Genomic DNA, 532064 nt, shown 5'->3' with positions numbered 1-532064 from the left:
GAGTTAAATCATTCACCTCTTAACTATTCTATTGAAAGAGTGCAACCTTTTGACTCATAAAGAGCGACGTAGTTCGTTCATTGAAACATAGAAGTAGTTATTTTTTCTTTAAATATAAATATATATGTGTCTATATATATATATATATATATATATATATATATTATATGGATGGAATGTTTAAAAAATTGTACGAACAAAAGCATAGGGACTAGGATGCAATTATTTAACTAAAGAAAAAAGAGAAGAAAGAAAAAGGGAAAAAAAAAAGAAAGGAAAAGTAGTATTGAGTTATGGATTGGGATTGGTTGCTTGAGAGAAAAAGGAATTCAAGTGGGAATCTAATTTAATTGAATGAAATTGAGGGCTACCCTACAAGTCCGTGAGACCGACTACTTATTTTCTTTTCTTTTATTATTATTATTATGTTACCAATAAACCTTAATTTCAAACTTTACTAAAAACTAATAATTTTGTTTCATTTAATCTTTGACTTATCAATTTTATAATAATTTAGTTCTTAAACTTTATAACGTAATTCGTAGTGATTTAGTATGTAGCGTAGAAATTAGCGTGAAGATTGTTAAACTAATTAACGTTAGATAATTTTAAAAAATATAAAGTGATTAAATTGATTGTTACAAATTTGAATGTATAAAGTTAAAATTGTTATATATAAAAGTTTAGAAACTAAATTGATACAAAAATTAAAAGTACGTACGTGAAGTAATTTGTTTTTTAATTTTATTATTTTGATGAATTAATTTTTGTTTGAACATGTTTTTTTTTTTTTTAATTTGTTATAGGAAGCTCATTTGATTTTATAGGCTATTTAATATTTTTGAATTCTCAACTTATGTTTTTATTTGAGGAAATTTTTCCAAAGATGTCTTAACCTCTAAAACTAGTAAGCAAATTACTTTTTGGCTAAAAAGAGGCACTTTTTAGAAATTATTCCTTTCACAGATATGCTAATTGGGGATTAAATTCAAAAGTGTTCTAAATTGATTTTAATGCTTTTTTTAGAATATAGGTTCTTAATCCATAATTGTTTTCTTAGTTACAACTTAACTTAAAAGATATTATTTCACGGCCACTATTTTATGTTGTTATTAAAGTTTTGAGGTCTCTTACTGAATTTTTAAAATGAAACTAGTTTTTGGGAGACTTATTGTTGTTGGAGATAGATTGATCTAGAATCTTGTTAAAAGAGTTAAAAGAGGAGCAAAAGAAGATGAAGTAATGGATATGATCGGCCTCAACCCAGCCATAACCTAGGTCTTAAGAGATTGGATCTAGTCAGCCTCAACCCATATAATAGCCTAGGCTTTAAGAGATGAAACCCTAATGTGCCTAGTAAGAATGTTTGGTCAGCCAACCTCGATCCAAAGAAGATTCACAACAATTTGTTCAATATAAGGTATGAGAACAAAAAATTTAATGGATGGAAATGGACTCAAGGAAAAGGATAATGAAACTTTGAACCAAAATAGTTCAATCGGGTTTAGTCTCGGTCAAGGATGAGGCCAAGATCGACATTCTCTATTCAATGAACGGAGTATACTATGATTGGCCTTCTCTATTTAGTGATTGGAGCATACTATAACCTATTTAGGTAGCAGAAAGATGGTGGTATGGCTTAAAAGTCTAAACCAACCTTTTCGATCCCAGTCTTGGCTAAAAGTGAACTAGGATGAGGTTGAGGTCGGTCTTCTCCATTTTGCACATCCGGGTCATTCAACTTGAAAGATAAGTTAACTTATGAATAGGATTAGGAAAACTCATATCCTGATCCTAGTTAGACAAAAAATCATAGTCCAAATCCCTTATAAATACACTTTTTTATGGGTTTATATGATAAGGGTAACTCATACTTCCAACTTTTTCTCTATTCTACAATTTTCTTACTGACTTAGGCATCATAGTCTTATTTCTTTGTTTCTCTCCCCAAAATTGTAAATTCAACTATTGGTGTCACATTAGATCATTTACCAAAATTTGGCATTAAACGATACAGAACAGTTGAAAATATTTACAAAATATAGCAAAATTTCAGATTATATGAATGATAGACATCGATAACAATGTGATAGATTTAAAATTTTACTCTATTTTTATAAATATTTTGGTTTTTCTAAAAGGAGAAATAAAAAGAGAGTAATAATTAGCAATATAATATATATGAATCAATCAACTTAGCCCCGTGATTTGATTTCTCTCGAAGCAAATCAAATAGTATGTTGAAGTAATTATAGTTTGAGGAAAAATGTGTTATCAAATTCAACCTAACAAATATAACTTTATTGGTTTAAGCATTTTGGGTTTGGGTTTTTTTTTTTTTTTTTTAATATATATATATATATATATTCTTCTTTAAAATGAAAATAAATTGTTTAAACAATTTATCTTAAATATACATATAACTAACTAATTGATATCTATGTCATCAAAACATCATATTTGAATTATGTCACCCCAAATATTGTTAGAACTAAAGAAAAAACCGACATAATTTCAACATATTTATGTTATATAAAGATTAATTAGATTGAAGTGTAGATATCTCACGTTCATAAGGAAGATTCAAGTTATTGCTATGTATGTTATGCTTCATTATATCCAATCTTTAGTGTGACAAAATATTTTTTGATCTGCCTCCTAAGATATAATAATCAAACTGAAATGTTGTGTTGCATAGTCGTTCATTCTACGTTGAAATGGTAGCTCAAAGCTTTATTGGTGATTCATTAATAAACAAACGCAATTGCTTTTGATTGTTGTTACGTTTTATTCACTGGAAAATGAAAAAGCTCAAAATTTTAATCTCTAAAAAAGAATTTCATATTTAAATACTAATAGATATAAAAGGTATTATAATAACATTCAATACATTATTCACGATTTAATAATTCTTAACATTGTGGGTTTATTAGGTTATACATTGAGGATCAGATGACATTGATCATTTAAAAGAATCCAACATTATTTTTTTAGAAAATAAGTTGGATGGAAAATTGAATCTCTTGATACTATCACGTAGTACTATGTATCAACTATCGGTTATGCTATTATTGATTTTGGGAATAATCAAATAACTAACTTCAAAACTAAGTAACGTTGGTTTTAAAGAATGGTGAGAATTTCACATTGAAAAATAAACACTTCTTATAAGATATACGAGTTATTTCTCTTATTGTTGATTTTGAGATAGAATTCTCATATTATCTAACATGATATCAGAGCCTATAAAACTCAAATGGGTATTATCTAACAAGAGTCTATAAAAAATAATTCTTATAAAAACTTTAAAATTAAATATTATCCTATTTTACCAAATTACCAAAACATTTTAAGCTTCATTTTAAATCTTTAAAACTAAAATTTATCCCAACACTAATTTTCCAAATTTTAATAATTAAGCACCTAAAAAAAAAGAAAAAAACTCATTCTAATAACTTCAACAATTTCAACTTTATAATAAACTTCAAATATGTGTCAATATTTAGTTATACCAACAAAAATCTTAAATTAGAGTGAAATAATGACTATAGCTTATTGTAAACTACAATATGTGTAGTCTATTTAAAAAGGCACCTAATTTCATACACCAAACCTTGTTTATGTGATAAGATTAAATGAAATATAGGTTGGGTGAGCTACTATTGCTGCCTCATTATTGACTTATAATTGACATAATTATTAAAAGTATAAAGATTAATTTTCAAGTCTCGTTTTTTTCTTTTTTGTTAACATTTGAAGTAAAAACTATACAAGATTATAATAATCACCATTTATTACCATACGAAAGTTTCTGCTTTTCTACTGTAAATACTATTTCAAATTTCGTATATAGATTACTACAGTATTTACTATTTCGTTCTTAAATTAAAATAATTTACACCTCAACCACACACGTATTATTATAAGACAAAGCTGATTGTCCCATACAATTCATTTTAACCTCGATCTAGTTGATATGACATATTTATATAAATGAACGAATCCAACCAATCATTCTGTGTCTTGATGGGTGGCCATGCTTCTTCCACTACACATATGAGACTAACCTAATTTAGTAGGGTTAGGCTTTGAGAGGGCTCAAACTCCAATGAATTAAAAGTTGTCACGTTGAAAATTGGTCATCTTATATACCTAAATTGAAATTTAATTTAATGCCCCTATTATATTATGGTTCCTATAACAATCATTTCCATCCATAATTCAATTGTTTTATTTATAATTTTTTTACTTCTAGAAATCAAGCTTACCAATCATGAGTTTTTTTCAATAGAAAAATCAACTTCTATTTATCCAAACAAAGCATTCACCTTGTCTCGGACCGAACAACGTTGAAAAGCTAGAAAGGAAAATTAATAGATTAAGAATACGATGAATTCTGAATCCATTTAGATTGACTCAAATCAACCATACTTTTTCAAACTTATTTTTATTTAAACATTTTTTTAATAAAAATTTTCTAAAATAATACATCATAATCTAGTTCGAGTGTTTGTCAAACACTTTAATTTTTTTTTTCAAAATGACTTGTTTTTAAAATTAAACAATTGAAAATGTCTTCCAAACTCACTCTTAGTTTTTTCAGTACTTTATTACATATTTATTCATCGACATGTTTTCAAAACTAAACAATACTTTGAAAATTTAGAGAAAAAAAACGAATGTTGATCTTGTTTTGAGATGTGATTCAGAATTCAAATGTATTAAAAATGTGAAAAATTTATAAAAAAACAAGTACACAAAAACCAACCTATCATTTTCAAAAACTAAAAATAAATGATCATTTTTTCGCGGTACCTTAATTTTTATTTATTGGTTTTTGAAAATTACGTTAATTTTCTAGAAATTCATTATCTTAATGGTTTTCATTGTATTTAAACTAATATTAATATTCGCATCTTGCAAAAATAAAATTAATTTTTATAAATTAACTTAAATTTTGAAAACGCTAAAAAAAGATGACTAAACAACAAAATAAAAACTCTTCTAGATAAGTATTTGAACAAATAAAAAACATAAAATCATATGGATTAACAAACCATATCCAATAGACTCTCACAATGATAATTTATCACAAAAGTTTGGAATACATATAAAATAGGGATCTTATAATTAAGAACAAAATACATCAAATTAAAAATCACTATTTCTTATTGATTATATATATATATATACACACACACACACATGCAAAGAAAGAGAGAGGGAGAGGGAGAGAGAGAATTGTTGGAGTGTAGAGTTGAAGATAAAGTTAAAAATTAGGCAGCAACTTAAGAAATTTGGGCACATATGAATCTGTTTTCTGACTAAGGAAAGTTCACGTGAGACATTTTAAGGACAAATGTTTGGGGCTATCCTATCCATACCAACATGCACTCCCCAGATTAACACTGTTAATACCACGATCGATCAAAAATGCATATCCTCCAGTGGTTTAATATTTATAGAAACTCTAAAATTAAACTAGCAGAACTTCAAAACTATTATACATTGACTATGAATGTGAGAAAACATTTCGAATGACGTAAAAATATATATATATATATATATATATATATTTTCATTTTGATTGATTTGTAGGTTAGTGTTTCAAATGTTGTATGATGATGTGATTTGGAGGAGAAAAAGAGTGTTGAATTATTAAGTTTGAGGGCATGGGGGTTGAGTGTTGGAAAAAGTGGATAGGTCATGAGAGATGAATCTTGTGAATCTCAATGTTGGAAAAACAGACTTAATATATATATATAGCTCTTTAATTGCCTCCAAATATTATTTTTAAATAAAATCTCATTTTTTCTTCTTCTTAATTTTTGGGAATGTGAGAGAATTATAAATAAAGAAACATTTTTACTAAATGCTAAGTATATGTATAATGGAATTTTCAACCACAAACAAACAAAAAAGATGATTTCAAATAATGAAACCTTAGGTTATATTTAGATATATGAGAAGGAGATCGAATAATTGAAACTAAGAGACTTTTAAGTTTCAATAATCATTGTAATAATAATAAAACAATAATTACTGTTTTCTTAGAACGAAAGCACTAAAAAAAAATCAAAAATTATAATTTCACCATAAATGATCGTTCTAATACCTCAAATCGATTTGTACGATTCGTTGATTTCATTTAAGTTATTTTTTTCTTAGGGTACCAAGTCACATCATCATTCGGGTACTAGCAACCCACTTTCCAAATGAACAAATAAATTAAAAATTATTATTGTTAATATTATTATCATAATTATTTTAAGTCTAATATATTGTCAATAATGCTAATTAATTAAAGTTATAGCAATAATCAACACAACCATAAAATCCCCTTTTACCTTAGGTAAACTTCTAAACATATCATAATTTAATTTCAAGTTTAATTTATTTGTTGACTCCTTGGGGTTGAACACCATTTCTTAATTATATTTATTTTATATTTTCATCCCTTTCATATTAAATATTAAATTAATTATATACCTTGACCTTCAATATTGAAGTTTTCTTTTTTTTCTTTTTCCAATTTGGTGCCAAAAATTGTATTTACTTATTTATATTGTCAAATTGATGATGTAAAGTAATTTTTCTAAAATTAGTTAAGATGTGATTTTTTTTTATCTTGATTTGATGAAGCAAACATAATATATTCTCTCAATAAAATAATAAAAATGTACAAACTAATTTCATTTGAGTTGGTACATACACTTAAAATGTTGGTATACTAACCATTAACAACCCTATATATATATATATATATGAGTATTATTGTTTATAAATTTATTATTATTTTATTTTTGTCATTCTTTTAACACTTAGTGATTGTAAGAACATAATTGAAAAATATTCAATATATTAAAACATGAAATCAAAAGTTTTAAAAGATTAATCAAGAGACCAAATTAAAAAGAGGACACATATATACATAAAGGAAAGAGATGTAAGAACTGCTATCATACATAATGAAGTGAATAGATGTGTTTGGGTATATAATACCAAAATAGACAACTTTGAGTAGGGACATATTCTAAGGTTATAACAAATATTCCTTAAATATTTATTACATTGAAAATGTACGAATAAGACCACACAACTTATGAGTTGTCATATACGATAGATGCAAGTATAACAATCGAGTTCAAAGTATATCAGTAGAATAATACAATGCAAAAAACTTTGTTATATAATCAAGTTCAAGTCAATAAGTGGTAGATGATCATATTTATTAGTATGAGTGTATAAGTGATAGACCACCATATCACTGGTAAAAAAGTATGCCGGTGATAAAGTCTTTCACGGATAGATTTTGTTATATTTACAGTTTTTTGTAATTATTATTTTTTATTTAATACATTAAAAGGATTCAAACCACTAATTTTGATCACAATACATATAAATACCAATTGAGCTATATTTTTCTCAATAAAAAAAACGTAATGGATTGTTATTACGATTATGTTTGAAGATTTGCTGTTTTCCATGTTATAAAAAAGATAATTATTTTTCAATTTTTATGAATTTCATATTTTGGAAAGACTTTTTTTTTCCCTTTGTAATAAAGTTCCCTAAACATTCCAAAATTCTTTCCTATTCACAATTATATTTTCTTTTTCTATTTGGCCCCCCATCTTTTCTATCAAAACAAAAAAATTTCTTTTTTCTAATCAAATTATTTCGTGATTATATTAATTATATTCTAACATATATATATATATATATATTATGCCATTTTATGCTTTGTGTCACAACTAAAATGACAATATTAACCTTCTCTTCCATTCAAACCTTTAATCTAAATTAAGTATTTTGGAGTTACATAGCAAATCCTTTTCAATTCCTTTCTCTTTCATAATTAATTATTGGGTACTGACTTTACTATAAAATGTGTATATATATATTTTTAATATTATGCTATAGATAGATATATATTTTAAATCTATATTAAAGATATCTTTCATGTCCTTTTCAAAACTATTTTTCTATTTAAATATCAAAAAAATAACACAAATCAAGTTTCATTAAAAAAAAAAAAAAAACTAAGAATTGGAATTGAACAATATGTCTAAAAAAACAATGTAAAGAAGAATAAAGTAATTTTTTGTTTTCAACTGCTTTTTATCCTCAAAAGTTAAATTCAAAATGATCTTACAGAAAGAAAAAGAAATTTTCATAAAACTATTTTTTAAAACATGGATAGTATAAGCAATATGACAAATGAGATATATTTATTGTGACGGTATATACTTATAAGGGATATCTTTATATATAAAAAATCTAAGTGCAATTTTGGTGAATTAAAACATAGCTTAAAAAGTACCATTAATCATCTCAAAAGTCAATGATTTCAATCATATTCCATCCTATAGAATCATAAGGTTCTGCACGCGTGATCTTGGATCCTGTGCACGGGTACTACATTGAGCTCCTTATAAGCTGTCCATGGGTTTTGAGCTACCTCTCTAAGCTCCCTTTGTGGGTTCTTCGAGCTACCAATTGACTCTCTCAAGGATCTTTTAAGTTACCATTAAGCTTTCCTGTGAGTCTTCTAAGCTACAGCTCTAAGTTTCTCATAGGTCTTTTATGTATTGTAAGCTAACTTTAGGGTTTCTCATATAGGTTCTTTGAACTCACTCTAAATGCTTTAAATGAGTTCTTTGAGTACCCTCTACGTTTTTTCATGAATCCTCTAAGTTCTCTCTAGGTTGTCCATGAGTCTTCCGATCCCCTAAATCCCCTTTGAACTATCTCTAAACTCTTCTAGTAGGTTCTTTGAGCCTACTCTAGATTCTCTCCGTTCATAGACCTCCTATCTTTTTAATCTCTTGAACCCTGCTTACCTCGTTAAATCGATCCAATAACACCAACCATATACAATAGTGATAACCTATTTATGCATAAGAAGATTTTTGAATTGCAGCCCATTTAAATATCCCAACACTTTTTGATGGTATAAAACTAATAATATGCATTGTTTTGAAAGAAAGAAAGCATTTGGAAAGACCATTTTCATTCTAGTGTTTTCGTTTATTATATGTAGTAGTTTAAAGTGTATAACAAATTTAGAAATGTTAAAATTGGACTTTTAAACTTACATAGTAGTCTAAAAATTAGACATCCAAACATTTAATGACAAAAAATTAAACTCTCACAACTTATGCGCAATTGTTAAAATTGAGTCTCCAAACTTCAAACTTGTAGAAATTTAACCTCTTAGAGTATGTCAATTTAAGGGATCATTTTTAACACTTTTATAAGTTCTAGTGATTAATTTTTCAAATAAAATTGAGGGTGTGTAATGGTAAATGATGCTTCAAGGTTAGTATTTATAATTTTCGAACAAACAATTTATATCACATATTCTTACAAAATGGTGAAATTTTCATAAAGTATAATATGTACTAATATTAGGCTTTGAGAAAAAGGTTGAAAATTTTTAATTAACCTTTACATATAGCTCAATTTGGTTAAGATACAATATTAATTGTTTACGGTATTCGTTGAAGTACAAAATCTTCACCTTTCACATTGTTATAAAAACTCTATTTCACTCGAGAACTTTTAGTTGAAAATATGAGGAAAACTAATCTTTAGCTAAAAGATAGACAAGTTACTCAACTTCTCTAATAGTCCGTTGATTTTGAGATTACTGCGTATATCCTAACTCGAATCCACTAAAAAGTAACATTATTTTATGTAGGTTATTGCTTGGAGCAGAATATACAGAAAAAAAAGAACATGTGGTTAGGTAGAATATGATGATTTATAAGAAGACAAGATCATATTCTCCGTTGGTAAGTGATGAGAGATTTAATTTAATTCCAAAGCATTGAATGAAAACTATGAAATGTACATATATTGTTCGAAAGACCCCACACACATTCATGATATATCAAAACACACATCCAATAACTTCTCTTTTAAAAAGCTATCATTTGCTGCTCACCTAATAACTTAACAATATTCCCCACACCTTATCTTTCAACAACTTGGCTTCAACTCTTTCACACTTATGTTCATGAGTGCTACCTTTGCTTTTATCACAAGTTTCTCCTCTCTGATCTTTCTTTCTTTTTACCCTTCTTGGTCTCAATCTTTATAAGGTGTATGTTTCATTATATAAGCATTAAACTACACTCCATATGATCTATTATTCCAATGTGGCATTTGAGTGCATGTTTTAATTGATATGGTAGGATTATATTTCATACACTTGACTCATAATTATCATATAATTTGTATTATTTATAGTGTGTTTATACTGTCCATAAGAATATATTTTGTAGTTAAAAATGGATAAAATCATCGTATTTAGAAATATTTCCTTTTTACCGGTTAGTGAATATTGAAGGATTAAGATCAGAATTAATGGCCTCAGATTCATAGAATCATCATAGGCTGTACATGGAAACATGTCAACGGCTAATACAGTATACATATATAGGATTTAGCTACAATTAAGCATTAGGCTGCAATTATACCATATTTAACATCCAGCGTAATTATAGGAATAGATTAACGGCTAATTGTACAAGCCAATTATAAATAGATATATACTCTTCTGTAAAGAATAATAATAACAATCCTTTTATTTTAAATCAATACCTTCTTAAAATCTTCATGGTATCAGAGCAATTTGATCCCAATTTCAAGCTCTCAGACCAAGCACAAAGGTGCCATTAGCAAGCAGTACTCAACGCCACAAAGGTGACGAAACTTCTGCTGCATCAATTCAAATTTGTCCTCATCGAGCAAAACATAACCGAGGGAGACAACCAGTGGAAAGGAACAAGGAAAGCATCTGTTCTTCTCAGCAAAAATCAGCAAAATCAGTATCAATTTAAAACTGTTCTTTTCTTTGTTATTTTTCTCTCTGGATTACATTTCTGCTACCAGCAACTTAACATGATCGAAAACAACAAAATCACCACATATATCCTCACTGGTAACAATAACTACGTACCATGGGCCAGATCTGTGGAAATAGGCTTAGGGGGTAAGGGTAAAAGGTCATTCATTAATGGATCCAAAGGAAAACCAAAACCAAAAGACCAAGCCAACCCTACTGATGATGAACTAACAGCCATAGAAAATTGGGAGACCACAGATCAGATGATCATGTCGTGGCTCTTAAGCACAATGGACACTAAAATCTCTAGTGCTCTTATGTACTGTAAAACCTCAAAGGAAATCTGGACAAAAGCCAAAACCCGATATGGTCAAGGAAAAAACTTCGCACATATTTTTTCATTAAAACAAGAACTTTCCAACATCAAACAAGGCAACCTCAATAACTCAGACCTAGTGGCCGAAATACTGACCAAATGGGAAGAGTTACAGATGTATCTCCCAGAAACAATAAATCCAGAGGAAATTTACAAAAGAAACGAACATGAATTAATTTATACTTATCTCGGGGCTTTAGATTCCAGTTTTGAACCCATTCGGGCTCAAATTCTCTCATCGGCAGAAATGCCACAGTTTGATGATGTAGTTCTCAAGATTGAGCAGGAGGAATCAAGAAGACGGCTCATGAATCCGTCGCCAGCTCCATCAACAGACAACCAAGCATTTCGCGCAACCTACAACAAGGACAGAGGAAAGGGGAACTTGTGGTGTGATCATTGCAAACGATCGAGTCACAACAAGGAGAGTTGCTGGGTTCTTCATCCGCATCTCAAGCCCCAACGCAAAGGTGGCGGAAGTACCAACAACGGCGGGTGGCGCCGAGAGGCACATTCCGCCATAGGAGAACTCAACAGCGGGACAAATACGAAGGCTGACTTCGGGATGAATGGGATGAACCCTAATCCCTCTCAAGGGCCAGCTGATCACGGGCCACCAGGCTTCTATGGAACGACTGCTGCTGGGCCAGTGCAAGACCCAATCTCCTTTGTCACGCCTGCTGGGCCTTCCGGACCTAATTCGGATCAACTCATGCAGCTGGTTAACCAATTAAATCAACTACTTCAGCCGAGGCAACAGAACTCAGGTTTATCTGAACTCAAACTTTCAAATAATTCAATATACTTGAATAAGCATGACTCAAATTGGATTATTGATTCGGGAGCAACGCATCACATGTCATGTAGTCCAAACAATTTTTTAAACTTGATAACCTCCAATGAACCACAATTTGTCACAACTGCTAATGGTGGTCAGACCAAAATTTTCGGTACCGGAACCATTTCTGTTTTTAACAAACCAGTCAATGAGGTTTTGTATCTACCTGATTTTCACTCTAATTTATTATCTGTTAATAAGATTGTCAAAGATCTTAATTGTGCTGTAATATTCTTACCAGAAAAAGTGATTTTTCAGGACATAGTCTCAGGGGAGATGATTGGTGAAGGAATTCTTAGGAACGGGCTATATTATCTTCAACAAAATAATAAATGCTTTGTATCAAGTAAAAACACTGATCGTGGACATTTATTGCATTTAAGATTTGGCCATCCATCTGATCAGGTTTTGAATAGACTTTTTCATTATAATTATGATTCCTTTAGTTGTGATACTTGTAGATTTGCAAAACAAACTCGTTTACCTTTTCCTACTTCCATAACTAAAGTAGAAAAATGTTTTGATTTAATTCATTCTGATGTTTGGGGACCTTCTCCCGAAGAATCATACAATCATTATAAATACTATGTTACATTCATTGATGATTTTTCAAAAACTACTTGGGTATATCTTTTAAAAACCAAAAATGAAGTCTTCTCATGCTTTCAAGAATTTTTTAATTTTATTACCAACCAATACAATGCTCAAGTCAAAATTTTTCGATCTGACAATGGTACTGAGTATGTGAATAAGGAATTCACCAATTTTTTCAAACAACATGGTATTCTTCATCAAACAACATGTACTCATACACCACAACAAAATGGAGTTTCTGAAAGAAAAAACAGACATCTTCTTGAAAAAACAAGAGCTTTACTACTTCAGAATAATGTTCCAAAAAAATTCTGGTCAGATGCAATTCTAACTGCTACTTATATCATAAATAGATTACCAAGCCCAAATCTCAATAATTTAAGTCCTCTTGAAATTCTCAAAGGAAGAAAAATCGACTTAGATCATATTAGAGTATTTGGATGCACCTGCTTTGTATATATAAAACGAAAGGACAAACTAGATAAAAACTCTGTGAAAACTATTTTTCTTGGCTACTCCTCAACCCAAAAGGGATACAAGTGCTTTGATCCCGAACAAAATAAACTGTATATTTCCAGGGATGTAGTTTTCAGAGAGCATGAACCATTCTTCACGCCTACACAAGACACCACCGCTGCAACACCAAGCACTCTGCAATTCCTCTTTCCTTCCCTTGACGATGAAGAAAATCCTTCCGCATCTTCTTCAGGGGGAGATTATGAGGATGAACGGAACAATACAGAAGACAGACAAGAAGAAGAAGGAGAAGATACAATCAGACGACGATCAACACGAACAAGGCAACCTTCAACAAGATTGGGCCGGAAGTTGTGACAGAAAATCAACCACTGGTTTTTGCACTTTCGTAGGTGGCAATCTAGTAACATGGAAGAGCAAGAAACAGAACGTGGTGGCTCGTTCAAGTGCAGAAGCTGAGTACAGAGCGATGGCATCAACGGCAAGCGAACTCATTTGGATCAAGCATCTGCTACACGACATGCAAATTGAATGTTCAGAACCTATACAAATGTTCTGTGACAACCAAGCGGCACGTCATATTGCTTCAAACCCCGTATTCCATGAGAGAACAAAGCACATAGAAGTAGATTGTCATTTTATACGAGATAAAGTGCAGTCAAAGGAAATTGAGATTCCTTTCATCCGAAGCCAAGAACAACTAGCGGATATCTTCACTAAAGCTTTGGACAAGAAAACCTCTCAACAAATTCTCAGCAAGTTAGGCGCTCACAACCTGTTCGAACCAAACTTGAGGGGGAGTATTGAAGGATTAAGATCAGAATTAATGGCCTCAGATTCATAGAATCATCATAGGCTGTACATGGAAACATGTCAACGGCTAATACAGTATACATATATAGGATTTAGCTACAATTAAGCATTAGGCTGCAATTATACCATATTTAACATCCAGCGTAATTATAGGAATAGATTAACGGCTAATTGTACAAGCCAATTATAAATAGATATATACTCTTCTGTAAAGAATAATAATAACAATCCTTTTATTTTAAATCAATACCTTCTTAAAATCTTCAGTGAATTATAATGTATGAGTTTGACTCAACTTTTCATGTGTAACAATCAAAATCACTTAAATGAAAGAGAGCATGGAATGTTTTATCACTTTCGAAGTATACAAACAACCCTTAGGTTAAACTATATATTTAATTCATGCCTCTAAGAAAAAGTACACACTTTTTGTTTTTTATATATATTCAAACGAGGCCATGCTTTTTTGTTGGAGTCTATTTTTATGTACTGATCTAATCTTCCACTTGAACCAATTTATGTATTTTATGAAACTCATCATAGTCGAAAAAATCAAATGGTCCGGCTTAAATGCCTACAAATCAATAAAATTAAGTCTATTTCCTCGAATTAAATTTTATTGTCAAAGTATCTCGTGCACATTATGATAGAGTTTATATCCAATAAGTTCAAAAATTTCCTAAAATATTGGTTTTGACTTTTGTGGTGAAATTTAAACATTATAATGTGTATGTGGCAAACCCCACATCATTGGATGATTTTGACTTTTTTACAAATGATCTCTTTTTAGACAAATTTATCGTTGGTGGCATGTGAAGATTAGGTGAATTCTCTCTATTAAAATCATGTCTAACACATTGTAAAGCTTAGTTTGAGAGTGTTATTATTAGAATCATAATTATTGTTGTTGAGGCAAGAATTTGAATAGAGATAAAGTGCATGTGATCAATGGTAAATTTGTTTGAAGATGAGGAGAGTATGTCCTACAAAAGAAAAAACCCTCCATATCGATAAAAAAGGTATCAATTTCATCAGCAAGAACTTCTCCCGATAAGGATAGGCGGCGTTTTTGTCGAAGTAAAAAAAGGTGTCAACATAACTTAAGCCGACGTTTTTTAGACTTTGGTCGACGTTTTTTTTTTCTGTAAAAGTAAAAATTCTTATAGTAACTCTTTATTGACTAAGTAGAGATCAAAAGAGTGTGAAAGACGGAGAGAATTTGAAAGTTGAACTCAAATTATCTTTTGTGAAGATATAATATGATGTACTTATACATAAAGTTTGACTTGGGATCTTCTCTAGAGTTTTCCGGTTACCTCATGATCAACTAGGGTCAATCTTTTTTTAAATGATCGGTGTTATTTTAGATTAGGACATGTCCTGCATAAAATATGCTCGATCTGTTGGATATTTGACAAAGGTCAATATCGAAAATGTTTCGAAATCGTTTCATGATAATTTTTGAAAGGGGGTATAATGACTCTTTTTATATATTATAAGAAAATGGAAATGCGAGAATGTGATATGTAATGGGGCACGAGGGTTTAGGTTGGTGCGTGTCAGATTGTCTCCCAATGATAATGCCCATTGACTAAGCTGATCGATTACGTACACCGCCACCACTCTATCCCTTCATCTTTCCCTTTCCCATAGGGTTTCCAGCTTTTCTTTCCCAATCTCCATCCATAACACATTTATTTATTAATTGAGTTGTTTAGATTTCAATCTCTTAAACTTGTTTAAAATTAGTATTATCTCAGTGTAGTGAATGTGACTGGTGTACTGTGTTGGGGTTGTGGGTCTTGGGCCCTTGGAAGCTTTTTCTTAATTAGTTTGGGCATTGGCTAAATTTTCATAGTATTGTTTTCTCTTTGGGTGGTGGTGGTGGTGGTGGTAAGAGACTGTTTAAAGAATAATATGAGGTGTGACATTTTCTTTGTGAGGCATTGTGCCATATTGGTGGAGTCCTCGTTATTGGACTACTTCTAGTGATTGCATGCTTCCAATCACATTGTCATGTTGTGTTCTTATTCTCTCCATGTTTACTGCTTTTTTTTTTTTTTTTTTGCTAGTTATATCTAGATGTAATTTTTATTATATATTCTTTTTTAAATTTTGAAAAGCAATTCTTTCGCACAAGTTTGAGATGTCATACAACACATCCTAACGATCACAAAAACCAATATAACAAATCATCATAAAGAGAAACAAAAATAACACAAAGAGTTAGTAATCTTAGTTTGGTGATATAATATAATATACCCACGTCTTGGGGGTAGTGTGCCTAAAAAGATAATCAACCAATATAATTGAGTCAATCGATCCTTAGTTCAAGATTACATTTAGGCTACCCCAAATACGAGACTTCCCATTGTTGCAAGACTCCCTCTCTTTATAATTTAGGTTACTCCTAAGTTTAGTTAAGTTAGATTTTTATAGTTTCAAATAAGATATATATTTAAGTTACTTTTCAATATTCTCATATATTTTTCCTTTGTTGAAACAAGTAAAGATTATCCAACTCCTCACTTGGTCTTGTCACCAAATTAATGGCATACATATTACTTAGTCACTCGTGTCACTCTCATCTATATAAGTCAAAAGAATCGGCCCTCATTGGCAAGAAGTTTGCAACTCACTCAATTAAGATCGAGTTATATATGATCATCCTGTGTGAAATATCAATTTGTTCAATCAACGAAGTTACAGAGAGACGTTAATGATTCCACGGTCCAATATTATACCAAAACTCATTTTATATAAGATATCCCTACTCACATGTCTCCACATAATTACAATATGGAATACATCGTTTGTAAAAAGTGGGTAGCATCCCTATTGTTACTAGGGTTTAATTATCCATCTATTATAGACCCTTTAAATTATTACTACTCGAACATAATTCGCTACAAATGTCAACTATATACCGTTCAAGATTCATATAAATAACATCAAATTTTATTTATTGAATTGAGTTGTGCAAAAATTATCTTAATTTGTTTATACATCTAGAATCACAGGGCACAAAACCCAACAATGTAATAATGAACAATGATATATAAAACTCAACAACTTAAGCCTAATTGTAGCATGAAGGCAAATCATGTGGAGGGTGGAGAATTTGTTGATGAGGAGCAAGTCCATCTTTCACTAAGAACACCATGTTCATGCCCCATGCTTGGTGACGCTCTATATGGCAATGCATCAACCACATTCCTATAAAAGTACCCGTTAACATATTCGGTTCTTTAGAATATGTTTGGAATGGCGTTTTAAGTATATTTAGAATAATCACTTACAAAATTTATATCTATATATATGTGTGTGTATGCGAATCGGTATGAATTTAATTATCTAATTTCCATAAGTGTTATTCTTTTCGTTAATAAGATGCGTAAAAGGATTCAACCATGCAAGCGTATTCATATATATTTAGCAAATGTTAACAATTTTTCTTTTTTAAATCAAACGAACGAGAATAAAAGGTCTATTTTCCCTCATTTTCATACAATGGTTTAAATCTTTTTTTAAGTTGGTACAACGAATTGAATTCTTTGTCAATTGAATTAGAAAATAAAAACTACAACTTGTTTGGTAAAGTTTTTGAAAATTAAATTTATAAATACAATTTTGATCTCTAAATATCTTATTTAGTTGTCTACTTTTTATCAATGTTTTTAAAAACCCAAATCAAATTTTAGAAACTAAAAAAACTTTTTCTTGTATCTGAAATTTGACTAAGAATATAATTCAAATTTTGTATTCAAGAAAATATGAAAACCATTGTAATAAATTGATAGGAATAGGAAATATGTTTAATTTTAATGGACCAAAAACCAAATAGTTATTAAAACAAAAACTTAATTTTTTTTCAAAACTTAACTTGAATTTCGAAAAAATTGGTATGACGTACGTAACAAGATAAGAAAATTAGAGATGAATAGAGTATTTATAAGTTTATTAATTTTCAAAAACCAAAGATCAAAAAATAAATGTTCACTAAATCTGACTTTTTTGCACTTAGTCTTTTAAAATTAAGTTGAAGAACACTCTTTCCACCTTACATCTTTTTTGTTGTATTTTGTTTAATACTTCCCATCAATGTTTTAAGAAATGAGGACAAGTTTTGAAGCCTAAAAAACACAGAATGATTTTGGTTTTAGAATTTAAGTAAGAACTCAAACTCTTTTTACTCAGAAAACTGAAAACCCACAAAAACATGTAGACTGAGTTGGGCTTGAAAAACAAACCTGGGTTATCTGCCTTGAATCTGATAGCAACCCAGCCATTCTTAGGAACTCCAACTGTCGTCTCCTCCGGTGGGTCGACGAGATTATACCGTTTCGGATCGTTTTTCGGGTCAAAATTCCCAAATCCCCATCCTACAACGTAAAAGCTATAGCCATGCAAATGAACAGGATGATTATCACTTGCAAGCACATTAGTACCCTGCAAGATCAGCTCCACACTAGAATTATACTCCAAAACCATTACCTTAGTCCCAAAAGAAGTAGGCAACAATTTTTTGGGTAGATTCTCACCGGTGTAGTTGAATTTTCTTGGCGGGTTTTCGGGGAAATCTGTCGTAAACACGCCACCAACTCTGTTGTGGTAAGCTTCAAGTAAAGAAACTGATGGTGTCACAAAGCTCACATTGTTGATGCTTGCAGCAAATCTCTTCCCAAATGGCCCAGCACAAGGCTTATCTTCGTTAGAGCAATCCATTAGGTTAACAGATAAAGTGAAAAACAAACGAGTGTCAACGTTTAAAGAAACATCTACGGTCCTCAAGCTTCGTAGACGTTTGGTGAAATCCGTTGCCGCTTCGGTTCTATCATAGGGAGGTAAGTGAGGAAAAAAGGGATTTGGGGGATTTGGTGATGTTATTGTTGAGTACTTAAGAATGGCTGTGGCTGTGGTGTTATCAAAGCCAGCACCAAAAGCACTTGAGTAGGATCTTGTAGCCATAATATACATTCCTGGGGATTGATTTGCAGTGATTAGTATGTCCATTGATTGGCCTGGTGTAATCATGATATAATCTGTTTTGATTTGTTTCATGTAGATGCCATCTTTCCCGACTAATGTCATTTTGTGCTTTGCGATTCCGAAAAAGAGATCTTCGTCCATAACCGCGCTGACAATTCGGAGAAGATAGGTTTTTCCCTTCTCCATTGTGAACTCAAATGTTTCTGTAAGAATATACATATAGGTATGATTATATATTTCACGAGGGAAATAAGAAAACATATTTTAAGAAGTTGGATATGTTTTTCTTTGAACATTGTTTTGACATGAAAAGCTTGTTTTGACAAGGAATATAACGAAAGTGAGTTTTCTTTTCTCAAACAGTATAAACTCAAATGCTTATAAGGTAAGAAGTTATTATTATTTTGAAAGAAGGTAAGATGTTTATTAATCTTCAAAGAAATTGAAGAATTGTATGGAATTTTAATTAAAGAGATTTTATATACCTTGTTTGGAACATGGATAAAGATATCCTGGTTGGCCATTGATAGTGTATGCATTTGAAAGTAATGGTTCTCCACCACTTTTTTTTGCATTCTTTGGTATTTCCATTACATCTTCCTTCCACCACTCACCTAAAACAAATTAAATTCATTTATCTAAAAATCAGTTTTCTTTTTTTACGAAAGTTATTTTAAAGGATAAAAGTAGAGAGATATATACCAATGAAGTATTGAAAATTAAGAAAAAGGAATAGAAGTAGAGAGAGATATACCAATGATAATAGGGATTTGTGCATATGGTTTAGGAAAGGGATATGAAGATGATGGGTGTGGACGAACAATGAGAAGGCCATGGGCTGTGGCCCGAGCCCAGCCGCTATGAGCATGCCACCACACGGTTCCTTCTTCAGTGGTAAGTTGAATTTGGTAAGTGAAGCTTTTTCCTGCTTGAATTGGGCATTGTGTTATGTATTCTGGACCATCATACCATGGATTTCTAACTTGTCTTACACCATGCCTACATTTTTGTTATAAGTGGAGTAAAAAGGGAAATTAATCTATATTAGCAATTGTGTGTAAAAGAGAGGAGGAAGGGAAAAAGAGATTGAACCAATGAAAAGTGATATTATATTTTGTGTTGTTAATCACATAGACGACGATTTTATCTCCTCTATGAGCTTCCAATGTTGGCCCCGGAAACTCTCCATTCACTGTCAAAATTTTCTTGGAGCTGCAAAGCTTGGTGAATGGTGATAACTTCACCTATTCCACAAACAAAATAATTCCCAATCCAAAATATATACATTTTGCAATTAAAGAGATGTTAATTAAGGAGAGAAAGAACGTACGAATAAGAATGTCGAGATTCAAATCTTCACCTAACGTACCTCAAAGTTATAATGACGAGTTTCTGCTGCTGCAAATGGAACCAAAAGGAGGAGGATGAGAGGCAGTAGCCATGAGAGCTTTATGATGAAGCCAAAGGAACAACCTCTTAAATCCATATTTTTCAAAACTAAATTATTGTAGGAATAATTTTGATGGTATATAAGGGCAGTCTCAGACAGAATTGGATTAAGTTTATTTCTCTTTTTGAAAAATTATTTTGCTTTTAGTACTCTTCTTTTCATATATGTTTCATAATTTATTTCTTCTTTTACATTCTGTAATTGAATCATAATTAAATTGGCTTCAAATGGTATGTTATTTATGTAGCCAGCTAAACAATATTACAATATTTGGAAAATAGGGGATTGCATGCTTCTAATCTGTATGAAAACTTTAATTTGAATTTAAGTATTTGTATACAAAGATATCAAAAACACAACTCCACTTTAATATGCTTACAACGAGTACATTAAAACAATGAATTATGAGCTATAATTGCTTATTCAGGTAACCCATGAAGTCTGACCTTTAAGATATTCAATCATTATAATGGTTTTAGTAACTGTAGCTATACCATATCTCACAACATAGAGGGATCAACGTATGTTTAAAAGGGTGACTGTGTAGAGAACGGACATCAACCGTTACTAAGATGTGATTGATGATGATCTTCTACGTGTTGAGAAGACATTAGTGAAAGTGCACATAGTGAAAACTATGCCTAGACTTGTCATTGTTAGAGTCTAACCTTGAAATACCATAAAGGGTGAAGTAAGCGAACAACATAGACACATGATACTAAGAGACAAACCAAAGAAAGAAACTGATAAGGGAAAAAAACATTAGAGAAAAAGAGGACACTTCAAGAAAAAAATACATCTACTGACACTAGAAATGTGGCACTAGAATTGAGCATCAACAATCAAATAGTCCAGAGAGATACAATATCTCAACGCTGTGAAAATAGTTGGTGGGAGTTAGTGATTACTCTCGACTATGTATAACAATTATCAGGAGATATAATAGATCTTCCGCATCGTACTTTTAGGCCTTTAGGAGATGACATGGTTATTGTATATGACTTTTTCATTAGTCAATTGTCAATCTATTTGAGTTCATGAACTATTTAGAACTATTTTGTAAATTTTGATGACTAAAAGAGTTAAATATACACAAACATCAATTTCATTTGCCAAAATTGTATTTTACCCAAGATAGAATTAAGTTTTTTTTTAATAAAAAAACTAGTTTCTAAGTGTACCAAAAAAAATAGGTAATGGAACATTACCTAGCAAAATTTAGAAAAAATGAAATTTAAAGTAATATATGTTGAAATATTCATTAGTCACTTTTTATTACTTTTTATTTTATTTTAGGCCATGTTTACCGAGTACAATCGATAGTTGAAAAAGTGGGTGAAACATGTAGTTACATTTGGTGTTGTTTCCTCGTGTTATGCATCAATGTCCAATTCCGTAAAACAAGCCATAATTTGATTGACGAGTGGAGAGTTATTATCTCATTAGAGGTGAGCTTCGATTACCGAAAAACCGATCCAAACGACCAAACCAACACTCGATGGTTGATTTTATTAAAAATTCGCCCGTAGTCGGTTTAATCAAAATGTTTCAAAAAACCGACCCAAATTGATAGAAACCAACCTAAACTGATCCGTTGAACGTCGTTGTCGATTTTCCTTATTATAAACCGATTAGGTCGGTTTTCAGTCTCGATTTTTAAACAAAACCGATCGAACAACACCGAAGTATAACCAAATTTTTTGACATATATAATGAACTTTGACCTATTTACTCTTATAATTACCATTGTGGTTATAGTTACCGGATGAAAAACAATCAAATAACCTTCACAATTTTGGTGGATTAGCATTGATATATGGATGGAATTTGATTAGGATGGTTTATTTTCTAAGAAATTGTTTTCTTTTCTAAACCCTATTAATATTAACGACTTCGCGCTCTATCACCACCTGCTTCCGATTACCACCACTGCACCCCATCCCGCTTTACACCGCCGCCCCTTCTGCTTCTGCCGGAGGCCGTTTCATCGCTTGCCGCCGCAAGCTGAACCCTCCACCGCCGCTGTCTCGGCCTCCCGACGAACTTATCGCCGCCTTCTCTCTCACTCTATTACCTCCAAGAGCAACCGGAGTTGTTATTTTTTCCTTTCTCAGAAACCGAAATAGTAGGGGTTTTGATTTTTCAGTATTTTCTCTGTTTGTCTCCTACAAATCTCCAATGGCCTACGAAGGAGGCAACCTCAAGTCTACCTCCATTAATGGGGTGAAATTGTACACCGTTGCTTCCCAACAACGGTCTGTTGCTACTTGGCTCAATCCTAAAAAGCTGCGTGCTCTTCGCAAAGACAAAGGTGGGTGGCTATCTTTTTCATCCCTAGTTCTCTCCATGTGTTTTTTCTAACTTTTAACTTGCAGTTTGCTTTTTTAGGCTATGTTTGATAATTTGCATTGTGGGAAACTCAATATTATTGATGTTTCTTTAGTTGAAGTGTTCTAAAAAAGTTGTTTGTTTGTTTTTTATTTGAATCTTAATCGTTTCTCTCTTCACTCTTGTCATTTACATTGTTCTGTTAAGCAATCTTTGCTATGTCCATTACAATGTGCAAATGTATGTAGTTTGTGTATAATTATTTCTTTGTCAGTAGATTACTTGGAAAATCGAAAATGTAATTCTTTATTATAATGCAGGCGAGGTTTTTCTTTGTTTCTTTGAAGCGTGATTGAGGATGAACCAAATAAGTGTACTGTTCATCTTGGCCTTATGTTGTAACATCTATGTTTGTCCAACCTGTTTTCTAGCATGGTGGATCGATTATGATCTATAATGATTTGTGTTTTCTGAATTGATCTGATTTCTGTGCTGGTTCCATGGTTTCCTTATATGAGTAGTACTCTGCCTATAATGTGTAGCCCAAGTAACATGTTTTTCTGCATTATTTACTGAGGCCTTACTAATAATTTCTTTATGAAGCCTTTCCCTGGCGTTCTTCTGCAGCTTTGGTCTCCTGTGAGGGCAATAGATTATTTTTGTTCTTTCTATCATCTATTGTTGTTTATGATTTCATTTGTTTATGTTCTAGATTATACATCAAGGGTGGACTTGGTCCAGGATTTGAGGTTTGATATTGCAACAAGTAAAATTAAAGCAACCCCTGATGGAGAGTTTCTAATAGCATCAGGTGATTTTAAGCAAGCATAAATTGGTATCAATGTTCAGTAAGAAAATTCATAAGACTACCGATTTTGCTATCATCTATTGTTGCTTATATATGGTTGTAAATAGGTATCTATCCACCACAAGTTAAAGTATATGAGTTGAGGGAATTGTCATTGAAGTTCAAAAGGCACTTTGATTCTGAGATAATTGACTTCCAGGTAAATTTTGTGTTGTGCAGCTCTGGGTTGGGTTGTGAAGGTGTTTGATATAGTCTATTCTTTGAAGTAGCATGGAACTGGTTAAATATTCATTGAAAACTAGAACAAAAGCAAACCTGTTTTTCTTAATAAGTAGGGGGCTTACTATCATTTTCATTTTGAATGATATGATCTTTATGGAATATAATGACTCTGATATGCCCTAATGTCAATTGTCATAGTATAGGACAATGAATCAGAGAAGACAGACATGTTTAGGCTTTAACGAATGAACAAAATGAGAGGGCCACCCAAAAATAATTAATTTTTTGTCCCATAGTTGTTCTTCCACGCTCATTGCCATTCAAGGAAATATAATTGAATGTTTATTTTCTTTGTGATTGAAATTAGTTAAATTTTATCCAATTATCTGTATCTTTTTCACTCATGTTCCACCCCCCTTTTGGAATGGATGGAAGACAGTTTTAGTATTTGATGAGGCCTAGCTACTTTGGATTGTTTTTTTGTCCAGATTTTGCAATATAACTGAGTTTAATGTGTTATTTTTCCTAATATAGATACTGGATGATGACTACTCGAAGCTAGCATTTATGTGTGCTGATCGTTCTATTGTTCTTCATGCTAAATATGGAAAACATCACAGTTTAAGGATACCAAGGTTACTTTCTTATGGTTAATAGCATTACCTCCTACCTTGTGTTGTTATAAGGTTGCTTATATAGTTTTGCAATTTCTTCCCTTTTGTTAAATATTAGCTTTATTGTATTATGGGTTTATAATAATAATAATAATAATAATAATAATAATAATAATAATTATTATTATTATTATTATTATTATTATTTATTTTAATAGAGACTATAGAAGATTTAAATCCTTGCCAAAAGAGCTAGCCCATACATGAGTATTCAATTCAAGATTAACTGGAAGAACACTGTGATTACCAGAGAATTTCTCGTGATTGGAACTACACGAGGTTCCGACTCGTATTTGACATTACAAAAATATTGAAGGAAGCAATCCTATCTCTAAAAGTTTAGACACCCACCCAACTTTCTCCCTAAAGAAACCTTCTGCTCGGTGGTGACTCAATTACATAACTTCAAGAACATTGAATTGGATGACAACTATTGTGACCTCATATCTTTTCCAAATCATTTTGTCTAATTTTTTTAACTGTAGGATCAAAACTATCATAAATGCAAGCACTGAAGTCTAAGAAGAATATCCTAGAGTGACTAAAACAACTTGCAATTCTTGAAATGGAGAGGCATCATATAATTTTAGATATATTCTTTCATTTTTTTTCTCAATGAAAGTCATTCTTCTTAATATATATATGCACGCACACACACATGTTAGAGGCAATTTCATTGATATATGATCTTAAGATGGAACATCTGTAATGATTTCAAAAAGCCTTCCCAATAAGATGAAAGGGAAGCAAAGCTATATGTATATGAAGCTATATGCTAGATGTTTTACACCAATAAATGCAATAATAAATGACAAGATCAAAGAACACTTTTCTTTTGAATTTTGGGCAACTATTTTCAATTAAATGGTAAAGAATGGTTCTTTTGGCCTCTTAGATCAAGACTTTATTGATTCCTGACTTTCTTCTCATCCTGAATTTCCTTATTATGTTTTCTAACTTTAATACTTTGTCCAAAGCTTCAAATATTGGCCATTCCAATAGCTGAACTATCTTACCTCTTAAATTTTACGTATAAGTTTCAGACCATGACTCCTTTTATACACAAGGAAGCATGTATGATCAATGACCTGGCGCAGAATCCATTCTAAAGTAAAAGTCTAATCTAACTTGGCCCAGAATCCATTGAAGATTACATTTTTGTAGCTGCCTCGTGGCTTTTTTGGATTAGTATATTTGTAATTTATGACCTTTTAGGATTTCCATCAATTGGAGAAATCTTTTGGACCTTTGATTCTGTAAGTTTGGTGACTTGTAAATTTATTTTCAATAAAAATAGTTTCATATTTATAGAAAGGAAGTCAATTCTTGATGTTACGACATATCAACCTTGATGTAGTTCTTATGAATGACTAAACTCAAATCTTTTTATCTATGGCATCAACAGGGTGGGAAGGAATATTGAATTTGATTACTGGTCTGCTGATTTGCTTTGTGCTGCATCCTCTCCAGATTTGTACAGAATTAGTTTGCAACAGGTTGTTATACTTTTTTTGTTTTCCTGTTTGTCTTTTTGTAAATATATATTTTTGAATGCAGATTGTACTTTGTTGGACTTTCTGGATTCATTTTATTAGGAGGCGTGATAGCAGAATTTGATGAAATGTTTAAGGAACAATGATGTGAGTTGTTAAACGGTAAAAAAGAGAACACTAGGTTTACATTGAAAACTGTAGAACAGGGAGAAAAAACCTCGATAGAGACTCTTTTTATTATTTTCACCCACACTGAAAGTTACAAAAGAAGGTAACTGTATAGGCTTTAGCAAGTCTTAATACTAAAAAAGAAATAAACTTAGGGTAAGTGAAATACTAAAATACCCTCGAGGCTATAAACTATCAACAAAGCCCCTTATTTCCGATGTAGATTTATGTGGCAATTTCTGTGGAGATTTGTTGGCATCTTTTGAGAAAGAATGAATGGATTTGTTTGCGGTGATTGTCAACGCTCTTGATAGGCTATGTACATCTTATGTTTTGTGTTCCTTTTGGATCACTACCTACGCTATGAATTGTGTTCCTTCAGGATCACTACTTACGCTATGTTTTTTTGTTCTCTCGGGTTCACTACCTATGTTAAGATTTGTGATACTTCAAGACCATTGCCTATGCCAAGTTATCATTCGTACATTATGGCTATATTGGAATGAGTTTAACAACTCACCCAAAAGGACCTGGTAGGGGGATTACTTATTGGGTATACTGTATATACTCACCCTTTCCATGTTTGACTTTTAAGGCAAAGTTAAGGAGAAAGGCAAGGTGGTGAGCAACAAGAAAGACCCTCAACTGGCCATATGGGAACTGCTTTGTTTATGCTTCCTCTTTTGTTTTTAGAAAGTTAAGATGATTAGATTGGTAATGACCTTAGCTTGGTTTTGAAAAATTTGGGTCGTTACAAAAGATGTTGCATTTTTTATTGTAAGGCGAAGGAAAGTCTGGATCACTTTCTCTAGGATTGTCCATTTGCGAGATCTGTCTGGAGCCTTTTCTTGAAGGAGTTTGGAGTATTGTTGGCTTGTTAGAGTGATGTTCATTTGATGATTGGGGAGTTCCCCCTCCATCTGTCCTTCAAAGAGAAAGGGTGCTTTATGATTTGGGACCTGTGGGGTGAAAGAAACAATAAAGTGTTTAGGGGCATTGAGAGGGACCCTAGTGAGATTTGGTCTTTGCTGATGTTTCATGTTTCTTTTTGGGCTTTGTTTTTGAAGACTTTTGCAATTACTCTATAGGCACTATTTTACCTAGTTCCTCCTCCATCCCCCTTTCAGAGAGACGGGCTGCTCTTTATGGCTTGTCGGGGTGTGCGCTATTATGTGGGATATTTTGGGGGAGAGAAATGATAAAATTTTAAGAGGGAAGGATAGGGACCTTGTGAGGTTTGGTCTTTGATGAGATTTCATGTGTCCCTTTGGGCTTCAGTTTCAAAGCTTTTTTTAACTATTCGCTCGAAAACATTAACCTTAGTTGGATCTGATTTCCTTAGTGGGACTTGTTGGACTTGTTTTTTTGTATACCCTTGTATTCTTTCATTTTTCTCTCAATGAAAGTTGTTGCTTCTCTAGAAAAAAGGACTAGTTGGAAACCCTTTCGTTATAAGGGTTAAATAGTATATAAGGGCCAGCCCATCAAAAGGACTCAAATAGTCTTTTCGTGTTTGCACGTGATGTATAAAGACGGGTCAATGTGCCATATGCAATGTCTTTCTGAATATATTTGATAGATTTCTTTGTTTTCCGAGAATATTATTATGTGATACTCAATAGTTTCGAAGTCATTTATGATATTCTTTCTTGCAAACAAGTTTTCAAATAACTGTTTGTTTCTTTGTAGGGACGGTTTCTTCCACCTCTTAACACTGAATCACCAGCAATAAATGTGGTTTCTCGAAGGTTAGTTAATATCATTCTTATGAGCATACTATTTTCATATTAATTGAATTGGTTTGTTATTTATTTTTTGAGTAGTGATTCAAGTAGTTTCATTTGCTTTATCAAAGTTAAAATATCCTCAACAATTGCAGCAAACTTCATGGGATCGTTGCTTGTGGCGGCATTGATGGAGCTGTAGAATGTTTCGACACCAGAACAAAGTTATCTTCAATTGGTAGACTTGATGCTATTGCTCCTGCAGGAGATAAGGATCAGGTAAGTCTCCTGGTTGAATCTTTTGCAATTACTTGTCTTTTGGATAGATTGAATTAAGGGTTAGGACTTCGAAAATTTTTGTCTTCTGCAATTTTGGCAAAAAATTCAACTCTCAAGCTTTCTATCAGATCTCTCGCAGTAGTAAAATATTTAATCAATAATTTAACGAATATTATATTTTTGTCATATAGGAGGTCACTGCATTAGCATTTGATGATATTAGTGGATTCCAAATGGCCGTTGGCAGTAGCTCAGGAAAGGTAAAGCTTCATCTCCTAAAGCTTCATCTTCCAGGTGACCATATCTTGTTAAAGAAGAAAATTATATTTTGACATGATTTATTTTATCACATCACATGCAGGTTTTGATCTATGATTTACGTTCATCAGATCCTATTCGAATCAAAGACCACTTGTGAGTTTACTTTCTCTTATTAGACTTAGGACTTAACCATCATATACTGATTAAAATAATATGATTATAATAATATGATTATTTTGCAGGTACGACAGTCCAATTCTGGACATTAAGTGGCATAGCACTCTTAACTCTGAAAAACCAAAAATGATTACCACTGACAAGCACATTGTTAGAATTTGGGACCCAGATACCGTAAGACATCTCTCCATTGCCTCTGTTTTTACAGTCAATTTAAGACAACCTTTTTGAGCAATGTGCACTGGGTTAGGTGTAAACTCTCGTTTCACATCATCAATGCCTCTTTCAACTTTGCATCATTTAAAAGATTTTAACTCAGAAGGGACAATCTACATTAATTTTTTATAATAATTTTGATGATTAATATTTGTTGAATTTGAGCCTCAAAGTTGAGGCATTATTGTAAAAAGCTTGTAGGGAAGTTAGGTTTATTGTACTTCACTCTTTCTTTTATCCCTCAAGTTTAGGGTTAATTGGAGTAGTTTACTTTTTCAGCCTCCTATAATGTTGTATAGAAAGTGTAATCTTTAGTTAAAAATAATGGAAAGACATTTCTCCTAAAATTTCAGGTCAAAACCATAGTCATCAATCATCGTAAACTCTAACTGCGGTCATCATCCCTCTCAATGGCATACCCTTCTGATAGCATGTTCATTCACAACACAATTCGTAATTTATATAATACCTTCATACAAATCCCCTTTACATTGAGAAATACTGCAACTGATATTTTCTCAATTTGGTCCTCAAATAATTGTTGTTGCATTAAAAAAAGGTACCATCCTTGGATTGGCATATAGCATTTTCGAGCTAGTTCTTCCAATTCCTCTTTGAAAATTGTGTTCGAATTATGAAAGTCATAAAAAATAATTGTGATAAAAGAGACACTTACCCCTTGACACCCAAAAAAATAACACAATTTATCCACCAAAATATCATTCCAAAAATTAAAACACAACTATACCAATCTTAAAACTTAAGGGCCTTAGGCTACTAACTCATTGTTGCCCAATATCATCTCTAAAAGCTTAGGCCGATCAGCTCAAACCAAGGAGCTCAGATTCATGCTGGTTGGTGTTTGATAAGTTTTTTGTCATTGGTACATTTTTACCGTAGGTAGATGGTGTTTCTTCAATTAGAACTAGTACGATTTAAGTCTATGCATAAATAAAATTGGGATATTATTGTGCTCTAGCTTGGAGAGTAATCAACATTACATGTGCTGAGGATTATATTGATTTATGAAGGTGCTGAGGATTATATTGATTTGTTAATTATTTTTTTTAACTGTTCAATTATAGAACTTCATCGTTCATTTCTCATTGATCTTTTGATTAGTAGAAAATTGTGTGTTTTTACTTTGGTAGACTAAAACTTCTGAAATCCTCCTTCAATCATAAAAATATTATGTTTTAGGGAGAAGGAATGACCAGTATCGAGCCCACACTTGGACCAATAAATGACACTTGTGTGTTCAAAGACAGTGGATTAATGTTACTAGCTTTGAATTCAAGTCAAATACCTTCTTACTTTCTGCCTGCGCTGGGACCTGCACCAAAGTGGTGCTCTTATTTGGAGAATTTGACGGTGAGCTTTTGAACATTATTCTCTTTTGTCTTCTTTTGTATGGTATCTTTGATTTGTAATTCGATTAATTCCTCTCTCTTAATGTAGGAGGAGTTGGAGGAGAATGCACAGCCAACAATCTATGACGATTTCAAGTTTGTAACGAAAGAAGAACTTGGGAGGCTAAATTTGACAAACCTGATTGGAACAAATCTGCTAAGAGCTTACCTTCATGGCTTCTTTATTGATTATCGCCTGTATAAAAAGGTAATTTTAGTGTTCTGTTTACAGAATAGCCTGTGTAAATTTTAGGTGTTGTCTGTTTAGCTGTATTGGTAAGTGGGTGGGTAACCAATTTACGGTACCATTGGAAAAAAATAAATTGTGTTGTGTTGATTTGAGAATTTTCGAAGTGCTGAGCTAGTTACTTTTTGTTATGGCATGCTTGTGATTTTGCAGGCTAAAGCACTGGTGGATCCTTTCGCTTATGATGCTTACATAGAGCAGAGGAAGAAGGAGAAACTAGATGAGGAGCGTGCGAACCGAATTACGGTAATTTACTTTTTTCCCCAAAACTTTTTGATATTTATTGTTTCGTTACCCGAGTTCCTGATCAGTTTTTTAATATTCTTGTATGTCTTACCACACATTTGGTGAATGCTGCTTCTAAATTTCATTTGGATCTCATGTATACAATTCTCTGACTCACTTACCATAGCTTTTCATTATTATTAGTCTCTTTCCTTTTAGGAAATTTAAATTTACTAAGAAAATTTTGCAAATAGATCTTGCAATTGGTGTTAATAAGAAACAAATAGTAATTTCGAAATAGTTGGAGTTCCTTCTTGTGGAGGGAGCTCCTGTATTTGTGGTGTTGGTTTTTTGTATTTCCATGTATTCTTTCATTTTTTTCTCAATTAAAAGTTGTTTTTATTGAAAAAAAATTACAAAAGCATTTATTGACGACTGCCTTTAATGCACAACAATCTAGCGTTGTATTTACTCAGTTGAGAAATACTTGGGACTTGGGAGAGTTATACTGCAATATTCACCTTGTCCCTAAAAGGTAATCAAATTTTAGACCAATCATTGTGAAAATTTTCTCATATTCAACCATTGTCTTCTGCCGGTGATCGTCATGAGCAGTAGAGCTGTGTCCAAGACTTCAAATTCTACTGCAAAACTTATTCTAGAAAGAGCATGACTCCTCACCTAAAAGAACTACAACATATGAACAGACAACACTCCTGTTATTTTGGACGTCATTGCTTTTTGTTTCATGCCATCCTTACTTAGTTTTCCATATATATATATATATATATATAATTTTAACTTTTTTTTTCTTCCAGGTGAAAAGAAAATTACCCAAAGTCAACAGGCGGCTTGCGAATCAAATCCTTGAAGAGGAAGAAGCTGAAACGGAAAAGAAGGAAGAAGATATCAACAAGACCAAAAAGGCATCAAAGAAGAAGAAAGGGCTCAATAGCGAAATCTTTCAAGATGAACGTTTTGCGAATATGTTTAAAAATGAGGTACGCTCGGTTGTCAGACGCTCCTTTTCCATTTTGTTCTCTACGTTTCTGTTACTTATTTGCCCATCTCAACAACTTTTGCAAACAAAAATGGAGGGAAAAAAAAATTCAAGGTTTCATCTTATCATCTAGAAGAGGTCATAAGCAAATATTTAATTACATATGCAAATGTCTACTCGTGAAATGGGGATAGACGTTTCTTAACAAGACAAATGTCAAGAAAGAGACTTTTTACGTGGGGCATTGACTTTTGGTTTGTGTTGGATCATGTTGTAGCTCTTTGTTGATCTAATGTTGGATTATGTTGTGCTACAGAACTTTGAGATCGATGAGCTTTCACAAGAGTATCTTGCGCTGCATCCAATGGCTTCTACAAAGCAGCCATCTTTGGTGGAAGAGCATTTTCAACCTGTCTTGGAGGACAGTGATGAAAACTTGAGTAATTCTGAGGCCTCAGTTGAATCAGATTCTGAAGATGAACCCAGCAACGATAAACATAAGAGAGCACGAGTTCCAAAGTGAGTATTTTAACTCATAATAATTATTTGGGCAAATTACAAAAAGAACCCCTACGGTATAGTGTTAAGTGTAATCACCCTAACCTTCAAAAGTAAAAATTGAGTCCCTAAACTTCTAAAAGTGTTAAATTTAGATTGTTAAGCTTACAATAATAATCGTAAAATTTGGACGCACAAATGGTCAAAATTTGAATCATGGGAAGAATTTATACAAGTTTGAGGGTCCAATTTTAGAATTTCAAAGTTCAAGGGTGTAATTGCAACTACTACCGTACTTTAATGAGTGGCCTTTCCAATTTGCCCTAATTATTTTCAATAATTTTATTTTGTAAGGAGTTGGGAGTTTTCCGATTTTCAAACCTAGAATTTAAGGTTCCCATCAAGGGAAAGAAATACGTACCAATTAATCTCTCTTATGACGGAGTCCATATGAATTTTTCATGCTAAATATTGGTATCCTTGGAGGGGAGAAGATTTTGATAACATGATTGATGTCATTTTCTAGATTGTATGAGGTCAAGGATGAACGGCATGCCGAGGCGTTCTGGAACCGTGTATCACTTGCTAAGGAGGACAGACTCTCTATGGAGGAGAAGATTGCTGCTATCGGAGACAATAAGCAAGATTCTGGAATTCTAAACGAAGTTAAATCAGGACCAGGAGGGTCACGAGAGATCTCATTTAAGCCAAGAAGCTCAGCCAGGTATAAGGAAGACGACGATGACGAAGGCCCACGTAAGAAGAATTGGAGAAGCACTGAATTTTCGGGTCCACATGCCAATAAATCAGGTTCTCAAGGTCATAGCAGAGGTAGGGGTGGAAATAGCAGAGGTCGAGGTGGAAACAGCAGAGGTAGGGGTGGAAATAGCAGAGGTAGAAGAGGTCGCCGGTGAATGCTTACGTTTGTTCACACTGATGTATCCTACAAATATTTCATATAGTTGGAGCCTGAGCTGAGTTTAGGTTTGTGCTTTGCCTTTGCTACCGAAAATGAACGAGGAGGGATGCTTGATGATAACAGTGAAGCGCAAACTTCGGGAGGCCAGGGCGTAAATTTCATCCAGCCCCATGAGAAGATTTTAGAAAAATGTAACATTTGATAGGGTAGTTTAAATTATAATAATATGTCTTTTGCTTTAAACAGAGGTTGTCCATGTTATTTTTATTTGTTATTATTACCGAGAGAGATACAAGATGCGTAATAGGAGAACCCATTTGGAAGAATATGATCATATGCAGAGAAGTAAGTATATGAAAAAAAAAATTTTGTTTAAAGATGTGAGTTTTAATTGCCAGAGTATCAATTAGTCTTATTCATCATGTTCTTTTTGATTGTAGAGGACAAATATATGATATTGGTAAAGAGTGTTGGTATTTTGGTAGTGTGGTGTATTGGTTATAAATAGAGATGTTCATGGGCGGGGCCGGAGATGTCACTTCACGTCCCCACCCCCCTATCCCATTTTCCATCCCCACCAATTTTCCCATGGAGAATGGGGCGGGGATTTCCCGTGGGGAAAATTTTCCCTATTGTTTTTTTTAAGTTAGTATCATTTTCCAATTCACATTTCAAATGTATATACATTTTCAATGTTTTATTTTCTATAGAACACTATCAATTTTCTTATGTAAAACAATTCAAAATGTCAAATTTTAATTGTTTACAAAAAATAAAAATTTAACTATTACGAGATACATTTAGAAATTCATTAATAAAATTCAATAATTTATATAAAATAAATTACATAAGTATTCTAACAAAGCTTTCAATTATATTTTTTTAAGACACAACAACATATTCTTTAAGAAAAGTTTACAAATCACAAATCAATGTAAAACAAATCAATGTAAAACATATACATGCACTTTTTAGGAAAATTCACAATATATAAATAGAATTAGGGGAAAAAAAAAGAAATGGAATAGAGAAAATGAGGAATGGAATAATAGGGAGATAAGTTTTTTTACCTTTTACCTATTATTAAATAAGTAAATAAATCAATATATATATATATATATATATATATATATATATATATATATGTTTATGTTTAATTATATTTTTGTTTGGGGCGGGGGATCGGGGCAGGGCCAGGACCGAGGTCGGGGTCGGGGAATGTATTCCCCGTCCTCGGCCCCGTGTTGCCAACGGGGAAAATTTTTTCCCACTCCCTCCCCCATTCCCAGGACCCAGCCCCATAAATGAACATTATCTCTAGGTATGATCTATATATTTGAATGAACTTCAAATATTAAATTCATATGAATTCGATTCGTATGAAATATAGATATATGCATATAACTATATGTATATATAGTATTAAATTCATATGGAGTCGACATGGGTGTAATAATAATGAATGCATATCAAAAGGAAGGAAATGAAGTGAATGTCCAAAAACAAAGTTTTAGGGTTTTTAGAGTTTTAGTGACAATTAGCTCATCACATCATTGTAAAATCCAAATATTAAGGACTTAATTAAAACTTATTTTGCATGGAAATTAAGCTCAATAAGATGAGTAGTTGATGACCAACCAAACTTACAAGCCCTCTTCAGCCTTTGTCTTCCACTCTTTGGCATTTCTCCTCATCTCTTCACCCTTTTCTCCTGCTCCCATCAACACTCTCACCAAGCTTCTCCACTTCCTCCCTCTTCACATCGTCTCTCCCAATCTCCAACTCATTCCCCCACTCCGTCTTACAATAATGACTATACATAAGATGTTGAAAATTAAACATGTTTTAAATAAATAAGTTATATGTGAGTTAATTTATGTAAGTTAGAGAAGGATGTGAGTTAAAAATGTTAGAGTTAATTTAGTAAGAGTTTCACCTTAATTAAATGTAGGATTTAATTTGTTGTATTTAATTGTGATATGAGTTATTCTTATGACAATCCTATAAATAGGATTGAAATGTTGTAATCTAAATCATCCAAGTGTGAGTTGAATACACACAACAAGTCTTTCAAAAAGGTTTTTGTTTTCTATCAAATATTCTATTTGGTGATTATTTATTTGGGGTGTTCATCAAACGCTTCCAACAAAGTGGTATCAGAGCTTGAGTTTGGAGTAAAAAAATTGGTTTTGCAAATGGCAAACAACAATTTAGTTCCCTTCCAAGTACCTCGACTTACGAAAGAAAATTATAGTAGTTGGTGTATTCGAATGAAAGCTCTATATGGTTCACAAGATGTGTGGGACATTGTTAGTAATGGTTATGAAGAACCAGAAAGTGATGCAGCTTTGAATCAAGCTCAACGAGAAGCTTTACAAAATACAAGAAAAAAAGATCAAAAGGCTCTCACCATCATTCATCAAGCCATTGATGATAACAATTTTGAGAAAATTTCTGGAGCAACTACTGCATATCAAGCATGGAAAATTTTGGAGAATACGTATAAAGGAGTAGATCGAGTCAAGAAGGTTCGCCTTCAAAAATTGAGAGGTGATTATGAATCACTACATATGAAGGAGTCTGAATCAGTTTCAGATTATACTTCAAGATTGCTAGCAGTAGTAAATGAAATGAAAAGATTTGGTGAGACAATAAGCGATGAGCAAGTAGTAGAAAAGATACTTCGCTCATTAGATGAAAAATTTAATTTCATCGTTGTAGCTATTGAAGAATCAAAGGATTTGAGTACAATGTCCATTGATCAACTTATGGGTTCTTTACAAGCCCATGAAGAGAAGCTTCTTAAGAAGAACAAGCAGATGACTGAGCAACTTTTTCAGTCAAAGTTGAAATTAAAAGACAAGGAAGGCAGCCTAGAAAAAGGAAATCGAGGTCGAGGACGTGGTGGTAATCGTGGACGTGGTGATTTCAAAGATCGAGGTCAAGGAAGCTACGGTCAAAGAAAATTTGATGAGAGTAATTCAAACTCAAATTCATCAAGAGGTAGAGGAAGACAACATTATTCGAGGTCAAGTTGGGAAAGATCAAATAATGACAAGAGATATGACAAAAGACAGGTTGAATGTTATAATTGTCATAAATTCGGCCATTATTCTTGGGAATGCAGAAATAAAGTTGAAGAAAATGCAAATTATGCTGAGAAAGATGAAGAAAGCAGTGATTCCTCATTGTTTCTAGCATGCAAGGGTGCGGAAACATGTGAAAACAGTGCATGGTATCTCGATAGTGGTGCAAGCAATCACATGTGTGGAAGTAAATCAATGTTCATTGAACTTGATGAATCTGTTGGTGGCGATATCGTATTTGGTGATGCCACAAAAATTCCAGTTAAAGAAAAAGGTAAGATTTTGATCAATTTGAAGAATGGGAAGCATGAGTTTATCTCTAATGTTTATTATGTGCCTAATATGAAGAACAACATTTTGAGTTTGGGACAACTCTTAGAGAAAGGCTATAATATTTTGATGAAGGATTGTAGTCTTTTGATAAGAGATAATCATGACAAAATTATTGCTAAAGTGCAAATGACGAAAAATAGAATGTTTTTATTAAACATTCAAACTGATGTTGCTCAATGTTTAAAGTCATGTTTGAAAGATCCCAATTGGATTTGGCACTTGAGATTTCGGCATTTGAACTTTGATGGCTTAAGATTATTAGCCAGGAAGAACATGGTGAAAGGGTTGCCATATGTCAAACTTCCAGATCAACTTTGTGAAGGTTGTCTTCATGGCAAACAATCAAGGAAGAGTTTTCCACAAGAATCATCTTCGAGAGCAAGGAGACCACTGGAGTTAGTTCACACTGATCTTTGTGGACCGATCAAACCAAGTTCTTTTGGTAAGAATAATTATTTCTTATTATTTATTGATGATTTCAGTCGGAAAACTTGGGTTTACTTTGTCAAAGAGAAATCAGAAGTATTTGACATGTTCAAGAGATTTAAAGCTCTTGTTGAAAAAGAAAGTGGTTATTACATTAAAGCTTTGAGATCAGACAGGGGAGGTGAATTCACTTCAAATGAATTCAAAACTTTTTGCGCAGAAAATGGAATTCGTCGCCCTATGACAATTCCATTTACTCCTCAACAAAATGGTGTTGTTGAAAGGAAGAACCGAACAATACTTAACATGGCTCGAAGCATGTTGAAGTGCAAGAAGATGCCAAAAGAATTTTGGGCACAAGCTGTTGAGTGTGCAGTGTACTTGTCAAATCGTTCCCCTACTAGAAGCTTATGGAACAAAACTCCTCAACAAGCATGGACAGGAAGAAAACCATCCATTGGTCATTTGAGAGTATTTGGATGCATGGCTTATGCGCATATACCTGATCAAAAGCGTAGTAAGCTTGATGATAAAAGTGAGAAATATGTGTTTGTTGGCTATGATGCAAGCTCAAAAGGCTACAAGCTTTATAATCCTGTTACAAAGAAGACGATCGTAAGCAGAGATGTTGTGTTTGATGAAGAAGCATCATGGAATTGGAATGACGAACCAGAAGATTACAATTTTGTGTTTTTTCCCGACGATCGTGATGAGCCTAGTGACATTGCTTCTCCACCAACATCGCCAATCACTCCACAACAAAGCACATCTTCATCATCTGCAAGTTCAAGTGAAGGGCCTCGTGGCATGAGAAGCTTACAAGACATATATGATGAAACTGAAGAGTTAAGTCAAAGTTTTAATAACCTTACTCTTTTTTGTCTATTTGGTGACAGTGAACCTTTGAATTTTGAAAAAGCTTCGCAAAATGACAAATGGAAGATTGCTATGGATGAAGAGATAAAAGCCATAAAAAAGAATGATACGTGGGAACTTTCTACTCTTCCAAATGGAAAGAAAGCAGTAGGTGTCAAATGGGTGTTCAAGATAAAAAGAAATGAAAAGGGAGAAGTGGAGAGATACAAAGCAAGATTAGTTGCAAAAGGATATTCTCAAAGAAAAGGCATTGATTATGATGAAGTATTTGCTCCCGTTGCTCGTTTGGAAACCATAAGGTTGTTAATTGCTCTTGCTGCACAAAATAATTGGAAGATCTTTCAGATGGATGTCAAATCGGCATTTTTGAATGGATATCTAGAAGAAGAAGTCTACTTGGAACAACCTCCTGTTATTCTGTGAAAGGCCAAGAGGATAAAGTTCTAAAATTGAAGAAGGCATTATACGGATTGAAACAAGCACCAAGAATGTGGAATAGCAGAATCAACAAATATTTCCTTGATAATGGGTATTTGAGGTGTCCTTATGAACATTCTCTTTTTATTAAGGTTAATGGTCATGGAGATATTTTGGTAGTTTGTTTGTACGTGGATGACTTCATTTTTACAGGAAATTGTGCAAGTATGTTTGAAGATCTCAAGAAGGCGATGACCCAAGAATTTGAAATGACAGATATAGGGCTAATGTCATATTATCTTGCCATTGAAGTGAAGCAGTCAGAGGAAGGAATTTTCATCTCTCAAGAACGATATACTAGAGAAATTCTAGAGAAGTTCAATATGATGAATTCTAAGCCTGTCGCAACTCCGATTGAAACTGGGACCAAACTGTCCAAACATGAAGAAGGAGATGATGTTGATCCTTCATATTTCAAAAGTTTGGTTGGGAGTTTGAGATATTTGACTTGCACATGACCAGATATTCTTTTCAGCGTTGGATTGGTGAGTCGATTTATGGAATCTCCTACAACTACTCATTTGAAAGTGGCAAAGAGAATTCTTCGTTACCTCAGAGGTACGCTTGACTATGGGTTGTTTTATTCTTCATCTAAAGAATTCAAGCTTGAAGGCTATTGTGATAATGACTGGGCTGGAGATACTAATGATCGAAAGAGCACTAGTGGATATGTTTTCTTCATTGGCAATACTGCATTTACATGGAGTTCTAAGAAGCAACCTATTGTGACATTATCCACTTGTGAGGCAGAATACGTTGCTGCAGCTTCATGTGTTTGTCATGCAGTTTGGTTAAGAAATTTGTTAAAGACAGTTGGAATTTTGCAAGAAGATCCAACTGTGATTCATATAGACAATAAGTCAACAATTGCTTTAGCAAAGAATCCTGTGTTCCATGATCGTAGCAAACACATTGATACAAGATTTCACTTCATCAGAGATTGCATTTCAAGGAAGGAAGTTCAAGTTGAATATGTGAAGACTGAAGATCAAATTGCAGATATTTTTACGAAGCCACTCAAAGTTAATGTGTTTAACAACTTAAGAACTTTGCTTGGAGTTTTTCAAAACAAAAAACATGTTTAAGGGAGGATGTTGAAAATTAAACATGTTTTAAATAAATAAGTTATATGTGAGTTAATTTATGTAAGTTAGAGAAGGATGTGAGTTAAAAATGTTAGAGTTAATTTAGTAAGAGTTTCACCTTAGTTAAATGTAGGATTTAATTTGTTGTATTTAATTGTGATATGAGTTATTCTTATGACAATCCTATAAATAGGATTGAAATGTTGTAATCTAAATCATCCAAGTGTGAGTTGAATACACACAACAAGTCTTTCAAAAAGGTTTTTGTTTTCTATCAAATATTCTATTTGGTGATTATTTATTTGGGGTGTTCATCAAACGCTTCCAACATAAGATTGTTCTGCCAAGCACGGCCACGACAACATCGCCACTCCTCCCACAATTCTCTCCATCGTCGAGTTCCATCCACTGTGCGTCAAAAACCCTCCAACCGAAGGATGCTTCAAAACCTCTTCTTGATTGCACCGATTCCCCAACATCCTTCTTCCTTCTGTCTAAGTCGGCAACAATGTTGTCTCCCCTTCCACTAGATACTCGCTACTTGATGTTCAATGCAAAATATCTGATTATTCTCTATGCATTATTTATGATATATTCTTGTTGTTCGATGCTTCGATACTTAAAGAAACACAAAAGAGAAAAAAAAAAATAGAAATATGCATGCTTAAGACAATTAATTATGAATGCTTTTCATCTAATTGAATTGGAATGATCAGAAACATGGAGAGCAATTTAGTTAGCTTCTCTAATTAAGTTGATAAGGTAAAAACGATACGTAGAATTAAGTAATGATGATTTAATGAACGAATACAGAAAAAATTCCTTTCGACCTAAGCAGATCTTAATATTGAATTTTTCAAATATATTTACTTTTCCTTGCAATTTATTTTCATAGTGTGATTGAAAACAACTTAACCCCCCTCCCCGATTAGCTTAGGTTTAAAATAATTTATTTGAGAATTTTGCATGCACCTTGAGTTCGACCGATATTTACCACTAGAACTAACTCTAAATGTCTAATTAGATAAATTATTTGATCCGGATTTGAGCGCCGATAAAATCTGCTCAATCACACCACATGAATGTGGCCTTGATCTAATGTCGGTTATGTTTTATCTTTTTCATATTGAAGAGTTCATGGATTGGGTTGATCTTTGAAAATTGATTTTGTGTTTCATCTATTCCAACTTTGAATTTGACAATTTTTAGAAATTATTCTTCTAACTAATTACTTTTAAAAACTCCGATAAAAAAGGTACTTTTGTAAAAACTCAAAAGAACAAACGTCATTCTTCGAAACTTGGGATTAAAATATACTTTTAATTCCCAAATAAATATGATGTAATGCATTGTGTTATTTTTAAATATAGCAAAAACGAACTAAAATATAAAAATTTTCATTGACTAGCAAAGCTAAGTTCTTGTTGGCATTATTAAACTGTATTATTAATTATATAACATTATAAGGTTATAATATCTTTTAAATTTTAACGTAAAACGTGTATATAAATTAATCAATTATTGGTTAGAGGTAAAATAAATAAATAAATATAATTCTTGAACGTCGATGAAAGTAACAATTAATTTGTAAACAATTTAGTCTTTATGCTTTCAAATAGGTAATAGTTTAGATTTTGTACTTATAACCTAGTTTATATTCAACTTAATATTTAATTGGTACTACAACTACTTAAATATTCAGACTACCGCTACTTAAATATCCGTGTATGAAAATTAGAATTTAATATGGGAAACATGGACTAAAACATGTCCACATATATACAAATTATATGAGAATATGAAGTATAATCCTACCAAACGCATCGAATCTCTTATCAAATCTCTTATCAAATTATAAAATTACTTCTTCCTCAAGTTGGCATGAAATTACCCAATTGACCACACAAATAGAGGCATATATATATATATATATATATATGTTTATATACATTTGATTATGACCAAATTTGCATTATATTCACAATAATATGCATTAATGTTAATTAATTCGTTACTCTATTTCAATGATTTTTTTTTTCAACGAATGAATACTCTATTAAATACTCTACACATGTTAGATTCAAAGGCTTCCCAATTTCTAGTTAATCAATGCTAGTAAAAGTTTCATCTTTCTATTAAAAAATAAATTAATTAACACACACAAATTTCTACACCTTTAAAAAAACTAGTACCTAACACGTGCGATGTCCGTGATATTTCAAGTCTTTTTCTATATCATGATCTGTCACATTCATCTTGGATTTATTATTTTTTATTATTTTTAGATTCTCTTTAAAAACTTAGACAAAAATAATTGAAGAAGTAAAAAAATTGCTAAAATAATAAAAGATAGATTAATTATTAAAGATTTCTTTCTATATTCAAATATAGAAGAAAAAATATAAAGAGGAAAACAAAACGTAACTTCAAAATAAAGAAAAAGAAACAAAACATAGTAAACATAGTTGTTGATGTATATATAGTAATTAATTGTAGGAGTTAGAATTTTAATTAGTTTTCAAACTCTTCGTATTATAAACTAAAAAATTTCTACTACAAATTAATGAACATTGGAAATTGAAAATAAAAAGGAAAGTGAGAATGTGAGAATGTTAAGATTTTTGTATTTGAAGGCTAAGAAATTCAAGTTTAGAGTTCAGGGTCTAAGAAAACTGAGGTTGTAATTAATACAAAATTTCTTAAATTATAAACAAATATTTTTCTTTAAAAATAGGTTACTTTGATTTTAAAATATATTATAAAATAAAGGACTACTTCACATTATTTATTATTATTGTAGCAAGAAGAAGAGTTTATCGATTAAAAGAAAATGAAAACCTTAAAAAACATATTTCTAGTTACCAAGTAATTAAGTGTATAGCACAGTGTAATTGACTTTTTTTTAGTAAAAAAAAGAACCATGTCAATATGAAAAATATCATAACAAAGGAAAACATTCATATTGATGGTCTTAAAGACTCAATAATGATCTAGTCAAATTCATTCAACAAACATTTGCTGGTATGAGTAGGAAGAACTAATAATTATTAAAAACTCTTGGAGTGCAACGAAAATCCTTAATAATTTTTTTTATCTTTGTCTATCAGTCATACAAAATAGAATTTGCTAGAGGAAACTATGTAGATGAATAAACAAAAAAAAATGTCTTTATATATCATTCTTAAATAAAAAAAAAATAAACTTTGAGATAAATTGAGTTGTGTACAAAAGAAACCAAAAGAAGATAAGTTTTAGAAAATGTAGTAAAGAAGACTCCTTTTACGGTAACAAGAATGATATTACAAAACTACTAAAATTTCAAAAACTGTGAACCAATCCAATTATAATTAAAGGTAAAGTCATAAATTCTAGAGTAATTTTCTTTTTAGAAATAAATAGATAAAAGACATTTCATATTCTACCTTTTTCACATTTGATTACATTTAATGTTAATTAATAATTAGAAACCATTTCTATTAATAAAACTTAAATAAAAGGTAAATGATAAAAGAAAAAAAAACTAAAAAAGAATTGGAATAAATGACAAAATTAACCATCAAATGGATTACGAAAATGATTTTAAAGGAAGGATAAAATAGGAAGAAAAAGTTTATCAAAGTAAGTAAATTAGTTTAAGATTATTATCGATTTAATCCTTAAACTAATTAATGGCTAATCTTGAATTTCTAAAAAAAGAAAAAGGAAAAAGTTTATTAAAATAATTGGTTATTATTTATAATAATTAGAATTGAAACATATGATAATTTTTTCTTTTTTATTTTTTTTAAACAAAAGAAAGTATGTGTCCTCTCTCTCCATCACATTTGGATCTATAAAATAAATAAATAAATAACAAATCAATGAAGGAGAAGGTCTTCGATATTCACAATAATAAATAATATATTAATAAAGTATGAAAATATCTATAAATTAAAATATAGCTTCATTCATATAAGGCCAAAAAGAAAGAAAGAAGTCATAAATGTCACATGTAATGCTATGGCAAATTTCGAAGCTTTTTCATTTTTTTACTCTTATTGCATGAAAAATAAAAACTTGAAAGGAAATGCCAACAAACTATTGTTGCCATCATTTTGGAGAAATGTGTATATATATATATATAGGATATATATATATAGAGAGAGGTAGGGATCGTTTACTTTTTTTACATGTTTGTTTACATTTGACTACTCCAATCTAAATAATTTTTTTTTCAAAATTCTTTATACGCGATCTTTTAGATTTTGCTATTTTTATTAGACGGTCGTTTAGACGGCAGGGAAAAAAAAGAAAATGAAAAGAAGAAAGACGATAGAAAAATTAAACGATGTAAAAAATGAAAAGGAAAAGAAGAAAAAAGATGAAAGAAATCATAGCGAGGAAGAGAAAAAAGACGGAAGAACAGACCTGAAATATTTAAAAAATAATTAACTTCATGGGTATTTTATAGAGTAACTAAATTGTCAAACCTTAAAAAATTAGACTAAAATGAATTATGAAACAAACTAAAACTTAGATCCAAAATCCAACGTAAATATATATGTGGTTAATTTTTATAAATGTAACAAAATATCAAAATATTTACGGTCGATGTAACAAATAAAAATATTTTTAAATTTTCTAAAAAATATTAAAAAAAAATGCTTTTTCCGTTAAATTTGATTGGAAATGATTAATGTTTTTGTTTCAATAATACTACTCAATTATTGAATAATTTCATAACATCCCTTAAACTAAAAAAGCTAATATATATATATATATATATATATATATATATATATATATATATATATATATATATATATATATACTCTTATTGTTAAAAATTTACAACAATTTTCTCATCAACCAAAATAAAAAAAAATTTCAAGTTAAAACATAAAATTCAAAAAAATATTACAAAATTCTAAAATAAAATTTTTCCTTTAAAACATACTAAAACAATAACTACTCAGGTAAAAAAAATATTTAATTATTAAAATACTATAATTTTAAAAATATATTTAGAGTTTCAAAAATTTTCTTTCAACTTGAAGAAAAAAAAAGTTTTAAAAAATACATTTGATGTTGTACAACACAGACGGCTAATATCGTCTTGCTTCTCTATTTTTTATGCACACTTTAATAAGGTATATTGAGACAAATAATAATAAAAAAAATTAATGGAAACACTAACGAAATTTAAGACTTAAATTTTTTAATGAAGTCGAGATGTTAATAGTTATGTTTGTACTAATAGCTAAATACATTTTTTATTTGACTAACTATTGTTTAAGTATATTTTCATGAAGGATTTTAATTTTGAAAATTTATGAGATTTTTCTAGACTTTTATGTTTTAACTTAAAATTTTGGTTTTATTTTGTGTGTTGAGAAATTTGATATAAAAAATAGATTAATGAGAATATCCTTTTATTTTTTTTTCTTTTAGTTTATAGGTAATTATGGAACTTTTCTTTTGGATATTTTTTAAATAAAAATTTAATCATTTTTATTCAAAACTATGAACTATTTTTTAAATTTTAAGAATATTTTTAAAACTTTTAAAAGTTTAAAGATAACTTTTTTAATTTAGTTTAAATCGAGTAATTTGTAGCTTATCATCTGTATCTAAGTATTTTTATTAAAATAATATCAAATTGACTATCATTAACGATAAGCATTGTGGTTCGAGCAACGAGAAGCGAGTATCCTACATCGAGGATGGAGTGCTGTGGACTAGACAGATTGAATTTAAGGCAAAGAGATAATTTCACGTGGTACTAACCTAAGTTTGGATCTCATTTTTCATTTACTTTCAAAACATGTGGAAATAAATAATTGTATCACACAAAAAAAGAAAAAAAAAACCCATTTTTTGGACATCCCATTAATTTGGGTAAGAGTGGTTATTGTTTTGCAGTGAAATGCCCAGAATTTTGAACCAAGTGGAGTGGGTGTTGATATTTCATTTTAATTGATTTCCTTTTTGTCCTTTCCTATCATTTTCAAAGTGTGACCATTGACAAGTCTTATGGTACACAATATTTATTCATTTGTCAGACAAAAAAGTCTTTATGCTAATTCCAATATATATCTACATATTTGCCCTCAAAAACTCCCTTTGGAAAGAATTTGTGATAAACAAACCAACTAATTTGATTTCAATATCTATGTGTTGGTAATTAATTTCATGTTTTCTAAGGGAGGAGAAGTTATAGAAATTTCGTTTCTATGAAAACGAAGGGGCGTTTGATTCTATGATTGTGGGAGAGTGGAGTAGGTTATGTTAACTCACTCCACCTGGGTTTTTCATAATCCTTCGTTTCTCTCTTTTTCATTATTCCTCTCCTTTCCAATTATTTTTGTTCTTTTCCTAATCTTTCCTCAAATACATACTATCATAATCTTTTTCTTCAACACATACTATCATAACATTAAGACAATTATAATAGTAGTATTATCATAACACTAACCCTTCCATAAATCAACATTTCCTCTACATGTTTTCGAAGTTTTTAGAAAATATTAATCGGAAGTTGGTAATGAGTTTACCACGAGAGTCTTCCAATTTCAAGTAGTGGTTTATGTTTTATGAAAAAGATAAAATCTCACATGGTGTAGATTACCTCAATAATCATTTTCATGTCATTTCAAATCAATGTCTCCGTAATTATTGAGAGAATGAGTCCAATAATATTGAATTATAAGAAATTTGTGAAAAATAGAAAAAAATTAAAAATCAAGAGTAATTAATTTTATATGAATAATATATCATAAAGCTAGAAATAGAAAATTAAAAACATGGCATATCGAAAATAATCTGAGCCTAATGAATTTATACTGTCTCCTAAAGATAATTTTATTTACTATATAATGTCTGAATTTCATTAGTAATTGTCTTTCAACGAACTATACTTAATGGAAATAAACCGAACTTGAACAAATGTTACAAAAGGGAGGAATGTCTGAGAAAAAATCATTATGGAAAAAAGGTTCTTTTAAAGCAATTAGAAGAAAATGTGTTTTTGTAAATTAGTCGTGGTCATTTGAATAGTCGCGTCAGTTCTTCAAATTGGTTGTTTTCGAAAAAAGATGAACATTCGTGAAACAATGCAACTCTATATAAAGGGTCTCACATACCATTTATTCAACAATAAATTTTGTTTTTTAGTGGTTTTTTCCATGAGCATAAATATTTTTTTTTTCTATTTTTGAAAAAATCCCATGTTATAAGCATATAAATTAAGACTTTTTTTTATGTATTTAATCATTACTATAAATTAACTATATTGAGATACATCTATTTTTGTACCGTTTCTTCTAATCATTCACATCAAATAAGTAATATAACTATTTATAAATGAAATAAGAAATAATTGGACAATTTGAAGCGATGCACGACAACGACAACAGGTGATGTATGAGATGTATCAGAGTATTTTTCTGAATTAATGCAATTATTCTATTAGTATGACATATTATGAGATTTAAACACAAGTAAAAGTAGATTAAATTAAGTCTCATTTGCATCTTTCTTAAATATATAAAACATGACTTTAAAAACTATTTGCATTTTGGTGCGTGAAAAATATAATATTATATCATCTAACACTTTCATTCTCTTCTGACATTTAAAATATAAAAAAGAAAATCTATCGAGTGGAAACCAATATTAATTGGATAGAGAAAATAAAACCTTCATCGAACACCTTCTAATTTTATACTTTATATGTTATATAATGATAAAATAATTGTTTATAAACTCAATTTTAAAGAATCAAGATAGAATAGTTAACCAAAGATTCTTAGCCTAAAATAAAACAATACTAATGCCATTATAAAAACAACTGAATTTACAATTTGTGTTCCCAATGAGTTTGAAGCCTATAAAAAAGAACATAAACCAAAACCAAAACCCCATCTCTCATTTCTCTTCAAAACAAATCATTTCTGCATAGAAATTAAGAGAAAGAAAAAAGATGGGTTCTCTTTCCAAAGTAGACCAAAAAAATCAGCAACCTCATGCAGTGTTCGTCCCATACCCATCTCAAGGCCACATAAGTCCTATGCTAAAGCTTGCAAAGCTTTTTCACCACAAAGGCTTTCACGTAACGTTTGTCAACACAGAATACAACCATAGACGTCTCCTTAGATCCCGAGGTCCCAACTCTTTGGATGGCTTGCCTGACTTTCAATTCAGAGCCATTCCCGACGGCCTCCCACCGTCCGATGGCAACGCCACCCAACATGTTCCTTCACTCTGCTATTCCACTTCCCGTAATTGTTTGGCTCCACTTTGTAGTCTCATTTCGGAGATCAACTCGAGTGGCAGTACTGTTCCACCTGTTTCGTGTATTATTGGCGATGGGGTCATGACTTTCACTGTTTTTGCTGCCCAGAAATTCGGTATTCCCATTGCTTCGTTTTGGACGGCTAGTGCTTGTGGGTGCCTTGGATATATGCAGTATGCTAAGCTTGTTGAACAGCAGATGATTCCTTTTAAAGGTATATATATAAATTAATTTACATGTTTACTATTCTTATTTTTCGTCCAGTTGATTAATAATATTATTTCTGCTATAGTGATTATTATATAGCACTGTGCCGCAAACATCCTATCAATGCTTTTGAAATTTTGACGTATAATTCCTACTATTAGATCCGCAGCTTTGAAGATAGTTTTGGGTAGATATATGTATTGATATAATAAATATTTACTGATGAGCATTAACTTTATATTTTGAATTGTTTGATCTAAAGTTAGCATTTACTAGGAGCACATTAGCTTCTTAAATAATGGGAAAATTATCTTGTGGTAGTTGTAAGTTTTGGATTCGGTTTTTATTTTGGTTTTCATTATGGGGGCGTTAAATGTTTATTAATTAATATTAAAAGTAATTATGAAGTGAAAATTTAAAATTAATTTTAATAGGGATGAAGAAATTGTGAATTTTTAATTAATTATAATTCTATTAATTAAGAGACAATAAGTGAGTATTCAATTAAACAAGTGAAAGATTTTGAAAATTAAAATTAAATGAAAAGAAAACTAAAAAAATCTAAATTAAAATCAAACTCGAAAAAATTTAGCTTTTGGAAGTTCATATATAAAAATATTCAAAATTGTATTTTAATAAGATTTCCCGAGAGTATCTTCTTTGCTTTGATGTTTTTTCCTTTGTATTAATTCATTATTTTAATATAAAGTTAAAGAAATAAAAAATATATATGAAACTTTATCAATTAATATAAAATAATTTGTTTGATTTGGTTATGTGAACTCCATTATTTTCCTTTAATTTAAAATTGATTTGTCCTCGAAGTGATAATAATATTTTTTATCATATAATAATTAAAAATGTCTTCGTTAAATTATTGATTGATTTAAAAAAAAATAAGTTTATCAATAAAAACAAATTTAATATTATATTATCTATTAATTTACTAATAAACTTTAGAGACTTGAATACATGATTTGTTTGAACCACGACTCTAATACCATCTTGAATCATCAATCGACCCAAAAACTTTAACTGATGGATGAAGTCAAATTTAACGTAATATTTAATAATCTAACCTCTTCTACTCACAAATTATAATTTGTATTTATTTTGTATTGATTCATTATTTTAATATAAAGTTAAAAGAAATTAAAAAAAAAAATCTGAAACTTTATCAATTAATATAAAATAATTTGTTTGATTTGGTTATCTCATCTCCGTTGTTTTCCCTTAATTTAAAATTAATTTGTCCTCAAAATGATAATAATATTTTTATTATATAACAATTAAAAATGTCTCTTTTATCGATAAAAACAAATTTAATATTATATTATCTATTAATTCACCAATAGATTTTAGAGACATGAACACATAATCTCTTTGGACAGTTGGTTCTAATACCATCTTTAATGACCCAAAATCTTTAGTTAATGGGTGAAACAAATTTAATGTAATATTTAACGATCTCAACCCCTTATGCTTATAAATTATAATTTGTATTTCTTTTGTATTGTAGATGAAAACTTCATGAGTAATGGGGATCTAGAAGAAACAATAGAATGGATCCCGCCGATGGAGAAAATTCGTTTGAGAGACATTCCAAGCTTTATTAGAACAACAGACAAAGACGATATAATGCTCAACTTTTTCATCCAACAATTGGAAACACTTCCCAAAGCCAATGCGATAATCATAAACACGTTTGATTCCTTAGAGCACCACGTATTAGAAGCACTTTCCTCAAAACTCCCTCCCATTTACCCTATTGGTCCAATCAACTCATTAGTTACTGAGTTAATCAAAGACGACAAAGTCAAAGGCATCCGTTCAAATCTATGGGACGAGCAATCAGAATGCATGAAATGGCTTGATTCACAACAGCCCAACTCAGTAGTTTACGTCAACTTTGGAAGCATAACTGTGATGTCTCCTCAACACTTGGTGGAATTTGCATGGGGACTTGCCAATAGTGAGAAGCCATTCTTGTGGATCGTAAGGCCAGATCTAGTGGAAGGGGAGACGGCATTGTTGCCAGCGGAGTTTGTGGCGGAAACCAAAGAAAGAGGGATGTTGGGGGATTGGTGTAACCAAGAAGAGGTTTTGAAGCATCCTTCTGTTGGAGGGTTTTTGACACATAGCGGATGGAACTCGACGATGGAGAGTATTGCAGGAGGAGTGGCTATGATATCGTGGCCGTTCTTTGCAGAACAACAAACTAATTGTCGCTATTGTAAGACGGAGTGGGGAAATGGGTTGGAGATTGATAGCAATGTGAGGAGGGAGGATGTGGAGAAGCTTGTGAGGGAGTTGATGGAAGGAGAAAAGGGTGAAGACATGAAGAGAAATGCCAAAGAGTGGAAGAGGAAGGCCGAAGAGGCTTGTAAGATTGGTGGGTCATCCCTAACAAATTTGGATCAAGTCATTTCTGAAATTCTTTTAAGCAAAGATAAATCGAACCTTAAATCTCAAAATTAACAGAATATTTCTACGTAAGCAATAACTATTTTCTGGATGGTCAAATAAGCATATTACATAAATGCAAGACAAGAAACTCTTGTCTTCTTTTGACTTTTCCTATTATTGAGACATGTTTGATTTATATTGGTTTTGTTATGATTTATTTAATATAAATAAGTGGATGTTCATTGGACTGTGTGCCAACTTGTTGTTGAATGTAGATCTCAAAGAAGGTTGGAAAGATATATGAGAGTAATCAAAGACAAAAATGTATATATCAACTCCAATTTCCTTCTCTCTCTCAACTTACCATGAGGGTGACAAGTCAAATTCTAATAACTTTCTTTTGAATTTTTGTTTTCAGCGTAATAATATGCCAAAATTTTTATAAAAAAAATATTTGATAATATTAAAAGATTATGCGTTCGATTCATGGTGGCTACTCTTTTGAAAATAAATTTTCTACGAATTTTTTCGATACTTAAATATTTTTAGATCAGATTAATTGTGTCGTAAGATTAGTCAAAATGTGAGTAACTAAGATGAGACACGTGCGAATATAAAAAATTCTAAATTATTTTTAAATATAATAAAATAAACTAAAATAGTTATAAATATCACAATTTTTTTTCAACAATGTTACGATAGACCCAAATAGTAACCTAGCGTTCATATTTTGCTATAGACTGATTTTGTCATTTAAAACAACTTGTAATCATTTTCTACCAACTATTTTCAAACTTTTATTATTAAAAAAATCAATGGATGAAAATGAGATATATAATAGAGGGAAGAATAAGATATTATGTGAGATTAGAAAAACAAAAAGTGGTGGCTCAAGTTCTATTTAAAAAAGAAGAAATACTATAAATGAAAAAAAAATAATAAATAAATAAATTGTGGGTATGTTTCACTTTAAATAATGGATGGAAAAAATGGAAAACCTCTATCAATCCATAAAATAGAGAAACAATCGAGAGGTGATCTCTCTTGATGTTCATAATTATATTGAAATGATTGATTATAGGTAATTAACTATATTCGATGATAAAAATGTTTACCGATAGCATCCAAACTATGTTATCTTGCTTTGCTTGATCTTGGGTTTTATGCGATTTTGGTATGTTTTGAGAATTTAAGAGGTAGACGAAATAGAGCTAAAATGGGTCAAACGAAGAGACTGCACAATCACGATATATAGCCTAGAAGCGTTGTTGTGCTCCAAAGACATCTTGAATGCACACACCCTGCAGCGCTGGGATGCTGTCCCCTAGCATTGTGGTGCTATCGTGATATATTATTTATTTGACCTTGATTCGATTTTAGGTTAAAAGGTTTGATCCCAATCGCTTTTCTTGAGTTGTTTTTCTCTGCTTTCTCTCTTCTATTATTGTTCCTTAAGAGGTATGTAAATTAAACTTATGAACCCAGTGATCGGCCTGTCGATTATGGGCTAAGGTAGCTTGGGATTTTGTATATGTTTCCCAAACTTTTTCTTCATATTCGCAAGCGGATCAATATACACAAACGTTCTACTTTACTCACATCAAACGTTAACTCAAAAGTTCTAAATGATCCTATCTAATTAACATAAAACCAAGTAGGTTAAAAAATAATCAAAGAAATTGAGTATATAACACTAAAAAAACTGATTACAAGTCAACTTCATACAACAATTAAAGTATAAACATGTGTATGCAAGGTTTAACTAAAATATCGTCAATGAAAATAATGAGGTCTTAACTTTTACAGAAATTTCGATAAAAATATAGATAACATATCGATTCGATGAATATTTCTAGAGGATATTTATTTTGGGGGAAAGCTAATCTTGAAAAGTCTTAATAAAAGAGTTTGAATACCATTTGGATCTCAATTGTTTAGAAGGTGTAATTTAATTCTTATATTATTTTTAAAGAAAGTTTTTAACATTAATGGTGGTTGTTTATTGATTTTTTTATTAAAAAAAATTGTCTCTATTAGCATTCATTTTTTGGTATTTGAAAAAGTATATTCTTTTTCTTTAAAAAAAAATATTATTATTATTATTTATTCAATTTCAATAAATATTATTATTAAAACACTTAATTAAAATAAAATAAAATAACTTACTTATTTAACCATTCGTTTCTTAAAATATTTTTACCATCCATCAACGACTATAAAATACTATGAACTAATGGTTAGTCGTCTAAGATGATTGCTGTCAGAATTGGTGGTGGTGATTTCTAGATATGGTTGTTTAAGTTGGTCGTCGATAGTATCCCCGGTTGGCCAACAGAGAGCAGTATAGCCACAAAAACATGGTAAAACTCAAAGGAATTTCCTGCTGGGATTTGTTATTATGACAGACTAGTCAATTTGGTATGATTATCTTAGCATTCCTGTTGAGGATAGCCAAAGTGATTGATTAGAATGCATTAATTTCATCTTCTCATTTCAAACTATCAGTCAATTCATTAACATTTTTAATTAATTTGGCTAACCATATGACATACAAGTAATATCAAAATAGTTACTAGTAAGTAGTAAGAAGGAACTGCAACAAGAACCAACCCAGATTCTCCTTTATCATCGCATCGTTTACATTTAAATCTATTGCAAATTTTATTTTTCATGCCATTTTTAGTTTCTTACAAACTTCAATAACCCCATCCGTATACCACTGCTACAAAAGCAAAAAGGCAAGGAAAATAATACTAAAATGTACAAACGATTTTAAGAGGCAATCTGTTGGAAACGTAATAGGCCCTCACGATATACAAATCAAGAAACAAGAGAAGAAGATTGTTCTCTTATTCACACAATTAAGAAGAAAGAAATTGAATAATATTTCTTAAACTTGAATTTCTTACTTTCTTTCTTACATACAAATGAGAAACCTTACGTACACATATTTATACTAGTAGAAAAGTATATTAAAAGTCATCAACAATAAATATCAATATATATGACTCTTCATATATCAATGTATTTTTAGTGATTAACTATTACATGTATCGACTATTCATGCATATTGGATAATGCAAATTCATGTATTAAGTTTAGATTAATTTAATTTCAACATCCTCTCCCTTAATCTGGACTTAAGCAACTCCAAGTTTTCCTCTAAATTTAACAAATAGTCAAACTTGAGCGCCTTTGTAAAAATATCTGCCACTTGATCTTGAGTCTTGCAATATTTTACTATCACTTCTCCATCTTTAACCAAGTCTTTGATAAAATGATATTTGATTCTAATATGCTTGCTTCTTCCATGGAAAACTGGATTCTTTGATAATGCTATGGCAGATCTATTATCACAAAATAAAACAGTTTCACTTCTTTGAGTACACTTCAATTCTTTTAACATCCACCTAAGCCATAAAGCTTGACATCCAGCTGCAGCTAACGAGATATATTCTGCTTCGGTTGTAAAAAGGGCAACAACAAACTGTTTCTTTGAAGTCCATGAAAAAACACCTGAACCCATACTAAAAACATAACCAGATGTACTTTTATGATCATCCACATTATCACCCCAGTCACTATCACAAAAACCAAACAACACCGATTCTGAAACTTTCTTGTAATAAATTCAAAAATTAATGGTGCCAAGAATGTAACGAAGAACTCTTTTACCTGCTTCCCAATGACTTCTTTTCGGGTTTGTCATAAATCTGCTTAACATACTTACAACAAATAAAATATCAGGTCTTATTGCTGTCAAGTACATTAAGCTTCCAACTAAGCTTCGATACAAACTTGGATCGACTGCTTCTCCAATATCATCCTTGCACAATTTCAAATTTGCATCCATGGGAGTGTTGCAAGGTGAAGCATTTTCCATCCGGAATTTTTTTAGTAAATCATGAGCATACTTTTATTGTGAAATGACAATTTCTCCTTCATTTTGATTAACTTCAATTCCGAGAAAGTACTGGATGAGACACATATCACTCATCTCGAATTCCTTTTTCATGGAATTCTTAAAATCATCATACAAAAAGTTATCATTTCCAGTAAAAAGTAAATCATCAACGTAAAGAGAAACGATGAGAAATTTGCCATACTTGTCTTCTTTAACATAGAATGCATGCTCATATGGACACCTTCGAAATCCTGTCTTTAGAAAAAACTGTCGATACGACTGTACCAAGCTCGCGGAGCTTGCTTCAATCCATACAAGGCTTTTTTTTCAACTTGTACACTTTTTCTTCTTCTCCCCCTTTCACATAGCCCAAAGGTTGTGCAACAAATATCTCTTCTTTTAAGTGTCCATTCAAAAAAGCAGATTTTACATCCATTTGATAAACTTTCCATCCATTTTGAGCAGCTAATGACAAAATCAATCGAATGGTCTCAATTCTTGTCACAAGGACAAATATTTCTTCATAATCCACACCATATTCCTGCTTGTAGCCTTTTACAACAAGTCTTACCTTGTATTTTTCAACATTACCATCTGACATCAACTTTGTTCAGTACACCCATTTTACTCCAAGAGCTTGCTTGTTTGTCGGAAGCTCCATCAACTCCCATGTTTCATTTCTTCTTATCGCATCAATTTCTTGAGCATGCAATCTTCCATTTCTCATTTTGGATGACTTCATCAAAAGTTATAGGATCAACACCAGCAAACAATGCAAAATTAGCAAAATGATCATCATTGATTCTGTTAGTAGCATTATAAATTTCTTGAATAGTACTCCTCATTCTCCTTGGTGAGATTTCATCATCACTTGTGGAAGACGGCGTTAAAGATGAAGATGACTCCACAACTTGAATTTCTGTTTGCTCTAATTCTTGAGCAACTTTATTTTCATCTATATTAACATGAAATGGACTTTTAACTTCATCAACGTCGTCATTCCAGTTTCATGATTTATCCTCATTGAAAATCACATCTCTGCTGATAATAATTTTTCTTGACACAGGATTATACAATCGATAAGCTTTAGAATTTTCACTATAACCTACCATAATACATTTTTTCAGATTTATCATCAAGCTTGCCTCTTAGCTGATTTGGAATATGAGAATAAGCTATACCCTCAAATGACTAAGAGATGGTTTCTCACCACACTATGCTTCATAAGGAATCATACTTGGAATACTCTTTGTTGGAGCTCGATTCAGAATGTAAACAATACATGCAACAACATCTCCCCAAAACTTCGTTTGGCAGATTTTTTGCTTTTAGCATACTTCTCGCCATTTCCATAATTGTTCTATTATTTCTTTCAGAAACTCCATTTTGTTGTGGAGTCATTCGAGCTGTCATTTGATGATGAATTCCTTGCTCCTTGAAAAAATTACCAAAAGCTATATATTCTCCACCACGGTCAGATCTCAAAGTTTTTATCTCGTGACCACTTTGATTTCAGCAAAAGTTTTGAAGGATTTAAAACATACAAGTGCTTCACTCTTTTCTTTCAAAAAATAAATCCACAACTTTCTACTGAAATCATTGATGAAGGTTATGAAATATCGATTACCTCCATTTGTTGTTGTTCGCATAGGACCACAGAAATTTGTATGAATCAACTCGAGAGGTTTAGTGGCTCTTCAGACTTTCCTAGTTGGAAATGAATCTTGATGATGTTTTGCAAGAATACACACTTCACAAATATCTGTCTCATGGTGGATATTTTGTATGCCTCTAACCATGTGATTTTTGCACAAATAAGATAGTGATATGAAATTTAAGTGATCATATCGAAAATGCCAAAGCCAGGATGGATCCTTCAATATGCTGCTGAAGCAAAGATATTTGACCATATATAAAGTTAAGAGGAAACATCTTATTAGCAGTCATTTTTACCTTGGCAATAAGAACACCGGCCTGATCTTGGATTGCACATATATCACCTTCAAATGAAACTTTTAAACCTCGCTAAAGCAGTTGGCCAATACTAAAAGATTATGCTTTAGACCTAGAACATAGAACACATTGGTAATTCGTTTTGTGCCTTTCTTTGTCTTCACAAGTCTTTCTTTGGCCTTTGACTTGTAGTTTGGTATTATCACCAGTCTTCACTTCACTTTGGAAAGATTCATCCAAAGTAACAAATATACTTCTATTTCCTGTCATGTGGTTACTACAACCACTATCAAGATACCATGTAGGCTCTACAACATCGTCTTGAACACTACATGCGAGGAATAGAATGCCTTCATCATTTTTCTTCTGTTCTTTATGCATATTCATGGTGGTATTTCCATCTCCATTTTTTAGTGTCCAACAATTTGCTGGGAAATGACCATACTTTCTACAACTAAAGCATTGAATGTGAGAGAAATTACCACGACCACCTCCTTGGTTTCTGCCAAAGCCTCTTCCTCTTCCGCTTCCTCTTCCGCTTCCTCTTCCTCGAGATAAGGAAGAGCTTTCTTGTGAATTTTCATAGTTTCTATTATCATAGTTTATTCCACCTCCTCGTCTTCCACAACCACCACGTCTTCCACGTGAACCGCCTCTGAATGAAGTTTGCATTTGAAAAACTTCCTCGGGGTTAACATCAAATTGTTTTAATCTTAGCACATGGGATTAAAGAGAACCCATCAAGCTATTTATAAACAACGTAGATAAGTCTTTCGATTCTTCAATTGTAACGATGATATGCTCAAATTTTCTTGGCATACTTCTAAGAATCTTTTCAACAACTCTTTGATCGCCTACTTCTTCACCATTTGATCTTAAGCTATTAACAATTACAAGAATACGATTGAAAAATTCTTCAATAGTTTTAGTTTCTTTCATTTTAATGCAATCAAATTCGGATCTGAGAGCTTGTAACCTTATCATCTTTACTTTATCTTCCCCTTGATAGGTAGATTGTATATATCTCAAGCCGCCTGCAGAAGTAGCTGTTGAAATTCTCTCGAAAATAAATTCATCAACTTGATAAATGAAGAATAAAGTCTTCTTGTCTTTCTTAGGATTTTTTCTTAACTCAACAAGTTATTGATTTGTGAGCTCACTCTAATTCTCAACTTCAGTGTATCCTCTTTCAACAATATCCCACAATTCTTGAGTCATATAACACTTTCATTTGAATACTCCATTGATTAAAATTCTTCCTGCTGAACCTTGGAAGTTGGGGTTGCAACATGTTACCATTTGAACCCATATCTAACCGGAGCTCTGATACCACTTGTTGAAAACGTAATAGGCCCTCACAATACAAATCAAGAAACAATAGAAGAATATTGTTCTCTTATTCACACAACTGAGAAGAAAGAAATTGAATAATATTTCTTAAACTTGAATTTCTTACTCTTTCTTACATACAAATGAGAAACCTTACGCATGTTTATACTAGTAAAAAAGTATATTAAAAGTCATTAACAATAAATATCAATACATGTGACTCTTCATATATCAATGTATTTAGTGATTAACTATTTCATGTATCCCAACTATTCGTGCATATTTAATAATGCAAATTCATGTATTAAGTTTAGATTAATTTAATTTCAACACAATCATCATCTTGGACTAGACAACACATCAGGAGGAAGATGAGCAATGGAATCAATAAACTGGGGAGATCTACTACTCCAGTGGTAAGAATGAACCATATTATTGAAGTTTTGGCGTGAGCTCTCTTCTTTCTGCCATTCCTCCCATCTTTCAGCTAAACCATCGCCTTCCAGCATTTGCAACACCTCCGACATTTTCGGTCGTTCCACCAGGGAGCTTTGCGTGCAAAGCACAGCAACTTGAATTACCTGCTCCAGTTCTTCCTCTACGTAATTACCTCCGAGATCAGGATCAACCAATGTTGCCAGTTTCTTATCATTCAGAAGTCCTTTGACCTTCAGTTTTGAGTTCATATGTCAGCCACCTTTTATTATGCAAGTGTTTGTTTATTACTAGGAAGATCAAAATACCACGGATCAGCAAAAAAGAACATATAAAAGTGTACTGAGTAACACTAAAACTCTAGCAGTGAAACTGAGGATCACAAGAGGATCAATTGAAAGTAAGCTTGTGGGAGAAATTGCAAAACAACTCCTCAAGAATAGGAGATATTACAATATCATTGACACAACACTCTGGGAGGGATAGTTTGGGAGCGTCTCAGCAAACTGTAAAGCTTGGGAGATTAATTTTAGTATTTTGTTATTTCAATAGAATATCGGTCACGAGGCCTTTGATTGAACGAGAAAAAACTAAGGGCCGCCATATGACAACCAAAATCACAGTTATTCTAAAAGTATTTGTGAGAATCCTAATTAGAGGTATATAAGTAAGATTAGTATGATATTAATAAAAGGTATTGTGGGTCATTAATTATTGGTCTATTGGATATAAATAATGGGAGTTATGGACCATAGAGCGTGTAGATGATTTTGGTGAAAGTTTTCATTGGGAGACCTTGGGAGAGAGATAGCCCTCTATTGGTATATTCCCTTTTTTAGTATTGCAATATATTGCTATCTTTTGCATTCTTTTTGTTGAGTTTTCTCGTTAGGTTGGTATTTTATGCTAAAAAGGGGTTTGATTGTGTAATTAGTTGTCTTATTATTTAAGTTGAATTCAGTGGCCAGAGAACCATCCACTCCTTCAATTACCCACTCTAAGCCTGTCAATAAAAAGTAAATACAATTATTTCCAAACATTGCCAGGATATCATCTTTTAAGGATATGCCATGCATCTTTGTTGATTTTAGCAGTAAAACCTCAGAGAAAGATATACCGTGCATCTTTGAAGGGAGGTTATTTTCACATGCTCGAATTTTGCAACTAAGAGAGATAATAATCAGGATGTCAATTGAATAACATAAAAAATACTAGGAGATACAAACCGGCCGGCAAAAGGATAGAGAAGGAAATTTTTTTACCCCTTTCAACTTGTCATTTGGAATCATAAAACCAAAGTTATTTTAACCTTCACTTCAGGTCACTACAGTTTGAGAAACATTTCTATCAACATATTATAGTAGAAAAAACACTCGCTTCTGATTTTTGTAGTCATTTTTACCCAAACTAACTTAAACCAAAATGGATATGAAAGTTAAACTTTCTAAATGGATCTAGGATCCTTTAGGATCAAACTTTTCAGGTAAATTATTCGGATTAATATGATTGTGAAATCCAAAAAAACATAAAACAAACCCATATAATCTAAACAGAAAAGAAACTAAAAGGTATAATTTATTAATCAAAATAGTCATTCTAGTCAAATAACCGATGACAAAAATCAAACCATTTTGCTTTCATGAACTTTATTTGGAGCCCTCTACTACTAATATTAGACATTAGTGAATATTATTATTTAATGCTGGGAACTCTTAAAATGGCACAAGAATTTAGAGTAGAGAGCAATACATACCCAATCAAGCAACATGACATCGTCATCTTTTGCTAACCGAGCAAGATCAAAGGCTTTCTGTCCAGTTACGAGTTCAAGAAGCATTACTCCATAACCAAAAACATCAGTTTTTTCAGAGGACTTTCCAGATGAGAGGTACTCCGGCGGTATATGCCCAATTGTTCCACGAACAGCAGTTGTGACATGAGTGTCCTTGTAGTTCATGAGTTTAACCAACCCAAAATCTCCAACAACTGCCTCGTATTCATCATTTAATAATATATTTGCAGCTTTCACATCACGGTGAATAATTTTAGGATCACAATGATTATGTAAATATTCAAGTCCTCGTGCAGCCCCTAAAGCAACTTGTTTACGTATTGCCCAGTTGAGTGGTGGTTGGCATTGCTTACGCTCTAGAATATTTAACATAGGTTAGTAGAAGATAAACTGATCATATGAAATGAAGGCAGCACAAGAATCACTTGTTTGGGTTTCAAGAACCATTCTTGAGTCTGATGTTTTAGCTTTGTAATGATGATAACCGATAGATATAAAGGACAATAGGTGTCAGTTCCAAGGGATTCTACATTTTTTCAAACTACAGTGTAACACGCTAATGAATAAGAAAAAACACATCTTAAAGGAAAATTGTAAAATTGATCCACTTTCAGGAGGAAAAACAAGTTTGTGTCAAGATTACCTCTTAAGCATGATGCTAGACTTCCATTAGCCATATAAGGATAGACAAGCAATCGTTCAGTTGGTGACATGCAAAATCCATTAAGACGGAGTAGATTACGGTGGACAGCCATGCTGATCATCTCTACTTCAGCCTGAAATTGAAGCTCTCCAACCTCAGCTCGCTCCTCCTTCAATCGTTTAACAGCCACAAGAGAACCATCAGCCAAACGACCTTTATAGACCTTGCCAAATCCACCTTTGCCTAAAATGTTCTGTGGGCTAAAATAATCGGTGGCAACTTGCAGCTCGCGTAGAGAATATTTTTTTAGCTGCCCCAGGTTAATTTCAGGATCTTCTTCAGCTACATACACGTTAATGTAATCAATCAAGTGTGGCAGAGAAACAAGAAATACGGCACATACTAATAAGAAATCTTCTGATTGACCAACCAGGTACATCAAAGAAATGATGCTGTGGAGTTCTTTTTCGCCAAAGAGTAAATGCAATAGCAGGCACAATGACCAACAAAGAAGCTGCAGCAACAATTGCTCCAACTACGATTCCAGTAACTCCATCACCTGAAGCAAAAAATGTTGAATGATCTATCCAAGTCCTTTGGAAGAAGTAAATTTCATTTAAAATAACAATAATAAATACTAATAAAAGAAATGCCAAACAAAAACTACAGGGTAAGAAGAAGTTGAATCGGCAGAGCTCCAAATTTTGAGAGGATAAAATAGGTTGTCAATCTATATTTAAATTGTGTGTTAGGAATTGGAGTCAAAAGCTTCAAGCCCAAAATTTTGGCCCAATTTTATTTCCGGTCGGAATAAATGGTATATGACCATTCGTGTAGAGTTGCATTGTTACATGAATGAAAATGTCTTTTTGAAAAAAATCAATTTGATGAAAAGACGCGACTATTTGAATGGCCACAAATAGTCTATAAATACAACTCTTCTTCAAATTTCTTTTGAGAACTTTTTTCATAATGATTTTCTCTCATAGACATTTCTCCCTTTTGTAAATTTTGTTCAAGTTCGGTTTATAACAAAGTATTGTTCGTTGGATCTTGTGGACGAGGTGTTGCTTCAATAAGAAAGTTAATCTATTTTATCCTATGAGACAATTACTCATGAAACTCAGGCACTAGAGTGAGTAAAATTATCTTAAGGAGACTTGGTTGGGCTTTGATTTTTTTCGACATACCAAGTTTTTTTTTTTATGATATTATTCATATAACATTTCCTTAACCCGAAAGAATTACAATTTGATTGGTTATATTTGGAGGTTGTTTTGATCGGTTAATATCAAAGGTGGGTTATCAAAACAAGAAAAGTTAGACGGTGGAGAAAGCAATTATGGATGGATTACTTTTTTGTTCTTTTGTTTATAGAAGTAACAACTTTCATTGAGAAGAAATGAAAGAATACAAGAGCATACAAAGAAACTCAACCCACAAATACACCCCGACTAAAAGAAGGGGAACCAACTCAGTAAAATGTCACCAATGGGGTAATTACAAGAGGTCTTTGAAATTGAATCCCAAAGGAAAACACGAAATCTGATCAAAGATCAAACCTCACTATAATCTCTTTCTTTACCATGAAACACCCGATCGTTCCTCTTCCCCCAAATGCCTCATAAGATAGCACACACCCCGACAAGCCATAAAAAACCCTCTCTCTAAAGGGCGATGAAGGAGGAACTCGATCATCGCCCGAATGCCCCGATGGCCAAGCAAGGCTAACACCAAACTCTTGCAGAAAAAACCTCCACACAGCTCGCACTACTGGCAATTCCAAAAAAGGTGATCAAGGTCTTCCTCCACCTTCCGCCAAAGAAGAAAATTACGTGGTTGGAGGTTAACGGGCTATGGCCCATTTGGCCAAAATATACCTATATATATGTGTGTTTATGGAAGAACAAAAATTGCACCACAAATGTGTGTGTGCTCTGAGGCGTAAGTGTTGTAAGGGTTTTTATCGAAAGAAGAGACAGTTGTGCCGAGCCCCTCGCCATTGAAGAAAAAAAAAATACACCAGATGGAATTTTATCCCAGTGTCATTTTAGTGTGACAGTGATGAATTGAGTTAAGAGTTTCTCTTGTTGTTTATTCAAGTTACATAGTTTTGGTACTTGAATTCAAATAGTTTTTGTTGGACTATTTGGGAAGAGAGATTTGTAAGCGTGTTCGAGTGTCTTTTTAATCTCCATCATATTAGAACCCGAAGTTGCAGAAGATTAGACGTTGTCCTAAGTTTGAGACGAACCAGTATAATTTTTGGTCTCGTTCTCTTTTCTCCCTTCGTTTTATTATTTACAATTTTATGATCGATTTATTTGGCTCAACCTGTGAAGTGGGAGTTTGAGATATAATTTAGTTTATTCGACATTTATTTATATCTAGTGTAAATTCCCAACATTGTGAAATTTAGGTTTTCTTGTGTAGAAGAGAGACATTACACCAAATCGCATGTCTGGAAAGTAACTGAGAGCAATGGTATCTGATACATATTCGATATTGATTCTTTGCCTCACATGAAGTATTTATGTTTCATAGCATCGGCAGATTTAGCATAGGTCCGAGGGGCTCGAGCCCCCCTCAACTTTATGCTCTTTATATTACATATATATAAAATACCGAAATAATATCAATTCTAGAAGTTAATCTAGTCGTAAAACTATCTCCTAGCCCCTCCTAGACTTAGGTTCAAGCCCCATTGATTCATAAGGAGTATTGTTTTCTTTATAAAAATTGTGATTAAACTATACAATTTACAAAATATGTGTTTGCAAAAACAGAAACAATGTAAAGAACGGTAGAATTCAACAAACGTAATTTCAATTCCATCAAAATTGAAAAGAGTTAAAAATGATGTATTACATACTTTTGTATAAATGCTACCAAGCATACCTGCAGATGTTCGTGGTGTATCTGTCGTTGGGGGAGGAGAAGCAGAGGGAGAAATTTGAAGAGGATTATTGGCAAAACTACAAAATGTGGAAAGATATCAGCCATTGTTTTCTTACATGACCCTTTTTTTACTAGAAACCAAAATGACAAGAACCACAATAGAGATCACCTGAGAATGAAATCATTAGAAATAAATTTTTAAAATATCATTAAAAGAACTGTGGTTGGTATTAAATATTTCGTCAAATTATCTTATTGTATTTAATAACAATGGATTATTTTTTGGAATTATTGTAACTAGCAATTAAAAATATTTACAAAATATAACAAAATTTCAGATTCTAAGCTTCGCAGTTTCTATCAATGTCACATACAGACATTGATAAAAGCCTACAGATAAACACTGAAAAAAGCCTATAGGTAGACATTGATAAAAGGCTATCAATGACATTGATAGAAACTAATAGATCAGTGTCTATCATCAATAGAATTTGAAATTTTGCTATAATTTGTTTCATTTTGCTATATATGAAAATGCCACATTTATTTTTAAACAATGTCATTAATAATTTTATTAGAAGAAACATTATTAAAATTGATGAATAGTTTTATAAGAAGAAATTTTTTGTGTGAAAATTATTCTTCAATTTAATTTGCATATTATCCAAAAACAACATTTTATTTTAATAAACTAAATAACAATAGTTCATGAATTTTAAAAGTTCAGGGCCTATTAGACAAAAAGATTGCACAAAACTTAGTAAAACTACTGTGAGTCCCAAATAATAGAGAGGAAAAATGAAAGTCGTACGGTACTTGGTAAATAAGTTGGTCATGTGAAGGTGAAATAAGGAATGCTAAATAAAACTGATTAGATTTTTTAGAGTATGAAATGGGATTGTCCCACTGTTGGGGGGGTTGGTTTTCCAAATTTGAGGTGGGTTACAAAAATTTATCATATTCCTTAACTCAAGTAAAACTTCTTTGATCTTATTCCTCCATTCTCATTCACAGCAAGTAAACGGAGCCTTATAATTACAGCATACAATGACAAATCCATAGCACATTGAAAATATTCAAACCTGATTGGTGTGAAAAAAGAAAACGAACCATTGACAGGAATATCTCCTGTTAGAAGGTTATTTGAAAGATCCCTGAAACAAAAATTGGGTGGATATAGTTGTCATCGAGGGAACACCTCAAAGAACTAATGTAATAATAATTAAAGGTAATGAGAAACAGTAAATTGTCAACAAGTAGATTTGATGCAAGACTTACAGAAGTTGAAGTGGAACAGTGGTTAAAGACATCGGAATGGTTCCTGATAAGCTATTGTTGTTCAGACGCCTGTATATCACAACCAACAGAGACAAATATAAAAGCTGTTTTTAGGGGAGTCAGATGTTCCCATCAATGTACGATAATAGTCGAAAATATCAAAGTACGATGTTTCTCTTCTTCGAAGAAAATTCATGTTGTTAAAAACCAATTGGTAAAACGTATACATTTTTCAAAAATAAATTTCAGCGGAAAATTGATATAACAAATAGAAAAATAAATGTAACAAGATAGAAAAGAAAATACTATCTAAATTTACCCAACTAACAATCTAATAGAAAGGAAAGTCTACATACAAGGTAGTTAGTTTTGTAAGTTTTCCCAGAGTATCTGGTATTGAACCAGTTAAACTGTTAGAATAAAGATCCAAGCTCTCCAAGTTTTTCAAATTCCCAAATCGTTCTGGAATTGTTCCACTGATGTTATTGTTGTAGAGTTCCCTGACATAGATTAATGAATGATTTTCAAACCACAATATGCATAACTATTTATACCCTCTTAACATGTTTCACTAATGTTATTAATGAAAAGTTACCTGTCAGAGATCAATGAATGACTTTCAAACCAATAACAACATGCATAAAACGACATCGGGTTAATATAGCCATTGCAGTATATTTTAGTTCATACTAAAGATATTTTCAGGACAGGGAAGGGTAGAAAGGGAAAGATACAGAGAGAGAGAGAGAGATGAAAGTCATATATTTGTACTCTCTGCTATCAATGATGCTCATAGTGCTGGTGATATGGATGGTATAGATGGAATACAGTAAAACTGCCTCTTTTGTATCCATTACTTGTAATGGTTAAACTTGGTCTTAGGATCAAACCAATCGATACAATATAACACCGAAGATTGGGCTTCAAAATTACTCAAAACAAGTCTTTTTCTATTAATCAAAATCTTGCAAATACAGGAGATTGTCCTATTTATAGAATACAGTAAACCACGAAGCATACCAATTACTTAGAGAATACCCAACTGACAAACAAACTACTAAAACCAACAACTATTTCCATCTAACATTAACGATCAACAATTTCAAACAAAAAATTACAGGACTTTCTAATCTTACTATTTCATTTCCCTCTGTGTAAAAAAATAACTCATCCTCCGATTCAAAGATAATGAAGTGGAATAATGTTTTCCACATATCAAAGCAGTATGATGCCGTAGCTAACTTGGCTCCTCACTGTGACCATTTGTCGCTAATTTCTTTTTCCTTAACCTCAAATTTTGGGGTGGGGGGAATCTAACTCATGTATTCTATTACTACTTGAAAGTTCCTCTGAATTATCCTCATTAAAATAAGCAATGGCACAACACAAGAATTCTTCCTCTAGCTCAGTCAAAATAGATTGAGAAGGTCCTTGACTATTATTTGGTTCAGGTTATAACAGCTCTTCATTAACTTATCGCCCAAGTAGTACTGGAACTATTTCTAGTTCCTGTGCAAGTCTCCAATAATCCTAGAATCATCTTTTGGTTTCTCAATGCGCATACAGGCATTAGTTAAGTCAAGTAGAAGTTAATCAACTTTCACTATTAACAAACGAAAAGAAAATATAGTATTTGGTTGCTAATATTAAAATTTCACCACCACCTTCATCGTGTCAGAAATAATACTAAGTACTGTGGATGGTTAAGAATTACAGACTGAAAGAGATAATAGTCATCAGTGCTAAGACCGAAAAGAGAAGGGGGGGGAAAACAGATAATATACAACACAAAAAGGAAATAAGAAAGCATAGACTTCCCCTTAAATCAGAATGACTTACAAGTACCGCAAGTTTGTGAGTTGATCAAGTTGTGGAACCAGTTTTCCAGACAGATTCGCATTACCAAGATCACTGTGCAAAATAGTCACAGGAAACATTTTGCATACAAATTCTAGTAAGCTGTGACTAATTAGAGAAACAAAACAGAGTAGGATTAATAAACTTACACACGTATAACTCTTTCATTTTCATCACATGTAATATGAAACCATGTGCAAGGATTCATGAGGATGGTATTCCAACTTTCCAAGGCATGATCGGGGTCAACCAGACTCAGCTTGAAGGCATTTAAGGCATCACCTGTTTAAGACCCACAAAGAAATTGGAAACATACACGTGATATATCTCAATTACACAATTTTTTGGAATCCCATCAACAATTTCATATAGAACCCTTCAACAGGGAAATTATTCCAACATAATCTATACAGCCAATAATGGGAATACAACCACACGCCCGCTGGACTTTCACCAAATACGATTCGTAATACAATGTTCTTGTACATAAAATAAATGGAAAATTGGAACCAAAAAAAAAAGTAGGAGAATCACAAACCTTCCCCATTAGCAGAAACCCGTAAAACGAACCCCATAACGAAAATTAAGCGCAGGAAAGAAAAAACACCTGAAAACACCAACTTTAATCTCCCCATTTCATTGCTTCTCATCTCTACACAGGTCATTTGATAATAAAAACCGATAGGGGGAAACAATGGCGTCGAATTTGAAAACGACGAAAGTGGGGGCGTTGAAGGTAGTTTGAGTGAAGGAAGGTGTGTAATGGGGTATCTGGGAAAGACGAAGCAATCTTGATTGTTGGGTCAAAGAGAGCGACGGAGTGATGGAGTTAATCATTGAAGACATTTCAAGGATCGTTGGTTGAATAATGAAAGTCGTGTTCTTCATGGAAACGAAGAATAGAAAAATGGGAATGGTTTGACTGAAAGAGAAGGTGATTTTGTTTTAATGGTGGAAGTCAACTGGGAGAGAAGAAGAAGGAAGCTGAAGCTGAAGGTTGTAGAAAGAAACTACGCCAAAGCAAAAGAAGACTAATAAATATTATTAGTAAAACGGACCCATTTCACTATTGCGAGTCTTCTTTTTATTTTCCTTTTCAACGGCTACTTTCTTACATGTTTCATGTTTGACCTAAATTTTGATCAAAAATGAAATTTGCGGCTTTCTGATTCTTTTGATAATATCATCTTCGAGTGAAATTATTAAAATATACTTCACATATATGAATTGTGTTTTTTTACTCTCTCGTTACCTTTTGATTCTTTTATTCTTTCTACGTGATCTCGCTCTAAGATTTATAGTTGATCGTGTCAAAACTACACGTGTTGATTCGTCAGAGTTGGTATGTGGTTTTACAGAAGTTTGTTGTGTTAAAGAAGTCGTAGTCATGCCAAAGAAAAAGGAGGAAATGGGGAAAAAATAAAGAAAGAAGAACCTAAGAAGTAGCTATCGCTCTCGGAGAAGGAGAAGTGTAATTTTGTAAATTTGTTGGATGATGACTTTAGAACAAAAGGTTCAAGTTTTTAAGTTTTAAAAAGTCGGACAAAAATGATTTTGAGCTTCAAAATGAATCTTTTGATCAATTATCCTCATTCTTCATGTCTTCAAAAAGGTTGACTATACAATATACGGGTTAGAATGTATATTCATATGACAAAAAGATTATTTTAATAAAGTTTTTAGAAATGGATCAGAAAAAGTTTTTACTATTTAAGTTACTTCAAGAAATTTTCCAATAAAAACCATATCATCGTCAATCAATTCAAAGTTACGAAAGATTATTAGGTCAAAAATGAAATTGAATCACCTTAAATTTAAAAAAAAAACTAATTATAGTAGATAACACTTTTAAAACTAATAAAGTGTATAACAACATTTCTAAAAGATTTCAAATAAATTTTATTGGTGATAGGTTTTTATCACCTGATAAAGTCTAACTTTGAGAACTGAATCCAAATTTTGATTTCTAATATATTCACTAATATTTATTGTATAATTGCTATATTTGCAACTACTTCTAAACAATCATCATTTTAGTTGAACAAAAAAAGAAAAAACTAGTTCATTTTAATTTGAATTACAACCAATGTTACTAAAGTATAAAAAATGTTTTCAAATATAGCAAAATAAACTAAAATTACATTTATAAATATAGCAAAATCTTACCGTCTATCAACGATGGATAGCAATAGACATATATTGATATATATAACTATCAAACAATAGATGTTTATCAATATCTATCATTTTCAACCATAGAAAAAGCATATTTGATCATAAAAGCTCCGAAGACCAAGAAAATGGGAGAATAGCATTATATATTAATCCAAAAATATAGAGAAAAAAAAGCAACTAAAACACTAAGTTAAGATTAATAAAAAGATCATATCCATAGAAACAATTCTATAAGAAACATAGTAGCTCAAACACTGGAACCACTATTGTCAAAAGTATCTACATAATTTTTGTACAATGGAAATTCAAGCTTCAACGAGCAGCTGCTTTTTGACTATTTCCATGCAAGATTTCAGTTCAGCGACTGACTGGAAGACGAAATCTCAGCTTATGAACTTAAAATTAAGGAAGGCAAATAGTCTCTTAAATAGCAAATACGACATATCCACTTAAAATGAAGTTTCAATCCATTAAACCACTGAGGGGGACTACACAATACTTTGGAAAATAAGACTTGCTATTACCGGCCGCATAAAATATTTGCTGCTATAAAGAGAAAAATTCTGAGACTTTCGACTTTGGAGTATTAATAATTATGCTGAAACTATACACGGCTATATAACAAGGGTCTGGCAACTAACCAGTTCGGCTGACCCAACGGTTCGAGTGGCTATCACTTTTGTAAAACTTTCAGATTCTTCTTCTAATTCTTGCAATTCTCTGAAACAGATATCCTGTGAAGACGATGATGACGATGCAGATTGAAAGGAAGCCAGATTGTGGTTTCTCACACCAGCTTGCATAACAGTTATGTTGTTATTTGCATCTTTGGTGATGACATGAAGTTTTTGGGTTAAACCGGCGAGTAAATAAGGAGATTCTGAATCAGAAAAGTCATGAATGGGAATGTCTTCTGCCACAACTTTCCAGGCATCAGATTGGGAATCGTATACCTTGACCTTCGCATTGTCAAGAGAACTAGAAGGATCCAATGCATACAGTTCCCCGTTAACCGTGACACTCAATTTTGTTCCAGCTTGCCTTGCAGGCCATCCCTCACCCATCCCCATGGGCATTTCAACCCAGGTATTCACATCTGGATCATATACTTCTCCTCCAACGTCCACGAAAAAAGGCCAGCAATATAGACTTTGAGGCACAAACAGCTTGCCCTGATATGATGTTAATCCTGTTGCAATTGGCTTGAGTAGATCGGCGAGAAATGCAGTAGGCAATACCTGAGCTTTAGCAAAGGGCATGCTCGGCATTTCAGACCACATGCCAGTATTTGGATCATATACTTCAGCAGATTGTAGAGGTGACAAACCACCATTGCCTCTCGTGACTCCTCCAACTACATAAAGCTTGTTGTTTAAAACTGTAGTTTTACAATAGGCTCTACCAATTGACATAGGGTGTGCTTCATTCCATGTATTTGCCACGGGATCATATCGCCAGACACACCTCATTGCCGAAGCACTGGAGAATCCACCTAACACATACAGACACCCATCAATTGCACCAACAGCACAACCACAGAATGGCATTTGATCTAATGCATCCTTCCTCCCAAGCCAAGCCATTATGGCATCTGCTATTCTCATACTAGAACCTGCCATATTCCAAATCCGTTGCCCAGTTAGACCCTTCTTAGCTTCATCTTCTATAGAAACGGTAGGCATTGGGGGCAATTTCTGCCATCGTCTAGCCTGTGGATCCATAGCATACCACACGAGTTTCCCATCCTTAACTTTTGTCAATATGTACAGCCATTCCTCAGCCGTTCCGAGTTCCTGTCGGAGATGAAAGAGTTGATTGCTTGTAATGGCATGTTTCCATGCTCGAGAGACCATTTTAAGTCTCAAGTAATGTATCCTGGGAACTCTAGCTAAAATCTGGAAAGAAATTTCATCAGGAAGGCTGGAAATCAGTCTCTGGTTTTCCTCCCAATAGTTTGACATCAATTTTTGCTTTTTGCAAGTTTCAACAGGTACAAACTCATTGGGACCACCCTCTCTAGCCCCAAAAATGTTTATGCTCAATTTAGCTCCCATCAAGAAGGTTTGGCCAATTCAGTGTACAAAAATAGAACTCTTCTGAACTAAGCAAGACAACTACTGCCATAGGCTTTCCACATCACATCTGAAAGGCATCATAAATGGAAGGAAAGAATCACGAAAGCAAACTGACAAGAGACACTAAGAAAAAACATGAGGATAAGCAATACCCAACAGAACAGAGAAACCAAGAACTAGACCATGCTATTGGTGAAAGTGAATGACCAACTGGAGGGAAGCAGGTAGAGAGAGAAGCGATGTTACAAAAATGTTTCAAGAAACCTGAGAAATCTTACACTCAAGAGAAAATTGATATATATAGAGAGAGAGATTCAACGTGAATGCATAATAGGAAGCATAGATATGGACTTAGGTAACATACCATTATCAAAAAATTAAGACCACCAATATGACGAGGCAAATAGATTCAAAACTTAATTTGTTTGTGTCATACACATTTTCATACCTACGAATTGAAAATTTTCCATTTCAAAGTAACTTATATTTTAGAGAATAGAAAACTCAGGAACAACACTCACTCATCTCATTAATGTGCAAAAGCCAGGACCAAACATCACCCCCATCCATATCATTCTTTTGCTCAACCAAAACAGTGTCATCACTCTTTTTTTTCCTCTCTTCCCTCTCTCCAGCAGGGTTGCATAAGCTAGACTAAGGCCCTCTCATCTGAAAGACACAACGTGGAACTCCAAAATTCCAATTTTGAACTGTAACTTTTTTCCTCTTCTCTCATGTTTCTATGTTGTCATTCTTGCCCTTCCCCCCGAATCCTTTTTGTTAGCCATAACCAAGAGAAATCTGATGCTAAAATATTCTTATGCTCTCCCATCCTATTGCTTCTCGTCACTTTTCTCCTACCAACATTACGTATATCTAAAGTAAACAAGTGAAACCAATGATACATTTATTGCAGATATATTTTTCAAAAAATAAGACACAAAATCTCCACTGAAATAATGAAAAATGAATAGTGATGAATTTTGAGTCTTTTGATAAAACCCATTTCACATTAAAATTTTGAAACGCTGATTCCCAGCAATGCTTGGCATAGTAACATCCAAAGAATAGGTGAATCATGGATTTAGCTGCTTCAAAACAAAATAGAAAAATTGAAGGCAACACGGATATTGGATGTAGATAGCATCTTCTTATAAAAGAATCTGATGTATTTAAGCGGATGAGCAGAATGATCCACACAAGAACATTTACTCTTATGGGACTATTTGATTTCCACAGTATAAAATACTTTGGGCAAAGAAGAAGAGTGAGCAAGCTTCTTATTCCTCGTCATTCTTTCTTTCGGCATTTGAAGTATCCATACCTGACTGATGAGTCTTTTTTTTTCTCTTTATGAAAGGTGAAAATTACAAAGAAGGTTCAATTCTGTGTTTGGTAGGTCATACATGGACTGAGTTCAACACTTTAGATAGTATTTTAAGAAAGAAGTCTGGGTTGTTTTGTTCCACCTTTATTCTAAGGCAGATGAAAATCTCGACTAATTTCTTTGGAGACTTTCTTGGACCAGCTGGAGTTTCTTTTATGACGTGCTTAGTTTTTAGTTTTCTAGGCATGCTGTAGATATATAATCTAGGAGTTCCTTCTCTATCAACCTTAACAGAAGGGGGATTTTTTTTGGGGAAACATGAGTTCGCACTGAGTTGTGTGATTTGTGGGAGGAGAGGAATAATAGGACCTTTAAAGGGATGGAAAAAATCCCTAAACGGTGTTCGGTTTCTTGTTAGTTTCTATGTTTCTCTTTGGACCCTAGTGATGAATCATTGTATAATTATTTTCTAGGTCTGACTGAAATTGATTGGATCCCTCCTTTTAGGCGCATGCCACTTTGCGGACTTGATTTATTGGATTCCCTTAAAAGGTTTATTTTTTTACCCAACGGAAGTTCAGTTTATTATCACAGGAAAAGAAAAAGATGAGTATCATCTTTGCAAAGGAGAAATGTGTCGCCCGCTATTTGTGAAATAGGGACATCAAAAGCCTCCAAAGAAACAATCTGAACTAGTCTTTTCAATGAGTTTGTTAAAGGACATCACTTACCAAAACAAATAGCAACCGAGATAATGGATCTTCTTGCCTCAATCCTCTAGAAGCCACAATCCTTTCCCTAAGTCTTCCATTTATAAAACCTGTGAATTTTGTAGCTCTTATGCAACCTTTGATCCATATCCATTGTCTTTCAAAACCAAAAAGCATCCTTATTTCTTAAGGAAAGTTCCAATCCATGCAATCAATAGTTTATTCCATATCAAGCTTTAGAATCCATCCCTTCTTTTTCCTCTTTATTAAAAGACTTCTCAACAGTTGGCTCAATAATCGGAAGTATCGAAGATCACTCAGCTTCTTTAAGAATCCCAATAGATTAAATAATCACCGGACTCTTCAATTTCTTTGCCCAATAAAAACTTCATTTCTCTTACTAACATCAACCTCAATGCTTCAAAATCTGCTTCTTTAACAAAATTGACTTCCAACCCATTCATTTTCCTTCTGCATCCCAAATTGACTAATTATGTATCAAATAATTATTAACCTCTTTAATGATGAAAAGAAGTGGAGGATCAACTTTTCCACGAGGCACACGCATAATAATTTCTTCCAAAGAGAAGTGAAAAGGTGCCTTCAGACTATAATCCTTTGAAAAAGTTCTCAAACAGGGATTTACCATCGAATGCTACATGAGGACAAGGCTCATCTAAAGGGACATCTCCAACAACCTGATTAAAACAATAACTACATCCAGGGGGGGTAGTATCAAGCAGCAACAGACATTCATTAGATTCTATGAAAATAACTCTTACATTTGTTAACATGAAAAAATTTTAATACCATATTCTCATTTAGGACTGGAACATTTAGTACTGCCATTGACGAAGGCTAATTAAAGGGAGAACATCAGCCAACTAATTTAGAAATTCTGGTTCACTAATTTAGAAGTTAGTTCACGTGCTTTTCATCTGCCAAGACCAATTGCATATGATTTATGTCCAGAGAATTTGAAAAGGTATTTAAGGATAAATTTCCTCGAATGAAATCTGTAGGATCTTATGGAGAAACATCACCAAATCTAAGAAAAGAATCCCCTCTTGTTCAATCCTTGATTGCAACAGTTGCTGGTACAAACCATATAAATTCTTCTTAACTTCTAGCTGCTAGGAGAAAACCACACAAATTCTTCTTAACATCAATGCAAAACTCAGTCCAATAAATCATATTAAGTGTTTCAAAAGAGATACTAACAAGACCAATAAAGTCTTCACCCTATGCTTCAAAAGTGTTCCATTCCCAACGAGTTAGAGATAAGTTCTTGACATAGATCCATCTACCATACCACATGTATTAATGAGATTCCAATGAAAATGTTTTTCTCCTTACTACTTCTCAAATGAAAATGAAAATTACCAGATTTCATTTTCCATTTAATCCTAGATCATTTGAAATTCTACCCTTCATCCATTTTAAGAAAAGCTGTGTAAAGAAATGATTAAAATAGTGACCTCATAAAGATCCTCTAATACCCCCTCAATATCCTTCCAATCCTTGTGAGCAAACAGTCCAGAAACAACCAGTCACTCATTAAAATTCATGTTCACCACCAATAATTTTCTTAACATCCTTCTGGAATTGAAAAATTCCTTAACCATAGGCAACTTAGTTAGATCCTTTGAAAACCGATAATTTTCCTCAAACTTCATGATAAAATTTCTCAACATACCACAGAAATAAAACCATCCTCGCTTCAGAAACCCACAGGGACACTAATCACTCCTTCCAACAGATATTGGCTACAGTCTACACAATACAATAAAAACTCTGAGGAAGCCCTGTGTTAATGAATAAGGTAATTCCAAAACCTTGTCTATCTTGCTTAGGGAAAAACAAAGATTCAATACATTTCAACAACTCAACCATCTCAAAGCATCAAAGTTGATTTAAAGAGAGGGATGGCTGACTAAAATTCCATATCTGCGACATAAGATCATTCACATTTGCAAGAGATTGCAGTAACATTTCTCTTGCAAGAGCTACTAACCAAACTAGAATGAGACTTATGGAATCTTATAAAGAAATAAAACGGTAGAACATACTTAATTTGAGAGAGATTCTGAAGAAGATGCACTGGTTGAAGGTTGAGGGATGAAGGTTGAGGTAGTCGAGAGGACAGAGGGGTGGAGCATTTTTAGGGGTTCTCAGTTATTGCAGTTTTTTATGCATTTTTACCAACAATAATAAACAATGAGTGATCATTACATTCTGCCAAAATATATAATGCAAATGGGGAGCACCGCATGAGATACAGTTCTCAATTGCTCACAACAAACCCCAGTTAAAGGAATTGGCTAAGCTTATGCAAAGTCACCATAGAGGTAAACCAGCATTAAGAAAAAAGTTCACAAAACCAGATAGAAATACATGAATGTAGCAACACAAACAAGCAATCCATAACAGCAAAAAAAAAATTTGGAAATCAAGAGACTTCTCGTACAATTGAGAACTGCATATCCCACAGCTCGATACAATTTCGGTACAATTTCTCTCATGCTTATAGGGAATAAAACAACATTAACTCACACAAAAGTAAAAGACACCAAAGACAGAAATGGAAAATGTAATTAGAAATATTACAACAGAGCAAAAGCAAAAACACGGAGGAAGTTCAAAAAATGAAAAAAAGGAAGGAAATTTCCACCCGAAGCTAAAGGGGCACAGACCCAATTCGGTCATCAGTTATGAAATCGAATGCCAAAAATAATCAAAGGAACCTATGAAAAACCCCAAATCCCAAAAATTGAGCAAAATCCCATAAATGGCGAGGAAACCCTGAATTTAACAAGTCGAACAAAATCCCAAAAAATGTGGCATCGATCGGGGAAGGGGGGGAGGGGGGATTATCATCATTTGATTTAGACAAGGAAAAGAAATGGGAAATGTGAAGAACAGAAATCAATTACCAAGAATGAATAAGAAGACGAAGGAGAAGGAAGGTCAAAACTGGATTGTGATGAAATCTGAAGCTGTCTCTCTCTTTCTTGGTTTCAACCGTCTGTGAGGGGGGGGGGGGGGGGGGGGGGGGGGGGGGGAGGGGGATGTGTGTGTGAACAGCCGAAAATCGTCACCACCAACCATGAGTGATCAGCTGCAACGCGGTTCCATATTTGAGAAGAATCTAAGCCATTGAGTGAAAAAGCATCCCATGAATCCTCAATTATTTTGGCTTCCGTCGCCTCACGTTTTCCATATCTCGTCGTCACCTTTAGACGTGGCTCATTCACCATGTTACTCAATAATATTTAAATCATTTTTCTAATCTTATAATTACTCTATTTACTTTCTCATTACATAAAAAATTATATTTGTTTATCTCAAATTTGAGTTTTTGTTGAGAAAATTTTTCTAAATATAACGAACTAATGTAATGAAATATAGTATGGATAAGAAAATCATTTTTTAAATATTTCAGATTTGTCGTTCTATATTTTTTTCAATTTTTTATTGTCTTCATATGTATTCCCGTCGTTTTTTTCATTTTTTTTTTAGATTTGGATAACTAAATCTATTTCTATTCTTGTTTTTCTATGTACGTGCATTTGTTTCTTCTTCTTTCTTCTTTTTCCTTTTTTAGGTATATGCATCATTATCGTCTTTCTCCTTTCCTTTTGTGTATAAATAATATTAAAAAAAATGGTTTACACAAAAAAGAAAAAAAAATAGATTTGGAATCCCAAATCTAAACGATCCTATGCTAAATTTTGAAAAAAAAATTTAGATCTGGAATCCCAAATCTAAATTGTGTAGACAAATCTAAACGACCGTATAGAAATAGCATTACCAAATAGATTACGCACATTGTTGATATGGCATTTATGATATTTTATACGGTTGATCCTGAGTTTTTTCCATTTTCGGAATTGTTCATAAATACTTGGTTGTTTTTTATATTTTTTAAAAAACCATTTTTCTTAACTTATTCGTAACTAATTATTCTTAAAAACTTTCTCTGGAGTTTAAATTTTTATAAATTATATATATATATACCATATTTACTTTCTCATTACTTAAAACAACTTTTACATTAATAAAACAATTTTTACCATATATAATTATATATTTGTTGAATAAATAATAATGTAAAAGGTGAATTTTTGCTAATTTACTTATAACAAATTAATTTTGGCACTTTTTCTATTGTTAAAGTACTCATGGTGCCAAATAAGAAACAAAGTTAATTATTTCAATCTTTTTTATTTTTTATATACTTTTAAATATACACTCAGCTAATTTAAATTTATATTTTAAAAAAAAAATTCATCTGATTTAAAAATTAAATTACAAATTAAAATATAAGATAAGGATGAGTTTACACACTTACTATTTTTGTTTTTATCTTCATTTCATTTTTAATGTGTGAACTTCTTTTTTCTAGCGATAATATATTTTTAATTATATGATCAAAAGTTGAATTTCAATTTAAAATAATTATATAATTTCTATAAACTTCTCATTAATATAGAATGAAACTGAACGTCTCTCTCCTATTCTATTATCTTATTAGGATTTGTCTTTCTTCATGTAAGATATTCTATAATTGAGTGCAAGGGTTTATTAACACAAAGTGACTCTAACCTCTAGCTTTGTTTTCGAGATCTCTTTCCTATTTGCCTGACTCATCAACCTATTCCACTGTGTCTAAAAAGAAAGGATAGGATCATACTAATTGTTCTCAATCCCAAACTTCCGATGATTCAACCAATAGATGCATTTTGAACTATCTATAAGAAATTATAACTTTTAAAATAATTATACATTTTTTAAACACGTAATATCTAGATGAACCTTATTCTTGACAATTTTTTTTTTTTTTTTTGGGGGGGTTGAGAAAACATTATATTTGAAATGTAGTGTAGAAATGGAAAGTGGACAGAAAAAGAATTAAAGAGGTTGACGTGGACATCGATAACCGTGACATCTCAGCTGGCAATTCGGTAAACCTGTCGTTTACCTCTTCACAAAGTCTGGTCCTCTCAGTCTCTCATTTACTTTTCTTTCAAATTTTCCAATATAACAACACAACCATAATTGGAGCAGTTGGTTTCGTAATATTCATTTTTAAGTTACCACTCTCAATTCTCTTACTTTGTTATTTTTATTATTACGTCGTTAGAGAAATTGGTCTTTTTAAAAAAAAAATAATAATAATAAAACGTCAAGATATTTATACTGAAAACGATTTTTTTTTTTTATACATAATCGTTTAGATTTGACTATTGCTTATTACATATCTTTTAGAATTTACTTTAATTTGGTTAGAATTGGCTTTAATCGTTTATTACAAATCTAAACGATTTTCTTTTTTTAACATTTAGATTTGTCATGATTTATTTTTTTCACACGACCGTTTACTTTTTTTACGTTTACATTTGGTTACTCAAATCTAAATGATTTTTTTAAGATTCTTTATACACTATCTTTTAGATTTTGCTATTTTTTTTTTGTACGTTTAGATTTGGTTACTCGGACGTAAAAAAATAGAGGAAAATAAAATTCTTTATACACCATCATTTAGATTTTACTAGTACGTTTAGATTTGACTACCCAAATTTTGGAAGAGTAAAAAAGAAGAGAAATAGAAGAAAAAAAACATGGAAAGAAATCGCAATTGAAAAAGAAAAAAAAAAGGAAGAAGATATGAAAAAAATTGTAGCAAGAAGAAGAAGAAAAATGGAAACTTTGTCATACAGACCATAAATAATTTAGTGTTATGTTCCATTGAAAATTTAATTCCCTTAAAAAAAAATCAATAACATATTAAAAAAAATATAAAAAAAATTATTAGTCTCAAAGTTGAGAATCTAAATAGAATCAAATATTTTCTTCGAATTTGATGAATTAATTTGATGTGTTGTCGGGAGTATAATGTTATGTTATCTTTGAATTTAATCAAACCATTAAAGACATAAGCTTTTTTTTTTCCTCCTAACAAACATTTTATAATCTAATTTGGTTTTGTAAAGTAATTAATGAATTTATAAATACTCTCGATTTTGTTTGTCTATTTTGTATCATGTTTTCAAAGACATGATTAAATCTTAATATTGAAATAAAATAGTTTTTAAAAGCATGTTTTTCTTAGAATTTAAATAAAAATAAAATATAATTAAGGTTTCATCGAATGATAACAATGATGAGAAAATTGAGCAGCGAAAACAAAATCTTAAACCCCTAATTTAGAGGTGTTTGGGAGCGAGTCAAAATTACTTTTCCTTTAAATCATGATGTTTGACAAATTTGATTTTAGAAAAATATAAAATCATTTCAAATTGATTTTGGAAGAATCAGATAATAGATAAATTGTTATTAAAAGTAACAATTACAAATGTATAAAATTTTCTTCCACAACTATATATAAACATATATCAACCATGCATACAAAAATTTATCAATGAAATAAATAGAACATATCTTTACAATTTAGATCTAAATTAGCTTTTGGAACCAATCATAATGATGAAAAACCAATTCTAAATATATAAAAACTACTTTTAAGAGTTTGGTACGAAACATAAATCCGATTGATTAAAAATCAAGTTTACAAAATAATTAGTTGTACCTAAATTGATAATCCAACTATCATTTCGAGACATTCTAATAGAATGAATGATGGAGGGTGAAAATTGAAAATCCCTGAGAAGATTGAAAGATTCTTTTGACAAAAATGGGGGAAGCAGATTTGAATGTGGAAAGTGTAAAGTCCTTTTACGAGGAGATGTCCTGTATCCATAAGATGTGGTTTCCATCAAACTAGAAAGCGAGTGAGGTGGTCATATGATCATTAGAAAATAGTGCTCCATGAGAAGCATGGGTGTGTGTTGATTGCACATTATTTGAAGAACACTTCAAAATTTCTTTTTGACTTTTGAAAAAAGTATATCACTAATAATAATTACGAGACATTTACAAGACTAACGAATGTGTCAACATTATATTTGTTAATACTACAAAATAGAAAGTCTCTCAAATCATCAAATGGGAGGTTTAGTTTGCTTTCTTTCCTATCATCTTTTTCTTCCCTACGTAGATTTATTATTGGATATGTTGATTGAATCTTTCTAAGAAGTGGTCACCTGCAGAACTATAAAAAGAAAAATTAAAAGACTATGAAATGATCATGATCTAGAGATATTGATGCATGCTCTAAGTGATATCCAAACCTAACAATATATTGATTGTGATCTAATCGAGCCTAATATAAACTCTGTAATCGCATCGGTACATATTTACATTTGTATTTATTTGATTTTTTCTCTAAAAAAATTATTCTTTTCCTCATTTGTTCGTAGACGTACTTAGCTAACATATTGTTAATAAACCACGTAAATCTTTGTGTGTCGATTTCTTGTTCTTTATCTTTTGCTTGTCGATTTCGTTTGTCATAACAACTTTCTTTGGAATTTTTCATCGGTTGGTTTTTACTTTGTGATTCAAAGTAATGTTTTACGTGCACAATTAGAATGAAGCTTAAATATACAAATTAGACGATGATTCTTTCCGAGAGTAATTAACCATATAATCATATTACGTTGCTTTTCTCATCTCTAATAGAATCAATCAACAACTTTAGATGAAACACAAAACTAAAGTGCTACAAGAAACTTATGCTCAAACTAAAGTAGATAATATCGTATCATTATAAAGATAATCGGAGAGTCTATCTATCCCTGCAAATTCAACTAATTAATACAGAAAAAGAAGAAAATAAAACATTCAAATTTTAATACGCCATATTTAAGTGTGTGGTCCATAAACCATCGGCATCCAAACCCAGGAAGAAAAAGAAATATTCATCATAGAGCATTGTACCATTTCTGTCACTCTCTCTGATCCCCATTAACGTCTTTGGAGAAAGACAACCTCAGTAACTTCATCAATATAAATCTGCATAAATATTTGCCTCTGCCTCCATTTCTTCTAGTAGTACTACTCTCACCCTCATATATATTCACCATGAAGAAGCTTGGTGGATTCATGTGCCACTCTGCTGCCACCACCGCAGTCTGCATCCCCGCCGATCCCCGCTCCGCCGTTGTGTCAAGAAGGCTGGCTAGAGCCGACTATGTCAACAATAATCATGCCAACAATGGCAACCGTGCAAGGTTGGTGAGCAATGCTGTGAAGTACTCGAAGCTTGTCGAATCATCGCCTAGTTTGAGTGTTCGGAGCGAGGGAAAGCAGATCAATTTGAAGAAACCAGCCATGCCGGTTATGCTTTCTTCACCGGCGGAGAATAACAATGTCTTCCATGTGGTGGTTATGAGGGTGGCGCTTCACTGTCAAGGCTGTGCCAGTAAAGTTAAGAGACATCTCTCCAAAATGGAAGGTATAGTAAAATCCATGCATATTCATCATGATATGATCATTTCTATATGTGATTAAAATATATAATAATGTTTTGTTTGTGAATATCAATTTTCAATTTTACGGATATATATTGGTAAAATTAAAAATTCCAACATATGTTGATTAATATATCAGTAGTAATAGAACTATATAAAAATGATTCAAATTAATAATAATTATCTTTTTAAAATGATTCAAATTAATAATAATTATTTTTATTTTTCCATCCTAAATGAGTTACAAACCTAAGTTTAAAATATACTTCTTTTTAAATTTTTATAACATTTTAGACTTATATTTCAAGATCTACGTTTAGATATGAGTTATTTTCAAATATAAAAAAATAAATAGATGGATCGTAACAGATCAAGATATATCATATATTTATATGATAGACACAAAAAATAGTCAATATATTTTGTATTTTTTGAAGTTTTGTAACTAAAAAAAATTTCTTCTAAATATTTAAATTTTCTCATAATTTTAATGGTTTGTTCTACGTAAATATAAAATTTATGAATATTGTATTTAACTGCATGCAAAAGTTTGTCCTTTTTCCTTTTGTAATATATATATAAATGAATAGCAAAATATAAAAATTATTTATTAAATATAGTAAAAAGTTAAATAAGTTATTCGATAGACTTTTTGCTATATATATATTTTTTAAAATATTTTTAATATTTTACTATTTTTGAAAATTCCTTGTATATAATGTTATGTAATATTTTTCATTGATTTTTAAAGGGGATTTTAAGTTTTATATCCAAAGTTTAGTAATTGCTAAAACTTAAATAAAAATTACAAAAATAAAAGCTTCAAAATTTAGTGAAAAAAAAATGTAAAAAACATAAAATTTAAGGATGAAAATGAAATTCATATATATTTCTTGATTTAGTAAAAGTCAATAGTTGAAGAATATAATGAATGAGAAATATACATTTTTTGTGTTTGAATGTAATCTGGGAAAGGACAGGAGTGACGTCATTCAGCATAGATCTTGAGGCCAAGAGAGTGACTGTGATGGGACATATTTCACCGCTGGGTGTTCTGCAGAGTATTTCCAAGGTGAAAAGAGCTGAGTTATGGCCAACCCAACCTTAGTTAATTACATTCATTAATCACTTTCATTATATAAGAAAGATACCCAAAATGGGACACCAAAAGAAAGAAAATGTGTGTAATTTGTAAAACACCCATGAGGAGTTATATGTAAATTCCTTTCTTTTTGTTGGACAAATTATATATATATATATATATATATTCCCATTTTAATTACCATTCTTCTTCCCTAATTAGAAGAAGAAAACCCAATTTTATTGTAATTTCATCACTTTCCATTAGGGTTTGGATTCCTCTAAAACGGCCCAACCCAACTCCCGCTTAAAACCCTAGGACCCTATTTAAAGAGCTTGGCGATGGTTGGCGCAGCCCGCTCGGGTATGAACAATTTCAATCCATTCGTTGTTATCTTTTTCCCCCAGTTGAATCTGACTAATTTTCTATGTCGTTCTGAAGAATGAAATGATGAGCTTTTTTGTTTTGATTGCTGTGATGATGGCAGTTTTAGTATTAGCTCTAGCTGATCATTCTTTCAGCGGTTGATTTTTATTTTTTGTTTTGTTTTGTTTTGTTTTGCGTATTGAAGATTCTAATTTTTAAGAATGATGTGAGGAACATACTTTTTGTTTTGATTGCTGTGATGATGGCAATTTTTGTATTAGCTCTATCTGATCATTCTTTAAATTTTATTAAGGTTGTTTTGGCTTAACTTTGTACTTCTCTTGCTGAGCAGTTTTGGTGCCATTGATTTTGATTTTCTTGGTCTTGTTTTACAGAATTGTTTCTTGTTATTGGATTTCTATTCAGTTTATTTGGTTGGGGTTCAAATCATCAAGAATGAAATGAGGAACATTGATGATTTTGATTGCTGTCATGATGGCAATTATTGTATTAGCTCTATCTGATCATTCTTGATATTATTTTAGGGTGTATTTGGAATACACTCTATACATTTTTTAGTTTAAAAGAAAAATCATTTTTAGAAAAAAATTAGCCTTTGATGTGCATTTTCTTTTTATATCTGTGATAAACCTAGCCCAGATTTTAATATTTCCCAATAGATTTCACTCTATGCCATGAGTCATACCTTGAAGTTCTATATCTTTTTATCTACACATGAAAGTCACTTTTGTAGTTCAATTCACATTCTATGAATTTTAGAAGCCAGAAATTCGGACCGAGATGAACTAGATAGACTTTATCTCAAGTTCATGACTTTGACCTAGCAATCCTTGTGAACATCCCTCAACACAACTTTGAGGATAATAAGCTTTTAATTTGTTTACTAATATGAGAACTTTAACTTCCACCAAGTTACTGTAAAGATTGAATCATCCCATGACTGTCCTGCTATAACAAGGATTCATCTTGTTTGATTAGAATTCATTTGTGGTTTAGCTATTTAGTAGATTTACTTAGAACCAAAATATCTTAGTAAAGGTTAGTCTTTTATTCCACATTTTTGATAAAAAATAATTCTGTCGCTTAATTTTAGTTTGTTTTAGCATGTGCATCTTAACATGCCTAAATCTTAAAATATTGTAAACTAGTTTTACTAGACTTTAACCAAAATTGTTTCCCAGAAGTTCTGTAGAGAATGATGTTAACAGTGCAATTTCTATCCTATTGCACAACTGGAGTATGACAATGATATATAATTTATTAATGGTGTGACTATGAACTTCAAAATGATATAACTGTGGACGAAGTAGGTTGAAAAGATGGTGTAACAGTGCAATTTCTATCCTATTGCACAACTGGAGTATGACAATGATATATAATTTATTAATGGTGTGACTATGAACTTCAAAATGATATAACTGTGGACGAAGTAGGTTGAAAAGATGGTGTTGGTTTGTAGTAACAACTCTTAAAGGCATTCTAGACAAGAAAGAAGGACGTTGACTTTAAGTATCCAATTTAGATTTTGAATCATAGACCTTGGGCATTACAATTTAGCTCTAGAGTGTAGATTTAAGAATGGATTATTTTACAAATTGACTGAGCGGTTCTGTTAAGTATACAAACATTGTAGTTTGTTTAGTGTTAAGTTTGAAAAGGTCACAACCATAATATTTTTTACTCCGACTCTCGAGTTCTTATCCACCCTATTGCTATATCTAGTTTAACTCCTCGCTCCGTAAAATCTGACTCAGATTTACATTTTGCTCATGTGGCTGTTGAGACATCTTGGGTACAAACTTACAAATCCTTGAAATTGGATTTATACCTGCTCCAAGCCTTTATACTTAGGTATGATTGACATTAGTTTAACGTTCACTATCTTCATGATCAATTGGTTCGAGAATTTGTCCAAGTTCACTATGTGCCTTCTGTTGAGCAACTTGTAAATTATTTGACAAACTAGTTGTGACAAATTGAAATCACTTTGAGGAAATTTCTAAAATTATTGAAGTGTTGTTAAGAAAGACCTAAAAAGAAAGTTATTGTTCATACACAACAATGTACAGCATTCTTTTTTCATATAAAGCTTAATCATAAGAACTTTGAATACATTCGTGGATAAAACTTGTTGAAAAGAATCATGTTGGTTTGTAGGGATAGTTGCCTTAAAAATGACGTAGCAAGTGAAATGTCAAAGTCTTCCTAATTTGAAGGCAAATGTTAAGAATAAAGGTCAAATCCACAAAGCAGGAAAAGTGGAAATTAGAAAAAAAAAAAAAAACGTTAAATAAAGGCCAAATTCACAAAGCAGGAAAAGTGGAAATTAGAAAAAAAAAAAAAAAACAGGAAAATGATTGAGAACATAATTGTCTATTCGATTTTAGTAAACTTTTCACTTTCTTATGAGCCAACCTTTTCAGTTGTATTTTCTTGAATATTTGTTTTCTATAATCTCATTCATTCGATTCAAAAGAGGAGAAAAAGAAAATTTCCATGCTACAATCTCGATCACGGCATCATGGAAGTTGGAGTAGAAGAAAAACAGAAAGAAACTACAATAAATAAAACAAACAATTCCCAAATGTTTCAAATGACATAGATAGATATCAATCCACGAGAGGCATATTTAGATAATATTTAGTTTCGACACATTACAAGCAAAAGCCACAATACAAGCAGATGGCAGAAGCATAAGCATAGACAGATACCTGAAAGGCGAACTAATAAACTCAACCAACGTTGGTACAACATAATCAAAAGCTCTGTCCTAGACCCAAACGTACAAAAGGCATAAGACATCTCGTCAACTAAGCCGCTTCATCTTCTACAGCAACCTTATTTGAAAGTTGAGAAATCATCTCTCTTTATTCGGAGGCTTCAAAAGCATTGACACTGTTCTCTGCTTCATCAATCAACTGGACTACCTGAGCTACACCAGCTGCAATTTCCTTATTGATGCTTCCACTGGGCATATCGAACATCCTTCTACGAAAGGAAATCGATCTTTTAGCCGGTTGGGGATCGACCACATCAAGCATGGCTTCTAGTTCGATTATCATTGATCTCTTTGCAGTTCGCACCATCACATCAACTCCCTAGAAAAGTTACAATGTATCAACACATTTCATTGTATTTGTATATCGGGCAATCAACTGCCTATGTATGCATCAGACCAAACCTCCCATTCCTCCTAGAACATCTCAAAATCATTAATCTCCTCGAGGCAACTAACTTGGGAAATTGCAAAGAAAGCACAGAGCCAAAGGATACAACTTTTTATCGTGGAATGAAGGAAGGAAGAGAACCTCCTCCATCATAAAACAACTATTTTATTACAACGAGACCCCAGAAGCCGTAAAAGAAACAGAACTCCGAGTCTTAAATAATTTGTTTCGATTTTACAAAGTCTAGTCATTGTCGAGTTCCGTGTTGTTCCAAAGTCAGATATTAAACCAAACCAAACCAAATTGTGTACTTCTCACCCTGGTAGCCTTAAACAAATTATAGTTTCCTTGAATTAGATGAAAGCTGTTTTTAGGTTAACATTCTAAAACTAACAAACATCCCCCTAAAGATCAAAACTTTTTATTTACTATAAATACAAAATAAAAATTAAAATAGTTATAAGCTCTGAAACTAGCAACCTACATGAAAGTATGCAAAGCGAAAAATTCACATGATATACTCTTCAAAATAAATAAATAAATGGAAGCAGAGGAATACGGTTGAGCAACATCTTTTTGGTCTGAACGTGTGAAAGAAGACATCAAAGAACATGAGACTAAAAAAGACGGATGAGCCAAAGAAATGACTCTACATGAAGTGAGCGATAAAGTTTCTTTCAAAGAAAGAGGAAGACAATATGTTGGTCAAAACTCAAAACTCAAGCGATAGGTTACAATCAAGCCAAAGCTGTCGAGGACATAATTTTTCATTAGATGATTCCTCTTAGTAGGTGTATTACTCTTTGAATCAAAAAGGTTCTCCTAAATAACAAAACTTGGAAGGAAATTAAACCGTAGAAAACAAAGCTTATAAAAAGAAATGGGGGTACACCTACATGACGGGAAATACATGATTATTCTATGATGTTGGATTATACCCAGCAACGCTTACAATTGTGATAGTTTTAATCTAATCGAAGTCAAATCATAACAAAGAGTTGGAACGAACGGTAACATGTTAAAAATATATATGATTTTGTAGAATAAAAGTCAATATTTTAAAAGGATAAAGAATATTATAGTTATAACATACTAACGAACATAAACATATGCCTCATGAGTTAATTTACGAGTAGAGAGAAGAAAGAGATCTTAACCTCAATTGCATCGACAGTGAGGAGCAAGACAATTATTTTCTCACTGAACCTTTGGCGCTCCTCTGCATCCCGAGCTAGCCGCTGAGTGTAAGCAAAATTATTGAAAGCTTCCCTGATCTCCTTCAACTTTGTCTTGGCAACTGACAGATCTCTAAGAGCACGAAGAACCTTTGACCTGTGAACTAGGTATTCTCTGAAATTTATTTGAATGATAACAGCTGCATCTTGAGGAGACAACTCCTTCTTCTTACCCTTCTTATTTTCCACAACTCTAGTTCTCTTGGCAAAGGCCTTTCATCACAAAAAAACCCGTTTTGGTAAGTTCCCTATATATTTCATTTAACAGTAAAGCTCGATAATTCAATTCTGCAAATGATAAACTACACGACACATCCCTAAATGATAAACTACAAGTTTATTAGGCATTGCTCGCCATTTTTCTGCATCCTTCCTTACCCCACAATAACTTCCTGGTATTTTACACAGCATATGCATTTTGCTAAACAGAGTCGAAACTGTAGATTAGAATATTAAACATGGAGCTGAGTTCCATTACGAATGATAAAAATTTAAATAATCAGAAAATTGCATATTAAAATTCAAAGAATCAAATCATTGTTTCTTGACCCATTTACCTAATCAATCATAAGTGGGGTCTCGAAGGGGCTTAGAAATTCCATCCCTCTACAACATTTTCAAGGCACAACAACTTCCTACCTTTCTTCTCTATTACAATCTTAAAGTAACTGGCCAAAAATGTTCCTTTCTGTAAAGCTTTTGAGTTCAATCTACGGCTTGCTTAATAATATATTTTTAAAGGAAACGAATCGATTCTCTAGTTTTAAGCATCCATTGAAAAGGCAATCCGAACTCAACCAAATCATCCCTTCCCCTTCCCCATCCCAAAAGTTCCTGCACTCTTTATTGTATCCTGTTCATATAATTCAACCAATTTCAAGGGGAGAATAAATGGTAGAAAAAAAAAGTCGAGACAAAATCCTAGAATGCCACCAGATTTTGGAAGTATTGTGAAAAACTGATCATTTAATGTCATTACCTGTCTTAAAACGACAGCTCCTTGATCATTGGTGTCTTCAATCTCAACCACACGCGTCTCATTCCCAACCTTCTTCCCCTTCTTTTTCTTCTCCTCTTTCTTCTCTGTACTCTCACTTCCATTTCCACTCGAAACCTCCACAGTGTACTTCCTAATCGGATCCCTCTCATCCTTTCCCTTAATCTCAGCACTCCACTTGTAGTTCTGCAAAACCCCACCATTCTTCCCCTCCTTGTTCTTCTTCCCATCTTTAATCTCAGCTACCAACTTATACTTCCGATCGACACCATTCTTCTCCACTCCTTTGATTTCCTTCGTCCAAGTGTACTTCCGATCGCCATACCCACTAACCCTCGCACTACTCAGCCGATCAAACCGCGCCTCGAGCTCACTAACTCGATCGCTAAGCCTCCGCAACAAAACCTCATCACTCGATCGCTCAACTCTCCGAATCCGACTATAAGACGAAAACGACGGCGTTTCGTCGATACGAACCAGATCGGTGAAGGAATCGAAGACGTGGAAGGGGGGAGGTGGAAGAGGACGATGGGATAAGAGGTCAAAGGCGAAATCGAAATCATCAACTTCCTCGACGAAGGATTGGAAGGGAAATGAGAGAGGTTTGGGGAGGATAATGGAGGTTTCGGCATCGGTAAGAAGAAGAGGACAGTGGGTGTAGTAGGGGTCAATGGACTGGAATCTACTGAATCTGCTGAACCTGCTCATGGTTTGAAGGTGGAAGAAGGCTAATGGAGGAGAAAGGGAAAATGGGTTTGAATTGAAAGTGATAGATCTGCACTTTGGAGAAGGGAAAGTTTGGTTTTTTGTGGAGAGGTCTGAAATGGTGGGCTTCAACTCAGCAGCAGAAAGAAGAAGACAATGGTTTGAAAGGATCGAGAGGGGAGGGAAATTCGTCAATATTAATTACTTTTAATGAAAAGTACTTTTTGGTAAATTTTTTAAATCTTTACTTTACGCTTTATGTAATGTTTACCATCATTTGTTACAAAATTTTATATCCTCCCATCCAATTTTACATTGTGACCTACATTATAGAACAGAGAATATTTTCATCATCATGTACATAGCTGAAAGCCTGGGGACATTGTTAATGCTCAAATATATATCTTAGCTAAGGTGCTCGGTTTACATACACTTGGGCTATCAAAACCACGTCTACAACAATACAATCCTCTCATCTCGTTGAAATGCAACACATGAACTCTTGCACACAACAACATATCCTCATTTCTCCCTTCCACACTCAAATCAGATATTTGGACACTGCTGGAGTCTTTGTAAATCTTGAGTCTACTGAAGTTGTTAGGTTAGGTTTTTGTTAAACTCTTTTTGGTTGTAGCAACTAGTTAATTGGTTAATTGGCCCAGCCCATTGAAGCCCATTATATATAGGGTCTTCATCCCTTTACTCAACCCTTGTTACACACAAACTGTTAATTCATATCTGAAGCACATGTAGGTGATACACATTTGTTGTCCTGTTCTACCAACTGGTGTTATGGAAACAGGTAAGCGTTGAAGCCATCAACGAAGACTGATAACATAGAAATCTATGCCATCTGACAATTGAGCTAATGTGAATTCAACACTAAGGTGTAGCAGGTGTGTTTTCATCTCCAAATGATAGAGCCAGTGTGCCACAATCTCCAGTTTCACAAAAAAAATGGGAAGTAGAGGGATCTACAATATAGTGCAACCTGTTCGAGCCCAAATTCTACCAAGAACCATGGTATTGGAATATCTAAACACTCTTACTCACTCTGGGACCTAATCCCAAATCCAGTTCATTTGGAGTTGTGCACTATTACCACCGGCTGTTAACGTTGTTGGCCATATTTTTTGTGCACAATTATAGTATCCGCATAGCCTCTATAGCATATCCAAAATATTTGTCGACGAGTGTGCTTTGCATAAGAAAAAAATGATTTTTTTTCTCAAAAGTGGGACTTGAACTTGGGTATAGAGAGGGTTGGATGATAAATTTATAGTTAAAATATCATTTTAGTTTTTGTACTTTGAAATTTGTTCAATTTTAGCTTTTATACCTTAAGTATTCAATTGTAATCTTTTTGTATTTTTAGTATATCTTAAAGTTAGTCCTGAAGTTAATTTTAATTGAAATTGATTAAATAAATCACAAATAATTTTTATGCACAATTGTAAATATACTTTTAAAATATACAGTGAAAATGCTAATAATTATCGACTTATAAAAGGTTTATAAAAGGTTTAGAGGTTAAAATTGGACATTTGAAAGTATTAAGATCAAAATCGAATAAACTCTGAAGTATAGAAACCAAAATGATATTTTAACATAAATTTACTATCGAGTTAAACTAACATTTTTGATATTATATATATATATATTAAGAGTAATGTACTTGGAAGAACTCGAGTGCTGTAACCTTAACTAAAACCGCCCCTGACTATTATCATATAATAAGTATACGAGACATGAAAAGAAAAAAAAAAATAGTTGCAAATATAGCAATTATATTTGAAATAATTAAGCATATAGCAACATTTTTAAAAAATTGTAAATATAGCAAAATCTGTCAAAATCTATCAATGATTAGATTATGAGTCTATCATTGATAGACGTTTTACTACATGGTTTATAAATTTATGAGTTTTGTTACATGAAACGTAAATATTTTGGTAGTTTATTATATTTACGAAAATTTTCCTATTTAATAATAATGTGAATGAATGGATTAAAATAATTCCATACGAACCGAAATTTAAACCAGAATTGTCTAACTTCAATTTTTCATTTTTTAATTTGTTAGAGGCCATACAAGCAAATTTTTAATTTTTGTTTCAATCTAGTTAGTAGATTTTAATATTTGCACTTTCAATTTTAATTTTTGATGCTTTTTATCTTTATTGGTAATGTCTATTAATTAATTTTAAATAAATACGAGAATCTTGAAACTCTATAGACTAGATTGAAACAAAATTTTCATCTTAAAGTAAAATTGTAACATTATGAAATATTGAAACCAATATTGAAACAAAATTTACTCAAAATAATAATTTTTTTAATTAAAAATATAACATTTTAAAATCTAAAAATAAATTAGACCCAAAGTCTACAAAATAAAATTAAAGTACATTTTATCACAAAAAAATAATCATAATATTTGAGAATTTCAATACTAAAATAAAAATATAATTTAAAAGGAAAAGAGAAAGAAATAAAAAAAAAAACTAATAGAGAAATTAGAAAGAAAAAAAAGTTCAATTTAATAGAAGATTGGGAAAAGCCTCCTTCTACTCCTTGATGCCTCTTTACATGTCTTATTAGACATATTCTCACCTTCCTAACACTCATAAATTTCTTCTAATTTTCATCCAAATTCTTCCAATAATTTCCATTCACATGTTGGGGTTCTAAAAAGTTAATAAAGAAGCATCAAACAACATGATTATATCGAGCAAACTAACTAAATTAAGTCCTATGTCCTAAAAAGCACTTATGTGTGCTTTTGTAGTAGATCAAGCCAAACATAAAATTTAAGAGCATAGAAGTTAAACAAACAATGTCAAGAATATATCTGAAGCATTTTTAAGATCAAATCAATCCTCACAACCTAAAACAATCGGGTTTGTCTTAATCGCCCTATGCTATACATGGCTTTATCCAATTAGCAACTTCAAGATGCACAAAAAGAGACAAAGAGGGAAAGAAATCAATAAGAGCTTCCATGACCTAAACGAGGATACAAAATAATGTAGTATTTATGGCAGGCCAACGATGTCACAATGGCTCTAAAGAATGTTGCAACGCTATCTTAAAAAGCCTAGCACTCCCCTAGCGTCGACTTGTGAACTGCATGCCTTCGGAATTTTTTCAAAAGCACCGTGACGCTATGTACTACGGTGGAGCAACGAGTCGTGGTGTTGCAACATTGGTCGTCCTAGGAGTATTTTGGTATTTTTCTCCTCTTTGACATAGTTTGTGAATTATGGCTCGAAATACCTTGTTTTAGCTTAATTTTTAACCAAACGCCCAATTAATTCTAGCTTCCAAATACTCAGATCTACAAAACCATCTAATAAACATATAATAAATACTAGAACGAGTCTCAAATAAGTTGGACGAGATATAACTTTTAAAATGCTATTAATGGCTTTCATTAGATCCTCACAAAGAGAACTACAATTGTCGTATAATTAAATGCATATCGTAGTTAATGACAATCTTTTGGTGATAAGGAAGAAATATATCTCCAAGAAAATTTTTGGAGCAAACCCGGAGATTTCCACACTTTACAACTATTTCAGCTCAAGTAAAAAGATATAGATCAAAATATTATTTAATCTAGTCTCCATGTTATATAAAAAATCCAACGTCACTAAATCATTCCAAATACTCATGTGCATACATCGTATAATGTAATACATAGTGTAAAATAATATACCCGAGTACCTTAGAATTTATAAGCGATAGCATTAATTGAAACATATCCATCTAAAACCAAATTATATATCAATATTAAATTACCCTCATTTGAAATGAAATATTTGGGGATTTTAAACTTTTTTTTTTTTGTTGGAACAATCCATAATAAATGGTTTGTATAATTTAGTTTTGTAAAATGCCCCTAAAACAAATGAATGGGCATTGTTGACTCTAAGTTTTGTTATTATTTTATATCACATTATGAGTGGTAGAGAAATTAAAATATATAACATGTAATATCATCAATATATTTTACAATATATTATTGGCCACACTAATAACCATTCATTTAAATTTTTATTATTTCTCAAAAAAGAATTTATATTTAGATCATGTGCTCTCAAAGGCTTTTGACTAAGGGAAGGTTTTGCTTCTAATTATTCTATAAACAATTAAGGAATCAATTTGTTTATTATATAGATAAGCTATCAAAGATGAACATTATCTTATCCACTCTCTTCTTTTACAAAATTTTATCAAAGACTAAACCTTATTTATTATGATCAATGAGGCATGCACTTATTGAATTATTTTCAATATTAAACAAATTATAATTATCTCATTATGCGATATTAATTTTGGGTTAATAAAATAATACCCCTATATTTAGAGAGTTAAGTTATGATTATGATTTCTTCCTAATTTCTTATCTTAAAAGAGTTAAACTTTTAAGTGAAATTTCGAAAATAAGAGAACATATCTTTAGAAATCTACTTAGTTTTGTCTTCAAAACTTTGATTTGTTACTTTAAAATGTTGGTAGAAATTTATATAACAAATTCAAAAAAACTTAGAAGGGACCGAATTGATGTTTATAGTTTTACTTTTCAAAAGTCAAGAATAACAAAAAAAAAAAAAGTCGAATAGGTACCAAATCAGTCTAAGCTTTAATCTTATTCTATTTTAGTTCCTAAACTTTTAAAAACATCTGTTTAAATCCTATTTTAATCCTTCTCGTTATCATTCTGTTAAAACGGAATGATGATGTAACTTCTATATTTAGATGATTAGGCTTTACGATTAACTATATTACTTTAAATTGATAAATAACTAAAAAATTTAGCTAATTTATTTTATAAATATTTTACGATAATAGAAAAACATAATCAACTCATTTATTAAATAAACCCAAAAATTAATTTTGTTCTTTATTTTCTCTAAAACTCAAATCTCTCGCATCCTCGCTCCCTCACAGCCTTTTACCATCTCCTCTAATTAAAAATTAAAACTTTAGACTTTTAAGTTATTTGGCAGCTTAGTCATCCACGTAAAGAATCCACTTGTTATCCGAAATTCCAATAAATTTACACTCTAATTGAATTATAACTCTATTTATTTTATTATTATATTTCCTTTGTTAAATTGCAAGACATCATACATTTATTCTACGTGTTGGTATAGGATATGTTTATCACAATTATCTTTCTTATACACTTGTATTAAATAATTTAGCTTAAACTAAGTTAGTTACAATTTATATCATATAAAATTTTAAATAATTATATTATAGTAAGTTATAAATTAAATATGTGTATGAAAATAATTCAAGAAAAATAGTCTTAAATAGCAAAACAACTAAATTTAAAAGTGGGGTTTGTCAAAAATAAAAAAATTTGACAAACTATTCACAATCCATAGAACAAAACCATTAAAAGACAAGTTTTTACATTTAATTTTTCTATGAAGTATAAATATTTTGTTAAATATTTTATTTTTGATAATTTTCCATTTAAAGATATAGCAAAACATCAGTATCATGGACTACGTATAGATCTATCAGATAGTAATTCATTATAGTACATATCGATGATTATGATCATTTTAGTTCAACTTTTATATATGAAAACAACCCATAATTCAAACTATTACTTTCCATTCAACACTAATTAGCAAACGTAATTAATTAGTTTTCTCAAATTGAAAACTGAAATTTACACAACGCTAGTTTGTTTAAATCCAAATAAACTTTTTTAAAAGCAGAAGTACGAGAGCTACACCAATCTCTAACTAAATCCTAAAGTCAAATTACCTTAAGAACATAACTACGTAAATTTAAAATTGAAGAGAGAGAAAAAAAAGGAATTAGAAATTTAAAGTACAAACTTTGGTGCATATAATTGAAAAAAAAAATTAAGATAAGAAGAATTTAGAATCCAAATACTATTGGGCATCAATCATAATAGCTATTAGCTAAGCTAAGTATGTCATAATTTTAATTAAATTATGAATCAATATAAATTTGAAAGTACTATCAATCTTACTTCATCCAAATGATTAAATAAATCCATACTTATATAGTAATGTGTTTTTAATTAACCTATTAAAAATGTTATATTTATGTGTAGATGCCAAAGCATAAATAGAATATATATATATATATATATATATATATATATATATATATATATATATATATATATATATATATATATATATATATATTATACATATGGTTATCTGATTAGAATCTCACTCAGCATTATATGTTTTATTTATTAGTTTAATTGGGTTTGAAGATAATTAGATGCATATTATGAGTGAATCTTCCCAATACTTTGCAAGTTTAATGTCTACATCAATATCATGTTTAGATATAATTATTCCATAAAAAAATAAATATTCCCATAACCCATTTGACTTATTATAAAATAATAAAAAGTTTAATGTATATAATCTTTTGATTGTGAGCAGCCCAATAATTTATCCATATTAATATTTTTAATACGTTGATGAGTTTGACATAAACACAAAGGATGAATTATTGTCTTTTTTTTCTTCTTTATTTTAGTGCATATTTTATGTGGAATTTAATTGTGAAAAAAGAAAAACGAATGAACTATTCAACGGTATTATCCAATCGTCACAAACATACTTTCACTATTTTGTGTTTGTTTTTCTATTTTAGAAGTGTGGAATTGCAATTAATGCAAAAACAGGTTGTTAGAGAACCCTAGATGATTGTGTTTAGAAATCTTTTTCAAACATAAGATAAAAAGACTCTTAAAACTTTCAGGAGAATAAGTCTCGAGTTTAGGGTAGTATGCTAAACGTGAAGTTCAATCAAGAAAAATAAAGTTTCAAGTTTGTGTGAGCCTAAAGTATTTCCATTTGGAATAATTAAGTTTTCCATAAATTATATTATTACAACACTATCAAATAAGTATACCTTTGTAATTGTTTTAACGTAAACTTTAATAGTGAAGTTCTTTTCATCAACTCTCTACGTTCATTCTACTATCTTCTCATGTTATGTCAATTACAAAAAATGTTTGACTTTGCTACTTTATCGACTTAGATTCACATGTTTTTGTGTAACGTTAACCTAACATTAATAATTATTTTAAAAAAGAAAAACTCAAACTTACTGAAAATAAGTAAAATTATTTGTCTACCTCTATATGATTTTTTTTTTTGCATAAATTATTCGAGCATAGACATATCAATATTCCATTAAACAATCTAATCCATATCGATAATTAAACCCCTAGAATAACTCCAAACAACTTGCATTAGTTAATTAAATATAAGAAGGTGAAGAACATCCAAAGCTATATATATAAATTAGCAATAATATTAATTTAAGTCATAATATTATTTAAATGAATGGTCATTAATTAATTGCTTAAAAAAATAAACAAAAATGAATGGTCATAGTTAATGTCAATCTAGTGGATAATGTGACATTTTTTCTTTTTTTTAAAAGGAATGATAATATGATCATAACAAAACTCTTAATTCAATTCTTTTTGTAGCTATAAGAAACTACACATATTATATAGTTGGGTTTTAAACAAACTTAATAGAAAACATATATTTGTGTTACAACCAAGTTACGATAATTCATCTCACTAAAAGATTAAGAACAAATTATGTATGTTGATATGATATTCATATTGCACTTTATCAAAAGATGAAGTGAAAAAAAAAAAAAAGGACAATATATACTTCTTATATAATACTAATTTTTTTATCATTTACAAAATATTGGTTAAGAAAATAATCATATAAAATATAATATTAAGAGTTGTTAAGTAATTACATGTAATAATGTAACTAAACAAATTTAATTTCAAATAGACATAGAATGAAGAGTATGTACAAAATTAAATATGCAAATTAAAATAAAATAACTATATATTTCAATGAATAAACTTTAATTTGAAAAATGTTGGGAATATAATACAATAATAATTAGAAGTGGAAAAAAACAAATAGCACTTTACTATATATATATATATATATATATATATATATATATATATATATATAAATAAGACTTTTCTCTGAGTAAAGAAATACAAATAATATCAATATGGATAATATAAATTAGATTCAATTTGAATCAAATTGTATATGGGGCCATATATATATATATATATATATATATATATATATATATATATATATACTCAAATTTCTATTTCAAATATAAAACTTCACAAATCTTTATATTACAATTAATTCCTAAAACAAAACTAAACAAAAAATTTGATATTTCCCTTGAACTAAAATTAATTAGACATATATATTTCAAAACTATTTCCAAATATCTTTTAAAATTGTAATATTCAAATTCAAATAACTTAAATCTAAAGCTTCAAATTAAGATCAAAACGTATATGATTAAAATAATGTAGAATAAATTTAAATTTCTATTTATTAATATTTAAGAAAAAACAATGAAATATAGCTCAAATTATCTGATATTCGTAGGAAACAAAAAGTCAACGTGCATGTTTCAAAATTCTGATTCTTCACTTCAACTGTACATATAAAATACAAATAATTTAACTCGACAGATTAATTAACAAACTCTAGATTCGATATATAATTCAACTTTAACATCCTAAGAACGTCTTTTATATTTGGTCAACGATCAAAAGAAAGGAAGAAACGAAAGAGGATTAAATGTGGGAAAAAACTTAGAATTAAAATTTGTGTGGAAGGAAAAAGAAAGGGTTTATGGAGTTGGCATACCTTTGTTTATCAAAATTTGTGGATCTTCAAACCATATAGAGAGAAAGAGCAAAGTGTGCTGTTGTTTCTTCTTCTTATTAATGTATTAATTACTATTATTCCTTTAGTTTTTTCCTTTTTTTAGTCAAACAATAAAATGTTTGAAATTTTTTAGGTTCATTGAATCTGGACGCACTTTCAATTCTTCATCTTTCCCAATGATTTTAATTAAACTATTCAACTACACAATTTGATGTTACAAAACAACAATAATTACTTCACCCTCCATTATTATTAATTAACTAGCTTTAATTCATTTGTTTAAATATGATCTCACTCCTATCTTTAATTTGAAATTTAGAGCTTGTTGGTGCCTATGAAATAAAAGAAAAATTACCTTCTTAACCCTTAAGGAGTCGTTTGAGAGAAGGATTAGATTATAGATGGTTAGTGTTATGGGGAAGAATTTAAAAAGATAGTTTTATGATAAGATGAATTTTATGGTGAAGTTGAAAATATAGGGTCATGGGAAGCTGAAAAAGATTTAAGAAGGGGGAAGAGGGGTTATGATAATCCTAAAACAAGGGTTAACCCAATCCAATAGTGACAACCCTTGGGCCAAACGACCATAAGTTTTGATAAATATTGCGTTAAATCTAAAAAATAAACTGTTCATGAGAATAGACTCATTTTTCAAAATCTACATTTTTAGTACCTGATTTCTTAAAAATGAGTTTGGAATGACATTTCAAATAATTTTATAATTTTATTTTTGAATAATTACATGTAATTTTTAAATTAGAAGAATAACTTCTAAAAATGATCTCTGCTTTCAAACTATTTTTTTACTTTTATATATCATTTAATTATTTTTAAGAAATCAAACATAAATTACTTTTAAAACATTATAAACCTACTTTTTAAAATTCAATCACTAAAAAAGTATGTTTGGAAAACTCAATAGCCAAATGGGTCTATTGAAATAAACTTGAGAGCTAAAAGATTTAATTTCTAAAACTCAATAGCCAAACCTTGTACTTCTAACTATTTTTTAAAATATTAGTTGTTTTAGTATATAATAAATAAATATTATACGTGTTATTGTATCTCTGCTGAAAAATCATACACACAAACGTGTATTGTTTTATCGTATTAATTACTATTTTCATTCAAGTAAATTTTTTATTTATTAAAAATATATTTGCTCTAAATTATATTATTTTTTTAATAATATAACTTTTTATATTATTTATAATTAAATGAGAACTACAATGTTTGAATAAAAAAGTTGTACGTCTCTAATAATCACTATGATTCTAAAACATGGTGTTAGTGATCATTGATGAAACGAGTATATTAATGAAAATAATTATTTTTTAATTGGCATGTATGAATCCGACCAAAGTCCCACATCAGTCAGATAAATGAATAATCTTGGATATATAAGTAAGGATAATTATCTTCGTTGGTATGAGACCTTTTGGGATGATATCAAAAGTAAAGCCAAAAAGACTTGTTGTCCTAATGACTAAGAGAATGCAATTAAGCATATTAAATTCATTGAATGTAGACGTGTTTTAAGCCAAGGTTTTACTTATTATTACATAAAATATCCTTTTTCTTTAATATATTATCTCATAAGAGCCTTACTCCTTAATTTTAGATGTCTCCATCAAAAATATTAAAAATAATAATATGCTTTTATTTTAATATGGGAGTTTCCATTTTCCCTTTCTTCAATTATTCTACTTTTTAATTATAGTGAAATACTCTTAAGTAAACTTAAAAATAAAATAATGTGACCTTGGTTAGTCAGTTTTAGAGTAACCAATAATATACTAATTTGTAAAAATATAAAAATGTCATATTCAATATTCAATTCGATGTTGATCTTTTACTACGTTCATATTTATTAATATTACATCTTAGTAATTAAGATGTCTGTAATTCCAATTCTTCGTCTCTAATATATACTAAAAATAACTCTTTTTTATTTTTACATCATGATTTCATGATATTTGTTTTTTTTTATATGATTTAGGTATAATAATAGATATTAGGACCTTTTTATTGACCTTTTATTATGGTATTTTATATTTACAAACCTTTTATTTTAGATTATTTTTTTGTTTTAATTTGGGCATATAATAATAGATATTTAATGATCTTCCTTCCATCAAAGAATTTTTTTTGCACTCTTCTTCTTCTTCTTTTTTTCATTTGCTTATTGTATTATATTATAATTTGAGGTATGCACCAGCACAACATCATCCTATGTTAAACTTAATGTGTGAATAGGTTTTGATAGAAGTTAAATTCGTCTCATACTTCCAAATTTGATGTAAATCGTATTACATTCGACATTATGTTGTTTTAAATTTCTTTATATGCAATTTCCCAATAAACAAAAACAACATCACCATTGTGTATGATATAAAAGACATTTTAGGTAGACCAGCAAAAAAAAAAATAATGCTTTATAACTTGAATAACACAAAACTAGGTATGATATTTCCTGTTTTGTCGTAGAGATATAAAGAGGCTTATTATATATAAACGTAAGTAGTAAATATATAAAAATCATATAGTTAACGTCGTATCAACTATATAATTGATTCCAAATCATTATAGGCATAATATATATACACACATATATAAGAAACACTCGTTAATTAACAAGTAAGAAAGTAAAATCAAGGGGGTAATTATATTTGTTAATCCATAGTTGACTAATCAATAAATCATCTAGGTTAACCAAAATGTATGAAGAGAGAGGAAGATGAATTGTAACAATGAGCAAAAAGGATATTTTATAGGTAAACAGAGAGAGAAGAAAGCTATGGATTGTCAACTTACAATCACATTTTTGGAAGTAGAAGAAGAAGAAGAAGAAGTTTGCTTATATGTTGATAAGAAAAACCAAGCACACACATATTATTATTGTTTAGATCTTCCTCAAGTTGCCTATATATCTTTAAACAACATAAGGGTGTGTGTGTGTGTTTGTGTCATTTATTTGTTCCTATTTAATGTCTTTCTTTAGGTTTTGTTCGAACAAAGCAATGTTTTCCTTTCCTAGGTTCACTGAATCTAGACGGTTAAAGTAAACTTCAACCTCTCCATTGTTATTATAATTCATTTTTTTTAGTGACATATAAAAAGAAGTCTCTACGAGGGAAGAAGTTATCTCTTCGTTAATTATTCAGACTTTCGAGTTTCTCCATCTACATTTTGTAGAATTGTCTTCAACAATGTATTTGAAATATTATATCAAAGTCAAATATAACTTATATTATCGTGTTGGTTTACGTATTTTGAAAACGAAAGGAGGTTATAGTACTTTTGTGTGTGTCTAATAAAACTTGATTAATTTTTAAATCCTCGCTTTCTACTTTAATTTGAGATTAGGGTTAAGGTATGTATTAGATTAGGATTTGAAACGATATATTTAAACTATTTGAGGAAAAAAAAAATCTTTTTTTTGGCATAGTGGCAATGTTGTGACTATTATTAATATGAAAAAGAAAATATCAAAGCTAAGAAAAATAATATAACTTGATATTTTTCTTTGGTCAAAGTTATCCATTATTTTTTACATTAAATTTATCGACATTTTTAAAAAACATCATGTACATGTTTTGGTAAAGGATTCGAAATCACAAGAGATTCAATCAAAACAGAGTTGTATTTCATGTTTTCATTAGATTTTTTATTCTAATTTTTAAAAAATATTTAGATATTTTTTATACTATATATTTATATGTCATCAATCTAGTCTTATTTATCCACTCAAATTTAGTTGACAATAAGTTATCGATAATTTTTTCTAAATATAACTTAAGAACATTTTCAAAAATAACAAAATATTGAAATTATTTGTAAAGTACAGCAAAATCATCAAACTCCCTTTAGTCCATTTAGGTCTTTTTGCTATATGTCGTAAATATTTTTAATTTTTTTTGCTATTTATAACAATTCTCTTATAATTTACATCTTAAAAAATGATTAAATTGAAAACCTAATCCTTATAGTTCACAGAAAGTAAGAGCTTAGTTTCTATAGTTGGATAGAATATAATATATATATATATTCCTTATTGTTTGAAAAAACTTCATAAATAGTTCTATGAACAAGTATATTTTCTATAATTTTATCAAACCAAAGAAACTAAATTCTAATTATAAGACATATTAATATTAAACTCAATATCTTTTTTAATATAATCATACGGACCAAAATTTATAATTTAACCCAAAATATTTATATAATTGTTGCTATGTTATATTGTATAATTTATAAGACTATGTTATATTGTATAATTTATAAGACGTTACTAATACATACTATATTAAAAAAAATGAATTAAGTTTATAACATGACATATTGTATTTTTAAATGCTTGTATATGTATTTAATATAATTCTACATTTTGAAATGTAAAGTTCAATAAAAGCATAGAAATGTTGTTTTTAGAAGTTGCACTGTGTTTTATATCACATAACTCAAAAGCAGTTTTCAGACACAAAATCTTGGTTGTCTACCAAACTCATAACAATAGAATAATATTTTCAGCATGATCACTGATAACCTTGTATTATTGATAGACTTTGACAAATATTTTGCTATATATGCAAATATTTTGAACTTAATTGTTATATTTGTAACTATTCCATAACTTTAGGTGGGTGCGGATGAAACTTAATTAATGTTACATTGATTTTTCTTTTTAACTCATTTTCTTATGATTAATGAAGGATTTTCAAGATGCGTAGGAGATGACGAGAGTGTTAAAATGGTGTCGATTTATTTGAGACGATGGTCCGATGCGCCTACGATCCCCACCTTTGGTATCTTTTCTAAAATAAAAATTTCAACTCCTTTTAAATTATCTTATTCTGCCATTTACATATTAAAACTTTAGCAAAAGAAAAAAACATCTTACAATTTTGGTGTATAGATATATACATTTACCATTGTTGTCAAAATCTATGTTAGAGACTCCTCGATTTTAATATCAACATTTTCTAATATAATTCAACAGATAATGTATAGCATTTCAACTTAGACATATGAATCAAAGGTCGATAGTTTCTCTGTCCTTTTTTTTTTCTCTTTAAACTGTTATAAATAATTGCATGCATTATTCCATAAATTTTAGATAGATTTTGAGTATGTAATTAAAAAATAATACAATTATAGTTTACCAAATTATCAATGGATAAAAAACTCTAAAATTATATTATTTTAAAAGAGAATTATAGTATTTTAATGAATAGTAATTCTTTTAAGATAAAGAAGAAAACTCAGGAATACGTGGATGTTTGTAGGCATCGTAGTACATAGATGGTTTAGCATTAAGAGAAGAAAACGACATGTCGGACTGCTCTACAAACGACATTCATTAGGTCGAACTACGACATAATTACTAACCTCGTTTCTCTGTTTACAAGAGATAATAGACGATCAAGAGAAATTAACTTGACAGTTCTATTTCATTTTGCATGATGAACTTCTGATTAAGGGAGAGTGCTTCTCTTATTATTATGATGTCAATTATGAAAAATCTTTATCTTGATTTATACGTCAATATACGTACGCAACATGTTGAGCATATGTGACGATATTTGTACTTACAGTGGGTCAAGGATCCCCAGATGTAGGAGCTGCATCATGGAACTCGAACTAGGTTACTAAGATTTGTTTCTTGAACATTTTTTTTTTGTAAAATCAATCTCTAAAATTTCTTTTACATTTTTATTTATTAATAATATCTTCTCCTTGTTTACATACTCAATTAATTACCTTTGGTTGTAGCCTTGATCGTAAAACCATCATTATTCAACCATAACTATCAACGCCATCAATGGCATCCGCCGTGAATTCTTCTGCCAAATACTGTGTTGCCTCCACAAGTCACACATCAACAACTAACAACAACAATAATAAAACAACTCTAATTAATAGTGTTTAATTGGATAATTAATATAGTATTTTTAAATCCATTATTGTCTTACACATTTTTATTTTATTCTAAAATGTTTCTTTTCTGTGTTATTGACTGATCCATACCAATGGACGGGTGTATCTCCGACGTCATTCATCGAAAAATATTTTTAGCTTTTTTCGATCTAGTGTTACCACGATACGTATCATTGAATGATTTATTAATTTATATAAATTAATATTTAGGGCGTAGACCCTCACACACAATTCTTACTATACTTGCTTAGGTGATTAGCAATAATAGATCGAGGTAAATTTTCCATACTACCATAATACTAAGTCGTGGCTAAACACACATTATTGCTAGATTATTTATTCTTTTTGCACGATGGTTATCCCGTTTTCTTTTTGGGACATTAAAAATTCAGTATTATCATCAAAATTCATGTATCAACTTACTTGATATGTCTTCTGTCATCCATAGGTTCTTTTACAAGTGAAACATTAAATAAAACAGCTCATGATTTTATGAAGGAAAGAAGAGGAAAAAAGTAAACGCTTTTGTATTAGGAATGAATAGTAGTCCATATTCACAATAAATTGTGGGAAGTGGGAAAAGTGCTGCCCTTTAAAGCGTTGACCTGACCTGATCTGATTTGTTTTGTTTTACATTTTGTCTCAAACACAAAAAGTCCCTCTCAGAACTCTCATTATAAATACACTCACCTAGAATCCCTCGCCCCTCACACAAAACAACTAATTAACAGTTGTTAGTTATATAGTTGATCACTTTCCTTCTTTCTTCTTCTTCTTCTTGATCTTCTTTTTGTTCTCTTTCGATTTCTAACACGCTCTCGAAATGAGCGGACGGATCGTGAACAATGAGGGAACGAGACAGTTGGAGCAGCGAAACGAAGTGGCACCGCCCTCAAAGGTGGGCGTGCCACCGAGAAAGAACGCGTGGGAAGAGTTTAATTGTGTAGTGAAAGAGACGTTTTTCTCTGATCAGCCTCTTCGCCAATTCAAGGACCAACCTAAGCGCAAGAAGGCTGCTTTGTTTGTACAAGGTCTCTTCCCCATATTTCAATGGGGAAGAGGATACAACTTTACTAAGTTCAAAGGAGACCTCATTGCTGGCCTAACCATTGCTAGTCTTTGCATTCCTCAAGACATCGGATACGCCAAACTCGCTAATTTGCCCGCTGAAAATGGACTTTGTAAGTTATATCGCCTTAAACTTTTAGATTGATCGAGTGGTAACATATCTTAAGGCTTTGAAACTTTAAAATTTCCCCATTGATAATTACTAAGTGGGTCATAGAATATACAAAACATATTCTATAACCCAATATGGGCCAGTAGATCGAACTCTTGCAATTTCATTTCGTTTTATTTCCAATTAATATCGATAACATTTGTAAGACTTTAGTACATACTGTTTTGTTTTTTTGGTTTTCTAAACTAAACTTGTTTCCTTTCTGTTTCTTTTAATAACAACATTTTTTCTAAAACAATAGTTAGAATTAATTTCAAATCAACTTAGTTTTTGAAATTTTAGGGAGAAAGATGTATCTATAGACTTCGAACACTAAAAATCCAAATAATCAAAAGAACATGGCGCGAAGGTTTGAATTTAGTTATCGTCTGAGATTTTGAGTTTTTGAGATTTTGAGTTCTTTAAAAGATGACTCCCTCTCCAATTAATATGGTTGTTTATGTATTTGTAGACAGTAGCTTTGTCCCCCCATTGGTATACGCAGTGATGGGGAGCTCAAGGGATATTGCAATAGGCCCCGTAGCTGTCGTATCGCTTTTGCTCGGGACGCTGCTGCGACAAGTATACGATCCAGTGAAAGAGTTGGAGCAGTACAAGAGGTTGGCTTTTACGGCGACTTTCTTCGCCGGAGTAACTCAGTTGGCTTTAGGGTTCCTCCGGCTGGGATTCTTGATCGACTTTCTGTCGCATGCTGCCATTGTGGGGTTCATGGGCGGCGCCGCCGTGACCATCGCTCTTCAGCAGCTGAAAGGTCTTCTTGGCATATCAAACTTCACCAAGAAAACTGATATCATTTCTGTGATGAGATCTGTTTGGAGTAATGTGAACCATGGGGTAAATTAGCTTCTTCCCTTCATTAATTATTGCTATTGTTGTTTCTTTCTTTGTTTTATATTCCATAAAAAAGTTAATAAAAAAATTTGACAATCTTTCCTTCTCTTCTAACTTTGATTATGAGTTTTTTTATAGTTTATGCTTTTGATATTGTTAGCCAAATGATGTCACTGTACAGATATAGATTTATTGGAAAAAGAACTTTTTAATATCATTAAAAATTTGTTTTAGTGATCAGTCAACGTATGCGTAACTTGAACTAAACTTTACAAATATAAAATAAATCGATAGAAAATTTTTGAACACGATAAAAATAGTTCTAACTTATTTAAAACCATTAAAAATATGTTTTAGAGTAAGTTTAAACATGCTATCTTGACTAGTTCAGCTGGGATAAAAATTTTGACAGTATTATTTATTTGTGTTTTTGATTGAATCCCTTTATTTTATTTGTAATTGCTTTGTCACATCTCTATGCCAAATGAATGAAACAAATATATACAAACTTTTTGGCAATATATATATATATTCAAATGGTTAATTTTTGTTTGGGTTGCAGTGGAACTGGCAGACAATACTCATTGGGGTTTCATTTTTGGCCTTTCTTTTGGCTACAAAATATATTGTAGGTTTTCATTTCCCTTTCAACTTATTTATTTATTTTTTCTCTCTTCAATATATTTTTATATATATAAAGTCTTGACTTTAATGTATTACAGGGCAAGAAATACAAGAAATTGTTCTGGATTCCAGCCATCGCACCATTAATATCTGTTATACTTTCCACATTTTTTGTGTACATCACAAGAGCAGATAAACATGGAGTTCAGATTGTAAGTATTATTATTAATGCATATACATTATACTATTGTTTTTTAATTAACGATGTTGATTTTTATATAATAGTATTCTTTATGTCACATATGATGAAGAAATTCCCCACTTATTATTTGATATATAAGTAAGACTATTTTTCACTTTTTATGTTTAGATTAATTACATTTGTATTAAAGTATTGCATTAAATTTCACTTTATTAGCTATGTGTTACAATTTCTAGACTTAATTTGCACAAATTCAGTCCGAATTTTAACAAAATGTAATTTGATAATGTTTGTAAACTTATTGGTTTGGAATAATAGTTTCCAAGTTCACAAATTAGCTTTAATCTCTTTAATTTTTTTTGTTCTAGATTTTAAAAATTTATACTGAGTAGATGTTTATATAATCGAAGAAAACTTATATAAACATATAACAATGGCAACTTTTTTCTAATCTAAGTTAAAATGTAAACACTCTGGAGTACAATTTAATTCAGGAAAATTATTGTCACTGATAACAATGAAAAGATTTTCATATATAATAAAATTTTCAATTCGTTGTACTATATTTCGTAAATATTTTAATTTATGATACAATTTTTTTTCAGTAATAATAGTTTTTTTTGTCTTTCAAAAATAAAAAAAAAATGACAAAACTTTGTGAAAAAGTATTTTGTCAAATGTATCCTTTTTGACGATTTCCTTTTTTCTTTAAGAGAAATTCTTATAGATAAGAAATTATTTACAAAATATAGATGGGATTATGTTTAATTTTTTTTTTCAGGTAAAACACATAGAGAAAGGAATAAATCCCCCATCTCTTGATGAGATATTCTTCCATGGAGACAATCTGACCAAAGGTTTCAAAATTGGAGTGGTTGCGGGTTTGATTGGCCTTACGGTATACTCTCTAATTGAAGTTGATATTGAACTGCACTCATCTTTATCTAGTATTTCTTTCCATCGTATAAACAAGATTAAAAATTTACGTTTATAATAAAAAAGTAAAGTTCGTGGTCACTGTGATTGAATTGTAGGAAGCAGTGGCAATTGCAAGAACATTTGCAGACCTAAAAGACTATGAAATTGATGGTAACAAAGAAATGATGGCTCTTGGAACCATGAACATTGCTGGCTCAATGACTTCTTGCTATGTAGCAACAGGTTCTAAACATATATATATTATTAACTTCCTTTCTCTTCTTCTTCTTCTTTGTCTTGATCCCATTGAATCTTAATTTAACTAAGCTTTTCCACGGTGGCCGATTTCTAGGATCGTTCTCTCGGTCGGCAGTGAACTACATGGCCGGCTGCAACACACCGGTGTCGAACATCGTCATGGCATGCGTCGTTCTCTTGACATTACAAGTCATCACACCCCTTTTTAAGTATACCCCAAACGCCATTCTTGCCTCCATTATTATCTGTGCTGTCATCGGTCTCATCGACATCGATGCTGTGATTTTGCTATGGAAGATTGACAAATTCGACTTCATTGCCTGCATGGGAGCTTTCTTCGGCGTCGTGTTTGATTCCGTTGAGATTGGTCTTCTCATTGCTGTAACTACTAAAACTTTATATCTCTTATTTTTTGCAATTAAAAAAAAAAATTTCTTTACATAGTAATTTCAAAAGGAACCTAATTCAAACAACGCATGGCAGGTTAGTTTGTCATTGTTCAAAATTCTATTGCAAGTAACAAGACCCAGAATTGCGTTGCTTGGAAAACTCCCAAAGATTCCTATTTTTAGGAACATTTTGCAGTACCCTGGGGCAAAGAAGATTGCTGGAGTTCTAATTGTTAGGGTCGATTCTTCAATATACTTCTCCAATGCTAACTATGTCAAAGAAAGGTACTTCTACTTCTACTTTAAATTCTATTTTTTCTCCTTTTGAACCCATCTTTGTTCAAGAGTGCGACCAAAGTCTCCTAGTGGCTAGGTAAGGATCGGAAGGAAATGGCGAGTATATAATTAATTAGTGAAAGACCACTCGAGGAGAGACTATATGATACTTCATTTGAAAGGACAATTGTTGTGAGTGTGATGAAAATCTTACATTGGCAAGATAAGAGCAATTGAGCAAGATCATGTGTATACAAGTGAGAAGGATAACATTTTCATTGATACAAGATGCATTTTTTGGATGAAAAATGTAAATACTTGTAAATTTATATATGTGGGCTTGCATGATTATCCCTTACAAATTTGTTTAATCTTATTTGATTCCCATTCTCAAGCTTTTTGTATGACAATTATGACAAACAGGTTCTCATTTTACCTAACTATCGCATCCTTTTTTAAATTGTATTTCATAACTTGACTCTCATAACAATCCAGGATATTGAGATGGCTGGCAGATGAAACAGAGAAGCTAGAAGACCAATCTATGCCGATCAAAGTTGTGATCGTCGACATGTCTCGTAAGTAAATCGACCGACGTCATTCTATCTATATACACATATGCATGAATGGTGAAGAGGATCATAAATATATATAACAATTCTTTTGTTTCCATGGCAGCTGTAAACGATATCGACACGAGCGGCATTCATGCCTTGGAGGGTCTGCACTCTCATTTGCATAAGAAGGAAATTAGCCTTGCACTTGCAAATCCAGGGCCAGTGATCATGGAGAAGCTCGTAGCTGCAGAGTTCGATAAGCTCATTGGAGAAGACAACATTTTCCTAAGTGTTAACGAAGCTATTAAGATTTATGCCCCAAATGCTGTTCTTGATCCTTAAAAAATCCACGAATTGTGTGTAATATATCATTATATTTGTATTTCCTAACATGTCTATAATTGTTGTTTTGATGTTTTTTTTTTTTTTTTTTTTTGTTTATAGATGTAGTGTATATAGTTATGATCGGTGTTTAAACCATGTGTGAGAGTATATAATAAATTACATCAAATTGAGGTGTTTAAACCAGTGTGTGAGGATATTTGTTTTTTGAACTGCATGTTAGCTGATCTGCTGTAGAAATATAATGACATATTTTTTAGTTATAATTATATGATAATTATATTCTAAACATGGGTTAGAGTTTTTCTTAATGTGAAACTGAGGTTGAAGAGAGAGATTCTCATACTCAAAAGGGAGAGCTTAATTAAATCACTGTTTGAAGTGTGTTTTATTTTTTCAAAGACAAAGGAAAGGAAAGATTGTGACTGCTATTGAAAGGGAAGTCTCCCACAGGAGAGCCTGAATTTTATTACACAATAAAATTAGGATGTACAATGAGTCCTTGTAGAAGATTTTCTAATATGGATAAGTAGTGTTGTTGCTTCTTCACTACTGCTTGTTGCCTAATTTTATTTTAGTGAACTCTCTTTACATTAGGTTTGCACCAAATTGAGAGTTACCAACTAGTGTGTGTCTGTCTCTTTTTAACTCTACTCTCTTCTTTCTGTTTCATTTTGTAATTGTTATTATCTTGTTACGTTATATTGTGTGTGACATGTGACGTTCTGTGTTAGATACCCTTAGTTTTTATACCAATGGCAACATTTTCCTTACTAATACTAGAGAATAGAAAATGAAATTTAACTAGATCAATTAGTGCACCGAAGCTTTAAGTGTGTTTTTAACTAAAACAAACTTCTACATACTTAAAACCTAAGTGATAAGAGATCAAGTCTGATCCGTCGGGATGGATGGCCCAAAAATTTGACAAAATTTGTCTAATGATCCAGTTTTTTAAAAAATATCGAATACCCTTTGTTGACGTCAAGTAAAATCAAAAAAATATATTCGCGCGCACACGAAAAAGAATCTCAATCTCGCTCTCTCGCTTCTTTTTTTCACTCATAAATCAACTACTTTTGTTCCATCGCTATCTCTGCGACTCTCGATCTCAATCTATCTCGCTCTCTCTCAATTAGTCTCACATGTGTCAGAGAAGCATAGAAGAAAAGATGCAAACGCGAGAAGAGAAAGACGAGTGAGAAACGACGAAGATGACCCTAGCCAAAAGAAAAAGAAAAAAAAAATCCTAATTAAATTGATAAATGAGAGACGACAATGCTGTAATTTCATATATGAATCATGACATCACCAAATGGGCATTTGACATTTTTTTGAAAAAAACGGATCTGTTTGTCAATTTTAGACCTTTAGAATGAAATGGAGGTAGGAACATCTGGTCATTTTTTTATTCCTTTTCAAATATAGAAATTTATCTCTTATCTCATTCTTATAAAAACCCAACAATTAGATCATTATGTTATTATGTTCATATCAGTTTAATAAACATATATACTGGCATTGTCCCATCATTCTTTACTTCATTAGCATGCTTTTAAGACTATTTATTTTATCGTATGAACGAGGAAAATAAGGGTATGATTTAATTAGTATTAAAATTAGATATATCTAACATACAACACAAGTCACACACTATGGCGTATCGAGATAAATAACAACACACTAGAATAAATAGCACAAGAGAATAATGCTTTCAAAGGCAATTTACGTATTTTCTTTTTCATGATTTATGCTTGGCTCGATATTACTGAAAATAATGCATTGCTACAAATAAGAACTAAAAAGAATACACTTTATATTTCGTCTTAAGAAGATCATATTAAAAATGAAACAACTTTGACTTCTCACAACCAATTAACACATATTTAGGATTAGCAAAATTGGTCTATCTGTGTACATAATCTTCCAAAAGCAAATTCCAAGCAGACAAGAACAAGCAAATAACAAAAAAAAGAATAGTAAAATTTGTCTTAAGTTTCCATTTAGGTCTTCCTTTTTAAATCACTATAGTATTAACTAATTAATTATATGCTAAATATGTTCTAAACATGCATGTGTTGGCCGGCTATATATATATATATATATATATATGCATGTTCATATATTTTCATAACCATTGGTTGTATCAGTCAAAAATCAACTGCTACAGATGGTCGTCGTCTTAAGGAATTTTTGTCTTGTTTTTTTTTTTTTTTTTTTTTTTTTTGAATTAATATTTAATTTGTCACAACTGTGAAATTCATCTACATAATTATATATAGATATAGTCTAACATAATATAATAATATAAACTACGTAACTATTTTAATGTATGTGCATGTCTTGTTTTTAGTCCTTAACTTTTACATTAAACTATCAGTTTCTCAATTAATTTTAAAATTATTTAATAAATAATTTGAACTTAGGATCATATTTTTCTTTGTCCATTTACTTGATGGACTTTGTTAATCTATGCAGTGTATGTTTAGTCACATAATTAACTTCAAGGCCAAAAAAAAGAAAAGGAAAAGGGTGTTTAGCCACATGGAATAATAATTAAAGTAATAGAAAAATCAGTTTGTTAATGGTGGATTATTATATTCTCAATTTTGAAAATTAGAAATTAAATAAAGGTATTGTTGACTTATAATCTATATTTGGGAAGAACATATATATATATAATTCATCTGTTATATAAAGTATAGCATAATAAATATGGATGATTTTTTTTTTCTTTCTCACAACAATTATCCATTTGGTTCTTTTCGTTTTCCAAAGGTATTGTAATAAAATCGTTACCACTCTATGTTAATTTATGCAACAACGTTTTAGTTCTCAAAGTATTTGTTCTCTAAAATGTATATTTTTAGTTCCCATTTATAAAAATAGACATTTTCGATCGTTTTTAAAATGTACATTTTCAGTCTTCAAATTCTTAAAACCAAGTTTAGAAATACCTCAAATAATTTTAAATTAGAATAATAAGTTTAGTTTTAAAGATCATATCATCTCCTTCTAATTTTAAATATCATATAATTATTTTTTAAGAAATTATCGAACAAAAAATTACTTCATATGAAGATGACTATGTAACTATAATAGAAAGGGGTAGAAATGGTCTAACAATGTAATTGAACATAAAAATGTCCTACAAACATATAGACATCTAAGTAGTCTACCAAATATTTAGAAATTATTATTAATAAACACAACAATATAAGTCCTTTATTAATAAAAAAAAAAAAGATTTACTACCTTAATACACACATTAAGTATGATAATAAACATAAAAAAGAATGTTCTTTAGCAATTAAATATATATATAAATGGTTAAAAAGCAAGAAATTGTTAACGAGAAGTTTATATTAACATGACAGATCTATCTGTGATAAACTATTCCAGGTAAATTATTGATAAATTTGGAAAGTTAAAAGAAATATAATATTTGAAACTATTTATTTTTTTTATGAGACATATTTGTATATATTTATAAATAATAACAACCAATTTTACTAAGCAACCATAATTATCCAAACAAAAACAAAAATTAAGAAAGATAAAACCAGAAAAGAAAACAGAAAAAATTAAGAATATTGCCAAATTGGGAGGCTTAGCAAAATATTAATTTTCTAGAAGATTTATTTTCCTCTTTTTCTTATTCAAAAGAAATATATATATATATATGTGTGTTATATATTTATTTTCCTTTTTTTTTATTAAAAAAGAAATATAAAGTCGAGGTGTATACATGCATCTACGTTTTGGCATATTCTAACGTTTTCTTTTCTCTTTTAATAATTTTAATGCTTTATCACGTTTATCGATGATAATGAAAAAAAACGTTCATACAATAGAAAACGGTCATACCGTGTTTGCGTAACTTTTAAGAAAAGTAAAGTTAACCAAGAAACATTGTATTTTATTTGCGTTAATGATACGTGGGTATGACACGTATAATTAATCAATGCAATTTTAGTATCTTGAAATAATAACCGTTGAGATGAATAATAATATCACTCAATTGTTATATATATATATTAATCCTTTCAATCTCGAGATGGGTAAATGGTAATATTTATAAGTGTAGAGATTGTTATAAAATATATAATCCAATTTAGTTGATTTTAAGAATGAATGTGTTGAATAATTTTGGTTGGCATATGGAGGTTCTATTGGTGCTATTAGGTGGAGTAATGGAAGACCAAATTCAATCTTTAAAAATATATTGTTTTTAAACTTTGGGTTGTCTTTGTTCATAAATTTAAATATACTATATATCTTGTGGCAATTTGTGAGGTCTAAAGAATCTTAATTTCTCCAAACCCAACAACAATATATTGACAATTATTGGAGATAAAAGAATAAATAGAAAACTTTTATACCAATTCACTTACCATATTATTGCTATACATTCATTTTAACTAGAGCATTAGATTAGGAAAAGAGAAGATGTGAGAACATTAAAATAGAGAAGCATCTTGTTCGATGATGATATAATTAATTAAATTTAGTGAAGGTAAATTTAATTATATAAAATATGTGGAATGCTCGACGAATGAAAATCAATTTTAGTTTAAGGGAAAAGTAACATTTTAGGGGCTTGAACATAAAATCTCCGTGAACTACGTACTCTAATACTATGTTAAATCACTAATCGACTGAAAAGCTTAACTTGATATGCTAAAGGTAAATTTAATATTGTATGATTATACACTATCTCTCACTATGGGTTAGAAATATGAAAAATAATGCAACTCAAGTGGAAAAATGAATATTAAAAGAAGAGGAAACAACATTGTAGGGGTTTGAACGCTGGAACGATCCAGTGGTGAGACGAACGGCGAGAGGTTGCACGAGATATGGACAGGGAGGAGGAATCGCAGGGGAACAGACAAGGGGCGTGAGATCTGAAAAAAGAAAATTGGGGTTAGGTTTTTATAAATATTAATTTCAATTGACATCTTTAATTTGGGGTGAGCATGATAGACTGAAAAACCGAGTCGACCGACCAAACTGAAGTCGATCGAGGTCGGTTTCAAAAAGTTTCAAATTAACAATTTTAAAAAAGTATTTTTAAGTGTTAAATTGACCTAACAAAAACCGACGGACCCTTACTCATTGATATCGAGGTCGGTTTGACACTTTATCAAACCGACTAGTATTGATTTTTTCAAAAAATCGATCCAACCAATCCATGGTCGCCCCTACCTATGACGAGCGTTGGCAAGTTACTCTCGGCTCTTACAAGTAAATCATCTGGAGTTTATGAAAAGCTAATAACTTCTCATAAACTCCCAACCCATGTTAAATAAAGAGTTTTGGTCATTTCTCCTAACACCCATTTTACAACTAAAGTTGGAATAAACTCCCGACGCTTTCTTTACGGTGTTGGGAGTTTATTCATAGTATCGATGCTCATGTACAATATCAACGTATATCTATCTCCTAACACTTATTTAATGTCCTGGGAAAGGGCTTTTTTTTTTTTTTCTAGTAATGAGCTCTTGAACCAACATACTCTTGAACTATCTAAAATCATCAATTGACCTAAAACTTAATTAAACCGTAAAAGTAAATTTAATTACACTTAATCGTCATCTTAGACGTAATAATAATAATAAATAAATGAGAAAGAAAAGAAAGATCTAGAAGGTTATTAAAAACCTCCATATATAGTTTGTTTTTAAATACGAACAAAGTAAGAAAAGAAGTAAAAGAGTGTTTGGGTGTTTGTTAGCCACAAATACAATATAGAGAGAGAGTTGTCTCTCGATGGTTACCATGCATTTCAAAACGCGTCAATCGTCCCCTGAATTAGCCGTCGTTTTTGGTATTCACCAGCCCACCAAATTTCCCCTTAACCCCTAAAAACCATTTTCCTCTTTTTGTCTCTTTTCCTTCCATTCTTTTCCACCCCACACCTCCCCCCCTCAATACCAATTCTAACTAAAACAATGGGTTTAAATACCATTTCACTTCTTTCCATCCTTTACTTTACTTTCATCCCTCCACCAAAAACCTAGTATTCTAAACTAAAACACTATAAATATTCCACTCTACAACCCCACAGACATACATACATACATATATATCATCAACTAATATTTCCTCCTTCTTATTCCCTTCTCCCTTCTCCATCTTCCAATTGTAAAACAAAACCAAACTGAAACACCATGTTTGCTTCACCAAATTCTCTTTCTTTATCCTTCCCCTCCAAGGCCACCCCTCCTTCTTTTCAGGCAAGCCGTGGCCGCTGCTGCGTCTCATGTAAAGCTGCCGCCAGTACTAGAGAGAGAGATAATTATTACAAGTTGCTTTCAGTGAGTGGTGGTTGCAATGCTAGTCCTGAAGAAATCAAGAAGGCATACAGAGCCATGGCTTTGCGATATCATCCTGATCTTGTTTGTGATCCTTCGCTCAAAGAACAATCAACTAGAATGTTTGTTCAGCTTAATGCAGCTTACAAGACTCTCTCTGATCCTGTTCTTAGAAGACAATATGATGACTCTCTTATGGGATTCAATACAAAACGCTTTCAAGGAGATTCAGCTGCTGTTTGGCAAAGACAGATTCTTGAGCTCAAACGTCGCTCCTCTCTACGCAAAGATCGCTCCGCACCTGCTTCATGGGCCGCAAGAATGCAAGCTCACAGCCGTTGTTAGCCTTTGTTCTGAATTTAAGCTTTCCAGTCAAATACTGCTTCCTTCATATATTCTTTCATACCTAATGCTAAAAGAGTAGTTTTTCTTTGTTGGGTATTCTATTTCACAATAAAGAGAACTTTGTGAAGTTTTTTTTTTCTTTTTTCCTTTTAATAAAGTAAAGCAATTTAGAATTAATTCAAACTAACCCAATAATTAAATTTTGTTGTTCTAACAAATTATTGATTATTTTAACAACCATCCAAGAAAGATTTCTTCTCTTTATCTAACCACGCGAATGTAGAAATTTTGTTGAATTGAAGTCTAGAAGAGATCAAGAGAACAATTTAATTACCACTAGACCAACTAATGAGATATTGATACGAAATCAGTTTTTTGTGTATATATTATATATAACGAGTGAAAAATTGAGGAAAACTCGAGCCTCTACACCTACCCTAAATTCCTTCCACCGGTATATACAGCTACATTAAAATATATGAAAGCATCCTATTTGTAAATTAGTTCCTCATTAATTAATTAAGTTGAATAAGAGTGTCATAAAAAAGAATTAGGTATCCACCTAAAATTTAATCATTTATCCATAAAAGAACATTAATTAATATGTTTGTAGATATTTCTTGGGTAGGAAACATATAGTAAATAAATTTCATATTCTAACCAACTCTCCTATTTGGGATACACAAAATGATTCAAAAAGTATATTAAACATTTTAACTTTTGATATTTTGATATTTTTGCCGTGTTTGACGATAACAAATTTGATATTTTTTTACTAATCATTTTAATATTTTGAATAGTTCGTATAGCTATTAAACTTCGAATATGATTCTATTGTCTTTTAATCACTCAAATCAAAACTTAAACAAAAATATTAGGTCATGGAATAAAGTTAACAAAAATGAGGGTAAATTTTTAGCTTTCCTTTACTATAAATTTAAAGAAAAATCAACACATACTTCAACTAATTATATTGCTACATCTTTCTTGAAAAATATTATTATTACTTTTACTTTTAAATCTTGGGTATGCAATTTTCTTTTACCGATTATCAATGATCCAAATTAAATTCAATTTTAACTCATTTCGGCCCTTTCCTTTTAAACTCTGTATGAACAATCATTTTTAAATATGGTAAAATAAATCAAATTATTTACAAAATATAACTATAATTTAAATTCTATCAATGATAGATACCAACAACAGTTGATAGACTTCTATCAATGTCTGTCGTCAATGTCTGACATTGCATGTTATCATTAAAATTTACATGGCAACCAACAAGCACCACATCGGTGTGCATTTTAACCCTTTTTTAAGTCGATATGTCTACAATTGAGGCACATAGAAATCAATATTCAATTAAAAATGTTTTCTCTTGTCCAATTTGTTTATTAATAACCATAATAACAACACAATTAATAATAATAATAATTTTGATTTCCTTTTATTAATTTCTTGATAAATTGTAATGCATTTATACAAAATTTCATATATACTAATATTATGTCACCTTCCAAGATATTTATATTTAAACCAAAGTAATAATTTAGGCAGTAATTAGCAGATAGTTTTCTCCTTTTTCGTTTTTCTAATTAACATTTTTCCCCAAAGGGTACTTTTCAACTATGAGACTAATGGGTTGGGTTGGGCTGTCTGCTTACGGCCCATTATGTATTCGTAAGCCCAATTAGGTTTAAACCAAACATGGACTATGGCCCAATAACATAAATTAATTAGAATGGGTTAGCAATTTTAGATAATAATTCGGGAAATCGTCAAAAGTTAAAAAAGAAATTCACAAAAATATTTATAAAATATAATAAAATTTTATATTTTATCGATAGTGGATATTGATAGATGTGGATATGCTTCTATCAGTCATATTAATAGACAATAATAAAAGTTCATCTGTATTTATCATTGATAGAATCCAAATTTTTGCTCTATATATTGTAAATATTTTAGTTTATTTTACTATACGTAAAATTTTCCCTAAAAACTTAAGTGTGTAATAAAATGTTTAAAACATTGTAAATAAAACAAAGTCTATGAGTGATATATTTTTACTGCTGATAGACTCTTATGGGACTAATATTTGCAATATGGTCTATTAGCGTTGGACTCCGACAAGCTTTGCTATATTTATAATTTATTTTAAGATATTTTTATTTATATCAATATTGTTATTTGTAATTGTCCTATTTTAGAAAATTTGAATTAAGATATATTTTTCAAAATTTATGAAATAAGTGTGTTTTTTTTTTTAAATTGTTTTTAAATAACAAAACTTTTGAAAATATTTATGAATATAGAAAAATATCACAATTTGTTTGTGTGATAAACTGAAACCAAAATAAACTATTATATATGTTTATCATGATACGGATAGAGACAAATAGTAGTTTATCTCAGTTTATCGTAGTTCATCTTACTATAGTTCGTAAATATTTTGGTTCATTTTGTTATAGTTGAAATTAACCTTTTTTTTTTATATATATATATACTTAGAGCTTTCATGTTTTGAGCTTATAAAAATATCCTTATGACAAATAATCAATTTACACTATGAATTGTAGGGTTTGTTTCAATTTAGAGGTCAAAATAATATATTTCATTTACATATACAAACAATACATTACATGTATAATTGGTGGCATATGACAATACTCTAGTAGGCCTATCCAAACCTTGATTGCTACTTTGGTGGGGAAAGTTTAAGAAAGATTATGAACTTCAATGCCAGCACGTGTGATGGAAGTTCATAAGAAAACAATTTTACACCAAATATTTATCATACTAATTAATCAACTATATCAAGTTTATCACCAATATTAACCACGGCATGATTGACAAATTTATTAGCAGTATATCTGTCAAGTCTATCAGCGTTATAAACAAATGTATGATTAGTAAGTATACTAATCATATATCACTTAAGATATATCAATAATGAAAGCATTAATTACAATATTTCATATTTTTATATACGGAATGAGTTTTGTTTTTGTCATTTTTATAAACAACAAATGTGTGGGTTTAAGACTAAATTATGTAATTTTATTTTACGTTTTTTACTTGGAATCCCCTCTTTGGATTACATGTTCTCTTCTCAATGTAAATTATAGTTTTATTTATTATTTTAAATTACCGTCACACCCGATTGTAAACTAAGTTTAGGAATTTAAAGGACAAATTTAAGGACGTATTAGACATTTTAAAATTTTTTAAATAATTTTAACTTCATGAACTATTTCTTTATTTGGTACGTAACAATGGACTTTGAATAGCCAAACCAATTTTAAATACCAAAAACCTATAATCAATTTTAAATGTCAAAAAACTATAATGTAATTTTAATGAACATTAGATTTATACTACATCTACTCGAGTTATGAGAATGAAGGGGTTTTTTGGCCTAGAGTGGAATTGACTATTTTAGCTCATAATTTTTCTAACCCTAGCATTATGACAATAATATTTGCTCTCACTATCCGTTCTCCTCTTTCTCGCACCCCCTCTTCCAATAGCAGCTACCACAAAATGAAGCACGAAAGTTGAGATAATAGTTTGATAATCCCCAAACTATTATAAGTCACTCGTCGTCGTAAACATCCTCAAAGTATTTACATTATTTTAGGACTCTTACCCACAAACTAATATGTATTTTTTTTATGTATAAAAGCGATTCATACCACAATTTGAGTCATAGTTGCAAAACAAAATAGTATAAATTTCGGTGATCTAAACTATAAATATGAAATATTATGATTTGGTCTAACGAAAGAGATATGTTTCGAGTGAAAGTGAGTGAAAAAGAAAAGAATATTATAATATGGCATTTTGTGTCACACACCACGAATTATACCCACAAAAGAAACCCAAAATCAAACACTCCCAACAAATATTCCCTTCCATGAAAATTAAAATAAAATAACACATTAAACAAATTTCCATTTCCCTTTTTCCCAATCAAAACGACGCCGCATCATCAGACACTGCACAACAGAGCAACCCCGATGGCCGCCATTACAGATCCAACTGAGGCCAAAGCTCCCGTCGCTCCCGACTTTCCAGGTGCAGGAGCCCCCGTTGGCTCGTTCATAACGGGCGACGCTGCCTCCGCTGATTTTGGCGTAGCTGATGGCGTAACCGCTGCATCCAAACACAACAAAACGGTTCAGAAAAATTCCAGATCGGAATCAACAAACTAATTAACACTAATCGAGAATTGTTTAAAGAGGAGATAGTACCTGGAGAAGAAGCAGGAGAAATCGACACTGCAAAATTGCAAAAAGAAAACACCGATTTCACTCAATCAGATCACTTAATTTACCTACGCATTTGTGTTGTAATTAAGCAGAAATTAATAGATCGATTGGAAGGAATAATTAGGCTTACATTTACAGTTAGAAGCAGCGGGAGCGGAGACTTTGCAAGCAGCAGGGAGAGAGAGGGCTTTAGTGACGTTGAGCACGACGCCTAATTGAGCGCTGTTCTTGAAGGCTTCGCAAAGACAGTCAGCGTCGGCCTTGAGGACGGTCTTGAGGCCGGAACAGCAGGTTCCTTGAGGCTTGGTGGTGGTGCTGTCGTTGGAAACGAAAGAGAGACAGTCGGCCATGTTGAGGATGAGACTAGAACAGTCGACCGCCGGGGCTGGGGCGTCATTTGCGGCGGAGAGGGGGGAGAAATGTAGTGCGAGGAATGAAAGAGAGAAGATAGCGAGAAAAAGGTTGGTGGTGGCCATGACAGCGAAAAGAGAGAAATTGGGAAAGGGAAAACTGGGAGATGGAGAAGTGGGGAAGTGAGGAGTGGGGATTGAAGTTGGTGAGAGTCATTTAAATAAGCAGATTTTCTGATGTTTAATTAATTATTATTTCTTTAATCATATAAAATAAATCTTTTTCAACTTTTCTTTTAATTATTATTATTATTATTATTATTATTATTATTATTATTATTATTATTATTATTATTATTATTATTATTATTATTATTATTATTATTATTATTATTATTATTATTACATTTTATTTTTGTTTTTGTTTTTGTTTTTACGAAAATTTGAATATCAAACCTATTTAATAGCCGTTTGGCCTCAATGTGGGGTCGAGTTGGATGGATAAGAAAAACTCACTCATTTCTTGTCTTCCTATTTTTCTATTACTTCATTCATCTAATAACCCTAAACTAAATCGACTTTGGAATTTTTTCAAAAAAATTTAAATTTTCTAAATCGACTTTGAAATTTTTTCAAAAAAATTTAAATTTTATATTATTTATCAGAGTTAACGATGTTATCTATTTTTAAACTTAACTTTATTTGTTAAAGTAGATAAAAAAAAAAAATTCATGTTACGATGAAAGTATTATATGTTTACTTTATTTATACATTTATTCATATCTCTTCGATCATCTGTATTTTTTAACATTTTGGTGGAGTCTAAATTGTTTGAAGATATTTTCTTTAAAAAAATCCTCATTTATTGAGGAAGCTAAGGTCGGAAGCGTGAAGCTTTGTGTTGTCTCTTTTTCTTAGGTTTTCTTAGGTTTCCTATTAAAAAAAAAGTTAGAAAATATTCTTATTGTTATATAGCACGAGTCATTAGCATTGTCTTACTTCTCAATTTTTCTTTCTTTTTTCTCCTCCCTCTTCTTCAATACAAATAAATATATAAATTTCGATACTTTAATAAAAATAAAGAGAATAATAGAAATCACAAGGGAATTTTAACACTTAAATGTTTTAACAAAATTCTTTGTTAATAGTTTTGCGTGGTTAATAGACAATCTTTTTTATTTGATTAATTATTGTTTTAGTATGTCTTAATTAATTTTTTTTTTATTATAAATTTCGTTAGATTTTGTGAAATTTTATATTTTTATATTGGATATAGAGAAATTTGGTATAATAATTAAATCATTAAGAGTATTTTTAAACTTTGAAGAGAAAAATCAATTATTCAAAAGTATTTTTTAAACAAAACTTTGACGATTTTCATCTAATTTCTGCAGTTTAACCGCTGTAAAGTTTAAAAGTATTTTTTAAATAATAATTTTAATGCAAACCACAAATTTTATAGGGTTTTTATTTTCTTTTAATATTTTAGGCTTTCTTTAAAAGAGAGAGAGAGAGTTTTTGTGAAATTGAAAAAGAGAAGGAAAAAGAAGAAAAGGGGAAAATGAAAAAGAAAGAAAGACGTGGGAAAAGGGAGGTTTCTATGTGCGGCTGTAAAGGATAGTGCCATGTGGGAGAAATGAGTGGGTAAAGGACACGTGTCGGACATCCAACGGTTCAGTTATGTGGTTTTGTCGTTTAAATATTTATTTATTTTATTTTATTTACATGCAAAATTGCTTTAAATGCTTCATTTCCCACACACATCCAAACCATACGCCTTAAATTAAATAAATCTATATTTCCTTTTTCCCAATTTTATATCATGCCAAAAAACATAAAATAATAATAATAATAAGTAAATGTGTTACTTAATTAATATGTAATTTACTAATTTAAGTAACTCATTTATTCTTTTGTTTTAAAAAATAAATAAAAGACAATTAATTTATTCATAGGGGACCCACTCTAGTATATGGACATTAAAAAAATTAGTTCATTATTCAAAAAATATATATATATATTTGAAATGAAATATTTTATTATGTGAATTTGAATAATGTGGTTACTTACTTTTGAGTCAAAAGTTTTGACCCACAATAAAAAAGGTGGAATTTTGAAACTTGGAAGATGATAGCAGTAAATGAGCATGACATACACTATTTATTATAATTTTGTTTTATATATTCCTTTTTATTTTTTCCTTAAATTAATATATATATATATATATATTATGTTTGAAATATAAATATTATCTCCAAACTAGATACGGTTAGTTCAAGACATCGTACTAATTGCCTACACTTGCCACGAGATATCAAGAAAGAAAATCTAGTTTACTTGTTTGAAAGTATTATTGTTGAAATCTTTAGCTAAATTGTCGATGAGAGCCTACTACTACTAACATCATGGGCGGATGTATTAAGTGACCAACGTGGGTATGTGCCCCCTCACATTATCGATTTTTGTATTTTAATATTAATTTTGAAATATTAGATTTTAACTAAATAACACTCTACTTTAACAGTGATTATGCCCTTGTTCTTACAACCAATTGATTGTGGGTTCAAATATTACATTTGCAAATTTCAATATTTGAATTTTTTTTTACCTGTGTTTATTATATAGTGCCACTGACTAACATATAAAAGTATATCAAGAGTGTTATTGATTACTAAATTTGTAATCCTCCTGTCTATGGTAACTTTCTTAAGACAAAACCTAATTTTATGGTATGGATACGAGAGACTAAATTTCATGTTTAGTGTAATAATGTTTCTCTTGAAAAACATCGATAATAAATTATGTTAATACAACATTTAGAAAATCAATTCAAACAAACCGCTAATAAGTTATAGAGCAAAGATTTAGATATTGAAATTATGGATGTAAGGAAATAATGAAGAAAGAAACAAAGAAGGTTGGGAAAGAAAGAAGAAGAGGGGAAACGTACACGCTTTAGGATTAAATGTGGAACCAAATTGGGCAGCGATTATGGAGCCTACGCAACGCAACGCACCGTTTCCTATAAAGACATTCAATTTCGTGGGACCAACCAAAGTTTGTAAACTCACAAAACCTTTTATTGAAATAAACTAAAAAAAAGGTAAAAAGAATACTCTTTTTACTTTTTATTTTTTACTACAGTAAAAAAAAAAAAAAATAATAAGATTGCATGCATGGTTAATTATTGAGATTATAAAAATAAGTACTTACGTATTCTAATTTTTGTTGTTTAAAATTAATTTTTAAAGAATTTAAAACACATTTCTTTTTTCAAGAATAAAAGCAAAATAAGTTACAAAATATATGGTTTTAATAAACAAAACTTTAAAAATAATATTTAAAAAATAGGGTTTTTTTAAAATAATAATAATAGAAAAACAAATATTTACGCTTATAAAAATCCACTAAAACATAAAAACTCATTATCCGTTCTCTAAATATTTTTCTAACAATTTTTAATAGGTCTATGTCATTTACCTATATTTTGCCTATTTTTCAAGATAAATTAAATTAAATTAAATTACAAATTTAAGCTCTTAAATTTCAAAATTTAATACACGTGGTCATAGATAGTAAAATATTAAAATTATTTACAAAATAGAAAAAAAATTAAATAAATTATCTAAAGTTTTATGAATTTTACTATATTTTATAAATCGTTAAATAGTTTGTTATTTTAGAAGATAATTACTTTGCGATAATATGACATAGAAGGTGGAAAATGGTTTTCTTTTTAACCATACATTATATTAAATTAGGTGTTTAGCATCTAAACTTTAAAATTTGTATAATTTATTTTAACTGCAATACATTTTTACGAATTTTAAATCCAACAAAATAAATTAAAATATTTATAAAATATAGTAAAATTTCATATGTATAAAATATTTATAGATTTTTATAATTTCTAAAATTTTACTATATTTTATTAATATTTTCAAAAGTTTTACCATTTATGATAATTCATCAAAATCTAAAGATCAGTTCGATGTTATGTTTAAAGTTAAGAACATATTAAAAAGACTTTTTAAAGTTCAAATGTCTATTATATCAAACAAGATTGAAAATTCACATTGAAGTATCTAATATATTTATATTTATATACCATAGTTCATCAACTCAAGCTTTTTAAAATTATAATAAAAAGTGAGAAAAATAATTATTGAAAATAGAATAATTATTATTAAAAAAATACGTAAATAATAATAATAATTTATGTAATAAATAAAATAATATAGTAAAAATGATAGGATCCACGAGAGGGAAGTGCTCAACTTTGAAGATGAAGAGATCCCATAATCACAATTGCATGCTTTTATCTATTAATATATATATATATATATATATATATTCTAATATTTTCTCATCAAAAGTACTTCAAATTATTATTTCAAAAAAATATATAACAAATAACAACCAAAAAGTCTTTAATTAATAGGCCAGAAAACTATTATAACAATGTGATTAATTAATCTTATTGTTAAAGGGATAATGATGATTAGTGCATTCTAATGCATGCATGCCTATTATCTCATATGCTCTTCGTTTTCATATATCACACGAATATGTATTTTTTAAAAAAATATTTGGTAATTTTATTTTTGTATGATGAAATGATGGAAAGCATAAGGATTTATGCTATTTAACGTTGTTATTTATGAGTACTAAAGAGGGAGTATTCTATCAAATAAGTATTTTGTTATAATTATATATTATTAACTCTTTATACAACGAAATTTCTTTCCATTTAACGTACTATCGTTTTCATCCATATAATAAGTAATATTGTGGTTAAATTCGTTACTAGTCTTTGTGTCTCTCTATATCTGTATTGTTATTGTTTGTTTATATCAAGTTGTTCTGTTTATTAGTTATATCATGCGTGTTTCGTCGTTTGATTTTTGTATTTTGTATTAGATCCATCTAAAAAAATCAAGTAATTAATATTATGTGATTATTATTGTAGTTGTTTTCTATTAAAAAATTTATTTGATTTGTTTTTGCAGAGAGGTAAGGGAAGAATATGCAACATAATCTATCATCAAATTAGTTAGTACGTAATAACGAATGATGGAAACGGGTGAAAATGTAAATTAATTTGAAAAATTAGGTTGAGTCCCTAATAAAAGAAGACGAAGATTGTGAAGGTTTTAGATTGAATAACATATATTTCGATTCTAATAATGGATGATCAAATTTAAAATGTTAACAAGATATTATTGAGATGACAATCATAACTATTCGTGTTGTTTAATTGATATATCCTTAAATACTATACAATAAAAGAAACATATATATAGAATATAAACATATACGAGGAATAAAAGAAACAACAAAATTAGCATAAGATTTAACTAATTTACAATTCTAATGAAATATATATGTGACAACGTAATGTATATGTGTGATTTAGCAAATCTATATGAGTGATAAGAATGAAAAAATATATATATAGTTTAATTGCAAGCATACATCGTCGACGAAGAAGTACTATTCCAAGAGCCAAATCTCACGACAATATATTTATGCAATTATAAGTGATTTTGATAGATTTGAACGTTGATCAAAGCAATAAAGAAGAGTGTTAGAACGTAACATGGATACAATTATATATATGTGTTTCAACCTTTCGAGTTCTATATTGTATGAGATTCGACCCCATCTTATAAAGATGGTGAAATATATATATAAACAATAACTACTCCTATTCCATGAAACACATTCTAGGGTTTTTGTTGTTGTGTTTTTTTTTTTTTTTTAATTATTATTATTATTATTTATTTATTTAACACAATCTAAGTTTATTAAATAATGTTTAATGGGGTCAATATAATGTAATACATGATAATAACTCAAATAAAAAAGAGATGAAAAAAAGCCCTAAAAAATGGGGAAAAGCTGCCTTCATTTATAAAAACACCCAATCATTATGATACCCATACACAACTTCAACTTTGTAATTATTTAAACAAAAGAAAAAAATAATAATAAAAAGTGAAAACCATTTTTAAATCAACTTTTATTTTGATTATTATTCCACACTTTCCTTTTAATATATTTATTATAAGGTGTGATAGAGAGGCATGGTGTGATGATCATAATTGTCATAATTGATTAATTCACCTCTCCCTCAATTCCCTCCTTTACTTTCTCTTCATATGGAAACAACTTCATTATTAGTGTTTCAAAACATATCACCAACATATTCTTTTAACCCTTCTCAATGTCCATTTCTTGTTTTTTAGTTTCTAAAAAAACATTTTTGTTTTAAAAAAAAACGTACCATTGTTATTATAAAGCAGACAATTATTGTATAATATTTACAAAGTATAGCAAAATTTCAAATTTTATCAAGAATAGATACACTCTTAGTCTCTATCGTTGTATCTTTTTTTTTTCTTTTAAAAAAATCTATTAGTGCCTATATATCAATTTCTATCGTTTGATAATATATGAAATTTTGTTATATTTTATAATTATTTTGGTTCATTTAAAACCTATATTTACTTATTTAGCGTCTTTTTTTTCTATCTCGATTTACATATTATTCTACATCTTAATTACTACCTGAAAAATTAGTGATTTATTTAGTACTACAATATGAGTATATGAGGACACTTAATTATTAGTTAAGTTAGAAGCACACTTTTTTGCGGTGAAAAAGTTTTCACATTATAATAATTGAATGTTACATTTCATACACTAATGATGAGAATTATAACATTACTATTTATATTTATAAATTTAAAAAATAAAAAACCAAACTTTCTGAAAAGTGCCTTTAAAAAGTACATAGATTATATAATATAATTATTTAATAAATTTGAAAAAGAAGAAGTTGACTATCTAATAGCAAAGGTTGTAAATTTTGTAATAAGGTGATCTACTAAATCATTAGAATTAATTACTACACATATTAGGAATTTAAAAACTTTGTATTACATTAATGTCAACATTTCATGAAGTTTCTTTTTTGAAAAATAACAAATAAAAAAAATTTAAATTCTTTTCTAATAAAAGCTAAACAGGCAAAAAGTAAACATTTTCATAAATAATAGGGAGATTTATAATAGAAGTTCTTGTAAATGGTTAAATTAAAAAAATATTTTGAAAAAGATTGTTAATTCGTTTGGGCAAAAAAAATAATTTATAAAATAAAATGGTTTATGATAAACATTATTTGAAACTAATTTTTTTTAGAAAAAAAATAAATTTAGAATGTTTATTGGTTGATATCTCAAAAAAAAAAAAAAAAAAACTCCTATCACCGTCTCTAATGACTATCGTTGGTCAACTTCGCCTACAACTTTCAGCGATGGATACACCACTGTCACAAGCAAATTCTTTTATATTAATTTGAAATTAATCAAAACATCACTTTTAATATATAACAAACCAAACAAAAAATCTTAAAGTACATTTAGAACGATTGAATTATTATATTCCTAAGTTATTGTATAGTTGAGTTATAAGAGTTTGTGTCTGACATGTAGAAGTAGATTACCATAGCAAAAGGTGGTTATTAATCGTAGTTTTAGGTAGTTATTGTCACAAATGACTACTTACATCTTTCTAAATACATAGATGTTTTCATTTAATTTTAAAGAATTTTATCAAAAGTGTTTAAATGGAAATGAATGCTAATTATTTAACAAAAACATTTTTTCATAAATCAATCTAAATACACATAGTTGAAATAGATTGTTACATCATTTTTCCATATATTTTGTAATGGGCCACTTCCACAAATAACCAAACATAAAATCAGGCCCATAGCTTCAATAGCTTAAATTTGGAAGAATGAAAAAATACAAAAATACAAAATAAACCATCCCAATTGAAATATTTGAATAATCAAAATGCTCATCGATGATTGCATTTAATTGTCATTCTATTTGATTGTTATTTGATCATTGTTGTTATCAAACTGTTACCTTGTATTGATGGCTAGTGATACTGATTTGTTATCTATTTGCTGTTTAATTAATATTTGATATTTTATATATCATTAGATAACTGCATGTCACTGATATACATGCAACGATGAGATATTGCCCTAACTACTGATGTTTTAGTGCAGTGATCTGAAAAGGGAAAGAAACTAAATTAAAGTGAGAGATCAGGAGATATACAGATAATAGAATTTTGTATAGAAAAGATGAGCAAAAAGTGACATTATATATATATATATATATATAGCAATCATAAAAACCCCAAAAGGATATATTATATATTCAATGGTAACTTTTCTCTTCATTTTTCCTCGTACACTTTAGTTTGATAAATTGTAGTTACTTATAGCTTTCTATTAGGACGTATCAACGTTCTGAATTTTTGTTATGTTATAGTATTATGACGAGTTTACTGTTCTTTCTCTTTCTATTTCCACTCTTGTTCTAAATGGGTTTTGTTTACTATTTTTTTTTTAATTTGAGAAGGTATTTGTAATATATATATATATATATATATATATATATATATATATATATATATATATATATAATTTTCCAAACACAATATTATCATCTTCAATCAATTAGGCGTTGGAGTAAAGATTAAGTGCAGTTTGTGAAAATAAAGTACAATTGTGAGTTAGATTCTGAAATATAACAGTAATGTCTCTATTGAAAAGTAATAAGGGAAGAGTAAAGATAGAGAGATTGAGTAAGATTAATATTCATACCTTTAAAGGCTTGTGTTGGGTTAGGGCTTGACCACCTAAAAGTGAAATGAAAGTTAAACGAGAAGTGTAAATCGTATATTCGTCATTCGAGAGCATTGATCAATTATGTGTTGAAAGGATCGGGAGCAGTCGCCGTCGCGTTGGAGCAGAAGATGGAAGAAGAGGGAAATTGCGAGCAGAAGCCGCGTGGGGAGCGGTTCGTGGGAGAGCTCGCCATCAGTCGTGGGTCACCACTGGTGAGGTGTTGTTTAATTTCAGAGTGCTCGTCTCGTGCGTTCATGGAGGAAGAGTGTGAGACAAAGAGGAAATTTAAAGTAAAGAAAGTTTTGTTTTTTTTTCTTTTTTCCTAGTTTTTCAATAAAAAATGTAAAGAAGGAAAGTGAAATTAAGGAAAGGAAAAGTTGGGGAGTGAATTTTGTTCTCGTCGTAGCAATATCGACGTTTGTTGTTAAAATTATTTAATATTTAGTGTCATCTCATTGTTGTGTTACAAGTTTCAATACGAATAAAAATGTGTTGCTGATGATAATATTTTGTAACACATTTTTGTTGCTCTAAATGACCTTTTACCAATGAAATTAAAATTACTTGCCCCACTAAAATTTTGTCGGTGATTTTCTTGTCGTGTGTGTATATATATCCTTTGAGTTTGATAAGTTGTTCAATGGAAAATTGATTTGTGCCGATAAGTTTTTGTTTTCTCTCATCAAAGCAAGATGTTTAGTTTATACTAAAAATTAAACTAAGTTTGTAGATTGATTTGATTCAATTGGATTATAATAGTTTAATTTATTTTTTATGTATATTATTTTAGTTTGAATTATAATGATATGTGTTTGAAGTATAAATTATATTTTAGTTTGAGAAGTAAATAGTAAAGATGGTAAAAAGAATAAAAAATTGATGAATATAAAATAGTAAAAATTGTAGTAAATAATAAATACTATAGCAAATTGAAGTTTTGAAATAGTATTAACGATATTTAATTGAAACTACAGAATAATATTTACTATTGACAAGACGTGGGGTTACTATATTTTTAGGATAACGATCCTTATCTTAGACACGTCAATAAGATTCAATTTTACTAAATGCACCAAAATGAACACAACTCAACTGATCTAAAGTACTTACTAAAAGTTAAGAAGTCGAATGTTTTGAATCTCCTATTATAGGTATTGCGTTGAACTAAAATAGTATGCTCCGTGATATTCACTATTGATTTTGACATGCTTGGATGGAGGTAAATATATCACTATTGATTTTGACATGCTTGGATAGAGGTAAATGATTGTGTTTGTGATACTTATTCGTTTGGAACTAAACAATATAGCTAGCTAGTTTGGAAGTCAAAAAGATGCATTTTAGATGGGTGTAAATGATTGTGTTTGTGGATATATAACGTTCACACAAAGGTCATCGTTTATCCTTTTTAAAGTTTCAATTGGGTATTTATAGTTTAAAATTTGTTTCGATTTGTTTTTTATAGTTTCAATTTTTCCAATTTGGTATGTATATTGGTTTAGTCACACCACAAAACATACTTTTTTTTTTTTTTTTTTTTTATAATATGGTGTGACGATGAGCTAGTTGAAATGCTTTCAATTTGGATGATTATGATAATTGAATACATTGACGTTCAAAGTTAAGTACAGTAATTAGCAAAGAAAATAGATAGCTTTCTAGAGAATAGAAAGCAAATTGCTAAAGTTTGTTTAGCTAACTCTTTCGTTTTTAAAATCAAGTTTATTTTTCTTACTATGTCTTGTATCAATTTTAAGTATAGAAATTAATTGAATTGTTAGTCAAATTCTACGTACATAAAAACAAGTTTTTAAAAAATTACTAATTTTAGTTTTCAAATTCTGACTTTATTTTTTTAAAAACATGGGTAAAAAATAGATATCAAAACAAATGATTCATAAGTGGAAGATGTGTTATTTTCAAAAACCAAAAAAAAAAAAAACGACATAAGATAGGTTTAGTTACATTTTGTAAAATAGTTTCAAAATTATGCTAAATTTTAAAATGTCGTTTAAAAATTTAAACTCTGTGTACTTATGTATCAATCTCCTTCTAAACCATATTAGTTAAAAATAAATCATATAGTCAGTGGGAAAAGAACCATTACTCTACATTTTGTTGATCATATAGTAAAGGCTGGATTAGGTATTTTTGGCACCATTATATATATATATATATATATATAAATTTTGAGTGTGTGTATTACTTTGAGAAGTTAGGTATGCTCCACTAGTTTTAGTAGATGTTGATATACACAAAACAAAAAATTCAAAGTTTGCAAAGCATGGGGTAGAAGAATCTTCATAATTAACATATATATATATATATATATATATATATATATATATATATATATATATATGCCAAATTTTTGTACTCATTAGGTTGACAAATTTTGACCATTTTCAAACCACACATCTTCTTAGCCATTTATTTAAAATAAATTTCAATAATTCTTTAATATATAGCATTTTCGTTTTTTTGTTCTTTGTTCCTTGTTTTTTGTTTTTTATTTTTTGAAAACTAGAAATTAGAATATATTTGGTAACTTATGTTTTTTGTTTTTTAAAAAAAGAAGTGGATAGAAAGATAGAAACCACTTTTGGTAACTATTTCTTATATAATTTCACCTAACATTTTCTCTCATCTTAATTTATAATTTGAATAATATAATTTGATCATGTATGTGCATGAGTACACATATATATATAATGTAAAATTTTATTCGATTTCGATTGTACTAGAAATAATATTTTTAAATTTAAAATAATATATAAATATGCATATTTAAAATTTAAAATTTAAAATTAAAAAATTAAAAAAAAATATTGATATATACCTATTGAACATAAAAAAAAATATACATAATTCTAAATATTGAAAAATGTAAAATTAAAAAAACTAAAGTAAATATATATTAAAAAAAAGTTAAATTAAGTATGAAATATAAAAAGAAATTAAAGAAAAGAAAAAAAAGGAAAACATATCTTTCTTTTTCTAAAAAACAGAAACCAAAGAAACGAAAATGTTATCAGACGAATCCAAATGATTATTATTTGATATTCACACACATATTATTTGTCTTTTTAAATAATCTACTCAGATATCAAAATTTGCATACAACATCCATCTACTTAATTCACTTAAAATTTGTCGTAGTATTGTTAGAGAATAATCGTGTTCGTTTGTTTACTCGTAATTATTCTTTATTAGTTAATGTGGAAAAGAATTTCATAAATTTAAAATATTAAAATAAAATATAAAAAAAAACAAAATGGTGAGGAAAACTAATTTTTTTTAACATTCAAAATAAATAATTGTCCACGTAGGAAAAGGACAGAAGGCGACTATGACAGTTTGACTTGAGTGGCCACGTCAGACAAAATAATGCTCAAAATTATTTTTAATAAACTTAGAGGAAAAAAGAAGAAACATTAGAAAATTAATTTTTGATATTGGTTTTACCAAAGTCAACACTAAATGAAGTCAACAAAAACAAATGGCTTTTGGAGTTATCTTTTTAATCACTATATATATTGCAAATGTGCAAAATCCACTAATCCAACCTTTCCAAATTCCATTTCTCCACCTATATTTACACATTCAAAATTGCATTTGATTTTTAAAGTTTTAGAAAATAATTCTTATTTGTTTTTACCGATGGTTATACGCAAAATACTTTTCGTGTATGAATGTGATTTAAATTGTATGTATGGAACATCATAATTTAACAGTAAAGATAAACACTTTGAACTGAGGATATTCATTTTAATTTTCTCATCTGAGTTAAGTTTTTAGTTTTTGTCATACAAGCTACTTAGTTCAATTGCTATATGAATGTACTAATAACCGTCAGGTCTATAGTTCGGATTTCTATACTCCCAGTTGTTGTATACTAAAAAATGTTTTAATTTATAGTTTAAAGAATAATATTTTAATGGTAATTTATTTTTCAAATTTACAAATATAGCATAAAACATTTAAGTAGGTTTTCATATTTATTAATTCAAATATGTATATATGAGCGGTATATCTTTTATACTTCATATCTAATATATCAGTCATTTTAATACACTTTATGTTCATGTTTGGTATAAGTTTATCGATACTATTATAGCATACATAAAGTATATTAGGTTATATATATAAAATTGATATATCAAACTATCGTTTATATATCATAATAATTACCAGTCAATAAGTACATGTACATTTGCTATTATTTGTAGACTTTGATTGATACGTATACCAAATGTATTGTATATAAGAGTGTTATACATAATTAATATATAAAATTAAATTTAAATAAATTTTTCTAACGACTTTGCTGCTCATGATTGTTTGTTCATTATTTATGTTAACGATTATGGAACACATTTAAAAATCAAATTTTTCTTTTATTTCCACAAAGGCCTCTTTCGTAGCTAAGAAATAGAATTTTCATTATTTGCACATGTGTGTGTTAATAACTTTCCTAGATACCTAATTGGTTCATTGACCCTTTTATCTTTTACTTGTGGATTATATTAGCTAATTATCTTTGGGTACTCAATCACACCCTCTAAATTAATTAAATCTAAGAGTGGTGATCGGCTTGCTCCATTTTCATTCTCTTAGGAACAAAAGTTAGTTGTGTTTGCGTTGCAAACCTATGGAGACATTTGTTAATTAATTGTGTGTGTATGCTTTTTTTTTTTTTTTTTTATCTCAAGGGTCTAAGCAAATCTCTATCATCAACTTTGAGATTGAAAATATAATCAACGACCTAGAGTATGTCTCTCAAATATAAAGGATAAGAAAGAATACATGAGATTGTCGGTGTCGATCTCGACCATCCTACTCGAGTACCCATGAATCTTGACATGAAAAAAATGTAACTACACCTATTGTTAAACTCTCGATCATATTCTTTTTAAACTTGTTCATGCATCAAATCATTTTAATAATATTGTGAATCCGACCAAAGTCCCACATAGGTTAGATAAGAGAATGATCTTGGGCATATAAGTGAAGACAACTATGTCCATTGATATAAAACCTTTTAAGGTGATACCAAAAGCAAAGTCATGAGTGTGAATATTATTAATTTAGATTAAATTGATACAACCTTAATAATGAGTATTTTTTTCCATAAAAGTAACTCTACCTAAATTGATACAACCTCAACAAAGCAAGACAAAGATCTCACTAGAAATACTATCTCAAAGATAGTGATTTTTTGTTGCACCTTTGCATTGCCTTTACACTACAAGAAAAGGAGGATCTACCTATTTCCATCTTCATTGCTTGGGTAACCATCTATTTCATCATCTTCTTCAACTTCCTCCTCTTTTGCAGCTTCTGTGTGCAAACGAGCATAAGACACACAACAAGCATAAACATACACTGATTCAGGCAAAAAATCAAACCATGTAGACACACTAGCAATAAGTAAACGAAAATAAATAAATAAAATCATACTTTACCTTCTAAACTCACCATTGTTGCCAAGAACATGAAGAACGATTACAACCCCATTCCAAACAATTGAATATAACAAAAAAAAAAAAATCAAGAAGAAATATTGGAAGAGTTAGAATAAAAAGGAAAAACCTACTAATAGAAAAGAAAATTAAGAACAAATTCAAATGGGTTTCTATTTAAGATTTTAAACTTTTGAATTACCTCCAACAAAGAGGTCGTGACAGAGACGAAGATGGAGGGAGTGGCGATGGCGGACAAAGCGGCCACTGAAGACAACGACGATGCACCGGCATTAACAGCGACAACGACACCGACCCTGATTGTGAAAGGTAGAGGGTTTTTTTAAAGATTAACTATCAACGCTTTACTTAGAGCGTTGGGATAATATATCCAAGAACTCTCGACACTTTATTTAATGCGTCAGGATATATCCAAGAACTCCCGACGCTTTGCTTTGTGCGGAGTTCTTAGATATATCCCTGCGCTTTAAGTAGAGCGTCGAAAATTCTTGCCTCTCTTGATACCTCAGTTTGTATGTCAAGAGAGGCCCTAACTCTCGACGTCATATCTCTTGACGATGTAAAACGACGTCGGGAGATCCATAATTTCTTATAGTGTTAGCTTGTTTTGATTATTTTTTTCATTCTCTACGTTCGATATTATATGTGAACAAAATAGTCAATAAAATTGCTTCCAATATATAACTATCAACTAATAATTAATAGATACAAATTCGAGTTACCCTATAAGCTAGATACAAAATTGTTAGAATATCGTAATGGTCTCTTCGAATAATTTTCCACCTCCTATTGCACCAGTACACACTGCCTTTTCTATTATTAAACTAAACCCAAATGCACTTATTATAATATTATTCATATTTTTGTAGCACAATTATTTAAAAGTTTAGGGTTAAAATATATATTTAGGCATAAATCACTACCCAAACTCTCTTCTTCTTCTTCTTCTTTTTTTTTTTTTTTTGAAAAGAGAAGTATGTACTTAGCTGGCTTGCATATGAATATAATATAAATTTGGATATCTTAAATTAAGTTCTGAATGATCATATGATTTCAAAGGTCACATTTGGGTGATAAATAAATATGAAAAATCATTAACGTTAATAAAACTGGAAAAAAATTGGTTTGTGGACCTTGATGTGGACAATCCGACATGTCGTTTGTCACTTTCCCAATCAAATGGTTGATTGAGTCTTCGCTTTGAAAAATGAGTACTCAGTTATGTATGTGTCCCACGCGGAATTACAAATAATATCCATTTCTTTGACTTTTCCTCAACACTCCCTCAAAACGACAACGTTTGCTTTGCTGTCGCCCATCCTCCTCCCAAGCCGGCTTTGCTTACTCCACTTTTTTGACTATTCCACACCTCTCTATGCTCTCTATATATAGCCTTCTCATTTCCATGCAAACCTTCCTCACAAAAACATACACATCTCCTCTTCTCCAACCTCGATTCTGATCTTATTCTAATCTAATGACAAAAGTTGGTTTTGGTACTGCAATGCTTGTCCCGGTCATGTTTATGATTGTGTTGTTATTCACCGTCGTGAACGGTCAGGGCACACGCGTTGGTTTCTACTCCAGATCTTGCCCTCAAGCTGAGTCCATTGTTGCATCAACTGTTCGATCTCATTTTCAATCTGATCCTAAGATTGCTCCTGGTTTATTACGAATGCACTTCCACGATTGCTTCGTTCGGGGTTGTGATGCCTCCGTGCTCCTTGCTGGCGCTAACAGTGAGAGGACTGCATTACCTAACCTTTCGTTAAATGGGTTCGAAGTGATTGACGATGCTAAATCTCAACTTGAAGCTGCTTGTCCTGGCGTTGTATCTTGTGCGGACATTCTTGCTCTCGCTGCTCGTGACTCAGTAGTTTTGGTAGGATAATCTATATGCATGCATGTGTTTTGTCTGTCCTATATCTAATTTTAATAATGAAAACTAAACTTCTCTCGCACCCATGACTTGACAAAGGGTTATTTTGTTTGGATGTAGACAAGTGGAATGCGTTGGGGAGTGCCCACAGGACGAAGAGATGGGACAATTTCGGTGGCTTCAGAAGCTAACAACTTGCCTGGATTTACAGATTCTATTGAGGTTCAAAAGCAAAAATTTAGTGATAAAGGTCTCAACACTCAAGACCTTGTCACTCTCGTGGGTAAGATAATATGAACTTATAATTTATGTTATTAATTAGATTAATCCCTATCTAAATTTATATTGGTTTCTAAATTTAGTTTAATAACTTCCTAAATTATAATAGATTCTATTAGGATTCTAAAACAATTAAAACTAATTTGTCTTATATATAAATTTGAATTTAATTTTATGTCAAATCAATAATCAAAATTTTAAATTATGTGTCTAAATAGACACTCTTAATATTTCAAAACATCAAAAAAGTCAAAATGATTAGAAATAAAAATTTCGGCTCATTGAAAGACTTTAGGAAAACTTATTAGACATCAAATTACAATTTCAAATATTATCCCATAGAAACTAAAAGTTTTGGGAGAGAAACACCGTAAAATATAAATTTTACTAAAAGTTTTGGGAGAGAAACACCGTAAAATATAAATTTTCAAGAAGTTATAGAACACTTTATAAAGCTCATTACTCATGAACCACGTAGTCGACAATTTTATAAAAGAATTTTATAAAGTACAAAATAAATGTGCATCTATCTATGATTTAGAGAGTTTACGTAATGAATTTCTCTAAACCTAGAAATCATAAACACATAAATTACATAAAAAATGATAACTATGCAAGTCATTTAAGTTTTTTGGTCATTGCCTCCAAAACCCTACTAAAGTGCATCCTCATACCTAGTCGTTTCAAAATATGGTTTAACAAATTTAAGACATTTCAAAACGTAATGACGAAAAATGTTAGCTTGTTTGTTTTTTTTGTTCTTTTGTTCTTTTCCTTTCGTCCAATTCAATGACCCAATATAATCACAAGTTGGCCTCTCATTGGAATGCAAAATATGATGTGTACTATTGCTAAAAACGACATAAATTATATATAATAAGAAAAGGAAACTGTTGGATGTTGGAGCAGGTGGACACACAATTGGCACAACACAATGCCAATTTTTCAGATACAGACTCTTCAATTTCACAGCAGCCGGCGGTCCAGATCCAACCATGGACCCAGCCTTCGTGACTCAAATGCAGGCACTGTGTCCTCAAAACGGAGATGGAACCCGTAGGGTCGGTTTGGACACGGGCAGCGTCGGGCGTTTCGACACAACCTTCTTCTCAAACTTAAGGAACGGACGTGGGGTTTTGGAGTCGGATCAGAAGCTATGGACGGACGCTTCCACTCGTACTTTTGTACAACGGTTTCTGGGTTTGAGAGGCGTTTTGGGTTTGACCTTCAATCTTGAGTTTGGGAGATCTATGGTGAAGATGAGTAACATTGAAGTTAAAACTGGAAATCAAGGAGAAATTCGTAAAGTTTGTTCTGCAGTTAATTAAACTAACTACACATGGAATCTTTGTATTAATTTTCCTTTTACATTATTGCAATGTTTAAAGTAAAAAGAAGAAATTGCAATGATAATGGAACATATAATGTATACACTTTTACATTTATATGAAGAGTGAACATCCCATCATCCTTTATCCTTTATCCTTTATGGTTTTAGGTTAAAATATCCTCTTTTTTTTGTTATTCTATCTTTTTCCTACTTTTAATTGTCTAAATTTAATCAAAACATTTTTTTGTCTCCAAACTTTAGTAAGTAAATATATGTGTACATTTAATAATTTTGTAGCAATTTAATTCATTTTCGTGTATCGTCGTTGATCGATACTCTAGTTAGAAAATTGTTTTTTTAATAAGCTATCAAGACTATATGTCACTAAACATGTTATTTTGTACATATTATTAAGTAACTAGCTAGAATCGAGTCACGTCTTATATCCATATAAAACAACCATGAGTTGAATCAAGTTGTTTAAATGAAAATTCGACCCAACCGATCCATTTATACCCTAATTGATTTTCTTAATTACTTCATTAAATCATACAAAACTAATTCCTATGAATTATTTAGTTAGCAGTATGTTTTAATAATCTAGAAACTATTTTTTGAATTATAATTATATCTCCGTAACAATATTTTCTCATGCAAACTTAATTGACTACTAATTGTTTGAAGCCAAATTAAGAAGCATGAGATATTAAGAACATGATCAATTTTCTTTACCAACCTAACTATTTTTATGATCAGCTCGGTTCGATTCAGTTTGGTTTTCGATTTGACTGTTTTTGGAATTGGATGCTAGAATTGGAAGGATGAAGAGGAGGCAGAGGATCGGAAGTAGCTGAACATAATCATAAGTTTTTTCTTCAAAGCCATTTCTTTTAAAATTAACACGAGAAAAAAAAATAAACTTCACAATTTAAACTATTGACATGAAAATATCGATAATTCACTTTTCATGTACGATGTCAAACCCACAAAACATAGAAATATGACAGTAAATATAAAACTATGATTAAAACATAAGATCAAGAAGTTTAAAACAAAACTCAAAGACACACACCAACATATTAAATTGAGAAAAAACCCACTCTTAAAATACATTAAAGACAGCTTAAACACATATGATCAGTTATTAACCTTAGAGCAAACCCTTCGAATTTCACCAAGCAAGCCAGTTTTAACTTGTGCATTGCTCATTTTAACCATCGATCTTCCAAACTCAACTCTAAAGCTTGAACGCCCTACTAAACCTCTTAAACTCAAGTAGTGTTGGATGATAGGGCGAGTAGAAGCATCGTTCCACAGCATTTGATCGGACTCCAAGATCCCTCCCCCTAGTCTCAAGTTTTTGTAGAACGATAGGTCAAAATTTTCTGAACTATCGAAGTCGAGTTCGACTCTGCTTGAGCCATCTCCGTCTGCGGGGCAAACTTCTCGTAGTCGTTCGACGAGTGATGGATTAAGAGTCGGGTCAGCACCGGTTTCAGTGACTGTTGTGAAGTTGTAGAGTCTATAACTGAAAAAACGACATGATGCGGTACCGATGGTATGGGCACCTATATATATGGTTTGGTGAGGAAGAAAGTGGTGTGAATTCATAACTATTTTGTTTTAGTGATCTCTACCATTATATTTATAGTGATATTGCTTTTACTATTTACTTTTATCTTCACTTTTAAATTTATAGCTTTGTTATTTACTTTATATCTATGTTTTCGTAAACCAATTTAAGTTTTGAAAACGGAAAAAGGTGAATCCATTTTGTTACTATTTCATTTATAGTTTTGGATTTTTAAAAATCGATCAAACAAAATTTCTCTGTATTCCTAAAGATGACGTGCATCTTTCTTGATTAGAATAGTTGAATTCTTATACAAATTCCAAAAATAAAAAACAAAGTCTATTTAAAAACTATTTTCTTTAAGTTTCAAAACTTTTAACTTGGTTTTTAAATATTTAGAAAAAATATTTTGAGGTGGAAAATAATGTTTATAAACTTAATTCTAAATAATAAAATGATTCTCAAATTCAACATTTTCATTTTTTGTTTTTGAAAGTCTAAGTCTTTTTTCTCTTCAATTTGCTTAATGTATTTTCTTAATGTATTTTGTATCTTTTGTAGAGTATAATAGTTTAATTATGAGTAGAATTCGAAAAAGAAACCAAGTTTTTTTAATTTAGTTTTTGAAGTAGGTTGAAAGATGAGTGCTCATAGCATAATTTTCATTTTAAAAAGTGGTATACCCATTAGTTATAGTAGATTTTAGGAAGGGAAATTATAAAAGATGACAAATTTTTAAAAAATATTTATCAGATAATAAAATTTCTGTCAATGATAAATATCTATAGATACTGATATATTTCTATTAGATAATAATATTGATATACTTCTATTAGATAATAGTAGTGATATACTTCTATTAGATAATAGTAGATTGTCTAATCTGGATAGAATCTAAAATTTTGCTTATATGCATCCAAAATATTTTAGTTTATTTTACTATATTAAAAAATATCAATTTTGAAAAACTTGTATTTATTTTAAAAAAAATATGTATTTATTTTTTATATTTGACTAAAAATCCAACTCTCATAATTAAGATAAATTCATTGAGAAAAGTTGACTTAATTTGAAAAAAAAAAAAAAACCCAAAATCCAAATGGTTACATAAATTTAAAAAAGTTTGTTTTATTTTTTAAATTCAACCCAGAAAAGAAATGTTAAGAGAAAATAGTTTTGAAGTTTCCCTAAAAAGTAGAAAACAATTTTGGTCTTTGGAAAAGGCCTTGTTTATCATATAATTAACTGTCTTACATATATACATATATATATATATATATATATATATACCTGCGAGAGTGACGAGGTCATGTGTGTTGAGACCCATAGATCTGAACTTCTCCTTTTGAACTTCAATGGAATCTGAAAAACCAGGCAACTTCACCTCTGATACTAACGAAACTCTACCATCTCTTCGTCCCGTCGGAACTTCCCAACTTCTTCCACCCGTCTGCAGCAACCAAATAACGCTATTAAATTGAGACCAGAAAGAAGATAATATCATGAGATTTTTTCACATACAAAGTAATTGAATACTTTACCAGAACCACTGAGTCACGAGCAGCAAGAGCAAGTATATCAGCGCACGAGACAACGCCTGGGCAGACATCCTCAAGTTGGGACTTGGCGTCGTCAATGACCTCAAACCCTTTCAAAGTACGGTTAGGCACAGCCGTCCTCTCAGAATTGGGACCGGCAAGAAGCACAGAAGCATCACACCCTCGAACGAAGCAATCATGGGAGTGCATTCTTAACAACCCAGGAGCAATCGATGGATCCATTCGAAAATGGGATTGAACGGTGGATCTAACGATGGATTCGACTTGAGGGCACGTGGCGCGATAAAAGCCGAGGCGTGTGCCTTGGCCATGCACAGCGGTGCTAAGCAACACCACGGCCACTACGTATACAACTAAAATGAAACCAACTTTTGCCATTAAAGTAGAGAAATGCTGTGATCGATTATCCTTTATTTGTATAAATGTTTTGTGGAAATGAGAAGTTATATATATATAGAAAGGAAGACGAACAATGGAGTAAGCAAAATTGGTTGGACATCCCATGCAGAATTGTCGTTTTAACTTTGATCAGTCAAATATTGCATCATGCATTATTATTATTATTGTGTATATATATGTTTGTATTATCACAATATATTTTGTATTGATTTTAAAGATAAACAATATTGCATCATTATCTATTTAGGAGAGAGATAAATTCAATATAGTTTGAAAATTATTTTCTAAAAAATTAGTGTGTTTTGTAACTATAGTTTATTATTGTATATTTTTCTAAATAAGGAATTTTTTCAAAAAGATTATGAAGAAAAATAGGTAACAAAAAGAAAGAAGCTTTCGTAAAAATACTTAAAACTTTTATTTTTAGAAAGCAAAAAAAACCAAAATCATTTACTAAACACGAGTTTTTGTTTTTAATAAAAAAAAATTGATATAAAAAAAAAAAAATTGATATGATTATCCAACAAAACCTAAGTAATAGATAGTTGTACTTAAAAGAAAAGAAAACATTATGATAGTTTTGTTTTATATATGCTAACTCCATTTTGTAAGAACCGACTTGAATTTTGTAGTTAAGAAATATAAATAAACTGAGGTTTTAGTTTAAAAGTAAGTGTAAAGGAGAGGGAAAATGGAATTTCTATCGTATGAACGAGTTACTAATTTAATACTTTCATTTCCTATTATTTGATTAAAAATAAAATACATATAATTAGATATCGTAGATGATAAAATTATTAAAAATATATACAAAATATAACAAATTTTTAAGTTTTATATTTGATAGAGACGGATAAATACATAAGACTGAATTGAAGTTGATTACGTTTAATTTAGAGAATATAGTTATAAAGAAAGTTAATTATGTATGGAATTGAGTAAAAGCTAGGGTTTTCTTCGTGGGTGTTATTCCTCCTAATCAACAACAATCCTTCTGTGATAAATTAAATGCTAATAGGATGACGGGTTTGTGTAGGTCATGCAAAAATGCTTGGCGAGGTAAACGAAAAAAATGCGTACCAAGCAGATGGTGAGGAGATCTATTGAATGTGTCATATATGGGAATAGTGTTGATGTTCGAGTATTTAAGAGATTTTGAATGTGTGTTTTTGTTTGGAACGATCGAGTTAGAAATTTGGAATTTAAATGTTGAGTTTGGTTAAAGTTTTTTGAGATATCTCAAATCAAATCTTATTATTGTTGTTTATGTATTTAGAAAATTATTATTTTACATTAATTTGGTCAACTATTTTTAAATCTACACAAGATCTAATCTCGGAAAGTAGTAATTAAAATTACTACAACTACCTTTTAATTTTTCAGAGTTATTTTGGTTCATTTTTCGACAATTTCGTGATATTTGGTAGATTGGCAACTGGGGAGTTGAAGGGGATTTCCGATCTCCATCTTTACCCTCATCCTCACCAATTGAAGGCGGAGACGAAACTCGGGATTTTTCGTCGAAGAATTAGGTCCCCGTAGGAACCTATCCTTCATAAAAAACAAAAAGACTAAAAGAAAATAGGAAAATGTACGTTTCGTTGTATTTTTGCAAATAATTTCAAATATAATATATATATGTTGTGTATACATAATAGGTCTGTTAAATGAGTCGAAGAAAAAGTGGGAATACATTCTCGTCTCCATCTCATTCTCGATTAGGAATCCATTTTCTGTCTCGATTTAACTCTACCTTGATTCAAATAATGAACTTTTTTAACATGGATTGAGACGAATCAATTCTTAATTTGACTATTCTAATTCAAATTGCTACAAAATAGATTGAGGAGTCGGTCTTTATTTCGTCTGAAGAGTGCTTTTACATATTCTTCAGTTAAAGATTATAAAGTTTTTAGAAATGGTATGATTTTATTTTATTTTTTATTTTTAGATTTTAAGGTCATTTTGTGAAAATTTTTGTAGAAAATAACAAAATTTAAGTTCTAAAATGAGTTTACTAATGGGGTAGAATTGTAATTTTGCCTTAATGGCATTTTTGCAATTAAGCGCATCTTCTTCTTTCATGTCTTTTAATTGAGAAAAGAAAAGGGAGGGAGATGAGAGGGCCGAGGGGCAGCCGAAAATACGAAAAAGAGAGGGAGAGAGCAGCCGACGAAAACTTCTGCAACGGAGGAACTGAGTCGAACGGCTACTGGACGGAGATCGACGTCAGCGTAGGTTCTTCCGGCGAGTTAGGAGAGGCGTTCAATTGACGGCGTTCGGCTTTGTTTTTTCGAGCAGTTTGACAGCGGCGTTCCGGCTCCGGCGTTCGTTTGAGCGGCTTGGCGGTGGTTTTGGCCGTGGTTTCAAGCCGTCAGAGGTTAGTTTAGCCGTTGGGTGTTATTCTGCCGTGGGTTCTTCTTGAGTTTGCAGTGGGTTGTTTGACACGTTGATCACCGGTCGGAGGAGGTCGTCTCCGGTGGGTTTTGGGTCTGGGTATCAGAGGCAGCAGCCGACAGTATTTGTAATTGTAACTTTACTTGCTCTTAATAAAAAATTTTCAAGGTGGTTTTCAAAGTGGATGTAGTTGAAATTGGTCGAACCCTTTGCGTATTGTGTTCTCTGTTTTAGTACAGTAAATTCTAACAAGTGGTAACAGCTTCGATAGTAACAATTTTCAATCTGCCCAAAATCCTCAAATTTCATCTTAGTTAGCAAATTGTTGATGAACAATGAAGACACCCATTCTTAACTCTTGGATTGTTCTTGATTCCCTTTTCATCTCCGTTCTGCAGTTAACGAACTCTTTGCTAGGGATTATTTAAAAAACAACTCTTTGCTAGGAATTTATTGATTTACGACCATGCCTCGCTGCCGCGGTCAATCTATCATCACCATTTCGAGGTACTTTCTTCATCTCTGGAAATCTCATGGGTTTCATTCGATGGTTTTGAAATTGAATACATTTCCACATTTATCAAATTCATCTTAACGGAGTGTATCGTCTTGTTAAGTAGATTTCAGGGATTTCTATGATATTTTCCATCTGTTGTGTACACATTTTCCCTTTGGAAGCATATGGAATTGGATGATTGTGGTATGATGTTTATGCAGGGGTTCATTGTTTGGATTCACTTCTCTGATTAGAAATGCATCACCTCTATCTTTATTGAGCGTTCCTACATCGTTTGGGCAGTCCTCACATGGAAGTTGTGAGCATCAAGCAAGTAGTCGTATAGTGAAGTCTCTCAACGAATCAACGTCTAGGGACTGTCCGCCTGGGTCCTCTTTGACTTGGAGATACAGTATGTGGGAGAGCTATGGTGGGTTTAAAAGATGGCAATCTGTTAGGCATTTTAGCAATGCCGTTGTGGAGCTTAAAACAGACAGCAATACTGTCAGGTTTTCTTTTGGTCCTTCTAGTACTAACGGTTCCCAACTGAAACAAAAGAAGGTGGCAAAAACGAAATTGTCTAAGAAAGATAAATTGAATGAACTCAGACTCTATCGTCTTAAGGCGAAAAAGAAGAAGACATCTCCCAATCCAGAAGTTAGGATCAGATATTCCCTTGAAAAGGTTCGATACTATCTATAACTTTAGTTATTCCTCCGGCTTATAATTGAGTGGAGTCTACTCTTCCTTTATAGAAAAGTGTGTGGCCATTGTCTTGTAAGAGGAGTATTTGATTTCAGTACCTGCTGAAAAGCTTTTTATCCACATATAATATGTTTGTGTAGCTGATGGAGGTGATTGAAGTTTGATTAGCATTTCTTCGAGTAGCTGTGTCTGTGTGCCTGTGATAAAATGCCCAGTAATCACTGTTTCTCTGACTTGCTTTACACATTTGTCAAACTGTGAAAGTTTATTCTTTTGTTTAGTCTGTGTACTGGCTTTGCGTGACTAATGATTTATAAATACAAGTGATTGTCATCAAAGTTTCTTGTAAACCTTTTCTTTTTTATAGGAATCATTTGTATTGAACAAAAAGAAATATTTCATAGAAAATTTTCAAATGAAGAGCCAAGAATAATTTACTTAGTGTTAATACCTTCAACTCAAGGCAAGTGCACATTAATGGTTCAGTTGAATTTTGAATTAATATGTGGACCAATCGAATTGTTCTAAGACTTCTTAATTATCATTTGTTCTTATGAACTATGAAGTTATTTGATCTTTGAAGAAGCAAGTATTATATGTAGGCCAAAAGAAAAGAAGCGTGGCTAATTGAGAAGTTGAGGAAATTTGAGATTCCAAAATCTGTTGTAGAAAAGTATGATCCTGAAATTCTTACTGAGGAAGAGAAGCACTACTTGAAGCGTACAGGGGAGAAAAAGAAGAACTTTGTTCTGTTGGGGAGGCGAGGAGTCTTTGGCGGAGTTGTTCTCAATATGCATATGCATTGGAAGAAGCATGAAACTGTTAAAGTTATTTGCAAACCTTGCAAGCCTGGGCAGGTTCATGAATATGCAGAAGAACTATCTCGATTGAGCAAAGGCATTGTGATTGACATAAAACCCAACAACAGCATAATTTTCTATCGGGGAAAGAACTATGTGCAGCCCGAAGTAATGTCACCTCCAGATACGCTATCAAAAGACAAGGTAAGCTGATCTCATTCCTGAAAACTGAAATTATATTTAATTGATTGATGTGAAAAACTACAAAAGGCTAATTAAACTACCACATTGGAAGTCTTCAAATTTCAATTAACCACTAATCTGTAGAATTTGCCATTAATAGAATTTGGAAATAAGAAGAGTGGATCAAGAAATGGGGAATTAAATCAAACTCTTTATTTTGATTATAATGTTATGTTTTTTCAATTTGAGAAGCCATCGGAAAATGACACAACAAGCAACATAAATTTTCCTATGTAAAATATTGCAGGCCTTGGAAAAATATAGGTATGAACAATCACTTGAACATACAAGCCAGTTCATTGAAAAGTTGGAGAAAGAACTTGAAGATTTTCAGAAGCATCTAGCTCAGTTCAAGAGGAGAAAGGAAGATGCTGCTTAAGAATCCATGGTTAACTCTTGACCAGTAACGTTTGATTTTTACCTGTCATTTCCCACTCACATATTGTTGTAGTTGGCTTTTGTCAAGCATAAATGTTCTTTGAATAAGTTGAGATGTAAAAGTCGTAAGCCATTGTTGTAAATTAAGAAGAACAATACGGATATGGCAGGCCTTGTATATAGCGACATGTCATTTTTTTTAAATCTAGGGCATGATAACCATGAGGATATATTTATTTAAATACATATTTTTGTTAAATGATATAATTTTAAATTTGATTTCACTCATCAGCTTTAAGTTTTTTGGTCAATTAGTGATTTTAGATGGTATCAGAGCAAGTGATCTATGGAGTTCCCTTGTTTCAGCCTTTGCATTGTTGTTTGCTCTCCAATTAATACTTATTTCCATTTGTTAGATTTTCTTTTAAGTATTAGAAGATATATAATTAAATTTACACAGAGTGAGATATGATTTTCTCAAACAAACATTTACGAAGGTTGTGATTTGAATTGCTCCAACTCCTCTTCTATTGAATCATCCACCATGAATTTTTTGATACTACATGTCAGATTAGGAGCATGCCACCAATTATCTTCTGAGATAGTCTATCTTAGAGCTGTGGACCAACAGTTTTCGTCAATAAATGGTGATGGTCAAACAGACGATGCACCTGGATCCTTTGTGTACAGATGTGTGAATGACGAAGACTTAAAAGGTACTTATCCACTGAGTGTCAAAAGAGACAAAAAAGAAAAAAAAAACAAAACAGAAGAAAGAAAAATTGTACTACCCATGTCTTTTGTAAAATAGAATTGTGTTGTACTTGGTTTTCCTTTCTGTTATTTTTGTATGCATTTCCTCTATTTATTTAAGCATGCCAAAACTTTATTTATAATTTTGATCTGCACGTATTCTTAATCATGTGTGGTCTAAATTTGAAGTATTTCTACTGTTGACCGTGTAACTTTGTTCATATAAGTTTAAAGATATCTTTGCATCCTTTGGAAGTTTTAAGATTGATTCCTATATGTTTTCTTAATCTTATTTTTTATTAGGAAATGATCGTAAATGAAAAAATTACTGAAAATATTTACAAAATATAGCAAAATTTTATATTCTATCATACACTTAAGAATATATTATTGGTTATTCCTTTTGTTTAAGTATCATTATAAGGATGTTGACTGGCCATGTACGGTTTGACAATTGCACGAAAGACATGAGATTTCACCCCGTTGTTTAACCATTTGTGTTGACTTCAGATTCTTTCAGATATTTTTTTTTTTTTTTGTTTTTTTTTTTTTTTGTTTTGGTTGTCATACATTGCTGGACCTGATTTTATTTCACATACCATCACAAAACCTCCTACTTAGTTATACCTGATTTACTTGATAAATCAAGGATATTGAGTATTCTCGATCTTCAAGAAGCTTCATGGTTCTATGCAGATATACAAATTTCTCATTGAATTGATCATATAATCACATACGATTTTGTAATCATTTTAAGGGTCTCTGTTGGCTAGCATCTTATCATCAACAACACTAGTGTCATCTTTATATTTGTTAGGTTAGTACTTACTTTACCTTATTAGTTGATTTCACATATCTACTTGAGTTGGCCTGAACGGAATTAGAATTGAGGATGTAGTGTGTTCGCCTCCGAGAACCTTATGTTTTTTTGTGTAGGGGACACAAAATATTCTCACTATATTACCAAATATAGTGATTATGAGACCGTTTCATGGGACTTGTCGATTAGGATCTTAAAATTATCCTAACTTGCTTGGAGCTTTTATGTCATTGATTTGATTGTTTTACTTCTAATCATCTGTTCTGTTCCATCCATAAGTTAATGTTTAGGCTCATTTTCTTGATGAAGGTAGAGAGACACATATGGTTGAGGTACCTGCTCAATGTGCCCATGAGGAAGACACGGCCAGCCATATCCTAATGGTCGGAGCAGTTAATATTTCGGAAACTATTTAGCCAATGGTTGCAAAGAAGCTCGTCTCCTTCAAGAGTTCACGAGAGAAAGTGAGCCAATAATACAAAGTCGAATTTGCAAACGTAGGGGAACGAACCCAGTGTATCTCAATTTATTGTTTTTCGAATGTCTCAATTTTATGAAAATAACAATGGCGTTATAGATAAGATGTGATTGGATGGATAATTTTACAAATATCATAAAACGAAAAATTCAAAAAATATTTAAACGATAAATACTTGACATATGCTATTTGGCAAAAAGCATAAATCCAGTCGATATGTAAATTTGATTGACCGAAGAAGCCCAAATTTTAGCAATGTTAAATATTATATAAATAAATTTGCCTCCACCCATTAGCTTAAACTATTGAATAAAATTAGGATTTAATATAATGTCAAGTAGTGGTCTTGTGTTTAAGCCTCTACAAGGTTATTTCTTCCCTCATTTAATATTATTTTCCACTTGTTGACCCTTCTTCATATTTTTGACTCTTACGAGGGAGTGTGTTAAATGTTATATAATTAAATTTACTTTTACCAATCAACTTAAGTTTTTGGATCAATTAGTAATTTAATAGGTGAAACTCCACACATCTTGATCGACCATAATGCCTATGTATGGAGGCCAGTCCGTAGGGATACAACCATAGAGCTTGAGGAGGTCGACCCTTTGAAGGTAAAAATTATGCCTAAGTATTGTATTTTTGCACATACTTGAGTCACGAAGGAAATAAATCCAACAATTTACAAGAATTAGTAACAATCTTATTAATGACATGAGAAGTTAATTAGCTAATGACGGTTACGGAACACATTTCTATGTAATCGAGATGACTTGTGACATTTGAAGTACACTGAAACGCATCTCAACTTTTATAATCTTACCTTTCTCTAAACAATTACAAACTTGATTGTCACAAGAGGGTTATGAGTATCTTTATTTTGGGTTTGTTTGATTCTTTCTAAGAAATAACAAATTCACCTTTGGTAGCAAATTTCAGTATATAAAAGAGAAGGGATTTTTTTAGGGTTCTATCGCGTATCCAATGAAGATCACATTGTTGATTTTGAATGAAAAGACAAGCAGGTAGATGGAAATTAATCCGAATGAAATTAATTTAGGTATGAAGAAGAAACAAATTAGTTTTAGTTTTGTGTGATTGATTGATTGGGAAAAGGAGTATTCAGAGAAAAAAGCAAACAAGAGAGAGAGGAAAATCCAGAAAAAGGGTGGAAAATAGAGGACACCTGCGCTTTGGAAGATATCCTTTCCCCAAAAACCCATCTGTCTCACTCTTTTTCCTCCTTTTGTTTGTTATACTTTCTCTCAATTTCCATTCCCCACTCTCTATTGACCTAAATCAACCCCTTCTCTCAAATCTCCGCATCCCTTTCCATGGTGGGTGACGCTCACTTTCCTCAGTCTTCCTCCAATTCCAAGAAATCCAAGCCCAAGAAGAAGAAACGGGGTGGCACCAAGAAGAAGATGACTTCCGAACAGATTGCCGCTTTTAAGTATGTAACGGAATGGGTTTATTTGGATCAATCTAATTCTCTTGCCTCCTCTGCTGCTGCCTCTGTTGTGGATGATTTTGGAGTTCAGAAGAGTCTTGGCAAAGGTGGGGAGAAGGTGGTCTTTGAGTTGCATTCCCATTCCAAATGCAGTGATGGGTTTCTTACCCCTTCTAAGCTTGTTGAGAGAGCTCACGGAAATGGGGTCAGTTTCATTTCTTTTTTTTTTCCCCTGTTTTTTTTTTATCAATATATTGTTTTTATACTCTGTGTTTACTGTTATTATGCTCTGTTTATGTGAAATAGCCACTATTGAAATTGTTCTTGGATTCTCATCATGTACCTATGTATGCTTTTAGTTTTTGTTGATATCTGCTCTTCTGTTGCTATCCGGTTTTTATGTTGTGTTTTTGGTATTGATTTTGTCTATCATTTACATGGAGAGTTGGAGGGTGCAAAACCTTACTAAAGAAACCGAGAAGCCTACCTTCAAATATGGTTTTGATTTAGTCTTGTACATTGGATTTGCTTATAGAAAAAGTGACTATACACACGACATGAGATGGTTTTATATTATATTCAATGTTCAATGCTTTATGTTCTTTTGGTTTTGAAGGAAGTGGCTTGCTTGCAGTTTCATAAATATATAGCTCTTGGCATCAGTTGAGTTGGTCTAAAGGTGTAGTTCATTGAAATGTGATGGATGTATCCATTAAAATGTGAGATTCAATGTCATCGGTAAAATTGAAAATTTCTTCGTTAACTATAATAGTTAGTGGTCCAAGCATTACCTTAGTTGCCTTATATTTTGTAGCCATTTCTATCATTTCTGCCTTTTGTCAATGTTTTCCTCAATATGTTATGAAATATAGCTTTAGTTAATTAGAAATATGTACCGACAACAGGTGAAAGTTCTTGCTTTGACAGATCATGACACAATGTCTGGCATCCCTGAAGCTGTCGAGGCAGCTCGGAGATTTGGTATCAAAATAATTCCAGGTGTTGAAATCAGTACCATATTCTCTAACGGGTGAGTTGAGTTTTATTTATTTTCCGTGTTATAATAATGGATTTTGCACCTTTTTATATTATTTAATATCTAGCATATTTTACACCCCTTATGATTCCACTCCATTTCTCTTTTTCCCATCAATTCCATCTCCTTACAAACAGTAATGAAAAATGATAAATTTGACTGTTTACTGTCAGAGAGAATGGTTGTGAGTATCATGTTCACTAGTTGATAAATTTGAAACTTTTTTTCGTTTTCATTTCTTCTTACCTTCTGATATCTAGTAACATATTTGCAGTGGAGACTCAGAATCCGAAGAACCAGTACACATCCTTGCATACTACAGCAGCTGTGGACCAGCAAAGATTGAGAAGCTGGAAAAATTCTTAGAAAATATAAGGGAGGGGCGTTTTTTGCGTGCAAAGAACATGGTGTCGAAACTGAATGAGCTAAAGCTGCCTCTTAAATGGGATCATGTAGCTAAGATTACTGGTAAAGGAGTTGCTCCTGGGAGACTCCATGTGGCCCGTGCCTTGGTTGAAGCAGGCTATGTGGAAAATTTAAAACAAGCGTTTTCTCGATACCTTTTTGATGGTGGACCGGCTTACTCAACGTAAGAATCTGAACTTGCTGTACTTTATTTTTTCATGCATTGTTGAACAATATTTGTGATATTACCATAATCATCTTCCCCATAGGCCAATCCCTTCTACTTGACAATCCATGGCATTGTATCTTGTGTTTATGATGGCTAACATTTGAACTGTTATCTTCATAAAAGTGAAATAGGTAGTTAAAATCGAATTGTGTCCATAATTTTAAGCAAGGTTTTTTGTTAGTGAATGTGTGACATCAAAATTTTTAAATAAGTCTCTTGTGGATGTTTAAGTTAGATATCTAGTTGATTTTTCCACTTGTGTGTATCTGCTGTCCTGATTTTTAGACTGTAACAATGAGGATAGGGTTCATTTTCCAGGGGATCAGAGCCTTGTGCAGCAGAAGCAATACAATTGATACGTGATACAGGTGGTATGGCCGTACTAGCTCATCCATGGGCCTTGAAGAATCCCGTTGCTGTCATTAGAAGATTGAAAGATGCTGGTCTTCACGGGCTGGAGGTTTACAGGAGCGATGGAAGATTGGCAGGTACACAGCCTCATTGACAAATTATGATTTGATATGCATTTTCGTTTTTTATAAGCGTGTCAACTAGCCACAGTGAAGTGAACCCAACTTATCTATCAAATCATGTTTTTCATGTAGGTATAGCAACCAAAGTTTATAAGAACTGTTTGATACACGATAGGGTATTTTAAGTGGCATAGTGAGCTTGCTGCCATGATCCGAGATTCAGCCCTTTGTTGTCCGATTCAAAAAGAACTTTTGATAGCCATTTTTTTAGTTTTTTGTTTTTAAATTTTAAAATATTAAGCTAATAATATCTACTACTTATTTGTTAATTTTTTTCACTTTTAGGAGCAATTTAAAAATCTTAATTGAACTTCAAAATAAAAATTTTAGAAAATACTTTTAGGGTTAAAATGTTTTGTCTGTGATTTTAAGAAGGATATGAATAAGTCGATTAGAAATAAAGAAAGATGATGAAAGGGTTTTAGCTGTTTAAGAATAAAATTCCAAAACCAAGAAACATCCCCCTAAACTATTGTTCCTATTTTTTAACATTAGAGTCCCTGCAATGCAATAAATTTGGAGCCTATGGAAACTCTTTTTCACTCAATAACTTTGCTGAAAACTAAAGGCCCTTAGAGTATCTTCTCATAATTTGAACATAAGAACCTCTTAACATCTTTCCTTTAGTAAACAATTTTCCCTGGTACATATCATGTTTGGCTTTTAGCTGTATGGATCGGTTTTAAAATGTCTCGACTTAGACAATTAACATCAATTCCTTATGTTTGTTGATTTGACAGCATACAGTGACCTAGCCGACAATTATGGGCTTCTGAAACTTGGAGGATCAGATTTTCATGGAAGAGGTGGACATAGTGAATCTGAAGTTGGAAGTGTAAACCTTCCTGTTCTTGCTATGCATGATTTCCTCAAGGCCGCTCGGCCAGTTTGGTGTCGTGCCATTCGAGATATTCTCGAGAGTTACGTCGAAGAGCCTTCGGAATCAAATCTAGCAAAGATCACTAGATTTGGAAGGACCCGGGTTTTGAAGGGTGGCTTCTCACCAAGCAGCGGAAATGACCTCATCGAACGTTGTTTAACTTTGTGGCTGACGAATGAAGAAAAGCAAAATGATGAGTTTGAGGCCATCAGATTAAAACTCTCCCACATTTCAATTAATCAAGAAGTTCAGGTGCCTTGAGACTAAATTACTCCAACCAAGTTTGTCAATACTTGCTCGTCGTGCTAACATACTCGACATACCAATCAGATTTATTCAGGTTTTTGTACTTCTCATTGTTACTCTTTTTCTTTACTGTTAGGGAAAGGTGGGTTTCAGTAAATGATTCCCTGAGGTACAACACAAAGCTTTTATTGTCTTAAAGTTATACTTTTTGGTCCAATCAATAATACTTCATTCAATCTCTTTCAGGTGTTTCCCATTGTTTTATAGGTTCTAGCAGTATTTGTTGCTCACATGCATAATGACTTGTACTGGACATTTTTGTTTTGTTTTTGCTTTTGTTTTGTTCTTTTGGATGAGCTGAAAAACATATAAGAGTAAGAGATTTGGTTTCTATCCTGTTAGTTGAGAGTATATGTTTTAACTAGTTAAGTTATGTTCAAGTTGGATATTAACATTGTTGTAAGGTTGAAAATGAATAGTGACACATGTGAAGGTTTTAGTGTTTTGGCGTTTTGAATTTCAATGAGTTGTTTATGCGTCAAATGTTAGCTTCACCCTTATAGTTACCTACTTCTCTTTTAAGACCACTTATTCTCTAATAAACATTTTGTTTCGGTTAAGTCTCTTTTGAGCCAGTGAGAGGGTGAGCTCCTTTGTTGAAGTCCCAAAATCAGCACTTAAAGGGAACTACTCGTTTACTTTTTTTATATAGAAATGAATGAATTTCATCTTGTAAAAGTATGTTTACAGCTTCTTGTTTAGTCAAGTCACCAAAATGATAGACATATTGAATAGGTTAATCGGGCCACTCTCACGTATGCAAACCAAAAAATGATCCTTCACAAGTAGGAATTCATAACTTACTATAACTAATTTAGAATTAAAATCGAGTTACATATGATCATTTGTCAAAATATTGAGGATTTTTATTTTTCTGTACGGATGATCTTTTTTAGGAGCCCAAATGAAAAATAGCCCACAATTGAGATATGAACGATAAAACATTCTGAATTTACCCATTCGACCCTAAGAACCATCCACATGCTACGATTCAAAAGTTTTTTCAATACTCGATGTTTTATGATTTACATTCCGGTGTTCGCCAAATGTTATGCTCCATGCTCAAAGAAAAGAGATGAAGAAAAAGAAAAAAAAAACGGAAGAAGAAATGAAAAAGAAAAAAAGAGGAAGAATAAGGAACAGAAAAAAGAGAGAAAGTATATTTTATTGTATATATTGGATCAATAACATTTTTATTTATGAGTGCAATATTTTTTTCTCCACACACACACACACACATATATATATATATATCTATATATATATATATATATATAGATATAGAAGTATGCATTTGGGGTTCTATAGCGATGACATAAAGACAAAAATACCAAAATTTATTGGTTTTGAAATTTTGGGTTAACTTTCATTAGAACCAATGATCATCTTAAGATCATTTTTAAAATATTAATCTCTTCGATCAACAAATTTATGTAAAATATTTCGTGATACAGTACAATTCTATACAAACTCTTGATACAAGTATTCTCATTCACATGTTTTCTCACGAACAATTTAAATCTAATTGTTTGTAACAATTACAAGATAGATTGTATTTATAATGTTTATTTGAATGAGAACCATTCAATCTATCATTGCCATGTTGTGGCATATAAGTGTGTAAATAGGTTGGCTTGAGGGATATTTCCAACCCAACCCATATGTTTTCGGGTTGGTTGGATTGACAACCCAAATAACGCATACTCCTAACTCAACCCTTAAATATGGGTTGGGTTTAGGGTTGTATTATTTACTTTTTTTTTTCATTCTTAAAATTTATACGCTATAAATTGTTGTACGTAAAGATTCACATCAAAAAATTCAAACATTTATAAATTTAAAGTTTCAAACATTCATAAAAATTAAAAATTTCAAATATTATCCATAAATATTAAATAAATAATAAAATACCTATAATACAATATAAATATTATTTTTTCGGGTTGTATTAGGTTTGACCCAAATTTTTTAACCCCAACCTGAGACTCATTCCAATCCGAAGAAAAATCAAAATTTTCAATCCAACTCAACTCAATGAGAAAATCCAACACATATAATATGGGTTCGTAGTTTGGATTATCGGGTCATTCTTACATCTACGGTCGAACACCAAAATTTTAGATTTGGGCCAAAATGGATACACTGGGGCGGGCTTTCGGGTCTGTATGGGTCAAAAGTTTGAAATCGTCTGCCCCATCCATGGCCTCAAAATCGAACCACTCCGATCTCCATCAACTGAATCCGCCATGAGTCTGGCACTTCTCCAAGGCTATTCTTCCGCCGAAGAAGAAGCTGAACACAACTCTGTCTTCAACCACACCTCTTCCGACGATGACGACGAAGATCTTGCCGCCGCCGCCGCCTCTACGGTTACCGTCAATCTTTCCATTCGTGACAAGTCACTTTTCGAACTTCCGCAGCCCTCCTCTCAGCCCGGCCTACCTTCTGCTTTCGACGCTTTTTCCGAAGTACGCCTCTTTGGCTGATTTCCTTTTATTTTTTTTTTATTTGGATTACTGTTCGTTTCCTGATTTTGTTTTCTGTGGGCTACCGGAGGTTTCAGGACCGCCCGAGTTTCTGAATAATTCGGTTGAGGAGTATGCTGCACCGAGAGATGCCGATCAGCCGCGAGGGGGACATGGGGGCCGTAGGAATCGTAAGGAGAAGAAAGATTTGCCTACTGGTATGGGCTCGGTTTCTGATTTAGTATTAACTTTTGTTGTCATGAGTTTCTCTGGGCTGCTTGGAAGTTGAAGGGAAACAAAATTATTTCTGAGTTGCCCTTGCATTTGGTTAACCAGATTATTGGGTCATTTAAGGAATCTAAAAGTTAAATGCTTTAGTCACCTCCTTTCGTTTCGTAACAGAGGACTCATTAGTGCGAATTAGCTACATGTTACATGCTAATTAATGGTGGCTCTAAGTATTGGGTGTGGCCTCATGGTTCCTTGGGCTTCTTTAGTTGTAGATTCATCAACTTAATTCTACCAAAAGTGTCATAATTTGGAAGGACAACTACCCCGAAAAGGCCATTATCTTCATTTGGGAATTTCTTCTAGTGAACATTGATGAGGCATGCCTCAAATAAGGTACCCTCGTTTTACATATTTGAAAATTCCGTAGTTTTCCTTCAAAGTTTGGGTGAACGTTTTTAAATAAGTCTGGAGTATTTATTTATTTATGTGAATGTACATTGAGCCATATAACTAGAATGTACCTTATTCTTATTCATGCGCGTCCCTTTTGTGTACCTGTGTGTGCCCTAGCCTATTGTTACCCAAATAATGATCTAAGAATGTTTTACAAGGAGAAATCCAAAGAAATGTTGAAGTATTGAACAAGATCTAATATTCAAGTTTGAAGCAGCAATTTTCTTTGAAGATAGCAAGCAAAAAGAGCAAAGATATCCATATGTAATGTGCGTCTGTTTAAGGGATAAAATACGCCCCCAGAGGTAGGGAAGATGGAAATTGATTTAAGAAAATTGTTGGGAAATGAGAGGTCCCGATGTGGTTTTTTTTGTGAGGTTCAGACTATTAGGAGTGCAACCAAAAGGCGACCTCGGTTAGAAAAGGGAAAAATCATGGGTATATAAGTGAAGAGGAAACATTTTTCTTGGCATGAGACCAAAATCAAAGCTATGTGGACTTATGCTCATGTATCATTGTGAAAATGTGAAGAGTTCATTTTCCCTACCAAAAATGCTTGGAAAAATTGATAAGTAATGTGCTAAAAATGCTCTATTCGATGAGAATTGGAAAGTTTGCTTGCTTTATGACGGCAAAGATGGAAATCAGAGAATGGAGTTGGGTCAAAGGGTCTAGTCAATCAACTATATCTTTCTTTACAATGACAGTTGCCTAACATGCAAGGAAAATGTGTTAATTGCATACAAAGTGTAGTTGCTTTGTATGGTTGGTATAGGCAAGTCCGTATGGTTGAAGTAGAAGAGGATGTATGAAAGTAATTTGTCAAACAGGCCTATATTTTTATCTAATGAAGTGATGATGTATATTTTTTATTTCTTTTACTAGACTATTTATTGCTTCACTGCTATATCTCTCCACTATTGGAAAGAAACTGATGCTGAATCAGTTATGTCATCTCATGCTATGAAATATTCTATTCTCTCTAGCTCTCTATATACAGCCGCTGGTGGTGGTGCCGGCGACAAAAAATGGTGGTAGGTGGAAGTGGTTGGTCTTAATGAAAGTGAGAAGATGAAGGAACAGAGGGAGAAAGAAGATGGAAGAGAGAGAGAGAAAAACAAGATAAAAATACTAAAAATAATTATTTTGTAGTTTAGTAATTAAAAAATAGAAAAAATTTATATTTATCATAAAAATAGGTTCTACTTCAGACTTTCGTAGTAATTAATGGAGGTGCTACGATTACGACCACAAGGGTAGAATCGTTGAGTTTGAAAATTCAGGGACCTATATGTAACCTAATCCAAACTTCAAGTGCTAAGTGTAATTTCCTCAACTTTTATATTTTCTCATTATAATAACCCCTTTGAAAACGTTATACTGTGAAGGTGCTGTATTGGAGGCAAAAGCTCAATTAGTAGGGATTCATGAGCGAGTGAGGAGTGACGTTGAAAGTAATCATGCATCAAATTCATCCATTTCAAATGCAACAGCGGAAGGCAAGCGCGTGGCAACCGCAGCAAATCCAAATGCTGAAGATGCTGCAGAACTACTTAGGTACATTTATTGTATTTTCAAAATTGTATCCGTGTTGAGTGATATGATTCATTCCTTCACAATATGCATTTACATACACATAGGAAAAAAAAAAAAAAAGGAAAAATGTCACTTACCAGGGAGAGAGTCGAGAGGGTTTACTTTTAAGAATTTTGATATTGCAAAGTAAACATTTCTTTTCTTTTTCTCCTCTTCTTTAGAATCCTGAGGTAAACCATAGCTGTTTCGGATGTAAATCTAGACTATATCTATAAATTTATTGTGCAAGTGCTGGCATTTTAAGATAGTATCATGTGATTCTTTTTCCAGAATGTGCTTGCATTGTGGCATTCCAAAGACCTTTTCAAATGCACGAGGGATGTTTTGCCCTCTATGTGGCGATCGTCCTCCTGAGCCGGACAGTGAGACCAAAAAGAAGGGATCTACCGTTAAAGATAAGGAAAAGATAAAGCGAATGAGGGGACAATCATCTCATGCTACCTGGAAGAGTGAAACAGAGATGCAGCTGAGACAACAGTTTGATTAGAAAATTTCATATTTAATGTCTATGAGCTCTTGGAGACTTGTTATAGATAGTGTACCGTGATCATTCATACTAATCTGTGATATTAATCATGTAAGGTTTATGTAGTTGATACTCAGACATTTTGTTTTGGTAAACCAAAATGTTACCTTGCAAATTAGTGTTGATTCTTCCCTCTTTTTATTCTCTCTCACACAAAAATCCTACTCTATGTTGTAACTTGTGCCATTCAAATCAACATTGAATATCAAACACACAAAAATCTTTCTCATCACGTAACTCGGTTTACAGGGACAACGTGGAGATGAATGTCCTCGATAGTCTCAACCGAACAGCAAAATTAGCAGCAGTATGTGCTTTGCTTGATGAGTTCAATGGATCACACAGTTGAAAATTTCTAATCCTATGTAGTAGGAAAAGTTTTGGTGTTAGATACGAGTTGAGCGAGTTTAAGAAGTGCTTGCTTCCAAATTTTGGCGTGGATATTGCTTTTGTGGGGGATGGACCGGAAGGCTTGCAAGAATGGAATTGCTTATGATGATGAATCAAATCAAAGTTGTTAAACTTAGATGGTTATACCACTGCGTCATTGGAAGATCCTTGGATTATTCAAAGATCTTTTTTGTGATCCATGGGATAGAAAATTCTATTGTATTTTTCTTTGGTTGACACCGAATGACATGTTAGAGATTAAATTAGTGTGATTGAATTATTGTGATTCAACTCATGTAGATAATTTTGTGTGTTTATCGGAGAATCTGAAGAATATGTTTGTTGATTTTAGTAACTCATTTAATTTTGTTTGTATTTATTGTTATGGAAAAATAAAAATAATAAAAAGGGAAGAAGATAATATGAGAATGAAACAAATGAATATCAAAATAATCTAAAAAAAAACTCAAAGTAGGATAATCGTACATTAGTTTTTACTTTCTCATATATTATGAAACTTTTTTCGTTATATAATGTCAACAAAATTTAAAAAGAAAATACTTGATTGAAAATGGTGAAAGGTAAATAAACAAATTTAAACGAAAATTTGAAATTACCCTATTCTTCTTTTTCGTTCATTCAAGTTGACAAGTCACCCAAGAATTATCCCTAAAGATAATGAAATTATGTTCTTATAAAGATAATTAGTTTTATGATTGTAGTGATTTCATTGTATAAGCTTTGTTTCATAGTATCATATACAACGGTTTTTGATCGAACTAAAAAGGAAAAGAAAATAAAAATAAAAACGAAAACAAAAACAAACCTTTTCATTTTTTTTATTTAGTTGGAAAATAAACCAAAATAATGTTTAATATATCGCATTAAGTATAATTAGAGAAAAGTTAGGTAAATTAAAATAAATAACCGTTGGTCAACGTGGTCAAACAAATAGCGTTATTCAAACGCTATTCACTAATCTCCCTTTTATTGTTTAACTTCATCCCCTTTGGTAGAAAGCAAACCCTAAGTACTCTCTTCACTCTCTTTCACTCTCTTCTAGTTCTCTCCAATCTTCAACGTTCGGCCCCTCCCCTCCGATCAGACGACGCTGGCGAACGCCGCTCACCCTCTCCTAGACGAAGCCGGCGACTGTAACTCCGATCAAACCAGACGCACTCGCTCTCCGTTTTGGTTTCCGTTTCAAGGTTTTTGCATTTTTGTTTTTATTCTTTTTTGTGTATCAATGTTTGAGGAACGTTTCAACTTATTTGGCTGAATGCGCACACACACATGTATATGCTTTTTTATTTGTTTTTGTTCGTGTTGACAACCACTCTTATACTCTCCCTGCCTTCGATGATGGTCCAGTCGATGCTTCCGGTTCTGCCTGCTAGGACGGAGATCCTAACTCAACATTTGCCGATGCTTCTGAGGATTACGATGAGGAAGAGAATGGGGGTTTTGGGTCATCTATGCAGTCTCGTGGGGAAGTTGGTGGAACGTTGTCACTGGAAAATGTTAGAAGAGAGATTTTTGGAGCTTTAGTTCCCTGACGATGGTTACAATTATTTGCTGCATCTTCGGGAGATTAAGAATACTGGTGGTGAGAACCCCTAGGCTAAGCTGAATCATGTTCCACGCGATGAGAAGGTTGGTTGTTTTATTTTGTTCAGAATACAAACAATAAAGCAACAATGAATTACCAGAGCGAACGTGAGTGTAGTATTCTTTTATATTTTAGTGGGAGGTTGTGGAAGGCTCTTGAATGCCTTCAGGAGTAACCCTTTCTTACAAATTTTCATCTCAATGATTTTGAGCTAGTCATGGGACCAATCATTCCCTTTTCTTCTTTGATTGAGATATTTGTTATCATATTTTCTGCCACCAGTTTTCTTTTAGCATTTTATATTTAACTCTCTGTTTCTGATGGATGCAGCTGTTGAACCGGGTCTATGCATCTAGCGACAGTGATGGCACTGATTGTGACGGCCCTGTATAGCCGATGAGGACAAGTCCCTTGCCCAAAAGCTCAATCATGCTAAACTTAAATTTTGGGTAATTATATATATAATTACCTAAAACAATTTACTGTATATACTTACATTTGTTCCATAAATAATAATGTGTGAGTTTTTCCTAATTTACTCCTAAACAAATTATTTTGTAACTTTTTCTTTTCCAAACTTAGATTTTGGATAATTATATATACAATTACCTAAAACAATTTACCATATATAATTATATTTACATGAAAATTAGACAAAGTCCTCCATGTACATGGTCAGCTCTCTTTCAAATTAGTGTCTTCTCCTAAAACAAATCCTTTGCATTGATTTCTTTCAAACTATAACCCTAAGTAGATGTTTTGATTGCATTAACCTTTGTTTAAATGATTTTGTTTTTAGTTTCCTATTTTTAAGAACAGTATGCTTCCTTTCCGACCATTTCTTTATCTCTCTCTTTTTTCAAATTTCTGAAAATTTTCGCTGGCTTGTTTTCCAAATTTTCTTAAAAAGTAAATAATGATACCGAGGAATTGTCCTTGTCAGTAAATAAGTTTATTATCTTGTAAAAGCTGAATGATTGTCAAATGTAACGGGCAGTAATGTTCTACTTATTCTTATGATTTGACAGATCTACCAGACTTGGAAAAGGCAAGAGGAAACTAGGGAAGGTGGCTGGAAATTGTCAACTACTTGAAGGTGAGGTTTGTAAAGTAATATCCTAGAACAATTAGATTGCTTTCTTGATTGACTTCTATATCAAGTCTGATTGGTGCTGATAAAGTTGTCTGGCATTTTTAAGCTGGCACTTATACATTTGTCTGTTCTCTCATTAGCTGATTTTGCAGCTTCATTGTTCATTTTCTTCTTTCGTTTTGTCATATATTCTTGAACCTTCCCTTACAAACTTTGAAATGGTGTCTTTATTTTCTGCTCCATACTTTATACTAAATGATACTAATGCTCGTAAGGTAGAGTTAGGTCTAGGCATATAATTTTTTCTGCCAATACAAGTCCTTTTTGCATGCATCTTCTTCTTGATATGCTAGCTGTAGATGTATTTATTGCCTATTCTTCCACTGATGCAAGTAGTTTTTGCTGTTAGTATGAGGTAGTAGAATTGTTGGCATGTAACATTAAGGTTATTGGTTAAATTTCTATTTCATCTAACTCCAATGGCTCCTTCTTATTTAATGCCCCTTCTTAGATGTTAGAGGATTAAAATGATGATGTTCACTTTGACATACTTTTCTAGTTATTTCTTAATTGAGCATAATTGAATTGGTTAACATGTGACTTATAATTAAAGTCAAATTCTCACCCATGTTCAACTTAAAAAAGTTTATCATTAAGAAAATATTGTTTTAATTGTGTCAACATATGTAACAGAAGAGGTTTACCTCATTTTATCTTTGTGAGTGCAGGGATATAATGGCTCCAAGGCAAGATTAAAATCAATATTTTAGAAGAGTATAGTGGTGCGAAGTATTGATCTGCTGGATGTATCGAGGAATATAGCATCATTGAGTAAATTCTCAAACCCACACTTGAATAATCTCAATAGTTTCTGAATATTAACTCGTAGTACATATTCTAGGTTTTTTGACAAATGAAATAATTGATAAATGTTTGTTATTTCTAGAATTCAATAAATTGAATGGTATACTTGATTGATATAACTTATACATTCTTAAAATTAGAATAGGAAATTACTTCCAAGTCAAGTTATAAAGGTAAACAAATTTCAACCGTCAAAGCTAACATAAGAAAAGACAAAAAAGGGGTTCGAATAAGAAACGAGGACCTAAAGGGTAATTAAAAGACACTTTTATATAACTTTTTTTTGAGAGGAAATAGAACTTTTCATTGATAAAATGAAGAGAATAATGCTTAAAATTACTAGAAAATGATAATAATAAAAGAAGAAAGACAACAATAGATAAGCGACTGCAACTTAATACAACTCAAAGATCAACCATGAAAGATAAAAGCTCCCAATTCAGACAATAGAGTAGCCAACTAGATTAAGTTTAATATAATGTATGCAGAGATTGGACAATAAAAGAATTTTGTCTTGGTGCGTTACATTGGACTTCAAGTATTTCATTGAAGAAATTTTATCATTCTTTAGATAAAGGACCATCAATGTGAATTAAGTGCTCAAATATTACGTTAAGTGATATGTCATAGACATGGATAAAGGTAGATAACATTGGATTAAAGTGTGAACTTGGACTACAAGTTCTTTATTAAACAAATCTTCTCATTCTTTGGAAAAATATTTGTCAATTGGACGATGTGTTTGAGATAGTTCACTAAGTGAGTTGTTATGGACACATAAAGATTGGAGGATAACAATAGACCATGCAATTGAACTAAGAAAAGGACTTATGTGAAGGACTATCAAGTGGAATAATGTATGTAACGAGAAAGGAAGATAAGTTGAGATACATGAATTTTGAATTGAGAAGTGAGATGGAACTACAAGTTTTTTTATTAAAGAAGTCCTTTAATTATTTGAAAAAAAGATTAGCCAATTGGGTTAAGTGTTAATGTAAGACATGTGTTGATCTGCTTTGGTCATGAATTTGAAAAAAGAAGATGGTTTATGGAAATAACATTTAAAAAAGGGTCATGAAGACTTATTAAATGGAAGAAACATAAGTTAGAAACTAAAAATTTTGGATTAAAGTGTGACATTGAACTTTAAGTTTTCAATTGAAAAACTTCTCATTTTTTAGGTAAAGGATTAATAAGGTAGAGTAAGTGTGATTAAGTGATAGGTCATGGATTTGGATACGGAAATATAACACTAAACTACACAAGTTAAATAGAAACAAAGGAACATGGAGGACTATTGGTTGAATACACAATAAGAGAAAAAGACTATCTTAACAAGAAGGAAGATAGAATTAGGATACATTAAGGTGTGACATTGAGTGAACTTTAAATTTTGGATTAAAGAACTCTTGCTATTGTTTGGAGAAAGGATTTTTTAATTTGGATTAGTGTGAAGACAACACACCATGAGTGAGATTAGCTAATTAGGTAAGATCAAATGGATATGTTTATAGAAAAAAAGCTTTGGCTATGCAAATGTAATTGAAAAAAGGACACATGGACGCCGCCTATAAATGACATAAAAAGATAAGTAAGGATATACAAGTTTTAGATGGAAGTGTGCCATTGGACTCCAAGTTTTAGATTAAAGAACCCTTGCCATTGTTTGGAGAAAGGATTATCAAATAGGATTCAGCGTGAAAACAGTGCACTAAGAGTGAGATTAGCTCAGTAGATTAAGATATTACTTAAGGGATTAGGTGAGATCCCATGGACATGTTTATAGGAAAAAAATTGGCTATGCAAATATAATTGGGAAAAGATGCATGGACGAAAATAAATGACACAACAAGAAAAAGGGTATATGAGTTTTGGATAGAAGTGTGACATTGGACTTCATGTTTTAGATTAAAGAACTCTTGCTATTGTTTGAAAAAGAATTACCAAATTGGATTAAGTGTTGAGATAATGCACTAAGAGACATCAGCCACTTAGATTAAATTTTTACTTAGGGATTAAATGAGGTCCATTGGATATGGTTATAGGAAAAAAAGTTTGCTATGCAAATATAATTGGAAGAAGAGACATGACGGACTGCAGACGACACAAAAAGAAAAGTTAGGATGTGAGAGTTTTGGATTCAAGTATGGTATTGGATGTCAAGTTTACATTTGAGTAACTCTGGCCATTGTTTGTAGAAATGGTTATCAAATTGGATTTAGTGTTGATATAATGCACTAAGAGTGATAGCCAATTTCATTAAGTTTTTATTTAACGAATGAGGTTTTTACCGTGGACATGGATATAGGAAGAAAAATTTGCTATACAAATGACATTGAAAAAATACATATTGAGGACTATAGACAGCACACAAAAAATTAGCATATGAGTGTTTCAGATTGAAATGTTTCAAGTTTAAGATTAGATAATTTTTGCCATTGTTTGGAGAAATGAATATTAAATTTGATCAAGTGTTAAGATATTGCACTAAGAATGAGATACACCAATTAGATAAAGTTTTTATTCGAGGAATGAGGTGTTTTGCCATAGAGATGGTTATAGGAAAAATGTTTGGTTATATGAATGAAATTGGAAAAAGACACATGGAAAGGACTATAGGCGGTACAAAAAGAAAAGTTAGAATATGAGTTTTGATTTGAAGTGTGGCAACGGACTTCAAGTTTTTGATTAATAAGAACTCTTGTAGTTTGGAGAAATGATTATTGAATTGGATAATTCTTAAGATAGGAAACTTTAAGTTAGTTTAGCCTTTTGATTTAAGTTTTTCATTAAGAGATGCGATGATTTGGCAATAACATTATGAAAAGACATATGGAAGACTATAAACGATACAAAAAGAAAAGTGAGGATGTGAGAGTTTTGGAATGCATTGTGATATTGGACTTTAAGTTTAAGATTAAACAAGTCTTGCTATTGTTTGGAGATTCAAATTGATTAATTTTTTAGGTAGTGTACGAAGATTAAATTTGTCTATTGGATTAAGTTTTTATTTGAAGGACATGGTAATTTACTATGGACGTTCGCAAAAGAAGTGTAACATTTTACTTCAAGTATAAGAATAAGGAACTTGTTGCCATCTTTTGGAGAAAAGATTATCAAATTGGATAAGTGTTGAGGTAGTAGGAAAGGAAAAAAAGAGAAAGTGGAAAGGGGAAAATACGAAAGTATGATAGTGGAAAAAGAAAATACCAAAATGAAAATCAGCTCCTTATTCCTAAATTCTTTTAGATCAAATTGTCTTTTGGAGAAAGGGTTATCTAATTGGATAAGAGTTGAGGTTGTAGGGAAGGAAGAAAAGAGAAAATACAAGAAAATAACAAGTGAGAGCGTATCGATGGTTATTGATTTGATTTTTAGCATAGGATTGTACAAAAAAAAGTTTGTATTACCCATCATTAAACTAGAGCCGGACTAGGGTAATGATGGGTAATAAATACTTTTTGGTACCATCCTCTGCTAAAAACCAAATCAATAATCATTGATACGCTCTCACTTGTTATTTTCTTGTCTTTTATTTGAGTATTTTTTTCCCACTTTTTCTTACTTTAACTAGCCAATTGGATTAAGTTTTTATTTAAGAGTACCAGATTTTTCATGGACAAGTTATAGTTAAAAGAAATTGGCTATCCAAATGAAATTCGAGAAAATCAAATAGAGGACTATAAACGAACCCATAAAAAAAATGGATATGCAAGTTTTGGATTAAAGAACTCTTGCCATTGTTTGGAGAAAAGATTATTGAATTTGATTAAGTGTTGAGATAGTGCCCTAAGAGTGGGATTTGACTACTAGATTAAGTTTTTATTTGAGGAATGTGGTGAATTGTTGTGGAGATGAGTATAGGAAAAAATGTTTAGCTATACAAATGAAATTTGAAACAGACACATGGAGGAATATAGATGACACAAAATGAAAAGTTAGTATATAAGGGTTTTGGATCGAAGTTTGGCATTGGACTTCAAGTTTTGCATAAAATAAATTCTTGCTATTTTTTGAGAGAGGATTATCCAATTGGATTAAGTATTGAGATAGTGAACTAAAAGTGAGATTATCCAATTGGATTAAGTTTTTATTGAAGAGATGTGGTGTTTTGTTATCGAAATGGTTATAGAAAAAATGTTTGGCTATATAAATGAAATTGAAAAAAGACACATTGAGGACAATAGACGACCGAAAAAGAAAAGTATGGATTGAGAGGTGTGACATTGGACTTGAAGTCTTCAATTAAAGAACTCTTGCAATTGTTTGTCAAAAGATTATCAAATTGGATTATGTGTTGAGATAGGTGCATTGGACTCTTAGTTTAGGATTAAATGGTTCTTGCCATTGTTTTTTTTAATAGACATGTGGAGGGTAACATTGACATTGGACCTTTAGTTTAGGATTGAAGCCTTTTAGGGGAATACAAACTAATGGGTAAACTTAGGCATCAAGAAGAAAAAAGCCTAAACAAAGGAAGTCAAAAGGAAACGTAACAAACAGAATAAAGCCTTTCCAAGATAAAACAATTGTAGAAAACTAAAAAGATAGCAAAAACTTGACACCCTCACTTAAGTGGCATTGGCCTTGGCATTGACATTAGATTTAGCTCTTAGTGAAGTGTGACATTGATATTGGACTTTTAGTTTCGGATTAAAGCCATCTTTTTAATGATACTATACGAGACTTAAAGATCAAAGTAAGTGTATTGTACTAAAAAGCGAAGGAAATTGGGGAATATAAACTAAAGTGAACTTAGGCAACAAGAAGAAGAGAACCTAAACAAACGAAGTCAAAGAGAAACGTAACAATCAGAATAAAGCCTTTCCAAATCGAAACATATGTAGAAAGCTAAAAACATTGCAAAAATTTGACAACTCTCTCAAGTGGCATTGCCATTGGATTTTTAGTTTTAGGGTTAAAACCTCTTTTTTAATGATAGTATATGAGACTTAAAGCTCGAAGTACAAGAGTATTGTACTAAGAGCAAATAAACTAGGGGAATAAAAACTAACGGGAAAACTTAGATATCAAGAAAAAGAAACAGAATAAAGCCTTTCTAAGATGAAATAACTACAGGAAGCTAAAAAGATATCAAAAACTTGACAACTCTCTCAAGTGACATTAGACTTAAACCTCTTAATGAAGTGTGTCATTGACATTGGACTCTTAGTTTAAGATTAAAGCCTCTATTTTAAAGATAATATATAAGATTTAAAACTCAAATTACAAGAGTATTGTACTTAGAATAAAGGAACTAGGGGACTACAAACTAAAGTGAAAACTTAAGCAACAATAAGAATGAAACCTAAACAAACAAAGTCAAAGAGAAACATAACAAACAAAACAAGTCCTTTTCAAGACGAAACAAGTGTCGAGAGCTCTCTCAACTGGTATTGGCCTTGGACTCTTGGTTACGGGTTAAAGCCTTTTTTTATGATACTATATGAGACTTAATGCTAAAAGTACAAGTGTATTGTACTAAAGAGCAAAGGCACTAGGGGAACTAGAAGAAGAAAGCCTAAAGAAACAAAGTTAAAGAGAAACGTAGCAAACAGAATAAAGCCTTTCTAAGACGAAACATATGTAGAAATCTAAAAAAAATTGCCAAAACTTGTCAACTCCCTCAAGTGGCATTGGACTTAAAGCTCTTAGTGCAGTGTGACATTGACATTGGATCCTCAGTTTAAGATCAAAGCCTCTTTTTTGATGATAGTATATGTAAGCTCAAAGTACTAGAGTATTGTACTAAAAGTAAAGGAATTAGAGAGGAATCCAAATTAAAGCGAGAACTTTGACAACTAGAAGAAGAAAACATAGACAAACAATGTCAAAGAGAAACGTAACAAATGGAATAAAGACATTCTAAGATGAAACATATGTGGAAAGCTAAAAAGATTGCAAAAACTTGACAACTCTTTCAAGAGGAGCCCATTTGAATACAATAACTTGCACACCTAAATCTTCAATATGAGAGATGAACGAGAAGTGCGAAGGAGAAGCAGCTAACTCCGACAGTAATATTCTTGTAAGTGCCATCTAGAACCCAAAGGAAATCGAATAAATTTTCCAGAATAAACAAAAATTGATTCCGAAAGAACTCCCCAGAATAAAACATCCATTTGGTGAGCGATTAAAACAGAGACCAAAACATAAAAGCCATATCAAGTAAGCTACCATAAACAAGGCTTAAATCTATCCATCATCGCAAGAGAAATTTGGATTAAAGAACTTTTGCAATTGTTTGGAGAAAGTACTAACTGCTAAATTGGATCAAACTTTTTATTCAAGGGATAAGTGATTTTCCATGGACATGGATATAGGGATAGAAGTTTTACTATGTAAATAAAATTAGAAAAGACACATGGAGGGACTATAGACGACCCAAAAAGAAAAGTTAAGTTATGTGATTTTTGGATTGAAGTGACATGTCACTACAAGTTTTGGATTAAAGATTTTTGCCATTGTTTGTCGAAAGAATTATAAAATTGGATTCGATGTTGGATTAAGTTTTTATTTATGAGATTAGTTAAAGTTTGGCTATACAAATGAAAAAGGAAAAAGACATGTGGTGGAATGTTAGCATATGAGTGTCTTGGATTGAAGTGTGATATTTTATTTGAAGTTTTCGATTAAAGAACGTTTGCCATCATTTAACGAAAGGATTATCAAATTGGATTAGTGTTAGATAGTGCAACTCTAAAATTGAGATTAAGTTTTTATTGAATGGATTTCCCATGGACATGGATATTGGAGAACTAAAAGGTCGACGATATAAATGTAATTGGTAAAAAGACATGGAAGATTATAAACGGCACAAGAAGAAAAGTAAATATATTCGAATTTTGGATTAAAGTGTTGTACGCATTGGGCTTCATGATTAAAGTGTGGATTAGAGAACTCTTGCAACATTTGGAGGAATGAGTTTAAACTTTTGAGATAGTGCACTAAGAGTGAGATTAGTCAATTAGATTAAGTTTTTATTTAAGGAACGAGGTGATTTGTTGTGGATGTGGATATAGGAAAAAAGTTTGGCATAAAATGATAAGTTAAGATATGCGAGTTTGTAGTGTGGCATTAGACTTCATGTTTTGGATTAAAAAACTCTTGCCATTGTTTGGAAAAAGATTGAGATGATGCACTAAGAGTGAGATTAGCCAATTGGATTAATTTTTTACTTGAAGGATTAGATGAGATCTCATGAACGTGGTTATAGGAAAAAAAGTTTGACTATGCAAATATAATTGGTGAAAGAGACATGGATGATTGTTGATGACATGGAAAGAAAAAGTAGGATATGAGAGTTTTGGATTCAAGTATGGTATTAGGTGTTTTTGCCATTGTTTGTGAAAAGGATTATCAAATTGGATTTAGTGTTGACACTTAAATCGATAGGCAACCGGATTAAGCTTTTATTAATGGATGAGGTATTTACTGTGCACATGGATATAGGATAAAAAGTTTGGCTATACAAATAACATTGGAAAAATGCACAGTAAGGACTATAAACAAAAAAAAATTAGGATATGGGAGTTTAGATTGTAACGTGGCATTATAGTTCAAGTTTAGGATTAAATAATTTTTGCCATTGTTTGGAGAAAAAACTATTAAATTTTTTTTGGAATGAGGTGTTTTGCTATAGAGATGGTTAGAGGAAAAATGTTTGTCTATACAAATGAAATTGTTAAAAGACATGTGGAGGATTATAAGCGACACAAAAGAAAAAGTTAGAATATGAGTTTTGGATTGAAGTGTGACATTGAACTTCAAGTTTTGGATTAAAGAACTCTTGCCGTTTGGAGAAAGGATTATTAAATTTGATAATCCTTAAGATAGGACACTTTGAGGTTGTTTAACCTTTCTTATTAAGTTTTTCGTTAAGGGATGAGGTGATTTGCTTTGGACATAGCTATGAAAAAAGATATTTGGCAATAACATTACGAAAAGATATATGAAGAACTATAGACGACACAAAAAGGTAAGTTATGATATACGAGTTTTGGAATGAAGTGTGACAATTGACTTAAAATTTAAGATTAAACAACTCTTGCTATTGTTTGGAGAAACAATTCTTCAAATTGATTAATTGTTGAGATAGTGCCCTAAATGAAATTTACCTATTGGATTTAGTTTTTATTTGAGGGACGAGATGATCTGCTAAGGACATGGATAAAGGAAAAAACATTGATCGTTCAACTAAAATTTGAGATGGACACATAAAGGATTGTTGATGATGCAAAAGGAAAAAGTTAATATATAAGAGTTTTGTATTGAAGTGTGACATTTTTCTTCAAGTTTATTAATAAGGAGTTGATTGCCATCTTTTTTTAGAAAGGATTATCAAATTGAAGAAGTGTCAAGGCAGTAGGAAAGGGAAAAAAGAGTGTAAAAGGGAAAATGCCAAAGTGAGAAAGTGGAAAAAGAAAATATGAAAATAAAAACCAACTCTTTATTCCTAATCTCAGTTTAGGAATAAGGAGTCGGTTGTCATCTTTTGGAGAAATGATTATCAAATTGGATAAGATTTGAGGCAGTAGGGAAGAAAGAAAAGAGAAAGTATAAAGGAGAAAATACTAAAGGAAGTGGAAAAAGAAAATACCAAAATAAAAGAAAATAATAAGAAGAAAAGTGAGAAGACGGTGATAACTTTTGTTGGTTTTTAACATAGTATTTTATCGAAAAGTCTGTATTACCCATCATTAAGCTAGAGCCGGACTAGGGTAATGATGGGTAATGAATACTTTTGGGTACTATCCTCTGCTAAAAACCAAGTCAATAATCATCACCGTCTTCTCACTTTTCTTTTTTTTCTTGTCTTTTATTTGGGTATTTTCATTTTCACTTTACTTTGACTAGCCAATTGGATTAAGTTTTTATTTAAGGGATACGCGATTTGTCATGAACAAGTATATAGTAAAAAATGTTTGTGAATACAAATAAAATTGGAGAAATTCGAATGGAGGACCGTAAACGGCACAAAAAAGAAAGGTAAGGATATGCGAGTTTTGGATTAAAGAACTCTTGTCATTGGTTGGAGAAAGGATTATTGAATTTGATTAAGTGTTGAGATAGTACACTAAGAGTGAGATTTGCATACTATATTAAGTTTTTATTTAAGAGATGAGGTGAATTGTCATGGAGATAGGTACAGGAAAAAACGATTGGCGATACAAATGGAATTGAAAACAAACACATGGAGGACTATATATGGCACAAAATGAAAAGTTAGTATATGAGAGTTTTAGATTGAAGTTTAGCATTGGAATTTAAGTTCTTGCTATTGCTTGAAAAAGGGATTATCAAATTGGATTTATTATTTGAGATAATGAACTGAAAGTGAGATTATTCAATTGGATTAAATTGCTATTGAAGGGATGTGTTTCGTCATCGAAATGGATATAGGAAAAAAAGTTTTGTTATACAAATGAAATTGAAAGACACAAAGGACTATAGACGACTCAAAAAGAAAAGTATCCTTAAGGTGTGACATAGGACTTGAAGTCTTGGATTAAAGAACTCTTGCAATTGTTTGGATAAAAGATTATGAAATTGGGTTAAGTGTTGAGATAGTGCACAAAAAGTCAGATTAGCCTACTAGATTAAAGTTTTAATATATGGAATGAGATCATTTGCTTTGGACATGGTTTTAGAAAAAAAACACATGAGTGACTATAGACGATACAAAAAAGAAAACTTTGGATATGAGAGCTTTTCATTGATGTGTGGCATGAGACTACAAGTTTGGGATTAAAAAACTCTTGCTTTTATTTGGAGAAAAGATTATCAAATTAGATTGGTGTGGAGATAGTGCTATAAAAGTGTGACTAGCCAATTAGAATAATATTTTATTTAAGGGATGAGGTGATTTGTCGTGAGGATGGATATAGGACTTCAAGTTTTAGATTAAGGAGGAACTTTTGCCATTGTTTGGCGAAAGGATTATTGAAAGACACATGGAAGACTATAAACATCACATAGAGGAAAGTAAGAATATATGAGTTTTATTAAAGTGTGGCATTGAACTCTTCAAGTGTTTGATTAAAGAAAGAATTCTTGCCATTTGGAGAAAGGATTATAAATTGGATAAGCTTTAAGAAAGTGCACTATGAGTTGATTTAGGCTATGTGATTTTTGAATTGAAGTGTGACATTAGACTACAAGTTTTGGATTAAAGAATGTTAGACTACAAGGCTATGTGACTTTTGGTTTGAAGTGTGACATTGAACTTTGAGTTTTAAATTATCTCTTGCTATTGTTTGAAGAGAAGATTATCAAATTAGATTAGTGATGTGATAATGCACTAAGAGTGAAACCTATGCATACGCCCACACCCAAGATAAGGATGCCTTGAAAAGATGTCAATTTATGAACTTTGAGCCCTTTAAAAAGGATGAAAGAAAAAGAAGAATGATGAATCTTTGATCTAAGAGATCTTGAAGACAAGGAATCCATGATCTTCATATTAATGAAAGAGGCTCATAGGACTTACGAAAATATCAAATAGGTCATAACCACCGTTCACATTTTTTCTTATCAACAAATATATCTCTTCACTTGTATGACTTAGATGTCTTATATATCTTGAAAGAGTGATTCGATTGATGGGATTTGGTGGCCTGGGGAAAGAGAGATAGGGGAAGAGCATACCTCGATCGAAGAAGACCTTTGCTTCAAGAGCTTCAACTAAAGCAATGTAATCAAGACTCATCAGATTATTGCAATCAATGATCGAGGCTCAAAGAATATTGAGGGAAGAGTAGCCAATTGGATTAAGTGTTTTTTAAGGTATGGGGTGTTTTTCTTGGGCCATGGATATATGGAAAAAAGTTTTGCTACACAAATGATAGAAAAATGACACATAGAGGACTCATATACGAAACAAAAAGAAGTTATGATATGAGAGTTTTGGATTGAAGTGTGACATTGGACTCTTTGTTTAGGATTAAATCCTCGTTTTTAATGATAGTATATGAACCTTAACGCTAAAAGTACAAGAGTATTGTACTAAGAGCAAAGGAACTTGGGGAATTCAAATTAAAGTAAAAACTTATGCAACAAGAAGAAAGCCTAACCAAACAAAGTCAAAAAAACATAACTATAAAAAGCTAAAAAGATAAGCAAAAACTTAACAACTCTCTAAGGTGGCATTGACATTGGACTTAAAGCTCTTAGTGAAGTGTGACATTGGCATTGACATTGGACTCTTAATTTAGGATTAAAGCCTCTTTTATAATGATAATATTTGAGGCTTAAAGCTCAAAGTACAAGAGTATTGTACTAAGGGCAATGGTACTAGAAGAATATAAACTAAAGAGAAAACTTAGGCTACAAGAAGCCTACACAAACGAAGTCAATGAGAAACGTAATGATTAGAACAAAGCCTTTTCAAGACGAAACAATTGTAGAAAGCTAAAAAGATAGCAAAAACTTGACAACTCTCTCAATTGGCATTGACATTGGACTTAAAGCTTTGAGTGAAGTGTGTCATTGGCATTGGACTCTTAGTTTAGGTTTAAAGCCTATATTTTAATGATACGAGACCTAAAGCTCAAAGTACAAGAGTATTATCCTAAGCGCAAAGGAACTAGGAGAGTACAAACTAAAGTGAAAACTTAGGCAACAAGAAGAACATAACAAACAGAATAAAGTCTTTTCAAGATGAAACAACTATAGAAGGCTAAAATGATAGCAATAACTTGACAACTCTCTCAAGTGACATTGACATTGACATTGGACTTACAGCTCAAAGTACAAAGGTGTTCATCTAAGGGCAAAGGTATTTTTGCGATATAAACTAAACTGAAAACCTAGGCAACAAGAAGAAGAAAGTCTAAACAAATAAAGTTAAAAAGAAACGTAACAAACAAAATAAAGCCTTTTCAAGACGAAACAACTGTTGAAAGCACAAAAGATAACAAAAACTTGACAACTCTATCAAGAGGAGCCCATTTGAATATAACAACTCTCTCCAGTGGCATTGGACTTAAAGTTCTTAGTGAAGTGTTGCATTGTCATTGGACTCTTTGTTTAGGATTAAAGCCTCTTTTTTAATGATAATATATGAGACTTAAAGTTCGAAGTACAAGTGTATTGTACTAATAGGAAAGGAACTATGGGAATACAAACTAAAGTGAAAACTTAGGCAACAAGAAGAAGAAAATCAAAACAATTGTTGAAAACTTAAAAGAACTCGGATAAATTGATTCCAAAAGAACTCCCCCAAAAAAACTTCCCTTTTGACAAGCAATAAAGAGACCAAAACATAAAAGTCATATCAAGCAAGCTACCATAAACAAACAATAAGGCTTAAATTTGTACGTCGATGAAACAGAAATTTGGATTAAAGAACTCTTGTCATTGTTTGTAGAAAAGATTATCAAATTGGATTTAGTGTCGTAATAGTGCACTAAAGAGTGATAGCCAACTGGATTAAGATATTTATCGTGAACATGGATATAAGAAGAAAGTTTGGCTATACAAATGACATTGGAAAAATGCACAGTAAGGACTATGAGTGTTTCATATTGAAATGTGGCATTGGAGTTCAAGTTTAGGAGTTCAAATCAAATTGTTACAATTGGAGATAGTGCAGTAAGAGTGAGATAAACCTACTAGATAATCTTTTTATTTGAGGAATGAGGTGTTTTACCATGGAGGTGGTGATAGAAAAAATCTTGCTATTGTTTGGAGGGAGGATTATCAAATTGGATTAAGTTTGAGATAATTGGGTTTGATGTTAATATAATTCACGAAGTGACTAGCCTTGGTCATGTATAAGAAAAAAATGGCCATATAAATGAAATTGAAAAAAAAAATCAAATGGAGGACTATAGACGCACAAAAAAAAAAGAATCTAGTTGTATTAAGGTGTGACATTGAGTAAACTTCAAATTTTGGATTAAAGAACTCTTGCCACTGTTTGGACAAAAGATTTTTCAAATTGGATTAAGTGAATACAACACACCAAGAGTGAGCTTAGCTAATTAAATTAAGTTTTAACTTAAGGGATTAAGTAAGATCAAATTGACATGTTTATAGAAAATTTTTTGTCTATGCAAGTGTGGCATTGGACTTCATGTTTTAGATTAAAGAACTCTTGCCATTGTTTGGAAAAAGAATTACCAAATTGGATTAAGTGTTCAGATAATGCACTAAGAGAGATTAGCCTATTAGATTAAGTTTTTACTTAGGGATTAAATGAGATCCATTGGACATGGTTATAGGAAAAAATATTTGGCTATGCAAATATAATTGGAAAAAGAGACATGACGGACTATAGACGACTTTAAAAGAAAAGTTAGAATATGAGAGTTTTGGATTCAAGTATGGTATTGGACGTCAAAGCTAACATTTGAATAACTCTTGCCATTGTTTGTAGAAATGGTTATCAAACTGGATTTAGTGTCGATATAGTGCACTAAGATGTATAGCCAATTGGATTAAGTTTTTATTTAACGAATGAGGTTCTTTACCGTGGACATGGATATAGGAAGAAAAGTTTGACTATACATATGACATTGAAAAAATAAACATTGAAAAAATACATATGGAGGACTGTAGACATCACACCAAAAATTAGCTTATGATTGGATAAAGGAGTATTAAATTTGATTAAGTGTTGAGATATTGCACCAAGAATGAAATAAACCTACTAGATAAAGTTTTTACTGGATAAAGTTTTTATTTGAGGGATGAGGTATTTTGAAAGACGCATTGAGAGGAACAAAAAGAAAAGTTAGAATATGAGTTTTGATTTGAAGTGTGGCAACAAACTTCAAGTTTTGGATTAATAAAGAACTCTTGTAGTTTGGAGAAATGATTATTAAATTGGATAATTCTTAAGATAGGGAACTTTAAGTTAGTTTAACCTTTTGATTTAAGTTTTTCATTAAGAGATGCGATTATTTGCTTTGGACATAGGTATAGGAAAATATGTTTTGGCAATAACATTATGAAAAGACACATGGTGGACTATAAACGATACAAAAAGAAAAGTGAGGATGTGAGAGTTTTGGAATGCACTGTGATATTGGACTTTAAGTTGAAGATTAAACAAGTTTTGCTATTGTTTGGAGAACCAATTATTCAAATTGATTAATTTTTGAAGTAGTGCACTAAGATGAAATTTGTCTATTGGATTAAGTTTTTAGTTGAGGGATGGGGTGATTCGCTATGGGCATGGAAAAAACATTGGTTGTTCAACTAAAATTGAAAAAAGACATAGAGAACTATTGATGTTGCAAAAGGAAAAGTTAGGATATAAGAGTTTTGGATTGAAGTGTAACATTTTACTTCGAGTATAGGAATAGGGAACTGGTTGCTATCTTTTGGAGAAAGGATTATCAAATTGGATAAGTGTTGAGGCAGTAGGAAAGGAAAAAAAAGAGAGTGGAAAGGGGAAAATACGAAAGTAAGATAGTGGAAAAAGAAAATACCAAAATGAAAACCAGCTCCTTATTCCTAAATTCGTTTAGATTAAATTGTCTTTTGGAGAAAGGATTATCAAATTGGATAAGTGTTGAGGCAGTAGGAAAGGTAAAAAAGAGAAGGTGGAACGGGGAAAATACAAAAGTAAGATAGTGGAAAAAGAAAATACCAATATGAAAACCTGCTCCTTGTTCCTAATTTCGTTTAGATTAAATTGTCTTTTGGAGAAAGAATTATCAAATTGGATAAGAGTTGAGGCAAGAAGGAAGAAAAGAGAGTAGAAAGGTGAAAAAGAAAATACCAGAATAAAATACAAGAAAATAACAAGAAAGTGAGAGGGCATCGATGGTTATTGATTTGGTTTTTAGCATAGGATTGTACAAAAAAGTCTGTATTACCCATCATTAGGCTAGAGCCGGACTAGGGTAATAATGGGTAATAAATACTTTTTGGTACCATCCTCTGCTAAAAACCAAATCAATAATCATCGTCTTTTCGCTTTTCTTGTCTTTTATTTGAGTATTTTTTTTCCACTTTCTTACTTTAACTAGCCAATTGGATTAAGTTTTTATTTAAGGGATAACTGATTTTTCATGGACAAGTTATAGTAAAGAGAATTTTGCTATCCAAATGAAATTGGAGAAAATCAAATGGGAGAACTATAAACGGCACAAAAAAAAGTACGGATATGCCATTGGTTGGAGAAAGGATTATTGAATTTGAGTAAGTGTTGAGATAGTGCCCTAAAAGTGACATTTGGCTACTAGGTTAAGTTTTTATTTGACGAATGAGGTGAATTGCCGTGGAGATGGGTATAAGAAAAAAGGCTTGGCTATAAAAATGAAATTTGAAACAGACACATGGAGGACTGTGGATGGCACAAAATGAGAAGTTAGTATATGAGTGTTTTGAATGGAAGTTTGGCATTGGACTTCAAGTTTTGCATAAAATAGGTTCTTGCTATTGTTTGGAGAGAGGATTATCAAATTGGATTAAGTATTGAGATAATGAACTAAAAGTAAGATTATTCAATTGGATTAAGTTTTTATCGAAGAGATATGGTGTTTCGTCGTCGAAATGGTTGTAGAAAAATATTTGGTTATATTAATGAAATTGGAAAAAGACACATTGAGGACAATAGACGACCCAAAAAGAAAAGTAATTTGCAATTGCGTTGGTATTGGACTTGAAGTCTTGCAATTGTTTGGAAAAAGTTTATCAAATTGGATTATGTGTTGAGATTAAATGGTTCTTGCCATCGTTTTTTTTAATATACGTGTGGAGTGACATTGACATTGAAATTAAAGCTCTTAGTTATGTGTGGCATTGGCATTGGACCCTTAGTTTAGAATTGAAGCCTCTCAGGGGAATACAAACTAACGGGAAAACTTAGGCATCAAGAAGAAAAAGGCCTAAACAAAGGAAGTCAAAAGGAAACGTAACAAACAGAATAAAGCTTATCCAAGACGAAACAACCATAGAAAACTAAAAAGATAGCAAAAACTTAACAACCTCTCTCAAGTGGCATTGGCCTTGGCATTGACATTGGACTCTTAGTTTAGGATTAAAGCCACTTTTTTAATGATACTATACGAGACTTAAAGATCAAAGTACAAGTGTATTGTCCTAAAGAGCAAAGGAACTAGGGGAATATAAACTAAAGTGAAAACTTAGTCATCAAGAAGAAGAAAGCCTAAACAAACGAAGTCAAAGAAAAACGTAAAAAACAAAATAAAGTCTTTCCAAGTCGAAACATAGGTAGAAGGCTAAAAAGATAGCAAAAATTTGATAACTATCTCAAGTGGCATTGACATTAGATCTCAAGCTCTTAGTGAAGTGTGGAGTTGGTATTAGACTCTTAGTTTAGAATTAAAGCTTTTTTATTTAATGATAATAAATTTAAACTTAAAGCTTAAAGTACAAGAGTATTGTACTAAAAGCAAAAGAATTAGGGGGATACAATTTAAAGTGATAACTTATGCAATAGTGGTTCATCAACTGAATGGACTACAATGGACATCTAAAGCATCATAGTAGAATAATTTTGCAATTAGCAACTATTCATTTTAGGTAATTTGGTATTTCGTAATGTTGAGGTATGGGGTGAGTAGCATGGGGGAGTTTTTCTAAAATTGGGTCTTCGTCGCACTGGAAAAGGGAGTTAAGATATGTTTCTAGAGGCTCAAAATGTTGCTACCTCTCGATCTTGGTTGTCTTATCAAATTGCTCCATTTCCTTACTACTAACGCTGAAAGGAGAATCAAAACAAGACTCCCCTTTTTTCGAGAGGGATGGATAGGGGTTTTGCTTGGGGAGTTCTTTTGAAAGTAGTAAGTATTCTTAATGCTTTATGCTCTTTGTATAACTTTCATGTTTGTTGGAGCATTATTCTCTTTCGTTTTACATCTAAATGAATAAAGACACTTATTTCTTTTAAAAAAACGAAGCTCGAATGGTCGAGTGTCTACTTGAAGTCGCTGCAGGGTCCTGACCAATTTGCAATTGCGTTAAGAAACCAGTTTAGATAAGAGCATCTGAGACAACTAGAGAACACTGAGCTTCCACATCTTCCACGTGAAAGCATTCATTATCCAACCTACTCTTAATCTGAACAAGGAAAAGGACGGAGATAAGATTAGCATTTTTTTCAGTTACATGTTTTTTTATTATAGAAGTCTTTTCATTTCTTGAAATAAGATTAGCCAATTGGGTTTAGTGTTGATATAATTCACGAAGTGATTAGCCTTGGTCATGGATAAGAGAAAAAAATAGCTATACATATGAAATTGGAAAAAAAACAAATGGAGGGGGACTATAGACGACACAAAAAGAAAAGTTGGGATTAAAGAGTTTTGTATTAAAGTTTGGCATTGTGAGACTTTAAGTTTTGGATTAAAGAATTCTTGTCATTGTTTGGAGAAAAGATTATCAAATTGGATTAAGTGTGGAAATAATATACTAAGAGTGAGATTAGCTAATTAAATTAAGTTTTTACTTAAGCGATTAGGTGAAATTCCATGGACATTGTTGTAGAAAAAAAAGTTTGGAAAAAGACACATCAACGACCATAGACAACACAAAAAGAAAGGTAAGGATATGCGTGTTTTGGATAAAAATGTGGCATGGGATCAAACCCTAAGTTTTGGAATAAATAACTCTTGGCATTTTTGGTAGAAATGATTATCAAATTGGATTCAATGTCTATTAGTGCACTAAGAATGAGATCAATCAATTGAATAAAGTTTGCATTTAACGAATGCGATTATTTACCGTGGACATGGTTATAGGAACTAAAGTTTGGCTATATTGATGTCAGAAGACTAAGGGTTAGTTGGGTAATTAGGTAATATTCTAGGTTAGTTCCCTTTTTACCCAAATTGTAATATAAATAGGAGTCTACTCCTCTTGTATGAAGCATATTATTCATTTTAATTAAAGATCCACAATCTTGGTTCTTGGAGGATTTCTCATTGAGTTTGCTTGGGTTGAATCATATACAAATGACATTGGAAATGTAGACGTTAAGGACTATAGACGTTAAGGACCGTAAACATGGCATTAGAGTACAAGTTTATGATTAAATAATTTGGTTCATTGTTTGGAGAAAAGATTATTAAATTTGATCAACTGTTGAGATAGTGCACTAAGAGAAACAAGCCTATTGGATAAAGTTTTTATTTAAGGAATGAGGTGTTTTGCCATGGAGATGGTTATAGGAAAAATTGTTTGGCTATACAAATGAAATTAGGTGTACACATGAAGGATTATAGGCGGCATAAAAAGAAAAGTTAATATATGAGTGTTTTTAATTGAGATAGTGTGACATAAGATAATTGGATTAAATTTTTGTGTTTGGGATTAGGTGATTTCTTATTGACATGATTATTGGAAAAAAAAAGCTGGCTATGCAATTACAAGTGGTAAAAAGACGCATGGAAAACTATTGACGACATACAAAAAAAAAGTAAGGACACATGAGTTTTGGATTGAAGAGCGGTATTAGACTTCAAGTTTTGGATTAAAGATCTCTTGTTGTTTGGAGAAAGGATTATTAAATTTGATAAGTAATAAAATAGTGCACTATTAGTTGGTTTAAGCCATTTGGATTAAGTTTTTCTTTAAGGGATAAGGTGATTTGCTTTTGAACATGGATATAGGAAAAAATGTTTGGCAATAACATTGCGAAAAGACACATGGAGGACTATAGACGACACAAACTGGAAAGTTAGAATATGAGAGTTTAGGAATGAAATGTGACATTGGACTTAAAGTTTGGGATTAAATAACTCTTGTCATTGTTTGGGAAATTAATTAATCGTTGAGATAGTGCACTAAGATGAAATTTGTCTATTGGACTAGGTTTTTATTTGAGAGATGATGTGATTTGCTATGGTCATGGATATAGGAAAACACATTGGCTGTATAAATAGAATTGGAAATAGACACATAAAGGATAGTAGACAATGTAGATGGGAGTTTTGGATTGAAGTGCGGCATATTACTTCAAGTTTAGGAATCAATTGGTTATCTTTTGGAGAAAGGCTTATCAAATTGGATTAGTGTTGAGAGGCAATAGGAAAGAAAGAAAAGAGAAAGTGGAAAGAGGAACATACCAATGGAAGAAAGTGGAAAAAGAAAATACGAAAATAAAAGACCAAAAAAATGAAAAGGTGATGATAGTTATTGATTTGGTTTTTAGCAGAGGATGGTACCAAAAAGTTTGTATTACCCATCATTACCCTAGAGCCGGACTAGGGTAATGATGGGTAATAAATACTTTTTGGTAAAATCATTTTCTAAAAACCAAATCAATAACCATCACTGCTTTCTCACCTTTTTTGTGTTTTCTTGTCTTTTATTTTGGTATTTAATTTTTTCACTTCTTACTTTGACTAAGAGTGAGTTTACCCAATTGGATTAAGTTTTTATTTAAGAAATGACGTCATTTGTTGTGGTCAAGTATATAGTAAAGAAAGTTTGGTTACACAAATGAAATTTTAAACAGACACATAGATGACTAGAGACGGCACAAGGTAAGTTCTTGTCATTGTTTGGAGAAAGGATTATCAAATTGGATTAAGTATTGAGATAATGCATTAAAAGCGAGGTTATTCAATTGAATTAAGTTTTTATTTATGTGATTGGTTGTTTATTCGTTGAAACGGATATAGGAAAGAAAATGTTTGGCTATACAAATGAAATTAGAAATATATGACTTCAATTCTTGGATTAAAGAACACTTGCAATTGTTTGTTTGGATAAAGCATTATCAAATTGGATTTAGCAATCACGTCGAGAAAGTAGTTCAGGTGGGGGCATTTGAGACAATTGGAGAACACTGGGCTTCGACATCTTCCACGTGAAATAGTTTATTATCCAACCAAACACGAAAATGCAAATGAAGAATTTTACAGTTTGGTACTTCCATTAAATGTAGATAGACTGTAGAAGACTCTAGACAAAAAACAGGAGGTGAGGCCGGAGAATATAAGAGGAAAGAAAGAGACGTCGGAGAAATCACTGGAAAGGAGTGGAAATTCAAAAGAGAAGATGACGGAAGGATGGAGGCAAGAGGAGAGAGGAGACTACATACTTACTGCTTAGGTCTATTTATTACATAATCAACTTTCTCATTCTAGGTTAACTTGCCATCGTTTGGAGAGGATTATTAAATTTGATCAAGTGCACTAGGGGTGAGTTTATCTTACGAGGTGATTTGTCGTGGACATGGATATAAGAAAAAATGTTTGGTTCTACAAATAACATTGGAAAAAGACGCATGGAGGATATGAAAGTCTTGGATTTAAGTGTTACATTTGGATTTCAAGTTTAAAATTAAATAACTTTTGTGATTATTTAAAGAAATGATTATTAAATTTAAGAAAGCATTGAGATAGTGCACTAAGAGTGACGTTAGCCTACTGGATAAGTTTTTATTCGAGGCATGAGGTTATTTGCCATTGATATGGATATAAGAAAAAGAGTTTGGCTATAAAGATGACGTTGGAAAAAGATTCATGAAGAGCTATATAGAATACATAAAAAGAAAAGTTAGAAGTTTTGAATTGTTTAACGAAAGGATTACCAAATTGGGTTAGCTTTGGAATGGTGGACTATAAGAGTGAGATTAGCTATTCGATTAACATTTTTCATAGGAGATTAGGTGATTTCCCATGGCCATGATTATAGGAAAAGAAAAGATTGGCTATACAAAAGTAATTGGTAAAAAGAGACAGAGGATTGTAAATGACAGAAAAAGGAAATTAAGGATAGGATATTCGAGATTCGAATTGAAGTGTGGCATTGGTGTTCAAATTTTGGAATGAAGAACTCTCGCGAATGTTTGACGAAAGGATTATCACAATGGATTAAGTGTTAAGATAGTGCATGAAGAGTAAGATTAGGTAGTTGGATTAAGTTTTTATTCATGGAATGAACTTATTTGCAGTGAACAGGGATATAGGAGAAAAAGGTTTGGCTATATCAGTAACACTGGAAAAGACACATGGAGGACTATAGACAGCACAAAAAGAAAAGTTAGGAATTAAGAGTTTTGGATTTGAGTGTAGCTTTGGAATTCAAATTTTGGATTAAAGAACTCTAGCCAATTGTTTGGAGAAATAATTATCAAATTTAATTAGTGTTGAGATAATGCACTAAGAGTAAGAGTAGCCAATTAGATTAAGTTTTCTCAAGTGTTGTGGTGATTTGCTGTATACTTAGATATAAGGAAAAAGGTCTTGCTATGTGGACAAAGTTGGTAAAAGACACATGTAGGACTATAGACAGCAGAAAAAGAAAAACTAGGATATGAGAGTTTGGTTTGAAGTGTGTGATTTTACTTCAAGGTTTGAATTAATGAACTCTTGCAATTGTTTATCTATATTAAGTTTTTATTTAACGAATTTGGTGATTTTCCATGGACATGGTTATTGGAAAAAAAGGGTTGCTATACTAATGTAATTGGTAAAAAGAACATGGAGGACTAAAAACAGCTCAAATAGAGAAGTATTTGAGTTTTGGATTGAATTGTGGCATTGTACTTTAACTTTTGGAATGAAGAGCCAATGTTTGGAGAAAATATTATGACAATGGAGAAGTATGAGAGTTTTGGATTAAGCTTTTGTGAGATCTCCTCTCCTCTTTGGATGCTCCGTTGTGCCTAAGGTGAGTTATTGATTAACTTTTGATGCACCTCTCTAATCTGTTTAGACTGCCTAAGATCGTGTGACGAATCTTATAATTTCTTGTTCTCCTATGTGTGTAAGGAAGAAGATTACATGAGCTGAAGTTGGTAAATGAACTTTTGAAAAATGAACTTTTGAATGTTTGGAGAAATGGCATCAATGCTGTGATTTTTCTTTTATTTTATTCTGTTGATCATTTTGCTTGAAACCTAGAATCAAGAAAATCAGAGAAAGGAGAGGAGAAATTTGAGGAAAAGGAGAATATTTTCTGATTTTGCTCTTTGTCTTGAAGGGTCTTTAAAAAGGGGCAAGCAACAAATAGCTATAGCTACAAGCAAACCAGCACACATGTGGCATACAGTCATTGATTTGACATATAACAGCAAGAATGACAATCAGATGGAAACTTTAGCACTCTTACTGTGCTGGCTTAACATTACTTTATAATTTATGCGGGAGCTTTTTCTTTGCTTGATACAGGGATGTAAAACTAAGGTTAACTTGAGGAAACATAATTCGCTCTGTCCAGAAAGAATAGAAAGGTTGGTGGAAAAGGCTTCTAAAAATAGAAGAAAAACCTCCTCCACAGTTGAAGGTTGGCTGGAACAAATAGTTTATAAATATTTGTTAAACTTTATGTGGAGTATTCATTCATAGAATCCAATAAATTGTATTGTATACTTGCTCCCAAGTTAACCTATAAAGGTAAACAAATTTCAACCATCAAAGCTACATAAATGTTAAAGTTGGTGTATACAACACCCAAAAACGTGGCAAATTTTTTGTATTACCTGTTTTCTGTTAGTCGAAACTTTGAACATGTAGGGGATGAGGAATCTCTTGAACTCGAAGGTGATATTGAAGGAGGGTTAGTTCTAAGACGAAAAATATACATTCCGAAGGAAGATGCAAAGATACTGAAGAGTAACTCCAGCGTTGTAGCTGTCAAATTAGGTGCTGGTTCTGGTGGATTCTCAAGGTTTGCTCCAAATATTCCTATATGCTACTAGTTTATTCTCAGAGATTTTCATTCATCACTGGAAACATGGATGTTTGGAGGAGTACAAGTTTGAAAAGTTGAAGAGATCTGTTAAGTTGCCTACTTATGTATGTTTCTTTGTTTTTGCAGGTTGGTCTAGAGTCCATCCAATGTTTAACCTTTTACATCCATCAGAATCGTTTATTTCATTCACGTCCATCGACGGATCTGTGCATGAATTCTGGCCTGAGTCAGGGGAGCAGTATTTGGAGGGAGACGTTTTACCAAATGGTAATAATCATTTTCTCTTACTTACCAGTCCATATATATATATTTGGTTAAATATGAATGTTGATTGTGTCTAATAAGATTTTAGTAATGGTAATAATCATTTTCTTTCAGTTTTGTTTTTTTATTCCACTTGTTTACTTTTTCTAAAAGGTCAAGATTAGAGATAGTATTTAATTTCATATCAAATTGTCTTAATGGTGGGTTATCATTGAGAAATAGGAGTGAGTCAATCATTACTGTGGTATCTTATTGAACAAAAATGGTGGTGTTGTTTCTCCATTGAAGAATTTTGGGAAGTATCATGATCATTTAATAACAAGGCTTTTGGTTTTTCAAATGGACGATATGAGTAGGTCTTTGAACTTTGAAAAATGTGTTATGTTAAATTTAAGTTTGGAGCTTGAACTTGCAAGGTTGTGTTTATTTAATCTTCAAGTAGGTCGATGAACTTTTAGAGTTGTATCGATTAATTTGACTCATAAACTTTCAACTTATATCTAATAGTTCTCTAGCCTCAACTCAAATATGTCATCGAAGATATGATCATGTTCCTGTCATATAATTCTTAATACCATCAATATGACACATAAACATTAAACGGACACAAACTTAATCATTAAATTAAGGACCAAACTCGAGAAGGTTATAAAGGCTTAATCTTAGCTGCAAGAAATATGTTTTTTCCTAAGCTTGATCCTTTGTTTCCTAAAGAAAAGTCGATTTCTCACTAAAATGAATGAAATTTCAGGTGAATGGAAGCTATTGATAAATGTTTGGGATGGGCATTAGTCAACAAATTAGACATTAAGGAGGTTCACAAATTTCTCATCCACTGGGGAACTAGAACGGTCAACCTCGAGCTATGGTCGGAACATAGACCAGTGTCCAAGGAAAAACCACTCCAAATTTCACAGAGTTACGAAGTGATCAACTTCATTGATTGTTGCAATGAGAAGAATTGCTTTTCAGAATTTGCAAAATAAGTTTAAAGCTATTGAGCTTTAACACTATTTTGTGTTCTTTATCAGTGTTCCAATCCTAAGTCCATGGTTTGTTCTAACAAATCATTTTGTTATTACCTAAACCTATTACCTAAACCACTGAACATGCCAACTACGAACAGTTTGTCAAATAAAGGTTGCTTAGAATATCATTCTACCCCTAAGTTAAATTTAATTTTGAGTTTCATTTGATTTGATTTTAGTTGATGCACTTTTAATAGGGTTGATTTTAGTTGCACACTCTATAAAACTTACACAAAAACTACGTATTTTTTATTTTTTAAATAGTATTACACTCTCATTCTCGGTTAAAAAAAATTCATAGTCGAGTGAATTTTTATAAAATTAAAAAATTTAGTCTATGAACCCAATTTAAAACGATTTAGTTCGAGTATTTTTAAAATTGATAACAATTCAATCTTAAATTTAACGTGCAACAATTTAGTCTTTATCATGGTAAATTTCATTCCATTAAGTTAATTTTTACTACGTAACAATTTAATATTCGTAGTTTAAAGATAAATTTGATCCTAAAAATATTCATGACATCTTAAAAATATTACTCATATATCAAATTTGTAAGTGTATGAATTGAGGTTTAGGCTTTAAACCGTTAATATTTTGAAAATATCTCGTCTAAATTGTTAAAAATCAAAGCCCACAATAGCAAAGGCCATCATTGTTGATCGGTAGCAGTAAGTTCTAAATTTGAGTATTGATTTCGTTCCTTCTTTTAATTTGATTACATCGACATTTGTCATTATTATAATTTTTCTTATGTATGATCATGTTTTTCTAATACTGTTTTGGAATTGGTATTTGCATTTCTCTATAATAACCTAACAAAAGGGGTCATTTCTTTTATGTTGTCCCAAAATTTGTTACAATGATTTATTCCTTTTATTATTTATGTATTATATTTTGATTTGGATCTTGGATCAATCTTCTCCTTTATTGTCAATTCTTATAACCTCTGATCAACAGTAATATATTATCGATATATTTTAAATTTTATACTTTTTATCCCTTATTCGGCTTGATAACTTTTATTAGAAATGAAGCATCAATGATATGTTTCTATCACTCATAAATTTTATTCAACAATATCGATGATCGATGAATCTATCACTAATCGATTACTATAAAATATCGATGACAAATTAGATGACGTAGGTGATAGTATAACTTTGTCGCGTATTTCAATCCACGTTCATACATTGCTTTTCATGCCCTTCTCGTTGGTTTGTTCAGTTTTCAAATTCGCCGCCTCCCGTGTTTGCCACGTGTTGGATTGGACTATCCAAAGATAGTGATACCAAACTTTTCAATCTTTCCATATAATCATTGCGATGTCCAATTGAATCCATCTTTTTCTTCATTCAATCGGTCTACGTTTTTGTTAACACATACACACACAAATGGCCACTCTGTCGGTGCCCGATCAGCTACCTCCGGTGGCTGAAGATTGCGATCGCCTCCATAATGCCTTTCAAGGTCTCCCCGTTCTTTTGTTCCTTCAATTGCTTTTAACCATTTCCAAATTCTCTGCTGCTTTTTAATTACGTAACTGGTTGTTTTTCTGATCTAATTCCCCCATCGCATCAAACATCTTTTCGGTTTTCTTCTAACCTTTGCGATTCTTGATTTCTGTTTTTGGTCTGTGCTTTTTCCCCTGATTTTGTTTTATATATATATATATATAATTTCCTTCTCAAAATTTTGTTGTTTAATGATTCTAAGTCACAATGCCAGTTTGTTGGTCAACCAGTGATTTAACATAACATTTCATATCTATCCTTGTGAAAAAACTTTGTTGTCTTTGGTCTCTGGTTCTTATGATTAAATTCACTTTTAATTTGTCAATACCGAGTGCGGGATAATGTTGAAAAATGTTGCAACTTACAGTGGTTTTAGGGTGGGGAAGAAACACAACAAAGAAAGCGCTTCAGGGGAAGTTTTAGATTTATCTCATTCTATGCTTTTTTTTTTTCTTTTTTTTTTTTTGGTCTAAAAACAAGAACCATTCAGCAACTATAACTTCTGTCAGACAAGAAACTATTCTGGTCTAATATTAGATGTAAAGCTACTTTTTCTCTTCCTGCAGGCTGGGGAACGGATGAGGGGGCGATTATATCCATATTGGCTCACAGAAATGCTAAACAGCGCAGTCTGATTCGTCAAACCTATGCCGAAACGTATGGAGAAGATCTCTTGAAGTCGCTCGACAAAGAACTCTCAAGTGATTTTGAGGTCGGAATTTGGAATCGAACCTTCATTTATTCTGATTGATTATAATTTTAGGCTATATAAACACTTTTTGTTGCAGTTTTTTCTCTTGTACAGCATTCCAATTTTTCAAATGATGTTGAAAACTGCATTTCTGTAGCTGTGTTAGCTTGAAACTTGAACAATATGATAAGCTTCTAGGAAAAAAACGTTGAAATGATGTTTTCTTTCCCTCCATTAACAGAGAGCTGTGCTTTTATGGACATTACATCCTGCTGAACGTGATGCATTACTAGCCAATGAAGCAATAAGGAAACTTAAGCATTTTGTTGTATTGGAAATAGCTTGTAGTAGAACTCCACGGGATCTATTTTTAGTGAAGGAAGAATACCATGCTCGTTTCAAGCGGTCAATTGAAGAAGATGTCGCACAATACACTACAGGTGATTTTCGCAGGGTAAGGCAATGCTTTAAAATATTGGATTTGAAAACATCCAGGAGCTTCAGGCTTGATTTTTTTTACAAATGTTTGCTGCAATTGTCTGTGGTTTACTAGACACTATTTGATTCTTATTTCCATTTTCAACGGTTATCTAAACCATCAGAAACTATTAGCTTCCCTGGTGTATACCACTCTTGAAGAGAATACTCAAAACATTTATTGAACTTTTAATTAAGAGTCACGCCTGAATTTATAGGCAAAGGACCAAACAACCTAACTAACTAATTAATAAACGGAACCAGAGGATAAAACCGGTTTGTACCCAATCAAACAAAAAAAATAATACATTGGAAAGAGATTGTTGATGCTTAAGTTACAACCAAACAAGGTTTGAACTCTCTTGTATACTATAGATATGGTAGTTGTATTTAATTATCGAACATTTTCCTTGATATTAGTTACTTCCCTTGAAGTTACCGTCTTTTTTTCATACAGCTTCTGGTGCCCCTCGTGACTGCATATCGATATGATGGCCCTGAGGTAAACGCTACCTTAGCCACATCAGAGGCTAGGATACTTCACGAGAAAATTACTGAGAAAGCCTACAATGATGAGGAGCTCATCAGGATTATAAGCACTAGGAGCAAGGCACAACTAAATGCTACATTTAATCATTACAATGACCAATTTGGGAATGCTATCAGCAAGGTTTGTGCGTATGTGATATTCAAAGTATCTTTAACAGTAGCTATACTCTTATGCTTAACCAATTGGTGATGATGCAGGATCTAAAGACCGACCCCAATGACAACTACCTTAAACTTCTGAGATCTGCTATAAAGTGTCTAACTTGGCCTGAGAAATATTTCGAGAAAGTTCTTCGTTTAGCCATCAAAGGGCTTGGGACTGATGAAGAGGCTTTGACTAGGGTAGTAGTAACTCGAGCTGAGGTTGACATGAAACGCATCGTTGAAGAGTATTATAGGAGAAACAGTGTCCCTTTTGGTCAGGCAATAAAAGGCGATACCTCTGGAGATTATGAATCAATGCTTCTTGCGTTGGTTGGTAAAGAGAGTGATTAAGCCAAGAGCCAAGTCTATGTTGGATATTATTATGTGTTCTTGTTGTCAATAAGGTAAATCATGAGTACTTCTTTTACGCCGCTGTGGTTTTAGTTGGACTTTCACCATATAATGTGGTATGAAGAAAAATGTTGCATTGTGATAGCCATAGTTATTAATGGTTCCATAAGGCTATCTTACATAAAAGTATATGTTTATACCTTGATGCTTATATGTTTTTCATGGATATTAATGATTCAATAGTACTTTTACTTTTTTACACCTTAGAAGTATTTGTTTTTGTCTTTAGAAAGCGTTTAGCACGTAGGTTCATCGTAGTTTTCTCGATCTCGATCTCACCCTCCATTTACTTTTCTCATTTTGCCTCCTGTTCCCCTATTGTTTCCTACTCTCTTTCATGATGATTAAATAGCAACGTCTTTGCTCTTTGCTCTTAATCTTGCTTTTTTTCTTTTCTCTTTGCTCTCACTTCTTGCTCTTTGTTATCGCTCTCTTTATTAAAGGGGAGCAAGTAGAGGGTCAAGAGTAGGAGTCGAAAGTGCATGGATGTGTAATAGAGAGGGTTGAGAGTCAATTTGTCAAATACAATGCACAATGAGTCGTTTTGGTAATTTTACGTCAATGATAACTAAAGTAGAAGACTGTCTACTTGTAGGTAATCTGAAAATAAAAATTCGAAGGAAATGATTTCAATGAAACACAAAATTGTATTTCATGTCTTTTAACACGGGTTTGGTAACAAAAGAAAAGAAATGAATTCTCATTCAAACAAATATATAAATATTTGATTCTCTCTTGTACCTTTTAGTGTATGGTTATACAAAAATATTTCACATGATAAAAAAAAATAAAGTCTAAATTTATTCTATTGTGTAGTATTATTTCTACGTGAAGTTGCAAATATAACAATTAAATTTACAATAAATAAGTATATAACAACACTTAAAAAAATTGCAAATATAATAAAATTTATTCGTAATAGATTCTTATCAAAGGAAATTACCACGATTTATTTCATGGAAGTTGAAGATTTATATAAAGAAGTAGATGTTAATTATTGTCGAGAAACAAAGTTTGGAAAGTTGAAGCCCTAACTAAAAATTGCATAAAAATCAAATTGAAATGAAAAGAAAAACATAAGATTTAAATTTTTTTATTGATTTTATGGGAAGACAAATGGCACAAATACGAAATGTAAGAACAAACGATAACGCGGTAAAATTGAATGCTAAACATGATCGTCGGGTGGGTTCTTACTTCTTAGCTCTCTCGCTAAGTCTCTACACGGATCATGAAGTTCAACCATAATTGAATCGTGAATTTGCAAAACTGCAAGCGTCGGAGAAGATTCGGATCATGGAGGACAAGGGCAAAGGAACGGACAGATGGAGCGGCGCCGTTGCCAATCTCACAGAGATGACCTCCAACCTCGACTTACTCCAGAAGCTTTTACTGAAGAAAGCCGTCTATGTAGACGACGAGACGTTTGCCAGAGCTTCTTTGTGCTCCGAACAAGCAAGGACGATCAAGGTTACTATACTTCCTCTCTCTCTCTCTCTCTCTCTCTCTCTCTCTCTCTCTCTCTCTCTCTCTCTCTCTCTTCCTGTAGTTGGGTATTTTTTTAATCTCAATTTTGGGTTGGAATTTCGACTTTGCGATTTGAAATTGCGTGGATTGATGAATTGGTGAGATTTCTGGAGGATGATTATCGAATTGCCCTCGCTCGTGTTACCGATCAAAATGTTAATCTGCATGCTATGTACAGAATCAGAATGATGTACATGTTGATCAAGGTTGCTTATACATGTCTGACGTAGGGTTTGAATTTTAATTTTGCTCGAGAATGTGAGGGATTGTCCTAGGGATTAGCAGCTTTGGCAGATTTAGGGAGTCGTTCTCTTAAATAGATCCTGTCAAGAGGGAATTTTGAAAGTGGGGTTTTTGAAGAACCAGTAGGTTCTTACGCCTGATCTACGAAGACCTTCTTGAGGAAATGGATTTTTGCGTAGAATAGTGAACTTCTGCCAAATGAGTAGGAGATGGTCAAGTCTTAGGTAAATAGATGGAGACGGAGATGCTAAATACTAGCGTACTCACTGGGTAGGGAGAATCCAGGGATCGGTTTAAGGGTTCAGTTTCTCCTTTAAAAATGATCTAGGAGGGCTTCTGGAGCATTGAGAAAGATGAAGCACTATAACTCCATTGTGAATATATGGAGTGAAAATTATCAATGCCATATTGAAAAGTACTTTTATTTATTTATATTATAGTTATAATCGGTGTATGCGGGACCTCATTCTTTGCAATCAGCACATGGCTCACTCTACTAGTCCCTAGGGAGGCTTGAGTCTTCATCCACCTAAAGGTTAACTCTTGGAGATAGTATGGTTTTTAATATTATTGTTTTTTTTCATTTGGAGTCTTTGATCCAAGTTCTTATATGGTATGGCATCTCTAAACAGCACGAGACCCTTGCCACCAAATTTTTCTTGAAGATCGTGTAGGGTTAACACCATAGTGCAACCCGAGCCGAAAAGCTAAGTGGCATGGAGCATGGAATCAACTAGAAAATGGATTGGCATGGACCATAGAGCCTCTTCATGCAATTCGAAACCAGAAGATGCATGTGTACTGCTTTATTACTTGAATAGTAGGTCAAATGGGCCTTGTCCATGGGAGATGACTATCTCAGATGCCACTTGGCTACTTATTATGTAGCCAAGAGCAAAGAGTGTGTATGAATGATCATGGGCATGTCGTGTGTAGAGTCTAGGGAGGGGTTTCATAAGTCTCTTTTTATCCTCCAATATAAGGGATTTAGGGATGGTTGTGCGTCTTTCCCTCTTTAGCCATTCACGTTTAGGCTGCGGGCCAAGATTTTTGACATCTAATCTCAGCCTCTATTCTCCAAGTCAACCTGTTATCAAAAACTTGGCTCTGATATCACATGTTACTCTAAATCTGGAATATAAATTTTCGCATCGGGCGATGCTAAGAGGTTCTCTAGTCCGGCTAGTGGCTACTCATGTACATGGATCGTGGGACTAAGTTATAGAACCCCTCTTAGCTTGCCTTCCTGACCGTAGTGTAGTTTGTAATAGATGGTTAATGCAGAAGTAACTAAACCCTTCAACTCTCTCAAGCCTCTCTTTGGGACATGACTCTTAGAACCTCTGTCACAGTTGACACAACTTTTGTTGAACAATTAAGCAAGCTAACACACAACACAGCCACGAAATCCCAACCCTTATAGGAAATTCCTTCCCATCCTCTATGCACAAATCTAGTATATAGGAATAGTGTTACAAAACATGTCAGCTTTAGATGGGCATACCCTAAGGCGCCGACCATAGATTACACACGAAGCTTGGCTAAGCCTAATGGTGGCTTTACTCCAACAACCCATTGAATTCCATCATTAAGATACACCGTGAAGAACCTCTCAACCCTTCACATAGGAACTTGACTGCATAAGCCTTTTTTATAGAAGAGTCTCTCCCCTATGGAATCCCACAACTATGTTGACCAGGATATGAGATGGGATAGAATGGATGAATTGGCTTCAATCAAATGGCTCGATTGATTTGATGGATCCCAAGGTTCAATGGGCAAAAGGAATGCTGGATAAATGCTTTTGGATCTTTTTATTTGACAATTTTGGCTGGAATGTAGTAGAAGAATCTTTAATCCAAATACCAATATATGATAAATATTTCTTCCTTTGGCTTTCATTTCATCATCCTCATGGTGTATTAAGTTAGATTTCTTTAATTAATTTTGTAGGATGACTTTAAGTAGACAAATTCATGTACTTATATCTTGCATTCTGTATTTGACTACAAGTACTTTGTTATTGGCTTTTGAACCTGGTCAGTTTTTCTTTTTCCAATTTTCTTACCTCTGTTTAGATTATAACGGACTCATACATCACTTGCTTTAACACCCATGACACCCCACCATACAAAGATCAAAGATCATACACATGAGCTTAACTGATGGTCTTTGTTGAAATCACATGCCATTTGGCTCTTTTTATTTTACTGATGTATGATACAATTTTACCCACTGGTGATGACAATGTAATAATCTTTTGCTAGGTTCTTGAACAAAGGGTTGAGACTTTGGAAAGGGAACTTGATGCTGCTATCACCGCTGCGGCTCATGCTCGTTCAGAAAAACGTCAAGCAGAGGCAGCACAAAGAGCTGCTGAAGTACATGTACAGGAGGTCACTAAAGAGCTAGAGAACACTACAAGTATGAAATATCTTACTTTTTTCCACTCTCTTCTTCTAATTTTCTCGACTCTTAGTCCATTTAATTTCTAAATAATAATATTGATAGACCAGCCTTGACATCATACTCAAACATTCCCATGTTAGAAAAGATTTCTATATTTTCTCCTATGCTTCACTACTACATTTTATTAGCATTATTTTCTGATGCATTGAGACATTTTTGCAAACATGATTCATCTTGTGAATATTTTAATTTCTAAATAAAAATATTGATAGACCAGCCTTGACATCACACTCAAACATTCCCAAGTTAGAAAAGATTTCTATATTTTCTCCTATGCTTCACTACTACATTCTATTAGCATTATTTTCTAATGCATTGAGACATTTTTGCAAACATGATTCATCTTGTGAATTTTAAATAAGAAGCGTCATTTGAAGAAATGGGAAGAGATTAATCCTTAAAAGATACTAACCTCGAAAGGAGTGAAGAAATGATTTATTTTGTCTAGTGAAGTACTAATATACTCTCTTCTATTTTCGATAAATTTTTTTCTAAGATAGGAGACTACAGTTTTTGTTTGGAAACATACGATAGGAATGATTGTTTAATATTTCACCATGGTATTCTTTCCTTTATTCAACTTAAAATCAACAATTTATCTGTTGAGCAGCAATCTGTCTATTTGGCCGTTGGCCTTCAGTATTGTGGGGTCTGGGTATGTTGTCAAATTCCTGTAATTGGAGATTGCATTGTGATCTATACACATCAATTATAAATTTGTCTTCTTGTTTTTCTCCTTTTTAGCACCCACAGAAAGTTACACGAACAAACAAAAATAGTTAGGCGCAACTTCACATTTTTTACTATATATGTGTGTGTGTGTGTGTGTGTGTTGTGAAATCAACTATTATGATAAATGAGCACGGTTACATTTCTTTGTATGAGACTTGAGTTTGTAAGAAATACCCCATCTTCAACAGAATAGAACACAGAAGGGAGTGGAACTTCTGAAGAAGATTTAGTTTAATAGGCTGTTTTCTAAAGTTTTGGTTGAGGTCAATATGTACCTTGAAATATTGGTGATTCGGCAGTGATGGAATCAATTTTATATTATTGACATGATCTAACATTCCCTTATTCGTTTCACTTGGCTATACTAATCTTCAAAGAGTGGATATTGGAATTATAAAGGAAAGGAAACATTATCCATTATGTCATAATTTGGAAAGTTGAAATAATTTTCCTTTATATATATATATATATTTTTTTTTATTTATTTATTTAGGTTAACTCGGTAGTCTATGACTCTATGGACTCCTCCTAGTCTCAGATGAAGACATTAACTTTGATATGAAGACAGATTATACGATCCCAATGAAATGGTCTCGTATGAAAATAATAAATAGAAAAATAGAAAATTTATTAATAGGCAATTATGGTTCTTCATGGCATTTTAGTACCATAGGAATTTTCCTTGAAATGGGTATTCTTAATCTTCACAATTAGTTTGCTAATATTAATGAATGATATTAGGATAATGTAGACGTTTGTAAACCAAAAATAGGTTACTGATTGCTATGTTGCAGAGGTATTTCAACTGCATATGGATGAATTACGCGCGAAGCAAGAAGAAATCAACAAACGTGATAAGGATATTAAGCTCTTGGAAGCAATAATTCAAACTCTTGGTGGGAGAGAATAAAGTCTGCAAATATGTGAGGTTTAGATTTTGATTATTAGGATGTTAGTATTTTTCTTTGTTTTGTGGGTGAAGTTTTAGTGTAAAATATTTATGGATAGTCTGGTTGAATCTGATTAGGAATTTGGTGTGTAATATATTGTTTTGAACTTAGTGAATTAACATTTTTTAGAAAATGGATAAATCAAATTCAAATTACATTTCATTGGATGACAATGTACAAGTTATTTGCTCCCAGTGCCAACTACTATGAGAATAAAAGAAAATGAGGATATGTTTGATGAAGATAGTTATTTACTTTTGTTCCAAAATTGATTTGAAGAGTTGTGATTTAGTAGCTTGTTGAAGGTAAAACTTGTAGGTTTAAGATTATCGTTTGTGGTTCATAATTTGAATATGTTTTTCAGATTCTTGATGGTTTAAGGCTCTAAATGCCAACTCTTCCATTGCTTCCATGCAAAAATGTTAAAGAGGCCAACCTATTTCAGTGGATGTTATAAGTCTACCACTAAGCTATGGATTTCAGTTGAGAAACAAACCATTGTTGATCAATTGGACTTTGCTTGGGGCAGATAAAAAATTAGCTCAGCTAATAGTATTTCTCTAATCCGTGGCTCAAGCAGCATGGGGCATTATATAAAATTGTAGAAAGAAAATTCACCTGAATTCAAAATTCAAAAAGGATTTCGTTATCACAATTATTACTATTATCATCAATGGGATTGATTTACACTATAAATATTTTATCTTCAAAATAGCACGATATGGTGACATTGACGAAGGTAGGGCATGGCGTATTAGTGACACACTCTTTAATTTTTTTTTCTTACAAAAAAATTAATATGTGTATATTTTGACATATTGTAAAATATTTATACATATAATTAACACGAGAAAAAAAAATAAGTTGTTGGGATCACAGACATTGAAGTTAGAAGTTGCTACTATTGATAAATAGCAAAATTGGGTAGTATAGACGGTTCTTTTTAAAGTTAAAAATAAATTTTTGGAGTAGAAAAAGTGAGTAAAAATCCTAGAATTTTTCTTCTAAAAAAATAAAGCGTCAAATGGTTAATCTTATTCGGCTTAAAATATCCTTAAATGGGTTGTGAATAGTGGGTCTTGTTTCATTTTAAAATTTTATTTTGTTTTATATTATTTATTTAGTTTTTGTAGATGGCGTGTCTTTTTGACATTTAGAAAAGCAAAATAATAATAATAATTCAATATAATAAACCTACTAGTTGGTGTGTCATACACACATACGTTGGAGATGTGTTGGTTTTAGACACCGAGCACTTGACCATTTTAAAATAAAATGAGTCCTAGTTCAAGTTGTCATGACTCGAACCTTAATACTTTTAAAGGATTAGGTAAATCACGATTATTTTTCTAATCATTAGATGGCATAGTACAGGCATTTTCATGATAAGTCTGAAGAGCCTTTTAAGATATTTGATTTTGACAGAGGTCAAGCATAGGTGTGACATTCCTATTCTTTTGTTACAATAAAACTGCACCTCAGTTATTGCTCACTAAGTTACTAACCTTAGGGCCTACATCAATAACTTTCAATCTTCTAATCAAAAGCTCTTTGCCCACCACTATACACAGAATCAGCTTCTCCTACCCCATTCTGATTCTGTTCTTCATGATGGCTTTTGCTTGGTTCTTGGAGTTGAGGCCCACTTATTATATGGCATTTGGTGATTTATGCATTTCAAAAACTTAGATGACATCTTTTTAGCTTTTCATTGGTTTTGGATGTCCCCTTTGTTCTATTTTTGTTGCTTCTATAGATCGGCTATTTTGGTGTTTTGGTTTGTATTTATCCATAAATCTCTATTCATTAATGTATTCATTTGAAACTTATGCTTGTTTTCTTACAATTTTCTCAAATTATGATTTTCACCTTTATTAAAGAATCACTTGAATTCTTAGTTAAGTTCTAAAAACAAAAACTATTCTTTTTTTTTTTTTCAAAACTTAGCATGAATTACGTAGTGTTTATAAGCTTAATTTTCAAAAGACAAAATGTAAATGTTTGTTGAAATTTGTATTTTTCTTTATTTTACATTCGTTTTCCTTGGTTGTAGAATCTATGATCTGTCTACTGTCAACCATAGAGTTCTTTTAGTGTCATGAAAAGAAGGTTCCAAAAACCTAGAGGATATTAGATCCTGAATCTTTCTAGGCATAACCATAGACCAGCAGAAAAGCATCAAGCATATATGAATAGCCAATACCAATTTACAAAATAACTATGCCCAAACAAATGACAAGGAGAGCAAAGACTATACACTTTTTTTAACTTTAGAGTGCTGCTACCTGCTGTTTTTACAACCTCACTGCCATCCATGAAAAGAAACAATGGAAAATGAGTGTCTTGCTCTTTACATGATCATAAGACTTTTGTTACTTGTTTCGATTTCTGTATAATTCAAATTGATTCGGTGTAAATGGGTCTGTCAACTGATACTGAAAACATGGATATGAGTTAGGGCTAATCTTGTAGTTAAAGGATTGAGTTGATTATTCTGAGACTTTCATCCTTAATGTTGCTCTTGTTGGCTCAATGATTGTTATGTTTCAGTTGTACTTTACTGCTTTCAGTGTCAGTTAATTATTGTTATACTTTTGTTACTAAGCTTTCTATATAAAGAGGCTTGAAATATACTTATTTTCTATCTTGAGTATTCTGAATATTGAATAATATACCTCAGAAGTATTTCTTTCATGGCATCAAAACTCTTAATCAAAGTCTAAACAGGAATTGGGTCCAACAAAAACTAAGATCCGATTCAAGAACTACTCCTTCAATTGTCAATGGGTTTTGATGTTCATTCCATAATGCATTCCTAAATGGGAAGCTTAACGAAAACGATATTTATGCGACAACCTCAAGGTTTTCTTAGTGGATTCTCATGTTTGCAAGCTTCATAATACTCTCTATAGTCTTTAGCAAGGGTTGATTTTTACTACTAAACTCTTGTTCATTGTCTAGACTCAACGAATGAAAAATAAGTCAAGGTTTACCTTGTCACATTTCTTATATTTCTAATGACATTTTAGTATCAGAGAACAACTTGGAAACTCAAACAAATTTCAAACGTCTCCCTATTTCCAACCTTTTCTTATTCAAAGGATTTTGAACCAATCCTATTTTCTTGCACACGAATTTGCTAATTTGATAATACATTTCTTTTAACATTAGCACCACCTTTAACATGCCGACATGATTGACAGCAAGTGCAATGCTACTCCTATGAATATTAGAGCAGTAATAATCTCCTTACTCGTGATTGTAACCAACTATTGTTGCATATTAGGAGCTTGCAACACTTTAACCTGCTAGAACTCAGCTAGCCAATTTTTACATGCATCAAAGGTCAGCTCATCCGCAAGCAGTAAAAGGGGTGTTTCACACTGTCTGAAAGAACATAATTTCACTTGGCTTTAAGATTTTATCTTGACGTTTATTATTTGGAAGCTGTTCAGACTACTTATCCTGTCGATGGAACAAGTACAAGTAGAACTTTGTTGTTTTCTTGTATCTAGTTTGGTTTCTTGGAGTTCCTCAAAGCCAAAAGCTCTGACAAATTGAGTGTTCAAATGTATACTATTGAATAGATAATGTGGCTTCTGAAATTGTGTGGATACAATCACATGTGGATTGAGCGCTTCATCATGCATTCTCCTTACTTCCATCTAACTACTCTGTGACAATATTAACACTCAAAGGCACAACCATACAACCTACCGAACAAATCCTGTTGAAGTAAGGTTGTGATGGAGAGTCTGATTAAAACTTAGAAACTGACTATGTCTCCCCTCCCCTTTCAAAAAGAAAAAGAAAGAACGAACCACAAGTTGAAGACTTTTTTATATTCTCTGTACATCAACTTGCATATATAATGACTTAGACTTTAATCCTCAAGAGTTTTAAAGCTTAAAAACCAAGCTCAATTTGCTTCTAGTACAATGTTGTTGAGGGGATGTTAGAATCCATTATTTTGGATTGTTTATTATTTCCATTTAGTTTGTTACTCTGTTACTCTCTTCCTTTCATTGGTTTACACATGGCTTCTACCTTTATTCCTTTGTAGCTATTTAATCCACTGCTTCCTTTAGTTGATAGCAAATTTAGCATATTGAACTTTATTTTCTCTCAACAATATTCTCTACAACTTTTCTTTAGTTTTTACTATCCTCATAATGGGTGGTACCACAGTGAAAATGGCTTGCTAGATGTATACTATCTGATTTTCCTATGTGATTACATAAATAACCTTGAGTTGTCTGTTTTACATTCTCTTCTTGAAAATTTACCTACCAAATTTCTTGATTATCTGATTATGAAATCATCTCTTGATGTTGGTCGGTGAGTTGGATGGTGACATATGTCGACCATCATGATATAGGTTAAAAGACCGTAAAGTAATGGATTCAAGCTATGGTGGACACTTGTATGATTTTAAGTGCATTTGGAGTTTGATATTGGGAATATTAAAAGTGGCTATGATAGAATCTTAACTGATGTATGTATTTGGTAAAACATGAGCTTTTGTGGCAATAAATGCAATAAAGTTAGATGATGAATGTCCCACAAGAGTAACTAAAGTACGTGCAAGCTAGTCGACCATTCACGAAAAAATAGCCACGACTAAAACATGTTGTTGAAGTGGTAAATGAAAAATGTGATTCTTTTAACATGTGTTTTCAAATAAAAACGAAGCTTTGAGAAAAATAAAAGAATATACAAGGACACACAAAATATAGTTAAATAAAAGAATATACAAGGACACACAAATCATTTTGTTATATTTGAAAATAGCCTTATAAATCAACTTAAGTATTTTATTTTAGCTAAATTATAAAAATACCTCTTTTGCTTTGTATTTTATTTCAACACTTCAATATTTTTCTAAAGCTTTAATTTTTGCCCTCCTTAACCTTACGAATAAACTCATTACAAGTTTAGGGACATAAATCGGAATTTGAAATGATGTAGCAGTTAACTAGAACATTGTGTTGACCTAAATTTCTGTTCATCCACACGTCATTTTAAGTCTCAAATTTTGTTTGAATTTTTAAAGAACTTTTACACTTATCTTACATGCTCAAACCAAGACATTAATTATCTTAGGCATTTAAAATTTAAACATTCAAATCTCATATATTTAATATTTATATCCATAAAACAATTTATATGATCCAAACAACTCTTTAATGATAGTTTCAAACTTATGAAATTTCAGCAGCAATATTATAATTTTAAAAATTATAAAAGTATTTTTTAAACAAATACAAATGTTCGAAGTTATTTATTATAACTTAAATAAATACTTCTTTTTCCGTTCATACTTGAAAGGTAAGTTGAGCTTGCATGTCATGTGAAGTCAAAAGTTGGTAATTTGATAGAGGAGTCTTCGCACGACTCATGATAATGTTGAGACAACAAACCCCAAATAACTCAATGTAATCGACTTTTACTTCGAGGCTATCTAGTTGGGATGTAATCAGATTGTTGAAAATTGAAATGTAAAAGGTAATCTTAGAAATATAGATTTAATTGGGTAGACTCTCACCATCATTTGAATTAAAGTTGAATGAGAGATAAATTTGTTTCGTAAACATAATCAGGTAACATGAGAGGGTTATATAGACATAATCAATTAACTACTCTTAATCTTTAGGGTTGAAACCAAAGTGTAGTTTAAGAATTCTTTTTCTTTTTTAATTGAATTTTGCAAAATGGTTTTTTTGGATACAATACTTAAAATGCATTTTGTTTTATTATTAGTCGACCATTCTTTTCACCAAAATAAATCGCACATCTTTTAGTTGTCAAATACTCAAAGAAACTCCCATTATTTCTTTTCATAAAAGCAGTACCAACCTCGATAATAAATTTAAATTATATAAAAGACTTTCAAATAAAATGGATAGCTCAATGATAACTGATATATATTCATTTCTATAAGGCCGTAATAGATATAGAAGGCCTCTAAAACTATACCCGTATAAATTTTTATCATTTAAAAACACTTGAATATGAATTATTAGGTATCCCCTACTAAATGCATGTTTCTCTTAGTAGATAGAATGGTCGGCTTTTTTTCTTTTTCTAGTCAATCCTAAAATACTCAATAACATCAAATACAGATAATAACTTTTTACTTCAAATTCAAACAATAAAATGTAATACGAACAAGGATACATAATTACGTGGCAGTCAATCTTTTAAGTTTTGGAATATCAAAATTGATTAATGAATTTTGAAAAAGAATTACAAGAAGAAGGGAATAATGAAAATGATTTGGTAACAAATAAAACAAAAAAGATTCTAGAAAAGAGGATTTGGGTATCAACAAATATTGTCATTTTTATTATCAAAGCTAAGTGTAAATATGCCAACCAAGTAAGAATAATATTACTTGTCAAAAAGAGTAGTTGGTATAAGCATATGTTCCCACTCCCACTTGCACCCAAAAAAGAACATCCACTACCAAATATTTTCTTCTCTTTGGTAATTTTAATTTTAGTGTATATGTCTTTCTAAGATTGTATGTTTTTTTTTTTCTAATTTTATTGTTTCTTTTTTGTGTGATATGTTTTCATTTTACTTTGTAATATAATATTGGTTCAAAAAAGCTAAAGGAATATCATCATATCATGATTATTCAGAAATCTAATGAGGTTAGAAGAAAAACAAGATCAAAAGGCTAAGAGATTAAAAGAACTAGGTCTCGTTTTACATTTTTGTGTATCAAAATCATCATAAACGATCCTCAGTGTCACATTTACTTTTGTTCTAGCTTGTTCCACAATTTACTTGCAAACATTTGACTATGAGCAACGATCATATACTTGAGGCAAACATTCACTTTCCAAATCAAGCATTTCATACAGAGAAAACACAAGTACATATATATATTATCAAGCTTCACTATTAGCTAACTCGAAAAGGAGGATTGTCATCCTAACCATATAGATTATATTGATAATGACTTCGATAAAAAGAAATGTAAAGTACTTCTTTGGAATTCAAAAAAGACAATGTCCTCATTGACCAGAGTATAAGAAACGATACAAAAACAAGGTAGAAAGAAAGCAACCCTTTTTGTTCGAAGTCTCGCCTTAAATTTGAGTTTGTTATTGTTTTAAGTTAATAGACTAAAATTTATTGATAACTTATCCTTATTTCCAATGGTGAAACAATTTCATCTAAATTTATGCGTTTTTTCCTTGGTCGAGTTTAAGCATAATACTTAGACCCAACATTTCATTTCAATGCAATATGGTTTATTTGAAGATTGTAGAGCAAAAAAAATTAGTGGAAGAAGAAAGCAAACAAAATGTGTTGTTACATTTTTTACATTTAACGACAGAGTTCTAATTGAGTTAAAAGAAAGAGATTTTAATAAACTTTGGTTGTATTCCTCAATAGAACGTTTAACACACACTCGGTTTTAATTGTTATTTACAATGAACATTAAATTATCAAAGTCTATTTTTTTTAGTATAAGTAATGATAATATATTTCTTTCGATGTACACAACTTCAACATCAGAATAAGAATTTTAGCTTTCTCTAATTATCTCTTTATATTAAGATTAATTGGTGAAAAGAAATGTGTTATTAGCTGTGGAGTTTTGAGCCCAATCTTCGATACAGAGTGGTTTGAGCTACACATTGTTTTAGTTGAGTTGTTGTATCGTGGCAAGGGAACAAGTTAGATAAATATTTGTTGCACTGGTGGTTGATATATATATCTATAAAGAGATACAACACACACCGCAGAGGACTTGAATATCCTTGAAATTTACCGTTGAGATATTTGTGCCTCAACCTGATTGTTTACGTATTTGTTTTCTCAATATTAATTTCATTTAAAACTATTTTTCAAATCTCTCATTAAAGTGCACTTTTTTAAATATGAAAAACAAAATAAACACAAGAAAAACCGAGTATATGTTTTGTCTTATCTTATTTCTTTTTAGATAGACATGACCATGATATTTCCATCAAAATTTTGACAAAAGGAATTTCATTTCCCCTCTCATTTTGAGAAATTTTTTTAGAACTTTTAAAATTTGAGGAAGTTTGATTTTTTTTCTTAAGGAATTAGTTATGTTTAATTCAAGTTTTTTCAATGTTATAATGATCTTCATTACGTACAATTGTATAGTTTCATATGTGTATGTAATTTCCAATAAGAATGGTACATTTTTATTGTACTATCTTTCTTTTAATTTCCAAAATTTCTCGGTTTTTAGGTTTATTTTCAATCTAAAACTTTCGTTTCTAAAGAAATTTAATCTGAAAAAATATAACAAAAAATCTATTTATTATTAACTTTGTTTTTAGCAAATTCTAGATTGAAAGACTCATCTAACCTTCACCTACCTTCAACAGTGAATTTGTAATTTTGAGGAAGAAAGACGACCTACAAAACAAAGAAGAAGAACACATTGATGTGGTGCCTGCAATAAAATCTCCAATGTTAAGTGAACAAGCAACAAAGAGTCGAAGCAAGTTAAAAGTCGAAAGAACTTACTTTATGTTGGTCTGTTAGGAAACTTTTAGCATTACATTAGTATAGAAATTTTTTTATGCTACCTCTCTTCATTGTTGCCCACGTAAGCGATTATTATTTATTGTGTGTGGTCTACACAATAATTATTTAATAAATTTGTAAATCATTTAATGACGTGTCAAATAATCAATTAATGTAGCATTTATACTTTTTATAGTGAAGTTAGACTAAGGGCCTTACTCATCCTTTTAGGATCTTTTATCATTTTAAAAACATGATGCTCAATGATTGAACCAAATCACCACTATAATGAGGAACATGCATGTTGGGCTCAACCTCGCCCTAGGTGGGCTAGTGTGAGCCAAGTACATGTTGGCATGGACCTCAACCTCCAAAGCCGTGGCGAGCCAATTGGCAATACAATGACCTAGTTAACCTCCCTTTCCATAATTCTAATGAACTCTCATGGGCCAATTCTCTACTGATCTTAGTTTTAACTAAGCTCATTCAAACTTTTAATTGAATTTTCACATCATTTCACTTTAAAATAGAATTAATGTGAGCTTTGTTTCTCGTAAAATTCAAAACATTAATTTTCACTTCATTTCATCTTGAAATATTTCTAAACTTCGCAATTATTTTTCTCCATTTCCTTTTTAACTCGCACATTGACATGCATACATTTATTGACAATGTACATATAAATGTTGTCTTATTTTATAAAATGATAATTGAAAATGGTAAATTGTAATCCAATTAAGTCACGGTCAACTTAACACTTGCTATTACAATTTTTATAAGTCCATTAGAGATTGTAAAGTAATGTAATTCAAAATACATGTTGGATTAAGCATTTTGGACTTGATTTCTAATATAAAATTCATTTCATTCAAACATTTTTCATTGTTTTCTTATATTTCAGCTTTCTAGACAACTCCTGTGAACTAATTTTTATGAAATTTTCATCATCGTCGATATTTGATAAAATCGAGACTTCAATATTATAGATTAATTGATTTTTTTTCTTAGAAACAATATCGATATTTCCAACCTTACAAAAATCAAAATTTTCCTATGAATTCTGAAAAGGGAAAGAGGAAAAAAAAAAAAGAAAAAGAAAAACAGTAATTTGAGACTGACATTTCGGTGCGCAAAATATTTTGAATGTTAAATTTCCAATTTCTCGCCTTTTGCATCGGCACATAGAAATACAAGAATTTGTTAACTCACCGCGAACTACTTCTCTCAGTTGCTTTGCTGATTCTGTTCGTTCGGTGATTCTATGGAGGACAATCCTTCGCGCCCCAATCTCAAGCGCCGTTTCTTTGAAGACGAAGATGACGATTCCCTCAAACCCACTGCGTAATTTCCCACTTTCTGCTCTCTTTCAACCTCCTAACCATTCTTCTTTCTCCTCTTTTTTTGTTTTTCCTTCTAATTATTGGAATTCCATTATACCCTTTAATCAATTTGTTACTTTCTGTGCTCTTGTAGCTCCTAATTTCCCTAATGTTTTTTTTTTTCATTTCTCGATTTATGTGTCTGACTGCAATTTTCATTGTGCTTTTAATTGCTTAGCTTAGAAAAGGAACTATAGTTCGAGTCAGCTTGTTGGTTGTATGATTCATTCAGGGGCGGAGGAATGAGGTTCCCCTTACTTTGTCTTAAATTCTATGAAATCAAAATTTTCCAGCTAATTTGCTCCTTAATTTGTAAAACTGAAAAAATATGTTCTAAAGATTAGAATGTAAAATTTTATATCTATGGGGTGAGCGATGTTTCTTGAAAATTTGCAATTTGCTGATCATGTATCTCCTTTTCTCTGAGCATCTAATTGGAGCATAACTGGATGTCTTTTACTTGTGTGCTTCTAAACAGAACTCCCTTGGTTCAGTATCATGATTATTCAGCTTATTCATTTATTGCATCTGTATAAAGGGGTCTTTTCCCTCTCACCAACCATGGAATTTTATTTGTTCAGCCAAAAGCGAGTTAGGTTTCCAAAGGGTAAGAAGTTGAAATCTGGAGATGCATTTTTGGATAAAGGGAAAGCTGAAGAAACCCCAGATGATTTAACAGACCCGCGACTTGCTGCCAAAGAGCGTGCAAAGCGACGGAATCAAATGACTGCTGACCTCTTTAGTGAAGAGAATAGAGGCCTCGTAAATGACATATCAGCAGCTGAAGTGACTTATGAAGTAAGATTTAGTTTCACTCGTGTTCTTAACCTGGTGCTTTTCATGCTTACGCCAACCTGTGAATTACGTTTTTTTTTCCACAGAACTAGTAAGAATTTTGCCTAAGTTGTAGGTCCGCATAATTGCATTGTTTTGTTTCTTACTTTTATCCACCTAATATTGTTTTGAACTTTTTACCATTGTTATTGATTGAATCTTCCTTCTAGTCCTGTCATCCACCCTCTTCATTGAGGAGAAATATTTCTATTGGACACCGTGAGTCTTGTTTACAGTTTGTGTGTAATTTTCCTAATTTGTCAATGCTTTTATGTTTCAATTGAGATTCAATTTTGTTCAAAAATATCATTCTTTAATCTCTGGTGTCCTGCTCATTGCCGTCACTGGTTGGTTTCTTTATCAACTGGTGAAGAATGTGCATTTTCTTGTCTTGTCAATTTTTTTAATATCAAAATATCGTTCTTTAATCTTTGGCCTTTGAAGTGAATGTTTCCAATCTCTCTCTCTCTCTCTCTCTCTCTCTCTCTCTCTCTCTCTCTCTCTCTCTCTCTCTCTCTCTCTCTCTCTCTCTCTCTAAGGTTCAAGTTAAATGGAAGGAGAGCTACTAATGTGTCTCTCTCCCCCTTAAACATTTTCCCCTATTGACAGGAAAATGAGAACTTTGATGCTGATGGAATTCAATTGGAACCTTTCAATTTAGACAAAGAGAGGGAAGAAGGTTATTTTGATGCTGCTGGTAATTTTGTTGAATATGTTAATGATAAAGAAATCAAGGTAAGGATAGCTGTATGATTTTCCATGCCCTTCTTGAAATAGATACTCTACTAGTTTGTTAAGGCAGTTTACTTACCCTTCAGGATGCATGGCTTGATAGTGTTGACATTGATCCAAAATATACTGGGAAAAGCTCTATAGTAATAAATAACGAAGATGATGTCCAAGAGCTATCTTCTGAAGAAGTTGGAAAAATAAAGAGACGTATTGCTGATGTGCTTGAGCCAGGTGAAACGGTAAGCTCAAAATCTTGAATATGTTTTCTGAATTTACTTTGTAATGAACTTTTTGTTCCCAATCTAAGGGATATTCCTGGACTAATGAAAACACTTTTTAGACTTTCGTTGGGATGGCTATGTTTATGGGAGCAAACTCCATGAAAGCCACATAAGTAAATATATGACTTACAGAAAAGTGATCCTAAAGTCGTTACTTCAACCACTTTTTTTTTCCGAGTATGAAGCACATTGGGATACAATAGCCTTATGAAGTTTTGAGCATTGGTGCCTAGCAGGAGTAGGAGAAGGAGAAGAAGAAAGTGGCTGCTTTTTGTGTGAATTGCACCCCCCCCCCCCCCCACACACACACACACAAAGCCTACTACTAAGCATGAGATATCGAAGAATTAAAGAAATGAGAGCTTTTTTTTTTTAACTAAGATGGTACTAGGAGAAATCAGAGTGTAGACCAATATGAAGAATTTATGGTCCTTCAACAAACTTATGGTTACAAGGAAGGAGCTACTGTCTACTTTTCTAGAAATTGGGTGTGTCTTCGTGTCAGTGTCCTTGTTTCCTAACTCCTTTCTTATAAGTGGGAGTTCGATAGGTTTGTTACTTTTGTAGGACACTTCTTCTTACAAGAACTTTTTTGTTAGTCATGATTTATACTTGCACATTCATTAATGACAATAGAAGCAATTTCTATCGTCTGTTTAAAAAAAAAAAGTTAAATATCTTCCTAGCAATAGCATCAAGTTGCTATAGATTTTTTTAATTTTATAAATAGACAAACCCTTTCAAAAGGGAAAAATAAATACAGAAATAAACATATGTTATGTGCTCCTTTATGCAAAGCCTTATCCTTATGTTCCATTTTTCAATATTCCATTTGCTTTTCAGATAAAACTTTTGGAGAGAGGTGTTTGCTGAGACCTATATATAAGTTATTCTACTGGTGACAGGTTCTTCAAGCTTTGAGAAGGTTGAAAGGAAATTCCAAAGACAGGAAGGAGAAGATGTCAGCTGAGATAAAGCATATATTTGACAAGTTAACAGAAGATGCTATGAAACTTATGGATAATGGTGAATACAGTTAAGTATGTTGCTTTGTCGGGTTTAATTCTTTGGACTGAGCATTCCTCGATTATGCTATTTATGTTATTGTGATGGTCCTTCGAAAATGCTTTATTTAATAAGTATTACCTTTTTCTATTTTTGGATTTTTGTAGGAAATCACGTTTTGTTGGCAACTATGCTTTGCTTATTGTTCAAACTTTCGTTATGCAGATGTTTATCATGAAAAACAAGAGGTTTTTGAGCGTGAGGCAGGTTAGCATTCTGTTTGGTTTTATTCATATGAATTGAAGAGCCAAAATAGTTTCTCCTCTGTGCATTTGCTTTGAAGGGCACATCGTCCAATTTCTTAATTGAGACCATTTTATTTAATATATTTTACTGACAAGTAACAGTTGCATGCAGAACTCATCGATTATACTATTCTGGTTGAAAAAACTTTGTCAAGTGATCAGAAGCTAGTGGTTAATGCAAATTTTTGTTTACCTGAGAATTTCCTAATTATTTTTCGGGTTTTAGATTCCTTTTCTTTTTTCTTTTCAGAAGTCATTTGGATTGTAACAAATCTTGAGTCTATAAGGTATTGCTAGGAAAGCATTGTATGGTAGATGAGATAAGCTACTGAGTTATTTAGCATCCTTCAGAGTGAAGAAAATCTGAAAGCAACTCAACCTTTTAATACTTTCTTTTATTTATAGTTTCTTATTACCACTTACTTCTTCTTTGATTGTACTAGCTCACAAACTATTAGTACGAGTTGTATTGTTTTCTTTAAGTTCTCCATTGTTATAGTTTTATTTTGGATATGATGACGATGCTAAGGGGGTGTCAACCTAGTCGAGATGTCTAAGAGCACTTGTTGATCCTAAATCTCCTTTTTTTCTTTTATAATCTCCTGTACTTTGAGCATTTGTCTCATTTCATTATCTTAATGAAGAGGCTTTTTTCTTGTTAAAAAAAATTATTATTCCCTTAAGAAATCAAGTGATTCAAAGAGCTAGAAAGTGACCAGTATTGCCCGTAATACTCCTCTGGCGGCAATTTACAAATAGAGTGTTCTTCCTTCCCATAGTTAAACCTTGTTTTTTTGGCTAGGCAGCGTCCCAAGTTGTGTTTCTTACAACTCTTACACAATGGCTTGTAATGACCATTGACTTGCTAGCAACTGCTAACTTTGGTCTTGAGTTTGACTCGTCCTATCTTGGGTACACTGATCCCACTTTGTTCTTGAGTTTTGTTTGATCAAATGCCTTCTTCTGACACGAGGAAAATGCTTGATCTTGAGGGTGCTTTGGGCTTGGTTGTCAATTAGTTTTGCTATTTGTAGGGTTGTGAATTGCGATATAATTTCTGAGGAAAGTGAGCAACCAAAAATGTCCCAAACGTCAACTCTCAAGCCCATGACAAAGCAAGCGATTTTCTTGTCTTTTTGTACCTGCTAAACCTGAAGTAAAACGAGAAGAGTCATGTGAATTCTCTTCCATAAGTAGGGCGACAAGTCCGTTGTGCTACTTATGAAAGGGAGACCGTTGTGCTACTTATGAAAGGGAGACGACTCTCCCATTTTGATCCGAGTTTAGTGCATATCGAGGACAAGAAGATTGATTGCTTCGTCATGGGCTTGAGAGCCGACATTTGTTGTGGCTGCTTCCTTTCCTCCATACTATGCCACAGCCCTATGAAGCAATTGAGGAGTATAGGTCGAAGAATTTGGAGGGTGTTTTGTTAGAATTTAACTTTGAGAAAGCGGACCATGTGGATTGGGATTTTCTAGATAGAGTGGTGACGAAGAAAGGTTTCGATTATAAATGGATAATGTGGACGTGGGGTGTGTTAGAAATGTGAAGTATTCCATTCTCACCAATGGATCTCCAAAAGGGTCGATTCAAGCATCTAGGGGTTTAAGACAAGGGGATCCTTTGTCCCCACTTCTGTTCGTACTTGTTGTGAATGTCTTAAGTCAGATGATAAGTAAATGAGTCAAAGGAAACATTATTAAGCCTTTTAAGATTGGCAAAAATGAAGTTGTCTTATCGCACCTTCAATTTGCTGATGATACAATGTTACTTTGTTTTGAAAAAGAGGAGTCTTTCCATATCCTCAACCATATGATTGCATTCTTTGAAGAAATGTCAGGGCTAAAAATCAATAGAAGCAAGTACACTATTTTTTGTATTAATTCTGACCATGCAAAGTTACAGAGGTCAGCGGAGGTGTTTGATTGTGAGGTTGATTCTTTCTTGTCTTTTTACCTAGGGCTCCCTATAAGGGTAATTTGAGAGTTGTGTCCTTTTGGAATCCTATCTGTGAGAAAATTTGTAAGAGGTTGGCGGTATGGAAGAAAGGGTTCTTCTCTAAAGTTGGTAGATTAACTCTCATTAGATCTGTGCTAAGTGGTACCCCCCCAGCTTATTATCTTTCGCTATTCAGGGCCCCTTGCTTGATGTGTAAGAGCATTGAAAAGTACATGATAAATTTTCTATGTGAAGGGGTGGATGAAGGTCATGACTCCTATCTGGTGAGTTGGGAGGTAGTAGGGCATCCTATGAGACAGGAGGGATTAGGGATTGGTAATCTTAGAATCCGCAATAGAGCTTTGAACTCGATTCTTTATGGCATAGGATTATTGTGAGTAAGCATGGTTCTCATCCTTTTGAATGGACAACGAAAGAGGTTAAAAGGCACTTTCTGAAATTCTTGGAAGGATATTTCTTTTGAGCTCCCTACCTTTTCACGGTTTACTTGTTGTTTTGTGGGGGATGGTAAGGAAACTTACTTTAGGAGGACCAGTGGGTGGGGGGAGAATTCCTTTGTTTGATTTGTTTGCATCAGTATCATTTATCCTCTTCCAAAAATTGTACTATTTAGGATCTTTTGGTGAGATCGGAGAATTCTGTGTCTTTTTCTTTATGGTTTCGTTGTAATTTGACCAATAGGGAAACAATGGACGTGGCCTCTTTTCTTTCTTTCCTTGAGGGGTGCTATTTTAGGGAGGGGAGAAGGATGTTCGTGTTTGGAACCCCAATCCTAGTTGGGAATTCACTTGTAAGTCTCTTTTTAGTCTGTTGTTAGATCCATCTCTCTCTAAGGAATTGGTTTTTGATGTGGTCTAGAGGACTAAGGTTCCTATGAAAGTTAGGTTCTTTATCTAGCAAGTCTTGCTTGGTTGGGTTAATACCGCTGATAGGCTTGTTAGGAGGAGAACTTCGTTTGGCCTTTTTGTTGCATGCTTTATCGAAACCCGAAGGAAGATCTTGACCTTTTTTTTTTTGGAGTTCCAGTTTACGAGGGCCGTGTGGAGCTCTTCCCTGCAGGGGTTCAGTGTTAGCTTTGCTGGTAAGCGAAGTATCAGAGTGATGATCAAGGAGTTCCTCCTCCATCCGCCCTTCAGGGACAAAGGGGGTTTTTTATGGCATGCCTGGGTGTGTGTTGTTGTTTGGGATATTGGGGCGAGAGAAATGATCGGATTTTTCAGTAGGGAGAGGAGGCATAGTGAGATTTGGTCTATGGTTAGATTTTACATGGCTCTTTTGGCTTCGATTTCGAAGAACTTTTGTGACTATTCCATAGGCAATATTTTACTCACTTGGTCCCCCTTTCTTTAATGGGGTTGTATTGTTGGGCTGGTTTTTTTGTATGCTCTTGTATTCTTCCTAAAATGCCTCTGAAATCGAGCACTTACTTCAGTCATAAAAGGAAGTTTGATCAAACAAACTCGAGCGAATTATTGTATCCAAGATAGGATGAGCCAAGCTCCAGATCAAAGGTGGCAACTGAAACACTGACAGATTAATGGGTGTGACAAGCCATTGTGTTGGAATTGCGTGAAGCACCAGTAGAGTTTGTTAACTGTTATTAACTTATATAACAAAATTTTCCCCCTACAAGCTATGTCATCGGTGTGACTCTTGAGCGTGCATCAATTTTTATTATTTAAGTTAGAATAATGAACTCTCATTTTGCACATGAATACTCAATTGTTGGACCTCTGTAGAATGTTCTTTAACGAGAAAAAAAAATCTCCCTGCTAACTCCTATATCCTCGATTTTCAGAAGGATATGAGACATTAGCTCGGGCTAAGGAAGGATCATCCTTGAGCTTGCATCATGGAAATTCTGACGCCAACAAGGGAAATGGTTTGTTGTCTGATGTTCAAAATCCTGGTGTGGGCTCATTATTCACCAATCAACCCGAAGTTGAAATCACTAGCAGTGGAACTGATACATATGATATGTTTGCTGACGAAGACGAGCATGCAGATCCATCTTCTAATGAAAATTTAGTTGCTGATGCCAATGGAGTCGATCAACAATTTCCCAGTAACCTTAACCCTAATTCTGAGAGTACGCCTTTCCATCCCATGTAAATGACTAAGGAAGTTGCACTTAATTTCTTTAATTAGTATATTCCCGAATGACTTTTCTTGTTTATTGTTTGGCCTGCAGGTGAAGCTTCACAGAATGACTATGTTTATGATGAATCCTCAGGGTAAGGCCATCTCCCCACTCTTATGGATTCAGGGGTCATAATTGAATCTCTCCGTTTCTGCTGTTTATTTATTTGGTGGTGAAATTGTTGATTTCTTGAGTACGGGACATTCTGACAGGAATGTTAAATCTCCTATTTGTTTTTAAATGCAAGGAGGGTGTGTGGAACGTAGGCCTAGACTCACCAGTAGAGTAGGTAATGGGCAATGGTTAGACTTAAAGGGGCTAAATAGTCTTTCTAATATTAGCAGCAGCGCCACATACTAGAGTTTGTTAGCAGGGGGAGTTGGGAGTACTAAAAGACTATGCTGAAGTTACTGAAGAGTTGGAGCAAATGAAAATTTCTTTGAATAATGAGAAATTTAATTAGTCAAATCTATATAATTTCAAATTCTCCCTCAGTCTTTTACTCCAATCTCTTTTGAAGTTTTTAGTCTGCAATCTTCACCTGTTTTTGGGCTTCTTGTTGAGAGATTTTAAGTTCATTTTGTTCTTAGTTTTCTATTGTTTGCTCAGGGTTTCGTTTGTGTTCAATTTATCTGTACATTTGTTTGTGATCGCTCGTTTCACTCTTAGTATAATTCTGTTGTACTTTGAGCATTAGCCTCTTTCATTAAAACTTTTAATAAAGAGGCTCGTCTTCATTTCAAAAAAGATAACCAAATTCCAATCTTTCAAGGTGGTGAGGAATGAATTATGTAAGGTCATCATCCCATTGTCCTTGAAACTGGGTTATCCTTTAAGAAAAAAAAAAGGAAAGGAAAAACAAAAGAAAAACCGGGGAGTCAGTTTCTTGTTTTTAAGTCTTGCCAGAAATGGAGAAGGCTCAAACGGACTAACAGGGGAGTGTGACCAGGTTATATTTGAGACATTTAGATGAAGGAGGAATTGAAGAAGCATACATCTCTCAACATTAAGGTGATGGAAAAGAAGGGGAAAATATCAAACTGGAGTTGCAGATCCTATTCCTATGAGGGTGCAGAGAAGGATGAAGTACGATATTACTTATTACTCCATGGAGGCAGTAAGGTGAAACTTGATTTCAGAATTGCGTAAATGATGGTTTGGTGATTGATGAAAAAATAGAAGGGGAAGCAGTAGAAGTATTGACAAGTTATACACTGAAGTAGTGACTAAGCTGTTTGATGAGATGGGACATCACTTCCATAACTGCATTGGAATTGGTAGTTTTGATAGAAGAAAAAAAGAAAAATCACTTTTGGTAAAAGGGATCTGGAGTGAGTAAATTAAAATTATGAAAGTTGCAAGAATAGGCTAGGTGTGAGGAGGAGAGGTTAGCAAGTTGAGTGTGATGGTCAAAGAAGAGACCTAGTCTGGGGACTCCTCGGTGAGGATTATGGGTTGTGGTTTGGGAGGAGTGGTCATGATTTTTGGATTTTTAAACTAGAATCATTTCATTATGTTTGATTTAGCCAGAATGAGAAGATATATTGTTGTCATAAGCTTGGTGCGAAATGTTGTAGCTTCGTTTCAAGATGTAAGCCCTTCATTTTTGGTGCGAGTTCATGCTAACAGTTAATGATGACATAAATAAATCCAAAAAAAATTTCTCTAAAAGTCTTGGCTTGAACAAATCAATTACTTATAGTTACTTATATCCATTAAATTGTTGCTAAAAATATTAGGTATTTTAAGACTTGATTATTTAAACTAGTAAATTATATAGGATTTAGGGAATGAAAGCAACTCAAAAAGAAGACCAATGATGTGTAGTATTAATTAGGTAGCTAGGATTGAATCCCTTGACACTACACGGACCCCAGCAAACCTCAAAAAACGGCCTTTCCCATAAGCTGTTCCCTTGATACTCTGAAAGCTACAATTGAAAGCAACTAAAAACGAAGATGAAGGATGTGTAGTATGAGTTAGATAGTGGTGGTGATCCCTGTGAGGATTCTGTGTGTTGAGAGATTGGTGAGTGGTTGAGTTTGTCCATATATATAAATGTATATTTAATGTTTCCTTGTTTCTAGTATTTTTCACAATTAATGTTAAAATTTGCTCTAGTAAGAGCCTTTCGGAAACTTGGGTGGTGGTGCAGTTAGCTAGCGCATAGGTCTCATATAGAGCCTTCTGGAAGGTATTCATACTTCCATAATCAATAGAAGGCCCAGGCGCCAATGTATTAAGAGACTAGGGGGCAGATGCCCCCTCAAATGGTGACGTTCTACATTAAGCTCAGTTTCAAGTGCCCCGAAAGATTAAAAAAATTCACTGATCGAATATGTTGCCGTATTGAATTTAACAGTAGAGAGATGGCATTCAATGTTCAGTAAGCACATGTCATAATTGGAAATGCTCCTTTTGTGAGGCCCCTGTGAGAAGTAATCTGCAAGTTTTGATGGCCCCTTATAGGTTTTATGGCTTATAAGTTGTAATTTACTGATCATGAGGTATGCATTAAGGTTTCCTATTCATGTGACTTAAAGGTGGTTGTGTTTAACTGTCTTCTTTGCTATTCTATGGAGCTCTAGCAAAAATTGCTGTTTCTATATGCCCTTTAGCATTGTTGGTGCGCATATGCCCTGTCTTTAGTCCACAACAAACAGCCAATTCTTTGATTTAGTGGCATGGTCATTTGGTTAAGGATTTTAAAATTTTGGTTGTGAAATTGATATGAATAGGCCAATAGTGGATTTACTTGGAAAAATTGGGAAGAGGGAGGATAGCTGCCATTAGTTTATTCTTTGGCGACGTACTTGTAGTTTGTTAGTAGATACTACTGGAGTAGGCAGGGTACAAGAGGTTTCGAGGAAGGTGAGAACCGGTAATCTAGGAGAGTCCAAGCCTCTCAAATGTTTGGTACTATTGTAACTCCTATAAGTATAACTAAATATAAAATATAATACTCTGTAGTCTGTTTGTTTAAGTATTTTATCTGACATCCTTTCTTCCTCTATTTCCCTTTTATAGAAATGACAAGACTGTCTCTCTTGAAAAAATACATTAGAAACTCGTCTTACTATTTGTATGTTTTTTATTGTCTATAAGGTCGTTTGAATTTTATCTTCAGGTATTATTACAGTAGCAGTTTGGGGTATTATTATGATCCATCTACGGGACTCTTTTGTTCTGCTACGTCTGGACGATGGTAGTGTACTCATCCTTGTAACTTTTTTACTTTAATTGTAATCTTGCAACTTAACTTATTTTATATATGGCTGGAAACATTGAAGTTGTTTGGTTGATTCTGCTGGCATAACGGCTTGAAACTTTTATTCTGCTAGTATTGCTTGCTTCTCAGAGTAGGGTATTAGGGCTAGGAATCTAAAAAATTGTTTGTTTGGTTATTTTTGTTTATATCTTGGCTTGATAATACCCAGAAATGTATCTGCTCGTTGTTTCAGTTCCAACATATCTTTTCATTTTGCCATTCTAATTTTAGACTGAACCAACCAAAATAATTGACATGAGGAAATTAAATTGTTCGATCAGCCAAGAATAATTGACAAGGCAAACGGCTAGTTTTGGGATACAAAATATCTCTAGACTCGATCGTTGAGAATTGGATAATGTTGAAGTGATGATGACTTCTTTTTTTTTTCTTTTAGGTACTCTTATAATGAGGAGACTGGCGCATATGATGAACTCCATGAAGCTTCTGCCCCTAATGCCAATTGAGAAATGATGAAGATCTGATGGAGGGAACTGTACAGAATACTGAACTGAACAACAAATTGGAAGATGTGGTAATGGGTAAGGTTACAGTTGTCTTTGTACTTTTCACTTTTTTTTTCTTGGAATATCATTGTAAGTTATGTTCTACAATTGCTGTTTGATTTTGTTATTACTTCACTGAATTCTATCAATGGAGTCACTTAGCATGGGAAGGTGGCCAAATGCAACTTTCTTTAGGCTGGATTTTGTATTTTAAAGACTTAGTTCTATCTCTATAAAACAGGGCAATTACTTGTTTCCTTCTCCGGACTTCTATACTTTCATCTGTTTGGTTCTTGAATTTTTTTAACATAATCAAATCAAGCCTAGGGGGATTATATTCGGGATTTGTTCTACCAAAATCATACTATGTACTTGATTTGGTTATTTGTGTGTACTCAATATTAGAGGCAATGATATGCTTTTTAGAGGAGATATGATTTAAGAAGAATTAGATGGTTTATTCCGGCTGCTTTGTCAAAATGCTCAATACTTTCTATTATACCCTGCATTGTTAAAATTATTTTTTATATATGTTTTGTAAATAAAGTATATGCTATATGTTGTATAGATTGTGTTTATAAAAACTAGCATATTCAATACGCTTGTTGTATATACGTTTTATGAAAATTTTAATTTGGTCACAAAAATTACTCCAAGGGGATTTATCTCATATTATCTTTACCCTTTATTGGTAATATTGAAATATAATATTTCTCCAAAAATCAACAATTAGGAGTCTGGGGAGAATCATCAAAAAGACAATTTATAATGTTTGACTAAAAGAAATCCCAGCCTTTTTACTATCCTACATGTTTAATTACTTCTTGTTACATAATCACATCGAAGAGTTTTATTATATTTGTAAATATTTTAGTTCATTGATGAATATTTTAGTTCATTTTGCTATGTTTGAAAATAAACACTAATAGTTAAAAATTGAGATTTTGTTGCTACGTAAAATACCACTTTATTAATACCTCATACGACATATAGCTAGTTAATTGTCACATAGGATCACAACTATCCCCTTTAAACACAGAGGCTCTTTATTAGATTTTTCCAAATCACATAGGCTAAATTCTAATATTTTAAATTACAAAGATTCAATTCTAACTTTTCTCAAAAGGAAAAAGAATATGAGAGAAAATATTGATTAAATGTGTTTTTTATTTTTTATCTTTTAAAATAAATAGGGAAAATCCAATTTTCCTCGCAAACAAGGTGGCCCTTTTTTTTTCTTTTTGGCATTTTTCATTCGTTATTCTACGTTCCTCTCAACTTCTTCACGTTGAATCAAAAAGGTTCTTGCCTTCTTGGATATCATCCAAGTTTACAAGTCTTCCCAATGTGATACTTGAAAACAGATCGAGAAGTGCTGGCCGAGGAGTCATAATTCTTGAGCTGCATTCTTCATTGTTGGCCTAAACTGAGGATTGGCGTTAATGCAAGCCAATGCTAGTTTAGTCATTGTGAGTATTTCTTCAGCCGCTTGAGCAGTAGGAATTGGTAAGCGCTTGTCAATAATATCCTTTAACTGTAAAGATTCCACATCATTTGACGATTCCAAAGGCGATAATGTCGTTGAAAGAGCGTATATGAGCTCACCAGGGTGATGCCCCATGATCGTTTCAAGTATCACTACTCCAAAACTATAAACATCACATTTTGGTGTAACCTTCGTTGTATATGCAAGCTCTGTAGGTAGATATATGATGTATTTAGAAGAATGTTCTAAAATAATCTTATAGAAATATGTTCATCATTTGGTAAGTCAGTTACCTGGAGCTATGTATCCATAAGTACCAGCTGTTGCGGTCCAAGTCGTTGAGCCGATGTCTACAAGTCTAGCTGTTCCAAAGTCGGAAATGTGAGCTTCATAGTTTGAATCCAATAATATATTGTTGCTCGAAATGTCTCTATGAATGATTGGAGGCACACAATCGTGATGCATGTAGTTTAGAGCATTCGCAATCCCTTTGACAACATTGATCCTTCTCATCCAATTCAATTCTTTTGCTAGCTCTTCATTACTCAACATGTTGGCCAAGTTTCCTCTTTCTAAGTACTCATAAACTAAAAGAGATTGTCGAGAGTGAAAACAGAACCCATAAAGCTTAACAATGTTTCGATGTCGGATTTTCGTCAATGCACTTATTTCACTCTCTGATGCTCTTTGATTTTCCAACTTGGAGTGATGAACAGAATGTAGTTTCTTCACTGCCACAACTTGGCCTGTTGACAACTTAGCCTTGTAAACACTTCCATGTCCTCCAACCCCAATACAATACTTATCATCAAAGCTTTCAGTTGCTTCACTTATGTCTCCATATACCAATTTTCCATCATAACTCCAAATTGAAAACAAATCTCCATTGTGTAAATCTCTCACCTTAACCTTCTCTCTTCTTTCACTTCTTTTCAGAGCACATACAAATCCAATGCTAATCCACAATCCTACTACCAAAACTGAAAAAGAAAGAATGAGAATCAAAGCAAGTGAAGAAATAGCTGCCTTCTTATCCTTCACATGAACTGGACAATTCTTCAAGCTGGTGTGGTTTCCACACAGGGCTTTGTTGTTCTCAAATGACTCTGCTGATGCTTCTTCGAAAGCCTTGCTCTCAGGAATTGGGCCTTCCAAGTCATTATATGACAAATCGACGAGCCGTAAACTCTTCAGTTGATCGAAAGCCGATGGGATCGAGCCAAAAAGATGATTGTGGGAGAGGTTTAGTACTTCTAGTTTCACCAGATTTGCAAGTTGCGGCGGAATAGCCCCGGAAAGAGTGTTGTGACTGAGATCCAACAACAACTGTAGACTGGCCATATTGCCAAACTCTATAGGAACGTTTCCTCCAAAGCTATTGCTTCTCAAGTTTAAATACAACAGCTTTGAGAGATCAGCTATTTGTTTTGGTATTGAGCCATTTAGTTTGTTGTCTGCTAGATCAATATATGATAGATCAGGCAAGGTTCCAATTTCTTGAGGTATATAACCAGAAAGCTTGTTGCTGCTCAAATTAAGGTAGATCAAGTACTTCAAATTTCCAACTTCTTTGGGAATTTGTCCTGAAAGATTGTTGGAAGACAGGTCAAGAACATGTAAGGGACTTGATTCTCCAAGTTCTGCTGGAATCTCTCCACTAATCTGGTTATCGGAGATCTTCAAGCTTTTGAGAAGTCGGCATTTTGCCCATTTTGGTGAAACTTCCCCATAGAAATCATTGTAACTAAGATCGATATAATCCAAGTTCGGATATATACCGAAATCTTCGGATATGTTTCCATGAAACTTGTTCCGATCGAGCCGAAGTCGAGTTAGACTGGTGCAGTTCTTTAGGCCTTTAGGGACAGAACCGCTGAAGTTGTTGTTACTAGCACAGAAGCAATGCAATAAGCCTCCATGACACAGAGTTTGTGGTAGAGAGCCAGAGATGGTATTGTTTGAGAGGAAGAAATGAGTCAAGTTGGTGAGTTTGTCAATCTCTTTTGGCAGCACACCAGACAATTGATTTCCATAGAGGGACAGCACTTTTAGACCAGAAATATCTCCTAAAGTCGGCGGGATCAAACCGGTCAGATTGTTTAAATGCAACCGAAGCTCAACAAGAAACGTCAACTTTCCTAGCTCAGATGGGATTGAGCCGGACAGAAGGTTGCTGCCAAGACTCAGAACTGAAAGGCTCCTCAAGTTTTGAATCGTCAATGGGATCGAACCCGAAAGAAGATTTTGTGAGAAGCTCAATGAAATAAGCTTCACCAACCCTCCAATCTCCTTTGGTATGCCTCCTTCAAAGCCATTGCTGCTGAGGTTGAGCTTGATCAGTTCAGGAAGCTTACCAATCGAAGGAGGGATGGTCCCGAAAAGTCGGTTACCGTAAAGATCAAGAGTAAGGAGATTGGGGAATGATGAGAAGTTGAAGTGTTCAAGAGTACCTATCAAGCCAATGTTTTTGAGAATGATATGATTCACAATTTGAGCATTGTTGCAAGTAATGCCTTCCCAATTGCAAGGACTTGGATTTGGAAGTGGGAGTAATTTCCATGAAGGAAGGAGAGCTTGAGAGCTGTTCTTAAGGCTAAACTTCCATTGAAGCAAAGCTTCAAGCTCTCCCTCTCTTTGTTGCTGTTGAATTGAAGAAGTAACATCAATGGGCCAATGAAAAATGAGAAAGATAAAGAAAAGATGTAGAACTGGCTTGATTTGCATCATCTAGAATTTCAAAAGCATGAAATTCCTTGGGTTAAATTCGTACTTCAAAACATATATGTGTTTGTTTGAGTGCGTGTGTGAAGAAAATTGGCCAAACCCAAAAACTGAGAGAGATTGCAACTGAACTGTTTCTTTTCCAACAATTGAAAGAGATTGGAGGGAGAGACAATATTTGGCTGATATTGGTTTCATTGTCTTTTTTCAAGGACAGTGAGGGATATTTCAAATTTCCATTATCAAGAATGGGATTAGTCAAAGATACTTAACACATCACTCTTGAAATTGAAGTGAAACACATGGATTTATCTGGCATGGAATAAAGAAATGAAAAGAAAGGTCAAATGAAGTAGTTTTCAAGAATATAATGCTATAGAGTAGGAGATGGACTGTCACAAAGTCAAATGGATTTATTGTATTTTGTTGGTGTTGATTTACATTTCAAAGTGGTCTTTACTCCACATATGATCTAAAACTCACCCCAAATTTTGGCTTTGACTTTTCAAACTTGCTCTCTCACCATTAACAATATAGGTGGCTTTGGTGGGACTTCATTTGTGGTGTGTTTATGTGGTGATTGCTCAGAAAAAATTTCTTACATTTGAAATATGGTAAATAAAAAGAATACTCAAAAATTTGTTTTGAAACATGCACTTTCATAAGTTTTAGATCGAAATCATGAATTTTTAGAAGTTTTAACTATGTCCTTGAACTTTTAAGAAAAAAAAATTAAAAAACGCTTTCATAGTTGGTATATGGACAAAAATCGATAGTACCTCATTTCAAAAATATTTTTAAACTTTCGAAAATTACATTTGTATCTTGAACCTTTAGAAAAATGTTTTAAATGTTGGTATGGTGAATTTCTTCGAAATTAACTTAGTTAGGAAAGAACCAAATTGAACAACCGGTATAGATACCATCATTTCTTTCTTCATATAGATACTTTCCTATTTCCCTATTTGTACAATTTTTACGTCAATTCCTCTTCAACATAATAAAAATTAGAACTTTTAAGTTAAAGCGTAAAATCCAATAAAATCTCACAACGTGTCAAATCAAAATCTTTCATCGATGAACCACCAAATATACAAAAGAGTCGACAAAGGAATAACCCAAGGTTTTTTTTATTGATCACAACAAATATACTGATTTTGAACTACAAACATAATTGACACGATTTTTATTACAAATTTGGTAGTACACATTCTTTTATCTTTTCGTGTATTATTCCCAAAAAATGTATTGACACTGACACACCTCCTAACCTAGAACGTTAACAAAAGATTATAAATAAAAGTATGTTAAATGTTTTGTGGTTATTAAAGAAGGCATGCAAATTTTCAATATTATTATAAATAACAAAACTGTTGAAAATATTTGTAAAACATAACCAAATTTCAAAGTAGTGATAACACTTCTATTAATATCTATCAATATCTCTAATAGTATGATAATCTTTTGTCGGTATCTGTCAGTATCACTAATAGCGTATGGTAGACTTTTATCAATGTTGTCTATCAATAATACCGATGGACACTAATAATCTATAACAAAGTCTATCAATACCTATCAATGATAGGTTTTGAAATTTTAATAGGTTTTGAAATTTTGGTAAATTTTGTAAATATTTGATTCATTTTGTTATAATTTAAAATGTTCAAATAGTTTTTTTCTTTTTTTTTTTGCGCTTGCAGTTATAGACTAATTTTTGTTTTGGTTTTCATTTTTACTCACGTGCATTTTTTAACCCTTTATAAGAAACCTTAAGTATGATAATATAAAGAATAATTTCTTCTAGTCTTGACAAATCTTGAATTGTTAAAGTTTGAATCGACTAATGAAATTGAAAAAGTGTAAACAAATAATTATCTATTCCCCCACATGTGATGAGATCTAAAGATTACAATAATTATATAATAAATATCTTATTTAGAAGGTGACATCATGGGGAAGAAGATGTAACGCGTCATAAATTCAGAAAATATATGCATCATAAAATATTAAAATATTTTCAAAATATGCAAAACTGTTAAATATATTTACAGAATATAGTACGTTTTTAGTCAATTGTAAATGTTGATAAATTCATGTCTGACAAATAATAAAAATCTATCATATCTATCACTTATAAATCTGAAATTTTGTTATGTTTTATATGTATTTTGATTGATTTTGTTGTATCTAAAAGTGCTCCCTTGTTAAATTTTATATCATATCAAAAGATTTTACAAATTGAACAATTGGTGAGAGATTTATGTCACATGGTCCAACGTAGATCTACCATGATAATAGATCATGTTGTGAGTCCAATTTGCTAGGTTTGAGTCATACTTATTAATAAAATAGATTGACTCAATTTAGCCAAAAAGCAATTTGATTCTTTGTTTAAATACGCTTTTATACCTCTGAATTTCTTGCATCGTTATTTCTTTTAACTAATGTTTCCACAAAAATTGTAGCTAAGATTTCAAAACTAAAGATAAAGTAAATAATAATTTTAAAACCTTGACTTTGAGGTCTCGCTTAAGATGGTAAGAAATTGGAAAACAAAAAATGTAAAAACATCAATAACCACCTTGTTCAATGGTTCTTTCACTTCTTTTATGAGGGCTCCCAACAAAATTACAAAAAGAAAAACAAATTTTCAGAAACCAAATCTTCTCATCTTCAAATTTCAACTTGGTTTAAAATTTGTGATGTCAAAAGAATCGACTTGGTTAAAAATTTGAAAGCAGAGATTTAGAGGTGAAAGATGTTTCAAAGGCCAAAACAGAATTGAGCCAAACATTTAATAATATAACGGGAAAACATCTGAAATTAACCGACTCCCCACCCTCCAATACTTGCAGAAAGGAAAGAGATGGGACCAAAGAAACTGTCATTTTTTAAATTGTGCAAATTGCTGCTTGATTTCATATTCCTCCATCTTTTAAACTCCAATGAAGATGACAACATTAAACGAAAATCAACAGGTAAGAGAGAATAATGTTCTTCCCTAATAATGATATTCAAATCAAACTCTACTATAATAATAACAAGTAAATAAATAAAAGAACCAAATAGGAAAAAGGACCTAAAACAATTAGAACCCAAGGAAGAAAACAGTATGAAAATGATTACCATTAGTTATGAAAACTAAGGCAGCTGCACAGCAGCCAGCTTGTGAGTCTAATGGACACCAAGAACCCATTCCCCATTACTGCAAATTCACCGTATAGAATCCCTGTCCTGGTGTTCATAAAATGAAAACTATGGAGAATGAAATGGAGTAGACACCTTCAATTGATACTCCAATTTACCCCTTTGGAGGTGGTGGTTGGCTCTGGTCACCCAACGTTGCTTAACGTTCATCAAACAAATAAGAAAGTACATATCTGGCGATGCATCAAAATTTCCTGTCCAGTACTACTCTTACAAATGTTCTCATTTTGTTTGGATAAAAAGAAAACATTGAAGTTTTAGTCTCATCATCCTCTCAATTGTACTTCAAAATTAATGTATATACACACACTACTTAAAAACCAATATTGTATATACACCACCCCCGAGATTGTGTTCAATCAATCATAAAAAAGGAGTGGACATAAAGAGCAGATGGAATATATATAGAATATATATTATAGAGTCCTCGTCCTGGTCTCAGAATGGACTATGGAGAATCTAATATAATATATATATATATATATATATATACACGAAGCCCTGATCTCATGAGTTCAATCAATCAATCAATCGTGCAGCAGGCAAAAAAATCAGAGGGGCAATATTTCAAAGTTCAAAACTAGTTACAGAAAACAACAGATTAAAAGCAAGCAAGTAGCCATCCCCGTATTCACCAAAATCAGAAACAAAGTAAGCAATGGAACCGAATTTTGCAAATCGATATTATAATTCTTCATAAATAAATTTTCTTTCAGGAGATGTTAAGCCACTATACATGCAGACCCTTATATTTAAAGGAAAGCAAGCATTGATACAGCCATTGCCGAGCAACTGAAGCATCATTGCCAGTCTCACCCCCCACAAGGGCAGCAACAGCCAATCGAACTCATGTCTATCGTACATCAACAAACGTATCTGCTATCAAACACCACAGCACCAATTGTGTAATCCGAAAGCTACAATACAGTCAGTCACCACATCAAGCAGCAAGAGATTGATCTAAATGTTTGGGATAGTAAACCTGTGAGTTTGAAGCCACCCCCTTCAAATAACATAGAAAACTAAAAACTTTTGTTACGATGGCTAAAAGTTCAAACCTGTAGCTAAATTATCTTCAACCAACTTTCACCATTAAAATCAATCAATACACCTCTCAAATGCATCATCAGCTATGCGTTAAAAAAAATCGATCAACATAGGTGGGTCAAACCTATATATCAAGGCCTCTAGATCTCCTTGCGGGTGAAAGTGCTTTCAAAACTTGGATAGACCAGAATGGATAATCAGGTCAAACATCAAATCCTAAAGCATTATTAAGTTTTTAAAAAACATTTAAACGTGACCAAAAACCTTACCAACAATTTTATCCAGTGAATATTAGTTAAGAAACTTCCCACAGCAACATCATACTTCATAGACAAATCATACTGATAAAGTCAGCAAACTGCTGCAACCAGCATCAAAGTCACGAACACCCATCTATCACATAGAAACAGCATCAACAGCCACAAAATCAACATCCGCCAATCAGGCGCCAGTCACTCTTACCCCGAACATAACTATAAAATCCAATAGAGGATTCATGATGAATAAGAATGGCTCAAATAAATTTAAAAAAATACAAGGAAAAAGAAAAAGACACCACAATTGCTCAAAACATAGTACTGGTACTACAGAGTAGAGAAGCAGAAATATAAAGGAAGAACATGTCCCGAAGCTATAACCTATGACTGGAAATAAGGATACAGACTGCAGAGGTAAAAAGTATCAAACTGATACAAGATAGTAGATAGGAACATGAAGCTCAATATATGAGAATTGAACACCATAGGAAAGTCCTACCAAAACTAGAATTTATAGTCTGATAACATTTTTAATCAACAAGTCCTCAAAGCATTCATTCCTGCCTGTTCGGTTATGTCCATAGTTCTCCTCCCATCCGTATTCACTTCTGTCAACATAAGCAAGCGAATAGTTAACTACTTAAACCAAGTCCAGTCTAATCAAAAAAAGTAAGTCATAAAGCAACTCACATCATCTGAATTTTGTGGGGATGGACTTCGTGAGTCGGCAGGTCGCCCTCTCGGTGAAACACTCCTAGAAGTTGGAGACCTTCCACCACCATTACCATTTCTTTCAGGACTTTCATCCCTGGGAGATGGACTCCTACGAGGAGAGAGGCTCCTTCGAGGAGATGGACTCCTTCTTGGACTAGGGCTTCGTCTACCAGGAGAACCACTGTAGCATATAAAACAATGACTGGTTAGAAATAAAATTCCCCAATCCGCACTTTTACCCAAAGAGATAAAGATTATTAGTTATAAAATTCCCAACTTCTGTCTAATTGGATAAAAATTACAACTTCACAACCTGTCCACAGAACGACTACGGCCACGACTTCGGCTACGGCTAACACTACGACTTCTTCGCTCATCATCATAGCGTCCTCTTCCCCTTCCCTTGGAGTAATCAGGACTAGGTCGCCTAGGACTAATGCTCCGGCTTCGTCTGCGATGGTCTCTTTCCCTCTCCCTTTCTCTACCACGCCTATCACGATCACTCCTGTCCAAGCTTCGGCTTCTGCTTCTGCTTCTACTTCTCCTCCTATAATCCCTGTCTCTGTAATCATCCCGATATCTGAAAGTAAGAAACTACAGTAAGTAATTTGATTTTTGGGGAACATCAAAATATAAATGGACTACATTAGCCAGTACTGAATTCAAATAAGTGACTTCAAAATAATAAGAGGCTTTAAAAATGGACAAAACCTGGATCCATGAAAGAAAAAGGTTTCAGCGCCACTACCTACTCCTAGCAATATTATATAGAGTGCAATACACTACTACAATCTCCTTTTAGATCTTAAAATATTTCACGTTGCCACAATTATGGCATCTCATGTTAAATAACATGCCATAGCAACTCTAGAAAATGAAGGTCAATGGATGCAAGATCTTTGAACCTTCTATCTGAGATAGCAGATACGAAACTTTGCCAAAGTAAACAATAAACCACAGCACAAACAGTTTCACAGTAATCTAAGGGTTCAAAAATTGTGGCTGCATCATTTTTTCGAATATCCTACGCCAACAGGAGATTTTTCCCTTGACATCTAAAGCTAGTGAAATAATAATTCCATTAAGGAACAACAATGACAAAACTAGATTCTTCAAGGACAAGGATAACAAATATTCAATCTGAATTTTAAAAAAAATATAAAAAATTAAAAATAAAAACAGCATCTTAAAAGAAATTTCCTGTGAATGTGGAGGAGAAAATTACCGTCTCCTTGGACTTCGACTTCTAGACCTGTATCTTGACTTGGGAAATGCTTCGCTGATCTTCCCTTTGTGACTAAAAGCATATTTAGTCATGGATATAATATGGATTAGCAAAACAAATATATCTGAAGTTAAAACGTCAAGCGTAAACATGACAACTTATTGCGAAAAACCACTACTTCATTACTCACATCCTTTCTGCATTTGGACCATATTTAGCAAACTGAACAGTTATCTCTCGTCCATCAACCATAGTGCCTGGAATATAACAGAATCAAAATATATATAAATATATATCCGTTTTCAAATTAACATGCAGCAGATTAGTACCCCGAGCCAACTACATTAAGAACTTATCAAACGGTGAGGAATAGAGGCATAACTGAAATTCAAAACCAGAAATAACAATGAAGTGACTGCATCAATTTCAGAAAAATTTGAACTTCTAAACCCAAACTGATTTGAATAACGCCCTAACAATAATCAACCTTCTCTCCTCAAACAAAAGTATCAAGCATTCCCCTTGTAACTCATATCCACAAATTACTTGCACATGGAGAGGGCAATAACAAAATCAAACAGGAGACAAAAAAAAACAAAAACCAAAAAAAAAAAGTAGCTGGTGTACCATCTAGCCTCTCCACTGCTTTCTGGGCTTCATCTGCATATTTGTAACGCACAAATGCAAAGCCTCTGGAATCACCAGTCCTGAACCACAATATAACATAACAAAATAATCAAAACGAGAATAAAGTATTCCCAATAAAAAATGAATAAACAGAGGAGCCAAAAAATCCCCAACTAAGTCCAAGCAGCATTTAAGTTGAATGAAGAATATCATTTCACCGTCACGTACAACTGATTCCATAAGAACCAGACGAAAATCAATAAAAAGGAAATCACTTCAATCCTAAACCCCTAAACGTTCAATCTAACTAACAAGAAACTCTTCCCAGCTATTATATATATAATATACATAAAGATATCAATCATCTCTTACATAAATCCAACAAATTCCATAATATAAAAAAATAAAAAGAAGAAGAAGAAAAGGGATATAGAAACGCAACAGATAAGAGAATTATACCTTCGATCTCTGGGGATGAAGATATCAACAACCTTCCCATACTTATGGAAAAGCGGGTAGAGGTCATCCGCAGTGGTACCTACAAAACCACATTAAAATCCGAGTGGGAACTGAATAAGATACAGAACCAGACAATAAATGAAAGAAAGAGAGAGAGAGAGAGAGAGACGCACGGAAGGTGATGTTGAGCACGAGAAGCGAATAGGTATCTGTAATATCTGGAGGACCAGACCTTCCAAAGTGAGACATGTTGGTGCAAGGAAGAGGAAGAAGATTAGGGTTAGGGTTAGAGAAGATAGATGGAGAAGAAAACTCCTTGAAGAAAGAACTATCCTGAAATGCCCAGACACAATATTTATAGAGATGGAGGAATAAATCAGCAAAATAGGTATTCCTAAATTGTCCCTTCTATTACCCTTTAATTACGTGTGTGCCATCTCCACACTTTTTTTTCTTTCTTTTTTATACAAATGTACCGTTTGACCCACCAACTTTTGAAGACAGACGATAACAAGTCAAAAATAGGAATTTATATATTTGTTATATGTGCTCTTAATCAAGAAAAAAAAAATGTAAAATAGTGTGGTAAATTTTTTTAAATTAGAAGAAAATAGGTTACGAGAAAGTATATTTTAGATATAATAATTAAAATATTTGTAATTATTAAATATGATTGTATAGTTAGTACATGAACGAAAACCATTTTTATACATTATATTACTTATCGTTTTATTTTATCTCCCCCGTCCTTCTATCTATGGTCTAACCCACGAACTCCTAGGTTTGCGCCTGTTCGTAGTTACTAAACTTTTAAAAAATATGTCATGAATTCTTGATTTTTATGCTAATAAACTCAAAATTAAATGTTATATTACACATTAAGCATTTTCTATATTAGTAGATTTAGTATACATAGATGTAAATTTAGGAATTTACTAATTTTCAAAACTCAGTGTGAGTCTAATAAGTCTATAAATGAATGGGTTAGCATGTCCATTACACACTAAGTGTTGGAATTTATTATTTTTCATAAAGAAATTTGATGATTATATGCATGAATGTATGGGTAATTGTATATACAAAATTTAGATTATCGTATTCTATCAAATTGTTGGTAAAAGTCTATAAGTGATGAAGTTTTTCACTTATAAATTTTCCTTTACACTTATTTATTAGTCTTGAGAATGCTACTCATTGCAATTACCTTGATCATGAGTTGTTGTCCATGTTTAGTGTTTGGGAGTAGCGTGAAGGAGTTTATAGAGAAGTTGTTCTAGAAAAAGGTAACTTTTCAAATGCTAACATTCTTAACAACGAGCATAACAGCAACTAATAATGTCCTTTGCACATAAAAAAACAACCCTAACTATAGTTTGTAATCAACTTCCAAGACTACACTCCTAGTTATACCATACCTGAAAACATGTCACTCTTTTCACAGTATGCAACAAAAGATTTCCGGTCTCAAGGGTCTCCAACTAATCACTTTATTGATACATATTGATATGCAACAAATTGAGTCTTGTTCTTTGGCTTCTGCACTTATTGTTGAGTTCAATTCAAGTTAGTAGATAGAACTACTTGAAATTCGTGTCGTGTCATAACATAGCATAAAATTCACTTGCCCCATTGAACTTTTGCATTACTATAATGTAACGTCGCCTCCGATAGCACCTTGTCCTGTAAAAAGAACCACATAATTCACATAAGTTATGAGAATAACAGAAATATCCTGAGATAATACATAATTCTTCTATTCTTTTCTCTTGCAAGACTGAAGTATTGTTCCTTAAGCTTTTTTGTACCCTTCCTATATTTTCATAAGGAAATGAAATATGTTGACAAATGAGGAACTTTTCTACCTAAATTTATAAATGAATGATAAAGCAATTCTGAACAACAAAATATCTAGCACTTCAAGACTAGCAAAATGTTGATATATGGACATAAGCATTGACAGTTTTTTTTTTTAATTAAGAGAAAATGCAATACTTGTTAGGAACCATCTTTTGCATACAGAACCCTACGGAAAATAAAGGAACTTCAAAGTTAATTGTATTGTAAATCTCACAATGTTTGAGATCATGAACTTTGAGATAAAAGAAAAAATAGAGATCATGAACTTGGTGATAGAGGTATCACAAGTAGATTTATGTAATGTGAAAAACATTTCATTTTCTTAAGCCATCTTTGTTATCAGTACTAGAAATTCATTTGCTTTGTTTACCATCCAACAAGATTTTATGGTTTAATCTTTCAGATACCAATTTCTAAGGGATGAGGAAAGAAGAAGAAAAAAATAAATTTAAGTCCAAAAGTCCCTGGATATACCGAATGCAGAAAGAAACTGAAATATGTCAAACAAATAATTAGCTGGGCAAGTCTCATCAAACTCAGCATCATTTTTTGTAATAATAACAAGAGTTGATCAAACACGGACAAAACTACTAGAAATACAATAGGCTAAAGAAACCACCCTTTGATATTCGTGAGCATTAGTTGAATTAGAATGCATGCAAGAACGAGAATGCACTAACCAATAAGACATCAGTGAAATTAATTTATGCAATTCAGCTGCCGCAAAATTGTGTAGTTCAAAGAAGCTTCAACTGAATTCTTGAACTGTGAATGAATAAAGTAGAACCAGAATTGTAGAATGAAAGTTAATAAGGCCCCATAAAGTGTGTATGTGCAGAAAGAAATTTTCAGGAGCACACACCAGCGGATTTAGTATAGGCCCAGGGAGCCGAACCCCCCTCAACTTTATTGTCTTTATATGATAAATATAAATAAAACTATTTAATTTTTAATACTTATAGTTAGCTTAGTGGTTCCTCTGTCTCAATATATTTTCTGGATCCGCCACTGCGAGCACAAGAGGAGGAGACTTCAGACTACTTCGTTTCGAACTGGTCAAGCAAAATCCTAGTCATTCAATCATACATGGTGAATTCTAAAATTCAGAACCAATCCCATTATTGATTGTGGAGGAATCTGTCAAAGACCTCCCAGTGAATGGTGAACAGAAATACAAAACAAATGAATACTAGCAACTATAGCTGTGCTGACCTAGATGACAATAGGATTCGTAAAAGATTCTAGATTCTTGAAAGCTTTAAATATAATACTACATAAAAGCACCGTAAGAAAACCATATATCTTAGCTTAAAAGCTCAAGCGCCAGTGAGCATGGTGGTTGTGATGGGATAATAGGTTTTAGCCTTTCATATGGCCAACCAAACAGCAAAGAAAAAATCTTAAGATCTGAAAGTGGCAATCTTGACAGCAACAACAAAAGTAGAAAGAGGAAGCTAACACAAGGAATCAGATATGATTATGAGTTGCGACTAATGAGTTATGAATTTATGGTGCTTGCTGACCTTGAACCTTCGAAGAAAAACCACAAGTAGTCAAATGCTTTGCAAGTGCCACTCCTAGCTCTTCCCTCCAGTTGGGTGTGATTTTTGCTTCAGCTACAGGCCACACGATTGCCGTCTCAGAAGCAAGGTCAACACTAGCATGTGACACTTGTGGCTATCCATAATACAAAAAGAATAACAATGAAGAATTACTTAGAGGGCAGAGAAAGTCTGTAGTCTTACTGGCAGATTAAAATCAATACTGATTGAAAAGAAAATGAAATTATCAAGCCGCATGTTCACCTTTAATACCATATCAAACCGTGGTCAATTAAAAAATCTAAGCTGGTTGATTATGATAAATTTAATCTTCCACATATATATTCTTTAACACCAGTAGAGGAGAGCTAGAAATGTAAAACAAGTAATTTCAATACTGAAAATGCAATTATACCCTGTAACAATCCCTCTTCGATCTCTTATTCTTAGATATCAATCAAACAACAGAAAATTGTTTTTAGGATAAGAAAAAACAATCAAGTCCTACACTATGCAGTTTCTACATTGTAAATTCAACCATAGATTGTAAATTCAACCAGCAACTAAAAAAATAGGGATTAGTCTATTGATAATATGGGTTCTTCTCAAAACCCAAGTACCAATAGTAGGAGTAGCCATCTATTTGCATTGTGAGGTCTTTCGATTCGTCTAATGTGGAATCTCAACTTAAGGTGCATTTGGGCTCTAAGGGTTTTGATACTATTGGATAACATGGATTCTTCCCAAAACCAATTGGCAAATAGCTCATCTCTCTTACTTAGATAATGACAAGTAAAACAGACAAGAAGAAAGCAAAAGTATATATAACCACCTGACTTTCAAGGATCCTCTTGACACTCGCACAACACCCCTTGCACGTCATCCCCTATACCAAAGAGAACAAAACCCATCAAAATTAGCACCAATCGAAACCCGAAAACATGTAGAACTCGTCTCATACTCCAACACCGATAACAATGACGTCTGCAGACAGCGTGGCATCGTCGTCAGCTTCTCCAGCAAGCAATTTCGAGTCGACATCGCTGCCGTTTGGTCCACCATCATCGCCGCCACCACCTCCGCCGCCGCTCTCTCCTCGAACGCCGCCATTGCCATTACCTGAAGCAAAAACGGAGACGAATTTCTGACGACGGTGTATGGGAGGAAGAGCAGCTCGAAGCGGGAAAGAAAGAGTTGAGATAGTGGAAATGGAGGTGAAGGAGCTGCGGGGGATGGTGGAGAGAGTAGAGAGAAAGGAATTGGAGGCCATTAGAGAGATGGCGGAATCCATGGAAGAAATGAATCTCTCCGGGTAGAGAAAAATGGTCAACCACTCGACTGATGGGCGCTTTTGTGTCCGTCAGTTTTTCCCCCACTTTTCTTCAAAAAATGTGCTCACTTATTATCATATTATTATTGTTCTTATTTAACACGTGGTCGGTGACTATATTTATAAATTATACTCTCACTGAACATAGATACTTAGGTCTTGTTTATCTGTTCCTAAAATTATACTTAAGTTTTATTGATAGATCAATCGTAATAAACAATAATCATAAATGTAATTGAGTTGCTTTAGCTAAAACTGTGAGTTTTCTCAAAATTTAACAAAAAAAAACGTGTTAGAATGAAGTTTTTTTTACATAAATGTAGTTATAACCGTAATGGTAATATGTAATTTTCGACGCATCACTCGTTGATGGGATTGTGGCTTTTGTTTATAAATTTGGACGTGCATATTATGTGTATGCATAAAATAGGTTAACAACACTAAACGTAATCACATGGAGTGCACTTTTTAAATTACAGTTCATTCATTCTCATTACACTTGAGTGACACGATGGATGTTTCAATTTAATTTTTTTTAAATTTCACATTTTTACTATTACTCGTTTTAGCGTTTAACGGTAATTTTCAATTAAATGATTTAAAATAATTATGATGTGGTTTTTTTTATATTTAATTTTAAGTTGATGAAATATTAGTGAAATTTAATTACTAGGCAACAACATCGAAAGACAAAAAAATAGAATTGAATAAATGAGTATCGAGTAAAATAGAAAAATAAATAAACAATATAATATCGAATTATTAAAAATTATAATATTTCGATACTTAAAAACTAAATCAAAATTGAATGCAACATGTTTTAAAGCACATGGATACCAAATCCAAAATCTAGGTTCTTCTTATTATTACTGTGTATAAAAAAATCATGAACGAGACCTTAACGGTAAATTAACCCAAGTATTAATGAAAGTTTATTATTCACTGAACTATAGAAAACAATAATGTAAGGAAAATTGTTATGGATAACAAACAGATGAAACTATTTAAAATCTAAAAAAAAAAAAGATAAAATTCGATAGATTTTACTATATTTTGTGTGTATATATATTGTTAATTTTAAAAACGTCTCGTAATGTAATATAGGTCTACAACGAAGACTTAATATGTCGAGAGTTCTTTAACTTATATTTGAAGTACAATGTATTTGTATTGTTAATTGCATTGATAGTTTGCCTACACGTTGTTTAATTTCAACTTATTTATTTTATTAATCTATCTAAGGTGTTACCAACTAAATTCAATTGTGGTATTCAAACGAGGTGTTGGATGTGACTCCACCACATCACGTATGAATTACCTTTATAAAGTTATAACTTAACTTCTGTTTTTTACGAGGTATAACGAACCTCTTTAACTTAATCTGCAAACAAAAAGCAACGTAATCGAAAAGGTCAAAAAAGTCAAAAACTCGTGCATTCTTAGTTAGATAAAAATCTTATTCCCACCCGTTTTTGCTATGGTGACAACCCCAAATTCGTCATTCCTACATATTTCTCAATAACTTGGGGCTTTCCCATGAACGGGCCAAATCCACGGCCCATTTTGTTGATGAGATCCAAATTGCCATAATTGGAAGAGAGGCCGAGGCCCACTAAAGAAACTAAGGTACGTAATCTATGTAAAGTCCTCAATTCAATTGGAATAAGAGTGTGTGTATTTATCCTCTCATCAATTATATTTTATCCTCATATTCCATAATTATTTTATTTATTCTTATTTTTCTTTTCCATTCCAATTGAGTTTCAATTTATTCAATTAAAATATCGAAGCAAAGTACAGAATTAAAATGACATAGCTGAGACCATCAAACTATTTCAATTCACCGTTCGATCATTTTCATTTTTCAATTGCAAAATTATGTGAAATGCATGCGGAGTTTTACTTAGGTTTAAAATATTTCAGGAAAGAAAGAAAAAGTTATTACCAAAACTTTAAAAACAGTGTAAGCTGTTATTTGTACGTTAAAATATCGTTTTAGTTCTTATATTTGGAAACATGTTTAATTTCGATGGTTGAACTTTATTCTCTGTAATTTTAAATTTATATAACGTCGATTAAAAAAGAAAAAAAAGACCTGTAATTATCGATGTTTCTATAAATTTTGAAACACATATTTTATTCTCTAAAAGTTATTATTATTATTATATAATAAAAACTAACTTTAAAAGCTTAGATCTAAATCTACTAAAAACAAGAAAAAGTAAAATTATACAAAATAAATTCAGGCACAAATTTCAAAGTTGAAAACCAAAATAAAATTTTGAATAAAATACCATTTTGGTTCAAATACTTTATTTTTTATTTTTTGAATTTTAATATTTATACATCAAATAAATCTTAAATTTAGTGGATCGAGGTTAACTTTTATTTGAACCAATTAAATAATCGCAATATGTGAATATATTTTTTAAAAATTTAGAATAAAAATACTAATAAAAAAACAAAATTAATTTTAAAAATTAGAAAATCGTCAAAAATGAAAATAGACAAATTATTTACCTTCCATAGCTAAATCAAGTGTAATAATTTTTTTCTCATTTAATGATTTTTTGCCATAACACGTAGATAGTTTGTATTCTTTTATTATTTTTTGTAAAAAAATTCTCAGAAAATATATAATAAAAACTAGAAAACTATATTTAAGATTTATCGAAATATCATGAACTAAAACCGAAGATTTAAAAACAAAAATATTATTTAAACATAATAGCTTATTAGTATAGTGGTGAGATATTTGGTCATAAAAGCAAAGGGGGGAATTGGCGCGTTACGGCCATTAAAACAGCAAAGCAGTAATGAAGTTTGCGACCTTTCCAGTAAGGATGACACGTGGGCGAAACTTTGTGTCTTTTGACTAATTCAAACTCTAATAATAATAAGAAGAAGAAGAAGAAAAATTGCAAAAAAGGAAAACAGATACTTAATTACAAAATGTTGACTTGGTCTTAATTTGACTAATGTACAGCTAGGATTTTGCGTCTTTGTTAAGAAAGTCCTACACACCCATCAATTCAATACCCATTCCTCCACTTTTTCCCTTCTTCTGTTTTTCTCACTAAAATCCATTTGGTTTTGTATATTTTCTCTTAAGGAGTGTTTGAGGCAACCACTGTTATTAAAGTTTAGTTATAATAATTTATGTTTGAAGTATAAATTGTTCTTATTTGGATCGTAATAGTATGTGTTTGATGTGTAAACTGTTTTAGTTTGATAAGAAAATAGTAAACACCGTTAAAAATAATGAAAAAAAATGGTGAATTTAGAATAGTGAATATAATAACAAATAAATGATTTTGAAATAATGTTTGGAGACTTTTAGGTAATATTATTTATTGTATCAAGAGATGTTATTATAATCCTTAGTTCTTACCTCAAAAAATCATCGTTGGCGATAGAATCGGTTTGTAGTATATATGTCATTGGTAAAATTCAATTTGAACTTAAAAATTAAGAGCTAGTGTTTAGTAAAATCAGTATTTGATTGTTGTGAGATCAATTGTATGTTTTCATGCTAAGCCTTATGCATTTTGGCTTTTATATTGAAATTTAACTTTTTTTTACAACTTAATTATTCAATACTTTTACATATATATAAGTTTTTGAGACCTTAGGGTTAAAGGCAAGGTAGGTGGTTAATGACTCCTTGGGATCTCCAACTTTTGTCAGATTCAAGAACATTTCTCATGAATATGGTCTATGAAAAATATTTGGAAGCACAAATAGTTATATGAAAAGGTACAATATGCACTGACGTATTTACGTAGGGGGTTAGAGGGAGCATATGTCTTATCACATTATCAGTTTTTGTATTTTTAATATTAATTTTAAAGTGTTAGATTACAATATATATTAAATAATGTTTTATTTTAGACGAAATATGTTTATGATGGTTGTGCTTCCACTCTCATAGTGTTTTGCAAATTTAACAGATATAGTGTTTTCTATATGATTTTTTTTTTCAGATTTGTCACTTTTACAACGATAGAACGTTGTTGTCGTTCATTCACGCATCCCCACACCCTTTCCATTGTCATTGGGTTTGATGTGAATGCTGAGGTCGAGTCAAATACCAAGATTCTTTACACGAAAATCCACATAAGAAGATCGAAACTATTTTAGTGAAGAGAGATAGGGCAGTAATGCCTTTTGGATTGATATCGTTTCGAGTCAGCTGGTGGCATTAGTTGGTTGGTACGTGAGTACTCCACTCGATCTCTCATTCTTGCTTGGTGTTAGCAGATGAAGTCCTCTTGGGGCATTAAAAGTAGTTTAGAAGTTGGTTGCTCTAAATCAAGGGTTTATCTTAATCACTTATATATATATATATATATCCCAAGTTTGGTATGGATATATTCTTGCCCTTGTTTATGAGTTTGATTGTGTTATGCCCTCATAAGTTTGGTTTTAGACATAGAAACTACTGTTGTAACTGTCCAGGGTTGTTATCTCTATTGTTGTAACTCTGTGGTTTGTGGTAGTCATAGGGTTATATAGATATCAAAAAGAAAAGAACAGGAAAAAGTAGGAATGTCCAAATTCATAAGCTATTTTAAAATAAATAAGCGTTAATATATTACATTTTGGTGAGAAATAAATGCTTATAAGGTCCACATGCCTCTCCACTATATATGCTCAAGAACATGAAACAATAGTCTTTCTCCCACAAAAACAGAAAGCTTGTTTTCCCTTTGTATATGTCTTCAAATTTTATTTATTTATCTCTAAAAAACTTAACAAAGTTGTGTGTGTGTGTGTGGGTATATATATATATATATATATGCTATGTCGGGGTTAATTTTGATTTTCTCGTTGGCCCGAAACAAATGGAGGATGGCTAAACGAAACACCTGCACGATGGATCTACACGATGCACCTACACGTACGAAAGGTAAAGACAAAAAGAAAAGAAATTGTAATGAAATACTTATCTTTCTTTTCGGTCTCTTTCTCTCTTATTCTGCAAACCATATTTTATTGATGGCGATTTTAGATTACGAATATAGAAGAACACACACAAATCGAAGATGAAAGAGAATAAAAGATGAACACAAGATATACATGGTTCGGTTGAAAATGCCTACTTCCACACAGAAAAGATCGCTTTCTTAAAGAATTCTTGGGATGACTACAAGACTTTCCTTCTTGCTTCCGTTCTCTCTTTTTGTTTTGAAAATCATGTAAACCCCCCCCCCCCCCCACGCTATTTTTGTTATACACCTTTATATATAGGTGTTTACACAAAAAGGAAAAAAAAAACAGTAACTACTTAGGTTGGTGTCGGAATTCATAACCCGTTACATGCTAGTTTTTAATCTGGGAACTAAAATGGTGTCGAGATTAAAATTAAACCAAAATATGGGAACTAAAATGGTATTTTAATCTAAACATTTTAAGATATTTTCAAATCCGACCACAAAAACGAAAGTAGAACTACATTTGAAAATGATATACGTAAAAAAAAGAAAGAGAGAGAGAAAGACATTCATATTAGTTTTAGTAGAACGTATGAGAATGAAGAGAGAATTTGGTAAGGACAAGAGGAGTCCGACAAGGATCATTAGGGGGCACATGTAAGTGTGTAATTCCATGGGTTATTTAAATACAATTTTCTTTGCAAAATAAAAAAGAAAAAAAAAAAAGGACAAAAATTCTAAACACAATGGTTGTCATTTGTCGTACAAAATATATATCCTAAATAAAATATTTTCTCACATTCCAATAATTCTCTTTTTAAAAAAAAAAAAATTATAGATTACAGTCTGATTGGTTCGAAAGTATCACTTAATTTTTTAAAATTTAATTATCGTGTATATATATATATAGTGTATAAACAGACTGTTATTATCACATTTCAAAAATAAGTTTGAACTATTAAAAGTTGTAATAATACTCTTTAACCCTTTATAAGCTCTATGCTTGTTCGTTACTTTGTTTAAAATATAATTCAAGATCTTTAAAAATGTCATTAATGTTATAAAATCAAGAAGCACAACGATGTATGATAATAACATAGATGTGAAGAAAATGTAACACAGTGATAAATAATTAAAATGACTAAAATGGAAATGAAAATTGGAAATTTCTCCAAAGTTTTTCACTTATCTCCGTATTTTTTTGGATTCTTCACGAATGTACATATCTCTACCAAATCTACTGAAAACCTCGGTATTTATAAGTTAAATGATAAGACCAATTACATAGTCATAAAAAAATATGCTTGGAGGGCACGTGACAAGTAAGAGATGGATTACATAGACATTAAGAATGTATGAGTAGTAGAACATATGAACATATACAAATGGAATTAGTGGGTAAAAACCACTTTTTTCTCGGATACACTATATGTACCTACTTGTATAGATAGTAGTCTATCATGGTATATCAAATATAAGCTGTTGTGATATCTAATAATATTAGTAAGTATTTTAAGAAGTTTTGTTATTTAATATAATTTTTCTAATATACTTAGGAATACATAACTTAGAACTCTCAAAAGTTGTATCCGTAATAGTAGTCTTTAGAAAACAAGTAATTGTCCTCCCAAACTTTGTAGCATTTTTGTGATTCAATAATAGCTTATTTAAATAAAACTTTTGAAGGAAAAAAAAAAGTACAAGATCTACAAATGACAAGGCGCCAATTGTACTCGTACATCATATGTATATTAAATTCCATATATTCTTAAATAAAATATTTTCAATTTCAACAATTTTCAATTAAATCTTATTTTTTTTGACATTGACGACGGTTATATTTCAGTTCCTCAGACACCTACTCAGTGTCTTAATTAGAAATATATGTTGTATTAATATACTTAATTTTTTTAAAAAATAAACAAAATTAATAATAATTACTACAAAGTTTAATGGTGTGGTTTGTAATTGAATGATTAATTTAAATAATTATCTTGGAGGAAAAAAAGAAGAACAAAAATGGTTGCCAATTGTCATTACAAATAAGTATCCTAAATAAAGTATTTTCTCATGTTTCAACAATTCCCACTTTTACCCTTTTTTTCCCCTTTTTGTTTCCCTTTCCGTCCCATTCCCATGTCATCATTGTGGACACACCACCGCCCTTTCCTTTGCTTCCTAAGATGCTCTCTAAAATTTCCAACAATATGTATTGTTTTTTTTTTTGGAATATTGTTTTAAATTAACACAACTTCTAAAATTATTTATAAACTTAGTAAAATATAAATGTTTAAAAGTTTTGATTTATTTAAAAATGAGATATTTTTTTAGATATAGTAAAAAAAAAAATTAAAATATTTACGACATATAGTAAAATTTTAGTTTTTATCAATGATATATACAGATAGATTTTTATTACTCTCTATTAATATTAGTGATAGAAGCATATCAGTGTGTATCGATGTCTATCAGTGATAGAATATGAAATTTTGCTATATTTTCTCATATTTATCATTTTTGATAATTTTTCTTAAGTGGGTGTTTTGATTAATTTAAAGTAAATATATACAAATATATATTTTGCTACCGAGTATAAATTTTTTTTTTGGAAAAAACCAATTTAAAATTATAAGTCTAATAGTGAGTCCATGTAAAATAAAGTAAATCATTAGTCTTATACATTAACTTTAGGGACATTTTTAAAAATAGTAAAATAAATTAAAATATTTACCATCTATAGCAAAAATTTTAGATTCTATAAATGATAGAAACTGATAGACTTTTATCACTGTCTATTAATGACACTAATAGAAGGATGTCAGTGTCTATCAAATATTTGTTATCGATAGAATCTGAAATTTTGCTATAACTTGTAACTATTTTTGTCAAACTTGCTATTTTTGACAATTCCCCAGCGACGGTGATAGAAGTCAATCAACTTCTATCATTGATAAAATCTAAAAAAAAATTACTATAGATGGTAAATATTTTTGTCAAACTTGCTATTTTTGACAATTCCCCTTAACTTTATATCTTACATTGATTGGGTTATTTCTCAAATATTCTAAAATACTATAGAGAGAGAGAGAGAGAGAGAGTGTTGGTTGAAAATAAAATAAAGTAAAGAATGATTTATTGAAAGTGAAGTATGTAGATATAAAGTTAGCAAAACTTGAGATGTAAAAGTGGCTTTTGTGTGTTGTGAACACATGACCTTAATTTGGGTGGATTTAAAAAGTATTAACTTAAAGGGAGAGCCTTTGCTAGATCCAAATATTCTAATTAGCCTTTTTCTTTCTAACACGTAAAAAAATGAACAAAAACATATTGTTGTCGTAAATGTAAAGGAGTTTTTTTACTCACTAAAAAGGAAGGAGGGGAGAAAGCAAATTACGAAAAGAAACAAAATATATAACAAAATATTATCGTTCATTGATGTAGGACTGCGATAGACTACTATCTGTATATATTTGTATTAGGATAGATATAAATAGTAGTTTATAGCGGTATATTTACAAACAGATTGTCATTTAAAATAACCTTTCGATTTGTAAAGTGTCGATTTAGTTTTACGTTTCAAAATTTTACATTTAAGTTTTCAGTGTTTTTTCTTTTTTAAATATTTCGAGTTTGTTTTAACTATGATGTTGCCTGAAATTTGGTTAATTTTTTTTAATGTATTTTTAAATGTATGATTTTAAATTTAGTTTCTCAAAGTTATATATTTGCAAATTTGGTTAAAAATAATAATGATAATTTGTGAGGAAAAAAGTATAAAATATATGAATACATGTTTTCAAACTTACAAGGAAAAAGTTAATCAACAATTTTCTTTTAATTTAAAAATGAATAATAGTAAATAGCTAAATTTAAAATTTATCGAAATATACAAACTAACATTGGATATTTAGAAATATATAAACTATAATTGAACAAGTCAGAAATTACAATTACTAAAAATGATAATTTAATCTAAAAATATTAATAGTTCGTGGCTTGAGTCTGTTCTTTTAAATTGTTGTAATGTTTTTTTCTAAAGAGCTTTGAAAAAAGGAAAAAAAGTTGATAGACGAGATTGTTATTGTTTTAAAATTTGACACAACATTTCCAATATCGGTTAAACTAATAATGTTATTTTAAAAAACCAACATGAACTATTTTTTAATCGTTTAAATTCAAAATTGAAATATTACCAAAACTCCAATAGCAAAAGATGTACAGTTCTGTTTAAAATTACTCGTGTGTTTTCAAAAGTTTGATACGTTACTCTATAATTATTATTATTACTAACATTTTTACGTCTAAAATTTTTTTCCCAATGTTTCAAAGAGTTTCTATCCAATGGTGTTTTTTAAACATTTATGAAAGAGCAAATGTATAATTGTTAGTTTAGAAAGTATAAGGATGTTTTTGAAACACGTAACAAAGTTTTATTATAATTTAACCTACGAACAATACTTCACTTAAAATCATTATCGTCTAAAGTTGTGTAAAACGATCATTCCTATTGATTGAAACTTCATTTTTGCATTTTTTTGATTCAAACTACTGTTGGAATTCTTATCTGTCATCCACATCTTCAAATCTAACCTTTAATTGCAATTTTTTTTTATGGCAATTCGTGTTTTCTAATTTTTTTCTATTATATTCTTAAATTTGTCTTTAGATTTGACGAACTTTGTCTAGTATAAAATTCAATTGTTTTAATTTAAAGGAATAAAATAAAGCATGGACGATATTGAACTAAGAAACGATTATTGGATAGGACAAAATCGTACCATCCTTACTTCTAGTTGTTATAAATACGTCTATTCCCTAACCTATACACAATCACATTTCAGGAGTTAGGAAAGAAAACTTGCTAAGTGAACTTTTTTTGCAACATTAAAACTTTTGTGTAAGTTCATTTTTTTATAATCCTACTTTCTTAGTAAGTTTTAGATACGTTAGAACTAAGCATTTCCTTCTTTAGTTATAAATATTTTACATCGTAGCATAGTTATCATAACATAAATTTATACTTTCAAATTTGAAGTTTCAGATTCGGAAAAAAATCTGTAACAAATAGATAATTATTAATAAAAATATTTGTATCGGAGAATTGTGAGTTGATCAGTTCATCTCCAATTATTTGCTAGGATATATAAAGTGCAAAAGGACAAAATTATCGTGGAACTTTCTCCTCAGTAGTGTAACGGAGATGGGTTGTATGAACGACTTATTATTGGATGTATTTAATGTTCAAATATATAATAAGAACTTAGTTCAACTGAAATTTATATATGTCGATGAGCGAGAGATCTATAGCTTAAACCCCACAATTTTATTTGTACTAAAAAGATAATTTGAACAAAAACATTTTTAATTCAAGATATAGCTGTGCACCTTCTCAGTTATATCTTGTATTAAAAATATAATCGTTGTTAAAATTTTAAAATGTTATTTGTTTAAATACTATTTTTATCCTTGCACTCGCAGTTTTCGTTTATTTTGGTCGATATATTTTCAAAACGTTCCTTTTAGTTTTCATTACCTTAAACTTTTGTTCATTCCGGTCCTTATACTTTCAAGATGTTCATTCTACTTCATGTTTTTTGTATCAAAGTGGTAACTTTTTGAAAATTCAAAACCCAAAATGAACTAAAGTTGAAAGCACAATAACAAACGAACATTATAAAATTAGAAAGACAAAAATGAATGAAAATTGAAAGTACAGTGACCAAAATGAACATATTTTAAAACTACAAAGACTAAAATGAACCAAAGACGTAAGTACAAAGTCAAAAGTAGTATATAATCCAATGTTTTTTTTATTTAAACAAAAACTTAGGTAGGCAAAAAAAAAAAAAAAAAAAAAAAAATCTTAGTCCAAGAGAAGTAGCCTAACAAAGCTAAAATAATGAAGTAGGAGACCTTTGTTTATGTTGAGGTGAACTACATATACAAGAATGTTGCCAAAAGAAAAAAACAAAACAAAAAGAATCCTACATATCATCATGTATTCACTCACATGTTTTTATATTTTGTTACATGCCCTATGTGTACGAGTAGGTGTGGCCTTAAATTCAGATAAGTGAGACACCAACATAGTAATTTTTCCAAATAAATTCAGATCCCATACGACAAATCAATTTGATCGAAAATAGAAAAGTTATATAACAATAGGTTAAGTTTAGTATCATATTCATATATCGAATTGTAATCTAAACGATTGTTTAAAGTGTATTTGATACTATATTTATAAAAGAAAACAGTTAAAAGGTGACAAATATGACAAAAGATTTATAAAATATAACAAAATTTAAGATTCTATCAATAATAAATAATGATAGACACCAATATGCTTCTATAGACCATATTGATAGACAGTAATAAAAATCTATCGAAGATAAAATCTAAAATTTTGCTATATGTTATAAATATTTTGATTTACTTTACCCTCTTTAAAAACTTGGGAGTGTAATTTTCTTCTAAGGAAGAAATAAAGCCATCGAAAAAGACTGTTGGAGGAAAATGATTTAAAATGTTGGATGATATTTTTAAATTTTGTATATAAAACAAAAGAGCAGTCAAAATAATATGAAATAAAAATATCCATCCATCCATATATATATATATATATATATATATATATATATCTTTGTCCAATAAAAATTAAAATAAAACACCACATTGCTTAAAATAATAAAATAAAAAATAGCAAGCTCGAGATTTAATATTCCGTTACATTATTACATTATTATTATATAGTTTTTCATAATGTAACATACGGAATGAAAAAAGAAAAAAGAAAAAAGAAAAAAGAAAAAAGAAAAAAGAAAAAAGAAAAGAGGATATTTGATTTGATTTTTCAAAAAAGAAAAAAGAGAGAGGAAAAAAATAAAAGGACAAATGGGTCCCACAGCTTGAAAATTAATTTAATTTTAGTGTTGGTAAATAAATTAATAAAATTATTTTTACGGAGGAAAATATAATAAATGTGCTCTTCCCCTTTTTTCTTTTTTCTTTTTTTTTTTCCTTTCATTTCTAAGTTTCCCCGAGGTTACGTCATTCACATTTCACAAAGACTGACTGCGAAAGTCTTTTCCCCCATTTCTACCTCTCTCTTCCATTTCCCTTTCATCCTCAATCTCTCTCTCTCTCTCTCTCTCTCTGATTTACTCTCCTCCCATGGCGGACCGTGGATCTTACGGCTTGGCTCCTCGTTTAGGTCAGATTTTTCGATTCTCCTTCTTTTATTTCTCTCTATTTTATTTTTGTGGCTTCTTTTTGCTCTACTTCGCCTACTTCTGTTACTTCTTCAATTCTACGATTGTTTCTTTCATTTCATGTGGGTTTTTCATGGGTTGGGTGAAATGGGTTTTTTTTTTTTTTTTTTTTTTTTGCTTTTCTTTGGGCCTGGGAATTATTGGGAAGTTGTTATTGAATGGATGGTTGGGTTTGGAACTGGGGATGGAATCGGGGCTAATGTGATTCCGTGTTCTCGGTTTGTTTGAGCAATTATAGGGTGTTTCAAATTTGGTCTCATTTGTTCTAAAGGTTATTATTCTGGGTCTTTAGTTTTACTAAGCAGACGCTTGAGCTAGTTTTCTTTAGCTGAAGTTACATCTGAATCATTTTTTTTTTTGGTGGGGTGGAGGTGGAGGTGGGGGTGGGGGTGGGGGTGGGGGGTGGAGGTGGGAGGTTCTTTTGTGCTACTGACTTGGTTGGAATTTAAATTTCGATGGGGAGTTCAATTTTTATGATTATGCAGACGGAGTAGTTTTTGGCATGAAACATATGCTCTGTTTGTGAGAAAGAACTTGGGGGATTGTATATTTGACGGATCTCGTTAGTTAAATACCATTTTATGACCTTAGTGGTTACTTGCGAGTATTTCCGTGGAAATTGAAGCTTCCTTCTACGAACAAAAAATTCAAGAACTCCTTGGATGTTGGATCTCGGACTTGCGACTGTCTTTGTTAAACGTTTCTGAAAAACTGAAGAGAATTCAGTTTTCCACGTTGATGGTAGCTATAGGCAAACTCATTCAAATCACTAGTAGTCCAGCTCAAAGAAAAATTCCTAGTTTGGGATGAAGTCCCCAAAGAAGCGAAAGCTCGAAGGAATATGTCGTTCACCTTTTAATCATGTGATGCTTCTCACACTTACTTTGAGGAAAGTTTTGAAGTTATTTTACATTGTATTTTTTTTTCTTTGACGAAAACGGCTTTGAGAAAACAAAGAAGAAAGAATACATGGGAATACAAAAAACCAAGCCCACAAAATCGTATCTAAAGGATAGTTACAAAAGTCCTTCGAAATTGAAGCCCCATGAGAAACATGAAAACGGACAAGAGACCAAATTTCTCTAGCATCCCTCTCAATCCCTCTAAAAACCCTATGATTTCTCTCATCCCACATAACCCACATAACTGCACAAACGTAAGCACGCCAAAGTAGTTTCCTATTGATTGATAGTGTGGGTAATTCATTGGTTCAAGGCCAATGCTGAATTTAATGGGGCCATAGATTTGAATTTCCCAGGAAGTGTATAAAAAAAAGCCTATTCAGTAGGCATGTATTTAATGGGGAATGATGTCACAATGTTGTAGTTTGTTTGCCTAGAAATCGACAAATAAACCATCTATGACTACATGGAAATTTCTATTTTGAGCATACAAAATTAAGAAGTTCTTCCTTATGACATTCCCTCTCAAGTATTGAGAACTACATTAATTCTCAAAATCTTAACTTTGGCAATAAAGGGATGATTGGTGAGGTGTTGAACAGAAATATGGTAATTGGTGCACTTGCATCATTTTTAATAAGAAATGTAGAATTCCTACCACCAAGTATTGTTGAAAACTGACATGGTTTTCTTCATTTCCAATGCTCACTGTGAATGCATTATTTAAGTGAAAGTTTGGTTCAAATTCTCCTTTTGTATTTTATCACAAGTTCTCATAATTGTAAGGGCTTAAACTTTCTACAATACATGGGATAGCATGGTTTCTTTCTTAGGGATCTTTATAAGCAGCTCGATTGATTCTATCTACTGGTTCAGGAAAATACAGAAAAAACCCATGATATTGGTCAAATTGATTGGTTTGAATTATAGTTGTCAGTTAGGTAAATTTTCTAGATATAATATGAAAAGACGTAGGCTGCATTTTGGATAGTATTTTTTGGTAGTTTTCTTTCAATTTGATTTGGTGCTTGGCGTAGGTGGAGTAGTTGGTTTGGGTTAGTAAAACAATGATTTCAAAATTGGTTTTGGCTAAATTCCCTCTTGAACCGATTACACCCCTGCTTCCTTTCCTTTATCACCTCATCATACATGTGAAGATAAGATTGCTCACGAGTTCTTTGGCTTGATGTTTCTAAGATTTTTAGTGGAAGATTTGGTGTGAAGTTATTAGAGAATTATAGTGAAACAGCAGGAATATATGCAAGCTTACATCACTCTTTTCTTCATCCATGCCAGTCGAGATATATTTTGCAAGTTCCTTTGGATTTTAGTTTCAAAGGTGGCTTATCTTTGTTATCAATTATTTTAATGAGAAATCCAGTTTCTTTGAGAAAAATGAAAGATAATAAAAGGGCATACCACATACATAAAGACACCTCAACAAAAGAAGCGACAAAAAAGTCCATAATGGGCTGGTCTAATAGTAAACAAGAGCGATGGACTAATAAAGTAGGGTCAAGCAGGTTGTTTGGTGAGAGCAGTTGAGGTGTTTATAAGCTGGTCTCAACACTCACGGATATATTAAAAAGAAGTCTAGCTATACAACCAAGGGCTTCATCCAAGAAAATCAAATCGAGGGGCAGTTACAAGATTCCTAGGAACCAGACATTTGAAACCTTTTTAAACCACTATAAATTCTTCTCTCTTAAACTTAATCTTTGCGAGGTAGCAAAAAAGCAAAGCGCCAAGAAAAACAAAATGAAAGAGTACACGGGTAAGCAAAAAGACGTTGATGGAGTTGGTTTACATTTTTATTTCTATCCTCATTTTTTATTTTGAAACTCAAGGACAAATTTTTTTAGGAGGAATAGAATAGGATGTAATAGGTTTTAGGATAACTTGGTTTATTCACGAGTAATTCTTTTTTTCCCATTTTAGAAATTAAGTTCCTTCTTAATTATCCTTCTAAGACTTTTTCTTGCATTTAATTCTCTCTCTATATATAGAGAATCTCTCTTCTTGTATGGAACAGCTTTCATAAGTAATAGATTTGATTGGATTCTTGGAGAGAATTCTCCTTATATCTCTTTAGGCTTCATTAGATGCACACAAAAAGAGAAGGACAACTGCAAAAAGGGCCTCATAAAGCAAAATAAGATAATCCTAATGGATAATACAAAAGGCATCGCCACCAAAGGCCACAAAGAATATTGTTAGGTGAATGCTCAAGCCCTTTAAGAACTCTGTCGTTCATTTCACCCCAATGGCTGCACAAAATAACACACAACCCTTCCACTACAAACCTAGTATAGATACTAATCTAGTCCTTGTGTTATTGAATTAATTGATGCATATTAATTTTTTCATTTTGGTTCTACACTGAAAGGACTCCAAAAATTGATTTCAAATCGTACTAAAAAACTTACATTTCCAAAGAATGTGATCCAAGCCCTTTGAACAAAGAGTGTGCCATGGTGGCCCTAACAAAAGTAAAGAATGCCTCAAGATTACCATGGTATATATCTCAAGATTACTCGTGTGTTTTCAAAAGTTTGATACGTTACTCTATAATTATTATTATTACTAACATTTTTACGTCTAAAATTTCTTTCCCAATGTTTCAAAGAGTTTCTATCCGATGGTATTTTTTAAACATTTATGAAAGAGCAAATGTATAATTGTTAGTTTAGAAAGTATAAGGATGTTTTTGAAACACGTAACAAAGTTTTATTATAATTTAACCTACGAAAAATACTTCACTTAAAATCATTATCGTCTAAAGTTGTGTAAAACGATCATTCCTATTGATTGAAACTTCATTTGCATTTTTTTGATTCAAACTACTGTTGGAATTCTTATCTGTCATCCACATCTTCAAATCTAACCTTTAATTGCAATTTTTTTTTATGGCAATTCGTGTTTTCTAATTTTTTTTCTATTATATTCTTAAATTTGTCTTTAGATTTGACGAACTTTGTCTAGTATAAAATTCAATTGTTTTAATTTAAAGGAAAAAAATCAAGCATGGACTAGGATAAAATCGTACCATTCTCTCTATATATAGAGAATCTCTCTTCTTGTATGAACAGCTTTCATAAGTAATAGATTTGATTGGATTCTTGGAGAGAATTCTCCTTATATCTCTTTAGGCTTCATTAGATGCACACAAAAAGAGAAGGACAACTGCAAAAAGGGCCTCATAAAGCAAAATAAGATAATCCTAATGGATAATACAAAAGGCATCGCCACCAAAGGCCACAAAGAATATTGTTAGGTGAATGCTCAAGCCCTTTAAGAACTCTGTCGTTCATTTCACCCCAATGGCTGCACAAAATAACACACAACCCCTCCACTACAAACCTAGTATAGATACTAATCTAGTCCTTGTGTTATTGAATTAATTGATGCATATTAATTTTTTCATTTTGGTTCTACACTGAAAGGACTCCAAAAATTGATTTCAAATCGTACTAAAAAACTTACATTTCCAAAGAATGTGATCCAAGCCCTTTGAACAAAGAGTGTGCCATGGTGGCCCTAACAAAAGTAAAGAATGCCTCAAGATTACCATGGTATATATCTCATTCTTGCTAAAGCAATATTTTGTGTATGTGCAATATACCCTCTCCCATGTGGCCATGTCCAATCACACGAAAGAGAGAGAAGCTTGGAGTCAAAAGCCTGAGAGCCTATATTTTATTTGTGAAAAGGAAACAGACCTTTAAATTTTTTGTTTTTGGGATAGAAGACAAAATATGTACTAACAAAGAGGAGAATACAAAAAAGGGGGAGATGAGATATATCATCGCACCAAAAGGGCTACAAAGAAGGTTTCTGGTTTCTTACCCTATAACGAAAGGCTCTTAGTCGGCATAAATTCTAGGTTTTGGTAGTTTGATCTTTTGTAAGTTTTTATTTTTAAAAAAATTGTTCGTTGTTTAGTGAACTGTTCAAACTATTTTGTATGAAGAAAGATTACGTGTTGATATTTTTTTTTGTTTTTGTTTTTTGGATAAGAAATGGTTTCTTTGAATAAATGGAATATCCAAGGCAAAACCATTGTTACTTTGTTAATGTGCGCATACATGCTCTATGGGAAATATTTTAACCAACCCGTTCTTGTTGTATGTACCGTTTTTTTAAAAATAAATGTTAATATCTCGTTAGGTTCTCTCTGCACTCTTGCTTTTAGTTCTTGAAGCTCCATGTTTGCCATACACTTGCTCACTTCTCACAGCTGTTAAAACTTCTCTATTGAGCATTGGCTTTTATTGAACAATTTTAGTAATTTTAGTAGGCCATAAAGCATAGTTTTAATATCTATCATTGGCCATCATTTCTACTTGCAAAACACATATACTTTTTGGGTTTGTGAAGTGAACTACTGTTTGATTTTTTCTTTCATGGCTGACATGGCCTATATTCATGCAGATATCGAGCAGTTATTGATAGAAGCAAAACATCGTTGGTTACGTCCAGCTGAAATTTGTGAAATACTACGGAACTACACTAAGTTTCGTATTGCTTCAGAGCCTCCAGATAGACCATCAAGTATGATTTTTACAATCATTACTTAACAAATATTTAGTTATGTGAACTTGACTGCCAAGGTTGCTTAATCAGTCTTATGTACTCCATTATTATCTTCTGTTTTTCTTCTTTGAGACGATCAACACAAAGTAAGATAATTGAAGGTTTTTACCTGGAATATCGCCAAACCAGCAAATAATTTGAATACGGAATAAAATGTTTACTTGGCCACTGTGGAACAACTAGCAACAATCTGATTTGTAAAATCTGAAAATTGAAGGACATCAAATAAATAGTGAATGGTGATTGATGAAACAGAACAAGATCTTTTTCATGTCCTATCACACTTGATGTACATCCACATCTAAACAGAAACTGGAAATTTTATTTGTTCGCCCATGTTCAATTTTTTTTTCCTAAAAGTCACATCTGGCAAAGATCTTCACATTTTAATATTATTCTTGGACACTTTGCAAGTACAATGGGGGTTTCATTTCAAATGCATCTATTCTTGTGCTTTTCGTAATAGGTTATGTTGGCATTATGCATTATTCTTTCAGTGGTAGGGGCATGGTAAGGAACTCTTAAAACGTGTTAATTGGGCTCTTTTTTCTATTTTAGAAAATGTTCCTCATCCAATGTATATTCCATTTACAATTCATAAGTAAGTTATACCTCAGATTCTCCTCCCACGAGAAAGAATATTGGTTTTAAGCACTATCTATAGTAACGTCAGTTTACTGCAAAGGTTGTACTTGAAAAACCCTGAAGATTCGTAGTCTATGCTAAGGCACTAAAGGCAACCAAAGAGTAAACCACTCCAAGGCTGACTGCCTCTTTGAGATTTGGCGATAGCTGCCTTCCAATTGTGCAGTGGCTCACTTTCCCTTGTTTATTTCCATGTCTCCCCGAAACCACTATGCCATTGCACCAGAAGCTGTGTTCCTTCCCAACCTTATATAATTTGGATATTATTTTAATTTCTGTTTTATTGAACAATAATGGCATGGTTAGATTTTATGATGAAAAATGGAACTTAACCTATCTCTTTATCTCATCAACTTGAAATAGTTCAACTAGTTTTGCTCCATTTACCACTAACTACTAAGGCTAGCATTCCTTGGATATACCATTCCCGTTAACATTTACTTTTACCTTTCAGGTGGGTCACTTTTTCTTTTTGACCGGAAGGTTCTGAGGTACTTTAGAAAGGATGGACATAAATGGAGGAAGAAGAAAGATGGCAAAACTGTAAGGGAAGCTCATGAGAAGCTGAAGGTAACTTACAGAAGGCGCCATTTTCTTAATATAGATTTTTTTTTTCTCTACAATCACCAAATTAAGCTATTAGCTAAGCTATTATATTTATTTATTTATCTTGTTCTGATAATCTTTTTTCCTTGCTACTGGATATTTGGGCTTTTCTTGTTTTTTTCATCTCTTATTACTCCTTTTAATGGAAAACATGTACTTTGTTATTTAGTTTTGGAGGTAACTTTTCTTTAACAATTTTATTAGGTTGGAAGCATTGATGTATTGCACTGCTATTATGCCCATGGAGAAGAAAATGAGAACTTTCAAAGGCGCAGTTATTGGATGCTTGAAGAGTAAGTATGATGCCGCTGTAAATCTTTCTCAGCCTTTCTTGTTTACATTTTCGTTGTAATCTGCTTTATGCTTTGTTCTTGTCTTTCATGAGATTGATTCTCACATTTTTCCCTCACAAACAGTTTTGGAGCAAGTTTGTTCAATTTTTCTTTTGTGACCATCACATTTGTATTAAGTTTATCCGGAAAGTGCTCTTTCGGGATAAGATGTAGGACTATTATCATGAAATATGAAAACTGAAATTGCAAACAAATAAGGCCACGTGAGAAGAACCTAATCAAAGAAATATAGTGGAAAGAAAAAAAAAAGAAAAACTTCCAATTGACGACCCAAAATCTCAATAACAAAATTATAGTCTTGTTGTATGTTTTATAAATATCAATAGTAAAGTTAAAAGAGGTAAATTTTATGCCACTAGAGGTTGAAGATAAAGTGTACCTCTTTCTCCTTTCTATTTTTACTTGTGGTGGGACATTATGAGTGGGATCATTCCTTAGAGGTTGACAACAACTCCCTTAGGGGTTTGAGGTGGGTAGAGACAAATTGATCTTCTCACCTATAGTTCGCTGGCGAAATTGTAATGCGAATGGAGGTACATGATGAGTCGAGACCTCTTTTGAATGAGAGAGATCCTAAGAATATGAAAATATGGTTAAAAAAGGCTTAAAAGAATTGGTAGTCATTGACTCACTACTTATCAATAAGGTGCACCTTTTTGGTGGCTCAATCATAGAAACTCTAGCATTACCTCGTTAGCATGCTTGACTTGGACCGTTGGAGTTTTCTTAACAAGCATGTGAGTGAGCATAAAGCATTATGAAAGAACCCATTGATTTGAGTGATAGTCTTTACTCTTAAAATAGTTCAAGAGAAGTAAGAGTGATGTTGTAAGGTCGACCATTAGGTGCCAAATTTGAATCTAGAATCTTGGTCCGAATCTTGGGCCTAATATATTATGGATATGAACTTCTTTTCCTTGGGAAGGACTTTATTAATCTGAATTGCATTCTATCTTTTTTGAGACCGTGTAAAAATTGAAGTAAAAATTTTTACTTGACTGTCAGAATTAAATATCAATAGGGAAAAATATTTATTGTTGGGGTTAAATGTGATCCTTCTAAGCTTAGTAGATGGGCATCTAGGGTAGCTTATGTGATATCCTATCTTTTTACCTAGGCCTTCCTCTTGGTCGCAGACCTAGGAGCCATTCATTTTAGGATCTTACTGCGGAGAAGTTCAATAGCCTCTTCCTTCTTTTTCTTTTTTTAATTATTTTTATATCCATAAGTATCCAGGACAGCTTTCGCGCACCTTGACTTATTTTATGAGACAACTCAAATAGTCTCTTCCTTTTTGGAAGATAAGTTACATTGTGGAAGGAAGGTTTACCTTGATTCAGTCTTTTCTAAGTGGAATTTGGATGTATTTCCTTTACTTATTTAGATTTTCAGTGTCAAGTCTGCATGATTGATTTTTTTGGGAGGGGCAGGTGAAGGTGAAGAGTGTCTTCTTTGGCCATGGGTAGAACATGAAGCTTGAAGACAAGAAAGGATAATACTGTAGATTTTCTGGGAGTGCATCCAAGAAATGCTCTCTTCTACTATTTAAGGGTTGTTTGGGGTGGGGGGGGGGGGGGGGGTGTTTAATATTTTAAATTTGATTTGGGAAGCATGTAGGTTTAAAACTTTTTGAGTTTAGGAAACCAGTGGGGTACAGGCTTCGGAAGCTTTAGAATGTAAAGTATAGTTGTCTCGTAATATGGTAAAAAATTTAAGCTACACATGTTTTAATATATATGTGCGTGTGTGTGTATGGAAACTTATTTTAATATATTAAGATTTTACTTGTGTTATTTTAGAATATAATATTTGTGAGGTTTAGATCATAATAATTTTCTTATTATGCTATTTTTTAAAAATAAAACCATAGTATGTGTAGGAAAATTATTGATAGAATCTCAAATGCTGCTATAGTTTGTAAATATTTTTGTTCAATCTTGCTGTATTTGAAAATGCCCCATATGTGTATTATGCTATACCTCTTAACATGTGAATGCAAAAGTAGATATAACATTTGATTTAAAACATGGGAAAATTATTTTATTTTTTTTTCCTTATACGCTCACGCCAAAAAATAAGTGGAAAATGAGATATTTTAAAAAGTTATGTTTGATGCAAAATTACCTAAAATATTCCATAACCAATCACTAAAAAGGGCAAAAGGGGAAATAAAAAAAATTCTTCTCAATATCCCCTTTAGGTTAATTGTTGCCTTCTATTATAGCCTTTCTGCTTAGATTTAAAATTTAAAAATTATTCACTTATTTTAATAAATTAATTTTCCTTTTCATTATTTGAAGCATTTTCAAATATAGCAAAATGAACCAAAATATTTACAAAATATAACAAACTTTTAGATCTATCATCGATAGACATTGATAGATTGATAGAAGTCTATCAGTGTCTATTATTTCTAGAATATGAAATTTTGCTATATTTTGCAAATATTTTCCACAGCTCTGCCATTTGCGATAATCCTCTTTTTTTCCCTCACCGGCTCATTTGCTTGTTGCAGGCATTTAATGCACATAGTTTTTGTCCACTACTTGGAAGTCAAGGTAATATAGTGCTTTACTTGTTCGCTCTTTCTGTTGTCCAATTTATCTAATTTTCCTTACCTTTATTATTTTAATTTATCTCGATTTCTCTGACAAGTTATTGTTTCCTCTTATGGGCATGTTTTCTTTTATTTTTATTTTCAGTGAATAATCTAGTTTTCTTATTTAGGTAAACAAAAGACGAAGTTCTTGACAAAATGGTCAAAAGCCAGATGTTTATAAAAACTTTTGTTTGGGCCTAATGAGATTGTATTAGTATCTCATTCTTGATTGGTATCGTCCCTAGATACGATAGGATGAAGTATTTTTCCATCTTCTGCAAACGTGCATTGTTTATGCATCTGTAGTTTTTTCAAAAACAGCTATGAATTTTGACATTAATATTTAATTTATTTATCCAACTCATATTATCAATTTTTAAATCAGGGTAATAGAACCAATGTTGGAGCTGTCGTTGAGACTGATGAGGTTTCAACAAGTTCACAGAAGAGCAGTACTAAAAGTTCTAGCTATTCCAGCAGTCATAATCAAGCAGCTTCTGAAAATGCAGACTCCCCCAGTCCGACTAGCACTTTGACATCATTTTGTGAAGATGCTGATAATGGTATTTTCATTTTCCTTCGCTGTTTATTTCTTGCTCCTTGAATTTTTTCTATTTTTATGTAGATCTCAAGGTCTTAAGATTATTTTATTCAGTGGATAAAAAAGTTAAACAAATAGATGTTGCTTTGGTTTCTGTTTTTGTTTACGAAGTTTTTACTCTACATTTATTATGGAGGTTGCCACTTGAATTTGCAATTTGGTGCAGAAGACACTTACCAAGCAACTTCAAGATTTCACTCATTTCCCACGTCACCAAAAATGGGAAATGGTCTTCTGGTGAATAAACCAGATGCTGGTCAATCAAATTTTTATTTTCCGCATTCCTCTTCCAGTAAGGCCATTTAAGAATTCTTCCCCCAAACCCCACTACTATAGTTAAAATATACAATGTAGTTATCAAGTTCTCTCTGATAGAAGCTTTGACATAATCTGACATTTCACAATATTGACTTGTGTAACATGTCAGACAACGTTGAAGGTTGGTCATCAGTTCCTGCTGTGGATTATGTAGCACAAGTCCAGAAAGATGGACTTGGGGGGTAACAGTGGTGATACTAGTATGATGGGTTCTCAGAAGACACTCAGTTCTGCCTCGTGGGAAGAGATCTTGCATCAATGTACAACTGGATATCAAACTGTACCTTCTCATGTTTTAACCTCTTCAATTGAACCTCTGTCTTCTGGAATTGTCATTGGACAAGAGAATTCAACTCCTGACAAGATTTTAACCAGTAATAGTGCTATTAAAGAGGACTTTGGGAATTCTCTGACAATGACATCAAACTGGCAGGTATTTTGAATTTGTTCAGTTCCATTTCTTTTCTCTTAAATCCAATCTGTACATCTGATTGAAGAAAATAATTCAATCTACATAGGCCTCAAATACCTCCCAAGAAAACTTGGTGTGGTTGGGTTGGGCTATGGTAGACTAGATTTGGGTGGTGAAGTTTTTTTTGTTGTAGAAAGTTTACCAGCCTGGCATTATATCACAGAGGGGCAAGTGATTCTTAGCCTGGCTTGTTATTATAATTCTTCTGTTTCATACTTGCACTTAAGAGAGCTACTAATATGACTGTACATGCACACATACACACTGACAAACACATATTTTCAGTTCAACAATATGTAGGGTGGGAGATTTAGTGCAAGTTGTGTTATATTGTTTACACTTTACATACTTACACATATTTAAACAAGTGGTTCATGTAGTCACTTATCTATTTTTTTAGTTCAACATTTGTGGTTGAGAATCAAACCTTCCACCTCTACGGTAGAAGGTCATGTCAATTACCGCTGAGCTATGTTCACTCTAACCTAGTTGTATTCACTTATCTATTCCTTTTTTAATCTAGGTAACCAACTTTTTCTCTAAAAGAATGAAAACATATTTAGGAGAAGTTGATTGAAAAAACTATGGTTGAAAATGATGAGTTGTTGATAGTCCTTTGGTTACTCTGGATATAAACTTTATGAATGTGGTGGCTCATGCTTTTTTGTAGGGAGTTCGGCTTGGGTTGGTCGGACTCATGCTCAAATTCTTAGGTTGCTTCTAAAGTTCCAACCATATTCTAAATCTAGATGTAGGCTTGTTTGAGGTGGTAATGTAGGAAGGTTGGAGTCTTTAGATAAAAATGTCACATGAAAGTCGTTGGTCACCTCACCTCTTATTTCAAATGGAGTTATGCTATTCAATTGTGTTCTTGCTCACTCGTCGTGTTACTCGACACTCATAATATGAAATAATTTATTAAAAATTGCATGCTACAGATAGTTATAACTTTTTTCTGGATTCAACTGCAGGTTCCTTTTGAAGACAACACTTTGTCCTTTTCAAAAGAGCACGTTGATCATTTTCCAGATTTGTATTCAGTTTGTGACATAGATAGCAGGTTAACTGCGCAAAAATCTCACGATGCAACTTTTGGAAGTGGTCATGAGATGTTTTGTGCTCATCCTGGCAAACAGAATGAGGAGATTTTGCCAAACCTTGAATTACAGTTCAAAGAAGGAGAATCATATCCAGCTATGAGGTTGAGTTCTGACAATGATATGCCTAAAGAAGGTACCATCAGCTATTCTCTGACTTTGAAACAATCATTAATAGATGGGGAGGAGAGTTTGAAGAAAGTCGACAGCTTCTCAAGGTGGGTATCTAAGGAGCTTGGGGAAGTTGATGATTTGCACATGCATCCATCATCTGGCTTGTCTTGGACCACTGTAGAATGTGGTGATATGGTTGATGATTCGTCATTAAGCCCTTCTATTTCTGAAGACCAGCTTTTCAGTATAACAGCCTTTTCTCCAAAGTGGACAGTTACAGATTTAGAAACTGAGGTAAACCAATGTTTGTAAAACTGAGAAAGTTATATTTCCAATTAATCTTGAGAAATGTCCCACCAAAGCCTTTGAAATTCATGGGTTTACTATCCCCATTTGTCTAGATTTCCTTATTGATTTCTTTCACTTCACCTGCTCTAAATAATATGTTATTTTCTTCTTTTCTATGTTTTACATAATTTGCCGACTTGTGAGTCATTGAAGGTTTGTGGTTTTTTTTTTTTTCTATATATATGAATTGTATTTATTTATTAAAAGAGCCAAGCATATCTTTTTTATTTTCCAGAAAACTAAATATCTTATTTTCTTTTTACTCAATCAGGTTGTGGTTATAGGGAGGTTTCTGGGGAACAATAATGGCACAAACTGCCACTGGTCATGTATGTTTGGGGAAGTTGAGGTCCCTGCAGAGGTTTTGGCTGATGGAATCCTGTGCTGTCATGCACCACCACATAGTGTTGGGCGAGTCCCCTTTTATGTCACATGTTCCAACAGAGTAGCTTGCAGTGAGGTGCGTGAATTTGATTACTTAGCGGGCTCTGCGCAAGATGTAGATGTTACCGATATATACACTGCTGGTGCTACAGAAGAATTACATATGCATTTACGATTTGAGAGGTTATTGTCCCTTGAACCTTCAGATCCTTCAAATGACCTCTCTGAAGGTGCTTTGGAGAAGCAAAACTTAATCAGAGAGCTTATCACAATAAAGGAAGAAGATGATAGTTATGGGGAAGATCCAAATCCTCAGAATGATCAAATTCAGCATCAAAGCAAGGAGTTCCTTTTTGTAAAGCTGATGAAAGAAAAGCTGTACTCATGGCTTATCCACAAAGTTATTGAAGGTGGCAAAGGTCCTAATATATTGGATGGTGAGGGGCAGGGGGTAATTCATTTAGCAGCAGCCCTTGGTTATGATTGGGCCATCAGACCAATTGTAGCTGCTGGAGTGAGTATCAACTTTCGGGATATTAATGGATGGACTGCTCTTCATTGGGCAGCATTATGTGGCAGGCAAGGATACTGAAACTTGCAAATGAAAACCCTTTCATTCATACTAATCTGACTCATTGATAAAGCAAAAAAGAATGCTTGGTGCCTATTCTTTCGATATCAATCAACAAGAGACCTTTATTTCCTCAAAAGTTAGCTCGAAAATTCGTGAAGATACAAAACAATGGGGCTGACTGGAATTAGTTGTTTTTTTTTTCTCTCTCTTTCATGTTAAGCATATATAGATACAGTAGGATTGGTGTAGATGCATGTAAGAACCTAAAAAGATGGAAGGAAGAGTAATGCTAAAATTACAGTATCAGGGTGCAATGATATAATCTTTATTTTGCTTTGGTGAGGAATGGAAAGTTATGAGATATTCGAGTATAAAGAATGTTATAAGTCATATAATGGTAAATATTTAGAAAAGTTATATTTTGTTCTCCTAATTACTTTCTGCTAATCTGAATTTAAGTAGATTTCCATGCTGATGACCCTGTTTCATGCAGGGAGTTGACAGTTGTAACCCTTATAACACTGGATGCTTCTCCTGGACTGATGTCAGATCCTTCTCCAGAAGTTCCTTTGGGCATAGTGCCTGCGGATCTTGCATCTATTAATGGACACAAAGGGATCTCTGGTTTCCTCGCAGAGGCAGCATTGACCAGCTATGTCAGTTCCATATCAATGGCTGAAACTGTAGACGATGGTGTGTCAGACGTTTCAAAGACGAAAGCTGTGCAAACTGTTTCTGAACGAAAGGCCACACCGGTAAATGATGGTTTTGGCGATTTGTCCTTGAAGGATTCATTGACTGCTGTCTGCAATGCTACTCAAGCTGCTGGCCGTATATATCAGATATTAAGAGTACAGTCATTTCAGAGGAAAAAATTATCGGAGTGTGGAACTGATGAATTTGGATCGTCAGATAATAGTATTCTTTCATTTATGAAAGCCAGGGCACGTAAGTCTGGACTAAGTAACAACCCAGCTCATGCTGCTGCAGTTCAGATACAGAAAAAGTTCCGTGGTTGGAGAATGAGGAAAGAATTCTTGCTAATACGTCAAAGAATAGTGAAAATTCAGGTTTACACTCTCATACACAATTAATAAGCTCCATTATATTGGTGATATGTTTAGTTAATTATGAATATTTAACTGAATGAGAATAGGTAAGGAAAACTTCGAAGTTCTAACTCTTAAATTTTCTTGGTATGAAACATTCTTGGAAAATAGACGAACAGGGGAAAATTTATATTACTTCTGTGGATTTAATTTTCTCTCGGTATCTATTAATTAGTTTTCAGTATGTAATATCCTAAGATTCTGATACTTTAGTTTAGTGAGGAAAAATTTGAAATGCGATGTAAAGATACCCTTCCAATTTTGGTGAAATAAAAATATATTTTCAAACTTGTTCTAAAATATAGCCAGCTGTGAACAATTTTGAGAATATATATCGAAAACTGCTGTATTGTGTTGAACCTTTGTGTGAAAGGTGCTTTCCAAGCGCATTTTACTTGATTTATGATTTGTGATTAGTGAACTTTCTTCTGCTACATGAAGGATGAAACAGAAAATTAACTTCTCATTTTCATAATTACAAGGCCCATGTCAGAGGACACCAGGTGAGGAAGCAATATAGAAAGATTGTCTGGTCAGTAGGAATGATAGACAAGATTATCTTGAGATGGAGACGGAAGGGCAGTGGTTTGCGAGGCTTCCGGTCAGATGCAGTTGCCAAGGATCCACCCTCCTTGATGGCACCGCCTACTAAAGAGGATGATTATGATTTTCTGAAGGAAGGAAGGAGGCAGACTGAGGAGAGATTTCAAAAAGCACTTACTAGAGTCAAGTCCATGGCGCAGTATCCTGAGGGACGAGACCAATACCGTAGGCTTCTTACTGTGGTCCAAAAGTGCCGAGAAACCAAGGTATTAATATCTATCCCATTTCATTTTCTTGCTCGTCTTGTTTTGTCATAGATTCTAGTTTTAGTTCCATTTCTTTATATGTTGGGAATTTCATATGTTTAATATCCATGCCAGATGTTGACTCTTAATATTGCGTTGAATTGGGCGTTCTACGAAGTTGATTATATTGTAGTAGGCAAGCCTATGGCAACAACTATTTCTGTTATCCATCTATATAAGTGTATATATTTGTTGGATAAACTTAAACTGATTTCATATAAAAGTAGGTTCGAGTTTCATTTTGAAAGAAGTTAATAACGTTTAGTACTTTGGTTATGGAACTTTCTTTCTTCTCCTACTGATTTCTGTGATCAAATATAATTGTGCATTGATGGCTTGTTCTATTGTTTGCAAAAAATTTATCAGGGGAGTGCTATGGTTGTTACTAGTACTTCAGAAGAGGTAATAGAAGGCGATGACATGATTGATATCGACACACTGCTGGATGACGATGCTTTGATGTCTATGACATTTGATTGAGAAACAGATTGTGTTATCAATCAGCCTTCTGCTCTGATGCTCCTAACTTAAGCTTTTGCTTGTAAATACAACTCTAACTAATGTATCAGATTCAGATCTTTATATATGAACACACAGTATTTGGCTGCCTACCAAAACAAGGGTATAGATTTTATAGGTTGCTGATAGGTTTACCTGATGTAATTTATGGAGGAGAACCAGATTGTGTCAACTGATTAAATTTGAACCAAATTACTAGCGAATTTGTATATGGAAAGAACACTTGTTACTGCTACAATTTGTATGTTTTAGTGTCATTCTCTGAAAGGTAATTTTGAAGTTTGCCTTGCAGCACATTTCGTTTTATTTTTCAACTCTACTTTCGTTAAGAAATTTCATCAACTTCCCATCTTGAAGATTTGTTGAATTTAGTGAAATGTTTATATATGTATATGATATTGGATGTTCTTGCTCGACTTTCTATTGGTTGTCAGTATATTTTGCTCCACGGAGTTGTAACAACAAAACAACACAAAGTAGACCAAAATGATGCCATATATAAACAGAATGAACATCCCTTTCTCACTCAGTTTGGAAACATGGTCAGGTCGTTTTCATTTTAGTGAAACAAATCATCAAGCAAGGAGCAATCCAAAGGGATTATAAGCATTACTCATTTTAAAGTTACGTCGAAAACGACTGAGAATTCGAGTGAAGAAATAACTAATAAGTGGTGTCGAGTGCAATTTCTTTTCCCTGTTAGGATTTTTGCTCCTTGTTTGATTTTAAAACATTAATTATTTTAGAGTATTGTCTATCTTAATGAGAGGAGAGGCAAGATGCATTTCCAGAAACCAATTCTAGTACAAATGCTAGTCATTGTTTGTTTTCATATTGATGAATGGTAATCATTATAGTTTAGGTAAATCCATATGAAATTTTGTTGCTCAAATCTATGGTGGATGAAGGCGCACCCATTGTAGTTTAAATGTTCAATTGTTCTATCTTTCACTAACAATATGTGATCCAAGGAAATACACAACCAATTCCTTGTTAGTTGAAAAGCTTCATTCACTATAAACACCAAAACTAGTGAGAAACAACAAAAGTAGCCACCTAGTCAATTTAACCAACCTAACCTAAAGCTAAGGGTGTAATGTTATCGATAACAATAACTTCTAATTTACAAATATATATGAATATTTAGAATGTTGTTTCAAATATCAAAAGTGTCAAAGTAATTATAGATATAGTGAAATTTTACTTTCTATCAATGTAGATTGCGATAAACTACATATAGACATCTATCAACATCCATCGCTAAAATGTGTTTATATAAGTCTATTGTGGTCTATCGTAGATAAAAAGTAACATTTAAGACACCATTTACTTCAAGAGAGTGAAAATAACATTTTTTTTTCGTTCTTAAGATTAGTTAAGGAAGTTGATCACTTCAACTTTTCACTTGCAATCTACTTTCTCACTTTTAGCAGAAACACTTTCACGGTCAATTACTTTCAACTTTTTTTCTAGTTTTCTTATAGGTCTCGCAAGAACTCTTCAAAGAAGATGATTCATCTACTCAAAAAACAAATAGAAGGTAAGTGTTCAATAACTTATGTCACTCATCTTTATCGAAAAAGAATAGGATGTAGACCACATATGCATGGTTGCTTAACAAATTATAGTTGATTACATACCCTGTTATCAATGATTTTATATACTACTATAAGCGATTATAACATGGTATTAATGGTCACTTAGAAGATAGGTGAGTAATTGTATACCATGTTATCAACAATCACATTGTTATCGGCGACCAAATACATTTTAACTTTGTAATTTCGATGTGCAATTCAAACCTGATGGTCCCTAATTGTCATTTTACATATCAATAATGCTAGTTTACATCTTTGTACGTTATGGTGGGAAGCGAGATTAGATTGGAAAAAATTGTGTTGGACATTCCATGAAAGGACTAAAGGTTAGAAACAATATAACGATGTGTAATGAACTAGTGGGTCTTTTACGCCAACAACTGAATTGATTCATGATTCAGATAGGTTTGAGATACACATAAAATGCAGTTACATCTATTGGTTCCCACTCTCCCAATTAAGGTGTCGTAGCCTCTCCCCGTTGGTATGTCTTCAAAATTTTCCTTGGTTGGTCACAACCGAGTGATCAAATTAAAATTATGTTGGGTGAATGTTAATGTAACTTCTTCCTCATGACATCTAGATTCTCTACTTTAACCTCTCTTAACAAAAAGTGATGTAATAGTTGCCCATTAAATAGAAGTCATCCGGAAGTGTACCAGCAGGGTTTCCTAGATATTGTCATCTATTCCTTCTTAAATAGGACATTTCTTGCACCAATGTCCAATGTGGACTAAGCAAGACACGATATCAGGAAAGTAGGTCTTAGTAGTGATTGAATGGGCCATTTTAGCAATCTGACAAACATATACATTCAAGCAATTAGTAACCACAAAAAGATAGTTGCTTAATGGGTAATCGGTCGCCGAGTATATGGTGCGTGATTGTTGAACAGAAGGTGAATAGTTGTTTGCTTCAAGTTGAATGATCGTTTAGTACATGTGTGATTGCTTATCAAAAGTTGAGTGATCGTTGAGTATATAGTGCACGATCATTGACTCTATACTAAGTGATCGTTACCCATTTCTCAGCAATTCCATATTTAAGTACTCAACGATCGTCACCCATGTGCTCAATGATCCATACCCTCTGCTCCACGAACTCTATTCTTGTACTCAATGATTGCATTATAGATTCTTTCATAAACACAAACTACAACAACTACATTCAGGTTCTTTTTGTTAAGGCTAAGCATTCAAACAACAACAAAAAAGAAATCAAGTAACATACTTGGAAGATAAAGTGATAACATAACGATGTCGAAACGAACAAAGAAAAGGTGTTCAAATGCTTTCAAAATGATCGAAGACGATGGACAAAATAAAGAGAAAACCGAGAACAATAGTCACATAATAAGAAGAAAAGAAGAGTGCAAACGATCGTTCAAATATGGTAAGCGAACAAGTGCGCTAGTCTAAGGTTAAAAAAAATAGAGAATACAATTGGTATTCATATGTGAAAAAGGATAAAAATAAGAAAACAAGTTTTCAAGAAGATATCGATCGTAAATAATTTTTTTACGTTAGAGGTCATTTTGGACAATTTTCCTTTAGTTTGGTTTTTGAGTTATTGGGTCAGCCTCAGGGCGAGCAAGCCCGACCCATAACGGCGGTTTCTTCTTCCTCGTGAACGCGGACGCCCTCGCGCACTCTTTCGTTAACCTTCTCCAGCCGCCGGCCTGTCTTCCACTTCGGCGACGTCCAGCAACTTTGCAGTATGTTATCATCTGTCTCTTGGTAGTGACCCCAATGGACCAAAGTTAATTGACTTGCGAGAACCATGCGTTTGTCATCACCGATCTGAATACCCATAGCAGCAAACCTCAGATTTGTGAATTTGAACCGTTTCTCTATTCGGAGGCTCCGATGAGCTACTTCAACGCCGCCGCTGCCCCCTATAGATGAATGGGTTCTCTATCTCACATGGTGCCGCCCTGCAATGCCATCTTTCTCTTCCCAAGCCTTGAAAAAACCCGCCTCGTTTCGCCCCAAGAGTGAGCAAAGCCCGGATTCAACTCGCATCTGTATCGCTCAGTCCCTTCTAGACCTCTCTTCTCAAGGTCGTCTCCCGGAAGCCCTTTCCTATCTCGACCGATTGGCCCAAAGAGGCATACGCTTACCCACTAGCACTTTTGTCGACCTCTTGCGACTCTGTGCCAAAGCCAAGTACTTCAAAGGAGGTAAATGCGTTCATCTGCATTTGAAACACACGGGTTTCAAACGCCCTACCACTATTGTAGCCAACCATTTGATTGGTATGTACTTCGAATGTGGCAGAGACGTAGAGGCACGGAAGGTGTTTGATAAAATGTCTGTTAGGAATTTGTACTCTTGGAACCATATGCTTGCTGGGTATGCTAAGTTGGGAGAAGTACATCACGCTAGGAAGTTGTTCGATAGAATGATGGAGAAGGATGTTGTTTCGTGGAATACTATGGTTCTTGCTTATGCTAAGAAGGGGTGTTTCAATGAAGCTATTGGATTATATAGAGATTTCAGAAGACTCGATATGGGGTTTAATGCGTTTAGTTTTTCTGGTGTTTTGATTCTTTGTGTGAAGCTTAAGGAATTGCAGCTTACGAAGCAGGTTCACGGGCAGGTATTGGTTGCTGGATTCTTGTCTAATTTAGTGCTTTCTTGTTCTATCGTTGATGCATATGCAAAATGTGGAAAGATGGGATGTGCAAGGAGATTGTTTGACGAAATGCTCGTTAAAGACATCCACATATGGACCACAATGGTGTCTGGATATGCGAAATGGGGTGATATGAATTCAGCTAGTGAGTTGTTTCACCAAATGCCTGAAAAGAATCCTGTCTCCTGGACAGCTCTGATATCAGGCTATGCAAGAAACAGTTTGGGGCATGAAGCACTTGATTACTTTACAAAAATGATGAAGCTTGGAATTAATCCTGAACAGTATACATTCAGTAGTTGTCTTTGCGCTTGTGCCAGCATTGCTGCACTAAAGCATGGGAAACAAGTACATGGCTATTTGATCAGAACTAACTTCAGATGCAACACGATAGTTGTCAGCTCTCTTATTGACATGTATTCAAAGTGTGGGATGTTAGAAGCTAGCTGCTACGTTTTTCATCTTATGGGAAATAAGCAGGATGTTGTAGTGTGGAATACAATGATATCTGGCCTAGCTCAGAATGGTCATGGGGAAAAAGCAATGCAGATGTTCAATCACATGGTTGAATCAGGAGTTAAGCCTGATAGGATCACCTTCATTGTGATCCTTAGTGCATGTAGTCATTCAGGTCTCGTTCAAGAAGGACTTCAGTTTTTCAAGGCCATGACTTACGATCACGGTGTTCTCCCTGATCAAGAACATTATGCATGCTTAATTGACCTCTTGGGTCGAGCTGGATGTTTTATCGAGTTGGTAAACGAGCTAGAGAATATGTCTTGTAAACCTGATGATCGAGTATGGAGTGCCTTACTCGGAGTCTGTAGGATACACAACAATATAGAGCTTGGAAGAAAAGTGGCTGAGCATGTAATCGAGCTGAAGCCTCAATCTTCTGCTGCTTATGTGTCTCTGGCAGGTTTATATGCATTTCTTGGGAAATGGGAGTCAGTAGAAAAGGTGAGGGAACTAATGGACGAGAAATTTATAAGGAAAGAACGTGCAATTAGTTGGATTGACGTTGGAAATAAGATACATTCTTTCATTGCATCTGATAGATTACATCCATTGAAGGAAGAAATATACGTACTATTGGAGCAGTTAGCCAGACATACAGAAGAAGAACTTTTAACCATTTGAAAAGAAGTTAAAGTTTTTGCAATGCATGTTGTTTTCAAGGAGACCTGCTGCAAAGTCTTGTCTGTTAAGAATGTGAAATTTCTCAAAAGTGATCTAATACATAGGATGATAAATTGCTCGATATTTACAACGCGGCCAGATTTTTTGTTCTCTGAACCAATGGTAATTTACTCCTTGTTCATAATTTGTTGATCTCACTGTTAATCAATAATAATGGCTAGAGTTAGACTCTCAATTCTACTACTTGTGTCATATGCGTATAGATTGGCTTGTACATTTTGGTCATTGTTGTAGCTTTAGGCTGATTTTTTCATAATGCTTTTGAAGGGTCGCCAAGGGAGTCAGCACCTTAAAATAAGTGCTTTAGGGGCCTGTCTATAACTCGCTACTTGATTTTTAAGAATTAAAACAAGAATCTTGCTTACTGTTTTTGTTCTCTCTTTCTTTCTTTCTTTCTTTAGTTTGAAGGAAGAAAAAGAAATAGAAATAGTCCTTGAGTTTTGAGGAACAAGTGCCCTTTAGTTCCTCATATTTTAAATTGACTGCCTTTAGTCCTCTTAAGTTTTAAAAGAATAGGTTCAAAAGGTCTATTTTGAACAAAAATTTGACATTCATTTCACAAGGGAATTTTTGGTGTTTTTTCAGTTTTTTGAAAATTTATCAATTAAAAGGGAGGAAAAAGGAAAATTTTGATAAATAGCACCTTCTTGGTTTTAAATTTAAAAAATAGCATACTTAAAAAAACCCTTTGAACTTGCACATTATTGTTTGGGCCTTACATAGATTACATACCTTAGTTTCTTTAATGGTCCTCGGCCTCGGCCTCTCTTCCAATAATAGCAATTTGGATTTCATCAACAGATGGGCCATGGATTTGGCCCATTCATGGAAAAGCCCTAAGTCATAGAGATTAAATGGCGAATCTTGGGTTCTAATTATAGTAAAAAAAAAAAAAAAAAAACAAAAAAACAAGAAAACAAAAAACTGGCGGAAATAAGATTTTTGGCAAATTGAGATTGTGCGAGTTTCTGATTTCGTTGACCTTTTCGATGAGAATGCTTTTTGTTTGCAAATTTATTTTAAAGGGGTTCGTTAAACCCATGAGCTATATAGAGTCCTAATATGTATGTGTAATCAATAGGACAACAACCCATTTAAATATAACAATTGAATTCACTTGATAACACTGTAGATAGATGATTGCTCCAAACAGATCGATTAAGAGATATAAGTTAATTAAGCAATGTGTAGACAAACTATCAATGCAACAAATAGTGTACTTCGAATATTAGTTAAAAGGCTCTTCGAAAAATAGTAAAAAGAAAAAATATTTATAAAAATATAGCAAAATCTATCAAATTCTCTCCTGTACATTTTTCTTTTTATTATATTTTGTAAATAGTTTCATTTATTTGTTATCCACGACAATTTCCCTTATATTATTGTTTTCTATAGTCCAATGAATTATAAACTTTCATTGATATTTGAGTCAATTTACTGTTCAGGCCTTGTTCATGATTTTTGTACGTAATAATAGTAAGTAATAAAATAAACCTAGATTTCGGGTTTGGTATCCATGTGCTTCAAAATATTTGCATTCAATATATTGTACTGTTATCTTTTATTTGTCTTTTTATTTTCCTCAATACTCATTTATGCAATACTATTTTTGTTCGCCAATGATGTTGTCGCCTATTAATTAAATTTCACTAATATATCATCAATTTTGAATCAAATTTATTGAAAAATTATTATTAAACACTAAAAACGAGCAGTAGTAAAAACGTGAAAGTTAAAAATAGAAATTAAATTGAAACATCCAATGTATTACTAAAGTGTAATGGAAATGAATCAACAATAATTTAAAAAATGGATTCCATGTGATTACGTTTAGTGTTGTTTACCTATTTTTTTTTGCATATAGTTTAGACCTACGTCCAAATTCATAAACAAAAGTCGCAATCCAATTTACGAGTGGTGATGATCAATTTGATTGCGTTGAAAATTATGTCTTGTCGTGATGATAAGAGTTTAAGTCATGATTACATTTATACACCACTCGACTTTTGCTTATCAGTCGAGTGGTTTACCATTTTTGTCCCTCCCGGGAGAGATTGAAGAAAGAGAAAACAGTTGATGGCATTAACCAAATAACGAAAGCAAATGAAGGCCATTAACGTAAACTCACAACAAAGTTACCGTTGGAGAAACGTTGCGTTTATTTAAACTTCAGTCTCCTTCAAAGGTACTTCCAATTTTTGCAACGGACTAAATTTCGAAAAAATATCTCCAGAAATTCTTCCTCTTGAAAATCGAAGGAAATCGAAATCGTCAAGGAATTTGTGACTGACTGTGAGTTTCTCTCTTCTCTTTTCCATTTCCATGCTGTTGTGTTGTTTCGATTGCTGTGTTTAATTGAGAAACAGATGGAACAACAAGAAATCGATGAAATGTAGTGATTAACAAGATTTTAGGGTTTTTGTTTGGTCAAAGTTGCTAATGGAAATTTATTGTCCTTTCTCTCGATTCATGCCGTCGGTAGATGATGAAATGGGAACTTGGAGAAATTTCATAATGTAAAATTAGGGTTTTTCTATATGTACTTTTGTTTTTGAGATTGCTGAAGTATGATCTGAAATTAGGAAAGATTTTCATAACGAAAGATTAAGAAAATGGGAAAAGATTAGCCTTAGGTAATCTTCATTCACAATCGGATGATTTTTTAGGTTTCTGTAACCATGAATTGGATTACGTTCTGATTTTCGTAGGTGTTATTACTTGAACTTTTATTATAACGGATCCAAATGTTATATGCCTTTTGCCTCGTTTTCATCATTTAATTTGCATGTTGGGTTCCTTTCTTTCTATTCGCAGGACAGAATAGACATCTGTACTATCAACAACATGGCAATGACATTTCAAAATGGTGGTCTCATTCATGATGAGAATCTCAATGTTCAGTATACTAAAGGTTGTGACTGAAGCTTTTTATTTGAATTGAAATCTAGTTCGTTCTTGATCCATTTAGTATGGTTTTAAAATTGTAATTTGCATCACAGGATCGGCTGTTGCAGGGAAGGCTAATGCCATGAATTCACAAAGGAAAAATGGGCTTAGTGGGCGAAAGCCCCTTGGCGATCTATCAAACTCAAGAAAGCCAGTCATTAACCAATCATCAAAACGGCAGACCACGAAGAATCTCACATTTATTGATGAAGAAAATGGTGCAGGAAAAACGAAAAACATCCCAAAGGGATCGGAGAAAGTGCAGAAGGGTACTCGAAAAGTGCTCTCAGATATTTCAAACTTTGGAAAGAACATCAATCACAATACTATTTGTGAGGAGCGCTTCCTGCACAACCATCAAGACTGTATTAAAGCACAAAATTGCTTAGACAAGGATCAATTTTTGAGCATCATTGGACTTGGTATGGTTGTGTCAAGTTTTAACATCTTTCATGAAAAACCCACTTCTCTTTGACGTTTCTAAGAAATTTTTGTTTCATATCTTTTGCTTCTTGTTATTTAGATCACTCTAAAGAGTTGAAGATATCCACCACGAAAAAGGTTAGTTTTGATGATATTTCCCTTAGTTCTCTAGTCTTTTGGAGCAAAACATAATAACCATTTCGGGTTTTTTCAGCCTGATAGTCCATTGAAGCTCGAGGAAATGGATGAATTTGCAGGATTTGATGAATCTCCAAAGAAGTTGTTTCTCTTTGGAAGAAGAGGATTTGAACCGTCATCACCTTGCAAATCCCCAGAATCATCACCTTCACCTTCAATAGATCACTTCTCTTTCTTGACGGATACCAATAGTATCGAATTCACATTGATAAAGACCCCATGAAGCGCACACCTTGGGCCTTGCTTTCATCTGGAAAGGTCTAGTAATGGGTGGTATTGTGATTGATATGATAGTAGACTCTATAGATTCTAAAACTAGAAATGTCTTGTTTAGTATTTTCCTAGACTTTTAGATGCTTTAAAGGCTGTTTTAGAAACTAGAAATATATATATATATTTTTTTGTGTGTTTTGATTGTGATGAAGATTTATTATCATCATCTCTCTAAGCTTTTTTTTGAAAAGATGATTTTGGAAGATTGTAATGGAACAGATCTTCTGTTTGGTCTAGGCAATATCTTTGTATATATCTTCTTCCTTTGTTATAGTGTTTGGTACATCATATCCATTTTATGTTCTATTTATTGGTACATAACTGTTGAGGAAATAAAGTTGATAAAAAGGATCCCAAAAACAATAATCTATATCTCAATTTTTGTTAAACAAAGAAAAATGAGAGTGGATCCCAAAAACAATAATCTATATCTCAAAATTTTGAAGGTTTGGTTTATTTATTTTAAAGAAAATTACGCCCAACACCATTTTTAATTATAAATTTCGTGCTTTCAGTATAAAAAGATGGTTTTAGTTAGAAAGAAAAGAAAAAGGACAATTACAAGTGAAATAACACTTCAAATGATGAAGAATAAATCATGTTTGTCCTCGAAGAAACGTGATCTATTTAAAAAGTGAATCTTGTTAATTACATTTGTTGATGCTTGCTTGTGTTTCTTGATCGTAATGAAATGTGAGATTTATTAAAAAACTAAGAATAATCAACGTGATTAAATTTAACGATTGCATAGGTTCCACTGATTCTCTTTAGATATTTTTGAAAGGTTTTTCAACAAATTTGTGATCATTATGAACATTTCACAATTACTATTTACATATTCGCTCGAAATAATAACAAAGATAAAAAGACAACATGAGCAAAGTAAAACACAACCTCAATTATAATCAGAATACATTCGTAAACAATCCAATTACATTTGTGATAAAGAAGACAATTGATCATTTACAATTTGTAAAAAGACTTTCCTTCCTTGTTGCTTTGGTCATAGAGTGATTGTCTTAATGATAGGTTGATTTTTTTCCTCATTGCTGTGGTCCACAAGTATTTTCTTTTGGGTGTACAATGAGAGATTAAACCTAGAAAAATAAACCACACCCATAGAATTTGATGTTCAAAATCGAAGCTTACGTGCTTTAAAGATTGTTTATTATTCTACTTAAAGAAACCTGTTTGCTTTTAACATGATCAATATCAATCGAGAAGTTACAATATAGTGTTTAAGAGAAGTCTTTTTATTGGATCCAGAGAGAACTTGGGTTTAATCTCCATTGCCCTATTATTTTTCAGATAACATGTGATGCACACAATTGATGATAAACTTGATAATCATTAACGCAATTTGATATATCAACCTTATATCTCATATATAAGCAGTTAACTAATGTATAAAATATAAGGTGTATCAATAACATTGCTAATAGAAATGTTGATGCACTAATGGGACAAGACGGAAATCGAGCACTACTTGTATGCTCTACTCGCAAATCTAGAGCTATTGTGACTAGATTTTCCAGAATATTAATATTTTTAGCTATTTTTGCAAATCTCTTTTAGAATTTCTTCTATAAATGTTATGTTTCTCATTAACCAATCCAAACTTAAGAGATAGAAAAGTATATTTTCAATAATTAATGATATTAAGAATAGCCAAATAGGGTGCTTGCTGTCTCTGCTCTCCTGCTGGAAAACGTTTGATCCAGCGAAATTGTGAAACCTATCTCATTGTCAATCTTCCTAAGAGCCAACCCCCACCCACCCAACATATATCACACTTGTTAACAATACCACTGCTTCGTTGAGGATTGCACAAAACAAGACTCAAATAGAACCTACATGTTTTTAACCGACCACTCGAGCTTAAAGAATAGAATCTCTCAGCCAAGCTCGCCATTAGCATTGCAGCCTCGAAAGCCACCACATAACACCACCAATGTTATGCATATTCTAAATTGAGTTAAAAGATGAGCTTATAAATAGCTCACACCAATGCGAATTCTGTTGAAATGTCATTTCAGTCATGTTAAACAAGACCAAAAGGGAGGGTAAAAGGAGCACCTAAAGGCCTGTGCAAGCTACCCACCCCAACAAAAACATCAACCCTCTCGCATCTATTAACTTCCTAGCCTTGAGGTTACCAAGGATGAACCTTCATCTCTTCTTTTTCTTTTGAATGGATACAGGCTTTCATCTCAATTTACGATATTCCCTAATCTAATTACACCAAGCATCAACTTACCTACAACAATTCCAATGCTTCCAATGTTGAAACAGTCAGAACATTAAACTAATCATGAAGGATTAGGAGTATTTTAGAGTGATTAAGAGCATCCTAGAACTTAAAAATGACTTACATCACCAGTTCCCTAAATCTCATTCTCTACTCCACACCCCTAAACCCTGCACCAAAAGCGATCCCAAGCATCAACCACTCTGTTTTCCATCCCCAGACACTCACTTCTTAGTCCTCACTATAGTATTTCCCCCATGGAAGTATTTTAAAGACAATTTTGACAATGATGGCACCCCCAAAGCAGCTAAGCGAGAAACTATATTATAGGATCAGATCTGGAGAAGAAAAGACATGAACAAAAACAGAATAGTTCACAAGGTTGCTTCATTGAAGTACCTATACTTAATGCAAATAATTTTGGATTTATATGCATCTTGATTTACAAATCTCCTCTCTAATGTAATATAATTAGACTGCTCCAACAACATTAAAGAATGTATTCCGGTTACTGTATTTGCAATCATAAAGCACCTTGACTGATGGGATCTTTTGTTTTATCACATAAGCAAAGTAGCTGTTTTCAGGTCAGAGAACTACGTTTGGATTAAATTAGAAGCAACAGATGTATAGTAAATCCAGCCAAACAGACAAAAAAGGGAAAAAAAGGGAAAAGAATCTGTAATGCAAGTACCTAAAGAACAAACAACTACAAAAATTAAATACACAATGAAAGCGAAAGTTCTGCTGACCAGAAATTGTCAAGAAGCTTCATTCAGTAGAGTGTATCTGTTGTAAATACATAGTTAGAATGGTAAGTTCTGCTGACCAGAAATTGTCTAGAGCTTCATTCTGTGGGGTGATACCGGTCAGGTACACGTCTCGGAGGAAGTTTTCTTTTCACAGTACAGAAATCCAATGTTGATGTAAGAAACTATACCAACTGTGCAGCAGCATGTTCGCAAAAGATGTATTCTCTTGGCCATGTTTTGTTTTCAGCTGATAGAACTACTTTTAGATTCAATTAGAAGGGATTGTAATAGCAGATTGTAGATATAGAGAAAACCAGCTCTCTAATCAAAGTCCTAAAGATAAAATGCCATCTATTGTTGAGAGCTTTACTCAATGGGGTGGTATCGATCAGATATACGCCTCGGAGGAAGTTTTCTCAGTATAAACAGAACCAGTGCCGACGGAACAACCTCTACCAACTGCAGTAACATGCACACCAATTTTATCAGAATATTATACAACTATAAAGTAAATAAATTAGACAGAACAGAAAAGGTTTGTTCAACAACAATGGGAAGTTACAAGACCACAGATACCAACTTCTTTCAAGAGAAGAAAATCAAAGAGAACACAACACCAGAAAGTTGCACTCTAGTTGTGTATATGCAATTTGTCAACTTTGGGTCTTGTGGACATTAATCATCAGGTTTGACTTGGTTCGAGGCCCATTAGAAAGTTTTTTAAGCCCAAATTGAAGCACAAGAAGTCAGAGGTTCTTACCAGGGCTCTAAGAACTAGCGACCTACAACTTGCAACCCACTCAAAAGGGTGCAGGTCATCCATATTTAAAATAACTTTGTACCACTTAGTCAAAGAGCTTCATTACATAATCAGAGATTCTTCATCTTTCACTCAATAATCTTACCAGCTGACCAGACAAGAAATAACAGGAAGTCCTATTGGACAATAATGGGATAAGAGAAAGCCCTCTACCAAGGATCATCTAAATGTACCAGCAATTGCAGAAGTCTTCGAAATCAAATCCTAGAGGAAACATGGAGCTTAAAAAGAGACTAAGCAACGTTACAATCAATTTCTAACCCTCTAATCACTCGATTAATCTATTTACCACAAAGATCCTGTTAATTGCACACTTGCAACACAGAGAAAATCATTTTTCATGAAAGAAAAAAGTGAGGAGAAACTCCATGATCACATCACTAGTGTCCCATTGACGAGTGAGAGAGAACAAACGTTTCAGAGAAATCACCCCAAACAACTCTCATCTGCCTTCTGGCAGAGAATACTACAAACTGAACTAAACTAACGAAGACATCTTCCTTGCTACCACCAATCCACTAATGGAATAAAGATCTTGATAATTTTTGAATTAAACAGAATTGAGGACCCTTTTTTCTAGTTTCAAGCTTTGTTGTAACTAATTCTGGAAAGTTCAAGAACTTTTCTCCCTGTGTAAATAATGTCAGCTTAATCGTCGTGAATATATTATTTTTGAGAAGTGGAAAAAGAAAAGTTAGCTAACAACCCTATCAATTCCATTAAGTAAAATCATTCTTGAACCTTCATAGTTGATCTACTCGCAACCTCTAACTAAAAAGAAGTAATCCATGCATCCTAGAGAGGAAATTAGAATACAAAGTAGGGATCTAGAAACTTGCCATGTAGTATATCAGGTTGAGAATGGGATGATCTAGGACATCAAGGTCTGCATCCTTGTCAAATGCAGATAGAGCAAGCTACAAGATGAACAAATACATGTATTAATCACTAAGAGAATGTTGGATCCAGATTAGTGTAACCAAATGAAAACTCACCACAAAACATCGTATAAAGAAACAGCTAAAACAAATCGTTGTCACACAACCAACCTGCCAAGATAAGCAAAAAATATGAGTTTTTTTAATTTTATTCATATCCTCGTGTTTAAGCTAGCTTCATTCTCATGAACCTTATTATATTTGGTAGTTAAAGTAACTCATAAGGTATTAAATTCTAGGTAGGTGAGCATTATGAATTGAACCCGTTCCCTCCACGCTCTTTATTATTTACATGAGCCCAGGTGGTTTGCTAAGCCAACTCATGGTGCTTAAGAAAAAGTTACTCCTACCAGCCTCATCTAAACTTAATTTTTGAGAGCCTAAATTCGTTATTGACCCTTGAAATATACACCATTCGTCAGTTATATCCTTGATGTTTAACACGCCCAATCTCAATAATTGATCAGCAGCATTGAGTTCAAAATAATCAAGGTAGACTTCTTTAACTGAATGCTACATGAACTATGAAATATAAAGATGTCATCACGATACACTTCTAATATTCAATTTCAATGGCACTATCAAGCAGGGCTAATTTTGTGAACTTCTGGCTTTCTTAAACTCAATTATATTAAATGTTTCTAGTCCTACGGTACATTTACATTTTTCAAATGCTGTCGATAAAAAAAACACATTAAGGAGCCCACCTCATACAACTTTTTTTGGCGTCCTCTGGATTCAATTGGGAACTGCCTCAGCATGACAAATAGCCTGTTAAGAGAGTAATTGTCAGGGTGGAGCATAATTAACCACAGCTCCTGAATTCATGAACATCTATTACCTCCCACCATATATCAGGAAACCCAGTGCAGCAGAGAATGAAACCACTGGAAATAGTAAAGAAAAAATTCAACACAGATGTCTCCATAAAGTAGAATGTGGAAGACAAAAGATTCAAGTTGAAATGACATCAATTATACATCCCATTTCTTATCTTTATAAGAGAAAAGAAGCAGGTTTTGAGCTGCAACCTGAAAAGAAGAGCTTAGCAACTATAACTGCACCAGGAGAATGCTCTAACATCACAATAATCCAAATGCCGATCTGAAACACAATGACAAACAAATAAAATGATTGAAACAGAGCTGAATATAAACATATTAATCACAGCATTTTGTGTTTCATATAGCACCAACAACTATTGGCTGACATCTTTTATTTCACCTGTATAATGTACATAACTCCATTGATGATACAGTAAGCAGGCTTAAGTTTGTGAATAGGAAGACTTCGTGCCTGAAAGAAAAATAATCACCAATACAAATGGAGAATGAGTCTTACATAGAATTGATATAATATGTAATGTAACTCCGATTAGATTAAATAATAATAATAATCACAAATTACCTGGTGGTATATCTCTGCCCAAAATAGAACAAGTAGTGTGTACGTTGAAAAGAATAGAAGTCCAGGAATCTCCATAATCACCATTTCAAGAACCTTTACCAGCAGGGAAGTTTCAACCCGTACAGTCCAGAGAGATTAATCACAGTTACAGCATGGGAAAATGAACGTGGGTCTCTTTAAACATCTAGATTATCAATTTTAAGTTTACATAATGGCTTGCCTTTTTGATATGGGAATAAGATGGCCCGCTGACTGGATTGTGATGGGTAACAAAAAAACATAATGCAACAAATCTTTATCTAATAATGGTATGGTTCCCATTATCAGATGAGGGGAGAAATCCATGGATTTTTATGACAAACAGTCCAATAGCAACCGGAATCTTTTTTTATGTTTATTTATGTTTCTTGACATTTCATAGGAAACAAAGAAAATTGAATAAGATATTACCATAAATTCAAATACAAATGTGAATGAATAATTTGTTGGAAATACAACCAAAGTTCTGCACCGACTAGGGAAGAGGATGATTAGAGGCAAAGAAGTGAGAATAACTATCTCCATTAGTATGTAGCATTTTAAGGTGAAACCACAAGCAAAACCATGAGAGTTTATCCCAAAAATGGAAAATATCATACTATTGTGGAGATAATTTGGGGGGTAGATGTCCTCATCGAATGGTATTAGATCAATGCCTCTGACTTAGCCATGTCGATAGAATCCTCAAGTGCGAAACAAAGATGTTACGGGGGATCTGCGGTTGACTCTATCAAATAGGTGGTGTGCTCCGGTGAAGAAGAGCTAACCTAGATAAGTGTTTAAACAAATGCATGACTATTTAAGCAAAGGCTTATTGGTCCTTTATCCAGATAAGAACTGTTGGGTATGTGACCAATGTCCCACGTTGGCTAGATAAGAGGCCAATTGAGAGTATATTAGTGAGAACAATTGTCTTCATTGATATGAGGTTTTTTCTTTTTTTCTTTTTTTGGGAGAAACCACAAACAAAACCATGAAGCATTATGCCAAGTGGGCAATATCATACTATTTGGGAGATGTGTGGAGGCGTTGTCCTGTTATTAGCTTTTCTTTGTTTTCTCCCTTTACGTCTGTTCAAGTAATCTTAGCATGTTGGATGAAAGCTTTGCTGAATTAAGAATAGAACAATTTATCCTAGAAATGTTACGAAGTAACAAGTAACCAATAACAAAAGGAAGGTGCTTATAATAAGATCAATCAAAAGTTTTAGTTTAGATTATCATCCTTTTAACTCTTAAATAATCTCAAGAAAACATCAAAATGAGACCTAGATATACTCGATGATCAGGTGATAGCCACTGCTCTAATAGGGATTAAAAGCAAGACAATGGTAGTTGGCAACAATTAACAGAAGAAACCTACCTTCGGTTTGATGAGGAAGACACTCTTGTAAAGCCCAAAGAGAATAGCCCTCACTGTCAAAATGAAAATAAGGGAAGCACTAACTCATAAAAAAAGAACCTTAAAATTTAATGAAAAATAACAAATGTACAATCTTACATCCATTTACAATGAAATTCATCAAATGGAACCCCTTTTGTGTAGTCCACTCGAATTCCGGTACTCTTATTTGAATCCGAATAAGTTGAACCTGGAAACTTGAGCAATTACTCACTGTATTAGGCGTTATTATAAAAACAAAATGCTGCATTCTCTTTCCCACGACAGCTACTTAATCTAAATTATGCAAGTTCTTTGTTCTTTTTTCTTTCAATGAGAACCAACAAAAGAATACAAAAAGACATACCTTTACAAAAGGAGCTACCGATAAATGAACTAGCTATCTAAAGAAAAGGTAAAAGAAAGGCTCCAATCCAAGAGAACCATGTCTAAAGAATTTAGGGAAATGAACCTTTTTGGTCCGATCTAGTTTCTATTTTGTCTCTAGTTTTCAAAATTTTACCCATTTAGTTCTTAAGTTTTGAGTTTAGTTTCAAAGTTTTGAGTTTAGTTTCAAATTAGTAATTGTAACAATTTTAACCTTCATATTTGAGTTTTCTTTCAATTTGGATGATTTTCCGCTCCGTATTCATTTTCCGTCTTTAGTTTAATGTATTTCACTAATTCAAAATAATTATGATTAAATAAGTTCTAATATATTTTATCCTTACTGAAATTAAATTTACATCTTAATTCTTAATCATCTTAAATTAATTAATAGACATGGACAACAATAGAGATTATTCAATGACAAAACAAAATTTATAAATTGTAAGATTTATAAATTTAGGGATTAGATTGAAACCAAACCCAAAACTTAAGGACTAAATGTGTTAAATTTTGAAACCTAGGGAGCATATGGAAACCAAACCAAACCAAACCAAAAACGTATTTTTCCCAAGATTTTTTATGAAATTCCTTTGATGCCAATGCCCAAAGGGAAGTATTAAATCTAATACAAGACTGAACATCTTCCCAAGACCTCTCACAGTCAAAACTATTGAAAATTCTCCTTTCTATCTAACCCAATCTCCCATAGTGCAAGGTGGCAGAAAAAGCAGAGCAACAAAGAAGAAAACCCTAATAACAAAATGGAGGGTGGGGCAAAACACCTCCTCCGTCCTAAAGCAACAACTTTTCTTCCACGTGTCTGCACCTACAACAACAATTTACACATACAAATTACACCTAATGCAACCTTTGCAAGGTGTCCAAGGGCCGTGCCAGTGACTGGCATATTGAGTGTTGGTCTTGTTTCCTATCCAACGTGTAATAGCTATATCGAGTTTCCATAAACGCTCCAAAAAAAACTCTCCCATACAATTCAATCAAACTTCATTCTTAAGATCACAGTTTAATTTTAGACATTAATTGATCACTCTAATTACCAAAGAATTGAATCCCAACTCGACTGAGGTGAACCCAAAGAATTATCTTTAAATTATCACAGAAAATCAGTACCTCTAACCATTGTAATCACCTCACACATATAGTATAAGCACACAGCCCACCCACAAGTCTATTTTACTATAATCATAAATATGAAAGAGACATCTTGATTCTGGGATTGTTTCCATCATGTAAGAAGCCATGTTAAATTCCAATAAAGAGATGAACACATAAAAAAAAAAAAAAAGAAGAAAGAAGAAGATGAAGCTTCAAATAAGTAATGAAATTCAGAAGATAAAGAACAAAAAGACTAAGGAACAGAGAGAAGTGGAGTACTAAGGCAATGAGGGAGATGATGGCATAAGAAGCGGCCAAGGTGTAGTAAATCCCTTTCTGCCAATGCTCCGAATCATCAATTTCATTCCACCATTGGAATCCTCCAGCCGTAGAGGTGATTGTGGATAAAGCCCTCGCCATTAGAGCTCGAAAATGGAGAAAGAAGAAAATGGGAGAAAGAGAAGGGGTTTTTATGCTTCGTTAATGCCGCGCGAAAGGGAAAGAAGAAGAAGGCTTCTTCGCCATTAATGCGGGGGGCGCGGCCACAAGAGAGCGTAATTTGGTCTATGAGAGAGGAAATCTTAGACACGTGGACGGTTATTAACTTGACTTGTGCAAAAGTGAATGACACGTATGATATTATGACGCGGATTAAAATATGATAATAATATAAATATTAGCTTTTGTTTTCTCTCTTTTTTTTTTTTTTTTTTCCTTTTTTTCTTTGAGACAAAATCTATCTATTAATATTTTAGTTTTATAAATAATTTTGATTTTTTTTATTGAAAAAGCATTGTAATTAGAAGATTTGAATCCGGGACCTTTTATCTATAAGTTTGTGTTACCATAATTTTAATTTTAATTAAAAATATTAAATTACAAACTTTATCGAGATAACTTTTTTTTCTGCATTTGAGTTTTCATTTATTTAAATATTTGTAATAAATCATAATACTTAATATAGTTAATATTTTTTCACGGTTAACTCCACCTCATATGAATATTTTAAAAGATAAATAATAATAAAGTCATTATCTTAAAAAAATAAATATATATTTGATTCGAATAGATCTTATAGGTAAATTAATTTATGAAATTTATTTATAGATTTTGGTACAAGAACTAATTTACACATATAGATATGATAGTTAAGATTTATTTATAGAACTACAAATACTTTTGTTACCACATTTTTTAGTATAAGATTTTTGAATCAGACAGCAACAATGTGACCAATTAAACACAAATAAACTGTCAAAGATATAAAATTAACAAAATATTTATACTTTCATATAAAATTTAAGTGTGATTAAGCTTATATTTCAGTAGTTTTTTTATATGGAGTGTAAATAGTTTTTTTTTTTTACTATTTTTTAAAAGAAACGGTTTTCTAATATATACATATAAGATTCATTGGATAGAAATTTTAAACTATAGAAATCTATCAAACACATAATAAACATGTTTTAGTGGTCTATTATACACCTTAACATTTGGAATCGATATATAGAAATAATTCTAGAAGTGCATGACCTAAGCTTCTAATTTTATTTGAGATTGTGTCCCTAAACACAAAAATTATGGCTCTGCTATTATCCTAAAAGTAGTTGTTGGAGATCGAAGTTGCGAGTTGGATGTCAAAGTTAAGTTTTAGTTAATTATTTGATTGAATTAAACCATAATCTCTTAGTTAATTATTGAGACTATGTTTATTTTTTACCGCTAAATCATTTCACAATAAATTGATATATTATACCAATTCAACTCATCTCCTGTGCCAAAAAACTCTTTAGAGTCTATCATACGCAATTAAATCATATAATATACCAAAGTCACGACCAATGGAAGAAACATGAATAGTTGTTTTGAGACATTTATACAATTTAACATTTTTTACATGCGTGGAAATGACGACATTTTTCTGGCCACAGTTGGGCATTCGACCAATTCACATTCTCCAATCCCACCTTCAAAATGCCCGAAGCCACAAAGCCCATATTGAAATTCCTTTATTTTAGACTTTCCGACATTTATGATCGTCTCCAAAAACCTTCCTTAAACCCCTCAACTTCTTCATCGTCTTCTAACCTCCAACCATTCATTCTCAAACCCAGTCAATCTCTTCCGATTTCGATTCTGATTCTGATTCATGTCAAACCCCCTAAAGCTTTTGAAAGCCAATGCTTCTAACCCGAAACTCTGGATCCTGATCGGGGTCGGCGTAGCTGGAGTCGTAATTTTAGCAGAGACACGAAGGAGGGGAAGAAATGGCAAAGTTTTGCAGGGAGAGGACTTTGGTGCTTTCATCCAGCGTTTTGAGCTTCGACCTTTCCCTCAGCCTCCGCCCCCTGCCGCCAGACAGCCTCTCGCTGGCCTCACTTTCGCCGTCAAGGATGTGTTCGTACTCTTCGTTTTCTTTCTCTCTGAAATTTGATTTCTTGGTTATTTTTCTTATCTGGGTTGGTGTTTTTGATCGTTTGTTTTTGTGGGGTTCTTCAGATTTGACGTGAAGGACTATGTGACGGGGTTTGGCAATCCGGACTGGAAGAGAACTCATGATGTTGCTGAGAAGACTGATGAGGTGGTAACTCTTCTGCTCAAGAATGGGGCTGCTTGTGTTGGGAAGACTGTTATGGATGAACTGGGTTTTGGGTAAGCCTCTGTTCATGTTCTCCGAGGTTTCTTATTTGCCAATGTTTTTTTGAGGTGTTTGTTTGATTGTTAATCTAGGATTACTGGGGATAACAAGCAATATGGAACTCCTACCAATCCAAAGTTGTCATCATTTGTACCTGGAGGTTCTTCTAGTGGGTCTGCTGTGGCTGTTGCAGGAGAGCTTGTTGACTTTGCTCTTGGTCAGTGCGATTTCTATCTGTTCTTCATGACGTATTGCTAAATTTTTGGGTGGATAGGCACTCTAATGTGCAAAGTGTTTTTATGATCATTTGGTTGCATGCGTGGATGGGACATTTGAGTCATTTGACATTTGCTTAATACATTGTTTTACGAGGTTGTCTTAGCAGTCTTTTTTTGTTTTTCAATAAAATAAAATAAAAAACTTGGTCCATTCTTATCAACAATCAACACATAAGAATCAACATGTTGGACCTCGCAAGATATGCACTTTATGTGAAGAACATTGACCTTCCAAGAGTGTTTCTGTTTCAGTATATATGATACTCACCGGTTTGGCAAAATTCAATTTGATCTAATAATAAAGTAACTTCTTATTGTGTAATATTATAGGCACTGATACGGTTGGTTGCATCAGAATTCCAGCTTCCTTTTGTGGTATACTTGCATTTCGGCCCTCACATGGAGTTGTACCAATGAATAGAGTTTTGTCGAATTCCCCGAGCTTGGATACTGTTGGTAAGTTGGCACATCAGTTGAATATTATTCCTTTGACTTTTTTCTTCATTTTCTATTATAGACTTTTCATTCATGTTTTTCTTGTGTGGCATTGTTAAGGATGGTTTGCTCGTGATCCATCTACTCTGCATCGGGTTGGGCATGTTCTACTTAAACTGAATTCAGTAGAACCTCGGAGGATGCGCCGCTTTGTTTTTGCTGATGATCTATTTCAGCTTTCAAAAGTTCCTTTGCAAAAGACTGTTCATGTTGTTGAAAAAGCAATAGAAAATTTATCTGGTTGTAAGTTTCATGACTGTTCACAGATATTTCCCGCTGATACTTTCAGTTCAAAAGGCTTAAAGATTCATTTTTGGGTGATAATGATTTTTGGCAATAAAAAGAGCTACAAAATGTCTCTGTGATGTTAAATGTAGCTTTTTGTTTCTGCAGATCAGTCTCCAAAACACATGAACTTTGGCCAGTACCTGGCTTCTAATGTCCCCAGTCTGAAAGGGTTCCTTGATCAATCATCAAAATTGCAAAAAGGAATTACTATTTTAAAAGCTCTCTCTTCTGTTATGATTTTATTACAGAGGTAAGCGCAGGTGATTCTTGACTACCCAATTTTTCACTCTTCATGTCATTCTTCTTATGTTTTAAAACATGGAGGCAATTATAGAGTATGTACTAAGAAATGTATTGGCAAGTTCATTATCCCAATATTTCTTTTGATACGGTTGTTACTCCCAAATATCACGTAGCACGCATATTGAGGGCGACCATCCTCGTACGCATGCACTGCACCGCAATGAAATCAAAATTTGAAAATTTTTATTTAATTTTTTCCCATTTTAGCCTTTTGTTTTCTTTAATTTCTTACATGCAGATAATTACATTTTTATAGCAAACACCAACATATTCTATCTCATTGATATGATGAAAATAGATATCTACTATCCTCTTTGCATTTCTCTATTCCACCTATGATCTTCTTTTGATATAAACTTCAATCAATGTAATTGAGCATGATTACAGTATATTTCAATAAAGAGGAAAAATGCGAAGTTTACTTGGTGAAATGTGTTTATTCAAGGCATTGCACCTAAAATTGTGTTCATGATTCATGTCAAATGACATGTTAATTTTCAATCGAACTTTGTTGCATGAAAATTGAAATTAAGTGACTCATTATAATCTCTTAAAATTTGGTAGAGAGAGACGAGAGGTCAGGTGAGAGACAGGCAGATAGCTGCAATGAGATGAACCTTGTTACTCATTATTTTTAACCACTAAAATTATTAGGCTTTTCCACATTCCTTCAATATGTCTGTTTTGTCGGTGCTGTGTGCATTATGAATGGCATGCTCAATACCAAATATTAGTAGTATGGACATCTTGTTTTTGGTGTACCTGTCACGTCATCTGATGGAATATTGGAAAGAGTCCTATGCAAATGTCTACATCATACACTCCTAGTATGAAGGACTGTTCGAATTGCTCAATGAGAGCTTTTACTATTGAACTACGATTGCTTCATAGTGGTGGTTGTTAAAATGCATGATGGTCGATATTTGAGCTCATGTTGTATGTTTGGACATATGCTCCATCTTTTGATTGTTGTTTTTTTAGGACTACAAACCCCTTTACTAATGAGTGTGATGTGGCATACACTTTTCAGATGTGAATTTAAAATAAATCACGAAGAATGGATTAAGTCAGTCAAACCCAAGTTAGGATCTAATGCATCTGAAGATGTTCTTGCAGCAATTAAAACATCTTATGATGATATAAAAACTCTATACAAAGTCAGAATGGAGACGAGAATTGCACTTAAAAGTTTATTAAAGGTATCTTCAATTTATTGTTGTGTACCTTGAAATGAGTGCATGTAAATATGTATGTTTTTTAGCAATTCTAATAAGTTTGCTATGCTTTATAAATTATGAGAAATTCTAGTGTTCTTTGGTATGAAGATTTGTCGTTTCTATTTTTGTGATTTTGTACAATTTTATGACCTCTTATTGGAGTGTATGTATTTGCTTAACTGCCACGTAATTTTGTAACTAACCCTTGGGGAAGGGGGTTGCCTGCCCCTTTCTCCCTTGGATTACCCCATGAATTTACAAAGCCGCTGGCCATATTGCATCTTTTATCAGTAATTGATCATCATATTTTGCACCAGTGTATGGGGATTTTTGAGAATTAACTTGTGACAGTCTTTGAGATCTGTCTTGTAGAATCGGTTTTCAAATATCCATCAGATCTCCTTTTAAAATATGAAGGTATTTTGCATCGTAGTTGTTCACCAGCCTTTATTATAGAGAGAAGAACAATTGGTTCTCCTTGAGAACATTGAGGGGATTGTAATATATAGTCACTTAAGCCGGTTTGTACGTCTCTTTTCTGGAAGAGTATGCTTTTGTCCCTGACTCATTTTGACCATAGAAGGAGTGGAACTGGAAACCATAGGATGAACCATCTTTTATCAAAAGTTAAAGATAAAGCTATGGAGAAGGCTCCTTTAAGGACCTCTTTGATCTGAGACTATTTGTTCCATCCATGAACTGGAAACCTTCGAAGAGGGCAGCTTTTACTGTATCTTCCTATCGTGTTACTTTGGAATCTATTGGCTTTTTGAGCCACCAAACTTCGCTGTCGCCCCAGGGACTCACCCTGAATATAAGCTGCTGGGTCTTCACAATCAGACTTGCAATGGCTGTGTCTGAGCATATCTTCTCCCCTCTTCGAAGTGAATAAATTTTGTTTTGCACCCCAATTTTTTTGGGATGGTTGCCCTCTGTGAGTTGACCTCTTTTACTAGACATCCTTTCTATGCAAAAGGAATCACTTTCCCTCATACCTTTCTGAAGACTGCATATTGGAGGGGGGTAATGATGCCAGGTACAAGATACTTCGACCAACCATCAAGCTCCACGGATTAAGATTGCACATGAGTTGAATGTGCCATTTTCTTTGAGTAGTGTCTTTTTTCCCAGGTAAAGCAAGTGAAAACTCCTTCCCTCAATCCTGCAAGAGTCTACTGCTTGCCATAGTTGATTCAAATCTGTGAGCAAGGGTAAGGTGGCTGAAGTTGAGGAGAGAGGAGGTGAGAGAGGACTTGTTTCGGCGAGTCAACTTCAGCAATGGGTTCAGCCTCTCATATTTTATGCTATTCATACACAACATTCAGATTTTAGCACTGTTACATTCCAAAAACTTGTCAGTCAAATACCTTTTCTCTGTAACTCTATCGGTTTTTTTAGCATCAAGCCGATACCAATTGACTTTCTTAAAGCTAGGGCACTACTTTTCTATTGTTCTGTGGAATCATTTAACCCTTACAGCATTTAAGGAGGCAAACTACAAAGTTTGAGTTGATATGACAGGCCATGAAAGGAAAAAGTGTTGAAAGATTTGAGAAGTGTACAGATACTAATCATGTTTGTGCAGTGGGAAAGATGGTTAAGGTTGTGATGATTTAGATGCCCGACCACTTAACCTGGATCTATCATGCTATCATTCTTTGTTGTATAGTACCTATATGTAACTTTCCACCTTATTGAGAAATAGTTTTTTCTTGTTCCAAGAAGAAAAAGGGTTATTATTTGTGAATGTATGGTTTCACTCTGGAATGGTTGTTAGTCAGTAATTCTTATTATAACAATTTCTGCTCAATTAATCTGTTATTATTCTTATCTTTTTTTTCACTCTAGGATGATGGGATATTAGTAATTCCTACAGTTGCGGACCCCCCACCAAAGTTTAGTACAAAGAAGGGAATTGCTTCTGAGTTTCGTGATAGGACATTTGCTTTATCAAGCATTTCAAGCATGTCTGGTTGCTGTGAAGTAAGTTAACAATCGAGTTTTAGTTATTTTCTATTGGCAGGGCTCAAAGAGTAATATGTTATTGTTGATACATCACATTATCAGGTTGCTGTTCCGCTGGGAAAGCAGGACGACTGCCCCATCTCAGTTTCACTCATAACATTTCATGGTGCCGATAAGTTTCTTCTGGACACTGTCCTGGATATTTTCTCAGCTCTTCAAGAGCAAGTTGGCATTGCTTCTAACAATTTATTGCCATTTGCTGATACCAATGGGGACATGGATGCCTCTGAACTATTGAAAGAAAAGGTTTGGCTCAATTGTTGATGGGATGAATAATGTCAGTCTTGGTATTGATATGATGTAATTTTTTTTCTATTTAAATTTTTATAAAAGAACTTGATTTTCATTAAAAAAAAAAAAAATACAAAGGCGTTGAGAAGAAAAGCCCACAGAAGGCATGATATAATTTGATGTAAAGTGGGTTATTATTCAACTTGTAAGAGTTATTTTGCTAACATTTACACTTTCTGGTTTAATTACAAGATAAAATTGTTTTTGAACTCTGATTTTAGAAACTAAAAATTCAGTGACTGGTAACATTGAACGAATAAGAAAAATGCAGTGATTTCCTAGGAATCCTTGAACAGAATGTGTGAAGGCCTAGGTCTGTTTCAACGAAGGTCTCAGATTTTGATTTCAAGAAAAAAATTGAATTCTTTCGTATTACATTTCTCCATCTTGTCTTTGCACATGTCATAAACCCTCGACTGTATCTGCTATGAAAACATGTTTCCACCTGGTCTATCTACTCTTTATACCTGGTATTTCAGTGTTCACTTCTCTTACCCCCTCTTAAGGGACAAATTTGTTCTGTCTTATGCATAGACTGTTGTGAATATGATCTCTATTTTCATTTAGTTACTTCTAACTCAATTTTTTGAGCTTTGTATGGGAAATATTGCGCAAACACTTCTGTAGTTGCATGAAATGAAGTCTTGTATGATAGCCAACTTCGTTTGCACTTTGTTTGATCTAAAACATCTGGGGTTATCTATTTTTATTTTTCATAAAAAGTTGACTAGCTTACATATTCCAATATAATTTGATCGTTGATTGTTAATCAATTCTTTTTGTTCAACGGTTAATTAAATGAAAAATAATGATTTCCAGGGCAATGCAGCTTTTAAAGGAAGGCAGTGGAATAAAGCTGTTAGTTACTACGCAGATGCTATTAAATTAAATGGGACAAATGCAACTTATTATTGCAACCGAGCTGCCGCTTACTTAGAGTTAGGCTGGTATGTTAACCTAATGTTTCCAATCATTATTTACTTATTCTACCTGGTTTGTTTTGACTTCATCTATTACTTGAATTGCACTTTATGTAGCTTTCAACAAGCTGAAGATGACTGCAGCAAAGCCATATTACTTGATAAGAAGGTAACTATCTGATTTATGCATGACTACGTAGAAAAACAGCCAACACAAAAGTACCGAACACACACATTCATAGTCAAAAACCGAAAGAAAGCATTATAAGAAAAGGCTCCAAATATTGACGATAAGAGACAAAAGATGTTACAGAATCTTCTATCACAAATGGTTTAAGGAGAAAGGCGCTGTATGGTATCTAGTAGGGGTATAAATGGATTGGTTCGGCTGGATTGGATTGGGAAGCCAAAATCAAACAACAATATTATTAAAAGTCCAAGACTAAGCTGAACCACTAGCATGTCATTACCGAACCGACTAACTGACGGTCGGTTCGTTCAGTCAAATAGGTTGTTCACATGTCTACAATAATGTCATGCACGTGGCTACTGAGAATCGGTGGACAGAAATCCAATATATTAAACAAAATATTGAATATACTGCTACTTGAACTCAACCTGACCAAAATATTGAATTTACTGCTGCTTGAACTCAACCTGGCTTATATCAGTGCTACTCCAACGCCAACTACACCACCAAGGCAATTTGAGAAATAACACAAACGTTATATATATATATATATATATATATTAATAATTGGTCAGTTCAGTTTGAATTGGTTTGTTCTTTGCCAAATTCAACCTGACTGAGTTTTGGATTTTTTAAATTTCAAACCAAAAGTGCCAAACCAACCATCTTTCAACATGAGCCAACAAGCGGTTTTAATCAGCTTAAGCTTTTTTTTTTTTTTTTGGGTTTGTCCTTGCACCTCTGTTACCTGGCCATAGTCTCGCTCCGCACTACCTCCTAGTTTGACCTCACATCTAAATGGGACAAATGTGATCAAAGCAAAATAGGACTCCAGTGGAATTTAATTTGTTGCTTTATCAACAAGATGTGGATGGATGAACTAAAACTTTCTGCAGGGTTTTTATTATTGCTGTTTCTCTCTCTCTCACTCCCTCTCTTTCTCTCTCCCTCAGTTATTATTATGCAATTTATTCATACGGATAGCTTCCCATGAAGAAGATACTTTGTGAACCGTATGAATCAATTGCTAAGTCTTCGGTTGAGTGGGAACGGATAATCATAATACATTTTGCTGTTACTACATATTGCGAGCTGGATGCTTATCAAAACAATTTCATCTTAGCGTTCGAAAATTTGCAATTATATGATGATATTCTTAACATTTAATTGCTTCATGCAGAATGTGAAGGCATATCTCAGACGGGGAACTGCCAGAGAGTCTCTTCTTCTCTATAAAGAAGCCATCAAAGGTGAGAGTTATGATTTTTTTTTTCACTATAAGACTTCAAACTATTTATAATCCATCTGAAGATGGATTGTTCATGTTCTAGCTCTGCGCTTTCTTTGCATGCAAGCGTATGCATGTTCATTTTCATTACTAAAAATAAATAATCTTGGACAATCCATCATGAATGTTGAATGCAATCAAGTTCAGAGAAATTATATTCACTTAGATTGATTTCGTGCATCTAGTAGAACTTTTGGCTAATCATTTAGTTATTTAGTATTCTTTAGAACCCTGAAAATTTCTTATACAGTGAAGCTTATTACAAGGTCTCTAGAGAGAGGTTTGAATACTCAACATAAGTCTCCCCTGAAAAAGAAAACAGAGATGTCAAGTCTTGTCATTATAGGCTATTAGTGGTTTGGTTTTATTTCTGGAACGTCTTTAGATACATATTCATGATTCACATAAGATAGTCGTGAAAGCATCACTTTTCGTTCGGTTGAGTTTGTGTGCATTCATATTATGAAGTGTTTTCTCTGTTAATGGAAGTGAGTTTCGGTACATGTTCAATAAGTATTTGGTTTTCTTTCTCATAAATTTTGCAGATTTCAAGCATGCTCTTGTTCTCGAACCGCAGAATAAAGTTGCAAATCTTGCTGAAAAGCGATTACAAAAACTGATCAGTTGAGGATGCAACTCTTGTATGGAAAACGAAAAATAAAACCCAAATGATACGACTCCAAGATAAGAAGAAAATATAAAAATAAAAAGAACAAAAGCCAAGGTGATAGAGGCATTGTAATTGTGATTTGTGGAATGAAAGTAAAGGGTAGAGTTGGAAACGAGTCAGAGCCTAGCGGCTGCTCTGCCAATTTTGTTGGTATATATGAAACTGTAATCAGCCTTATTTTGGCACAAGACCTTGTGGAATTCTTAACCTTTTGACCGTCCGGAATTTCAATTGGGATTCTGGGTGCTTCTTTAGCGTTGTGAAATATTTTCTTTTCATCTTTTTCTAAACAAGTTTATTGTTATCCTTTCCGCTGATTCTCAAGAAGTGTTCAGAGAAGATGACAGAAAACGAGTTTTGAAATTGAGGTTTTTTTACCTTTGCTAACGTCGAATTTGGATGAAATGACCAAAACAGAACCTCGAGCATGTAAATTGAGCTTTCTTGCTTTTAGTATTAGTCTAAACATCTTGTTTAACAAGTTGATAGGGTGAGAATTTTATGGATAGTGCTTGTGCTCAGTATTTGGTAATTAGAACACGTGAAATCATAATGTATATATTTTGATAATCAAGAGAATCAACTTCTCTCCAAACAATTTCAAAGTATTGTTTTAGAATGTACAATTAGATTTAGTAGAAATGCAATTACAACGTAAATATTTTCTTGTGTACATCAAACACTTCTGATGAAGAGAGTTGTGGTTCCTGCTCAAAAACATCAAAATATCCAAAAAGAATATTAATATATATTAGTTCTAAAACAGCTATATATCCATTGTAACTTTTTCTAAAAAAGAGTAAAATGATAAATAGGGAAAAGAGTAAGGGAGTAGTGAAATGACCTGAATTTGTTTGTAACGAAGCACTTTTCTTAGAAAAGAACAAGAGAAACATCCTTGTTTGTTAGCCCTTTGAACAGTATCATGCATGTATTCAAGCAGCCGTCCGTACGTCAAATTTCCAAAAGTCTTTACCAAATGAATCAAAATAAATGTCATTGCTCCATTCATTGTCTTCCCTGTTAGTATCTGCATTATAATTTATATATATATATATATATATCAGTCTCCTTAATTCTATCGTCAACCTCTACTTCCATATATACTTTCACTATAACATGAAGTTCTATCGGTATGAGACATTTTAAGTGAAACTAAAAGCCAAAGTTACGAGGGTCATTTATGCCAATAAACTAGACAACATCATACCATATTTATCATGTTCTTTTGGAGTCTTTAAAAATCGGTATGAACCATGGTTTAGATCTATTGAATAGAGGGCGTGCTTAGAAAAAAAGAGTTGGATAGTATTTGAGTATGACTATATAAGAGTAGATTTCATGATTTTCTTTGAAGGGAAGGATTGTCCAAAAATTGATCGAAGTCTCACATGAGCTATATAAAAAGAAGATCGTAGATTATGTGTATATAACGAGAGAGACAATATAATCATCAATATGATGTTTTTTTGGGAGGACAAAGAAAACCATATTGAATTCGTAGATTTAGGTGAAAGTTCCATTGTCTATTTTACTTATCAAAGTGATCTTAAGTTCAAACGGTTACTAAATGCAAATCGAAACTTTAACAATCAAGTAGTTTTTCGTCAATTTTCTTAAAAAGATTCAATATATGTCAAAAATCAATTGGATACAAAATTAAAGATCTAGAACTTATTAAATATTCTTGAAGAATACGAAGCTATTGAACACGAACATAAAGTTTTTTTTGAAACCAAACAAATAAAAAAAGAGAAAAACCACAATTATATTTATAAAATATAGAAAAATATCACTGTCAATCTGCGATGAATCGTATATATTACTATCTATGTCTACTATATGATATATAGATGTAATAGTTTATCTTTATTTATCTCATCGTGATTTATTTTATAATAGATTATTTTATTTTAAGAAGTTTTTTCATTTAAAATAATTAAAAAGAAGAAAAGAAAAACAAGTGATAGAAGTAAAAGAAGATGAGGAATATAATATGTGCAGTCTTACAGAAGTATCAGCAGCAAATTGATCATCTCCACAAGCACTCATAGATATTGCCAATCCACCACTAGTCTCCTTCCTCGCCCCCGATGGCGGTCTATTATCCAACCACTCATCTCTTCTCCACACACAAGAGAGAAAAAAAAAAATCAAACCAAACCAAAATCAAAATCAAAGAAAAGAAGAATCTAAAGAGAGAGAGAGCGTCATTGATCAAAACCTGTTGCGGTCGTAAACATAGGCAAGATCGAGAATCGTTCCACTATGGCAGGCATCGACAATGGCGTGGAGAGTGACACCGTTCTTTAGAGGGGAAACAATGGTCGCATTGATCTCATTGTCCGTTATCATCCCTTCCTCCATGAAGTCAACTGGACATATGGTCTCATCGTAGCCATCGAGCTCGTCCATGTCGAAATCTGGCTGTCGTAGTCCATGACCGGAGAAGTAGAACACGAGGTTTTCGCCGCCAGTGCAACCTTCAACTAGCCATTTTAGACCGTTTTGGATGTTCTTCTTTGTTGGTATTTGCTCGGGCTTCGTTTCATCCTCTGTTGAAGTAAAATAATATCAAATTTTCATCGACCATTTTCATTACATCGTAGAATACATCAGTGTCAGCTGCGTTCAAAGTTTGGCAGCCACAGATTTTTGAACGGAAGACAGCAAAAACTAAAATAGATTTGATCAAAGACCATAATTGTGAATTAAAATTCAATTGGATAGTATATATATATATATGAAAAATGGTCGAAAATATTTACAAAACATTGTAAAATTTTAAATTTCTTTTCAATTATCTATTAGTGACATATTTAAAATTTTACAGTATTTTGTAAATATTTTAATTTGTTTTTTATATTAAAAATATATATATATATATAAAACTTATATTATTTTAATTAATAAAATAAAAAAAGATGCTTACATGACATATAATAGACAAAGCTAAGAAGTATCATATTCTTGTTAGTATTGACTATTGAGATTTTCCTTTTTAATTGGATGAGGTGGAGGGGAAAGTATTATACATTATATATATATAAAATTAGGATTTTAAAGATATTTCAAAAGAAAAGAAAGGTATTCTTCAAAAGTGATTATAGAAACTAAAAAGCCATACGTTACATTTAGGGAAGAAGATGCACCTCTAAAAAAATACTCACTATTAATAATTAAGGGTAAAAGTTACTTGTATTCAAGTTTATCGTTTAAAACTATCATAAATAGTAAAAAATGATTAAATGGGTTAAAATTAAATAGAGTAAAATTTTGTCATATGATGATGTAAAAAACGACAAAGTAGATAATTTTCGAACATAGTTAAGAAAAAGTCAATGAATCGGACTAATCCGCCTTTTTTTTTTGGTTATATATAAATATATTTTAAATAATTTAAACTAAGAGCAAAATAAGAATAAATTGAACAAACAAAAAACAAAATTTTATTGGAAATCTGAAAAAGTTTCTTCCTTAGAAACTCCGAAAATTAGAAACAAAAAATATCAACAAGCAAGTGCTTAACACCAAAATATAAAAAGATATTTCAAATGAGAAAAGTTCATAAATTTAATCTTAGAAGAAAAAAGAAAACACGAAGGCACAAAGAAGAGAAATAATATTACCTGTAAGAATACGAATGTTTTGTTTGGAATATCCAAAATAATTGATCAACAAATCTTGCATATTTCGAACATCATTCACAGTTCCTTGTAGCCTATGCTTCCAATTCTTGTAAGTCACCCCACAGAGGAGAGCACGCTTTATTGTCCGCCGCCCGTCCGAGGAGGTGGACGAGAGGGTTCTCGTCGGAGGCGGTACTGACGACGGCCAGAGAACCGTTTGATGATCTGGTCTCGATTCGTCATCTTGACTCGCGTATCGTCTCCGTCGCAACGCTACTCCGGCACCAGAGGAGGAGGAGGAAGAAGAAGGTTTGAAGGAGTGATTATTATTGCATTTGCAATATTTGAAGCCATTATTGATTTTTGTGTGGTTCTTGTTGATCTTGCAACAACAATATTCACTTTTGCTATACATTTTTATGCCTTTCCTTCAAGACAAAGGAGTGATCGAAAGACAGAATATATAAAAGGTCTGATCAGGTGCATGTTTGGGAACAAATTCAAGAAAAAGAATCTTATAATATAATTAAATGTTTGTTCTTTTTTACTTTGGTTATTATTCTCTTCAACCTTTTAGACTTAATTTACATTGTTTATGCTATTTTGGTTGTTATACTTTTTAATTAACAGTTCATGTTAATGCAACAAAAATGATGATTGAATAGAAAATGTGGTTTTTATTCCTTAATTATGCACAATATTTTTCTTCACACTTTTCTTATAAGGACGTTTAATTCCTGTGTAGAGTTAGAGTTGGTATAATTATCATACGAGAGATTGAGGGAGTTGATACAAATAACAAGATGAGAAATGAGCGAGTTCAATAGCTATCCTTTTTAATTAACGATGAACAAAAGAGCGGGTGAGTTTTCTATATCCATAATTTAAATTTCAACTTTCAAAGTCTATGCATCGATACTTTCTTTCCATTTTATATTACATCTTATTGGAAATAATCTATTGTGAAACTTATATTTATATAAATTAAACCCGTAAAATTTCATAATAAGTGAATCGATTTATGTTCTTTAATTAGATTTTTCTTTGAAATCTATCGGTGCATTTACTATAATCATTCATTTTGTAAAATCGACATTTGAAAAAGTCTACACACGTTTGAGAATCAATGCATGGATGATTTTCAAAGGTAATTATAAGGAAAAAGATTTTGGAGTTTAATTCATTCAAAATATACAATTTGCACAATAATGGTTCAATGAAATGTGACAGATCACAGACTTACAAAATTCTCAAAGGGTTTAAATCGATAATTTTTCTTAACTTTAATTGATATAACCTGAAAGTAAAGTGGTACTCATTTGAAGGTGTGCAAGAGTAGAAGTTCTTGTTCAGAGAGAGTACTTTCACACTCAAAGGAGAGCCTAAGTAATCCTTCACTGAGTTAAGTTATTTGTGTGTCGATGTAATTCTCGTTTATTTATAGATAAAAACAATGGTGTAACAATGAACAGTTAGTTTCATTATCAGTGATCATCTCTCATTGGGCTCCCTAATACCTCCATATGCAATTGATTTCTTACTAAAGCAAAGCTATTATTAATACTCTAAAACCACAAATCTTAGTTTTGAAATCCTAAAGCATGTTTTGAGACCACTAAACTATATTGAAACCCTATTAAAAATGCAAAAGAAAAGAAATGCAAGATGTTGATAAAAATCATGTTATGCAAGAATAGTATATAAAAGATGTCGTGTAGAAATTAAACTTGCATGAAATGATGCTACAACGTTGCATAAATTCAAAGCTACAAGACTCTGTACCAACAAAAGTGATCATCGTTACGCTAAGACGCCAACTTATCCTTTGAGCACGCCAACTTAGATAAAGGTGGTAGAAGTGAACAATGAATCAAAATCACAGAGCCTACAACAATGCATGTTGCAGCATGGTGGGTGTCTGCATCATTTGAACCAAATTATCCCCAAACACCTCAATTCACCTGAGAGTTGTAGAGATAAGGGAGCTACTGTCACGTCAAGCTGTCACCATAAAGGAGACTTGATTACTTAAACCAACATTATCGGCCTTCAGCACTGTCACACACTGGTTCTCAAACGGGTCCCATATATTTTCCCTATAAAATGACCCTAGCTCTCCACCAACAATGGACCAAGAACGGAGCTCAAGAATATAAATTCTAAGAAGAAAAAGGGGAGCTTCTTGGAGATGGGAGATCGTGGGTAGACCTGATCCTGATCAGGATTCAAGCTGCATCATTGTAGTTTTTCTTTAAAAAATTATTTTAACGACTATTTCCAGCTAACTTTATAGTGTAATGCTCGATGGATCCGGAAACTAATTTTGTTGACATGAACTTTATAATTTATAGTTTAGTAAAAACATTAAAAAAAAATGTAAAAAATGAGACTTAAATTTAGGTTTATATATATATATATATAAATAAAGGTGTGCATAAAGGTGAGATGTGCTCTGGGCTATACTAAATCTTTGAAGGCCTATGCTATATCAATTTATTATTGTTAATCAAATATATCTTTAATTTTATTGTGTATCTTATTGTTTAAAAGTTCTTCATAATAAGAAGTGTTTTTTTTTTGTAAAATGATAGCACATGGACCTTTAGAAAAAGTAAGTGTGTGAAAAATATTTAAAGCAGCTGAGGTCGAGTGTGGAAATATTACAAAGGTTTTCATTAATTTATAGTGTAGAGTACATATATGGCTCTAGTCTTTATAATTAGGGATAATTAAAGACACCAAGCTATAGAGAAAATGGGGGTAAACACACATTGAATTAGCATGGATGACTTCCAGTTTGATTGGTCTAGATTGCATCAGGAGACGAGTATAGTAAGTTTTTTCACTTAAAGAGCACATTGCTATATCTATAGAACATTTTGATTAATGTAACTATGATAGTATGAGAGTCTATAGTCAAGTTTTGCACTAACTATTTTTCTATTGTTTTTTAATTCTCATCTTACAATTCCTAATGAAGTTTACTTTTACTATCTTCTTAAGATGTTCGTATCAACAACTCGACCAATATTTGAAGTTACCGTGTTCATGTAGATTCGAACACTTGGTTTAATGCAGTAAATGACTTTGACCTTGTGTAACTTTAACCATAAACAATAATCATAAATTCATATAACACAAAACATTTTCTTGTAGAAAGAAGTTCTGTTAGTAGACGGTATTGCATCGAACTGGATTAGTGGAAGTTGTGTACCGATCTTGTGTGTACTTTATTACTTTATTTTAGGATTGCTATAACCTTGACTAAGTGTAGATCAGTGTTACATGCATTGTGTGTCACCTAACTTCTTTCTTTCATATTTGTTATATTAATATTATTTTGTTTCTTTTAAATTACAATAATATATAAGCTTTCGATTGATATAATAGTTTTATGTTCTCTGCAAATCCGATCCACTTTGATCTTTCCATATGGAGTGCGTAATTAATCAATGACAGTTACAAGCTTAGCACAAGATCGATGATAGCATATCATTCAACAAATTGATATACCTCGATGAGTTCTAAGGAGTCGATATGATGATGATGTGCCCAAACTTTTTGGTTTTGAAACTTTTGTACCAACAAAACAGAGAAAAACTCATTTGGCTAACTTAAGATTTTGCACTCAACATTTCCGGTGGCAGAGAAGAGAGAATCAAGATCGAAACTTTGTAGGAAAGGCTTTTGTTATGGGAACTTTGATTGTGCTTTTCGATTTTCTTGACAAGGAAATAGACCACATGCAGTAGAAGAATTTAGTTAGAGATGGTTGCAAATATAACAATTAGATTATATATATATATATATATATATATATATATATATATATATATATATATATATATATATAACAACATTCTAAAAAATTGTAAATATGTAAAATTTGTCAAAATCTGTGAAATGATAGAAATCTATAGTTGATCATGTCGCTAATCAGTTGTAGAACCAGAAATTTTATATAGAGAAGCACCGAACACTGTATAATAAACACACTAAAAAATATTAGAAAAATTTCTCGACGTTTCGCTGATGCTCCAATAACATTACAATAAAGAAAAGACTAGCAATTTTCACGTATGATTTTTTGTAATGTAAATGTGAATTAATTAAAAATTGAATCAAACAGAGAAAAAAAAAACTTTTATGTTAGATAACAAACAACGATTAGAAAATAAGTTAGAATTTTATCTTAGTTAGAATAATTAGAATTTATCTTAGTTAGAATAATTAGAATGATACTTTTTACTAGAATAATTTTTGAGATCAGAGTGGAAGTTTGGATCATCGAGTTTTATCAATCAAACTCCTAACTCAGTGGTTTTACGGGCACAACCACTACACCAAAACCAGAATTTAATTAAATTAATTATTATTTAATATATATTGTAATTTGACACCTCAAAATTAAGATTAAAATACAAAAATCAATAATGTAAGGGGGCACGTGCCCCCGACCCCTTGATAAATCTGCCTCTATCACTTATAGACTTTATGTTATGTATATATAGTTTTTCTAAAAAATGTGTTGCTATATAGTTAATTATTATTCCTAAAGTTGCTCTCCGTTAATATTTTTTAAAATATTACACTCATATAATTTATCGAGAAAATTGAAATATTTTGGTTCTATAATTTGGATTAAGTTAAAAAAAATTTAGGATTTATAGTTTGTAATTAGAATTTATTCTTGATTGTTTTACGAACTATTAACGAGGTTTTAGTAAATTCCTTTGAACTATATAGGAAATTACCTTTCAAGTCTTTAACTTTATCTAAATCATAGAGACCAAATTGAAATGATCGGGTGCCGTATGACGATGGTGAACGATGACAATAGGCATGAGAGAGTGTTGTTGAGAAATAGTTGGAGGGTTTGGTGGCTGTGGACGCTCTCTCTCTCTCTTTTCTACTTTTTCTCTCTTTTCTACTTTCGATCATTTCCCTTCCCTTCTTTCAAGTTTGCTTGAATCAAATTCTTCCCATGTGATTTTTCCTTTTGGTGTTGCATGCTCGAGACAAAACAAAAAAGAAAATTAAGTATTTTCATTAGTTTCTTTTTACAAAAGGAGAAGAAAAATTGAAAGACAACTGTCCACTTTGATTTGACAACATATAAGCTAAGAGAGAGAAAAAGGATTGAGATTTCAACTGATATTATTCACGGATAGCAACATCATTAATAGAAGATATACGAGGGTGATGATAACAACTGATAATATATTTCTCAAGTTTAAAACTACCACTAACATATAACAGTTATAATTAATAACAATTATCTATATACCAACATTTTATCTTTTATGTTATAATATATGCTTTTATTTTAGACTTTTTTGTGTTTTATGCAACTAAACCCTCTTTTGAATCGATCCTTTTAAAATTATATTTAGATTTGTTAATATGTAATAAAATGTTTGTTGTAATTATCATTGGAATTTTATATTTAATTTCTTAGACTAATTGGTTTTTGTCTTCGTTAGGGGTAGTTTAATTTCATGATCTTTTGATAATTAATAACATATAATCATGAAAATTCTTTTGTTATTTTTCTTGTCACCCTTTTATTTTCTTTTTTATTTTCACTTTTCTTCCTTATTTTTATATTAACAAATTTTTTCATGATAATAGAATCCATGTCACTACATTTTCTAAATTGTAAAAATTAGCAAATTTAAAAGTAGATAATCCTTTGATATCCGTTTGATATATCTAATTATTCGTCATATTTATCATATTTGCAATATGCAAAAAGAGGTGCCGTAGACTGCTTTTTTCTAAATGTTTTTTGTCATATGATGCAATTTTTCTATTATTTATTTTAAGTGTGCTAAATTGACCTTTTCATTTTATGATGCCTAGTTGAAATCTTTTATAAACACAACTTTAAATTTGGATGGTTCAGATTATACTTAAATTAAAGTATATGTCTTTAAAGTTTGTACTTTCTATTGCTAGAATTAATGAGAAAACCCATACCTAAATTTCCAACTATTTTAATATTCTTTTTACTACTTATTATAATTTCTCAATAAATTAAATGAAGTGATTGTGTGAATTAAATTAGCTTAATTAGCTTTAAAGAAGGAATCCCAAGTCTTGATGTAGAAAAGGGTATGGTGGTGAAGTGGGAATCAAGTGTTTTGTAACATCAAATCTAACCTAATATATATATGTTTTCATTTCAAACATATCAAGCAACGAATCCACATCCTATTCTCTTCTTTAATACTTTATATAACATGGATCGAATAAAGAACAATCCCATCTCCTTTTTGCCTCTCTCGATCAATCTCACACCACAAATCTTTTTCTTTTTAAAAAGGATACGATGGGTTAGGAGTTGCACTTGAAAATCTCTATTAGGTGAACACCTTTTTAGTATTCTCATCATCTTCCAAACCTTTCAAAAGATATTCATTAAACACAACAAAACTCTCTTTTATTCCCTACAAAGGTTACCCTGTTAGACCCCTTTTTGATAATATTTTATATTTAAGGCGTTTACTAGTACTTATTCTTTTTTCTCATTCTTCTATTTTTTTATTAAAAAAAAGCTAGAAATAATAATATGTTTGATAAAGATTTTTGTTTATTATTTCTTAAAAAAGCGAAAACCTTTGATTCGATAACTATTACTTGTTTATACTATAGTTTTGAAGACAATATAGTTATATATAATATTAGAAATGTGTATAACGACATGCATTAACAAGGATAAAGAAATATTCGATAACATATGATCAAGTTTCATCGCATTAAAACTAGCTAATTGACGATTCTTTTTGTAACGTGGAATTGTTAACCTACCCTTTCTAGATATAGTGCCTATTTTAGGCTCACCATTCTTGATCTGATCTTGATTTATTTTTGTTGGACCGAAATCTATTTTGGTATCATAAACGAACTTGCAAAATTTTAACGTCCTTTTTGGTTGGAGGACTTTTAGAGAACTAGCTATTAGAATGGATGACAGATGACCGATTAATCTTATATTAGAGCACACCATTGAGAAAGAATATAAGAGTATTGTAAAATTCTTTTGATCTTATAGCATTTAATTATAAAATTAAGGAATTTATAGATCAATTTTAATGTCGTAAAGTAGTTGATTAGTTAATTTGGTTTTTACCAACTGCTTGGAATAATGTGTGTAACCTTAACTAATTAATTAGGTGTATTGATAAGACATTAAACTGCTTGGAATATGTTTGTACGTAACCTTAAACTAATTAATTAATTAAGTATTAATAAGACATTTAATTTGAATAGAATAATTCCTTTACAAATTTGAATCTAATTAATTAAGTATTAATAAGACATTTGAATAGAACAATGCCTTTACAAGTTTGAATGGATGGTGTAGAATTATTATGGTGACAAATTATGGGGACTTAAAGGTCCATTGTATATATATAAAGAATATATTAAACATAAATCTTTTGAAAAAATTGAAAACTAAATTTATAATTTAACTCGATTCACTACGCTTAGAAGTGTATTTTAAACGTTTGTTTGAATACACATATTTGAACATATACTTTTCTAAAGAAGCATTGACGATGTGCCGATGCATTTGACATGAAACAACATTTTCTAATTAAAATAAACAATTGTCAAAGATAATTTAATAGAAACTAAAATAAGATAGCGTATTTGAATTGACTTTTTAAGTGTTTAAATATTTAGTGTGAAGAAAGTATTTACAAATGAACTCTTAAAAAGTCTACAAATGGATGTTATATCTTTAATTCATATTCCAAAAACTGTGCCTTCGTAAAGAAAGAAATATCTAAAGTTAAAACCACTCACTCAAGGGTTTCCATTAAGAGCTTCACAACAATAAGCAAAATGACACAAGTCGTATGACTCTATCACCACATCAAAAGCGCCTGTAATTGCAATGTACCCACTAATTGATTTATTTAAGCTCTTGTTACATTTGATCTAGCAATGAAAATTCCATTACGATTACTATACAATTTTTATTACGTGAAAAGAGCTAGTTTTCCCTTTAGTTTTTAATTTAGTATGATCTTCTATACAATCTAAGGCAAGAAGATCTTCCTCTAAAGTAAGAACATCTAGTGGCCACTCCACCAATAACTAATCACGTTTAGCTATAAATACTTCTGGCCTCTTGACTAGCTAAACGTTGTCGAAGTGTTTAGCTATTTCTTTTTTTTTTTTTTAATTTAAACAAGAGTAACATACCGATATTGCTTTTAAAACGCTATTGCCTTTAACGACTAAAAATATATAAAACTCAAACGATTAGAATGACTTAATTAAAAATCCAAGCTTCTCTTAGGATGTGAGACTCTTCCTCTCTCTTATAGTGCACTTAGCCTTCCTTTTTAAGTATATATGCGAGACTCCCTCTTATTTAAAGATACCTTTCTTGTTTTTTTTATTGTGAACTGCCTTCACATAAGAAACTTAAACTTCTCCCCAAGTCTCTTAAAAATTCTTTCCTTGGAAGAGTAATGCCTTAGGATAACTCCAAGGTAGAGAAATCCTTCAGTTCCCCTTGAGATAGAACAATACTTCTCAAAATTGCAGAAAACACCATCATACCAAAGGACAATACTTTCTTCTTTGAAATAAGCACTATGCAGAAAATGCTTTGTTACACATACAATCGATTAAAAACCTTCGCAGATCACTATGTAGAACAATGTAGATAAGAAAACAAAATACATACTAGAGAAAATACTCTGCAGAATAATGTAGATAAGAGAACAAAATACTCTACAGATTTGGCACCAGCGTGAGACGCAACCTCTGAGACAAGATTGTCCTACGGGAACAAAAACAAAGACCACTCATAAACTGCCCAAAAGCTATTTCAGAAGTGTGTTAAATAAATAAATATAGGCAATGCACAGATCTAACAGCGACCCTCTTGGAACTTTTGTGATAGCCTTATATATCATATATATCTTCAAATCTATCAATTTAGAACCATTCACTGTCAAAAGCAGGTTACCATATCTGTACATTCTTGATCACAAGGGGTTGATCAACTCTCTAACTTCAACACAAGACATATCTTGGGTTCTTTAATTAAGTCCGAAAGTAAAAGAATTCAATCATGTGTGAAAAAAGTATACTATTTTTCCATTGAAATTCTTCCTTGACACCTCAATATTATGTATATAATTAAACACTTGCACGAATATTCAAAAAAAAAAGAACAGATCTAGAAGTTAACTGCTAGTTGACTAACATTCTTGAACTTTTCCCCAATTTGTTATACATGGAAGGTCGTTGTTAAAGTGAATATAATTACGTGTAAAGAATTGCCAATGGTGAAGAGGAAAATTGTGATTGAAGTATATTCTGTCAAAGGCCCAATCTTTGGTGTTGTCAATGGAGTGAGCATCGGTGATCGTATATCACCTTCAGACAATTACTTTCGAAAAATTTTAAAAGTCCTATTGAAAGACTCAAAGATTAATGAAAAATTAGAAAATACATTTTAACAGTTCTTCCATGCTGCCATGGTTAGAGTCATGAGCATCAATTGGTTAGAGTCGGTTTTTCGACCAAATATTCAAACCGACTTGACCTTGAATGAGTACAAACTGACGTCCATGCATTGTTCAGTTGATTGGTTGATCAGTTTAAGTCTTTGTAATTTTTTAAAAATATTGTCGGTTGGATTTTTTCCCAAACCAACACCGACCAAACCCTTCTTCCATCTTCGACCGACTGCCTTTAGTTCGATCTTTGTTGGTCAACTTGATTTTTCCATGATGCTCATCCCCTTTCAATCTTTTGTCTTTAAAATTTACTCTCTCAAATTTCAGCTTCTGTCAGTACTTTAATTTGTGGGATGAAGGGCTCTTGTATATATGTTCCAAAAAGGCCCAAAACAAAAAGCAATTGCTTTAATTAGCAGCCATGCAAAATAAGAAGATAGAATGAATCCTTAAAATTATATAACATAATTTATGTAACCAATTATGTAACATCATGAACCCCTTCCTTATCAGTTTAGCTGAGACCAAAGGAGATTTGATTTGATTTGATTGAACATTATGCAAAGCTTGAGATATCTTCAAAGATAACTTTCTTTGTATTTATAATTAAGTCACCCTCAAGGCTATGGCAATTTAGTTTAATTCCAATATTACATTTAACTACTTTTGCTTCTGTACTGAGCACAATGCATGACTGATAGACGTTTCCTACCCACATTCAACAATAATCTATATCTATAGTATATATTTTGCCTCAACGTGGAAACTTTTTTTTTCTTTTTATTATACCCTTGAGTTTAGTTCTATGTTCCAAATTAGTCTATACTTTTATGGTAAATTTATTTTTAATTCTTTTTTAGTAATATATATAATTATAGAAGGCACACCATTTCCTACTACTTTTAAAATTAATTCTACCTAAAGTTTAGTGGAATTAAAGCATTTACAAATGTGAAAAGTTGAATGCAAATGGTTTTTCATTTACTCACTATTTTTTAATTAATTATACTTAAGTTTAGTGGAATTAAAGTATATGATGTGATGAGTTGAAATCCAAATGGGTTTTCATTTACATTTTAGAAATTAGTTACAAATTAAATATCTTATTAGTTCTAATTAACAATACAAATTTAAATACTAGAAAGTTGAAAAGTTGTTGTAACATTTTTTTTCTACATCTTCCTTGATTTTTTTTCTACCAACGTTGTTATTGAGAAATTTGAATTCATCCAATGGATTGTGTAATGGGACAAGATTGGTATATCAATCATTCAACAAAAATATTATACATGCTAAAATAGCAATTAGTGATCATGCAAGAAAATAAGTTTTTTTCTTCCACGAATACCATTAAGCTCATCAAATGACAACGGATATCCATTCAAGTTCAAGTGAAAATAATTCCCCATTCATTTATGCTTTACAATGACAATTAACAAAACACATGGACAAACAATTCCTAATGTTGGAATATATCTTCTTGAAAATTGTGTTTCCTCATGGATAACCTATGTTGCACTATCTAGAGAAATTTCAGTGAAAACAACAAAAGTTTAGATCAAGCTCATAGGCGACAATAAGTTACTTTTAAATTGTATAAAATATATTATTTATAAATAAATCCTTTTTTGATATATACAAGTCTTACATTTAAATTTTTATATTTTAATCTAATTATTATAACCTCCTTTCCATGTACATCTAATTCTATTACATTTTGAATTTCATATCTTTATATTTAGCACAACATAAACATATACATATAATGTTTACTATAGTTTAAATCTACGCATTATACGTGTCATGCACGTGTCTTTTACTAGTCAACACAAAAACACACAATAAAAACATCAAAATTTGGATCATCTTATATTAATTAATTAACTGTCTTAGAATGTTCCTAACCGTAAACTAATATAACTTTGGAAGGATATTTTCGACGAAAAATGTTTGGAAGAAGAAATGAATATATGGTTTTGTTACATAGTCAACAAAGCGAAGCAACACAAAGAACGTAAAGATCGACATAGAGATATACATGATTCTTCACTAATAGTATGTTTAGCTACGTCTACAGACAGAGGAAGAACAAATATCATTAGAGAGAATGTTTTAAAGTAAATACGGCGTCACTAAGTTTATATATTACATTTCTCTAAACCTTAGAGTAAAAAATGTAAATAACTAAAAACGGTCAATGATGAAACTAAAAAACTAGATTATTGTTTCTATAATGAGACCTAATGGGTTATTTGTAGTGCAACATGACAAGTTAAAGGCATTCTAACATATTTATTTTAATATTGTATATACATAAAAATATAAATGGTAATAAAGAGTATAAAAAAGTCAATAAAATAATACAAAGCCAGCTTTTCATATGATGTGTTGATATCGGTTATAACGTCCAATAAAATAGGAGACAATAATTTAATCAACCATTCCCAGTTGCCAACGTTTGAAAACGAGAGGTTGTTGTGTGGTAGGGTCTAAAGTGTTTTTTCTTTTCATTAATTTACTTCAAGTCTCAAGTCAAACAAAAACATGTACAAATTTTTGTTGAGAAAATTAAATTGACCAACTTTTATGTTTATTAAAACGAAAATTACAAAAATATCATATGTATATGATGGTAGTTATAGTTACATTCTTAAGATTCATATGAAGTGTTATAAGCAAAATGAAACCAAGAGGATGAAAAAAGTATTTCAATGGCGAGGCGGTAAATATAAAGCCTTAGAAAGTATACATGATTGGGTGTGCATAATATAATAATAATAATAAAATAACATTGTCTTACAGGTTTATTAAAGTAAAAGTTTTCTCTTACATTCTTTTCCATCATTACGACCTGACAACATCATCCTTATTTGCCTTAAAGACTTATTATAGTGAAAGTTTTTCCCACGAACCAACACGAGTCCTTTCAACCTGCTTTGTTCTCACTCACATGCATTGTTGGAAAATTTACAGGAAAACACTCAACATAAAATTGCAACTAAGCACGCTTAACTTTGGAGTTCCAATGATTGATGCATCAAAAAGGAAGGTGCACCTTGTTGGTATAAATAGTAACGTTTAATTTTTTTTAAGTATTTCTTAACCTTACTTTTCATGTCCTCAGGACAATCTATCTCATTCAAATGTGATACCAGTTTATTTATGTTCCTATTCTAAACTCGAACGTTACACCTTTAACGTTCATATACAACTTTTTCAAATGTAATTAATATAATGGTTTTAAAATTAGTTGACAGGGTAGACATATTAAATTGAGCATTAATTTATACATTAATGTTGATAATACATATGTGGAAGCTCATGATGTAGGTAGGTTAATATTTAGGGATATACTCTAATATTTAATTCATTTAATTTTATTGTCTTCTTCTCTTTTCTTTGAAGACAACTTCTAATATTTATTAATATCTTTAATGTGCTATTTTTTTTCCACTTAAAGGTCAAGTTTATTGCTCTCTCACATGCTATGTAGTCTATTTTGTAAGGATTTAATAATTCGAGGACGTTTAGGACTATGAAAAATCCCTTTAAAGAAGAAGAAGAAGAAAATAAGTACGGTGGAGGTGAGGCGTGGTAGTGAGATGAGATGAGCCGTGAGGGTGAGCGGGAGAGTGTGGGAACGTTCGGTGGTGGCTGGAAGAGCGACGGGATGTTGGACTTTGTTGAAGGGATGCCATTGTGAGGTGAAGAAAGGGGAGACAGGGAGAGGCGGTGGACCTGATGTGAAGACGGGGAGGGAGACAGAAAGAGAGGTTGATCTGATGCATGTGGAGAAAGGGAGGGAGATGGACCGGAGCAGTTGGGGTTGAGTGAACGTGAAATGGGGAAAATGAAATTCATTTCTTTTCTCTGTTATTGTTTTGGCACACATAACAAGATCATTGTCTATAAAAAAATATAAATATATATTTATTTGCTTATATATAATATCTAAAATATAAGCAGTTCCGTTCGGTTCGACTTATTTACGGTTTTTAGATTTTCACGAACACCCTTAATATAATGCATCAATCTGTGATTCTATTATGTTTTATATAAATTCACTTTTTCGATCTATGTTAACCCATCAAAGGTTAAGTAGTTTTGGAGGAATGACCGATCAAATGGGTATGTGAGAACGTAAAAAAGGATCCAAAATGGTCTTTCTTTCTTTCCACACAAAACTAAAGAGCGGAAAAGATTATGGTTTCTACCCGGACCTCAATGATGCAAATACATCATAATCATAGAGTGGGTGAGAACTTCCGTTCAGACAAGATATATAGTGCAGAAGAAGACAAGGAACATTCAAACGATTTTACAGAAAGGAAGGGATGACTCTAATCTCTTTCGCTTCGGTGGTGCCCCATTTTAGCCCTTTAAAGGCAATAGATTAAATTTAAGTATTATCTCTTGAGCTCCAATTCTTTATGAACACACCTAAGCTTTCATGCAATTAATTAATTAATTAATTAATTAATTAGATACGACACTAAGTCTAACTGTGTGTTTTGTCTTATGTTATGACTTTTCTATTCTTATTAATTATGTTATGTTAATTTAATGCCATTGTTTATATTTTTTCTATCCACCTCATTTTATAATGAACAATTTACAATATTTTAAGTGCTTTAATTTTATAATTAATTTCCAATATTTAATATTATTTTATATATATATATATATATGATGATTAAACATAATCAATTATAGTCTAATTCAACTATAATCAAAGTTTCGTTAACTAATCATAATAAATTTTATCAATTTCTACTTTCATAAAATTTTTCAAATTAATTTTGTCTATCGATATCAAATTCTCGATATTTCCAACAAACTAGATATTTTTAAACTTTTCAACCAACATAATTATTTTAACTAGTTATATAAATTACTCCGATCAATAAATTACTAGTTTCGTATTCTAATTTACTTCACTAAAGTTAGAATTGGTCAAAGTATTAATTTATAGGATTTGAATTGATTTAATCTGAGAATTAGGGGCCAGAGATGAAACAAAATTATTATTATTATTATTGTTCTTAGTTGGCAATGGATAAATTTATTGGTCCAATCTTTAATATAACAAAACGATAAGTCTGCAGCTGAAATATTCACGTTCGGTTTTTGTTCTTTTCCAAGCTTCATATATGTTAATAAATAATTGAGATACGTCTCTGCATCATCAACCGCTTAATGATCGATCCAAAAAAAAAATATATATTTATAAGTTCAAATTATTACTTCTTGCTTTTGCAGCTGCCTATAACAATATCAGAATTCTTACATACTTTTATTTCTCAAAAAACTGAGCAATTTCCCATTTCAAGAAGAAAAGAAAAAAATTCAAAGATGGGATCTGTCTCACAAACTGAAAAACCACATGCTGTATGTATCCCATATCCAGCCCAAGGCCATATCACCCCTATGCTAAAGCTTGCTAAGCTTCTCCATCACAGAGGTTTCTACATAACTTTCGTCAACACCGACTACAATCACCGTCGTCTTCTCAAGTCGAGAGGCCCCAACTCGCTCGATGGCTTGCAAGATTTTACCTTTCAAACCATTCCCGACGGCCTTCCGTACTCGGATGCCAACTCTACTCAAGATATTCCAGCACTTTGTGAATCCACCTTCAAGAATTGCTTAGCCCCTTTTCGTGATCTTATTTCACAACTGAACTCAATGGCAGCTTCTCCTTCCAGTAATATGCCATCAGTTAGTTGTATTGTTAGTGATGCTGCTATGTTTTTCTCTATGATGGCTGCCAATGAGTTTAATATCCCTTATGCTTTTCTTTGGACTGCTAGTGCTTGTGGCTACCTTGGTTACTTCCAATATGAACATCTCATTGATCAAGGCTTGATTCCACTCAAAGGTATGGTTTCATTTTAAAGTGTTTTTTTGTCTTTTATTTCAAAGTTCCACGTCGATTAGATAAGGAAATGATCTTAATTATTCTTAGGTGTATAAATAAAGACAACTATCTCTCCATTAGTATAAGATCTTTTGGGATGGTACCATACGCAAAGTCATTCAGGAGTATATCCGAAGTGGAGAGTATCATATCATTGTGTAAATATTTAGGGAGTTTATTGTCCTAACAATTTTTTTTGTCGAACTTGGTTAGAAATGGATTTTTGTTAAAATATATTTACAAAATATAGCAAAATTTCAAATTCTATCTGATATCATTGACAAATATTACTTTATGATGGATATACATGGATAAACTTCTATTAGTGTCTATCTTTGATACAATAAATTTTCTTAATTTTATTTCTAATAAATCTCTAAACATCGAAAAGTTTATGATAATTAAATCTTTGAGTTTTTAATGTTTGTATCTAACTCTTTGAATTTTTAATGTTTTCCTTTTTATGAAGTCTTTCATCCATTCAACATTTTGAAAAACTTATGAACATATTAGCCTTAAATTAAAAGTTACCAAGTTTAATTATGTCCATTGGACCCAAAATAAACTTTTGTTTCTATTTTTTTTTTAAATTATAGAACATGTCTAAAACCTAAGGATGACATATATATTTAGACATTAGGATAGGAAGTTGAAAATTTAGAAACAAATCATATATACACTTATCTTTTCAAGAGAAATTTTAATTTCATAGGTAGAAAACATGCCAAACAATTTAGAGTGATAAGCTTCTTAACCTCTTACGATAGACTTAGTATCAATTTATATCACTGATAGTTAGTATTAATGATAGACTTCTCTTTACCCAATTTCTATCGATAAACTTCTATCAACCTTTATCAATGATAAGTTTCTATCAATTTCTAGCATTGATAGATTTCTATATGTGTTCATTAGTGATGGTAGACTCAATTTCTATTGTTGATAGATGATGCTGATTGACTTTTATCAAAGTCATCCATTTGTATGATAAGAATTTTAGAAAATTTTGCAATGACTTGTAAATAGTTTAACCCATATTCTAATTAAAAAAAGGAAAAAAAACTTGGAGTACATCTATCACAATTGATACACAAACCATATGGATCAAACTCAACATTTTAACCAATTCTTTTATTTTGGAGTTTGTGTATTTAGTTTTGGTCACTTTACTGGTTAACAGATATGAGTCAGATAACAAATGGATATTTAGAAACGACAATCAGATGGACTCAAGGAATGAAAACTATATGTTTGAGAGACCTTCCTACATTTTTTAGAACAACAGTTCGAGATGATATCATGTTCACTTTTATCATTCAAGCAATGAAAAGCTCTCGAGAAGCATCTGCAATTATATTGAACACATTTGATGCACTCGAAGGAGATGTCAAAGATTCTCTTTCTTCTATCCTTCAATCTATTTACACCATTGGTCCACTTCACATGCTTGCCAACCAAATAGATGATGAAAATCTAACAGCAATTGGCTCAAACCTATGGGCTGAGGAATCAGAATGCATTAAGTGGCTTAACTCTAAGCAACCCAACTCAGTTGTTTATGTAAATTTTGGTAGCATCACAGTGATGACACCACAACAAATGATTGAATTTGCATGGGGATTAGCTGATAGTGGGAAGCCATTCTTGTGGATTACAAGGCCTGATTTAATTGTGGGAGATTCAGCCATTTTGCCTCATGAATTTGTAGCACAAACTAAAGATAGAAGCTTGATAGCAAGTTGGTGTTGTCAAGAACAAGTGTTGAACCATCCTTCAATAGGAGGATTTCTAACACATAGTGGATGGAATTCAACTCTTGAGAGTATATGTGCTGGTGTTCCAATGATTTCATGGCCTTTCTTTGCTGAACAACAAACAAATTGTCGTTATTGTTGCACTGAGTGGGGGATTGGAATGGAGATTGATAACAATGTAAAAAGAAATGAAGTGGAGGAGTTAGTGAGAGAGTTGATGGATGGAGAAAAAGGTAAGAAAATGAAAGAGAATGTAATGTATTTGAAGAGTAAAGCTGAAGAAGCATATAAACCAGGTGGTTTTGCTTACAAGCAATTGGATAAGCTGATCAATGAAGTACTTTTGTCAAACATAAAGAAGGTTTAAACTTTGTATATCCAAAGTTCTCTGCTTTACACTTAGTTGATCTGCTTTTCTTCTTTAAGAACCTATGTATTATGATATTGTATATTATTGCATGGTTTTTTCCTTTTTCAATAAATTCTCCTATTTGATATTTTGAAGAGTATCTCATTAATCAAGTAGGAGAATGTATATAAAGATTGTGGTATATGTTAGAAAGGATATGTTATCTAGTATCTATAGATTGCTTTTTTTTTTGTTCATGAATATATCTAACCCATTGTTAGTGAATTACGTAAATAATATCTATATCGATTTTACATTGTATACGTTTTTCTGTGTTTTTATCTTAATTATTGGTGGATTCGTAATGTCTTTCTATTTTATCAATATATATATGCATGAGATCTCTTAACATCCTCGTTATTATTGTTGGCATGAATTTGAAAATTTGTATGCCGTGGGGACAAATTCAAATAATAGTAAAAGGTCCTCATGAAAAAAGAACTATTAACAACTTGACCTAAAAAGATCTCTGTTAGGAAAATTTTATTATTAGAGTAGAAAGAAAGTGGAAATCCAAGAATTAAGTTGAGAGTAAGTATTAAAGATTACTGCGAGGTTTGAGCAAGTATTAGAGAAATAAGTGAAATCCAATTAATTAGTACTACTAGGTTGATTAGGGTTGTTTTTCTATTGATATAGTCATTTTGCTAAAGATGATTGTTGTAGTCTCCTCAACAAATGTTGTAGAATCGAATGAGTTATCCTATGAGATTAATCGATACGTGCGTAAGTTGACTCAGAACTCATGGATATCAAAGAAAAAAATAATTCACTTCTTCGGTTTTCAGGTCTATCGATATTGATATAGTTCGATAGTTTTGGGCGAATGACCGCTCGTTTTTTTTCCTTTTATTACTTTTAGCTCTTTAAATATAATAAATTAAATTTAAGTGGGAATTTCATCATCATTGCATGATGTTATTCAATAGTCTAATATCTTCTTTATCTTCTTCTTTCTTTTACGAACTAGAAAGAGATCTGAGATTCCAACAGCCAATGCATTCCTCATTCAATCCGGGAAAGCTTATTTGGAGCGGCATGCTAAGGGAACTCACCTTTGTCCCTATCCTACTCGGCTTAGCTGCCTGGCTCTTGAAATCCCAGGATGTGCTACTTTGATTAATTAGAGTCGAGACTGCACCACGAAAGAGAGAATGTGGAGATTTAGTAAAGAATACCTCCACTAATAAGAGGTTTTATAGTCTCGTCACACGCACCTTTCATTCTTAGCTTGATGATTTAGAACCGTATTAAAAGAAAAGGTTCAGTGGAGAACTCTCTTCTTTGATCTTCATCGAAGTATTCTCTCTTGAGCTTCGATTCTTTCTAAACACACCTAAGCACTAACTCGATTCTTCTTTGATCTGCAATTAATTAATTAATTAGATACAACACTAAGTGTAATTGTGGGGAGAGAATGTCGGCTTGCTATAGTAACTTTTCCTCTCAAGTAGTTACAAAGTCCGAAGAAACTACACTTGGTGAGCTTGAAGAACTAACTCAGGAGGAAAATTGAAGACAACCTATCTCACCTACCTCCACCAAGTTGCATTCATTATATTTTTTCAACGTTAAAAGCGACAGTTCCTTCTCCAAAAAAGGTAAATTCTCCATCTACTTAATTTCAGTTTTCACTTTCTATATTCAGTTCCAGCATGTCCTTCATCAAGCAACTTATTCCAAAGACGTGCCAAATTGAGAAGAAAGAATATATTCTTTCTTTGGACAACAAGACTGGCTTCATCCATATGTGGTTGACAAAGGTTTGTCAACACAAAGTCTTTTTCAGTGCACATTACCCCTGATACTCTGGATTGGGTAAGAAAATATTTCAAGTCTTTGCTGGATACTTCTACTACAAAGCACTTTTTTACCGAAAGAAGACAAGAAGATACTGCATGTGGGTGAAAAAGACAAAAAATAAGAGTAAGTCAGGTATCACGGCTGAGATTTTCAGAATTGACAACAAAGGTAGAAAGTGCATGCAGCATCTTAGCTCCTGAAGGCTTTGATAAATTTGGTTGGAAATCTTTCCTAGCTATGATCACGTTCAAGCACAACAACGTCCCTTCAAAAAGACTTCGTTCTGAAATCAAAGAAGAGATCCTACTCCACGCTATTGATCTTCTTCCTCCAACAGCTCTTACATCTCTAGGAAGTCATGCTAGGGCACTCACTCATAGTAGTGAGGATGAAAACAGAAAGAAACACAAAATCGATTCAGATGATCATAGCTCAAGCAAAAGGAGTTCAACTACAGATTTCAGAAGGTATGCTCTCTCAGGTAAAGCTTTTGATAAAAAAAAAAAAACAATGATTGTAACTAGAAGATATTTTCATGACGACTGGAGTAGAACAATGTCAACGGTCAAGATCAGGCAAACTAGCTAGAGTTCTCTTATAAGCATTTCCATGCAGATAAGATTATTTTGTGGAAAAGGATAATTGATGCTAAGTATAACAAAAGATTTTTGGGTGATATTCCTTTTGTAGTCAGCAGTGCAAATGCACCTTGGCGAGATATAATAAAAGGAAAGGATTGGTTTGATTAAAAAATCTCTTGGATTCCAAATAATATAATGGAGAGAACCTTTCTTTTTGGCACAGCAACTGGTATAATGACTTACTGTTAGCTCACAAGACTCCAAGACTTTATGCTCTATCAAATTGTCGAGAAGCTTCTATTAAAGAGTATTGGAATACAAGCATGAACGACTGGAATTTCTTGCCAAGAAGACGTCTAAACAATAGAGAGATCCATACCTAGCAATCTATCAAAGTCTATCTGCCTGCCATATCAATCAATAAAGGGCATAGCAAACCTCACTGGAACCTTAATGGCAATTGGATTTTCTCTATTGCATCAGTCAAAAGATCCCTCTATGAAGAATCAACCTTCATGTCAGTTAGCTCTGATCCTCAAGCTTATAAAAGTCTGTGGAGATCTTATATTCCTTTGAAATGCAAGTTGATCTTCATTTAGACGGTGATCCATCACAGAATCAATACAATGGATATTATCCAAAAGAGAAATCCAAGCAACTGTCTTTATCCAAATTGGTGTATCACATGCAAATCCTCAAATGAAGATATAAATCATTTGTTCATTCACTGCACCAAGGCGCAAAGCTTATGGAATAAATTGTTTCTGGAAATATAATTGATCTTGCTCAGCCCATGATAAGTACAAAAGTTCAATGTCTTGCTCTCTGCGAGACTCAAAGCAACAATATCAAAAACATCATCCCTTTCAATGCTGCTGCTGCCACCCTTTAGACAATATGGACAGAGAGAAATAATCAAATCTTCAAAGAAAAAAGAACTAGTTTATGGAACCAATAGGAGAAGGTCTGCAATCTTACAGGTATTTGGTCTACCAAAAGCGGTCTTTTCAAGAACTATTGTCAAGCCACTATTTCTTTAAAGCTTTATTACATTAATCCTATGTACTTCTGGGCTCCTCTCCAGCCTGCTTATAACTCCCATTAACATCAATAAAGTTGGTGTTATGGTTGCTTCTTTAGCTACCATAACCCATATGTATCTTTATCTAAAAAAAACGCCAAGTCTAATTGTGTTTTGTTCTATGTTATGACTTTTCTATTCTTATTAATTATTTAATGTTAATTTTAATGCAATTGTTTTTATTTTTTTTTTTATCCATGAACAATTTACAATTATTTTGTGTAAATATTTTCGGCCCTTTAAATTTATAATTAATTTCCAATATTAGATATTATTTGGTAACTATTTAACTATCTCCTTTTTTTATTTATCTTTTTAAAATTTCTACCCTCACATAAACGTTTACACAAATATTTGACAATATATACATCTAAATGTTTAAACATGGTCAATTATGGGTCTAATTCAACTATAATCAAAATTTTATTAATTAATTATGACAAATTTCATCAATTTTGATCTCCATAAAGTTTTTTAAATTAATTTCTATTGGTATAGGTATTCGAATCCTCGATATTTCCATCAAACTAGATATTTTTTCATCAATAAATTACTAGTTCCATATTCTAATTCACTCCATTAAAATAGAATTGGTCAAAGTATTTTAATTTATAAAATTTGAATATGTTTAATCTGAGAATTAGGGGCTAGAGATGATACAAATTATTATTGTTGTTCTTATTTGACAATTGATAAATTTATTGGTCCAATCTTTAATATAACATAACGATAAGTCGGCAGCTGTAATGGTCACATTTGGTTTTTTGTTCTTTTCCAAGCTTCATATGTTAATAAATAATTGAGATACGTATCTGCAATTCTACATCATCAATCAATTAATTATCGATCCAAAGAAAATATATATTTATAGTTCAAATTATTACTTCTTGCTTTTGCAGCTGCCTATAACAATATCAGAATTCTTACACATTTTTACTTCTCCAAAAACTGAGCAATTTCCCATTTCAAGAAGAAAATAAAATCCAAAGATGGGATCTGTCCCACAAACTGAAAAACCACATGCTGTATGTATCCCATATCCAGCCCAAGGCCATATCACCCCTATGCTAAAGCTTGCTAAGCTTCTCCATCACAGAGGTTTCTACATAACTTTCGTCAACACCGACTACAATCACCGTCGTCTTCTCAAGTCGAGAGGCCCCAACTCGCTCGATGGCTTGCAAGATTTTACCTTCCAAACCATTCCCGACGGCCTTCCGTACTCGGATGCCAACTCTACTCAAGATATTCCAGCACTTTGTGAATCCACCTTCAAGAATTGCTTAGCCCCTTTTCGTGATCTTATTTCACAACTGAACTCAATGGCAGCTTCTCCTTCCAGTAATATGCCACCAGTTAGTTGTATTGTTAGTGATGCTGCTATGTTTTTCTCTATGGTGGTTGCCAGTGAGTTTAATATCCCTTATGCTTTTCTTTGGACTGCTAGTGCTTGTGGCTACCTTGGTTACTTCCAGTATGAACATCTCATCGACCAAGGCTTGATTCCACTTAAAGGTATGGTTTCATTTTAATGTGTTTTCTTTTCTTTTTGTAATGTTACCAAAACAACACATTGGTAGATAAAACAATGATCGGGTATATAAGTGAGGACAACTATCTTTATTGGTATGAAATCTTTTGGATGGTACTAAAAACAAAGTCTCGGTGTATACCCGAAGTCGACAATATCATACCATTGTTAAAATATTTAAGAGGCTTGTTGACCTAACACTTTTATTGTCAATCTTGCTTAAAAATGTATTTTTGTTTGGTATAATTTTAGTTTAAAAATTATTTTTAATTTTAGCGGGATATTTTCAAATATAGCATAATCAACTAAAATATATGTTTATACAAAATATAGCAAAATTTCAGATTTTATCAATGATATTATTGACAGACATTGCTCTATAAATAATAGACACGGGATAAACTTCTATTAGTGTCTATATTTGATACAATAAATTTTCTTAATTTTATTTCTAATAAATCTCTAAATTTTAGAAAGTTTCTAATATAAATCTTTGAGTTTTTAATGTTTGTATCTAACTCTTGGAATTTTTAATGTTTTCCTTTCTATTAAGTCTTTCATCCATTATTCAACATTTTAAAAAATTTAAGAACCTATTAGCCTTAAAAGTTACTAAATTTAATTGTCCATTAGACCCAAATTAAAATTTTATTTCCACTTTTTTAAAAAAATTATAGAACATGTCGAAAACTAGTTTCTAGCACTTATAGATGACATTGATAGATTTCTATGTGTTCATTAGTGATGATAGACTTGTATCAGTTTTATCATTGATGGATGATGCTTATAGACTTCTATCAACGTCTATTTGTATGATAAGAAATTTAGAAAATTTTGCAAATTGCAAAATAGTTTAAACTATCTTACAGTTAAAAAAAGAAAAAAAAAAAGAACTTGGAGTATATCTATTAGGATCCATTACACAACCATGTGGACCAAACTCATCATTTTAACCAATTTTTTTCATTTTGAAGTTTGTGTATTTAGTTTTGATCTTTTTACTGGTTAACAGATATGAGTCAGATAACAAATGGATATTTAGAAACTACGACGGTCGGATGGACTCAAGGAATGAAAAATATACGTTTGAGAGATCTTCCTTCTTTTTTTAGAACAACAGTTCGAGAGGATATCATATTCAATTTTATCATTCAAGCAATGAAAAGCTCTCGAGAAGCACCTGCAATTATATTAAACACATTTGATGCAATCGAAGGAGATGTCAAAGATTCTCTTTCTTCTATCCTTCAATCCATTTACACCATTGGTCCACTTCACATGCTTGCCAACCAAATAGATGATGAAAATCTAACAGCAATTGGCTCAAACCTATGGGCTGAGGAATCAGAATGCATTGAGTGGCTTAACTCTAAGCAACCCAACTCAGTTGTTTATGTAAATTTTGGTAGCATCACAGTGATGACACCACGACAAATGATTGAATTTGCATGGGGATTAGCTGATAGTGGGAAGCCATTCTTGTGGATTACAAGGCCTGATTTAATTGTGGGAGATTCAGCCATTTTGCCTCATGAATTTGTAGCACAAACTAAAGATAGAAGCTTGATAGCAAGTTGGTGTTGTCAAGAACAAGTGTTGAACCATCCTTCAATAGGAGGATTTCTAACACATAGTGGATGGAATTCAACTCTTGAGAGTATATGTGCTGGTGTTCCAATGATTTCATGGCCCTTCTTTGCTGAACAACAAACAAATTGTCGTTATTGTTGCACTGAGTGGGGGATTGGAATGGAAATTGATAACAATGTAAAAAGAAATGAAGTGGAAGAGTTAGTGAGAGAGTTGATGGATGGAGAAAAAGGTAAGAAAATGAAAGAGAATGTAATGTATTTGAAGAGTAAAGCTGAAGAAGCATATAAACCAGGTGGTTTTGCTTACAAGCAATTGGATAAGCTGATCAATGAAGTACTTTTGTCAAACATAAAGAAGGTTTAAACTTTGTATATCCAAAGTTCTCTGCTTTACACTTAATTGATCTGCTTTTCTTCTTTAAGAACCTATGTATTATGATATTGAAATATTATTGCATGGTTTTCTTTTTCAATAAATACTCCTATTTGATATTTTGAGGAGAATTAATTAGTAGAAAAATATATATAAAGAATTTGTGGTATATGTTAGAATATAATGGATATGTTATCTGTTACCTATCGTTTAGAAGGCGTATTGTATATTATTTATTTATTTTCGAATTGAGTTCGGTTGATTTGTCGGATTTTATTTATTTATCTATTTATTTATTTTATTTATTAACCTAAAACACTTAAATTTTTCTACAACACATTTTAATAATTAAAATTTCATAAAACTCAAATGTTAAATATATCAAAACTCAACATAACTATTACAAACTTAAGAAAAGATCACTTCATAATAATATGTACGAATTATTCTATTGTTCATAAGTTGTAATATATATTTTAATAATATTAGAAATTTGGGTTGGATTGGGTCAATTCGATTTTAAAAAATGTAACCCGAAAAAACATAAAAAAAAAAATTCAATTCAATCCAACCCAAAATAAAAACTAATCCAACACAACCCTTACGATTCGAATTCGGATTGTCGAGTTATCCGAAATAATGTGTTTGCATTGGAATATAACATATAGTATATCGATGTGAAATATTAGAAAGTCCTCTATAATTTGTGGTTCCAAAATAAAGTCTCCCTTTTCAAACTCTTCAGTTATTAAAAATAAATCAGTAGAAAAATAAGTTGATGTCTAAAACAAATATTAATTAAGAGACTATATTATATTTGATGTAACAGCCAAACCACCACAACCACCAACAGAGAATTGGTAGAAAAATGTTATGGGATCAGATTCAGCCACTTTGCCACAAGGATTTGTTAATAAAAGTAAAGATATAGAAAGCTTGATAAAAAGTTGGTGTTGTCAAGAACAAAGTGTTGAACCATTCTTCAATAGGGGGGTTTTTAACACATAGTGGATGGAACTCAACCAATTAATGAAAGTATATTTGCTGGTACTGTTCCAATGATATCATTGTCTTTCTTTGCTGTGAACAACAAACAAATTGTACAACTTGTCATTATTGTGTCGCATTCGATGGCAGATTGGACTGGAGATTGACAATAATGTAAAAAGAAATGGAAGTGGAGAAAAGGGGTAAGAAAATGAAAGAGGGTGTTTTTGAATTTAAAGAGTACAGCTGAATAGGTACAACAAGAATTTTCATTTTTACCAACGTAAAAAACATCGGCCAAAGTTCAAAAAACGTCAGCTTAAGTTATGTCGACGTATTTTTTTTTTGCGTCGGCAAAAATGTCATGGTATCTATGTCGGAAGAAGTTCTTGCCAACAAAATTCAAGAAACAATTAGATTAAACTGATTAAAGAAGTTCTTCTATCAAAAGTAAAATGATTTTAATGTACCATTCTAAAAACAGTTGTTTTGTAATTTACCCCACACATATATATATTTCTAGAGTGATATATTTTCATGATCTAGACGGCCTTCCGTACTAGGAGGCCAGTTCCACCCAAGATATCCCTGCACTCTGTGTATCCATCAACAAAACTTGCTTAGCCCCATTTTGTGACCTTATTTCTCAAATGAACCTGAATGCTTCTACTTCGTCTAATGCCATTCCAAAAGTTAGTTGTGTTGTTAGCGATGTTGTTGCGTTCTTCTCAGTTTCAGCTGCCAAGCAGTTTAAGATTCCTTATGCATTGTTCTTTACAGCAAGTGCTTCTAGCTACTTGGGTTATTTACAATATCCTAAGCTCGTGAAGCAAGGATTGGTTCCATTCAAAGGTATCGTGTTTTTGTTTTGGTAACAATTTATTTCTTGTACTTTTAAATTAGTAACCTTAATTAGTCGTTTTAACAAAACTTTGATATGTAAAAATTAATCTAGTTTATGCAGACTCAATTTAGGATATGAGAGATTCTGCTTTGAATAATTCTACAATGATATGAAAAATAAAACATGTTGAACACAGAAATGAATATATACCTATATTTTTTGAAACTGCAACAAATTGTTTTCATTAGTAAATATTCTTTCAGCTTAGTTAAGGAGTTGTAATATTGACTTAATCCTTTATGAGGGAAAATAGTATAAAAATCTAATGAAATTTCTAACCCACAAAATGTTCTAATAATTTTGTTATCTTTTTTATTATTATTATTATTATTGCAGATGCAAGCTATTTAACAAATGGATATCTAGAAAAAACAATAGAATGGACTAAAGGAAAGGAGAATATACGATTGAAGGATCTTCCTACCATGCTTAGAACAACAGATCCAAATCATATCAGTCTAAATTTTATTATTCAATTCGTAAACATACGTAACCAAGCAACTGCGATAATATTAAACATATATGATGAACTCGAAAAGGATGTATTAGTGGCTAGCGCTCTCCCTTCCTCCAATCCTCATCATTATACAATTGGTCCACTTCACATGATGGTCAAACAAATTGAGAATGAAAAAACAAGAGCAATAGGTTCAAAGCTTAGGGTGGAGGAATCTGAATGCATTGAATGGTTGAATTCAAAGGAACCCAATTCAGTGGTTTATGTTAACTTTGGTAGCATCACAGTGATAACAAAACAGCAACTGATTGAGTCTGCTTGGGGATTGGCAAATAGCAAGAAGCCATTTCTATGGATTACAAGGCCTGATTTAATTGTGGGAGATTCAGCCATTTTGCCTCATGAATTTGTAACACAAACCAAAGACAGAAGCTTGATAGCAAGTTGGTGTTGTCAAGAACAAGTGTTGAAACATCCTTCAATAGGAGGGTTTCTGACACATAGTGGATGGAATTCAACTATTGAGAGTAACTGCTGGGGTTCCAATGATATGTTGTCCTTTCTTTTCTGATCAACAAACAAATTGTTGTTATTGTTGCACTGAGTGGGGGATTGGCATGGAAATTGATAACAATAATGTGAAGAGAAATGAAGTGGAGGAGTTAGTAAGAGAGTTGATGGATGGAGAAAAGGGTAAGAAAATGAAGGAAAATGTAATGAATTTGAAGAGTAAAGCTGAAGAAGCATATAAACTTGGTGGTTGTGCTTGGAAACAACTGGATAAATTGATAGAAGAAGTTCTTCTGTCAAAAGCTAAGTGAAGTGATTTTATTGTACCGTATTGGTGTGGAGTAAACGTTATTGTACTTCTAGAGATTGCATGCTTTCAAACACATGGTCATGTGTTCTTATTCTCTCCATGTTTATTGTTTTTTTTTTCCTTTATGGTTGTTTGAGCTAGTATTGTTTTGTTGTTTACCACACATATACTCCTAGACAATTTCATGTTGTCTTAATTAATATTTTTGTCTCACTCCACCTCAAATTACCCCCACCAAATTGTGGACTAGACGTGACAATGATAGACGACCCAATTAGTATGCTTTCCAAAATAATGTTTGTCTATCTTTCTTGAGATCATATATGTCAATTATATTTCTTTTATTGGTTCTTTACTAGCTATGATGTAAATTTAACTTTTTTTTTTAACTTTGGATTCTTCTTTTGAGGCGTGTCAAATTCATTTAAATTATATTGGGTTTTCCTGTGGTGCGTTTGGAATACATTCTTAAAGGTTTGATTTAAAATTTAAGGATAGTTGCAAATGTAGCAATTATATTCAAAATAATTAAGTATATAGCAACATTTTAAAAAAATTGTAAATATAACAAAATTTGTCAAAATCTATCAATGATAGGAGTCTATTACTGATAGACATGTAGCAAATGTTGGTCTATCACTGATAAACCATAGGAGTCTATCGATAGATTTTGCTATATTTGCAATTTTTTTAAAATATTGCTACATAGTTAATAATTATTCTAAAAATTATTATCTATTCTAATTACCCTAAAATTTAAGTCAATTTGAAAAAAGTGAGTATTGGCCAGCAACTTAAACAACTTTTTGATTAAGCAACTACTTCGACCACTAACCCTTGCTCATGCACCAAGAAAGATCATCAATAGGAAAGCTCTTTGTCATGCACCAATAACGATGGTCTCTTCTCGTTACCTTTCTCATCCTAGTCCTTTGCTGGCTTGAATGTACTTCCATCTTTTTTTCTCTTTGTTTTGCGATTGTTTTGCGAGAATTGACTCACAGGAGATGACATACCAGTAGACCTAAACTCGAACGGATAAAATTGTACTACCATGTCGATGTTTCTCCTTCACACTCGAGATACTCACAACGTCAATTGCCATAAAAAATGCTACTCACACTAATACTGCAAATTCGACCGAGCTCCATGATAGATAAGGAATGTAGCCGATACCAAGGCAACATACCAGCAGTCCTTTGCTTACTTCTTTAGAGTCAACGATGCCACTTTTCTGTCACGAAGATTGCTAATGGACCGACTTATTAGCTTAAGGTTCTCTCTCATTCTCTCACGTGAGGTTCAGTTCCGTAGGGTATGAAGCTCCTATAAATATATATCTAGGTATGCTTTTAGATAAGTATACGTACTTATAGCCAGCGGCAGCGACACCTATACCTATAGATCTTCAATTGAGTTAGTATTTTAAACAGTTAAAAAAGAGCTTAAATAAAAAATGAGTTTTTTTATAAACACTTTTTCTCTTATGTCAATCTAAATACTTATGAACCAATTGTCATTATTGTTGCAGTGTGTGGGGGATTGGAATGAAGATTAATAACAATGTGAAAAGTAAAGAAGATGAGAAGATAGTAAGAGAGTTGATGGATGGAGAAAAAGGTAAGAAAATGAAAGAGAATGTTGTGAATTTGAAGAGTAAAGCTGAAGATGGAATTTGATGGTTTTGCTGTGAAACAATTGGATAAACTGATTAAGGAATTTCTTCTGTCAAAAGCAAAAGTGATTTGTTTGTACCGTTCTAAAATAAATTGTGTCCATATTGTTTTGTAATTTACCACATTCTAGAGTTATATATATTTTTTCATTATCCATATTATTAATATATCTTCTTACATAAATCAGAACCACACTCTTAAACTTTTAATTTGATCGATTATGTCCTTAAAGTTTCTTAATAGTTGCAATTCACTAATACAAAATTGTATTACTTGATGATACTTACGCTTTTTCGCATTCTAGTATTTGTATATGAAGTATAAGAGAAATATTTTACTATGTTATATATATCTAGATTGACTTGGTTTTCGTGTCAAGTATACAAATTCTTGATATCTATTATTGATCAAGGATAATGGATTTTCTAATAATTGACACGTTTTGTTCCTCAAGCTTTTTATTTAATTGTTTAATTTGAAATACATATATAATTGCATTTGTTTTCCCCTGTTTTGAAGTCCGAAAATGGTATACAATAAATCGAGGAATCCAGACAACACATACTTAAAAATTTAAATTTTCCATCAATCTAGCTAAACAACACATGTTTTTGGTTTCATAAGCTCACGTGTTTTGGTTTTATTTCTATTATTATATTTGATTCGTCTATCCCAAAATGTTACAAAGTGTAACTTTGAAACCTAGACACTATTTAAACCAAACTTAAAAATTATCATAAGATCAATAACACTACAAAGAGCAATAACACTATCCGACTATCAGGAGAGAAAACCTTACTACAATGTGAATATTCACTAATACATGTTAATCAAAATTATCAATGGAACTACAATAAAAAAAATGTCATAGAATTTATTAAACCAATGAAAGTGAGATAACTAAGAAACATTAAATTATTACTAAGTTTTATTAAATACATATCTACCCCTATACAAATAACATCATACCTACCTTGTTTCCAATCATCATTGAAGCTTCTAGCAAAAGCCTTGAGTGATGATCAGGGCTCTATGCTCCAACGTAGGCCAAGTTCTCCAAGACATCAGAACCATAGAGTCCAAATCTGCAACAGTCAACGTCACACCGTAAGCTATTTTGATTACCCACACACAGAACCAAAACGATCGACGAGTGAGAGAAAGAACACAAATACATCATGTGTTTTCAATAAACTAAAAAAGACAACCAAAGTACGCAGCAGTGAGATCCGAAGAACAGTTCATCCAAATTGGAACTAACCAAAGAACAGTTTGAGGAACCAAGGAAGAATAAAATCTTTTCACTAAAACCAAAGCAACTCACCAACCACCAAATTAGAAATCGAACTCACAAATCAACCACCACAAAATAGTTATCCATAATTATCAAAAGAAAATAGAAGGAAGAGACTGATGGTGACTGCCAAACCTCTAGTCGGCCGCCAATTGAATACAGAGATTCAATCAAGAATTGAAGAAACAACGATTGTGTACCACGAGAAATAGGGAAAGGATACAGAGATAATACATGGACAATCTATACACAAAAATCATATATAAAAACAAGAGTAGACCAAACTATGATTGTTTGCACATGTGATTTGTTGAAAAGAATGTCAAAGATTGGTTATTCTCTACGGTCTCTACAGTGAATAAAGCCTGACTAAATTTCACTAAACTAGCAAACAAAAGCAACAAAATTTGAATGCAAACAAAAAATATGCATGTAACAGGGTACTCAAATCAGAGCCGACAAGTACCAATATGAGGACTCAGACCTGAAACTATCACTTCAACAAGCCCCAATCAGCAAATTCAATTAGAAATTTTTAGAACCTTTGAAGAGGAAAACAATGTTTTAAGACCCCAAAACACTTCAACAAATCAAAATTCTTGAATAGAATACAGTCAAATATGACACCTTAGTGAAAAAGAAATCTAACCTGATCACTCGAGGGGAAAAGATTATTGCTACCCAGTCTCGTCACTCTGCGGGTTGTTGGTGCCAAAGGAAAGAGTGTCAAAGGAAAGATGGAGTTGCCAACCCTTGAGTTCTACCTGCAGAAGGAGACGACTGACGATGAGTGCATTTATTGCTACTCGTGCACAGGAGTCCCAAACAATGAAAGTTTGAAATTTTGTATGCCACCTACTAACTACCAAATATAACTTCAAGAATCTTTTCAATAGTGAAAAATTATCAACTACATCGTGGCGGCCTAACTGAATAATTTTTCAAGAAACACCAACTACCTTCATTACATTACAATGAAGCTGAAGGAATCCACCCATTAGATCATAAAAATGACCAATGTTACAAAAACAATTTGTCAGCCAGTTAAAAATTTCTACCTCATATCCCTTAGATTTAAGCTGATTGGCAATCATCTCTGCATTTGTTAGAAATTCTTTAGAAATAATCCAAGAAAATGAGTCATGGGAGTTCCACGGTGGGAGGGCAGCACGTTCTGGTCAAGTTTGTGAGGACACTCTGAAACAAATTAGAGTTTATATGACCATATGATTAATGAAGCCAATGGTTTTATCCTGAAATCGTTATTTTCTTTATCCATATTACACACAACTAAAAAATGAAGCATAAGTCACATTTGGCTTTAAAGCTACAAACCTATTTATTTTCACTTTCAAAGAGGTCTTGAATCAAATTGCAGTATAACTGAACTGCTCTTATCAATTAATATTTATGTAAATCATTGAACCCCGCTTCGTGAATGAACTACTCGCTTTCCGATCCTAAAACCAAAATAAATACCCATAATCAATAAATCCAAAAAAAAAAAGCAAAAAGTGATAAATTTAATGAAGTAATTTGAATTTGAGAAGAAATCACAAAATAACATAACTGAATTACACTTACAACAATTAAACCATCATCGAATACAGAAACATTCGATAGATGAATTAATTTCTTTCCAAACTTTGCCCTGCTTTCCATCTGTGAAATTAAACAGCAGCCTTTCCCATCCCATGAGTAGAATTTATAAAAACCTACAAATAATACAATGTCAAAAACAATTTTCACTCGATCAGGAGACCCATGACACTACCCCTTTCCCTCTAGAATTAAAGTAAAACAAAAGAGGAAAAATGAAAACCTTAAGTGGAGACATAAATACCCAACCTTCATGTCACCTAATCGCATCAGATGATTGAGCAATATCACATCTTTCAAAACTCTAAGTGGACTCGGGGACCTAGGAGCAATGACTCGAGTAGGAAGTGCTAGAGAGAGTTGAGAGAATGAGAGAGCAACAATCGTGCAGTTGTGGCTGCTTTCAACGTTGAGAGGGGTTGGTCAAAGAAAAGAGTTGGGGTGAGAAAGAGAGAATCGAAGAAGATGATGGGGGATGGGTGTGTTGTGGCTACTTTCATGCAAAGGAGGTAGGATTATTCAACAAAAATGAGAGTGGAAAATAAAATATAGATGAATATAATTATATAATTTGTGTACTTGATATTACTTGACTTTTTTAAAATGTCAAGTTTAGCAAGCGTGAAAATATCCAAAAAATTCCATGAAACTCTGCACTTTTTTTATTATTCTCGACCTTTTTTAGAAAAAATTTACATATGACATTTTTTTCGTAAAAATGTCAAATAATTAAAAGTTGCAAGTGTCAAGTAATGTCAATTTTGTAGTAGGAATTGAACTTGAGAAGAAACTTTGACATTTGATTACATATAAGTTATGCTAACATATGAATTGTGCTGGTATGAACTAATACAAATCAAATAAAATACTAACCTCAATGTTCTGTCTGAATTTTTCCATCACCAATAGCTTCTACAAGAACATGAGCCTTTCTTGAAATGATGGAACCTACTTGAGTCTCTCAATATGATCTCGTGGTCAATAATCATGGAAATGTAGGTTAAGGCACTGTGGCAATCGCCGCAGATGCGCAAATTCTTGTGTATCCGAATTGGCTGTCCGGGGGCTGTTGTTAAAATCCCATAAGCAACAGCCAACTTTTCACTATGCTCAAACAAGAGATCACCTTTCTCTTCATCATCAACATCATGAAGAGCAAAGCTCGTTTGAGGAACGTACCCCATGTCTTTGATTCGTTTAATCAAATCCGAAAGAAGATTGTATATTTGCTCTGATTCTGGATGACTTCTATCACCTACAAAGAAAGTTGTGGTGCTCTTCTTCCCTTGTATCCAACTACATCCCGGCCTCTTTCTGATCCCCGTATGCTTCATCAATGACCTAATTCTCGCTACGTCTTTCCAACGTCGTGCATTTGCATACAAGTTTGAAAGCAATGTGTATGAACCATCATTCTCTGCCCCTAACTCTATCAATTTGCTTGCTGCATATTCCCCAAGTTCAATATTTGCATGGATTCTACTGGCACTTAATAATGCCACCCATACAACTGCGGTCGGCTCCATTGACATGCTTTTGATAAGCTCCATTGCTTCGTTAAGACGACCTGCACGACCCAAGAGATCAACCATACATGCATAGTGTTCAGCTCCAGGGGTAATCCCAAAGCACTTGACCATATCATGAAAGTAGTTCATGCCTTGATCCACCAGTCCAGAGTGGCTACAAGCATATAAAACAACAAGAAAGGTAATCCCATCAACAACAAAACCCAGTTGCCGCATCTGATCAAAAACATGCAAAGCTTCTTCACCACGACCATGCATACCATAGCCCGTCATCAAAGAAGTCCAAGAAACAACATTTCGTAATTTCATGTTGTCAAACACAGCTTGAGCAGCATCAATGTCCCCTGATTTGGAATACATGTCAATAAGGCAATTGGCTACATATAAAACCTCAGACTCATTTTCATTCCGCAAAGCATAGGCATGGAGTTGTCTTCCAAGCCTTAGCTCACCCAAACGTGCACATGCCATCAAGGCACATGATAGAGTAAAGGCATTAGGCTTTAAAGAGGTCTTCTGTTCAAATATCTGAGCAAACAGTTGTAATGCATCATTGGCTTCCCCATGCTGAGCATATCCACCAATCATCACAGTCCAAGTCACCACATCCTTGTCTTTTCCTGCTATCGAGTCAAAAATGTTACGAGCGACTCTATAGCTTTTGCATTTAGCATACATATCAATTAGACCATTGAGAACCAACATGTCGTCCCCTTTATCACTCCAATTCAAGTTGAGAATATTTTTTATGACATACGCATGTGTTTGCTTTCCATAAAGCAATGCTCCCACAGATGCACAACCTGAAAGAAGAGACACGAGAGTAACAACATTGGGCTCCAACCCATAAAGCTGCATTTGTCTAAATACATCAAGGGCTTCAAAACCATGCCCCTTTTGAGCGTACCCAGCAATTACAGCACTCCACGTTATCACATCTAACTTGATATCTTCCTCTTGCATCATCTTAAACAAGGAAAGGGCACTATCAAAGCTACCAATCTGAGAATACCCGGTGACCATAGCATTCCAAGAAACCACATCCTTCTTCTTTATCCGCTCAAAGACCTTGTTCGCCTCATTCATCTTTGAGCATTTCGCATACATACTCACGAGAGCATTGCCTACAAATACATCATCAACCAATCCACTTCGTACTGAAAATCCATGTACCTGCTTACCATGTTGAATTGCAAATATTGACGCACAAGCAGGAAGAATATTCACAAGCGTAATTGCATCCGGGCGAAGTTTAAGACTGTAGTGGTTACCCATTTGAAAAGCAATTCTAAGGGCAGTTCTTGACTTCCCACCTTGTACATAAGCAGCAAGAATTGAATTCCAAGACACAATGTCTTCAATCCTTCTTTCAAGCACCTCATCAAACATTTGGCGTGCATCATCCAATGCCCCACATCGCCCGTACATAGCCACAATTGAATTACAAATAAATACATTTGACTCGAATCCTTTTGCACAAACTATGGCATGAACTGAAGCACCATGTCGAAACGACGGTATCTCACCACAGGCTTTGAGAACAAAAGGAAAGGTGTAATGGTCAGGCAACCACCCAAGGCTCTGCATCTGACAATAAAAACCCAATGTATCATCAAGGAGACCAAGTCTCACAGAACGTCGAATCAGTGCATTCCACCAGAAAACGGTGGAATGTGAGGGGATAATACGTTGGAGGAGTGATACAGCTTCTGCAGAAGCACCACACTCGATATAGGCACCAACAGCGTAGCTGAACATTTCGGTGAAGCCATGGACAAAAATTTGCTGGTGAGCTAGCTTCGCATTGATCAACGTCTTGCATTGTCTCAATAAGGAAATGAGGGGAATGGTGGGAGGAGAAGTTGTAAAGGTAGAATAGAAATGAACTGAAGTGATGAGGATTCGACTAAGATATGAACCACAACGGGGATGTATCATAACATTGAAAATTGAAAAAGAACTCGAGAAAATGGACATGAATAATATTTAAAGTGAAGCAGTCTTAGAGCGATGGCAAGATGTAGAACACCAGTGTAATAGGAAAAGCCACAAGCAACCCAAATATAACCCTACAACAAAGCAAAGCAAATCACACTCAATTAGTAAGAACATTAACAAAGAATGCACATTGAACAAAATAATAAGAAAAGAAAAACAAACTTTAGCTTTGAAATTACATGTATGTTTAGTTAATTCATAAACTTATAAAATTGTCAATTCTATCCAAAATTACAAAACAAATTCCACAAGACTTCACAAGGCACGTTAATTAACAACGCAAATTGAACAAAATTTAACAAGTAAAATACAAAATTTGGCAGAGAAACTACATGCGTTTGTGCCAAAGAATGTAGCTTTCTGTGTATTTCACAAAGAGAGAAGGGTTTTCTCTTAGAACAACCCATCACAAATATGGAAAAAATAAATTTAGCAGCTGGAGCAAATGTTTCTCGATAATCAACTCCATAGATCTGAGTAAACCCCCTAGCAACCAATCTGGCCTTGTACCTTTAAACACTACCAACAGCTTCACAATTCACCGTGTACATCCGCTTGCATCCAACTGTTTGCTTATCTTTTAGTAGTTCAAAAAACTGTATAACTTGATGTTTTTTCGCAGTCAAGTATCCATCTACTTGACAATTTTAAAAATGTCAAGTAGTCTAGTGTGAAGAATAAGAGAAATATTTTTGACAAGGTATAAGTGTCAAGATGAAAGTTACTCATGTTGTAAATGTCATGTATATGAGATCAGTAGACTTGGTTTACCTGTCAAGTATTTAAATTCTTGACATTTATTATTGATCAAATGAAATTTCCTCTTGACACTAGCAAGTTGGCAACCAAATTAATAATTAATACGTTTTGCACGTCAAGTTTTTTTTTTTTAATTGTACAATATGAAATACCTATATAATTGCATTTATTTTCACCTGTTTTGAAGTCCACCAATGGTATACAATGACTTCAGGAATCCACGCAACAAATAAGTAAAAATTTAGATATTCCATCAATCTAGCTAAAAAACACATGTTTTGGGTTTCATCTTTTTGGTCATATGTTGTGGGTTTAAATTCTATTATATTTGATTTGTCTATTCCAAAATGTTACGAAGTGTAACTTTGAAACCTAGAGACTAAATTGAAACCAAACTTAAAAATTATCATAAGATCAATAATACTATAGAGAGCTATAGTCATAAGATCAACACTATAGAGAGCTATAACACTATCGACTATCATGAGAGAAAACCTGACTATAATGTGAATATTCAATAATACACGTTAATCAAAATCATCAATGGAACTACAATAAAAAATGTCTTAGAATTTATTAAACTAATGAACGTGAGATAACTAAGAAACATTAAATTATTACTAAGTTCTATTAAATACATATCTACCCCATACAAATTATCATACCTACCTTGTTCCCGACATCATTGAAGCTTCTAGCAAGAGCCTTGAGTGATGATCAGGGCTCTATGGTCCAACATAGGCCAAGTTCTCCAAGACATCAGAACCATTGAGTCCAAATCTGCAACAATCAAAGTCACTGCATAAGCTATTTTGATTACCAAGACACGGAACAAAATAATCAACAAGTGAGAGAAAGAACACAAATACATCATGTGTTTTCAATAAACTCAATAAAACGACCAAACTAAGCAGCAGTAAGGTTACACATCAGAGGAACAGTTCATCATAATTGGAACTGACCAAATAACAATTTGAGAAACCAAAGAAGAATAAAATCTTTCACTAAAACCGAAGCAACTCACCAAAAACCAAAGTAGAAGTCAAACTCACAAATCAATAACCACAAAATTGTTGTCCAAAATTTTCAAAAGAAAATAAAAGGAAGAGACCAATGGAGACTGCCAAAATCTATTGTCGGCCGCCAATTGCTAAACAGAGATTCAATTGAGAAATGGAGAAAAAACAATTGTATAGCACAAGAAATAGGGAAAGGAGACAGAGATAATACATGGACGATCCATACACACAAAGATCATATATAAAAACAAGAGTAGACCCAAAATCCTCAAGTCTATGAAAGAAATTATTCTCCTAACAAGGGAACTAATATCTAAAATCCTTCTCAATCCAAAAATAATCAACCAATATCTCGGCAGTAAAAACACTTACCAAAAGCTGTTGAAACCTCAACTTCTGCTGGGCAGCACTTCGAAACACCTCAAAATGTACAACCTAACCTCCAAACACCAAGGGTAATCATAATCTTGCATTAAAACTTAACGGATTATCAAGTAATACAAACAATAAAAGCAAACCCATAAGGTATTGAATTATTATCTAGCCCACAACTTTCATCAAACCACAATAGTTATAAGTTCAAAAATCCATCTTTCATCAAAGACCGGTGATAACCCCAAAACACTTCAACAAATCAAAATTCTTGAATAAAATACAGTCAAATACGACACCTTAGTAGGAAAGAAATCTATCCTTACCGCTTAAGGGAAAAAAAATTATTGCTAGCCAGTCTCGTCACTCCTCGGATTGTTGGTGCCAAAGGAAAGATGGAGTTGCCAAACATGAGTGCTACCTGCAGAAGGAGACGACTAACAATGAGTGCATGGATTGCTACTCGTGCATGGGAGTCTTGCACAACGAATGTTCAAAACTTTGTATGTCACTTAATAATTACTAAATATAACATCAAGAATCTTCTCTCTTGTACTTCCAATAGTGAAAATTTATCAGCTACACTGTGGCGGCCTAACTGAATAGTTTCTCGATAAACACCAACTACCTTCATTAATTACAATAAAGCTAAAGGAATCCACCCATTAATGATCATAAAAATGAGAGGAAAACAGCTTCTGAAGAAATAGAAGCAGAAATGAAAGAGAATGATTATCCAAAATAGCATTCTTGCTATGCCACAAACTTAATCTTGCAAACGAATTGTCATTTGTGGCGAGCACTAAGTAAGCAAACATCCAAAGCCACACAAACCCCTCTCTGCCTTAACCTGTTGCAGACCAAGTTGACCACTATGTCTATATAGTTAGACCGTTTGGGAAGTCAACAACCACATTAAGTGAACCTAGGGAAGCAATGGGCTCATTTCCTACACATACCACGACCTCCTAACATCCTATGTTTCAGGTTTTTCATCGCCATCCTCTAACCACGATCACCCCCAACCAATCATGTATTTGAAGCCAATTCCCAATTTAAGTTGAGCAATCTAAACAGTTCTGCCAAGACAACTTGGCTAATATTTGTGGTTCAACTTGTGTTGCCCAATGTGTTGGGTACCTGGATTAAAGAAAGTGGTTGGATTTTGAAAAGAAAGTTAATTTATGTTTCTATAACAGAGCCATGAAGAAATTCAATACAAAAATCTCTACCCTTGTAATCTACTAGATTAATTTAAGGAGCTGTTCTGATTTGAAACAGGCAAACAACGACGGAGTTGCTGACGCTGACGAACGGTAGGACGCAACGGCGGCGGACAAACAACCGAGGCGAGAGATGACGACGGCGTCAGCGAGAGACGGTGCTGCTGCGTGAAGGAGAGAGTGAGCACCAGCGGGAGCCGTAAAGATGGCGGAGAAGAAAAAATTGGATTTTGAGATTTTAGGAAGAAATCAGGGTTTTGACTTTTGACTTTTGACTTTCTTTGTAGGTCATTTCTTACCAAGTTTATCCTAAGCTATGGTAAATATTATTTAAAAGTTACGATAAACACTGTTTCAACATTCTTGATTTGCTATAGATTTTACTATATGATATTCATCATTTATCTTTTTTAGTATTTACTATTTACTTACTAAACTAAAATAGTTTGCACTAAACTTATATTATTATAATTTAAATTAAAATAATTTACACCTCAAATACAATTATTTTAATCAGACTATAATTCCAAATACAAACTATAATAATCTAAAACTAAATTAATTTCCTCATACCTAAATATTGTAGGATCAGGCGGGTTATCCAATGAGATTAGTCTAAGCATAGGAAAGCTGATTCGAACACTCACGAATATCAAAAAAGAAAAAAACTAGAACTATGTCACCCCATTCCTACCTCAAACATTCCTTATTCTCTTTTTCTCTTGTTTCTTCTAACTTTATTAGTAGATATTGGAAAATGAAAATTGAACCGAGGGAAATAGGAAAGAAATTATAGTTTTTAACTTTGTTATTATTCTAAAAAAAAAAAAGAAAATAGGTACATTAATGTATTTTCATCTTTAATGGAAATTTAAAGCCAACATTAAGCCAAAATGAACTTATTTTAACTGTCACTTATATGTATCTGTAGACAAAAGGTCCCGAGTTCAAATCCTAATTTCTTGTAGCTTTATCTATAATGCTCCGTAATATAGTCACATTATTGGTTTTTTTTGTATTTTAATATTAATTTTGAAGTATAAAGATTACGATATATATTAAATAATGCTTTATAATTTTATTTTGAAGTATAAAGATTACGATATATATTAAATAATGCTTTATAATTTTAAACAAAGTATAATTAAGATAAAATTCTAATTTATTTCCTAGCCATAATTTGTTATCTAACAAATATTTAGAAAAAAAATGAACAAAGTCGGTGATCTAAACTTCCACTCTCTCGACAATATTCGATAGAGATATTACTCTTTCGTTTTTCTTTTTTCTTTTATGTAATTTTTAAATTTACATTTACATTACTTATATATATATATTTATTTAATTTAATTTCAAAATTAAACGTTACAAGATAATTTTTTTTGTTAATTATTAAAATATACGTATCATGTCAATTCACCAGTAAGTTCAAATTCTTCTTAATTTTTTTAATTTTAATACTTTTATATAAAATATTTACAAATATAACAAAAATTGTACTTTTTTATCTGTAATAGAAATCGTGACAAAAAGTAAAATTTGTTATATTTGTAATTGTTGATGAAAAATTGTTAAGTTCAGATTTTCAGGTTGCTAAGAAAGCAAAGTGGGAGCTCCTTTTATACTCTACCTTATGTTGAGGGTTTGGCGGGCTAGGCGATGTATGTTGTGGTGAGGAATAAAATAATAATATTTTTTATTAAATTTTATTTTAATTATTAACATGACCATTAAAGCAATACATGTTGACTTTGTCGTTGAGGCGTTATAGATCTCATGCATTAGTGCCCATATATATGACTGTTGAGGCATTACAAAACTCACCCTTGCATATACTCTTTCCTCCTCCTTTCATTTGGATCATTTGAAAAACTCATATCTTACAAAAAATCTCTAAAAAGCTTCTTCGGCTTTTAGATTGGTCACAAAGCAGCTCCGATCAAGTTTTTTTTTACTATTTTATCTCGGAAACGACGTGACAATATCGAACTGCTAATTGCACTCCTAGTAGAGCTACAAAACATCTTGGAAAGACCATGAGACGTAGGCTCTACATCTAACAAATTCTTGTTTTACAATTAAGTATTCAGTCTAGCTAGGCATTTTGTCCTAAGCGTACACCGTCCAGGCGACCCAAGTTCTCTAGGCATCCAAACATTTAGATGTCTTGTTGCTTCCAGTATCTGTTTCACAACATCTTTCAATATTTGTACCAAATGTAAATATTTTAAACAATTTTATCATTTTAACCCAATTTCCTATTATTATTACTAGGTTGTACATCACAATATCCCACGTTTTAATTTTAGTTGAAAGTGGCCCCCTATGATTTATACATAAAAGACACATGTGGATGTTAAGATTCCATTTTTTTTGTACTCATTATCAACTTTGAAATCCATTTAATATTATGTGAAAAGAAAAGATAGACGAAGAAGAAACCAAATCAACCACATATTTTCTGTCTTGTAATTTTCATTGTCCTTTTCCTATCTCCTATCAAGTCTTCCTCTTCTTTCATTTTATCCTCCATTCATTTGGAAAACATCAGACCTCTGTTACGTTATTGTGGTTTACCTTTAATATAAAGACAGTATTTGTAACCTCATATATGTTAATTCATGACTCCTCACAAGTCTGGTAGATTTTACTCTTCACATCTAGAAAGTTTTCTACGTATAATTCATGTGCTCGATCTTTTACTTTTTGGTCTTCCTAAATTTTATGGTTTATTGATGTCCATTATTCATTGATTGCATGGTAATTATTATTTGGTGATAAATTAATTTGTGGTGTATTGGAGTACAGTTGCGTTGGTTGATTATCTTGGAAGACATGTAGATTCTTTAGTACACAACCTACTGTTATAATGATGCCACCATAATCAAGTTATTTGTTCACCAAGAAAATATATTACGATAATGTGGTTAAACCATTAGTTAGATACATTCTCAAATATAGTACAGTTTTCCCAATATAATGGAAGGTTGGAGATTCGAATAACAGATATTTTAGGAGCGTTGCGAGGGTAAGAGTTTGGCATAATTTGTGGCTATAAACGTGCATTAAGTTTGGTACACTCGTGAAGGATAATTATCAGAAGACATGGGGTCAGATTTTTGTACTCTTATTTGCTTTGCAGCCTACAAAAATAGAGTTAATTTCGCAGTTCCAACTTAACACATCATTGTTAATTTGAAGAAGGAGATTCAACATGGGTTACGGTATCTCACAAAATGAAAGACCCCATGCTATTTGTTTCCCATTTCCAGCTCAAGGCCATGTCACTCCCATGTTGAATGTGGCAAAGCTTCTTCACCATAGAGGTTTCTACATAACATTTGTCAACACCGAGTACAATCACCGACGTCTTCTCCAGTCGAGAGGTCCCGATTCTCTCGATGGGTTGCCAGATTTTCAGTTCAAAACTATTCCGGACGGCCTTCCGTACTCGGAGGCCAATTCCACCCAAGATATCCCTGCACTCTGTGCATCCGTCAACAAAACTTGCTTAGCCCCATTCTGTGACCTTATTTCTCAAATAAACTTTAACGCTTCTACTTCGTCTAATGCCACTCCACAAGTTAGTTGTATTGTTACCGATGCTGCTGCGTTCTTCTCAGTTTCAGCTGCCAAGCAGTTTAAGATTCCTTTCGCAATGTTCTATACAGCCAGTGCTTGTAGCTACTTGGGTTATTTACAATATCCTAAGCTCATGAAGCAAGGATTGGTTCCATTAAAAGGTATGGTTTTAATTTGGTAACAATTTAATTTAGTTTTTTTTTTTTTTTACTTTCAAATTAGTAATTGTTAATTAGTCGTTTTAATGATAATCGTTAATCGATCCTTTTAATAAAATTTTAATTTGTAAAAATTAATTTAGTTTATGACACTTGTGGACAGGAGATGAGAGATTCTGCTTTAAATAATTCTATACAATGATATGACAAATAAAACATGTTGAAGACAGTCAGAAATGAATATATACCTATATTTTTTGACACTGCTACAAATTGTTTCCGTTAGTAAATATTCACTTAATCCTTTATGAGGGAAAATATTATTAAAATCTAATGAAATTTCTAACCCACAAAATGTTCTAAATAATTTTGTTTGTTTGTTTGTCTTGTTCTTTTCTTTTTTTTCAGATGCAAGCTATTTAATAAATGGATATCTAGAAAACACAATAGAATGGACTAAAGGAAAGGGGAATATACGATTGAAGGATCTTCCTACCTTGCTTAGAACAACAGATCCAAATGATGTAAGTCTAAATTTTATTATTCAATTCATAAACATACGTAGCCAAACAACTGCAATGATATTAAACACATATGATGAACTTGAAAAGGATGTATTATTAGTGGCTAGCACTCTCCCTTCCTCCGATCCTCATCATTATACACTTGGTCCACTTCACATGATGGTCAAACAAATTGAGAATGAAAAAACAAGAGCAATAGGTTCAAATCTTTGGGTGGAGGAATCTGAATGCATTGAATGGTTGAATTCAAAGGAACCCAATTCTGTGGTTTATGTTAACTTTGGTAGCATCACAGTGATAACAAAACAGCAACTGATTGAGTTTGCTTGGGGATTGGCAAATAGCAAGAAGCCATTTCTATGGATTACAAGGCCTGATTTAATTGTGGGAGATTCAGCCATTTTGCCTCATGAATTTGTAACACAAACCAAAGATAGAAGCTTGATAGCAAGTTGGTGTTGTCAAGAACAAGTGTTGGAACACCCTTCAATAGGAGGGTTTCTGACACATAGTGGATGGAATTCAACTATTGAGAGTATAAGTGCTGGTGTTCCAATGTTATGTTGGCCTTTCTTTCCTGATCAACAAACAAACTGTTGTTATTGCTGCACTGAGTGGGGGATTGGCATGGAAATTGATAATAATGTGAAAAGAAATGAAGTGGAGGAGTTAGTAAGAGAGTTAATGGATGGAGAAAAGGGTAAGAAAATGAAGGAAAATGTAATGAATTTGAAGAGTAAAGCTGAAGAAGCATATAAACTTGGTGGTTGTGCTTGGAAACAACTGGATAAATTGATAGAAGAAGTTCTTCTGTCAAAAGCTAAGTGAAGTGATTTTATTGTACCGTATTGGTGGAGTATATGTTATTGTATTCTAGAGATTGCATGCTATCAAACACATGGTCATGTGTTCTTATGCTCTCCATGTTTTCTGTTTTTTTTGCTTTATAGTTGTTTGATCAGTAAAATTTACAGTTATAATAGTTCATCGTCTTATTTTATATCCTTTTCTCTTCAATTTCACAGTTTCTCTTCAATGTCAAGATTTTTCAAGCTTATGGTTGTTTGTTAGGTGATGACAATGACTTTAAGTGAGACAACATTCTCTTTCTGTTTATTTCTCGATCAATGGTATTACATCAATCCCTTTCTCTTTGTTTCCCAAGGTTGGACTGAAGGCTACTCTTACACTATTGCCTTAAAGTATCTATTACTTTTTTTTACAACCTAGTTAGTGTGACCATTTTCTTTAATACTGATGAAACTCCACTTTTGATATTAAACCTCTCTTTGTTATTCTCAATGAACAGAGTACAAATTCCTTCTGTTGATCTTTCTCTCCAGATTCAACAGCCATGCTTTTACATGAAATTTTTCTGATGCCCTTCCTTGTTTAGCTTCCCTAATTTATAACAACTTCTCCTAACTAATTACAGTTATAACCACTAACCAACCAACTACTTGATATTTCACATGTGTAAAGAATGTGATTTATTTCTTCTTTTATATACAAACTTAATAGGAGGAGGAGGTTTAACTTTACCCTCCCCTTCTAAATTCACCTTGTCCTCAAGGTGAAAGGTGGGGTACAGCCGCTCTATTTCGTCATAAAAGTCCCACGAAGCCTCATGTTCAGGTAAGTTTTTCCAACGGATGAGAACCTCCCAAACACCAGCACTATTCTTTTGATATTGTAACGCTTCTTTGGGTATGCTTGCCATTCCAAATTCTCAATGATAAGCTGAAGAGTCGGCTGGACACCCGTGCGGTCCCCAATAAACTTCTTTAGTTGTGATACATGAAAAACTGGATGGATTATGGAGGCCGCCGGTAAATCTAACTTGTATGCTACCGTTCCCACCTTCTCCTGAACCTCATACAACCCAAAATACTTGGGGATAATTTTTGGTTTCGTTTCTTTCGTAACGAAAGTTGTCGATAGGGTCTAATCTTTAACAACACCCAGTCTCCCACATTAAATTCTACATGCCTTCGCTTCTTATCGGCTTATTGCTTCATTTGTTGCTGTGCTAACAATAATTGCTCCCGAAGAGTCGCCAAAACTGTATCTCTTTCGCGTAACTGGTCAGCTAACATTGAATTCGTAGTGGCGCCATCCCCATATGATAACAACGATGGGGTTTTCTACCATATAACACTTGGAGGGGTGAAGTGCCCGGTGATCGATTAAAAGTGGTGTTGTACCAATATTCTGCCCATGGTAGCCATGACACCCATTCTTTTGGTCGCTCGCTACAGAAACAACGGAGATAAGTTTCCAGCCCTCGGTTGACTACTTCAGTTTGTCCATCAAACTGTGGGTGGTAAGTTGTGCTCCCATTCAACTTCGTGCCAGCTAAACAGAACATTTCCTTCCAAAAGTTACTAAGGAAAACCTTGTCGCGATCAGATACAATGGATGAAGGAAATCCATGTAGTCGAACTACTTCTTTTACAAACACATCCGCAACTGTCTTGACCGAATAAGGATGTTTAAGTGGTATGAAATGGCTGTATTTACTCAGTCAATCAACCACTACGAGCACCACTTCAAACCCTTTTGCTGGTAACGCCTCAATAAAATCCATCGAAATGTCACTCCACACTTGCTGTGGAATTTTCTAAAGGAGTTAATAGTCTAGCTGGAGATAATGCCAAGGTCTTATTTCGCTGAAAAACTATACATTCTTCACAATGTTTCTTGACATCTGCCTTCATACCCCACCAATACATTTTGCTTGCTAACCTTTTGTACGTACGTAGAAATCCTAAATGTCCCCCTACTACTGAGTCATAATAGTTGGATAACATGGCGGGAATTAATGTTGAAGATTTAGATAAAACTAATCGGTTCTTATAGTGCCACAAGCCATTTTTATGTGAAAATTTAGCTGGTTGCTGATTGTCTCTTATCTTTTCGTCAGCAAACACCTTTTGCAGCAACTCATCTTTTTCAACCTCCTCTTTAATAGTGTTAAGATCTACTAAAATGGGAGCTGATATGCTAAAGTACAATACCTCTGCAGGCTTTCTTGACAGGGCATCGGCTGCCTTGTTCTTCAAACCGGGTTTATAGATGACTTCAAATGAATACCCGAGCAATTTAGCCACCCATTTTTGATATTGAGGTTGAATGGTTCTTTGCTCTAGCAAGATTTAAATATTTAATAACATATTTTGTTAATATATATTTTTTAAAAAAAAATTGAAAATTGGTATTTGAAATTTGGAAAGATATTAAATAAGAAAATGTATTTTTAAAAGTTAAAAATTGGAATTTGAAAAAATATTTAGTAAGAAAGATATTTTTTTAAATTGAAATTTGAATATTTAATATATATATATATATATATATATATATATATATATATTAATTATCTTAAAAATAAAATGTGGGATCCACAATATATTAAATATTAAATTTATATGTATATTAAATATGTTAAAAAGGTGTGAGGTCCACACTATATTAAATATTAATATATATTTTAAATACTTCTTTGACTGCTCTGCTCCCCCCCCCCCCCCAAAAAAAAGAGAGACTTGTTCTTGCTCTCCCAATGAAGGAAGACGGAAATCGCCGGTTGGGTTGGTCCAACCAAGAAAGGCATGGGATGGGAGAAAAGAAAACTGTGGGGTCCACGCATTGAAGTCGTGGACCCTGTCTACGACTTTGTCTACGACTTTCAAGTAAAGTCGTGTACAGGTTACACGATTTTGCCGCTTTATTTTTGTCAATAGTTTGCCTTCAACCATATTTTTAACAATATTTTTGAAAAATACATTATTAAAAAAGAATTCCTATTTTCCTGGTGTCACGTTAATTACTATTATTGCATTGGTAAGTATTTTAACATGATTTGTTTATAATTTTATAACATACACATTATTTAATTATATTATTAATAATGGTTCATAATATTTTTTTTCAAGACATACATGCATACTCGATGAAACAGAACTTACAAGATTTGAGCTCAATGTGTGATCAAGCCTTGGAAAATATATAGAACATATTATTCAATATACCAAATGACTCAATGTTGCTGACACGAATCAAAGACACATTTGACGTAGACGACGATTACAGGATGATGATGTCGTAGATGGAGATCAAGATAATGTTTAGTTTATAAATCAAATTTTTAATTATTTCAATTTTAAATGTAGAATTATATGAAAATACATTTTTATTTGCACCAAAACCATGGTCATATTACAAACTTAAGGTAAAAAATAATTCTTGAAAGCTTAAAGAAAAAAGTTATACTTAAAAATATACAACTTTTTTTTTTTAATTAACTTAATTTTACAGCAAATCTCATGGCACTCTCCTAATTCATTGCTTCCAAGATACATCCTTCAACTATGCATTAAGTTGTCACTATGATTTCAAAATTTAGATCATAAGAATAATTCTAATTAATTTATTTTAAAGTGTCGGTATGAATTTGATAGTAAGTAATGCAAGTGATTTAGGTGGAGAAGGAATTTTAAATGTTTATGTTAAAACGAAAAATGTGTGAAGGAATTTTTAATGCAACTGAACATAGAAATCAAAGTTCGTCGTAAATGAGCATAATAATCATAATAATTTTGGTTGGATTAGGATAAAAATAAGAGCATGATTAATTAAGATTTTGAGAAATTAAACCACCCTTTTGCCAACATCTTAAGGGAGTCGTGTACACTTTCCTTTAATCTAGTCACGTGACACGTGGTAAAATTGGTCAAAATGGCGACTGACGTGGATTAATGGAAGTTGTGTATCTTTCTGAAATTTCTTTCCATACTATCATTTTTATCATTATTTTCGAAAAAAATCTTATTTCTAAAAATATTATTCCTTAGATTTATTATAGTTATAAAAAACCAAACCATATAAAAAGCTCAATCAAACTCCTTTCATGAATTAAAGTAAATGTAATTACAAAAAGTAAAAAAAAAAAAAAAAAAAAAAAAATCAATTTTGATGTTTTTTTTTCTTTTTTAAGTTTTAGTACAATTATATATATAAGGAATAAAGAAGGTAACATTGTTTCGAATTTTTGACTTTTACCGTGATATGTAACCTAAATACAAACTATTATAATCCAACTATTAAGTAATGTTGGATGAGCTAAAAGACAAATCAAAATTACTGAAATCGTATATCTAATTACGATGCAGAGTTGGATTTGCTGTGTTTTTATTATTGTGTTTGGATTGTTGAATTGAGGTTTGACTTTTTTTTTTATTTATTATTATTGTTATTTTGATATTTTTACCTCGTTTTGTTTTTGAGCCTATATCTTTATTCTTTTTAGACATACCAACAAATCAATTTTACAATTTGAACGTACACATTTTAAACTAAAGAATAATCAAGATTTTTATAAGAAAGATAAATGAAATTGTTCTATGTTTTGAAGAGCTAATTCTCTAATTAGCATTCCTTAAATCAATGACTTTATTTATTCTTCCATTACTTAGGTTTTTTTCTTTATTGTTTTAAATAAAATAACAATAATTAGAAGAGTAATTAAAGGAAAAAAAAAAAAAAACCTTTTTATCTCACCTCTCCCATACCCCCCCACCTGTACCTTCTTCATCCTTTTCATCCTCTCTTTTCTTCTCCATTAGCAGTTAGCACCATATACAAACACCATTATTAAGTAACTTAATAAGATTTTGTTTAAAGAAGAAGAAAAAAACTCTCCTTTTGGTTTCTCTTTGGCGCCAATAGCTCATGACCAACCTAAAGCTTTTTTATTTCTTAAAGGCAGAAAATCGGTCGTACAGTGGCAGGGCTCCATTTTGACTGATAACTCTGATCTAGAGGGATGAGGATTAGGACAATTAGTCATTTGGAGAATGTTAATTTGTGAGAGACACCGTTGATTTTAGTATAGTATAGGCACAGGAAGCTCGAGGCTCTCAACTATATATTAATCTCTATATGTAATATATAAAAGCACTTAAATAATGCTTATACACCAATGATTAGTTCATTAGTAAAACTGTGATCGCCCTCATATTGTGGGTTTGGCAAAGCGAGGCAATCGTGTGTTATGATGAAGAATAAAATAACAATATTTCTTACTAAATGATATTTTTTTAATTTTTTTATCATTAACACGGTCGTTAAAGCCTTACGTGTTGACTTGGTCATTTAGGTGTTACAGATCTCATGTATTAATGCTGATATGATTGTTGAGGCGTTACGAAACTCACCCCTGCATATAGTACTCTCGTCTCCTTCTCCCATTATTTGGATCATCCGAAAAACTTCTATCTTACAAAAAAGTTCTCTAGAAAACTTGATCTCCTTTTAGTTTCCAAGCAAAGTCATTCCAAAGTGTTGGTTTTTCGATTGGTTTCGATGCAGCTCCAATTAAGTTTTTTTTTTATTATTATTATTATAACTTTTTTATCTTCAAAACAACGTAACAATATAAAACTGTTTGCAACTCTTAGCAGAGCCGCAAAACGTCTTAAAGAGAACATGAGACTTAAGCTCAACATCGATCCAACAAATTTTTGTTTTGTTAGTTAGGTATTCAGTCTAGGCGTTTTGTCCTAAGCATCCACCATCCGAACAACCAAGTTCTAGGTGTCCAAACATTTAGACGCCTTATTGCTTTAGTACCTGCTTCATCGTATCTTTCAATATTTGAACCAACTACCATAAATATTTTCAACAATTTTATCATTTTTAACCCAATTTTCGATTATTGTTACTAGATCCGCTATACTTTTTAAATCTCATATGTTTTTTTATGTTGAAAGTGGCTTATGATTGGATCCACTATATACATAAAGATGTGTGGATGTTAAAATTCCTTTTTTTCTTGCACATATCAACTTTGATTCTTTTTAAATCTAATTTTTTTTGTTTGTTTTTGAAATCCATTTAGTTATGTGAAAAGAAGATAGAAGAAAGAAACAAAATCAAAACCACATATTTCCCCTCTCTTGTAATTTTCATTGTCCTTTTTCCTCACTCTAATAAGTCTTCCTCTTCTTTCACTTTATCCTTCATTCATTTGGAAAACATCAAACCTCTTTTATATATATATAAAAGTGTATATACGTTATTGTGGTTTATCTTAAATATAAAAAGTGTATTCGTAACTTCATGTATAATAATAACTAATTTAATTCATTATATAAGTTAACTAATTTAATACGTTACAGTATCCCTTTGTATCTATATCTATCGTTGTTGTTTTTTTCGGTACATTACAAGGTGAACTGATCCTCACAAGTCTCGTGGATTTTTCTCTTGATATTGAAGAAGTTTTCTATGTATAATTCGTGTGCTCCTTACTTTCTGGTTTTCCTAAATTCTATGGTTTACTGATGTTCATTATTGATTGATTGCAAGGTAATTATTGTTTGGTGATTAATCTGTGGTGTTTTGGAGTACAATTATGTTGGTTGATTATCTTGGAAGACATGTAGATTCTTTAATATAATACACATCCTACTGTTAATAATGATGCCACCATTATCAAATTATTTTTTCGCCAAGAAAATATATTACGATGTGGTTGAACCATTACTTCACTCTCAAATATAATGTAGTTTTTTTTTTCAGTATAATGGAAGGTTGGAGATATGAATAACAGACCTTTTAGTTACTAAGAGTTTGGCATATATTGTGGCTACAAACGTTCGTTAAGTTTGGTACACTCGTGAAGGATAATTACCACATGGCATGGGGGGTCAGAGTTTTGTACGCTTATTTGCTTTGCAGCCTATAATAATAGAGTTTCGCAGTTCCAACCCTTAACGCATCATTATTTGAAGAAGGAGATTCAGCATGGGTTACGGTATCTCACAAAATGAAAGACCCCATGCTATTTGTTTTCCATTTCCATCTCAAGGCCATATCACTCCCATGTTGAATTTGGCAAAGCTTCTTCACCATAGAGGTTTCCACATAACATTTGTCAACACCGAGTACAATCACCGTCGTCTTCTCCAGTCGAGAGGCCCCGACTCTCTCGATGGGTTGCCAGATTTTCAGTTCAAAACTATTCCGGACGGCCTTCCATACTCGGAGGCCAATTCCACCCAAGATATCCCTGCACTTTGTGAATCCATCAACAAAACTTGCTTAGCCCCATTTTGTGACCTTATTTCTCAAATAAACTTGAACGCCTCTACTTCGTCTAATGCCACTCCACAAGTTAGTTGTGTTGTTAGCGATGCTGTTGGGTTCTTCTCAGTTTCAGCTGCCAAGCAGTTTAAGATTCCTTATGCATTGTTCTTTACAGCCAGTGCTTGCAGCTACTTGGGTTATTTACAATATCCTAAGCTCATGAAGCAAGGATTGGTTCCACTCAAAGGCATGGTTTTCGTTTGGTAACAATTTATTTCTTGTCCATTAATTAGTCGTTTTAACAAAAAAATTTACATGTAAAAATTAATCTAGTTTATGATACTTGCAGACTCAATTTAGGATATGAGAGATTCCGCTTTGAATAATTCTAGAATGATATGATCAATAAAACATGTTGAACACAAAGTCAGAAATGAATATATACCTATATTTTGACACTTCTACAAATTGTTTCCATTAGTAAATATTCTTTCAGCTTAGTTAAGGAGTTGTAATGACTTAATCCTTTATGAGGGAAAATAGTATTAAAATCTCTAATGAAATTTCTAACCCACAAAATGTTCTAATAATTTTGTTACTTTTTTTTTACTTTATATCATTTTTTTTACAGATGCAAGCTATTTAACCAATGGATATCTAGAAAAAACAATAGAATGGACTAAAGGAAAGGAGAATATACGATTGAAGGATCTTCCTACTTTGTTTAGAACAACAGATCCAAATGATTTCATGCTAAATCTTGTTATTCAATTCATAAACATACGTAACCAAGCAACTGCACTGATATTAAACACATATGATGACCTTGAAAAGGATGTATTAGTGGCTAGCACTCTCCCTTCCTCCAATCCTCGTCATTATACAGTTGGTCCACTTCACATGATGGTCAAACAAATTGAGGATGAAAAAACAAGAGCAATAGGTTCAAATCTTTGGGTGGAGGAATCTGAATGCATTGAATGGTTGAATTCAAAGGAACCCAATTCTGTGGTTTATGTTAACTTTGGTAGCATCACAGTGATAACAAAACAGCAACTGATTGAGTTTGCTTGGGGATTGGCAAATAGCAAGAAGCCATTTCTATGGATTACAAGGCCTGATTTAATTGTGGGAGATTCAGCCATTTTGCCTCATGAATTTGTAACACAAACCAAAGATAGAAGCTTGATAGCAAGTTGGTGTTGTCAAGAACAAGTGTTGGAACACCCTTCAATAGGAGGGTTTCTGACACATAGTGGATGGAATTCAACTATTGAGAGTATAAGTGCTGGTGTTCCAATGTTATGTTGGCTGTTCTTTTCTGATCAACATACAAACTGTTGTTATTGTTGCACTGAGTGGGGGATTGGCATGGAAATAATTGATAACAATGTGAAAAGAAATGAAGTGGAGGAGTTAGTAAGAGAGTTAATGGATGGAGAAAAGGGTAAGAAAATGAAGGAAAATGTGATGAATTTGAAAAGTAAAGCTGAAGAAGCATATAAACTTGGTGGTTGTGCTTGGAAACAACTGGATAAATTGATAGAAGAAGTTCTTCAGTCAAAAGATAAGTGAAGTGATTTGGTTGTACTGTTCTAAGTAAAGTGTTTTGTTGTTTACCACACATACTATTTCCCAGGCAATTTCGTGATGTATTACTTAATATTTTTGTCGCACCTCTACCCCAAAGTATCCCACCCAACTGTGGACAAGACGTGTGGCAACGATAGACATGTCGATTCTTTTAGATAATGATAGGTTTCTTTTGGATGCATTTGGAATATATTTTGTGGTTTGATTTAAAATTTAAATCATTTAAAAAAAAGTTAGAGTATTGGCAGCCATCCAAACATTTTTTTGAATTGTATTTTAAATAATTTTTATAGTTTTTTACAAATATTTTTTTCTTAAGCCAATCTAAACAGGCTCATAAATACGTTAGTTTGGAATTCTTACTTTAAGATTAGTTAAAATGAAATTCATCGATCACGAATGTCAATCTTGTGTCTCTTTCATCTAAAGAAATGGACAAACAAATAGAAATTAATTAGTGCAAATCTTAGACTCGTTGTTGTTTTGTTTATAGGTGACCTTGTTTTGAAGCCTATCATATATGGTCAAAATGAAGCAAATGAGAATCGAAGAAAAACTTTTATATGTAATTAAATTGTGAAAAAGGGGCGTTTACAAAAATAACAAAAAATTGAATAATAACAGGTCTCATATTACTACATATTCTAAATTTCAAAAATAGCAAATTTAAAAACGGATAGCCTCTAATAGTTGTATGATATAGCTAATTACTTGTCATATTTGTCATGTTTGCAATATGCAAAAAAGATGTACTATGAGATTTTTTTTTTTTTTTTTTGTCATCTGATGCAATTTTCCTATAAAAAAATGTACATAAATTTTGTAGGGTGTGTGAAAAATAATCTTAAGCTTTCAAAGTTTAAAAAATGTCCTTGACTTTCAAAAATAGTTAAAAAAAAATACCATTAATAATAGTCTTAGAAGAAAACAGTTAAAGTTTTATATCAAAAATACTTCTAAACTATTTAAAAATTCTATAAATACCCTTAAACTTAAAAGAAAAAAAGAGTTCAAAAATACTTTCATAAAATTGTGACAATTTAAAAAGTGTTATAAAATACTCAATTTTGAAAATTATCGTCTTTTTTCGTCAAAAATATGTTTTTTTTTTATTTATAATTTTACGTTTAATTATGACACATTTTTCTCCCTCCAAACCTAACTTCCCTATTCCATTGTGTTATGGAAGTCCAAAATTGTGGTATAGCTAATGCTAAGTATAGTATATAGATAAATGGTTGTGTTATGGCTATTGATCTTTGAACTTACTAATGATCAGTTGTGTAGGTAATTTAGACAAACTTGATGATTAGAACAATTTATTTTGGAGTGTATTTTGTCAATTCATTTGATTTTTAGGGTTATCAAGGTTGAAATTATTATGAATTTTTTTTATTTAATATTAGGTTTATTTTCTAATAATTTTTTTACAATAGATTGAAACTTTTAATTTGCTACCCATTTACTTAGAAAAACATTTTTAAAAGGTTACATAATTTTTGCTAATTTGGATCTAGGTATGACATGCTATATGCCAAAACAAAATTAAAATTTTTCAACTTTGACCTTATTGTTATGTCTTTAGATTTATTACTGGTACATTTTTAAGAATAGCAAAACAAATTAAAATATTTACGAGCTATAGCAAATTTTTTTTTACTCTATCAATGATAGGAACGGATAGACTTCTATCACTATCTATCACTGACAGCGATAGAAGAATATCAGTATCTATTAAATATTTGTTATTGATAAAATCTGAAATTTTGCTATTAATCGGATAAAATTTACTATTTTTTACCATTAAAACCAACATTAGAAAAAGTTCAAGCAAAATCATTTCTTAAATTAAAGTAAATGTAATTACAAAAAGTAAAAAAAAAAAAAAGTTTCAATTTAGATGCTTTTCTTTCTTTCTTTCTTTCTTTCTTTCTTTCTTTCTTTCTTTTTTTTTTCTTTTTGAAGTTTTAGTATTATTGTAAAAAAAAAATAGAAAAAGCTAAAGAAGGTAATAGATTTCCTTTCTTAAATTTAAGTATAAAAATATTACTTAAAAAATTGAAAAAGGTTTAAACTTTTGACTTTTCTTTTTCCTTTTAGCTTTTACACCTTTTTTTTTCTTTTAGCTTTTTATATAGCGTAGTTATAAAAATGAAGTCTATAAAAGGTAATGAAGTTCCTTTCTAAATTTAAGTATAAGAAAATTAATTAAAAAATTTGATAAGTGTTCCTACTTTTGACTTTTACCATCGTATACATCTTATGTAACGCCCAACAATCTCGGTTTCCTTTTGTTTTGACCATTAATATTAATACTAAAGTGTGTTTATTATTAGTATTAAAGTAAAGTTTTTTTTTTTATGTATTAATTTTGAAGTTAGGGGGTGAAATAAATTATTGGCTTAACAAATAAATGGCCTTGGAAAGGGTCAAAAGTGGTTATTGGAGGAGAGAGGAAAGAGGGTTTTAAAGATTCTTTTATTATTTTTATTATTTTTATTTCTTTTAAAAAGAGGCCTTGGGACTCGTGCGTAAAGAGGAAGAGGAAAATTTTCAAAGAAAGAAAAAGGGAGAAAAAAAAAAAAAAAATTTTCCTTTTGAAACCCTAGCCGCCGCACGCCGCCGCCGCCGCCGCCGCCGCGAACCCGAGCCGCCAAGCATCCTTCTCTGTTCAGCAGCGCAGCCGAGCCGCAATCGCGACCGAGCCGTCGCCGAGTTTCCAGCCGCGCCGGGAGATCGTCCAAGCCGATCTGCGCAGCCGAGCGCCCGTCGGACGCCGAAGCCGAGTCGAAGCCGCCTCCGTGCGTCCGCAGCCAACCCGTCAGCCAGCCGAGGCGCGCCGCTCCGATCCGACGCAAGCGCAGCCGAAACGCCAGTCGTAGCCGTCGCCGAGCGAAGCCGCGGTAGCCGGACCACCAGCAGCCGCCGCGCCACCCGAGATCCGGAAGCCGAAGCCTCGCGCGCAAAGGTTCGACCGAAGACCCGCCCCGCGACCCGAACCGACGCGCGCCACCCTCCGGAAACCCGACCCGCGCCCGCGTGCACCCGTGCGTGAGCCGCGCCCGCGTGTGAAGCCGCGCCCGCGTGTGAAGCCGCGCCGCGCGCTTTTGTGTAGCCGAGCCGCGTCTCCCTGTTGCAAGCCGAGCCGCACGCGAAATCCCTGTACCGAGCCGAGCCGCGTCTGCCCAAGCCGAGCCGGTCCTGTCTTCTTCCAGCCGAGCCGCCAGGACTAAATTGGCTCCATCCACCTATATTTCGGTAAGCTAATTAATTATTGTGGTCTTTCCGGTAAGACTCCATGCTCGGACGTTAGTTAAATTAATTTGGGTCTAAATTAAATTATTTTCCTCAAGGGACGTCTTGGACCAAGAAATTACTGCAGCGCGGGATTTCTTCAGTAGGGGCTCGAGCACTGCAACCTCCTTCTAGGGTAAGTTAAATTCAATTGAGTCTCGAACCGTTGGTCGTTGGCGACCTGTTTACGAATTTTGACTTATTAAACAGTTAGGACTTCGTCGCTTGGAAAGCGTACTGCCTCGCGGTTAGGACTCGACAAGTAGATCTCCAGGTAAGAGATTCTACTACTAGTTTCATGTTTGAAGTATGAGACTGTGTATGCCCTATGTTGCATATTGAGAGTTTGACAGTATGATGCCTGAAATAAATGTTAGTATGATGCAAATGACGATATAGTTGTGCTATAGCCTGTTATGCGTGGCAAGATTTATTATGGTTACGACGAATGTCGGGGCGGAGAGTGTAGAAATGATTTATGTGACATGTTATATGCTGATGCCATGTGTATGTATACTGCAATTAGGGTACCTGTTAGCTTGATTCTGTTAGAGTCGTACCTGCATGGGTGTCCTTCGGGATCACCACCTATTGAGGACTGTGTGGTCCGACGGGACGCCAGTCTAGCATGATATAGACATGACTCGAGTGACTCGACGGGGTCCTCGCATCCCGACTGTCCTAGGTGTCCCCCGGGCACCGAAGACCAGAGTTACGTTCCTACGGGAGCGCATGATTGCACGTGTTCGGGAACGTGCCAGAGATTGGGTACCAGTTATCAGGACTCTAACAGGAAGTTAACAGGCACCTAGTGGGACTAGTAGTGGGTCCCTTACTGAGTATTTTTATACTCATTCTCTCCACTTTATGTTTTCAGGTAGAGGACGAGGCAAAGGCAAGGGCAAGCTGGCGAGCGACCCGAAGTGAGACCGAGGAGGGCCATAGGGACTACCGCTTCCGCTTATTTCTTATTTCAGATTTTAGCATTTGAGTTTGAGTACTTTTTATTTTTCACTATCTTTTATGTAGATAGGGCCCGAGTAGGATTTCAGAACGTTTTTACATTTTTGCATGACTACCTTGTTTATGTTTTTATAAATGAATTTCTTGAACCGTATGCTTTTAATAAAAATTTTAGACTTAAACCACTTGTTCTATATTTAGTAATGACTTCGATTCAGCATAAGGAGTTGGGTCGTTACAGTTGGTATCAGAGCACAGTGTTTTAGGTTCTGTAGACTGACCTACGATGTAAGTCATTTTGTTTGGTTTTACTTCACCCTATGGCTATACGGTCCTTCGGCACTCGCCAGGTATGTCTGAAGCCTTGCTAATGTTAAGATTACAATTTTGCCTGAATAGTCTAAGACCTAGATATAGGGTGTTAAGTTCTTGTGGTGAAAAGTTTGTTGGTGAATTTTAGGGAGAATGCCGCCACGTAGAGGTACACGCCGAGGAGGTGGTAGGGGAGGCAGAGGAGCCGGTCGTGGCCAGCCGGAGGCGCCACCTGTTGCACCGGCAGTCGACCCAAACGCACCGGTCACCCAGGCGGATCTCGCCGCAATGGAGCAGCGTTATCAGGACATGCTGCAAGCCGCTTTGGCGCCTTTCCTTGCCGCCCAGCAGAACCAGGCCGCCCCTGTTCAGGCCGAGGCCGCCCCTGCTCAGGCCCAGGCCGCCCCTGTTCAGGCTCAGGCCGTCGCTCCTCCAGCCCCTGAGGAAGCTCAACCAGTACCAGTTCAACTGTCGGCCGAGGCGAAACACTTACGGGATTTCAGGAAGTATAATCCCAAGACCTTTGACGGATCCATGGACAACCCCACAAAGGCCCAAATGTGGTTGACGTCCACAGAGACCATTTTCCGGTACATGAAGTGCCCAGAAGACCAGAAGGTGCAGTGTGCAGTCTTCTTCTTGGAGGACAGGGGCACCGCCTGGTGGGAGACCGCGGAGAGAATGCTAGGGGGCGATGTAAGCAAAATAACATGGGAGCAGTTCAAGGAGAACTTCTATGCTAAGTTTTTCTCCGCCAATGTGAAGCACGCCAAGCTGCAAGAGTTCCTAAACTTGGAGCAAGGCGACATGACGGTGGAGCAGTACGACGCCGAGTTCGATATGCTGTCCCGCTTTGCTCCCGATATGGTAAGAGATGAGGCTGCCAGGACGGAGAAATTTGTTAGAGGACTCAGGCTAGACCTTCAGGGCATTGTCAGAGCCCTCCGCCCAGCCACGCATGCTGATGCACTACGTATAGCACTGGATTTGAGCCTGCCTGAGAGAGCCGATGCGTCTAAGGCTGCCGGCAGAGGGTCAGCCTTGGGACAGAAGAGAAAGGTTGAGACGCAGCCTGACGTAGCACCGCAGCGAACACTGAGGTCAGGAGGTGTCTTCCAGAGACACCGACGGGAGCTTGCAGCAGCCGGGAGGACTCTGAGAGAGCTACCTGCTTGTACTACCTGCGGGAGAGTCCACGGAGGTCGTTGCTTGGCTGGGAGTGGAGTCTGCTTCAGGTGCAGACAGCCGGGGCACACTGCTGATATGTGTCCTCGGAAACCCTTTGAGGCGACACCGCCCCAGCCTTCTGCGGCCCAGCAGGGGAGAGTTTTCGCCACTACCCGGCAGGAGGCCGAGCGAGCTGGCACTGTGGTGACAGGTACGCTCCCAATTTTGGGGCACTATGCTTTTGTGCTATTTGACTCTGGGTCATCCCACTCGTTTATATCCTCCGTTTTCGTTCAGCATGTGGGTTTAGAGGTAGAGCCTTTGGGTAGTGTTTTGTCGGTCTCTACTCCATCTGGGGAGGTCCTGTTATCCAAAGAACAAATAAAGGCATGTCGGGTAGAGATAGCGAATCGTATGTTAGACGTGACCTTGCTAGTGTTAGACATGCAGGATTTTGATGTGATACTAGGCATGGATTGGCTATCAGCCAACCATGCAAATATAGACTGTTATGGCAAGGAAGTTGTCTTCAACCCTCCCTCCGAGGCTAGTTTCAAATTCAGGGGGGCAGGCATGGTATGTATACCCAAGGTCATCTCAGCCATGAAGGCTAGTAAACTACTCAGCCAGGGTACTTGGGGTATTTTGGCAAGCGTAGTGGATGTGAGAGAGCCGGAAGTTTCCCTATCTTCCGAACCAGTGGTAAGAGAGTACCCCGATGTTTTTCCAGACGAACTTCCAGGACTTCCGCCTCCCAGAGAAGTAGACTTCGCTATCGAGTTAGAGCCGGGCACTGCCCCAATCTCGAGGGCCCCTTACAGAATGGCTCCAGCCGAACTAAAGGAGTTGAAGGTCCAGTTACAGGAGTTGCTGGACAAAGGCTTCATCCGGCCCAGTGTGTCGCCTTGGGGAGCCCCAGTATTGTTCGTGAAGAAGAAGGATGGGTCAATGCGCCTTTGTATTGACTACCGAGAGCTGAACAAGGTGACAGTCAAAAACCGCTACCCCTTGCCCAGGATTGATGACCTGTTCGATCAGTTGCAGGGAGCCACCGTCTTCTCCAAGATCGACCTGCGATCAGGCTATCACCAGTTGAGGATTAGGGACGGTGACATCCCCAAGACGGCCTTTCGATCGAGGTACGGACATTACGAATTCGTTGTGATGTCTTTCGGCTTGACTAACGCTCCTGCAGTATTCATGGATCTGATGAACAGGGTGTTTAAGGAGTTTCTAGACTCGTTCGTCATAGTCTTCATTGACGACATCCTCATTTACTCAAAAACTGAGGCTGAGCACGAGGAGCACTTACACCAAGTTTTGGAGACCCTTCGAGCCAACAAGTTGTATGCCAAGTTCTCCAAGTGTGAATTCTGGTTAAGGAAGGTGACGTTTCTTGGCCACGTGGTTTCCAGTGAGGGAGTTTCAGTAGATCCCGCAAAGATTGAAGCGGTGACCAACTGGACCCGACCGTCCACGGTTAGTGAAATTCGAAGTTTTCTGGGCTTGGCAGGTTACTACAGGAGGTTCGTGGAAGACTTCTCACGTATAGCCAGCCCGTTGACCCAGTTGACCAAGAAGGGAACCCCTTTTGTCTGGAGCCCAGCTTGCGAGAGGAGCTTTCAGGAGCTCAAACAGAAGCTAGTGACTGCACCGGTCCTGACAGTGCCCGATGGTTCGGGAAACTTTGTAATCTATAGTGACGCCTCCAAGAAGGGACTAGGTTGTGTCCTGATGCAGCAGGGTAAGGTAGTTGCTTATGCCTCCCGCCAGTTGAAGATCCATGAGCAGAACTACCCTACCCATGACTTGGAGTTGGCAGCTGTAGTCTTTGCACTGAAGATATGGAGGCACTATCTGTACGGTGAGAAGATTCAGATTTACACCGATCATAAGAGCCTGAAGTACTTCTTCACCCAGAAGGAGTTGAACATGAGGCAGAGGAGGTGGCTTGAGTTGGTGAAAGACTACGACTGCGAGATCCTATACCACCCAGGTAAAGCGAATGTAGTGGCTGATGCGCTAAGTAGGAAAGTTGCACATTCAGCAGCGCTAATCACCAAGCAGACCCCCTTACTCAGGGACTTTGAGAGGGCAGAGATTGCAGTCTCAGTAGGTGAGGTTACCGCACAGTTGGCTCAGTTGACAGTTCAGCCAACCTTGAGGCAAAAGATCATTGCTGCTCAGCTGAATGATCCTTATTTGGCAGAGAAGCGTCGCGTGGTAGAGACAGAGCAAGGTGAAGGCTTCTCCATATCCTCTGACGATGGCCTTATGTTTGAAGGACGCCTCTGTGTGCCGGAAGACAGCGCAGTTAAGACGGAGCTTTTGACTGAGGCTCACAGTTCCCCGTTTACCATGCACCCTGGGAGTACGAAGATGTACCAGGACTTAAGGAGTGTCTATTGGTGGAGGGGCATGAAGAGGGATGTGGCAGACTTTGTCAGTAGATGCTTGGTGTGCCAGCAGGTGAAGGCACCTAGGCAGCATCCAGCAGGGTTGTTGCAACCCTTGAGTGTGCCAGGGTGGAAGTGGGAGAGTGTGTCGATGGATTTTATTACGGGACTGCCCAAGACCCTAAGGGGCTACACGGTGATCTGGGTCGTGGTCGACAGACTCACGAAATCGGCCCATTTCGTGCCAGGGAAATCCACTTACACTGCCAGTAAGTGGGGGCAGCTATATATGACAGAGATTGTGAGACTACATGGAGTACCCGTATCCATCATTTCAGACAGAGACGCCCGTTTCACATCGAAGTTCTGGAAAGGACTTCAACTTGCATTAGGTACAAGGTTGGACTTCAGCACGGCATTCCACCCTCAGACTGATGGTCAGACAGAGAGATTGAACCAGATTTTAGAAGACATGCTGCGAGCCTGCGTACTAGAGTTTTCAGGAAGTTGGGACTCCTATCTGCATCTGATGGAGTTTGCCTATAACAACAGCTACCAGGCTACTATCGGTATGGCACCGTTCGAGGCTCTGTATGGCAAGTGCTGTAGATCCCCTGTCTGCTGGGGCGAGGTTGGAGAGCAGAGGATGCTAGGCCCCGAGTTAGTGCAGACGACCAACGCAGCCATACAGAAGATCCGAGCTCGTATGCTGACAGCCCAGAGCAGACAGAAGAGTTACGCTGATGTACGACGTAAGGACCTCGAGTTTAAAGTGGGAGATATGGTCTTTCTGAAGGTAGTGCCTATGAAGGGTGTTCTGAGGTTCGCGAAGAAGGGGAAGCTGAGCCCACGCTTCGTAGGGCCGTTCGAGATATTGGAGCGGATTGGCCCCGTGGCTTACCGCTTGGCGCTACCCCCATCGTTTGCTGCAGTGCACGACGTATTCCATATCTCCATGCTGAGGAAATATGTCGCAGACCCAACACATGTGGTGGACTTCGAGCCACTGCAGGTTAGCGAGAACCTGAGCTACGAGGAGCAGCCTGTCGAGGTCCTGGCAAGGGAGGTCAAGAAGCTTCGCAGTCGAGAAATTCCACTGGTCAAAATCCTTTGGCAGAACCATGGAGTGGAAGAGGCCACGTGGGAGAAAGAAGAGGACATGAGAGCCCAGCACCCCGAGCTGTTCGAGGATTAGAACTTTCGAGGACGAAAGTTTTTTTAGGAGGGAAGATTGTAACGCCCAACAATCTCGGTTTCCTTTTGTTTTGACCATTAATATTAATACTAAAGTGTGTTTATTATTAGTATTAAAGTAAAGTTTTTTTTTTTATGTATTAATTTTGAAGTTAGGGGGTGAAATAAATTATTGGCTTAACAAATAAATGGCCTTGGAAAGGGTCAAAAGTGGTTATTGGAGGAGAGAGGAAAGAGGGTTTTAAAGATTCTTTTATTATTTTTATTATTTTTATTTCTTTTAAAAAGAGGCCTTGGGACTCGTGCGTAAAGAGGAAGAGGAAAATTTTCAAAGAAAGAAAAAGGGAGAAAAAAAAAAAAAAAAAATTTTCCTTTTGAAACCCTAGCCGCCGCACGCCGCCGCCGCCGCCGCACGCCGCCGCCGCCGCCGCCGCCGCGAACCCGAGCCACCAAGCATCCTTCTCTGTTCAGCAGCGCAGCCGAGCCGCAATCGCGACCGAGCCGTCGCCGAGTTTCCAGCCGCGCCGGGAGATCGTCCAAGCCGATCTGCGCAGCCGAGCGCCCGTCGGACGCCGAAGCCGAGTCGAAGCCGCCTCCGTGCGTCCGCAGCCAACCCGTCAGCCAGCCGAGGCGCGCCGCTCCGATCCGACGCAAGCGCAGCCGAAACGCCAGTCGTAGCCGTCGCCGAGCGAAGCCGCGGTAGCCGGACCACCAGCAGCCGCCGCGCCACCCGAGATCCGGAAGCCGAAGCCTCGCGCGCAAAGGTTCGACCGAAGACCCGCCCCGCGACCCGAACCGACGCGCGCCACCCTCCGGAAACCCGACCCGCGCCCGCGTGCACCCGTGCGTGAGCCGCGCCCGCGTGTGAAGCCGCGCCCGCGTGTGAAGCCGCGCCCGCGTGTGAAGCCGCGCCGCGCGCTTTTGTGTAGCCGAGCCGCGTCTCCCTGTTGCAAGCCGAGCCGCACGCGAAATCCCTGTACCGAGCCGAGCCGCGTCTGCCCAAGCCGAGCCGGTCCTGTCTTCTTCCAGCCGAGCCGCCAGGACTAAATTGGCTCCATCCACCTATATTTCGGTAAGCTAATTAATTATTGTGGTCTTTCCGGTAAGACTCCATGCTCGGACGTTAGTTAAATTAATTTGGGTCTAAATTAAATTATTTTCCTCAAGGGACGTCTTGGACCAAGAAATTACTGCAGCGCGGGATTTCTTCAGTAGGGGCTCGAGCACTGCAACCTCCTTCTAGGGTAAGTTAAATTCAATTGAGTCTCGAACCGTTGGTCGTTGGCGACCTGTTTACGAATTTTGACTTATTAAACAGTTAGGACTTCGTCGCTTGGAAAGCGTACTGCCTCGCGGTTAGGACTCGACAAGTAGATCTCCAGGTAAGAGATTCTACTACTAGTTTCATGTTTGAAGTATGAGACTGTGTATGCCCTATGTTGCATATTGAGAGTTTGACAGTATGATGCCTGAAATAAATGTTAGTATGATGCAAATGACGATATAGTTGTGCTATAGCCTGTTATGCGTGGCAAGATTTATTATGGTTACGACGAATGTCGGGGCGGAGAGTGTAGAAATGATTTATGTGACATGTTATATGCTGATGCCATGTGTATGTATACTGCAATTAGGGTACCTGTTAGCTTGATTCTGTTAGAGTCGTACCTGCATGGGTGTCCTTCGGGATCACCACCTATTGAGGACTGTGTGGTCCGACGGGACGCCAGTCTAGCATGATATAGACATGACTCGAGTGACTCGACGGGGTCCTCGCATCCCGACTGTCCTAGGTGTCCCCCGGGCACCGAAGACCAGAGTTACGTTCCTACGGGAGCGCATGATTGCACGTGTTCGGGAACGTGCCAGAGATTGGGTACCAGTTATCAGGACTCTAACAGGAAGTTAACAGGCACCTAGTGGGACTAGTAGTGGGTCCCTTACTGAGTATTTTTATACTCATTCTCTCCACTTTATGTTTTCAGGTAGAGGACGAGGCAAAGGCAAGGGCAAGCTGGCGAGCGACCCGAAGTGAGACCGAGGAGGGCCATAGGGACTACCGCTTCCGCTTATTTCTTATTTCAGATTTTAGCATTTGAGTTTGAGTACTTTTTATTTTTCACTATCTTTTATGTAGATAGGGCCCGAGTAGGATTTCAGAACGTTTTTACATTTTTGCATGACTACCTTGTTTATGTTTTTATAAATGAATTTCTTGAACCGTATGCTTTTAATAAAAATTTTAGACTTAAACCACTTGTTCTATATTTAGTAATGACTTCGATTCAGCATAAGGAGTTGGGTCGTTACATCTTAAATACAAACTATTATAATTTAAATTATTAAGAAATGTTCGACGATCTAACAGATAAATCAAGATTAATTACGACATACAGTTAGATTACTTCTTGTGTTTGGGGTTAATGTTGTTGAATTGGGGTTTGACTTTTTTTTTCTTTTTTCTTTTTATTATTATTATTGTTCTATGTTTTGAAGAGGTAATTCTCTAATTAGCATTCCTTTAAATCAATGAATTTATTCATTCTTCCATTATTTAGGTTTTTTTATATTGTTTTAAATAAAATAACAATAATTAAAATAGTAATTAAAGGAAGGAAAAAAAAAAGAAAAATTGACAAAATTAGCACTTTTTTGGTTTTATATTTCAAAAATAGCAAAGTTTTAGAAAATTCATAATTTTGTTTTTCTCGGGGTGAATCTCGGTCTAGATCGACCCCAAGGTTTTTTTCAAATTTAAAAAACTATTTGTAGCATTTATCTCTGTCTCTCTCGACCGAGTGAATCACTGAGATTGAACTTTAACTTAAACTAATTGGCCTAAAAATGACTACCCCGAATAAAAAATGATTCGGTGGAGAGTTAGTGATAGAGAAACTTTAATCTAAAGTCTTATTGGATCCGAGATCATACAATAACCAATTTATTGAAAATGATTAATTTCAAGTACTTAATTTTTTATTAGTTAATCCATTAAAATTATGTGAGATTAACTTCATTAATAAAGTACAAACATGATTTATATTACTTCCTCAATTAAATTCTGATAACATTGTCATGTAGAATCAAATACTAACAAAATTTATAGAAAAGGAAAAAGAAATTCTTCGAAAAAGTTTATATAAATTCGAGAAACTAAAATAGTTTGGCATATATGGGAAATTGATTTTGGCCAAAAGTGGTAGTATTTGAGGGAGAAAAACTAAAGTGAAATGAAATTAAATATGGGAAAGGCCAAATATAGAATAAAGTGAAATTTTTGTTAGGAATATAATTATAAACTTTACAAATTTTAAGTCAATCAGGTGTTCGAAAAGTTGATAATATATAAAATAGTTCAAGTTTGTATAGCTTTTTTATATTCTCCTACAAACCCGACGATCTTGTGTTCTAGGAATATAACTATTTTCGAGACATCGTAAAATCTTAATTTGACCAATAACAAACAAAGTGTGTATATGACGAGACTTCAGATATGACTTAATTATCCATTTCAGGGAACAATGTGCGGTTTGATAGAGGGGTGGAGCATTGGTTGGTCGGAGTCGGTTTTCCAACCAAAACGACAACTATGGTAATCACGACCACGAAAAGTACAAATGGACTGGTGATCGGTCGTGGATCGGTTGGTTTAGGTCTTACCAATTTTTTTTAAAAAAATTGTCGGTTTCGAATTTTTCCCGAACTGACATCAAGTAACCTCTTCTTATCTCTAACTAACCAACCATTTTTCATTTAGTCGCCTTGGTTTTTCGGTCTGAACATCATGCTCACAACAACCAAATTTAGAGAAGAATCACCTCGATCGAGGTATATAAATCAAATATTCCAAAGAATAAAATGCTTGTTTATTTGACATTTGACACATTAGCCCAATGAATTGACATATACATTTTATTTAAATTTTGAGGGTTAAATATTCCTTTTATTTATTTATTTATTTTGGCAATGGTTGTATTAAAAAAAATTGTGTTGTAAATAATTCAAATAGTTTGGTTTTTAAAATCAAATTGTGTTGGTTTCTCACAAATTAAAAATCTTAAAATCAAGTATGATAATTAAGCCCAATATTTTGCATGACAAAAAAAGCCAAACAATTTGAGATGAGTTGTTCAAATATAAGTAGTTAATTATTATGAACAAGATAATAATGTGTGTGATGTGGTCATGAAAAGATGCTCTTCCAAACTTTATGTGCTTGTTTTATCTTCCAAAACTTTATATCTATCTTTCAAACATATTCCAATCAATCTAAAAAAAACAAATTTTATTATGGTAACTATTGAAAATGGCAAAAAAAACGGTTAAACATATTTATAAAATATAACAAAATATGATCAGATTCTATCAACGATGTATATTGATATATAGAAATCTATCAATATCTATGAAATTTAATGATAGATATCAATAGAAGTTTATCGTTATCTATCATTGACAAAACTTGAAAACTTGTTATATTTTGTAAATACTTTACTTCATTATGTTATATTTGAAAATGCCCATTTTATTATCGTAAAAAATAGATAGGAAATGACTTAATCTAAGAAAGACTAAAAATAAAAAAACTAAATGGTTATTAGACGAAGTCTTGGTATTTAAAAAAAAAAATCTCTAAGTACCATTTTTATTGCAAAGTTTCTTGCTTCGTGGTCTACTAAATCTAAACGTTATGTTCTTTCTTTTAGAATTTGGCTCATAATTCAACTATTTTACTTTAGACAAATGAAAATCATGATAAAATTTTGAGATAAAAGAGACTTGATTTTAAAAAAGAAGAATTGTAAAAAATGGTAAATTGAACAAAATATAGCAAGATTTCAGATTCTATCAATGATAGACATTGATAGTCACTAATATGTTTCTATCAGTCATATTGATAGACAGTAATAGAGGTTTATATCAGTGTTTATCATTGATAGGATACAAAATTTTATTATACATCGTAAATATTTTAGTTTATTTTACTATATTTAAAAATGTCTCTTTAAAAAATCAAATATTTACAAAAAAAAAAATCTCATGTCATTAATTATAGAGACATTTTTAAATATATTAAAATAAATTAAAATATTTACAACATATAACAAATTTTTGGATTCTATTGAAAATAAACACTCATATAGACCTCTATTACTGTCTATCAATATGACTGTTAGAAGCATTAATATCATCGATAAAATCTGACATTTTACTATACTGTATGAATATTTTGTCAAATTTACCATTTTTTACGATTCCCTCTAATTATATCGAAAAGCAATGATAGATGAACCTAACCACCCCTACTCAACCACCCAAATAAAAGAATCTTTGAAAACATTTGTGTTTCTAGAAAACGAAAGTGCGACATGGCACGTTTCAATTGGATGGGAGCAAGGCTGCACCTAAAGTCTTCTCCATCATATTTATATCACACACTATATAAGATATCCAAAGTTATTGCATTTCTTTCCAATTCCTCCAAAACATAGCAAAGCTCCCATTTCAAAACACACACACAAATAAAAAAAAAAAAACAAAGCTGGGAGGAGAAGAGTAAGTACTCACTCAAACATGGGTTCCATTTCAAAAATCAATAAGCCACATGCTGTGTGTCTCCCACATCCACCCCAAGGCCACCTCAACCCCATGCTAATTCTGGCTAAGCTTCTCCATCACAAAGGTTTCTACGTAACTTTCGTCAACACTGAGTACAATCATCGTCGTCTTCTCAAGTCCAGAGGCCCCAACTCGTTGGATGGGTTGCCAGATTTTAAGTTTCGAACCATTCCCGATGGCCTTCCCTACTCGGATGCCAATTGTACTCAAGATGTTCCTTCACTTTGCCAATCCGTCTCCAAGAATTGCTTAGCCCCTTTTCGTGAACTTATTTCTGAACTTAACTCAATAGCAGCTTCTCCTTCTAGTAATATGCCTCCAGTTACTTGCGTTGTTAGTGATTCTTCTATGTCTTTCGCTATGTTGGCTGCCAATGAGTTTAACATTCCTTGTGCTTTTCTTTGGACTTCTAGTCCATGTGGCTATCTTGGTTACACCAAATATGAGGATCTCGTTAAACAAGGCGTGATACCACTTAAAGGTATGATTTGATCTTTTCCAAGAATAAATTTAGGATTTTTCGTTCTTTTGTGTATAGTAGGGTTCTTAATTTGTGAGTTGCATATTTAATTTTGAGCTCTTTCATGGTATTAACACAGATGAGAGCCAAATAACAGATGGATATTTGGAAAATACAATAGAATGGACAAAGGCAATGGAACGTATACGTTTAAAAGACATGCCTTCCTTTCTTAGAACAACAGATCCAGATGATATCATGCTCAATTTTTTCATTCAAGAAGTAAACAGGGCTCTAGATGTTGATGCAGTTATATTAAACACGTTTGATGCACTTGACCAAGATGTTATAGGTCCTCTTTCTTCCAACCTCAAATCCCTTTACACCATTGGTCCACTTCACAAGCTTCTCAGCCAAATACATGATGACAATCTAACAACAATTGGCTCAAATCTATGGGCTGAGGAATCAGAATGCATTGAGTGGCTCAACTCCAAGGAACCCAATTCAGTTGTTTATGTAAATTTTGGTAGTATCACAGTGATGACACCACAACAATTGATTGAATTTGCATGGGGTTTAGCTGATAGTGGGAAGCCATTCTTGTGGATTGCAAGGCCTGATTTAGTTGTGGGAGATTCAACCATTTTGCCACCTGAATTTGTAACAAAAACCAAAGATAGAAGCTTGATAGCAAGTTGGTGTAATCAAGAACAAGTGTTCAATCATCCTGCAATAGGAGGATTTCTAACACATTGTGGATGGAACTCAACTATTGAGACTGTATCTGCTGGAATTCCAGTGGTATGTTGGCCTTTCTTTGCTGATCAACAGACAAGTTGTTGTTATTGTTGCAATGTGTGGGAGATTGGAATGGAGATTGATAACAACGTGAAAAGAAATGAAGTTGAAAAGTTAGTGAGAGAGTTAATGGATGGAGAAAAAGGTAAGAAAATGAAAGAGAATGCTATGAATTTGAAGAGTAAAGCTGAAGAAGCATATAAACCAGGTGGTTTATCTTGGAAGCAATTGGACAAGCTCATCAATGAAGTTCTTTTATCAAAATATGAAAAGAACCCCATTTGATTTCAAAATTTGTTTACTCCCTTTAGTCTTGTTTCGTTTTTACTCTCTTTGTGTTGAGAAGTGTGTGTTTATTCAATAAATTCCAATTTGAGGGCCTGTATTATCGTATTTTAATTTTGGTTGGCAACTTAAATAATTTGGGAGAGTTGGATTGGACAGATAAAAAACCAACCCTTGTTTGGTTCACCAATAATTAAAGAAGTTTATTAACACGTTATTCTCGTCAACTCACATTTATCACCAAAATACTCACATTCTTGTATCGTTATTTGTATCAACTACTCCAATAACTTTCCTATGTTATTACCGACTCAACCTTTTGTTTTAATTATCATTAACCAAACTTCCCCTCAATATTAAATATCAGTAGACAATGGTATATGCATAACAACAGCAGGGGCTTTTGGATGGTTGGTATATGCATAACAGCAGGGGGCTTTTGGATGCTGTAATTGTTTGATCTTGAGATTATAAAAAAAATAATATAATCAATCAAGCATCCATACATTTAGGTTATTTTATTAGAAAAAGTTGGGATAAGATAGAATTTCTCCAAGTCAATTGATGAAATATATAACAAAGGATAAGATAGAATGAATTTCTCTATAAGTCACAACCATTATAGACTATTAGGAATACGATAAGAATCTCATATCAACTAAATAAGTGATGATCGTGAGTTTATTAGTGAGACAACTATCTCCTTTATATGAGATGATATTTTATTATTTTAGATATATACCCTTGTGACTTTGCTTTTAATTTGGTTTATGTATGTCCTTATAAATCTCCATATATATACTTAAAATTTTCTAAGTACCACTCATATCCTCATTTCAAACCGAACACTGAGAGCAAAATCCTTCAACTTCTTAAATATCAAAATCGAAGTTCGTAGTTATGAGCATTGGTCAAGTCCAACCACAAATACAATTACGAGGCATTAGCGAAGTCCAACCATAGTTGTTGAACCACTTGGTTTTAGTCCATACACGAACTTCAACTCTTGCATGTATAATTCTCTTTTGCCCGGAAATAGGAACTAATCATCTCTGGTTTTGGGTCATATGAAAAGAGAGCAATGATTAGTTGCAATTAACTATCTCCCTCTTCTTTACCACACAAAGAAATTATTAGAAAAAACAATTTAAAAGCAAAATTATCGCGAATCAATTTTTCATTGAATTTTTTTCCTATAAAAAAGGATTCAGTTTATAAATAGAGTTGTTTTCAAATATAGAAAAATGAACCAAAGTATTTTCAAATTATAACAAAATTTTAAATTCTAGAAAAAATAAACTATCAATGTGTCTATTAATGACACTGATAAATACTAAGTTTGCAAATGCTTAGCCTACTTGTTCGATAATATCGTGACAAGCATTTGACTACATTAATTAAGAACTTACTAATTAAACTCTATATATACTTGATGGATTGAGTACAAACACACTCCACAAGTATTTAACACTAATATTTTACGATTAAGGGGTTCATTAAGATGATTAGCCAGTAGGTGATGTCTAAGCGGTTTCGTTCTTAATCCTAAACTAATCAAGCCAACTACGTGGTACGTTGTGCATGCCACACACCTAACATCCGGTTTATCGCTACCTTGGTGTTGGTTAAACTTATAGGGTAACTCCGACTACAAGTTGATCTTTTGCTTAAAAAGTTAATATACATGAGTGATCAAATCCAACATATAACACTAAGCATGGAAGTTAAATCGAACTAGAACAACCGTAAGCATTCGGCAAGAAACAAGAAATTAAGCATAAATCCTCACAATTAACACTTTTGAAGGTAATCAAATTAAAGAAGAAAACAAAGCAAGACTAAAGGAGAAATTTAAAGCAAATGGGCTTCATATGTTTGATAGAAGAACTTCATCAATCACCTTGTCCAATTGCTTCCAAGCAGAACCACCAAGTTTATATGCTTCTTCAGCTTTACTCTTCAAACTCATAACATTCTCTTTCATTTTTCTACCCTTTTCTCCATCCATTAACTCTCTCACCAACTCCTCCACTTCATTTCTTTTCACATTGTTATCAATCTCCATTCCAATCCCCCACACATTGCAACAATAATAACAATTTGTTTGTTGCTCAGCAAAGAAAGGCCAACATATCATTGGAACACCAGCACATATACTCTCAATAGTTGAATTCCATCCACTATGTGTTAGAAATCCTCCTATGGAAGGATGGTTCAACACTTGCTCTTGACAACACCAACTTGCTATCAAGCTTCTATCTTTAGTTTGTGTTACAAATTCACGAGGCAAAATGGCTGAATCTCCCACAATTAAATCAGGCCTTGTAATCCATAAGAATGGCTTCCCACTATCAGCTAATCCCCATGCAAATTCAATCATTTGTTGTGGTGTCATCACTGTGACGCTACCAAAATTCACATAAACAACTGAGTTGGGTTGCTTAGAGTTAAGCCACTCAATGCATTCTGATTCCTCAGCCCACAGGTTTGAGCCAATTGCTGTTAGATTTTCATCATCTATTTGGTTGGCAAGCATGTGAATTGGACCAATGGTGTAAATAGATTGAAAGATGGAAGAAAGAGAATCTTTGGCATCTCCTTCGAGTGCATCAAATGTGTTTATCATAATTGCAGATGCTTCTCGAGATCTTTTCATTTCTTGGAGGATAAAATCGAGCATGATATCATCTAGATCCGTTGTTCTAATAAAAGTAGGAATGTCTTTCAAACGTATGTTTTTCATTCCTTGAGTCCATTCTATCGTGTTTTCTAAAAATCCATCTATTATTTGACTCATATCTGTCAACCAATAAAAAGGTCGAAATTAAATACACAAAACTCCCAAAGTAAAAGTTTAGTTAAATTGTGAGTCTAAATTCACATGTTTGCATATCCTAATAGTTCTCTAAGGGTTTCCTTTTTATACTTTTATTCCAAAGTTATGACTATATTTCTTTTCATTTTGTTCTAAGAGTTGTATTTTTAGTGAACTTTTTTAGTTTTTAATTTTTTATTTAGTTCTTAAAAAAGCTATGTAAAAAGTTTATTTTCAAATATAGAAAAATGAATCAAAATATTTACAAAATATAGTAAAATATTACCATCTATTTAATCAGGATAGATTAAGATAGACTATTATTTGCATCTATAATGATAGACACAGATAGGATCTATTACAGATAGATTGTGATACTTTATTATATTTGTAGATATTTTTAAAAAAATTGTCAATTAAACATAAAAATAAAGAACGATTATCAAACAATTGACAACTAGTCCTAAAAATTATTCTAATTTTAACATAAAAGTAATCAGAATGGAAATAATACTACCTTTGAGTGGTATCAAGCCTTGATTTACGAGGTCAAGAAATTTCAAATAACCAAGATATCCACAAGCACTGGCACTCCAAAACAAAGCATAAGGGATATTAAATTCATTGGCAGCCAACATAGAGAAAGACATAACACCATCACTAACAACACACTAACTGGTGGCATATTGCTAGAAGGAGAAGCTGCTATTGAGTTAAGTTGTGAAATAAGATCACATAAAGGAGCCAAGCAATTTTTGGAGGTGGATTGGGAAAGTGCTGGAATATCTTGAGTACAGTTCTCATCCGAGTACGGAAGGCCGTCGGGAATGGTTCGAAACGTAAAATCTTGCAAGCCATCGAGCGAGTTGGGGCCTCTCGACTTGAGAAGACGACGGTGATTGTACTCGGTGTTGACGAAAGTTATGTAGAAACCTCTGTGATGGAGAAGCTTAGCAAGCTTTAGCATAGGGGTGATATGGCCTTGAGCTGGATATGGGATACATACAGCATGTGGTTTTTTAGTTTGTGAGATAGAACCCATTGTTTTGGACTTCTCTGTGTCCCTTTCTTCCTTTTTCTGATCTTTCTTTAAAATGGTTGCTTGCTAGTTTTGGAGATTCGGAAATGTGAAACTACAACCATTTTATAGGCTGCAAAAACAAAATACACATAATTATTCTGTTTTAGTTTTTTTCTAATTGACTAAAAACTCATGTAGCCACCATAGCTCCAAGACCAAGACTCAGAATCGGATTCGACACGTGATGGCTCCAAAACATTTCGTTGTGTAAGTTCTGTCAACATCTTCTTTTGATCTGCTTCTAAGAGTGAAGATTACTATTCCAACACGGACAATTTAAGCATGCATGCTTTGTTCTCATGCACACTACTCATCCTCTAGGAAAATTTTCAATGTGTAATAACTTGAGATAACATTGCTCAAGCTAAATAGACAAGTTCCTATGATTGAACCACAAAAGAAAAGTGCACGGTACATCGAGGTCATCAGTTGTGGAATCCAAGTTTTACAACTCAAAATGTTTTTTGAATTCTTTTTTTTTTTTTTTGTGGTTCGTTCATATCTTCATCTTTTTTTATTCATCTACACTTTGATCATTGCTTCTTTTAGTGCTACTTCGCATCTTGGAATCATCTCATTTTTTGACCCACTTTCTTTGTGTAGTCATATATTTGGTTTCAAATAATATTCATGTGTGTAATTACAAACCACTCATAAATTAGATTAGTCGTAATTTCTAGGGTTTTTATACCAAAAATGAATCAATTTATTTATAAATATAGAAAAAAATTCTATCTATTTGATTATAGACAAAGATATATTAATAGACAACTATCACAGTCAGCGACTAAAAGTGATATAAACACTAATAAATGTTCATCAAAATCTATCATTGTCTTTCAATCACATATAGATAATGAGATTTAAGACGTTTTAGATAAGAAATAAAATAGTTACGATGAAAAATATGGAAAAGAGATCTTAAAAGACTAACACAATTTTACAACAATTTTGTATGGTTGGTGCCTATTTAATTGAGTTCAACACAACAATTGTTAGTCTAAGAAGATCGAGAAATAATGGACACAAAATACAATTTTGGTTCTTAAAACGAATAAATTAGCAAGACTCTTTATTGAATGGGGTGAGATATCGAACTTCCAATTATTCGTAAACAAGTGTATACATCAATTTATTGATGTGTGCCATGTTCAAATAAAGTTTTATTCCCAAATAATGGGGCATTATATGTATATATGAGAATGTGCTACTTTAATGTAAAATTGTAGGAATATATGAGATTGGATGCATTTGGTTTTTATTTGTTATATAAAATTGTAAAATGGTACCATTAATTTTTAAAATTAATTAATGTTCTCAAATATATGTTAAAGGAATATTATTGATATATAGAACTTTTCTTTGAAAAAGTTATTTAAATGCTTTCTTTTTTCAATCTTAGTGCTTGTTTTTCAAAAGAATAATAATAATAAGTGACAATGTCCAAAGTAGTAGCAAATAAATAATAGAATGCAAATATAACATAATTCACTTCAAATCCATAAAAAGCATGAAAAAGAAAATGTTATCATAATTTATCGCTGATTAACGTATATTGTCACAGGTGGAGGTTGGAGGGATTGAGCCTTCGACTCTTAAAATGGATAAGATGTCAATTACCATCAACTTTGTTATTAGATAGAAATCTATTAATTAGTGTGATTAAGTCTATCATTGATAGATTTATATTATTTGATATCTATCGTCATTGATTGTGTGTGTGTGTGTATATATATATATATATATATATATATATATATATATATATATATATATATTGAAGTTTATCACAAATATAGACTCATATATCATCGATACACTTCACTCACCCATATCATCGACACACTTCAAAGGTAGTTAGTGATATAGGCTTCTAACTCTCACATATATAGATTTTGAGTATACACATGAGCTAAGAATTAAATTTTCCTAATAGATACATGTTTAAATTCGCTTCATCCACTAGCTTAAACTTTCAATCGGTGATTTAATAATAATGCGGCTAAGTTTATATATTTGTACTCGAAGTTTTTTTATTTCAAGTCTATTAATCGTAGGTTATTCAATAATAACAAAACTATATAACTTACCCAATAATTAGGCTTCTTATAAGTTAAGTAATTTATTTGTAGGTTTCTATTGTAAGAAGTCTATCAACGATAAATTCATTGAAAAAGGGTAAACGGTCTATTTCTTGTAAGCATCAATGTCATCAATAAAGATATAATCTATCTAAAGTTGCTTGAAAATCTCATTGGAATATATCAATAGACCATAATTGAATTCATCTCAGTGGTTCCAATTTTGAAAGATTTAGAAACACCTGTCTAATATTTGGTTGGTATTGACAAATATTCTTTGTTCAACTTGTAAGAACTCAATGTCAAACAAATTGATTGTATTGTAACATCAAACTATCTTTTAAAGCATCAGTTTGGTACGAACTCAATTTTAATCGCTTTACTTTAGTTTTTCGATCTAATCCTAATGTTATTCAAAATACGATGACTAAAATAATATTTTAACCAAGTTAACGTAGTCTTAACTCAAAACGGTCATATGGCTTGATCCTCCTAAAGTTCTATGAATAGAGAAACCACCCTTCATTTTCTCCATTATTACAAGATTCATATATAATGAGTTCACACAACAATGAAAGACTTACTATATATATATATATATATAGTTGTAGGAATTATGTGAAGGCCCTATAGATAAAATAAAGTTTTGAACCAAATTATTAAACTTGTAGTAGTTAATAGAACGATGGAGATGATTCCATCTAAGTACTATTCGCTCTAACTACACTTCAAAACTCAAGGGGTACTAGGGATGGGTTCACACTTACATTATATGTTATTGAAGTTAATGAGAATTTAATGTGATATTAATTGGCATGCAAAATTAAAATTGGGACAGATTAAATGGGTAAAAGATTTGTCAAAAGATCTACTCTATAAACTTGAATTCACCTAATTGCTCAATTAGATATTTAATATATCATTCAATCACACGTAATTAACGTCGTTTAGCCAACTTTACTTTGAAAGGTTGAGTTAATGAGGGGTAAACGTCGGTCGGTCCGAGTCGGTTTTCTATCCAAATTACTACCATCGAACCAACTATAGTCAGTTTAGTAAATGTTCAAACCAACTCTGACCATTAAAGAGTACAAACCAATTGTTCGTTGGTTAGTCGGTTTAAACTTTTGTAATTTTTTAATAATATTGGTGGTCTGGATTTTTCCTAAACTGACGCCGACCAAACATCTCTTATCTTTGACAGACAGTGTTTGATTCGGTCTGTTTAGGTCTATCAACTCGAAACCTAATAGAATTGAGATGCTCAATGTCCAAATTTCGAGAATTGACTAAAACAAGCAGGAGTACACATATTTTGTCAAACTCTATAGCTATACATTCTTCAGAAATCGTTTATATAGCATTTTGGCGTCATGCTAGGGTCTATTTTGGCTTGAACTGTAAGTTTCATGACTCAGTTGCTCAATTATATTTAAGGTTTGGTTAACTCCAATGTGATCCCAATTCTTTCCTAGTGCTCTAAAACACGACCTTGAAGTAACCCAATTTCTATCAAATGAACAAACCATAAATGTTAGCAAAATAATTAATTCTTGTCGTTTGCCCATTAGTTGGAGGAAATGTTTAATTAGTTTGAACCATACAATAAATATATAACAAACTATATTTAGTTAGAATGTCTGACAAACCTTCCAGTATATTGGTAGAATGTATGAGTTGAACATGCAAAAATTCGGGTTGACATTTAAGCATCTATTTACATGTTCATAAAAAATTTGGGTTCTCATTAATGATCTCGTTAGAGGTGGCATTTATTAGGAGTTGATCGTTTGAGTAAATGTTACTGTTAGAGGTGGTTGTTATTGGAAGTTAGATCATCCAAGGTGGTCTTCGTTGGAGGTAGTTGTCGAAACATAGAGTTGGTGATATGAAGGTGGTAATTGGAATATGTCGTCGGAGTTGTTTGTGCATTGGTAGTTGTTGGAGTTAGTCACTAGAGTTGCCATCAAAGATGATTGGCGGAGCCTAGAGTTGGTCATTGGAGTCGACTGCATGAAGATGGAAGACAGATTATGTCACCAGAGTTGCTTAATGCAAAAGTGGCCATTGGAGTTGGTCGGGCAAATTATTGTGGTTGTTGGAGTATGTAAAATAACTAGGCAATCCCGCTGTGTTGATGAGACAACCCAACTCAGGTTGGTTGCACCCTTCAACCTTCAACCACTAGTTATTTACGAAGAATTTTTATTCCCTACAAATATATTCTCTCAATCTTCATTTTCTTCTTTTCATTAAAAGAAAATGATGGAGATAGCTGTAGTCTCCCCTGATCCAACTTTAATGTGTATGTTTGTTTGGTAAGGTAAACCAAAGTCGTTGAAGCAATAACTTCGAGGCGGCCAAATCTCATTCACTTATAAGCAATTCCACCATATCCGCCCTTTTCCTCCCCACGTCATTTGGTTTAAATCAAACCAACTTTTGTTCATTCAGCATTCCCTCTCTTTTTTGCTCACTGCTCCATCAAGCAGCTGATTTTTATAAGTAACCAACCCAAAGGAACAGTTAAAAAGCAATAGAAATGGCTAACCAAATCCCCACCGTTCCTGATCTCTTCACTCCTTACAAAATGGGCAACTTTAATCTTTCTCACAGAATCGTATTGGCTCCATTGACAAGACAAAGATCCTACAACAATGTTCCCCAACAACATGCCATCTTGTATTACTCTCAGAGAACCACCAAAGGGGGTTTCTTAATAGCTGAGGCCACCGGTGTTTCTGACACTGCCCAAGGGTACCTAATTATTATCATTATCGTTTTAAGTGTAATTCAGTTAGAGTGTCATGAATCTGTTATCAAGGATTTCACTGACCTGTCAGTGAGTCAAAGTCTAGACGTGACACCTCTAGTGGGTTTTCGTTGAAAGGACCTAACCTCTTGTGTACGCATATTTATGTTATTTACGATTTTGGTCCTAGAGTATAAATGGGTGACTTCTAATCCTACTTTACAATTTGTATTATTTGTTTTTCTCTAATATGATCTGTCAACTTATAAGTGGATGCAGTTAACTCAATAGTCGGTGTTAGTGAACCACGTCAATTTTTCTATTAATGTCTCTGCTGTTTACTATACACGCTTTCTTTTGTTCGCGATTTGGTAACAACTTTCTACCTTTACTGTCTTCTTGTTAACCTCCAAGCTATCCTGATACACTGGGATATGGACAAAAGAACAAGTTGAAGCATGGAAGCCCATTGTGGATGCTGTTCATTGCAAAGGTGGAACGTTCTTTTGTCAGATATGGCATGCAGGCAGAGTTTCAAATCCAGGTGCCTTTTCTTTTAAGGTTCTTACTTCAATTTGCCCAAAATAAAATATCAATCTTTTCTTTATTTTAAGAAATAAGTTTCCATTTTGGCTATATGTATAGATTTTCAACCAAATGGACACCCTCCAATCTCATCGTCAGACAAGCCGCTGGCATCGCAAGTTCAGGCTGATGGAAATGATGTTGCACAATTTACACGTCCAAGACGTCTAAGGACAGATGAAATCCCTCAAATTGTCGACCATTTTAGGCTTGCTGCTAGGAATGCCATTGAAGCTGGTAAGTCCTGTTTTCTTTTACCTAATGGAAGTCCTGCTGTGATTGGATTTTAAGCTTCTTTTGTGATTACTGGTTAAGTCTAAAAATTCATCAAAAGCTACAAAAGAGAAAGTGGTACTCAGTGGCTTATTCTTTCTTTCTTTCTTTTTTTTCTTTTTTGTTTGGTGTGTTTGCCATCTACGGTTTATTTGTGCGAAGCACTGATATGCCAGTTGAATGAATGAATAATAAATTTACAGGTTTTGATGGAGTTGAAATCCATGGAGCTCATGGTTACCTTATTGATCAGTTCTTGAAAGATCAAGTGAACGACCGAACAGACCAATATGGAGGGTCTATCGAAAACCGTTGTAGATTTGCTCTAGAAGTAGTTGAAGCAGTTGTAAATGAGATAGGTGGAGACAGAGTTGGGATAAGACTATCGCCGTTTGCCAATTACATGGAGGCGGGAGATTCAGATCCTAAAGCTTTGGGACTGTACATGGCAGAAAATTTGAACAAATATGAAATTTTGTACTGCCACATGGTGGAGCCAAGGATGGAAACTGTCTTAGGGAAAGTTGAGAGTCCTCACAGCCTGTTACCAATGAGAAAGGCATTCAAGGGTACATTCATAGCTGCTGGAGGGTATGATAAGGAAGATGGAAACAGAGCCATTGCTGAGGATCGAGCGGATCTTATTGCTTATGGACGTTCGTTTTTGGCAAATCCAGACATGCCAAGGAGATTCAAGATAGATGCTCCTCTCAACCAGTACAATAGAGATACCTTTTATATATCAGATCCTACAATTGGTTACACGGATTATCCCTTTTTGGAGGAGTAGTAATTCTCATTTGGAGTGGCTTCGTTTAGCTATATGACGACATAAGTATTTGGTGTTCATGTACTTCGGTGATTATGTTCAATTCCAGATATACAACGTAATGTCATGGATTGTACAAGTCACCGACTTTCTGTCACGTTTTGTTCTGGTCCACTGGGTTGAATGGTTGAAGAAACGGTCAAGGAAATGGAGAGAATGTGATGCAGTTAAAAGAGTAAAGAAGAAGCATGTAAATTTGGTGTTTAACTTTTATTTTGATGTTTTCAAACAGAATATTTCACATATAAACAAATGCACAACACAAAATTTAATTTTTTTAATAAAAGTAACGTGTCTCCAACATGTCGTGTCCTACTTTTTCTTTTTTAAATTAGTGTATCGCCGTGTCGGTTTCCATTCTTCCTAGACTAGTAGTCTTCTGTTAAACAGTGTCACACTTGCTTCTTTCTTTACAAACATCCAAACATTTAACAATGCTTTTCAATGACTCATACTTCCGTTCTTTCTGAGTCTAAATGCCTATTCTCATTTATGCTTATTCTCATTTCTTGTATTCTTATTTGATGATTTTATGATCATTTTTCTTAAAATACTTACCCAATGCTTGGTGATGAAGATAATACTTCTCCGTAAACTCATTTCTTAACACCCATCTCCAAGAATTCTTCACGTTCAAAGTAATTATGCATAGAAAAAGTTATGATTTAGATTGTGAACATATTGCAAGTTTTGATAAATTTACCCTTTTTATTCGACTTAGTTGATCGTTTTCTTTTACTAACAAAAAACTTCTAAGAAATGGACCATTGGCATATTGAATATCATCATTTTTCTTTGAAACCAGGTATATAATTTTGCACAATTTCAGCCCATGATAACCTGGTTGCTTTATGGACACATTTTCAAATCCAATCTGCTAATTATTTTTTAAAGTTGAAGTTTCTATGCACACCAATAAGAGCCATGACTCGAACACACTTTTAGCCAAAGCCAAAATCCAACAATAATATATATATTTTTTTCCAAAGTGTAGTCTGTGTCGTTGCTGTCTCTATAAATATAGCTCATCAGTACAAGATTCAAATCCTCAATCTCCAAATTTGTTTTTGTGCTCAAATAAGAAAGAAAGAAAGCTTAACATATAACATTCCTTGATCCGCAAGTCATACGACTCTGTCAGTTCTTTTCTGCATCGCTTTCATCGTCAAAAGATTCGGTTTTATCAGAGGAGTACTCTTCTTGTTTCAGTTTGCTACCGGTAGTGGTTTGTTTCGAAAGCTGATCTCTGTACTCTCTAAGCTTTGCCTTCTTTGCATTCAAGACATTCAGAAACTGGAAGCAATGAAAAAGACATTTAAAGATTTCAAATAAGAAATAGGAGGTGCGTAGTGTAAAGACTCCAGGTCTCACCGGTGATAGTATAGATTGCAAATAACAATTACAAAGTAGCTAACCGGTCAATTCAAGGCGGGTACCTCTCCCTAAGAACCATGGCTCTATTACAAAATGCCAAAGATAAACCAACATCCAAAAGACAACCTACTAATAGACTTCTGCCATACACAAGCCTAACCAAAAAAGCAAAACAAACTAACCTCTAACCAACTAACGAGTGGCTTCATACTCATTTCCTTTCTAACCCCTTCTAATATAAGTAGTCACAATTGGAGGCCTAACAAATAGATGAAACATTCATTAAAGATTATGAGCTCACAGAGATTTGGGAATTTACTTTTATGCTCTCATTGATATTGCATTTTGATATGTACTGCATATAGAAGTTGATGCAAATATAAATTTAAGCTCTAACCAACATCCGTTCTGCAAAAATATTTATCACGAAGATATGAGTAGGCTCCCTCCAAATAGCGAAGGCGTGTTGGGTATCCTTTTTGTAACCCTCAAACCCTATCAGCCACACATGTGAAAGAGAGTGCAGTATCGATACAATTAACTTGTGTTTTGATCAGATGTGAAATAGGAGTCGGGCAAATCAGCAATCTTTGGCATTGTATCTCTCGCTCAAGTCTCAAGCAAATAAACCAGTTCAATCCCAGTCGTGTTGGGCTGGGAACATTGACATCGTCACTAAATCTATGAATATATCGAAGAAATTCCCCATAATGCATGTTATGATAGGGGTAGCAAGAAATAACTTTTCCATCCTATATTTCACTAAGGAATCAAAAATGGGAATTTCCAACGAGAAAATCGAAACAGAATACCCGATACCAATTTACCAACTTCTGGAGCCTACCGACCTTGATCAATGAAGCACAAACACATCTGACAAGTAGATTAATGCCAAAGGAAATATTTCCTGATTGCAGGATTGAATAAGTATTTATTTTTCCGATACTTTAGAGTCTGGGTTAATATAACTATGTTATAAAGAGAACACAATTATGTGAACAATAGTTTTTCTTACCACAAAGACATCATGTTACACTTTCAAATACGAGAAACAAAATTTTCTGCATTGATAAAATGAAAATGTACTTATTGCATCATGTTACACTTTTGAAGCTAAATGTAGCGTGATTTCTGAAGAAGAGTTAATTCAGAATGGTCTCAAACTGACCAAGATCACAAAGAAGAAAACAGATAGGGTGAAGTTCAAATCACAAGTATATGAAATTTTCCGTACCTTTGCATATATTGCAGTTTCAAACTCCACTTTTTCATCACAAATCTTCTCACTCTGAGCTAAACACTTCTCAGATTCTGCCTTCAGCCTCTCAACTGATTGAGTTTTTCTCACAACCTCTTCCTATTCATACAAAAAATAAAGCAGGCATAAGTTATAAGAAAAAGTTGACAACTGAACATCTTTAAGAAAAAACTCAAAGGCCATAGTGTGACAGAGAGGAAATCAGAATGACAAAATCAACATTTCAAATAAAGAATGACTTGGAGTTCATAGACTTTCAAATCAGACTCTTTTTAATAAATTAATGTACTTCGGAATTTACATGGTAACTAATGTTTCTGACACCATATCAAAACTTGGAAAAGATAAATAACTATCCACATGTTCAGTCAGCAATCAGATAATAGAAGCAAACAGAGGGCTGTGATCATTGTTTTACAAGTCATGTGCTAGAGCTATTCAACTTTAAAGTCCTTCGATGTAGAAAAACAAAGCTGGAACAAAAACTCCAATCCAATGGTCATGAAATAGGATAGGGGAAATTGTCAATCTTGTTAATCCATTCATGTAAATCACCAATAAGCAACTATTAATCATTGAAAAATATGCTCAAAAAATTAATGAGAAGTATGGCTAATAGCTGAATAGAAGTAACCTTGAGAAAATCTAAAACATTGTAAACACAACAAGGAGGCATAGTATTACGCTCAGCCTTATGTTTGCATCCATAAGAAAGTTCAATATTTCTGCTGTAGTTGTCTTATTATCAGACGCTGGTTGACACTTCCATCGCCATTCTAACTTCATCCCTTCTTTGTCAAATGTCCAAGAAAGCTGCATAAGAACCAGTACAAAGTGCCAATCAATATGTTCCAAAGTTAAAATGAAAACCCAAACTTTAATATTTAGATAACTGAATTCCTCTCCCAAATTCACAATATTCTTGTATCAAAACCACCAAGTTCACCCAAAGAGACTGTTGATTATAATCAAATTCTTAAATTTAAACTAGACTGAAAAATTTTAACCAAGCACAACCTGGTGAAATAGAGTATAGACAAACTACACATTTGACCCCTAAACTACAGAGAGTTGCCTACTTGGTATATGAGATACCGAAACCAACAAATTCACCCAAATAGATTGATGATTATAATTGAATTCCTAAATTTATAGTAGATTTAAAAATTTCAACCAAGCTTAACCTGATATAATAGTATACTAGACAAACTACACTTTTGGATCCTAAAATATGAGGTTAGTATCTATTTGGTCCATGAGATTTCACAATAAACACTTCAATCATGCATAAGAAGGGCATTGGCGAGCAATGGGAAGATTCACCATAGGAGGAAGCAACGTGGAAAAAGTATTTTTAGTCATAAAAATATATTATTAAATTAAACTATCTCCCCATATTAGAAAATGTTGTTTATAATTTAACCGCCAAATCATTTTAACGTTAGTTATTAATGGTCAAAGATGTTCAAGGGCCATGTCGATCCATTTCCTAAACATAAGGGTCTAAAGTGTCCTTTAGAAACCCCCAAATAGACACCAACCAAACTAAGCAACCAATTGTGTACTTTATTCTCGTATATGTTTAGTTGATCCTTTTGTTGCAAGTGCCTCAGCACACAGCACACATGTCACTTCACTTCATCTTAAAGGTACTCTCTTTTTAGTTTCCCATCTTAAAGAAATAAGAAAAGAACATCAAACTCTTTTAAGAATCTCTCAAAAATGTCTTTATTCTCCAATTTTATGCTTCATAAACAAAAGTTCTTCCCTTGTCTTAGGTATAAAATATTCTCCATATAAGCTTGTAGAGGTTGTTTTGAACCTGCATTTTTTTAAAATATTGTTTTTCAATACTCCATTACCACATTGCTGTTAACTCACTAGTTGACCTGGAAGCTAAAACTTTTCAGCCAGAATTCAGATTTCCATTCAATTTACTCTTTAACAACAATGAAGGCATTCAAAGAGGCGAAATCAAAACCAAATTGTGAGCCGATCGTCTATTTCCTAGTACCTATACAACGAACAATACCCAAAAAATCTTCTATTACCTCATCAGTATCGACTAAGGGAGCAAAAAAAAAAAAAAAAAAAGAAAGAAAGAAAAGAAAACGAAAGGGAGTAAGTACAAACCCTCTTGTACCCATTTCCAGCATCGGCAAAGCCATAGATCGAACCAGGCTGTTGAAACCCTAAATAGCGTTCGGCCAATGCCACATAGTCCGACGGTTTTTGGTCCCATTGTGCAGCGCGCAATCGAACCTCGTCCTCCGTCGCTGTCGCAGGCAAAATGGGGTAATAACAAAAAGAAAATACGAGAACAAACTCGAAAGAAGAGCGGAATAGAAGAGAAACTAAACAAAGTTAAATTGAGTGGAAGTTTAAGAAATGAAACCATGGCACGTCCAAGCGTGGAGGCCGTCGGTGATGGAGAGATCGAAACGGTGATGATTCCAAGTGCCTTTGACGAAGATGGAGCTTCTTTCGTCTGGCTGGGCGTTGGTTGGTACTTCAAGCTTCAGGCATGTGTGCCTGATTGCGTCCATGGAGCTGTTTTGACTTCGCCTTTCAAAATGGAGCTTCTCTGTCTCTTCCTATGGCGCGAGAAATTATTGTATATTTTTTAAGAAACCGTCCTCGTAAATCAACGACACTATTCAACACTATTATTAATTTATTTATTAACATATTTTATGTTAGAAAAATGGAAAATTGTCGAAGGAGAGAAAGTTTCACAAATATTTAAAAACTCTTAAAAATTGTAAAACTACTCTTTTCTAATGTTATATCATTTATAGTATGAATTGAAATTTTCATATCAACGGTTTGGAATAAGTTACTTTGAATCTAGATCTAATTAGAATTTATCCATACGGTTTGATAAAAGTTAGAATTTAATTAAAATTTATTCATTTGGTTTAATACGTAAATAGTCTTTTTAATAGGAAATGTTTAAAAGGACAAACTAAAGAGAATATATGTAAAGTTATATCAAACTTAAGTCACATAATTTATCTATCAAGATAAACTCATTTTTAACTTTATTTATCCAGACCACATAAACTTACTTTTAACTTTATCTATCCAGATAAACTCACTTTTAACTTTATCTATCCAAACCACATAGACGGTTTATGCAAACCATAGAGACAGTTTATGTAATATACTAATAATTAGGTTAAATTTTAATTTGTTTCTTATAATTTATAAGAATTTACATGGTTTGGATTACAAAATGAGGAAATAGTTTTCATAAACAAATGTTGGATCGTTTGTCGAACGCATATTCACTAAACTCAGATAAATTAGTGTTCACTAAACTCAGATAAATTTGTGAACATAAAACAGAATATGAATTGTGAACCAGATATCAAGTACCAATCACTGCTGTATTTAAACATGAGGTTCGTTGCGTTCATGATTAACACTCAGTGGAGATCAATTTCCAGCCGTTCATCTAAAACTACATAGGGATTTTCGATCTTATTTCTTCAAGAAAATTTAAAAGAATAGTATTGCAGCTACGAGCATCAATCTTTATGAACAAAACTACTAAGATGTGTCTGGATCAAATGTTGAGCACCTTCCACCAGCCTCCTTACCACTTCTCCCGCTGGTAGAATCTCCTTGATCAGTCCTACTCCTTGCCCTGCATACATTGCCATGCTCTCGATGTCACCTTTTGTCGTTGCATTTGGCACAGTACCCGCAAAGCGCCGTATATCTATGTCCTGTACCAAGAATGAAGGATGATTTAGATAAGAGCAGAACAGAATATACCCTCAACCTAAATATTTAATCTTTTAGTGGTCCAGCTTACATACTAATTGCAGAATTTGTTCTCAAGCATGTGGACTTGTTTAGGTAGAAAAGAGATGAAAGGAGGAGCTCACCAAGCCATTAATTGTTGAGCGCCCGATGACAGGCTGGTTGCTTTCATTTTCATTGGCAGGAAGTGACTTCCAATCATCGTAAAAGGGAGTCTGTAGAACACGCTGTGGCGCACCAGGCCATCTTGCGCGGCCGAAAATGTTTGTATAATCGGTTGCTTCCATTTCCACCAACTTCCTCTTGTATGTAGGGTGAGCATGGCTTTCTTCAGTAGCAACAAATCTGCAATATTCCATTTAACTCATATTATGATGATGCAAAAGAGCAATAGTTGCATTACCTAAAATTTATGAGATTTGTTTCGTTATAAGATTATACAATCGTTCCAATTACAATAATAATAAGAATAACGGCAACTTTTGGATTACACCAAAGAAAGACAGGTTTTCTGCCTCTGAACTATTTAATAGATGGATTATGATACGGCCACTCAACCTTAAACCTTCCTCCAACACCATTCTCATGGCTATATTTCCATGGTGTAGATGATCCAAAATTAGACATATATTTAAGAATACATGTCATGGACCAATAATGAAGTTTCTGAACTGGCATTATTATCATACTTATATATTGACTCTCAGCCAAACCTGACCGAAAAGTGTGAACATTCTACTTTAATGCTGGAAATTGTTTCAAATTGAGCGATATTTTGTAGCATGGATCTACCAGGTTTTTGCAATAAGTTCTCTAAGTTGTGACTGATAACAGTTGAGGTTTTCTAACCTAGTTCCAAGGCAGACACCACGAGCGCCAAGGGCCAAGGCAGCAACATAACCTCGGGAATCTGAAATACTGCCAGCCGCAATTACAGGTATATCTTCATTCCCAACAATTTCAACTACCCTTGGTAAGATGGAAATCAAACCTTCCTGTAAAGAACCAAGTCAACTTTCTGTAGTCGATTTCAATTTTTTCTGATAATGAAAAAAGATATAGATTTGAGATAAGTTACGATATAGTTGGAATACAAATGTGAAGAAAGATGAAGAATGTGACTAATGAAGCATGAACCAAAGTAATATCCACCGACTGGAAGCAGCAAATAAAAAACCAGCAGTTTGAAATTTAAAGAAGAAAACTAGGCATTACTTAAAACATATACGCATGGATGATTAATGTCAAAAAGGAAGAATGCTCAAATACTTATATGATAAAGATCGATTTCTTAAATTCTGCTTCTCTCCAAAGGTGATTTTCAAACTGAATACATGCATCTAACATAAACATTGTGTCAACGAAACCAATGTTGAATATTCTTCAAAAGGTGAACCTGGAGCAGGGTAAGTATGTGGGTACCTGAACTAAGACAACAGCCTCTTAATGAATTGAGAAACAGATGTTTGATGAATTAGCTTTCTAATCTAAGTCAAATTATCTTCCTTGTTAATTTCTTTCCTTTCTAGTAACTTAGAGAATGTTTTACTAAGGAGAAGAACCGGAAAAAAACATAGCCTCCAAATGATTAAGAGGATGGGAAAAAACCTATAATGGAAGAAGTCTGGAAAGTTGGAAACAAACACAATGGGATCATGAATTAATGAAATTAACGGGAAGAAGAAGATCTATACTTGACCAATAACATGCCCTCCTGCTTCCCGACCTTGCACAATTATTGCATCAACGCCAGCATCAACTGCTTTACTCGCTTCTTCAACACTCCCAACCTGCAAAAGTATTTTTTAAGTTGCAACATGCCACAATATGAGTAGAAGACCAATAACATCCCTAGAACAGAATAATGAAGCCTGAAGTGATAGACTAGAAAACAAGATAAGCACATGATTTCAGACTATACTTCCAAGTTCCACGTCCATGCACAAAATTTTTCCAATAAACAAAATGTTTTTATAGAAATTAAGCCACCACAACCATGCATAAAAAGTTTAATGATGAGATTAACCTATCAGACTTGATTTGATCCTTGGGAAATGCATTGTTAACATGCTTTGCAAGAGAACACTCACTTGTGGAATAATTTTCACCCCAGCAGAATGAACTTGATCCACAAGATCCTTCGAACATTCTCCCCAGTAAACTTGCACAACAGCTACTTTCTCATCTAATATGGCCTTCAGATTTTGCTCGTGAGGAAATGCTAAAATGACACCTATTCCAAATGGTTTATCCGTTAACGCTCGGGTCTTCCTTATCAATTCTCGTACATAATCAGGTGACTCCTGGGACACATACAAATTTTTAAGCATCACCTATTAATCCTAAACAATAATTTTAATTATATCCATACTTCCGCACTTGTGAGTACAACAAATGAAAATCAATATTAATTAGATAGAAATGAGTAAGTTAAATCACAAATTTACATAAAAGGTTGTGGTACATTTAATTATATCCATAATTTTAATAAAATTCTTTCCATTCATATCATATACAAACTGTTCATATCAGATTGACAGGATCAATGCTCCAACTCTTCATTAACATTATCAATTCCCCCGACTAAGTACCCAGTTAAACCCAACACTCCTCCATAATTCCATAACCAATCATCACCAAAATCGTCCGAATTCCTACAAAACCATGCAACAAGCAGTTGCAAAAACTAAAACGCCAAACATTCAAATCGATCAAGAATAAAATGTTTTAAAATCCGAATACGTACGATCGAACAATCAATCAACAAAAGAAGAAACTCCGTATCGACTCACGTATCGCACATCAGAGATACTTCTCCACAACACATTAAATTCATTTCCAAGATGGGTAAAGGAATAAAAAAAGAAAGAAAGAAAGAATAAAGAGTAAAAGTACCCAATCGGGGGCTCGGAGAAGACCAAGTCCACCGGCATTGGCAACGGCAGCAACGAGTTCGGGACCGGAGATATCAGGTCCAAGCGGAGCCTGAACTATGCCATATTGAAAACCAAGTAATCCCCCAAAACTCATCTGAATCTGTGTGTTGAGTGGGCAATAATGGGTTGGTAGAGAGAAGAGTGAAGAATTTGAATATATGGGAAGGAAGGGAAGTAGCAGTGGAAGCCATGGGAGGCGGCTTTGAAGATTACGTGAGAGCTGCCCGATTCAACGCGTAAGCAGTTACGCTGCATACTTCACTATAGTCTGTCGAGTATTACGAAACGACGACGTAGTGGAGGGAGGACGTGTACAATTTTTCCTTTTATTGTTTTGGACTTTCCTTGTTGGTTTGAATAATGGTTTTTGTTATTATCATGTCCTCCATTATTTTTAGTGGGAAATAAAAAAGTTAAATAAATAAAGACCAATGTGTTGTGAATCAATGAATATGAATCATTGTTTGTGAGTTAGGTGGAGATTTGTTTTAAATAAAGAACTTTATGTTGATTTTGATTTTGTTTAACTAATATTAGTTGGGTTGATTTCTCTCCGTTATAATTGAATATTAGATTATCTTAGATGACTAAACTGCTTAAAATATTTATAAAATATAATAAAATCTCATATTCATATTACTTTTGCGTTTCTCTTTTCCTCTTTGTCTCCGCTCGTAAAGTTTATGTCATTGACCGACCCTTGCATTTGCTTGAGAGCATTCATTTAAAATATTAAGGTTATAAGATAGGAGACTTTTTCTCCTAAAAAGTGATGATAATTTTAATATTAAGGTGGTATCTATTTTGGATTCTATTTCATTATATTTGTTGTTATTTACTACTATATAATCATAATGAAATATGGGGCTCGTTGACAAATTTGTAATCAAAAAACAAGCAATTTAATTGTTAGCTTAAAGTAATCAATCGAATTGTATTTGAATATTATATGATACCTACCACGAGATATTGTTATTGCCAAACAGTAACGATAAAAAGACAATGATACCAAACAATGTAAAGTAAACAACCTCAGCATAATTAATTTAAATTTGTAAAATGTTTAAGTAATAATGATAAAAGAAAAAAAAATTGAGATCCATTATAATTGATCCATCAATGAAATTTCATTATGATTACACTAATGTTGATTATGGATCGGTAAACGAAGCCTAAGTATTTAAAAAATTTCCAAAACAGATATTCTAAAAGCATGTCACACTTATCGATTGTAGGACAGAGTACAAATTTTGTCCTCAATGCTCTTAAAGTTGATAGCAAAATTAGTAGTGATAGTTCAAATTATTACCTCTCAAAAAGACTTTTATTATTACTATTATAAAAACCTGAGTAGTAACGTTACATAAAGTTATTTTCACCACATCTCTACTGCATTTTATGTTTCACACAACACCCTTTTAAGCCTTTCGGCTCAACATACCAATGGCAGGTGTTATACAACCCAAAGTGTGTAATACTCCAAACGCGTTTTAGCTTTTATACATCAACCCAAAACAACAAATCGAAGCACGTTGTGGGTACAGAAGATGAATTACCAGGGAGTCAGACCGATGCCAAAGCCTGTCCTGCTACGAGTCTTCTTCTTCTCAACCGCTCGGCGATGATGAAGGCAAGCTCTAGAGACTGAGAAGCATTGAGTCTGGGGTCGCAGTGAGTATGGTACCGTGAGCTCAGATCATTATAAGTTATAGTTCGTGAGCCTCCAACGCATTCGGTTACATTCTGCCCTGTCATCTCCAAATGAACTCCTCCAGGGTAGCTTCCCTCTTGATCGTGTACATCGAAGAATGCTCTCACCTCAGCCTGTTACCAATGAATTGATAAATACAACAATAATTAGTGAGATAAGTGAAAAGAAGTACAACTCCAATGATATCAGACTAAACGTTTAGTCAAGTCTAAAGTTGAGTAAAACTCAACTAAATGCATAAAAAGATTTGTTCTAAATAAGGATTTAAAGCGTAATTCATGATATTTAGGCTAAAAACCAAGCAGCCAATCAAATTAAGGAAGAATGATCAATGCATTGATAAATAATTCCAGAAGATTGTTGTGCAAGTCCTCCCCAAAATTTTTATTCATGTAACAAGTTGATAGTACTGTCAACAGAAAACTATTTATAAACCTGGACAAGAAGGCAAGAAACAAACAATCAAACATTTTAATTGGAAAGAGAGACCATACCCTAATAGCATCAAATGAACGTGTTTTTAGTCCACAGGGGGCTTTGATTGTATTCCCGTGCATGGGATCGCTGACCCATGTGACGATTTGACCAGCTCGCCGTACTTCCCTGATTAAATGTGGAAGTTTCACTCTCATGTTTTCAGCTCCCATTCTTACTATCACTACAATTCTTCCAGGCTTGTTCCTGGGATTTAGAATGTCAATAAGCTTGACCAATTCCTTTGGATCCATCTTATCACTTGCCTGTATCAAAATGCTATAATTTATCAGTTGCAAATTTCTACTACATTCACCAGTGGAACAATTCAAGAACCATTATAAATCACTTTAGAGAAAAATAATATGTAGAAGTGTTTAGCGGGACAAAGAACGAAACACTCCACAAGTAAACGTAGTAAAAGGTCATCAAGCAAAAATTGATAAATGAAAATATATATATACAAAATCATCCACAAATTTGAGCTCCAAATAATAAAGTCAATTTATTGTAATAAAGCTTTAAAACATTTTTCAATTATATTTGTAAATTGTGAATTGGTTCTAATATGGTAGTTCCAATCGGAATATTAAGATCATACTCCATGGAATGCTGCAATAGTGCAATGACACCAAAGTTCAGTTTTGAGACAAAATGGGAAAGGGAAGGATGATAGTAAAAAAATGATGGAATTAAACATCACCATCTAAATTTTAGATAGAGGTACCTTAATGCCAAGAGGATTAGCAACACCTCTCAAAAACTCAACATGTGCACCATCAAGTTGTCTAGTTCGTTCTCCAACCCAAAGCATGTGAGCCGAGCAGTCATAGTAAAGCCCAGAAGTGGAATCCTCCCTAGTAAGTGCTTGCTCGTAAGGGAGGAGCAAACACTCATGAGATGTCCAGAACTCAGTCGAGGTCATGATAGGGTGATCCACAGTGAGTCCAGAAGCAGCCATGAATCCAAGGGCCTCATCAACTCTATGGGCTAGTTCTCGGTATCTGTTGACACAAGTGCAACCAAAATATGTAACCAAACTATGGAACTACAACCAATAAGGTATCAAAATGAATGGCTGATTGGTTACTTTATCGACATGGTTGACAGGTATTTATTGTGAAGTCTATAAGGAAATGATGTGCTATAAACGTTACACGGCTGACTATAATGGAACCAAATGCCAATACAAATGGTACATAGAAAAATAAAGTACTCAAGAGTCAAACCTATCACCCTGCTCACTATGCTCGGTGAAATCAAGATTCCATTGCGTAACTCTCTGCATTGCAGCATAACCTCCCGTGGCAAAGGCCCTCAAGAGGTTCAATGTTGCCACTGACTGGCAGTAGGCTCTATTCATTCGATCTGGGTCTGGAATCCTAGATTGCTTATCAAACGAATCACCATTTATATTGTCTCCTCTGTAGCTTGGGAGTTTCACTCCATCCTTCTCCTCGTACGGGTCTGATCTTGGCTTTGCAAACTGACCTGCCATTCTTCCTACCTACATCATACACAAGTCCTATTACACAACCGTCAAATGTAATCCAGATAAGATACCCTGGAATAACCTAGGAATAACCCAGGAATGTATGAGAGTAATATCTCAAACTTATATCATTTGGTTACAAAGGGTATGTAGCTAGATTTTCGAATTCACGTTCAACTGTTATCGTTTTGGCTAGCTAAAATAATTTTTTGAGTACATGCCCCTTCCTAGCAGAGACAACATACACTCGATCATTCTGAAAAAGACTTATCAAAATAAATCTAAACCATCGCACAATGAAAAATAACAATAACAAAACATAAAATCAAAGCTCAGAAACAGTAATCAACCTTAATAACCGGCATTTGACCACCAAACATAAGAACAACACTCATCTGCAGCAGAACACGGAAAGTATCACGAATGTTATTGGCATTAAACTCCTTAAAGCTCTCAGCACAATCCCCACCTTGGAGAAGAAAAGCCTTCCCCACAGCCGCCTGCGCCAGCCGGTCCTCCAAGGACCTAGCTTCTCCGGCAAAGACGATCGGCGGAAAAGATTCAAGTGTCCTGAGGACAGATTCAAGCGCCGCCTGATCGGGATATTCGGGAAGTTGCAGAGCCCTCATCGACTTCCAGCTATCGAGGGTCCATTTCGTCGGGACCTGGATAGATGATTTGGACGACCTTGATGGGTCGGCAGCATGAATGGCGGAGATGGGTTTTGAGGATCGGGCGGAAGGGGAAAGACGGCGGTGGTGGGGGGTTTTGGAGGTGATCGGAAAAAGGGGATGGGGGAGAGATTTTGGGAGAGGGGTAGTGGTTGGGAGCGCCATTTTTTGATGTTTGGAGGGAAACAGAGTGAAAGGGGATGATGGTGATGGTGGTGATGAAGATTGAGGGAATCCCAAATGAAAAAAAGGAAGATTTCGACGGACTTTGGTTATTGTTTACTTCAGTTATTCGAAATCAAAGATTCGAATGCAGCCACCAGAGGGTCAAATCCGCAGGAATGTAACTTTTTGTCACATTTTTTGTTTTCTGTTTTTTCCAAAATAAGAATATTATTCTTTTGGGGAAAAAGGTTTTTCTTCGCTTTATAAAATCAATTTTCAAACCATCTTTCTAATTCTTGGAATTTCACTTTATTTTGCTAATGGATATGTTTAACATGTTTTTTCTATTTCTTTTAGTATTAAAAATAGCACGTTTGATTTGGATTTACATGTTTGTAAAAAGGTGCTTTTCTTTTAATATTTTTATTTCTATCTTTTAAAAAACGATCTAAAAGAAAAATACTTGTGTGTTTGGTTACATCCGTTTTTTTAAAAGTGTTTTATATACAAGTTTGTTTGGTTTTTTATATACTTAAAAGTGTTTTTGTTAATGTCAAATTACTATTAAATACAAAGAAGTGGTAGTTTCAAAATTGCATTTAAAAATGTTTCCATTTGATGAGTTATTTTTTTTTTGTTTTTCTAGTATATGATTGATTAAGATGGTCGTCAAGTTAGTCGTTAGAAATGGTTGAAAGTCGATAACCACAAGTGGTAGTCGAAATTGATCACTAGAGATAGCCATTGGAATGTGGTGTCAAATACGATTTCCTTAATTGGTCATCAAATGTAGTCTTTATCATACGTGGAGTGCTAGAGGTCGTCAAGAGCATATTGTTGGCAATGAATATTGTCAAAGTAAGGTGGAAATACTCGTTGACTATAGTTATCGTCACATTTCGTCGTTGATGACAATTGATGATGGAGGCACTAGAAATGTTAGAGGAAGGGTAAGAGAGAAATAGATAAAGATTCATACTAAATGTACATATTTCAACGGTGAACACCGATGAAATTAATAGAGTTTTGTTATTTAATATTAGTTTGTAAATATAGTAGACCAAACAAATTCAACTCTACTCGAGTTGGTGGGTCAAACACAGCCACACATAATGAAAAACTTGTCGAAGGTTCTAACAATGGAATAAGATTTATATTTTACCCATTCATCACTACTATTGTTACTTAAAATGGTAGCGATAATGGTAAAACCGTGTCAAACCAAGAGGAAACATAAAGTTGAAGAAGATAAGACACAACTAAAATCGTCCCACTTTAATTAATCCATCCTCTGCTTCAACAAGCAGCTTCACTCTGCAGTTTCATCTTCAGCTATGTGATGCCAATGGCCTCCATAGTCTGCATACCCACCCAACTCGGCGCCCTAAAGAACAAACTCAACGACCACCTCTCCTTCACCACCATTACTCCAAGGCAAGTACCACTTCACAATGGCAACTACATCTTCTTTCAAAACCTTATCGTTTAGCCCCATTTATCTTCTTGACTCTTCTACTATCACAGCTTTCATCTGGGTCGTTTAAATTCATCGAGTTTGTCGACTGATGCTCATAAATTTGCCTGCGGGAGTCGTAGAACGCAATTGGGGTTGTGCAGAAATGTCCGTTTTAGAGGTTTGTTATCGGAATGTAAAGCGATGGAGGTTGATTCGATGCCCCAAGAGAATGGGGAAGAGGATGTTGGTATGGGGACTCTGATTTGGAGGGCAATTAAGTTACCAATTTATTCAGTTGCCTTGGTTCCTTTAATGGTGGGTGTTCATTACACTGTAAAGCAGCTAGATGTTTGGTCATTTTATATCATTCTTTTGAGAAATGTAGTGTTTGACTTTAATTAGTTATGATAAACTTGATTGCTCTTGAGCTTTCTTTTTGTTCTTTATTATGAAAAAGGAGTGTAAAGCCTTTGTTAGATTATCACTTTTTTAAGTCCCCATGGTTTGTGGTCGTTTCAAGTTAGTTTCCAATTTCCCATTTAGTACCCTGAATCGGTAAAGTTTATTTATTGGTTATCAGATGTTTTCCGTTTTCTTATGTGACGTGATTTTGAAGTGGTTGATAGAAGACAGGCGTTATAAAGAGACATGACATGTTATGTAAGAAATTGTTATGATCTAGTAACAATAAGGAGTTTCGGAAGGTGTAACTAAACCATAAACACTAAATTGAATCTTTTAAAACCATAGGAGGGAATCAGGGAGTCACTAAAATGGTAATTTAACAAAAAGGATATGTGATTCTGTTTGTTTACAAGTCAATTCTTATATTAATGCAGTGTTTTTTACTCTCTCTTACCAATTAGTTGAGCTTTGATCTTGTGATGTTCAATTTTTTAGGTATTAAATCAGCCATCTCTTAGGAATATAAACTAACTGCATGAAGATGCTTATTCTGGTTGAATGTGGATGCTATGTATTCAAACTTTTCTTTTCGGTTACAAACAGGTAGGCAGTGCAGCTGCTTATTTTCAGTCTGGCAACTTCTCTTCTCGGCTTTTTGCTGTAATCCTGGCTTCCTCAGTTCTTATCATCAGTTGGCTTAATTTAAGGTGAAGAAGTATTCCTCATACGGCCGACATGTTTGTGTTCACACTCAACCAAAATCTTTGGCAGCTGAATGGTTGCATATACAATTGTTCCTTGGTAAACTCTACTGAGAAACAATATAAATTGTGTTCCCGGAAGTATTAACTTTGGGAAATCTTTTCTATAGCCATATTGCTTAGTATAGACTATAGAGATTCGAATTTTGGAAGAAAAAAAAACATCTTTGAGTTTCCATTTGTGTATATGTTATGCAGCCCCATCAAAGTGAATCTAAGAATGCTTATATCATTTGTTTCTTTTAAAAAGTAAAATAAAAGAGAACCTTTTGGTTGATGTCAATCCTTAAATCTCAAGAGTCTAAAATTCTGCAAGCAAGTTGGGACAGCCCAAGGAAATAATTAGATGTTGGATTTACTTTGTGGTTGGTTATCACGAGATTATCTGACAAGGAAAAGAGTTTCTTTTATGTGATATAAATTGCTCCACAAGAAAGTTCGCTTGGAATTCTTTAAATCTTCGCAATATGCAAGCTTAAAACAGTGTTGGGTTGTTGAATTTTGCTCTCTAAATTTCCCAGCTGTGCCTTGCTTCCAGATCTCTATACCATTTTGAGGGAAGTGTTTTGTAGTCTTCAATTCTCACATGAATGATTTCTCAACATCACGATCCATGGAGGGTTAGGTGGCTCATTTCATTGTATCATGAAATTCTGGAAAAAAGCGTATGAAGCTCTTTCTACCATTTGAAACTAATGAATTAAAATGATTCTTTTGCAGTAACGACGCTTATGACTTCAGTACAGGAGCTGATAAGAACAAAAAGGAGTCGGTTGTAAAACTTGTTGGCAGGTAAAGTTCACACTAATTTATTTTCTAAGGCCTCCTCGATTTTCTTAATCTTGTTTCATTTTCTTTATTATAAAAAATTTGCTGACTTCTTGCTTGTGTTAAATTTATGGTGGAATAAGCCCTACAGGAACACTTGTTGCTGCCTACACTTTTCTTGCTCTTGGCTTCATGGGATTGACATGGGCTTCTTTGGAGGCTGGGAACCTGCGTTCAATATTATTTTTAGCCTTTTCAATTGTTTGTGGCTACATATATCAGGTAACATCTCAATTTAATACTCTGCATAAGACTGTGCTACCATGGCATCATATAGGTTGTGAAGTACACAGCTGAAAAGGGTTAACTAAAAATTTGGTTTTGTTAGATAATTAAACTAATTTTCTGTGAAGTATAGTGTAAGGGAACTCAATATTTGTTGCAACTTCTACAATCCAAAGAGTGTTTTATTTTTATGTGTGCACTTGATGGCATCGAGAGCTTAGAATTATTTTGAGATAGAGAATAGTCTAAATCTTGTCAAGGCTTAGCATTCAAAGCCCAGTTTAGATTTCAAGCATTATATGACCTTTAAAGTCAGAGGAAGAGATGAAGATAACAAAAGGTAGAATAATGTGAGATCAGTATAGGAGAATAACAACCCATTCATATTTTCTGATTTACTGAGAGTTGGGAATAGCAAACTATTCATGTTGATCTGCTGACAATTGATCTTTTGCAGTGTCCACCATTCCGGTTAAGTTACCAAGGATTAGGAGAGCCCTTGTGCTTTGCTGCTTTTGGTCCATTTGCTACAACAGCGTTTTACTTATTACAGAGTAACGCAAGGTTGCTTCAATCATTTAGTTAGGATTTGTAGTTGTTTTGTCTGGTTTGCATATTGATTCACTGGTCCACAGGGCGATGAGATATCTTCCCATATCCAATACAATTCTTTCTGCTTCTATCCTTGTGGGGACGACAACGACTTTAATTCTCTTCTGCAGCCATTTCCATCAGGTATTTGTACCTCAAGAAAAAAGAAAAAAAAAAAAAAAGACAAAACAGAAAAACAAACATGCACATTCTTGATTCGCCTCATGGTTTATTTTAGTGATCATTTAATTGACTCCGACATTGTCGTGCATAGGTTGAGGGAGATAGAGCTGTAGGAAAAATGTCTCCTTTGGTAATGAACCCACGCAGCTTCAGTTTTTAAAAATTATTAGGTGGAGACACTTTAGTGTTACATGTATCTTTGTTAATATATTGTGCAGGTGAGGCTTGGTACAGAAAGAGGTTCCAAGGTGGTGAAGGTTGCAGTAATTATGCTCTATGTGCTTCTGTTTGCCCTAGGTTTAAGCAAGAATCTTCCATTTACTTGCATTGTAAGTCCATTCTTAAAACAAACGGCTTCCTTTTTAAACTGAATAAAGTTTACTAATCTTTCATTTTTTTTTTTTTTTTTGCTATTTTTCATTGTAGTTATTTTGTGGTCTTACTGTTCCTGTGGGCAAGCTGGTAGTTAGCTTTGTTGAAGAAAACCACAAGGTGATTGGCTTACGATTTACGTCCCGTTTGATATCAATTTCTTTTTTAGCATTCCGTTTTTAACATTTATGCTTGTTTACTCTTAATTACTTTATTATGGTTTCACCTATCTTAAAATAATACTTGAATTACCGATCAAATTCTAAAAAATATCAAACCTTTGTTTTCAAAACTTACGTAGAAAGTGGATAACAAGAAATTAAAACTTATAAGGTTAGTTTCTAAAAATTTAAAACCAAATAATTAACAAACAATAACATATTTTTCAGATCTTAAATTCAGCAACTAAATGGTTAAGTCTTTAGGTATACTAGTGATTAGACCAAAGAAGATTTCTCTTTGTTCTTAAGAGAGTAGTGATCTACCAAATGGAAGTGCTAGCAATATCATTTCTAAATGAAGATGGTTATGAGATCATAAAAATGTGAAATTAGTAAGAATATACTTCGCCATGATTGTTATATCAAACTAGATTACTGATTCTCTTTCAAATTTGCAGGATAAACAGAAAATTTTCATGGCCAAGTATTTCTGTGTGAGGTTACATGCCATATTTGGACTTGCGTTGGCTGCTGGTTTTGTTGTAGCTAGATTGATCTCTACAATTAATACATCAAGAATAATTTCACTTTAAGCTTAAGCTCGGTTGTAACAATAATGTCTTGAGCTTCTTTTGAGATGTTCTAGTGAATTTGCACAACACATCACATTCCGGGGGCACCCCAGAACAGCTCGTGTTAGCGATCTCATTCGTTGTTGCGAGAATCTGGTCCATTGAAGGTTGGACTCTTAAGGAAAGAATGATGTTATCAAGAATAGCTCGTGCTAGAGCACAATGACACATTCCTTGGCTTTGCAAAGCACTTCAAGGGGACTATTTAGAGTAAGCTGAGAGTTTTTCTGGGTTTCTTGATATTTAACATGTAGTATTTACTTGTAAACAACAATAGTCAAAAGAAAAAGTAGCTTTACAAGGTTCCAAACAAGTTATAATAATGCTGGGAAAAAATCTCACTCTACTCTACCATGTCAGCAGAAAAGTATAATTTGAGAAATTGACGTTTGAAAACTTCAAAATTGGGAGAAAAAAGAAAAGACATGAATTACTTACAATTCACAAGAACTCTCTTGCCTAGTGCTTCGTCTTTCGTTCAAAGCTTAGTGTAATCCAAATTACATTATATTGATCCCTCCATCAAATTTTGCAAGATTCGTAGAGTGACCATTTGCTATACTTTCTAACGTACATTTTCCTAGTTTTGTTTTTGATTTCATTAAAAGAGTATTATATCAAATAGAGATAATTTGTCTTTCAATTATATACCATTGATCTTCGTATTATTTAGCCAACATGAAACTTTAGTCTCGTTTCCATCAAATATAATGGTCACCACCCCGTAACAAATTTCATAATAATTGAAATTTGTAACAATTTCTTATGCAAAAAAGATTGTAACAATTCAATTTATGTCTTCTATACTTTTAGAGAATATTATCTTATCTTTTATTTATTTACTTATATAAAAGATTGTCGTGTACACCGATTTATTCATTAATATATAAAATTCACAGGTAGTATAACTAAAATGTAGCGTAGAGACGTAAACCTATTATTGGGTTTAAGCATTGTTGATCAATATTTTTAAGGCTTTTGTTGAAGCTCATTGCACTAGATTGCCTCGAGGTTATGTTTTTACCCTCTATTTGGAACGAAAATCAATTCTTTAAAAGGAATTGTCCACCGTTAACAATTTAGTCCAAATACTATTAAATTTATAAAAATTTAGTTCGTAGACTCTAACAAGTAACATCATGTTTGGAGAGAAGTGATATAAGTTATTATAGTTTCATACAGAATAATTTATGTTTGGAGTGTTAATTATAACACTATGTATTTGGTTTGTAGATTATTTTAGTTTGAGAATAAAACAACAATAATAATCATGAATGTCAAACATAATAAATATCCCAGTAAATTAAGAGTTTTGAAATAGTATTTTTAAATGGAGTCTTTTAAAAAATATAAAAAAACGACAAAATATTTACCATTGAACAATTATAAAAACGAAAAAAAGACCACAGTACCACTATGAAAAATACAAAAAATGTCCCGTCAACAATCACGTAATATATTTGGTATCGTTTGGTATAAGATGTTTTAGATTTGACTATTGTTTGGTACAAAATCGTTTAGATTTAGACTTTATGGTTTATTTTTTGGGTTTGTTATATTTATGAAAAGTATTTATAAATTATTAACCCAAATAATCAACCAACGGGAACAGAGGGGATACTATATAAGTAATTCCCGCTCAAATTCACCTTCGTGCTTCCGCTAGTTCCACCCTCGAGACGTCTGGGAGGTCAGCCATGGACATCTCCTTGGCATCAATGGATGATTCTCCTACTACTCCCCTCAAGGCCTTTGCTACCTTTCTTATTCGCCACCACTCCGATCAGCTCCGCTCCATTGCTCATTCCCCTGATCCTAAGCTCCACTACCCTTTATTCGTGGAGTAAGCAATTCCATTTCCTTCCTTCTTTCTCTTTTTTCTCTCTTTTCTCATTTGCATTTGTCATTTTCATTAGATTCGCTGAGCTGATGGACGACGACCCACCTCTTGCTCGTCTTCTCTTCTCCCGTCCGACCGACTACTTGCGTATTTTTGACGATGCAGCTGTTTGGGCTCATGTTTGTAATCTAATAGTTTTGCAAAAGCTTACTTATGCTCTCCTCGTGCTTATTGATGTTCGTTTTTGTGATTGGGGTTGCAGATGATCATTTTGGGTGATTCAAAAGGGTCCATGAATGGAGTTAAAAAGGATTTCATCCATGTTCGCATTAATGTCACTGGCTCCCCGCTTGAATTTCCTGGTATGTATCTGCTTCTGAGTTTTATTACTGAAATGTTGATTACTCTTCTGTGAAAGATGGGGTTCGTTTGATTGAGTTCTTGTTGGTTGTGTTCTGCTTGGTTTTAGAGACTTTTCCTAGTATTGGGTCTGTCAGAGTGAAGCATCATGGAGTGCTTCTCACACTCAAAGGAACGGTTATCCGATCCGGGACAATTAAGATGTACGAGGGTGAGAGGTGGTATATCTGCCGGAAATGCAAGCACAAGTGAGTTGAATTTTACTTATGTTCACACGTCGTTCGTTTACGTATCTACTTACATTCAACACCTTGTTGGTTCAAGTTTTCACCATGTTATAATTTGGTTCTACCATCTTTGGGACCTCAATTGTATGATCCACCCTTTTCTCGATCCTATTAATTCTGAATAGGATATTACGAACGGTTAAGGACGTTAGAGCCTATTTAGGAAGTTGGAATGTAATGGGTATAATACCAAGCCCACTTTTGGATTAGAGCTTAGGGCCTTGTTTGTAATCCTTACTATATTCACTTCCCACCATTTTCAATCAAACCTTCTTTCCCACTGTTTCGATGCTTCATGATTCCTTCCAATACTGGTTTTAATATTTTATTGTAATCTCAATTACATTTCAGCCTCCCAAACAACTTAGAGACGGAGGAGGGGAAGCTTCCAAGCCCTTGGGTTCAATTACTAATGCTAACATTATTGCTGAATTAACAACAAAACTAGCTTGAACGGGCGATAGAATGTTGGTATATCTTTTGAAAGGAAAAGACACTCTAGTAATTTGGTATTTGGTAGCTTTGCATTTCAATTTTACTGTAATAAATGTGATAGTTGTGAACTCTATGGTCTCCTCTTCTTTCCCCCTTCCCCTTTCATCAGTCTCCCATCACCGATTCACCTTAGACCTTCCCTGATCGCCATCTTGGTGGTCTTCTTTCACCATGAAAGATTGGAGCAACATTGAGTGGTCCATCGTCATTGATATTAAATCCCTCACCATGGATGGGGCTTATTAAGAAGCGGAGCTAGACTTGCAGGACTACATGATTGACTATTTTTTGTGATTGATTTTTTATAATTAATAGGTAGCTGAAACTGAAATCTTGTGGAGCATTCATTTACATGAAGTAAAATGGATAACTCTTGTGATGAATCTAATGCGAACTTCTATTCCTTTATAATGTAGTGTTGGATTTTAATCTTTATTTGAGCATCCTTATAAGGATGCCAAATCTATTAAATATGAACATGACCTTCTTTTGGCTTATTTGGAAATAGAGGAATCAAAGGTCTTTTTTTTTTTTGGACAAATGGCACACATTTGAAGTGTTCTTTGATCTTGTTTAACTTTTTCTGTAGTTACACTTCCCTTTCTTCTAGTTGGGATAGTCTTTTGTGATCATCATGGATTATCCATCCCTTTTTTAAATTTCATTCACCAATGAAATTGTTTCTTTTGTGTGTGTGTGTATCTATAATAGAATATTTTATGATTATCCAGTTGGTAAAGGTAATCTAGCATGCCTGTTTGTATTCACCATTTCTAGATTCTTCTTATTTCTTGAACAGTTTTACTTTTCTCTGTGAAGGTTCCCAGTTTATCCAGAGCTAGAAACTAGAAACTCAATACAGTTACCATCATTTTGTCCCTCTCAGGTACTTAGTTTTCTAATTCCATGTCGTTTGTCTCATTTTTATTAGCTCCACATTCCTGCCAAGTTATCTCATATTTCATATCTCCCATGTATTATGCATATGAATCAACACACTAGCATATTGCTCCAAATGGTTTTAATAAATTCTCGGTCTAATCAACATAAAGTAGATTTGCCTCTCTTTCTATTTGTAGCTAGCCACAATGTATGGGTTTATGAGAAACTGAATTACGGTAATAACTCAGCGTGTAGGCTGTACTACGGTACACATACTAAGAGCTAAAATACTGTTACATTACATGATTAGCCAAGGATTTGTGACAGAATTTTTAATTTGTGACAGAATTTTTAAGTAGTTTTATAATTTATTAATATTGGTTAAAGATTTTAATTCTGGAAAGTCTCCTGTTTTAGCATTCTTCCATTGAAGTAGAGGATGTTGAAGTATTGATGTAATTAGATTTACATAACTCACCAACTTAAGCTTTTTGGTCAATTAATGATTTAACAAAAGAGATCTTGGTTTTTCAGCAGGTTTCTTTGTCGTTCTCTCAGCATTTTGTTTTGGCAATCCAATGGTCCTTTCATTCTAAGCACATATTTATTTAGGTTGTACTTTTTAATTTTTTATTATTAAATATTAAAAATAATTATAAAAAATCTGATGAAAGTCGCTGCAATCTGAATGAAAGTCACTGCATATCTGCATTTACTAAATTTAGAAACTTAATTTAGTTTTAAATTTAATTGGATACTACGTCATTTCCTAATTCTTCTTTCTATTTTTGAATATCTCATTTGTTTCCTTGTCCAATCCAAAATGGTTTATGCTTTGGAATTTATTAGTAATGTATCATGGATTCATTTCACCATTTTACTGTGTTGACGAGTTCAAGATTTGATTTGATCCTTGCCTTTTCAATTGTCTATCTAGTATAATTTTTCTGGTTACAGCTAGTTTTTGTGAATAGGACTAATTTATTAACTTTGATCATAGAGGTCAAAACCATGTGAAGGGAAAAGTTTTGAGTGCTTGGAAGGTTCTGTTGTACGTCATGATTACCAAGAGATAAAAATTCAGGAGAGTACACAAGTTTTGGGTGTGGGGTCCATTCCTCGCTCCGTTCTAGTCATTCTCAAGGATGACCTTGTTGACCTTGTTAAAGCTGGAGGTATGGAGGGATGCATTGTTTTATTTTTCTCCCTGATCATCCCATTCCATTCATCACTGACTTAAATTTCATCCTTCAGCAGTCCCAGAATATCCATTTGTACATTTGATTTGTTTCCAATTAAAAATCAGACCAAGAGTCTGCCTGCCTTTAAAGAAAGCATTTTGTGTAGGATCAACAGTAGATGAGATGTACATTTGATCTTTTTTGAGAATGACATTTACTTTTTTAATCTTTATGTTTACACTATTCGAAACATTATATACTAAAGGTTGTCTTTATTATAGTACTTTATATATCTATATATTTTTTGGTGTAAGTATATTTTGAACATTTAGTCTCTTTTCATTTTTCCCAGATTCATTTTGTAGAAAAGACATTTTTTTTTCCGTTTGAAAGGGAAACATGTCTCTTTTATTAGTAATAATGAGACAAAAGCTCATAGTACAAGAAAATTATACAATGAACAAAAGAACCTAAGGATCAGTAGGCGCATCCTGAAATCTGAACTAGGTTGACACCTTATTAGCGTCCTCATCATATCCATAGAAACTAGGAAATACCTAACTACTGAGTCCAAGAAACAACCTTTACATCATAAATAATAATTCATGAAAAACAAGTGACGCAATCCCTAATACACAGAACTATCTAATCTGATTAATGACACAATTAAATGAGATATGATACCACTTAGCACCAATCCCTAGTTAGGCTGCTGGAATGAAGGCACTCCAATATAGATTTAGCTCTGAGATGCTGTACATATCAATTTCCTTAGCAAGAATGCACCACGATGAAGCCTATGAGCAACTTCATAATGATCTAACTGACCAAGAGATTTGTCATGAAAAGTCCTTTGGTTTCTTTCAAATCAGAAATCTGCCAATAATGCTTTGACCACATTCCACCATAATAACTGTGAGGTCTTATTGAAATAAGGCCCTCCTAGAAGCTGTCTAACCGTTTCACTGTAGTCCTTATCAGAAACCCATGACATATTAAAAACGGAGAGCAATTTTTCCCAGCACTTAGCTGAGTATGGACAAAGGAAAAACAGATGAGACGGATCTTCTCCATGCTGAAGACAGAATGGGCAGATTGAAGGGAAAAGGCAACCCGCTGGCAATTTTTGCTGCAATACTGAAGACATGTTCAAATGACCAAACAACAAAACCCAAACAAGAACGTTAGCTCTTCTTGGACTATTAGTCTTCCATAAAGCCATGTGCAACACATTATCCAAAGGTGAAGATGGGGAAAGATGAGTTGTGAGAGATTTTACCAAAAATCTTCCATTACTCTCTAGGGACCAAATTCTTTTGTCAGGTGCCTCAGAAATTCTCCTTGCTGAAATTTTACCAATCTTCTGAAATTCTGCTATCTCTTCCTTTAATAACCGACGAAAATTTATAGCCCAAGAGTTCAACTCAAAATTTCAATGTTTCGCTATCGATCCTTTAGGAAAAGACGTAATATCCTGAAGTAGTAAGATTCATTGGAAGATAATGTTTCAAATAAAGTTCTGCTCGATGCAAGTGCTTAGGCAGCCATTTCTATGGAAGCTTTTGATCATCTCATGCAATCTTCCTTTGTTAAATTCCAACTACTTAAGAACTCACTCTCAAGTTCATTTGGACTTGGAGATTTGTTTCTTCACTAAATACTCATGGCAGCCAGAGTTAGGAATGATAAAACTTTCAATGGGAAGGAGAAGAACCTGGCTTATCCTTTTCACTAAATACTGTTGGGGTCGATAATGTAAGAAGTTAATCGGAGCTACAAAGGCACAGTTATGGTCCAGCTTGATCAAGGTTGTTTTATGGAAGATTTGGGAAGAGAGAAATTCCAAGACAAAGAAAGATCCTTTGGATATGTCATTGAGTTAGCTGCTTTCCATGTTTTATTTTGGTGTAAAATTTTACCGCCTCTTCATGTTCATAGTTTAAATTTCCTTGTTGCAAATTGGAGAAATCTTTTGTACACCCTGCATATGGGCCCCTTTTGTATCTCTTTGCATATTTCATTCAGTCGATGAAATTGTATCTTATAGAAAAATGCAGTTAGCTTTCTGTGAGAGGGTTTCCTCTACCCCGACCCCTAGGTTGTTTTGCCTTTTGTTATATGCAATACATGTCCGTTCTTCTTATTTTTTCTTAAAAAAAAAAGAAAAGAAAAAAATACAGCTACACTTTTGATAGCACATAAATCTTTGCTAGGCACTTTAGAATGAATGAATGACTTCCCTCTTGGGAGTTTTTACCTCTCAACGTGTGTTTCCTTTCATGAAATCAAGAAAATATTTCCTTTGTTACGAAGGAGACAAAAGAAAAAAAAAAAAGAAAAAAAAGAACTGGCATCAACAAAAAACAAAAGGATAAGATAAAAAAAAAAAAAAAACAATAGTCAGCAATAGGAGCTTATTCAAAATCTTACTTTGGCCCTGAGTTTGCTACTTATATAAATGTAGATTATCTCTTTTCAAGAATCTTATGGATGTCACTTCTTTTTAATATGTATATGCATCTATATATATATATATATATATATATATATATATATATATTTGTTTGTTTATAGCAGATGAGGTTATTGGTTCCTTACTGTTTCCTTCTCAATGGGGATGGGGTGTTTGATTATTGGGGCAGATGACGTTATTGTTACAGGAGTATTGAGTGCAAAGTGGTCCCCAGACCTCAAAGATGTTCGGTGTGACCTTGATCCAATGCTAATTGCAAATCATGTGAGGTACATGCAACTCTTTCCAGAAGGTTACTGCTTCAAGAATTTGGTTATACAATTGACAGTGCGTTAATTACGTATTTTTGAAAGATACAAATGCATTGCTCATTCTTAAATCTTAATTGCACCTATCAAAATGTTTTTTTTCTGGTTTTTGTCTTCTTGGTGCTTGAGTTGACATCTTATATATCAAAACTATTGCAAACTTTTACATCGTCATTACCTTTTTCTAAATGGAGAAGAAAAAGTTATTTTAGTACATGTGTAATTTACAAGCAAGAAGAGGATGAGGATGCTAAAATCATTTTTTGCAATTTACTTCTAATTTTTTTTACTTTCCACTGTTTAGGGTAAAATACCGATAAACACATTAATTTTACACAAGTTCTATTTAACTACAAGGTATGAGGTTCAAGATTACATTTCGAAGAGATAAAGAGGCTTTGGAGAATGATTCTCAAGGCCTATTAAACAAGCAATACTAAGTGCACTGGGAGAGACGTGCCAGTTTATAAATTTGTTTGCGTTTAGGTCAGTGGGAAATGACCTCAATAATCAGTCTGGACAGAATTGTCCTGTAATTATATGGCTGATTTTTCTTAGTGCTTCAAAGTTCTGAATGGTAAACCCTTTCATGTATTGAGAGCATAAAACGGTTTAGAGTCGATAAAAAGGACACTATAGTGAACTTGTTGAAGTTGCTAGGAATTGGCCCTCGAAGATTAATAATTTATTTTATTTGTTTAATTGGATGTTAAAAACTCATCAAACGTGGGTTTTCTAACTCCATATCAATGAGATTTTTATACATGTTCAGTAGAAATACAACTTAATTAATTAGTTACTTTTGACTAATCTTGACTAATTATTTTTAACGAATTTTTACATTAATATATTATTCATAGTTATCAAATTGTAATTAATATTTTATATCATTGCAACAATTTGATATAAACTTTTATGTTTGGGGTGTTTGGCCCTAGATGGGGGAATGGAGTGTGTTATGTTAACCCGCTCCACTCCACTCCAGGTTTTCCATAATTCTTCCTCTCTCTTTTTCACTATTCCACTCCTTTCCCAATCCTTCTCACTCCTCCAATCCTTCTCGCTCCTTCCCCAATCCTCCCTAAACACATACTGTCATAACACTACTATCATAATCCTTTCCCAAAATGCATACTATCATAACACTACCTATCATAATTCTTCCCCTAAACGCATACTATCATAACATTACCTATCATAATCCTTCCCCAACGCATACTATCATAACACTAGGACTATTATAATACTAAGATTATCATAATACTAACCCTTCCCCCAAACGTCCCTTAATGTTTAGTGTTTTATTTTTAATTAATTAATTAAAGGATGTTTCAAATATAGCAAAAATGTTGAGAATATTTACAAGTATAGAAAAACTTTGACTTTCTATATGGTAGACATAGACCATGATGGATCCAAATGTGTTGTCCTACGGGTAACAAAATACTGAAACCCACATTGTCTGAATTAGTTTCGATAGGTCAATTTTTTTTTTATTGAAGTGAGATTCATTATCACAACACCGATCAAAGTGTAGTGTGATAGTCAAGCAACTCTTCATATTGTATTAAATTAAGTATTTCATGGGTGGACAAAAAACATATTGAGCCAACTGTCATTTTGTAAGAAAATATAGCAAAGGTTGTAATATACCAAAGCATGCGAAAACTGGAGCGCAATCAAAAGATATCTTCACGGCAGCATTACATAGAGCACATATAGACTCTCTCTTCTAACAAGTTGGATATAGTTAACATGTACACCCCAACTTGTGGAGGAGTATTGTAGTGCTAATATTAGTATGGTTGTATTATTATAAATATCTTAGGCAGACCTTTATTATCTTTTTACTTTCCTTTTCTTCTAATACTGGTATGGGAGATACTTCCGTGACCTACCCCAACCTATCTTCTAAAATAAATGGCCAATTGGCTAGCAAGCTATAGAATCCCTAAAATTCTCTGTGAGAAGTCTCCCACCTTTTGACCTTGTTACTTCTGGATTTTTCAATTTTATGTTTCATCATTCATTTCCTCTAATGAAATTCCAAAAAACATGAACCTTGCGTCCACATACTCCTCTACTGAAATTCCTAATAGCGTTCAACCTAATCTGATAGGGTCTAACAATGCCTTATGTTCATTTCTTTTCTTTTGTAGAAGAACCAATGAACTAAAGGTCGAGGTTGACATCCCTGATGATATAATTATGAAATTCACGCAGTTCTGGTCAAATTTCAAAGACACTCCTCTAAAAGGTGCAACTAACTTTCACTAAGTTGCAATATGATGTATTACTTACATTTTATATCAGTGGTTGTTGCCTGTACTCGAAGGATCATTTATTGCCTTTCATGATAAAGTTTTCAATGCTTGTGTTTTATTGAGGTCCTCAGTTCATAAATGTGGATTCTTTTATGCGAAGTTCTATTTCATTTGTGATGCTGACATGGTTGAAGTTATCCAGGAAGAAATGCTATTCTAAGAGGTATATGCCCTCAAGTGTTTGGACTTTTTACTGTAAAACTGGCAGGTATAAGTCCTCTTTCATCCATTCAGTTAGGTCATCCTTCATCCCTCCCCAGTTTCCCAAAAGATGTCGAAATAAAAGTGTGCAGACATCTAATTCTTAATTTCTGTGCACTTAAATTGAATTAATTTCAATACTTGTCCCCTTTTGTCAACTTTTAGTGGCTTTAACACTCATTGGAGGTGTACAACATGTGGATATATCTGGTACTAAAGTTCGAGGTGAATCTCATCTACTGTTGGTTGGTGATCCTGGTATTCTCATTCCTTCTTTGTATTTATCCTATTCATAATATACTGATTTTGTGTGTAAAGGTTGGAAGTCTATGAGCTATGTTCCTAGGATGTGTATTTATTCACAACTAAGAGAGCCATTTATTAAAGATCCTTTCTTTTTTGTACAATGAGAAATTTAGCAAAATACATCTATGCCATTCCATTTTTTTAACCATAAAAAAAGATACAAGATTGATTAATGAAAATATATAAAAATGTCTTGAACCACCAATTCAACCAAAAAGCTTAAGCTAGTGGTTGAAGACAAATTTAATTATATATCATTAACACTCCCACTCGCTTGTGGGTTTGAAATATTTGAAAGGCCCAACAAGTTGAAAATCAATTTTAATTGGGGAGGAAACAACATTGCAGGGCTTGAACACAAACTTCCTGGACCACCTGCTCTGATACCATCTTAAATCGCAAATTCAACAGAAAAGCTTAAGCTCATGTCGAAGGAAAATTTAAGTATATATCACTAACAAAATGTCAAAGGAGTATATATCACTAACAAAATGTCAAAGGATACGAACTCCCAAGATAATCTTTTCTAAGTCAACTAATGGTGAACTTAATCAAGGGACCACTTTAAACCATTTTTCAACCTTATGAGGACCATTAATCAAAGGGTATATTCATTCTCATTTTAGGCTGAGGCCAATTGTTTAGTGGTAGAGTATACGGATCTATGGCAGGACTTGTATAAATATTTGTTTCACTCAATGAAAGATAAAACAATTTTTTTTCATACATAGCTTCATTACTTTTTGCACATTCCCTATTATTGAAAGTCAATAATTATGTTATTGTGATAATTTGGGGAAATTTTGTCACCGTGTAGAACTTCAAGGTAATTTGGGAAATTTGGACTTTCTCATTTTCTCTAATTTAAAAGCACGACCACCAAAATTTACGGTGAAACTGATTGAGAAAATGTTAATATGAAAAGTTGAAGATCCCAGGCAATTTTAGTACTTCAATTTCAAAATTGTTTGGTTGTTAATAGCTTGATTTGGTGCAAATCACTTTTTACCATTGAAGTTTTAAACTTAAGGCTCATGGAGTGTTATTATATGTGAATCCGAATCAGTGAACATGACGTAGATGAAGGTATAAATTTTACGATTTTGAGCCCTATGTGCTTCTTTTGATGTTTCCAGTTACATAAACAGCCTGAATTAGCTTTATTAACAAATATAACTATTTTTTTTCTTTGGAAACATAATTCCAAACTTTCATTAAAATAGCATTTAAACTTGAAATCCTGCATTATGCAATATTAGATATTTATAGATATGTATGGAGTTCATCTGTGCCAGGTACTGGAAAGTCACAGTTCCTGAAATTTGCTGCCAAATTGAGCAACCGAGCTGTTATTACCACCGGTTTAGGAAGCACTAGCGCTGGACTAACTGTTGCTGCTGTTAAGGATGGAGGCAACGTTCAAAACTTTTTCCTCTTTATACATATTGAAAGATCTGCAAAATCAAGTTTAAAAGACAAATTGTTTTAAATAGCAAAACTGTTGAAAATATTTACAAATATAATAAAAAATTTACTCTCTATCTATAATAGACAGTGATAGAGCTAGATGACATTGATCAATGCTATATTTTGTAAATAAGTTAGCTCATTTTGCTATATTTGAAAACATCTCTTAACATAAACTAATAAAGAACACCTATTACTTCTTTTGGTTTAAATTCGAAACCACAATTGTGATCATCCTTTTGTTTTTCTGCCCCAACTTGGTCGATTGACGTATCCTTACTATCTTGAAATGAAACATAGTGCCAGAGGCTATGACAAGCATATTTGAGTGTCAAGCTAAAGGTGGAAACTTGAAGAAGTCTTATTCTGATGATGAAATTTTATCTTAGGAAACCAATATGTGTGGGGTCATTTGTTTCTTGTAATAAATAAGTTATACTTAAGATATTGTTTCCCAGTCTCTCGTAATCATTCTGTACATCTGTATTGGAATATTAGTAGAAAGTGGAAGGGATGATGATTTAAATATAGCAACTTTGGCCGTGTAATCTAATTGTAACCTACACTATTAGTCTTTAAGTTTGTTTAGATGGATGGTCTTTTTTATTCGATTGCGAATTTTTTGCATCTCATCCACCTTCCTCTTAAACAACAAATTTGTACATTCATGGAACTGACAGGGGAATGGATGCTGGAGGCTGGGGCACTTGTATTGGCTGATGGAGGACTTTGTTGCATAGATGAAGTGGACAGGTGCATTCTTTTAAATTGGAGACAGAAATATTTGATACTATAACTTGCTCTTTTGTAATTTCATACCATCAATGAAATTTTGATTGATTTTCACATAAAATAATAATAATAACAACTTGCATGTTGGACTACACGGGTGAAACTGGTCTTATTTAATAAATATGAAGGCGTCGAATCTCTGTATTTCATTGGTCCTACATATTAGCCAATGGACCTGAAAAGGTGCCATGAAAGAATGAGGGACAGGGGATATACAATTTACAAAGAAAGAAAAAAAATTTAAATATCTTTTCTTTTTTAAAACAACAAATTTCATTAAGAAAAAAAAGTGGAAGAATACAGCCATACAGGACATATAAAAAACCACGACCACAAAAAGGCCTATTGGAAGAGTCTCCAACTAACAAAAATGTTACCTATGAAATAATTAAAAAAAACTTCAAATATAAGTGACTAGCCCATTTATGTTGATAGGAATCTGTAGATTGCAGTTGAAATTGATAGAAAATTTATCAAAAGAGGAAACAAGATCTACAATATCCTTGAGAGGCCTGGACTTCACTAAAAAAACTGTTCTCCAAATTCTGCCTATCCCCACAATGCCAAACCATCTAATTTGCCATATTTATAACCACCTTTCGCTAGACAACTCATTATCTCGTATTCGAGCTCGCTTATTACGTCTCTTTGTAATCTGATCAATAGCCCTTTTTCATTTAATCCATGAAAAGGCTTGTTTCTATTTCAAAATAATAATAATAAAATAAAAAACAACTTTTACCAGTGATATATGTGCCCCTCTTAGGTGTGAAACAAAGCTACTTTAGCCAAATGGCTATGACGTTTTTCCACTGAGCATAATTCTCTGTGGCATAGGACCATTGCTATGAAATATGATCTCCATCCTTTTGGGTGGTTGTCTAAAGGGATTAAATGTACTCATTGAAATTTGTAGAAAGATATTTCAAAAGAGCTCCCTTCTTTTGTTCATTTGGTCCGTTGTGTGGTGGGGAGGGGAGAGAAATATTTCTTGGAAGATAATTGGGTGGGGTAGAAAATTGTCTGTGCTTTGTTTTGTTTGTATCATTTGTTGTGGTCTGGGAGCTCTTATTCCTTTTCCTTCGAGTTTTGCCGCCCTCTTTCCAATAGGGAAACAGTGGACAGACAGGACAGTCAAGGTCCTCCATCATCCAATCGTCAACCTTCTTTGGAAGGCAGCGAGCCAAACCAAAAATGTCAAACAAAAGGGACCAACCCTTGCCTGCAAACTCACTGTGGAGGAAAAGGTGGTCAAGAGTTTCATCATTTTCCCCGCACATGCTGCAAATAGATGGGGAGAGAGGCATCCCCTTTTCTTTGAAGTTTATCGTGAGTATTTAAACTTCTGTAGGCAAGGGACCTGTTAGACCCCCGATTCTGCACACATATAAAAGAAGGGGTAAAGAGGGGAATGCACAGTACCAGGAGAGAATAGCACCTGTGAAGGGAGTATAAATAGGGAATGTTTTTGGGGATTGGGTCCTTTAGGGCCCGTTTCGTAACGTTCTTGTTCCCTCTTTTTTGTTTCTGTTTCCATTTTTTAAGAAACGGAGGTGTTTGATAACGTTCCTTGTTTCTCGTTCTCAAAAAAAGTAGAAACGTTTCTCATTCTCAAAAAAAGTAGAAACGTTTCTCATTTTATAAGGAATTATTGGGAACAAAAAAAAGTAGTTTCTTCTGTTCCGTTTCTCAATTGCTTCTATTGGTTTTCTTTTTCTCAATTTATTTCTATTTGTTTCGTTTTCCTTTTTCTCAATTATTTTTATTTTTTTCCTTTCATTTTTTTCAATTATTTTTATTGGCTTTTTTTTTCTTTTTCTCAATTGTTTTTATTGGTTTCCTTTTCATTTTTCTCAATTATTTTTATTGGTTTCCTTTTCATTTTTCTCAATTATTTTTATTTCTTTTCTTTTCCTTTTTCTCAATTATTTTTATTGGTTCATTTTTCTTTTTTCAATTATTTTTATTGGTTTCCTTTTCCTCTTCTCCAAATAATCATTCCTCTTCCTCTTTCACTCATCGTTTTTCTCTGCACACTGTCTTCCTCTTCATCTCTCATCGTCTTCCTCGACAACCCGAACTCTTCCTCTTCGTCGGATCCATAGTTTTTGCCTGATTGTTCCTCTTCGTCGAATCCATAGTTTTCATCTTCCTCTTTGTGCAAATCTGGGTTTTTCTCTAAAGCATCATAGGTTAAGAGTTAAAGGTTAAATTTTGTTTTGTTTCTTTCAATTCTGAATATTGAAGACATAATAATTTACTTTAAAATTAATATTAAATTCTAGATGTCACGAAATAACGATGAGATTGTTGAAATTGATGGATTAAAAAGAGAAATTGCCTGAGTAAGAGATGATATTGCCAATCAAATTTGGCAACATTTGAAGGATAAATATAATTTTATGTTTATGTTATTATTTTTATTTGTGCATTGATACTTCTTCGTATTAAATGAATAAACTTTTGATAATTTTATTTGTTATGTTTGATGGATAGACCTATATTTTTGTTTAATGTTTAATTGAAGTAGATGTGAAAAATAAAAAATAAATCTAGAAGAAAATCAATAAACAAGAAACAGTTATCAAACACATTTTTTGTTTCTGTTTTTTTTCAAGAAACAAGAAATAGAAACAGTTATCAAACGCATTAATGTTTCTTGTTCTAAAAAAAGAAGAAACAGGAAACAGGGAACAAGGAACAAGAAACAAGAAACAGAGAATAGGAACGTTACCAAACGGGCCCTTAGGTATTGATTTTGGTTAAAAGCTGTTGTTGGCTTTGGGAGAAGTTTCCAGCCTTCTCGCAGGAGCTGGGTTGTCTTTATTGAACTCCTGTTGCTTTTATTTCTTGTATTTGTGTTAATGGTTGAGCTGTTGAATATTTTGTGTTGATATCAAATATATTACTGCAAAGTACTTTCTCTGTTTTGACCCTTATTGAGATTTTTCTGAGTTTCAGGTTTAGAATCTTAACAGGACCGCAGGAAAAATTTAACATTTTAAGGAATTTTAAGCTTCCAAACAAGACTAACCAGGGGAAGGGTGGAGCTAGGAGGCCTTTTGACACTATTTAGAAAAGTTGGTTTAGTATTAAACATACCAGAGGCATCGATCTTCCATTTAAGGCAATCTGGGGAATCAAGAGGAGTCTAGGAATTAAGAATTTCCAGCAATGCTACCATGTCACTCATCTGCCTATCAAACACCCGTCTTCTAAAGCCCAAATTCCAAGAGAGGCTATTAGCACTCCAGCAATCAGCGATCACAGCCTCCTTTCTGAGAGAAAAACCATAAATGTCTGGGGAATATAGCAGCAAGAGGTTGAGGATTGCACCAAATATCCTCCCAAAATCTAATCTTCTTACCATTGCCAACAATGAACTCATGCAAGTCTTTCTTTCAATTAGTAGCAAAGAGCTCCAAGTTTTCTAATCCTTTAGAAGGGTTTTCATGCAAGTCTTTCTTTCAATGTTTGGTTGATCCTCTCCCTTAGGAGTGTCAGTCTTTATGGTTTTCTTTGGAGGATTAAGATTCCGGGAAGGTGTGTTTTGCTTGGCATGCTCTTCATGGTCGTGGTAACATGTTGGATAGATTTGTGAGGAAGATGTCTTCGTTTGTTGGACCTTTTTGTTACATTTTTTTTTGTCAGAATGTGGAGAAAGACTTGGACCATATTTTTTGGCTTTGTGATTTCTTGTGTTGTGTTTGAGATTCTTTTCTTCAAATATTCAGTATGATGTATGCTCATCACAAAGATGTTTGTGCCATGAGTGATCCTCAATCCGCCTTTTTTATGGCCTATTTTGGTGTGTGCGATCTTATGAGTGTTATGGGATGAGCGGAATAGTAGGCCATTTGGAGGAGTGCAAAGGAATCCTCAGGAAATATGGTCCCTCATTTGTTTTCATGTTTCGTTGTGGGCTTCGATTTCAAAGACTTTCTGTAACTATTCTATAGACATTGTTTCACATAGTTGGAATCCTCTTTTTGTAAAGGAAGTTCCCATTTTTGTAGGTTTTTTTTTTCTCAATGAGGTCGAACGGCTATGATGGACAAGCGTATTATCCTCATGAACGGCTATGATGGTCGATCTTATGAGTGTTATAGGTTTTTTTTTCTCAATAAGGTTTTTGTTCACATGGTTTGTTTCTCAATGAACACTGTTGTTTCTTAAAAAAAAATTGATATGTGCACATCTAGTATTCTAATGACATCTTTTTATTTAGAAAAAGAAAAGAGAAGAGAAACAGTTGCCGGAGATAGCATCCTTAATATTGGACTAATATTCCTTACATGTGCACTATGCTAAAATTTTATTGAAACCATTTTATATATTATTTTTCATCTGAAAAATAAATAATAGTAGATTTGAAAATCTTTAAGCCCCGGACCAAGATGCTTGTTCATTTTCTTCTTATCTGGAACTCAAGATACAATTTTTTTCCTTTTTATCAGCATGAGAGAACATGACAGAGCCACGATCCATGAAGCAATGGAGCAACAGACTATAAGTGTGGCAAAGGTATTATTTATCTCTAATATAAATGGTTAAGTTGATATTCTGAGAGCATGCTATGCTGGATTTTGTAACTAATGATGCTTTAGATGCTATGCTGGAACTAGAGATAAACAACATTTTTCTTCTTCTTCTTCTTCTTCTTGAACTAGAGATAAACAAACATGATGAACATTATGTAGTGTTAAAAGGAGCGATTGGTGAACACATTGTATTATCTCTTCTTCTTCTTCTTCTTCTTCTTCTTCTTCTTGAACTAGATATAAACATGATGAATATTATGTAGTGTAAAAACTGATGATTGGCGAACACATTGTACTATATGTGAATTTTGGTAAATTGTCTGCAGAGTCTAGAATCAAACCTAAATAAGATAAGCGGGAGAGAGACCAAAGCAGAAAATGAGGGAAAGGTTGAAAGGAAGGAGGCAACTTAAATAATCCTAAAAATATATATTAAAATTAGTTTATTTAAAAATTAAAAAGACAAGATATTTGACCTAGTTTAGTTTATCTGAATTTGTGATGTAGTAGGATTAGGGTAAGTTGAGGTATTTTGGTCATCTTAGTTGATTATTATTTTTTTAACATAAAAAAAGGGTTTATAATGAAACCATTGTTCAATAATATCATGCCTCACAAGCAAAACACATCACTACGTTCAACACAAAATCAAGAAGAAACTCTGAAACAAAAGTCTATGATCTTAAAACGAAGTGCAACCTAACTTTCAGGCATGCTTTTGATAATATCCGAATCACCGGGATTGATAATGCTGTGGCAGCATACTTGTAGTATTTGCACAAGCGGTTCCAAGGTCAACATTGCTTCCATTGTAATGGTGAACTCCAACCTTGGCCAATATTGCATAGTATTTTATCTTGGACTTTTGGAGTGGAGGGCAGTTGTTGGCAACGATGATCAGCTTACCTTTGGAGTTCCTCAAGGTCTTGAGGACAGTTTTGTATCCCAAGGTGTATTTCCCACTGTTCATGACGAGAGTGAGTGTTGTTGATGCTCTCATGGGTCTTCTTTGTCTTCTTTGCTGCCACCATGATTGAAGATTCGAAGCTGTACTCACCAACTGAACGGCTAGTTGATTATTATTAGAATTTGATTAATTCGGATATGGATTAATATTAGTTTCTGCTGGGCATTAAAATCTCTCCCCTGAGTAAAACAGAGTAATAACAACCCTGTTGAACGTTATAATGCTAAAGTAAAATTCAAATTCACAATCCATGCTAGTAGTTAAGTCCGATTATCAAAATATCCAAAGATAAACAAAGAAAAGAAAGAACAATGACAAAATTACTCGAGGACATTTGAGAGCTAAAAATTCTCTCCAATCGTTCAGCCTCAACCAAATTCTTCACGCCCTGGCCCTAACAAAACCCTACAACAACCACCAGCTGGGCCCCACCTGCAGCTCCAGAAAGAACTTTTGTAGTTCTCGTAACCATTTCTCTTTCTTTTTCATGAATCATCATTTCCTTTGTTTTCTGCTTTTGTTTTCACTTTAAAGCTTGGTTTCTCCTTGATACTGTTACTTTTTTCTTTGGGTGGTATTTTTCTCAAACAAATGGTCTAAATATTGGAGTTACATAAAGTATTAACTTGAAGGTTATCCACACAGAGTTTGATAATGTCTGCTTACGTTGTTCAAGACAACTGATAAATAAAAAGTAAGCTGAACAATTGAACGTACAAGTAGGATAAGAAAATAACAGAGTAAGCAAATGGCAAGATTCAGCATCAGGCTCAGGCATAACATCTACATACAAATATATGACAACTGTTTGTTGTTTGTAAGCCGTCCAGCCATACCTTATTCAAGTTAGAAGGCCAGCATTGTAGTTATCTTCCTGCATATTTGTTTCTGCTAAGTTACTTTAGTTAAGAAGTATGCATATCTGCAATTTTACATATTTTCTTTCACCTACGTTCTTACCCTATTTTCTTTTGTGTTTACCTTTTTTAGGCTGGTCTTGTAACAACTCTCAGTACTAGAACGATAGTATTTGGCGCAACAAATCCTAAAGGACATTATGACCCTGAACAACGTATCATTTTCACATTATTTGTGGTTTAATCTAACAACCTTAAGAGTGTGGTTTCTAAATAACACAAACTTGCATTTATTTGGGGCTGGGTTTACTTATTGGTTTGTTTAGGAAAGCACTCGAAGATTCTGTAAGTTCTCAAAGCGGCCAAGGGTCTTGTGTAAATGTAGAATCAAATGGTTTTTTAGGAAAGTAGTTGAAGATTCTGGAAGTTCTCAAAGTCAAATTTCTTTCCAGCATATCAAATCTTATTGATTTGTACTAACAATATCGACAAATTTTACTTCAACTTTTTTTATAATTTTCTTTTTATTTTCACCTTCAACATCCCCTCCTTCGATTATGTGCATGCATGGTTGTGTTCTTGTAATGATGTATATACTTTGGAAAGCAATATTTGGTCTTCCTTAACATGATTAGCTCTCTCTGTCAATACAACACTCTCCGGTCCCTTATTGAGCAGATTTGATATCGTTCTTGTGCTTTTAGATACAAAAAACCCTGAATGGGATGCAGTTGTTTCATCTCATATTCTCTATGAGGTACATGTGTTCTCTTGATTATGTTATCAATTTCTTTTTTCTTTTATGTTCTTGTAATTGTTTAATGATGATTATTTGTAGAGCGAACAAGAAAAGGGAAAGCGTGACAATGATCTTTCAAATAACTGGCCTCTTACTATGCTTCGAAGGTATGAGTGTCTTCACAACAAGATTTGGTTTACCATTTGAATTTCAGTGGGATAAATTACTGTTGTGATTTCATTCTTTAATAAATTGGAGCCCTAACAACTTTAATCTCATACCAGTACTATTTTTAGTACCAATTATTACTAGGAAGATATGAGTTGATTGTTGATGAATGGGCAAGTTTACATTAAACGTGCCTTATTTGTCTTCACCAAGTTAAAAAAGCTGTCATAAATGAATCCAATCAGAATTTTGTATCCAAAAATTCAAATATTACTCTTCCTTTCCATAACCCTCGAAAAAAAGCCACATATGAGTTAATGGTTAATCATGATATTTGCGAAAATTTCTTAGAAGAAAAATGTCAATCTTCCTTTTCCATCCCAGGCTCAAAGGTCACTTTTATTAAAGGAATTTTTAAAAGGTAAATGAGCAGTTCTCACCTTGTTCATCTGAAGCTAGTGATGATTCTGATGTTAGGCCATGTTTACCCTAGTGAAAACGTAATAGTTCAATGGGAATAAAAAACGTGGGCTCCATTTGATTACTTTTAGTGTTGCTTACTGGTTCTGCATTTGTACTGATACATGAGACCCACATCCAAATTTGTACTGAAATAACATAATCTGATTGATGAATTGAGAGTGTTCGATCCGCTTATCATTATAGTTACCGTTATCAGGAGATGAAGGGAGAACTTTGTATGGTACTGCTTAAGCTACCATATTAATTTTAAAACCTTTTGTAGATACATCCAATTTGTAAAAGGATACTTCAGACCGGTGCTGACTCAGGAGGCTGAACAAATTATCTCAAACTATTATCAGCTTCAAAGAAGATCAGCAATGGATAATGCAGGTCTCGCTTGAAAATGGTCTAACCACGAAATTGGTCTAATTTTATCCTTCTAATTCTGGATTCTTAAACCATGCAGCCAGGACAACGGTACGCATGCTTGAAAGCTTGATACGCTTAGCACAAGGTTTGTTCGTCTTATTTTTCATTGTTTTCTTGACAAATTTCTCATCTCTCTTCTAACGCTTCTTCTCCATCAACGTTTTAGCACATGCACGCCTTATGTTTAGAAATGAGGTTACCCGGCTCGATGCCATTACGGCTATTTTGTGCATCGAATCATCCATGATGACCTCTGCTTTAGTGGATAGTGTTGGGAATGCCTTGCACTCCAATTTTACCGAGAACCCAGATGAGGAATGTATCCTTCCGATGCTATGCTTAAATTTATAATTCTTACTTTCTCATGGATCCTAACTCTATTATATTAGCTACAAAAGGGAATATAAAAAGTTGCTATCAAGCCACTAATTGGTATTTGTCTGCATAAAATTTGAAATTGGTTTTAAATTTTTACATTATCATTTAGGTTCAAATATATTATTATTAGTCTCTGTATTTTGCTTCTTACAACATATTTTTTTTCTAACTTTCATAAACGTAACAAATTTCATTGAAAAACAACTTTCACATAAAATGTCAGTGAATGAATCCAACACAAATCTGAAGTTCATCTACTTTCCAAACCTTTAATGCAAGGACTTGATCAAGCATTTATTGTTTGTGTTTTTTCTTTTCTTTTCCAAATTAATAGTGACTATTTCCTTCCAAATCTCGGGATGAAAAATGTTATAGGATCTAAATTATAGAAACTAAAGATTCATTCAAATATCATCTTTCAGTTTGTGGTTAAACAGTGCATCTGAATCTTTTGGAATTATCTTATACTTTTCAGCATACTAATTTTTCTACCTTTCAAACCCAAAGTTTGGTAAGGAATTATGTTAGGAATGAGGCATTTGTTTCGTTAACCTCTTCCATTCTCCTGCTTTCACTTCTTAATTTTTCTACCTAAAAGTTAGTATTAAGATTAGGGTTATTGTTTTGTTTCATCCCATTCTTTTATTTACATTACTTGTAAGATGTTGAGTTCTTGACTCCATGTTTTACTAGATGCAAAGCAAGAAACTTTGATTCTTGATAAGCTCAAATCGGTGGACGAATAGTGTTGTTACCTTGAATGAAGGCAAAGAATCAAGACAGCCAAAATCTTCAAATGCTTGAAACTGTAGATACCGAAAAAATGTAGAGGGCTGACATTACTTCCAGATAATCACGGTTGTTTTGAAGAAAAAATTGTCAAGATGTTCAAGATTATTCAAAAAGTTGGGTTGTTGGATATTTTAGATGTATCAATATAAATCGTTAACTTTTATAGTTGTGTTCAAATACTACCTAAAAGAGGGTTTAAATTCGTACAAATTCTTAGTTGAATTCTTTTGTTTTCAAATTTTATATCCGAAGATCGTTAGATCCTAAATTTTGCATGAAAGTTCTACCTTTTCTCTTTTTATTCTATAGAATAAACAGTTTTTAATTCCTTTATTATTATTTATTTTAATATCTGCTGGATTATTATTATTATTATTATTTTTCTTGAGAAAATAATTAGGAGATTTCAAATTTTATTTCATCTTTATTATGCTAATCGTTTTTATCCATCTTTATATTTCTGAGTTTCCATGATATCCTTATCTTTATTGCTTTCTTCCCTCCTTCCACCTTTTTCTTAATCTTTATCGAAAATTTTGTATTGACCTATTTCCTACTTTCCCATGTTTATTATTATTATTATTATTATTATTATTATTATTATTATTATTATTATTATTATTATTATTATTATTATTATTATTATTATTATTATTATTATTATTATTATTATTATTATTATTATTGAATTTTTGTGAATCTCCATATTCTTTATCATTTTTATATTGATTTTTTTTATAAAAAATAACTCAATAAATATTGTTTTATACGTTATTCAAATAAAATCTTCACTTACTGTATTATTTACTATTTTCTATAATATTTACTATTTTTACTATTTTATTATTTTACATTCATCATTTTCTATTACTCGTTAAAATATGTGCTATTTTTTTTCAAACTAAAAAAGTTTACATCTTAAACGTATGCTATATTAATACAATGTAAACTAAAATAATCTACATCATATAACTAACAACTATGATTATTAGAATTATAATAAAAAAGACGCGAATTTGTTTTATTTGAAATTGAAAACAAAATATTTATAATTCATAGAAAAATAGACACTTTATACAAAAATAAGTATAATAAATTTTGTGTTTAAGTGGTTTTGTTCTATGGATTGTCAATTTTTTCTATTCTTAAAAAAAATATTCTTTAAAATATTTACAGAATATAACAAAATATCTCACTCTATCTACGTAAATATTTTTAAAAAGTTTGTCGATTAAAATTATTTTTCCAATAAAAGAAATCCAAAGAAATAAAAAAATAAAATTCAAAAGTGATATTTTATCATCGAAAAAACCTAAAGAAACCTCACCTCATTCTCTTTCAAAATTTGAAACGAAACCGAAAGTAAAAGAGTGTAAGCCACAGATTTGTATTATTAGCCCAAGACATCAATTCTCATCCAACGGCTAGTGAACCAAAGCCGTCCGATCAATCGACCGTTGCAACTCCTAACGCTTAAAATTCTCACAATCACCACCCTCCGATCCTCCCTCTCCTCGAGATCTCCGCCAAATCCAACGGCGCAGTCTCTTCCCCTCTTCCTCTATAAATTCCCTTCCCCTTCCCCCCCCCCCCTTTTTCTCATCGAATCCAAACAGAAATCAAATCTTCTCATCTTCTTCTTCTTCTTCTCTTAAATTTTCCTCTCCCTTACAGATTCCCAAAATCTTTCTCTAACAATCCAATGGCTTCAAGAAGCTTCCTTGTTCTTCTTCTAGTGCTCGCTTTGGTAGCTTCTTCTGCTATGGCAGGGCATCATCATTCACACCCGAAGTCTCCGGCGCCCGCACCTTCTCCGGCCGTTGTCGAAGCTCCGTCGGTTCCGCCGTCTTCGATTTCCGGAACTCCTGTTGAGGCGCCTGCACCGGCAGCAAGCGGCGCTGGCTTTGTTTCTGGATCAATGGCTGTTAGTGTTGGAATCTTTGCTGCTGCATTGTTCGTTTAGAATCTTTTGCTTCTTAATTAATTTTGGTTTTTGTTTATGATGGAATTTAGTTATTTGTTTTATCACATTCATTTGATTTTATTGGTTTATATCACATTCGAATTATGATTATCAGATTTATTTTGGTTGTGTTCAATTTATTTATTTTGTTTTAGATTGCTCAAACTTTGCTTCTAAGTGCTGGAGAAATGTGAAAGTACACCAAAAAGCCATCTTAAATTTTAAGAACAAATAAATAATCATGATACGAAATTGAAAAGAAATTATCAATAAATAGAAAATTATAATCCCTCAATCGCAAGCTTTCCGCTTAGTTTTTTAGCATTAATCCACATTACGTGAATGAAATTGTAACTTAGTTAATTAGATTATTATCCCTAATTAGAATTCTAGTTCCTAATTAAGTCTAATTAAGTTGGCACATTTTTTTGCCAAATTCAAATTCAGTTAACTTTGGTATAAAGCATACTCTGTTTAGCCGCAACAACATCGAAGTGTATTGTATTCGAAGTTGAAACTGCACCCAACCGAGTCTTGGTAGTCTTACCTATCACAACATTTAGGTATCCGCTACTAGAAAGTCCCTAAATTAGAGTGTGTCATTGTGCCCCTCAGATTACGACCAATAATTTGTGGGTTCATCATCTTTTAACTGAAAGGGTAAAAAAATAACGAAGAGTCGATCTTGTAACAAAATAACAAAGATTCTCAATTGAAAGGGGATATGAAACTGACCTTGGCTTCAATCCATGAAACCCTTTTCAGGATTTAGGATGAAAATTGAATGAGAGAGAGAGGAGGGGAGAATGTAAGATTAATAGAAAAAGAAACATGCACATTCCATTTGTGGTTCGGTTTTCAATGATATTTTGAACATCTCTACTCAACATTACACAAAAATTTTCATAAACACTCGTCCACAAATTAATTACGGAATAGTTTTGGTGAAATTCATAAAATTCAATAAATAAATTTTGCAATCATACCTGACTCATATAATAAATAAGAAAATATAGTTCATTAATTATGTAGGAAAGACACAATTTGCAATTATATTATACTTGATTAGCATACGAAGTATTTATGCATGTGTATGTGTATTTATGTGTATGAACACTTAGATTACTATGATTACTATCCAATGGATGCCTTAACAATTTTTTGAAATTATTAGATCCTAGTATTTTACTGTCGTTTTTATAGTAATTTGATATTAATAAAAACACTTTCATATCTAACAAATAAACTAAAATAAAAATGATTTATTATTATTATTATTATTTTGCTTTTAATCCAAATAAAAGCTTAGTAAGCAATAATAAAGTATGAATTGAATTCTTTTGGGAGGTGGAAGAAACTTTGTAGAGGATTTTGGACATATATTTATGTAATTTAATTTGTTTGTGTTAGGTGGACGTCTCATATCATATATATATATAATTTATTTTTGTATCATATAACATTTGTTACGTATTTTTAAGTCGACCAAAAACTTAACATGACTTGCTGTACGTTTGTGCTTCATGATACAAGAATAATTTAATCAAACTTAAAAATATTTACGGTATGTGTAACAAGAACAAAAAAATAAAACGCTCACAAAATCGGTAAAATATTTTCATTATATACATATTTGCTCTTGAATATTGCAGACTTTTTCATCTTCTATTTTTAAACAATTCATTATTCTATTTATATCTTATATTTCTTCTTCGTCATTTTTTTTTAAGATTCTTTGATGCTATTTTATGATTGTTTCAATATTCCTCTTCGTCTTCCTATATTCAATAATATTAAATATTGTTTTAAATGATCAACACGATCGTTTACTATTGTCAACACGTTTGCGTTTAAATTTAAATTTTTTTTTCCATCATTTAAAACGAACTACACGATTGTGTCGACATGATTAACACGATCTTTAAAGCATTTTTCGTCGTTTAAAACAAACTATACGACCATGTTGACACGATCTAAGCAATCACTTATCATAATCAACATGATCGTTTAATATGATCAACATGATCATTTAGCATATTTAATATGATTGTTAGATTTGAAATTTTTAACCATCACAAGAAATTGTGTTTTCAGTGGCGCACAAAAAACGTCACTAAAAGGCAAAAACACGTCACTAAAAGTATTACCAAAGAAGAGCCATTCGTTGCTAGGCCTATCGCTGATTCCACATTGGTTAAAGTTTTAGCGACGCTAGAGCTCGAGTCGCAGAAGATATACTTTTAACGACGTTTATGCATTACTAAAGGCTTACTTTTAGGTAACGTAAGTTATATCACTTTATTTTCTATAGTGACGATTTGAACATGCCACTAAAGACAATGTTTTAAAGAAGATGTTTTCGTGACAAATTTTATTGTTGCTGGAGGTTACTTTGTGACATTACAAATAGCTTTTGTGACTTATTGAAGTATGCCACTAAAAAGTCCTACAATTTTTTTTAAAAAAAAAAACAATACTTTTGCGACGTTATTGAAAGCGTCGGTAAAAGAATTTTATTACATAAAAAAATAATATCCAATCAACACGATCATTTACATCGGACTACATGATCACTTATCATAATCAACACGATCGTTTTTCATGATTTACACAATCGTTTAACATGATTAACACAATCATTTAAAATTGAAGCATTTTTCTTCATCGATAAAAAGAAATACACGATCTTGTATCATGACCTAAATGATCGTAGATCTTTCATTTAGACTGTAGCACAAAATTATTTAGAACAAGTTAGTCATTCGTGCGTGTGATCGATTAATTGCGTGTTGACTGAGGTATTTCTGTTATTTCTCATTATAGGCCTGCGGGCTTTTTTCGTTTTCATAAATATTTTATCGATTTGTTATATTAAAAAAAAATCTATATAAATCTGACATATTTTTTCTATCAATATTACATTTTTAAATATTTAAATTAAAAAATAAATCAAAACTTAAATATTTGGTAATTACTAAAAAAAAAAAAAAAAACTCTAATGTTCGGTAATTACTCAAAATTACACCAAACATACAATATAAATAAGAGTCGTTGAAAGTTTAAAGGACTATAAATTGTTTTGATATAGAATATTAACTAATTTTAACAACCAAAATAAAAACAATAATAATAAATAAAGCTTATAAAGTCATCTTATTGAAATCATTGACCAATATTTGTAATAATTAGCCAAATTTTGTCTAAAATGGAAACCTCAAATTCCTTAAATATATATATCAACCAATTATATATAACAATCACATTAATTACAATTCAAAAAATGGAAATTACAATCATCTTTCAGAAGAAAAATTCTAAAAACATAAATTTAAATTTGTAAATAAGGTTAAAATAAATATCTTTGTAGATTCAACCACTAAATATTTGTCTCCAAATTCTTTCTATATATATATACACGATTTTGTTCGATATATTCAAAAAAAAAAAAAAAACTATTCTATTTTGGTTATGCGATTGAAAATATTCCATTTTAGTCTCAAGATTTTCTAATAAACCTTAGAAATTTTGCTTTTTTTCTAATTAAAAAGAAAATCTTCCAATTATATACATATACATATATATATATATATATATAATATAATTTTCACCAACAAAAAGAAAGAGAATGAATTAAATAAATATGAAGTGAATGAAATTAAAATGGAAAAAGTAATTGATGGATCAAATTAACAAAATAATGTAAAATCAAGAACAATTTGAATTCAAACATTGAAATGATAATACATTTAAACAAAATAAACTCTAAACTAAAATAAATTGTAAATTAATAATAAACCGTTAAAGCAAAGCAGCAGCCATGGCTCCAAAAGCCACCGATCCCACCACCGAGAATCTGTTCTTAAACCCATCGCTCTTTGCTTTCGACGGCGACGGTGCTTCCGAAGGGGGTCCGGCAATCCACGACGGAGACGGAGAAGGGGAAACTGGTGGTGCAGTTGGTGTATGGAAATGGGCCGGCGCCGGGGGAACTGAAGTAGGCGAGGGCGGTGGAGTGGGCTTGGTTTCATGGGACGGCGTTGGTGGTGGAGGAGGAGGCTTGGTGATGGGGGTCCATCTCCAGGGAGGGGAAAGGGAGGCCGGAGGAGTGGGCGACGGAGCCGATGATGGGGACAGGGCAGCGGCGGAGAGAAGCAGCGCCGCCGCTAAGAGGGTGTTGAGAAGGAGAGAGTGAGACATTGTAGTTGAGAGAAAGGGATTGGTTTTGTTTACGAAAAGGGTCTTTGGAGATGGAGAAATTAAGAAGAGAATATCAATATAAATAGGAAAAGGTTTGAGAGAATTGAAATTATTATTCTTAATTTTTGGTAATATATATAAATTTGGTAATTAGTCTCAAAGTTTTCCATACATATATATACATACATATATATATATATATATATAATATCAAATACATATAGATTTATGATTTATTGGAAATGTGGGGACTAGAATTAGACAATCGAAAAATATAAAATGTTAAAGATCGAACGGTTCTTGAAGTATAGGAATAAAAATGGTATTGTAACTTATATTGATTAATATTTCTATTAATATCGGTTTAAACTTTGATTTTAGTGAGTAGAAATTTACATTTTTTTTTAATCTCACGTAAATTGTATCGATTAGAATCTTATATATTCGTAGTAAAGATTAGGGCTTACGATAGAAATTATTTTAAGAATCATTCTTTTTGTAAAACAAAGATTTAAAAAAACTAGTACGTGTGTTGAGAATTAATTGTCTAATTTGATTGACTTATTAAAAAAAAATTCCATTATTGATTGAATAAATCAAATTTATTTATCTATGCTATAATTTATGTTACATGATATATATATATATATATTTTGATCCGTCGATTGAATGCTTTGTCACTTGTTTGCTCTAATTTGCCTTATTTCTTTCTTTATTCGATTCGTTCATATCTATCTTCGACTTATCTATTTTTTGCTTCCACTCTTCCACCTACGATAAAAAAGAGACAAAAACACAAAAATTTGAAATTTGACTAGAAATTCAACCATCATGCATAAGAATGATACAAACCATGCCATAAGATAAAAAGAAAGTATGCTTAATTTTCAAAAGAAAAGAAAAAAAAAGAGAGAGCGAAAAGTTGGTTACCAAAGGAGCCTAAATGATTAAAAGATATTATAATCGTCCCACTGTACCAAATAACATCTATTTCAAAAAAAAAATCTCTTGTTACGTTGCAAAATTAAAAAACTTTTCAACGATGATAAAAGATAACCCATTGGTTAAACCTCGTGAATGGAACACGAAAAAAAATGAAATTAGATAGAGTAAAAAAAAAAAGGTTATCAAACGAGCTGGAATTATTAAGATATTAATAATTAAACTCACTATACCAACTAACATCTTTTTTTAAATATATATATATATATATATATATATATATATATATATATATAAATCTCTTATTACGTTGCAAAATTAAATAACTCTTTAACGATGATCAAAGATAACTCGTTTGTAAAACCTGGTCGATGAAACACGAAAAAGGAAATGAAAATTAGATAGAGAAACAAACCTTATGGAGGATATCTTGTGTTAGGTGAGCATCATGGGCAATTTCCTTAGAATAATTTTCTACAACTTGAGCTGCCTCTTTGAGCTTACTCTTCTCAGGAAGTTTCTCACTAATTTCTGTTGATACTTTCTCTGTTAATTCTGCTACCTTTTCTACTACTTCTGCTACATTTTCCACCTCTTCCATAACCATTTCCGCTTCATCTAAACGTTCGACGTCAATCACATATCAATTTATTATTCGACATCGATGAAAATATTGATAAAAAAAAAAGTACTTTTAACCCATATTTGGGACTTGGGATTGGAATATTCTCTAATTTTGGAGTTTTTAAGATCCGTTTTACGACGGTATTTGATTTTAGGTTTTTTATTTTAAAAATTAAATCGATAAATATTGTCATTTTTTTCCGAGTGTTTTCCAAAATCCAAACTAAAAAGTCAAATATTTAATTATATTTTAATATAACAATTACAATTTTTAAAATGAAAAACAATTGACATATTAAATAACTATTATTTAAAGTGAAATAAAAGAAAATTTTCTTAAACATCGAAACAATTGACATATTATTCACTTGAGATTACTAAAAAACAAAATTTGTTAAACTCAATTTTTCGACGAATTAAATATTTTGGTAAATATTCTATTTTTAATCATTTATTTTGAATAAAATTACCAAAATTATTCATTTAATAAATAAATGGAAAATATATACCTTCAATCCTTTGCAATTTATTCCAATTGGGTACCAATAGGGACAATAGGGTACCAAAAATCCACTTTGCCCTAAAATATTCATTAAATCAAGAAGAATAAATAAATAAATAAATAACAATAATTACTATCAAAATTGTCAAAAACAAAAATAAAAAAATTGAAGATGAATATTTTGAATATTATTGTTGTTGAGTTAATTACCAAGCAGGGAAGAAGAAAAAAGTTGATGATGATGGCCGATGATCTTTAATTTCCTGTTTCTGTGGTCTCATCCTATATATCCATTCGAATTCAAAACCAAAAGGAATGAAGAAGTAGACTTCAAAGATCAAACATTATTATATCTAAAAAAACTAACCTGGGACGACCATAATATGATCTGAGTAGGGACGACAGATACGTTGTGGATCCAAATGGAACCACCATGGCGACCGAGGAGGAGCCCTGCAGAGGTTCGGATACCCGACGACGAGGACGATGTAAAGCGACGTCTGTCGAGGAAGAGTTGTCTGTCTTACGAAAGAGTTGAAGAAGCATGGTTCTCCAATGACCAAACTTTGACGACATGTCGAACACAGAGACCTTTCAAAGCAAAGGAATTGTGTGTGTTTTGAAGGTCGATGGTGATGATAATGAATTAATACAAAAGGGATGTCTTGTTGCTTACAAGCATTCTTATTATTTCATTGCTTTTTGGGTTATCTCTCTTTTGGTGGTTACTTCAAAGTATTGAATAATGTAATGCTTTTAAGTGTGTATTTCTTCTTATGACATTATCTTTGAATTTATCTCTTAAAGAAGCTTTGAAGATAGTTTTTTAAGAAAATAATGAATAATAGTAAAGTTGGAATTTGGTTGGAGCATTTTTTTTTTACTTTGATAAAATAGTTCTTTCACGTTTGCTAAAATAATTCTAAATTAATGATCTCAAACTTAGATTTTCTTAATAGAATGTTAAACGAATACTAATTGAACCATTGTGTGGTGACTGACATGGATCTAGGTTGTTTGTTTTGTTTCCATTGGTGGCTTGGTTTAAGTTTTTCCATCCACGTTTTACGTCAAAAGGGTTTATCTTTTAGAAAAAATAGAAATTTGTTTGGATTAACTTTCTAAAAACATATCTGGAACAAATGCATTAGATCATTTCTAGTACTTTCTAAATGTTCATAAGCATTTGTCAACGTTGACCTTAATTATCTTTCAATGGGTATAATTAGAGATGGTTATTATAGAGGTAAATTTAAAATATTAAAAAAAAAAAAGTTAAAATATCATTATTATCGGTGCTTTAGAGATTGTTTAATTTTAGTTCTTGAACTTTCAATAAATCTTAAATATAGTCTCTACTATTAGTTTATTATAGATTTTTCTATTACCTTTTATTTTTATTAGTATTCTTACTATAAATTTCTAAAAATATATTTACATATTGTTTTTCCTTACATGAAAATTATTATAATCATTTAATCAATTTCAGTAAAAAAAGAAAGATTTACTAAAAGTATCGGAACTATAATTGAACAAATTTTAAAGTATAGAGACTAAAATGGTATTTTAACAAAGAGTGAAAGGGTAAATTGATTAGATAAGCATGTGAAGAAAATAATGCATCATATAAAAGAACCAAACCATTGTTGTGTAAGAAAAGGTTTGAACAAACATAGTATTGAAAGAGACAAATAATAGAAAGAAAATATATTTGTAGTTCCCATTGAGGGAAATGAACAAAAAAACAAAAGATGATCCCACCTTTGATGTTGAGATGCAAACTTTATTGGTAATGCACACAACCTAATTGATGGGGCACAACAAACTAATAAATTTTATGGTAATGTCAAAAGGAAATAAAAGAAGGGGGGAAAACCATATATAGATGTAGCCAAATAAATGAAAACACTTGGTTAACAAATTAATTATGGTAATACCAAAGTGTTACCATAGTTCTTGGTGCAAAAATGGAAAAAGAAATGCAAAAAAGATGAATAACCCTTTGCTAACGTCAAATTCAAGTGAATATTGTAACTTCATATACTAAGAACATTTCACATCTTTTACCATTTTAGACCTTGAAAATAGGTCATCTATACGATTATTTTGTTCTTCGGCTTGAGAAAGGTAAACATAGACTTACGAACTTAACTCAAAGTACTAAAATTAAAAAATTTAAAATGAACCATGACTGTCACTTCATATCAATTATAATATAGAGTGCCTGTTAGACAGAATCCTGTTTATGCAAGTAAAATCAACATAACAATAAGTGGGAAAATCGTTGTATGATTATCATAACTTGTATACAACATACATAAGATGTGTTCCAAAAGAAGATAATAGAGTGACATTAACTTACCCAATAATAGTAGGGCTAAACTAAACATGAACCTTAATAAAAATTAATCAAATCTATTTCCTTAAGACAACTAGTAATGAAGACTATAACTGTTTCTTTTTCTTTACCAAATGATGATTATTTCTTTGAAAGTTCAAGATAGCCCACAGAAAATACCAAAAGTTAATTTCTGGCCAAAGTGCGGAAGGAGAATACAAATAACATGAAGAGGTCTGCCACAAAAGGAAATTGCTCAAGCGAGCCTCTCCCGACGTGCGAATTAATATGTCGGGGTCGGGAGTAACGGCAGTATACATATGCTTCTCGACATCAGCTAATGTTATGGAGTTGTCACCATTTTTAGCCACATCTAATTTGCTGAAACCATATCCTACTCCATTTGAAGTTTTTGAATTCATCTCATTCCATTTCTCTTCACAAGACCTTTCAACGGCATGAACAATTTCATCAGTGGAAGTGTAAGCAATACAAATGGAAAGTTCTGCTTTGTTGTTGTTTCTAGTGACTTCCATAGCTCTTTCAATTGCGTCCCTCACAGGTGCACTCAATAATTTTAAGTTTCCTATGAAACGAAGTCTAACTCCATATTGGTTCACAAGGCTTTCTTCTTTAATCAACAATTCAACTTTTTCCAACATCAGATCCATGACACCTTGAACTTCTTCTGGACTTCTTTTAAAATTATCAATGCTGAAGGCATAAATAGTTACATACTTCACACCCAACTCATAGCAATACTTGAGCATGAATGTCAAAGCCAAATACCCAATCCTATGGCCACCCCCTTCAGCCAGCTTTTTTCTCTTTGCATATCTCCTATTCCCATCCATTATAAAAGCAACATGAGCAGGAATCGAACCCATCGATAGAACTACAAAAGTGAATCTCCTAAATAAACTAATAACATGTTCAAAGATCTGATTAAGTATAACCCAAAAATTCGTACACACATCTCCAACTCCCATTCTGTTTTTATTGCTTTATGTGTACCGCACACCAAGACGCCTGTCAATGAAGCCAACATTTATTAAATAGAAAACAACAAAACCTTAATTTCAGTCGTATCTACAGTTTAATCTTCGAAATTTGAGGCAAAAATTATCCCCAATAGGACAGAGCTCCCCATAGAAAACAACCCCATCAACCCATTTAATCCCAACAAAGTAGGGGAAAGAAATCCCACCATTTCTATTAAAAAGAATAGAGATAAAAGGCCTAGTACAAGTAAGATAGCGACATGGGGTGAGCATGATAGATCAAAGATGGTGAAAGGGCTCGGTTGATGTCGGTACCGACAACATTTTAAAAGAAAATTCAAAAATTTAAACCGAACTAAATCAATCCGTCAGACGTTGATTTATAGGACTCTAACAGATTGATGCTCACCCCAATGGGTGGTCATAAAATATCGAAAAAGGATCAGAAAACAACAAAAAACATATAAACTATCAGTAAAACAAGTGAATATGCTTGATCAACAAAACATATAAATCAACCGAAACGTAGGGTGTTGGAGTGGGGATAAAAATCAGGAAAGAGAGGGGAAAGAGAAAATACTTGGAGTTGGAATGTGGAGTGAAGAAGAGAGGAGAGTGCCCTGGGGAGTGTGTTGGAGTTAGGAACAGTGTCATGATATATATATATATAGGAATTGGGATGTTGAAAGAAAGAAGAAAAGCAGAGAGAAGGAAGGAGCAAAAACGTGTGCCCTAAATAATTCCATTACCACAAAATCCAATTTAGGGCGTAAGGTTTGCGTGCGTAATAAAGGTGTTTTCTCATGGAAACTCCATTTCGAAGCCCAAATCAAAATATGACCTTTTTGTTTAGCACTAACAAATGCAATAGTGGACATGAGATATCCAACCTCCCCCACTTCTAAAGAGTTCTAAAGAGGAAGAACATAATACCTATATTAGCTAACCTCGATTGGACTTTTAAAGACTTAAAAAACATCATTCAATTTTGTATTTTGTGTCAATGGGTATTCAAGATACTTCCTAAAAATACTTCAAAACACTAAAAATCTTACCCCCAAAAAACCGAAATTCCGACAACTAGCAAGAGGGCGGAGGTGGGAGTCTGTGCGCGGCGACAACTGGAAGAAACGCGAAGTAGAACGACCTTGCGATTGGCGATGATTGCAGGGAACGCCGGCGAGGGTCAGAAGTAGATCTGCGCATAAAGGGAGGCGAAGGACTGTTGAGCGGAAATCAGCGGCGAGCTTCCTACAAATCGAAGGCAACGGGGGGAAGAAGAAGGACGCGGGAGACGACTCGAGTGGAAGAGACTACACACAGCAATACAATCAAAATTAATTGTTATTAAACTTAAAATCAAAGATAAGATTTGATTCAATTTTCTTTTGAAAGAATTTTGGTATATTTAGGATTTGATTATTAGAGAAAATCTTTGAGTCGAATTTGGATTTTATAATCGAACTTTAGACTAAAAATTGTCAAATTCAAAAATACATCACAAGTGTGAATTAATAAACTCAACTAATCAATAGAAAGAATAAAAGGATATGCTCTATGTGTGTGTTCATGGCCTATGAATTTTTCTCTTTAAATAAATCTTTTAAGTATGTATTTTTTTTTTTTTTAAATTTCATTTTGATCTCTAAATTGTGTATTTAATTCTACTTTTATGGCAAAACTTTTTTAAATGAGTGTGTTAACTCTCTAATAACTTCTACATTTATTAAATTAGGCATTAATTATGATAATATCTAAATGCAATTTTATGGAGTTTATTTTTTTATTTTTTTCTTAATTTTATGTTTCTAGTTTTATTTCACCTCTCATGGATAATAGGTGAATGTGGGATAAGGAATAAAATTAATTTTAGAACAAAATTAGTTTGTTTAAATTGATTGTGTTGATTATGGTTTTTGAATCAATATAAAAGATTTATATAATAAATTAATAAAATTTTGATCAATTTAATTAATATGATGTTCAAAACTTTTTTTTTTTTAAGTTTAATATTTTTAAAATTTGAGAACTAAATAGAACAAAATACAAAGTTTAGAGATCAAAATTAAGAGTTTTATGCGTATCAATTAAAATTTTAAAAATTCAAGAACATTTTTGTTACATAATATAAAGTTTGGAAGCATTGTGTATAATTTAGCCTTCTTCAAAATAAATTATAATATAGAAAAATACGATTTCGATCCATAGATTTTGACGTTTGTTTTCATGGATCATAAGTTTCAAAATATTAGACTTGTAATCTTTAAATTTTAAATTTTAGTTTGTAATTTATAATTTTATCTTCAAATTTGAGTTTTCCAGCTTCAAGTTTCAATATTTATATTTTCAACTTCAATTTTCACGATATACGATCAAATATCAATTTTGAAAGGTATATATTTAGAGATAAAAATTTATAAAAAAATACTAATTAATAATTAAGTTGTTTTCTATCCAACCAAGTTATGAATCTTTTTGTTAGTATATTTGAGAAATGTACCTTTAAACTTCGGTGGTATTTGTATCAATTTATATCTTGAAGTTATATAAATTTAAAACTCTAAGCCTTTCATAAATATATCAATTTAAACAATGAACTTAAAGGTGTGTAACCCTAATCAAAACATAGATGTCAATATTTTAGTTAGCAATATACGTATACACATCAATGATAACGTATATATCGACAAATCGACAATATTTAAATACAAACCCCATGGGGAAACAAACTCCTGATGTAGCTAAACCACCTTCGTCAGTCCTCTACAGACCATCTTAACTTCTTTACTTCTAGATTATATCGTGTGGGAAAGATGAGAAGCAAATATAAGTATTGCCTTAGCCTTAATTACAAAGTAAGTAAACTACCCCTCCTATGAGGTCAGAAAATTACTCTAAAATATATTTATTTACTTCTAGACTGTAAGAAAAAAATGAAAATGGAAGGATGTAAAAATGAGAAGAAGAAAAAAAATGTATGATCTGAAGCATTTAATTGCACTTATACATGGGGGAAGATTGCATACATCTTTAACCAAACATTGTAGAAGAAGAAGAATAAGGTAACTTACTAATTTCATATCATCAACTCATGAGCCTTTTGATCAGAGCTTCTTCTTGTAACTGAGAAGCTTCTTCTTCTTCTTCTTCTTCTACTTTGACCAAAAAGTCATTGAAGAGTGCAAAATCAATGAGCACCCCACCCTTTGAAAATTCCATCTATATTTTCAGCTACATGATTGGAGAATCAATTCTTTTATTGCTGTTGGTCCTTTATACTCTCTAAAGTGCACACAGAGAAGAGCATGGAGAATTTCCATATAATTTAGTTGGAATACTCAAATGCTCCAACTTCAACCAGTAGGCTACTTGGCAGAGAGTCAGTTAATCAACTTTTGTACATCTACGAGTACCTTTTGTGGTTTTTTATCTCCATTAGAAGTGAGAATATCCACATTAATTGCAGCATTGGATTCATTAGCAGCCTCGCCATCGCTCTGATATGAGAGAAAATGGAGAGTTTTAAGATCACAAATTGAATGCATATTGAACAAAAAGAGAGAACGGTCTGTTTTAGATGGGAACCTGAAAAAAATTCTAAAATAGGACAGAATAAGTAATTAACAGAAACCAGAAACAGTAGTGAAATGCATGGAAGTATATTACTTTTTCGAATTAGCTGTTCTTATTTAATTATTGATTCTTTCTTAACTTAATTTAAATGTCTACCTGTTCAATCTCTTTCGCAGAGGGTTCTTGAATGCTAGGGTTTGAAACCTTGGAAAGATCTCTCAAAATTCCCTGTTGCATTCAAAGTTTGCTAATGAGAACTTAGGAAAGTAATCAATCCATTCACATGTCATCGAACATTTAGTTTGCTACAAAATAGATCTCTGCTAATCACAATTGAATAGCTCATATGAAAACTTGTGGAAAAGAAACCGGTATAATTTGTGAACTTTATGAACTCGACTATCTACTAAATAAGGCAAAAGATGGCGTGGTGGAACTCAATAGTCAAGGACAAAGTTAAACATCTAGAACCGATTGCATCCAGATCTATCTACTGCCTACAGCAAAAGATCCACCTACTGCCTACAGCAAAAGATCCACAAATGGAAGTATCTTCTCCAAAACATGTTTTACTTTCACTGTAAACCTTACAAAAAATGTACGTTAAAAATCACTTTTGGTTCCTGAATTTATGCAAGTAAGAATTATGTTGCTGAACTTTAGTTTGTTTGTAAACTATAAAGATTAAGTGGTTATATATAACCAATATTGAGAACCAACCAAGTTTGACAAGATTTTTCATGATAGAGATTAAATTACTACAAAATTACAAATTTGAAGGTGTAGGGTCTAAACGGTTACAAATTTGAATTTAGGGATTAGATTATTACATGTGACATTTCAAGGACTAAGTAAAATTTTGAAAGTATAGGACTAAATAATTACAATCAAAATTCATGGATTAAATTATTTCTTTTATGAAAGTTAAGGGACCAAAAGTGACTTTTAATCAAATATGTATAACTGAGGATATCAATGAAGAAGTAGAGCCACACAGAAAGTTTGAATGCTACAACAAAACGCAATGCTGTCAGTTTTGATACTCTAAAGGTCTAGTGCGTATTAGTATTCCTTCCTAAGTTCACAATCAATAAAAATATAAGAACCAAAACTGATCTGCAAAACTAACTTACGACCATCATCAACCATGTGAAAGCATCTTCTAGATCGAAACCATACGTCAAGATCATGTATCTTTGATAATTAAATATTAAACAACATACTTTCCCCCCATCACTTTACCTCCAAAAAATTATGCGGGTTTTAGCCTAAGGCAAGTCTAAATCATTTCATGGAAGGTCTCTAAATTTTAGATTAACAAACAAACCTTATTGGCCCACTTGAGCCCACATGCATTGCACAGAGTCCTTGGACCAGCAGGCCCACGACGCATCATTGGAGTAGATTTTGAACTGGTTCCACAATGTGTACATCTGCACAAACAATAACGGATATTAATATTATGAAAAGATATCACTGAATTTACCGTTCCAGTATGAATGAGAATTGAGCATTTTTATGTTCCATCCAGCATTCTAATATTCCAGTTAGATGCAACAACTGGCAAGGCAACTCAAGCATATATTATCATCATCGGGAGAAAAGTGAATGGGGAGTAAAGTGACAGCGATGATCCTCAAACTGCCAGCAGGGTCATTTAAATTTAGAAAATGGGACCTTGTGAGGATCAAAGAGACTTACGAGGTCTCCAACAAGCCATCATCTTGTCCAGAATCCAACGTCTGAGACAAAACTGAAGATGAGCCCACTTCATCTCCAATAGCTTTAGAGGATATAAACTGTCCCTTCTTCCGCTGCATTCTGATGAGTCCAAACAAGAGATGTTAGAACAAGGCTCAAGAACAAAAGGATCTTTCTCTCCTATGATTTGAGCATTTGATTATAGCTGGTTTAACTTTTTTAACTGACATATTCTGAGCACTACAGACAATAAAATGGGAAAACTGCGATAAAGTAATTCAGCTATACATACTCTGGATGATTCATAAATATGACATCGAATTGCATATAACAGAAACAGCACTGAATTAATAAAAATACATCTTAAAGTACACTAAGGCTAAGGCTCCGTTTTGGGATTGTAAAATCTTTTTAAACAATTGCTCTTAGAAAAAAATTATCATAAGCATATATACTGTTTGGTAAATTTCAATTCTAAACTTAAAAAAAAAAAGCAAGTGACAGTGTTTTGTAAATTCAAACTTCTACCATATAATTGTTCAGTATTCTAATTGAAAAGATCAAGGGGTCTCACAATCTATATAAGATACATGGATGGGTTACTCCTCTCCGTTGTCGATTGATTTTAAGATGAAACCTAATGTTATCTAATATGGCATCAAAGCTCATGCAACCCAAACGGGTATACAGTCCAAAACAAAAATGGGGATTTCATCGAAGGTTAGTAAACCCAAAGAGACCATTTTGAGGGGTCATATTGAATATCCCATATTGAAAAAATCAATGGACCTCGCAACTTTATAAGATACATGGACTATTCTACTCGTAACGAATTGGTTTGAGATAGAACCTTACGTCATCCAAAAGCTATAAGGACTAAATTAGACATTGTTAACTATTTGTATATTAACATTTCACATTTATTTTATTCTAAGTTAATTGTTTAAAAAATTACATGATTTAAATTGCAAGTGATTTTATTTAATCAAAATTATTTTATAGAAGTCGAGGAAGAAAACTTGTTACAAAATATTGAATCAGTCAAAATTTTACTGATATAGGATGAAGTAGATGTGACAGAAAAAAGGTATATAAAAGCATGGGATTGTAATTTAAAACAAGTATTAGAGAATGCGACAGATTTTTAGGAAAGTTGATTTTAGAAGCTAGAAGGTAGGTGATTATGCGCATAAGAAGAAATTAAAAAGTGATTTAAGAAGAAGGAATACTATGGAAACATGTAAAACGGTTAAAATTATTCTAAAAGAGACCCTTCCAAAAGGCAAAAGCTACCGAAACAATACGTTTTCTGCAATACATCACCGTAGTTACAAATTCCTTTTCTTTTTCGGAAAGTATTAGAAATATAATTTTCTTTTCACAAGATCAAATAAAGATAAACCATAAGTAATTCCTATCTTTTTTGTAATTTCCTCAGTTTCATCAATAAAACACCTACATCAGAAAGTTCATCGGCCTCTCCTCATCTGAAGATCTAAACTTGTCATGCCACCTGCCTCGAAACCTAAATTTTCAGAAAATTCTTGACACCAACCAAGAATGGGTGGTTCCAAGCAAGCACAATATAGCTGTTTTATACTACCCTATCCCTCCTTTTTGCCAATCGTAAATTCTACTTGATTGATATACTGGGAGGCCCCAATCACTAAGGTGTACACTGGTAAACAAGGAAATGGTGAGACAAGTAGGATATTCTCATAGTTCGTACTGGACTCGAGTATATTAGTTGGTTAGGGTGGGTGCCATCCAGCAGAGGGTATCTTTTGGTAATTTTGTACTTGATCTGAGTGAGAGTGGGAGAGGGAAGGGAGCTAGCTCCCTTGACTTAACTTCTACATTCTAACATGTAATTAAACTGGTATCTACTTTAGAAGTTATACCTGAGCGCTACTTCTTTTCGCACACTGTAGCGAATTTTCTTCTCAAAACACCTTTCTTTTCTCTTCTCTCTAAACCTACTCAATGAAGCAGCTCTTTGTGGTTGAACCGACCTGACAGGAAAGCCATCGGCACCCTGTAAGAATTAGAACAATAGTAAATGTGGTAGGAAATAAGAAACACCAGATGGGTTTAAGCCAATATTTGGAAGGTAGACCATTCAAATAATAGTTTGCAATGTATACCTGTTGGTTGACGGGAACACTTCCAATTGCAGGAATACCTGAAGGAATTTCATATCCACCTAAAAGCAAAAGCACGGCTTGTACCTATCCAATGTAACCACGGAAAAACTTAAAAATTCTCATGTTCGTGTTTTTTTTAATGGAAATAATGATTATCACGGATGAAATGAAAAGGGACTAATACTTGAATTACAAAGAGACAATAAAATCATAGGAAGATATGAACGGTAGGGATCTGGAGGTGCACTTGAATGCGAACCTCTCATGTTAGTGTTCATGTACTTGAAAAACAACACCTTTAGATAGTATATGCTATGGCATATGTGGATTTTGCACCAAACCATTCTTAAATCCAATTTGAAACCATAATCTCAAGTTCAACTCGCGCCATCCGTTCATTTAACATCAAATTTCTTTCTTTTTTACTCATTTTTCATAAAAAACAAAATTTTCCATACATCATCCTTGTTCCAACAATACAGCAACGCAATACAGAAAGGTCCCTGTAGGAAACTTTAAAAAAAAAAAAAAAAAAAAAAGTCTAACAATTCGACTTCTCTAATAATTCACAAAATCCTTTTAACCGGTCCACAATTTGAACAAATTACAAAAAAATCTGAATTGTAAAATAAAACGAGCTTGAAATTGCATATCACAAAGAATCATCGAGTCTTGGCTAAATCAACGGTTTCATACCACGCCAACAAAAATCATCAAATTGTTCGGAAACTAGAAAACTTATTCTATTTATACTTCAAATAGTATAAATCTTTAGCAACTAATTACACAAGTAATGCACAATTTACGAAGGTCATTGACACCCAATTGAAAGCCAAACCTTGTCCGGCGATACAGAATCAAAAGCGTAAACCTCCCCTCGGAACGACAGCGTAAGTTGGTCAGCACCGCCGTTTCCAGTCAAAGGATTGTAATCAGAGCCGGAAACATACGTCGAAGGAACAACGTCCTCAACTCGGCTAATTACTGAGACCGAGCCGCTCATTCCCCCAGAGTCTTCGAACCGCATCTGAGGATTGTCTATGGACTCTTCCCCACCGTTGATGTCGTCATCTTCATCGTCCACTCTGTTCTGAATGTTACCCAAATCCCGGCCACCGTCGTTCATGACTCCGGAACCGTACATCGCGTCTTGGAAATTGGAGTCCGGCATTTCTTATAGAATCACATAGGAAGGCCGAGAACACGCTGAATTTAACAAAGAACCCAAGAAAAAATCCAAGAAAAAGAAAACCCCAAAAATTTGATTGACCAAATACGACAGATGATCGAAAAACCTCACCAAACAAATTCTCGATGAAAAACAGATAACTCACATTTCACAATTCACAATACAAGCTCTCGAATTTAAAATTCCGAAAATGATAGTTCTACCAAGAAAAGAAAAGGAGAATTAATCAACCCCGCCCAATAACACAAAAGAAGCTGGAAACCAAGTAAAAGCAACCGATTCAGAGTCCAAATTCAATCCCGAAAAACACACAAACGATTCAGTAACATGCCCAGAGGGGCAAAACCTAGAAATTCCAAGCGGGTGAAAGTGTTGGACAAAAAAAAATCAGCAGGAACAGGAGAATGAAAGATTGAAATGGCAAAATGGGAATCTGAATTTTGATAAGGGAAGGGAAAAAGGAGAAAGATAACGTGGGTTGGAAAATGACCTTCAATTTTAAGCGTTTTTACGATTGATGCCACTCCAATTCACTTCAAGTTCGACGGAATGAGAAGAGCCGGCGGGGAAACAGCGCCGGCGAGGAGAAAAAAGAAGAGAAGAAATGGCGAAGAAGGAGCTGCAACGAACGGTTGGTTCATCGAGTTGATCTTTACCGATTGCAAGATCCAATGGTGGTGGTGAACGCATCCATATCATTTATCAACACTTTCTTTTTTCTCTCTCTAATGTTTCTCCAAATCCAAGAGTTCGAAATAATAATAAATCTAATGAAAGATTCTAAGTTTTATTTTTCTAACAAAAGTAAATAAATAAAAAAAGAATAAATTAAATTAATTAGGAAGCTGATATATGATTAATTGAAGTAATTTTGAAATAATTTCTTTTCGGAGAGACAGTTACCAATTGTGCGATTAGATTCAAAATATTAACATATCTATTAATATTTTTAAAAAAATACAAATATAACAAAAAATTATTAAAGTTTTTGTTAATGTTAAATCATACGACAAATATTAATATGTTAGTATATTAATTTATTAATGATCTATTACTACTAGAAGTTTATTCTTCATAAATATTACAATATATATAATTTCTTTTGAAATAGTGTTTAATTGCTATCACTTGGACTATCGTATGTTCTAGTTTTCTACTTGGAGGTGACATATCGTATGTTCTAGTTTTCTACTTGGAGGTGACATTTAGTCTCATTTTCTCTTTCCAACAATTTAGTCTTAGTTTGCTGCATTAAAATTTGCAAGATAAGTAAAATTAATTACTATTCCATGATAACTTATTCCTTTAGCTCATGAATACAATCACTGTCAAATGTTTCACCAATAGATGCTTGACAAAGTTAGTTGTAATAGTCAGTGATTTACCTTTAGTTAATATCTAAGGCCGCTACGGTCAATCTTTCGTAGAAAGTAACCGAAAAAAGGGAATACCATCTCCGACAACAAGAGAAACCAGTGTATAAAACATGATGTGCAAGATAGTGAACAACCCAATTGCACTCCCTAGGGGAAAAACTGAGACCAGCAATGTTCAACCGAGCAATTAAAGCAATAGATTCATCCTACAGAACACCAAAAGGCAAGATGGCAAAATTCATAGTATAGAAACGCTTTAAAACAACTTCGGCATCAGTCTCAGTACAAACATCTGAGTAACTCAGACTTTCAACCATCCTTAGCCCCTTTGGAAAATACAATATTTAAATTGTTGCTACGTTCAATGTTCAAAAATAATGTTTCCAAAAGAGAAAAAACCAATGAGAAAACGATTAAATTATTACAATTGTTACAAACTAAATTTAAAGATTGTGTTTTTAATTCACATCTTACATTCACCTTTGGAAAGTTAATCTCAAAGAGCCCAGATCAAGATGTTCCCATGCCTTTTTTTTCTTTTTTTTTGGTTTTCTTCGTGGTTTTTACTTTTTCTTTTTCTCTCCCCCCCCCCCCCCCATCTCTCTCTCTCTCTCTCTTTCTAGGGATGGGAAGTCAGCTGGGAAAACTCTTTATAATTCGGCATCTAGCCTGCAGAAAATATATAAATTAGAGCCAAATACCCTTTCCTGAGCTAATAAGATTGGAATAAACTTATGCCGAGTTTTAATTCAAGTGTACAATATTTTTGGGGAGGGGTCCGAAGAAGGCTATCTGTAAAATTTAGAGCCAAACTTGTCATGAGGAACCAGTGAGAATGAACGCGTGGAGGAGGCTTTGTGCTGCCTGTGTTTCATCCGGTGTTCCAGATATGACGATAAGCCGATCGCTCGTTATGGGATCCGGTTCGTGCACTATCACCTTTGCACCGGAAATCTGCATAAAAACCAGAAGAAAACCATAGAGATTTAACCATGCTAGTTGAGACATCATTAACTGATATACTATTTTATTCCATAAACTCCCAGATCATTCTTAAATGCCCTTTTAATTGCAAGTAATGAAAGGAGATGGTATGAGACTGTCATAGTAAAAAGTTTCTTATTTCAAACTAGTGGTTTAATGAACTCTTATTACTTAGCTAAATACGGTTGTTAGTTCCAAATGGATCCTGTTGCCAATCTCTAAATGTTATTCATAAAGGACTTTACACACCGACTCTATTTTCGTCATTACATTATGAAACCCACACTTGAAGCATTGACTTTACCTGTCTTAGACGTGTTAAATTTGTGCCATTCTCTCCATACACTAAACTGATAACATCATCAGGAACTACAATTTCAACCGTTGTGTTCGTCACAATAGCAGTTTTGTTCCCACTGCCAACATAAAAGAAAAAGTTTTTAGATGACTTGAAATGATGCATAGAGATTTCAGAATGCAACATCAAAACGCTACTGTCCTACCCCAATCACACCCCCAGTTTGACAGAATAAACCCACTCAGCCTTTCGGCTTTCCCATGTTTATGAAAAATTGAGGATGCCAAAATAACATGCATAAAAAAACCAGCTAAGTTAACAGATTTTCGATTAAATGCCCATATTTTAAAATTTCAAAGATATTCCAGCTGATGGGATGTGTGTTACCAACCTGCCAAGTTGTACTCCGCTCCTATGGGATGGCAAACCCCTCCCAGCATCTGATATGGCCCTAGAACTTATTCCAGATAAAGACTGCAATTAAGTACAAAGAAAACCAGAGAATCAGAATTTGCATACGCACACCGTTTTTTCACCTTTAGGGATGTAGTAAAGAGAATCTACCTGTGATGGCCACAAGCCAGGTGATGATGGACTGTCTAAACTGTGAGAAAGACCCAAGTCGTCTGAACTTTGAGCTGTAGAATGTTGCATAAAACTACCATGAGAAGTGCCAACCGGAGTGCTCCGAACTAGAGGTGCAGGGTCCCTTAATCTACCATATGGACTGGTCTCAGGATATATAGAGGTAACGCCACCATTCCTTGTTCCAGAATTACTCAGGACGCTAGAAAAAAGGTTATCCCGCAGTCGACCAGTTACATTGTACAAAGCATCTTGAACATTTGAAAACTCACCTGAAATCTGTCAGAAGACAACCATGAAATAACTAGAAATTAAAGGCTCACAAAATCATGCTTCATTGCAAAGTTTAGCATAGCTTCCTTCGATCCATTATAAATGCATGAAAATGGGGGGTTGGGGCCTGGGGGAAAGCCCATGTTAGTCACAAGTTTATCTGAAAACTATTTAATCCAGAAGCATATGTATATAGCAGAAGTGGGTCCACATCCCTAAACCTTCCAACAGCAAAAATGTTGAAAAGAAAAATACATTATGGTATTATAACCACAGAGGAGTTACAAAATTGTCATGCATTAGAATAATGAATAAATTGCGCACATCTCTAATGCATATGATAGGTCAAGCCCATTGCCAACTACCTTTGAGCACCACACCAAGCATGCAGGAAATGGAAAGGTCACAATTGAGCTCATACTCAGCTCAAAAATGGTCAAGTTGGTGTACGCACAAGCTAAACTAATTCCAGAGATTAAAACTAATTATGCTTCTTTAGAAGAGGCTGACCAGAGAGAAAAAACCCATCTAATAGGTTTTGAATCAATTGGCAAAAAGATTCAGATTTCAATTTATTTGATAACATTATCAAACATGTATTTAGTTGAAAGTAAACTACAACAATCTCAAACTAAACGTACACTAGTTCAACAACAAACAAAATCAAGTTCTTTTCGACAATGTGGAATTGAATGAATAATGATTACCGAGAACCAAAATCCAAAAAATATTAAAAATGGTATGATTAAGCTTTTCTGTACTACAAGCCAGCGTAACTATGACTATTTACCAGAACACGCTTGATGCTAATATACTTTCACTCCAGTCAGTCAAACATACTCTAGAGTGACAACAATAAAATTCCCAAGTACAAGCAAAGTAAGGATAACTTTTTGTTTTTTTAAAAAAAAACTAAACATGGAATGCCTGCAAGGGGAGGCTGGGTGCATGTCCAAAGAAAGTAAGGTTAGAAAGGGAATGACTATTTGGTAACCAGCAAAAATATAATGTATTTTATTCTCACCTGTACTATTTCATCATTCTCTGCAGCACAATTCGGGACCTGATCACTCGATATTATTCTTATGTTTGTCCCTGTAACTTTCCTGATTTCAGAGATTATAACACCTCCTTTACCCAACACACAACCAACTTGATTTGATGGAACAACAAGTCGTGCCACTACAGGAGATCCCTTACTTGAGCTTTCTTGCCACTTCTCAATGGCCACATCTACAGACCTAGAGAAAACAAGAACAACAGCTTTCTGTGCTGGCGAGTATCTGGATTCGATGTTCTTCCCAAGACAAAAAATAAAAGAAAAAAGAAAAAGAAAAATAGAAAGAAAAAAAAGTTAGTGTTGGTACATACTGGTATGGATAAACAAATCAGATGGATAAATTACTACAAAAGTATGTCACACCTCAGAAGCAGTAATACTAATCAGCCTCTCATCACAACCAGCTACTGATGGTCCAACACTTACTGTAGCACCAGATTCATTCTGAAGGGCTCGAACAATTGTACCACCCTTGCCAATCACACCCCCAATCCTATCGTTGGCACAAAGAATCTTAAAAACAACATCCTGCTGGGCAACATTTGTGTCTACTGGGGGCAGCATATCAGCATCTATAGACAATGAATGGATTCCTGAAGCAAAAATGTTTGAACTACTTGGCAAAATAGGCAGAACCGAATTCCTTTGCAAAATATGATCCATATGAAGATCAGGTAAAGTCTCATGGACGACTGCTTCAGCAGGTCTGACTGTTCTCTTCTCACTTGGAGGGCAGTCTTGAAGACGGCGAGAGACAGCAAGAAGTGCTTTCTTGATAGCCAAAACATCCCCTTCTATCTGCCAGAACAATAGTATATTCATGACAGCAGATACATGGCTAGCTAATACCAAATAAAGAGTTTCGTAGACATAAAAATCTCCTATAAATTCTATGTAATTTTCTAATAGAGTTACACATTCAACAATAGTAAATAGAGCAAGGAAGTTGTAAGATGAATTTTTTTAGTGACTTGTAAGAAGTGTCTCACGCATGTCATGATTGCAATAACATGAGAAACTCATTTTCTAAAACAAATTTTACAAATGAAAAGCCTATAAGCAAGGGAACATATTTTGATGAAAGTATCAACCAAACCTTCATAAGTTGCTGGTTCTTTTGATATCCATGAGTTTCCAAGCCAACTTTAACACACCTCAACTAATCCCAAGGTCAAGAAACCTCATAGGATTTTAAATCTATGGTATGGGACCACCATAATTAGAACTCATTCACTCTAAGCTTTTTTTTTTTTTCAACGGCCTCCATGACAACTAGGTCAACTCATAATCATAGTACGGGATTTTTTTTGCAAAAAAAAAGAAAAAAAAAAGACATACAAACAAACAAACCATATTTGATGAAACAATATCAGGACCAAAAGGAACATTTTATTCAAATAAGATCATGGGCCAAGCTGCATCTTAATCTAACTTCTTTAGTTCAGTTCTCCCCACGAACCTGGTCCTACATTTACACACACACAATAAAACAAATAAAACAAAATGGAATATCCCACCGCAAATTAAAGTAGTATACCATCATAAAAATTATATAAACCTGATAAAAGGACAGATAAAATAAAAATTTTCTAATGGTCTAAAAAGAACTTTTCTTCAATAGGAAAATCAGGCCCCAACCAGCATCCTAATCTATCTACTTTAGTTCTAATTCTTCTCACTTCCAACTAATAATTTTCCAAGACTATACAAACTTTTTGGAGCCATTGATAGACAAGTTTAGAAAAAGATGGACAAATGGAGTAATTGAACTCTTCCCAAGGGAGGGCATCTGATGCTTCTTCAACCAGTTTTCAAGCACCAAAGGAAGTCTCTGATAAACTGGACAGACTTTCAGCGAATTTTTACGGAATGCTAGTAGTTGTTGACCTTGCAACCACCTAGTGAAATTGGGGTAAGATTTCCCTTCCCATTCAATATAGGACCGGGGCTTTCCATCAGAAAAGCATTCCCCTCCTCCTCAAGTGACTGTAGACATTTACTCAAGATTAAGAGGCTATGAAGAGAAAGGTGATCTCAAGCACTTAAAGTGAGAATCCTCAAAGGAGGAAGAGAGGGTAGATCAAAGACCAAAGGTAGACTATGGTTTGACATAGCCAGAAAAATGGTTTCTTTTTTCAGTTATTTGGAATTTAAAGCCAAGGGAGTAAAATCAAATTCTGGAAAGATAGATGGGAAAGCTAGGGAACAATCCCTTGAAGTTAATTTCTGAAAAATAAAATCAATAAATCAATTAAGGAGGAGGCCACTATAGAGGAATGCTGGAAAGAGGATAAAAGTAGTTTTTTGGTCTCTTGAGGCAGGGGAAAATTCTCTTTGAAGTCTACCGTCATTAAACTCCTAGAAACAGCCCCAGAATTAAGTATTCCCTTATTTATCTCAATCTGCAAGTTCAAAATTCCAATAAAAGTTAAAATTTATTCGCTCACGATATTTGCAAAGAAGATATAGTCACTAGGTTGTCTCCCCTTTGGTTTGTTGTTTATGTGTCATGAAGGGAGAATCAATCGACCGTCTTTTTTCCATTATCCGTTTGCTGTTAGCAATAGGAATTTTCAGTTCGATATCTTTGGAATCTCTTGCTGCTTACCAAAGCAAGTTGGTCTGCTGATGATAGGGTCTTCAGAGCTCTTTCTGCTGGACGAGAAAAGGGTGATAATTTTTGGTGGAGTTGTGTGGCTGGGGCATATTTCATTGGAAAGGAACCAAAAAAAACACTTGAAGATAAGTCCTTTCATTTCACACTTACTTTTCATTTTGTAGAAATGTAGCTCACCTCCTCCTGGTGGTGTACTAGTAACATAATCTTTTTTTAAAATTCAGCCTTTCCATAATCATTAATAATTGGAAAACTTTCCTTTAGGTTTTGTCAGACGGGAGATTCCTGTCCCCCAGCTCCTAGGCCATTTCATTTCTTCTTGGCAATGATACATTTCTGTTTCTTATAATATTACATAAAAAAAATAATAAATAAAAAGAACACAAAAATAAATGAACAAACAACTATTTAAGAAAAATAATCGGGAAAAGGATAAAAACACTTTCCAAGCTGGAAAGCAATTGGCAAAACCATTAAAATCACATTGATTGACTGAAAGAAATGATGATTTTCTAATATGTAGTAATGTAAAATGCATCTGTATCAAACACACATCTTACACTAACCAAAGAAATGGAATGGCCACAATCTAAATTAAGATCAAAGACATTCAAGAATGAACAAAATAAGGGAATGTGATTGAGAATAAAGAAATTATTATTAGTCCTTTGTATTACTTTCAACAACTGTCATTGATGAAGTATCATCCCTTTCGATAACAATAAGTTTGTTTTTGGTTTCTTCTTCCTCCCATCCATACGCTGTCAAGATTAACATTAATCATCAATATCGCCATGGGCTCCCTTTATTAATAAAATACCAAGCTTTCAATTGACAAAAAAATGAAGATGGAGAAGCACTGAACTTCTCTGAAGTTCATTTCAACCCATCCCCTCTAAAATCCCAGTCTCTCGTATATCACTACTGGCAAATTATCTCATCACCACTAAGGAGAAAAATAATTTAAGCGCTTCAAACAAGCTGCAACCAAAATAATAAAACCTCAAGCTTCCAAGAAGAGCAGAATAATATAGATACTAGGTACATTGCCTTGATGTCTCACAGTCAACAGGTTGTTTGTTGAACAGAGTCCGATTGGATTGGATTGGATTTTCATTGTGAGGGGCACAGCTTTCCTTTCTAATTTTTTATACATATAATATAATTTGGAAGTTCAGAGAGAAAATTGGATAGAGAACTTTAAAATCTTTAACCTCTTAATATGATTTTTAACCAAAGATGAGCTGAAAGGGCTTTTTCCCACCTCCTTCCGTTTAAGAATGAATGAATGTAAGCCTAATGCACCAGAAAGCTGAATTCTCACTCCAAAACCCATACCAAAACTAGGAGAGGCTGAATTAAAGGCACGAAATGAACCAACTTTACTTTCGACATGACACCATGCCACAAAATCAAACCCATAATTTCAGCTATAACTACATCGACATCCAACCTAAGAGATAAACTCAAGACTCAACAATATGAAAACCAAAATAAATGAAACATTTTTTTTCTTTACCTCAATCATTTCGTCAGAAGGTCCTGCACAAGCCGGTAACTTATCTGTTAAAACCCTGATCCTACACCCACTCTCCTTCCTTATCTTCTCAACAACCTTCCCTCCTTTCCCTATAACTGACCCGACCTGAGCAACGTCCGCCAACAATCTACAAGAAACAACTCCAACTTCAGCACCCACTCCAACACCCTCACTCTCAGCTGCTACTTCCAAAATCCTCTCAAACACCTTCAGAAGCCCTTCTTGGACCTTCGAAGCCTCAACTTCCTCCCCACTGACCCCAGAGTCGCTAGGGTTTTGTTCCAACAACACCCTGGAAGTAAGTGCCGGCGACCCAATAACAGTTACAACCCTGTCCGGTGATTCACTCGGAGCTTCCTCAACGCGAATCTTAACTCCAGTAGATTGCTGAAGTTGCTTTATCACGAATCCCGACTTCCCAATAACCCCACCAATTCTTGAAGCGTGGCAAAGCATTCGGAAGGCGATATGGCCGGGAGGAATGATGAGTGGTGGAGGTTGCTTGGACCTCTTGGACTTAGATGAACCATTGGATACACCAACGTGTGTATCACCCCCCATTCCAGTAGCGGAGATGTATGCAACTGCTCGCTTCACTGGAAGAGAGGGAAAGTTACTTCCCATCTCTCAACACCTCTTTCTTCTTGATTTCAAACCAACAGAATCTTACGGTAGAAACTGACAGCAGTAATTACAAATGAATGTGGGAGAAATGAAAGAATTAAAACTGAAAAATGAATACGCTTCTGGGGTTTTTAGGTGACTGTTACAGAAAGAGTGGAGCAGAGAGAAGAGGAGAAATAGGGTTTTTGGATGGATTGGAAATTGGAAGAGAAGAAGAATGGAACGAGAGAGAGAGACAGAGAGAGAGGACTTGGAGGCGCACCGCACCATCGGTGCGCGCATTACATTGGATTGCCATTTGTGTATTTTGATTTTCCTTTTTTTTTCCTCCTTTTCCTAATAATATTATAAAATGGAATTTGCTTATTTTATTTAAGAGAATCGTAAAAAATTGAACATATGATAAAATATTTACGTTTCATAAAAATGTCATTATGTCAAATTTTGCTATTTTTTAAAAATGGATCATTTTAAAAATATTTACACTAATTTCGAAAATTGAAAAAAAACTTCATTGGCCACTGGCGAGTTTTGGTACATGATCGTTTAGATTTTGCGTACGATTTAGTTATATACCAATATTCCAAGGTCAAATTTACGTATCAATATTCCAACGATTTTTTTCAAGATTTTATATTTGTTAAATTTAGTTGTATACCAGTATCCAACGATTTTTGTTCATGATCGTATACGAATAGATCTATTGCATAAGAAAAGAAGAAAGATAAAAAAATTACAGAACGTGAAGAGAAAAAAGAGATTGAAAGACGGGCAAACCTAGAATATTTTTAAAAAATAACGTCTTTCACGAACTTTTTTTATTTTGTACACAGGCCGTAAATATTTTACCATTTTGTTATATTGATAAAAAATTTTCTTTTTATTTTCGCCCTCCGATACAAAAATAAAAAGTGGATAAAGATTTGACCAAATAAAAAAGTTCTAAATTAATTTCAAACATATATTTTTAAAAAATTTAAGCTTATAAATAATAAGTAGAATCTATGATTAAATTTCAATGTGTTTATTATCAAATTTCTACTTTTGATTTTATATTTTGTTAATTGATATAAATTTATAGTCATTTATTTTGTTATAATCCATTATTATCATAAATTTGTAGGTTTCTTTTTTTTTTTTTTTTCTATTCTCATACTTTAGAATTCGTTTTTCGTTGATATTGATATTAGATTAAAGAGAAGTTTTGCTTCTTCAATCATCTCGTTTTTAATTCAAATTCTTGAGCTATAAAGAGAATCGTGAAAATAATGTTTATAACATTTTCCTACTTCTTAAATACTTGTATTTTTTTTCTCTTTTATGTACTTCTTTATATACCTTTTTACCTTTTGCATGAACGCCTTCTATTATGTACGAATGATTATTCTATGAAAGTTTTACGTAATTGTTTGTTTTTGTTGAATTTGGGAGCATATTCACCTTATTATAAACTTTTAACTTTAATGCTCTCTATCAAAGTAATTTTTTTCAAAAGTCAACTATTTGAGAAAGTCTCGAGCATTGTGGGTTGACATCGGCCTAGGCCTCCTTGTCTCCTCAAGATAATAAATAACATTCTTACTAAGGTGGGGAACTCCACAATTTAGTGATACATCAATGGTTGTATTCAATTTGTGTAAAGTACGTGTTTTGAGACGTAACAATTTACTATTAGAAAACTTACTATCCGATTGACAATGCTCACTCCTTCTCTAAATGTGACCGAGAGATCTATTATTCTTTTATGAGTAATTTGTTCTCTTAATGTTTTTTTATCCAACAGTAATTTTGTAAAAATAAAAGAATTAATAGTAACTCTTCAGTAGATAACAAAATAAAAAACAAAACAATAGAACATAATGTCGAGCTTAATTTTTAGAAATAAAAATAAAAAAATAAAACAATAATTATCAAAACAAGACTTAAGTTATACCAACTTAAGCACGACTTGACTATCAATGAATTGTCGAATCTCCACCCACGTATTATTGAACTACAAAAAGAAAAGCAACCAAGTAACAAGATATGATTCAAATATCAAACTAAGTTGGAATTTAACTCAGTACAGTTGTGTGAAGTATTTGTATGAATTATATTTCAGCTAGCTGACCACACATAGCAACCGAGACCAAAAGGGTGCTTTTTAGTTTATATTTGTGAGTGTTCGGGCCAAATTACACCTCGACTAATCTCACAGGACAACCCAATTCCTTGATTGGTTGCAAGGAAGCAGTTGAAAACACTTCCTAAAGTACACAATAAACTCCTTGTCAAAACAATAAATCAAATGTTCAACAACCCAACCATAGCGTTAATCTAATTCACAAATAATTTTATTTTTTCTTGGCATAAAAAAAAAAAAAGACAAAGTAGATATAGAAATAAATAAATTTCAAATGAAAACCTCAAAACAGCTCAAGTTATTTCTATTGAAACCAATCCGGAATATTCATAAATGTTATATACACGATAAGAATTTGTATCAAGGACAATTGGGAGCATGTTTTATGTGCGTAGCAAAGCACCAAAGCAATGAGTTTAATGGCAGTATGCTGTTTCACAAAGTTTGGGTCAGTTTTATGAGAACAAGCCAAGAGGAGTGTGTACCTTCTCTTTTATAGCCCCGGGTAAGGGTTGTGTTGGTTTCAAGTACGAGTCGAGTCGTCTATGCCGTCTATCTTGGTTATTAGCCATTAGCGAACTCCAGAGAATGAAAACGCTTCACCACCTACAGGCTCTAAAACTACATCGCAAATCAGATTTGATAGCTCTACGAGAGGCTACTAAGAAACAAAAATGGTAGATGGAATGTAATTTGTATGAAAAGGAACTTTCGACAACAGACAAGCAAATCAACTATGATTCTAAAATCTAGCTTAAAAATGGTACAGAATCGAAATATCTTAGGTTAGTCCAATTAAGAAGACTATCCCCGGTTAGATAATTACCCAGTCAAACAAGGCAAGGGTTAAAATACAGAATTCCTATAACTTTCCAGATACTTAGTCCTCTATTAGGAAAGAGTGATAAATGTGATGAATATCAGACAAATGTCACCGATTTCAATATAGATGTTGCATGGGATCCTTATGCGCTTCTAGGAACTTCACTTGTTGCAGGTTTACGGTTTAGATACCGAATGACAGCATCCTCCACCCTGATTCAATACAAATACAATCACATAAATTTATCAACAATCATTTTAGGAACAATTTTCATGTTAGATATCTGTGTCTATCACTCCACTGTCCTGTAATCCAAGGGTTCTTCCTCCCCCACCCCCACCAAAACGAAGAGCAAAACATATTGACATCCAAAGGAATGGGTCACTCTAGCCCATATTCTGAAAAAAAAATATACAGAATAGCGCACAGGGCACAAATTGCATCCATCATATGGGGTATTTTTGCCGTAGCCTGTAATTAGAAAGCTACTCATGTTTGCAAGTGATCTTGACAAACATGCCAAAATTGCTTTCATCACTGCCAAAATCACTATCATTTTGAAATAGTGATGTTTGGCAAAGAAGCGAGCTTAGAAAAACCCACAATCCCATTAATGTGACTAACCAATTTCATTGAAAAAACAGCTATTATTTCATAGTTGATTTTTTAGTAATTTGATGATTATGAAATCACTTTTTAAATAACAATAAATTGTTTTACTACGAGGAAAACCAAATATTAAAATAATTTATTGTAAAACACGTTTTACAAAACCATTTATACTCAAGGGATACTTAAGAATGATTTTGAAATAATTAAAATTATTTTTCTTATGTTCAAAATCATGTGGTAAAACCTTTTTTTATCTTTGGAAAATGCCTTCAATTATCAAAAATCAATTTAACGTTTGATTTAACATTTTTAAATATGACTTTCAAGGATCAAATTTGATTTTGAAGGATGAAAACGTGATTCAGAGTGACTATGAATATGGAAAATGTGATTGTAACCATTTCAAAACATGCCCATGCTCTAAATCACTTGTGCTAAAATCATTAAAAACCCACTCTGCCACTATACGCTGAAGAAAGTACCTGGATTCATAAAAACATTCATCACACGGCCTCAATGGATGACCTCGATGTACGATATAATAGACAAACAAGAAGGGAAGCCGGATAAATTAAACAACTATTACTCACCATGATTGACTGTAGAAATTAGAGTGACGTTCTTTCTCTGCATGATGGCTAGCATCTCCAGCTACGATCTTTAAATCCTTAGTTTGAGAAGATATCAAGTTATTGATAAAATCTGCTGGAGACTGACTGAAGCCAAGAAAGAAAGATCGCCTTCGAGAGTGCTCATGTATCTTCTTTACTGCAGCAGAAATCAATTCATCACAGGAATCTATATCTTTAGGCTTCTCAAGGTTTGCTAAGAACGCAGACATTTGTTTCTCTATTGGAAAAGGCACGTCGACCATGACATCATAACATGTAGTTCCAACAGGTGAATTTCCCGAAATCTTAACTCTATGTTGTAAGTTTATAGGCTGGGGAGGAATTAAATGTTGTGATATCTTCTGAGAGACCATAGAAAATTTCACCTTCTCTTCACCGAACACTTTTCTAAGACCTGGATCACATGTAATGAAAGAAGGATCGCTTGAATTCTGCAACTTGTTAGCTTTCACGTAATGCCATAGTGCAGCCATAATTCTTGAGCGGGTGTCTGTTTCAATTCCAAGCACATCTGACAGAGAAGGCGAAAGACGAAACTTTTCGGGGGTGTGATTCATGTCCAATCTTATCACTGCAGTAAATTCTTTATCCCCTTTTCTCTTCACTTCAAAGCCCTCTTGCAAAGCAGGAGAACGGGCAGCCTCCCATAAAATTGTATGGTTATCTGGATAAAGGCTTTGATCTAAGTATACAGTAATTTTCTTGAAGAAAGATGAAAATTTTGGGTATGTAGAATCATAATTTTGCATGGCTCCAGTGATAACAGGATCTTGTCCATCTTCCAAGATCCTCCCAGTTATCTTAAGCGACCATGAAGGGGATTCTACGTTTTTCTGATCAGAACCACTTTGATTCTGATTTTCAAATGTATTGAAGACATATATCCGTAGGGTTTTTTGAACGCGTGGAGGGTTCTTTAAAGACTCTTGAATATCATTTTTCTTTCTTGCTAGAGCAGCATCTATACGACCTTCAACTTCGAGTAATTTGGTATAGATAGCAGATTCTGGCAGAAGAGCCGCAACTTTATCAGGTATTTGTTTCTCAGGAAGCTTAACCTTCTTTCTTCTAGGGGCTGGAGTCAGCTCCATGGTTTTAAATGGTGAAGTAGCAATAGTGTAAGAATTCCCTGCAGACCTAGAAGGTGGCTTCTGAGTGGGCCTCTTAGAATTCCCCGTTCCAGGAGTTGAAATAGAGGGTGTTGACCCAGCATTGGCACTATGCAGCTGAACAGGTTGAGTATGAGCTTGAAAATGTGCATGAGCAGATTGAGCTTGTGCCTGAGCATGAGCCTGCGTGTACTGTACATGAGACATTGTACGTGTCTGCGGCTCAGACAGCTGAAAATGACCTGAAAAATGTGATCCGCTATGTATTTGAGGCTGTGGCTGAGAGAGTAGATGGCCATGATGGTTCAGTGGCCTTGTTTGCGGAACCATGCCTGAATTCCCAAAATGCGGGGCCACAACATTCCTCCCTAAATTGTTACTACTAGAGCTATTATTCACCGAAATAGTTGCCCCAACATTCCTCACCGCACTGTTGCTATTAACACTGTTGTTATTTACCGACATCGCTAATTCATACAGCCAAAATCCTTGGGGAGGAATCAAATTACTCCATTTGCAACAATGAGCCTGCAACAAAGTCTCTCAAACCCAAATTCAATCGGATAGCGAATTTTCTAACAAACACGTTTCGAACTAGTCTCACTAATTAATTACAGTGACAACGAATCCAACTAAGCTAAAACCACGAAAAATACTTCGATGATCACTAAAGAGTTTTGTCCCCCACCACTTTCTTGTATAATAATTTTCAAGCCCTAGATTTCGAAGCGAACTTCAGTCATGCATAATGAGCTATCATAGATTTTGGAACTAGTATGCTACAGAAGGATTTCAAAACATCAAATTCTTCAGAAACCGTTTACGAAGAAATTTAACGCGACGATAGACATAAACAGAGAAGAAATTACAAAGAAAAACGAAGGCCTGTGAAAGAAAATCTAACCGGTAGTTTCTCCCATTACTTTTGCAGTTTGCTTAACTGATTTTATGGTCTGTGGTGTGAATCCGGGGTTAGCCTGCCGGCATTAGATCGCAGACGAGAGTGAGATAAGAAGAGGAGAGAGAAAAGTAGCGTTGGAGCGTCGATCGGCAATCGGAAATCGGCGACGGCAACAGAGAAAGAAGATCGAGAGAAGGAACAAAAAAGAAAGAAATAGCCTGTGGGCGGGGGGGTGCAGCTGCGGCAACAGTTGAAGAGGAAGAAACGAGGCAAGAAAATAGGATATTGTAAATAGTGACCCTTTGTTTTTTGTTTTGGTTTTGTTTTATGGATGAAAGGACCAAATAAGGCAAAATGAAAAACGAAATTGATATACATAACCCGGTTGGGTCGGAATAGAGACAAATCACGAACATATTCAAACAAAAAATTGAATTCTATCGATTCAACGTGCAAAGATCTAATACATAGCGGATCATCGAATTTACAGCCCAAATTGACATTTTAGTCTCCACGTTTAGAATAATAAGTAGATTTAAAAAAGGTACGTTTATAAAAATAGGTCTATTAGGTCTGGATTTTAAGTTTTTAAATTTAGATTTAAAAAATCCGTGAAGTAATTTTTGTTTGTAACATTTAAAATTAGAAAGAAATTATTCTAGAGAAGATATAATAATAGTATAAATTTATTTGGAAGACTTTTTAAATTTATTTTTAACAATTAGAAGACTAAAATGATATATTTTGAAAATTTGAAGATTAAATAGATTTATCATTGTAAATCTAGAAACTAAAAAACGACTTCAGTTGTTTTTAGGGATCCTTAGAAAAATAAATAAAGATATGTGCATTATACTATTATTATAGGTAGAAAAAATATTTTTTTAGAAAAACTAATAATAAATCCGTCCGAGTTAGGTTTGGATTGTTTCAAATGAATCCAAAGATTTTTCATTTTTCAACCCAACCCAACTCGAACCGTACAAATCTCACTTGGGTTGATTGGGTTTTTCGAGTATTGAGCTTTATCAAGACCCATATCCGGAAGATTTAATTGTGAAAAATATTTTGAAGCCATTATATTTTGTTATTCTTTCCTATGTTTCACGCTTTTTTATGCAATATAACAGAATTATTTAGTCATCCCTTAGAATATCGATAACAATGTCCATGAAAATATAATACAAAGTCTATGAACGAGTTCCAAATATGGAAAGAAGCTCAAAATGTTAGTCCTATATATCGGTTACAAGAACATAACTCTTCTTCAGATTGCAAATTAATATAATTCACATGCTGTCATAATTTACTGTTAATATTCTACACTTTATATACACCTTCCAGTAAAGCATGCAAAGCCACTGAAAAAAAAATGTGATGAACTACACAAAATCTAGACACTGACCTTTTCGTTTTGAAGGTTGTTTTTTACATTTTAAACTTCATTCTCTATCACAACTTCAAACTTCATAACCAGGATTCACTTTCTGCTGTACATCTCCATAGCTTTCAAGCTCCTCCATGTCCTCCAAACTCCCCAAGAACAAAGGCAGCCTTTGATGCAGCTTACCTGGCTGCAATGAAAGAATTCGGTGTTTACCATCTGAACCTCGGCCTCCGGCTTGCTCAACGAGGAGGCTAAGAGGGTTTGCCTCATATACTAGACGGAGATGATCTCTTGGATTCATTGCCACTCCGCCATATAATAAAGTTCGATGGAGATCAGCAACCAGAGAACATATGTAACGAGCAGAGTATTTCTTTGGATTTTTGCCTTTCCCCTGTCTGATTGTGTCGATATATCGCCGCAATCCTTCTGGCCAGTCAAAATATCTTGCATCATTTACGGAATATATTTGCCCTGGAGAATAAGAAAGCAGTTGAAATAAGGTCCAAAAGATCCCTCTTATTGTCTCTCGAAATGTTTATAATTCATTAAAAGGAAAGAAATATAGGTTTCTAAGACTCCCAAAATCTTCAGCTTATTGTCCAAATATTCATAACATTTAAGTATAATCATTCTATTCACATTAAAAAAAATTCTTTGGCTAATTCTCCAAATATTCATAACATTTGAGTGCAGTGCAGAGGTCTACAGCGTCATTCCCCCACGAGTAGCCGAAAATGGATTACCAGATCAGTGAATTCTTAATAGGAAAGCAAGTTGAAGCAAAGGGGATTATACTAGAACCTTCTTTGGATTAAAAGAAAAGAAGTCATATAGGAAAAGACATGCAATATAAGGAAATCCCACGGCAAAAGTTATTAAAATTCTCTATATTTTCTTTAGATAGAAGCAACTGCTCTCACTAAGAGAAAAAAAAAGAATAAAAACGCATAAAAAAAAAAAGCAAAACCTACAGAAAACCTCACTGAAAGAAAGGTTTCCAACTAAGCAAGATGTTAGCCAGAGAATAGTTACAAAAAGTGAACACCGAAACTTATCGAGAAACGTAGAACCTCACCAAGGACCAAAGCTCACTAGGGTCTCTCTATCCACACATCTAAACACTTTGTTGTTCCTCTCCCCTAAACATGGAACACAACACTGCTGAATTATACTGACAGTCATATCAATATTGTGCTATATTTTGAACCATGGAACCCGACATGTTACCTCGAGGAGGGATTTTGATGTGAGGATGAGTAAGAATGAAGTCTCCTGTTGAATGGTCCAGTGTAAATGCATGTGTCCCAGAGCCAAAGCTGGCACAAAGTATTGTAGCTGATGAGTAGAGAACATATCCAGCAGCCAAAAGTTTAGTCCCACTCTGTAGAGAATTAAGCACGGCCTTCTCTTCTCTCGGTAAATTATCGAGTTCAACAAGACGTTTATAAACCCCAAAAATTGTGCCAGTAGGTATTGATGCATCGATATTTCGAGAACCATCAAGAGGATCAGTTACCACCACAAATGGGCCATCATCTCTAATCCAAACTGGTTCATCATCTTCTTCTGAAGCCATCACAGCAACTTTTCCAGAATTTCTAAGGGATGATAAGATGATTTCATTCTGTAAAAAAGAGAGATTATTTCACAGAGTTTAGTTTTTCTTTTCTCTAGGATGCATTTGCAAAGAAGACAGAAAACCTAGGTTGCTAAACTAGAAAACCCGAGCAGTAACTGAAAATAATATGCTGAATATTTCAACAAGTTGTATCTTTGCAATTTAGGCCTTCAAAATCCAAGTGTTTCAAGAGTGTCCTTAAAGTTGTCCATTTTCGTAAAAGATATCTGTGCTTTTTCTTCTCTTTCTTTTTTCTTTTTTCTTTTTCTTTTTTAAAAAATGAATCTACGGTGCATGGCTGGCAATTAAAAGGAAACATTTAGACATTTAATGCTCCGTCAGACATTAAAAATTCCTCAAAATATAGAACTCATAAAAGTTGGCGTACTTTTTCTTTTTTGCATTATGAAATTCTTGTTATTAGATATCTAGTTTGGTCTTTCTTAGTATATAAATCAAACAATCATTTTTCTGAACGATTTTAAGATTAATAACAGTTTAAGAACAATTGGTAAGTTTGAAAACACTACTAAAACACGGTAAAGTATAGCTTTGATCCCTATAATTTACCTTATTTCTAATTTGTTTAATTTAGCCAATCAAGTCTTTAAGAATTCCCCAATTTCATCCTAACTGTTAAATCTAGGTTATGAATTAATGGGAAAATGGCACAAAAGAATCTAGTTTTTTGACCAATAACCTCCTCTAAAGTAGGATGACATGGATATGGCATGATAGACATATTTAACATCGCCTATTTAAAAGTTTAAAAAATAAGGTTAGATTGCGATCTATTTTTTAATAAGAAATTGACATATTCCCGAAAACAATAGAGAACAGCTTAAGGACAAGAGACAAGAGGCTCCCAAGAACACAAACTAATAAATAAGGACCTTCCAATTGTTGAAAATCATAGAAAGGCTATAATTACAAAAATGTTTGGTGCTGTTGGTACTCCACCAAGAAGCTGTGTGTTGAACCACAGTCCAAAAAGAATCAAAAGAATTGTATTTGTGATCTATAATTAGAACAGAGGAAAGAAGTCGAGAATTAAAATAGATCTTGTAACATTCAAGATCGCACATTCCAGACAACAAGAAAATGAGTCAAGCTACTTTGTTATTAAAGATTTTGATGGTAAACACTAAAGTTATTTAGGACTTAACAAAAATTATAATACTCGGTGGACTTAAACAGAAACGATTTATTGATTAAAATAAGGGTAAACTTTAGTAACTGTAAGCCCCAGTACCAGGATCTGACTAAATTTTGATACCTGATAGCCCTAACATTTCCTGCCTTCTCTGCCACTTGGCAACGTCATCTTTGAACTTTGGTCCCTTTGTACAAATCCTAGGTTTAGAGCGTTACAGCAACAACATAACAAAGCTATATTTGAACCTTTGAAGTTCAAGGCTCTGCCTCTAACCACCCAAACAGAAAGGATTTATATTTCGATGACCAATAAAGCAAATAGAACGAGACTGTTGAAGTTGATCTCGAATAGTTGAAATTGCTACCTTCATTGTTTTTTAGTTGCTACAACTACAAGTAAGGATAAATTACAAAATAATAATAATAATAATAATAATAAAATAAAAATAAAAGACCTTTGGCCTTTGTTTTAAGAAATAAAAGCATCCTTATTCTTTCAGAATTTGCGATGTTAGAATGTTGAATGGAAATTGGGACCAATAACGGTGTGGTGGTGACCTGAAATAAATTGGGACTCAGATACCATTGCATCTTTTTTCACCCCACTGCCGCACCACAGGGCCAACTTTAGTTTTGAAAAGTAAAGTATATGATTTCATTTTTTGAAAAAATATTGATAGTTCTGAAACAACAGGCAAAGTTTAGAGGGGTTTTTTTTCAGTCAGTTTTGTAACTTACCCTACAACTAATCTGGATATTATTACCCAGAGCAATTTGCACACCGAAACAAAGTCAGCCTTAAAGTTTATAAGATTCAGAACAACGAATTCAAAATTTAAATACTATTGACAGAGCCAACGAGACTCCTAAAGCTGAACTTGAGCTCATATAGTGGAAACTGAAACATCCATGGTGCTTCAGTTGATAAAATTAATTTAAAGACTAACCAGAAAAGTTTATGCAAAAAAAAAATGAAAAACAACCTCGAGGGTTATAAGATTAAGAAAACTATGCATTCGAACTTCAACCACTAAGGACAAAGTAAAACAGATTCCCAATAAAATCAATATCCAAAATGGATGAAAATTTGCTTACAGACACAATGTCGAGCGGCTTGGGTGCATCCCTCTCAGACCCAACAGCCAAACCCGCCGGATTTTGAAGATCGGAACTGAAGGGAGAAGCGACGAGAGCGGCAATTCTCTTGCAAGCATACTGAATATGAGTCAACAGCAGCACTAAATCATCTCCCAAACCAATCCCTCCCTTACCCACAAAATCAGTCAAAGTACAGAGTCCATCAGTGCCTGTCGACCCTCTAGGAGCGGTCCCTGTTCGCGACCCGACGGCGAGGCCAGAAGGTGTAGAAGCCATAGCTGTGGGAAAACGAAGCTTGGATGGAGGGGGGAAATGGCGGATTGTTGGTGCAAAACGAGGGAGATTTGAGGGAGAGGAAACGGGGGGATTGAAGAGAGGAATGGTAGTGGATTGCATAGTATTATTGTGTGGATTGTTTTGGGTTTTGGGATTTGGCGGAAGTTGATGCCGATGGGATCATAATGGGTGATGGGTTGGGAAATTCATGGGAATAATGAAATGAAGGTCATCTCTCGTATATGATAATTAATATGAAATTACATCATATGTTACCATCATATGAAATTACACTTTATCCGTAAATGTACGAACTAAATTTTTTTTTTCTTTATTCAGGTTTTCGGGTGATTTTTCAACGTTTTCCATTTGTCCTACTTATCCTCTTCCTCCTTTTTCTTTTTCTACTTTTATGCGTTTCTTTGAGCATCGAGCAAGAAGAATACTACATAGAGCATATAGTGTAGGGCCTCGAGTAGTGAGTATATAACATAGAGCAACGAGTATTGAGTATCAAGGTCTGAGAATGAGTATCGAGAAAACTTACGAATATTGAGTATCAAGGTCTGAGAATTGAGTATTGAAAAAAACTTATGAATCGCATCACTCAGGTAGTTCTCAAGGTCTAATCGGTAAGTTTGCATGTGCTGGAGTAAGAAAAAAAAACAATTTTTCATTCATATATCAATTGGTGCATATTTTTCATCCATGCCACAATAATTGTAAGAGGGTCATCGTACAAGGAACCCATATTTCATGAGAGATGAGAATGAGACTTGGAATTGTCATTCGTCACTTCAAAACAGGTTAGGTAAGCTAAAGTTGGTAATTAGTAACATGATGTTTGTGATTCCTGTTGGAAATGATTGTGTAAATTTGTTCTGAAAATGAGTTTTATTTATCCTTTCCCAATGTTAAATTTGGGAGAAATTGCTAAAAGGGACTTCCCTCATGCAGAAGGCCCTTTCTTGCTTTGCTATTCTCGTTCTTTTCGGGCTTCGCCTCATTGATTGTTGCCCTTTCTCTCTTTCTCTCATGGTTTTGCTCTCTTACTCTCGCTCTTTGGAGCTTGGCCTCACATATCGCTCTTCTCTCTCCCTTTATCACACAATCTCGCTCTCTTACTCTCACTGTCACTTTCACTCTCACTCTTTGAAAATGTCAAAATTCTTGTATTTTAAGTAGTAAAGCAAAAAACATTTTAAACCTTGAAAATGAGATCTCGAGATTTTCCCTTCGAATGCTTGGTATTGCAGTTGGATCGGAGCTCATCATGATGTATTTGATGCATTAATGACCTACTTGCAATTCATTGTAAATTAGTTCTAATATACAATCAAAATGTCAATTTTATAACTTGTAAATATCGTTATAAATATCATTGTCTTTTCCTCTCCATCATTTAACGAGAGATATTAATCACTAATATAAGAATATGAATTACGATTGATACAATGAATTAAATACAATCTATATACCATTTAAATCATGTAAATTTAAAAATAAAACAGGCTAGCTAATAACTTATATTTGCTGTCAAACATAAAAAATCTATATCAAAATGAATAAAAATAAAAGTAATAGTCGTCATAATTGAACAACAATGTCAACTATAACACAATTAAAGCGAATGTCTATATCAATTGATTGATATATCGAAATATAGAGTGTGATTCGTTCGAATTAAACTTCGGTAGTTATAAATGCATCAATTTTAAACTAATTCCAAGTTTTGGAATGAATTTAGGTTAATTTATTAATTTTGAAAATATTTTAATTTGCATTGAAGAATGCAAAATTGAAGATATTTTTGTTTGATATGATTGAAGCCTCATGTCATCATAGATAGTCATGGAAGAGATTTCTTCTTTGACGCTAAAGAGAGATCCAAAATTTCAAAGATATATATTGACGTTTTATACATTCTTTTGACTTGTTGAACTCATGATCAAATTGCAATTATTTAAAGTAAACAGCCAACTCAACAACAATTGATGGGTGTGAACAGTTGCCTAAAAAAAGATGGTTTCGAGCTCCATTGATGTTTTGAAGAAGGAGATTCCACTGAAGCAGGAATCTGTGGTTTTGGCTGAAGATGCTGTGAACGGTCTTGTTCTCGTTGATATTATCAATGGCTTCTGCACCGTTGGCGCTGGAAATCTGGTAAAATTTTCTTCACTTATTGATTTTTTGATCTTATATGTATGTATTGCACACCATCTGTTTGATGAAATGCTTTTGTGGTTTTACTTGAAAGAAAAAGTAATTTTTGTATTGATGTTATGCGCCTTTGTGTGAATTTACAAAAGAATTGAGTAAAGATTTGGGATTTATTGCTTCTTTTTTGGAATATAATCTGTTTGATGCTACTAAGTCCACCTAGTTTTCTTGTAAATTATTTTTTCCATTCTTTCTTTTCAATGAAACATCAAACTTTAGCAGAGAAATAATAAAAGAAAGAAAGAAAAAAAAAAGAAGGCAATAGCATACAAAGAAGAGAACCCACGAAAAAGGGGATCTAATCAAGGAGCCAAATATCGCTATAACATTTCTTCCTCCCAGCAAAATATATTATCTCTCACTTCTAAAGACTCCATAAAATCTCTAGCCTTCCACAAAACAACCCTCATTTTTACGAAAAGGCAAATAAAGAAGGAAGCTCGATGATCGATTCTTTACAGCCATGCAAGTTAGGAAAGCTAAAGTTGAACTTATAGAAACATGTTAGGGACAACAATTCTCTCGATATCTCCATGATGGTAGGATATTGTCTACTTTAGACATACATTTTCATAATTTTGCTTTTAGTTTTACCTAAAAGTTCTAGTATCATCACAGAGATAGTTGACGTTACTTATAAACTCATGATGATCATCCATTACCTAACAAATATGAAACTTTGGTTGCATATCTGGGAGACCCCTCTAAAAATCACATCTCCCTGGTAAATAGAAACAACATTATTGAATTTTTTTTTATTTATAACAATAATGGTTTTTACACATCTAACCGACATGTGACTGTATTTGCATTCTCTCCTATTTGTTGTTACTTGTAATTAGGATAATCCAACACACATTTGCTTCGTTCTGTGAAAGAAAAAAAGGCATATAAATTGATGTAGCAAGAGAAACCATTGTGTATATACTGAAATATTTGGAGTTCGGGATGTGTTTAAATTGCAGGCACCAAGAGAGCCAAATAGACAGATATCTGAAATGGTGGAAGAATCAGCAAGAATTGCAAGGATTTTCTGTGAGAAGAAATGGCCTGTGATGGCATTTATTGATTCTCACCAACCAAACAAACCTGAGAAACCATATCCTCCTCACTGTATTGTTGGTTCTCATGAATCGAACTTGGCTCCAGGCATGTCTTCCCCTCTCTCTAAATGATACCAAACAAATTTCCTAAGTAATTCACCTCTCAAATTTAGATTAATCTTAAAGAGAGATGTGAAATGTATGATTTTAAAACAAAGTATATGCTTCTTAAGCTTGTAAATGAATTGGTTTATTCGGCATGCATTATTTAAGGGGTTGTTTGAGTGTCCAACTCGTCTTACTGTAGTCGGTTGTGTTTGGGTCTTCCATTATAATAGTTAAAACTATTTGAAAATCTCTATATTATCTTTATGGAGAAAGTCCCGTTGCCAAACATTTTTGTGATGGACAATACTCAAGAATTTGTACACACCTGCATTCGATTCTCTAACAAGAAACAGTTATCTTTTAGAAAGCTCGATTATATCATAAATCTGTTAGACATAATATTCAAAATTCATGGATGTGTTAAGACACTTCCAAAATTTTATTAACTTCTTTTTTTTTCACATGCAAAAATACTAAAAGTTTTCATTGCAGCTCTGCAATGGATGGAGAAGGAGGCGAACGTGACGATAAGGCGAAAGGGCTGCTTCGATGGATATATGGGCTCCTTCCTGCCTGATGGCTCCAACCTTTTCGTCGATTGGATTAAAAATAATCACATCAAATCTGTACGATTCTCCATTACTCTTCTCTCTTCATTTTCAATGCTTTTCATTTCAAACTCAAGATGTTTTATAATCCTGAGTACCAAAATTTAAGGAATGAGTACCAAATTTGTAATTTTGCTTGACGATGATGATGATGATGGAAGCAAATGGTTATAAAACTTATAATTTTATTAACAAGGTAGATGTGATTATATTTGGTATGAATTTTAAAAACCTTTTCTTTTTCTTTCTTATTTCATGGATGAAGCTTTTGGTGGTTGGAATATGTACGGACATTTGCGTGCTAGATTTTGTGTGCTCGACTATGTCTGCAAAGAATTTAGGGTTTCTTCATCCCTTAAACGATGTCGTTCTGTACTCTCGAGCTTGTGCTACCTTTGATGTCCCTCTTCATGTTGCTAAAGACACCAACTCGGCTCTCCCCCATCCTCAGGTAAAACCCTTTTCTCTTTGTCTTTGTCTTTGTTTTTTTTTTTTTTTACTTCACACTTTCTTAAAATATATTGACATTTCTTGTCATTGTGATTAAACAACGAAGTAGAAAATAATATGAAGTAATGAGATCAAACTAAAATGTATGTTTAAAATTGAAAGTGACGAGATCAAGATATATAATTTTCAACAATAGAAGAACTAGAAAAGACTGATATTAATCGAAATGTGAGTAAACTGAATTTTTAATTCATCGAAATTATCTTTTGTATTTTAATAAATTACAATCCCTCCTATTCCAAATCCTCCCCAATCTTTTCAAACATATTTTAATTACACATTTTATGTGTCTAAGACATTTTTGGGAAGAAAAATTAGGTTTAGAAATTACATTTTAAATTAATTTAGTACTTTGTTCCCCCACCCCTTTACTTTTGCAAATACATTAAGCCATAAAATCAACGATTCTTCCTTCAAAATTCACATATGCTATAAAATTTATATTTGTCTTTCAATTTTGTTTCTTTCAAAACCTCACACTAAGTGGCTTCCCATATGTTGCTTTGTTCAATAACATTTAGTCTTTACAGAAGACTGAATTGAATAAGATAAAGAAAAAAAAAAAAAAAAAAAAAAACCCCCAAAATTTGAAAATACTTTTAGAGCAAATATTCTATGTCCTTTCTTTTTAACTATTTAAATGCACTCTTTTTTCTTCAATATGAAGTATAGGATTTAACTATTTAAGTTTGTTTTTGTGTGGCAGGAGTTCATGCATCATGTAGGCTTGTACATGGCTAAGGAAAGAGGAGCAATCATAGCCAACAAAATATCACTAGGAACCAACATATAAACCCACCATGCTTAACTAGTAGTTCGCCCTCTCTAATGCCAAACGTTAAAGAATTGTAACCAAATAAATAAACTATGATCTTGATCTTCCAAACGTTGAGTATGGAACTCCCGCTAAAAGAAGAGGATCTATAGTCTTCTTCGTGAACGGTATCTATAGACATATTATACAGTGAGTTATCATTGCCACAAAAATGATGTATATGTTGTAAACTATAAGACACTCTATTTCATATGTGTACCACATCTCCATAACTTAGTAAACGCTAAGTTTTTTTTTTAATTAGTGACTAATTGTATACTACTACTATGAAAATAAAATTTAAAACTAAAAAGTTAAAAATTGTACGAAAGAGAAAAATAAAGTGCAAGCATAAACATGAACTCTTGATCTTTGTTATCATTCCAAAGATAGACTTTTTAAACTAAAACGAAACAATTCAACAACATAAACTTCCTAATTCTAAACTAAACAACTTAGCACTTTACAAACTAAATATGCTTTTAACTTAATAACTCCATTCGACACCTTTCTACACCTAGCATGTTAATCAGTGAACTAAAATGATGGCGATCCTTTTACAAGACTAAACGATTTAATTTTAAAAGCTTAAAGAATAAAATGAAATAAAATTTAGGAACTAATTCATATGCTTTTAGATAATCATACAATTAAATTTCCTCAGATACATCTACAATTCTATATGTCTAATCTAAATGTTCTCTTAATATAAATATGATATAAATAATACACAATTTAACCGATTTAAAAATATAAATATTTGAAGAAATTATCTTAAATGACAAAACTTTAGAAAATACTTACAGATGTTACAAAACATCACACAATTTATCTAACAGTGATATCACGATAAACCAAGATAAACTACTATTTGTGTCTATCAATTACAATCTATCATAAATAAACATGACATTTTGCTATACTTTATAACTATTTTTTTTGTTTATATTTTCTATATTTGAACATAGTTCAAATATTCATTTACTAATTAAATAATTTACAATAGTATTTCTCTTAAATATTCATCGATATATACGTTACATTTTTGGATACTTTTATCCACATCAACATTTTACGATATTCCCATAAAATTGAAACATCATCATTTCCGTGATTGTGGACATTTTAAGCCTACCCTAAACCCAAGCAAGGCCAAAGGTGAACACGCACGAAGAAGATTACAAGAGTGGTAGGTAGCACGATTCATCGAAATACTAATAATTTGTCATAATATTAACAGATGACGATTATCGTTCCAGACTTCAAAGTGGATTAAGGTGGTTACAAACAATTAGATAACCTCCAGAAAACCTGTCTTACAAATGACATCTCAATCTACTACAGCTTATGAATAAGTATGGCTAAGTGATATCTCAAACCACAAAACTCGATGGTTAAGAATTGATGGAGCAAGAGAACAGATTGATATATACAAAAGCAGGGAAAGAATTGCCCAGAGAAGGAAGAAATCAGGAGTACCAAGTGTCAGTGTGGACCAAGCTTTGGTGATCAAGTTTGTCAGACAAGGGTGATAAGTCAGTTGGATAACCAATGGCTCGCTTTGCCTGCTGCTAAACTGCTTATCTTTAAACGAGGGCTTTAAATCCTCTAAAACTGCCATATAACCATAACTACATCACAAAAAATGAGAACAAAATGGTAAGTATCAAGATCACTGCAAGAATGCAACTATGGTTTATATGAATGGCAATTTCTTCTTCAATATAAGAAAAGATTTTATTGATAAACGGATAAGGCTACATCTAAATGAGTTCTTTGATAGAAGAAGAAGAAGAAGAAGAAGAAGAAGAAGAAGAAAGTTTTTCGTTGATTAAGGAAAGAAAGGAGACTAATGCTTAATGATCAAAGTACAAGGAAACTAAAAGGGAAAAGAAAAAGACTAAGCAGGAGAACTAAAAACAATGCAGATGGAACGTGAAGAAGCTTGAAATCGAGCTGAAATAAAACAAACCATGGAATGGACATATTATGCAAAAACCATTGAACTCTTTCAAACCAATGCTATGTAGAACTTGAGTACCATGGAAGGAACTTATGGCATCTAATTAAAAACTTCCTTTAAGCTTTTCCGCAGAAAATTTTCAAAGAAACAAGGTTTTCGGATGGTTTAATTTAGAAATGGAAAATTATTTCAAATAGCAAAACAGTTGAAAATATATACAAATGTAGCAAAATTTCATAATCTATAAATGATAGATCCGGATAGAAATCGACTTCTATTAGTATCTATCATCGATAGAATCTAAAATATTGCAATATTTTGTAATTATTTTAGCTCATTTTGCTATATTTGAAAACAACCCAATAGAAATTCTAAATTTTCAATTGATTTGTTAACTCTGGATCGTTAAACGTTTTTTTTAGTTCAAGTCACAGACACTACAATGCAACAGCCTTCTCTAGAGCTTAATTGCCAGGCGAAAAGAAAAATGCATGTGCACTTTTTGAAGAGCACGATAGAGAAAGTATGTACTTTTTGATGCATTGAAAAGTATATAAAATAATAAAATTATAAGAAAATGGAATTTTTGTGGTAATCAAGGAAAGTAGAAAATTTCCTGCTAGTATTTAAGAAATTTTTCATGGCTTCAAAGCACATTGATTTGTGTGTGCACTTGTACTAAAGCACCTCTGTGCGATTTGGAGAGGGTGCCTTACTTCAACCCTTCACTATCCTGGGAGCTACCCCTACCTAGGGACAAGCTTTCACACACCTAAGAACATAAACATAAACAAAAGAACAGAGATACAACACGGGTACAATGACACATTAGCTCTAACACTAGTTAGGTTAAGAAATAGACGTAAGTAGTAACATTTGAAAAACCTTAATATATTATAAGAGCAAAAACCATACATTACACACATATGAATACATTTTTTAATAAGCACATGCTAAACTTTTTGAGATCATGTTTATATATGTGTGTGTAACCAATTGAGATCATTAATTGGTTAGGAAAGGTACCCAAACTGTGCAAAGATGTAGATGTTATAAATTAGAAGGATGATCTTACCCTTAAAGAATCGGTGGAAGCACAAATGAATTGACAAGCACAAGATTTCAGGTTAAAATAAGATGAAATCTACTCTTGCAGCCTCAACCGATTAAAAAACACCAGGAAATGAAATTCAGGAGCCCAATAAACAAATCCAACAACAGGTCCCCCTTTGATGTACTGCAGAAGGGGATAGATTAGACTCAAGCTTTGTAACAGATGGAACAACATCACCCAAAGATATATAGAAGGGGTTGATTAAGAAATCATAAAAATAAAATAAACAGAGAACTCCAAACCTTTCCATCAAGAATAACAAGTTCACCATCAACCCATCGTGGATTGCGAAAACCTGGCTCAGCTAGCCTACCTTGTCCTTTATATCTAGCCACCTAGGATAAAACAAACCAAAGATGCCACAAGAACATTCAGTGTCAAGAGGAGACAAAAGGATCAAATTTTAGTTGATAAAGAATAAAAATTACCACTCCAAATTCTTCGGGAATGATCCCTTTATGAGGAAGTTGGTATCTTTTTCCAACCTTTGCCCGAAATGCCACCTGAAATTCCATGACAATAATCAATACTACTCCCACAAGACTTTTGATGGAATATCCGAGTAAACAAATAAAAGAAACATGTGCATTCAAATATTTGGAGGCAAACTCAATGGTTTCCGTTTACAAAAATGTCAAAGCTGAGAAATGAGCAATTAGCCAATTACCTTTCCAGCGGGTACGTATGGATCCCCAATAACTTTCCAGGCTTCTACATATTCATAAAATTCAAGCTTTGAAGGCTCCTTATCCCCTCCTCCGTCCTCTTGCCATCGACCAAATCTGCGTCTTAGATGAATAATTTCTGATGTATATATTCCATGTGCCCCTATGTACAGTCCTGAAAAAGAATGATTTCTCCATGATGCCTCGATGTGAGCTATTTTTGATACTTGAATGGAAAAATAACCCTAGAAAAATACTAGAACAATACCATTTAGAGGATCTGAAGAAGTGGGAATTTCAATGCGATCGAAACTGGTGGATCCAGAAAGAGGTTGATAGTTTTGTGCCTGGCTGATGGATAGCTTTATTAACTCACTCAAATCTTTGAGTGCCTGAAAAAACAAGTTCATAACGCACAAAAGGAAAAAGAGGGTCAAGGCATGACTAAGTAAGACTAAAAAATTTACCACCTAAGGATTGCTAAACTGACCAACAACTACAATATTAACATGCAAGAATTTTAAACCAACCTTCAACGGTATCTTCTCTTTGCCAACAAATTTGGCTAAATCAAGCATAACATGGTCAATGCTACCTTGACCTCGAGGCTTGGACTTCCTATCCACTGACTTTAGTTCCTTTCCAAGGGAGTCATGCTCGTTCACATCATTCTCAATGGAGAAAGAAAATGAAGAACGCCCCTTCTTTTCTAATTTTGCAGGCACTCTTACATTTTTAGAAGAAACACCGCCAGAAAGCTTCTGCACTAAACCACCAACAATGATTTTGACGGCAACTTCATTTCGTCCCTGATTTTCAAGGAAACCATCATCAGCATCCAAGCCAGCATCTTTCTCTTGGTGGTCATCCTTAATCTTATCTTCCACTTCTAAATCTTCAAAGTCAGTATCTTTCTCACTTTCTCCATCGTCCTCATCTTCCTCTTCTTCATCTTCTTCCTCCTCAATTATTTGCTCAATCACCTTAGATATCACGTCTTTGTCAACCTTTCCAGGAGTTGACAGCTTCAAAACCTTGACCTTCACTCCAGGAATCATATCTCTCAAGATATTCTGAAAGACTGGAAATCCAACAGCTATATCAGAATCTTCACTCCTAATGTCAACATCTTCAGCTTCTTCACCACCTATAATGAAAAGATCGTCTTTTTCTTCAATGGGGTCCAAGGGATTTAATACACTAGGTGAATCTAATCCTTTAAACGGACCATTTGAATTATCAGATAAAACTCCTTTTCGCTTCAAGTACACAGCCTGAACACCCCAAAAAGAATGCCTTGAGTAGCCAATTGTAGCCGTTATAACATTTTAAAACAGGTTCTAAATATTCAATCTAAAACTAACCTATTCGTATGACGATAAAGAATGCATGGACAGTTATCAATCATTTGTAAAGAAGCATTTAAGAGATAATTTTCTTTAAGCAATTCCAAGCTTTCATTGGAAATAAATAAATAAGCCCTCAACAAAAGGAGCCAATCTAAGAATGGGGCGAGGGAAAAAAGAAACCAATCAAGCAAAAATAAAACCTATAAGATAATTACAAAAAACCTTAACAAGGCCAAAGAGAAACATAGAACCTAACAACCCACACGTCCTCATTAGACATCTAAACCCCCTAAGCCTAACAATAATCTATTATTCCTCACAATCCAAAGACCTCAGAAAATTGCACAAACCTCAACAAGCCACCAAAAGATGCAATTGAGAAATACTCAGCATCAAGCTTTTTATTAAGTCAGTTTGTTATGAAAAAACGAAGACTCATAACCAACATTTCTGGGTTATGTAAGTTGATAAATGTGTGTGGTCGAATCTGCTTGGCTGTAACAGATCACCTAGCAAAGTAGCAGCAGAATTGAAAGTAAAAACTTTCCAACACAATGCACAAAGAAAATAAGACAATTGAAGACGGGACTCTAAAATAAGACAAGAAGTAAATAGGAATGCTACTCAGGACCGATTGAATCAAAAGTTGGCATTGCCTCTATTAATCCTAGGGTCTGAGATCATCTCAAAATCATTGGACCAACATTCTAAGTCCCTTTCTAATTCTACAACACTTACGGCTGACCCACCATGTTATGTTAGTAAGCTTATCAAAAAAAAAAAAATTATTTGCACAGTAAATAATATTAGATGCTTTAAGACAGGTACCTGCTGTTTATATTCGCCCATTTTGTTCACTCTGAGAAAAATCTCAAACAAGGGGACACCATCTGCAGCTGTGGCAAGCTGTCTGAGGAAGTTGAGAAACAAAAATCAAGATTTCTTTACTGCAGCAGCAAATTATAAAGTCTTTAAAAACAAGGATCATTGAGACTTTTCAGAAAGCATTAGCTTTTCTACTGCAAAATGAATTGGCTGGCTTTAATCTTCCCTCCGAATAATCAGCAGTTTTTGTGTTCACTATCTTATTTTTGACTTTAGGGTCATTTTGTATTTGTATCACTATTGGATTCTCTCCTCATGTTCTTGGTCTCATTGATAGCTTAGACCTTTATTTTGTTCATTGGTTGTATTTCTTTCTGCATATTTCCTTGTAATTTTTTAGACTTTGTCTCTTTTCGTTAATCAATGAAAAGTGTGTTTCCTTTTCACAAAAAAAATATAAAAATAAATAAAAATAAAAAAGCTAAAGTTTGATGCCCAATAGTAGAATAGAGGTTTCCATCGGTCAATGAACAATCAAACGAAAGAATTAATACACACTATCACCAAAAGTTGGAAAAATAAAAGCAAATAAAAAATATTTAGGGGAGCATTTTATAAAGTAGATGACCTCAGCAAGATAAGAGTTGACAAAAGAAGACATGTATAATTGCCAAAAAAAAAGAACTGTGTAGTGCAATACAGTTGAAGGACAAAATCATACCGAGGACTGTAACTTCTAGCAACGTATCTTCCATGTTCAGCAGTTATTCGAATAATCAGACCACGAGAATTGTGATTGTCTTTTGAAATGCCAGACCACCATCCAACCTGAGAGGATGAAACCAAATGTAGAAAATCATAAATTTGTGTAGTAATATAAATGTGAAACCTGTTTCAGTTTGTTAAGAAGAGCATCCAGATGTAATTACTTAATCATGAAAGACAATCATAGCACGTAAATAAAATTGGAAAAAGATCACCAAGAAAGTCAAACTTCTTGCTCTTATATCTTAATCATAAAACTCATTTAGCAAATGGCTGACTCCAGTGAGAGGGTTCCTGAGTTACTTTAAAGACCATAAAGTAAAGAAGTAACAACTAGTTCCAGGCTTGCGAGAAAAAAGAACTGAACAAAAACGAAGTACAACCAGCTTGAAATACATGAACGTTTTTTTAAACGATCAACCAAAAAATCTTTAAGGCATGCACAAACTGCAAGGACCAAATGACTGAGCAAAGGGGGTGAGGATGAACATATTATAGCCAGCACTTTATTTTGAAACTCTTTGAATATCTCACCAACCCAGCGCCAGCATTGTCCCGGATGAAGGCCGCATCATGGTACCGCTCCTCCTCTATAGCTCTCTGTGATAGAAGAAAAAGGGACATGGGAGAATATATCAATGAAGCAACAAATGGAATACTTCTTGTTCTAGGTGGTCCAACCAAGTTTAATTACAAATCAAATTTCAACTGACGAATACTTCTGGGTACGGTAAAATAATGCCAAACAGACAAAAAGAAGAATCGATATCAAAATTTCAAATATTGGAATTATGTTCCAGATCAGAGTGAGAAATTTACTAACATGGAGATAAGACATTGCTCTGCCAACAGTGTCGTTTGTAGCCAAAGCCGCAATCGCTACCTTGAGCCTAGCAGCATCCTGATAGTCCTCTGCATATACCGCATGACTTAAACGCGACTGCGCAGGAAAAAAAACGAAATAAAATCAGTTTTTCTCCGATAATCATTCAGAGAAATTCTTCTCTGTTCTTCTTGCCTTAATCTGTTTCAGCCTCCTCCATAGCAATTTCACTCATTGCTCCATACTTTTCTTCCTATTAAATTGCAGTAAACTCTTTCCTCTTTTCCTAATTCTAATAATTTCAGAAGCTAATTAGAACGATCCGAGAAAACTCCAAACCAGAACACATCAAACTCCAACAATAACAGGGAAATAGAAATAGAAATACCTTAAGAAAAGAAACGAGGCGTTCCTGCTCGTCGACCTCATCAAAATGCTTGCGCCACCGATCCCAATCCCAACTCCGATCATCGTCCACATCTTTCTTGTCAGCTCCAACTACACCCCGCCCCTGCAGAGCCTCACCGTTGGGACGCGTGTCCTTAGAGCCATCGTTACGGTTGTTCACCAGAGAATCGAAACGTCTGAAAGCCGTTTGAAAGAGGTCCTGAAGTGCAGAGCCCCATCCCCATGGAAGGGAAGGTTCTGACGGAGAAGGAGAATCAGGGTTGTGGCAGTGGCAGATGGTATGGTATTGGGATGGCGGGGATGGTGCATATGGTTTCAAAAATGGAGTTGGGTAATGGAATTTTGGGGTGGAGAAGAAGAGCTGATGGGGAGTGGGTGGAGAAATGGAAGCCATGGATGAATGAGACCCGTATCTGTGGTGCCTGTACGTAGCTTTTTCAGAGAGAATAATTTGAGATTAGAGGGAGTGAAAGGCTAGAAACTATGAGATGGGTAAGTGGAAAGATCGAAACTTGCGATACCCATTTTGTAACTTTGTGATTTCATCTCTGTATTTGTGAAGTATGAGAGAGAGGATAAGGAATGATGTTTTGGGGTAAGAAATTCCATTTGAGTTCTTCCTTTTTGTATGGTGATGCTCAACATAGAATCTTGACAAAATGGGAGTTTTTCCTTTTTCTTTTTCTTTTTCTTTTCTTTTTTCCTTGAATTGTTTGACTCATCTCCATCAAAGCCATATTTAGCTTTCATGTTCTATTGTTGTGTATACCAATCAATTTACCCCCACATTTAGTATATATGGCCTTCTAAGGAAGGACAAGCTAATAAGTTTTATTGGACTTGGAATTCACACTTGAGCTTGAGGGACTATTTCACAATGAGTGATAGCACTTGAAAAGTATTGTTTCAAGGGTCTTAGGCTGGTTTACATTTTAATTGTTTGCTTTGATGTTGTTTAGAAGTGTTTTCTCAATAATCGAGCCATGGGAGCAACACTTGAGAATATTGATGTACAACGAGTAAAAAGAAAGTCCAACATGTGATTTATGTCATAAAGTCTCGTAGTTATCTAGTTAAATTAATTTAATTATTGAATATGTAATACTATAAGTATTTAAGGTTAATGACACTTTGAATACAACTCATTTTGTAATAGTTACAAATTGTTTGATCCAAATTGTTCAGATATGTGAGCGGTATCCAATACAAAGAGCTTGTATTAGACCGAATTGTGAAATAATTAATCTCTATTTGTAAATTCGTTAATTTTGAATATTTCGTGGAATGATCATGTACGATTCAACCTTAATTATAGTAGTTACAAATTCTCGTTTGTAAGGTCGTGTTCTTTGATTTGTAACTCTTGTTTGTAAGGTCATGCCCTTTGATTTGTATTCATGCGATTGGCTCGGGTTGTCTATTCAATCAGTTTACCATTTATGTGACTTGATTAAATGGGGAGATAGAAGCATAACTTCATAAGATGGATTCACTCCTTCCCCATAGAGTAAGTAAATGAGTGGTTTCTTTAAATGCTAATTTCGAGGAGTGATTCCTTTAAATGTTGATTTCAAGTCTTAATAGGATTAGAAGTAATCCCGTAACGTTCTATAAATGGGGCCTAGAAAACCGGCATGAAAGACACTACAACATCATGCAAGCACTTAAAGAGCGAGAGCCAATGAGCAAGACCGAAGACTCGAGAGCTAGATGGGTAACAAAGACAATTGAAATGACATCCACAAAAGGTCGGTTACCAAAATTGTTTCTATAAGGGTTTCATTTTCTATTTTGAACCTCCAAAACGAGTCATAATTTTGCTAAGGATAGTAATTTCTTAGCATGGACACTCCAAATACCAAAGAAACTAACCATGTGAAAATTAAAAACAAAGATATATAAAGCAGAACTAATTTTCTTTTAGCTTACACTCTAAATTAAAATAATCTAAGTCTCAAACATAACTTATTGTAACTCAACTATAATAATCTAAGATTATAGTAACCAACTTTATGTCTCAGATGCCCTAATTTATAAATCTTGTCTAAGACTATATTGATTTGTAAGTCTTGTCCATAAGGTCATTCCCTTCCAAAAACAATATTAATAACCAACACTTAAGACTATAACAACTGACTACTTAGCTCAAATGCCCCTAATTGTCCCCAACTCCAAGAGGCCAAGTTAATATCTCTCCCATTGTGTGATGTTATGTTAAAACCATTGGCTAATTTATAAAATAAAACTTCTACTCTTTCTCTATCTCTCTTAAACTGTTCTTAGAAATTATTCCAATAAAAGTGTTTCTTACTCCAAAGAAACATAAAATAAAAGCCATCAAACAACTCAAGAGTCGAGACTGTTGTCAATTTCCATCCATCTAACAGCATGCCTCTTTCATTGCTCTTTTTCTAAATATTTTTGTCTATGAACAGGTAAATTATGCAAAGCTTACAAACAGAAGGGAAAGTTAGCTTACTTTTCACATTGGATTATAAAATTATTCAACAAGTTTAACTTACACAATGGCTTCTTTTCTAAATTCTCCAATATGACTATACTTTAAGAAGCCTTCTTCTTGTGTAACAAAGGATCAGAAATGATCTGAGGCTCAAAGTCAGGCTTTAGATACTGAGCAAGCAATTTGGCATACAACTCATATCGAGCAGTCATTCGGAATCCCCACTTATCTTTTTGCTGCCTACACAAGTTAAGATCCATATCAGAGATTAGTAAACCATCCCGGAAACGGGAGAGTGAGGGAGTGCAAGATGCATCTGGTGCAGAGAAATGGCTGGACCCGTAGAAGTGACCAAAATCTGTATGTTGTGGTTTCCCATCGCCCGAAGTGAATGGATTTGGGAAAATCTCGGTCCCAACACGATTGATTGATCCGACAAAATAACTATTTGCTATTGCAGCATTTCGGGCCTGCAAACACAGAAGATGTTGATCAAAATTTCAAACGATAAGAAGGGCAGAAAAAGTATATTGAGTTCTCTACGGAAATGGATAGAGCTATCATAGTCACCGACTGCTCAAATAAAAATCACAGTGGAACTAGATTCGTAATTTCCAACTGAAGCCGAAAAATGTAACTGACCAAACTTGAAGCATCCAAGTCAAAGGCAAAAAAGCCAAACGTTTTCTCCTTAGAACTGTTTTCTCTTTAGAACAAGTTCCAAGGACACAGTTGTTCAACGTCTAGAATAGATCTTGTTCAAGTAAAGTCATGAAAAAGTTGGTTATTGCGATTTGCAATTCAAAAGGGAAGGAAAGAGAACAAGAATTTGCAATCATTTGCCTTGCTTGACATTTGTGGTATAAGTGAAATGGTTACCTGGAACAAACAAGAAACGAATGAAAACAACTCAAAAGACTAACCTCAATAGGCCACATTGGTTCACTAAGTTCACCAACAGTTGCAGAAGGGTTGAAAACGATCTCGGCACCATTTAAACCGAAAGCTAACCAGTTTAAAGGGTGGTGCCTCCCGTAACATATATTTATTCCAATTTTCCCATAGGCTGTCTCAAACACAGGATGGCCGGTGTTCCCTTCCATGTAATAAGTGCTCTCGTTAAAATCACCAACTCTTGGTATATGGTTCTGCAAAAAGCAATTAACCTAAATAGTTTCTACAGCCGAGAAATTGTGATATGAAAACTAACTCCATAACTAACACTTACCTTGCGATGCTTCCCAATTATGTTTCCATGATTACCAATAACAACAGCAGTATTCCACAAAGTATCTCCATGACTAACATCTCTCTCAAGAATTGAACTTACAATGACCATGTTGTATCTTATTGCAAGATCCTGAAGAAACCGTGTAGATTCCCCGTCAATTGGCTCTGCAAATTCACACCACCGCTTTTCACGGGTACAAAAGGCAAATGGCATCATCCATGCTTCCTACACGTATATATCTATGAATGTAAAACCCCTAAAAGGAAATATAAGTAGAAATACACAGAAAGAAGTTAGCCAGGATAACCTACTTGCAAGCATAATATGTTGACTCCAGAAGCACCTGCTGCATCAATAATTGGCTTCACTTTCTCAAGAATAGCCCTCTTTTGGTCTAAAAAGGGGGCAGTTGTAGGAAGAGCAATAGAATTTTGAATAAGACCCACCCTTACTATTCGAGGTTCTCTCACTGATTCCTTGTCAGCATGAAAGCGGAAAGCCTGAAATGATTCAAAAGAACAATAGATATAAACATCAATAAAAGTCCATAGAAATTTAAAGGAAAGATAAGAAAATCCCGCAAGAGCTATCCACCACATAAATGTTGCACGGTGAATATAGTAATTTCTATGACATATAGAGTAGAAGTTTGAAGGTCACAATAAATTTTTTCCAGAGGAGCCTTTTCTCTATACAATTTGCAGAGTTGAGGCATTCAAATCCCATAAAAATTCAATTGTATCCTAATATTACCGGTATCATCTCGACGTTGTTGGATAATTAATGTGTTAGAATGACCATAACAGCTCTGGCTTACTACACTGAATTATTTTTATTTTCCTCTTTATGTTTTGGAAAAGAGAGGGCAATAGAGCAATGAATGTGTATTATAAAAGACTAAGCCTACACTGATCTCTCATTTTTCTAGGATAAATATGAACAAAACTTATGTAAAAACTACGTCTAAGGTCCTCTATTCCATTACTTCTTCAGTGTGCTCCACAAAAACCAAATTATTAGTTAATTACTTCCAGTGCAATCCAACATGTTAAAGTAATGATATAAGATTAAATGTACACATCCCATCAACTTAAGTTTTTGAATTCAGCAGTGATTTAACATGGTACTTGAGTAGCAGATCCTATGTTCAAACATGCGTAATGTCATTTTCTCTCCAATTAATATTGATAAGCATTTGTTGAGTTTACTCCAATTTTCAAGCACACAAGTGAAGAGAAAGGTTAAAGCATTGATATATTATTAAATTTACCATAACTCATCGAGTTAAGATTTTGGGTTCATTACAATAATGGATTACCAACATTTGACAACATCACAACTAAACGATAAAAATAAGAAACAGATTGCTAACTGCTTCTTGTAAAACAGACTGGAACCCAATCAAACTCTTACTAAAGGAGACATAAATATTAATTTGGTTTCTCTATTGTCAATAACACACGATCAAAGTTAACAAAGAAACTTAAGAAGAGACTCCTACAAGTGATTACCTGGAGGTCAAAATCATGCTCTAGAGAAAGACTATTCACAGGTTCTGCAAGAGAAAGAGTTTGAAGTGGCTTTCCACAGTTGAGCCCTAACAGCAACCGGCTAACTTCCTGGGATTAGCAACACATTGTTGAAGATCATCTAATATTTTCGAAGGTCAAAGCAAACAAATAAATGCTAGAACCAAGCTAGGAGAACACAAATCAATAATGCAATAGAATATGTTGGCCTGAGGAGGAAAGAAAAAATTGAACTGATTATGTCCAATGTTTCAGCAGATGCCAAAAATGTTTATTAATAACTTCTAAAGCAGTGAAGACCGGAATAACAATAATAAAAAAGAAGAAAAAAAATACTGTACTTGTTAGGCAATGAAATAGTATAATAATCCAAATAAAGATAAAATAGCTATAGCATGGACCAGACACACTGGTCATATAAAAGTCATAATCAGCAAGTACACACCACGATTATTTGTTTTCCAGTACTTTGCTACGTGGATCTAACAAACTTGGCACTCTATCACATTGTTGTTCAATAATTCTTCATGGCCCTATTTAATAATGATTTTGTGATTTTTTCCTATTTTCTAAGAACTGGAGCATATGGAAACTAATTATACCCATGATAAACAAAATAGCATGTACCTTTCTTTTTGGTTTCCAAAATTTGGCTTGGAAGTAGATTAGAAGATAAAGAAAACATGTGAGTAAATAAGTATGATTTTGAAAACCATAAACAAAAAAGTTTGTTTGGTTTTAACCCGTTGACATAGAATTTAATAGATCGTGTACAAAATTTGGTCAAGAATTCTCAAGTACATACACCAGATATAGCTAATTCAGTAGCTGCAAAGGAAAAACAGTTGGCTACAATTAGTTCTTTTCAACAAAACAAAGGCTCCTCAGGTAGAAAAAAAGAAATTGTACGAATCTCCACCAACCGAGAACAAAGTAATTACAATTAACAACTAACTTTCGAAACTAAAACGCTTATGCGACTGATCAAACTTAATACATCAGAAAAAAAAAAAAGAAAAAAAAAACTCAGGCGGCATCTCTCAGATAAAGTAGGAAAAGATTCCCAGATTCACATAATCCACCGCCCAACAGTACGGAATCACACAAAGCTCAAAGAAATGAGCAAAAACAATAATCAACATCCACAAACAGATCATTAACAATTTTCCGTAATCCCTTCGCTCATATTTCCACACAGAAATTCGCTTAAAGAAGAAAAGGAAGAAAAAACGACCTGAAATATGTGAGGTTTGAGATTTGCAGCAAGGAGTTGATGAAGCGAGTCGTAACCACAGACGGAGCCATTATTAGTGGCGTCTTTTCCATCGTTGAGCTCTCCGTTTGCAGCGTCAGTGATTGAGGTATTACTATTCTCCATTGTTGTCTCTTCACTGATCTTGTTGAATTGAAGGAAGATAAAAGGCGTAATAAAATAGATATATACAGAAAAAATTGCTCGATGACGACGACGACGGCGACGATGATTGATTATATGATTTGTCGTTTCTATTAAGACTAACGTGGGATTAAAGCTTTATCGCTTCATCACAGCACACACCTCGGATGCATGTGTTTGGTACATTACAAATAAGAAAACATAATTAAGAGTGCATTAAAATATGATTTTTGTAAATTGAAGAATTTTTCTTTTTAATATCGCGTTTTTTAGAAGTAATGTCAAAAATAGGACATGAAAAGAAAAATATTAACACGTTAGTTTAGGCGAAATTGTATACGGATACACAATCTATTTGAATAATAAAAAGAAAAAAAGAAATCTAAATTGAATTTTTTTTCGAATAGAGAGTGATTTCAAAATGATTACAAATTATGGTACTCTAATATCTAATATATTTAATTACTTGTAATATTTATCATATTTGTAATATGCAAAAAAAATGCTATAAGTTATCTTTATTTCTTTTTTTTTTTTTTGTCATCTGATGCAATTTTTCTTTTTAAAATTGGTTTAGGTATGTATTTATTTTTTCGAAATTAATTTGGATGATATAGTATAAAAGTTGATATTAAATTACTTATTGATATGATAGTGTATTTGAGAGTTATTTTTAAAATATTATTTTCAAATATCGCAAATTAGCCTATCTTTAATTGATAAATTGTTTGTGCTAAGTTTCTATATGGATTGCGAGATATTTTCAAGAGTTTTGTTATTTAAAATAATATTAATTTTTAAACTTTCAATCGATCATAATTTAGTTTAGGAATTTTAAATAAAAAAAATTGATAAATTATTTATAGTTCATGAAACAAAACCACTAAAAACATCTATGAAGTTTAAATATTTTGTCAAATGTTATATTTTGATTATTTCTCTTGAATTTTTACTGTAAGTAAGTTAGAAACATATACGTATGGTATTTTCTTGCATAAAAATTATCAATATTATTTAAACAAATTTAAGTTTGAGGAGCTGAATTTAAAATTTCTTTGAAGTATAGAGATTAAATTTGAAAGTATATATTGGACCAACATTTTCTACCAATATTAATATAATTTGCATTTTATGTACTCAAAAGTGAGTACAAAATAATAACTAACCTATACTATCTTTACTTGGGGTTAGAGATTCAAATAACTAAAGTATAACTACATTCAAAATAAAATTATATGTAAGAAGAGAAACTTCACAATTTTGGAAGAGTAAAGAAAACCATTGTTAAGGGAAAATGCATAATTTATTTTCAATAGAAGTGTTAAAAATGGAAATTATGTAACGAATATTTGATTCAGAAAACCTCAAATGATTGTTGAGTTAGGGATGGTTCCAACTCCAAAAAGAGGAAACCTTCCCCTACATTTTACCAAAACCCAACTTAACAGACCAAGAATTCAATGTAAATAGGCACACACAATTTCTTTCAAGAGAGAGAAAATTCATAAACCAGTCGGACTTCAATAATTTGTAGTTAGATATAACCAACAAACGCCATTATTGTTGTTCTCCCATCACAGCTTCTAAATATACTGTTGACCCTGACAGAGATGGATCTAAGCCAATGGTATGAACGAGTTTGAAGAACCAAAGTGCTACTTCAACTATATATTCTTTTAAGCATCAAACTATCGGATTAAGTTTCTAGGAGCCTAAATAAATATATGCTAAACGTTCTTAAGGCAGTTGACAAAACGCATCTGAAAATATATAATAATCCCCCCCAAATACTAGGGAAAATGAAAATAATCTCACAGTTTATAATCACGTTTACTCGGTCTTTTCTGATGAAGTTGAGTTCTGTGTGTACTTTGTCCATTTCTTCTTGTTCTTCTCAATCTTATTCACATTCTGGGAGTAACTTGTGAGTCCCTGCCTCAGTGCCCCAAGATTAACTCCATTGCCAACGAGAATACTAGTTACTCCCATTTTGGAAACCTGTAGTTGCCAAAAGAAAACTTTGTTAAGATGGCAGTAGATAGATATGGCATTCTTAGAATGCTTTCTTATGCCAATCAATGCAAATTCAAAGAACTATCTTAGAATACAAGGAACAAAGAAAAGTTATGAGAAAGATGGGTTTACAGTTTCAATGTTACGGTCCTCGTCATCAAAGAATAGCATAGACTTGAATGGTACACCAGTCCGAGAATGAATTCTCTGGAAGTGATCCGTTTTGTGTGTCCAACTGGAAAATATCTCCTGGAAATGATCGTCCAGCATGAAAAACAGGATAGCGTTAATACGCAAAAATCTCTCACTATAAGCTGATTATTTAAAATACCAATGGCAATAAATGCTCGTTTAAGACCCCAGTTAGAAAATCAGGAGGTTGTTAGAAGAAATAAAGTGCATTTTTAATGCTATTAGGGAAGTAATTACAATTTTTCCTGATTGATGTATAATTGTAGCTACAATATTTTAAGGTTCATTCGTGCTAGGAACTCGTAATTTCTCCAGGAGAAATGGAGAATTCTCATTCCACAAAGTAACAGAAGAAAAACAATAAACTTCATAGACGATGACTGAATAAGAAATGTAAAATGTGTAATCATTTGCATCCTTACCTGAGCTACAAACATTGACTCAATTCCCAATTTACCAATAAACGTCTTGGCAATATCAGATGTTGGTGATCTAGAAGCAATGGCAAGGTCAATTCCTTTGTCTTTAAGAGCATATAATATGCCTTTGGCATGAGGATACATAGATGGCATTTCACGTTTGGAGCGACATTCACTGTCAAAATAGAAAGATGAGGTTAGGGTCAAACTTGATTAGATAACTTTCGCAAAAACAACCATATTAAGCATGACTAACAAATCGTCCTCAGCTAACCCCAAGATATAAGAGACGGTAAGAGACATTCTACATTTTCTCGATTTAACTGCAGGCTAAAAACTCTTCACCCATTTGATAACTATTTGGACTTTGAATTTTGGTTTTTTGTTTTTGAAAGGTTAAGTTTGCTTATAAACACAACTCTTAAGTAACATAACACCTATAAGTTACTTTGTTTTGTTTTTGAAATTTGACTAATAATTCAAATGTTTTCTTAAGAAATGTGAAAAATCGTAATAAAGAGAAAATAAACATACATTTGGAAAAGAGAAAACACTAAATAAAATCGTTATCAAATAGCAAGAGTTTAGCGCAATTGACATCTGTATGTGTTAAGGACCAAGAAGTTCAGTGTTCAAATTACCGTCCCCTATTTGTACTAAAAAAATTGTTATCAAATGGGTTGGTTTTCTCTTGAAGCAGGCAGTGGGGTGGTTGAAACCTACATCTAGTGGCTGTACTCGTGTATGATTTGGATGAGATAAAACTTCAAAATTACTACATATTAAGAAGCGATAGACGCCATAAGCTTGCACATTGACAGAGGATATAACTACAGATTGATATTGAACTCATCTATGAGATTGCTGCAAGCTAGAAAATCTGAATATCACAAACGACCCCATTTTAATTTAAATTCGCTCAAGTAGCACGAACATCAGTTCAGATATGAAAAAACCTAATAATCTTGATAACAAATAACGGAAGAAGGGACGAAGCTTAGCTAATGAAATTCATCTATAAAATATTGTACTTCAATTTTCATTTCTTAGAAAAATCTTTCCGTCCGAGTCAAAAAAATTCAACGGGAAAGAAAACAAAGCAAAGGAAAACAGAATTTCATCAAAATTCCCCCAAGTGCAAAAGGAAGTACAGCAGCATTGAATCGGCTCAAAAATGAAAACGATAGAAGCAACAGTTATGGGAAATAATCAATGGGCATGGGTTTTTCTGAGTCAACAAATGGGAAGAAAGTGAAATAGAAGATGAAAAAAGAGAGGGAGAAATTACCAATAGAATGGCCAGAGAGTGTAATCAAGGTCGAAGACTACCAATTTGGGAAGAACTTGAAACATTCCAATAATCTGCAGAGCCTCGGCCTTGACGCTGTCGTCGGCCATATCGGTTCCTCCACTCCGACGATGGGGAACGCTTTGGATTAACGCTACGTCGAGTAATTGATTGGTTAATGTCGTTCAACGGTTGAAAAGTTGGATTGTTTTCTCTTCTTTTAAAAACTGCCCTCACCAAAGGTTTTGGTTGGAAGTATCTTGGAAGTTAGATGTTTCAATTTAACTCTTCAATTTCTCTGCGTGTGTAAGTATAAGTAAAATACGTACAAATCTCTATAGCTCATTTAAGTTTTTCTTTTTTTTTCTTTGGTTATTTATAACAATTTTTCTTAAATTTATACGTTTGAGGTTTAAATCGATACATATATGAAAGTTCAAAGTTTAAAATATAATGTTTGAATTGATACTGAATTTAAATTGATATTTGTGAAAAGAAGATAAACAAATAAAATTTGGGAAGTAGAAACTAACCCTAAAGTATGACTTAGGGACGGTTTGGAATGAATTGAGAAAAAAATATTTTCTAAAAAATGTATTTTCATTTAAATATTTTTTTTCTAAAAACTCTTTGAAAGAAAAACACGGGTGTTTGGCAATTTTATTTTTTCAAATGTGTTCTTAGACAAAAATTTGTTTGATTTGTAATAGAGCAAAGATTTATATATCTAGAATTTGTTCGTGGAGATTTTGATAGAAATTCGACAACGATCGTCGAAGATGGTGGTTTGAGGTAGTCGGGCACATTCACGGTAAAATGATAATCACAAATTGGCGACAATGGTCAATGGAAGTCAAACAATGTCAATTACAAAAAAAAAAAAAAAATAGTCGTTAGCAGTTGGCCGATATCGAACATAGAAAAACGATTGACAAAAGTTAACTGGTAACGGCTACCATAAAACAATTGACAAAAATAAGCCAACAACGGTAAAAATAAATGACCAACTTAGGGACATTAATTACCATTAAACACACAACATATATTTTTTTTTAAGTTGGTTTAAGGTGTTTATCCTAAACTACATTATTCTATAAATTCATTATTTCAAAATTTATTTTAGGTGATTACCAAACACATGATATTTTTTCCAAAACAACTTATTTCTTAATTTAATCATTTGAGAAGGCAATCCAAACACACCCTTAGTTATAATTACATTTTAAATTTGATCGATTATTCACTTCTCCTAACTTTGCCTAATTTTTTAATACTCCTTGCAAATTTTTCTTTGCAATGGTTATCTAATAGTTAGCTTTTAATTTAAAATTTTTTATGTTTAAATTTATGCATTACTTCAATTTCTATTGATACATTTAAATATATTTTTTAAAAAAATTAGCTTTGTAGTCCTTAGGTTTTAATGAATATGTGTTTTGATCCCGAGTTTTAACAATAGATCTTTTTTAGTTGTTTATAAAAATAGATTCATTTGGTTCCCGAGTTTTAAAATGTACATTTTTAGTTCATGAGTTTTTAAAAATAGGTTTAAAAGACCATCAAATAACTTTATACTAATTATATGACATTTTAAAAATTCATATACTCTCTAAAACTATTTTTAAAAATTTTAAATATCGTATAATTATTTTGAAAAGGTCAAACATAAGTACTTTTAGAACCTTGTAAACATATTTTTTAAAATTTGGAGACTAATATTGTACATTTTAAAAACTCGAAGATCAAATAAGTATGGGATAGTTGCAAATATAGCAATTTTATTCAAAATAATTAAGTATATAGCAACATTTTAAAAAAATTACAAATATAGCAAAATTTGTCAAAGTCGGAGTCTATCACTGATAGACTATGTAGTAAATGTTGGTCTATCACTGATAAACCATAGAAGTCTATCAATGATCGAAGTCTATCACCGATAGACTTTGTTATATTTGCAATTTTTTAAAAATATTGCTACATACTTAATAATTATTCTAAAAATTGCTATCCATTATAATTACCCAATAAAGGTATTATACAATAGTTTATAACATTTTGTAAGTTAAACATGCGGACTAAAAAAGTTGATTTTTAAAATTTAGAGACTAAAAAATACATATTTATTAAAATTTGGGGACTAAAAATGTAGATTTTTCTATACTTTTTTCAACTTTTTTCAAAAAGTTTATTTTCTAATTTTGAAATTCAAATTTTGCAATAGCCATTGTTATATGGGGACGTTTTTAAAAATACCAAAAATATTGAAACTATTTAAAAAACATAGATCTCTATATAATCTTTTTTAGTGTTTGTAATTTGTCATCCATAATAATTCTTCATTTATTTATATATTGCTTGAAAATTCAACTAACATTTTATACAATTTACCCTAAATTTTTATTTTTTATATATTAAAGAAAATAAAATATTTTTGAAAACTAATTTCAAAATTCATAAATGGAATAAATTTGAGAGATTTATTTTTAATAATGTATTTTTTTAAAAAATATTGTCAAAAATAAACCGATTTGTGCGTACCCGATACTTGGAAGTAGTAGACGGGGTCTACGAGGACCCCACATTTTCTTTTTTCACGTTATTTAATATATACTTTGTCCAAATCAGGCTATTTTCATCGATAGTTTGCCTTATATCCTATTTTTAAAAAATACATTATTAAAAAAAATTCTTAAAACAAAACGTTAAAGAAAAAGAATATATTTAATTGATTCGGTAATTTGATATAATAATGCAATTCAATTTCAAATAAGGAAAAGGAAGTCAAATTTATTTTCCTTTTCCCTTCTCGAAACACATTCATCCTTCTTAATAAAAAAAGCTCAATCTCCACACTCAAATAAATCACTCTGATTTCTTCGCATTCATTCATATTCTTCTCAAAGCTCTCTCCTGACGTACGATAATGGAGAAATGGGTTTTCGTAAAGGTTTTAGGCCAAGGCTCTGATGGTGTAGTTTGGTTAGCAAAACAAACCATCAGAAGAAAAATCGGTAGGAATCTTCACTATTATTTTGCTGTCAAACTGTCTCCTCTTCGACATAATTCTTCGTTGTTATGGGAAGAACAAGTGTTGAAACAGTTCAAGAACTGTCCAGAAATTGTTCAATATTTAGGTAGTGAGATAACAAGAGGAGGAGATTTGCCTCAGGATAAGGATTTTTACACTTTGAAGTTGGAGTATGCTGCAGGAGGGACTTTGGACGACTTGATCAAACAGAAAGAAAAGTTACCTGAAAATGAGGTGAAAGATTATCTTCGAATGATACTCAAAGGTCTCTCTTGTGTTCATTCTAAGGGGTTTGTTCATGTTGATCTTAAGCCTAACAACATTCTTGCATTCCCTCAAAGTGATGATAAGATGAAGCTAAAGATTGCTGACTTCGGACATGCTGAGAGATGCAAGTTGTATAGGAATGATGATGATGATGATGATGATCAAGATAGAAAGTATGGTGGGTATTGCAGTTCGTTAAAGTTTAAAGGAACACCTCGATATATGTCACCCGAATCCATCGTTTGCAATGAAGTTAATGACGCGCATGATATTTGGTCGTTAGGTTGCGTTTTGGTTAAAATGATTTCTGGAAAATCTGTCTGGGATGATCTTATAGATTCTAGACAATTGATGATGAGACTTTTGGATAACAAGAATTATAATATGCCAACAATACCTAAGGAGTTATCCAAACAAGGTAAGGATTTTATCAAGAAATGCTTTATTCGAAACTGTAAACAACGGTGGACGGCTGATATGTTACTCCAGCATCCCTATCTCATGCACGAAGAAAATGAAGCTGCTACGACAGTGAAAGATGATGATCAGATGCCTACTACACTTGCCAAAGCGCTTTCTTTGTCTCGTCAACGACCATTGAAGAGCCAGACTCGATCTAGTAATAATAATAATAATAGAAAGTTCAATCTTCGAGCAAAGAATTATTTGCTTCCTTTATTAGACAGCATTAATATTTCTTTCCACTCCATCAACAAACGAACAAAATGTAAATTCACATAAGAAAAAGCGAAGAAATTTTGGACAGCTTGGTTTGAATTATGCTATGTTGAGTAACGTAACTGTTCTGATATGAACTTAAAAATGAAGCAGCAGCATCATGACTAATGACTATGGGCACTTCCAATAGATTCAATAATTCTTTTTTGCCATCGTTGCACCTTTTCACGTATATTCTAGTTGGAGATTCTTGTACAGACGATCTATGGTTACATTATTATAGAATATAGCACTCGAGCATAGCTAGAATATTTTTTTGTGTTAGAAATGTGTGTCATCTATTACGAAATGTTCAAAGCAGTTTTCATTTTTATCATCGATTAACTAATTTTTGTTTTGAATTTGTTAACTTACACTTGTTATCAAAATATATGTTTTTTGTCGTACCTAGTTATCGCATCTCAATTGATGACACATAGTTATCACATCTCAAATTTTACTTTTATCATCTTAATCAAAACTAATATATCATATGTCTATTTTACTTTATTTTTTAGAAATCTATAATATATTAAATTTTAAACAAAATGTTGTTTTTTGTTAAGATGAAAACATTTAAAATATTATCATTTTTTTAAACAAAACCACATATGAATCAATGTCTATTTACAATAAAACAAAAAAAAAAAAAATGAAAAAGAAAGTACAATCATTAAACTAAATTCATCAATGTGCACTTACATTTATAAAATATAACAATGCTGATTAAATTTTCACATAAAACATGAAACAAAAACGTTATCTAACCGATGTTAATTCATTAACATTACTGGATTACCCAACGTAATCACTCAAATAAATCTAATATCAAATATTATAAATTTTTACCGGCCAAATTATGCAAATACCTATGCTCTCATATACTATCAAAATTTAAATACTCACATTTTTAAACTTTTATTCCGATGAATTAACTTCAACGATGAGACGTTCAAAGTTTCGACGAACATTTTTTATAAACTTTACAAAATATAAAAATAAAAAAAATATACGAAAAAAATATTTGTAGATATAATCAAAATAACCGAACTTTAATTAATACGATCTTCCATCTTAGAAGTGATAGGTTAGGTTTTGTTTAGAGGACAAGAAAAGATATTTGTAGATATGTAATCTAACATCCACGTGTAATTCAAATATTAATAGGAAAACAAAGTTATTTTTTCAAAATAGAAACTATATATATATATACACACACATGCCATCGTAGCGCCTTTTTGATCGTTACTGGCTGCATTTGGCTTGAGAACCATGACTCGGACCTCCAGCTCCAAGCCATTTTCATCGACAAGGAGAAACGGGAGAGGCAGAGGTGAGGGTGGAGGCAAGAGATTTTCCGTTTTCGACTTCAGCGAAGAGGACGTTCGTGTTGAGAAAGTCTCTCGAAGTTTACTCGGCAAGTTTTCTGCCCGCAGGAGTTCTCCCGTTACCAAGCATCAGTTTCTCCACTGCTGTGAGTGCTTTGTACTACTACTACTTTTCAATCGCTATGGATGATTGTGGTGAAAACGGGAATCGTTTGCTTTCGGTGCTTGGGAGGTGTGGATATGATCATTTTTGGTTATGGGAGACGAGAATCAAGACTCGGCAATTGAGTGAGAAAGGATGTTGTCTTCTATAGGATTTGGAAGGGTAGATTGTTGTTGTGTGTGGAGAAGTTACCGTCAGTGGAAGGATCGTTCGGATAAATGGTTGAAATTAGTTTGCCGATTTCTTGTTTGCTAGACCGTAAAACAGAGCCCAGTTCGGCGGCTGGTAGAAATGAAAAACATGTAGTGCAAAAATTTAAACATAAGTTATGGAGGAAATTGTGCGTTGAGTAAATTCAGATATGTGTTTTAAGTCTTGAGACTTGGTTTTAATGTTAGAAACATCTATGTAATTCTGTAAATACAAAATTAAATACATTGGTTTAATCGAACCTCATTGATATCGAATTGTTTCCTTGGAATTTCTTTTCTTGTATGGAGCTTTTTTGTCCAATGAATGTATGACAGGCAGGGGTTGATATCTCCATTAACTATCAGCTAATTTTGAACATTGCAACAAAGTATATTGGTTATGCACTATGATTATTCAGTTTGCCTTCTTTAGGACTCAGAAATATTCTACAAATATGTTATCATCAATAATCATGACAATTTATGACTGCGAGTTCTTATGTTGGTTTAGAGTTTCCCTTTAGATCAAACTTCAAAATGCAACCTGTGTGCGCATATGTTTTGTGTTCATAATTTGGGAAATATAGTAATTGTGCCGCCTGAACTATTTCATGTGCCTTCTATCCAGTTGGAAAAGGCGCGAAAAGTGTAAGCAGGAATCTTAGCGATGAGCTCATTGATATTGATGCTGAAGGTAAGGTAATATCTTTTTTTGTTCGTTTCCTTCGAGCATCACCAGTTATATATATATTTAATTTCCTTATTACTACATTTTCTCTGGGTTTTAATTAGTTATTTATTTTGTTATAAATCTGTTTCTCCTTGTATGTAGTAATACACGTGAAGTGTCTCATACTTTTTCCCACCCCTCCTTTCCTTCTCATGGTTTGACACGACTCCATGAAAACTATAACATGATTGGCATCTGAAGTTTGTTTTCTTCCTTTACCTCTGCTTCAGTTGGAAAAGGTGCCAACACTGATAGTTTCTCTGAAGATATTAGCTACGAACTGATTCACATTGATTCTGAAGGTAAGGGTATTGTCTGATTTTTTATTCTTAATTGTTAGCACTCACATTGTACCTGTTTTTAGCTTTAAAATAATCCTCGGAAATAATGTTTAAAGATGATTTAACAATCTTGTTTTATCTAGAACCAAGAGCAATTCAAATGTACACAACAGTAATTTCCAGTCTTGTGGGCAATGACAGAACAAATGAGATTGATTTTCATCTGTTAAGAGGCACAAAACACATACTGAAGGAGGCAAAGCCATTCCTAAACCTTTTCTTTGGGTTTTGTTGGCTGAATTGAAGCCTCCTCATGCACCATTGATTTAGAAATATTCACTTGGCTTTTGAACTTTTTGATTTTCAACATGCCTTGAATCATCTCAATCTACTTTGGAAAGAATAGACAGAATTTGAACTAAACTTTTCATCTAAATTCATCCACTAGAGTTTTCATTTCTGCATTCTTCCATTCCGCATATGACTTCATAATTGTTGCCAAAAAACCTAAGGAATTCCTCCTAGCCAAAATCTTCCTCAAGCGAAATTTAAAATATATTTACCATCTATGGCATATAGTTTCTTATGAAATAGAATGTGGTCGGTTAGAAAAGATGGAGCATTTGTGAACAAGAATGGATGATCTCTTGTGCAACTATTTCTACAGTTCTTTCATGTTAACTGAAAGCTCCTCATGTTTACTTTTTATGTGTAAATCCCTAGTAGACCCAGATTCTGTGCATTCAGATTACTTCTATTTTTATTTTTTATAATTTGTTTGTCTAACTGAAGTTCGAACCTCCCATTCAGTTTCTATCTCTACTCTAAATACAAGTCATCAAATTAGCCCGGGACCGATTGATCTTAATGCTGAAGATACATGTGCAGGTGATCCCACTTTTATGGTTTATGTTTGATCCCGTCTCCTAATGGTTAAGCTGGAAAAGAAGAAAAATATTCTAGAAAGATGTAGCATTACATCTTTTCTTCTTCTTCCTCTTTATTTTTTTTTATTAATTTATTATATACATGCATAGATATATGTCTGCTGTGGGTTATTTGACGCTTCTGTTACAGTTTTTAATTGCACATCTTTTGTTGCATTTGCTGTAGATGGGTCACTTGAAGGTGGTGGATCTATGAAGCAGGAGATTCTTGAAACCAATGATCTATTGCGTTCTCGTTCTTCAACTAATGAGGTAGACACTCCGGCTTATTATGGATTTTGAAGTTTTTCCCAACTTAGTATCATTTTAATCGCGTTGCAAATATTTAATTCTTATAGTTTTCATGTGGGATTAACATCCTATTTATACTGGGGTGACCAAATAGCAGTTAATTTTGATATTTTATTAAAAAGGTATGCTAATGCACGTACAAAAGTTATTTAATTTGTCTATCATGCATGATGAGCAGTCTATTAATGAGGTTAGCTTTTTGTTTGTCCTTGTATTCTTTCATTTTTTTCTCAATTGAAGCAGTTTTTTCTATCAAAGAAGTATTAATGAGGTGGGTGGACATGGACAAAAGGATATTAATTTGGTGGTTGTACATGGGAGCATTTCATCTTCGAGAAATGAAAAATTAGGTTTGAAAAATGTTTCACATTATCACATGTATTCTGAAGACATTTTTGTAACTATTTTATAGGAATTATCTTGTATAGTTGGAGGGAGCCCCATTTTAGCAGGGTCCTTTTTTTGTTGACTTGGTTTTTTGTATGATCGTGTATTTGTTAAGGCCCTTTCCCTGCACTCAGAAAAACCCAACACAATGCAAGAAACAGAGGCAGCACTATGTGGAACTTTATTTATATAATAGGGAGAAAGTTCCCAATGAAAGTTTAACAAAACACCAGAAGATAAGCAACAAAGGGAATGAAGAAACAAATAACAAATAAACGTTCCCAGCAATTCGGGATGCTGGTGTCTCCCTGCAGCCTCCACAGCAGCCTTTTCTCTAACGAAAAACATGCCCTTAAATATCTCCATTTCCTCCAGTGGGCCCCCCTTCCTCATAATATTCTTTATTCATTTTTTTCTTGGGCCGGGTTGTCTATGTGGGTATTTGGTTTTCTTCCCCTACGCTGGTAAGTATGTATGATAGGGGGCCTTACAGTATTCTTTTGATATCTTTCAATGGAAGTTGTTTTAATAAAAGACAGAGGTCTTAGCATGAAGATCATATTAATCCTAATGACTCTTTTGTCATAAAGGAAGGAAATTTGAGCATGATTTCTGATTTTCAATAAAAAAGCAAAAAAAAAAAAAAAAAAAAAAAAGGTCGAGGAGAGGAATAATGGAAGTAGCTGAAAGGGTGAGGTGATTGGAGATGTTAAGTCTGGTGGTTTGGTACAAATTTCGTGGAAGATGTATACATCTACCTAGCATGAAAAACCCTTGAATTACCCTATTGTTGATCTTGATGGTTTTGTACTCATTAATATGGTTAGTTTGATTTTGAAGATTTTGGTTAAGGACTTCAATGCCTTTTCTTTGCATGGCAAGGAAATTTTTTGGAAATTGGAGGAGTTAAGAACTTGAAATCTTCTTACTAAATAATAACTCTAAATGATCTTATAATGAGGCCTTTTCAACTTATAGTGGGGGATATGCATAAACTTTCCACTAACTCTCTATCAAACGATATTAAAGGAAGAACTTTGTTTAATGTCTTTGATGAGTATTTTTTCTTGAAGATTAATGTTATTAAAGATATATTAGTAATTAGTCAGGGAGTTTGTTATGGTATTTAGTCATGAATAGAGGGAATGAGAAAGGATGAAGTTAGGAAGTGGTGAACAAAGGCCTGAGAGATATCTCAAGAGAGGAGGGTCCATATACCTTGAATACTTGGGGAGATATATTGTAACTGTTTTTTCTTTTATATTTCAATATATTTGGATTCTATCAAATTAGGTTTAGAGTGGTTTGGTTCTGACCATGGGGGTTAGAATTAAGTGATAGTGTATGTAATGGTTTTACATGAAGGAATGTATCAATGACAGAATCGATTGAGTCATTTATTAATGTCAATGGACAAATCAATTTTAGGAGAAGATTGATTCTGATGTAGGATACAATTGGCCATAAATTCAGAGAAGTCAAAGAAAGTTTTTATGCGGTTTAAAATACTCTCGTAGTTCTTGGTTTGACATATTTGCCAAAGTAATGATTAAAAGCGGTTATCATTATTGTCAAGTCGATCATACTCTATTTGTGAAATATGCAAACAACAAAATTGCAATCCTGATTGTATAGTTAGATGATATCATCATGACAGGAAATAATCTATGGGAGATCCTTAATTTGAAAAGAATGCTTGCAACTGAGTTTGAAATCAAGGACTTAGGAAGTTTGAGATACTTTTTCGGAATGGATGCAACGAGGTCTAAGGATGGTATTGTCATTTCTCAACAAAAATATATTCTAGACTTGCTAAAGGAAATTGGAAATCTTAGGTGTGGACTTGTTGAAACACAGATGGATCCAAATCCAGGCCAAGACCATAGTGAAGAGATTAGTCTAATTGGCAAGGGCATGTATCAAACGATAGACACTTGTGGGAAAGTTAATTTACTCGTCACATACCAGATCAGACATCATATTCTACAAGCACTGTTAGCTAGCACATGAATAGTACAATTGAACACCATCTTAGGATTGTTAACATGACTTTAAGATCTGAAAAAGTACTGTAGGTTGAGCTATTGTTTAAAAAGTCACCAAATAGAATGGTAGAACTTTATTTTGATGCTAGTTGTGTTGGAGAGTTAACTGATCAAAGATCGACATATGGATATTGCTCTTATGTTTTGGGCAATGTAGTCTCTTGAAAAAGCAAAAAGCAGGCAGTTGTAGCCAGAAGCAATGTATAGGTTGAACATCGAGCCTTAGCTGGGAATTTGTGAAGGGATGTGGATTCAGTGGCTTTTGGAAGAACTAAGGATAGAAACTCAAAGTTCATTTAAAATGCTTAGTGACGGTCAAGCAACAATTGGCATAGCGAAGAATCTTATACATCATGACATAACGAAATACACAGAGATGGATTGACGTTTCATATCTGAGGTCAACAATAATGCAGTGGAACTAAACTCTCACCATCAAATTTCCAACATTCTCACCAAAGCTTTATCAAGCTTGAATTGTATTATATAGGCAACCTAGCTTGGATGGTAGTGTAGATTTGTGTATAATATGGTTATATTTGGATTAATCATTTAATTGTTTTTTTAAATGTCATTTTCTTTTATAACTAGTTTGCCTAGTTTGAATTTTTCTTTTATTATATTTACCCATTATAGGATCTTTTCCAGAAATAAGAAAAAAGAAATTATTTCCCCAAACATAACACAAATACTTCGATCGAGCATCTCTACTTGAATCTCCTGGAATTTTGAACCTTCAATATGCTCTGGATAATAACATCATGAAGAATGGGGGATCCTAGTTTTCAAAGGGAGAGCTCATGGAAAGCTCCATCCTTTTTGAGAGAAAACGCCATCTGGAAGCAGGGCCATGTCTTGAAGAGTTACATCCATTTCTGAAAAGAAAGTAAATGATCTTAAACTTGAGGTTCTTGGTTTCTGATGCTGCTTCTGAAATTGGGTTTTGAATGCACGTTATCTCATTTTAAGAAATATATGTACGATTGTGATGCACTAAAGGACTATAGACTATAAAGTTCAAGTTAAGAATCTATTGGATACAGTAGTTCTGTGATTGATCTTGATATCAGAAGTTATAAGTTCAATAAAATGTGTAATTTACTGCTTTTTTTTTTTTTCTTTTAATCTTGAGCATTGATATCTTACTTAACTTCCTTTCAATGAGGTGAGATGCTTGTATTAACCTTTGTGTTTTTGCAAAATTATTTTTCAGGATGATTTCACGGTTATTTTCCCTGATTTTGTCATCTATGAAGGTAACTGGTGTACGACATCGAAGTTAATATTTTCCTGTAGCTGCATTAAGTTCCAAGGTTCAGCACTGAGTGGGTTGCAGAGAACATTTGATTCCGAATGGGCTGTCTCCGACATTATTGGCATTGAGTCAGAATGGTGCAGTAGGGTATAACATTGTTTTTCCCCGTCATTGTTTTATGTGTTTCTGTGTAGGTCTATTTGTAAGTATTTTTCTCATGTAGGTTGAAACTGCAATTGTTAATCTTCGTCTCAAAGGAAAGCATTTCACGGGGGCTGAAAATTCAAATGACATTTCAGGTCTTTTTTATGTTGGAATCAAAGTTTTTATGGGTAATTGAAGGCTGATTATGTAAAAATATTAAACTTTTATTAGAAGTACAAATCCGAACTATATGTATGAGGTTTTGGTCTTGTTTCTAAAACACCATTTTGGGTCATCATATATATTTTTTCTTTTTTTCCTTTCTTTCTATCTGGAGAGGAATTGGAAGACTTATTCCTACATTCAGAGATAGGAAGATGTAACATGAAAAAGATGTCAAGCCTATAGACACTGTCACCCCAACTTGGAGAGAATGTGTTACATAGTACTTTCATGAAATGGTTTGATCACATTGTTAGGGTTAAATAGGTTTCTACAAATGGCCTTGAGGAGGTAAAGTTCGTCATCCGATGCCTTATTGACCCTATTGTACGACGAGCCTAATCCTCTTCCCCGACTACTGAAGATGAGTGAGTTTTCGCTGTGGGTTGTTCGCGCTTGACTCTGTATTGCGCTTCAAAAAGTATATTGAATAATCCTATCCTAACCCAACTAAGGGGAAGCACCTACTCCTAACAAAAAGAAAGCGAGCCACGCTTGACTAATAGTTTGAAAGTTTTGAATGAAATCATCACTCTAAATCATAGATATATTTCTATCATTGTATGTGGTGCGGGTTCTCGGGTTAGTTAACACATGAACCGACCTCTCATAATAAATGGATTGGTCTTGGGTTCGCCATCCTACCCAATGACGAGCGGATCCAGCTTTTCTTTCCCCAGGGACAGGAGGATTTGAACCTCTCCCTATTGATGCCTTACCACGTTCCCTATTGAGAATACCTCCTCCCTCGTATTCTGTCCTATTCCATTTTCTTATCCAGCGATGACAGCTACGGGAAGAACAAGACCTCCTTCAATGGCAGCAACTTCCTCAAGGTATGGAGATCCCCGCTCGAGCGAATCTGATTATTGAATGCACTACGTGGTTTCAAGGCTTTTTGAATGAAAAGGGGTTTGCGTCCGGTCCTCAAATAAGAGAAAGAGTGGAATGAGGCATGAACCCTGTTTTCCAGAAAATTAAGCTACCACGGACCGGTGTTTACAAATATCAGCAAAAACAAAGGTCCTCAATGAACAAAGGCTTTGAGCCAAGAGATCCGGGGCATGGAGATTCAGCCAAAGCGGTCAAAGGAATCCACCTCCTCTCGTCTTTGTCCCACTCCGTGGTTACGAGCAGATGGCGGATGTTCCTACTTCCCAGTAGATAATAGAGCATTCCTTCCTAATAACCTAATAAAGAAGGGAAAGGCAAAGAGCCTACTAAACTCAAGAGTGGGGCTTCTCATTCTCACCCCACTCTTCCTTGCTTGAACCACTGTTGGCTTACTCCTTACTACCAGACATTGAGCCAATGGCATGGGGATGACTTTATGTTCCAAGAGGAACTCCATCCCAAGTACGAGGTCTCAGTCATCCATACGAACCAGGACTCAATCAAGATCTCCTATCCATTCGCCTAATTTGATAGATACCCTTTTCGATATCCCGACAATTGGCAATCCTTCGGAATTCAGAGCTTGAATCTTGCCTTAGGTGGCCTAATGTGGGGAGGATTAAGTCTAGGCTGTAATTGACTCCCAAAGTCTAATACCGCAAGTCCATTAAACTTGGTCTACCTACTGATTATCTTTTATCTTCTTCCTCGATGGAGGATAGTTTCATTTCTGGATGTTTTTTGGACTTAATCTAAGGTGGCATCATTCCCTGTCTTTCTTAACATTTGTGCAGGCATAGAGTTATTGAAGTTTTCGGTTTGTGACCCTCTTTGGTCTGAAAGTGAAAAAGCAATCAGAACATTGAATGTTAGATATAATGACTTATGGAATGCAGACTATGAGTGAGTTTTTCTCCTTCTTTCTGTTTTTCTTTGGGCTTGCCAAGACTGAATCTTTTCTGACATCATTTTGCTTACATAATAATATAATATCAAGAAACTGCTTAAAGAATTCAATTATTGTTATTTAGTATTATTATTTGAAGATAAGAATGGGTTAAGGTTGGAGACTGATAGCAATACAATACAATTTGATGCCAGAAAGAAAATCCTATAATTAGAATTTTGCATTTGTTTACCACCTCTTTATTTATTTTTATTATTATTAATTTTAAAAAAATGTATGTTGAATTAATCAAAGTTAGGAGAGCATCAACAAATATATTGAAGTATCCTTTTCAAGAATAAGAAGAAGAAAAAGAAGAAGAGGGACGAATACGTTGAATACATCTTATCTAGCCATGGCCTTACTTGAACAAGATTTGTTCTATAGGTTGTACAAATGTGTTCTTGAACTCCAAAGAATACATCTTATCTAGCCACTGAAAAATCTGGCATGTATTGAGTGTTTAATTTAGACACTATCCTGACTACTTTCAGCACGGATGTTGCTTATCTGATCCATATTGAATTAGTTAATCTGAGAGGAAATTCCTCATTTCGAGGTTTAGATCACTATAGACAATTAACTATTTTTTATTTAACATTCTTGGCAGTGACAATGACAAGGTCAAATGGGAGGAAATTGTTTCCTGGAGGCACAGTGATGTGTTTTTTCCCAAGAATTGCTTTTCTGAGTGAGTAGAATTATAACTTTTACATTATGCCTTCCGTTCCCTCTGTTAAATACTGGAAATGCTGTTAATCTAATCTGGAAATGCATTAGATTTTCATGGGGGCCAAAGCCTGTCTGGATGATAGGAAGCTGTTTACCTCAGCCAATTTACATTGATAATTGTAGACCGATGGAAATGGGTTGGGTTGTGTGGGTTTTGTAGAGAAAGACATCACGTGGGTCAGATCAGGGTTTCAATTGCAAGCCTTATAGGTTGTATTGGCATCAACATTATTGTGGGAAATTATAGAATGGGGTTGCTATTAAGTTTTCCCCCTCATACCTAATTCTTTTTATTAATGGCGTTTTTTAATATATCCAAAAAATATTAACTCCTTAGGGCAGCTGTTTGCTTATACTCAGAAGTCCAGCTTATTTATTCAGAAATGCTCTGGAGCAACTAAAGACTGTTTAAAATCCATCAAAATTGAATTCAAATTGAACCCAGGGGAACTGTCGTAGTGCTAAATATTGTTAAAGGTTTTATCAAAGATTCTTGAGACTTTAAACGTAGATTCCACATAAATTAAGTATAGTAAAAAAAGAATCAAGACTTGGATTTTTTTCCCCTGTTATGGTTGGCATTATACTCACTGTAAGTTGTGAAAGTACCTGTGGAGAATTAGATGTATTTGAAAATGAAAATTTGTACAGTTTCTCCATGTTCTGTTTCTTTTCAATTACTTTAACTTTTATCTTGTTCAGGGAAAAATATTAAGACTGCCTAATTTCTATGTTTCTCTATGAGATGATAGGATGCCTATATTTGCATGTCTTTGAATCCCAAGCATGCATAAGAAATAGCATATGTATTGTGGGGAATCGTTTTCTTTAAATAAATACTTTTGCTGCTTAGATCTTGGATAGACAGATCATTAGTTTATGTAGGGTAAGAATTGGATAATTGAAAATTTTATTCATAGACCTTTTCAATTGTTACTTCAGCATCTTTCAATGTTTTTATTTCCGTAGGAAAGAAAGATCTTTTTAATTGTTAATTCTTTTGGTTCTTTTGGCTTTATAATGTTAGTACGCGTCTATAAAATTGTTTCTTTCCTTTATTCATTTTGGGTTAATGGGATCTTCCGATGTTTACTGTACATTTTACAAATTTAACCGATCTATTCAGATTTGTTGATACTTTTGAAGAGGTCATCTATCCAAAGGGGGATCCTGATGCTGTGACCATTAGTAAGAGAGACCTTGAGCTTCTGAAGCCAGGGATGTTTATTAACGATACTATCATTGACTTTTATGTTAAGTAAGTTTGAGTTTTTTCCTGTCTCCAGCAGAAGTCTGTTTCTCTTGGTTTTTGTTTGTCCTTATCTTAAAAATTAGCTACATATATTATATTCCTTCATTTTAATCCCTATAATTTTTTTATTATGAATTGATTACCATTGCAAAACCTCTTTTTTTTTTTTTTTTTTTTTTTTTTTTTTTTATTTCCTTTATTTTAGTGAGGATATTTATTGATGAAATAAATAGTGCAGAAAATTTTAGTGTACTTTCGAAATAGAAAGGCAAGCAAATCCAAATCATGACGAGAGATAGTTTCAATTTTAGTTCCACGGTTACTTGGGAATTTCATATGTTTTTAACTTTCAGCCGATTAGATTGCTAATGGATGGGAAACTATTTCATTGATAGAATGAAACCCTTATATAAATAGGAGTTCCCATTGAAGGAAGCTGCAAAAAATTCCTTCAGTAGGATATGGAAGTGTTGAGACTATAGTTGCAAAAAGGGGAAACTTGCTTACATCAGTAAAGCTTTGAATTGAAGACTCAAGAAAGACAGTTCAGTGAAGAGCAAATTGTGGGCCAAGTAAAAGGGGGTCCTGAAGTTTAGGAGGCGTCTGGGACAATAAACTATATTTAGAAAACTCAAAGAGTAGAGCTAAAATGTAGAAAAGTTGGTTTGTTATTGTGGCAAAGTTTGAATATTATTGAATTATTTCTCACTTTGTTGTTTTTACAAGAGACAAAGCCCTAACTTAAAATAGAATGCATACCTAATAACATAAAAGGAAAGGATCCTACAAAAATATAATTACATAATAATTACAGGGAATTAAATCAAATATTAAAGTATAAATCAACAGTTATAATTAGCTAACTTGACTTAGTAGAGTCTCCAACAACCTATGAATTGTGGAAAGTGATTGATGGAGGATTTGTACAGATAGGGGAGAGGTCCAACTTGTAAAAGCATCTCATTCATGCACACATTTTCTTGTGTAAATAAACGTAGATAGTGTAATAGAAAAACTTGGGGATTGATCCCCCTTGGCCAATTTGTTTGTTTGTGTGTTGTGCATTCATGCTTCTTCTAGCAAAACAATCTCGTGAGCTTTTGGATGAACAAGAAGGCTGACCAAGATAATTCTCTTAGGTCACATGGATAGGTGAAAATTTTACTTCAGTTTTTACCTTGTGATAGTTACACTTTCACCTACAATGGGTTCATCTTCCTGAACGACAATGTAGGTTGAGGACTTTAATTGGTGGAGGTTTGGTTACAACCTTGTGTCTTGATGCACAAGACTTACACGAGCATGGTGAAGGTTGGGAAGCACATTGTGCTGGTGGGTAGGGGCGTAGGTCGACGCTCACCCCCAAAGGAAAGTAGGCGTAGGTGTGTGCCTAACGAACGTCGCACATGCAATGGGCGTGTGCATATATACTCAAGCTAGTAGAAATGCAGACAGGCGAGTGTGTGTGCACATGCGTATAGGGTGCAAATAGACACATACGAGCATGCAACAAAAGTTGCATAGGTCAGCTGGGCACCTTTGTCCAATGGACATCCTTTTCCTTGTTCACCTTTTATTGTTCCCATTTTGAGGTTGGGAAAGAGTTTCCTTTAAAGATTGGCTTTGTGTGACTTTTCGTCTCCGGGTGCTTGGTTACTTGTGAGCCACGCCACTGCCAGAGGATAAAAGCTCAAGTAAAACCTTATTCATGCAGCCAAAGAGGTTACTCTTAGTAAACTTTCATTTGCCTAAAAGGATTCCGTAACTGTTTTGTTAGAAGAAGCAAGGTGTTTTTTGGAACAACTACAAAGTTTCAAAGTTTATGGGAAAAATTGAAACACGGCCCAAATTTTGAGGTATTTTGTATTATTTAACCTATTACTAACTAACTGCCAATTCAACCAAAATCTTAAGCTGGTGGTTGAAGGCAAATTTAATTATATATCACCAACACTCCCCCTCACTTGTAGACTTAAAATATTTTTAAAGGCCCAACAAGTGGAAATCAATTTTACCTCACTTGTGGACTGAAATATTTGAAAGGCCCAACAAGTGGAAATTAATTTTAATTGAGGAAGAAACGACAATGCCAGGGGCTTGAACACAGGACCTCCCTGAACCACCTGCTCTGATACCATATTAAACTTCCAATTCACCCAAAAGCTTAAGCTGGTGGTTGAAGGCAAATTTAATTATATATCACCAACGCTAACTGAAAAAAACGAATTGCCAACTCTATGACCAACTAACAGACTTATCTATTTAAGTAGTAGGATTTTTTATTTGTTTATTCGATTTCAATTACACTTGCTTTATCTCTGTTACCACTGCCAATTGTTTCACCTCATGTTTGAGCGCTTTTCCCTCCCTTTTAATTAGCAAACTGAAGATTATTACATGAAATGGTTGTAGGTATCTAAAAAATAAATTTCTTTCGGAGAAAAACGATAGGTTCTACTTCTTCAATAGTTTTTTCTTCCGAAAGCTTGCGGACCTAGACAAAGATTTATCAAGTGCTTGTGGAGGAAGGGATGCATTTCAGCGTGTTCACAAATGGACAAAGAAAGTAAATCTTTTTCAAAAAGATTATCTCTTCATTCCTGTTAACTACAGGTTATAACTTATAACTGATATATATTAAGTTGACCATCCTTCCTTATGTATTCTGTTCTAATTCTAATTACAAGTCTTGATGACAGTCTCCATTGGAGTTTGGTTGTCATCTGCCATCCTGGTGAAGTGGTAAATTTGAAAGGCAAGATGTTTAGCACTTAATGAAAATGTCATTGGTACTAAGATGATCTTTTGTTGATTAATTCCTTTGTTAATTCTTTCTTTTATTGTGAAAATTTTCATAGTATTTAAAGATATAATTGTGTATTTATTTTTTCCTTATTTTGTTTTTCCTACTTTGTATTGGGAATTTCTTCTATTTAAGAAAACCCCTTTCTTTCTAAGTGAAATAAGAGAAATACATTTTACACATCTTTTATTCATGTAATTTTTCATAATATCTTGCAGATAAAAAACATGATAACTTATCCAAGGTACCGTGCATCTTGCATATGGATTCTATCAAAGGGAGCCACAGAGGGCTGAAGTCTCTTTTTCAAAGGTAATCTGCTCATATATCCATTTGATTGGCTCCAAGGAGATTTTTATATTTTTTTTTTGATGTTGTGAAGGTTGTTTTCTGTTACTAAGTAGGTCTCTTTGCATCATTAGTTGTTTGCAGCAGAAGTTCCTCCAAAAGAAATATGAACTAACAAAGAAAAGGAGGTGTTGAATTTGGATTTTTTTAAAAAATTATTTTTATCACAAGGTTACATTATTTCAATAGATCTCTGGTTTCTAACAAGTGGGAGAAAGACTTTTGATAATTCAAGAGTAGCAAGGCAAGTGTGTGCCATCACTTAGCCAAACAGTTCGCGAAGAACTTCAGGCTCCCTCTCTTCCAAACACAACGACATTTCCCTTGTGTATTCTCCAACTCATTCAAGATGCATTCGCTAATAGATTTAGGTGAGAGATCCATGATCTCTTGGGCCGGTTTTAGCAAGGCTAAAGATCTGTTTGGAATTAAAAGGGCTCCTAATTAAACTTAAGTTGATGGCTCCTAAATAGAGTTAAGCTGGGATAAAAGGTAGGTGACAAAAGAAAACCCTTCTCTGTATTAGGTGACTACCTAGATTGAAAAAAATCGTACAATTTACAGTACTATATTAATGGTATTTAGAACTGACTGGAACCAACTGGAAGTAGTTTTGGAACTTTCGTTTTGCATTGTGAATCAATGTTATCTTCTTTGTTGTCATCAAGCATTTCACCAAGAATATCTTTCATGTTATTTGAGTTAATGTTAATGATTTTTTTTCTGCCTTTTGTTCTCCTTTATTCATGTTTTCTTTCTGAATTTTATATCTTAATTTGTCTAATCATTATAGATTTCTTGTGATGTTAGTTTAAAAGCGTATATTTTGTAAGATTCTTCGTACTTTGAAATTCCAATGTCAAAGGTTACCGATAATTATTTTATATTTTAATGTGACAGTTATTTATGTGAAGAGTGGAAAGAGAGGTATGGTGATGGAGATGACGACGAAGATATTTCTGCAGTGTTCTTAACCTTGCCATTTATCCCTCTAGAGGTATGGAAGTATTAAAAAATTTAGTCTCTTAGTTCAGGGAGATTAAAATTTTGAAGGTGTTGCCCTTGTCAAGATCCTCCATTTTCTCTGCCCCCAAACCCCCCAACCTCTCACCCCCCAACACAATATTAATAATGATAATAATAAAATAAAGGAAAAAGTAAATTAAAAGAACAGTAAATGGAAGAATGATACCTCTCATATTTTATGATACCATATAATCTTTCTTTTTCTTTCTAAATTTTTATTGTAAGTTGAGAAATTACTTTCGAGGTTGAGTGCATGTCTCAAATGGGATAGGAAATATCCCCACTTTTAAATGTTGGTTAATATGTGGAGGATATGGAGTCAGGCCTCATTCTCCTAGGTTCCGTTTTTTTCTCCTCCTGAACTGCACTGGTTGATTTAGATCTGCAGATGTCTAATTAAGCAACCAAATATTGTGACTGAGCCTACCGCTGGCAGAATCTTGAAGAGAAATTCTCTTGCCGCATACATACTTGTAGCTTGAGAATGTGATAAATGATATTTATCTTATATTGAGATGCCTTACTGGTCAGACACTCACGAGTATCAATAAAACCTTGATTAATTTGGGGATTCTGTGATGGAAAATTTCTCAGGTTTTGTGTTTGATTGATGCTCTAGGCGAAGAGCTTAATAAATGAAACTTCTTGATATCTCTTTTTATTAGAGTTTTGCCACATGGGGTGGAGCATAATGCCACAATGACCAAAGAACAATTTGTTACTTTTGTTTGCCTGAAATGTGTATAGCATATACGACCTACTTGAATAGGATCTATTCTATAGGTTTGTACATCTGTGTCCTTGAGTTCTAAAGAAATGTGTATAGAATATACACAATGATTTTTCGCTCTTTTTCCGGTTGAGGGGAGGAGGGGGCTGTTGTGGGTTAGTCAACTAAAATATAATCACTCTGTGGGTCAACAATTTTTTAGAAGATTTGTCTGATAGTAGATATTTGTGCATACTGTGTTCCCATGTCTAACCTTGACTTTTGTTTCGCTGCTTGGTCAGTTGCCACAACAGGAAAATTCATTTGATTGCGGTCTCTTCTTACTCCATTATGTGGAACTTTTTTTGGAGGGTGCGCCAGTGAACTTCAGCCCACTCAAAATCTTGAAGCTCTCAAATTTTGTAGGTCCTTTGTCCTTCTATCTGATCAAATTACAAATTCTCTATCTGTGGAGTATCCTGTTGGTTCTATCCACTTACTAAACATTTGTCTTTTTAATATTTGGTACCTTATTTTCAAGATTGTTAACTCATGAGTCAAAACGTTTATCGAATTAAAATTTAGTATATCAAGGATCCTAAATGTTGAGGACAATGCAAAATCTATCTATCTCCAGATTGGTGTGGTATTATCTACTTTGAGCATAAACTCTTACCATTTTTTTTTTATTTCATCTAAAATGACTCATTTACCAATTGAGATAATTGTCCTTACTTATATACCATGAATCTCTATCTTTTCCAATCAACGTGGGACTTCATTTGGACCTAACAATCCTCTCCTCAAAAAAGTTTCCACTCTTGAGAGCCTTCCCTGGAAAAAAAATCCATCCACCCCAATAAAGCTTGGTCTTTATCTGGTGGCACAACCAATCAATTCCAAGCCAACATTTGAATAGTGCATGAGCATTGTTCACATTGACGATGAGAGCTTTATTTTCTCTTATTAAGGTGAGTTGAGAACATCTAGAGAGTGTAGAGCATAATTGTGGGACCTTCTCCCTCAAACAAAGATATACTTCACACTCATGCCAATAGAGATAATTGTCCTCACTCATACACCATGAATGTCTTTTTTTGCTAGCTAATGTGAAGTAGTTTGAAGGACTGATCTAAGACATACGTGGTATCTTCAAGAGAGACAATTTTCTATTTTGTCGAGGGTCTGAAACTCCTAAATCATCGATTCACCAAAAAATTTAAGTTGATGGGTGAAGACAAATTTAATATTATATCATTTGATACTTTCCCTCATTTGTGAGCTTGAAATATGAAGAAGATTGAAGAAGTGGAAATCAATATTAATTAGAGAGAAAATAACATTGTAGGGTTTGAACACAAGTAGGGTTGGCAACAGGGTGGGGAGGGATTCCTCATCCTTGTCCTTGCAGGAGAACTTCATCGTTCGGGAATCAAGTCCTTGCGGGGACCCATCCCCAATTTTAAGCATAAATTATTGAAAAGTGTAAATTAAAAAAAATTGTAATGGCTTACAAATTACAACACTAAATACAAAAATTAAATGAACAACAAAAAAATTAAATAAAAACAACACTTACAAATTTAAAAACCAGACAGTAGAAAAAAACCAGAAAAAATAAAAAGATTTTTTAACAATTAACACTACAGTAAACACCAAAGTTGATCGCATAAAAGTTATCTTGGAGTTGTTGGTCGCGTTAAGGTGGTTGTCAAAGTTGATCATTGAAGGTGATTTTAGTCTGAGTTTGTTGTCGGATATGGTTAGTGAATCCCATTATTGGTTTGTTGGAGTTGGTAATGTGAAGTTGAAGTCGAAGTGGTCACCGGAGTTGGTTGTCAGAGCACGAAGTTGGACGTCGTTTGACTTGGCCGAGTGTAAGTGGTCGTCGAAGAGGGTTCTTAGATTGCGGCAATGGTAGTCGTCGACAATGGCCGATGGGTGGACCCATCAAAAACATGGGAAGAAGGAAGAGTTGGGGTGTGTTGGTATAGTATACCAACTCAAGTCCACCGACATTTAAAGTTGGTGGGCAAACATTGAGTTGGTATTTCTGTCTCCGTTTCAGGAAAAAAAAACATTGAGTTGGTATGAGTCAAACACCAACATTTGATAGGGGCGGAGCTCAATATATATGCAAACTCTATTGCTGGGCTTGGGCTAGTGATTTATAGGATTGAGGAAATAAGTTGTAACAATATGTGCATATGGAGAATATTTGCTACTGGCTTCTGTATCCAGGCGCCCCAAGATCTCCAATAAATACAACAAATAGACTCCCAATCTTGGTACCCAGATACCTCGATACCTCGGTATGTCTTGTATATAATTATGAATATGGACTCTCGACCTTTGTATTTGACAATCACACTAATCATCCAAGTTTTAATTTCATAACCTCCACACTTACTCAACTTAAACAAGGACAGTTCACAGCACCTTTCTTATTCTCCATTCCCATAAGCCAACACTTTTCGTGATAACTTAATGCAAGCACAACCCAGTTTTAGTCTTCTCACAAGCATACTTAACATCATCAATCAAAACATGTTGCATTCTTAGTCTATCCAAACTATCAAGTGTACATTAGACATAACAATCATGCATTCTCTCATAAGATTTCCCCCATACTGGCACACTGGTTCTTAAACAGCATTTGACATCAAGAACCCATAAGAACAGGGTTGTAACCCACCAATTTATGCAATCTATCAGTTACTTTAACATGCTATTTCATCGATAATTTCTGTCATGCATTTTCCTAACATTATATTTATTTAGCACTTGGGCAGTTGGTACCTTAATGTGCACCTCCTCTATTTTCGGTGCCTTTATTGTTTTGTAGATTTTTTATATTTATGATGCAAGTACCGAACCTTATTGCTCTAATGGCCTTACATTGGTAACAGTCATTGTTTTGCCTTTATTTGTGTAAGTTTCTGCATGTCTAACATTAATACGAACTCCAGCTAAGCCAGGATTGGTTCCATCCTGCGGAGGCTTCTCTAAAACGTGCACATATCCTAAAGTTAATTTATGAAATCATGGTCTGTAATCAAGCAAAGGAACTTTCTGGTAGCGTTGGTAAATATCCTTCTTCTGATGCTAATGACTCGGACAATGATTTATCAAAACATGTGTCTGGAGAGGCAGATATTTTCACAATGACCCATTCTGACAACTTTTCAAGTGTTGGAAAAGAATTTGGATCGGTGTCCAAAGTATCATCTGTCACGAATTATCAACGAATAGAAGGACAGGAGAGTGTTATGCCACCCATTGAGGTAATTTATTGTTTTCTTTCATATAACGACTGTACTTCTCGTTTGCTTACTGATTCACAGTCATCGGTTATGGAGGTGATTGTGTGTATGTATACTAGTTTATTAATGAAACTTTAGTTTGGCTTGTCTCTGCCAGCATAATATGTGTTCTTCAATTTAGAGGCTATGATAGTTTTTGGTTTGGAGTGGAAAATGGGTGTTAAATACGTCATTATAATGTCCCTTAATTTTAGTGCAGATTTGAATTATGTGCCGGTATGAGGGAAACTAGAACAGATGCAAACATTGATAAATCAACAAATGGGTACGTTATGACTAGGAGACACAATAGTATAGAAAAGAAAAAACGCCATCCTCCTGATTCTCATCTTGTTCTCGCTTGGGGTGATAAAAAGGAAAAAGAAAAAAGTCAAAATGCCATTTTTCTCTATTTTAGTCCTTGTACTTTCAAACGGGTTTGATAAAAGACAAAGTCGAAGGAGAAAAAAACATACAAAAAATGAGAAAGCAGCCCAAACAATGTCTTTTGTAGAAAGTAGTTGTAAGTCTTTATTAATATATTTAGTTTGTTCTTGAGATATCAGATTGGAGGCAATGTGTGGAGCGTCTTGGCTATCACATCATAGCCATGTTTTTGGTCTTTTATCTGTACTCACGTAGCTCTACATACAAATTATGCAATTTCATATTATATTATCTAAAAGACGAGCATTTGCATTTGTTTTCATTTCCTTTTTTGGGGCACAGGAAGATGAGAATGGTGAAACAGCTGATTCACCACAATGCTTAGACGATCGCCTCCAAGCTTCGGCAGTTTTTGAATGTTCATCAGCCTTCAGTTTCGGCCAACAATTTACGGAATTAGAAATATCTTGGGAAGGAAGATATTCTCAAAACGTAAAAGAAGATATGTGTAGAAAACCATCTCCACGCCCATCACTTCATGAGTTGCAAACGACATTGAAATTGGGACAAAATTCCACACCTCAAGCAACAAAGAACCCGAACCATCCAACTGAAGCAGATAATCAACTAGAGATCTTAACCAGCTCAAGTGATGAACTTATCAATTGTGTAGTAGAAGACTCAGAGGAGGAGGGAAATGAAAGGAACGACAGAATCGAGATCGAAGTTTCTTCCTCCTCAAGGAACAACTTGTTCCTATCAAGGCAAGTGGTTGAATCTACTGCAAACTTTAGTGATAATAATAGACAACATGAACATAATCACATAACTAAGAAATGAACATCCATCCAACGCACACGATTCTACAAAAGCAGCGGTATATGCCCAAATAGGCTTAGAGTTTAAGAATCTAGGCGAAATTAATCAACTCATTAGGATCCATATTTTGAAATTTTCATTACCTGATTTTGAAATGACTTAAGATAGGTGGTTGTGTATATATTTTCTGGGATCGAATAATCTCGTTTTCACAGCCTTTGTAAAGTTATGGTCAGTTTGTGAATATATATATATAGAAACAACCTTAGCATACTTTCCACCACCTCCCATCTTTTGTCACTCAGCCTTAAATGAATTGTAATTACTCAATCCTAGTCATTCTATCCATAATATTATGATCATAATAATAAAGTGAAAAATATCACTTTGATCAAATTTTACTTTGTTTTTTATTTTAGTTATTGTATTTTCGAAGAATTATTGCAATCAGACAAAAAGTATTAACAAATATAGCTAAATGTAAAACAAGACGTAGATATAACAAAATTTAGATCTTTAACTCTCGAACTCTATCAATGATAGGAGTCTATTAATGATAAATGATTTTGTTATATTTGCGGTTTTTAAAATGCTACTGTATACTCATTATTGCTGCAAAAGTGTTATCTATTTCAATTAACCTATTTTAGTTTGATTTTGTGTTTAGCAAACTAGGCCAAAATGTTTACAAATTATACAAAAATATAAAAGAAAAAAAAAAGTATTGCACGAGATGAATTTTGCATGTTGTACAAATTTTTTGTAGTATTTTTGCAAATACTTTTGAGCTTTGTTTTCCCTCTTTTTTAAATGATGCATCTGCACGAGATGAATGCATACTTAACTACAAATAGCTATATCAATTTGCCACACTTTGATTCTAACCGAAAATTGACTTTGGCCGACCATTTTGGTCATTTTTGGTTAGTTTGATCGGTTTTTCGGTTTACTTTGTTCATCCTAGTTTAAGGACAAAATTGTTTAAAGAAAAAAGAGATTATGCGAGTCCAACTACTATCAACGACCTGTTACAAGAATCAAGACCAAGAAAATTCAAGAGGCTTTCATATTGCTTCTTAAAAGGCTAGTTAACGAGTAAAAGAAGAAATAAATATTTTGTAATCCAAACATACTTTAAAGGGTAATGATTAGATGCATATATTTACATGCTCTATTTCTTTTCTACACAAAACAAAATATTAAAATTTATCTTCTAAAAGAATAATTTTTAATTTTATTTTTGTGTGGTGAAAAGATACGAAAGCACCTAGATAGGTACATTCAAGATGCACCCAAGTTTTTTTCTACAAGTCAAGATTAACGAAGACAACACTTAAAAGTCATATAGCATGGAAAAAAAACTGTAAGCATGCTTTTATTTATATTTGCACCTCGTGGAAACCATTGTTGAGACAATGACATTCAGTTGTCCTTAACCACCCTTGAGCCTATTTAAGGGGCAAAGATCCTTCATTTCATCATCAACTCTCGAACACAGAAACCCATCTTCATCATTCCAACCGTCATTTTCTTCCAGCAACTTTCTAGGGATTCTTCTTACGTTTCAAGTTAGAATCATCAAGAACGGAAGTTCCTATGAGGTGTATCGACTCTAGAATCTATCTTCCCACGAAAAGTGAGTGTTGAGGGACAATTTTCACCTTGGAAAAGAGAGAATCATCCTAGGAAATGACTTGGGAGCTCGGGGATTCTGTCCACGTTCTTGCGTTGCAGTTTCCAGCACGCTCTTCCATTGTATTTCATCTACTTATTTTACTTCTTTTTCTCCCCATCGAACTGATTTGTTAGTGATGGCCTTTGGTTCAATAAAGATGTTTGTTTTATCCATTGTTTTCTTTAGGGTTTTCATGGCTTGAGTAAACTTTGCACATCACACCACCTTGATTTTATGCATTCTCTTTGTCGAACTTAATGGAAGAATTGATAAATTAATCCGATCATTTTCAGCAAACGGGTAGAACTCTAGTGTTGAAGGCTAGGGTGTTAATAGATATCACAAAGGGAGACAAAGACTAAGAGCCTACGAATAGAAAGATCACACCGTTGTGTAAAGAAACTAAGCTTTAATTAATGTAAGATACAACTACCCACGGGTATATTTGATAGTGGCTGCTTAGGGCTCTCAAAGGAACTTGATACAACTTCAAATAAGTCATGCGTACTTCACATCCTAGCTATAGCATTACTTCTTCGGTAGGAACATGAGAGGTTGAAACATTGTAGACGACCCCTTGTTCGATTACCATTGTCTACTATTTTCAAATTAAGTTTTGTTCATTCAAAGTATAATTTCTCTCGGTTATCTTTCAAGTCACATTTAGTTGCATTATTGAACAAATTAAACTGATGTTAGTCATCATATAGGTACAAAACACTAGAAATTTTTTAACTTTTTACCACTCATACACCGGTTAAACCATAAATACTATTTTTAATAAGAACTTTAGCTTTGTAAAAAATTTAGCATATTTCTTCACGCTAATGAAACAACTAATGTATCATGTAGGTCATGGAATTCATTAGACAAGAAAATTAATGAAATAAATTTAATCGAGGGACTAAACTTTTTAGTTATTGTGATAGCTATAATATTAAAAAAAAAAAACTAAATTCAAAATCTAATATTTTATCATAAAAATTCATGATTGCATTTGCAAGATTGAACACAATTATGTGAAAGTAAATTGAATAGATGTAGTAAAGAGAATTTTGTGGGGATGATTAAATGAGAATATAATAAATAAATATGTGAAATTTAAAGGAAAAGATAGTAATTCAACAGAAACGACATCTGAATATTATATTTGAAATCTCCATTAAATTAAAATGAGCAAAATAATTGGAGAAGAGAAGAGAAGTTGTAGAAAAATAAATAAATAAATTAAGGAAGAAAGAAAGAAAGAAAGAAAGAAAGAAAGAAAGAAAGAAAGAAAGAAAGAAAGAAAGAAAGAGACAAAAATGTTTAGTTTAGTTTAGTTTAGTTTTTTTGTTTTTTTGAAGAATAGAATTTGAGGGATTATATTAATTTATGATATCATTCTTCGGAAGCAGCACTTGCGGCACTGAGGTCCACAGAAAGATCAACTGCCTGAAAACCATAATAACACATTATTACTAATTCTTTCCTACATTTCATTTGAGTTTTGTTTTCAAAAAATAAAACAAACAATTACAGTATTCTATTTGTTTTTCATTAATGTTTTAGAAAATCAGGAAAAAGAAAAATTAGAATTCAAAAACTTAATTTTGTTTTAGAAATTAACTAAGACTTGTAAGGGTTTCTTAAAAATGTGGGATTCTTGGGGGGAGAAAATCGTTACCCAAATGGTGAGAAGTTAGGATTTTCAAAACGATGCGAAAAGAATTACTTGGAAGTGTTTGAAAAGGAGTGGTAACAAAATTGACGTTTTATTATATTACCTTTCCAGTGATATTGCTGTACATGGCAAGCACATCTTTCACTGTCGACTCAAAATGGGTACTTCCGTCGTAACTCTGCATTTAATAAGAAGAAACCAATGTTCAAAACCTCATAAAACACCCAAAGTAAAACAACATCGATGACATATTTCTAACACAGTTGCTTTTATGAGTAATGGAAGAAATAGATTTGTGAAGAAGTTACCGTAGAAATGAAGCAACTGTCTGTTTCATGGTTATTTATGGGAATATATCTGTCGTAAGTTTCATAGAATATCTCATCAACGGGTCCAAGGAGGTCGATCCCAGGCTTCAATTCTACTTCAGGATTATCGGTCTCTGCTTCCGTCGAAACGAAAGCAATGAATTTTCCTTTCGGAGCAACGTTGTGTGCATATGAACAACAGAAGAGGTACCTAACAATTAAAGAAAAAGGAAAAACAACTAATTAGTTACCAAACCATTTCATGTCATGTAATGCCAAGAAGAGTTGACTCTTTTCCTGAGAAACAGATGGACATGTTTATTTATCACGATCTTCATTTTTCTCACACTTTGTTGTACTTTTACCATCAATATTGTGGTAGAGTAGAGAAATATGAAGATCGTGATAGACATAGACATAGACATGGTCATCGTGTTAGTAATCGTCCTTGACAAGATACTGTATAAAATGCAATAGTGCGTGTTTTGATGTATTTGAAAAGTTAGATTCTATTGGTTTGTGAGGGGGCAAGTTACTGTCATCTGCACAAAAATCTCTTTCAATGTTTATGCATAACTCTTACATGTCCGATTTACGGCCAAGTTGCTTTTGCGGCAGGATAACCTGAGCTGAATGAGAATCATTGGTGTCTGGGATTGGATGACTCATTATACAAACTGCACGGGCTACCTTTCCAACCTTTTTAACCTGTTGAATCAATAGAAAAGGATCGGCAGATGAAAATATATAAGCAATTTTGCATATAAGGATCAGTCATTGGCCTTCTGGTTAATGGTTCATAACCATGGAATTTGATTCAGCCCAATAACTCATAGTTTAGTACTTTTTCGTTGTCAAGAGTTACTACCTTGTCTGGCAGATACGATGGGTCACAAACAACTTTTTTGCATTTAGCAGTTTCTCCTTCGGAAGTTACACCATAAGCTTTACCGTCACCATCAAACTCGACCTGTTATTAGAAAATCAATTAATCTCAAAAGAAACGAATGCTGGATGTTCAGAAGGAGTAACTAATTTCTTCCCTAGCAACACGAAAGTAGTACAGATGAACTTTTTTGTGAACAATATTAAGGTAGTGAATTGTCACATTAAAGCAAATAACAGAAGTGTTTGTAGATGACTTAGCACTACGTTAAACTTCAAAGGCTTAAAAGGTTAGTTTCATTATAAACTTGGTATGTTTTAATTCACTATCCAGCAGTCAAATATCACTGTTTCCTGCTTCAAAAGAGCTAGAAATAACGGGAATAGGAGGTGCGTTTATTGCTAATCTATAACTTTTTACCTTTTTCAGCAGAAATCAGTTACTTTTACCTTTCAAGTTGCTTAGTAGTTATCGATTTATGGCGAACATGATGATGATCAGGAAATTTACAGAGCCTAGGCTAGAAGGCAAATGTTAGCAAGGTACTCTATCAGTTTACCTTGCATTCTGGCTTGTTGAGCATGTAAGTTCCACCATAAACGGCACTTAAACGGGCAAATGCCTGCCAAAATTTTAAAATGGCACGATGAAAAATTTCCCTTGTATAATATTAAATCTGAAAGTTATAAACATACCTGAGGCAACTCTCCAAGTCCGTAGAGTGGATAGATATAGGGAGATCCTCCTTGGAAGCGTGCCAAAGATTCTGCGTAAAGCTATATACAACAAATGTCAATTCCTTTGAAGACAAGCACTTTACCATTCTGATATATTGTAGTGCAAGATTTTCAAATATGTTTTATCATTAAAGAACAAATAAAAAGCATAAAAGACAGTTGTTTTTACCTTCATTCTCTTCACAAAATCCAATGCTGGCCCATTCAAATAGCTATCGTCAAAATGTAGTGCCAAAGCATGTCCAATAAAGTCAATTGTATCATCTTCTAGTCCATACTTCCTGCAATACCAAATGCAGAAGAATGAATGACTTCCAATCAAAATAAAAGTCACATCAAATCTAGTTTAAAAACTAGTATGGGGGACGACAAACTCACGTGATGAGTTCTCTAGCTGTAACTTTGCTTAAATCTAAACCTTCATGAGATTTTGGATCACTCTCTTCATAATCTTGGACATAAATGAAGAACTTTCGAGCACGACGTTTCTCAAAAAGTCCCATGAGTGGTGACTTCAGAGCTTCAACATCAGTAGCTGGAACTTTGTAAATCTGAAGAATAGAAGGAGAAAAAAAAAAGCAGTGTGTTGACAGTTAACTTGATCAAATACACTAACAGCCTAACATTTCTTTCTTTGTTCCTTGTAATTGCTGAGAAAGAAGAATAAAAAAATAGAAACAGGGGAAACTTTCGATAAGCATTCAGTATACCTTTCCTTTGTTATACACAAAACTACCGTCAACAGCCTTGAAGTGTAGGTATTTGGTAACATCTGTGTGAATGAGAACTCGAACCAAACCGCCATTGGCCATCATGAACTATGGAGGAAGAAATGGACAGAAGCTCTCAGATCGACCGCAACACTCAAGTCCCTAATGATAACAGTTTTCTTCTAATTTTCTGTTTTTATAAATTATGTTTGTGATAGAACCTGGATATACTTAAATATAAAAGATAGTTGGAATACAAAATAAATCAAGTATTGAAGGGAGGTACGTGGACTCTCGAGGCCTAATTCATATTCCAAAAATATTGCTTACCTTCTCCATTCCTCTCCACGCTATTTATAACCAACTTTCTTAACTAACTCCCTAACTAATTACTACCATTCATCAAATACCAATAAATAGTTATAAAGTGGGAACTTGATTACGATTTTCAAAAAACATAGGATGACAATGGATAAATGTGTACCTACCTTGGGTATCATATCAACATTGTACTCTTTGCTCAAGCCCAACTGTTCTGGAGGCTTATCATTCCCCCTGAAACGCTTCCAAAGCTATATGGGAGAGGGAAGTGAAACATATTAAATATTAGAACAGAAATTTTGGCAAAGGGAATAAAAACTTTAATTAATTGAAAACTTAAACCACGAATTTGATTATAATGAACCTGTATGAGATTGAGAGAGGTTGATGCTCCTCCATAATAATCATTTCTATCCATATGAAGTACCTGTTCCAGAAGATTGATTACTCGTTTAATCCCAAAATCAAGGGGGAAAAACTAAACGTACTCTCCATGTTCAAGATCAGACCAGGATAAGAACAGATTCCTAACGAAAACAAACTTTCGAAGAACAATTTATCCATCGCAGAAAAGTTTTTAGTTCTATAAGTCATAGTTCGAAAAACAAAATTAGCAGCTCAAAATAAAGAAATCCAGGCATGGATACAATACTGTTGAAATATTCAAACAAAATTAGAATCAAAACACAAAAAAATAAAAAATAAAAACTCATGCATACGTGGTTAAAATTTATGTAAATCCAGCATGAAGAGCTCAATCACTATCTAATACATCATTTACAAACTCCATTAATCATCCTCACAAGATTTCCAAACGCCAAATTCATAAACAGATACATTTCACAGATCTATAAAAAAAATCCAAATCCTAAGCAAACCAAAACACAAATTCTAATTATGAACAGAGATTCAACGAAATCTACTAGTGGAAAGTGATAATTAAGATAAAAAAAAACATAAAAAAAAATAGAAAGAAAAAAGAAAGAAGAAGTTATAGATAAGAGAAAGAATACTTTAAGACCGTCGACGGAGAGAAGGCCGCTGAGAATGCATTCCTTAAGGCCGGTACCGAGAACAATAACGTCGTATTCTTCATCCATGGGAGCAGGGAAGAGGAAAAAGAGAGATCGAGAGAGGGAGGAGGAGATGAAAGAAGGAATAGAGAGAAAAAGAAGAGAGTGGGGGTTTTTGAAGTGGAAGATGAAGAGCAAGTCTTTAGCGGGAACCAACGATACTAACGGAAAACTAAGCAACTACGTCCTATTTTCACGCTATGACATGCGCGTCCTTTTCACGCTCTACTATTTATTATAAAAATCTCTATTTCTCTCTCTCTCTTTCCTTTTTTTTTTTTTTTTTTTTTTAATAAAATCAATATTTTAGTATAATAATTTTTGTTAATTTTAAACCTTTGAGAAATTTTCATAACTATAACACTACACTAAAATATTTACGAAAAAAAAAAAAGTTAACATAACAATTCTTTTAAATATTTCGGGTTTGGTCTTTCTTTCCATTTTTATAATATAGCAAAATCTAAACCATCGTTATTTTTTATTATGGACCTGTTTTTTTTTTTTCATTTTCGAAATTGTTCTATACAAATATAAATAAATATTTTAGTATAATAATTTTTGTTAATTTTCATAAATATAACAAAACACCAAAATATTTACGAAAAAAAAATATTCATTAACCTAGCTGTTATTTTAAATATTTCAGGTTTGCTCTTCCTTTCCATTTTTATACTGCGACCGTGTACCATCGTTTACTAAATATACTATGTAGTGCTAATCAATCACAAACATTTTTGTTATTTTTTATTGTAAACCTGTAAACTTTTTCCGTTTTCGAAATTATTCTATACAGTATAAATAAATATTTTACTGCAATATTATGTTTTTTAAAGACCTCTTTTTAATTAATTTTTTAATTTTAGTGGTACTGAAGTTTTTGAAGATTCAACCAAAATTGTAAAATGATACAATGGAAATTATATTCACAGTTGAAATCTATGTTCACTTCAAACCATTTTGGATTCAAATGGTAAAATAATATAATTACTAACCTTTAGTCATCAAAATGAGTCTAGATAAATGGTAATTGGTCGTTTGTAATTGCATTCGATGAGACAAACATTCTCAATATCAACTACAAGCTCGTCCAATGAATTAGATTTCTCTGAAAATCTCGTTGAACAAGAACTACATACAAAAAATAAAAGATAAAACGGTTGTTTGTTAAAACTATTTAAATAAGCACAATAAAACAATAGGAAATTTTCATATTTACAACATAATCGTGATTTGTGTAATGTCTTGAGCATTTTCACATCCTTCTAGAGCTTCGAATGACTCATGCATTCTAATTTGTTTTTTGGTTTCTGTTTAGACAATTCACATATTAAATTTATACATTTCTAAATAATACGCAACTTTTAAGTTTTTGTACATCATAATAAATTTGTTGACTAATATGAACATGAAACAATAGATTTACACCGTTCCAAATCTATTTGATAAATCGAAATTATTACGTACTCAATTAAAAAGTCAACCTTTGAGTTTGACGTTTACATGTTGTTGAACCGAAAAAAGTGGATAAGTAAATTTAAAATTAATTAAAGCATTAATAAATTCACTTATAACATATCATAAATTGAAATTGTAGTTCTCTAAAATTTATGTCAACACGTATACGCAATATAGGGGGTGTTAGGTTAGGACTCCCACTCTAAGCATTCATGAGGCATGTAATAATACCATAACTTTCCCGTACACGTTTGAATTGTGCTTTTAAGTAAATATGAAATCAATACGCTCACCTACTTTTAAATACACATAGGTACTAGTCAAGATAAGCTTGATTCCTTCCGTATTAATAATTTTCCTTTTTCAAAATTTTCAAATAGTTTAAAACATATTATCTATGTGTTAGTCAAACTCATTTTAATTAGAAGGAAACAAGATAATCCCTCTTCCATATAATACAAACAACACCAAAATTTTATATTCTGTCAATGATAAACATATTTCGTATCATTTCAATAAGTATCACCGTAACTATTGGAAATTGAAATTTTTAAATATATTTTCAAAATATTTTAGTTTGTTTTCGTTATTATTTTGACATACAAAACAACATACAATTTTATTTATTTACTTTATCATTAACATCATTTCTTTAAACTTAATGTTGAAAAACTAAATTTACTTTGACGAACTAAAGTATCCGACGTCTAATGGTATTCTTCAACCTTTTAACCTTGGAACTTTTATAAAATGAAACACAAGATAAAAGTAAATCAAATGAAAGGTGATTTTTCTTTTATATCCACGAGCTTATGGGGTAGACAACACCTCTAATCCTACGACATTTAAGTGTTAAGGGAATTCGTAAAAAACTGATACGTGGCCAACATGAATTGCACCAAGAAAGACGATAAAATGACAGATCAAGCAACTCTTAACCTAATTCTGACGATATATTCCAAACTTCTTGCCACTCCCAGATGACTCTCACTCCCATCCAACATAAGAAAAACCTTCGTCAAAGCAAAAAATGTGACTGATATCCCTTTAAAATATAAAAACAAAAATAATAGGAAACGTAAGAAAGGCATTGGAGCTGTTTTTAGAAAAATGATAATAGAGAAAATATATTTTTTTAAAAAAAAAAAACTCCTCCTGTGCATATTTCCAGACACTTATTATCAGCATCCCAAAAACTTGTATGCCTGCTAAGAGGAAAACAAAAGGAAAATGATATATATAAAGAAATGAGAATAATAAAGCAAAAGTTAAGGAAGAGAGAGAGAGAACAGATTCCAACTTATCAACATGGTGAAATCAACTGTATTGATGATGAAAATAAATGAAAGAATACCAAACAAAGAACAATTGCCTGACAGCCACCAAAATTTAAACAATAAACAGTAACAGTCCATATTTTCCATGTGTTTTTGTACCGCTCCCCACAAGCCCACCTATTGGAATATTATAAGGCAACCGAACGCTAATGAAAAGAACATCACCAAGTTCAGCAAATGCCTGGAGCCTTCTTACCTTTTCATTTTTTACAATGTTCATCACTTCACCCTGTATTGAAGGCTTCAGAAACATCCATAGAAATTAACAGGAACACAAAAGTGGAGAATTATGTTTTTCCATAGCAATGAACTTCAAGCCAGAAACAAAATAGCTAAATTCGTAGACAGACAATCTAACGGTAAATGGAGAAGAAAAATAAATTTATACTTCCAAATGAAACGTTATGAGGGTTACCGAGCAAGTTGTTTACCCAAGAGGGCACTGGTATTGTGTCTTCCGTCCAGAGTCTACACTGTAACAAAAGCTTGAGATATCATTTTAATGCTCACAATACAAAGGATAAGAAACTTCAAAGAACAGGCAAGTTGAAGAAGCATGCAATGTTTATCATGAAACATCAACTATGAAAATGCCCTACCTGCACATGAGAGCTGTCTTCTTTTTCTTATGTCCCAATGGAGAAACTTGTACTATCAGAGAGTACAAAGCTTAAAGAGGATAACAAGAATCGCCATTCATATCCATGGTGATGCAGATTGATTTACTACCATAAACTTTTCAGGTTTCCAAAAGTAGAAAATAGAATACTATTATATCACAATGTTTTTTGAGGAAAGAGGATCAAGGAGATACAACAATCCAGCACTCATTACACCTCTATCTCACCTCCACCACCTTTTCTTTAATAAGTTTTTTATTTCTTATAAATCTTCTAATGATATCATCGAAAGGAAGTACTTCCAGAATATGTTAAATGGCGACTGATGTAAACAAATCCAAGCCAATGAAGGGACAAAATGATGACGCCATATTAGAAACACTAAAAGAATTACAAACATGCACTTAACTGTTTAACCCTTAAATCGATCGAAAAGATGAGAATTTTTAAACACATGAATTGCCATTGGTCCGACCATGACTTGAAGAATTCCAATAGAATGCTTTCTCCTAATACTAAAAGTTCTAGAACATCGTAGAAAAGATGGACAAGTACATCATGACTGGCAAGCCAAAAGAATGACAGTAGAGGCTCAAAATACTCTTAATCTACCACTAATTACAAGATAAGAATTTACAGAAGACCACCATATAAATTCACTAAAATTTTCTTAGAAGATGCCATGAAGTAACAAAACATAACTTTCAGATGTCAAATGCTATTATTTGCTAAGTCAGTTGCATCATTAATGATTAAGAAACAAAGAAAATTTGCTGAAAAGTTAGACCATTAAAGATGGTAAGCATACTATTTGCTAAATGCATCTCACTAGCGATTTATCCCAATGCTATATCCGAGCAAATCCAATTTCACAAGAAGATAGGGAAATTAGTGTCCAGGTATGAATATCTGACATGCAGGTGGAAATGGAGAATTGTAAGCCATCTGTTACAGCAAAATGTAACTTCCAGAATGCCATCAACCATATAGACATATTACACAGAAAATCAAAACAATGAAAAATATATTTCCAATAGATATAAATTGAGTCAGCAGAGAAAATGCGCAGGATACACATCTGACGTAGAAACCACAACTACACCTGCATAATCTCACAGTTCTCATATTAGTGAAGTTTTAATTCCTTTAGGTAATGTAAAATCTTGACGGAGAAAGAAAACACCGGCACATAGGTCAGATTTATGTTAATGGCAGTGAAAAAAGGGGTATGATTGGGCAAAAGGCATTGGAGCTTCAAATTATTTTTATACTACAATAACAAAATACAACATGCAGAACAAAAGGAAGAGTCTTACGTTAAGAATAACATCCAAGAGCCTTACTAACTAGCTTTGACCTTATCATCGGCCACAGCATTAAGTATTGGCAGACTACTCAAAAATTCATCAAGGCCCTCAAAGAACCCAATTCCTTCAATGTTATCCTCCCCATGTCCTTCACTTACGCCTGTGGCGGGTTCTTCAACCTCATTGCTGAATTCCACATTCAAATCCAACTTACCTAGTTCCTTTGGCCCTTTCCCTTTATGCTTCTTCCCAGTACCCCCTGCGGCTGCCACAGCCTTCTTACTGGGCTCACTCTTTGTGGAGTTTGACAAACCGAACCTCACCAACCCGTTTTGTTCTCCAAACTGCCCATTCATATTCACAACTTCATCTGTGTTTCCATTCCCTAAATTTCCTTGGTTTCCTTTGAGTGAGCTCTCAGAATGTGCTCTCTTATCAATTCTACTCGCCAAACCCCTCTTAGGCTTCTTCTTCTTACTTATCCTTCCCCACTCTTCATCAGAACTGTCACTTGGTTCGGAAACTTCGACATAAATATCATCCTCTTCACAAACAAATTTTGGTGTAGATTTCTTGACGGGTTTAACATTTCTAGTTTTCCCCGGCTTTATTCCCACCTTACCAGGCAAAGGACAGGAGAACATAGCTGAAAAAGGCGACCAGGCTACAGATCCCACTGCCCCTTTAGCATTGGGAGAAACCCCAAGTGGGAAAAACCCCCAGCAGCAGAAGGTAGAAGCACTATCAGCTACCGGCGGTGAAGGAATAACCAGTGCTTGAAATGCCTTGGAACAATTCTGGCACCTAAGCACACAATCCTCGTAACCCTTAGGGTATTCATACAGATTATAACAATATGGACAAGCAGTCCAGAAACTCGGAATGTTCGACTCAGTCGGCAAAGTGGACTCAGTCGGTAAAGTAGACTCAGCCTCCCGTGAGGGAGGACTTGAATCAATGTGCTGCTGAGTAGCTTCCTGAGTTGAAGCATTGACATCACTGACATTTGGCCTCTCTTCCTCTAAGGTTAATTTAGCATTCATCGATTTGGGGGTTTTTCTTACAAATTGCTGCTGCTGCTGCGGATCTTCCTGCTGCTGTGGCCGGTGAGGAGATGGTTGAGGAGGTGGTGGCTGTGGCGGCTGCACCGGAGGTTGTGGCGGTGGCGGTTGCTGGCGTTCCGGCTGTGGCGGCGGTGGCGGCGGCGGTGGCCGCTCCTGATGCTGAGGCTCCTCTACCGTCATCCTAGTCTCCTTCGTCGGACTAGTTCTAACCGGCTGCGGAAATTGTGGCTGCTGCGGCGGGGACTTCGGTTTTTGACTCGACCCAGTCGTTCCAGGGCTAAACTTGTTGGAGCACATAAGATAGTCGTTATCATACAACGCTTTTCTCAACGGATTCGAAAGCACACACCATGCATCAGACACAAGCCTGAAAGCGTGATCCGCAAAAGCCACTCTATTGGCCTCCGGGTGAAGAAGAAGCGCTAGTCGCCGATACTGAGTAGCAATTAGCTCAATGCTCTGAGTCGGCTGTGAAATTTGCAAAACACTATACCAATCATACTGATTGTTGATCCGTCCCTCCGCCGCCAGCAGTGTATCCGCCACAGCAATTACCCTATCCGCCGCCTCCAGCACTATTGGGTCCGATTCCCTAGCCCGGATCGCAAAGCTCCTAGTTCCATAAAAATCACGCGCCGCCAGAAGCTTCTCCGCTATGCTCAGCCACCGCAACGCCTCCGCCCTATTCCCACCGCCGCCGTTGTGGTCCATTTCCCCACCTCACTCTCTCTTTCACTCTCTCTCTCTCCTCTCCAAGCTCCAGCTCTCTCTCTCTCTCTTCCCAGTTTCCACTGATCTGGTCCTCTGTTCTCCACTGTCATCAAGACAAAAGAGCTAAGGCCTTTGGGTTTGTGAAATGACCAAAAAGAACAGGAATCTCCCATCAATTACGATCCCATTTCGTCCACTCTTGGTAGGTTTGAAAGGGTATTTTTGGTCTTTTGACAAACATCCAAAAATAATTTCCTCTTTCTCCTCTTCGTCATTGTCACAGTTCTTTAGATGAAAATGTCTCCGATGTTGGAGTTAAGCTCTGGAGGAACATTAACATAGAGACAACTATTTCTGTAAAAAGAAAATTTACTGTCCTAAGTTTTCCTTTTTCACTTTCTCTCTTTAACCCACCCTGAGGTGAAAAATGAATTCTTTTCTTTTCTTCCCAAAAATAATAAAGTAAGTTTTGATTAATTTTGAAATTTTTTGTGATGTAAACTCCATTTCCCCACGTGTCAGATAACCGTGAGATTACATCACGTGATCCACACTACACACGTGCGCCACGATTTTACAATTTTTCGTAATTTCTGCCGTTGAGGGAAAAATGGAAAAAGAAAATATCAAACAATTAATTTTTGTTAAAAAAAAAAATTAGTTTTTATTTTTTATAAACCTTGAAATTGAAATTAAAATTAAAATAACTATTGGGTATTGTTGGTATAAGTAATTATTTTACTTATTTTCATTGTTATTATTATTGATCTTGGATCTTCCTCCTCAACAAGCTGTGAAGTCAAAACAAGATTTTTGACTTAGATTTTGGAAAGTAGAGTAAGGTTTTATGATGTTTTCTGTTTGTTTGTGTTTATTAATGTTAAATCATGGAATCTATAAACATGCTAAGGTGAGAGTTTAAGTAATATCATAATGGACTTACTCCACGTTAGTAAGTTACCATATTTATAGATATAGCTGACTTAATTAGATTCTCATCGATAGGGTTTTCCTGTTACATTAAGATAGTTCATCCAGTCATTGAGTTTGAGACATGTGAGGGTCGTGCTTTATTTAGCATTTTAATTATTAGAGTTGGTTGGGACCAAACACCCACTTTCCTCAACACCATTTTAGTTTCGGGACGATCAATTTTGAGTCAAGACCATGATGCATTGTTAGGTGCTTTACCTTTTTAGGCTCGGTTGAGACTAGACACGTTGGCTTGGGCTTGGCCCAAGCTAGCTAGGCCCCTTCCCTTAGCTCACTTTGGTCCTAAGATTCCATTTTCGTCGTGCATCTTTTTCTCTTTTCTTTTTTTTTTTTTGGCTTTTTTGTTTATATTTTTTCTTGATGTCAATTATGTTCGTAGGTTCAAAACCTTTTACACATCTCTAGTTGGATGATATTTTTCATTCCTCTCATTCTTCTTTTATGAAAAATTTAGGAAAAAATTATATATATATTCTTTTTTTTATAACAATTTTGAAATTTATGTTTTTTTTCTTATACTTCTTGCATTTATTAGGGAAATGGTTAATTTATGGACTTGATTTTTGAAAATATTAAAAAAAATTAAGAAAAAAAAGATACTTGTTCAATGAAAAATTTTGAACTAATTACCAATTGTCTTGTCTTTATCAGACAAAAAAAATACAAATAATTGAATTTAAGACTAATTAAAAATTAACATGTGTACCAAGTAAAACTGAAGACATAGATTAGCTAATTCTCATTGTTTTCATCATGATTGTTTAATTAAATTAATTATTTTAGTCAAATTAAATATTATTTATTTGACCTAAACTTTAATCGAAAAGAACTTAATAAGGAATATAAGCCAAATAAAATTAGAGAATGACCGGAGGGAAAAAGAAAAGAAAATAAAAGAAAAGTCACCTAAACTTAAAATTGGATACTTCATATAAGAATTTATAAAACATGTCACAATCATTTTATTATACCTTATAAAGTAACGCCAAACTTAGGAACACTCACACACCTATTTCAAATCTCATGGATCCAAACTCCATAACTTACTAAAATTAAATGAACTAATCAAATCCAAAAATCTACATCAATCCATACCGTTCAAATTAAACCAAACAATTAATGAAAATTAATATAACCAATTCAAGGGGTTTTTTTTTTTTTTTTTTTTATAATTTAGTTCTACAAAAGATTCCATAAATGTTGTAAAAATTGTAGTTTTAAAATGAAGTGAATACAATACACAAAGGTGATAATGATAATTATTTATGGGCAAAGAAAAAAAAGTTTGGAAAAAGTTTCTAAGTAGAAAAAAAAAAGGTGAAAAGGGGTCAAGTCTGAATAAATGCCTGAGTCTGACCTTTATATTATCCCAAAAAGTGATAAAAAGTAAGAAATATATATATATATAAATTTGGCTTTTTGATGGTCTTTTTGTGCATGATTTTAATGCCTAATAAACTACTCTCTTTTTATCCACTTTTCTCATTCTTTTCTTTTAATCTCTCCTCTCCTTCATCACAATAAGCAAAATTTTCACATTTTCATTTAATTACTTTTCTTAACTTATTATCAACATTTTTCAATTTTATTGTCTTTATTGTACACAAAATTTGATTTTCAACTCAAAACTTTCCATTTTAAATGAATTTTGAGTTTTAAAAACGTATACTTGTTTTGAGTAAAATGTATTTCTGATTTTTAGATTTAAAGTTCATGTCTATTTGATCTTTGAAATTTCAAAATTTGACTCTTTGATCATCCAAGTTTGCTAAATACTTTTAAATGATCCCTGATATAATTTTAATCTAATGGGATGCTAGTGGGACGTGTAAATTATATTGAATTAGTTAGAAAATAAATTAAAATAAAAACTTTAAAATATACTTATAACTTTAAAATCTTTTTTTTTTTTTAATTTAACTTGTTAATCAAAAAGCTTTTTTGTTTAACATGTAAGTTAAAAAAAATGGTAAATAGACATAGATAATTGATATTTATAATAATAATTATGATAATTAAAGTTATAAGTATATTTTAAAGCTTTTAATTTAATTAATTTTCTAACTAATTCAATACAATTTATCCATCATTAAATATAACTGATATCCATTTCAGCATTCATTAAGTTAAAGTTAACTCAGGGTCAATTTAGAAGTATTTAGCAATAATTAAAGTATTTAGCAAATACAGGAGACCAAAGCGTCTATTTTGAAACTCCGGGAACAACAAAAATAAAAGTGAATTTTTTTCAAACTTTCGTAATTTTGACATCATTTTACTTAAAAAAAAATATTTCTAAATTTATGTCGTGTTGTAAATTTATTTTCATTTACTTTTGAAATTATTTTTGCAATCACATCAACATCTACACATATATTTATTATAGACATCGAGAAACATCAACATCTACACATATATTTATTATAGACATCTAGAAATGATGAATGCAAAATGTAAATTAATTGTAGTTTCATGAACTCATCATACAAACATCTGTCCATTTACATAAAGTTTTTGAAAACATCGATGAGAGTGAGACTAATTTGAATATCAATTGAAATGGACATTTAATTCTTTGCTAAAAGAGAAAAAAGAGAAACATTTGGGTTTGTTTCTTGAATTTAGGAGGTTGGTGTTGGTGAATTGGGCTCCATTGGGTTGAGTTACTTTTTAATGCTAACAAACATCGATTTTAGTTCAATACAGCAAAATATCAGATTATGTCGGTTATATTAATTTAATTTTTTTTATATATGGTAAATATTTTAGTTTATTTTACTATATTTAAAAATATATCGCTTTGTATTCCAGGGAAGAAGTGAAGTGGACTACTTTAGGTGCTTCCATGTTTGGCCTTAATACTATCGAGAAGAATCCTAATCCTGACATTATCATAATATTAACTCTCACTCCCCTTTCTCACTTCACTATCTAAATATTTATCGAGTAAAAGAAAAGGATCAAGTTAAAATGGAAATCTCAGTAGTAGCCACCACAAAACGGAAGTAATTCATCGCTCCAAATACTTTCTTTTAAGTTAAATAGGTTAAAAGAAATAATGATACGTAAAGGATTTTAATATAAATATAAATTGTATTTAGTCTACAGAATTTACCAAATTTAGATATAAATTATTTTATTTTAAAATAAATTCTTATATATAAGAAAATATTTAAGTTAGTGAAATTGTCAAAAACTACAAATTTGATTAAAATATAACAAAATTTCAGATTCTATCGGTAACATATATTATTAATTCAAAATTTTAAATATTTTAGTTTATTTTACTATATTTAAAAATATCAAGCGCTTCCTTGTTTGGCATTATTATTATCGAGAAGAATCCTAATTCTAGCATTATCGTATTTTCACTCCCTTTTCTCCTCTTCGACAAAAGTTGGGGATACTATTACAATCTTCGAACTATTAGAAGTCATTGTCTCGCTCCAAACGCTCCGTTTAAGTTAAATAGGTTAAAAGAAATAATGATATATAAGGGATTTTAATATAAATATAAATTGTATTTACATCCAAAATTCAAAGAGATAAAAATGAAAGTGTGGAGTTAATTTTGAAATGGACATTCACGTAATACGAATCTATGTCATGTGTTTGCCCTAAACACCTCATCCATCTCTTCAATTTAACAGAGTAGGAGCCCAAACCAAAGCACTCCAATGACCGTCGGAGTGAAAGAGCACCAATGATTCTGGCGCCGCCCCTCCGCGACGGAGAATAATATCAAACGAAGCAAACAAATGCTCCGAACCACACCTGAATGGGGACATTAGAAGAGGTTTGGTTTCTGATGAAGGAGAAAAGAAGGGGTGGTGGGCTTGGAGGCCCAGGCCCAGAATTAGACGATGTGATGTAATAATAATAATAATAATAATAAGAAGAAGAAGAAGAAGAAGAAGAAGAAGAAGAAGAAAGAGAGATAACAGAGAGATGAAAAGAGCGGGAAAAGAGGGGGAGTTTACGAGAAAATAAGATAAAATGGGAGTAGTCAGAGGGTGGGGGGGGAGGGGAGGGGAGTGGCCGAGAGACACGACGGGTACGAGGGTACAATGTTGTGACAGCGATACAACACCCCCCCTCCTCGTACGGCTTCCACATCGATATTCACCACTTCCCCCCCCCCCCCCCCTCCCATATTCATTTCTCGATTGTTTTCTTTTTCCTCAAACTCTTTCTCTAAATAAATAATTAAATTTTCAAAATATTCAAACCATTTATAAAATATATATGAAAATAATAATGCTTTTTTTTCAAACAAAAAAAAATTGACAAATTATCTATACTTAATAAAATAGATAAATTTTATTATATTAATATCTATATATGGAGTGTAAATTTTTTCCTAAATATTCTATTTTTTATGATTTTTTAATAAATTAAATTTTCTTTTTTTTTTTCCTTCTACTTTTCTAAATTGAATCAATTCTTTGTGTTATCCGAGAGAATTTTTCTATATTTTTTTAATATATGATTTTCTTTTTTAAAAATATATCAAAGAAAAATCCGAAATTTATGAAATTATTTTATCGACTTCCTAATTTTTTATTTTGTTACATAAATCCGTAAATATTTTAGTATTTTTTTATATTTATAAAAATTAACATTCAATCTAAGTAAAACCCTTTGATCTTTCTTGATCATTCTCGAAGATTACTGCCTAGATTCAAACATCATCAACAAAATTGACCAAGTTTAGCTAGTTTTATGCTTATGATCCATGATTAAAATACATAATTTTACATCTCAATAACATTTTATACCGTAAATTCTAAAAATTCACAACTACGACACTCGTTATCCGAAAATATTGCATACATATCATTAGTCAATCATTCATCTTCTTGTCATCAAAATAGGGTATTTTTACGTACCTTTTTCTCTTCTTTTTACTATCTAACCTAATCTGTGTTTTCCTCTACTTCAATTGAGAATTGTAATTGTCGTCATTGATAAAATAAAGGAAAGAAAACAAAAAAGGAAATGCTATGATTTGAAGGTTTGATATTAAGAACGTAATAGAAACAAAGAAGAAATTTATTTCTGATTTGATTCAAAGTTTCAAAGTGACTTGAGGCAAAGTTCTCCATTCGCACTCAAACTTCGATATTTTCTTCTATTATTGGAAAGTGCGCGCGCATATATATATATATATATATGTGTGAATGTGTATATATTGATGTTATTGTTCTCTCTCTCATTGTGAACAAATTGGGTAAGTTGATTTGACTCACTTTTGTTGGCCACTTTAATATCATTCAACCTTAATTATCATTTCTAAATGGGAAATTGCCACTATGAATTATTTTGGCTCCAACTCCAAGGCTTCAATCGAAAAAAATATATTTAAAATATGGGTTTTTTTCTTCTTCTTCTTCTTTTCCATATTAATTTAAATGATAAACTTTTGTACTAAATATAATATACTTTTGCATTTTGTATATATTCAACTAATGTATACAAAAAGAAAAAAAATGAAATATATATATTCAGTCTACTGAATTTACCAAATTTAGATAGGTTGTTATGGTTTGATACACACCATAGAAAAGTAATTCATTTTTGTAAACGATGTGAGTATGTAATTTGTGCATTTAAACTTATTTTAAACGCTGTGAAAAATATGATTGCTAGAATAATTATTATTAAGTTAGTTGCTTGTGTAGGTGGTCGTTAAAGATGGTTTTCTCTGATATTAAGCATTGGAGGTAATATTTATGATGATTAGCAAAGTTGGACACTTGAAGTGGTCGTTGAAATTAATCTTAATTCGGTAAATAAAGTCATTGAAAAGTTTGAAATAAAGGAGAGTTTATTATTTTAACTACCGACAAAATGAGAGTTAAAATAACTTTTACTTCTATATTCTTAACACACCCTACTAAACGTTTCCAAGGTTAGTCATTTCAACCTATCCTAAATCGGTATCGAAACGATTCTTATTTTTTATTAGATTCATCCTACTTGTGTGGTTGATTTTTCTTTTTTCTTTTTCTTTTTTTGCCTAAACTAACTCTTCATCTTACCTCGTTCTATGATAGATACCTATGCTACTTTATCGATAGACCACAAAAAGAAAAAAAAAGAAGGAAAAAAACATAATACTCTAAATAAATTTACTGACTTCCAATTCCAATTAGTATAACGCTCATACCAAATAACTTTTAGTAAAAATACTAATGATACATTGTCTATACAAATGCTAAGAATATATTCATATACTTTGGTTTTGACTAATTTTTCGATAATAATAATAAAATACAAATCCACCATGAACTTTGAATGTTTTAGTTTGGTCCCCAAACTTTTAAAAAAATGTAATTTAGACACTGAATTTTGAAAAAAAAAAAAATCTTACTTTGACCCCTGTTGTTAAGATTTGATTAATTCTTTAAAAGACCATTATCTTTCTTTTGAATTATTTTTTTTCAAAAATCCTTTTTCTTTTCTAAATTGGAATCTCGGATCAAACAACATCAAATTAGAGTAGAATCAAATTAAGTTGCTCGACTTGTGTCGATAAGAAACTAAAACCCTAGAATCTTCTAGAGTGGATAACATATTTGATAGCCTATTCAACTAAAAATAAAATTCACCTCTCACGGTCCTATTAAAAAATTAACAAAAACTTTAACAATAAAAACCAAAGAGGACATTATTCAAAAGTTTAAGGACTAAACAAACGTTTTTGAAAGTTTAAATAACCAAAATAAAACAACAAACAAAGGTAAAGAACCATAACGTAGGATTTGAACATCATAGTAGTAATAAAATCCAACCTAACTAATAATACCTTTTAGCCTTTGTTCAAATTTACTCTAAAAAACCAAAACAACAAAATAAAAAATAGATATTGGATCGTTTGAACGATATAAACCATTTTAAAAATAGTTTAAAACTTAGTTCCATTTGACAATCATTTTTGTTTTTGTTTTTGAAAATTGGGTATATGGATATTACGCATGTCAAAATAACGATTAAAAAGAACCCGAGTCAAAATTTTAAAACTAAAAAGACTAGCTAGATTTTAAATAGGTTGTTTTTGTTTTTTAAATTAATTAAACTAAGAATTCATCCATATCGAAACTAAAAAAGATACTCATCATTGACGAAAATAAAAAAAACATACTTAATTTTTTTTTTAAAAAAAAAAAGTAAAAAAACAAACTAAATAGTTTCAAAATTATGATAAACAACACTTTTATTATTTAAAAATTACTTCTAAAGAACACTTTTACAAGATTAAAATTCCTAAGTTGATTATAACTATTAGTTATTTAAATAAATAATAAAAAAAAAACACCCAACACAAACATATTTTTATAACACTTAATAATAATAAATAAATTTTCTAAGAAAGTAATTTCTCTCTCCATTTCTACCTTATTTGTTTTTCTATTATTTATTTTTGTGTTTTTCTTAATGAAAGTGATGTTGCCCTTTCCTTAATTTTCTTAACAGAAATTCTTCTTCTTTTTCTTTTTTTTTTCTTTCTCTTTTTTTCAACAAAATTTCAAAAATAAATTTATTATTATTTGTTTCTTTCTAGCCCCACTAAATTTAATATATTAAGGAAAAGAAAAAAAAGAAAAAAATAGAAAAGTTGATAGAGAAGGGAAGGGGGATTTCGTCATCCTCTCCTAACTTTAGAAAAAGGAAGAAAAAATGTAAAAGAGTAAAACCTTCTATTTTTGTGGTGCAAATTGGGTCTACGTTGCACAAATTCAATTAAATGAGTGAAAAGGACAAATGAAAACGTGGAAGAAAACCCAAAAATAAATACAATAAATTAATAAGTTTCTAATAAAAAAAGACATAATGATAATATTAAAAGAAAAAAAAAAGAAAAAGAAAAAGGACAAACCAAAATGAATGAACATGACATGGGACCCCCTAATTGACCCTTAGTTGATTTTAATTAGATTTTGGGTCAACTATTAGGATATTGTTTTTATAAAGAATATATTCTTTTCCTAAATTTGTTTAATTAGGATTCCCCCCATATAGAATAAAATCATTACATATTTGAAGTTTTTTTTAAATATTTTATTCAGATGAATGGTTAAAAGTGAAATTACAGGATATGACAAAGGTAAATATGACAAGTAATTAATGATATAGACGGGTTATCAGAGGAAAGACTATCAGAGAGTTATCCGCTTTTAAATTTGTTATTTTTACAATTGAAAAAATGTAGTGATATAGACCCTATTATTATACAATTTTTTGCTATTTTTGCAAACGCCCCTTGACAACGTTGACAAAATAAACAAACAATTTACAGTTTATGGTAAAATCAAGCGTAATGAATTTTTGTTCTTAATGGCATAGAGTGTAAATAGTTTATTTTTTTATTTTTGAAAAACCTCTTTTATCTGTCGTATTTTATTTTAGAGATATTTAAATATATTTTTTATATACAAATTTTCTTTGTTTTATTTTAATTATTATACTTTTAATAAATCATAAATCTTAAAAACATTTTAATTACCTATTGATATATAAACCATAAATTTTAAAAACAATATTCATGTTATTTTTCTTTTCTCAAAAATTATTGTTATTGTTTAACTCATCTCATCAAATTTAGGGTTTATTAATAGAAAGACAAATTAAATAAACTTTAGATGCACAAAATCAAAATATATCATTATTATTTTTTTTTTTGTGTTTGTATTCAAAATATATTTAACACCCATCATTTATTCCTACTTCAATTTTCAATAACTGCTTTAATTAATCTATGACCTAGTTTGTATATTTTTCTTTTCTCACATATACTTTTCAATACTTTCCCTCTTTATTCCTTTATTCCATTGGCCAAATTGTAAAACTACCCCCTCAAATTAAAGTATACAATTAGTTCTAGCAAGAAAAAAAGAAAGAGAGGGAGAGAATAATGTGAAGTAAAAAAGAAGAAGAAAAAAAAAACCTTGGAATTTAAATGTTTTAACAATGATATATATGTTTTGGGGTTTAATTAATGCACAACAAGAAAAACATTTTTTTAGGTTTTTTGTTATAATTTGAATTAGAATGCCTGTTTTGAGGAAAACAAAGAGGAAAGAAAACATGAATGAATTAATCTATTGGTTGAGATCTCAAGTAAGAAAAATTTCAATGATAAAAAAGGGGATATTTCTCTTTGTCAACCTTTATTACATTTAAAATTTTGTTGTTTTACTTGAGTTTTAAAGGATTTTTAACTTGACGTTTTGAGGGTTTGTGTGAAGATGTAGAGACATGAAAGTTTCTCTCTAAGCGATAAAATTCTATGATAGGTGATAAAATTCTATCGTTAATTATCTATCAGGTGTAGACATTAGTAGAGTTATAAACGGTCATAGAATTCTATCGTTGTCTACTGATAGACGGTGGCATATTCCTCAACGAGATCTGGCTGTTATTCCTGATTCGATAGTGGCTAGAGTTGACTAGTTGTATAGCTAGGAGGTGGTCAGTAGAAGTAGTGATCAGAGGTTGATGGGTGGCGAGATCATCAAAGATAGTGGTCGACAATAGTTCAGGTAGGTAGATGTGGTGGTTAAAGGTTGACTAGTGGTCGACAAAGATCATAATAGGTGGTGCTCGAAGTTGACTAATGGTAATAGTTCATTTGTACAAATTAGGAATATATTAACTATTAAACACCAAAAATTCACTCTTCTAAAAGTTGGTTTTAAATGTTAATCCTATGCTAACTTGTTTTACATGTATAGAAAAAAAAATGAACTATTTAAATACACTACAAAAAGTTTGATGAATTTTGCTATATTTTGTAAATAGCTTCAATATTTTGTTGTTTTTTAAAATGTTAAAAAATATTTGTCAAATACATAATTTTTTTCTTAAAAATAGTCACTTCTAAAATTATTCCAAATACATCATAAAGTCAAATATTTTTATGCAGTGTAGAATGAAAAATTTTAAAATCCATAAAACCCTATTTGTTTCACAGTTTTTTTTTTTTTGGATTTCAAACAGACATTTAATACCCTACAAAAGTGAGATTTTTGTAGCTTTAAGTAATTTATAAATTAATATTACTTATTTATTGGTATTACTTTTAATTAATTTTTAAATATAAATATATTACTAATATCTTCATCATTAATTAATAAGTAATGATACTTGGCTCTTTAATATAAAATATAATTAGGAATTGTAAAAAATATTGAAATTATTTTTAAAAATATAACAAAATAATATTAAACAGGCCAAATTAGTTTAATTTTTATACATTTTTTTAAAATAATTTCAATATTTTGTTATTTTAAAAATATCCCACTTATTAATAATAATTACCACCGTTCTAATTAATTTAATTATTTTGAATAATTAATTCAATTATTTTTTTAATTTTATTAACTTAATAATTACTTAATATAATAGCAAATCTATGTACTCTAGCATTTATTTAACTACTTATTTAATTTTACTTTCTATCCGATAGTGCATTAAACCCAAAATATTTAAATTTCACACATTAATTATCCAAGACATATAAAATCAAGATATAAAATCCACCCGCAAAGTAATTAAAATACAACCTACCCAAAAGTCAATAATATAAAAGAAGAAAATTTATAAATAGACGTCTCATTTACTATTTAGAAAGTTTCAAATGATAATAATAATAATGAAAAAGAAGGTTTTTTCAAAAAATAGAAAAAAAATAACAAACTATTTATTTTCCGTAAAATAAAATTACTAAAATAAAAAAGTTAATTTTTCTTTTGAAACGTAAATATTTTATCGAATTTTATATTTTTTATAATCCTCACAAAAAAAGAAAAAAAAGAAAAGAAAAGAAAAGAAAAAAAAAAGGTGATTGTGAAATGAAGAATTATG

At 32.9% G+C, this 532064-nt stretch overlaps 51 protein-coding genes, 4 long non-coding RNA genes, 3 other non-coding genes and 3 pseudogenes across 114 annotated transcripts; 34 read left to right on the top strand and 27 right to left on the bottom strand.

Moving 5' to 3' along the window:
- Positions 1-16886: 16886 nt before the first annotated feature.
- On the bottom strand, positions 16887-20425 carry LOC103495685 (laccase-14). The gene is made up of 6 exons (XM_051079687.1): positions 20309-20425; positions 20032-20183; positions 19694-19938; positions 19425-19553; positions 18201-19142; positions 16887-17166 (listed from the first exon to the last, which is right to left on the bottom strand). The coding sequence occupies exons 1-6, from the start codon at positions 20423-20425 to the stop codon at positions 17030-17032; spliced, it is 1722 nt and encodes a 573-aa protein (XP_050935644.1). The 3' UTR covers positions 16887-17029.
- A 1830-nt stretch (positions 20426-22255) lies between these two features.
- LOC103495447 (uncharacterized) lies at positions 22256-33414 on the top strand. Its single transcript, XM_008457012.3, has 16 exons — positions 22256-22700; positions 23430-23528; positions 23633-23724; positions 24282-24382; positions 25827-25917; positions 27772-27830; positions 27962-28085; positions 28277-28345; positions 28447-28499; positions 28589-28697; positions 29940-30110; positions 30198-30356; positions 30549-30641; positions 31439-31621; positions 31937-32139; positions 32645-33414. Exons 1-16 carry the CDS (start codon positions 22568-22570, stop codon positions 33030-33032), a joined length of 2127 nt encoding a protein of 708 aa, XP_008455234.2. The 5' UTR covers positions 22256-22567; the 3' UTR covers positions 33033-33414.
- A 13594-nt stretch (positions 33415-47008) lies between these two features.
- On the top strand, positions 47009-50447 carry LOC103495446 (7-deoxyloganetin glucosyltransferase-like). Its single transcript, XM_008457011.3, has 2 exons — positions 47009-47806; positions 49319-50447. Exons 1-2 carry the CDS (start codon positions 47281-47283, stop codon positions 50275-50277), a joined length of 1485 nt encoding a protein of 494 aa, XP_008455233.2. The 5' UTR covers positions 47009-47280; the 3' UTR covers positions 50278-50447.
- Positions 50448-57471: 7024 nt separating this feature from the next.
- On the bottom strand, positions 57472-67252 carry LOC103495443 (BRASSINOSTEROID INSENSITIVE 1-associated receptor kinase 1-like). 6 transcript variants are annotated; one of them, XM_008457004.3, is made up of 11 exons: positions 66833-67250; positions 66444-66576; positions 66277-66348; positions 64794-64937; positions 64438-64506; positions 64242-64313; positions 63160-63236; positions 60692-60820; positions 60262-60603; positions 59580-59974; positions 57472-58059 (listed from the first exon to the last, which is right to left on the bottom strand). In XM_008457004.3, the coding sequence occupies exons 1-11, from the start codon at positions 66957-66959 to the stop codon at positions 57730-57732; spliced, it is 1890 nt and encodes a 629-aa protein (XP_008455226.2). In that variant the 5' UTR covers positions 66960-67250; the 3' UTR covers positions 57472-57729. The 6 variants fall into 6 exon arrangements, with proteins under 6 accessions (XP_008455226.2, XP_008455227.2, XP_008455229.2 ...); XM_008457005.3 differs by having other exon boundaries at positions 66902-67250; XM_008457009.3 differs by having other exon boundaries at positions 57916-58116; positions 66833-67252.
- A 1407-nt stretch (positions 67253-68659) lies between these two features.
- LOC103495445 (F-box/kelch-repeat protein At1g22040) lies at positions 68660-75824 on the bottom strand. 2 transcript variants are annotated; one of them, XM_008457010.3, is made up of 2 exons: positions 75515-75824; positions 68660-70611 (listed from the first exon to the last, which is right to left on the bottom strand). In XM_008457010.3, exon 2 carries the CDS (start codon positions 70521-70523, stop codon positions 69084-69086), a length of 1440 nt encoding a protein of 479 aa, XP_008455232.2. In that variant the 5' UTR covers positions 70524-70611; positions 75515-75824; the 3' UTR covers positions 68660-69083. The 2 variants fall into 2 exon arrangements, with proteins under 2 accessions (XP_008455232.2, XP_050940163.1); XM_051084206.1 differs by lacking the exon at positions 75515-75824 and adding an exon at positions 75253-75463.
- A 4699-nt stretch (positions 75825-80523) lies between these two features.
- LOC127149106 (heavy metal-associated isoprenylated plant protein 3-like) lies at positions 80524-83808 on the top strand. 3 transcript variants are annotated; one of them, XR_007820452.1, is made up of 3 exons: positions 80524-80937; positions 81934-82397; positions 83181-83808. XR_007820452.1 is itself a non-coding variant. In XM_051084193.1 (2 exons), the coding sequence occupies exons 1-2, from the start codon at positions 80565-80567 to the stop codon at positions 82059-82061; spliced, it is 501 nt and encodes a 166-aa protein (XP_050940150.1). In that variant the 5' UTR covers positions 80524-80564; the 3' UTR covers positions 82062-83808. The 3 variants fall into 3 exon arrangements, 2 of the variants coding, with proteins under 2 accessions (XP_050940150.1, XP_050940156.1); XM_051084193.1 differs by having other exon boundaries at positions 81934-83808; XM_051084199.1 differs by having other exon boundaries at positions 81929-83808.
- LOC127144345 (small nucleolar RNA Z102/R77) lies at positions 82475-82549 on the top strand. Its single transcript, XR_007816002.1, has one exon. It is a non-coding gene; the product is annotated as a small nucleolar RNA Z102/R77 (small nucleolar RNA).
- LOC127144343 (small nucleolar RNA Z102/R77) lies at positions 82620-82697 on the top strand. Its single transcript, XR_007815999.1, has one exon. It is a non-coding gene; the product is annotated as a small nucleolar RNA Z102/R77 (small nucleolar RNA).
- LOC127144344 (small nucleolar RNA Z102/R77) lies at positions 82855-82930 on the top strand. Its single transcript, XR_007816000.1, has one exon. It is a non-coding gene; the product is annotated as a small nucleolar RNA Z102/R77 (small nucleolar RNA).
- Positions 83809-84998: 1190 nt separating the features above from the next.
- LOC103495442 (BAG family molecular chaperone regulator 7) lies at positions 84999-89423 on the bottom strand. Of its 2 annotated transcripts, none has more exons than XM_008457003.3 (3): positions 87803-89423; positions 86746-87036; positions 84999-85519 (listed from the first exon to the last, which is right to left on the bottom strand). In XM_008457003.3, the coding sequence occupies exons 1-3, from the start codon at positions 88526-88528 to the stop codon at positions 85289-85291; spliced, it is 1248 nt and encodes a 415-aa protein (XP_008455225.1). In that variant the 5' UTR covers positions 88529-89423; the 3' UTR covers positions 84999-85288. The 2 variants fall into 2 exon arrangements, with proteins under 2 accessions (XP_008455225.1, XP_050940146.1); XM_051084189.1 differs by having other exon boundaries at positions 84999-85515.
- LOC107991351 (uncharacterized) lies at positions 89204-89905 on the top strand. The gene is made up of 2 exons (XR_007820455.1): positions 89204-89330; positions 89416-89905. It is a non-coding gene; the product is annotated as an uncharacterized LOC107991351 (long non-coding RNA).
- Positions 89906-103927: 14022 nt separating this feature from the next.
- On the top strand, positions 103928-109124 carry LOC103495439 (sulfate transporter 1.2-like). The gene is made up of 10 exons (XM_008457002.3): positions 103928-104402; positions 104913-105295; positions 105855-105920; positions 106015-106128; positions 106900-107016; positions 107153-107279; positions 107389-107675; positions 107778-107968; positions 108455-108537; positions 108638-109124. Exons 1-10 carry the CDS (start codon positions 104045-104047, stop codon positions 108856-108858), a joined length of 1947 nt encoding a protein of 648 aa, XP_008455224.2. The 5' UTR covers positions 103928-104044; the 3' UTR covers positions 108859-109124.
- A 5907-nt stretch (positions 109125-115031) lies between these two features.
- On the top strand, positions 115032-115520 carry LOC103495683 (chaperone protein dnaJ 20, chloroplastic-like). The gene has a single exon (XM_008457310.2). The coding sequence runs from the start codon at positions 115032-115034 to the stop codon at positions 115518-115520; it is 489 nt and encodes a 162-aa protein (XP_008455532.2).
- A 3807-nt stretch (positions 115521-119327) lies between these two features.
- LOC103495438 (non-specific lipid transfer protein GPI-anchored 31) lies at positions 119328-120267 on the bottom strand. The gene is made up of 3 exons (XM_008457001.3): positions 119922-120267; positions 119774-119800; positions 119328-119675 (listed from the first exon to the last, which is right to left on the bottom strand). The coding sequence occupies exons 1-3, from the start codon at positions 120265-120267 to the stop codon at positions 119512-119514; spliced, it is 537 nt and encodes a 178-aa protein (XP_008455223.1). The 3' UTR covers positions 119328-119511.
- A 15398-nt stretch (positions 120268-135665) lies between these two features.
- On the top strand, positions 135666-137974 carry LOC103495437 (peroxidase N1-like). The gene is made up of 3 exons (XM_008457000.3): positions 135666-136216; positions 136334-136496; positions 137402-137974. Exons 1-3 carry the CDS (start codon positions 135812-135814, stop codon positions 137818-137820), a joined length of 987 nt encoding a protein of 328 aa, XP_008455222.1. The 5' UTR covers positions 135666-135811; the 3' UTR covers positions 137821-137974.
- Positions 137975-138732: 758 nt separating this feature from the next.
- Positions 138733-141466, bottom strand: LOC103495682 (peroxidase N1-like). Of its 2 annotated transcripts, none has more exons than XM_008457309.2 (3): positions 140937-141455; positions 140686-140845; positions 138733-139390 (listed from the first exon to the last, which is right to left on the bottom strand). In XM_008457309.2, the coding sequence occupies exons 1-3, from the start codon at positions 141330-141332 to the stop codon at positions 138960-138962; spliced, it is 987 nt and encodes a 328-aa protein (XP_008455531.2). In that variant the 5' UTR covers positions 141333-141455; the 3' UTR covers positions 138733-138959. The 2 variants fall into 2 exon arrangements, with proteins under 2 accessions (XP_008455531.2, XP_050940125.1); XM_051084168.1 differs by having other exon boundaries at positions 139040-139350; positions 140937-141466.
- Positions 141467-143468: 2002 nt separating this feature from the next.
- LOC103495436 (uncharacterized CRM domain-containing protein At3g25440, chloroplastic) lies at positions 143469-148595 on the top strand. Of its 6 annotated transcripts, none has more exons than XR_007820439.1 (7): positions 143469-143733; positions 144149-144257; positions 144468-144930; positions 145554-145955; positions 146242-146382; positions 146948-147088; positions 148255-148595. XR_007820439.1 is itself a non-coding variant. In XM_051084171.1 (5 exons), the coding sequence occupies exons 2-5, from the start codon at positions 144217-144219 to the stop codon at positions 146371-146373; spliced, it is 1038 nt and encodes a 345-aa protein (XP_050940128.1). In that variant the 5' UTR covers positions 143469-143733; positions 144149-144216; the 3' UTR covers positions 146374-146656. The 6 variants fall into 6 exon arrangements, 3 of the variants coding, with proteins under 3 accessions (XP_050940128.1, XP_050940132.1, XP_050940136.1); XR_007820437.1 differs by having other exon boundaries at positions 146943-147088; positions 148259-148595; XR_001763357.2 differs by having other exon boundaries at positions 146943-147088.
- A 655-nt stretch (positions 148596-149250) lies between these two features.
- Positions 149251-153442, top strand: LOC103495435 (uncharacterized). Its single transcript, XM_008456994.3, has 5 exons — positions 149251-150078; positions 150779-150903; positions 151184-151498; positions 151862-152031; positions 152817-153442. Exons 1-5 carry the CDS (start codon positions 149758-149760, stop codon positions 153215-153217), a joined length of 1332 nt encoding a protein of 443 aa, XP_008455216.2. The 5' UTR covers positions 149251-149757; the 3' UTR covers positions 153218-153442.
- A 1961-nt stretch (positions 153443-155403) lies between these two features.
- Positions 155404-158648, top strand: LOC103495434 (uncharacterized). Its single transcript, XM_008456993.3, has 4 exons — positions 155404-155730; positions 155819-155945; positions 157800-157968; positions 158278-158648. Exons 1-4 carry the CDS (start codon positions 155428-155430, stop codon positions 158492-158494), a joined length of 816 nt encoding a protein of 271 aa, XP_008455215.3. The 5' UTR covers positions 155404-155427; the 3' UTR covers positions 158495-158648.
- A 1267-nt stretch (positions 158649-159915) lies between these two features.
- Positions 159916-186566, top strand: LOC103495433 (uncharacterized). 3 transcript variants are annotated; one of them, XR_007820435.1, is made up of 8 exons: positions 159916-160131; positions 160295-160576; positions 160863-160981; positions 161561-161628; positions 162354-162456; positions 184929-185082; positions 185233-185373; positions 186122-186566. It is a non-coding gene; the product is annotated as an uncharacterized LOC103495433 (long non-coding RNA). The 3 variants fall into 3 exon arrangements; XR_538868.3 differs by having other exon boundaries at positions 159927-160131; positions 184584-185082; XR_007820434.1 differs by having other exon boundaries at positions 159927-160131; positions 162354-167375; positions 173631-185082.
- A 985-nt stretch (positions 186567-187551) lies between these two features.
- Positions 187552-190383, top strand: LOC103495431 (annexin Gh1-like). Its single transcript, XM_008456992.2, has 5 exons — positions 187552-187868; positions 188479-188624; positions 188845-189057; positions 189538-189750; positions 189828-190383. Exons 1-5 carry the CDS (start codon positions 187793-187795, stop codon positions 190122-190124), a joined length of 945 nt encoding a protein of 314 aa, XP_008455214.1. The 5' UTR covers positions 187552-187792; the 3' UTR covers positions 190125-190383.
- Positions 190384-191303: 920 nt separating this feature from the next.
- Positions 191304-196347, top strand: LOC103495430 (uncharacterized). The gene is made up of 3 exons (XM_008456991.3): positions 191304-191654; positions 194222-194378; positions 195950-196347. Exons 1-3 carry the CDS (start codon positions 191481-191483, stop codon positions 196063-196065), a joined length of 447 nt encoding a protein of 148 aa, XP_008455213.1. The 5' UTR covers positions 191304-191480; the 3' UTR covers positions 196066-196347.
- A 9316-nt stretch (positions 196348-205663) lies between these two features.
- Positions 205664-217291, top strand: LOC103495429 (uncharacterized). Of its 2 annotated transcripts, XM_008456990.3 has the most exons (10): positions 205664-205963; positions 206583-206799; positions 207445-207570; positions 207654-207806; positions 208754-208883; positions 209079-209120; positions 212919-213209; positions 213312-213354; positions 216388-216465; positions 216926-217291. In XM_008456990.3, the coding sequence occupies exons 1-10, from the start codon at positions 205884-205886 to the stop codon at positions 216993-216995; spliced, it is 1230 nt and encodes a 409-aa protein (XP_008455212.2). In that variant the 5' UTR covers positions 205664-205883; the 3' UTR covers positions 216996-217291. The 2 variants fall into 2 exon arrangements, with proteins under 2 accessions (XP_008455212.2, XP_050940074.1); XM_051084117.1 differs by lacking the exon at positions 216926-217291 and having other exon boundaries at positions 205741-205963; positions 212919-213228; positions 216388-216468.
- Positions 217292-218183: 892 nt separating this feature from the next.
- LOC103495428 (MDIS1-interacting receptor like kinase 2-like) lies at positions 218184-221397 on the bottom strand. The gene is made up of 2 exons (XM_008456989.3): positions 218814-221397; positions 218184-218729 (listed from the first exon to the last, which is right to left on the bottom strand). The coding sequence occupies exons 1-2, from the start codon at positions 221245-221247 to the stop codon at positions 218422-218424; spliced, it is 2742 nt and encodes a 913-aa protein (XP_008455211.2). The 5' UTR covers positions 221248-221397; the 3' UTR covers positions 218184-218421.
- A 3710-nt stretch (positions 221398-225107) lies between these two features.
- On the bottom strand, positions 225108-229118 carry LOC103495427 (serine/arginine-rich splicing factor SC35). 7 transcript variants are annotated; one of them, XR_007820428.1, is made up of 11 exons: positions 228951-229118; positions 228778-228856; positions 228319-228398; positions 227882-227948; positions 227692-227763; positions 226780-227046; positions 226443-226647; positions 226252-226360; positions 225765-225968; positions 225507-225669; positions 225108-225408 (listed from the first exon to the last, which is right to left on the bottom strand). XR_007820428.1 is itself a non-coding variant. In XM_008456987.3 (8 exons), the coding sequence occupies exons 1-8, from the start codon at positions 229024-229026 to the stop codon at positions 226355-226357; spliced, it is 852 nt and encodes a 283-aa protein (XP_008455209.1). In that variant the 5' UTR covers positions 229027-229118; the 3' UTR covers positions 225108-226354. The 7 variants fall into 7 exon arrangements, 2 of the variants coding, with proteins under 2 accessions (XP_008455209.1, XP_050940091.1); XR_538864.3 differs by having other exon boundaries at positions 225507-225968; XR_538865.3 differs by having other exon boundaries at positions 225108-225669.
- Positions 229119-230045: 927 nt separating this feature from the next.
- Positions 230046-233567, bottom strand: LOC103495426 (copper-transporting ATPase PAA1, chloroplastic-like). 2 transcript variants are annotated; one of them, XR_538862.3, is made up of 5 exons: positions 233137-233562; positions 233008-233061; positions 232158-232311; positions 231315-231399; positions 230046-230457 (listed from the first exon to the last, which is right to left on the bottom strand). XR_538862.3 is itself a non-coding variant. In XM_008456985.3 (4 exons), exons 1-4 carry the CDS (start codon positions 233464-233466, stop codon positions 230423-230425), a joined length of 573 nt encoding a protein of 190 aa, XP_008455207.1. In that variant the 5' UTR covers positions 233467-233567; the 3' UTR covers positions 230046-230422. The 2 variants fall into 2 exon arrangements, 1 of the variants encoding a protein (XP_008455207.1); XM_008456985.3 differs by lacking the exon at positions 231315-231399 and having other exon boundaries at positions 233137-233567.
- Positions 233568-245481: 11914 nt separating this feature from the next.
- On the top strand, positions 245482-262095 carry LOC103495424 (calmodulin-binding transcription activator 2). The gene is given in 14 exon segments (XM_008456982.3): positions 245482-245649; positions 251041-251160; positions 252302-252417; positions 252658-252746; positions 255322-255364; positions 255791-255968; positions 256143-256298; positions 256434-256501; positions 256503-256757; positions 257768-258301; positions 258627-259318; positions 259807-260383; positions 260905-261231; positions 261637-262095. Coding segments are annotated over 14 exon segments (3309 nt in total). The 5' UTR covers positions 245482-245609; the 3' UTR covers positions 261751-262095.
- Positions 262096-264936: 2841 nt separating this feature from the next.
- On the top strand, positions 264937-267404 carry LOC103495423 (pentatricopeptide repeat-containing protein At2g21090). The gene has a single exon (XM_008456980.3). The coding sequence runs from the start codon at positions 265326-265328 to the stop codon at positions 267159-267161; it is 1836 nt and encodes a 611-aa protein (XP_008455202.2). The 5' UTR covers positions 264937-265325; the 3' UTR covers positions 267162-267404.
- A 1842-nt stretch (positions 267405-269246) lies between these two features.
- LOC103495422 (uncharacterized) lies at positions 269247-271316 on the top strand. Its single transcript, XM_008456979.3, has 5 exons — positions 269247-269513; positions 270036-270132; positions 270221-270589; positions 270691-270728; positions 270805-271316. Exons 2-5 carry the CDS (start codon positions 270066-270068, stop codon positions 271009-271011), a joined length of 681 nt encoding a protein of 226 aa, XP_008455201.1. The 5' UTR covers positions 269247-269513; positions 270036-270065; the 3' UTR covers positions 271012-271316.
- A 2723-nt stretch (positions 271317-274039) lies between these two features.
- Positions 274040-280703, bottom strand: LOC103495421 (tobamovirus multiplication protein 1-like). 2 transcript variants are annotated; one of them, XM_008456977.3, is made up of 11 exons: positions 280431-280703; positions 278766-278856; positions 278628-278680; positions 277227-277319; positions 277044-277115; positions 276851-276923; positions 276661-276706; positions 276527-276590; positions 275877-275930; positions 275721-275798; positions 274040-274520 (listed from the first exon to the last, which is right to left on the bottom strand). In XM_008456977.3, exons 1-11 carry the CDS (start codon positions 280569-280571, stop codon positions 274428-274430), a joined length of 858 nt encoding a protein of 285 aa, XP_008455199.1. In that variant the 5' UTR covers positions 280572-280703; the 3' UTR covers positions 274040-274427. The 2 variants fall into 2 exon arrangements, with proteins under 2 accessions (XP_008455199.1, XP_008455200.3); XM_008456978.3 differs by having other exon boundaries at positions 278766-278863; positions 280431-280579.
- A 1392-nt stretch (positions 280704-282095) lies between these two features.
- Positions 282096-291032, top strand: LOC103495420 (outer envelope protein 64, mitochondrial). Its single transcript, XM_008456976.3, has 13 exons — positions 282096-282548; positions 282651-282803; positions 282882-283006; positions 283398-283523; positions 283623-283805; positions 283956-284100; positions 285184-285352; positions 287219-287353; positions 287438-287641; positions 288506-288633; positions 288724-288775; positions 289977-290046; positions 290630-291032. Exons 1-13 carry the CDS (start codon positions 282301-282303, stop codon positions 290710-290712), a joined length of 1821 nt encoding a protein of 606 aa, XP_008455198.2. The 5' UTR covers positions 282096-282300; the 3' UTR covers positions 290713-291032.
- A 266-nt stretch (positions 291033-291298) lies between these two features.
- On the bottom strand, positions 291299-294839 carry LOC103495419 (metacaspase-1). Of its 2 annotated transcripts, none has more exons than XM_051084106.1 (5): positions 294384-294839; positions 292979-293309; positions 292765-292879; positions 291599-291784; positions 291299-291461 (listed from the first exon to the last, which is right to left on the bottom strand). In XM_051084106.1, the coding sequence occupies exons 1-5, from the start codon at positions 294796-294798 to the stop codon at positions 291402-291404; spliced, it is 1107 nt and encodes a 368-aa protein (XP_050940063.1). In that variant the 5' UTR covers positions 294799-294839; the 3' UTR covers positions 291299-291401. The 2 variants fall into 2 exon arrangements, with proteins under 2 accessions (XP_050940063.1, XP_008455197.2); XM_008456975.3 differs by having other exon boundaries at positions 292765-292876; positions 294384-294833.
- Positions 294840-309094: 14255 nt separating this feature from the next.
- On the top strand, positions 309095-318976 carry LOC103495410 (7-deoxyloganetin glucosyltransferase-like). 3 transcript variants are annotated; one of them, XM_051084098.1, is made up of 3 exons: positions 309095-309746; positions 310966-311279; positions 318274-318976. In XM_051084098.1, exons 1-3 carry the CDS (start codon positions 309221-309223, stop codon positions 318898-318900), a joined length of 1467 nt encoding a protein of 488 aa, XP_050940055.1. In that variant the 5' UTR covers positions 309095-309220; the 3' UTR covers positions 318901-318976. The 3 variants fall into 3 exon arrangements, with proteins under 3 accessions (XP_050940055.1, XP_050940045.1, XP_050940049.1); XM_051084088.1 differs by lacking the exon at positions 310966-311279 and adding an exon at positions 316512-316928 and having other exon boundaries at positions 309096-309329; positions 317957-318975; XM_051084092.1 differs by having other exon boundaries at positions 309096-309746; positions 310966-311130; positions 318125-318975.
- Positions 318977-320447: 1471 nt separating this feature from the next.
- On the top strand, positions 320448-322302 carry LOC103495412 (7-deoxyloganetin glucosyltransferase-like; annotated as a pseudogene).
- Positions 322303-324531: 2229 nt separating this feature from the next.
- LOC103495413 (pentatricopeptide repeat-containing protein At5g16860) lies at positions 324532-333777 on the bottom strand. Of its 9 annotated transcripts, none has more exons than XM_017046273.2 (11): positions 333556-333777; positions 332650-332744; positions 332324-332386; positions 331602-331712; positions 327520-330244; positions 326896-327046; positions 326632-326762; positions 326383-326507; positions 326106-326244; positions 325697-325811; positions 324532-324838 (listed from the first exon to the last, which is right to left on the bottom strand). In XM_017046273.2, the coding sequence occupies exon 5, from the start codon at positions 330150-330152 to the stop codon at positions 327546-327548; it is 2607 nt and encodes an 868-aa protein (XP_016901762.2). In that variant the 5' UTR covers positions 330153-330244; positions 331602-331712; positions 332324-332386; positions 332650-332744; positions 333556-333777; the 3' UTR covers positions 324532-324838; positions 325697-325811; positions 326106-326244; positions 326383-326507; positions 326632-326762; positions 326896-327046; positions 327520-327545. The 9 variants fall into 9 exon arrangements, with proteins under 9 accessions (XP_016901762.2, XP_008455182.2, XP_008455185.2 ...); XM_008456960.3 differs by lacking the exon at positions 326896-327046 and adding an exon at positions 333283-333463 and having other exon boundaries at positions 333556-333776; XM_008456963.3 differs by having other exon boundaries at positions 326896-327043; positions 333556-333776.
- Positions 333778-336021: 2244 nt separating this feature from the next.
- On the top strand, positions 336022-346584 carry LOC103495415 (7-deoxyloganetin glucosyltransferase-like). Of its 8 annotated transcripts, none has more exons than XM_051084028.1 (4): positions 336676-337289; positions 337695-337810; positions 338836-338940; positions 341743-342014. In XM_051084028.1, the coding sequence occupies exons 1-3, from the start codon at positions 336761-336763 to the stop codon at positions 338902-338904; spliced, it is 714 nt and encodes a 237-aa protein (XP_050939985.1). In that variant the 5' UTR covers positions 336676-336760; the 3' UTR covers positions 338905-338940; positions 341743-342014. The 8 variants fall into 8 exon arrangements, with proteins under 8 accessions (XP_050939999.1, XP_016901691.2, XP_050939985.1 ...); XM_051084024.1 differs by lacking the exon at positions 341743-342014 and adding an exon at positions 339120-340923; XM_051084042.1 differs by lacking the exon at positions 338836-338940 and having other exon boundaries at positions 336022-337289.
- On the top strand, positions 345614-347558 carry LOC103495416 (7-deoxyloganetin glucosyltransferase-like). The gene is made up of 2 exons (XM_008456972.3): positions 345614-346142; positions 346527-347558. The coding sequence occupies exons 1-2, from the start codon at positions 345614-345616 to the stop codon at positions 347468-347470; spliced, it is 1473 nt and encodes a 490-aa protein (XP_008455194.2). The 3' UTR covers positions 347471-347558.
- Positions 347559-350619: 3061 nt separating this feature from the next.
- On the top strand, positions 350620-351916 carry LOC127149092 (uncharacterized). Its single transcript, XR_007820415.1, has 3 exons — positions 350620-350746; positions 350842-350918; positions 350993-351916. It is a non-coding gene; the product is annotated as an uncharacterized LOC127149092 (long non-coding RNA).
- Positions 351917-357741: 5825 nt separating this feature from the next.
- On the top strand, positions 357742-359048 carry LOC127149091 (uncharacterized). The gene is made up of 3 exons (XR_007820414.1): positions 357742-358058; positions 358133-358196; positions 358800-359048. It is a non-coding gene; the product is annotated as an uncharacterized LOC127149091 (long non-coding RNA).
- A 3232-nt stretch (positions 359049-362280) lies between these two features.
- LOC103495417 (7-deoxyloganetin glucosyltransferase-like) lies at positions 362281-364087 on the top strand. Its single transcript, XM_008456973.3, has 2 exons — positions 362281-362914; positions 363033-364087. Exons 1-2 carry the CDS (start codon positions 362389-362391, stop codon positions 363977-363979), a joined length of 1473 nt encoding a protein of 490 aa, XP_008455195.2. The 5' UTR covers positions 362281-362388; the 3' UTR covers positions 363980-364087.
- Positions 364088-365668: 1581 nt separating this feature from the next.
- Positions 365669-367981, bottom strand: LOC103495418 (7-deoxyloganetin glucosyltransferase-like; annotated as a pseudogene).
- Positions 367982-372431: 4450 nt separating this feature from the next.
- On the top strand, positions 372432-374858 carry LOC103495408 (putative 12-oxophytodienoate reductase 11; annotated as a pseudogene).
- A 476-nt stretch (positions 374859-375334) lies between these two features.
- LOC103495407 (DNA repair protein XRCC4) lies at positions 375335-379677 on the bottom strand. Its single transcript, XM_008456953.3, has 5 exons — positions 379423-379677; positions 379161-379303; positions 377712-377840; positions 377004-377126; positions 375335-375688 (listed from the first exon to the last, which is right to left on the bottom strand). The coding sequence occupies exons 1-5, from the start codon at positions 379571-379573 to the stop codon at positions 375533-375535; spliced, it is 702 nt and encodes a 233-aa protein (XP_008455175.2). The 5' UTR covers positions 379574-379677; the 3' UTR covers positions 375335-375532.
- A 720-nt stretch (positions 379678-380397) lies between these two features.
- On the bottom strand, positions 380398-383975 carry LOC103495406 (uncharacterized). Its single transcript, XM_008456951.3, has 6 exons — positions 383691-383975; positions 382886-383098; positions 382490-382585; positions 381645-381790; positions 380921-381140; positions 380398-380758 (listed from the first exon to the last, which is right to left on the bottom strand). Exons 1-6 carry the CDS (start codon positions 383823-383825, stop codon positions 380558-380560), a joined length of 1011 nt encoding a protein of 336 aa, XP_008455173.1. The 5' UTR covers positions 383826-383975; the 3' UTR covers positions 380398-380557.
- Positions 383976-385033: 1058 nt separating this feature from the next.
- LOC103495405 (phospho-2-dehydro-3-deoxyheptonate aldolase 2, chloroplastic-like) lies at positions 385034-388475 on the bottom strand. The gene is made up of 5 exons (XM_008456950.3): positions 387759-388475; positions 387146-387423; positions 386644-386920; positions 385937-386182; positions 385034-385555 (listed from the first exon to the last, which is right to left on the bottom strand). The coding sequence occupies exons 1-5, from the start codon at positions 388242-388244 to the stop codon at positions 385295-385297; spliced, it is 1548 nt and encodes a 515-aa protein (XP_008455172.2). The 5' UTR covers positions 388245-388475; the 3' UTR covers positions 385034-385294.
- A 982-nt stretch (positions 388476-389457) lies between these two features.
- LOC103495404 (2-carboxy-1,4-naphthoquinone phytyltransferase, chloroplastic) lies at positions 389458-394181 on the top strand. Its single transcript, XM_008456948.3, has 11 exons — positions 389458-389678; positions 389769-390015; positions 390709-390812; positions 391587-391658; positions 391778-391916; positions 392377-392483; positions 392555-392654; positions 392785-392823; positions 392912-393022; positions 393120-393185; positions 393685-394181. The coding sequence occupies exons 1-11, from the start codon at positions 389584-389586 to the stop codon at positions 393817-393819; spliced, it is 1215 nt and encodes a 404-aa protein (XP_008455170.2). The 5' UTR covers positions 389458-389583; the 3' UTR covers positions 393820-394181.
- Positions 394182-395459: 1278 nt separating this feature from the next.
- On the top strand, positions 395460-416390 carry LOC103495403 (probable DNA helicase MCM9). 6 transcript variants are annotated; one of them, XM_008456945.3, is made up of 20 exons: positions 395460-395701; positions 395775-395877; positions 395961-396060; positions 396168-396306; positions 397660-397726; positions 398723-398897; positions 401546-401645; positions 403844-403941; positions 404151-404216; positions 404375-404467; positions 405811-405927; positions 406663-406735; positions 411232-411298; positions 413273-413354; positions 413775-413896; positions 413978-414045; positions 414792-414901; positions 414978-415025; positions 415107-415259; positions 416012-416390. In XM_008456945.3, the coding sequence occupies exons 1-20, from the start codon at positions 395556-395558 to the stop codon at positions 416062-416064; spliced, it is 1980 nt and encodes a 659-aa protein (XP_008455167.2). In that variant the 5' UTR covers positions 395460-395555; the 3' UTR covers positions 416065-416390. The 6 variants fall into 6 exon arrangements, 5 of the variants coding, with proteins under 5 accessions (XP_008455167.2, XP_050939944.1, XP_016901680.2 ...); XM_017046191.2 differs by having other exon boundaries at positions 395500-395701; positions 403847-403941; XM_008456947.3 differs by having other exon boundaries at positions 395500-395701; positions 404375-404434.
- A 6463-nt stretch (positions 416391-422853) lies between these two features.
- LOC103495399 (uncharacterized) lies at positions 422854-425126 on the bottom strand. The gene is made up of 5 exons (XM_008456943.3): positions 424706-425126; positions 424549-424620; positions 424346-424416; positions 423628-423830; positions 422854-423041 (listed from the first exon to the last, which is right to left on the bottom strand). Exons 1-5 carry the CDS (start codon positions 424912-424914, stop codon positions 422961-422963), a joined length of 636 nt encoding a protein of 211 aa, XP_008455165.2. The 5' UTR covers positions 424915-425126; the 3' UTR covers positions 422854-422960.
- Positions 425127-426611: 1485 nt separating this feature from the next.
- On the bottom strand, positions 426612-429222 carry LOC103495396 (dehydrodolichyl diphosphate synthase CPT3). 2 transcript variants are annotated; one of them, XM_017046249.2, is made up of 3 exons: positions 429203-429222; positions 428733-428990; positions 426612-427705 (listed from the first exon to the last, which is right to left on the bottom strand). In XM_017046249.2, exon 3 carries the CDS (start codon positions 427663-427665, stop codon positions 426784-426786), a length of 882 nt encoding a protein of 293 aa, XP_016901738.2. In that variant the 5' UTR covers positions 427666-427705; positions 428733-428990; positions 429203-429222; the 3' UTR covers positions 426612-426783. The 2 variants fall into 2 exon arrangements, with proteins under 2 accessions (XP_016901738.2, XP_008455161.2); XM_008456939.3 differs by lacking the exons at positions 428733-428990; positions 429203-429222 and adding an exon at positions 428258-428715.
- A 1070-nt stretch (positions 429223-430292) lies between these two features.
- LOC103495397 (GATA transcription factor 24-like) lies at positions 430293-437028 on the bottom strand. Of its 2 annotated transcripts, XM_008456942.3 has the most exons (8): positions 435934-437028; positions 435096-435179; positions 434853-434986; positions 432952-433071; positions 432578-432683; positions 431407-431478; positions 431091-431174; positions 430293-430959 (listed from the first exon to the last, which is right to left on the bottom strand). In XM_008456942.3, the coding sequence occupies exons 1-8, from the start codon at positions 436264-436266 to the stop codon at positions 430951-430953; spliced, it is 942 nt and encodes a 313-aa protein (XP_008455164.1). In that variant the 5' UTR covers positions 436267-437028; the 3' UTR covers positions 430293-430950. The 2 variants fall into 2 exon arrangements, with proteins under 2 accessions (XP_008455164.1, XP_008455162.1); XM_008456940.3 differs by having other exon boundaries at positions 430293-431174; positions 435934-437027.
- An 861-nt stretch (positions 437029-437889) lies between these two features.
- Positions 437890-445927, bottom strand: LOC103495395 (KH domain-containing protein HEN4). The gene is made up of 7 exons (XM_008456934.3): positions 444997-445927; positions 441224-441658; positions 440825-441097; positions 439507-439806; positions 439334-439416; positions 438949-439060; positions 437890-438614 (listed from the first exon to the last, which is right to left on the bottom strand). The coding sequence occupies exons 1-7, from the start codon at positions 445639-445641 to the stop codon at positions 438477-438479; spliced, it is 1986 nt and encodes a 661-aa protein (XP_008455156.1). The 5' UTR covers positions 445642-445927; the 3' UTR covers positions 437890-438476.
- A 2111-nt stretch (positions 445928-448038) lies between these two features.
- Positions 448039-452164, bottom strand: LOC103495394 (SWI/SNF complex component SNF12 homolog). Its single transcript, XM_008456933.3, has 3 exons — positions 451844-452164; positions 449789-451467; positions 448039-448798 (listed from the first exon to the last, which is right to left on the bottom strand). Exons 2-3 carry the CDS (start codon positions 451402-451404, stop codon positions 448729-448731), a joined length of 1686 nt encoding a protein of 561 aa, XP_008455155.2. The 5' UTR covers positions 451405-451467; positions 451844-452164; the 3' UTR covers positions 448039-448728.
- A 918-nt stretch (positions 452165-453082) lies between these two features.
- Positions 453083-457609, bottom strand: LOC103495393 (fructose-1,6-bisphosphatase, chloroplastic). The gene is made up of 3 exons (XM_008456932.3): positions 457099-457609; positions 454458-454854; positions 453083-453701 (listed from the first exon to the last, which is right to left on the bottom strand). Exons 1-3 carry the CDS (start codon positions 457495-457497, stop codon positions 453301-453303), a joined length of 1197 nt encoding a protein of 398 aa, XP_008455154.2. The 5' UTR covers positions 457498-457609; the 3' UTR covers positions 453083-453300.
- Positions 457610-459072: 1463 nt separating this feature from the next.
- LOC103495392 (nicotinamidase 1-like) lies at positions 459073-462941 on the top strand. Its single transcript, XM_008456931.3, has 5 exons — positions 459073-459540; positions 460563-460746; positions 461241-461374; positions 461622-461807; positions 462573-462941. The coding sequence occupies exons 1-5, from the start codon at positions 459400-459402 to the stop codon at positions 462657-462659; spliced, it is 732 nt and encodes a 243-aa protein (XP_008455153.2). The 5' UTR covers positions 459073-459399; the 3' UTR covers positions 462660-462941.
- A 941-nt stretch (positions 462942-463882) lies between these two features.
- On the bottom strand, positions 463883-471573 carry LOC103495391 (protein EXECUTER 1, chloroplastic). 2 transcript variants are annotated; one of them, XM_017046248.2, is made up of 12 exons: positions 470573-471569; positions 470185-470301; positions 469896-469961; positions 469318-469424; positions 468600-468681; positions 466953-467696; positions 466691-466814; positions 466425-466597; positions 466186-466260; positions 466000-466092; positions 465719-465880; positions 463883-464311 (listed from the first exon to the last, which is right to left on the bottom strand). In XM_017046248.2, exons 1-11 carry the CDS (start codon positions 470984-470986, stop codon positions 465788-465790), a joined length of 2088 nt encoding a protein of 695 aa, XP_016901737.1. In that variant the 5' UTR covers positions 470987-471569; the 3' UTR covers positions 463883-464311; positions 465719-465787. The 2 variants fall into 2 exon arrangements, with proteins under 2 accessions (XP_016901737.1, XP_050939887.1); XM_051083930.1 differs by lacking the exon at positions 463883-464311 and adding an exon at positions 464382-465415 and having other exon boundaries at positions 470573-471573.
- A 1388-nt stretch (positions 471574-472961) lies between these two features.
- Positions 472962-477422, bottom strand: LOC103495390 (beta-ureidopropionase). The gene is made up of 6 exons (XM_008456928.3): positions 477048-477422; positions 475796-475903; positions 474596-474784; positions 474282-474509; positions 473977-474201; positions 472962-473523 (listed from the first exon to the last, which is right to left on the bottom strand). The coding sequence occupies exons 1-6, from the start codon at positions 477189-477191 to the stop codon at positions 473155-473157; spliced, it is 1263 nt and encodes a 420-aa protein (XP_008455150.2). The 5' UTR covers positions 477192-477422; the 3' UTR covers positions 472962-473154.
- Positions 477423-478710: 1288 nt separating this feature from the next.
- LOC103495389 (uncharacterized) lies at positions 478711-481457 on the bottom strand. The gene is made up of 4 exons (XM_008456927.2): positions 481122-481457; positions 479837-480008; positions 479355-479471; positions 478711-479207 (listed from the first exon to the last, which is right to left on the bottom strand). Exons 1-4 carry the CDS (start codon positions 481229-481231, stop codon positions 479040-479042), a joined length of 567 nt encoding a protein of 188 aa, XP_008455149.2. The 5' UTR covers positions 481232-481457; the 3' UTR covers positions 478711-479039.
- Positions 481458-484044: 2587 nt separating this feature from the next.
- LOC103495681 (mitogen-activated protein kinase kinase kinase 20-like) lies at positions 484045-485157 on the top strand. Its single transcript, XM_008457308.2, has one exon. The coding sequence runs from the start codon at positions 484045-484047 to the stop codon at positions 485155-485157; it is 1113 nt and encodes a 370-aa protein (XP_008455530.2).
- A 1200-nt stretch (positions 485158-486357) lies between these two features.
- On the top strand, positions 486358-506731 carry LOC103495387 (probable ubiquitin-like-specific protease 2A). Of its 5 annotated transcripts, none has more exons than XR_001763350.2 (18): positions 486358-486607; positions 487444-487509; positions 487776-487847; positions 488637-488714; positions 488940-489025; positions 492710-492898; positions 492975-493083; positions 494806-494914; positions 495568-495648; positions 496816-496947; positions 499354-499554; positions 499641-499696; positions 499963-500056; positions 500993-501089; positions 502130-502249; positions 504797-505111; positions 505350-505415; positions 505859-505996. XR_001763350.2 is itself a non-coding variant. In XM_008456924.3 (17 exons), the coding sequence occupies exons 1-17, from the start codon at positions 486406-486408 to the stop codon at positions 506354-506356; spliced, it is 2472 nt and encodes an 823-aa protein (XP_008455146.2). In that variant the 5' UTR covers positions 486358-486405; the 3' UTR covers positions 506357-506731. The 5 variants fall into 5 exon arrangements, 3 of the variants coding, with proteins under 3 accessions (XP_008455146.2, XP_008455144.2, XP_050939879.1); XR_007820367.1 differs by lacking the exon at positions 505859-505996 and adding an exon at positions 505585-505843 and having other exon boundaries at positions 505350-505519; XM_008456924.3 differs by lacking the exon at positions 505350-505415 and having other exon boundaries at positions 492975-493050; positions 505859-506731.
- A 2343-nt stretch (positions 506732-509074) lies between these two features.
- LOC103495386 (guanosine nucleotide diphosphate dissociation inhibitor At5g09550) lies at positions 509075-513809 on the bottom strand. The gene is made up of 13 exons (XM_008456921.3): positions 513649-513809; positions 513000-513062; positions 512803-512886; positions 512315-512422; positions 511983-512155; positions 511774-511885; positions 511563-511643; positions 511427-511489; positions 510850-510951; positions 510565-510689; positions 509982-510192; positions 509777-509851; positions 509075-509444 (listed from the first exon to the last, which is right to left on the bottom strand). The coding sequence occupies exons 1-13, from the start codon at positions 513733-513735 to the stop codon at positions 509391-509393; spliced, it is 1338 nt and encodes a 445-aa protein (XP_008455143.1). The 5' UTR covers positions 513736-513809; the 3' UTR covers positions 509075-509390.
- A 4560-nt stretch (positions 513810-518369) lies between these two features.
- LOC103495385 (uncharacterized) lies at positions 518370-520306 on the bottom strand. The gene has a single exon (XM_008456920.3). It carries the CDS (start codon positions 520203-520205, stop codon positions 518466-518468), a length of 1740 nt encoding a protein of 579 aa, XP_008455142.2. The 5' UTR covers positions 520206-520306; the 3' UTR covers positions 518370-518465.
- Positions 520307-532064: the final 11758 nt, after the last annotated feature.

This window comes from Cucumis melo, chromosome 1, assembly GCF_025177605.1.
Source record: "Cucumis melo cultivar AY chromosome 1, USDA_Cmelo_AY_1.0, whole genome shotgun sequence".
NCBI classification, from domain to species: Eukaryota; Viridiplantae; Streptophyta; class Magnoliopsida; order Cucurbitales; family Cucurbitaceae; genus Cucumis; species Cucumis melo.
Note: the sequence above shows the minus strand (reverse complement) of the source record. Positions and strands in the feature narration are given on the sequence as shown.

Coding starts and splice junctions, on each gene's coding strand:
- LOC103495685 (XM_051079687.1), bottom strand. CDS start 20,425: ATGGATTTAAGAGGTTGTTCCTTTGGCTTCATCATAAAGCTCTCATGG. Junction 20,184..20,308: donor CTCGTCATTATAACTTTGAG/GTACGTTAGGTG, acceptor TTTGTGGAATAG/GTGAAGTTATCACCATTCAC. Junction 19,143..19,424: donor TTATCCATGTTCCAAACAAG/GTATATAAAATC, acceptor ATATTCTTACAG/AAACATTTGAGTTCACAATG.
- LOC103495447 (XM_008457012.3), top strand. CDS start 22,568: ATGGCCTACGAAGGAGGCAACCTCAAGTCTACCTCCATTAATGGGGTG. Junction 27,831..27,961: donor ATAAATGTGGTTTCTCGAAG/GTTAGTTAATAT, acceptor CAACAATTGCAG/CAAACTTCATGGGATCGTTG. Junction 30,111..30,197: donor CTTATTTGGAGAATTTGACG/GTGAGCTTTTGA, acceptor CTCTTAATGTAG/GAGGAGTTGGAGGAGAATGC.
- LOC103495446 (XM_008457011.3), top strand. CDS start 47,281: ATGGGTTCTCTTTCCAAAGTAGACCAAAAAAATCAGCAACCTCATGCA. Junction 47,807..49,318: donor GCAGATGATTCCTTTTAAAG/GTATATATATAA, acceptor TTTGTATTGTAG/ATGAAAACTTCATGAGTAAT.
- LOC103495443 (XM_008457004.3), bottom strand. CDS start 66,959: ATGACCTGTGTAGAGATGAGAAGCAATGAAATGGGGAGATTAAAGTTG. Junction 64,938..66,276: donor CTCACAAACTTGCGGTACTT/GTAAGTCATTCT, acceptor AATCTATGTCAG/GGAACTCTACAACAATAACA. Junction 60,604..60,691: donor TCATTTCTTTGATGTACCTG/GTTGGTCAATCA, acceptor ACGTGTATGTAG/CTGAAGAAGATCCTGAAATT.
- LOC103495445 (XM_008457010.3), bottom strand. CDS start 70,523: ATGGGAGCTAAATTGAGCATAAACATTTTTGGGGCTAGAGAGGGTGGT.
- LOC127149106 (XM_051084193.1), top strand. CDS start 80,565: ATGAAGAAGCTTGGTGGATTCATGTGCCACTCTGCTGCCACCACCGCA. Junction 80,938..81,933: donor ACATCTCTCCAAAATGGAAG/GTATAGTAAAAT, acceptor GGGAAAGGACAG/GAGTGACGTCATTCAGCATA.
- LOC103495442 (XM_008457003.3), bottom strand. CDS start 88,528: ATGAGCAGGTTCAGCAGATTCAGTAGATTCCAGTCCATTGACCCCTAC. Junction 87,037..87,802: donor GAGCTGTCGTTTTAAGACAG/GTAATGACATTA, acceptor TTGTGATGAAAG/GCCTTTGCCAAGAGAACTAG. Junction 85,520..86,745: donor TCACTGTCGATGCAATTGAG/GTTAAGATCTCT, acceptor TAACTTTTCTAG/GGAGTTGATGTGATGGTGCG.
- LOC103495439 (XM_008457002.3), top strand. CDS start 104,045: ATGAGCGGACGGATCGTGAACAATGAGGGAACGAGACAGTTGGAGCAG. Junction 105,296..105,854: donor GGAGTAATGTGAACCATGGG/GTAAATTAGCTT, acceptor TTTGGGTTGCAG/TGGAACTGGCAGACAATACT. Junction 107,280..107,388: donor TTCTTGCTATGTAGCAACAG/GTTCTAAACATA, acceptor GCCGATTTCTAG/GATCGTTCTCTCGGTCGGCA.
- LOC103495683 (XM_008457310.2), top strand. CDS start 115,032: ATGTTTGCTTCACCAAATTCTCTTTCTTTATCCTTCCCCTCCAAGGCC.
- LOC103495438 (XM_008457001.3), bottom strand. CDS start 120,267: ATGGCCACCACCAACCTTTTTCTCGCTATCTTCTCTCTTTCATTCCTC. Junction 119,801..119,921: donor CGCTGCTTCTAACTGTAAAT/GTAAGCCTAATT, acceptor GCAATTTTGCAG/TGTCGATTTCTCCTGCTTCT. Junction 119,676..119,773: donor TTCTCCTGCTTCTTCTCCAG/GTACTATCTCCT, acceptor GTTTGGATGCAG/CGGTTACGCCATCAGCTACG.
- LOC103495437 (XM_008457000.3), top strand. CDS start 135,812: ATGACAAAAGTTGGTTTTGGTACTGCAATGCTTGTCCCGGTCATGTTT. Junction 136,217..136,333: donor CTCGTGACTCAGTAGTTTTG/GTAGGATAATCT, acceptor GTTTGGATGTAG/ACAAGTGGAATGCGTTGGGG. Junction 136,497..137,401: donor AGACCTTGTCACTCTCGTGG/GTAAGATAATAT, acceptor ATGTTGGAGCAG/GTGGACACACAATTGGCACA.
- LOC103495682 (XM_008457309.2), bottom strand. CDS start 141,332: ATGGCAAAAGTTGGTTTCATTTTAGTTGTATACGTAGTGGCCGTGGTG. Junction 140,846..140,936: donor CTCGTGACTCAGTGGTTCTG/GTAAAGTATTCA, acceptor TGGTTGCTGCAG/ACGGGTGGAAGAAGTTGGGA. Junction 139,391..140,685: donor TGACCTCGTCACTCTCGCAG/GTATATATATAT, acceptor CCATATATATAG/GTGCCCATACCATCGGTACC.
- LOC103495436 (XM_051084171.1), top strand. CDS start 144,217: ATGCCTCGCTGCCGCGGTCAATCTATCATCACCATTTCGAG. Junction 144,258..144,467: donor TCTATCATCACCATTTCGAG/GTACTTTCTTCA, acceptor ATGTTTATGCAG/GGGTTCATTGTTTGGATTCA. Junction 145,956..146,241: donor ATACGCTATCAAAAGACAAG/GTAAGCTGATCT, acceptor AAAATATTGCAG/GCCTTGGAAAAATATAGGTA.
- LOC103495435 (XM_008456994.3), top strand. CDS start 149,758: ATGGTGGGTGACGCTCACTTTCCTCAGTCTTCCTCCAATTCCAAGAAA. Junction 150,079..150,778: donor AGAGAGCTCACGGAAATGGG/GTCAGTTTCATT, acceptor TACCGACAACAG/GTGAAAGTTCTTGCTTTGAC. Junction 151,499..151,861: donor GGTGGACCGGCTTACTCAAC/GTAAGAATCTGA, acceptor TTCATTTTCCAG/GGGATCAGAGCCTTGTGCAG.
- LOC103495434 (XM_008456993.3), top strand. CDS start 155,428: ATGGGTCAAAAGTTTGAAATCGTCTGCCCCATCCATGGCCTCAAAATC. Junction 155,731..155,818: donor CTTTCGACGCTTTTTCCGAA/GTACGCCTCTTT, acceptor GGGCTACCGGAG/GTTTCAGGACCGCCCGAGTT. Junction 155,946..157,799: donor GAAGAAAGATTTGCCTACTG/GTATGGGCTCGG, acceptor TATACTGTGAAG/GTGCTGTATTGGAGGCAAAA.
- LOC103495431 (XM_008456992.2), top strand. CDS start 187,793: ATGGCCACTCTGTCGGTGCCCGATCAGCTACCTCCGGTGGCTGAAGAT. Junction 188,625..188,844: donor AACTCTCAAGTGATTTTGAG/GTCGGAATTTGG, acceptor CTCCATTAACAG/AGAGCTGTGCTTTTATGGAC. Junction 189,751..189,827: donor TTGGGAATGCTATCAGCAAG/GTTTGTGCGTAT, acceptor GTGATGATGCAG/GATCTAAAGACCGACCCCAA.
- LOC103495430 (XM_008456991.3), top strand. CDS start 191,481: ATGGAGGACAAGGGCAAAGGAACGGACAGATGGAGCGGCGCCGTTGCC. Junction 191,655..194,221: donor AACAAGCAAGGACGATCAAG/GTTACTATACTT, acceptor ATCTTTTGCTAG/GTTCTTGAACAAAGGGTTGA. Junction 194,379..195,949: donor AGAGCTAGAGAACACTACAA/GTATGAAATATC, acceptor GCTATGTTGCAG/AGGTATTTCAACTGCATATG.
- LOC103495429 (XM_008456990.3), top strand. CDS start 205,884: ATGGAGGACAATCCTTCGCGCCCCAATCTCAAGCGCCGTTTCTTTGAA. Junction 207,807..208,753: donor TGCTTGAGCCAGGTGAAACG/GTAAGCTCAAAA, acceptor TACTGGTGACAG/GTTCTTCAAGCTTTGAGAAG. Junction 213,355..216,387: donor GTTTATGATGAATCCTCAGG/GTAAGGCCATCT, acceptor TTTTATCTTCAG/GTATTATTACAGTAGCAGTT.
- LOC103495428 (XM_008456989.3), bottom strand. CDS start 221,247: ATGATGCAAATCAAGCCAGTTCTACATCTTTTCTTTATCTTTCTCATT. Junction 218,730..218,813: donor TTATGGATACATAGCTCCAG/GTAACTGACTTA, acceptor ATCTACCTACAG/AGCTTGCATATACAACGAAG.
- LOC103495427 (XM_008456987.3), bottom strand. CDS start 229,026: ATGTCTCACTTTGGAAGGTCTGGTCCTCCAGATATTACAGATACCTAT. Junction 228,857..228,950: donor CGTGCTCAACATCACCTTCC/GTGCGTCTCTCT, acceptor GTGGTTTTGTAG/GTACCACTGCGGATGACCTC. Junction 227,949..228,318: donor AGCAGTGGAGAGGCTAGATG/GTACACCAGCTA, acceptor GTTATATTCCAG/GCACTATGGTTGATGGACGA.
- LOC103495426 (XM_008456985.3), bottom strand. CDS start 233,466: ATGGATTCCGCCATCTCTCTAATGGCCTCCAATTCCTTTCTCTCTACT. Junction 233,062..233,136: donor TCATTGTTATCGGTGTTGGA/GTATGAGACGAG, acceptor TCTTTGGTATAG/GGGATGACGTGCAAGGGGTG. Junction 232,312..233,007: donor AGAGGATCCTTGAAAGTCAG/GTGGTTATATAT, acceptor TATTATGGATAG/CCACAAGTGTCACATGCTAG.
- LOC103495423 (XM_008456980.3), top strand. CDS start 265,326: ATGCCATCTTTCTCTTCCCAAGCCTTGAAAAAACCCGCCTCGTTTCGC.
- LOC103495422 (XM_008456979.3), top strand. CDS start 270,066: ATGGCAATGACATTTCAAAATGGTGGTCTCATTCATGATGAGAATCTC. Junction 270,133..270,220: donor CAATGTTCAGTATACTAAAG/GTTGTGACTGAA, acceptor TTTGCATCACAG/GATCGGCTGTTGCAGGGAAG. Junction 270,729..270,804: donor AGATATCCACCACGAAAAAG/GTTAGTTTTGAT, acceptor GGGTTTTTTCAG/CCTGATAGTCCATTGAAGCT.
- LOC103495421 (XM_008456977.3), bottom strand. CDS start 280,571: ATGGCGAGGGCTTTATCCACAATCACCTCTACGGCTGGAGGATTCCAA. Junction 278,857..280,430: donor TCATCTCCCTCATTGCCTTA/GTACTCCACTTC, acceptor TCAAGTTTCCAG/GTTCAACTTATTCGGATTCA. Junction 275,931..276,526: donor GCCAAAAAAAGTTGTATGAG/GTGGGCTCCTTA, acceptor TTATCTTGGCAG/GTTGGTTGTGTGACAACGAT.
- LOC103495420 (XM_008456976.3), top strand. CDS start 282,301: ATGTCAAACCCCCTAAAGCTTTTGAAAGCCAATGCTTCTAACCCGAAA. Junction 282,549..282,650: donor ACTTTCGCCGTCAAGGATGT/GTTCGTACTCTT, acceptor GGGGTTCTTCAG/ATTTGACGTGAAGGACTATG. Junction 284,101..285,183: donor GTTATGATTTTATTACAGAG/GTAAGCGCAGGT, acceptor TACACTTTTCAG/ATGTGAATTTAAAATAAATC.
- LOC103495419 (XM_051084106.1), bottom strand. CDS start 294,798: ATGTATAGCAAAAGTGAATATTGTTGTTGCAAGATCAACAAGAACCAC. Junction 291,785..292,764: donor AATTTGCTGCTGATACTTCT/GTAAGACTGCAC, acceptor ATTATAATGCAG/ATACTAACAGGGAAGACAAT. Junction 291,462..291,598: donor TTCGTTACAAACAAATTCAG/GTCATTTCACTA, acceptor GTTTTTGAGCAG/GAACCACAACTCTCTTCATC.
- LOC103495410 (XM_051084088.1), top strand. CDS start 309,221: ATGGGATCTGTCTCACAAACTGAAAAACCACATGCTGTATGTATCCCA. Junction 309,330..316,511: donor TAAGCTTCTCCATCACAGAG/GTTTCTACATAA, acceptor TCCATCACAGAG/GTTTCTACATAACTTTCGTC. Junction 316,929..317,956: donor AGGCTTGATTCCACTTAAAG/GTATGGTTTCAT, acceptor ACTGGTTAACAG/ATATGAGTCAGATAACAAAT.
- LOC103495413 (XM_017046273.2), bottom strand. CDS start 330,152: ATGTCCATTTTCTCGAGTTCTTTTTCAATTTTCAATGTTATGATACAT.
- LOC103495415 (XM_017046202.2), top strand. CDS start 336,761: ATGGGTTACGGTATCTCACAAAATGAAAGACCCCATGCTATTTGTTTC. Junction 337,290..337,694: donor AGGATTGGTTCCATTAAAAG/GTATGGTTTTAA, acceptor CTTTTTTTTCAG/ATGCAAGCTATTTAATAAAT.
- LOC103495416 (XM_008456972.3), top strand. CDS start 345,614: ATGGGTTACGGTATCTCACAAAATGAAAGACCCCATGCTATTTGTTTT. Junction 346,143..346,526: donor AGGATTGGTTCCACTCAAAG/GCATGGTTTTCG, acceptor TTTTTTTTACAG/ATGCAAGCTATTTAACCAAT.
- LOC103495417 (XM_008456973.3), top strand. CDS start 362,389: ATGGGTTCCATTTCAAAAATCAATAAGCCACATGCTGTGTGTCTCCCA. Junction 362,915..363,032: donor AGGCGTGATACCACTTAAAG/GTATGATTTGAT, acceptor GTATTAACACAG/ATGAGAGCCAAATAACAGAT.
- LOC103495407 (XM_008456953.3), bottom strand. CDS start 379,573: ATGGACGCAATCAGGCACACATGCCTGAAGCTTGAAGTACCAACCAAC. Junction 379,304..379,422: donor CCACGCTTGGACGTGCCATG/GTTTCATTTCTT, acceptor TGCCTGCGACAG/CGACGGAGGACGAGGTTCGA. Junction 375,689..377,003: donor AAACTGCAATATATGCAAAG/GTACGGAAAATT, acceptor CATTGCTTCCAG/TTTCTGAATGTCTTGAATGC.
- LOC103495406 (XM_008456951.3), bottom strand. CDS start 383,825: ATGAGTTTTGGGGGATTACTTGGTTTTCAATATGGCATAGTTCAGGCT. Junction 382,586..382,885: donor GGGTGAAAATTATTCCACAA/GTGAGTGTTCTC, acceptor ATACTTTTGCAG/GTTGGGAGTGTTGAAGAAGC. Junction 380,759..380,920: donor GCTCAACAATTAATGGCTTG/GTGAGCTCCTCC, acceptor TTCTTGGTACAG/GACATAGATATACGGCGCTT.
- LOC103495405 (XM_008456950.3), bottom strand. CDS start 388,244: ATGGCGCTCCCAACCACTACCCCTCTCCCAAAATCTCTCCCCCATCCC. Junction 387,424..387,758: donor GTCAAATGCCGGTTATTAAG/GTTGATTACTGT, acceptor TGTATGATGTAG/GTAGGAAGAATGGCAGGTCA. Junction 386,183..386,643: donor CTAATCCTCTTGGCATTAAG/GTACCTCTATCT, acceptor ATTTTGATACAG/GCAAGTGATAAGATGGATCC.
- LOC103495404 (XM_008456948.3), top strand. CDS start 389,584: ATGCCAATGGCCTCCATAGTCTGCATACCCACCCAACTCGGCGCCCTA. Junction 390,016..390,708: donor TTGCCTTGGTTCCTTTAATG/GTGGGTGTTCAT, acceptor GGTTACAAACAG/GTAGGCAGTGCAGCTGCTTA. Junction 391,917..392,376: donor TTTGTGGCTACATATATCAG/GTAACATCTCAA, acceptor GATCTTTTGCAG/TGTCCACCATTCCGGTTAAG.
- LOC103495403 (XM_008456945.3), top strand. CDS start 395,556: ATGGACATCTCCTTGGCATCAATGGATGATTCTCCTACTACTCCCCTC. Junction 404,217..404,374: donor TTTTACTGTAAAACTGGCAG/GTATAAGTCCTC, acceptor GTCAACTTTTAG/TGGCTTTAACACTCATTGGA. Junction 406,736..411,231: donor TGCATAGATGAAGTGGACAG/GTGCATTCTTTT, acceptor CCTTTTTATCAG/CATGAGAGAACATGACAGAG.
- LOC103495399 (XM_008456943.3), bottom strand. CDS start 424,914: ATGTCGTCAAAGTTTGGTCATTGGAGAACCATGCTTCTTCAACTCTTT. Junction 424,417..424,548: donor TTTTTCTTCTTCCCTGCTTG/GTAATTAACTCA, acceptor TGAATATTTTAG/GGCAAAGTGGATTTTTGGTA. Junction 423,042..423,627: donor CACAAGATATCCTCCATAAG/GTTTGTTTCTCT, acceptor TTTTTATCGTAG/GTGGAAGAGTGGAAGCAAAA.
- LOC103495396 (XM_017046249.2), bottom strand. CDS start 427,665: ATGGGAGTTGGAGATGTGTGTACGAATTTTTGGGTTATACTTAATCAG.
- LOC103495397 (XM_008456940.3), bottom strand. CDS start 436,266: ATGCCGGACTCCAATTTCCAAGACGCGATGTACGGTTCCGGAGTCATG. Junction 435,180..435,933: donor ATTCTGTATCGCCGGACAAG/GTTTGGCTTTCA, acceptor TACATTGGATAG/GTACAAGCCGTGCTTTTGCT. Junction 434,987..435,095: donor GTGTTCCCGTCAACCAACAG/GTATACATTGCA, acceptor TAATTCTTACAG/GGTGCCGATGGCTTTCCTGT.
- LOC103495395 (XM_008456934.3), bottom strand. CDS start 445,641: ATGGGAAGTAACTTTCCCTCTCTTCCAGTGAAGCGAGCAGTTGCATAC. Junction 441,098..441,223: donor TTAGTATTACTGCTTCTGAG/GTGTGACATACT, acceptor TGTCTTGGGAAG/AACATCGAATCCAGATACTC. Junction 438,615..438,948: donor ATTTAACACGTCTAAGACAG/GTAAAGTCAATG, acceptor GTTTTTATGCAG/ATTTCCGGTGCAAAGGTGAT.
- LOC103495394 (XM_008456933.3), bottom strand. CDS start 451,404: ATGTCGGTAAATAACAACAGTGTTAATAGCAACAGTGCGGTGAGGAAT. Junction 448,799..449,788: donor AATTTCTACAGTCAATCATG/GTGAGTAATAGT, acceptor GTATTGAATCAG/GGTGGAGGATGCTGTCATTC.
- LOC103495393 (XM_008456932.3), bottom strand. CDS start 457,497: ATGCAATCCACTACCATTCCTCTCTTCAATCCCCCCGTTTCCTCTCCC. Junction 454,855..457,098: donor AGCCGCTCGACATTGTGTCT/GTAAGCAAATTT, acceptor TCTTTTTTACAG/AATGAAATCATCTTATCATC. Junction 453,702..454,457: donor CATCAAAATCCCTCCTCGAG/GTAACATGTCGG, acceptor CTTATTCTCCAG/GGCAAATATATTCCGTAAAT.
- LOC103495392 (XM_008456931.3), top strand. CDS start 459,400: ATGGTTTCGAGCTCCATTGATGTTTTGAAGAAGGAGATTCCACTGAAG. Junction 459,541..460,562: donor CCGTTGGCGCTGGAAATCTG/GTAAAATTTTCT, acceptor TTTAAATTGCAG/GCACCAAGAGAGCCAAATAG. Junction 461,375..461,621: donor AAAATAATCACATCAAATCT/GTACGATTCTCC, acceptor TCATGGATGAAG/CTTTTGGTGGTTGGAATATG.
- LOC103495391 (XM_051083930.1), bottom strand. CDS start 470,986: ATGGCTTCCATTTCTCCACCCACTCCCCATCAGCTCTTCTTCTCCACC. Junction 469,425..469,895: donor ACAATGCTGGCGCTGGGTTG/GTGAGATATTCA, acceptor TCATCCTCTCAG/GTTGGATGGTGGTCTGGCAT. Junction 468,682..469,317: donor GCTAGAAGTTACAGTCCTCG/GTATGATTTTGT, acceptor CAACTTCCTCAG/ACAGCTTGCCACAGCTGCAG.
- LOC103495390 (XM_008456928.3), bottom strand. CDS start 477,191: ATGGAGAATAGTAATACCTCAATCACTGACGCTGCAAACGGAGAGCTC. Junction 475,904..477,047: donor TCAAACCTCACATATTTCAG/GTCGTTTTTTCT, acceptor TGCTAATCCCAG/GAAGTTAGCCGGTTGCTGTT. Junction 474,202..474,281: donor TAATTGGGAAGCATCGCAAG/GTAAGTGTTAGT, acceptor TGCTTTTTGCAG/AACCATATACCAAGAGTTGG.
- LOC103495389 (XM_008456927.2), bottom strand. CDS start 481,231: ATGGCCGACGACAGCGTCAAGGCCGAGGCTCTGCAGATTATTGGAATG. Junction 480,009..481,121: donor ACTCTCTGGCCATTCTATTG/GTAATTTCTCCC, acceptor CTATTTTGACAG/TGAATGTCGCTCCAAACGTG. Junction 479,472..479,836: donor AGTCAATGTTTGTAGCTCAG/GTAAGGATGCAA, acceptor GATCATTTCCAG/GAGATATTTTCCAGTTGGAC.
- LOC103495681 (XM_008457308.2), top strand. CDS start 484,045: ATGGAGAAATGGGTTTTCGTAAAGGTTTTAGGCCAAGGCTCTGATGGT.
- LOC103495387 (XM_008456922.3), top strand. CDS start 486,406: ATGACTCGGACCTCCAGCTCCAAGCCATTTTCATCGACAAGGAGAAAC. Junction 499,697..499,962: donor TGAAGTGGTAAATTTGAAAG/GCAAGATGTTTA, acceptor AATATCTTGCAG/ATAAAAAACATGATAACTTA. Junction 500,057..500,992: donor CTGAAGTCTCTTTTTCAAAG/GTAATCTGCTCA, acceptor TTAATGTGACAG/TTATTTATGTGAAGAGTGGA.
- LOC103495386 (XM_008456921.3), bottom strand. CDS start 513,735: ATGGATGAAGAATACGACGTTATTGTTCTCGGTACCGGCCTTAAGGAA. Junction 512,156..512,314: donor TTGTGTATAACAAAGGAAAG/GTATACTGAATG, acceptor TCTATTCTTCAG/ATTTACAAAGTTCCAGCTAC. Junction 509,852..509,981: donor ACAGTTGCTTCATTTCTACG/GTAACTTCTTCA, acceptor TATTAAATGCAG/AGTTACGACGGAAGTACCCA.
- LOC103495385 (XM_008456920.3), bottom strand. CDS start 520,205: ATGGACCACAACGGCGGCGGTGGGAATAGGGCGGAGGCGTTGCGGTGG.